The 497,414-nt window shown below is 40.9% G+C and overlaps 10 protein-coding genes and 1 long non-coding RNA gene across 53 annotated transcripts; 7 read left to right on the plus strand and 4 right to left on the minus strand.

Moving 5' to 3' along the window:
* Positions 1 to 30,493: 30,493 nt before the first annotated feature.
* S1PR1 (sphingosine-1-phosphate receptor 1) lies at positions 30,494 to 35,010 on the minus strand. Its single transcript, XM_073356877.1, has 2 exons — positions 34,759 to 35,010; positions 30,494 to 33,281 (listed from the first exon to the last, which is right to left on the minus strand). The coding sequence occupies exon 2, from the start codon at positions 33,135 to 33,137 to the stop codon at positions 31,995 to 31,997; it is 1,143 nt and encodes a 380-aa protein (XP_073212978.1). The 5' UTR covers positions 33,138 to 33,281; positions 34,759 to 35,010; the 3' UTR covers positions 30,494 to 31,994.
* Positions 35,011 to 38,053: 3,043 nt separating this feature from the next.
* LOC140916026 (uncharacterized oxidoreductase ZK1290.5-like) lies at positions 38,054 to 112,232 on the minus strand. 15 transcript variants are annotated; one of them, XR_012160371.1, is made up of 10 exons: positions 111,988 to 112,116; positions 95,958 to 96,063; positions 88,137 to 88,385; positions 76,691 to 76,792; positions 59,126 to 59,217; positions 52,978 to 53,160; positions 52,327 to 52,386; positions 46,027 to 46,075; positions 44,537 to 44,699; positions 41,969 to 42,054 (listed from the first exon to the last, which is right to left on the minus strand). XR_012160371.1 is itself a non-coding variant. In XM_073356899.1 (9 exons), exons 1-9 carry the CDS (start codon positions 112,015 to 112,017, stop codon positions 42,047 to 42,049), a joined length of 876 nt encoding a protein of 291 aa, XP_073213000.1. In that variant the 5' UTR covers positions 112,018 to 112,116; the 3' UTR covers positions 41,968 to 42,046. The 15 variants fall into 15 exon arrangements, 10 of the variants coding, with proteins under 10 accessions (XP_073212992.1, XP_073212994.1, XP_073213002.1 ...); XR_012160369.1 differs by having other exon boundaries at positions 46,027 to 50,444; XM_073356899.1 differs by lacking the exon at positions 44,537 to 44,699 and having other exon boundaries at positions 41,968 to 42,054; positions 46,027 to 46,072.
* Positions 98,461 to 100,858, plus strand: LOC140916028 (uncharacterized). Its single transcript, XR_012160373.1, has 2 exons — positions 98,461 to 98,621; positions 99,862 to 100,858. It is a non-coding gene; the product is annotated as an uncharacterized lncRNA (long non-coding RNA).
* On the plus strand, positions 112,148 to 138,874 carry DPH5 (diphthamide biosynthesis 5). 3 transcript variants are annotated; one of them, XM_073356902.1, is made up of 8 exons: positions 112,148 to 112,247; positions 112,623 to 112,800; positions 115,399 to 115,523; positions 120,324 to 120,441; positions 133,599 to 133,719; positions 136,123 to 136,162; positions 137,121 to 137,224; positions 138,631 to 138,874. In XM_073356902.1, the coding sequence occupies exons 2-8, from the start codon at positions 112,666 to 112,668 to the stop codon at positions 138,852 to 138,854; spliced, it is 867 nt and encodes a 288-aa protein (XP_073213003.1). In that variant the 5' UTR covers positions 112,148 to 112,247; positions 112,623 to 112,665; the 3' UTR covers positions 138,855 to 138,874. The 3 variants fall into 3 exon arrangements, with proteins under 3 accessions (XP_073213003.1, XP_073213006.1, XP_073213004.1); XM_073356905.1 differs by having other exon boundaries at positions 120,324 to 120,432; XM_073356903.1 differs by lacking the exon at positions 112,148 to 112,247 and adding an exon at positions 112,254 to 112,354.
* On the minus strand, positions 128,534 to 193,061 carry SLC30A7 (solute carrier family 30 member 7). 12 transcript variants are annotated; one of them, XM_073356885.1, is made up of 12 exons: positions 189,804 to 192,478; positions 188,851 to 188,939; positions 184,551 to 184,638; positions 181,221 to 181,334; positions 175,505 to 175,592; positions 173,684 to 173,810; positions 172,599 to 172,754; positions 171,242 to 171,292; positions 168,527 to 168,662; positions 150,821 to 150,911; positions 149,557 to 149,706; positions 139,885 to 145,500 (listed from the first exon to the last, which is right to left on the minus strand). In XM_073356885.1, the coding sequence occupies exons 4-12, from the start codon at positions 181,304 to 181,306 to the stop codon at positions 145,453 to 145,455; spliced, it is 933 nt and encodes a 310-aa protein (XP_073212986.1). In that variant the 5' UTR covers positions 181,307 to 181,334; positions 184,551 to 184,638; positions 188,851 to 188,939; positions 189,804 to 192,478; the 3' UTR covers positions 139,885 to 145,452. The 12 variants fall into 12 exon arrangements, with proteins under 12 accessions (XP_073212982.1, XP_073212986.1, XP_073212981.1 ...); XM_073356881.1 differs by lacking the exons at positions 139,885 to 145,500; positions 184,551 to 184,638; positions 188,851 to 188,939; positions 189,804 to 192,478 and adding exons at positions 128,534 to 128,803; positions 192,503 to 192,604; positions 192,885 to 193,061; XM_073356880.1 differs by lacking the exons at positions 184,551 to 184,638; positions 188,851 to 188,939; positions 189,804 to 192,478 and adding exons at positions 192,503 to 192,604; positions 192,885 to 193,061 and having other exon boundaries at positions 181,221 to 181,329.
* A 165-nt stretch (positions 193,062 to 193,226) lies between these two features.
* Positions 193,227 to 208,935, plus strand: EXTL2 (exostosin like glycosyltransferase 2). 3 transcript variants are annotated; one of them, XM_073356907.1, is made up of 5 exons: positions 193,227 to 193,472; positions 197,235 to 197,318; positions 202,864 to 203,291; positions 205,368 to 205,438; positions 206,134 to 208,935. In XM_073356907.1, the coding sequence occupies exons 2-5, from the start codon at positions 197,314 to 197,316 to the stop codon at positions 206,623 to 206,625; spliced, it is 996 nt and encodes a 331-aa protein (XP_073213008.1). In that variant the 5' UTR covers positions 193,227 to 193,472; positions 197,235 to 197,313; the 3' UTR covers positions 206,626 to 208,935. The 3 variants fall into 3 exon arrangements, with proteins under 3 accessions (XP_073213008.1, XP_073213007.1, XP_073213009.1); XM_073356906.1 differs by lacking the exon at positions 193,227 to 193,472 and adding an exon at positions 194,276 to 194,520; XM_073356908.1 differs by lacking the exon at positions 193,227 to 193,472 and adding an exon at positions 196,016 to 196,930.
* Positions 208,936 to 211,946: 3,011 nt separating this feature from the next.
* Positions 211,947 to 335,639, plus strand: CDC14A (cell division cycle 14A). 8 transcript variants are annotated; one of them, XM_073356909.1, is made up of 16 exons: positions 211,947 to 212,186; positions 214,060 to 214,150; positions 232,531 to 232,606; positions 244,891 to 244,983; positions 259,843 to 259,922; positions 276,780 to 276,846; positions 279,685 to 279,747; positions 285,273 to 285,360; positions 297,474 to 297,704; positions 301,042 to 301,180; positions 310,989 to 311,148; positions 317,315 to 317,430; positions 319,159 to 319,206; positions 320,751 to 320,879; positions 321,580 to 321,910; positions 333,569 to 335,639. In XM_073356909.1, the coding sequence occupies exons 1-16, from the start codon at positions 211,952 to 211,954 to the stop codon at positions 333,596 to 333,598; spliced, it is 1,977 nt and encodes a 658-aa protein (XP_073213010.1). In that variant the 5' UTR covers positions 211,947 to 211,951; the 3' UTR covers positions 333,599 to 335,639. The 8 variants fall into 8 exon arrangements, with proteins under 8 accessions (XP_073213010.1, XP_073213012.1, XP_073213015.1 ...); XM_073356910.1 differs by lacking the exon at positions 211,947 to 212,186 and adding an exon at positions 213,001 to 213,488 and having other exon boundaries at positions 214,039 to 214,150; XM_073356911.1 differs by lacking the exon at positions 321,580 to 321,910.
* Positions 335,640 to 341,026: 5,387 nt separating this feature from the next.
* On the plus strand, positions 341,027 to 342,127 carry GPR88 (G protein-coupled receptor 88). The gene has a single exon (XM_073358220.1). It carries the CDS (start codon positions 341,027 to 341,029, stop codon positions 342,125 to 342,127), a length of 1,101 nt encoding a protein of 366 aa, XP_073214321.1.
* A 62,484-nt stretch (positions 342,128 to 404,611) lies between these two features.
* Positions 404,612 to 415,657, plus strand: VCAM1 (vascular cell adhesion molecule 1). 2 transcript variants are annotated; one of them, XM_073358221.1, is made up of 9 exons: positions 404,612 to 404,756; positions 405,451 to 405,726; positions 406,914 to 407,234; positions 407,965 to 408,237; positions 409,712 to 409,978; positions 410,707 to 410,973; positions 412,346 to 412,612; positions 413,354 to 413,617; positions 414,947 to 415,657. In XM_073358221.1, exons 1-9 carry the CDS (start codon positions 404,705 to 404,707, stop codon positions 415,105 to 415,107), a joined length of 2,148 nt encoding a protein of 715 aa, XP_073214322.1. In that variant the 5' UTR covers positions 404,612 to 404,704; the 3' UTR covers positions 415,108 to 415,657. The 2 variants fall into 2 exon arrangements, with proteins under 2 accessions (XP_073214322.1, XP_073214323.1); XM_073358222.1 differs by lacking the exon at positions 410,707 to 410,973.
* A 45,782-nt stretch (positions 415,658 to 461,439) lies between these two features.
* RTCA (RNA 3'-terminal phosphate cyclase) lies at positions 461,440 to 474,070 on the minus strand. 2 transcript variants are annotated; one of them, XM_073356917.1, is made up of 11 exons: positions 473,616 to 474,070; positions 473,112 to 473,212; positions 471,646 to 471,789; positions 469,610 to 469,733; positions 468,917 to 468,975; positions 467,002 to 467,143; positions 465,906 to 466,030; positions 464,770 to 464,828; positions 464,035 to 464,129; positions 462,807 to 462,911; positions 461,440 to 462,030 (listed from the first exon to the last, which is right to left on the minus strand). In XM_073356917.1, exons 1-11 carry the CDS (start codon positions 473,658 to 473,660, stop codon positions 461,932 to 461,934), a joined length of 1,098 nt encoding a protein of 365 aa, XP_073213018.1. In that variant the 5' UTR covers positions 473,661 to 474,070; the 3' UTR covers positions 461,440 to 461,931. The 2 variants fall into 2 exon arrangements, with proteins under 2 accessions (XP_073213018.1, XP_073213020.1); XM_073356919.1 differs by lacking the exon at positions 473,616 to 474,070 and having other exon boundaries at positions 471,646 to 471,804; positions 473,112 to 473,197.
* Positions 474,071 to 476,848: 2,778 nt separating this feature from the next.
* Positions 476,849 to 493,985, plus strand: DBT (dihydrolipoamide branched chain transacylase E2). Of its 5 annotated transcripts, XM_073356923.1 has the most exons (13): positions 476,878 to 476,925; positions 481,192 to 481,317; positions 482,017 to 482,080; positions 483,009 to 483,132; positions 483,310 to 483,385; positions 484,302 to 484,483; positions 487,241 to 487,368; positions 487,810 to 488,053; positions 489,200 to 489,366; positions 489,798 to 489,875; positions 491,030 to 491,221; positions 491,425 to 491,496; positions 493,314 to 493,985. In XM_073356923.1, the coding sequence occupies exons 4-13, from the start codon at positions 483,066 to 483,068 to the stop codon at positions 493,479 to 493,481; spliced, it is 1,374 nt and encodes a 457-aa protein (XP_073213024.1). In that variant the 5' UTR covers positions 476,878 to 476,925; positions 481,192 to 481,317; positions 482,017 to 482,080; positions 483,009 to 483,065; the 3' UTR covers positions 493,482 to 493,985. The 5 variants fall into 5 exon arrangements, with proteins under 5 accessions (XP_073213022.1, XP_073213021.1, XP_073213024.1 ...); XM_073356920.1 differs by lacking the exons at positions 481,192 to 481,317; positions 482,017 to 482,080 and adding an exon at positions 479,291 to 479,329 and having other exon boundaries at positions 476,862 to 476,925; XM_073356922.1 differs by lacking the exon at positions 482,017 to 482,080.
* Positions 493,986 to 497,414: the final 3,429 nt, after the last annotated feature.

A 497,414-nucleotide genomic window follows, 5' to 3' on the forward strand; every position in this document is an offset into this window, starting at 1 on the left:
TTGAAAGTCAGTGATAGCCTCTGGCTTCAGGAGGATAATACTGTTTATATATATTTTTCTTAAATCTGATTTGAAATGTGGGAAATGTAGGCCATGCCTACAGTGGTCTGAAGCAAAGACTGAACCTGAATGGCTGTTCAGAGCCTCAAGCTTTCAGAGCAGTTATACCAGATATGAATTTGACCCTCTGACTTATGTTTGCACTATAGCCATGTTTTAATAAAAGAAAGTGCTTGCTTAAAGAAACCAAGGGAAAGTGGCTTTGATTTTGGTTTTCTATTTGGAAGGACTTCCAGTAAGTACAGGACACAGAGTGCTGAAGCTAAAAGTAAAAAGGCTGCTTTCCGAAAAGCACAGGATTAAGTTCATAGCTGTGTACTTACAACATGAGATGATGATTTGTTAAGGACAAATACTGTGTTCGGCACTGTAGCAGACACAGTCCTTGCCGCAACAGCTTAAAAGCGAAACTGACAATATAGAATACAAAAGGAGAGCTACAAATCAGTGCTGCTCGCTTCATATTGTTATTTGTTAATGTCTGGGGGGACAATATCTTTCATTATTTGGATTAGCATTTATGGGGTCCACAGAAGTGAATTTAAAGAAGGGATCTGAAAAAGCAAAAAACTCAGAGCCTAATACTCTCTAATGGGGGGGGAGTTCCATGCATAGGGGGAAGCAATGAAGAAGGCAAAAAAATTAGAGTAAGATGATATGAAGGAAGTGATAAGGTGAGCTCCAGGAGTGGAGGAAAATGGGTCAGGAAAATTGGGTCAGGGTGGAATTGTGCAGAGCCTTGAAATGAGGTGAGAATCCTAAACCTAACATGGACGGTGAGTAAGCCAATGGAGAGATTCAAATAGGATAGTAACATGTTCGCAATGATGGGCAAGGAAGACAAATGTAGCCAATGAATTTTGAATTGACTGGAGGTGAGCAGGATAGGAATCAGAAAGGAGGAGGATAACCAAGATATAGAGAAGTATACTAGCAGCAGGAACAGAGAGGAAGGAGTCTGATTTTTGAGACGTTATGGAGAAAACCGACAAGGATTTGGCAAGTACCTGAATGTCAGAGAAGGAGCATGAGTAGACTAATATGAGTTTGCAAGCCTGGGTGATAGGGTAGATGGTGGTGGTCTCAATGACACGTAGAAAGGACGGAGAAGTGCGTGCTCAGGAGCAAAGATGAGAAGCTCAGGTCACTATGTTTACTTCACAGTGGCACGCTATGTCAGAAAGACAATTTTAGAGATGCATGTCTGGACATCAGGGGTGGAAAGACAGATTTGTGAGTCATCAATACAAAACTGATAGTTGAAGCCTTTTGAGCAGAGGAAGTTGCCCACATATAAGGTCAGGAAAGGATCAGGGACATAGCACTGAGAGGCACTGACAGAAAGAAAGAGTGGGAAGGAGAAGAAACTATCGTTGAGGAGAATTTTGGTGAAATACAGAGGCAAAAGACGTATTGAATGGATATACAGGAGGAAATTAGAAAAGGTAAAGCATCAGGTGTATAAAGTATATGCAAGGATCTAGAGGTAAAGGTGAGGAAAGAGATGGGGTAGTTGCTAAAATCAGACCTTAGTCCAGAGTTGTTATTCAAGGTGACATTTGACCTGGCTGAAAGGAAAGCCAATCTTGTATTTTTTTTCAGGCATATTTTTCTTTAATACAAGCCATATGCTGTACTCCTTCAACTGCTTTGTAACTTGTTAGGAAACATTTCAGTAAATAACATATGGACAGAAAACAGACTGAGAAATTTGAAGTGTTTTAGTAGAGTGTAAACTTTCAAAAGCCCAAGAATTGCTATTGCTCCACTAATAATAAAGTCTGATTTTAGGAAATGAAAAAGCTATCTGTTGTCATAGAAACAATGGCAATTGGTCCCAGTGTGTAAGCTGATGTTGGAGAGTATCACTGGTTGGCCATTTTCCAAGCATCCAAACTGAGAAATGCTGAATGGCTTAAAAATAGCCATTTAATTTCTGCCAAATAAGCCAATCTACCACTTCCTTCCCCATGCACTTTTAAATATTGCCAATTGTTGTGGGTCAATTTCAAAAGCCCTGGATGTGGGAATGGTCTGAAAAAATATTTTCTTGGCCCAAAAAATCTAAACATTCTATTAGGCAAGTGTTTCAGATAACCTTTCTGCAACAGCATATAGACTGTAAGGCTATTAAACCTAAGCACATTGTTTCCAATGTTCATCAGTGAGGAGATGCAATCATTTTAAGGGGCCTATAATTAACCCTGTGATTAGCTTTTGAAAAGATGTCCCAAGGGTGAAGAAGCAATGGCAAGGACCACCACTATCTGAGTAAAAGGCAATGTGTTCATGACTTCTCCCTTGATTTATGACCATTTTGATGTCTCTAAATGGCTTCACCTGTAAATCATTAAGACAACATGTAATAGTGGATCGAACCATATGAGGATAGGTCTAAATAGCTACATTCTCATGATGGCTTTAGGGATGCAGAAGGCTTATTACAGAACATCAGGAGACAAGATAAGTGAGGTAATATCTTCTATTGGCTCAACTTTTGTTGGTGTAAACAAGCTTTTGAACTTCACAGAGCTCTTCCTCAGTTTCTGAGCTAAATACACAGTGGAACAGATTAAGCCTAAAGGTGTCACACATGCTGTAGAAGACCATTTTAAAATGATGTAGGCTATTAAGGGTTAGCAGACAGTAGGGTGTATTGCAAATTGTTGTAATGAGCCATAAAAGCGGTGTCTGCGTCTATGGTTTTTAGTGTCCAGCAGCATCATAAATTTAAGTTCCCAGGCTTGTCTTGTGACGGTGTTATCTATGAAATATGTGAGTGCTTTGAAAGGTCTTATTTTCATCAAATAAATAGGAAGATCCCTTGTGTTGGAGTTTAAATATACTTTTGGTGTCTCTTTCCAACTCTTGGGTTCTTTCACCCCCACTTCCCGAGCAATGCCTCTTGCAGATGGTAAAGTGAAATATTTCTGCAGGTGTTACACCATACAACACTTTTTTTAACATACTTTTCAGACAAATGTCTATGACTAGAATAGATTATACACAAGCAGCAATATCTTGGCTTCATGCAGGCTATGAAAATTAAAACTGATATTGAGTAACAGGTTAGGGTTAGAGTATATGGAGCTCTTCTTGGAGGAGAAACCAGCTCCCTCTTTGGAAGTGATCTTCTACTGGGATGGTGCTCTCCCCAACTCAGATATCATGGTATAAAACCATACCATGAAATATAGCCTAGACGAACCAACTATAAGATGGGTGCACTCCTCATTGGAAAGCCATTTTCAGTAGTCATCAATGGTTAGCAGTCAAGCTGGACCAAAGGCTGAACGTAGGAGGATGCCAGAACTTCTTGTGTGTAGAATCTGCTGGGAGCTTGAAAGAATAGTTCTAGTAAGCTCTGGATAACTAAAACCAAAGCTCTAAAATCCTGAGGATCATCATTAATGATCACACATTCTTCTCTTACTAGAAAAAAGACAGTGGATGATAGTGAGAAAGAACATTTCTGTGCCTGAGTCACATGGGAATGCTGGTGGGAATGCTGCTGCAGTCACAGCTGGAGAATGAAATCAGGCAAGTATATCATGGGTAACCCCACTGGTGCTTCTGAGGAGAGGAGGGGAAATATCCAGCAGAATTGCTCTGCTTTCTCAATGTAAGATGTGCTGGTGAGAACATTGAGGCCTGGAGTTAACTTGTGTTTATGCATCATTTATAAATGTTAAAGCATTATTAAACTAACCAAAGAGGAGCAACTGGAAAGAGAACAGTTGATGTCATGGCTTTCATATATCAAGGGTAATGCACTACAGGTAATTCTACATGTCAAGTGAATGGCTGATGCTGTGCGTTTTGGCTCCTCTTTAGCTCTGCTTTTATACTAGAAGCTTTTTTACGGTTTTATAATTTATTGCAGCAATACATAAAACTTGCTGCTACTGGTGTTTTTATGATGGAGTTTTGTTTTGCAACTACTTACAGAAGTTGTGAAAGACAAACAGATTTGCACCCTCTGCTGGCAATATGTATCACTGCAGAAGCTCTGCCAGATACTGTAGGTCTTTCTCAGCACAGAAACAGGTAAAAATCTGGTGAGGATGATAACTTTCCTGTTAGAACAGATTGGGGCAATTTAATCTCTAGAATAGTTACACCAGGGATGGCTTTTCTCTGATATATTGAGTGATGACAGATATATGTCTAAAATGTCCAGTATCATATTTATCTGATATGTAAATATTTAGTGTAATACTTAAATTAACATCCAATTTTCTTCTCACTTAAACCAAAGCAAATCAAGAGTAACTCATGGAAGTCAGTCAAATTACACTGCTATAAAGTTGGTTAAGTGAGAGCAGAATCAGACCTCTAGTGTTCTATAGGTATGTGTCCTATCAGATATATTTCTATGCCCTGAGTTATAATGCTTCTAAAAGGTTTATCTCCATGTGCATAGTAACAAAGTACTGATCAAAGTGCTTATAATACTTAATCTCTGGAAATAAAAACTAAACTGAAATTTATGAACATGCTCTGGATATTCAACAGCCCAGTCAGCATGCTCACAAAGGCTTCCCACAAACATGTGGATTGAGGACCATTAAGAATGGCTGATTGACATTGAGAAGTGGTGTTGGGAGATGCTGGTCCCAGGATATGAGAGACAAGATGAGCAAGGTAACGAAGTTGGTCCAATAAAAAATATTGTCTCACCCACCTTGTCTCTCTCATTAAAGAGAAGAGCACAGGAAGAAATGTGACTCTGCCATAACTAGCATTTGGAAAGGAATTTATCTTCTTGGCCTGATATGGGGGCTGATGTAATGGGAATGCTGGTGGCAGTGGGGAAGCTCTGCCAGAGCTGGGCCTCATCTTCTGTACATGTTCAACACTAATCATCTTCCTTTACGCTACATTTTGTGAGGATGCCCCTCTCCTGAGTCAATGTTATCAGAAGATGGTACTTTTGCCTATGTATTTTTAAGTATGTGCTCCTAGATTTTACTTGCTTCTCTGTCACTATCCACAACTCTACATTTATTTAGCGATCTGGGTGACTGAGTGCATGTACCTTATTTCCCAACAGACTTACAATATGACAGAATAACAGCATTGGTGGCAGAGATGAGACAGTACATTATCTCCAAATTTCTTTCAGGCCTGCTTTTTTCTTATCTCACTTTACCCCCTGACATCTGACATTCTACCTTCAAAAGTCTAGCCAAGACTCTTGGTTGAGCAGATTTTACTAAAACCACGAACTATCAATCCACTAATTAATATTTAGGATTTGTTCTAAAATTACTGTGTCTTTAACCTACTCTGCATTCATCTTGTTTACCCCAGGCCAGGCAAGCCCCAGGGAGTCCTGATATTTTTTCTAAAAATGATCTTATCTGTGGGAATGTTGCTTTAAGCTTTGCTTTCAGGAGTGTTAGAACAATGTGTATAATGGTAGTGCTGAGAGCCATTGAGCCAATCTGTAAACCCTGTATATGATGGAAACCACTTCAAGCCAAGGGGTACAGCAGCACCCCTAGTTCCAGCACCTATGTTAAGTGTGTACCCATGGTCCATTTGTTGTGAGTAATGGCAGATCTTTGATTTGATTATTCTGAGTATATGCTATCATTAGGGCCTTACCAAATTCACAGCTGTGAAAAACGGTTCACGGACTGTGAAATCTGGTCTCCCCGTGAAATCTGGTCTCTTGTTTGCTTTCACTCTACACTATGGGGTAAAAGTATACAAAAGTACAGTTTCTCAAGGGAGGTTCCGACCCAAAAGGAGGTCATAAAGCTATTGTGGGGCGGGGGTCACAGTATTGCCACCCTTACTTCTGTGCTGCTGCTGACGGCGGCGCTGCCTTCAGAGCGGGGCACCCAGCCAGCTGCTGCTGCTCTCCGGCCACACAGTTTTGAAGGCAGGGCAGCAATACCATGAACCCCCTACAATAGCCTTGACCCCCTTTTAGATCAGGACCCTTAGTTTGAGAAATGCTGAGTCTTACGGGCTTTACATGTTTATATTTTGCTGTTTTAAAATAAATATTAATGTTTTGTTACAACACCGTGAAATTTAAGATTTAAATATCTGAAACCATGACATTCAAGATTTTTAAAATGCTATGACTATGAAATTTACTAAAATGGACCATAAATTTGGTTACAGCCCTAGCTTTCATCATCATAAATGCAAAAGTATTGTATTTGTCATCATGCCAACACATCATTTCTGGGCTTGGTTTCATCCATTCCCAGCCTTTATGTTCTATTTTATTTACAGTTTAATTCTTCTCGTACTTCAGGAGAAAAAATAATTTAAAGGAGTAAAGTTTGTTTACTGATTGTTACTTCTCTTCAAAGTTTTGATCATGCCAGGTTTAAGACTGAAAAGGAAAATAGAGTTGCTTTCCTCAGGAAAACTTTGCTCCCTGCCATGAGAATTCACACACTCTGATTGAATTGTATCTGGCAGGTTTCACTTTCACAACTAAACCCATATTACAGAAACACAGGACAGTAAATCCATTTTAAATAAAACATCAGTCTTCCTTGACCTCTCCTACCTTTCCTCCTCACCTTGATTACATTAATATTTAATCAAGCCCCTTCCTGAAGCTTAAACCCCAGATGAATTTTCTGCCTTAAATACACCCTTCTCCATGTACTCTGAAGAGGGTTTTCTAAAAGGGCAAGTTAAACACAACGCTGTTTCTCAGACGTTTTCTCCTTCATATCTGTCTCTAGCCTCAGTTGCTAACCACCCTGCTCTTCCCTTTTACAGGCTTAGGGGTGTGCACTGGGTTACAATTCATTTCTGCTTCCTGGGCTGACTAACAAGGATTTGTGTGTTAAGCAGGAGATTTTCAGAAGTACAAAATCCAGTTAGGGGGTCCAACTCCCATTTCTGCTTTAGAACATCTTCCCCTAACTTCTTATGTTTTGAAGACATAAAAGTCTAACAAAGCAGATGACTATCTTTTGATATCCTGCTCCATATGACATAATTCCCTTTGACTTCAACTGGAAGATGATTGGGCCCATGTTGTACAGTATATAACTGTTACATCGCCAGCTTTCAGAAGAGATTATTATGGGCAGCGCAGGTAGCAAAACTTACAGTTAAGAATACCTAATGTTTTCCATTATGAATCCCTATTTTCAGTTGTTTGTAACTTGGCCAAATTTTTACCATTTGGGCTTAAGTTTTCAATGCTGGGTATATGTCTCATGCTAAATATTTTGGAAATGTTCAGCAACAACGTTCAAATATTTCTCAGAATGAGGCTTGAGGAAGATACAATTACCCACAATTAAACATTTTTACAATTATTTCATTGAGACTGTCTAGTGCCTCTGTTCTAGAACGTAGTCTTGGAAGCTGGTAGAGGGGTCAACCGTTGTCATGGATATGCCTTTTGACATCCCCATCATAAGCACTCAGATTTAGCAATGTTTTATATATATGCAAAATATAAACAAAGGTTGAAATAACAAGTGACTAGTTGATTATAACATTCTAACTTCTAGCCTTGGAATCCATTTTCAATATACTATACCACAAATTTATACTAAATCTCTGCACAGCATTAGGTCTACGTACACCCACTTCAACATGTAAGCTTATACCACCACAGAATTGATTCTTCGCACCAAATAGGTCAATGACTCATAAAATATCCTCCTGCTCCATCAACACATTATTACTAAGACTATAATTTTGTCATGGCTCCTCACGGAAGTGAGGGGGAGTCAAAGAAAAAGGTGGGGAGTCTGAGAGTGAGTCCATCTTGCATTCACCCTATAGTGGCAGCTCCTGTCTTATAGGGTTGGGCCTGGCTCCCCATTCCAGGCATTGCAACCTAGAGCATGAGGTTGCAATGTCACTCAGATTTGGCCCATGTGTCCCTCTCCCTCCATCTAACGAGGGAGGGATGGGCCAAATCTGCATGGCCTTGTGACCCCATGCACTAGGTTGCAACACCTGGAGTGAGGAGCTAGGCCCAGCCCCATGGGACAGGAGCCTCCGCTGCAGGGTGAAGGTGCAGTGGGCTTCTCATGGACTTTATTGAAGTTCACGGTTACAATGAACACAGTCACCTCTTGCCGAAATCATAACCTTAATTATCACACCACCGGAAATCATACCGACTTTGACATACCTTCTTTTTATCCAGGAACTACATTTCTTTTGAAATGTTTACTACATGTTTAGTAAACAATATGCAGTACAATCAGCAGCTTATTTCCCCTACAGAAAAATGAAATGAGGGAAATTTAGGCTGGATTGGTGATGTAAATCAGTGGGAGATAGTGAATGATGGAGTATGTGGCAATGGGAACTGTTAATTTCCAGACATTCCAATGGTTGGAAGATGCAGAATTTTTGCAAGCTGAACCTTAGAATATGAGATGGAAAATTCCTTTTCAACTTCCTAAGTTAAATTTAAAACACCTGGATCAGAGGTATAGTTGGAGAAGTGTCATGACAAGTGCTGTACTCCAGCTAGTGCCAGACACCTAGACATCTTACAATGTCCAACCACAAGAGAATAAGAAGTTGAACTTATTAAGCTGTTCCTTCAGGTGGCAGTGGAAGAAAGGTTCAATGGGATTGTTGAATCACTTACATGAGTATCTTTCTACAGTAAAGTTCTGTATTATGTCTGTGTTTACCAGTCCCATTTTCTATAACATGCTGTGTCTGAAACTCAAACCATAGGGCCTCTTTCTCTTTCTATGCTTCTTGCCCTTCAAGACTTTCCATCATGACAAATTCAAAAAATTTTCCTGTGACCATCCATTATTACTTAATTTCTGACTATTTTCGTTGATCATTTACCCAGGTTCTTTCTCTTTGACTACTTCAGACTCTCTTTATATGCTGTTGACCTTTTATACACTAGCGGTCACATTCTTATGGTGCAGGATACAAGAAATGTTTACTGATCTCAGTGGGACTTTTCCCTATCCTGCCACAGAAGAGTAGGGCTTTTGGGGTTACAGGCATTGTACGCCTTGACTGCTATTAGCTGCCAAATAAATGGATTCCTAGGTATTTGACTTGCTAAGGCTAGTACATAAAGCCTTGGTATCAGCTGTTTTTGTCTGATATGTAAGAATACTGAGCAATGCCATGATGAATTGCATACGTGGTAAGGCTTTTAAAAACTCTCTGCCTGTGCTCTTTATTGGTAATTAATCCAGACGGGGAAGACAGATACCTGGGAGTATTTAATCAGTTCAATAACATACCAAATAGAGACAAAAAGGGCAGTTCAATAAATAAATAAGGGCTCATCCAATAAATAAATAAATAAATAAGGTCACGTCCAATAAAACTGTTCTCATAATTCTGATGTACTTGGTTAAATATTCTCTGCAGCCATAAATATCTGCATTTCTGCAAAAAAAACCCCCAAAAAACGAATTTAACTGGCCCCAGAAAAAAATACAGGGGAACTTTAAAAAGCTGTTACTGATTTTTTTTATTTAAAAAAAAAATCCTTTTTTCACTGAAATAATAAGAAGTGTGCCTTTTTTTCTCCATAAAGAGATTTCAGTGCTGTAACCATTTTTTTTTCTTTTCTGGCTTATTTTACATCTTGTGTAAGTAAATTACAACAAACCATAGATGTAAAGCTAAGAAGGCTTCCTAGTTTCAGGCTTTCCTCTCCTTTTGGCTACTTTGATATATAGTACCACATTTTTATTTCTATGAGAGAGAGGGGAGAGTGTGTGTATGATGGTCGGGTTCCCCAAGAGCCACTGTTCCACATAGTCTTCCGTGTCTCTTTCTTAATGTGTGAGCACATGTTGAGTCTTGGGAAGATATGCTGTTTTGTTAATTTTGATTATGCAAGATAGAGGGCACTATGTAAGTATCAGAGTTTTCACTCTGCCGTCATCTCTAATTAGTCAATTTGGGGCAGAGTTGCTGTCTGGGAACCAGACATTGGTGTTAAGCTGAGATTCCTAAAAGAAAAGATCGCCTGCATACAGTTTTACCACCTGTGTTCCAAGACTGCTACATATATATAAATAAAATGTTATAATTACAGTATACCAGATTCTGTGTCACTGGTTTCTCCTCCACTGGGAAGACTTACCAGGCTCCAAATTTCTACTACCCTTTTACCCCGTATTGTTCCCCGTAAAAGAGTTTATCAGATGAAGGGAGAGAAAGTAACGAGAATCCATTTGTTGTCTCAAACCTGATGCTGACTATAATAATAAATATGATCCAACAGTAGTGTTCAGTATTGGTTCAATACAATAGTGCTCACCCTTATTTTACTACTAGGTCCTGTATATAATTTATATAGGAGCTATCAGCAGTGTTCTGGGTGACGACTATAAGACACTATCCTGTTTTCAAGAGAAGCCTAGAAATCTGCACTAACGCATTAATCTGCACAGTTCCAGGCATTTGGCACAAGAACTTGGGTTTGGACCTCAGAGGTGGTGTATAAACTCTTCCTAGCTGTTGGGAGAGAAGGAATAGAGTTTGGCAAGAAGGACCACAGCTGTGTGACTGCCCTGAAGGCAGAGAGGAGCTGACCAACTATGGAAAATTAAAGAGGGATGTGCTGTGTGGAGTGGCAGCAGCAGAGTCTGACTGTGAGAGTCAGGGAGGAAGGATCTGTAGATAAAAAGCAAATGCTGTAAGGAGAACAAGGGAAAGCCTCTGGAACTAGACTGAAGGGGGTCCTGCCTTATACCTGTGCTTTGAGCTTTGGTGATGAGAAGCCCTAGTGTAGTGACTGACCCTCAAAAGTGCAGGACATGTTTCAGTGTACCATTCTGTTCTACCACCAAGGTGTGTATGCTCCTGCAAGGCCTAGCAGGATTGCCAACCACAAATGTTCAAAAATCATGGGTCAGGCTCACCAAAAATCATGAGATTATGTAAATATAATAGATTTGGTGGTTTTTTCTTTGCCTTCTGCTTTTTGAGCCTTTAGGGTGCACTGGGGTCACATTTTGAAGCTTTCTCCACAGCTATGAGAGCTAGAAACTTACCTTTGCTTTAAGCACGAAGGTTGAAATCATCTCATATCCACTTCACTCCAGGACTTGGGACTTTAAGGAAAACAATAATGATCATGAAACTCATGGCAAAATCATGAGAGTTGGCAACACTGGGTAACCTGTCTCTGTCTCACCCATTAGAGAGAGAAAAGCACAAGATGTGTAATGTGCCTCTAGATCCAAGCTCTTCCATGGTTCAGTGAAGTTTGGATCTGGGATTCTGGTTTGGCCCTACTTCCAATCATTAATTATTGTGAACAAGAGAAGGGGCTGAATGTATTTTCCATTTTGTAATACACTCCTCACTACCCTGGAAAGTAATTCTCAAGAGTTAAAGACCAATCACACATTTTCTTAGAGTGACACAGAATGTAAAATGAAAGGGGGGAAGGAAAAGTGAGGATAATAGAAAAGACTGTGAAAATACTACTGTTCACTTTGTACTTCAGAGGGGCTGATAGAGAGGATTTAGGGTAGCCTCCCATCACCATATGAACTAAAGTTACAGAGTTTGCTTAGATATGACATAGAAAAAGTCAGTAGGGTTAGCTACAGCCAGTTTTTAATCCTGCAGTCCACACTGCCAGCTGCATCTTCGGAGACGAATGTTCTCCTATTGGGGGGGGAGGGTGTCACTGACTTTATACATCAGTTACTGTTGCCTTTGATTTGCTTACTGAAGGAGATAACCTGGGAAAATAAGGAGAATAAAAGGAAAAATGAGATCAAATAACATATGCAAAGTTAGCTGCTTAAGTGTGAATTTTTGTGAGTATCACGTTTGTTTACACCTGCATGAATCAGGTGGTATTGTGGCCCCAAACCCCACTTAAATAATTTCCTGTAGAATTTGCGGGCCAAGTAAAGGAGAAAGGACACAAGTCCTTTTTCACAGACTCTAAAAGGATTCATGCATCTGATCTTCTCTGATGCAATGTCCTGGAAATATCCACTTGTCACAAGTAAAATGGAGACCGATCCAAAGAAAATCTCTCAAATTTAGTACATGCTGGGACAGAACACTCAGGATACATCTACGCTATAAGCAGTACAGCAGCACAGCTGCAGCACCATAGTGTAGACACGTGCTACAGCACCGGGAAGGGTTTTTCTCACTGTTGTAAATCCACCCCCTCAAGAGGTGGTAGTTAGGTCAATGGAAAAAGTCTTCCATAGACATAGTGGTTTGTATACCAGGGTTTAGATCAGCTTAATTACGCCTCCCAGGGATATAAAAAATTCACATCCCTGAGCAATGTCGCTAAATTGACCTAAGCTCTAGGTATAGACCTGCCCTTAGGGGCTGAACCAAAACCCAGTGAAGTTAAGGGGAGTCATACCAACGAGTTCAATGAGTATTAGATCAGGACCATAGGGAGTTCATTAGCTGTGAACTAATTCTCTAACAGAGCTGCGTGTAGTTCTTATAGGTGTTTCTTATTTTCTTTAATTCTGAGTCTTCAGCACGTTAAAGAGTACTAGTTACATGGAAAGCAGCATCTGCATTTTTCCCTTTTTATAGCCTATATTACACACATAACTATGTTTAAAGAACATTATTAAGGTTGCAAAGTCAAGTACTCAAAAACTGGGAGATGCCAGAATTAAGTTTGCCTGTGCAATATTACTTCAGTGCATGTGTATTATGTTACTTTTACTCAGTTGGAATTGTCTCATATATTTTTGCCACTCTTGAGCTGATCCAGGAACAGCTTTGATTGGGTCTTTGGGAGCAACAGCTTGCCCTTCTAAGTGCCCCAAAATGTGGTGCATACAGCCCTGACATCAGGGGCACTCTTTTTTTTTTTTTTTTTTTTGGGAGGTGGGGGGCAGAGACTTTATCTTTATTATATGTAGGCTTGGCAGAATTCAATTTTACAATTTTGAAAATATACATGTTTTTAAGCATTTTTATCAATTTAAATTTTCAGTTTTGGGAAATTATGGGGGAGCCAAACAATCATTAAATGACTGTGAGATTCAAAAAGTTAGTTTTATAACTGTTCAAACTGTCATCGTATTTCAAAATTTTAAATTCTCAAGCAGCATTTTTCTTTCTGCCTTTCTATACATTCTGATTCTTACTGATGGAAATATTTTTTCTTGGTTTTGTGTGTGTATGGTGGAATCAATGGGTATTGACACTTACCAATAAAAATGTAATCCTTCCAAACCTAATTATGCATGTGTCAGTGTCAGCATAATGGGGTCCCAAGGTGGATAAAAATCAATTATTTTTTTTTAAAAAATATAAAAAGATTTTTTTAATTTAAATCAGATTTTTTTTTATTTAAATTGGAATTTTTTTTATAAAATGCTTTTTGAGGAAAAAAACCTACCTAAAGATAGTTTTAAAGATACAGTATAGCTCAAAGATATCTCATCATGGACTAGAGATAATAAATTCTAATTCTATAGTATGAGACAATATATTCATGTAATGTTTAAGAAAAGTTTTGTAAATGAGTTCCAATAGTTCATAGATTAGGGACCCAATCTTATGGGCTTCCACAAGCATCTGTATAGATTATTTAGGTTAATCTTTTTCTATCTACCCAGTGGGACTCAGGGCTCAGTCTAGAAGATACCATCAGAGATGCTTTGTAGTTCTCAAACTGTGTATTTGTGTCTCCAGAGGTAACATGCTTGTTAACAGCAAAAATGTTTTAAAATAAATAAATAATATAGAGAGGTGAGAAATAACAGACCCCCAACTCTATTGTCCCTCTGCAAATTTGTGTACACAGAGTCAATCCCTTACCTCTCTTTAAAAGTGCAAAGTTTCAAAATGTCCAATAAATAGAATATTGTTGGGGAAGGAATAGATCTGGACAAGGAGAAGAAGTCTGGAGATAAATGTGAGAAGCGAGGGACATATGCTTGTTTTGTTAAAATATTATATGTTTGCTTTTGAAGAAAAAAGTCCAGAATACTTAACATTGTTGTCTTAGTTAAATAAAACAATTCAAATGTCTGTCTGGTGATGTTCTCCTCCTAATACAGGATGGCAATGCTCTGTTTAGGGGGCTCTGTACAGGTTTAAAGCAAACACCCACTAGGTGGCCACCACGTCTCATTAACAGTGAAACTTCCTGGTCCTGGAAACCTGATTAGGAATCACCCAGACACTTTGCAGCAAGACCCAAATACCAATTACTTAATTATGCTAGAAGGCAGTTAAAAAGCAATACGTGTTTGTTATGTTATTGCTAGTCTGCCACCAATGTGTCTGAGGTATTAAGGCTAATCTGCCTATCCATTTACTGGCTGAGGCCATGTGGAATATTGCTGGACAGACTAATTCTAACATACTGACTAGTTTCTCTTGAAAGCTACATTTCTTCAGCTGCATAAATTCCCCCATCATGGTGCAGCATTCGTAATAGGCTAGGGGGCGTAGGAAGGGCTTTCTCCTTCTGAAGCAGGGCTGAGTTTGGGGAAGGGGCAGGAGGGGTGATGATAGTAGTAGTAATAGTCTTCTGCTAAACTCTGTCCACAAGCCATGCTTCACTTAAAATGCCAAAAGTAGATAGTTTAGCTCCCCATAAAATTATTACCCCTCTACTTTCTTGTGTGCAGATCAGTTAACAGTATAGACATGCGAACTACATCCCTGGGATTCAGGGTGAACACACATTCGAATGATGAGACACAAGCACACAAATGTAAGTATCTAGTGTATCAGGCTGTGTGAAGACTAAGGCAGGCATCACTGAATCAATTTAGACTCTGGTTCAAACTCCGAAGGTTGCATTCACAAAGAAAAGCACTAGAGATTTCATAGTATTTTATTTTGGTTTTATTTTTTTAAAAATTATACTTAAATTCTGAAGCACCAGATAACAGCCCCCGAGAAAAAGTTCTCCAATTTGCCAAGCTGTCATAGGCTGGCCCAATGCAAACTTTTCTCTGAAGTCTCTGTAGGTGAGAGCCAGGGACAAACTGCCAAACTAGACTGATCATTAGTGCTAGTGTTACAGTTCTTAAGTCTCCATGCCTCTACTAGACAGGCAACCTCCTGTCCCAAGAGATGACCCTAAAGCAACTCCCAATGTACTGAATAAAATTGGATTCTAACTTTATTAGAAGATAATCTCTATTGAGTAACTATTTCTTGTCCATTCCTCCAAATGGATAGTTATGATAGATTTCACTGTGTATATGTAGAAGTCTGCGACATTTGGAAAAATGTCCTGGCTTGCCATGCACTAAGTCTCTCTCTCTCTCTCTCTCGTGTCCACACACACATTCCACCTCTCAAAGGCCCAGCATTTAAAAACCCTTTGGTTATGTGTGATTCAGCTTCTACTGAGTGTTTCCACCAGTATTAATGGCTTCTTTACATTTATTGTGAATAGAAGGTGGTAGCCATGCCTGACCCATAACAGTACTTACCTGAACCTCGCTGACCATCAGTTTCTTCTCATTACAACACTTTGCAAATTCAGTATCCCTGATATTACAAACTATGATTTTATGAAACTCCTGATATTTCAGATCCCACTTTGAGTTTACAGGGCTGACAGGAAGAAAAATCTCTACTTGTAAACTGATCACCTTCTGTATGGAAATCACTGGGGACAAAAAAGATGGAACCCCATAATACCCTTTTTACAGAGTAATTTGAGAAACTGGTTAGAGTTGAGAGAGAGCCATGAGAATGATTAAAAGATTGGAAAACATTCCTTACAATGGTAGATTAAAGGAGCTTAATCGATTCAGCTATCAGATTGAGAAAGTCAGGACCAAACCGTGCCATGCTCTGGAAACCCCCAGTTCATGTACAATCTCTTGGGAACTGTTACCATCTGGGGGGAATTTAGAACAGTGCTCAGACTGCCCCTAACCCACCCACTTTCCTCTCAGTGAAGGACACTATTTCACCCAAAGTCTGCAGACAACTTAAAGCACATCAGACTTTCACTGAACAGAGCAGTGGTTGCTTTTAGCTGCAAATCCAGGTTTTCTCCTTAGTAGATCTAGACAAATACTACAAACAATTTTCTCCAAACAGTTGGGAGAATATTAAAATCACTTCACTTTGGCCATGTTCATGCCCATTTTGTGTTCGTTTCGAAAACATTTGAAAGACCACTTTACTGGCACAACGGCCATGAGGAATGAATTTTTAAAAATGTGTGAGTGTGGGAGGAGGGATAGCTCAGTGGTTTGAGCATTGGCCTGCTAAACCCAGGGTTGCAAATTCAATCCTTGAGGGGGCCGTTTAGGGATCTGGGGCAAAAATTGGGGATTGGTCCTGCTTTGACCAGTGGATTGGACTAGATGACCTCCTGAGGTCCCTTCCAATCCTGATATTCTATGATTTGCAGAAACCCAATTTTAATATGCATAGGAAGTCTGGGTTCACTACCCAATCAAAGAAAAGGAACAATGCCATGTGACCTCTGACCAATCACAGGAAACAAAAGTAGCATTAAGTGCAAATACTGAATAATTGTAAAGAACTGGTCATGATCAGTCTACTGAATTAAAAGCAGCCACATACACAATGAATAATTCTGAATAATTCAGGGAAATCATGATCTGAAAGTGGCAGGAAAGGGCTTAATCACTGAATAAATTATAGGTTAAAATTATTTATTCATTTCCAGTCCCTAACATACATGAAAGTGTTATCATGAGCAGGAAAAATCCATGTTTGATTTCTAGTTGACATTGGAAAACTAGGAAACAGATCTGAGATGCCTAGTAGACCTATGTTTATCGTCTTAAGCATGAATACCCTGTGTCTAGGCTAAGAGTTTCCTTTGCTAAACAGGATACTGCTGAACAAATTAGCTGGGGCTATTCAACGATCTCTAATACCCGTTCATGTGCACATGTAACACCTAAAGTTAAATAATGCTAAGGGGTGACACAAATTGATGCAAGAAATGGGAATGGAATGCATGATTAAGGAGGAAACATGACACACATCCTTCAGCAACAAGGAGCACAATGAGAACTGAATTTGGCACATCATTGTGATTTACAATATGCTAGAAGAGAGACTCCGAGGAACAATTCAATATTGGCAGAGGGTTTTCATTTCTAACCCATACAGGGAATATTTTCCAGGAAGAGCACATGACTCGGGAGCATGAGATATGGACTCTATTCCTAGCTCAGCATTCCCTTTTTGGGTGACTTCGGGTAGGTCACTTAGGGCCTGAGGCTGTGAGACGTTGAGTGCCTCTGCAAGGTTCTGAGCTCCTTCAAATCGTATGGATTTCAGGGGAAATAAGCATGCTCGGAACACTGTAGGTTCAGGCCCTGGGACCTGATTTTTCAAAAGTGCCCACCAGTTTTGAGCACTTAACTTAGGACACTTGAGCATTGACTTCAGCTGGAGCTGTGGATGCTCACCACCTCTGAAAATCAGACTCTAGCTGTTTCAAATGTAGGCACCCTAAATTAGCAGAGCGGGGAGAGGCTCCAAGGAATATGCTTTTCACTGGTGACATGATGTTGTGTCATGAAGATAAAAATGAACTAGAAAGGGCCTTAGAACTATGGAGAGCTGTATTAGAAGAAAATGGCTTATGAATCAGCTGACAAACAACTGAATACCTGTGATGATTTGTTAAAAGGGACAACGAGAAGCCAATAAAACTAGATGGTAAAACTAAAATACCTTCATTCAGTGTTGAACCATGATGGGAAGGAGGGTGTGGATGTTAGAAGCCACATGAAGAACACTTGGTGTAATGAAGAGAGTTGATGGGAATTCTCTGTGATAAGAATATGCTGAGTAAACTAAAAAGCAAAGTATATACGATCATGATTGGGCCACCTTATGTATATGTAAGCGGGGAAATGGACCCGCTATTGTGGGGAATTTTCCTTGCTTATATACTACCCTGGTGAAATGGGCTAGCGAAAGGATCTGAGTCCTCGCTCCCACTTCCTTATCCGGAGGCCTGCCTGACCTCAAGGGCTCCCGTTCCACTCTCCTGTGTGCCAGAGTCCTTGTAACCCCAACAAGGCTGGGCCCAGGATTCCTGGGGGGCTCGAACCCCAACCTTGTTGTGGTCATTTAGGGCAGGGCCGTGGGTGCCCCCCCTCCAGGGTGCTCTCTTTGCACTGGATGCTTCCCTGACCCACTGATCATTACACACAGTTCAAAGCAAATACAACTTATTGACCAGCAATAAATTTGAAAAAAAATAAGGAAAAATGGGAAAGGTTAAAGGAAAACACATAACCCCACTCTGTGGCACAGGAACACCACAACCAGCATCTCTGGAATGTAAGGGAAGTTCAGTCTGTTCTTCACATGTCCCAGGCCCCTTCTCATGCCCTGGCTGTGCTGCAGGGATGTTGTGGGTCGGACACTTGCTCTGGTGGTGGCCACACACCCTCAGGCTGTAGGTGGCAGGACCCTTCTTCCGAGCATCACCCCAGCCCCATCGGGGTTACGATCCCCCTCCAAGTCTGGCCTGCAAGGCCTATTGGCTGGGGGCATCTCCCTGCCCTGGGCCTGCTGCCCTGGGTCCCCCTCACTCTTCCCAGCTGCTCACCGCACCCAGCTCCGGACTGCTCCAGCTCCACTCTGCCTCAGCACTGGGGCTGCTCTGCCTCCAGCTCCCTGGGCTGATTCTCTGGCCCCTCTGCCTCTGGTTGCTGCAGCTCCCCCCCAGCACAGGTCTGCTCTGTGGGCTGCTTCTGTGACTCTGCTCCCAGAACTGACCTGCTTCCTGGGCTGCTTTTCCTGGATCTGGCATGGCTCTGCTCCCCAGCTCAGCTTGGGCCCCTACTTTCTCCTTTCTCGGGCCCACTCTGTCTGACTCAGGCAACTCCAGCTCACATGGAGACGGGACCCCCTGGTCTCCTGACTCCCTGATTAGTCTGCCTGCCCTGTCAATCAGGCTGACCTGGAGCATTGGCGTCTTCCCATTGCACCGGGGACTGTCAGTCTCAGGGTCCTGATTTCCCATCGACCCTTCCCCTTTCTTTTGGTGCTGGGAGCTAGCCAGCAAAAACACCCCCAGTGAGTTTTAGTAAGGGGACAACAGCCCCCTTACATATAGGTCAGATGGTGGAGAATGAGAATGCATCAGTGGAGGCTGGGTAAAACGAGAGCTGGTAGGCTACGCAACGAAACAGTATGAGCCATGATGCAGGTAGGCCCCATCATGGAATAGCTGAGGGAGTATCAACTGAGATGGCTGGGTCACATGAGATGATGTGGGGCATATGGTGGCCGGGGAGTACAAGAGCTAGTAGTCACTGGGAAAAGACCACAAGGAAGATCTAGAAAAAGGTGGTTTGCGATGCTGAAGGATGACACAAAGAAGGTTGGTGTCCGCTTACAAGATGCACTTGACAAGGGAGTTTGAAGGTGAAGAATAAGAGTTGCTGAACCTGATTGACAGGACAAACCAAAGGTGATGAAGACATAAGCAGAAACTTTAGAGAATATGGGCCTTAACCTTTGCGTGTCAGTTCCCTATCTGTGAATTGAGGATGCTAACCCTTCCCTGCCTCACCAGGGTGTTGTTTAGCTTAACACACTAATGCCTGTAAAGCAGCTTGAGATCCTCAAATAGAAGGCACTAGAGAAATGCCAACTATTATATTCTTGTTTTATTACTTTGGGGGGGGTGCCTTTCCTGTGTGCTAGAAACAAGAAATAGTTGCAAACACTCTGATACTGAAGATATTGCTTTCTCTGACCCACAAGTGTCATTCATAATACATTTCAATATAACATGCAAGTGGATGCCCACTTCAGCTGTTAGTCTACCAGTCAGAGAGCAGGCTAATAATCACTGCATTCTGGCTATGTTCGTATGGCAGACAGAACCTTAAGAGAGTGGTTGTCAACCAGGGGTCCAAGGTCCCCTGAGGAGCCATGAGCAAGTTTCAGGGGGTCCGCCAAAATAAACTAGAGAGCAGGGCTGCCGTTAGTCACTGTGGCCCAAGTCCAAGCCCCACTGCCCAGGGTGGAAGCTGAAGCCCGAACCTGCTGCATGGAGATGAAGCCAACTTAGCTTTGTGGAGCCCCCTGTGGCATGGGGCCTCCACCAATTGCTCTGCTTGCTACCCCCTAATGATGGCGCGGGCTGTTAATCTACTGACTATGCAGAAAAACATTTTTTTGTGGCACAGGTGCGCTACAGAGCTTTTATAGCATATTGTGCAGGGCCTCAGAAAGAAAAAGGTTAGGATAGTGCTGGAGCCAAGAGCAGTGCAAACCTTCTTGTACTTCTGTCACATGGTGGATCACTCAATAATTGCCCTGTTCTGTTCATTTCCTCTGGGGCACTTGGCATTGGCCACTGCTGGAAGACAGGATACTGGACTAAGATGGACTATTGGTCTGACCCAGGATGGCTGTTCTTATGGAACCATAATCACCATAGATTAGAAAATGCTGCATTTTTAAAACATTTAAATGCGAATACAGCTCTGAATACTGCTACTCTGTCCTGTGGATGAAATAAGCTTTGTGGGCACGGGGTCTTTGCTATATAAATAAACTTCGAAGAGAGGAGTTTTTACTGAAAAGCAACTCATTTGAGTCTATTTTATTTTCTATTCTGCTTTCAGGAGAGCTTGCAGGACCACAACTATATTCTAATGAATTTTTTTTTAACCAGGTGATCTTTGAGGTAGCTGTTACACTGGGAATACATCTGGGTTGGTTACCAAACTCAGGCTCCTTTTTTGCTGATTTGTATTTCCACCACAACACCCCTTTTAGTGCTGATTTCATTACCGGATAAGAAATCATTTGTAACTGATGCGTGGCTTCTTTCTCTGATCAGGGTAATTTGAGGACAGCACTTTTGGAAGAAATCCTTTTAAGCTATCACAGAGATGTTACTCAAATCTGTCCCACGAAGAGTTAAAAGCACTTTTATATTTCTCACTGGAGATTCCTCTAAACTTAAGATAAAGTTTGCAGTGCCCCTTTTTCCTGCCAAAGCTCTTTTTTCTCAGTAGTTAACTAACAAAGTGGAAGGGAAGGGAGCGCAAAGATTATTTCCTTATCTGTACAAATGAAATAATATGGTAATATGGCATCTCTAGTTGGAAATCAAACTAATCTGTCAGCAAAAGCAGGTCTTGTTCAGATTCAACAATAATACAGTGCAGAGTTTTTTGCTTTTCACTAAACTTGCTGCAAAATGCTGAGGCCTTGAAGAGGGTCCAGGGAAGACTAACAAAGCATAAGAACTTTAATAGGATGAGCTAACATAAAAGGCTCGCTGAGCACAGCCTTTTCCCACCAAAGACAAGGAAAGCTGGAGACCTTTATTATTCAGGCCTACTGATACAACCGTTACAGTGGAGTGCATAATACAGAGAGAAATAAAATTATTCAGATGAAATACCCTCAAAATACAGACCAAAGTCTCAGACTTGGGAAACCAGAGACCGTTACATCAAGAGTTTTTCAAATTAGACTTATCTGAACTTTTGAGGTATTTTTTTAAAATGACAATGTCTTTAAAATACTGTGTTTAAATACCAAAGACTTTTTTTTTTAAATGTGAGTCTAGTTTTTCAACATGGGTCTCTCTATATTTGGGAACTCAAGCCAGCACTTGGATATATATAACAGGTATGTACCAACCTAAGTGCTTAATTTGAGTTCCTAAATGGGGGCTAGGGGGTAGTATTAGAACATTTTAGTCTCACATGTGGATTTAGTGCTTGTTATAGGTGATGGATTGACAGCTATTCAGTCCTTCATCTCTGTCATGAGGCAGCCAGCAAGGTACAAATCATTGCCATTGTAAAGTAGCTCCTTGTTCACTAGGAACAGGATTTAAACCACTAAACAGCCCTCAGATGATAACTTTCAGCCATTACAAAGACATGGACTGGATTAGACCAGTGACTTGGAGATGAAAGGCAGTCCCTCTGAGCACTCCAGTCCATTTTCAAGACTACTTAAGTAATTGCTTTCCCCTTCATCCCCTGCCCACTGCTGTCCTTTTGCTCCCCTCTAATTTATTTTATGATCCTCTCTTCTTTCTATGCTGTTTTTGGCATCTCCTGTATTTTGTTGCCTGTCTCCCTGCCCTCAACCTTTCTCTTCTGCTTTTCCTTTCCTTTCCCCTCCCCTCCTGTGTTGTTTTCTCCCAGCTCTGCTCTATTCTGTGTTGGCAGAAATAAAACTTGCTAGAATCCTGATCCCTGAATCACTGAGCTACAAAGAGCAGGCTCCTTTGAAGTTTTGCTTTGCTGTGTTCACTGTAACCCAGTGGTATTCACTGATTTTACAATTGTGCCCTTGTACCATTTGGAGGTAGGAGGTGGGAATGTAGAGTCTGCTGGTGTATCTCTTACATTGTGAGGCTTTTCATGGAGATAATGAGTCAGGAATTTACAAAACAGAAAGAGACTTTCACTGAAATGCACTTGTACTTCTTGGGGGTGGGGGAGAGCGTTTTGTGATGGGGAGATCAAGCTTACTTGAAGAATTTAAAGATCTTTAAAACAAAAAAACACTAAACTTGCTGATCATCTTAAATACTGATTTTTCCACGTCCACCTGAAATAGCAAAATCAGATCTTTTGTGTCATTTTAAATGGTGATCCTGAACTGCACAATTATTTGCCTCTTGATGTCATATGAGGTATATGTAGGAGAAAAGTTTTTTCTATATGACTGGCACATGCTAAAAAATTGTGCTAATTCAAATTTAGTGTGATGGCTGAACTCTGCAACGCAGTACAATATCGTTCAATTCCACCATAGTATGTCATATAGTGTAGAATCTAAGCTTTTGGGTTTTTAAAAAATAGTTTCTAACCCTTATGGTTCTGAAGAAAACTTAAAAATGTGACTGGCACTTGCATCTGCAGAGAACCTAAAACAATCACTCAGAGAGACATGAATGGCCTCTTAAATTCAATGGGGTGTTAACTCTGAAACCTAAAGGTGACTGTGTAAGTGCATTACTTGCAAGTATTTTACTGCTGATCATTTTAACAGAAACATCAGGCTAATGTGCTTAGCCATCCTTGTTGGGGAAGGGTGCAAAGGGGCATCTCCTTTCTGTCAAGAGCTGTGAGATCAGCATGAGAGTGGGAGCAAAGAAATTACCTTCCCCACTCCGCTACCAAGAGCCTCAACTCACTCCTGGATGCCAAAACCCCAAGCTGCCTCCCATGCCTTTCTGGTGCTAGAAGCCTCAAATCTTCCATGTTTCCCTGTGAAAACCTCCAGGTTTCCTCTGACAACTTTTTAATGTGTCTTCTCTTCAAAAATCTGAAAGATATTGACTATTTGGAGCAGTGTAAAATGGAAAATATCCATGTAAATAACGCAATGGATGCTTTAGTGGTCGGGTTATTTATAATCAGATTTAATTCATTTAGAACCTCTATTTTTGCATTTAGCTGAATTGACCACACAATTTCCAGTTTCTCATTCCATGGAAACCTGACCGCAGACATTAGTTCAGTTTGCTGCACAGCACAAATAGCTCAGCAGGTCTGTAACAGTAGAGGAGCTACTTGGGGAGTATGGAGAAACCAAAGAAAGCCTCACTCCTGTGCTCTGAAAGAGACCAGCATGGAAAACTGTAAGGCTCAGCTCAACAAAGGCATTTAGTTTCCTAATTTCCATTGAATTCAGTGGAAGTTAGCAGCCTAAATACTTCTGTGGATTTGGGCCTATATGTCCTTTAAGGTGGTATCAGTTGGCAATGGACAGAGATACGGGCAGTGAGTGGGACAGGGTTAAGTAGGACAGAGCTGCGTAAATCCAAGGTCCCTGTGGTATCATTTAGGTTCATGTATCACACAGGAACCATTGCCTTGAATATGGCCTAATTTCTCCATTCAAGTAGCACTGAAAAAGGCTCTGCATATTGTGCCATGTGCGTGCCGCAGCCTTCTCTGTTTTGTTTGTTCAGAGATGGTATCACTGTTCAGAATATGGTGTGAAAAGTGTCAAAGTAGCTAAAAATAAACTCTGTTTAAACACTTCAGAATGTTTACTCAGAATGTGCAATACCTTTACCATAGAACCTCAGAGTTACGAACACCTCAGGAATTGAGGTTGCCTGTAGCTCTGAAATGTTCATAACTCTGAACAAAATGTTACTCTTGTTCTTTCAAAGTTTACAACTGAACATTTACTTAATAAAGCTTTGAAACTTTACTATGCAGAAGAAAAATGCTGCTTTCCCTTTATCTTTTTAGCAGTTTACATTTAACACAGTAATGTACTGTATTTGCTTCTTTTTGTTTATTTGTTGTGTCTCTCGTACTGCCTGATTGTGTACTTCCGGTTCCAAATGAGATGTGTAAGTGACTGGTCAGTTCATAACTGTGATGTTTGTAACTTTGAGGTTCTACTGTATTTCAAAATCACTACTAGCAAAAAAATAAAGGTAATTGCCATAATACAGCTGTCAAAAGAGAAATAACATTAATCACAAAATAACAGCAGTCTAATTCCCAGCCTGAGTTTTACTAGGGTAAATTAGAAATTCCTTCACCTAACAATCATCTGCAATACCATTAATCTGCATTGCTTCTTTCCAGGCTCATATTGCAATGAAGCAGGAAGCAAAGGCATTGCCATTGAATCAGAGGTAAGATTGTCAATGATATACTTGCATGCACAAGTTCTTACATTCCAAATCAGGGAACTGAGAGGGAAATTTCGTTAGTTATTGTAATTCCTTACTTATATAGAGCAGCTTGAAGTCTGCTTGAGGTCTAGGGGTTTAGTAAGTGGTACAGTATTGCTTTTTTAATGTATTCAAGGATTTGATAAACCACTATAGTAAGCCTATATTCTGTGTTTGACTATAACATAGCATCCCCGAAATGTGAAGATCAAATGAATGATCTCCATAGATTTTTGTCTCTCAAAATAGCTTTATGGCTGTGACTGTAATATGAAAATGGTTGCCAGTCCTTGCTATTGATTAATTTTGGTCTACTCCAGACATTCAACCATAAGCAAACAAAACATTTTTTTATTTTTGCTAATGAAGACTTTTTGTTTCTAATGACAGTTAATTTTGGTGTGACACTGAAGGGTGGAGCTGTGGTTTAAAACGTCACAGAGTCTCATTCTGAAACTCACAGACACAATCAACTTTGCTCCCAGCATGGCAGGGAAATCTTGTAGTGAATGACAGGAATGCAAGCAAAAGTAAGAATTATTTTTTAAAAACAGAGTGATATTCAAGCAACCCAATGGATCTTTATTTTTCACTATGGGCCTGATACTGTTCCCACTGAAGCCAATGCTAAAACTCCCATTAACTTCAATGGTGCAAGATCAAGACCTTTAAAGCCTCAACTAACATCAATATATCAGTGGTTAAACACTGAATATTTAGGGTATGTCTACACTGCAATTGAAAACCCATAGCTGGCTCGTGCCAGCTGACTTGGGCTTGGGCTAGGGGCTGTTTAATTGTGTTGTAGATGTTTGGTTTCAGCCAGACACCCGGGCTCTAGGGTCCTGTGAGGCAGCTCCAGCAGGAATATCTACACCACACTTAAAAAGAAAAGGAGTACTTGTGGCACCTTAGAGACTAACCAATTTATTTGAGCATGAGCTTTCGTGAGCTACAGCTCACTTCATCAGATGTTTACCGTGGAAACTGCAGCAGACTTTATATACACACAGAAATCATGAAACAATACCTCCTCCCACCCCACTGTCCTGCTGGTAATAGCTTATCTAAAGTGATCAACAGGTGGGCCATTTCCAGCACAAATCCAGGTTTTCTCACCCTCCACCCCCCCACACAAATTCACTCTCCTGCTGGTGCTAGCCCATCCAAAGTGACAACTCTTTACATAATCAAGTCGGGCTATTTCCTGCATAGATCAAGGTTTTCTCACATCCCCCCCACCCCCATACACACACAAACTCACTCTCCTGCTGGTAATAGCTCATCTAAACTGACCATTCTCCAGGTTTAAATCCAAGTTAAACCAGAACATCTGGGGGGGGGGGGGGTAGGAAAAAACAAGAGGAAACAGGCTACCTTGCATAATGACTTAGCCACTCCCAGTCTCTATTTAAGCCTAAATTAATAGTATCCAATTTGCAAATGAATTCCAATTCAGCAGTTTCTCGCTGGAGTCTGGATTTGAAGTTTTTTTGTTTTAAGATAGCGACCTTCATGTCTGTGATTGCGTGACCAGAGAGATTGAAGTGTTCTCCGACTGGTTTATGAATGTTATAATTCTTGACATCTGATTTGTGTCCATTTATTCTTTTACGTAGAGACTGTCCAGTACAAACTGGACAAACTGGACAAACTGGACAGTCTCTACGTAAAAGAATAAATGGACACAAATCAGATGTCAAGAATTATAACATTCATAAACCAGTCGGAGAACACTTCAATCTCTCTGGTCACGCAATCACAGACATGAAGGTCGCTATCTTAAAACAAAAAAACTTCAAATCCAGACTCCAGCGAGAAACTGCTGAATTGGAATTCATTTGCAAATTGGATACTATTAATTTAGGCTTAAATAGAGACTGGGAGTGGCTAAGTCATTATGCAAGGTAGCCTGTTTCCTCTTGTTTTTTCCTACCCCCCCCCCCCAGATGTTCTGGTTTAACTTGGATTTAAACCTGGAGAATGGTCAGTTTAGATGAGCTATTACCAGCAGGAGAGTGAGTTTGTGTGTGTATGGGGGTGGGGGGGATGTGAGAAAACCTTGATCTATGCAGGAAATAGCCCGACTTGATTATGTAAAGAGTTGTCACTTTGGATGGGCTAGCACCAGCAGGAGAGTGAATTTGTGTGGGGGGGTGGAGGGTGAGAAAACCTGGATTTGTGCTGGAAATGGCCCACCTGTTGATCACTTTAGATAAGCTATTACCAGCAGGACAGTGGGGTGGGAGGAGGTATTGTTTCATGATTTCTGTGTGTATATAAAGTCTGCTGCAGTTTCCACGGTAAACATCTGATGAAGTGAGCTGTAGCTCACGAAAGCTCATGCTCAAATAAATTGGTTAGTCTCTAAGGTGCCACAAGTACTCCTTTTCTTTTTGCGAATACAGACTAACACGGCTGTTCCTCTGAAACCACACTTAAACAGTCCCTTAGCCCGAGCCCAGCGAGCCAGAGGCAGCTGGCATGGGCCAGGTGCAGATGTCTAATTGCAGTGTACATTTAGAGATTCAGACGCCGCTCTGGTAAGTGTCATTCACATAGCTACAGCTTTCACTAGCTCTTCATCCATAGCCACATGGCTGTCAGCTTTTGCTTTTCATGTGTAAAAAGGCTAATTGAAGTGTGCCCTTTAGGGGTTTGTGGACAGCACCTTGTGGTAGAGTGCTTAATGAGAGTTATTATTAGTGGAGTTCCTAAGTGATTTACCTGCAGTGCAAAGAACTTTGGTGGGGGTGAAAAGGAAAAGTCTGATTACCAGGTTCCTGCAGTGTTAATTTCATTTTCATGGCTGACAGGTAAGTAGAGAACAACCAAATTTTGGGGAAACTGAAATTATACTTATAATAGCCGCTCTGTTGACATAACCACAAATAAAAACCACAGATGGAACTGCAGTAAGACATCTGCAATGAAAAAAAACTATATGAGAAGAAGAAAATTAGATCCATGCACCAGAACCTCATGTGAAACTATGGGAGGAAATGTACAGTGCATCCTGTTCTTGCCTTTCTTTCATCACATTTATTCCTTACGACACTTTAATTCTGTGACCTCTAAAATATATGCAAGAGTAACATATTGCATACACAAGAGTGGCTAAACCACTAAGCATAGTCTCTTTCCTTGAGTTCATTTTGCACAATGGCTGCCTGTGGGACAGCTCATCCTGCTGTTAATTCTAGCACTGGGAAGAGAGCAGTTCCAGGATAGCAATTCCAACTTCAGTAGAGGTGACTTGTAATGTGAACTACACTTGGACTATCTGGACACTGGTTGGCAGACAAAATTAAATGCTGGAAAGACCTCGTACTGTGAGATTCCAAAGACAATGTAATTCTCTCTACCTACTTGGAGAACTGTTAGCTCTGTAGTTAGTTACAATGAGAGATGCCTTAGGGTGGATTGGAGTTGGTGTGGGGAAGGTGGTTTGTCAAGGGGATTGGATGATGTCAAGACCATAGCTACCTTTGTGCCTCCTCAATTTTGGCCCCCCCTTCTCAGCATAATTTACAGCAGCTGCAGGGGTTGCGTTTCCTTAGAATAACTTTGAACATCCCACGTTGACTGCTCCGTGGGCCCCAAACATCTGGAGTATAGAGCACTTTGACCACAACTCCTCCATTACACAATATTCCCACTACCATCCCCTAAAACACTGGTCACTACTGGAGGATGGCACAGCAACTTTGTTCACCCTACCTCACCCAGGGAACTCTGCACCAGGAGAATACCCAGGTGCCAAGATGCAGCTGTTTTCAACCCCTTTATGGCCCAGAAACAAAATGTAAAGGGGCCAGATCACAGCGCTTGGTGACTCCTGTGAAACCCATTGGTTTTGCAGAGGTAACTAATTGGAATGGAATGTAAAATTCTGTTGATGGTGCACAAGGAGGAATACAATTCAGCTCCCTCTCTTGTTGCTGTGTTGGCTCAGCCGGGCTAAAGGAGTAAAAAGCAGTGAAAACTTATTTTTGCCATGAAAGTGAAACGGATCTGACTCCCCGTGTACAGGGAGCAGCTCTGTGGAGTAGGAAGGTGCACGTTCTGCAGCGTAGAATGCTCAGTAGCTGGCATAAACCTGTTGATTTATTGGAATAGATGTCAGTGGCCTAGAGAATCCACATAGAAAAGGGAGAAGGAGGTTAAGTAGATCTGTACGTCTCACTTCCTGACATGAACCCCTAGTTTTTATTATATACGACATCACCTCTATTCCCAAAGTATGAATCTCTTTGAGAATGAGCGGGTATGTCCTAACTAGCCAGGAAGTGAGTTACCAGTCATCTGTATCAGGAGAGTTCCTTCATAAAGGCTGATATACACCCATGTGCAGAGGGGGTTAGTATGAGGCTAACGCATCACTTTCTATTTATTGCATAAAATGCAGTAGTGCCTAGAGGGCCCCAACCAAAACTGGGTCCCCACTGTACAAACACATCATGAAAGGCAGTCCCTGCCCCAGAGAGCTTACAGCTTAAATAAACAAGACAGACAAAGGGTGGGAAGGGGGAACAAAGGGACAGTGAGAGGAAATTACTTGCCCATGGCATACAGCAGCTGGAAATAGAACCTAAATCTCCATCAATTGCCCTATCTATTGAGAACATCAGTTCTCATTCCGAGGGCTTAAATGTAATTTAAGTAGTGCATAATCATCATTCCAGCCCTCTGCATGGTGGGGAGGGGAACAAATCATACACAGAGCATTTAGCTTATGTTCCCTATTGCCTATCAGTGCCCTAAGTCACTGCCAGAATGTAGGCCTAAGCCAAGAAAAGTTTTATCTTTTGCACAAATACAGATTTGACGTTTTTTCCAGCTTTGCTCAGGACAGTAATTAAAAAGCCTAGGAAGTGAGTATACATGAAATCATTCCTTCCGTACAGGCAGACAGATGGAGAGAAATTCCAGTCTGTTTCCACTCTTTTGTCTTCAGAGCATTTTTGGAATTTCCTTCAGGAAGTGAGAGGTTCTGACCTAAAGCCTTCCTCAGTTAGTAGGCTCCAGTTTCCCACAGTAAACCTTGCACAGAAATGACGTACTGCATAAGAAGGTGAGGTTTATCTTTACGCCCCAACTGTATCCTGTATAAGCTGAATGAAACTTTTAAAGTATTACCTAGAGAGAATGGCAGCAATAGGGGAAATGGAAGAGTCAAATCTTGGAAGAAATACAGTAGCTACTGAAAAACATTGGCCAGATCCTCAGCTAACAAAGTCAGTGGAGTGACACTGATTTACGCCAATTGAGGCTCTAGCTTTATATTTTAAATATAAACCACCTTGATGTTTGTAATAAGCTAACAGCAAAATTCACAACTATTTTTAAAGATTTTTCCCCCCATTTCCATATATAATTACAACAGAAATGGGACTGATTAATATATGACTTAATTTCTAATGCATGATCTCCTGAATTATATGGTATTTCACTTATTCCCGTCTGGACAGTAACTGCAGTAATCTCCATTATTTGCCATAGTGAAATTTCTTGCTTTGGAGCTTAGATATATTCAAGTTCTTTTACTGGCACCCATCACCTTTCTATTGGAGCACCTAAACAATCATGTTCTTGTATCCTTTTATATTGTTTTGTAAATAAAGGTGTCATTATGGATCTATGTCCTTAATTGAACAGAAATGTCATGCAGAATCAGCTTAATCCAATGTCTATTGAAATCAATGAGAGTCTTTCCATTGACTTCTATGATCAATTAATCATGCTCCATATCTTTATGATAGTACAAAAAAATTGTGATAGTAGCATCTTAAAAAAATCAGTTTATTAATGTTTAGAAATCAATAAAGCTATGTGCAAATTGAACAATAAAAGTCAAAACATTTTAAATACTATTTTTTAAAAACAAAGAAAAAAATCAGTTTAATTGCACTGGAAATCATACTACAAAGACAATATTTTTATAGAAAATCACTTCTAGGTTTCGACAATAACTGTACATTAATCAATTGTTCAGCTACCCCGATACACTTTTTTGTTATAGTAATGCTCTAGGTGTTTGAAGACTTCTGCATCTCGTTAATTATATCTATTGAATACATTCAATCCCCTTAATGCAGGTTAGAAAAATACCGTAATAGAAATGATGCCATAAAACAAATACATTCAATTTAAATTAAAGGTATTTCTTACATGAATTGATAAAATACAGATATCTTTCCTGAAATTATGAACATTCTAATCAAAGAACACAAAGTAAGTGTCAAAAAATGTCTTGCATTTTGTTATGGAAGTACATTTATATGTCATCAATAGCCATTTCACTTGGACAAAGGTCCTTTTTTATTTCTCTGAATCTCATGGTATTCTATACAGACTTTCTAATCAATCTTTACTATGGAAACACTATGGGCCAAATCCTGAAGTTCTTTTTCAGTTTTTACTCTGTCCTTACTCAGGCAAAAACACTGATGCCAATAGTACTTGATATTATATTTATCTTGTCAAATATCACACATTAATTTTCTCTTTAACTGTAGTTTTATCCTGTAACTATTATGGTCATGTAATTTATTTCATACTCAATATAACAAATCAATAGATCTATCGGGCCAAATGCTATTCTGAGCTCCTCCCATGCAATCCTGTTGACTTCTTTGGGGTTATATGAATGTAATCGAATGCAGAGTCTGGCTCATGATCGTAAAAGTAATATGAATTTTCAGCACAACTTCACAGAACTGATCTTGCTAAAGAAAAGCTTTGGACTCCGCAGGTGAAATCTTATTACATCTAAAAACTCAGGAAAGTGATGCCAGCCTATGGTTGTCAGTGATCTAGATTACATTGGTGTAATCTCTTTCCTGCTGTGTGCCAAATGGCAAACGCTTGTGACCCAGGATAGTAGAGCCATCCCTAAACTTGGTACAGAAAGGTCATTTGTGTCAGGGCTTTTTCTGCAAGTGAAGAAATAATAACTTCACGTTCTTCACACAGAAAAAAAAATTCATTTTCCCACCCTCCTCCTTCTGCCTCTCAGTCACGCACATACTCGCACACACACACATGGCACCGTTTCACCAAGGCATCAGTCTTTCCGAGTTATGAATACTCCGGGCAATCCTGAGTCTGCCTCAGTGCAAAGACAAAACATGCTCCATAGGGAAATGTTTTCAAGCCAGAACAGTCTGTCCCACTTCCTGAACTCCACCCTTGCAAGTGCCCTGCTTGCCTCTTCAGAACTAATGCTACCTTGCTCACTTAGGCCATCTCTTTGGAGTTGCTACAGTGAGCAGGTAGCTTCTTGTCTGTCGGGTTTCAAAGGGGAGGCTTTTAAATATGCCCCCGATGGATACTTCTAAGAAGATGAGTTGATATTGCCTGAAGACATGATTGTCTCCGGGCAGTCACCCTCATCCTTCTGTGGGTGGGAGGAATTGTCAGATTTGCTTCGGCTAAACTCCATCCCTCCTATGATTGGCCTCTTGAATTTGGCCCCAGAATCTGCAGAGGGGCATTTGCAGCAGCACAGAATCTTGATGAAGGCCCTCCGCATCTCTTTGTTGGTTAAGGTGTAGATGATAGGGTTCGTGGCTGAATTGAGCACAGCCAGTACTAAGAAATATTCAGCTTTGAAGAGGATTGAACAGGCCTTCACTTTGCACCCCACATCCAGCAAGAGTAGGATGAACAAGGGACTCCAGCAGGCAATAAATGCGCTCAGGACAATGATGACTGTCTTGAGTAAGGCTAGGGATTTCTCTGAGCTCCTTGTGGCTTTGGTAATGTTTTTTCGAAATGTCAGCCTGCGGCTCCGAGTCCTGACCATGGAATAGATCCTGCAGTAGAGGACAACGATGGATAATAAGAGACCAGTGAAAACTGTAGTGCAAAAGAGAATATAGTGCTTATGGTAGAGAGGCAGCACAGTGGAGCAACTCTGCAGGTGGTCGAGGCAGTTCCAGCCCATAATAGGGAGCCCCCCTAGGATCATGGATATCACCCAGCAGGCACTGATCAGTAGGAAGGAGCGGAAGCTGTTGCTCCCATTGTGGAGTTTCATCTTCAGCATGGTGATATACCTCTCAATGGCAATGGCCAGCAGGCTGAACACAGAGGCTGACAGAGCTACAAACATGCTGCCTTCCCTGACAAACCACTGGGCAGGGGTGAGACTATAGGTTTTGTGTCCAGATAACAAAAGGTTGGCAGTATAAGCCACCCCAGCCAGCAAGTCTGACAGAGCCAAATTCCCAATGAAATAGTACATGGGTCGATGAAACTTCTTGGTTTTCCAGATGGTCAGCAGGACAAAAATGTTCTCTAAGATGATAAAGCAGCAAATGATGATAAAAACCACTGAGGTCACTTTTATTCCACTGTCTGCCTTCTCGTTTAACTTCCCTGTGAAGTTGTAATGTTTCTTAATGATTTCAGAGTTGACATAATCGCTGACTGAGTCATTGAAAACTTTCTTCTGGCGGCTGCTGGTAGAGTCCATGGTTCCAGGCTGAGTGGCACTTCTCCAGCCGCCCACTAGAGGGTGAAGTCAAGTAGAAACCTCACCGGCCACCCTTGTGGCAGTATCTTTGAGGTGAAGGCTCCAGTGTCCGGTACTCCCTGGGTAACCTCAGACACCACAGCCCTTAAAGCAGGGGCATAAACAAAGCAAAGAGTCAGAGGAAGGGATGCAAACAAGGTGGCAAACTGAAAACAATGTAAAACAATCTGTTCATTTCATTGCATGTCAGGTTTAGATATTAGATCACAAACGAATCACTAAGGTCCATTCACCCTCTCCCCCCACCATGTAAAAAAAATGGCTCAGCAAAGTAAATAGATAAAGCTCATCCAATAAAATTTTTTTCTTAATGCAGATTTGCACAAATAAGTAAGAGAAATGGGACTTGCACCGAGTGTCTCTATCTCACCCAGTGCGAGGGATCCCAAGGTAAGCCAGTGGAAAACACAAGATCCATCTCTCTCTCTCTCAATTTCTCAAACTTTTGACATAGGAAACACCTTTTAAAAGTTCAGGTTTAGAAAGAGAAAAGGCTTGATTTGTTTTAAATGCAACTGAAAATGCACAAAATGAGTCCGGCATGAAAATCACTTGACTGGAGCGACCTCACTGTTTTTCCACTATTAACATTCTAAATGTGTTGTGAGGGAGGGCAGTTCTGCAATTTACTGATGCCATCTTGAGAAGAGGTAAAGGGGTTGGTGCTCACTGATGTGTGTAAAGAGACCCATCTCAAAGCTGTAAGCAGAAAAGCTGCCCCTACTCACTTCTATTTGGCAACATCATCCTTTGCAAAAGTTGTGCCAGTGTAAAATTCAGAAAAGCAAATAAAATAAGCTATCAAACACATTTTGTAAGTCTGTCTGAAACAAAGGAATGAGCAAATGTCAGTTTGGAATTTAGTTATGGCAAATACAAATATAACTTGTATAAACACACAAAAAAGAAAATGTATAAGGCTTGTAAAATTATAGGTGCCACTTAAGGGTGGAAGTAAAACAAAAGCAAATGAATTAGCTGTGTTAAATAATGCAATGAAAGCAGAAAAGATTATAGAAGTAGAGAAGCAGAAAGTGGAGTCCCAGGTACCTAGCATGTTAAGGTGTGATATACAAGAGTGATCTATTGAGTGATCAGATCATTACTTCTCTATCAAATTCTCCCAGAGATCTCACTAACAAATTTGTGTAGTTTTACTGAGAAATATTCTTTTGCCTACTCCTGGCCAAACACAGTTGCTGATGCTGAGTAGTTAACAGTTGCTAAGGACACTGGCTATTCTACTTCACTCATCAAAATGAGAATCACAAAGCAGAAACTCTGTGTTTGTATGGTGCTTGGCACAATGGGTCTCCATTCCTGGATGTTTCTGAGGTACACTACTGTAATAAACCCGAGTAATAATAATTAAAGCTAAACCCACATCTACTCCGGCAGAAAGTAAGGGGAGGCTCAGCTGCCGATGAAGGAAGCTCTTGAGTCAGTAATCCAGTATTTATTCTGGGGAAGACTCACTCAGAGCATTGATTTTTAAACGGGGATTTATACCAAAAAGCTGGTTTCTAGTGCCAGCGTCCCAAACTGTGCTCCCAATGCTTACCTTGCTCAGAAAGCGTTCAGTCTCTGAAGCCACTGCACTCCGCATCTCTACTGCCCCAGAAAGAACTCCAACTTGGCTTTGTTATGCAAGTGGCTTTAAACGTTTCCTTTAGCTAGTGGTCTCCACCCCTTCGGTTTCCTATTTTTCTAAAGAGACGATTTAAGCAGCTTTTTAACTCTTCAGTAACCACAGGCTGATTTCGTTGCATCTGCCCTGCTGGGTTCCTTGACACACACAGCTGAATTCGAGATCTGAACCCTAGACAGGGTGCGGTGCCCTAACTGAAATCAGTCAAGCAGAGAAACTTCGGGCCGCCAGGCTCAGCTCTCCTCCCACCCTTGTCTCCGGTGCCTGAGCCAGCGCTCCGCTGCCGGCGGGGAAGGGTTAATCCCATCTCCCTCCTGCTGCAGGGGCTGTAGCAGCTCGGGGGCTGGGTGTTTAACACAAAACACACATGGGAAGAGGCGCTGAGGAGCCAGCCTCAACGCTGGTGGAAGCCCCTCGAGGAGTCACTCTGGAGCTAGCCTGGTACAAAGCAGGGCTAGCCTCTTCCTCTCCCTTCTACCCCCAGATTTCATAGTCAGGTCAGCGACAGGATGCAGAGCTGGGGAGACCCGAGATGTCAGCCAGAGGAGGTGGGGGGAGACCTAGCACGAAATGACTTCATTCTTTTAACCTTTGAGTGCCTAAAAGACATCCCAGTCTCCCACCTCCCAGAGGCCCCCTGCTTCAGGCACTAGGCAATGTCACCCTCTCTGGGATCCTTGCTCCCCCGGGGGCATCAGTGCCCCACAGCGGGAAAGGCTGTCTTTGAATCGTGTTAAGAAAAGGAGTACTTGTGGCACCTTAGAGACTAACCAATTTATTTGAGCATAAGCTTTCGTGAGCTACAGCTCACTTCATCGGAAAGCTTATGCTCAAATATCTTTGTTAGTCTCTAAGATGCCACAAGTCCTCCTTTTCTTTTTGCGAATACAGACTAACACGGCTGTTACTCTGAAACCTTTGAATCGTGTTGGCTCCCTCTAGGTGGCTTAGCATGCTTGAAATGCCTGTCGAGATGCCCTCTTTGCTAAGCAAACTGGATTGAGCTAACAGACCCTTCTGCCCGGCAAGGCGGAGCAAATGTGCGGTGAGTGGAAACCTGTACATCAGCTCCCCTGGGAAAGCAGCAGTTTGGCCAGGAGAACGCCCTCCTTCCGTCCTTGGAGGCAAGTGATGGCATCGCAGGTCTTCTTCCTTTTCACTGCTGCCCAAGGAGTACCGCAGCAGCAGCCGGGACCCCGTCCGCCCTTCTGCCGCCAGCACTGGGATAGTGACGGCTGAGGCCTGGGCTCCCCTCTTCCACCAGCAGACATTGGCAGGCTCCCGCAGCTCCAAGTGTTAATGCCAGGACCTGCCTGTCTCCTGAGAGCAGATGGCCTATGCTGTGCCGTGCGCTCCACTTGCACTCCTTGACCATGTGTGATGACAGCATCATCAGTTCAGGGGTGGCAGGTTTGTATAATTTTTGGTGGTGCCCAGAATGGGTCAAAGTCCTGCCTCCCCACCCCCACCTGCATATTGGTACACATAAAATTAATGGGGTGGGGCCGAAGGGTTTGGGCTGTGGGAGGGGCTCAGGGCTGCGGCAGAGGGTTAAGGTGCAGAGGGTGAGGGCTTTGGCTGGGGATGCGGGTTCTGGGGTGGGACGGGGCTGGGGATGAGGAGTTTGGGGTGCAGGCAGGCTGCCCCAGGGCTGGGGCCAGAGAGGAGGGACTCCACAGTCCCTGCAGCCCTCTCCCTGCTGGCAACAGCAAGCTCTGAGGGAGGGGCCCCCTCTCCCCCGTGGCAGCACACTGACCAGGCACTGTCACTGCATGTGCTCCTAAGGGCCTGGCCCCTCTCAGGTCCAGAAGCCTCCTCGCCTCCCCTGTGGTGAGTGCCGGGGGTGGGGTGGGGGCTGCCATCACACATGTGCCTTCTCCCTCCTCAGCCTGCTGCCCCCTTTTGTAGCTGGCAGTGGCCAGCGAGGGAGCGCAGTGCGGAGCAGCAGGGCAGCTGCCCAGGGCGCAGGCAGAGATGCTCCAGGGGAGACGCACAAGAGCAGCAGGCGGGGCTGGGGGATGCTCCAGGGGAGGTGCCCGGGGTGGCTGGCAGGGCCTGGGGAAGAGACCTTGCTCCAAACATTGGTGGAGCCGGGTCCCCGGACTCTGAATTTTCTGGAGCACGGGCACCATGGGCCCATATAACTTGCCACCCCTGAGCATATTGACCCCAGAGCCAACGGTCACAGTCATGAGCCTTTTATGCCAAATAACTAATCCGTCCCTGATTCTTCCCCCTCCTGCCCATTAATTCCAACATCTACCTTTCCTATGCCAGCCAACAATAGAGGACCACGGGTTCCAAACTAGGATTTGTCACAGATGAGAAGGAAACTCCAGCATCTCTTCTGTTCTTTCCCCCCCAAGAGATTCTCTAGATGCGGTTAAGAGGTAAAGAAATCAGGATGACAATGATGGAGACCATACCAAAAAATAGTGTCACAGTGTGCCCTTTGTATGTCATTTCATATGCTTCTGTTCCAGCTGTGGATTTTAAAAATAACACTTGTGGAATGAGTTGAATAAAAGGTTTGTTGTTATTGCCTCTAAAAATGGAACATTTCTCATTGTTTTGTGCCACACTGTTATACTTGACCCCTTTTTGTGGTAACGTTCTTATCTACAAAAGGCAGTGTGGGCTAGTGAAATGACCATATTTTGGGTAGCTAATAGCACTTGAGATCTGACACTAACTCCCTGTGTAGCCATGAGTAATTCACCTAAATTCACTGTGTATCAGATTTCCCATCTGTATAAAGGGAAAAAAAAACCACTTACTTTTTGAACTTCCCTCACTGGGTGTGGTGGTGGTGGTGGGGGCATCCTGAGGATTGATTAATATTTGTAAATATCTGAAGATGTGAAGCACTTTCATTCTGAAAAATGCTAAATATTGTAAATTCATTATTTATTATTAGAACAAAAAAGGCAGTGACAGTGACTGGTGCTGAGAGAGAGTTGGCGGATACTCCATGGATAGAGAATTTGTGTGTGTGTGTGTGTGTGAGAGAGAGAGTGAGTGTTACATGGGGTTTATTCACTCTCCTTTTAAACTTTTGAAATAAATACTATTCTATAGTGTTTGGAATATTAACCCTTACTTGGGTGGTCAATGTGGCTAACCATGCAGAAACCTTCTTCCCCTCCCTTGCACTGTTCTCTTTACCCCCACCCAAGATCACAATACAAAGGAACATCACAACACGCAATAAGATTTTAATAAATTAGGTCTTTTATTTCACATTACATGCAATTCAGTTGGCAATAACACTGCCACACAGACCAGAGCATCTCATTTTATTTACGTTGATAGTCATGTTTCAATTGCTCCACACCTCTCCCTGAATGATTCAGCTGAAATTGTACTTGAAAACAGACATTTACTCATCTACCACAAAACTAGAATCATGAAAGTTCTTGAGACTGGAGGAAAATACAGCGGTTAAATTGCAACTGTCAGAAAAGTCATGCAAAAATAAATCATGCTTGAGGTTGACATATGCATCCCCTTGTAACTGCCTCACATACACAAGTTGCATATTTTAGTGACACCCCTTATTTAGCTTATTTATGAAGACAACTAAGTGGAAGTGAGTTAATAGATATCTTTTTAAATGTGTTTCTTTTCAGGAAATACACTCTCCTGTAACCTTACTCTAGCAGTACATGAAAGTAACGTGCTGTACTTGGGGATGACTCAGGGTATCTCTGTACTGATTTTTAGGTGTCTGGTCAAAATCCAGCCTAAAATGGTCCTGACTGAAAGTTGTTCTCATCTGACTATTCAGTGGCCTGTGTAAAATGGCTTGGTAATCTCAATCCAGTTCTCAGGAATCAGGTGCCCACATCACAAAATCCAGCATCAATGCTGGTTGACCACCCCTACTTGACATCCGTGTTGGCAGCTCAGCAAACAACAAATGGTACATGGAGGCTGAATTATCTGCTTACCCTTTCAGATACTCTCCCTAGAACAGGCATGATGCATGTTATTTGTCACTATCTTTCCTACACTTCTTTTGTGATCTTTTTGTCCTCCAGGTGCATCTCCTCCTTTTCTTCTCTCCCAGCCTTTTCCTCTGCTTCTGCACTTTTTCCAAGGCTAATTTCTAATGAGTCCTTTTGGTGCTTTTCACTGGGTTACAGACTACAGGAGCACAGGCAAAACCAAACTTTTCTGTTTCTGGCTATATTGAACAGGCTGAATAACTCTGGTTCTTATCCTGATATCTGAGAATAAGCACTTTGTCTCATGCAAGCATTATTTCTGAGTCACAATAGCTGATACAGTACTGGAAAAGAAGCAAACTCCAGGGCTACTTTTGGTTTGATTTTGCTACAGGCTGTTTACCTAGCCTGAATCAACTGTGAAAAGACAAGTGGAGCTTCAAAGAAGCCAGAGCTAGGCAAGAGGCAAAGACTTGTTAATTCTGCTGTGCACCCATTTGTCCAAGGATAGGTTCTCTCCATAATGAATCCATATGGACAAGGAGAATTCCCCACCCTTCCTTCAGAGGTTCTTACCCCATTCTACTCCCTTTAAACTGTACACTTTCCTCTCTTGAGACAATAAGAGTGCATAAAAAGCTAATGAGTACCCATCTCCAAGGGGCACTGTTACTGCTCCAGGAATTGGCCCGCAGGAGGTGACTGCATATCTAGTGAGTTCCCCATCTACTGAGTCTATCACCTTTGTGATCTGAACAAGATATCCCAAACTGGTTCTGCACCTGGGTACTCCACATCACAACATGAAGTGTTACTGTCCTGTCACTTTTTCAGTATAAATAGTTTTGTTTTGCGTGTATACCAAAATCACCCCAGTAAAGCCAGGCACAATTGCACTGATGTGCTTGCTATTCCATTGCAAGTCACAGGAGAAGCACCCATGTATATCAGGGCTAAGTTTGGCCAAGGTCTTTCTTTTAGCTGTGCTGTGACTTTCTTCTTTTCTTTCACTCTTATTGCACCAATCCGAAATGTAAATGAACATTTTGTGTCAAAGTAAAGCTGCAGGCCAATTCAGATGATTAAGTTCTTGTATAATTGATATCAGGTAAATTTCAGAAGATCTACTGAGATAACAGTTGCCCCATATTTTTTTAAGAAATGAGACTGTGAAAACAATGACCCAAAGCTTATGTATTACTTAAGGAATGCCATCTCAAAAACAGTGTGAACAGAGATATTGTGAGTTTGTATATTGAATAGGAAATGGCCAGAAATTTATCTCCAGCTACTGATGAGCAGCTGGCTCTTAGAGGGATACAGTAGGTCACCTGAATATGTATCTGCACTATTTACCATTGTTGTTGTTGTCTATTAATGAACTAGTTTACACTAGCATTTCATTCCGTCCTGGTTAACGATAGAAAGCGAACTTTTCTGTTAGATCTCTTAACTTTCCTAAATTTAAAATGACTGCTGGCTCCACTGTGAAGGAATGCTGTATTGAATACATCCTAAATTATCCTGCTATAAAATCTAACATCTCTGAAATTCCATGTATATGGCTCATTTGAACTTTCTGCTCTGGAATCACCTGTGTTCAAGATCAGGAGAAAGGTTATCTTTAGCCCAGAATTAGAGAACAAAGGGACATTGTCCCTGAATCTCAAATATATCAGAAAGCAAATTTCAGTGGGAGGGATGTAGTATAATTAAATGTCTAGCAGTGGATTGTTACAGAGCAGCCACTTCACCCGTATGTTTTCTTAAAAAGTTGGGTGTCAGGAAACCATGCGACTGGGAAAGTTTAACTACTGCTTCCAGTAGTCAGAGCAGTGGTTCTCAAACTTCTGCATCAGCGACTACTTTCACCCAGCAAGCCTCTGAGTGCGACTCCCCCACTATCCACTCTGTACATTTTTTGTAGACTGCCCACAATTTTTTGCACACAATCATTTGTGCAGTCAAACCTTTGAGTCTTTGAATGCAAAAAGTGCTTGTTTCTTTAATAAGACAAAATGAAGACTGGAGATCAGGCACCATGAGAGCTATCAGGGCTGTTCCTTCAAGTAAGTCAGGACTTGATGGTCCTTGTAAGAGTGCCAACAGCGTAGCTTTGCCCAACTGAGGAAGAGTTCAGATAATGGCCTGCAGTGTCCTGGAAGAATTTACAAAATTAAATGAAAACGGGAGAAATGTAAACTACAGAATGGAGACTCTGAGTCAGATTCTGATCTCTGTTGCACCACTGTAAACCAGGCGTAACTACACCCAACTTCAGTAGTTTCTCTGGATTTGTACTAATGTGACAAAGATCAGAATTTAGCACTCTGTTCACAGTCCAATTGCGGAATCCCAGATTACAAATCAGGATATACTGGTTCTATTCCCAGCTCTGTGATTGACTTGCTATATGAGCTTGCACAAGTCACTTAACCTCTTAGTTTCCTCATCTGTAAAACAGAATAGGGCTACTTACTTCCTTATGGAAAGCACAGGTGGATGTACTAAGTACTGTTTTATTTTTTTATTAAGAAACTCACTTTGAACACGTTATAACATGCTGAAGTGAAAAGGAGTTTTGCCCATAACTGAAAGCTGGATTGAGGAGACAATCCTGCTTCCACTGAAATTAAAGTCAGATTCCTAAAGGTATTTAGATTTTTAAAATATAGCTTTCGAAAGCACGTAGGTGCTTAACTTATTGATTTCAACTAGAGTTAGGCACCTTAAATGCTTCTGGAAATCTCACTATGTGCCTGTCTCCATCTTTAGGTGCCCAAATACCTTTGAAAATCTGGGCCGGAGTGCCAGAACTCCAATAGATATAAATTGGTTCAAGTCTTGACTGAAGCAGGGTCCCAAACAGTAGCAGCTGAATTCAAATATGGTGAGGTTGAACAGAATAACTCAAACTATCAGAAGAAAATATTACAGAAAGACCTGGACGTCAGAGAAACAGAGTATTAAGAAACGTGTGTGTGTGAGAAGAGAGAAACTAAGCCACATTTAATTCACTTTGTGCATATAATAGTCAACATCATAAGCTATTGACAGGAGCTTTAAAGGTAATAGAACAATGTAGATGTGAAACAGTTTTGTGCAGTTCAAAATGTATTAGTGTTTCAGTTGTTGCAGGTTAGAACAATCTGGTTTGAAGCTATCCTTTCCATAACGGATAGGTTAGGTGAATCAGTTTTTTGTTGATGTTCAAAGAATCTAAAAATTCCAGATCTTCTTCTCTCAGACTAAAATCAAAAACCTGGGTTTGAGGGAAATAATACAATGATTAGAGTAAAGCAGGTAAAGATAGATTGTTTACTATAAATATGCTATCAAATAATAAAATCAGGTTTCATTCTATTGTTAAATAACATAATAATATTCATCAGGATTAACTTATTTAATGTGTATATGGGTGTCATAAGACCTCTGGGGGGTTAGACTGTAATTTAGCATTAATTAAACTGACTTCTATTTCAAAGTGATATTGAAAAACATATTTCACTTATTTGTTGCAAAGCCTAAATTAGTGTTTTGTGTTTCCATATAATACAACTTATTTTTGTGAACTAGACCAGTAAAAAATGGGTGAAATCAGGAGCAGCTTAGTTCCAAAACAGTAAGAATTAATAAGCGTTAGCACACTAGTGTCTGAATTACAAGTACAGCACTGAGTTTATTAATGCCACTGCAATAGACAGAGAAAGGGGGGGGGGAAGAGAAAGTCAGCAGCAGGAAATGAAAATAGGATTGAAAGGAGTTCAGTAAGTGACTTGAAATACTTTTACCAGAAGTCACTGCATCCAAAGTCCTCAGAAACTTTACTATATCCCATCACTACGTATCTTTTTTTGCACTTATTAAAATATAACAGAAGTGCCCTAGTGGTGCAACTGGATAACATAATACTAACAAAAATATAGTGGAAAGATATTCTCAAACTCAATTTTACTCCAATGATGCAAATCAGTCCAGCAAAATTCTACTGTTAGCTTTCTCTGTCTCACCAGCAAACTTGACATTACTGGACAGAGCATCAGAGCTAAACACTGAAGTCAAAGGAGCAAGAATATAGTCTTAATTGAAATATCTGTCACTAATTGGAACCTTGTTTATGTGTAATTCTGAAAGAAACTGAGCAAGAAGACAATTCCCTAGACAGAATGGATTGTGATAATCATCTTCCAGATAAATCAAAGGTGTGAATAGCTGTAGACCAGTATTTTATGATAATCGTGCTACACTGGACATATTATATGATTAACAAAAAACATTTGCTGTGCCATTAATATAAGGCCTCTATTAAAACAGCCTACTCTTTCTATGCCAAGAAAGTCAATTTAAGCCACAGTACAGGACTTCCATCTCTATACTCCAGAGAGTGATCATTTACCAACCTTGCCATGCACCCAGTTGAATGATTTACCACAAATTCCTCCAGCAGTGGTAGACTTAATTTATTTTTATGGGATGGATCTATGCTGTGGAGAGCCATTGGGGAATAAAGAGCTCACAGAAAAGAACTCTTCCTTCTCTCTCACCATGAAACTGTAAAAAGTCAGACGAAAAAGGGAAAAAAAACTGTATTTCATAGCTAAGTTATGGATTTATTTAAGGTCGGCGCATCCTCGGTGGAATATTGAAGCCTTAGCTAAAAAAAACCTGGAACTCCCTTTTATAAAAATTGGGTGGGGGAAGAGTTAACTATTTATGGAACTATCATACAGCTGATATAAAGTCTTCTTTAGTAGTTCTGCGTCTGAATTGCTCTCAGCCAGCCTTGAGAAGTCCACTCTCAAAAAGTACATCAAAGATGCCCCTGTAAAGGGCTGGCTGTACAGGCTGAGCAAGAGGGCTACTGATGGCAACATGTTAAAAGCAGCAAAGTTTTGTGAAGTTCTTTGCATGGGTGACTGAGATCTGGTACAAGTGGCTTAGGGCAGTAGATCTCCTAATGCTGGCTCTGTTCCGTCCACACTTAGCAGAGATCATTTGATGTTATCACTAGTGGATATGTTAAACAACCACTGGGTGGGGGATGCAGCAGTATTAAAATTGAGCCAAATTAATCTGACAGTCTATGTTGGCTTTTATTTCAGTGGGTTCTGAAGGTACTCAGAATCCTGGAGGTTTGAGCTCTTAACCCTTAAGCCCTGGTCCCCTTGCAAGTCATGAAAGTTGTTCTTTAATCGTTTGGCAGTAGTTGTAATTATTCCTGTTTGGTGCGGAGGATGGATAAGTGGCTGTTGAATAACGATAGTGAGTAAAGTCATGTTTATGTCATAAATATCACATGAGCTCATTACAGGGAATACAGTTCAAATATCCCTTCAGAAGCATTGCATTCTCAAGGGAGGTTGAGAAGTGTGTGCAAGGATTAAGTTCAAGTCTACCAAACAGTATCACGAAATGTTACCACTAGGTTGACCCATCTTTAACTTCTATTGTGTACATTGAAGTCAGGGACCTATTTCTCAGATCTTCAAAGCACTAGGAGGAGATTTAACCATTTTGTCTCCAATTAACGTCAGCAAGAGCAGCGTCCTTCTAGTACAGTGCTTTGAAAGAGTGGTGTTAATGTTATCAGAAAGCAACTACCTTTAAAAGGAAAGGAGAAGATGTTTACCACAGTGCACAAGGGTGGCAATATATATTTCTAACTTCTTGACATTGAGGGCTTTTGAACTTATAATTATGACAGCCTGTTTATTACATGTTGTTCAGAAAAGCAATATAGATACCTTTAAGTTTAGACTGTGGGGAGAGATGTTATAGAAGCTCTGATTTTATGCAATCACTTCTGCAGCTTGGTCAGAAATGCTTTGTGTCTGCACTTAACATAATGACCACCAGTATTTCTCAACTAAAGGGTCTGAGATGCCTTTAAGCCACATAGTATTTAAGCTGCCAAGAAAACAGACAAGCATAAAAAGAAAAGGTTAAAAAAAGCCACTCTTAAAAGATCAGACAGGAAGCTACTTGACTGGGCAGCTACCTCGCCCTTCCCCTTCAATTTTTGTTTATTTTTCTCCTTTCCTTATTTATTGTTTCAAATTAGTTTCCATTCCCTGCGTGATCAGCGTGTTCTAGCAAAGATGGTTGATTAGATGTACATATGCAGTACTTGATTCATCACTATTTCAAATCAGGTGATACTTAACCCCAATTAAAGGGTCCGCTCTAATAGCTTAGTGTGTTAATAATATACTGTGACAGGGTTGGGCCGGATGGCTACAGGAGAGTAATAGAAGGCAGATATATTAGCCCCAGGTTAAGTAGGTCCCTTTCCCCTGGGTAAGGTAACAGGGAAGGTTCCAGAACAATCAGGAACCTTCTGGAGACAATTAAGACAGACAAGCTGATTAGAACACCTGCAGCCAATCAAGAAGCTGCTAGAATCAATTAAGGCAGGCTAATCAGGGCACCTGGGTTTAAAAAGGAGCTCACTTCAGTTTGTGGTGCATATGTAAGGAGCGGGGAGCAAGAGGTGCTAGGAGCTGAGAGTGAGAACGCATACTGTTGGAGGACTGAGAAGTACAAGCATTATAAGACACCAGGAGGAAAGTCTTATGGTGAGGATAAAGAATGTGTTGGGAGGAAGCCATGGGGAAGTAGCCCAGGGAGTTGTAGGTGTCGCACAGCTGTTCCAGGAGGCACTCTAGACAGCTGCATTCCACAGGGCCCTGGGCTGGAACCCGGAGTAGAGGGCGGTCCTGGGTTCCCCCAAACCTCCCAACTCCTGGTCAGACACAGGAGGAGTTGCCCTGGACTGTGGCTTCATGAAAACGGCCAAACTAAGGGCTGTCGTGAAGCTCCAAGGCGAGAAAATCTGCCAATAAGCACAAGACCCACCAAAGTAGAGGAGGAACTTTGTCACAATACATAATATTGGATAACAAGTGCTGCCCTCATCTTTATTTCAGCTCCTATTGGCATGGCTGGGGACTACAGTGACCATGTGCAACAATTTTCTAAGCCTTAATGTATGTCTGTATGAAGGTGAAAGCGTTTACTCTTTGGAGACAGTTGGTCTTACTTCATTCCATCCATTCTTTTTGTGTATTTCAGCCTTGACATTTATCCTTTATCAAAGAGGCACACCATAACTCTGAATGTGTGTGTGCATATACATGCATTTTGAGAAAATCTGCAAAAGCATCCTCTACTGCTGCCCTCTTGGGCGTTGTAATAAGAGGAAACAAGAAGTGGAGTTGGCTTTCAGTTTTCATACCTTTAGTGCTGCTTGTTTTCTTGGTAATTGAGTCGGAGTACACCTGCTTCTAGCACAAAACACAGTTACTCATATCTTGAAAGCAATGCCAAGTGATGCCTTTAAACTAACAGCTCATTTGCCCTCTTTTCCTTCCCCACCATTTCTGATTAGTTGGACAATACTTTAAAGAAATAAGAACACTGTAAGAATATTAGGATATTGGTGTAAATACATCTATATGGAGTTCTGATTCAAGAAAGGCTGAAAGAAGCACAGAAAATGACAAGAGTTCCCTTTTTAAACAGCATAAAGTTAATTGTAAAGTCAAAAATGTAAAATATGAAACCAATGAACTCAATTCTTTCATGGTCCAACATGACTGAAGCCAAAAGAGACAAAGAGAATTTTCCCCAATGCTCTTAAATGAAACTAAATATTTTAGTATTAAGCTTGAGAAAACAATTCACAAGGGAAAGAAAGCTACAGTGGTAACATGCATTATATTCCCAGCAGCTAGGAGATAACAGGATTCCATTCTTATGATACTGCGGGAATTAGTGCTTCCGAAAGGAAACAATGGGTGGTGATTAGTGATGGCACAACGTGCAAAACTACATATCACATCATGCCTGCAAGGAAGATAATATGTCAACTTTGTAACAGCATTATGAAACCTACATTAGCTCAAAGTACTGTGCACTTGACTTTAAAATGATCAGGCAAAAACCAAAAAAATCCTTACACCCATGACAACCAGGTGTAAGGATAGTTAGAGAAATAAGAATTACCAAGTAAAATAGTTACTTTTAGTAACTGTTCCTTAAAAGGAAGTGGGCTAGCAATGAGCCTTTCCCATACATACTATTTCTATCTGATAATTGACACCCAAGCCTTGTGAACATGTTCCTTGCAAGCAAAAAGAGATTTCATTTTGTACATAAACCAGCCTGTAAATTTAGAAGGCATGATTTTATCATTAGCTGGTATTAAATACTATTCAAGCCACTCAGTAGAAATAAAATGTCCAGTGACTAGTTCAGCTGATTAAATGGGCATACCCTTGATATCTAGTCCATTTAAAAAAATCAATTAAAAGCAGTTTCAAGTACTACACCTGAGATCAACCCTCCTCACCCTCTTCAATGTTTGGGGGTGTAAAAAACATTTCTGTTCCTTTCAGCTGTGATAAAACCCACTCAACCAGAAGTAAACTGACTATTTGTATCCCTACAGGGAAACAGTGAGACTGTCACAAAATGTATTTAGATTCACAAAGAAATCCCCCCTCTAACTCTTTCAGGGATAGTAATCTTAATTTTTGTTACTTGCCTTGTCCTATGATGTGTCCCCATGTCCTGGGGAACTTCTTTCCACTACCCACCTAAGCATTTGGGTATCGCTATTGGAGGCAGGGAGAGAGCTGCTGGTGGACTCTCTTGCTTGACCCCAGATTTGAGCAGAAGTAGAGGCTATGTCAGATGTACAATAGCCTCAGAAGAGTGAATAGTGAGCTACAGCAAGGAAGCAGGAAGAAAGCTTGCCTCTGAAGTGATCACTGCAGCTTGTAATGGGCCTGGAGAGGACACTACAATGAAATCATGGCTTAGTTCTAGCTGCTCAGAACAGTGAGACAAACCACTGGGAATGAGAGCAAAAAATAGGTCCTGTTCTGGCCTAACTAGAACTGTTCACCAGTAAGCTCCCTCGGTCCTTACTCTGACAAACTCCATCAATGGGAGTTTTGCTTGAGTAATGTAACTAAGCAAAGACTTCTATATCTGGCACATTTTTTTTTCCTATGCATCACTATGCTTGAAAAAAGAGGCAATATTTTGGCATGATGGTTGTTTTTTCAAAGTAACTACTGGTAAAACTCCAAACTATTTCCTGTAGTTTTTGAAATATTCCCCAGTGACGATAAGCAAAGCCTTGCAATAGGAGGTATTGGTTCACTTGGGTGGTTCTCTTATGTCTCTCAATGCATATGAGGCCCAATAAATGCATTAACAGCTTATTAGTGCACAATATGTTTTGTTTTATTGCTTAATTTGAATACTCTTTAATGAATTCCATTATACTAACTTATTATTCTATAAAATGACTTTTCAGAGGTGCATTACCTGATGCTCACTGGCAGAAATATTTATTTGTGCTTTCTTTCAGAGAACTCTCCCATGCTCACTTTGCCACTGAATTCATTCCTGTCCTCCTTAGAAGATGACTAATAGGCCCAAACTAAAAAAAAAATGGCTTCTCATTTTGGATGTCTAAATTTTATGTGCATAGAGCCTACTTTGCAGATCTCAGTAACTCTGAAAATCAGGGTCCTAAGCATCTAAAGTTGGGCATCTAGAAACCGAGGCAGCCAAAATTAGAGGCTACTTTTGAAAAGTTGGCCTTTAATCGTTGTTAGGAAGGTTCAAAATCTTTCTTCGAACACAGAGCTGTACAGGTGTAAGTGAGGGCAGCATTTGGCCCAGTAAGCTTTACTTTAAAATTCTGGCAAATGATATTGTACTTTCGGAGATAGGCCTCGGCATATTTTTCTCTTGAATGTTTGCAGAACTAGCCAATAGTTCTGAAGGAGCTATAACCAAGAAGAAAACTGTGTCTATATTTCAATTAGCTGTGTAGAAACTAAACTTTAAGGACAAACAACAATGCATGGCCAGAACACATGCTTTGCTATAAGTTGGTTCTTGATAAAAACCAAGGAGCTTTGTTTCATGATATAACTAAAACTGAATGGCAGTGGGAAAACTGCCTCAGGAAGTCTAAACACAATGTAAATCATAGTCAGATTTTCCATACCTTTCTAGACACAGGAACTCCTAAAATATCAGACCAACGTGATTATATGCTGAATGCTCTGTTTATAAGAGCTTGCAAATATATTTCCCAAAATATATCTGTAAACGGTATGTACACATTTTTAGCAAAAAAATCGAAGGAACAGTATGTGCTGTGAATGAGATTTCCTGAATGACTGCACCAAAGAGAAAATTAAACTAATTCTTGCTGCACAAAACACTCATGACTGCAGTATGAATAAGAAAAGAGAAATTAGGCAGATATTAGATCTGTCCTGTTTCTGCTAAGTGGATTAGCTGGTTACAAACAAACAAAACAAACTCCTGTGTCAAATTTCAGTTACTAAAAAAAGCAAAGGAAAGAAACAGACATATGCATTTTTGCTGTTTATTGACAATGATTGCGGCTGTGCTTTAAATATTATGGGCCAAATCTGGACCCTGTGTTATGAGGTATCCTGATCTCTTGATCCCACACACATAGCTGTGCACCAGCCTGATTGGCCCTAAGGATGTTCAAGCCAGTGCAGAAGTGAGCCATAGAGAATTGGCTCAAGGGGTGTGAAAATAAGGTGATGTGATGTACCTTTTGTGTAATGGCTGGAGAGTGTGTATGTACATTTTTTATTTAATTTCATTGTGAGTTGAATCTTTCTTGCTATATGCACACAGATAAAACTACTGAATGGACACTCACATGAATAAGGACAGCAGGATCAAACCCTATATTTGCAACGGTGTCAATAGGGATATCCCTATTTCCTATAGGAGTCTATGCCTGGCATTGGTGATTCCTTCATTGTTCTCCCTCACATGACTAAGATTCCCACAGTAGATCTGCCTCAGGAGTAGTTTAACTTGTACATTTTTTGTTCTGTGTTCTGTTTTCTAATTCTGTTTCTACACTACTTCTTAGATTGTAAATTCTCCGGGGCTGGGACTGTCTCTTTTGTTCTGTGTTAGCACAGTGAGGGGTCCTGGTCCGTGACTGGGGCTCCTAGGCACTACTGTAATAACAAGTAATAATACAGCTTGTTTTTTTAACTCTCACCCAGCATTCTCTCCTTCACACTTCTAACCATCTGCCTAACAAGTCACCTGAAAAATCACCTGACAAGTCATTTTGCACTGAATCATGTGTTTCTATTAATACCACTTTCCTTTCATTTCTAAAGAAGAGGTGTAGCCTAATATTTTCTGTATAAATGGTCCAGTTCAAAGCCTAATGAAATCAATGGGAGACTTTCCATGAACTTCAGATCAGGCCCAAAGAGCACAAAACACTAAAGTACAATATAAATCATATGCAATTTACCAACAGAGCAATATTTTAGACTGAAATTTTTCACATCTGTTTGACAATATTATCATAAGAAAATGTTCCTTTTGTATGTTACAGATTTTAAATCAGTTATAACTACTGATAGTCATCAAGATAACAATTACGTTCTACTATGAGACTACAAATTTAAATTGAAGCGTGTGGATGGCTGATCACTGACGCAAGAAAAAAAGCTCAAACCTTGCAATTTACACAATAGAGCTTGGGTCCCAGGAAACATGCTGCCCATCATGCATTCCATTTATAATTGCAACATCATCTTCTGCTAGTATAAAATCAAACACCTATGGGAATGCATATGTGGTTAATGTAATGGATACAGAGACAAAGCTGGACACTTCCTATTATTTAAACCCAGATTTAATTTTGTAGCAGGCTTTTATATTTCCTCTGCCCTCAGAATGATTCCTTTTCTGTTTCACAGGAATAGAACTCTAGTAAAGTGGGGTTGAGAAGCTTTCTTGGGCCCTTTCCCCTTCTTGTGACGGCTATTTACATTTAAACTTTGCTCCACTATTCCCCAGAAGGGGCAGGAAGATAACAAAAAGGTAACATGAAAGCTGCTTGTGACAGCACTCCATATGGCTATCAGGAAAGATAAGTGAATAACCTGATTGCTATCCCTCTGCAAGCCGAAGCTCATCACTTCTCTGTCACATACAGACACTAGGTCCAGGGAGTCACAGCACCTCCCCACAGAGAGTCTCTAAAAAGTATTGGTGCTTTAGTCAAGCCAGCAAACCAAAAGCTTTACACGGATTCCAAAGTACGTATATCCTGTCAGTACTCTTGGGGAGGAGGATATACTCTGTGATCTACTAGCAAAGTGTGTCATTGCTTCAGAGCTGGACTTCCCCTATGGCCCACTCAGTGCTCACCAGAGCTCCGTAAGCACAGTGGAATAAGCTGCTGCCAGGCAAACTCCTCCCTCATCCTGCAATCTCTGGCTGCTGGAATGATCCCTTGTAGCCATAAACTCAGTCCTCAGCCTACTTAAACAGGGGACCCACCCTAGGACTGAAGATATGTACTGCTGGCTTAAGGCTGTCTTTGCTTCTTTCTCATTCCACTGTGCAGAACGCGGATCAATCATGGTTGGGGGGGCTGGGCCAAAATGTGGAGTGAATGAAGAGACAAAAAAATAAGAAAAACAAAAGCAAGACAGATGTAGTCAATTACATTTAAAAATTACTTAATAGAAAGTTAAATGTGACAAAGTGGTGCATGTGACTAATTTATATGTACACATACCCAGTGTTGTGACTGAAGGGGAATTGATTCCCTTGCTCTGGTAACGTTCATCCTCTTTTCTGCTAACCAGTCTCTGCCAGAGAGATCTTTAGGAGCAAGGCTAAAATTTATTTCTGAAAACTTCTAGCTTTTGTAAAGCACCAGCTGACGCATATTATTAAAAATGGTTCCTGGGGGAGGATAGATGGAAGGACTTCAGCCCACAATTTACGTGTTGAAACACTGACATGAAGGAAAAGGAAGAATCAATTACAAGACAGAATTCTGTATAAAACAAACACTGGATGTCACAAGCTGAGATGATGTCAGTCCCCCTTTGGTTCCAACACCACCTGCTCTGTGCTGGGACCTCCTGCAGAAGGATTGGGAGGGTGGGGGTGGGAGGGAGGCAGCTATGCCAGCTCTGCAGCTTCCACACACACGGTTTCCTGAACCTGGGATATCCCTAAGATAGCCTTTGCAGCCCCATTGGCACTGCTCAAAGGTGGGTCTCAGTACTACAGTGAAATCCTCCCACTGTCTTCCTATGTGCCTAGCACAATGGGGCACTGATCCTGGTTGGAGCCTCTGGGTGCTACCATAAACCTAATAATAAATACAAATAAATAATAATAATGAAAACAAAACTCAAAACTTTATTGTTATTCCTTGATCAAATTGTTTAGATGCAGTGGGTCATCAGACAATGTGTTTTATACGTAATTATGTCTTCCAATTGATTTCTTACATTTGTGCACATCAGAGAGCTGATTTTTCCACTGTCTTACAACAATTTTATGTTGCAGTAGTTGAACTGATTTTAATGGAATTGCACTGGCATAAGATTGGTATAGCACAGTAAAGAGTCAGACCCGAAACATTTTATCTAAAATAATTTGGGCATTAGTCATACGAAGCCAGTAAACCAGATCTTACCTCACAGTTTTCCCGTATCCTTTCTATTTTTGTAGATTTTGGAATAGTGACAATCCCATTCTGAAAAATGTAATCATTTTCATAATTAAAAATAAAAGTTATTTAAAACAAAAACAGAATCACTTTTCAAAACATCTCTTGGAGCAATAGTTGAACCTAAATTTCCTTCTCAGGTTTTGATTCTACTATTCAACTTCACTGGAATTTCTGTGCAGCACTATTTATAATCACAGTTACATACACTATATACAATTCTAACACACTTCACACGGTTTTCTGTTCAGTATCAAACATTAATTCATATTCACTGGTTAGTGCTATATGTTGAGAGAAAGGAAGAGAATGATTAAACTCACTGACTGTAGCATTTATATTGGAAAAATAACTCTTTTCATTTGTATTTCCTTTTATTTTGCTGAAACCAAAGATTATTTCCATGGTAAAGATACTGTCATGGACAGCCTAGTATATTCCCACTACCCAATATAAGCACTTAGTTCATGGGACCACAGCAGCAGAAGATCAGAGGTAAAATCACAATTTTCTGCATATATTTTGGTTTGATGCACAACAAATATATTATCTGAACAGAACTATTCCTTTACAGTTATCTCTCTGAGTAGGCACCATTATTTTGCTGCCCTCTCTTACCTGTATGCTCCAGCGTATACAGATCTGTGCAGGGGTTTTGCCATATTTCTTTGCCAGCTGAATTATATTAGGATGAGTAAGAGCTTCGCCTTTGGCTAATGGGCAGTAGCCTTCAAAAACAATGTTTCTACTTCTACAATAATCCACCAGCTCTTGGGGCCTTTGGAAAGGGTGATATTCAACCTTTGATAAGTAAGCAGAAAATCTAAGTAAAAACTTTGATTAGAATATATTTAAAAGACAGTTTTCTCTTTGATAGTAAAATATGATCTTTCTTTTTTTAAAAATATAATAGAATGACCATAAGTGGAACCACAGTACTGCTGTATAAAATGTATATATAGCCTTCCATCATCTTTAGAAGATAGTAAGAGGGCATTAATGCACAAACCCACTACATTAACTTACACAGCAATTTTCTTGAATATATTAAGGCCCTTTCCCTTGTGACCATGCCATGTAAAGCAGCTGCTTCCCCATGCTGCAACTGGAGTTGCACTCCTGTTCACATGGAACTGATATTGCACAGTATTCCTGAGGAGGCGTACAAATGGTAACACAGAAGGGAAGAGCCCCAGATCTAGGCATATGTGACTTAAAGCCCCTTTTGCTTTCCCCCATTCCACCTCCTTGCCTCATTTCCACACTTTTAATCCTCTTTTTGATGACACACAACTGAGGGGAGCACAGAAGTCTCTGATCAAAAGTGAATACCTAGCACCACGGCTTGGAACATCAGAGTAAATGCAATGAGCACTGAAACTGCTGGTGCATAGGAAAATCCTATATTATATGTTAATGAGGTGTCAGAGAGAGAAGGTGGTGGATAACAAGGAGAAGTGCTGAGACTAAGTTTTCAGAGTGCCCAGCCTGGGGATAAAGATTGCCAATAACCCGTAAGTGGCTGGTGAAGAGAGGAAGTAGCTGAGAGACAGTGGTATAAAGGAAGGGGAGGATGAAGGGTTAAGGAAAGAGAAGAAACCCTTGGATAAACAATCAAACATTTTGCTGCCCACCTAGCCAAATTGAACATTTGAAGGTTCATCCTATAAAGTTCATCTTTGAAAAGTCATGGAAGACAGGAGAGATTCCAGAGGACTGGAAAAGGGCAATAGAGTGCCCATCTCTAAAAAGGGAAATAAGGACAACCCAAGGAATTACAGACCAATCAGCTTAACTTCACTACCTGGAAAGATAATGGAGCAAATAATTAAGCAATCAATTTGCAAACACCTAGAAGATAGATAATAAGGTGATAACAGTCAGCATGGATTTGTCAAGAACAAATAGTGTCAAACCAACCTAATAGTTTTCTTTGACAAGGTAACAAGCCTTGTGGATAGGGGACATCACTAGATGTGGTATATCTTGACTTTAGTAAGCCTTTTGATACCGTCTTGCCTGACCTTCTCATAAACAAACTAGGGAAATATATCCTAGATGAGATGGAGCTACTGTAAGGTGGGTGGATAACTGGTTGGAAAACCATTCCCAGAGAGTAGTTATCATAGAATATCAGGGTTGGAAGGGACCTCAGGAGGTCATCTAGTCCAACCCCCTGCTCAAAGCAGGACCAACTAAATCATCCCAGCCAGGGCTTTGTCAAGCCTGACCTTAAAAATATCTAAGGAAGGAGATTCCACCACCTCCCTAGGTAACCCATTCCAGTGTTTCACCACCCTCCTAGTGAAAAAGTTTTTCCTAATATCCAACCTAAACCTCCCCCACTGCAACTTGAGACCATTACTCCTTGTTCTGTCATCAGCTACCACTGAGAACAGTCTAGATCAATCCTCTTTGGAACCTCCTTTCAGGTAGTTGAAAGCAGCTTTCAAATCCCCTCTCATTCTTCTCTTCCATAGACTAAACAATCCCAGTTCCCTCAGACTCTCCTCATAACTCATGTGTTCCAGTCCCCTAATCATTTTTGTTGCCCTCCGCTGGACGTTTTCCAATTTTTCCACATCCTTCTTGTAGTGTGGGGCCCAAAACTGGACACAATACTCCAGATGAGGCCTCACCAATGTTGAATAGATGGGAACAATCACGTACCACCATCTACTGGCAATGCCTCTACTTATACATCCCAAAATGCCACTGGCCTTCTTGGCAAAAAGGGCCCACTGTTGACTCATATCCAGCTTCTCGTCCACTGTAACCCCTACGTCCTTTTCTGCAGAACTGCTGCCGAGCCATTCGGTCCCTAGTCTGTAGCGGTCCATGGGATTCTTCCATCCTAAGTGCAGGACTCTGCACTTGTCCTTGTTGAACCTCATCAGATTTCTTTTGGCCCAATCCTCTAATTTGTCTAGGGCCCTCTGTATCCTATCCCTACCCTCCAGCTATCTACCTCTCCTCCCAGTTTAGTGTCATCTGCAAACTTGCTGAGGGTGCAATCCACACCATCCTCCAGATCATTTATGAAGATATTGAACAAAACTAGCCCGAGGACCGACCCTGGGGGCACTCCACTTGATACCGGCTGCCAACTAGACATGGAGCCATTGATCACTACCCGCTGAGCCCAACAATCTAGCCAACTTTCTATCCACCTTATAGTCTATTCATCCAGCTCATACTTCTTTAACTTGCTGGCAAGAATACTGTGAGAGACCGTGTCAAAAGCTTTGCTAAAGTCAAGGAACAGTGGTTCACAATCAAGCTGGAAGGACATATTGAGTGGGGTCCTGTAGGGATTGGTCCTGGGTCCAGTTTTGATCAATATCTTCATAAATGATTTGGATAATGGCATAGAGAATACACTTATAAACCTTGCAGATGATACCAAGATGGGTGGGGTTGCAAGTGCTTTCGAGGATAGGGTTAAAATTCAAAATGATCTGGAAAACTGGAGAAATGGTCTGAAGTAAATAGGATGAAATTCAATAAGGACAAATGCAAAGTATTCCACTTAGGAGAGAACAATCAGCTGCACACATACAAAATGGGAAATGATTCACTGGGAAGAAGAATTGCAGAAAGGAATCTGGGGGTCCTGGTGGATCTCAAGCTAAATATGAGTCAACAGTGTAACACTGTTGCAAAAAAAGCAAACATCATTCTGGGATGCATTAGCAGGACTGTTGTAAGCAAGACAAAATGTAATTCTTCCGTTCTACTCTGTGCTGATTAGGCCTAAAATGGAGTATTGTGTCCAGTTCAGGGTGCCACATTTCAGGAAAGATGTAGACAATTCTGGAGAAATCCAGAGAAGAGCAAGAAAAATAATTAAAGGTCTAGAAATCATGATCTATGAGGGAAGATTTTTTAAAAAATGGGTTTATTTAGTCTGGAGAAGGGAAGACTATATGTTTCAAATACATAAAAGATTGTTACAAAGAGGAGGGAGAAAAATTGTTGTCCTTAACGTCTAAGGATAACATCATAAGAAGCAATGGGCTTAAATTGCAGCAAGGGAGGTTTAGGTTTGACATTAGGAAAAACTTCCTAACTGTCAGGGTGGTTAAGCACTGGAATAAATTGCCATGGGAGGTTGTGGAATCTCCATTGTTGGAGATTTTTAAGAGCAGGGTTAAACAAATACATGTCAGGGATGGTCTAGATAATACTTAGTCCTGCCATGAGTACAGGGGAACTAGATGACCTCTCGAGGTCCCTTCCAGTCCTATGATTCTACAACAAATGTTATTTTGAAAAACATTTCACAACTAGTGAATTGTAAAAAAAACAAACCAAACTAAAAACGCCTCCCTGTGCATTCATATCAAATTGAGTGTAGTTTTCCCTTACATAGCCACTATATAATCATGTGACATGACTTCAAATCAAACAGTCGTCACTGTTGTTCCAATGATCTAGCTCTTCCGTATTTTGAGAAAAAATATTGTTTAGAACAATTACATCAACATGTGGAATCTGGAAAAATTCCTCCACCATAAGAAGGACAAATGAACATTTCCTGTTTCTCATCTTTAGTACATGTTGTCTTTCAGACAACAATAGGCTGGCATTTGTTCAATACATGCTAAGAAAAACCCTGCCCCTTGAAGGCTGGGCTGAGTCAGCCTAAAAATGCTATGATCTAAATTACTGTGCGGACTGTGGACAAGGTTCAAACAACAGACACATCCATTTCTTCAATCTTTGATGTTTCTTAACCTTTGAGTGGCTTTTGTATTTAATGTTTATATTTATATGGCCAGTGTTCAGGTCACTGTTTTATTCGTTGGCTTACACCTGAACAGACTAGAAAAATACTTCCATTGTTTGTTACACAGAATGTGACAAGAAAAAGAATGAGCCAGCAGTTCCTCGCAAAATACTGTTTAACACAATCCACAGCATATCTACCATTTTTGTTACTTACCAGACAGCACTACAATAAAAACATTTAGAGAGGCAATAAGTGATCACTTGAGGGGCAGGAATGATTTTATACTAGTTATTAAACACTTATTAACTCTAGTGCAGTGTCTCACAAAAAGTATTCCTAGTCGGTGAAATGATAAAACCTTCAGATGCAGTATTGTAAGGATGCATTATTTAATTAATAACACTGTAGTAAAATTAAATAAAAGTAGGAATTGGATATTTAAGTTAGATTCCTACTGGGTAAGTGTGATCAATATGTTACGAGAAATTAAATAAAAAAGTGACTAATTTTCTAATTCAGGACCAAATTCTACTCCCAGTTACACCAGAGTAAATCTGGAATAGCTACTGGCTTCAGATGATGTAGTCCACATTTAGATCAATAAAACTGCAAGCAGAACCTGTCCTTTGGTCTTTTAAGGCTTCAGAGTTACACAGTTCAAGGTTATTTCACAAATATTTAGAACAAGTATGATATGCTGGTATGTCACCCACCAACTTGATGAACTGGATACAGAGCTAATGTTGCCTTTCTTCTGGAGACAATGAACACCGTATCATCCATTGATTAGAGAATCCCAGACGTCATGAGCTGAGTTCTGGGAATTCATGATATTCAGCTGCATGGCTGGCTAGAGCAGGTAATTTCTTTACAATTTTTTTTTAATTCAGCCCTAAGCATTTTTTTCTTTTCAAACATTTATGGATGATTTTTTGGTGCTACTGACAGTGAGGGACAAATAAGCTTTGGCTAGAGGAGGCACAGGGAATGACCACTGTGCAAGCTTCTCCTCTACTAATAACTCCTATTTCCTGACCTGCAACACCCCTGCTATTCTAGTCCTAGAGCTTTCTCAGGCGAAGACTACCAATCATATGTTGATGGAGCAAGTCCTGCTGTTCTCTGGCACTGCTCTTTACTGAGCCCTTGGATTTGTGTGTGGAAACCTGGCAGGGATTTAATAGAGGAGCTTGCAGCTGAATGAAATCCTCCACCGTTGCTATTAGTTAAATCACCAGGGAACGCAAAGTCAGCATGGTTTTTGTATAAGCCATACTGTTACGGGGAGGGGATACTGGGGCTTCATAGACAGCTCCTGTCCTGATGGGTCCAGAGAGTCCATTCCCCATATATATCTCAGACTGCAATATGCAGAGGGGCTTTGCCCCCTCTCAACTCTGTGCTACCTGTGTGGGGCAGCTGCCCCACCACAACTGGTTTTACATATTTCTTAGTTGTTAAGGACCAAATTCTGCCACCCTTATTCACCTTTGTAGTGCATTGAAATGAATGCGAGTACATATGGAATAAAGTCTTGCACAACATGAGGAAGGACAGCAGAATCTAGCCCATACTGGGGAATACCAGTAGAAAGAGTAAAGAGTTTCAAACCAAAAGAATCTTTAAAATGTAACAACTGTATACTGTCATCAGGATTTTCAGTGTTGCCTAAGGGAGTTAGGTCTCTACTTTTTAAAAAGCAGTACATAAATGTGCCAGTACATCCTCAAGTATCTTGTTGCTATGATGGTGATTTGATACTCAGTATCTAGTTGAACGTTGTTTATTTGCAAACTATCATCATCTGAAATCGAGCCATTGGCCACAACATCAGTCACAAACAGGTCTGGTAAGAAGACAGCTGACCATGTGGGGAAATTATTTTAAAGTTGTGTTTTTTTCTTTTTTTTTTTTTCTGGTCTAACATTAATTTTGACATTTGGATTTGCTGAAAGGGACTGGAGAATTAATGTTTTTTGGGTGATGGGGTTTACTCTAAAACAGATGTCTTAAATGTATTGCATACATACTCACCTGATTAACATGTGGGGTTATCTTACAATCTTCCTTAAGTTGCTCCAAATGATTAATGAGAAAATTGCTTACACCAATAGACCGACATATACCTAACAAAAGGAAAAGGAAATAAAGTAAGGCATTGTACAGTACTCTAGAAGAGGAAAAAGTGCTCTAAGTTTGCGGAGGTGGGGAACAACTTGAGAATATAGCTTCTGAGGGGACAAAATGATTATTCACTAACATCTGCATAACAGAATACTGCAGAGAGTGACAGACAAACCAATACTGAAATCCAGTTTGACAGCATTATCTGAAAGCATGGTACTATCAGAGTTCTATTACAAAAATGTTTTATAATCTAAACACACAGGAGGCTCCCCAGTGTATAAAAACTCCAGGCTAAATTCTGGGAAACGCTAATGTAGTATAAGCAAACAACAATTGGACTTCACCAGAATGAAAGGAAGGAAATGGTGTTCTTAGCAGCTTGCCAAAACTAAAGAAAGGCGGAACATTTGTAGAAGACTAATAGGTAATCAGTAATAAAACACAAGGACACACAGTCTAAACGAACTGCCCACTACTTATATTTAAGGTAGGTTGATACTGTGACAAAAGTTTATATGAAATTCAGTATAAAAAAACTACACTTAAAAATGAAATGTATGAAAAAGTCCGGAAACTCAGAGGATCGAGTAGAGTGTCTGCATTAACACTGGATTTCTTGGCTTCTGTTAGTGTACATTTAAAATATATTAACAAAATTTAAAATGAGTGTGTGCGTGCAAATTCAGTGCTGACTGACAACCCTGGGGAGTCAAATGTCCTCTTTTACCCATGGAAATGGCATAGCACACTTCCCAACACTACCATGCAACAACCCTGACCGGTCTTGGGGGGGGCCTGACCAGTCCTGGGGGGGGAAGGGGTCAGTCTTTGGAGTCTCTGTTGAGACTGTTAATACAGGATGTCAATTGCGGTGATGGTTTTTGTGATGTAGACTGGGCTAATAATTCTTTAAATCACTAGTCAGGAAGACAATTTAATCATGGATTTCTACATAAAAGTGCATTCTTGTTGATTGTTATAACATTAATACATATTCTTCAAAATTCAGAGACAGATGTAGGTTTCATTTTTAAAAGGTACACACTATACATTTTTAAAGTGATTTATTTTGAAAACTTGTCAGATTAGTTTTACAGCTATATCAGAAAATGAACGATTGTTCGGTTATTTCATTTACCAAAGATAATTGAAGCAGATATTTATGAAGTCATTGGGAGGTGAACTATCTCCAGTTCAACAGCTTAATCATTAATATTTGGAGGATTTTCTTGCCATGCTGCATTAGGAAGAGAACATCACCAGACAGACATTTAAATTGTTTTATTTAACTATTTCTCACCTCTCTATATTATATATTTATTTTAAAACTTTTATTTTAAAACATTATATATTTAAAAGCATGTTATCTTGGAGACACAAATCCACAGTCTGAGAACTGCAAAACTAAGCATCTCTGATGGTATCTTCTACACTGAGCACTGAGTCCCATTGGGTAGATAGAAAGATTAACCTAAATAATCTATACAGAAGCCCCTGGAACCGCATAAGATTGGGTCCCTAATCCATGAACTACTGGAATTCACTTATCAAATTTTTCTTAAACATTACATGAATATATTGCCTCATATTATAGAATTAGAATTTATAATCCCTATTCCATGATGAGATATCTTTCAGTTATAATGCATCTTAATTAAAACTATCTTCAGATAAAATTATTTTTGAGGAAAAAACCTATAAAAATCCGATTTAAATAAAATAATCTGATTTTAATAAAAAGTCCAATTTTTAATTTTTTTTTAAAAAAACATCGATTTTTATCCATCCTGCTGGTTCGCCATCAGATGTTAACACTTTCACTTGTTACTGACCTTAGTGGATTAGAGCTGGCAACCTTAGAGCTGAAAGTTTCTATGAACCTTTTACCAGTCTCCTGAGCCTTCCAGTTCTTCTAATGTTTGCATTTCTCTTTTCACATTCGTGTGAATTTGGAATTTATGAAACGAACTTCTTTAACCCTTTAGGGCTAGGTCAGTAACGACTAAAAGTCATTACTATCTGTCAGCTCTTTAATGGGGTTTCTGAAGTGAACTGCATCCAGTTCTTTATAGACTGGGATTTATATAACAAAATACATAACCACAACTAGCTTCTTCACTGGTAGTTGGAGAGACCAAGGACTGAATGTGTGGAGAGAGTTTTCTTTTCCCCTCCAAGTTTGTGTGATGGCTGTTGAAATCTCCGACATAGACAGCTGGGTGTGGCAGGCTTGGTAGAACCTTTTGGTTCCAGCTGACTCTTAGAGGCTTCTAAATATTTGCCAGCCAGAAACCACCAACCTGGATGGTGTCTCAGAATTCAGCAGACATCAGCTGAATGGCATTTGCAATATCGGATTGAATGTATGTGGCTCGGCTGTACTTCTGATACTGTAACGCCTGGCTTCGGCAGTTGCTACGTGTGTCTCTTGCAAGCAAATGATGTTGATAATATGTTGATGAGCAAGAATGCCAAGTAAATCATGCTTGGCAACCAACAAACCCTCCACATTAAGTTGTAACACGCATAGAGCTGGACCAACGACACAGAAGTCACCGGCTGCATGTTGGATTTCTCGGTGACGATAGTGCTGGGATTCGTTGAGCTGGTGCTTGCAGAATTCGGCTCGCTGATTGGAGCATTAGCTTCCCTGACTGCTGTCAGGTACTGGTGGGTGGTGTGACGAGGACGCTGATCCACTGCCTGTTCGTGAAAGTATCACGGGTCCTGCTACCTTGGGTCACAGGCATCAATGAACTGTTCCCACGATAGGCAGTTCAGAGTCCATATGGGGGAGAAGACAAGTGCTTGGAGATGACAGAGCAATGGGTTACCCCAGGGCTCTGTGCTTTCTCCAGCCCTATTTAACTTTTACATCAATGACTGGCCGACAATGGAGTCATGGAAGTTCATTAATGCAGACGGGATCTGTTGCAGTACCCTGATCCAGACATTTCACGAGCTTGATGTCACCTTAAACGGAGACAAGACAAAGTTAGCTGACTACTGTAAGACTTGGTGCCTCTAGCCAAGCATCATAAAAACAGTCTCCAGTTTGTTCCAACTTCATCACACCAGTGCAACCCGAGAGTTGAATGTTTATCTGAATGGTCAGAAGGTGAAGCATGTAGTAGAACGGTCTATCTAGGTATGACCTTAGACTGCACACTGAGTTACCATGCCCATCTGAAGAAGACAGCAGCTAAAGTTAAGACACGTAATAATCTTCTTAGCAAACTGGCAGGTTTGTCATGGTGTGTTTGTGCTCCAACTTTGCAGACGTCAGCTCTTGCCACCTCATATTCGGTTACGTAGTACTGTGCACCAGTTTGGAGTCAATTGTCACACACCAAACTGATGGATACGCAGTTACATATTGACATGAGTATCATCTCTGGCACCCTACGTCTGACTCCACTCCCACGACTTCCAGTTCTGAGCAATACTGTTCCTCCTCATACCAGACGAGAGATACTGGAGAAAGTATGTGCCAACTTAAGCCTGCTGCTGCACAATGACCCTTTTAAAACACCAGCTGCATGTTTGCTGTCACATTGCCCATTATGGTCTCATCTGCCACGCCAGGATGTTAGGGTGGAAACACTCTGGTGAGAGGAATGGATATCTGCTATAATCCCCAATCAGTCCCTCATCGCCGACCCCACAATTTGCCTGCCTAGTTTTGACCTGCCCCGTCATCAACGGTCCCTGTTGAACAGGTTCCGGACTGGGCACGGTCTCTGTGCAGCCAACCAGTACTGCTGGGGCCTTCATGACAGCCCTTTGTGCAGCTGCAGCACAACACAGACGATGACACACACTGTTGATGAATGTCTGCTGACTAGGTTCAGTGGTGGCCTAGAAGAACTGCATCACGCCACTGTGGATGCCATCGCTTGGCTAGACGACTATGCACACACTAAATAAATAACCTCCGAGTCAGGCACATTACTGGGCTCACGCTGCCATTACCCTGGATGGGCCTGCCCTGTGAATAATCAAAGGACTCCAATCACTACTTCTGTTAAGCCAGCATCTCTTCTGAGCACTATTTCAAAAGAAGAAAGAAAACAAAAGCTATTCTGGTCTCTCCAGAAAATACTTCATCAGGCAATTTCACACAACTGATACTAAGGTAATTACTGATTAATGGCCTGATTTTCAGCCGATCCATGCCTGGAGCTGTCACTGTCTTGACTTCAGTGGGAGTTGTGTGTGTGGAACAGCCATGGAATTGAGCCCCACAGAGGTATACTTGCCACTCAGTGCACATATATAGCTGTCATTAATACTAATAGGATTCAGGAATACATTAAGGGAAGAATTTACCTTGGTTTAGAATTTAAAATAAAGTTAATGGAAATGTGTGAGGAAATTTTGCTACGTAGCTATCTCGTTTTACACACACACACACACACACACACACACACACACAATATTTTAAATACCAAAAAATCATAATCCACTAGCAGAGTAAAAGTCTGACTGATTTTGAATTACATGACTTCAATAAATTATCCAGAATTAGTATATCCATTACTTAATTATGTTAAAGCAAATCCAATTACATACTACTATACTGAAATTTTGTAAATCAAGTTACATTATGGTGCTAATTTGTATATCCCTGGAAAATGGCCTATGTAGTGGAAACGCTGATACTTCTTCAACCATACACAAACTCTGCAATTATGTAGCTTTTACATATTCAAGTAGGACAAGTGGATACACTGTAAAGCAGTGAAACCTTGTACCATCATTTTTTCTAACGTGACTTTTGTTTTCAACTAGACTGCTAGATAGCTCTCATTTAGAGAAATGATCGTCTGCTCAAGAAGTGTAACATTAATTAGGTTATGACCCACACCACAGCAGTTTGCATAATTTGTATTTAATCTGCCAGAAGGGGTCAATCCCTAGCTTTAGTCCTCTGGTGACAAACAATCCTGCAGCAACAATACCAATAAATCATTATGCCAAAGAAGTCTGAAAAACGTTTTCAGTTTAAACACAAAGGGGACACCAAAATATTATACACTATTGTTGTCTATGAAGGATTTAAAAACCTTTCTTTTGTGGTTTCTCTTTTGCAAATGAAAGCATTTATTTGAAGCTATAGTACAATGAAACTCAGTATCATAGAAGCCAAATATGAAAAAGACTTGTGAGATCCTCTAGTCCATCCCCAGAACAAGCTCCCAGGATGTCTTGGTGTATATTTTCAAGTGTTTTGTCCACTCCGGTTTCAAATATCTCAAGCAATAAGAATTCTATAACTTCCCTTGGAAGGCTGTTCCAGTCTCATCAACTTCAATGCTAGAGAGATTTTTCTAGAGCTCTTCAGTTTGACTGAGCTTTGCCCTTAGTTACACTTGACTAGCACCACTGAAGTCAACAGGGTTCCACAAGTATATTTAAGAGGCAGAATTTAACCTTTCCAGTGAAACATCTCAAGGTGGGCAACAGAGCTGGTCAAAACGTTTCTAATGGAAACCTCTGATTAAATCAAAAAGCTTGGTGGGAACATATCACTTTCATGAAAATTGTTGACAGGAAATTATTGAAATGCTTCATTTCAATAAGAGCAAAATGTATTGTTTCACTATACTCAGAATGTTTTGTTTTAACTTTTATGTTTTATATATATAATGAAAGTCAAAATATTTACATTATTATATTATAAATTATAACAAAAATCAAAACAATGAGGTGAAAAACAATCTGATATCAAAACAAAGTTCTATTATAAAAATTAAACATCTGACAAAGGCATTTCAATGTTTCTGAAACAAAATATTTCAGAATTTGTGCTTGGTGGTTAATTTCTAAATTGTGACTTTTTGTTCCGATTCAAAATGAAAAAAATGTCAAAATATTGCAATTTCCCATGGAATGGAAATTCCAAGTTTTGACTAGCTTGAGTAGGCAATCAGCATGGGAATCTGGGTCAGAGAAGACAGCAGTTGTACCAACCCATCAATGGCTCAAATCCTGCGAAGACTTACGCAATATCTTATATAAAGTTACTCACGCGCTTAAGTCTTTGTAGGATCAGGTCATAACCATGAAGGATCAGGTGGAAAATGATGGACCGAAAATCAAGGGGTGGTCAATCCATAGTGTGAGAGACCACTGGTTGGGGCTACATGTACCCAGAAGAGGTGGGAAGGTACCACCTCAATGCAAGAAACACAAAAGAAACTAGTGAGACGCTAAGGTGTTTGACGTACATTAATTCTTTCAGTTCCTCAAAATGTACAGAGCCAGATCATAGGCCTTTCTTCCAGCTGGTATGCACTGCTCAGGCATGTCCTGAAGGTGGAGCTGGGGATCCTGTTGGCATAGAGGAATACCCAGATAATTTTGCTGGCTCTATAGCACCTGTCCCTATGCTGGCATAATGGAAACGTCATAGTAGAGTATGCAGAAGGGGAGTAGGGGAATGGGCAGAGCCAGAGTCCATTTGGTTCCAGCCACTCCTTGCTGGTAGAGACAGAAAGGTGGCTTAGGACTTGTCTACGCTTAACACACTACGACAGCACAGCTGCGCCGCTGCTGCAGCACCACTGTAGAGCTTAAGTGTAGACACTACCCATGCCAATGGGAGAGATTCTCCCATTGGTCAAGTAATCCAGGTCCCCGAGTGGTGGTAACTAAGTTGATGGAAATACTCTTTGGTCGACCTTGCACTGTCTATACAGGGACTTAAGTCTGCTTAACCATACTGCTCAGGATAGTGGACTTTTTCACACCCCTGAATGATGTAGTTCTAGTGTTGACCAGGCCTTCAATAAATGTAGCTGAGAACTGAGGCCATATTAAAAAACCACACAAAATCCCACTTCAAATAAATGTATTTTCCAATCATTATATATCACTAAGGTTCAAACATTATGTATCTATGTTTAATCTCAACCCATTTAAAAGTGCATGGTAAAGCTTTACATTGTTTAAAATAAACACATGCTTCCATCTCTACAAAACAGAATCAATGTCCGCAGTCCCGCATTCATGAACAACACCTACAGTAAAAGAGCAATCTGTGCATGCAATGGAGAGAGGGAAATATGGAGAGAGGACACAGATTGTAGCTGCAAGTTTCCAAAGGGCTGCTCTACAAAAACAGTGAATTACAAAGGAAAAGAGGCTTTTTATATAATGGGCTTAATCCTATGGTCTTTACTCAGACAAAATGCCCACTGATTTCAAAGGGAGTTTTGTGTGAGTAAAAAGCTAAGGAAAAAACTAAGTAAAAAATGTGGGTAAGTCATGTTCCTACATGAATATATCTGCACTGGGACCAGTGATCTACTCTCAGGCCTTATTTAGACTGGGGAAAAGATGCTTTTTTCAGTCTAGTTACCACCTTAACTTGATTGAAAATCCCACTTGAAACCAATTTAGCACCATATTAGTAGTTGAAGTTAAAACCTAGGTTTCCCTGTAGCCTTCAGCTTTACCAGGTTAGCATGTCCTAAAGTACAATTGCTTTGTTCTGAGTAGAGTTTTAGAAAATGCTAGGTAGGTCCAGTTATATAGCACAATCTAAACACAAACCTTTACATTGTGTTGACAAAGCCACAGAATTTATGCTCCAGTAGGGGAAGGACTAGTGCACATGTTAAGCAGATTTTGGGAACCACCAGGGACCCTGGCTCATCTGCGTAGAAGCTCTGTGACTCCCCATTAGTTTTGGGCTCACTGGAGTCGTTCCCCCTTCTTTGGCAACATGGCTTCAATGGTCTAAAGGAAAATGTAACAATAATGCCTCTTGTACATATATTAAAAAGTGACTAATAAATGTACAATGGAGAAATGAAAATATTTATCCCGCCTTGAAAAGTGGTCAAGAAATGTTACAAGAGCAGTTACAAAACGTACTGGCCTTCATAATGGTGACTGATGATGAAAAAACTAATGCTAATGAATACTTTACTCACCCATCAGGAAAAAAATTCCTTACCCCAAGCAAATGTGCAAGTAATCTTGCTGGACTGTATTAGTCCCATCTGCCATGAGGCAATACATCAAGCTAACAGACTGGCTACATAATGTATCAGTATATTAAGCTTAACACACTTTACCAGACAGCCTAAAAAACTGATAGAGTGTTTTCCTTTACTTAGCAGAAAACCGTTTGAGGAAAAACGTCTTACAAGATCAAAACTCTACAGAGCAAGATGGGCACTGTTAATCTTACCACAATAATCTATAAATATGCTGTTGTGGCACAATAGCATTGTTTTAGTAAAATAGAGCACCTTATCTTTCTTAAACACTGCTATAGGTTTTTATCAGACTCTTGAAACCTTTTGTTATATTAACTGTACAAGGTTCGATCAAAATGTTTTTGAAAGCACGTATTCAATATATTGTGACAGAACTAGATGCTACTTTTGTGGTACCAAGTCCCCTATGTGCTTTAGCCTGTCAGAAAAGGTCAGGAGTCCACTACATGTGGAATGGTGCCCATTCCATTATGTTGGCTCTGGCTAATGCCACAGAATAAAAACACAAATGGATTCACTTTTCACATGAGACCAACTGCAGTAAGTGTGCTTTTATTAAAGAAGGATACACAGGCTGGAAGGCTCAAATTCTGTGTTCCTTACTCACATGAAGACCCTATTGAAGTCAATGAGACTACTCACAGAAAGCACTCTGAGTTTGGTCCAAAGTGGCAACAAAACTCTACGGGATGTTTGGGGGGAAGCCTCTGTTGAGTAACTCTCCCCACAGAGACAACTTTCCCTTCTGCTCCTACTTGTAGTTGTCATTCCCTCCTCCATGAAACACACTGATCACCCTATGAAAGAGAAACAGACATAAACACACCACCATGAAAGACATGTTTCTTCCACATGCTTCCCTGAATCTGTGAAGCACCCAACAGCTCATGTGAAATGTCCAGGCCCCCCAACTCAGACTCAATGAGACAACTTCCCATGAATAAAGTTCCTTGTCTTACACCCATCTTCTCATGCATGCTCCTCTCCCTGTGAATCATAAGGAAAGACCCTTTTAACCTGAGACCCCACTGAAGAAATAGAAACTGAGGAGAAACTCCCATGTCCTGACTTCCCCTTGACACCAGTGAAGTGGGACATCTCCCAGTCTGATCAAGTTCCACCCAATCCTCATGGAAAAGCAGAAGTTATGGGGAGGCGGGGTGGAGCCTCTTCCAGTATGAGCCTGCTTGTCCTCTGATAAGTAGCAGCAAATCCTTTTGTAGCTATTAGATCAGGGCTACACAAAACAGACATTAAAGCTACCAGATCTCATATCATATCCATGTGGCTTCCCCAGCCCCACTTAGACAAGGATATTCCTGATTCTTGGGTATTTGGTAAAGAGCTTGAACTGGACAGTGCACATCTGGATGGGGTCATCCAGCTGCTGCTCAGCCACCAGAAGGTCAGAGTTCCTTCTCTAGCACCTGGTACTTACTGGTGTTCCCCAAACCCTGACTGGCTGCCCAGCCACTGGAGAAATCGAGGGGATTAGGGTTGAGATCTGTACAAAAACAGATTTAAGTGGTTCCAAGTAATAACAGACAGAACCAAGTAAGTCACAAAACACAATAAAGCAAAAACATGCAAGTCTAAGCCTAATACATTAAGGAATTGATTACAGGTAAAATCTCACCATCAGAGATGTTTCAATAAGCTTCTTTCACAGACTAGACTCCTTCCTAGTCTGGGCCCAATCCTTTCCCCTGGTACAATCCTTGTTAGTTCCAGCAGACATTTTAGGTGGAAACCAGGGGTTTTCTCATGACTGGCAGCCCCCTTTGTTCTGTTCCACCCCCTTTTATAGCTTTGGCACAAGGCAGGAATCTTTTGTCTCTCTGGGTCCCCATCCCTCCTTCTAAATGGAAAAGTACCAGCTTTAAGATGGATTCCAGTATCAGGTGACATGTTCACATGTCCTGTGAGACCCTAGCCTCCATTCTTCCAGAGTTGGCCCGCACCTACCCAGGAAGGTTTGCAAGTAAACAGAGCCATTTACAGGTCATTGATTCTGAAGCACCCTTAATGGCTTCCACTTAATATGTTTACATTAGTAATACAAGTTAAAATCTTATTCTCCTAACTCCAGACATAGAAATATTACATGCAAACAAATGGGATAAACACACTCAGTAGATCTTAAGCTTTGCAATGAGACCTTACAAGAGACCTTTTGCATGAAGCATATTCCAGTTACATCATATTCATACTCATAGGCATATTGCCATAAAACATTATGGAGTGCAACATCACAGAGAGGAAGGATGATCTTTTGGTTAAAGTACAGTAACTCCTTGCTTAATGTTGTAGTTATGTTCCTGAAAAATGCTACTTTAAGCAAAATGATGTTAAGCGAATCCAACTTCCCCATAAGAATTAATGTAAAGGGGTGGGGGGGTTAGGTTACAGGGAATTTTTTTTTGCCCGACAAAAGACTATTTTTATATATACATACATACACACACAGTATAAGTTTTAAACAAACAATTTAATACCGTACGCAGCAATGATGATGATTGTGAAGCTTGGTTGAGGTGGTGAAGTCAGAGGGTGGGATATTTGCCAGGGAATGCCTTACTGCTAAATGATTAACTAGCACTCGACTGAGCCCTCAAGATTTATCCTGTTGTTATCCTGTTGCACTGTTGCAGGGTTATCCTGTTGCACTGTTGTTAATGTAGCCTCACACTCTGCAAGGCAGCACAAATGGAGGGAGGGGAGACAGCATGGCAGAGGGAGACAGAGTGTGTGTGTGTGAGAGAGAGACGTGCATTGCCCCTTTAAGTATGCTGACCCCACTCTAAGTACACTGCCTTTTAAAGTAGATCAGCAAGTTGAGACAGCAGCTGCTGCCAGCATGCTCCCTTCATCCTGAGCCCTGTCCTGTCTTCCCCCCCCGCACTGCTCTGTGGAAATGGGGTAAAGGAGCGGGGGGGGGCAGGAGCAAGGAGACACCCTGACATTAGCACCCCTCTTCCCCTCCCCTTGCACAACATGCAGGAGGCGCCCGGGAGAAGCTCCAAGGCAGAGGGCAGGAGCAGCACATGGCAGTGGGGGGAGGGACACCTGAACTGCCTGGCACTTGATAGCCTGCTGGGCGGCTGCCGCACAGGAAACTTAGGGGAGCTGATGGTGGGCTGCCGGCCCACCCTGGTTCCAATCCCCCACCAGCTCGCTCCAACAGGCTGCTCTTTCTTCAAACAGTGGACAAAGCAGGTGGCTGCCAAAGAACATTATAAGGGAGCATTGCGCAACTTTAAATGAGCATGTTCTCTAATTGATCAGCAATGTAACAATGAAACAACATTAACCGGGATGACGTTAAGTGAGCAGTTACTGTACTGTGTTGGGACTCAGATCCAAGGTAAACTCTTGGCTCTGCCATATACTTTCTAGGGTGACCTAGGCACGTTACTTCATCTCTTTGGGTCAGCACCTCAGCTGGTATAAGTTGGTGTAACTCAAGCGATGTCAATGGAACTGTACTGAGTTACATCAGCTGAGGATTTGGCCCTCTGTGCTTCAGTTCCCCATCTGTAAAATGGGGATGATAATACTTCCTTTCTCCCAACTTTTGTTTGTTTTGTTTAGTTAGATAAAGTTCTTCAGAGCAGGGACTTTCTCTTTCAATATGTTTGTTCAGTGATTAGACCTATGGGGCTCCAATTTTGGGTGGGAATGTCTAGATACTACTATAATACAAATGATAAATTAAAAAAGTCCTTCATGTAGGTTCACTGTAGTGAGCTCAATAAAAAAAAATCATTTAACATTTGTCAGAAAGGGGATTCACATGAAAGTGTACACGAACAGGATGTTGCAATAAATCATTAAACAGAGAGGGCTGAGGGCTCATTTTTGCATTAAGAATTCACTGTAAAACACATTACAAAAAACAATTGCTGCAAAACATGGCATAAGAGGGTTGATATTTCTGTTGGTTTAGATTAGTTCTCTGAACCATACCACAGTTCTAGATTCATACTACAATGAGCCATATTATATATATATATATATATATATATATATATATATATATATATATATATATATATATATATATATAGTCAGTTGCTTATTTTGAAAATGAATGTTTAGGGTTTTGTTCATATTGCAGTTTAATAAAGGCTAATTTCCAATCATTAACTGTAAAAAAAAATGTGGTTGTTATATTTTCTTTCCTGCATATCAACATCCTGTTGTCTTATCTGATCAACAGGGTGTGGTGCAGTCGACATCCTCCCAAACCACATACCTTTGGAGGCCATGTGAAAATCTGTTTGATCATGTTTGACTGGGTTGGTGTTATAAAAAAAGAAGGACCATCTTCTTTATCTGCCTATGCAAAGAAAGCACTGCTAATTTTAATGTGAAAGAGCCCCTGTGCTGTCACCAAAGTTAGTCGCTTGCTTTTAATGATTAAAGCTGCAAGGTGAACACACATACACACTTTATATAGATATATATATACACACACACACACACTATATGGGGGTGTATGCATGTATATCAACATCCATCCATTTTTAGGACAGAAATAGTTTAGCATTTGGGAATGGTCACAGTTCTTTAGGCTCTGGCAATAAAAATTTAGATATATAGGATTAGAAGAGATGCACTGTCCTCACTAACTACATTTTGTGTTGCCTACACTACACAAAACGGCTGTAATATGTTTACTCAGTTTGTTGCTGTACTTTTGAAAACTGACAGACAAAGGAAGGAAAGGTGCCGGCTGTACTGATCTACACACACAGAAATAAAAGGCAAGTTATCCAGTAAGGGTTAAAGATTTCCACCCTCAATTAGGCAAAACATTATCATGGTCTCCAAAGATACAGAGACCCTGACCTCCGCTATAGGCAGCTAGGTCTAAACAACCTCTGCTAGTCTATGAGGTTGTCTTGAGATAAAACATGGGGAGAAGATGAGAATTTAAAAAATAAAATTCTAAGGTCCTGCTCCTTTTTAAAAAAGCACTTCTCTTTTGTTCATATTGCAGTTTACTAAAGGCTAATTTCAAATCATTGTAATAAACATACCTATGAAGCTGAAATTGACCAAAATGGACTGTGAATTTGGTAGGGCCCTACACATGAGCTATTCATGAAGTAAGAGTAGTTAGATACAACATCCTCATCTGCCACCAAACAGATCCTCCAATAGCAACTCTGCCAACACTCAAGGGAATGTTTGACTCCATAAATGTTTCTTTGAATGTGCTCTAAAGTCAGCCAAACCAGCATTCTGTTGAATCAGAGAAGATAATTCCACAACTCAGAATGCTCAGACACCAGCCCACAAAAATTCAAATCATAGGACTGACACTAAGAGAACCCTAGGTTAAATCAGCTGTTGCAACAGAGAACTGGGAAATCCAGTCTCTCTAAACAGAAGCCTCACTGTTGAATAATTATGATTTTTTTAAAATGCTGTTCTTTTGGAATGCAGTGTCAGTGATCCCTTGAATAAGCAGAGAGTCTGCACCAGACTGGGGCTCAGAAGATCTGGGATCTATTCCTAACTCTTCCATGTATTTCTTATGTGACCACTGGCAAGTCACTTAATATTTCCGTGCCTCAGTTCTCCCATATATAAAATGGGGATAATACTACTGTCACCTCAGAATGAAAAGTGCTACATAAAATCCTAAGTATTATGATTATTACCATTTAGCTTAAAATTTTACTTCAAAGTGTAAGGCCATATTTTCAAATGCAATACCTAAGATACACTCCCAAATTTTGTGCCTGGAGTCACTTTTTACTAACAAATTATCTGAGTGCACAAATTTCAGGAATTTACAGATGCAATTTAGTCATCTGCCTTTAGGTCTGTTACCTCAATACAATGCTCTATTCAAATTAAGAATAGTGTATCAAAAAGTACTCTCCCTGCATCTCTGAAATAGCTGCAAACAAATTAAAATGCTATGTTCTCAGGCAGAATACCACATAAAGAAACTACTTTTTAAAAAAAATGTCTTGAATTAAAAATATTGGACCAGATTCTCCTTTAGTGTAAATCTGCATAGCAACATGACCTGTTGTGATGGCAAGTATGAACCCCACACTGGAAGGAGTTAAGGGGCAGTTCTGGGCCCAGGAGAGATTTATCTTGGGAGATCCTGAGTAAGGATATAGAGTCTTGGCTGTTGAGGAAAAGGGTCTGCAAGCAGCAGCTACCCAAAGCACTTGAGGAGGGACTATCCTTTTTCTAGGACTAGGGAACCCTTCACTCTAATTTCTGGTGGATCATCTGAGGGGTTTTTGACTTCACCCTGGTTTGGGAAAGTAAGTGGGAGGAAGTGGCTGAGAAAGGCACCCCTAAAGCAATATGGGGTGTTTGCTACCGCTGCGTCTTGTGGTGCCCTGGGTCAGAGCCCAATAGAGAGGGAGGGCTTGGGCTCTCCTACCAACCACCTTCTCATGAAGGGGGAACAAACCCCTTCTTCCACCCTCCCAGAAGAGAAGGTGGCGATAGAGACACTGTAAGTCCTAAGGCAAGGGCATGCAATCCACAGGAACCTGGAGGTGGGCTGAAGATGCTTTATTTTGCTGGACTCTGTTACCCCGGTAAGGGGGCAGACTTGACTGGTGACCTGTCCAGAGGGCTGAGTTGCTACCTACCAAATGCCACAGAGAAGGAGTGATTGCTGGTAGGGGACACTGAAGATGGGGGAGAGCTGGGAGCCAGTGATCTAACCATTAGGTGGCACCATTGGTAAGCCCAGCCTCCTCACACCTGTTCTATTATGAATTAACTAGCAATCAGTTTAGTTCTATAGAATTAGCTTATTATCAGATACCATCTCACATTTTAAAACAGTAAAAATAGTTATAAGGCAGGGAGGATGGGGTTAGGTTGCATTTACCTGATATTGTTGGAGACTTCAGATATAAAAAGCTGGGGTACAAAATCCATAGAGGAACTATAATGGGGCACTGAAGCCTCCACGCAAGGCAGGAAAAGGTTAATCAGTTACTGAAAGCCCAATTAGTCTAAACTGAGAAACCTGGAGCAGGAGCTATGCTTCCACGGAGGAGTGAAACAAAAAAACAAACAAAAAAAGGAGGGCCCAGCTCAGGAACAGGCTGAGAGAGAGTGTGTGTGCACATGCGCACAGATATGGGACTCTCATGATGGGAGAGAAGGCTAGCTACAGCCAGGGACTCTGGGAGACAGGTTCTCAGCAAATCTCCAGGAGGAATGGGAAGAACTGATGACACGAAGTTAGCAGGGTGTTGCCAATACTTGGGAGGACAGAGCTAAAATGCAGAGGGATCTTGATAACTTAGAGAACTGGGCTAAACAATGAAATGAAATTCAACAAAGACAAAAGTAATGTGCTACACTTAGGGAAGACAAATCAAATGCACAAATACAGAATGGGGGAAACTGGCTTAGCAGCAGTATAGCTGAGAAGGATCTGGGAGTTGTGAGTTAGCAACATGAGTTAGCAGCGCGATGCTGTTGCAAAAATGCAAATGCATTTTTGGGTTGCATTAACAGAGCTATAGCATGCAAGTCACGGGAGGTGATAGTACCACTCTACTCGGTACTGGTTACGCCTCAGCTGGAGTACTGTCTCCAATTTTGGTCACCAATGTATAGAAAGGATGTAGAAAAACTGGAAAGGATCCAGAGGCAAGCAAAAAAGATGATCAAAGGGATGGAATGCAAGCCATATGAGCAAAGGCTGAAGGAACTGGGTATGCTTTAGTTTGGAAAAGAGGAGATTAAGGGGGAATATGATAGCAGTCTTCAGATACTTGAAAGGCTGCCATAAAAAACATGGAGAAAAGTTGTTCTCTTTTGCCACAGAGGGCAGGACAAGAGGCAATGGGTTCAAACTACAGTATAGCAGCTTTAGATTAAATCTCAGGAAAAACGTCCTAACTGTAAGAACAATAGGACAATGGAATAAACTGCATACGGAAGTCATAGAATCTCCTTCACTGGAGGTTTTCAGAAAGAGGCTGGATGGCCATCTGTCTTGGATGGTTTAGACACAACAAATCCTGTATCTTGGGAGAGGGTTAGACTAGTTGAACCTTGCCGTCCCTTCTAATCCTATGGTTTATGATTCTATGAAGTCAAAGCACCTCTGCACAGGCTCAGTCAGGGGTCTGCCTGCATGGATCCAAATGCAGGACCGGGGTCTAATGAACTAGACACAAACATAAATAATCAAAAGTGTCAAATGTGTGATTACATTTAAATTTTAAATTTAGCATATGTCTTCAGCACAAATCTGCATTCCAACAACATTCCACCCACGTAGAGTTCTTTAAGAATATGTTAGGATAGTATTATCAACCTTTACAGGCTGACAACCCCTTATTCACAATCTCCTTACATTTGCTATAAAAGTAAAAAGAATGTATCAGTGGTAATAATGATAAGCCTGTATAATTATGTGTCTGTATTTCAAGAGGCTGACAGAAAATACTTGACATTGAAGGACATGATTGTATGAGGAATGGGTGAGCGAGAATTTCTTTGCTTTACATTGTAATAAATTTTTCAATGCTTCAAAACCCCCTGATTGCCTTTCGCAGCCCATCTGGGGGTCGTGACCCATTGATTGAGAAACACTGGGTTAGGAGTTGGAGGTCTTTTTCAGCCCTGTTATCCAACTTTGATACTTAGGAACTTTCTATGGAATTGTAAATGAGGTCTACTACTATTGCTTGAAAATATCATTACTGGAGAACCTCATAATAATACTGCATACATTAGGGGCAAAATCCTCCTCTTAAATTCATGACAAATCTGAATATTCTAATCTTCCTGGCTCTGGAAAAACTCCCATTAAATGTCAATGGGGGATCGGTGCATGCAGAATAATACAGTTGAGAGTCATAAGGATCTGAGAGAAGAATTTTCTCCTTAGCTTTGTAACTCCTTTCAAGGTTAATTAACAAAAACCCCGCAGCTCAATTTCTGTTCCTCATTCAGCTTGCTTGAGTTGACCTTTTCTAAACCACAGACAACAAAGATCCACTAACTACTGCTCTATGTAAAGGCGAAATGGCACCTTACAGTTAAAAAAACAAACAAATGGAAGTTAAATTAAATGGCATGGCTTTGAATTTATACCATTTGCAGCCCAGCACAAAACGTACTGTAATCCACAGAATATAGACAATTTCAAAAAAATCATACATAACAGCATTTACTTCTTCAGGACCACAACATGGGAATATGTTATTTACAAGCAGCAGCTAACTCTTTTTGCTTAGCTTGCCACATGGATAATATTGAGTAAGGCTGGGATTTTTAAAGGTGCACAAGTGATTTGCATACCCGAGTGGCATAGAAAGACAATGGGATTTGGGCACCTAACTCTCTCAGGCTCCTTTGAAAAATCCCACCCTATCACAATGTTATTGGATTCCTGAACGTTTAAATCAGTTACAGTCCCTCCTGCAAACAGTGATTTTTTTTACAGTCCTCCCACCTTTCTCATATAGGTCCTCCATGGCTCTCCAGGTTTCAGCTCGGACCTCACGATTACTTTTACCAGGAACTTGTGCATCGGGCCAGTGTACCAAATAAAGATCTAAAAGGGAAACACAATCAATTTGTGTTTATTTATATAAAAATAAAACCCTCCAGTGGTGCAGCAGAGTACAGTAGTTGAATGGCATTCTTCACCCCTTAGCAGTACCAAACCACTCCTAATCTATCTCTATCAAAAAGTTTATGACTATTACTAAGTGACCAATAAATATATTTCCTTTCTTGATTTCATAAACAAAACCCTTTACCACTTTATGCCCCAACCCTGCAAACATTTAATTAATTAATATTATTTGTATTGCAGTAGCATCTAGGAGCTCCAGTCATGGATCAGGGCTCTTACATACACATAGGTATGGTGCTAAACTTTGAACACGAGTAGCCCCATTGAAATCAAAGGGCAGTACTGTAATAAATATGATTAATAATAATAATGCTAAACCCACACCAACTCCAGTAGAAATTAACAAGAGGCTAGAACAGTAGGATCAGATGGTTGCCTGAATATCTCAGAAGTGCCCAGCACCCTCAAGTCTGTGGGAGGTGAGGACGCTCAACACCACCGGTGGTGCATAGAACTTTCACAGGAGTGGGCCTTTGTTGCCCACTGAAAAGAATACTACTGTTTATACATTTCTATGGGAAATTACAGTACAATCATTCCTTCATGCCACTGTGTACTAGAATTGGCAGCACTTACATGTTTCTAATGCTCTTTTACCCTAACAGTGTGTTGCAATTTTTTATGCAACACCATTATATATAGATAGATAGATAGATAGATGTTTTGTTAACCTTTTTATGAAATGTCAACACGTTTTTCCAAAACAACTAACATTTATTGCAGAAGAAATTACCCAAATTGGTACCATAGCCATGGGCACTGAAAAAATTAAAATAAGAATGGGCATCCCAGATAGATTTTTTTGCACCAGATCGGGTACATAGAACCTATAGCGCAGCTCTTTCACCAAAAATGACACATTTCCAATATAGTTTAAAAAAAAGGAATAATTTATACATACTGGCCAACATTTTCAAGCCTGGTTGCCTAAAGTCTGGCTGGTGAATCTGTATTTAAAAACATAACTAGAAATGCCCTCAATTTCAAAGGTGATGAGCAAACTCAGCTCCCTCTGAAATCAATGAGCACTTGCATCTTTAGCGCTTCTGAAAATGGAATTTGGAGTTGCTCAGTACCTTTGAAAATCAAGCCATTTTTATTTAGATTCTCAAATATGGATTCAGGAGCCTAATTTCAAGCACCCAAATTTGAAAATGGTAACCACTGCCTTGTACTTTTAGTCCACTGATACCCAGACAGCAGCTTGTGAGCTGCACGTGGCTCATTAATGTGTTTCCTGCGGCTCTTTGCAGCACATGATATTAAAACACACTGTGATTTAATTATTAAATTATTAACCAATCCGGATGCTTTTCTATGTTATTAACCAATTAAGTTATCAACTTGCATTAAGTTAACTTATTTGCTATGGTAATTATATATATATATAAATTAAATGTTCCCCGTCATACTGTTTAAATATGAAGTATTATAGTAAATTAAACAATGAAGTCACACTACTGTGGCTCTTTTGGCTAATGTTGATCTCTAATTTGGCTCCTGAACCACTGAGTATCACTATTCTAGTCTAAGACACAAACAGGAAAAGGAAACAAGTGATTGGCTTAAGTGTGTGTCATTCATAACCACAGATATTCTTTGTGTTTAAAATAGATGTCTCTTGCTGCTAGTTTCTATCTAGCCTAGATGAAGGAATAGAAATTGTAATTCTTCACAGTGAAAGTATTTTTCAGAATACACCACAACAATCACTTACAATAACTGTTTGTGGAAACAGGACTCCTTTGGCCTATTTTTTTTTTTAATCTCTTAAAACTTCAGCCAAAGTATTGAGGATAGCTGGCACACTGAGTTGGTACATTAGTCTTTCATTTCTAGGCAAGATAATTCAAAGCTTGATTTAAGGGGACAAATAAAAATAAGTTTGATGTTTTCATCCTGGTCTTCATTTGTGCACAACCTAGCAAAATTATCAAAATATGTGTCTCCTCCTGATAGGTACATGACTAGAATAACAAAGGGTTTTGCATATTAGGACTAAGATGCATTGGCAGATGTATGTAGGGAAAGCTGCATACAAAACCATGAGCCAATACTTCAAATTTCTACTGAGGTGAGTAGTCCAATAGGCTTTCAAATAAGACTGTGCATGTGAGTAAGGACTATATGTAAGGATTTGAAGAACTGGGATCTATCCCCCATTCAGGGATAATGCTATTCGTTCTTTGCTCTTTTTATACATTTATTCCCAAAGTTAGAAAAGGAATTTAAGATCAGTAAATAAAATCTTTAATTTAAATATACAAGACAATTGCCACAACTGAACAGGGACAAGTTATTAGTACAGTTAGAGGCTGACCTCATCTGAAAGAAGGAAACTACACATCTTTAATTGCTATGTTCTCCAATACAGAATAATCAGGACTGCTTGGCAATGCCAAAAAAAGTATGCAGGGAAAGCTCAATATAACTACTAACTGCAACAGTATTCTTGCAAAAGCCTAAATATCCAGCTGTGCACCACAGTCTGTAAATGTTCATGAAAATAGCTGTTCTGCAGATTTCCACATACAAAGATGCTTTGTATTCAGCCCGAGAAATTGCAACACCCAGAGAAGAATGACTTTTAACAGCTTTGAGAACTGTAAGACCTCTGGCCCTGTAGATCTCAGAAATGCAGTACATTTATCCTTCCTTGTGTTAGTGTCTCAAAGACTTCTTCTGATACAAATGGGATTAGCTGTCTTTCAGGAATCTTTTGTTTTAGAAGAGTGATGTTTCCACACCTGTGATGTCTATATCGTATCATGATTTTATTTAAATATAGTTTAGAAAGTCATAGGTGAACTTAAAATGAGTTTAGAGTTGGCATGATAAAGCAATACCACTTGCAGATTTTCTTAGTTTGCAAATTCTTTGTGAAATTTACTTCAGTTCAGAGATGATCAAGGCAATATTCATCAATTAATACCTCTGCACTTAAGTGAATTTCAGCCTCTATGATAAAGTAAATGCAATCACAGCAAGCTTATTTTAAAAAGCAAAATATCAAAAGATATTGAGAAAAAAAATCTATGAAAGACTGTACCATACTGAAATGTTTGAAATATACTTTAAAAGGCAGATTGTGGCTACTTACATGATGGTGTACAAAGGGTGGTGAAGCAAATAAGTAGTCTTCTGAACTCTCCTTCTGTCTTTGTACAGAAACCAGCCCTTGACGCCCTTTCTCTCCTAGGGTAAAATTCATCCCAAAGCAGAGCACTCATACAAAAGCGTATGCTCTATTTAAGGGGCAATTCTGATCCTAAGGAAGTCAATGGCAAAAATCAATAGGGCCTGGAACTGGCCACAAGAGATTAACTGGTACCCTGTGCTCTGGGATGAATATCCCCACCAAGTGCAAGAACCCTTCTAGGCTGGTGCCTTTGACAATGCTTGACATCTCAAAGGTGGATTGCACTTGCTATACCAGAGAACAGAACTGAGCTGGAGGGAGGGAAGTGCATACTGTACCCTTTCAAAGAGCGGTGGTGCTGCCACTCCAGTTTCATCTTTTACAGTTTATTCAGTGGTTATATTTCTTTATTAGTCATTGAAATGGAGATCTGATTATGGTTTATGGCATAATCATTGTGAATGCTGAGCACTTGAAAAGAGATCAAGTCCTGAAATTTCATTTACTATGTGTATGTATTAGGGCTGTCAAGCAATTAAAAAAATTAATCTCGATTAATCGAGAAACATTAAAACGTTAACATTAAAAACATAATGTCAATTAATCGCACTGTTAAACAATAATAGAATACCATTTATTTAAATATTTTTGAATGTTTTCTACATTTGCAAATATATTGATTTCAATTACAACAGAATACAAAGTATATACAGTGCTCACTTTATATTTATGTTTGATTACAAATATTTGCACTATAAAAACCAAAAGAAATAATATTTTTCAATTCACCTCATACAAGTACTGTAGTGCAGTCTCTTTATCATGAAAGTTGAATTTACAAATGTAGAATTATGTACAAAAAACTAACTGCACTCAAAAATAAAACAATGTAAAACTTTAAAGCCTACAAATCCACTCAGTCCTACTTCAGCCAATCACTTAGACAAACAAGTTTGGTTACAATTTGCAGGAGATAATGCTGCCCACTTTTTGTTTACAATGTCATCTGAAAGTGAGAACAGGCATTCGCATGGCACTGTTGTAACCAGCGCTGCAAGACATTTATGTGCCAGATGCACTAAAGATTCATATGTCCCTTCATGCTTCAACCGCCATTCCAGAGGACATGCATCCAAGCTGATGAGTTCTGCTCAATAATGATCCAAAGCAGAGCGGACGGATGCATGTTCATTTTCATCATCTGAGTCAGATACCACCAGCAGAAGGTTAATTTTCTTTTTTGGTTGTTCGGGTTCTGTAGTTTCTGCATCGGAGTGTTGCTCTTTTAAGACTTCTGAAAACATGCTCCACACCTTGTCCCTCTCAGATTTTGGAAGGCACTTCAGATTCTTAAACCTTGGGTGGAGTGATGTAGCTGTCTTTTGAAATCTCACATTGGTACCTTCTTTGCGTTTTGCAAATCCACTGTGAAAGTATTCTTAAACCAACAGGTGCTGAGTCATCATCCGAGACTGCTAACACATGAAATATATGGCACAATGTGGGTAAAACAGAATGGGAGACAAGGAGTTCAGTCACAAATTTAATTAATATATTATTTTTTTTAACAAGCATCATCAGCATGGAAGCATGTCCTCTGGAATGGTGGCCGAAGCATGCAGGGGCATACAAATGTTTAGCATATCTGGCACGTAAACACGTAAAGCCGGCTATAAAAGTGCCATGTGAACGCCTGTTCTCACTTTCAGGTGACACTGTAAGTAAGAAGCAGGCAGCATTATATCCTGTAAATGTAAACAAACTTGTTTGTCTTAGCGATTGGCTGAACAAGAAGTAGGACTGAGTGGACTTTAGGCTCTAAAGTTTTACATGGTTTTGTTTTTGAATGCAGTAACAAAAAAAATCTACATTTGTAAGTTACACTTTCATGATAAAGAGATTGCACTACAGTATCTGTATGAGGTAAATTAAAAAAATACTATTTCTTTTATCATTTTTACAGTGCAAATATTTGTAATCAAATATTATATAAATTAAGCACTGTAGACTTTGTATTCTGTGTTGTAATAGATATCAATATACTTGAAAATATAGAAAAACATCCAAAAATATTTAATAAATTTCAGTTGGTATTCTGTTATTTAACAGTGCAATTCATCGTGGTTAATTTTTTTAATCACAATTAATTTTTTGAGTTAATCACGTGAGTTAAGTGCGATTAATTGACAGCTCTAGTATGTACATGTGTTTGCATGTGTGTATATATATATGATGTTGTCTCCTGCTTTTTATATATAATGTATATATGATGTTGTCATAATATATATACACACACTACCAAGTGTATATACTGTGACAGGGCATGGCCAGATGACTATAGTAAAGTAATGGGAGACAGATACATTAGCCACAGGCTAAACAAATCCCTGTTACCAGGAGAAGCAAATGGCAGCTACTCCAGGTCAATTAAGAAACCTGGGGCCAATTAAGATCTTTCCAGAAGGCAGGGAGGACATCTAGGTTGACTGGGACACCTGAAGCCAATCGGGGCTGGCTGAAACTAGTTAAAAGCCTTCCAGTTAGTCCGGTGGATGTGCCCGTCAGGAGCTGTAGGAGGAAGTTGCACTGTTGGAGAGACTGAGCAGTACAAACCATACCACGCACAGGAAAGGAGGCCCTGAGGTAAGGGTGAAGTGGATCTTGAGGAAGTGTGGCCTGCTGTGGGGAAGTGGCCCTGGAAATTGTATGCATCCTGTTTCTAAAAGGTCAGCTACCATAGCTGATACTATAGGTTCTCTGGGCTGGAGCCCGGAGTAGAGGGTGGGCCCGGGCTCCCCTGCTTGCACCCCAATTAATCACTGAGACTGGGAGACAACAGAGACTGTGCAAGGGAGAGTATCTTCTCCTCACCTCCCTTGCTGGCTTATGGTGAAAATGGCTCAGTAGGCTGTGACCCTTACCTCTAGAGAGAGAAGGGCTATGTGGAGGGTCACAGTGAGCCTCTGAGGCTAGCGCAATCCGCCAGGAAACGCGGGACTCATGGAGACAAGGACGGAGCTTTGTCACAATACACATAACACACACACTTTGATTTACCCAAATGTTTTTCTCCTTTGAGGATTACATGAACACAAACATTATTAATTTAACAAATTTATGGTAGGAAATTAGTATTAAATAATACAACAAAATACTCTTGGTCCACTGGACTGGCACATTTTGAGAAGAGCTCCCATGACCAAAATGTTTTGTAAATTGTGAGTGGCCATTTACTAGTTAGCTGTAAATTAAGTAATAGTACAAGTAGCAATGTTAAAACACAGTCTGTTAAAAAAGCAGAAGACAACATCATTTCTAATATTTCTGAATAAAGCAACAGTGTTGAAGACTGAATTCTGCTTCCTGGCCAACAGTGCGAATGGAATCACTAGCTAATTCGTTTTCAAAAACGCTTGCTTAGAAAATCCAAATTAATTTATTAATGTATGTCACTTAAATGCAGAATTAAGTAATAGTTGCTATGATTCCTAGCTGTATATAAAAGAAATAACTTTTTGCATCAAGGAAGAAATCAAAGTCATTAACCACCATTAACTACTGTTAAACACAAGACGCTTTGGCTATGAAATTTGTTTCAAGCACCCTTTAAAGGCAATCAATCTGGAATAATGCTGCAGTAAATATGACCCTGAGGCGGGAATATCAAAATATGGCACTGTAGGTAACCCTAATAAAAATCAGTGTATGGAGTATTTTTAGATTGCGATACTTAAGTCACTTGGTGGGTCATTATTTCTTAGTTGTAGTCGCGTCCAGAGACAACAAAACCCAGAAAAAGCTCATTTTCATTCAAAATGCAGGCCTAGTTCTACACAGTTAAAAGTCAGTAGCATGCTTGTTAGTGGAACTAAAGTTTGTGATTCCACTTGAATTCTCAACCCAATAAAAAGCATACAGCTAACTAGAATCTGAGGTTCAACAGACATGAGGAAAACAAAACAGTTTATGAATTCAGTAACGCACAAACCATACTCAAAAATAAATTATTTGGGGGGCTGTGTCCAAATCCAAAGGAATGTGTTCTCTTATTGCCAAACCTATAAGATTTGCTGCTATTCCATACTGGTTTATCATGGATGCCAGACACTAACCTTAAATGGAAAGAGCAAGGACCACATTTAGAAAACGCAAGCAATGGAATATTTGTTTTAACCACTGCCCATAAATAATACACATTTCTAGCTTCTCATGGATATATAATCCACTAATTAAAATAAAATCCATGAACACTGAAGTCAATGGGACTTTGGATGGAATCAGGAGTTCCAAGTGGTTAAAGTTTCTGGGGCTTTAGTGTCTTTTCAATTTTCAGTCATATTAGTCAGATTTGCGCTATAATATAAAAATATAAATTGTAAAAACAAAGGCATTGTTTAAGTATCCATGTATCTTTTATAGAAACTATTAGAAGAAAAGAATTCTTGTTATTATATTCTAATACAATCAAGAAAATTTCATTTAGTATTTTACCCTGCTCCTTATTCCATATATCCTTCTCTCACAGAAGAATTGCTGGGTTTCAGCAACTGTATCAGAGATGCTCATAACAAAAACAATTTGCTTTCCTAAATAAGCTTGGACACACATTGCCTTATCATCACCAGAACTTTTTTCATCATATATTTTCATACCCTGCCTGTTCATAAGAATGGAGAAGACTGGTCTGTGGAAGGCTGACATAAAATAAGGTGCATGCTCATGAATGAAAATAGAGCTGATATATCTAATTTTAAGTCTACTAGCTTTTAACTACATTCCTTTATGTAGGTCTCTGCATTGTTGTTACATTCATAGGATTTGTGAGAAGTTTCAAGTTTGGGGGGGGAAAATGTATTCTCAGAAGATTTCATACTTTTGCACTGTCAAAAAACTTGTAATTTTATGCCAGAAGATGCTCCTGATGGTATTTTTTGCCTCAAAGTCCATCAAAGCACCCTAGAAACAGAAGTAAATTGGAATAATGGGAATTCAATCCAAATTTATTCCAGCTAATAAATGTGAAATAATCACAGATTTGCCATGACAAAAACACAGTAGCTCATAATTTTATCTGAGTCTGCCCACCCTCAAAAGCCAGGGCATACACGTTGTCAAACGTATTAAGTGCTTTAATTTAAAAATTTACTAAAGGTATAATAAACCATTCAAATAAGAAAGAACCATAATACACTTAACTTTTTTTATGAGAATTGTATCAATAATCTAACAGGTCTTGTTTTCCTAAGGAATGTTACACGTTCCTACATTACATGGTGTTACAGAATTATCGTAATTTCTAAATGCATCTTATTAAAAAAGGAACCTTCTGCAGAAGCATTATTTGTTGATAAGACAGAGAGAGATAGTGCAGCGTCCGTTTTGACTAGGTTAGTGTTTAGAAGGCTATCTTCACAACCGTAAGGACTATAATCATAAGGCCTGATTTTCAACTCCTATTGACTCTAATAGGATTTGTGAATGTTCAACTTTTCTAAAGGTCAGGTCCCTTTTAAAATGAAAGTTAAAATGTCTCTGAAGGAATAGCCATAATTTTTTTAATTTAAACTGCAAAAAAACCATGGAATCTATTAACAAAATGACCAGCCTGAGTTATGACTATGTAACTGAAAAGAGCAAACTGAAAAGAGAGAACTTATATCAGCTAGATTCTGCCTGGCTTTTAGGTGGGTACACAACACACTTAAGGGATGGGAACTGCAGTCTCTGTTCTTTCCAGTTACTCTCCTGGGGTACAAAGGTGGCAGGGAGAGGTGGAACTATGGCTGGAGCTATGGCTAGTCAACTGTCAGCAGAGATGGCTCACCATGCAAAGGGAGTATGCTTCACCCCTTAAAGTAGTGCAGCAGTGTGTGTGCTCCTGTGCACAGTGGGGGACTCTGGGAGACAGTTGCCTCTCTGAGGTAGAATACTTCCTGTGCAGCACAAGGGAGGTCTGGCTTTCTCCTGCCCTCAAAGGAAGGCTGTAGCTAAATGTCACAATCTTAAAAGTAAAAGACCTGCTCCATACCTCATTTACACAAGGGCAAATCAATATCTCACGAGATGTCAATGAAATTACACTAGTATGAACATGATGTTAACAAGAGGAGACTCAGCCATGAGGCTCCCGAATGAAAAGATTTGAACATATCTAACAAACACAAGCTATCTCACTCGCTCTCTTTCTCTCATGCCATTCCAAGAACTAGATGGTAACAGCATCTAAAATACTTCTGCCACCTGAAAATAAGCTTTTTTTCAATGCAACCATTCCTGGATCAGCAAACCAAAAAATAATGTATCTGCTGATTATTTGTACAAGTTCTCAGTCTTATCAATTTAGTACCCAAAAAGGATACAAAAGTTTGCAGTATTCAAACAAATGATCTAAAAATTATTTTCTGGAGTTGGATCAAGTTTTCGCTCATCAGCATTCAGCACCAGTGCCACAGCAAGCAGAATAACAAGAGACGAAATACAAAACATGAAGAGCTACTAAAGGGAGAACAGTGATGAAGAAAATATGTTCCTTCTTAATTTAGACAGAAAGTACAAAGTCATGGACTGCAGTTCCTTATTTATGAGAGCATCCTTCCAGTGATCAGTATCTGTACTGCATAGAAGTATGGAAGTGGCTTTAGAACATTTCACATTAGTCTGTAGGAAACCACTGATGGATACATTTGCACAGCTAACAGAACTAGAACACACCATGTTTGCATATACATATGCCACAATCTTTTAATGCATACACTATGGTAGCTTTGATAAATTATTTGGATTTTCTTTTTGTTCACCTTACAACACACGCAGGGGAAAAACCCTAAGCCCAGCACTCAGTAGGATATTCCACAAAACCTTTGTGTGTATTTTTTTTTTTTTTACAAAAGCTGTTTGTTTCTGCCTTACAGTTTATTTATTGGTGCTGGTGCAGGAAGCGGAAGAGGAGCAAAGGGAAGGTTTTCAGTGCCACCACTGATAAGTTTGACCGTTACATTTATTTTCTTTCAGAGGAACAGCCGTGTTAGTCTGTATTCGCAAAAAGAAAAGGAGGACTTGTGGCACCTTAGAGACTAACCAATTTATTTGAGCATGAGCTTTCGTGAGCTACAGCTCACTTCATCAGATGTTTACCGTGGAAACTGCAGCAGACTTTATATACACACAGAAATCATGAATTTCTTTGGCAGTCAACACTGACATTTTGGTCTAAGCTTCTACAATAAGATAATTTTAGATTGCTATTTTTCATTTCCTCTCCCCTTTCTTTTCCTCCTTTCAGCTAGGAAAGAGAAAGTGCCCCCAACCCCCCAAAAGCTTTTAAAATACTCTCCATTTGCATTTCTATGACATCCCCCTATTGCTATCTAAAGATAATGGGCAACTAACTAGTGTCCCCTCTACAGCTTCTTCTTGCCTCAGATAATATTCTATGTCATGAACTCTGGTGGCAGCCATGTCAGTTTTCCTAATTATGATATACTATACTGTAGGTACATCACTAGGATAAAATTTTCAAAAGTGCCTAAATCTCATTGATTTTCAATGGGACTTAGATGTCTAAGTCACTTGAGCGCTTTTGAAAATTGTACCCAAAGTTTATGGCATCAGATAGCAAGCAAGCTAGACAAATCTTTTAAAACACATTCATAATTTTAGAGAAAGTTTAAAGGGTGACATTTTCAAAGGTGACCCCATATTTTCAAATTGGACATTGCAGAAATTATCATACACCGTGCAAGCAACCAACACTTTAAGAGTGACCTTATTTTAAAGTTTATACAGCAATCTTTGTTTCCTTAACCAAAACACCTGAACTGTTGTATAGCTGATCCCCAACTTGATTTAACGATTAAACGTAATTTTAGAAAATTCATTCTAGACAATTTAAAAGAGATCTTGCAACAGCTACAATTCTAGGGCCATATTCTGTGCCCTCAGTTACATACATGCAACCCTCATGAAGATCAGTTGGGACAAGAGGTTTTCAGACATATAAAGAAGAGAAGAATTTGGCACCTGTGGTCTTCTCTCTGTTATGAAGTCCATCCTAGAATTTATTTATCTTCCCCAACACTCACATGGGAGGCACAGTATATCAACAACATAAAAATGTCATACCGAGGTACTGAACACCAAGTCTTTTGCATGATTCCAGGCAGGCTTGTTTTGTGTTTTCATAGCCATAGTCGGTATGCCAGAGTTTGGTAGTTATCCAGAGGTCCTCTCGCTTCACATCACTTTCTTTGATAGCTTTCTGAAGGAGTGATTCACAGCCGTATCTTTTTGCTGTATCAATATGACGAATGCCACATTTTTGTAGTGCATACACCACAGCATCATGGGAATATCCACCTTGATGGGATGTACCTAAGCAAATGTTAATAGGCATGAATTGTTATTACTTAGTGATAAACAGAATTTTGTCCGATTTTTCAGTGTGCAATTGTTGCTGTTGTGACAATTAACATATTGAGTCCTCAAATAATTATACAAAAGAAATGGGAATTGAACGAGAGAGTATACTAAAAAAAATACAAACCCTAGGAGAACACAGAGTCTAATTCTGATCTCAACATTGGTGTAAATCAGGAGCAACTCTGCTGAGAATATTGGCATTTCAGCAGCGTACAACTGTAAAAAAGTGAGATCAGAATCAGGGCTATAGGATTGCATGACCTATGAGCATACACTACTATAATTAGTTACTTCTGAAACCAGTATCCTTAGAGAAGGACAGAGACCAGTTATATACAGTATGGCAAATAAACCACATTCATTTGCCATGTGGGGTGTAATATAAATATTTATATGGTGAAAATATTAATTAAATATTAAAGTAAAAAATGAAAGTATCAGTATGTCACTTCTTAAAAAGAATGAGTTAGATTCCGCAATTTGCTGTGTAAGAGACAAATCCTGACGTCTTTACTCCATCAAATTCCATGGAGCCCCAGGTAAATATTATACTACAATACTACATAAAGGGCTATATTAATCTCCAGCGTAAACAGTGTAATTCCCATATAAATTTCCCAGCCAAATTCATTGAACAGAAACAGTAGTGTAAGTTACAGATGGGATAGCACAGTGTTCAATTGGTAGTCCATGGCCCCCTGGGGGGTCCGCAAGCCCTTTCAGGGGGGCCGTGGAGCTCCGCGGCTGAAACCCAGTACCCTGAGTCCCAGTGCTGAAGCCAGGAGCGGCACGGGGCTGAAGCCAGTGCCTCCCCCACCCCAACCCCTGAAGCTGAGAGCGACATGGGGCTGAAACCGTCAAACTACCTCCCCCCGCCGCCCAAGCCAGGAGCAGCAGGGGGCTGAAGGTGGGAGCCCCAGCACCCCCTCTCCTCCCCACTGCTGAAGCTGGGAGCTGCACTGGGAGGCCACCCCGCCCATACACAGCCCCTGGCTACCCCCCTGCCTGCACACACCCCTACCTACCCCTTGCCTGCACCCTGAGCTACCCCCCTGCCTGCACACAGCCCCTAGCTACCCCCTCCCTGCACCCTGAGCTACTCCCCTCACTTCACACAACCCCTAGCTACCCCCTGCACTCTGAGCAGTTTTCACACTTTTTGAACTGAGTCCCCCCCTTGGAGTTATATATTTTGGTTGCATTTCCCCACAGCCCAAACAGGCTGGGTGGCCTCCTGAGTGAGTCAGGGAGTGGAGGTGGCGCTTCCTCCCTGGACGGTCCTGTGCGGAGCTGGCTCAAGTCCTGCCAGCCCTTGCCCCCCGCCCCCAAATAGAAGTAAAACTATTCCTATGCCCAAGGGTGCCCCCCTGGCCTGATCCCTGCACCACCACCCCAATTCCCCTGCCAGGCGAGGGCGTTTTTACAGCATGTTGAGTGGGGCCTCAGCAACAAAAAGGTTGAGAACCCCTGGGATAGAAAATGGACATAAATGGGGTTTAAATGATCAGACAATGTAATTAGCACTACCTAGGCATTCACTGGATGTACTAAATAAATGTATTTTACATGGCAAGGGGATGGAAGGATGAAACTACTTAGCAGGAAAAGCCACTGGCAGAAGGTCTATTAGATAAAGAGTGTTTGTGAGTGTGAGGAGGGGGCTGTTTTATCTTCTGTCTTCCTATTAGTAGTTTTTCCTGCTAAGGGCCACCCACCCCTTCACAGTTGTTTCCCCAACAGCAATATTTTCCACAATCTCTGTTTGGGGACATGCTCAGTCCACTCATAAAAGTAAGTTTCTAAGACTATGGCTGCTACCAAAGACCCTAGTCCTGCAACTGACAGTGGGCAGGAAGATTGCTGCATCTGCATTAAGGCTCCTCATTGGGGCTCTCCAGGGGCACAGCAGTCTGCCTGCAAAATACAAATTGCAGTATCAGGCCCTAAATGATAACCAGGTCACTGTTGAACCTAAAAGGGATAAAGGACTCCGGTTGCAGAAGAATATTATTCAAGTGACGTATCTCCTGCTGGTTTTCTCCACCCTCCAAACCTGCTTCATTCTACACTGAACACAAAGATCCACACCTTTACCAGATGAGTATACTGTGTATATCAGGGGTGGGCAAACTACAGCCCGCCAGCTGTTTTAAGCTGGCCCTCGAACCCCAGCTGGGAAACAGGGTCTGGGGCTTGCCCCCCTCCAGTGCTCCAGCTGGGGAGCAGGGCCAGGGACCACTCTCAGAAGCAGCAGCATGGCCCCTCTCTGGCGCTCCAATGGGAGCTGCAGGGGTGGTGCCTGCGGATGGGGCAGTATGCAGAGCTGCCTGGCTGCACCTCCACGTAGGAGCCATAGCAGGGACAGGCCGCTGCTTCTGGGAGCCGCTTGAGGTAAGTGCTGCCCAGAGCCTGCACCCCGAGCCTCTTCTCATGCCCCAACCCCCTGCCCCAGCCCTGATCCCCTTCTCACTCTCAAAACCCCTCAATCCAAGTCTAGAGCACTCTCCTGCATCCCAAACAGCTCATCCCCAGCCCCACCCCAGAGCCCACACCCCCAGCCGGAGCCTGCATCACTTTCCGCAACCCTGCCCCAGTCATGATCCCCCTCCCACCCTCCGAACCCCTCAGTCCCAGCCCAGAACACCCTCCTACACCCCAAACTCCTCATCCTCAGCCCCACCTCAGAGCCTGCACCCCCAGCCGGAGCCCTCAACCCCCCACCACCACCCACCCTCCTCCCGAACCTTGAGCTCCTCATTTCTGGCCCGACCCCGGAGTCCGCATCCCCAACCAGAGCTCTCTCCCACTCCCGCACCCCAACCCCAATTTTCTGAGCATTCATGGCTCGCCATACAATTTCCATATCCAGATGTGGCGCTCGGGCCAAAAAGTTTGCCCACCCCGGTATATATCATTACTTGGGTTATCACAAGGGAGAATTAAGGGAAATATATAAAATAACAGTGTTTTTTTCTACCCTCACCCTAGTGTCTACTGTTCCTGGATAGGAGCAAAAGTGGGAGTCACTGCCCACCCTGGTCCATGGGACTCTGCCTCTTGGAACTTTCTGAACCCCAGTGCTTGTCAACCCCTGGCCCAAGGGCTGCTTGCAGCCCAATCAGCATACAGATGGGGCCCACATGACATCCTCATGCGGCCCACATAACACACAGAGAACAGCATATGCAGCCCACAATGGTAAATACGTTGGGAATCGCTGTTTTAAACAATTGGTGTTGGAATGAGGGAGTTTAGGGAATTCCTATGTTGCATGAATAAAGCAAGCTAGATTCTCCTAAATTCTTGTCACAGTATGTCCAATCACTATCTCAGAATGAAGGTCATGATACTGTAGCTATCTAATCTCTCCCATTACACCATGCCAATTTTAAACAAAACGGGTTTAACCTGATGTAACACCACTGACTTCAGTTCAAGTAAAATCATAATCAGGCCTAATGAATGGATAATACTGTATTGTAGCACAGCAAATCTTTTACTTCTTCAAATATGAAATAAAGTTTTAATATTTTAAAAGTGGGGAAAAAACATGGGGGGGTGATTTAAACACTGGCAGTAAATATGAATAATATGAGAGTGTTCACAGAAGATCAAGAAATGAGTATGCATATATTTGTTTCACATTAAAATTCACAAAGCTAAAATAAATTATGTTCATATACTAGATGTTGCAAAAGCTTCATATTAACTGTTTAAAAATGTAAAATGAATATATATTACCACACTTTAACCATTTAAATAAAATATCCTTATATAATTACACCATAAGATGTTAAAGGAATGTAAAATTATATAACTACCACAGAAAAGTTACTACACTTTTAAATAATGATCTCTTCACTTTTAATAAGCTACTCCTGACATCAAAGAAATTAGGTTGTAACTATTGTGTCTGTGGTTGAACAGACATTTCCAAGTACGGAATGAATGAAGTTCATTCAGAGGTCTTGCACATGGGCTCAAACCCTTTTCATGCATAATGGATTCCAGTAAGAACATTTAGGACACACAAACTTTTACTTTTTTTAACCCTCTTATGATGGGGAATTTCGGAAATTTCAGTTTGTTATTGTTTCTCTTCTAATGATGGAGTGTGTAATATGTTCAGATAAAATTAACAGACAATGAGGAGGAATTCTCTGATTATCTGTAAATTAAAATTAGCCATATCATATAGCTACAGTAAATTTAAAAAGTCCCTCAACAATTAGAGAGAGTAGTAAATACTATGAACAACTGAAATCATGAAAACCAGGAATTACAGAACTAATAATGCTACTCACACTAGGGATTCTATGAATTGCAGGCTTCTCACATTATTCATACTGTTGCAGTACCATATGTGCTTTAATTCAGAAGGGTACAAAGATGAGTTAAGGATATAACCTTAACTCTGAACTTATTTTTTCTTTATTTTTGGTTGGTTGGGGTTTTTTATTTATTTTTATTGTTAAGACCGACTTTTACCATTATTTGTATGTACTATCTGGGTCTGGTGTTGTTTAACATCTTTATTTACTACCCAGATATAGGAATAGAGACCACACTGATCAAGTTTGCAGATGACACAAAGCTAGTGGGGGGTTGCCAATATTTTGGAGGATAAAGCAAAAATTCAGAGGGATCTTGATAAATTAGAGGACTGGGCTAAACAATTAAATGAAATTCAAAAGTAAGATGCTACACGTAGGGAAGAAAAACCAAATGCACAAATATAGAATGGGGGGGGGGGAAGCGGCTTGGCAGCAGCACTGCTGAGAAAGATCTGGGAGTTGTGGTGGATCACAACCTCAACATGAGTCAGCAATGCAACGCTGTTGCAAAAAAATGCAAATACAATTTTAGGTTGCATTAACAGAGACGTAACATGCAAATCACAGGAGGTGATAGTACTGCTCTACTTGGCACTGGTCAGGCCTCAGCTGACGTACTGTATCCAATATTGGTCACCAATGTATAGAAAGGATGTGGAGAAACTGGAAGGATCCAGAGGCTAGCGACAAAGATGATTAAAGGGATGGAATGCAAGCCATATGAGCAAAGGCTGAAGGAACTGGGTATGCTTTAGTTTGGAAAAGAGGATATTAAGAGGGAATATCATAGAAGTCTTCAGATACTTGAAAGGCTGCCATAAAAAAGATGGAGAAAAGTTGTTCTCTTTTGCCACAGAGGGCAAGACAAGAGGCAATGGGTTCAAACTACAGTAAAGCAGCTTTAGATTAAATCTCAGGAAAAACGTCCTAACTGCAACAGTAGGACAATGGAACAGATTGCCTTGGGAGGCTTTTTTGCTGGAGGTTTTCAAAAGGAGGCCAGATGGTTTAGACACAACAAATCCTGCATCTTGGCAGGGGATTAGACTAGATGACCCTTGTGGTCCCTTCTAACCCTACGGTTCTATGGTTCTTTAAAGTAATTTCTTTATGGAGCATTTGGGGCTAACTTTTGTTTCAAATTTATAACTAATTCCCACTGAGCTGCATGTATGTATTTCAAGAAAAAATGTGGCCCTTTATTTTTAAAAAGAAAATTAATTGATGCAAAACAAGTTTAAAATAATAATCTGCAAGACTAGACAATCATTCTACCTCTTCTTCACCCAAGAACCTCTTTGCTGTCAATGCATTTTTGCTTTAGAGTCCTCTGATCAACCCAATATATGAATTAATTATATCTGATTAAGAGACAACACCAGACAAGTTTGCCTCACTTAAAGAAACCACACGCATGGGTTTTCATGCAATTTGATATTAGCAATTCAATCATTAAAATCTGTTCAGTCGAGCCCTTGCTCTGGCACTCCACGAACAGTGCCGCACAAGAATCCAACTACACCAAAGTTCAGGTGGCCAGAGGAACTATTTTTATAATGTCGTTGGTAAAGGCTGAAGAGCAATTATGAGAGGGATAACATGCTAAAGAGCAAAATCCTCCACCCCCTTCCCCCTCAGAGTTTGATGTCCAAATCTCAGCAGGTCTACCAAGCAGCTCCCGTACCCTTCTCTCTCCTCCTTCACTGGAAGTTGTAGATATTTTGCTAGAGATGCTTTGGGTCAATAGTAATGTAAAGGAGTACCAGGCACTACTCTTTTTCCTTGGAGAGCTAGATCCTAAAGCTGTGTGTGCTAATATGAAAAATGACCCCATTTCATATTAATTTATAACCTTGTAATATCTAAAATAATAGGGTCTGATTCTGCACTGTACTCTTGTTTTACTAACTTTACATATTTGAAGTCAATGGGTCTACGTACATGTGTAAGTCTTTACATGACACTGACCACGGGAAAGAAAAGCATATGTAGAGCCCATGAGCATGCTAATTTATCTGACATTATCTGATCTGGTATCTGATTAATTACTCAACCAGAACATTCTTATTACATCAAACTGCATTAAAATTAAACAGTGATATGTCTATTTTTGCATTACTTTTAACATAATGTAAAAAAGTTTAAAAAGTGTAACTAAAGATGCTATCACAGAGCCAAACAGTCTCATGTTAACTTTCTACACCTATTGCAGTACAAACCACAAACACTCTTATCGCTATACGATGGTTTATGTTTCAATTTAACAGGGTCACTTACTATGAAAGCTGTATTTAGCATCCCAGCATAAGTAGTTCATTGTGTCTTATCTACTTTGGAACAGCACAGAGATTTCATATGTACCAGCTGGACTCTGAAAGTTTCATTTTGTTATGAAATTGTCACTCTGTATAATTTTCACATAATATTTATATATTAATCTCATTTTAGGGCTCAATATATGTTCCAAATAAATCTAGATTTTGCTCAAGTGAGGAATACATTGACAACTTGCCAGAAATCCAAGAGCAGCATCTAACATACATATAACGGAGAACTACAGCTCCTCTCTTCTTTAATAGAGAAGTGCAACCCAGAGAAATGATAAGGCTGTAGTAGAACTGGTAGGGACATTTCAACAAAAAAACAGAAACAAATTTTAGATCATTTTCATGTATTTCCCCCCTCATTTCCAAACCAGCTTTAGTGTACAGTCTCTATATGCCACAAACTCTATATTATAAATGAGAAAAGACACTGGTCAGATTGTGTTATATGGACAATGCTTTGGCCAACCCTGCAGAAGTAAATCAATTAAAAGAAAAAAAGTGCACAGCCCACACAGATGTTAAGTTATCAGAGGTATACTCAGGCACAGCAGAACTACAGTCCATTTTTTTTTCCTGAGCAGGAAGTTCCCTTTTGTGAGGATAGAGCACTAAGATACCAATGCATTGTTCAACCTGCAATAAAAGTGATGATATACTCTCATTCCCAAATCCCATTAATGGGGCTTGCCTCCCTTCCTTTCTCCTCTCTGTGTGAAGGGTGGAGGTAAAAGGTAGTAAAGGAGTAAGGAGAGGAAAGCCAAGGGTTACAACAATAAGATCTTGAAGTTACTTTAAGTTAGGCAGGGACACATCTCAAATGGCCAATTACATCTTTTTTATTGTAATTATTATTCCTTACTCACTTCTTGTGGCCATTGTGAAAGATATTAATCTTAAGGAGGGTTCTGAATGAAGAGAATGCAATGGTTTGGTATATCCCAGTTGGTAGGGTATTCCACATGTAGAGAGCTGTGTAGATAAAGGCACATGGTGACTTGTGGGAGAAATGGACAGTCAGGGTATCTATGGCTGGTGTCATTAGCAGATTGGAAGGGGCAGTGCAGGAAGAAGATTGAGAAGTCAGAAACTAGGTAGGCGGGAGGAGAGAATCAGAAAAAGGAGAGACAAGAAGAGGAAAAAGAGAGCAGAGTAGGCAAACAGGACAGAAAATGGCAGAAAATAAAAAAAAAAGGAGAGGTGCTGCAAACAGCAGCTTTTATCCATAGAGACAACGGGCACTGCCTCATCTATACCCAATCCATGCATTTACGCAAACAACATGGAAAATCTACATTGTTCCACTTAAGATAAGGATAAAATCCACTGGGGAGAGGATTTTTGGCATTGAGGCTGCATCTTTTTCAATAATATTTCAGGGAAGGGCAGCTAGATCTCCCCCACACACATTTAATTTGAAAATCAGCACAGTATCAATGTTTATGTGAAGCTCCTCAAGTGGACTTTACCTTATTAAGGGCCTGAACCTGGCAAACTCCTGCTGTGCTCTTGTTTAAAATAAATATTATTTTCAGTTGGTGGGCATAGATATTCCAAACTTCCCAACATAAAAAACTGCTGTTACAGCCTGGCTGCTGTTTAAAGTCTTGTCTACACTACGGGGGAAATCCTGCCCTACTGAAGATGGAGTGGGATTTCAGCCAAGCACACCAAGCCTTTGCTCACAATGGTTTTCAGCAATGATTCCCCCTGAAGTGGTAATGAAAATGGTTTAATAAAAATGGTTTTCAATACCATTTCCAAGGATAGTTGTGGTCTTGTTGGAAGCCAACCTTTTTTTAATCGAAAACTCTTGAGAGAAAAATATTTCTCCTAAGGAACAATGAAGAAATATGTAAAATGTAACTAGAGAGTCCAACCTGAACTTTCTTTCACCTCTGGGAGAACTTGAGGAGGAATTTTACATGAAAATCTATTTTTTTTCCAGCTCTGTTTGCAGGATTTAATTTACTGTTGAGTGCATAGATGTATTCTAGAATGTTTTCCTCCTCTGGAGCCCAAGTTAAAATAAAATGGTAGAGGAATATGAGGAGGAATAAAAGGAAGCAACAGGGCGTCTCTACAACTCCACTCAGCCACTGAAAGACAAAAAACAGTTTGATTCTAGCTGTGATAATGCGGGAGAAGGAAAGACCCTTTTCCCACTTTTTGTGTATCCATGCTGGGGAAAGCCAGAAAGCTGCTGTTTATGCTTCCGGAGAGCAATGGGGCAAAGGGATGGGGGCAGGGGGAGCCATTGCTGACAGAGGCACTCTAGACCCCAGGACGTGGCTGGCAGGGTAGGATAAGGACTCTGAAGGCTGGTCTACACTACTGCTTAAGATGTAACTTACATCATTCAGGGGTGTGAAAAAGACATCCACCTGAGTGACACAAGTTACATCGAGTTAAGCGCTGTCCCCACTGGCGCTATGTCGGCGGGAGATGCTCCTGCCAACATAGCTTCTGCCTCTTGTGGAGGTGGAGTAATTATGCTGACAGGAGAGCACTTTCCCATTGGCATAGCGCATCTTCACCAGATGTGCTATAACGGCATAGCTGCATTGGTGCAGCTGCACCAACGCAGCGCTGTAGTGAAGATTTGACCTCAGATGTTCTTCTACAAGATTCAGCCCATCTCTGCACATCAGCTAGCATTTCTCTAATCAGGACTTTCGAAAAGAACATATAAAAGCCACTTCTGCGAGTACTCCCCATAGCAACCATAGAGGCCCTGCATGCCTCAGCATTCTTCAGGAAGAATGCCTTCACTCACTGTCACTGGACGCTACTCAGCAACCACCAACCCACTAATGCAGTTCTGTTTTTAAAAGTCACAGTGTGATCCAGAGCAAGCAAAGACTTTTGCTGCAGGGTGACATGGGCTCTGATATGCTATTTGAAGTATCCAGCTTTCATATACAAATGTTTCTTCCTATTGCTCATAACCTCTTTGTAGAGTTTATCTATATAGAAGAACAGCTCTGAAATCAGACCTGGACATTTGAAAGGCAGGCTATGAATGTGTAATCCATGTAGAAATTTCATAAGATGAACTGCCGCACACATTTATTTAAATGCCTTTATGGACAGACTGCCAAATCTTGCAGCCTTTTCTTTCACTCAACACTTTCCCACCATCATGAGAACTATTTCTCATTAACAACCAAATTGTTTTCAGATGCTCTGCTATAAGATGTTTCCTTAGAAACCATTTGGTAAAAGACTGTGGCTTTCTTCCATAGAAATCTCAAGCAGTGAAAAGGCAGATTTTCTGGCATAAATCAAATCCAATTTCTAGGGTTCACTAAACCTTTTCTTCTAGGAATAATGTTTTGTGACTAGATCTTAGCTGTTAATAGTGCACGAAGAATTGCTGGTGTGAGCCAGTTTTAAATGATTTTCATTTTATTCCTTTTGTTAACTCAATTGAAATTACTTCCAGTGCTGCTTATACCTTGATGAAACTTTAACTTCATAACTGATAAGGATGATATGTGCAGCACACTGGCAAAAAGTATAAATTAACAGTAAGTAAACTGAACACAAATAATATTAATGTTTTTTTTTCCCTCGGATACCTTATTTTAGGCTTTTAGTAAATCAACCTGTATTACTCTGATGAAGATCTTGTATGCACTTATATAAGCTGTTATCAAGTAAATTAAAAGAGATTAACTGTTGATCAACAATATTAGATTTTGGAATCCTTCTCCTAGTAAATGAGGCTTGTGACTTTTTGGGGGTGAGGGGGGAGGGCATTTCACATAAACGTATGAGGCAAATGTGATCAATCAAAAGGAGATAATTACCTTTGAGGACAAACATTCCCAGCAGAAATAAACTTTGTATGAGACTAACCATTTTACAGTATAAACTATGGATTTAATATTTGCATAAATGTTCAATGTATCATTTATTGTTATGCAGCTACAGGAAAGAAGGCAATATTTTTAAAAATATTGAACAGCTGCAGGAAAGAGAGTTGATTTAATATGAGGTCAATAATTACAAAACTAATATTTAAAATATCTTTATACAAAGAGAGTTAAAATCTACAATGCTAATATATCTAGATACCTTAGGAGCTGAAAACATAGGTACAATAATGATCATCATAGTATACTTGAGAGCTACTGCTGGTTTAGACCCCAGGTCAGCAAGATACTAAAGCTTGTGCCTAACTTTAACCACAACAGTAGTGCCCCTGAAGCCAATGAGACTACTCATGTGCTTAAAGTTAGGATGTGCTTAAATACTTTGCAGAAACAAGGCAGAGACCCTAATCTGCAAACTGATGCAGTGATGCAGGCTCTTAGACTCACGTGGAATCCTGATGAGGTCCACTGGAGTTACTGTGTTTGGGGCAAAGATCTGCATCAGCACATCTGTTTGCAGCACTGGGGCCTAAAACTGAGCATTAAAGTTTGACAATAAGTTACCCTTCTGATTAAACGTGTTTTGTTTTTAGTTTCAAATAGGAAAACGAAAAGATACATTCTCAATGTCTCTAAGATGAACTACATTTTTCATACTTCCTATTACATACAGCCTTAGAATATAATTATGTACTAGAATGCAAAGGATTTCCTTTCATGCACTGAGTATAAGGAACTGAGCATATTGTATATGAAACTTCAGTAAATGTGAACAGCAAAAAAAAAAAAAGTTTCTTCTCTGTTTCTTTAACGTATAAAGACTACCTCAAAGATGATTTGCAAATAACTCTTTTATCCTGTTTTTCCTCTTGCCTGTGTTCTGTATAATCAGGTCTTCATATCACTCTCTTTGCTGGAGGTCCTTAGCAAGAATACTAGAGGACCCGAAGAAAGTTTATGAATCAGCACCCCTTCTCTCTCAGTTGTGGGGGAAGAAGATAGATGAGGGACTGCTGCAGCTTAGGTTACAGCCTCATGTGACATCACTATTCAGCTCTTCCAAAGAACTTGCCAAGGATCTCTGTCAAAGAAGGAAGTGGGGGCTCTATACTCCAAACGTGATATGTAAAAGGTGAAAAAAGGGGGCAGGACAGTGAGATGTTCTGTACCTCGGAGGAACACCCTGCACCCCCATGTTCATCCTTATAATATGATTGTGTGGTATCCAATGCAAATATTGTCATGTCAGGTGTCTTTGGAAGGCTCATGATGCACTGAGCATTGTTGTTATAGGTTGTAATTTTGTGTACATAGTTATGAGGCTGAAAATGTGTCCTCATGGCTTAAAAAAAAGCCCAGGCAAAACTCTCCAGGAACAGAGGGGCAGTTCACACCTCATCAGAGCATGTATGGGACAAACCCAGCCCAGCCTCACAGGAACAAAAGACACTGGCCTAGGCAGCAACAAAGGATCTGTAGGACTCTCGAGTGCGTCACCCCCCTTCCCTTGGTCAGTTTGGGACAATGATGAAGTAATGCTCACCTTACCCTAAAGAGGGAGAGGGGGCACAAAGCCAACAGGGAAGAAAGAACATGCCAAAAGTCTCTCCCTTTTATCATGCTGACTCTCTTTTCTACCTCCATCTACAGACACCACCACCAAGTGACTGAAGCGCTGATCAAAGGGGAGAGCCTGGCTGAAGGGCAACCAGCCAGTCTGTGGTGAGAAGCATCTAAGTTTGTAAGGGCACTGAAAGTGTTAAGATCACCTTAGAATGCGTTTTGCTTTTATTTCATTTGACCAAATCCAACTTGTTGTGCTTTGATTTATAATCACTTAAAATCTATCTTTTTGTAGTTAATAAATTTGTTTGTTTATTCTACCTGAAGCAGTGCATTTGGTTTGAAGTGTGTCAGAGACTCCCTTGAGATAACAAGCCTGGGACATATCAATTTCTTTGTTAAACTGATGAACTCATATAAGCTTGCTGCGTCCAGCGGGCATAACTGGACACTACAAGACGGAGGTTCCTAGGGTTGTGTCTCGGACCAGAGATATTGGCTAGTGTCATTCAGTTGCACAATCCAAGCAGCAGCTGGCCAAAAGTGCTTACTCATGTAACTGGGAGCGGCTTACATGCTAGAGGCTATGCGTAACAGCCTGGGAGTGGGGGTTCTCACAGGAGAGCAGGGTAAGGTGGCTCCCAGAGTCGAGGATTGGAATGACCTAGCAGATCACCGGTCCAGATAATACCAGGGGAACGTCACAGGCAGAAAAACACTTTTTTAAACAAGAAATTTTAAAACATCTTTCTATATCATAAAAGCACAGTGAACGACTAAAATTAAATATACTTGGTTTGTTTTACTATTCATTTCAAAGTTGTTATGTTTAATTCTTACCACTCCATTGCCCATCTGGAGATTGCTTTATATTTTTTCTTTTATGTAAGAAAGTTGTCAAAGAAAGAAAATACAAACTGGATTTTTATATTATACAAAAACACTTTCAGTTAAAATTACCACTGTTAGGTTAAAAATCACATATTTAAAATGTCTTTATCTATATTAATAACATTTTTAATTATGAAAAGTGTTTTAAAAATCTAAATTTACTTGTCATTATTAATGTTAATTGTTTACTTTTTGGACTTACTAATCTTGGGCAATGGAAACTGACTATTTACTGGTGCTATGTTTCATTCAAGTGAGGATCACTTCACCACTGGGTGAGGGCGCAGAATTCTTACTGTCCTCTTACTGTATGGATGAGTGAGTACCAGTGTCACAATTTGTGTCCATGTCACATGAACAAGAAGTGCCAGAGAAGCCAGCATGAGAGTAAGCTAGTTAACTTTCTGCTGTTAAATTACAGATAATTTGTGGAGCTGATCATGAATTTGGACAAATGGAGAGACTGTTCTTGTAGCTAGGAAAGTGTCCACGTGAGCCAGTCTTTGTAAAACAATGTCACGGTGGAAACAGAACAAAAATGAGAGCAAAGGTACTTTTAATACTATTTCTCCTTCCTCTTACTCCCCACTAGGTGGCAGCACTCACACCATATATTCTAATCCAAATGGAAATGCAATTGAGGGTGGGATTTGGCATTGAGAGTTCCAGGAGGGCCTCATGGATTTTCTTCATAAACCTCTTTCTTCAGAACATGGGTATGGGAATATGGCTGCAATCAATCAAGAGTCTGTAGAATTCACTTGGGGGGAGGGGCACGCTTGCACAGAAATTCTTGGCACTAGAATGAACTTAGTACAAATATTTATGCCTCCATTTCATATATACTGTAAATTCCCCTGTATTTTTTTCTCTCATTAGATCCAGACGTTTACCACAAATCTCTGAAAAATCATAAACTCATGGCAAAACTCACAATGGCCTCACCCACTTTTTGATCTTTCTTGTGAAAGCAAATCTACAAAGAGAGGACAGTTGTCTTTAGCACAAAGTGATTATCCAACTTTTGTTATACCCACTTCAAAGTCATTTTCTATAGCCTCATTTTCAAAATCAAGTGGTTTATATTTATTCTCAAATTCTCTTCCCATCATGTCTAAGGGAGTTTCCCAACTCTGTGTTCAGTTTAGTTTGGGGGCGGGCAACCTGTGGCACGTGGGCCACAGGTTGCCCACCACTAGTTTAGTTGGAATTAAAAATTCAAAAACTGAACTATTCTTTCCAATAAACTGATTAATCAAAGTTACTTAGCTACTGGATGTAAACGTTGCACTACAGTTTGGTCAGTGCTTTAAACTTCTGAAACATTAGCCACATAAGAGTTGTTTGTGGCTGTTTTCTAAACTTTCTAATTCTAAAACCAGAGGAGGGTTAAACGTGACCTGCAATGAGGGAAAAATTTTATTTGTGTCCTCTATTTGTCTGTATGATATAGAAACAAGACTTGATTAAAACTCCTTTTGTTTCTTTTTGATAACATCTATTTAACTCAAACATTTAATAAATATTTGGGTAGGAAAGATTTTTTTTGTGAAAGATTTAGCAGTCCCCTACCCTTTCTGACAAGGACAGAGAAAGCCTCTCAGTTCTGTTCTCTAATTCTCCAGCGACTCCAACAAAAGCAGGGAAGGATAGCTTTGAGAGTACTGAGGTGTTTCTAAGAGGCAAGGGAGAGGAAGAAACAACTTCTTCCCCCAAATACAAGACCCTTCAGGCCTGTTTTATACAAAATGGTAGCAAAAAAATGAGCACATTTTTTTCCCATTTGCAGGTACCCTTTAAAATAATTAAATTGGTGTTTGGCAGGTTTTTAAAGTAAAGTAAATAAGCACCAAGTTGGAACTGGGTGAAATCAGGGGAAGTAATGGAGGGACCAGGCCAACAGTTTAGTTAGGATATAACAACATGCTCAGTCTGTTGCCGGAGTGCAAATATACCGCTGTCTGGAGAGTGGCCATGTTTTGAATGTATGTAGCAAGTGAAATATCTGGAGGGCCTCAAGGATCAAGTGCAGCTTCTCTAAGTCAGAGCTACTGAACTGATGGATGAATGAGAGAGAGAGAGATTTGTAGACATGGCATTTAGTTCATCACAAGAGGCTATTGAGGAAACATGGTAACCAAGGGTGAGAAGTAAAATTCTGTCAAGATTACAACAAAAAACTGGTTGAGATAGAAAACAAAGAGAAGGAATAAACAGCTGATGCCATAGAGCTTGGTACCAGGAGCAATGTTCCATAAATTTCTTGATCTGAAAGAGCTGAAAAAAGCAACATCGCAAAATTGTGGATGACACAAAATTAGAGCCCAATCCTTCTGCCACTTCCTTTTCATTGGTAGCAGGAGGAGGCCCTTTCTTATGTTGGTCAGATTAGAAAGGACTGAGCACCTCTAAAAGTAACCTAACAAAACTAGAAAAATGAGTAACAAAACTGCAGGACAGAGTGTGGACACATGCAAGGTAATGCACATTGGAAGGTACAATTTAAAATAGTTGTATGCACCAATAGGTTCTGAATTATCTGTAACCTCTCACGAACAAGACTGAGATGTTATAGTGAAAGAGCAGTGATTGCTCCAGAAATATTAAGCATTTCAATGAAGGGAACAGAGAATAGTTCAGGAAATATTATATTGCCATAATGCAAACTGATGGTACTGTATGTCCTAACCTTGAATGCTGAAATCAGTGCAAGTTAATAAAAAGCATTTTTTTTTATTATCCAAGTCAGTGGATAAGACTAAATTACAGTTACAGAGATCACTTCTGTAGAATAAGGTGCTGGTTTTTTTTACAGTCACTTGCCTGGTTATGGCTACAATTTAAGTTGCCAATTTAAATACTGAAGTCAGGACATAAACAAATAAAGGTTTTTATAGCTGCTCACCTTGCAGTCAGTATATGCTAAGGTTCCATAGGCATTTTAAAATGTCCAGTCACCCCGTGCCATGTGGCCTCCTGACCAAGAGCAGTTTTGGTAAAAGAAAGCATAGCAGCAGAAAGGCAATGATCAGTTGCAGAAAGTGCTCTCTCAACCCCTGTTTGTCTCTCTCCTACTATTTGTTTTCTCTCTCCTTCTCCAGAAACATCATCAGACCTTGAGAACTTTACCAAGTTCCTAACTAGCCAGAGGCCAACACAAAAAACCAGCATGGGGTGGAAACTAACAAGCTCCATGGACAGTGTGATTAAAAAAACATAGCTCTTCTGCCACTTCTAGTTACTGTGAATGGGAAAGGTGCTGTATTTCTGCCAGAATGGTGTTCTTGGACCCTGCTTATGGGCTCTTTTACATCAGCCTCTGGCTAAAAAGCGTCTTAAAAAATGTGAAGCTCCATCCCTCAGCTGCTCTTCTACCCCTCCAATCTCCTGGTTGCTGTGAGTAGTGAAGCACTGGTCTTTGATATTCAAAGTCCTCCCCACCTTCCAGTTTTGGGGTCCTCCTCCATCCTGAATAACTCAAGTGCCCGTCTGTGCTGCTTGCCAATTAACATGACTCTGGACACTTACACACTGACCCATAGGCTATGTTCATTTCCCTATGCAGTTTAGAAAAGCTTAAGTAGAAGCAGACACATTGGAGCTGTCTGTTCTCTGACTTATGAAGACAGCACTGCACTGGTTAACATTCAGTTCCACAAGGGTTAGAATTTATTTGTAATGAAATCTTAAATTCTGCAGAAATTGGCTTATTCACCCCTCCCCCCCGACCCCCAACTCACCAGGGAAAGTTCCCCACTCTCTATTACTGAGTGGATTTTTCAAGTCCTGAGCACCAGCACAGTTAAGGCGGTACCAACAACCCTTTACTATTATATTACGATTATTATTTATTTATTTGTATTGTGGCAGCATCTAGAGGCCCTGGCATGCATCACTATGCTAGGCATTGTATTTTCAGGAAATAGCAGCTTAGTCAATTTATATTATATTTATATTTGTGGTTAAGTCTCATGCTTTTTTGCTTGAAGTGTTTTGAGGCATACTTAAGCACTTTTTAATATTGCCTTATTGCTTCTATATATTATAGGGTCCTCAAAATAGCTGGTGAGGTTATAAGCCATTTTCTATACAGTGCTCTACCTAGGTATTTGGGTTGTATCAGAGAATCAGATTCCGTTGTCAGTTATAATGTTGAGAGACAAGGTGGGTGAGGTAATATCTTTTATTGGACCGGCTTCTGTTGGTGAGAGACACACACATTCGAGCTAACGCTTGTCTCTCTCACCAACAAACGTTGGTCAAATAAAAGATATTACCTCATCCACCTTGTCTCTCTAATATCGTGGGACCAACACAGGTACAACAACACAGTTATAACACTGTAAATCAAGAGTCACTCCTTTGAAGTCATATCTGACAGAAGTTATTGGCCCAGAGTGTTTCAAATTTAGCTGAATTTTCTTGCTTTTCTGTTTTGTTAGTCCCGGTCTTGTGGTTTCACTTAGGAAGTTCTATAAACAATTGTTTAGTACTTATTGAATGACAGAAGAAGCCAAACTATTTTGAAAAGAATACAAGGGAGTACTAGAGAGACTATGAACTGATAGATTCTTCCCCCAATCACCAGCAGTTCCAAATACAGTGATAAACAATTTGTAGTTTTGCAATCTCCAGCGGGAGCTGGTGGATGGAGGAAATACTTTCTGACGCAGTCAGAAATCTACATATTCTAATTACATTGGCGCGATTGACAGCAAAAGAGGACTGTCTGCATTAGTGCACTGTCAATGTAATCTCTAACTCAGTAATTAGGAACTTATTCTTCAATTCAACTATCACAGATCAAAGACAATGCTATGAATTAAATAAAAAAACCCTAAAGCACAGGGAATAAAACGAGCCATTTGAATTATATAGGCTACTTCATACACTCTCTGTGCCAAGGACAGCAGAATCAAGCCCTTATTAAACTAAGGTTAAACAATAATAACACAGTGATTTTTAATATGCAAAATATTTCAAAAAGATTGAAATACATATTTTTAACTACTGATAAACACTGCAGTGATTTTAAAATAATTTTCTCAATGCTACCGCGTGGCTACAATTTTATAGCTGTGTCAAAATGTTTCTTGGCACTGTGTAGTAAACACTAAAAGTTTAAAAGAAAGATTCTGAGTGAAATCCTGACCCCATTAAAGTTAATAGCAAAACTCCCCTCGACTTTAATGGAGCCAGGATTTCACGCGCTGTCTCTGATAGCTCGCTTCTGAAGCCATTGGGTCTGATTCTGCCCTCATTTATACTGGTGTAAACTTAGGATAACTTCATTGAAGTCAGAAGTGTGTAAAACTGGTGAAGGTGAATCAGCCTCACAGACTTGAAAAGAAACTGTGCTGGAATATTAATAACTTCTATTCTATATTAGAGAAGTGTAAACCCCTTTTATTTTACAGCTTAATTACTTGATGGTTTCTGTTTGGCTTGATTCCAGTACCCCAGACAAAGAACACAAATGTTTTTGGTTTTGTGGGTTTTTTTTAAAATCACAGAGAAGCTGTAATATTTCACTGAAGTAGAATAAATAATGTTTCATGTGGAATGATTTGGAAAAGGTACCTGAGTTTTACAACATGCTGTCAAAGGAAAGAGGCTTTTGGAAAGGTCACAAAGGAGAAGGGGGAAAAAAAAAAAGCTCTGCAAATGATGCATGAAAGCGGATCTGACCTTAATCAAATGGTCAAATTATGCTTGTATGCTTTACAACATACAAGAGCTCAGATTTAATTTGCCATAAAACGAGCATAAAAAATTAATAGTCATGAACAAAAATGTTTGAAAAATCAGGTCTGAGATTCCAGGCCTCCATGCTGGGGCGAGGAGAGAGAAATCCTGACTGAAGCGTAGCAGCAGAGCCACTAGACAGCATTTACTATAGCTTCAGGGCTGCAGTAACCCCTGCGGTTTGCTCCCCCTTTGTGGGATCTATTGGCCATGCCTCTGTCCCAGCCCATCCTTGCCCCATCCTCCCATCTGGGAAAGTTCATGCTTTTTGTATGTCAGGAAGATTGAAGTCCTTTATTTATCAACTTAATATGTACAGCATGAGCAGCTGCAGTGCAGGATTACTCATGCTCTCCTACCTACATGCTGCTACGCTGACTTAATGGAGGGACAATCTTTAGGAATAAGAAGGTAGTTCAGGCTGCATGTCAGTTTAATGCTTGGATTCTGCAGAACCATCAGCCAAGGTGCAAATTCTGATGGCTGTGAGTGGGAGATATGTTATTGGGGCAGTGGAGGTGCCAAAAAGAATGTTCTAATCCAAGAGAAACTTATTTTTTCAGGATATTTCAACTGCGGTTCAATGAACAAGAAAATCCTTTTCTCTAATTCTCAAAGAACAGAGGAAAGGAATATCTGCTTTGCTCTGCTTCGCTGATAAGAAAGAGGGAAATCCTTTCTTTCAAACTTTATGGAAACTCTGACGCCTGAATAAGCATAGCAGGGGTATATTCCGGTTAGTTTGTATTCTCAGCTATGCTGATTTTTATGAAGCAGTTTCTCTGACACACCACTGGTTTGATCAAAACAGCTATTATACAGTGTCCAGATAGGTTTCTACCCTTTTTCATCTTTAAGTAAACAAAGCTCTCTCAAGTGGTTTATTAACCCTAGTGTCGGATTGTTTTCTATGCTATCAATAATTTAGATTTTAATTTTGGTATTGACAAAAATATGTTTTCATTATCATTCTATTTTCAGGCACAGAATGTGATTTTTTTTGAAGAAACATGTTTTCATAAATAACAATTATTATTAAAAATCCTAACTTACTCACTTATCATAATCTGACTATTAATAAACTACTAGTATTTGGCCCACTGGATGAATGAACAGTGCAGCCTCAATCCTGCACAGTATTATATGTAATTCCAAAAGTCTCAGAATAAGGCATTAACTTACCAAAGCACAAAGACGGGTTTGATAGAATAAAAAGCAAGGCTGTAAATATAGCAAATGACATCTAGTAGCCTTCAGCAAAAATATTTGTACAGAGAGCCCAATCCAAAATCCCATTGACTTCGGTGTGAGTTTTGCCTGTGACCACAATTTTGCATATGGATCCCCATGCATGAACCCTCATGCCTGACAGTGGTATCTATGTTAAGTTTGCAGTATCAGGCCAAGAACTCCCTTTACAATCACTGGTGGCAATGTTGCCTTCTATTGTGATTTTCTATACTCTTCTTAAAGCCCTAGCTCCCGGAGTTATTTGATTATATGAGAATCTCAGCTTTCAAAAATTTCAAGCCCTCATGGTTGCAGAGCAAAGCTAGAGAATATGACTGCTGAAGACTCAAAAACAGAAAGCAAATATAAAACCCCTCCATTCTTTTTTTAAAGCTTGTGATTTTTAAGCCTCCCTCATGACTCTTGGGGGCCTGACTCACGATTTTTGAACATTTGTGGTTGGCAATACCATGCTTGTATTACAGAATATATTTGTGAGACTTTTATTATGCAACACCATCCCCATCAATGACACAATGTTTACCACAAAGCTCCTGGCCATAGTATTCGTAAATTGGATTTGAACTATGTACTTTAAGCAGATAAATAAAAGTGAGTAACTTTTTTTAATGTCAGGTTTCAGAGTAGCAGCCGTGTTAGTCGGTATTCGCAAAAAGAAAAGGAGTACTTGTGGCACCTTAGAGACTAACAAATTTATTTGAGCATAAGCTTGAGCTGTAGCTCACGAAAGCTTATGCTGAAATAAATTTGCTAGTCTCTAAGGTGCCACAAGTACTCCTTTTCTTTTTTTAATGTGGTGATCCACTTCATTGTTTTCATGCACTGACTAAACAACCACTGAAAAATTTAGCCTAACTTTAACCCAGCAAAGAATATTTGTTTCCACTTTCATGAACCCTCTTTACAGTCCTGCAAATTTATGCATGTGCCTAATTTTACTCACATGCATAAGTCCTGGATAAACAAAGGATTTGCAGGATTGTGTTCTTGATCCTTAGGCACCTGTGTTATGCCTCCTTGCCACACTTCCACACTTTATATGTTAGGAATATTGAAGCATTACTCTCCCCCATCCCACTCTGCAAACTCATGCCTATTTCCCCTTAAGTTTCCCAGAAGAATCAATCCTTCATGGATTTGTTGTTCAAACCAAAGGACCAAACTCCACTATCTGAGTAGCGTACAAAACTTCCATTCAAGAGAAGGGGCAAAATTTGGGCTCAAAAGTGGTAGCAGCGAGATGATGACTTAAACTAGGGTGGACTGATTATGTATATGACTTTCTTCCATTAACTAATTTTTGAACATCCAACTTCCTTATAGAAGGGATCCCTTAAATAGTATATCCACATAGTTTTTTGGTGTTTTTAAATCTTAGCATTTTTGTAAGTGGCTTTCTGTTTCTGAATTTCTGATTCTCCAGCTGAAGATTAGGAACATCATTTGGGATGATCTAAGAGCAACACTGAACATTAGGGCTGGCCGATATTTCTTCCACTAGAAATTTAGTCCATCTTTTAAAAAAATGAATTTTTGGGAATTTTGTTTCAAAATGGCAGGACAATTCTTTAGTTTCCCACCCTAATTTGTCTCCACTGGAAAAAAAGGGGGGAGGTAAAAAAAAAATAGTGTGTGGGGGGAAATAAAATAAGTAAAACTGGAAAAAAAATCAAGAAGTGCTCTGTATATACACCTGCCTGCAATCTCTTCAGTTTCACTTTGGCTATTGTTCTTACTAGTAAATAAATACCCTTTTACAAAATCTGAGGCAGAATGTGCATAAAGGGAAGGAAGAGTGAATATCTCCCCAGAGCAGTGCATGAGAGTGATATCATCTTGCTAGGGTCTGAGGCAAGAAGTGCAAGTGACTATCAACGAAACAAACTCACTGCATACAAAGTTCGGTCAAATATGCCAAGGCTCCCAAGTGAAAAAGAGCACAGAAAGAAATTATAAAATATTTCTATTACAGTAACCTTAGGTGTTATTTGAATCAACAGCATACTTGTATCAAAACATTGATAAGTTTATTGTATATCAATGGTCAACCCTCTATGCATTTGTGATACCTTACAGTATTGCCAACCCTAAGCACTGAAAATTCATCAATCACCCGTCACTCCCTTCCCCGACAAAAAATCATGAGATTTAAAAAAAGTAGATGAGTTATTTGCCTTCTGCTGTCTGAACCTTTAGGATACACAAAGGTCACATTTTTAAATATTTGCCTGCAGCCATGAGGGCTAGAAACTTACTATACTTTATGTAAAAAATGAAAGCTGAGATTCTTGGGGAGACTTCTGAATCCAGCAACTGGAGCATTACGAAAAACACCTAATATTGAAAGACCTAAGGTAAAGTAACAAGAGCTGGCAATGTTGCTTTAAACAAATTTGCTGAAACCGGAAAAAAAAAATAGTCAAGAAAGATAAGTCAATTGCAATTTTTTCCCCCTGATCTCTAAGAAGAAGACACACCTGCTCCACATTTTCCCTCATTCTGCAGAGGTGGATGGGTTCTAGTTTTATTTAATGTCCTATACAGAATCTATAAGTACATAGGTGCTGCACAATAGTAATTCAAAATTTACAAATGCTGAAAAGCCATCTTGTTCTGGGGCCAGATGATTTCACTGTGTGTGCTTCATTGTGACATTTAGGACCAAATTTTTATAGAAGAAGGGCTGAAGTCTCAAAACTGCACCAGCAAATGCACATGCCTTTACAGTGACTGAATGTGCAAGACACGTAATCACACATGCAAACAGGTACACAACCAACTAGCCATTTATGCACACAGTTACCTGATTTGCATGTGCAATTAAGGGTGCACCCTTGCGAGTGAACGTAGATGCTTTCTGAAAACTCACCCCAAAAATCTCCCTTCTTCCAACCTGCACAAACTCAGATCTGCCCCAAATCTCCCTCAGTGAGGAATACAGTGGTTACCTATAGGCAGTGTTTACAGTCCTCACTTCTGGGGCAGGCAGGGTTTGGTAGAAAGCAGGGGCATATTCATGCAGTGGCACAGTCTCTCTCTATGAGAAGAAGAGGGTGCATATTTCAATAAGGCCTGTGATACTCTACCTTGGTCTTTTTGGAAGCCTCGCTGCAACAGTGGGCTGGTGTGTGGTGTGACACGGGGTGGGGCAGAGCAGTGACACAGGCACTGGACAGTGGGCTGGGGACTCTGTTGTTACAAGGAGACTGCTGGTGCAGGGCAGCGACACAGGCGGTGGGTAGCACAGGCTGTGCTAGGATGTGGGACGGCTGGTGCTGGGCAGTGACACGGGCACTGAGCAGTGACAGAGGCACTGGGCAGCAGGCTGGGGCTGTGGTGTGGGTAGGGCAACGGCACAGGCACTGAGGTGGGGCCTAGGGAGGCGTAGGATAGGGCAGTGGCACAGGCACTGGGCAGCAGACATGGGGCCACCGTGTGCTATGGGTAGAGCAATGACAGGCCCTGGGCTGTGGCGTGGTAAGGGCGCTGGGCCGGGGCAGGCCCACGGGCGCTGGGCTCAGCCCCACCACCAGCGCCGCCGGCTGGGGGAGAGATGCAGGGCACTTACCCAGCCCCAGCACGGGGATGTGTAAGCCATTGGAGAGGGGGAGCGTGCGGAGACCCAGCGGCGCCCGCTCAGGCGCCCAGGAGGCCATGCTGAGCCGGGTCCCCATCAGACCGCCTCCTCCGTCCGCGCTAGGCAACTGTCTCCAAGCCCCCGTCTCCTCCTCCCCTGCCGTCGTAAAGCGCCGCAAAGCGAGGCGGGCTTTACGGCGGGGAGCCGCGTGCTGCAAGGCGCCAGCGCCGATGCGGGGAGGTTCTTGGCCCGTGAGTCAGGCGGGGGCCGCCCCCGCTCCGGGCTCGGTGTCCCCTGTACGGAGCCAGCCAGGCCCAGCGCGCTCCGGGGCTAGCCTAGGCTGCTCCGCGTGCCGCTGGTAGAGCCTGGGCGGCGGCCCGGGGCGCGGAGGGAGGGGATGGTACAGGGGAAAGCTGCGGGGCGGGGGCTGCTTTGTGCCCGAGGTCCACATGGTGGAGGGACATCAAACGGCCCGGTGACCCCCTAGAGGGGACTGGGCCTGATGTCTGCCCAGCGCCCCCGCTGATCCGGAGCTCTGCAGGGGGAGAGTCTCCCTGCAGTGCTCCCCTGCGGAGCCACCCGGGTATCCATCCCTCCCGCTGACACCTGTTCCCTTCTTGTGGTAGGTCACACTCAGGAACTGGCGTCTGTTCCACTCCAGGAATTAAAATGCTTTACCTGATTGGACTAGGGCTGGGAGATGCCAAAGATATTACCGTGAAAGGACTGGAGGTTGTAAAGCACTGCCGCAGAGTATACCTGGAGGCCTACACGTCGGTCCTAACTGTAGGGAAGGAAGCACTGGTAGGTTTACGTGCCACTGAATTGAAAGTCTTTACTCTGTTATTTCAAAAAAGATATTAAGGGGGATGCAGGAATGGTGGATCAGTAACAGAACCAGGAAAAATAATAATGCAACTCATCAGAAGAAAGAATAGTAAAGCATCTTTGTGAGTGTAAATATGATCCTGACAAACCAGCATGCACTTTATATGAGTAACTTCCTTCCATAGTTCGTTAATCCACAGGAAATTCCAATATTTCAACATTTGTTTTCATCCCAAATTGTGACAAAGTCCAAATATCAACATTTTTCATAAAACAGAAAGTTAGAAAAATATCAGTTTAGAAATGCTTAAACATTTCATTGTTTAACTGGAACTTTCACCTGGTGCTTTAGTCAGTACCAGAGAAGTGTAAATTTGAGTGCACATTGGTGTGTCACACGATAACTGGCCTGTGTGGACCCTGCTGATGCATGCTGAAAGATCCTTAGTACAGTGGTTTTCAAACTTTTTTTTTTTGGCGACCCAGTTGAAGAAAATTGTTGATGCCCATGACCCAACGGAGCTGGGGATGATGGGTTTGGAGTGTGGGAGGGGCTTAGGGCAGAGGGTAGGGGTGAGGGCTGTGAGGTGGGGCCAGGAACGAGTGGTTCAGGGTGTGGGAAGGGGCTCTGGGCTGGGGCATTGGGTCGGATTGCGGGAGGGGGTCAGGGCTCTGGGCTGGGGGTGCAGACTTGAGTGGGGCTGGGGATGAGGGGTTTGGGTGCAGAAAAGGGTTCTGGATTGTGGGGGTGCTCAGGGCTGCTGCAGGGGATTGGGGCTTGGGGCACAGACTTACCTCAGGTGGCTCCCGGTCAGCGGCACAGAGGGGACGCTAAGGCAGGCTTCCTGCTTGTCCTGGCACCGTGGACCGCGCTGCGCCCCGGAAGCAGCCAGCAGCAGGTCCAGCTCTGAAGACACGCAAGCAGCTCTGCGCAGCTGTCGCCCACAGGCACCCCACCTAGCCTGCGCATATTCTCCCCCCCTCCCCCCGCATGTACACCCCCACCCTCTGCATACACCTTAGCACACACCTTAGGCACCCCTCCCTCCCCCAACTCCCATTGGCTGGTTCCCGGTCAAATGAAAAAGGGTGACCCTTAGGACATTGCTGACCAAGTTAAAAGTAGGTGGAAACTGGCTGCTTAATGGTTTGGAGGGCAATCACATATGAGCAGCAATACAGGGAATCAGAAGGCTGTCTAGAGATGAGGACTCTGGCCTGCAATGGATTGCTAAAACCATCCCATATTCTTGACATGTAGGGCCTCACAGGATGTGGGGATCTGGGGTAAAATCAAGCCCCTGCTCCAAATCGTGCAGAGCAGGGATTTGAAAACATCCCCCATCCTGGGTCTCCCCCATCCCAAATGAGTGCCCTTATAACTGAGCTATTGACTATTCTGGGAGACACACACACACTCACTGGAAAAATACCCAGTCTTCACTTGTACAAGGCCCTGACCTGGTAGATGTGCTGTCAGGCCCAACTGGAAAGATAGGAGTGGAATGCGAAGGTTGAGTTTCCTGCTGGGGTTTAGGCATGAGCTAGGGTTCCGAGCTGCTAATTAGCTATGTGGCAGCATAAAAATATAAGTGGCTCTGCAGAGGCCTACCAGCGGGGACTTTACACACCAGCTGAGCAATAACTTTGTGAATGTCAGTGGCACCTAAATATTGGTCTTGGGTGCCTAAGTTCCTTTGTGGGTCTCACCCGAAGTGATTTGCCCAAGGTCACATCATAGGTCTGTGGCAGAGCAGGGTATTGCACCTAGAACTACCAGATCCAAGGCTACTGCCCTAACCATAGGACCATCCTTTGTTACTCCTTTATGCTGTGCTCACTGTTATGCTGGTTCTTTTTGTTTTATACACTATCCTTTGTGTGTGGAGAGCAGAGCTGGAATTGATGTCACATTTTCTGTAAAGTCAGACCTTCCTGACCTCAGTTAGCTAAACAATTATGATTTCTATAGCTCCCAAAAATGTGCTAGGTGGCTTACAGAACAGAAAGACATGACATGTCCCTGCCCTGAAGAAGCTTGCTGTCTATGTAACAATAGTACTTACATAGCATGATGAAACTTGAGTTATGAGAATGTACAGATGTGGAAAATAATCACTAAACATTCTACAAAGGAACCAAGTCTCATGGTTCATATGTGAGGCCTTGATCCTGTGAATGCTTACACACATGCTTAATTTAAAGAACATGTGTAGTCCCATTGACTTCAGTGGGATTGCTCTTCTGTTTAACGGTAAGTGTTTGAAGGATCAGAGGCTAAATGTGTTATCAACATGCATGGAAAGGTATTCAGCATGCAGAACCAGAACTGGAGGGTGAATCTGAGGTGCAAAGAAACCAAGCATCAGCTGTTGGAGTCACATTTCCCTGGGGATACTAATAAAGAATGGTTTCAAGACTGGTTAATTACAACATGATATAAAAAAAACTAGGCCATAGCACAGTTTTAGTGAATGTCTAATCTATATCTGGTTGGATGCCGCAGAAGACAGACTAAGACAAATGGAAGTCATCACCAGCTGTCTCATTTTGATGTTTTTCTTCTATCTCTAGGAGGAGTTCTATGGGAGAGAATTGATTCTGGCTGACAGAGAAACAGTGGAACAAGAAGCGGATAATATTTTAAAAGATGCTGATCTCTGTGATGTTGCTTTTCTCGTAGTTGGTGATCCATTTGGGTAAGAAAAGGCAATATTTTAATTATTCTTCTGGCTTTGTCATTTGGCTACTTCTAGCTCTTAACAAATGGGAGTTCTCTCATGTTACCATAATTTTCTTAGTGGGAAAAAGAAACATTCCATTTTCATAATGGTAGGAGAGTCCCCCATTCTTTTTCTTGCACAACTGGCTACATTTGAATTTGATACAAATGTAAATAAGTAGTTCACATTTTATTCTCAGTCTTGTTTTGCAGTTCTCGCACCCAAACAGCTTGCAAAACATCCTTATCAGATAGGAACTCAGACCCACAGGCACTCACATAGATATATAAATCTTCCCTTCAAAAGTCAAGCAACAACTGTACAATTAATTGCCATTATCCAAGCTGCACTTCATAAAAAAAATTTGTTTTAGATTTTATCAGCTTAGCAGAAGAAGTGCTAGGCTGTTACAAAGTATGGTGCATTTCTTGATTATGTATTATTCATGCTTTGTAGTTATAAACCATGCTTTCTATTTTCAGTTGCTTTTTAAATGAATGCTGGGTGTTGGTTGCACATGCTAATGGTATTATCTAGTCTAGTCTTTAAGGATGGCTGAGCCATTATAAATGTCTTGTCAGTTTTGTTTATTAAGCTTCCTATTTCTGTTTCTTATTGCTGCTAGAAGCTATAGCCTTTTTCTTTCTCTAGAAGGATGTCTTTCTGCCTATGTAATCAAGCATCATCAATCTGTAATGTCAAGCCATACAGAAGAGCTCTTTGTCTCCAGCTGGTGATCCAAGACTATGTATCACAGCTTTAAGAGGCACAAGGAAAATTAAATCACTGAGAACAGTTTGGTGGGTGGGTACATTGGGGGGAGGGGCAAGATGTTATAAAGGAGAGGAATAACTTATGTACTACAGACTCTGGGGAAACATTGAGACAATTTTTTTTATTACTGTAGCTGCAGGTGATGCTGGCTATTTAGAAATATTAAAGTAATTATACTTGTAGTGTGCATTGCCATTAGAATCCAGGTTTAAGTTAAGGTGCAGTACCTATACCCTCTTGCTTTGATCCAGAAATAAGTTTAGGCATACAGGCCATATAACGACTGTGTCCATCAAAAAGTAGTTGGAGTTTGCATGGGGGTCACCAGGTCTGCTTCTGCAATGTGTATACCAATGTTTTTAATGACTAGAAACGCATGCTTTTATTATAACATAGTGCTCTATCTCAAGAAAGTATAAAGAATTTTCTAAAACTTTTATTTATGTGGTCTAAATGTGTAGGCTTTTAGGCCCCAATTCTGAAGTCAGGTCCATGTGGACAGACTCTGATGCCTGTGTGGAGCTCCACTGACTTCAGTGGGTCTCCATAAGGGAGGATATAAGGGTCCCCCTGCAAGAATCATGTTGGAGAACCAGGACCCTAAAATCTATCTCCAGGCAGCTTTGAAGTTAATTGGTGGTGGTGATGATCTAGAGCATTGTGCAGTGTATTATATGGCCACAATTTTCAAAGTTGGATCTCTAAAGCTAAGCGCTCCCCTCCCTCACCGAAAAGTGGCTTGCTGTTCGGAGAGGTTGAGCACCCAGAACTGCTACTATCAATGGGAGCTGCCAGTTCTCAGCATCTCTGAAAAACGGGTCACTTAAGAGCCTCATAATGGATTTTGTGGTTTAATTTAGGCACCTGAGTTCAAAAATTTGTTTGTGTTCCTTATAGAAACTTTCCCTCTAGGGTGGTCATCTAACCTTGGCCAAATCAGTTGGAGGTGGGGGAAACGTAGCAAACAAGAAGTGAAACTAAGGCTCTCGCGCTAACTCTTTCAGTCTATTAATATGTCATTTTTTGATGCTTAATCTGAGGGAAGTATGGATTAATTTTTAGCAGTAGATATAAAATTCGTAAAGCCCACGACAGACATTAACCATTTATAAGCAGGCTAAAAGAGTCCATGGTGTGTATTTCAGTCAATCAGTGTTTGGACTCTCAGGAGGGTTGAGGGCAACTTACTGAAGAACAGTGTTCTGAAGTTTAATGCACCCCGTTTCAGATTTTTTTTTTTTTCCTAATTACTCCAAGCACACCTGCTCCCTGGAATCTCTGAGGTGATTGACTGGTTGCTCCTAGTAACAAAGGGCAGGATTGTCCTATCCTGTGGAAAACCCTGTGTGAGGGTGACATAGGAGCCAGGACACTCCAAACGTTGACCTCAGAGTTTTCAAGTAATCTCCTCAAGAAGGAGAGGTTTAGCTAGTACAGAAAGGAGGTGGGTGGCCTTTCAGCCCCACAGGTAAGGGATGTCCCATCCTGCTGATACAAAGGCACAACACAAAGTGCAGCTACCCTGGAATTTTTCAGTTCTTTTCCCGTCCATTTGCAGTTGTGTCTGCAATATTGGTAGAATGTGTTAATGTAAACCAGGCAACTTTTAGCACCATGTCAAACAATGTGGTGACTGAAATAAATGCCCACCTGCATCCAGTTTATGCAAGTGCTTCCATAATTGCTACTGCCTGGTCTAGCACCAGTAGCATCTTCGCAGTGTGTGGAAAGTGGTAGCGTAGACAAGGGCACAGAGGGCTGACTCCCTCAGGCCCTCTGCTGCAATTGGCTGAGTCTCCATATGTGAATACACTGCCTGCAGCTGTGCTGCAACCCTTGTAAAGGAGCCAAGTGGGAGCAGATGCTGATTGGAGCAGATTTCAGTAAATAAAGCGAGCTGTTCCCCTGATTCAACTATTAGCAGACCCACAAAGTCTCCAGAGCCCTTATGCCATGGATCTGGAGAGATGGGGATGAGGCTGAAGAGCCAGCCCTCTGCTCTCCCTCAGCGGATGTGCTTGGGTCTCCTTTGCTCATGGAAGGGAGTGGAGGGGGGGTTAATAGGAGAGAGGTTTGCAGTTAATGAGGGAACTATTCTAAGTCTAGGATTACCTTACTGCTGTTCTCCTAGGTGTTGCAGTCTATCTCGAGCAGTACTTCCTGACTTCCCATAATTCAGACTCTACTAGTTAATCTGCTGTAGATGAATGAGCCTTTATCATATTTTTAAAAAACTGACACTTCGTCCCACCCCCACCAACTGCTGCCACATTTCTGTGTCCGTATCTGTGCACTTGAGCTGGCCAAGTAGTTGCATAACAGAAATGCACTAAGGTTGGGAAATGGTCAGGCCAGAGATTGAGAGAACTCCATGAGAATTCAGCTTGAACGACAGAGGATGTCAGGGCTAAAACAACCCTCCTATGTAATTAGTCAGCTCAGCCAGATACTAGTACTTTCCCTGTTTCACTTTATGGAATGGGCAGCACTAGCTGAGGTATCTTAGGAGAAAAGGAGACAGCTGAAGCAGTTGTTCAGATTTGACAGCTTTCTTATTTAAATGCATTGCAACATTTCACATGTAATGTGGAGAGTACAGTACTACTTTAACATCTTAACATGCACATGTACCATTTGAAATAAAAATTAATTTATTTTAAATTGTTGCAATTTAAAAATAAGACTAACTTGGATCTATTTCAGAGTAACAGCCGTGTTAGTCTGTATTCGCAAAAAGAAAAGGAGTACTTGTGGCACCTTAGAGACTAACCAATTTATTAGAGCATAAGCTTTCGTGAGCTACAGCTCACTTCATCAGATGCATATCGTGGAAACTGCAGCAGACTTTATATATACACAGAGAATATGAACCAATACCTCCTCCCACCCCACTGTCCTGCTGGTAATAGCTTATCTAAAGTGATCATCAGGTGCCCACCTGATGATCACTTTAGATAAGCTATTACCAGCAGGACAGTGGGGTGGGAGGAGGTATTGGTTCATATTCTCTGTGTATATATAAAGTCTGCTGCAGTTTCCACGATATGCATCTGATGAAGTGAGCTGTAGCTCACGAAAGCTTATGCTCTAATAAATTGGTTAGTCTCTAAGGTGCCACAAGTACTCCTTTTCTTTTTGGATCTATTTGTGCTTCTGACGCTGATCATATTTGGAACTCAAGCCTGCAATTCTTCCTCTGGGCAAAGTTCCCATTAACCTGACTGAGAGTTTTGTCCAAGTGTGAAGATGCAGGGTGCATGTTGACTGATGGGTATATTGAGCCAAATTCAGCTTGTGGTAAGTTTCAAAGGGGATTGCTCCTATTTACTTTTGGAACGAATTTGCATGTTGTTTATATATCCCAAAGCATTTTCCCCGAGTCTTGTGGATTTCAGTACTTAAATATATGAAAGACAATAGTTCTAAAAGCCAGGCTTGGCTTTTCCAAGGTTAATATATAGCTACTGTATACATTTGTATACAATATGTATAAATCTTTAAAACGTTCTGTATACTGTGTAGTTCTGTCTTTCGAACATGTTTTCACAGGCTTTCAGTGCAAATGTGAGATGGCCTGGTTGCATAGTAATTATAGGAATACTGGAGGTATGCCCAAGTTCTCCGTGCTAAGCTTAGCTGACATTTGCTATTCAACAGACATCCAGCAGACACCTGCAAAAGACAAAGGACAAATGGAACTGTCCTCTTTAAGTTGCTACCAAAAGTTACTTTAAAAAGTAAAAAATATGCTACTGTTGCAGTTTTAACTTTGAAAAAACAACTGAGAGCTGTGAAATTCATGTGGGTCCCTGTGCTTTCTAGCCCTTTTTTTTGCTACTTATTGTTATGATAAAGTCAGAGTAAAGCCCTTACTACCACTCTTGGCATGCTGCATAGCTTTACTCATGAAGCATTTTAATTTTACTTTCAAAACAAACTATGTTGATGGTTATGCTCAGTCAGTGTATTTTGTCAATCTAACCCATTTCTTCCTTACCACAGGGCCACAACACACAGTGATCTTGTTTTGCGTGCAGTAAAGCTTGGGATTTCATACAGGGTTATTCATAATGCTTCCATAATGAATGCAGTGGGCTGCTGCGGTTTACAGGTAACTCTTGTACGTACTGTTCTACAATTGTTAATATTTGAATCAGCAATCTCTACCGCTCTGACATTATGGAAGGGCTGCATGAAGCAATCTAAACTTTTAAGGAAGACAGCTGTAGAAATTCTGGCCAGTTCTCAGAATATGTTAACATTTCCTTTTCAGAGTGTTCCATGCATTTATCATTATGTAACTTAACATTTGGGAGGCAAAATGCCTATTTGTATTGATGTATGTGTGAGTAAATGGGTGACAATTCTGGTTTCTCTCCCCCACAAAAAAACTAGGCAGTATTTTCTATGTATTTCATATGTAAAGCATTGTGTGTGTATGATGATTGTTTTGCCCTGTTAGCTTACTGTTCCTACTGGTGATCATCTGGTGAGAGAAAGTTATCTCCTTGAGAAATATACCATCAATGGAAATAAAATGGGTACATACATGATTCCGTGTGTTATCCCAAACCCAGATGTAAAGTGATGTCAAAAATTTAGCATCAGACACATCCCTTCCCTCCTGAGTTGATCCTCACCTCTTTAATCTTCCTACATGTCTGCCAACAGCTAAGGGATCTTTGATTTTTTGTTTTATCAGAGGAATGCAAGGATGAGAGCCACATACCTTGAATTTTTTTTAAAAAAAAGATATTAGCCTATTGCATGTCCCATAAATTGGTTATTTTGGGCCTTGGAAGCTCATAAAAGTAGAGACCTATTTTCTTTAATATTTTTAAATTTCTGTCATAGTCTGCTCTGCCTGTTTTGTAAAATCTTCCTTATGTTCCCCTCCTTGCTCCTGTCCCTGTCCCAGTTTCCCCAATCAGAGAATCAACTGCTGGCAGCTACATAGTTTCAAGGGAAGAAAAGAAAATAATTCTACTCCTCAAGGCAAAAGCTGGAATAGTTTTATTTTATGAATATAGGGAAAATGGTTGCTGGTTGGCTGGAAAACTCACAGGAACTCCCTGACTCAATTGTGGGATAATTTAGTGTCAAATATAAACAGCTTTCAAGCCATGTAACTACTATAGGTCTGGTTTTTCTACTTCTCACAAAGTTAAGGCAGTGATGATCTAATTGGTGTCCAGCGAGCTAATACTAGGCAGTTTCCTTTCATAGATGTCCAGAAAACGCTCTGCTTTTCATACAGGAAAAATGCTAGACTAACATGTATCATCACTAATCATACATATATTAGCTATCTGCAACTTTCCCCTCCGTTACTCTTGTTAATGATGAGCATTGGCAGTGTGCTCAGCCCTTCCCCTACTCTGTCCCCAAGGAACTTGTCATTGAAGGCCTGCACATGTGTAGGCCCCTGTGAAGAGTAAGTGAGGCTGTATGTGAACATAGGGGTCTGCTTGTGAGGAGCCAATTTGAGGATCAGGGTGTAAATAAGCGATGAGATGCATGTCCAGGGCAATTCCATCTCAGAAGGAAGAGGTCCTTTCTAGCCTAAGGAAGGGAGAGCTGCCTGTTTTTAACAGAAATAACTGATACCTCCAAAGTTATACCAGAAATACTAGCAGCCTTACTTGAGTAGTTGCCAGCAACAGCATATCTGTACCGGTTGTAGATATGGCGTAGGCTTCAGCTCTGAGCAGACTTCCATGCCACAGGGTGAATCTACACTGGCCCTGGAGGAATAATTTCCAAGCCAGGGAGACGTACCCATGATCGCTTTGATTGAGCTAGTGTGCTGAAAAATAGCAGTGTAGCTGTGGCTGCACAGGGAGTGGGACAGGCTTGCCATTCCAAATGCAATCCCATCTGAAACGCGAGGTATGTACTGAAGGTGGCTAACCCGTCCCTGTGCCACCACAGCCATGGCTACACTGCTGTTTTTAGTGCACTGACTCAGTCAAAGCATGGGTATGCCTACCTGACTTGGAAATTATACCTCCAGCTCCGTTGTACACATACTCACAGTGGTAGAAATGTCTGAGCCCCGTGTGCTCTCATACTTAACTGCTAGTTCAACAGCACCATTCTTAAAATGTGAATGTTAATTGTAGTGTGCCCACAGGGAACGCAACCCGTGACCTTCGCAATGTGATAATTCTCCCCATGAGTACTTTCTCACAACACCTGTCTGTTGCTGAAAGGAGAGATCATATTATCTTTTAGGGAGGAAGTAGACTTTTGGTGTTACAATCTACATAGGCAGTAGACGGTGGCAGGTGTCGCATGGCTGCACTTTTATGGGTAGGGTAGCACAGGGGTTGGCTCCTTACCCTATCTGCTTTATTATGGTGCACAGCCTGCTTCTATAGTCAAGAGCTGGCAATGGATTCCTACTACTCGTTAGCATGGGATGGTCTTGCATTCTGTGCCATGAGGAGAGAAACTGAAGGTCTCACCCTCCAATCCAAACTCTGACAGAATAAAAGGAAAATATAGACATCTGACAGTGCAAGTGTCTATATTAAAAATCTATAGTGTTTCTGAAAGTTTGTCCTGCCTTGTAGCGGTTGTACAGGGAGAGCATCTAATGCTGCTACAGAGAGGCAATTTCTAATCAAGGACTGCCCTTAAAACAATCCATGCTGTAGACCACATATGCATGTCTCTAGAGTTGTCTTTACTTTCTTTATCCAATGCTGGGGGAACCTACCATGACAGAAACATGGAGTTATTCACCCTGGCAATAGTCTTTTTCCTTCCTAACCTGGGAGGTGCTTCTCTCTCGTAAATCAACATATTCCCATTCTTGTAAAAAGCACTTTGGGAAATCATGATCATGTTATATTACAGGATCGTAACCAGCTGAATGTTTAAATCTTCAGTGTACTTTGAGGGAGCAAACAAATAATGAAGGGAGATCAAAGCAGACAAGGCACCTCTCATTTATTAAAAGTTGTGGCTGTTACTTCCATCATCCCTTAAAACCCTCCACTTCTTTATTTTCATAATTGTCTCCTGTCATGAATTAATTTCATTTGTTTTAGGAGCAGCTGCTTTTTTGAAGCATTTTGTTACTTTTTAGTGTGGCGGGGATTCCTCTTATACATACATGACCACAGAACAGGTTTGTTTTTTTTCCTTTTATTCTGATCTTGATACAAAATGTCTTACTCTACTAGCGAAAAACAGGAAACACCTTTATAGATTGTACTTACGGTTTTCAGAACAATGAGCTGTAGCTGCTGATTAGACTCTGTCTGGGTGAAATGCAGTTACTGCTCAAGCTGCTCACAAAAGAATGCGTCTCTTATATGATCAGACCAATGTTCAGTTCTTTCTGTGAAGCATAACATGCAGTTAATTGCATATTCTTACTGCACAGAGTAAGTCAGTGGAGAAAGCATTCTGCTACTATACATCACTTTTTGTGTACTGATTTCTATAAAGATGCTGCCATGAGCTAGGGTTGGACTTACTGTTTCTGGGACTGAAGAAGCAGAAATGTAGTTTTTGCTATTTTACAAAAGCTCATTAAAAGTAAAATATTTTGGAAGGAAAAACATGCCTCCACTCTGAAAACATCTTTTCCGCGCAGTCCAGATCTGCGCTGCTGGTATGGAGAATCACTGTGGTAACAGATTAGAGACTGCATGTGATAAAAATGTTAAAGAAGCTATTGCATTGGTTCATATCACATTAAAGGGGCAAGATCTCCCCCTTTTTTAAAAAAAAAAAAATAAAAATCCTTTAATGCTGAGCTTCTGAAAAGCTCTTTCGCTGCAGTTTTTGATACAGTTGGCTGGAGCTTTTTTGAGAGCTGGGTCAGTTAGGCAGATTGAAAGACAGCTGTAAGCACTAGTCACATTGTGCCAAAGCCTCTAGATCCCTCCTGTGCCCATCTCTCCACCCTGTTTGTTCTCTGCCATACTGGTTGTAGTATCAGGCTTTTGTTCAAGATTTGGAGAATGTTCCTTTTTATTTTTCCAAAATGAGACAAACAAGATGGGTGGGAAAGTGCCTTGGATGTGAATTGTCACTTAAACCTGGTACCGCTGGGCTCATTTCTCCATTGCCCTCTGGACTCTGACTGTAATTTGGATGGTCTCAGTGGTATTTGTTAAGTAGCATCACAGTTGCTGGCACTAAGCACCATTCTAAAGGCCCTGCAGTTCTGTGTCTGTGCATGTGGAATGATCCTGCCAGGGAGCCTGGGGCGGGGGGGTAGCCCCACAGGAATGCAGTCCAAAGCCCTCACATAGCACTTCTGTTGGTATCTGCTGGAGCACTGCAGCCTTTTGCCCGAGCAGCTAAGCTGTACTCCTGGTGGTGTTGGGAACCTGTGATTTCAGCTCTTCCCCTGCTCACCTACTTGGGGAAAGAGGCATGGCCTCAGCCCCATTTATTCCCGTGAGTCTACACCACGGGTTCTCAGCCTTTTTCTTTCTGAGGCCCCCCCCAACATGCTGTAAAAAGTCCACGGCCCCCCTGTGCCTCAACAACTGGTTTTCTGCATATAAAAGCCAGGGCCAGCATTAGGGGGTAGCAAGCAGGGCAGTTGCCCGGAGCCCCATGCAGCTAAGTTGCTCAGGCTTCGGCTTCAGCCCCGGGTGGCAGGGATCTGGGCTTCATCCCCATACAGTGGGATTTCAGCTTTCTGCCCTGAGCCCCAGTGAGTCTGACACTGGCCCTGCTTGGTGGACCACCTGAAACCTGCTTGCGGCCCCTGGTTGAGAACCACTGCTCTAGTCCATGTAGCCTGTAGGTAGAAGGAAGGGAGAAGTCCTTTGCTGTCTTCTACAGGCTTCAGTTTTTCACTCTTAGGCCAACTGCTGGGGCAAAAATGGCTTGTAATTTTCCCCTCCCCCGAATGCCGTAATAAAAAGCTGCTGTAGCACTGAACTGTGAGGCAGGGGACAAGTTGTGGGGACAGATATAAAAACTAGGACCTACAAAGAGGGGGGACAGTAGGGGAGAGGTTGACTAACGAAAGCCAGAGAGTAGGGGGAGAGAGAACAGAAGAAGAAGGGAAGGAACCAACTAAGGGTGAGAGGCTTGGAATAGATGGAGGGAAAAAAAGCCATAAGCAAATTGCTCTAGTTTTATCAGTATTGCTTTTGGCAACCACATCCAATTACTGTTCCCATTAATTAGCTGAAAATTGGCCTTGTGTGCACACTTCGTGCACCACCCTAAATTTATAATCCCCATACATTTGAAAGGGACATTCTTTCCCTGTTCATAGGACCAAAACTAAATGAATGCCCTGGTGTGCCTCAAGAAACAGCTCTAAAGAGCCAGTACCTGGGAAGTAGTCCAGACCTAGGCTGTCTGCAGTATGTTACTGTAGTTTTCCTTGCATGCCCTTGCTATGCTACCAAAGGCCTTTCTGTAAGTCATGGCTCAAACTGGTCCTTTTGCATAACCTCTCTTCCCTAGTTTAGGAGCTTCAGTAGAGCTGCTTAAGCCCTCAGCCTTCATCCTTCCAATTAGTGCTATTCATCTCTCTCTTTTTGGTGGGAGTGTACTGACTAACATGACTGACAGCTAGAGTAAGAAGAGCTGCTCAGCTCTGGGTAAACAACATTGTCAAGTCCATAAGCATTTTTTTAAAAGGTAGCAAGGAAAAATGCCTCATGTCCTGGCCCTTTTGCAAGGTAAATCCATTCAGCCTTCAGAACAGCCTCATTTAGATCTGAATAAACGTCTATCTCCTTTGATCCCTCAGTAACTGCTTTGTCCTGCTTTGAGCAGGGGGTTGGACTAGATGACCTTCTGGGGTCCCTTCCAACCCTGATATTCTATGATTCTATGTAACTCATTACACTGATAATTTTCAATTACTAGCTACCTAATTAACATTTACAAATGTAACTACAGTGTGAAGTAGATTTACATTTTAACCAATCACTGGTATTTTGTAACTGAAAAATACAAATACAGAACTGTGGTGTTCACTTCTGTAGTATCTAAGCACTTTGTGAGGAATGAATAAACCTCACAACATTCATGTCCTGTAGAGGAAGTATTATTTACAAATGGGAAACTGAGGCACACAGTAGTTATGAGATTTGCCCAAAGGTCACACAGGAAGCCTGTAGGAAATAGAACTCTTATTTCCTGACTCTGTTCTGTGCCTTAACCACACGATCATCTGTCTTCCCTCAAATGGAAGAAATATAATACAAACATTTTTCATTCATTAAAATAGTAACCAAATATATCTTACTGTCTCCAGTTTGTTTTCCTACTAAATGCCCTGAGTCTTTATTGTGTAAGTTAGCACTTGTTTTGCACACCCTCTAAATGCTAGTTCAGTGCAAGTGATCCTACTTTATTGCTTCCATGTGCTGTGTAATTTACAGCACCATTTGTCACCACTGAATCTGACCCAGAAACATCCACCTACCAGGGTGAATTTGGCAACTGTGTTTCAGGTTAATACAGGGGAGGTGGGGGAAGAGAGATTTTGAGCTAATGTTTCTATATATGAAAAGCCTAAGAAGGGTTCCAGAGCCTCTAAGGTGACTTTACCCTTTTGGATTATGTCCTGTATCCTTCACATGCTCTCGATGGAAGAAGGCTCTTAATGTTGAGTCCCATCTTACTCACGTGGAAGACATTTTCTGAGCACCAACAGGGAAGGCATCTCAGCCTAGAGAGAGAGAGAGACTTCCCTTTGTTCTTTTGCCTAAAGTTACTAGGTTGAAAGCCATGGCTGCTGCGTAGCATCAGCCATAGGATGCAGAAACAATCCCATTCAGTGCTCTTTCTCCAACTTGTTAGCCATCTCCCCCCATCTCCATTCTCTGTGATTGACAGCTCCCAGGAATTCTAGCCCAGTCGTGTGTGATGCAGAAACAGCATTTTAAGTAAAAGTTTTAATTTTCTATGCTTACAATTTTATAAAACTGGGCAAGACAGTGTGAATGATAAGTCTAAGCCTAAGGCTCATTTTAAATGGCCAAAAGTCATAAGCAACTTCAAATTTCGTTTTTTTGTTTTAATACCTCTGCTGACAGGACTGTAGTTACCCTTGAACTTCCTTGTAGTGGTTACCCTTGAACTTCCCAACCTTGCCCCTAGTTATTAGATATTAGCACAGTATGCCTCCTTTGGTATGAGAAATACCTGGGGAAATCGGGTATCAAGAGCAAAAAATTCCTTTTTTAAGGATGAACATTGTGTAGTATCACAGCCAAAGTCCTGATACCAAAGATGAAAGAAAGGGAATCACTTTCTGCAGCAGTGTTTACCAGCAAGTAAGCACTAAGATCCTATGATGCAAGGTGCTGAGTGGCTCTTAATGCTCATTGACCTGTTTCCACTTACATTATTGGGGCCAAGAGTAGCCCTTTTGACTTAAGTGTGAGTTGAGCTTCACGTACATCTCCCAGGAATAGACTCCATAATGGTATTAGTTGCAGCATATTCTTACCCTGTAAGAATGTCACGTCATATAAACCATGATTCTCAACACAGCAAAGAAGATCAAAGGTAGCCCTTGGTTGCATATTGTTCAATTCCCTTTACAGTCTGCTGGGAGTCTGCACATGCGTAAGAGCTGCAGATTTGGGTCTAAAATACTTAAGAAGAATGCTTTTGTATTCACCTACTGAAATGTTCCTGGTGAGTAACCCATTTTCTGAACAGCTTCTAAAGCTGTTTTGACATTTTAAGAAAGGAGACAGTGTACATAATTGACAGAATGCAGTGTCATGGTTACAGTTGATGCAGCAATAATTCTGGGAAAAGATGCTGCAAAAATAAACCTTTGCATGTTGAAATATTTCTTTCTTCGTTTCCCTGCAGCGGGTACAATAGTGGCCTTGAATATTAAATTGCATCTTCTCTGCTGTTTGTTTTAGTACACTACTGTGTTTGAGGGGGAAAGAAAAATGTTTTTTTTTTCGTTTACTTTTCCCTACTTAGCCTCTGCTCCTTCTTTTTCATGTTTTGTGTTCATTAGCTATTTGGCCACAACACTAAGAAGGGTTTCTTTTGGTCTGGACCACAATAGGATAGATTCTGATCTAATTTAAACCAGTCTGCATAATGAGTAATTCCACTGAAGGTTGAAGTCTTCAGTGGGTTTACACTTCTATAACTGAGATTAGAATATAGCCCATTCTCTCTAATATGCTTCATTCCACCTTGTTTATATTTAGCCTGACGGCTGAACTGCGCTGTTTAAAAATACTGGTACAAAATAACTGCAGGCTCCCTAGTCTTTGGTACAAAAAGTGGTTTGCTCTTCTTTCATTTTAAGTATCTAAATAAAATAGAAAGCACTAAATATATTTGCAGTTTATGCTGGGACAAAACAAAGCAAAGCGTGAAGAATGGGGGAAACTGACCACCTTGTTTGCACTGCTTTATGATGCATTTTGTGGGAGGCGTTCAGGTCTAGCAGATCAGGCACTGGATTGGTAGTCAGGAGACCTGGCTGCTCTTCCTGGCTTTTAGTAGTTGTACTGTAACAGATAATCATAGAAAAGATTTGTTTCAAACATCTACAAGCACATGAAGTTTCTCACTTTTCTGAAGATGCCGCTTTTGTAAGCTTCCCATGAAGATTTTGAACGTTAGAGAAGAGGGAGACTGGTTTGTCTCTACTGCTGCTGATTTGAAAGGCCTGCCCATCCATCCACTAAATCCAAATGCAGTGCCTTCCTCTGTCGAAATTCTAGCTGTGTGTGGGACCCTAAGACAGGAATCCGATAAATCTGATGTTCAATGCAAGTGTGTGATACTTGAGATGTTTGAGCTCTCACATACAAGACACCTTTCCTCCACAAATGCCAGGCTGTGTTTAATGAAGGACACAGCACTATCAAGATTGCTCAGAAATTAATTTGTTTCCTTCTTTAAGGGGCTATTGTTGTGTTAGCCATTTTATGTCTGATTAGTTCGTTGAAGATGTCATTCAGGCTATTATAAGTTTCTGCTTAAAAAAGCTCAGAACAGAGTGTCTGATCATCACTTGTTTTGTTCTGTACAAAATACACAATGAATATGAAAACTGCAGTGGTTTTACAGCTATGTGCCAACAACATCAAGTTTTACATTTTGATTTCTAGGTCCTGATCCAAAAGTCCAGTGAGGTCAATGGAAAGACTCAGTTTGATTTCTTTCTGGTTGAAATGGAATATCACAGAGCAGGATCCTTTTAGGATATTAGCGTTGTTTGTTTAATAATATCTATTGCTCCCTCTGCATTAAGGCTTTTCTTGTGAGTCATTTGCTTTATGCTGGATTTCAAGAGGCAGAAATAATAGCATAACATAGTACAGCAGCCTCATGTATCAGCCTCTTGAACCAAGAAAGTACCATATCTTTGCAGGGTGTAGGAAAGAGAGTTAAAATACTAGTTTTATTAAATAAGCAAGTTTTGCTGACAAATGATCATGTTTCTTCAAACTTATGTAGGCTTGTTCTGCCACAGGAGTAGTGTCCAAGTATGTGCTGATGTATGATATGGGTGGGAAATTTGTGCCTGTGCATATACAAATGTTTGCATGCACAACAGCTGTAATTTATTGAGGTCCTCAATTTATGGACCTCAATCAACTCCATTAATTCTTCGATCCCACAGCATTTTGAAAATGATAGTATACCAGTGAATTGCGAAAGCCAAAAGTAATTTTCTCCTATTTATCCTGCTTCTCCTTCATTTCTAAGAAGGAATATTAAATGTTTGGGGACCACCAGAAAGGCACATGCAGTAAAAATAAGGAAACTTCTCTCAAAATCTAACTCGTACAGGGGTATAAATGACATGGATGGTTGTGCCCCCAATAATACAGTGGTGCCTCGTGTTGCTCTGAAAGCAATTTCTGTGCTGGCCAGTGGTGCAAAAACAGGTGTTAAATGTTTGATGCTGGAAGAATTGCCTCCTTATTGAATCAGTACTTCTTGAAAGTATGCTAAAGTATTTTACATTCATTAACAGTATTTTACAGACTTTTTCCTTTCCTTTTCCAAGATACATATACATCTTTTGGACCTTCAATTTAAATGAAAGACCTGTTACTGATAGTGTATAAAAGAGAAGTCTAATGAGTTAGTACAGTTTTGACAACTGCTTACAAAATAAGGTACTCATTTAATGACATCTTAGTGAAAGAGAGGTCTCTGCCACAATTCACTGAGAAGCAGTGCTGTGAGAAATAACAGAATTGGGTTAATTGGTAATAGGAAGTGGGAAGCTTTACCCCCTTGGTCTCTAGTTCACACCTAGTTCAGGTCAGCAGTCATTGTGGAGAGCGGGGTAGTGGTTAAAGGAGTGATTAGCCTCAGTACTGCCATCATATGGTAACGTGAAGTGAGTTGGTTGTTTCCGTTCAGTGCGTAGAGGGATGGTTGTCTGCATTGCAGATATCATCACCCAGTTATCACCCAATCTCTAACCACCCTTTTCTTTGATCTGTGCTGCAAAGAAAAGCTTTTCTGCTCCATGTGTACTTGGCCACCAGTGGCACCACAGGTCAGGCCTTCTTTAGGAGAGGAGACTACTCCTACTTGGGTAGTGAATGATCTCCTGATGGTTTCAGATGTCAGCCCGTAAGCAAGTCCATTCGTGCTAGGCCCATGGCTGACCATGGGTTGCTGCACCAATGACTAGAGGTTGCTGCTAGTTTGTCTGATCACCTTCAGTGATCCCAGTCATATTGGGAAGTCTGCAAATTATTAGAGATAATTGATCTGATAGCCAAGATCTTTGGATGCTGCTTGTCTCCCAGACTCATCTTCCATATGAGGTGACAAGGTATTTCTAATGTGGAAGTAGAATATACCCAGTAGTGATAATATACAATTGTGTAATGGCTTGTCCTGTTAACTTTGTTCGCCCGTTTTCTGCCAGTGTTTTTTATAGCTATAAAATGAAACTGAACATTTATTCATTTACCAAAGTATTTATAGTTCACACTTTAAGGCAAGTGGATCACTAATTAAGCTTTAATATTAAAGGCTAGTCTGTGTGCAGAGCATAAGCTTTAATTAAAAAAAAGGTGGGGGGGGGGTTGGGGAGAGGGTTAAACCTTTCAACCGGTGTTTCAATAGCCTCTGGCCATAGTTTGGTACCAAATGGAAAGGGTCCAGCTAATTGAAAAATACTTGGGTTTTTTTTTTTTTGTTGGATTTCTACAACATGGGCCTTAAAAAGTTAAAAATTACATGAAGACCTTATCCTTCGATGTGACTTTTTTTAAGTTTACCAGCAGGACCTCATGGTTATAAAATGTGAAATATGGGTACATGTCTTTGAGTTACTGAAGTGTAATATTTAAATGAGGAAATAGTTTGTGTAATATGCCAAGAATAATTGAACATACTGTCCTCCTATCAGAATAAATGAGTAACCCTTGGGCACCAGTTCCGTAGAAAACTAACTTGTTTCTGCTTTGAAGCATCACAAAAATCCAAGCTGAAATAGCAGACCTGATTCTCTGGTGCCCTCTGGCCACTTCGTGGTGCTCTGGCAGTGCAAAGGAGCTGTGCTCATGGCTTAAATGGCCAGAGGGAAATCCCCAGATGGCATAGAACCACCATAATGTCTTCTGTGTAAGATTTAAAGAAAGGGTAGCAGAGGACAGAGTGCAGCTCCTCCTTCTCTGCAGAAAGCAGGTGGGAATTCCTCCTCCTGTCCCAGGCTTGAAAAGAGCTCTTCGTACGTACACGTGTACACACACAGTCTCACACTCTCTCTATTTAACTGTGTCTTGTGTGCCGCCTGTAGCTAGGAGCCTGGTAAGAGGAGGCAGAGAAGAAATAGTTGGGGAGTTAAGAGATGTTCTTCTCTCATCTGCTTTTAGCAGACAAGGGGGAATGCACTCCTTCCTTTGCTTTGGTGTAGGATTTAAAATAAGGGGAGCAGTTGGAGTATGTAGCCATGATGGAGAGGGACGTAGCCAGGCCCTGTATCAGGGAGCTGCAAATCCACCTTTGTTGTCCCACCCTAGACCTGCACTGACTACAACCTGGCTAAGACAGGGTCTTGAAGATGTGTTTCTACCTTTTGAGGTGAGACAGTAAACAGACCAGGATTTGGTGTTTATTGCCTCTGCTGCCTTCCGGATCAAATTAACTTAGTGTAGATGCATAAATACGTTTTCCAACTCCCAGCCCTGAAACTCAACCTGGGATCTTAAAGCCAAGCTGAGTTATTTCCTTTGTATGAATCAACACCAGTAATAGATTTGCAGGCCAAATTCTGCCTTTAATTACAACTCAGGAAAATATTTCTATTTTATGCTGCCTCTTACAATACCCATCTGGAACTAATCTACAGAACTATATCAAATATCTTCCATGGCACACCTTTCCCATTACTGTGAAGACAGCCAATATATGACGGCAAGACTGAGGGACAAGTGAATGTAATTGCCACTGTGTCTGCCTACAAATGAGGGTGCATGTGCCCACACACAAAATATATCTGTAGCCGCTGTCCTCTAATCCTCATGGTATTGGTTGTCTCTCAAATTCTAACTTCATTTGCACAGGGACAGCATCTTCATATATAGCACACGCATCCTGTGAGCACTATTTTAATACAAATATTACAAGAATAATTTATCCCCAGGCTTGTAGAAGCATTACACGGGCAGTGCAGATGCCACAGCAGTATTGGAGGCTGCCTACCTGCTTCCTTATAGATTTAGGAAATAATCTACTACAGTTTTGCTTCAGTTTTTCAAAAGGGCCTAGTCTACCTTGACTTAACTGGAGAATTTTTCCTGAATAAGGACATGATTGGGTCTTTTTAAGTATAGAAGGAATATTGAAAGTTAATGAAGAATGGTGACCAGAATAAAGAGCTGGATACAAGCCTTAGGGGGCAGCTTCACTACTCATTCTCTAACATGCATCGCTGCCTGGAGGATGACAGAACAGTAGTTAACTTCCTATTCCATAGCAGAGAGGGAACTTAGTTTTTTCTTTGTATCTAAGTCTGGAACAAAGTCTTGTTAATGCACCATTCCAACAACCTGCAGTGCAGCAAGGGGAGAACAGGACAAACAGGACACCTTTTTTAAAAAGAGGTATTAATTTATTCTTTCCTGTGTGTGCAGCAAAATCGTTGAGAAAATACCCTTTTATATAAGGGTGCCTTAGTTCCAGTCTGATGCTCCCTCCTTAACACACTCACGACTTCCTCGCTTTTAGTTTTGTCAAACCTTAATTTCCTAATATTTAATGTATAGAAACTTTGTAATCCACACTTAAGTAATTTCTTCTTTGCTTGTGTGGGTTTTTTTCTTTTAGTTGTACAACTTTGGAGAAACAGTATCTGTAGTTTTCTGGACGGATACGTGGAAACCAGAAAGCTTTTTTGACAAGATTCAGAAGAACAAGCAGAATGGAATGCACACGCTGTGCTTACTAGGTAACAGATATCTGTCTTTGTTCTGTAGTCACTTTTTTATACAACATCCAGAGGCTATGGTGGTAAACATAATACATTTAGAAGAAAAATGTTCTTAATTGTTTGAAGAAAATATACTAAAAATTGCATCCTTTGTGGATTGCTCATGTGAATTTAGAATAGCTTTACTGGCCCTATCTTGTTTAACTGTGGCCTGCAATTTCTAAAAAGGAGTCAAGAAACCAAAAAAACCCCTGTGCTTCAATAGAAGTCAACAAGGATCAGAGATCTGCATATGCTGTTAAAATGCAGCATGAGTTTAAGGACAAGTGTATCTCCTGTTCAAGATCCAAATCAGGTTGCAGTAATTAGCAAGTGTCATCTTTTCCAAGATCTATTAAGGTCTAAACAATTAAAAAAGAGGCATGTCGTATTAGCCAGATGTGTAGTATTTAATTAAATGATTTTCATCTTCTAATATAGCATTCATTAGTCTGAAGACATTTACAGTGTGACAAGGTTACATTGTAATATATAAAAACACTGTAAAGCAAGGATCTAAAACAGATGACTGATTTTAAATTAGCACCATCCTCAGTAGCTCACATTTTGTCTGATCTTTTTATTTAGCCCTATCCTGTAATCCAAATCTTAAATACCAGTGCTGGAAACACATAAGCCTGTGTAACTCTAACATGATAATAGTCCCATTGCATAAAATTATACACATGCCTAAGAGTGTGCAGGTTCGAGCCCTTGGTTTGTGACCACTTCAAGAATGAGAGCCTTTCTGTATGTCTCTTGGGCTGAGGAGGGAGCTGTCAGTGCTTAATAAATTACTAGTTTAAGTAAAAACATGCATTCTGTGGGAGATTGGAAGAACCTTAGTCTGGAAACAATTTAAATGTACAAGTGTCATTGCACATTTGGCTGACTTTCCAAATGCACAGGAATGTTTCCAGAGGTGGTTAAAATCAGATTTTTGGTAACTTTTTAAAGAAACATGAACTTAAATTTAAGTTTTCAGAAGTGTAAGTCCTATTATTACAAGTTAACAAACTTAAGAAGGGAAGCAGGAGGGAGATTTTTCTTTTTTGGTTCACTTACTCTGCATCTGTTAGCATTTAATCCTTTGCACTGTTTTTCATTTTGTGTTGATTTTAACATTGCGGTTTTGCAAAACCACAAAGTTTGGGGTGTGGGGAGGGGGGAGAATTCATGGCAGGTATAGGACTTAAATCTAATTAAGTCATATTTGAAACTTGATAATTTCAAATTAAGTGTTCCTTTAATACCACTTGGTTGTGGTCTATTTTAATTGATTTAGTCAAATTACATTAAAGGATATTTCACAAATGAGTAAAAGCAAAATGCAGAAACAGTGCTATTAGAATATGGTTGTGATTTGGAAGTACCGTAACTTTAACTTACGATAAATTGTACCTCTAGTTCCCACAACTTAAAAAAATAAAAATAAAATGCCAGTTTATGCACAGATCCTGTTATAAAAACCTTTTCCTCAGAATTTCCTTGGCAGAGGCTGATGCTAAAATCTGAACAGCGATTTTAAGACTGAAAACATACCCCAACTTTTACCTTTTTTGTACAGCTTTTTTACAAATTGAATACAGATTTAAGATGTGATGTAAGTCTCCTGCCTACAGATTTGAGTGTAATGCACTATGATTTGAACACCAAGTCAAAAATTGTGAGTCAGTACAAGCTAAACATTCTACTGTTTAGTATATAATTTCCACTGCTACCTATTGTAGAACTTGAGTGCCTGTCAGAGATAATGCAGGTGCCTCAGTCTCCTTAAAATTGCAGAGTTGCTCTGTATTTAAAACACACACATCCAGAAATTGTAGCAGGAAGAAACTGCTAATGAATTAGGTTCCTGTGTGGTGGTTAAAGTGAATGCTGTTGTTCAGTTATGCTGCTTTACCTTCTGACTACCGAGGTGCAGCTGAACCTAGAATATATGAATGAAGTGTGCAATACATCTGGCTTCCAGAAACTTCTATGTTTAAATGTTTTAGAACAGTATCATTGAGATTTTTCAATCTTATGACAACTGTGCCCATCATTGTAGTACTTAAGTGTTTTAAGGGCTGTTTTACATTGACTCTAGTGCAAATAAGAACAATGCAATCCCAGGTAAAATTTCATCTTCATAAAAGGAAAGTTTTTCTTCATAACTACTATTTGAAGCTCAGAATAGAGCTGATACTGCTTTGCTAGAAATCCATGTTTGTAGTTCCCTCACTAGCTAAAATATTGGTGTATGAAAAGCAGAAGAGACCTGCTAATTTAAACTACTAACTAAGCCCTTACCCGTTTAGACAGTTAAGATGAGTGAGAAGATTACAGTATCTCAGATGAAGTCTTTATTTGTGCGTGATAAATATAACTTTTATCCTGCAGACATAAAAGTAAAGGAGCAATCTCTGGAAAACCTGATGAAGTGAGTCACTATTTTGAAAATAAATATATTGTCAGCATGTTCTAGTGAAAACTGGTTGAAGATCCTTCCTCCTACTCAGTAATACTGCACTCACCTGTTTCTTAGATGCTCACTTGTAATGAAGTAAAGCACTTAGGCATGGTTCTGCATTCACTGCAATAAATGAGAGTTTTGCCATTGATTACAATGGGATCGAGCCCTTAATTTGCAATAATTGCACACTAGATTTTGGTATTGTGTTCAATAAACAAAACATTTTGTCTTAACTAGGTCCTTCTATAAGAGGTTGTTCAGTGAATGAAGTCTTATAATTGTACAATCTTGCACAGTATAGTCTCTCTCAGCTGAAAGCAAGACAGTGCTCTGAATCATCTCAGTGCACTGGCCAGAAACTGCATCTGGAGTACTGCCATTCCATTCTCTTAACACCAAACAGAAGCATTTTTAATAGTGTTAGTTTAACTAAGTTCATATAGCTGTCTCAAAGAAGTTTGTCATTTCTAAACCATCTTTTTATAATTGGGTCTATAAACTTTTGCTTCAAGACATGCTGTAACTTTTGGCCTAGACTCACATTCATAAACTTCGTTTGAATGTAGCCAGAATTGGCAAACTCGCCAAAGAGTTTGAGAAATTTCTGCTTTGTAGTTATCTGCTTACATGATGATTGTTGGAAGTAAATGCAGACACTGTAGTTTCCAGCAGTCTCACTTGAATCTTAAGATAGCAAAATATCAGCCACTTATGCCCTGCTGCTTTACAAGTGTGCAGAGAGCCCAGGGACTGCAATTGAGCTGAAATTCACCCCCACCCCCACGGCCTATGGATTACTTAAACCATATGGGTTATGTTAAAGCTGAAATGTGCCATAGAGATAATGGAATGAAATACAATAACCTAGTATTCTGTGGTTGAATAGTATTTGGCAAGGCAGTTATTACTTTATTTTTTCCATCAGAGGAAAGAAGATTTATGAATCACCACGGTACATGAGTGTGAACCAAGCTGCAGAACAGCTTCTTGCCATTGTTCAAAATAGGAGGCTTCAAGGAGAAGAACCAGGTACATATTTAATAGTAGTTTCCAGGTGCTAGTACTCCAGGCTTCCCCTTTCTCTACCTTTACTGAGGAGTCTCTACTACTGAGCAGCTCCTGTCTTGAAGTGAAACTGGGCTACCCTCAACCCTAGTCAGCTGATCACAAGATGTGTTTGGCAAAGCCCAAGCTGTACTGCAGGCAGTGAGCACTGGTGAATGGGAGTTAGTGGTTCCTGGAGGTATAGTCAAGGTCTTCAGTCTGGTTCAACTGGTATAGTTACCATTCATCTTTCCGTTTGGTACATCAGATTAAACAAGGGGAGGCTGTTTGAATGGATCAGAATGGAGGGTTTATTTACACAGGTTTTTAGAACTGTTAGAATATTTTAACATTGACATTTCCCTTTAACTATACTGTGAATGCCTTAGACAATTGTACCTCAAGATTTTCATATGATAGACACCTAAGTCACTTCACTAGTTATTGGCCAAATTCTTATTTACCCCAGGGTAAATTCAGGTTAATCCCATTGATAGAAGTAGGCTTGGAAGAATTAGATTTGGTGGTAGATGTATATATGATAAAATAGATACAAGCTGACATTTACATTGTCAATTTACAGATGAAGAAATACTGCTTGAATTTAGTTTGATTTAAAAATATTTACTGTGTATATTTTGACAGTGTGAAGTTAAAGCTTTGTTTTTGAATCTCAGCATCAGACACTCCCCATAACAAATTTTAAATTGATAAATCAAAAAAAGTTTAAAACCCATAATTTTGTGGAACTGTAAAAATTGGATAAAATGCATAAACTATTATTGGTATGTCCGTTATAAAAAAATCAAATTCTACCAAGCCTTTATATTAGGTAGCTACTTTACATTTGTACTGTTACTGAGAGCAGAGCTAAAACAAACACCCCCTTAATTCACTTGTATTTCTATTAAAATTTGTTTTGATTTTTAAATTTACAAAATACACATTTTAGAGCAAATTCCCTTCCCTTATTCCTTTAGTAGTTTACTTCTCTCTCCTGAGGTCTGGAAGTAGGAGGGCGAAGGTAGTCTTCTCACCTAGACCAGTATCCTGCTACTGGCACTGACTGAAAGGAGGACTCACTTGGAGAAGGGAACTAGCACCCCTCTTCTGTGTATTTGCCACGTCCCATTTTAAACTACAGTTAGTAAGTGGCTTATAATACTGCATCTCCTTGAAGAACAGAGTTCCATCCCATTTTGCCAAAAAACTCTTGGCTTTAAAGTGTTAGATTAAAATCAGACTGGAATCTTGAGAGTCAATGCTTTTGTAAATGTAAAATACATTCATTACTTTCAGTGAAGCAAATATTGCTCAGTAAAGAGATTGAATTTGCTCTCTAGAAAATGAAAGATGAATTATTTCCTGAAATTATATTTTCTTTTTTGTAGAAGTTACAGAGAGCACACTCTGTGTTGGCCTAGCAAGGGTGGGTGCCATGGATCAGAAAATTGCTTCAGGCACTTTACAACAGCTGTCCACCGTAGAATTAGGTGGCCCACTACATTCCATGATCATAGCAGGCAATATGCATCCTCTGGAAATAGATATGCTTAAGCTCTTTGCTGTGGATGAATCTAGCTTTGAAGACAATGAATGTCAAAGGAACACTTGAATAAAGAGCCTTTACCTGTCCCCTGCTTTGTGGCAATTTTTAAAATTTAGATTTTTTTCCCATCCTTACTTTAAACATACAAACAGCATAAGTGGACTTATACTCTGCTACCGACAACACTAGGGGAGTATGAACATTCCCTTGAACAGGAGTTCACATACTCTGCAGATGAAGACATGGAACTGCAAGGAAAGTGTCTTGCTGGTTTCAGGACTGCTTATCAGGAAGGTTTCACAGGTTTGAGCTCATCCTGGGGAGAAGCTTCCCCTTCCCAGGGGCATCATGAATGCTAGACGACCTACCCCTGGAGGGGAGGAATGGCCTCTGATGTTCAGATGAACCTAAGCAAGATGAACTTGGTAAGTGTGTACAAAAAATAGCTTGCCAGTTCTATACACCCTACACCACACGCACTGTCCCACTAGCATGAGACAGACCTGCACCACATTCTCCCAACAGGATCAGTGCTCTGGAAAACTTTGCTGTGCTTCACTCCTGTCCTCCTACGCCAGGGCAATCCAAGTAGCCGTGTAAGGGTTTAGGCTACCCTAGCTCTCAAAGATGTCATTAATTTGGCCTATTTATTATGTGCAATGGGAAAGTGAATGTGGAAAGAAACTAACGGGGGGTTTTGGGAAACAGCCAGGCCTGTCCATAAACCCTGCTCTACCTAAGAAAAGGCAATAAAGGTGAGAACATTGCAGCCTAGGAATCTGTTGAAGTGGTGACTGTTAATCACCTGAAAGTGACAGGGAATGGAAGAAACCATGTGGTCTGTCATTTCAGGGGGCTGCAGCCCACATGTTGGGAGGTTTGGATATGCCAGTAGGCATCAAAAATTATGTATTGTATTGGCGCCCCTTGTGTGATTGTGTTCTGAACTGTTCTACAAAAGCTAGTTTAAGGGGAGTTTTCTATCCAGTAGATCTACAACTTGATATTTAAAAGTTCTTGAAAAATCAGGTCTACAACATGGACTTTCAAGATCCTTACTTGTCAGCTAGTCACATCAGAAAATACACAGGCAGGGTTTGTTTTTAAAACCAAGTTTTATTGAAAGGAAATTTGATCCCAAATCTTTTTCAAATACATCAGATGAAATGTTTTACTTAAACCATTCAAGTAGAAAAAAGGTTACATTAAAATTTTAAATATTGCACTTGGGGCGAGTCATAATGGCTTAACGTCAGCACTCCCAAACCAAGTTACAGTATAGTGTCTCCACAACTGTATTTAGAATCAGCAATTTACTACTAAAACATTTGTTTATAGATGTTCTAATACCACACTATTAAATTTAAGCACACCAATAAGAGTACTTCATGTATTTGAAATTAACTGGAAAGGTGCAAACAGGACTCTGTTGCTGCTAGGAATGGTTTTGGTAATTTTTTCATTCACATTGCTTGATGTGCTAGCCAGCCCTTTCAGTAGCTACTGATTTCAACTCGAACTAGATCCTGGCCCATATTACCATCAAGGTTTTTGTATATGTGGAAGTGAAATATGCAAATTCCTTTACACAACAGTGCTTCTGCCAAACATGCTGTGAAGAGTAAAATTAACCCACAGGAAGGAACTTACACTTGAAGTGTGGCTCACTAAACCTGAAAGGTAGATAATTCTGCATTTGCACATAGTGAGATGAATAAAAATTTCAGTTGCTAGTAGATCCTGGGAGAATGACCTGCATCTTTTGACAGGATTCTATAACAACCTCCTGCCTGTGAAGACCAGACACAGATGGTCACCAACACAAGGGCTTTGAGGAAAAGAGAAGTAAAATTAAAAAAAAAATAAAAAGCAGAAAGAGGATCCCTGGTCTTGGGGCTGCGGAGAATTAACCACTGCAGGAGTGGGTAGTGCTATTGTATGCAATGCAGCATCTTATTAAGGTAGGGTCTGAGACCACCATATTTTGGTTTTGAAAAACCAGTATTAACAATGAGAGAACTGGGTTGAAGAAAGCTCCTCTGTATCATATTATTCCTTTACCATCTAAAAATCACAGTTTAAAAAATAATCAGCTGTCATACCAAATATAATCGTAAAAGCTAACTGAAGAAAACAGGACAAGGTTGTTCATGAATAAAGGTGCTGATCTGAATTGATACTTAAAACAATCTTAGATGTATTCTCATACCTATTTAATAAAAATACAACATCTTTAAAATTTATTTTCCATTTCATACAATCCTCAAGGTCTCATATGACATCTGAATTATGCAGTACCATAAGTCAGTGGGTGTGAAGATACACGGAGCAGTGCATTGATTGTTTTCCTTGTAAGTTCTGTTGAAACAATTTAGCATAATATTGAAGTACAGCACTTTCTCCAGGTATCTCATTTGCATCCCCACAATACATTGATAGTTACCATCTGTACTGAACTGGTGAGTATTTCCTTCCTCCCTTCTCTACCCAGATTTTTAATTCTTCAATTTTAAAAGTAAAATCAATCTCAAATATAGTTGAAATAGTGAATCTTAGGTAGAAGCTAGTGCTATTGAGTATGAGTTAGAGTTCTTGATTCTGATAATAGACAGGCAGCCTGTCTAAAACATTTTAGATTTTAAAATTTCACAGGTTAATTACTGGAAGATCAAATACAGATTACTGCAATAATGCAAAAACGTACAAAAACGTACTTGGTTCAATTATTCTGACATGCTTATTTTTTGTACTAGTTTAACCCATACTGTAGTGTAGCAAGGATACTAGATTTACTTAAGCTCCTCACTTGGGGGCCACTCACGCACAGTGTGTAACTTTATTCATGTTTAACTGTTTACAATCTGATCTTATAAACTCCAATGGATGGCCTGTTTTCCTCCACAATATGTTCAATGCCAAGCAACATTGTAGGTAGTAATCTTATACATATTTCTAGTAATGAGATTCACTGTAGCACCTTGCTGTTATGTCTTCATGGAGAATTAGATGGGATTTTGACAGTTATCAGGTTTGTCAATTAGAAAAGTGAAATTTAGCAAGGTTCTACTGTAATTCCTCCCCCCCAATCATTCTTAAAATAGACCATCTTCTGCAGGGATTCAGGATAAAGTCAAGAGATTACAACACCTCCATTAGCATATTAGAAGCAGAATCTAATGTCATTTGAAACAAAATAGTTGTAAGTAGTCCCTGATGTTCAACATTCAGGGTTTATATCAGCCTGACACCTGTCCCCCACAAGCATCCTACCCCAAAATGGACCAGAGTTAGCCCAGGACAGAGCATCCTGAAGGCACAAAATGCATTTGTTGGCCTCTATGCTGCCCAACCAATGCTGTTTGGACTCCATGCTACAGGAGTCAATTTACACCAACTTAAAATGCAGGGTATGCCATCTATCTTCTTTTGAACAGTTTACTCGCACATTCTTTTAAAATAAGTCTACTCGGCCAAAAAGTCATGTACTTGAAATGACAACACAATCCTGTTGCTGGACAGCAAACAACTGGCTTCCACACACTAGCACCACATTTAAATTACATTTTACAAAAACAAATGTGGAAGTTATGTGCATCTTGCTATAACATGGCAAACCATCCCAAACACGATTAAGGTAGTCATCTTGATTGTAAAAATGTGCATTTCTCATGAGCAAGACACCATGGGCCTAATTCCTCTCCCGAGTCTCAAATTAAAGATCTTCCTAGGCAAGAAAAATTTAATCTGTGTTACACGTAGTTTAAAGGGCAATTTTCATTAAAGCTCAGCGTGCAGAAAACAGATTATGTTCTCAGTCAAATACTGGTCTTGGCAAGGAAGATTAGCCATATAACCATCTTGAGTCCTTTTAAAATACACAAGAGAAAAAAAAAACAGTAACATCCAAGCAATTGCTCACTTGCAGCAAGACATTTAGGAAGTCGCAGCAACTGAAAAAGCATCCCACGAACATTCAGCTAAAACATTCACAATAAGCAGCTTACCCCAATAATTTGGCTTGTGTTAAAAGTATTTTAAGATGATTAGGAAGCTTTGCTCATCAGCCCAGAAACAAATCAAAGCTGTAAGTCTGGAAAGCATAATCACTCCAAAAAATCAGTTTGAGGTTATGGCTTGTACAATTTAGGTGAAAGAGGCTGGGTCTTCCTTTTAAAATGGTGGCTCAAAGTGACAGAGGCCATCATCCTTAAGATCAGTGGATTGTTGCATTATTGCCTGTGTTAAAGACCACCCAAACAAAAGACAATACCCACAGTCCATGTATGTGTATGACATTATGGAAGCAATGGAAGAGGTCTTACCTTCGAGTTTGAATCACAACTTTGTACAAATTAAAAATTATTAGTTCATTCAGCACTCGTATATCTGCATCAATCTGGTGAGCTCAACTCAAGGCACAGACTAGCAACTGAGCAGCATTCATATATATAAAAATACACACACAGTGAGTCATACAGGAGGAATAACACTGAATTTAAGAAGCTGCTTATCCCTGTAATATGAAAACTGCAACAATACAGTAACATCTGCAGCAAAGCCCTTGCACTATACAAACCATCCCTGCAATTCAATCTCCGGTATTTGTCGTCTCTGTCATCCTCAGTGCTCATCAACTGTCACTAAAGTTGAACTCATTAGAACTACAATGCTCCTTGGTTTTACTACTACCCATTACTAGGTATTTAAATCAGTTACAAGGACAGTGATATTTGCATCAGAAAAATACCTAGAATTCATACCAGTCAGCAGCATGTTTGATTTTTCAAGTAAGCATCCTTGTCTTGTTTTACTCCACTAACCTCTGTACATTAAGTGTAAATTTATTAATTCATAAGTTTCCGATCAAACAGAAAATTTATTTCCGAATAATAAAAAGGAGACTTCTTTTTTCTTGCTCTGTGTCCTAGTCAGACTAACCAACAGCTTCAAATGTGGAAATCAAAGATACATTTGAGGGATCTTTACTGTTCAGTCTCTGAATTCAAACGGAATGAGAGACTACAGTAATTTTGCACTGATAACTGCAGTAATCTAATTTTAGTGGAAGCATTGCATCTACAGTACAGGTGTTGTAGGATTGTCTCAGGAATTTAACACTCATTTTGAGTTCAAAATATAAATTAATGTAAGTGCCAGTAAAGATATGGACTGTGGGTGTTTCTGGAAAGCGCTCTGTGGACAAATCTTTGTGAGTGTGTGGAAACACACACAAGACCTTGATAAGACAGATCATGCTCATGTCAGAATCAAACAGGTCAACTAAGAGAATGTGACCTTACATAGCACATCCAATAGTTCTCATTTCCACTGCAGATACATTTGCCAGGAAGAGCTCCTCTCCCCTCTTCTCCTCAGTTTAGTAACTACTTCCAACCTCTTTAACAGTCTATTAAAGCCTAGTAGACTAATTTTCACAGCAAAGCTTTGACAGAAAAAAGATTAAGTCTGTATTTGAAAGATAAAAGCAAACCAGCTCTTCCATTACTATCATTATGCTGCAACTGCCTTTCTCTATTGCATGGTGACTTTAGGAACATGGTTATTGCAATACAATTTCCAGTTACTATAACAGTAGAGAGAAACTTTCATTCATAGACTTAGACCCAGGGTTGAACATTTAATTTGGTTAAAACAACTCTTAGGACAATATATCAAATAGACAGATGTTTTGAAAGCAAGTTTCCCCACAATAGCTTTAACTTGTAATGTAAATTAAACAAATTTAACTCCAGTTCATTTGATAAGATGCAACAGTAAAAGGGAGTCTAAAATCTACAAGTATGCAAATACAAAGTCACATACATCACTAGCAAGAATAAGACTGACTGTATAAGAACAAGCTGTAGCCATAAAAGTAATAAAAACCCTTCATGTTCCATGTTGATGCTGGCAAATACTTCTTCTGATATAAAGGCACTTTGAGAACCCAATATGGTTTGGTTCATTAAGTTTGCAAAGTACAAACAATTTTACAAACATACGATTATAATGAAGAATGCCACCCATTGTGACATTATGTACAAGACTGCGCTCCAATTTTTGATAACACTGGTTTTGTGGGAACGAGCAGCTTTCAGGCTTGTTCATGTGAACTGGGGTGTGAATCTACTCAGTGTTAGCCTGCCAGAGACTAATGGTCGATGTGGACCCTGCTGACATGTGCTTAGATCTAGTCCTCTTTAGAGCAGGACTAGATCAAAGTGCACTAACAAACCATTAATGCATATAACAGGAGCCACATGGGCAGTTAGTCTGCAGAAGGATAGCGCAGAGTAGATTCACACCCCAGCTTCCTATGAACAAATTTTTTTTTAGACAAGCCCTTCATTAAAGACATGACCAGGAATTGCAGTCCCACAATCTTAGTTTCCTGTTGGAACAATTGTAGTAAGTAAAAAACAAAACAAAAAAACCCACAAAAATGAAAAAAGTTTGGGGGCCACAAAAGACAAGACCAGAAGTCCAGGACATATCCTTTCAGTTTTTACTCCTTAAACGTGAACTCCAGAAGTAGCCAAAAGGCAGCAGTCTATTTGGTCTTGGTTAACTGGGGTGGTGGTGGCTCTGTCTTGAAGAGTACTATGTTTTATATCATTACAGTACCAGAAAACTTTGGTCCAAAGAACACAATTTATGATGTTCACTACATGGCTGCAAAGTCAATCTGTACATAAAGCTGTCTGACTCCTGCCTGTAAACACAAGAGGGAGAATTAGAAAACTGAACAATTATGACCCACACAACTGTACCCCAGTTCCAAATGCTATCATACGTACACCTTTTTGTTTGTGTACAAACCTTTTTGTTTGTGAACAAACAAATCTACTGGATAGCTTGTTCTATAGTAATGATTTTACGAAACATACTCAAACATCCATTGAAAATGGATGTATGTAAGTGCATGAGTTGAAGATGTGTAGGGCTTCTACAATGTTAAAAAAAGCTTATCTTAAAGCACAAGTTCTTCAACCACAAATCTAAAGATCACGTGACATACATTTTTAAAAAGTCTAATGTGGGTGTTTTAACCATTAGAACAGATGCCAGTTCAAGTGAGGCAAAGCATTAGGATGTGACGTAGTTTGAACTATGAAGCTGTTCTACAGCAAACAGGGATTTGTAGAGAAGAGAGGCATGGCAATGGTGTATTTATGTGAAACACCAAAATAACTTTTGGCAATACTCTATGAGCACATAAATTACAAATCACCCCTCTGCTCAAAAACCTCAAGAGATTAAACTTTCGTTCCGCTATCATTTTATATCAAATGAGGAGTAAATTATTTAAGAGACTATTAACCCTTAAAGTCATGCTGCTAGGCTGCAAAGATGGTGTGCGTAGTTCCTTATGCAGAATCATCTTCAGGAGAAAGATAACAAACATAGAATGAGAACACATTGCTGAGAATCAGATTAATGTCAACTAGCCTCTTAGATGGCTACGGCAGTGGAAGACAACTTTTAGCGAGCTCAAGATCTACACAAAAAATGCTCAGCTTCCATGCAAATAATCAAAACATCCACTGCCTCTCAGACTGCCTCTCAGAACTTGTCTACATAGGAAGTTATACCAGTATAGTTAACTGCTACAGTCACCATGCGGACACTTATGCTGGAATAAGAGTAGCTTTTTGCTGTTTAGCTTAAACTACTTCCAAAATGGCATAAACTAAACCAGAAAAAGCCATATTTACTCTGGAACAAGAATGTCCACACAGGGTGTTATAGCAGTTTAAATTGATACCTTACCTTACACTGGTACGACTCATGTAGACAAGCCCTCAGTCAAGGATGTGCCATACTCTAGAGTAAACGTGAGAACTGGAATCACTTGACTTGAGTCTTTAGGAACAGAACCAAACTCGAGAAAATGTAATATGTCTGGGTCCCTGAAGTGTATAGGACTTTGTTTCAGCAGTAATGTATACAGACACTCCTCGGGTTACGCAAGACCCGACTTATGCAAATTTGCACTTATGGAAAAAGTTCCATAAGCTAGGAATAGGAGCTTTTTTTGTTGGGTTGGGGTTTTTTGGCGTAACGTTCGGGTATACGTTTCCGACTTACGCAAAATTCAAGTTATGCAAGGCTTTCCGGAATGGAACGATTGCTTAAGTCAGGGAGTGTCTGTATTGAACATCCGAGCTCACTTTGACTAACCTGCCAATTACAACTTTAAGAACTATGATCTCCGGTACTACTCAAAAAATGCTTGCTCCACCTACTACCACATATCAAAGGGAAGGAAGATGTATCCTTTATCCTAAGTCCATTTGATACCAACCCCTAGAGTGAACATATAGAATAGGTGACATCTTGCTAGCAAAAAAGTCTTTTTCACTGGAGATTCAAGAGATTTGAGATGACAAAATAATTACGAGGCTGTCCATCCAAACAGACTGCCCCCACAGCCAAGCTAACCTTCCCAAGAACTGGCCCTCCCACATATGTAAGCCGTCTCCAGACTGAACTGTTCAACCTATTAGCTGTTTTAACTGACCAAGGCAATTTCTGTTTTCCTCACTGACATTATAAATATTTGGGCTCAAATAAAACTCCCTTCCTTCGGCATCTTGTCCCTCTCTATTGATGATCTCCTTGAAGTTAATCCTAGGTCTATGGGATAATCAGTTCATTATGATGTAATGTTGTGTCACATATTGAATATCACCACTTTAGTAACAATCTGACAATATTTTATTAAACCTCCAATAGTTAGAAAACGGCAAGAAAAAAGTATGCAACAACTGAAAGGTAAATTAAGTTTGAAGCCCATGTATAAAAGGTTTCATCCCTTACTATTTACCTAAGTATTTATATGCTGCTCTCTCCCTCTCCCCACTATCACGGTGCTTCTGAGTGCATCGGAAGGATTTAAGACCAGACATTACAACAATCCCTTACTTTCTTCAAGCCTTGTAACAGAAGTAACTTGGTTAGTTTACAGCTTTGTTTTCAAAGGTGCACGTGTGTTCACTGCACACAACTTTTTTTTTTGGCAGAAAAGCTTAAGCCAAATAAATGAGTTTTGCATTAAGTTTCCCGTCAGGAAACTGCGTTTTCTGCCACCATGACTAGTTATACATCTAAGTGCAAGTTGGTGAACCAAAAATCTGAGGGCAGATGCCCTTCACTGTGAGATAAGTTCAGAGAAAGCAAGTTCTTGGAAGCATTCCCATCTTCCTGTCTGCATCACCTCAGTTTTGCACAGGGTCAACGTTTGGAATTAAAGCCTCCCTTTAATGCAGATGCACTGTGCATTCTTAAGTAAAACAGTGTGGACACAAATAAGTACATTAAGTTCCTATCTGAACTCTTCAAACAATGCTACTCGAATTTGATGAATTCTAGAATAGAGTTAACTCTGGGGAATATGGACAGGCAGAGGCCAATTCAGAGCTGAACTGATGCTACTCATCATCTACAATCTAAGAATTTCCTGTGTTGGAGAGGCACAGGTATCTGAAGGAAGGTATTCCTCCAACAGACCAAACATAGGATGGCTCTTAGTCTGACAGTGATACATGGGATGTCTATCCAGAAACATCATCAAGAAGTCAAAAACAGGACACAAGCCTGGATTCTTTGGAAGCTACAGAACAGAGAGGGATAAGTATGTTGGCTTTTATTCATAAAATATGCAAAAGATTTCTTTTTTTCTGGAGAAAACTTCCTATTTCATTAGAGTGAAATCAGGGAAGGAGAAACATTGGAACTCTATATTATTTCAACTGCCCAAATATATACCATTTTTAGAACTGAATGGTATACAGCACCTTGTAACACTTGAGCGTCAGATCCTGGTCAAGGTAAGATGTCTTGTGACTTAGAGGTTAGATACAACAAGGTGAAATGTAGCTTGTTAGAGTAAATGCAGCAGATACCATTAATTTTTTTTTAAAACTGTGGCATCATATGTTACGGACTTCAGATATTAGCTATAGACAGCCAATTGAATCTCATTGCCTTTCCTTTTAATGCATCAGTTAGTGATAGAAAACTGGCTTTGGTTGTTGATTTTTCTTCCTTTAACAAGAGAATATCAATTTCTAATGAAGTGCCCATGTAGTCTGTATTGATTTTGGCAGTCTAACCTCAGCTGGAACCACTTTTACCACACAGTTTAAGATACAGAAGTTATTTCTTAGCCTAAGAAAAGGGGAAATGCAATGCTCTCAAACCAGCATATGGTAATGGTTGGTAAATGTTGACTTTAGTGGCTACCACCGCCTGAAAGTTGCTAGAAGGCAACAAAGCATGCAGAAAATGTGGCTTCTTAGAGCAACAGAAGTGAATGCCAATACAGAGGCATCACAGTGGATGCAGAAGTAGGGTTAGTCTCTGTGGTCAGACATCTTATCTTGAAAGCCTCATCTGTTTTCTTGGTCCCTGGTATGTCAACATAAGGCTTCAATGCACCTCTAAGACTACAGCATTCTGATGTCATGTCTCCCTTTAAGAGGCAGCAAAGAGACTGATGAAGAGGAATGAGCCACATATATTGAACAGGTTTCAGTTTAACCATTCTGCTTCTGGTAGCTGGGGTTAATCATAAGTTTAACAACAGTATTTGGTTTGGTGTCAAAGACAGAACACAGAACTGTTACTTTTATAAACATTTTGTTGCTCCACTTTTATTTTTACATCCATGTTTTCTCCATCACACACACACACGCACGCATGCACACACCACGGTATCCAAGCATGCTACTGTGTTCCGAGTTTCTAACAAGTAAGGCAGACATACCTGAGTAAAAATATTGTGAGTTTGGCTTAGAATCCACTTGGCGTCAGCATCAGGAGCTACAAATAGTTTCAAGGTCCCTATGTAAACATCACTACAAAGGGTCCAGAAGTGTGGATCATGTAAACTGTAAACTCCTTGCAACTGCTGAACCTAAAATACCAATGACAGACATTTCAAAAATGATTTCTGAAAAAAAATACATTACTACACACTGTGCTTTCCTTTATAGCAAATAGCTAATAGAAATGTCAGGCATAAAGTACTCATCTTCATAAGAGCATTTAGTGAGGTCTCATTTAAAATTAGTACTTTTTGTCTTCAAAAGCATGAGAAGGAGGAGAGTTAAGTGGAAAGGTTCTATTACATATGCACACAACTGCTGCACTAGGCTACATTGTATTACACATTCCCTTCACTGGAACCTGATGTTTGTTCTTCACTCCTTTCTAAAAACAGTTTTGTTTGAGGCAAGGAAGGCGGCACATGTACAGTTGTTTCAGGGTGTGCAAGATGCACCCAATTCTCATCTCAACCAGGAATTCTTTTTGTGAGATGTTTAGTGCTACACAGCAATCCCATAAACCACTGGGGGAAAAAAACAAGGACACTTCTTTGGTACATGCATCATGCTAGCATTCCATAAGAGACATGAAATGTATGCAACACATACAATACTGTATAGCTATCAGGGACACAATTCCAAATGCAAACTATGTTTTTAATATACCTCACCACTTCTTACGAAAGGTTAAGGTAACTGCTCTAGAGGGGGAGAGAAAAATACTCCTTTTTCTATTCAAAGGATCTTCAGCAATGGCTGCTGAACATCAGTTCAGAACTGGAGAACGAGCAAATTCTACAGACAAAGAACCAACTGGTCTTCTTGTGAAATTTCCATTATACTGCTCTCTAATATGCACATTAGGCTTACACCACTTTTTTAAAAAAAAATATATTGTGTCACAAAGGTTTTGAGATCTATTCCAAGCCAAAAAAGTGTATACTGTGAAGGTTAGGTTAGGACTACAGAATATGTAGAATTTGTGACTTCAGATAGTCAAATCCAGGTTTTTTGTTATGCTTTTGAGCATTTCCAGATAAGCTTTCATTCATATGTATGTGTTTAGGATAGATTTAAGGAATCCTCTGTGGATTTACTGTTAGGAAAACATTCCAAAACACCCCCTAGAAGTCCAAACGTACGTTGCTTATTCATTTAATAGTTAAGTCTTATGCAAAAATGTCCTGAACTGGAACAGCTCACCCTCTGATAGCACTGAGGCAGGGCACTTTCCAGGGAAGGCGGAGTTCGCTGCATTAAGATTCCAATGGACTCTCTTAAAAGTGGAACAACACTAGAAAGAAAGAACGAACGAACAGTTAATTACAGCCACATCTTCAAAGGATGCAGAATACAACAGCATTACCACCACTTTCTGATAGAATAAGTAAAATCAGTCAGGATGTATGAGACAATACACTGGGGAGAAAGCATTATTACAGATTCACCAGAGTGGGGGCAAAAAAACGTTACAATGACATCACAGTAATACAAAAGCATGAATCTTTATCGCTCAGGCATTTTCTATAAAGACCGTCAAGCAAGAGTAACAGTTTCATTTTGTGGGATTTAGGATGGAATCTTGAAACTATGTTCTAAAACATAGGGAAGAAAAATCATATGGTAAAGTGTAGTTTAGAACCAAGATCAATTTCAAACAGCAATTATAATAACCATAAAAATGTGCAAGAAAAGTTAAATCATTCTTGCTTTTGTCTCTGGCTTGAGACATATTTTTCTTATGAACTAAGATGGGGGCAGGGGAGGACATCATAAAACAAAATAAGCATGAACCAGTCCAGCCAGAACAAAACAGCCAGAACAGCCAGCTTAGCAAATTCTTGATGTTAACAAAATGTGGGGGCCACATCCAAGCCCAAGCAGTGAACATTTGGAAGCAATTTGAGGTTCCTTCCTGGCTGTCTACTCTAGTGCAAGGAGCAAAGAAGGAGCATTGTACCAGCTAGGACAGAGAGGTTTCACACAGACAAGTTTTACAATTCACAAGTTTTACAAATTCACTCCTCATGAGCTAATGCAATAAGTTCACAAGCTCTTAAAATACATCACCTTACTGCATACACCAAGAATAAAAGTACCCTGAACACCATCTTAAAACGACTACACCCTTTTGGCTTAGTGTAGCATAATGAAACTTCACAGATGAAAAGTAGTTTGATCTTGTACAATGTATATATATTTCAGCTTACATTTAAAACAGACTGCACTTGTAAACCACCTGACACGCTCTGACAGTAGGATCAGCAATATCTGAAACTGGAAACCAGATGCCAACACCAGTACAATAATTGGAATAAATTTATTGTTTCCGAGTGTCACAATCAGAGGAGTGATGGGATGAATGTAATCAGAGGGAATTTAGAATGAATCAGGAAAGATTTTGTAAGAGTGAGATCAATTAGACCATTTGCCAAAAGAAATTGTGGAAGCCTCATTTAAAGCCAAACAAAGCACTGGAGACACATTGTAGAGAAAATTCTGTATTGGCACAGGGGATGGACAAGATGATCTCATGGGTCTTTGCCATTGCTAATTTGTTAGTCTGTGGTAAGTTTAAACAGTGATGTGTCACGTCTTTCAGACAGTTTGACCTATAAGAGTACAGGAACTAAGCTGTTCCCGACAATGGACCCCTATATTGTGTGTGTCACAAACATCACTTTTCAAGTGAGAACAGGCATCCCTGAATGGATTTGAAGTTAACCTGAATTATAATTCATAAATTTACTTCCTGGTATGTGACCTTTTACAGTACTATGCAGAATAGGGATACAACTTGAATACCAGCTTACTGAGAACTCTACATTTCATAGTGACGTGCTTTGTCAGTATTTTAACATAAGGCTCCGACACCTAAAGCTTTAGATAAACTACAGGGACCAGGACTGCACATTCTTTCATAGAGGAGGGCAAGAAGGCCTATTAGCTGGTCTTCCTATTTAAACAGAAGTGTCTTCCTCAGCCAGAGAAGGAGGCCATACCAGTCAGCAAAACAACATATGAAACTGAACTTTGCTGGAAATATTTATGACTTCCTAGAAAAATATAACTATTGATAGCATAAAATGGTATTTAACTTGTGTCATTTGAAATTGGGAGTGGAGGTGAAGTGTCTGTTGAAGGTCTGGGTGTATCTACCCTCTTGAGAGTCTGAAAATTTGTGTCATTTGGTGCAAATTAGTCCATTCTAAAGGTTGGGTTTGGCTAGTCCGTATGGCTGGATCAAACCAATTTTTAAACATGGTGCACGCTGGACGAAGGAAACACCCTGTTAGAAAGCAATTTAGCAGAAGCTATCTTTAAACCACGGTTGCTTAACTCTGCTGGGACCCCAATGTAGACAGGATTTAAGAGATTGGACATTTCTAAAGTTTTGTAATTATGAGTCCCCAAAGATAGCGTGTGAAGCATCCCCTTGACAGATAATAAATCCAGTTGTAGCAACACTTAACACAAAAAGAACTATCTTCCCAACCTCAATTCTTACACAAGTAAGGGACTGAAAAATGAAGAGATTTCAAAGGATGAATGGGAAAAAGATGACCCCACTATCTTCCCAGCACATGCAGTGTGACAGGAAAGTCTTACTGAAAAGCAAAAAGCCATCCCTAAAAGGAAATGGGAGGAAGAGTTTAAAGACAGAATCTCACCCCTGTGAGGAGACTTGCATTTTCATTACTTGTATTTGTGAAATGGTCCTAACAAGGCTTTGAAACAGACATGTAACTAGATAGTTTTAGGCAATAATACATTTCACACCTTCGCCTGCTGCCTACCTAGACAGAATTTTCTGCAAAGCAGCACTGCATTTATTAAAAGCCCAACCACATAACCAATACAGCTGTGTCAAGGAACCTGGTTACTATGTTGTTTCAGTCTGTAGTGTACAATGGAGCTGAAAAATGTTCTATAATCAAGCTAATGTCTTATGCTCCATGTCCCTCTAGTGTGGTCACTGAACTTAGGCTAAGAATATAGCTTAGTTATGGAACAGTGTTGAAACAGACCAGGGACAATATAAGCTCATCTACACTGCACTGCGGATTACGGGCTGTGAACTGTAGTGTACCCTACTGTGTTGTGCTCTAACTACCCCACATAGATCCTGCTGGCACGAACTAAAAACTATCCTGTTCGCACTAACATAGTACTGTTGGAAATGGGACTACATCAAGGTGAGTGAGGTACCTTTTAGTTCGACCCAGCAGGGTCTACACAGGGAATTTAAAGAGCACAATAGGTTAGGATGCTCTACAGTTCACAACCCTTTAGTCCAGACCGTGGTGCCATGTAGACAAGCCTTATGTTGAGGTTGGGTTCCCTGACTCAAGACATAGCTGTAGTGCAGAAAGTTGCATTGTGAAAGTCATCTTTGCAGCAGAAAGGGACAGCTATTATTTCAGGTAAGTGAAAGTTCTGATTTGGCAGAAAGCCAGCTGTGATAAAGTGGGGGTTTTCAGAATATTTTGTATGCATATTGTGCATGCCTCCATTTCCCCTATGTACTGCAAATTTAACTAGGGGAAGGGGAAAAAGGTGTTTCTTTGCAGAAGAATCCAGAGATCCAGATAGGCCCTGGGTCCTGACAATTGTCTGGTGATTTGCTATCAAGTACCTGCCAACCCTGGCCCTCTGCAGGAAGCCAGCCGGTGGGGCCAGCTATAGAACAAAGAGCAAGTCAGGAGGAGACCAGGTGACCCTGTTAGCCTGGGAAAAGGAACAAAAGACTAAGAAGGGGCCAAAGGGGTAGCTACATGTGGGCCATGGTCTGCTGGAAGCAGGGATGCTGAGGGTCTGAGAGAGCGCACCCTGGGCTCCAGTCAGCCCCAGAGGGACTTGGCTGTTTTCCGTTCTCCATGCTAACCTAAGGGCCCCCTATGCTGTATTCCAGACATTTAACAAATCCTTCTGTTTTACATCACTGTCTCAGAGTCACTCTAGTCTAAAGAGGTCAGGGTTCCATAGCTCCCTTGGGATGTGCAAGTCTTCCCCTGGAGATCCAATTCGAGTGGACTCACTGAGGGGAGCTCACAGACTGAAGGTTTGAAGGTGCGGTCCCAGGAATGTGGTGAAGCCAAGTGGCTTACCCCAGTGAGCGGGAGTAACCCTCAAGGAGGGTTGTCACACTGAAGGGGTTCTACCAGCCATGTGAAAGCACCACCATATGTGTGGTTCCATGATACCAATATTAGTCAGCCTCTAAAAGTGAGAGAATCCAGAGTTTAGGGCCAGTGATTTTCCATTCCCCCCCCCCCCCCACACACACACACACACACACCCAGAGTAAGTTTTAAACAAACAATACTGTACACAGCAATGATTGTGAAGCTTGTTTGAGGTGGAGTCAGAGGGTGGGATATTTTCCAGGGAATACCTTACTGCTAAATGATGAACTAGCTCTCGGCTGAGCACGTTGTTAATGTAGCCTCATACTCTACAAAGCAGCAGGAATGGAGGGAGAAGACACACACCACATGGGGGGGGTGGAGAGGGAGAGACATGCGCATTGCCTCTTTAAAGTACACTGACCCTACTCTAAGTACACTGCCTTTTTAAGCAGATCAGAAGTTGAGACAGCAGCTACTGCCATCATGCTCCCTCGGTCCTGAGCCCTGTCATGTCCCCGTCCCCCTGCTCTGTGGAGATGGGGGGCAGGAGTGTGTGTGCGTGTGGGGGAACGACACCCTGACATTACCGCCCCCTCCCCCCCACAGCAAGCAGGAGGCTCCCAGGAGCAGCTCTAAGGCAGAGGGCAGGAGCAGTACATAGCAGTGGGGGGAGGGACAACTGAACTGGCCTGCACTTGATAGCCTGCTGAGCAGCTGCTGCACAGGGAACTTAGCGGACCGGGGAGCTGATAGGGGGGCTGTCGGTCCACCCTGGTTCCAATCCCCCACCAGCTAGCTGCAACAGGCTGCTTTTCCTGCAAGCAGTGGACAAAGCAGGTGGCTGCCAAAGAACATTATAAGGGAGCATTGCACAACTTTAAATGAGCATGTTCTCTAATTGAACAGCAACATAACAACGAAACAACATTAACCGGGACAACATTAATTGAGGAGTTACTGTACTAGAAAGCATTGAGATCGTGTTGACTATATGCTTGTGAGAGTACAATTACTTTCTGGGCCAACCCATCAGGAATGAGGGTAGAGAATACTAAGAGGGTAAAAAGTGGAGTTTGGCCAAACATCACTAATATTTTGATTTTTTCCACAGTTTTTTTAATTAGTCATGGTGGGGCTTGAAATTCTTAGGCTTTTTTCTCATGAGGTAGCTCATGCACTAGAACTTCCATTCGCTATTATTAGTTCTTGATGGCAACAGACTGAGAAGGAAAGCAAACAGCATGGAAGCGTCCTGGGGAACAAGCCACAGTGTATTCTTAAGCATTCTTGCTTAAGCACACTCTGCAAACGATGCAACTAACAGAAGATGCAATTTCCATAGTGACCACATCTGGGAATAGAAAAGGTTGAGGCAACCATGTCACACTACTGGATAGTGTAACGGAGCTGGAAAGCAGCACTAACTAAGCAAGAGATAGGGCCTGAACCTGCTGCCTGAAAAGAACAGTTACATAAATGTCCAAATGTGTGTAGATCGTGCAGAAGCAGCAAGCAGTGAAGCACATCACACACTCAGATACAGAGGAAGTGAAAGGTGTTAAAAGGATCAAACAGAAAACAACGTATGAGATATTTACAAGATCAAAACACCGTTTGTGGCTAACAAGATTTGGTCAATATAAACGTACCAAAGATTCGCCAGATTAAACAGTGATCTAGTTTTCTGCTTCACTGTCAAATATTGATTTAATTATTTGTAGAGTTACATCACACATTTCTAAAAACACCTGAGCTCAGACTGCATTACTGTTTATGGCATTGTCAATGTTGGTGCAGCTGCATCATTCTTGGAAAAGAATAGACAGCCTTGGACAGCAAGAATGAAAAAAAAATATAGGCAGAACACTGCATAATCATACACTTTATTTACACCACAAAGAGGAAGTTAGATTAAGGCTGTCAGCAATTTAAATACTAAAGGAAACTTGTGACAGTCTGCTGAAGGCAAAACAATCCCTGCTGAGTTTCAGGGACCAACCCTGGTCTTAAAAATCTAAATTCAGATTTCAAATCATTTCCTTCCAGCAGCTAACCCTTTTCATTTGCAGTATCAACAAACTTACAACTGCACAAATATTTTTGTAATTTTTTTACCTTTAAAGTTTTGAAAAAAAGAGGGTTGATGACTTTGTCTAGATGATGAGTTTTACTTATATCGCCAGGTACCACAATTAAGCTAATTAAATTTGTGAATAAGTTTTTCCTTCTTGTGCTTATTCCACTTATCTTACAGCACTGTTAATATCCATCCATCTTGGATTCCTTTTGTGGGGCAGGTTTTGGCTTTGTAGATGACAAAGCTTACTGAGGCACTGAAACTCAGGCACTGTACAGCTGCCACAGTTCTGCCCCTAAGTATAGACAAGATCAAGCTGGGATCAAGCTGCACTGAGCTAATTTGAAGCTTTCCCCTGTACTTTTAAATGGGCCAACCTCAATTAGCTTAATCTATGCAACCCCCTGCTCTTCCTTTTTACACAATTCAGGGTGGCTCCAGTACAGCTATACCATTTGCTGGCCGGCCATCCCGATGGCTGCGTAGTTGGGGGCCGTTCAAACTCTTTTGCTTTGTCTTCACCAGGAAAAATGAGTTTAAAAACTCAAGTTAGCAGAAGTAACGTGCTACTGCAGTAGAAATCATAAAATCCAAGTGTCAGATCCTATGTTTATCAAGGCAATGGATGCAATTTAACAACTAGAAAAGGAGTACTTGTGGCACCTTAGAGACTAACCAATTTATTTAACTGTGGCCCATAATAGATAGTACTGCAAATGGTTTAGGACACTTGCTTCAAAATTTTCTTTCTGAACATCAGTGAAAGCAGATCTTTGCAAGCACCGTTAAGGGCCATCTGCTCAAAATTCCACACCAAACATAATCTTGAGTTTAATAAAAAAATTTGGTAATTTTTTTTCTTGATTTTAATCATATAGTTAAACAACGTGATTAAGTTTTGCCATTGTAATAACTGTTCAGTTAAAAATGTAAATTGGTTACGTTTTTCCAAACCTGAAGAAGAGCTCTGTGAAGCTCGAAAGCTCATCTCTTTCACCAACAGAAGCTGGTCCGATAAAAGGTCTCACCCACCCTGTCTCTCTCATATATGTAACCTTCAATTTAAATGGGGTTTCATAAGTCTACATTTATAACACTATTTCTTCCTCCATAGCGGATTTGTACCATTTCATGACCAAGCAGTTTCAGTTCTTACCTAAAAAAAGAGGGGGGGTGAAAGGGAGGAGGGAAAAAAATGAAAGCGTAATCCACTGGAAAGAACTTCTCTGGTAAATTAAATGTTTGTACCCATTCAGTCACTGCAATTAAATGCCTTGTTCCTTTGACTGCTTAATATGCAGTCCATGTGCTTTCCCAGATCCAGTACCGTATTTAGTATATGGTATCTTGCTGTAATCGCTGTAGCTTTGAAAGTGGTTTCTAGGAGACCTCTTGCTTTATGTTATGGTCATATTTTTCTGTTGATTAATTCTATACAGCTGCTTGACCACACTGTTTGGTATTAAAATTGCTTCAACATTTTGGAATATTTGTTGCCTGAGACTACAAAATACACAGTTTTTATATTTCCATACTTAACGTAGTTAAGGACCTGCACAATAATTTGTGGCTTCTGAAACCCATTAAATTTAAGTGGATCCATGCAGGAAGACCAGAAGATAGTTTGAATACCAGGAAACTTAAGAGGTACTATAATGTTCAAGCTTGAGAACAATTTCAGATAGGGTACTTGCTACATATTTTAAAAACAAGACCATTTTAATCTACACATTTTCTGTTTAATCTTGTGAACAGATGCTGTCGGGGGTGGAGGAGTAGAAAAAAGTTAAATCTTTGTTTTCATTAAATAGTAAGACCAGCAGAATTAACCCTCAGTTCCTGAGCAGCATGTACTGCAATGCTTACTGCATGGTCCCTTCGAGCCGCCAGCCTTGTTAGTGAGCAAACAATTCAGATTCATGAACATCTCACTCTCTTTTGAGGGAAAACCACTATCTTGGCAGCAAAATAAGTGTGCTCTTAGCTCCCAGACATACCTTGATAGTATACTATCATTAACTACATGTGAGAGGGAGTACAACAGTTTTGACAACACTGTTTGACAACCTGGCAAATCTCATGAGATAGGCAAAAGATCCGAGTGGCCCAAGAGTAAGATGGATATGGATCTGTCCACCTTTCAGAATAAGCTGTGTTTTTCATATTAAAGTTTACTATGATCTCCACAACCCCCATGAAATTGGCTTTGAACAGCTTGGCCACTCACATGGAAGGAGCTAAACCGTGTTAAACAATTTTCAAAAACATGTACCGGAATCTATGCAATCAGGTAATACATGCACAAAAACAGTTTAGGGAGAATCTGTATTTCAGTATTCTTATGAGTTTTAGAACATTCCCAAAGCTGTGAACAGGGCCGAGATGGGAGAGGATATGCCAGAAGTCCCCACTATGATCAGGAATGTCTAAGGGTGAGAAGGGGTTCCTGATGTCAAATCAGATCAGCTACTTACAGCATCTTTACTCAAAACTGGTCTTCTGTGAAGCAGAGGATTGAGAAAAACTGCAGAATGTAGACAACTTTCCTAACTGAGAATGCACCCCCTCACACCCACCCATTTGGCAAGGCACCAGAAAAAAATCCATCAATGGAGAATGGGCAACTTTTGCTGACAAGTAACAGTATTAGTACAATGAAGTTTACAGGGTCAGTTTTATCCCTGCAGCCAACAGTTGAACAGCAAGAGTGAAAAAAGTCTCCCTCCTTCTACCTTCTTTCCCCAAGCCTCTGCTTCTCCATGTTTCAGAACAAAAAGGGAAAGTTGGGCTATGTCTTCACTCCCCAAAAATGCAAAATAAAAACTAGCATTAGTTATCTCACAGAAAAATTCTAGTGGAGACAAAACACTGGTAGTTTTTATACCTATGTAATTAGGTGAGGTCAACATCATTCCCCCCACACACACGGGAGGGGGGGGAGAGGGGAGTTGTGTGACCTCTCCTAGCTACATGGGGTAAAAATTATCAGCATTTCAACTCCACTAGGATTCTAAAGTGAGATAACTAATTCTACAGTGAGGTAACTAATGTGATTAGTTATTAGTGATCTTGCTGTCAAAACATACCTTTTTTGGGGTGAAGAATCTTAGGCTGTGTCTTTAAGGCAGACGACTGTGCTTATTTCTACAATAAAATTAACCCCTCTTAAGTTAGCCTCTCTCAAGTGAGAGCAACTACACAGAAACAACATTCAACCTGCACATAGTCATTGTGTTGGCAGGTGCCTCACACCATAACCAACCAACTCGAGTTGAGAATACTACCACACCTGCATTAAGAGCTTGTGCGTATGACTCAAAGTAGGAGCAACACTCAAGTTATAGAACGCTAGTTAACTCTGCAATGAAGACAAGCTTAATTTCACTGCAGCTCATGATTTTCTTGAGTCTTGCACTGTGCCATTGTGGAAAGCTGAGAGCAGAGCAGAGGTATGTAGGTCATTAATAGAAAGGGAACAAGAGATTGCTCCAAAAGCTACATCAATGAGAGCTGTTCACACTGGTACCAGGATTCCCTAACATTAAGTGAAAAAAATCTAAATCGAAGTGGACATTTAATCCAAATCAGTTGCTCACCCACAGAGGAAATGCATGAGCCAGCAGTAGGGAGATTAACATCTTATTTGAAAAGGGTAGTGTCTTTGAGCATACTGTTCCTTTTCTACCTACACTTTGTTTCAATTAACCCACTGCTATATTGTCTGAACAGATTAGCACATCTTCACTGGAACAGACTGTCTTCCTTTTCAGAATGAATGGGTATTGTACAGTATGTCTGGACTCCTTTCTGGTTTTGGGTGAACATAGCTGCACTGAGAGGTAGGGTGGATAAGATATAAACAATTTACATAAACCAAAACAGCAAACCAAGATCACCAAATATTCCAGCAACAGATGCAACTTCTAACCTAAACCCTAAAACAGTTTCACTTCAGAGGTGAGAGTTAATTGCATATATACAGTTGAACTCTTACCCTATAGACATAAGAATGAAAGGGAAAAAAAACATTAAAACTGATTGCCATCAAGAATCAAAATGTGATCATCATAATTTATTATGCTGTAGGTTCTTTACAAGGTTTGAACTTTCATTTTTCACATCTGCCTTAGCTTTCACTTCAATTCTTGAGCAATTCCCTCCTAAAAAGCAGCATACTATAAAAAGACATTTCCCTATGCAAAGCCCCTCACTATACAGTCTTAAAGAGCACCACATTGCTATCACTTTTTTCAACACCACTTCAAGAAGTTAACATGAAGTCCTGTTTAAAGACAGGAAATCAAAAACAGTGCTTTAACAGTGAAAGTGCACAAGATAGGCAAACTCTTCACTTTACAACTCACACCTTTTTCTGACACTTCCACCCTCTGCAAACTGTGTATTCCCCTGCAAACTTTTTGGTTTAAGCTCTATTTGTTATTCAAAGCCTTGTTATTCCTCTATTTTGAATGTCCTTCTAGAGTAAGCACTTTTATACGTTACTTTAAAAACCACATAAAAATGTGCAGCGCAATATATTGCCATGATGTGGAAGTTGTCAGGTTGTTACACAATAAAGCTCCATTATGTTGCTCAGATGTTCATGGCATTACACTGGCATCAAGCCAAAGCAACATGACAGTGCAATTTGATGTCAACTGTGCTTCAAAATAAAATGATTTGGGGAACCACTTTTAAAAAAAGGAGTGCTTATGTTTCCCAGTTTTTTTGTTCTTCCAATCTAAACATCCATAAGTTGTGTTGTCATCTACAACACTGCATCAAAACAGTTATAAAAAGTTGTATATGGTCAAGCAACAAGTTTTGTGGTCTCAATGGCTCTGTCTTGAGGGGCAAAGAGAGTGTATTTTTCAATTGTATTAGCTCAAGCTGATGGAAAACCCTCAATAAATATGCTTGTTAACACATCTGAAGTCATGTTCCAACCTAGGTTTGATCGAGGGCTCCGCAGTAGGCTACAACATGGTCTGTTAATATAGTGGCAAAAACATACATTTTATAGGGGCTTTTCAACAGTATTAGGCTAACCTGCTTGACTGAATGAACTTGATTGAAATACATGCCCCTTTTGCCCAAGACATACCTTATGGGCATACACATCCAAAAGATTTTAAATTTGTAATGCTGAAAAAAAAGTAATTTATTCCCACTATCATGGACAACAGAAATCGAAGTTTGGGTTACATGATGAAGGGGATTTCAGGATCATACTTCATGTAGTAAATCAGTTTTATAAAGTTATTGATGCATGTGCTGAGTTGTCATCTGATTTACAAATCCCATTTCAAGTGTTTAGTCTTAAAATGGTAATTTGCATGAGCACAGGGACAGGGGGCCAGAGAATTCAGGACTCAAGTATAGGCTGTGCCTCATAATGAAGGCATTTTCCTCCCATTTCCTTGGAATTTGTCAGTTTATTCTAAACTAAAAAAATACGTAAAAATAGGTAAAGACCAAAATAGAAGGGCAGTGTGGGTGGAGGAGAAGGCTGCTCAGCATTCACAACATACTGGTCAGGTGGTCTCGGCTGCCAGGGTCTTGCTCCCTGTCCCTCTTGCTCCCCACTGCTCAAAGAAAGCAGACAGTGCCACACTGAAGAGCCAGGAGGGGTGCACAGTGGTGAGCTGGAGCTGGTTCACTGGAACCGGCTGTTAAATTTAGAAGCCCTTTTAGAACCGGCTGTCCCACGAGGGACAACCAGTTCTAAAAGGGCTTCTAAATTTAACAAACGGCCAAAAGTGGCGCCTTTGGCGCCAACTGCATGGGTGCTCCGGGGCTGGACCACCCACAGGGAAAATTTGGTGGGTGCAGAGCACTCACCAGCAGCTCCACGCCCGGCCCCAGCTCACCTCCGCCTCCTCCCCTGAACATGCTGCCCCGCTCTGCTTCTCCACCCTCCTCCTCCAGTTTCCCACGAATCAGCTGTTCATGCGGGAAGCCCAGAGGGAGGGAGGGGGGGCTGAGAAGCAAGCAGCAGCTTCGCGCTCAGGCCCGCGGAGGCGGAGTGGAGGAGAGCTAGGGGGGGGCAAGGAGGGTCGCCGGGGCTGCAGCAGGTAACCGGGGGGGGGGGTTATAGGGGAACCACTCCCCACCCCAGCTCACCTCCGCCTCCCTGGGCCTGAGCGCGAAGCCACCGCCTGCTTCTCAGCCCTCCCAGGCTTCCCACGCAAACAGCTGATTCACAGGAAACCGGGGGTGGGGAGGTGGAGAAGCAGAGCAGGGCAGCGCATTCAAGGGAGGAGGCAGAGGTGGAGCCGGGGCCAGGTGGGGAGGGGCTGAGCACCCACCAAATTTTCCCTATGGGTGCTCCAGCCCTGGAGCACCCACGGTGTCAGCGCCTAAGGCACCATTTTTGATGTGATCAGTGGGGGGAGTGGCCGCTCCCGCTGCCCCCTCCCCCAGGAGCCAGAGGGACCTGCCAGATGCTTCCTGGGAGCTGCCCCAGATAAGCACTACCAGGACTCCCCACCTCGCCCCCAGCAGGTCCCTCTGGCTCTTAGGGGCAGGGTGGGCACCCACTAAAGTGGCCTACAAGACCCTCCTGCCCAGTTCAGTCAGGTGACAGGGGAGGGAGGTGGATGGGGCAGGTGTCCTGGGGGTGGGGGGGGCATCAAGGAACGCGGTGGGTTGGATGGGGCAGGAGTCCCGGGGGGCAGGGGTGGGCCACGACCCCCTCGTGGGGTGAGGAGGGAACCGGTTGTTAAGATTTTGCCAGCTCATCACTGGGTGCACCCCACAAGTATGAACCAATCCCCACTGGAGAGAGCACTTCCTACCCTGGCCCTGCAGGATGGAGCCATCCAGTTCCCCTGCCACTCTGAAAGGCCAGGAGCTAGTACTCACTGGGTGCAGCCTTCTGCTCTGCTTCAGCCCCATCTGCTTCCTCCACAAAGAATTCAAGTCCCCCAAAAAACGAAGTTCGGGGCAGGGGTGTTTGAAAGTTACTAAAACCGGAATACCGGCTTTTAAAAATCCAGGATTGTTTTGGAGAAATATCAGTAAATACAGAAAACAAAATGCCTTACTCATAATACAATGATACTAAATGATACACTAAATTGGAGGGGTTTTTTTGGAAAACCAGATACTCACTGAGACTAGCAAGGATAGGTGAGGTAGAACTCCAACAGGAGTCAAGATAGGCAGATGCAGCTATTGGCTCAAACTATTAAAACTCACAGAGAAGTAGTTTCCCACTCAAATGACCTAAAAGTGATATGGATTAACCAGCACTAACACAAGCTCTCTCATCCAGGTCTTCTTAACTGGAACAGAAATGTTTTCACAGTGCTCACATAATCCTGCAGCATTTGACTTTGTTTCTCTAGTGGAGGGGGAGAGAAGTAGGGGGGAAGAGACATTGCTCTTAACTAGTTACTCGGTCTCCATGCATGTGTAGAGAGCAGGGCAGGCGTAATTCAGTTGGAAAGAGAACAGGATGTGGTAGCCACCAGTCATGCTCAGAAGCTTTTCTGAAGCTGTATAAAAAAATGTTCATAGTGGCAACCCAACCGACTGGTCACACTCTAGTCCCTCTCTGAGAACTGAGCCAACCAGAGAGCGGGGGGGGCGGGGGGGAAGAGGTCAAAAATAGAGTTAAAAACAGTCCTGTGGACTCAGCAGAAGATCGACATAGGATCAAATGATGTATTACCTGTGTGGGCTGTGTCCAATACCAACAACACGGATACAGGCTGCAGACATCTGCTCACCAGCAACTGAGAGGATCAACCAGCTATTAACCCCAGGGCCGTAATGCTGCTAGCTGTGGCTTTGAAGAGCCAAGTGGCACATGTTGCATACATACACACAGGCTATAACACTTTTTGGTGGCTATGCAAATACTGTAGCTGATTTCCATCTTGCCCCTTAAAACTTTTCATTTAAGTATTTAATTGGCCAGCTTCTTTTTTCTTCTCTTTGCTCTGTATGTCTCAGTCTAGCCCAGTTAGGCCAACAAGCTACATCCACCCACTTAAAGTATGTCTTCACAACAACTGAGACTATACTAGCATAACTATGGCATAGAATAGAATATCAGGGTTGGAAGGGACCTCAGGAGGTCATCTAGTCCAACCCCCTGCTCAAAGCAGGACGAATCCCCAATATTTGCCCCAGATCCCTAAATGGCCCCCTCAAGGATTGAACTCATAACCCTGGGTTTAGCAGGCCAATGCTCAAACCACTGAGCTATCCCTCCCCTCGCATAGCCCTGTAGCTTGGACACAGCCTACACTAACCAGTGTTTTTTCTCACCAACTGCCTGAAGGGCATTAGCCCTCTTCTGTCAATAAAGCTGTGTCTACACTGAAGTTCATATTGGCATACCTACACTGGTGAAAGGTGTGGTTTTCTCACACCCCTGACTGACATAGCTATGCCAACACAGCTGCACCTACATTGAGGGTTATGTTTATAGAAGAGGGCTTCTGTTACTATGGTTAACTCTGTTCAGGGAGATGGTGTCCTATACAATCATCTGTCAGCATATGCTGTGTCCATGGCTATGTCTACATTGCAGAAGCTACAATGATGCTGCAGTGTCTGCAGCATAGATGCAGCAATGGAAAGTGTATCCTGTCTTCTCCTCCCGCACATCGCTGTAGTTAATTCACCTCTTCAAGAATTCTGCTGTCAACATAGGTGCATCTACACCTGGGGTTAGGTCATCTTAACTATGTCACTCAGAGGAATTTTTCACACCCCTGAGCAATGTAGCTAGGTTGATTTAAATTTTAGGTATAGACCAGGCCCACGCTATAGGGCTATGCCAGAATAGGTATGCAGGTATAGTGTCCATAGTGGAGACATAACACACTGTACTAGATCAGAGATGGCCAAACTTACTGACCCTCCAAGCCACATATGACAATCTTCAGAAGTTTGAGAGCTGGGGCACACCTACGCAAGCTCCGGCTGGTGCACCCTGCAGGGCTGAAGCCCCGAGACCCTCCTCCTCGCTGGACAGAAGCTCCTACCTCACCACCCCACTGCAAGGCAGAGGTCCTGAGCTCCCTCCCTAAACCTCCCCAACCCCCCCAGTCTGGTAGGTGGAGAATAGGGGGGCTTGCAAGCCACACTTTAATGGTAAAAGAGCCGCATGTGGCTTGCAAGCCAGTTTGGCCACCCCATACTAGATGCTGAACACCTAGTTAGACATGGTTAAGGTTACAATTTAGTCATAGATTCCATGACTTTACTGGACATCTATGGCTGAAGTCAGGGCTGGAGGTGGAACTGTACGCCCCTGCCTGCCGACGGCGGTTGGAGCTGTGGCTGTGCCCCCTCCCCCCAGCTGCAACTGTGATTGTGCGCCTGTGGCTGGGGTTGGAACCGGGACTGCGTGCCCCTGTCCCGCAGCTGCGGCCACCTCTGGAGCAGGGGCTGTGTGCCCCCACTGTGGCTGCGGCAGCTGGAGCGACTGCTGTCCCCCACCCCCGCCATGGCAGGGGCTTGGCCTGTCAGTCCCGTCTCCCCCGGCCCCCCACACCCATATCATCACCATGGGACTTCAGCTGTCATTATTCCTGCCCTACCTAACCCTGTCCCCCGGTTATTTTGACTAAAAGTCAGACAGGTCACAGGCTCCCGTGAATTTTTGTTTATTGCCCGTGACCTGTCTGTCACAGTTATTTTTAGTAAAAGTAATGAAATCTTAACCTCAAACATGGTCCCTACCCCAAAAGAGTTTCAAGTCATTTGAAACCAGATGCAAAAGTGTGAAACAAAATGAAGCAAAAGATTATGCAGTTACACAGAAGGGAGAAACTGAAGCTGACCTTTCTCCTATAAAAAAAATAAATAAGATCAATTATTCTTTACTGCACACAACCTAGCCATCATTGAATGGCTGATTTCTTGTAGTCATGATTGCAGAAGTGAGTCCTGAGGAGAAGAGAATGGCGTTACAGATTAATTCAAGAAGAGAGTATCACACATCTCACTGACCAGGTCCCCAGCAAAAGCACCAGCGGCTTGGTTTCCAACTTCAGATTTTTCATTATATGAAAAGGCATTTAATCTGTCCCTGCTGCAAAAGGCTAGACTGGCCAAGACTGAAACACAAGCTGCTTTATGCCGAGGATGTGGCCAATTAGTGGCCAACCTGGGCAGTGCAAAGACCCCAGAATGATCCTGGGAAAACAAAGTAATATTTAAAGCAGCCTCTCACGAAGACCTACACAACCCTGCCAACTGCTCCATTTTTTTCTGTCTAAGCATTATGTCACCTTGAACAGGTCTCCAGCCCTTTCATCACATGCTACAACAGCCTGGAAATTCTCTTATCTAAATAGGACATGCTATTCCTATGCCCACAACATAAACTGATATAATCTCTACTAAAGTAGCAGCAAACAGCTTCCAATGTCCAAACAATGTCATTTATTGTCCCCTCATTCCCACTCCACTTAAGTGGTATTTTTTGCTTTGTGCACAGTGCTAAAGTTAAGCCCACGCACTAGTCTCCACAGGATTGGACCCTAAAAACCACAGAATACTAGTCTACAAAAATCATAGCATTCCACTAAGCTTCCACTTTAGCTGTATCTTTTTCCTATTGGTCAACTTGAATTTTCTTAGTTATATTGTATTTTAGCAGTTTCATTTGTACAATTGCTTAGTTAAACTTATTAAATAATTTAGCTAGTGTTGATAAAAGGAGAAAATAATAAGTATACTGTTATAATGCCTGTGTATTGCATGGGTATTAATAAATGCAGTCAAAATAGAACAGTTTATTAAAATTTACTATTATAAATTGTTTTAGGCATCCCTGAAAAGTTAATGCTTAAAACATACTATCCGCAAGTCTCAAAGATACCACAGGAGAGTCACATCAGACTGCCGCCAAATATTGCCATGTATTACCATATATGGTAATAGTACCCAAGTACAGCTGCAGCCATTCAAATACTGGATAACACCTGCCTGTTAAACACTAGAAATGCTCTGTTATAGTAGTTGTCTGAAGCTGAAATACTCTGCCCTCTACCATCATTGAAGAAATTACCAGAAGAGTGCTACTGAAAACTCTGGTTTCAATTAGCTTCTATTTACAATCATTTCAGTAAACAGCAGTAATGGGGAACTATATGGCACTTCATCTTCTACTATTGCTGGGTCATTTAAAAAGTTGAGGTATGCATGTGCTATTTAAAAGAGTATCCACAAAGCCTCAGAATATAAATACAGAAGGGTCAAGCAACATTCTCTGATGAGCGTGAAAGTTTAATTCAGCAAGGACCAGGCCACATCTTGTACCAGCAAGCTGCACCCCGCTACACTAAGCTATTCTGCTCCACTTCCTAGTATAGTACATCAGCTTATATTATCATGTACTGCACAAAGGGAGAGAAGCGTTTTACAACATGGATCAGAACAATATATTTGTAGCACTAGGCTAATAAAACAAAGAGATGTAGATTTTATGTAGCAGCAGTGGCGATTGCTGAAAAAGATCAAGATGATTCAAGCAAGAAAAACCAGAACAGGTACAAAGAATGGAAAAAACCACCAAAGAGAGGAAACGGTTTATTTGAGAGCAAAAGATTCACTGTCAAGACACAACATTGTAATTTTGTTTTTAAAACAGACCTACCCCTGTTTTTAGGCTTGTGATTCAAACAATGTAACAAGGGTCACTGAATGTTTTATTATTTAGTCATTTGTATCAACACTTACCTTATTCCTATAAGTAGAGCTATGAGCATTGAACAGATAGGATCTGCTATCATTAGACCATAGTTCTGCATCAATATAGCTGATATGATTACACCAACACTTCCAAGAGTGTCTGCGACAACGTGTAAAAATACACCTACAAAAGAGCATTAAAAAAAAATCAAAACACTTAAAAACCAAAACCCTTAAAAAAGTTGGTGGAAACATTTTGATGAGAACTCTTAAAAGCAGACAACAACATGAACTGTGCTAGCGAATTTGATGTTGATTTAAAGGGCTTCCTGTAAGTCAGCACAGAATTAGGTCCTATACCCTGAAGAGTAGCTAAGGCATTCAGAGAAACTCTTTTTTAATGTGGCCATACCATGGAATATTCTTGACTACCACCATCAACTGAACTGGTGACTAAATGTCAGAATAGATTTAACCAGTTAGAAGTCCCTCATCCAATGGCTAGGCCATAATACAGCAGATGAGTCAAATCTCTACCCCCAGTGATCCATAAGCAACATTTCTATCCGAGGAGATAACAGAAGTTTCTCTAGCAGGAGCTCTGCAAAGCTTTGCGAGATATTTATGTTTTACAAGTTACATATTCACTGTCAATACAAATTAAAAATATTTCTTGCATTAATAAATAATGATTATATGTGGGCAAATATAGCTTTAGGTTAAAATAGTTGAGAGCCAACTCTTTATAGCAAGCCAAAGATAAGCCTGTGGAGCTCTCTGCTGGCAATTATTGGAACAGTCACAGTTCATCAGCTGCTGTTAAAATAAGTAATTGTTCACAGCTTGAAGTATTTCACCCATAAACATCTAGCCAGATTAAAAAGAAAAAAGATTGACATTTGATTAAGAAAAACATTTTCAACAGAATTAAAATCTCAAGCTAGTTTTTAAATTGTTTGCATAAGGAAACACTAAAGCTATAAACAAAACACACAGCAACTTCAATATCTTTACTGAGAGTTTCAATTAAAATTTTTCTGCCAAAATAAGAAAGGTAAGATAACTGCATTAGTGTTCATTTCACGATGCACTGTTTGCGCAACAAGCAGGAAGATGGCTTCCGAGGTATGTAAAATATATTCTAAATAATCATCCAGTATCACTAAGTTTTATTAAGATAAAACACGTAAGAAAACCTTGAATAACCAGTCTTGTTAAATTCACATTTCATTCTAATTAATATTCTATGTTAAGATCAACAGGCCAGAAATTTGCCTTAAAGAATTTTTTTAAAATTCTTGTTATATATTTGCTTCTGAAACATAGCCATTCACAAACACTTTAATGTGCAGGGGGTGGGGGGGGGTGGGGGATTTTAAAGTAATACATACGGTGGAAGAGATCAGATAAGACTATTGCCTTGCAAGTGATATATCTGACAACTACAGGATAACCCCGGAGCCACAGAAGTATCCGATAAGAGACACCACAAGTATACATTTCTTTATGTCAAGTATAACGCAAGGAAATAAAGTTGCATGTCACATGCTGGCTTCCCTGTGGTTTGATCAGGCCAATGGTGATTAAATAATCAATTTTAAAGTAATTATTTCTCTTATTATTCTTGTTTAAGCAGCACACAGGCAACCAAATGTCCCCTTTGGAGCTCATGTATTGTTGTGTATCATCAACAGCCAGACAAGACACAGGACGGTGGCAGATAGAGAGCCTTTGTGTATGCCTTCCATAGGGATCTGGCAGACCTTGGGGAAGAGTAAAAGCATCCTTTTCTTATGGTGATAGAACATAAGTGAAAAACTAGGTAAATGGGGCCAAAGGCTGCGGGGCTGAAGAGAGGGGCCCACAGACAGTGAAGCTGCACAAGCCACTGAGTTTCCTTCTACTCTCCCTGAACAGATTGTAACAACTGCCAGGAGGTAACCTTAACAGTCTTCCCCAAATCCCCTCAATTACTAGAGATCACCCAAATCCTTCATTCTGAGAGGAGGGGTAGAGGTCAAGAGATGACTGTGGTTCCTGCCCAGCAGCAGACAAAACCATGGAATGGACCATATAGACAACCCAGCAGCTGCTGCAGAATAGCTCACAGAAAGCCAGAAAGAGCAAAGTACTAAGGCAGCTTCGTTGTCAGCCCCTACCTAGCCTCCCCAGCAGCTCCTAATTTCCCCCCTCACCCTTCCATTTATTTGGAGACGGAAGAATACAACACTGTCCCGCACTGACGTTTAGACTGCAAGATGCCCACAGGGACATGGCTGTAGAGATGTTCTCTACCAGCCCCAGTCCCTATTCCCAATTTATGTTATAAGAAAAGAATTGATCCAGGTGTCCAGAACGAGCTAAGTTACTGGGGGTTTTGTTTTAGCTAGACAAGATGGTTATTCACTCACCATATTCTCACTTTCCTGAAAGGTGAAGTTAAGTACCGCAATCCTCAACCCTTTAAAATCCAAAATATTGGCCAAAGCTTTCCAAATTTGTTCCAGTATGATATTACTTACTATTTCATTACTTTCCAGAGCATGTACTGCCATAGGAGATAGGCACTTAAAATACAGAAATTATGTCACTTGTATAAACTTTTCACATTGAATTTCTGAAGAAAATAAACCAAACACTTAACACAACTTTCTGTTCATTATTAATACCTATAATAACAAACAACACTACTGAATTTAAAGCCAGCATCTAAATGGGTCTATATTCTAACTTAACAACCCACTATGGTTATTCTTGTCATACCTTCTAAAATCTGTCTGTTGGATCCTGCAGCCCCTTCAAGAGAGTGATCATCTGTAGAGACAATTATTGGCAAGTTAAGCCACATACAATGTATCCTTCTAAACTTATCAATTCTGTTAAGCTTCAGAAAGAAAAACTACTTTGAGTGCACCATAAGGTTATTCATGATGACTAGTCATAACTCTGGCTAGAAAATTTAGTATTTGCTGTACCAGAATGAAGGTAAAGAGCAAGCTAAAATTTCAAGATGGGGAGAGGGAGGAGAGAAGGGGAAGCCTGTGTATATGTGTGCGTGTATAGGAGTGTGTGTATATATTATATTTTACACATACTCTACTCCTGTTTATCCAAAACCCTATTATCCAGATCTCTGCAGTATCCAAACTCTTTCATTGTCCCTCAGTGTGAGGCACGTGCTGCTGAAGGTATGTATCTCATGCTGGGGGACAAGGAGGGAATCTGAATAATGATGAGGTTCGGATAATGGAGCACAGGCCCTCTGCAACGATTGCAAGGACGACGAGGAGCAGGAGCCATTGCTGCCCTCGGCTAAGACGGAGACCACCTTGCTACTGCATGGCTCCTGTAGCAGTGCAGGGAGCCCTCTGCAGCCCACCTGTGGATTGAATGAGCAGGGCTATGGCAACAAAGGGCTCCCTATGAAGCCTGGGGACAATGAAAGGGGCAGAAGTTGGGATAATAGGGTTTCGAATAAATGGAACTATACCTTTTAAATGCACGTGTGCATAAAATGTACTATAAAATGCCGATCCCTGAAGGCACAAAGTGTGGGGGATTGCAGTGGAAGCTGCAGTCCTGACAAGAGAAAGCAGAAACTATACTTTGAACCTTTGCATACACATGTGAATACTTAGGTGGACACATCTTTTTTAACGTAACCAAGCTGTATGCATAGCTAAACCAATATAACAGGTATAATTCTTTTTTAAAGTAATATGAACTACATGACATAACTCGAGCTGGTTTTGTTACGGGCTTTTTGAAAAGTTTTCCTCTACACAAACAAGTTTACAGTTAAAGTTGCATATTTACTACCACAAATATTAGTATAATTCACAAGTATTAGATTAGTTCTCATTATTGCAATGCTTAATTTACTACAAAGCTCACAATGAAACAACAATTATATGCCGCAAAAAGAAGTGGCACTGACTCAGATGTACCACAAGATGCATTAGGTGGATAAGAACATGCCACTAGCATTCTCCTTTTAGAAACATTTCTTCCATATGTGCTGGCTAAAGCAAGCTGACAGCATCTTCTCATCTATGCCAGTAAAACTTAATGGCACATACCATCTCTGGTGCATGGCCTTTGTTTTCAGACAGACACTTACCATGACAATAATCCTGATTGTGCGAGTCTCTCTTCCCATGGCTGTGATCATGAGAATGCCCATGGCCATGTTTGGATTCATGGCTGTGACCGTGACCTCCGTGACTGTGTCCATGGCTGAGAACACCATTAAACAGAGAATGACTGTGCTCATGCCCTATAAATAAATATCACTGTCAGAATACTGTGTACATGAATATTAAAGAAAAGTATGCTTTCATTCATTTCTAAAGTACTTAATATCTACCTGCTCCTCACGGAAAAGAGAAGATTTTTTTTTCATGTAGGTCACATAGAGAAAAACTAGTACACATAATTCAAAATCTAAATTAATCCAAGTTACGTTGCAGCATAAAATATTTACTGAACTTGAACAAGGAAGTCAAAATGATTTATATGTTACTTCTTTTTGAGCCAAGCCATTTTAGACCACCACTGAAATATCCTGCATACATTTTTGCATGACTGTAACACACACTTCCAGCTCTGTGAGGTGAATGTGGCCATACTTTTCTTGCGTTTATACTATGATGTTTTTAAAATCAATCACATTAAAAAGTGTGTAAAATACTTACACTACTTCCACCTGTCAGGATGAGTTACAGTTCACAGACTATGTTAGAAAGTCTAATGTCAGCAAAAAAACAGATATTTGTGTATATAAATCTTGAATTTAATTTGAAAAACCATGCCAAACAATTGCAAGAACTACTGAAAGAGTTTCTTCTTCGATTTAAGATTTTTGTTCAGCTATTCTCCTGTAAAATGCTCCACCTGAGGCCATTTCAGTCTCCTATTTAAAGAGAAAAATCTTTTGTAGAAATGAAAATTCTTGCAAGTCTCTTACAATAAACTACAAGTTCCAGACAGCAGATTAATGTCTTTTTGGGTTTCCAATTATTGGGAGTTCAATAAGGAGCAAAAATGGACAGTATCTTAGTAATACTGAAAAAGCCAAGGCTGTACATGACTCAATAGGCTTGCTACTGAAAAACATAAAACATACAACATGCAGACCCTGGTTGGAGGGCTAACTGTAACTGAACACAAATGAGGAAAGGATAATGAGAATTACAACGGTCATACCAGAGCCATGTGAGTGTCCATGGCCTCCATGTTGAAAAACAAATATTCCTATAAGATTCACAAGGAATCCTAATACAGACACAGGAAGAAGTCTCTCATGATGCACATCAGGAGGCTCCAGTGCTCTCTACAAAAAGAAGGAAGTTTAGTGTATCATTTATAATCCTACCACACAATTAGAAGCAACTCCAGAAAATAGACACAGTATTACATATCTGATTTGATGCAGGAGTTTTCTGATACAATATCCAAATCAAGAGATTAATGATAATGAATTAGGAATGCTGGTATTCTAGAAGAATTATGAAAACTTAAAAAACCTCAATACCTATATTTCTCCTTGTTTGGAAGTGAGTCACCAAATATTTTGTATGTCTCTTTTCAAATGGTATTAGAGCTACATTTCACTATCATCTTCTACATTATATTCTGTTAAGGCATTATTCAGCTCAAAACAATACCCAGACATTTTAGTTCTCAGTTATACTGGGACTACGTAAAATTATTTCTCAGTCTGAAGAATACCTCTTTTCTCTCAAAAGGTGAGGTAAGAGGAGCAGCTGAGAGTCTATTTTTTTGGAGTTTTAATTACCCCTAAATCCTATGTTAAAAACGGAAACAAGTTTACCAGAACTTATTACGGACATCACTAAAACACTCTAGAATTACTTTTTGTAGTTAGCAATGCTTCCTCTGACACTGTTTAATCCTGCAAGCCTCTCTAACAGAGTAGGAAAAGGGCTAAAAAGGGAAGAAGTGCCTGCTCATTTAGCATGTGAGTGGGTGGGAATGAACCAACGCTCCAAAACTGGACTGCCTATTACCAGAGGTCAGTATAAAAAGATGAGGCCCCCAGCATGGGCCAGGGGGAGCACTCTAACGAAAAACCCACTCCCACATTCCCAGCAGAAAAGACAAGCTGCCATTTTATCAGGAGACTGCTTTGAGGCTTCCTGGTGGTCTCCATACTGAATATCAGGCTTTGGGTTAGTATTTTTTCTGGCTAGCTTTTGTAGTCTTAGAGTAAAGTTTTCCAAAGCATTTAAGTAACTTATGAGCCTATGTCCCATTAACTTTTGATTAACTAAGTCACCTGTGAAAATGGGACTTCCTGCTTTTGAAAGTTTTACCTTTTGTTACTATCAAACAAATAAGCTACCTGTCAATAGAAAAGAAGAAAACATACCTGCAAGTGTTCAGATTGTTACTGTGTGACATTTATTCAAGACCTCTTCCAGGCAAATATTAACACTACCTCCTAATAGCATAAAAGCCAGTTTCTCTGCTCACTCATTTTTCTTCACAACCTAATCAACACTACCGCTGCTGTTTGACAATCTTATCCCTTTTTTTTCTTCTGACAAATGTCTAATCCTAACTTCTTACTTAGAATGCTCTATCCACATAAAATGCCCAAATGGCTTCCTTTTGTTTTTCTAGCCTTATTTTTCCTTTAATAATGAAAAGGAAGAGCCATTCCATGGAATACTATACTGGCTGCTGAAGAAACGGGTAGATCTGACAGAAGTTAGTATCATTCATGCAATCAAAATAAGTTATTCTGAAAGCTAATACAGACACTCTGAAAAAAGAAGATATTTATACATGTACATCCAACACTGACTCCAGCGGATTTTCTCTATTCTGTTCAGATGACACAAGTTTAATTGGTTGCAAATATGACTACTCATCATCCATTACAGTATTGCTTGGGTTGTCCTCTCCCCTTAAATATACACTCCTAAACAGAAATGCAGCTTCTGCAAAGGTAAACATTTTTTCAGAGGAGATTTATTGACTGCAATTGACCTCAGAACATACCTCAACGCCTTCAGAGAAAATGAAGAATGCAGTGAAGATCAGAAACAGACCATTTACAAAACCAGCCAGTACCTCTGCTCGAACATACCTAGAATCAAATCAGCAATACCAGATGTTACCTCTCCTTTTTATAAACTGAACGTCCAGAAGTGTTGAGAGTTTTTAATTTCAGTATATCAGAGGCAGGATGGTGCTATGGACTAGACTATGGTTTATTCCTTCCTCCCTCTACTGTAGCTTATGTATAACCAAATTTTTGAAATGAAGGACTGATGTGTGAATTGACGGGGAGTTTTAAATGTCAACCAACCTGATTTTTATTGGCTTGGATATAAAATACACTACATTATTTTCCACACTGCAGCACACTTTTCAGATGATCTCAAAGTGTATTACATAGGAAGGAGAGAATCCCCATAATACAGATGAGGAAAATGGCACAATACTAAGTGACCTGGACGGTCTCTCAGAAAGCCAGTAGTAGAGTGGGGAATAGAACTGATGTCTCTTGACTCCAGTCAGGTCTGAAAGTAACTGAGGCCACTTACTGGGGCGGGGAAGCTCCGGCCCCAGAAGGGGTGGGGCCTCGGGTGGAAGGGGCGGAACTGGGGGGGGGGGGTGAGCATCCCCCAGCCAGCCCTTCCAGTCCAGCTGGCCTGCGCCACCCAGGGCTCCCGTGTTGATTTAAAGGGCCCAGGGCTCCGGACGCCACTGTTGCTACAGCAGCAGCAGCGTCTGGAGCCCCGGGCCCTTTTAAATTGCCAGCTCCAGGGCAGCTGCTCCCTTTGTGCCCCGCCCCCCCGCCCATCGGCGGCCGGGGGGGCCAAAAGGGGCAGGAACATTAAAGCGCAACAGGGTCCTTTGCCGCGGCCCCGCCAACGGGGGGGGCACAACAGTGAAGCGCAGCGGTGGCAAACGACCATCCTTAAAGCACTGCCGCAGGAGTGCTTTAATGTCCCTGCCCCTTTTGCCTCCCCTGTCGGAGGCCCTGCTGGTACGGACCCAGATTAAAGCATTGCCATGGCAGCGCTTTAAGGACGGTCCTTTGCCGCGGCAGCGCTTTTTAACGTTGCTGCCCCTTCCCCCCTCCTCCATTGGCGGCCCTGCCAGTACGGACCCTACCAGCAGGGCCGCCAACAGGGGAGGCAAAAGGGGCAGGGACATTAAAGCGCTGCCATGGCAATGCTTTAATGTGGGCTGGGTATGGACCGGTGCAGGTTCTTAGCAGTGCACAGTACTGGCCCGTACCAGCTCACTTTCACCCCTGACTCCAGTCCACTGATATAAACACTATGATAGGCTGCTTCCCCTTCACCAGTTGTTTACGGTTTTTCAGATATTAGATCTATATAAAAGAAATGGTTCCTTATCTTGTGGTAAGTGTTTGAGATATTCTGTGCATGTGGATCCTACTTATGGTGCAGCAGCGCCCCTTGCACAGGTGTTCTGAAGTTCAAACAACAGTGTCCAGTAGGGATCATGCATATACCCTTCATGCCCACATGCACCTCCTCACAACTTGTTCTCCCTCAGTTCCTTCACTGCCCAGAGTCTCAAGAGGAGTCTCCAAGCAGCAAAGATGGAGAGTGGGTCTTGGGAGTCATAGGCACAGAACCTCTTGAAGAACAACAGTTTACCACAAAGCAACAGTTTCTTCATGTTCCTGCACATGTGGCTCCCAGTTACAGTGATTTAGGTAGGGGGAGCTAGGAGCTTATCTTCCAAGCTGAGCATATCCCAATCAGCATGCATTCCAGATGTTGATACTAGGGAGAGTCGTGGTTGGTCAGTGGGTAGAGAACCACGTCACAGCTCTATAAAATTTCAATGACTGCAACTCTGCTGAAGCAAGCTGCCAAGGTAGCTTGAGTAGAACTAGCAGTAACTTGACTTGGTATCTGTAATTTATGGATGACAAATTGATACAGTCCATATAGATAATCTCCAAGAGGAGGCTGCTCTGCCTTTAGATGCACTGCCACATGCTTTAAGAAGCCTAGGAGATTTTCTGAACAAACTTGTCTTACTAAGATAGTACTAATGTACCATCTGACATCTGAGGATGAGTGAGGCCATGGAAAAAAGAGACCAAAGTGTATATATTGATTAACATGAAGGTCCAATACAATCTTAGGGATAAACTTAGGGTGAAGTTGCATGGTGACCCCGTCTGCATGGAATATTGCATACGGTGGATTAGACAGTGTGTGGACTGATCTTACTCTATACGCAGAAGTGCACAGGAGAGCTCCAATAAATTCTATGGATTGGGATGGAATCAACTGAGATTTCTTTAAGTTGATTTTCAATCCTAACTCTGAGAACAGGCCCAGAATCCATTTTACCAAATTGGAGACCTGCTGGCTAATTTGCCTCGGATTAACCAACTGTCAAGGTGTAGGTGCATAAATACTTTGACAATGTAAATGAGTGGTTACCACCACCAGACACTTCATGAAAATTCGAGGTACAGCTGAGAGACCAAATGAGATGACCCTGAACTGATGTTCCTTCAGTACTGCAGTGAGGAGAAGCTTTGTGTGCAACAGAAATACAACCACATGAAAGTGTGCGTCTTGCAAGTTGAGAGTACTGAATTAGTGCATTGGATCTAATGTCATATGCCAGAGTCACCATGCAAAACTTTGGACTGGCCATATACTTGTTGAGGAGCCTGAGAGCTACTAAAGACTGCCACTCCCCTTTTCCTTTGGTATCAATAAGTAAAGGGAATAAAATCCTTTTCCTCCGAAGTGAAGTACCTCTGGCTCTACAGCATGTAGCTCTACTAGAAACTGTATCTTTTGGTGCACAAGATTCATGTGAGATTGGTCCCTGAAAAGGGGTGGGGAGGTATGGTGTACCATGGCAAAATTGTAGGGCATACCTTGTTGAATGATCTGCAAGACCCAACAGTCTGAGGTTATTACAGTCTAGACATCCTTGGGGTGGGGAAGATACAGATCCACAGATTGGGTTGGTATCCTTGACTAAAGCATTATATTTGTTGTTGGGATGGTTGAGAAGTATATGAAGAAGTTGCTTTCTGCTTTAGGAATCTCTGTCCCTTTCTAAACTGATTTAGTTGTTTCTGATGGTGCAAGGATGTAGATGATTGAAATCTGTCAAGTAGTATTCTAATATATTGTAACCTTTTAGAATTGGAAATATAAAAGCCACAAGATCTAAGCATGGCCCAAGAATCTTTCAAAGGGTGCAGTGTGTCACTAAACACGTCTTTTCCATCAAACAGTAAATCCTGTACCATAGTCTACAGTTCTTTAGGTAGACCTCAGGCAGGCAATCAGGAGTCTCTCATCATGGCAATTCCAGTGGCCACTGACCTTGCGTCTGTAAAGCTCTGCATGGAGAAAGACTAGAAATCTAACATCCCTCTGAGCAGATCAATTTAAACTCCTCCATTAAATCAAGTGATAGTTCGTTGGAAAAATCTGCTGCCTTGTCCCACTGTATAGTTACTTCTAGTCAACAGAGCTAAATAGTTCATCATCCTGACCTGAAGGGATGTTGAAGGGCAAACCTTGCAGCCAAGGGGACCTTTTTCTCATATGACAGATTTGTAAGCTTGTTTGGCTCTAACTAATTGTTGTGACTAACGATGACGACGGCAATGAACACGAACAAAAATATTCAAATCCTTTAGGAAAGGCTCGTTACTTTCGTTCAGCCCTTTTCAAAGTATGGGCTTGCCCATAATTCTTTGGCAGCAGCAAGAATCTTCATCGATTGGAAGAGCTATTCTGCTCTGAGCAGCTGGTAGCAAGATATTAAATAACTTGTATGTCGTCCTAGAAGTTCCTTTGGAGCTGTTTCAGGATGTCTGCCATTCTTTTTAAAAGTTCTTGATAGGTCTTAAAATCATCCCGCAGATGAGGTTTCATCTGGTGTAGGTATAGCAAGAGGTGTATATGAAGGGTTATTGTGAATTTCTCCGCACTCTTCCTCAAAGGATTTTGTGATTCCACATTTGGTTGAGGTATTGGCAAAAAGCAGGGTTTTGACGGCTTTCTCAAGGAGATTCTTGGGAGACTAAAAGACTTGGTAGCCATGAATGAGGCGGCCCAGGTGGCCAATAAGGCCTTAGTTGAAATCCATAGGCAATGGGCTTAAGGAGGCTGTCCCCAGGGAATGAAAGCTGATTCTTGCAATGGGGGTCTAAAGGTAGAGTCCTTAGGATAAACTATTTTATCCTAAAGCTTAGCTCAAGAAGGAGACAGTGAAGGTGGACGAGGTTCTGGTGAATGGTCTCTACTGGGTGCTTGGGAAGAGTCACAGATGACAATGAAGAGTCTTCAGAGTGGGGAATTGCACAAGAAGGCATTGCTAAAGTATGAGGAGTAGACAATTTTACCATGACTATGGCTCCCAGAATGTAGTGATATCTTCGTGATCGGTATCCTAGGCTGTCCAGATAGTCTTCAATCCAGCTGAAAGAGGGGAATAAGCCAATAAAGGGGAGCATAACTCTGGAGTTATTCTCATGTCATCCATGTCCCTAAAATGGAGAGCTGAAAGCATCTCTGGCAACACTTACGAGAAAGGAGGAGGAGTCTGGTACCACTGCTGACAGGTTCTTCTTGCCTGAAAATTATAGCCTCACTGTATTAAATTTAAAAATAAATGTATTGTTTAAACTAAGTAGCCAAGAACTAAATAACTAATACAAAGTTATAAGGCTAATAAATTGAAACAGTAACAAACTATACTAACAGCGAAATCATAACAAAATGTCCCCACTCGCTGCCGAAAAGCAGTTAGAAGGAACTGAGGATGAACAGGTAATGCTGCCCCTTTATGCCCACAGAGGAGGAGCAGGGTGAAGTGCATCAGTGGGTATGAAAAGCTCCTGCGCAACTCTTACTGCAAAACTCCTACGCAAGGGATGTTGCTGCACCATAAGTGGGATTTACACGGACAGGAACTAGAATAAAGCTTTCCTCAATACTCTAAAATCTTCCCCACTAAGATCAGCCACTAAGGGGAAGACTATTTTCATGCCGCAGATAGATGGTTAGAGCCACGAAAGCAATATTTTGCCCACTGTTAACAGTTTTATTTGGATAATTGTTCCCACTAGCATGTGAGCAACAAGTTAATTTTCATTTAGGACCGCCACTGCTGTTCTTAAAATACACAACCAGCATTTCAACCACTCCATTTTTCAAAAAGGCAAGCAGAATCAGCTTAGTGTGGTATGCAGTACTCCAATATAGGGAATATTCAAGTTAAGATTGGGGAAAAACAAAGACCAAAAAGAAAAGCTGTTTCAACTTTGGCTATCACCCATTACGGTGGATGCTAGCAGCTGAACAATATGCAATGTGACATTTTGTTTTGCAACATGATTTGTGATTCCATTAATATCAATCAGCAAACAGTTCTTGGAAGGGTCTTAAACTTCACCCCAGAAACACAACACTAATTTTATTTATAATTATGCTACACTTCTGTAGGAGACACACTTGGCTACTTATGTGCCAATTTCAAGAAGTTCAAGTTTAGTTCAATATTCTTCCCCCTGCCCTCGCCTTTTCTTTTTTTTTTTTTTTAAATGAAGTTGATTTCAATAGTTTCCCCAAAATTTTTCAACAAAAACTAGTAATGCTACACTTTCCGCAGGCATGGCAACAGGAAGTGTTACCAATGCACTTATGAAAATATATTTCCTATGCTATAAGAAGCTAAAATTTCTTACCCATATGAGAAAGCATCATTTGATCTCCACTTCGAAATGACTGAAGCTGCTAATCCAGCCAGTAGAGCAGTACAGTCGAAAAACATATGAAAGGAATCTGATATTAGACCTAAACTAGAAAGGAGCAGAAATATTTCAGTTAGTTCCATAAGGCCACATTAAGTTTGATATTCAAAATGCTTTTAACACTCCCCTCCCCCCCCCCCCGCCCAACACCCACCCTAGCAGTGCACACTCCTGTTCCTTTTGTGTCTGAGATTATAAATACTATTGAAAATTACTGAGCAACCGTCAGGTGGTGGGGCTATCTGGCTTACCTATTACAGAACTCCCATATAATGCCCTTAAGAATAGTTATGATGCTTTAGACAGCACATGGAAAAATTCCACTCCTGGAAAACAAGGTTAGACTTCCTAAGTCTGTACACATAACATTTAGAAGCCAAAGTTAAAAGGGTCATTATATGCTAAAAACCCAACAAGGTTCCATGTTTATTGTCTCAAGAACTTGATCATAGTCAGTTACAGGCAAAAAGATGGCAGTTAAAAAAAGTAGGCAACTCTGTCAACTCAATCTAGAATTTAAAAATATATAAAAGAAAATCTGATTGTGCATCATTTAGAATAAAGATAGGACAACTGAAACTTAATTCTCTCAATATAAGAGTCAGAAAAGAAGTCCACTTCCTTCCCCCCTCCAATAATTCCATTGATCCTATTGTGCTAGCAGGAGAAAAATGTGTCAAGCAAAGCAAACACATGAATCATTACTATATTTAGTATTACTATTGTGGCAGTGCGTAAGGATTCAAACAAAGATTAGAGTACCACTATACTAGAGACTGTAGAAAAGCCACCACAAAGACAGTTCTTGCCACAGAAAGCTCACAGTCTATGATATGCAACAGATGATTGTAGTTATTAAATAAAAATATCTTAAATGTACTTGATAGGTAAGTCAAACGTTTCAGAACGATTTTAGATAAAAAGGTTTTGCACTTGAAATTAACTGATTTATCAAGCAAACAAAGTTAGTGAATTGAACAGATAGTTTTGGGTCATCATGTCCCTCAAAATTTTAGAACTAATAGATTCTCATTCTCTCAGTTTTTATTAATAGGTTTATTCCATTTTTTCAGCTCCCACTTGGTTTCTTAACTTTGAATGAACAAGTAATTGAACTAAACTAGTCGAATAAACTGTAAAGAGAAAATATTCTCTCTGCACCTGCTGAAGAGACTACTGCTGTCAAAAGATGGTTTAGTCACTTATCCAGTGACTTCCACCAGTTTAGTGGTTTGTCTTTCTTTGCTTAATTTCTTTTAAATTATTTAATATATAACAGTTAGTTTAGGCCTTACCATAAGCTGCCATAATTTAAAAAATAAGCCTGTATTTAATTTAAATTAAAAAATCTCTTTCTTTTAGTCATCCATTTTTTAATCCAACCTGTAAGGACCCGCAGGTCTACACCCCAGGTTTGCAGAGTCGTGGGTGACCAACACCTCCAGAGTGCCACTAGGGAGTCAGGCAAAGCACCATCTATTCATTACGGGAGGGGTAGTCACTGCAGAAAGTACTGCCCAAAGATGTCAGCGCAACTGAACCCAGTGGTCGCCTGATCGGTGCACATCAACTATTTAAGCCTGGAGGCTGCTCCAAGGAACCATCTGACCAATGATGCAGACTCTGGCTTGCCGCTGCTACAGACCTTGTCTTTTCTCCTCCGTCTTACTCCTGACTTAGATCCAATCCTGGCTTGACCATGCTACCTGCTTTCCTGACTAGTCTCAGCTCTTGCCTTTTACTCCGACTCAGCAGATGTCACTGGCACCGACACCCTGCCCATTATACAACCTGGGACAAGTCAGCAGTTCTACATGGTTGACAGCGTAACCAATGCATTGAGTAAGGTGCAGATGCATTGAGTAAGGTGACACTCGTATGTAGTCATTTTTCAGAGTACAAATTTACTTTTAAGCTTGAACCAAACATGTGATATTGCTCCCAATACATTCGGACAGCACACAATCATTTCAGGCAACTAATTTTTTTAAATGTGCATACTGGGTACTATGCATTATCAGGATGGCATGTAAGGTGTGCACCATAAAATGGCATTCCAATGCCCCTCTACAGTGCATATGAACATCAGAAGCCATTACGCATTACTGAACTGTGACAATACAGAGTCTCCAGTAACTCAAGCAGCCAGTGTTTACAGAAGCGCTAACATAGCAGGGAACAAGCACAATAGTAGGGTAGGTAGGGCATGTTCATGTTAAAGACTTTTATAAAATCTAATAATTCAAAAATGTTGTTGTTTTAGGGGTGGGGAAGAGGAATCCCAAATGACAATTCAAGCAGCCTGCAACTTCTTTTAAGTCTTTGCTTGGTCCTGAGTTCATGAGCAGTAAATTGAGCCTAATGTACATCATGCTGCCAGAAGCTGCAATAGTGTGAAGCAGCAAGCTGGAAAGACTTGCAGCTCCTTTAGGAAGAAATATTGTATTTTTAACTCAGCGATAACAGATATTTTCTGAAGGAGACTTAAACCAATATCAGCATCTGCTTCAAATCATAATTAATCTTTCACAGCAGCACCTGGACTAGGGTGAAATGAAACAGCACCCACTTCTTAATGCCATTCAGTGAAAGCAATGGATTCCATTCAAATGTTGAGTTAGACTCACTTGTAACATTACATTTAGAATAAAAGGAAGTTTTCCTACAAGACAATCCATGTGCATACATCACAAACATAATTAACCAAACAGCTTTCTTTGTAAAGGCCAAATAACAGAAAGGTCACTTCTGTGGTTCTTTGAGGAAAAGTTACTTCTGCACTTTCACACATGTCTGATGCACCTTCCAGTACTAATGCTTTCATAAAAGCAGTGAATTATGAGAGTCACATTAGTACCATTTCACAGAACTGAAGATTAGGAGCTAAGCTTACATGGAAATGCAGAGGCCATTTCAAAGAATCACCAAAAACTTCCCCCACGCACAATTACAAAATATTTAAGGGTCAGAAAATGTTTTAAATGGACTTGTGTACTTTTGTTGATTCATGATGTATAACAGCCAGATTTATTTTAAAGTTTGCTTTTGTCTTTTTACCTATCAAGAATAGAAAAATCTATTCTTCTCTGATTGTGCTGCAAGACATCTGGGAGTTCCTAGAAATGTTTTCTGTTATATTTAACACTAAATTTAAGGAGAAAGGGAGTTTAATATTTGGGCAAAGAAACCTTCTATTATAGATTACTAATTAAGGTTAAATAGATGTTAACTAAAAAACAAATCCAGAATTTTAAGTAGCCTTACTTAAGACTTCTCCTGAAATTGCTCAACTTTATCTTGGCTCTTGTGTGGTCCTTCAGTTAATCTTTCAACACAGACAGGACCTGAATTTCTAATGTAAAAAAGGCAAACAAGCAATTTTATAAAGAGATCTTTCAGACCTTCTTTACCTTAAAAAAAAAAAGTCAGCAACAAATGGCACAAACCACATTTTCCCCTTTAGCAGGTTACCTATACAAAAACATAACTGTTTTCAATTAACCTATTTCAGACTCTAGAATATATACTGTTTTGCTAGATATATATGTGAACACTGGAATTTTCCAAAAGACCCTAAATGAGGTAGGTACAGTACTCAATCCCCTTTGTATTTCAGTGGGGATAAACACCCAACTTGTTTAGGCTTCTTTGAAAATCCCAGCCATATATCAGATATAATTAAATTTAGATAATCTTGCAATATAGGAGCTTCTGTTTTACATCTTAGTAACCATTCAAGTGAGAAGTACAAAATGAAATCTACTTAGCAAGTTTTGTTTCCTGTTGCGAAAAAGTCATTAATTCCCTCTTTTTAAAAAAATCCAATACAATGTATCGTAAAGCCAGTATTTCAGACTAGTTAATTTTACAGTTCCTCCTCAGTGAATTGATTTTAAAATACTGCTTTTGATTATAGGGTACATACTGAATATTTCAAGTTTGTCAAGAGAATTCTTAAATGTGTTTTGACAAAAGGGACTAGAACTGCTAGATTGCTAGCACACTGCTCAGTAAGAAACTTGTCTTTCATTTTTTTCAGAAGTATATTTTGTGAGCAAGGGGGCACTTTGGAAGAATTTATAAACACACAAGAACTGATACCAAATTATTGCATTTGTACCTGGAAAAAATATCTATCATATGCAGTTGGTTGGCATAGCAGCAAAAAGATTCTGAAGTGTGAGAAGTTGCAAATCTTTTCTTTTAAAAGGACAGTACATCAGTTTAGCATTTTGCACAGCGAATGTCTCTCCTAAACTGCCAAATTCAATTTATCCAAATATATTTAGATACAACTGTCATAAATATAAAGGAAAGGGTAACCACCTTTCTGTATACAGAATTATAAAATCCCTCCTGGCCAGAGGCAAAACCCTTTCACCTGTAAAGGGTTAAGAAGCTAGGATAATCTTGCTGGCACCTGACCAAAATGACCAATGAGGAGACAAGTTACTTTCAAAGCTGGGGGAGAGAACATGGGACAAAGGGTTAGGCTGTCTGCGTTACGCTTTTGCCGGGAACAGATCGGGAATGCTCTTCAGAACTCCTGTAAAAAGTTAGTAAGCAATCTAGCTAGAAATGCATTAGATTTTCCTTAGTTTAATGGCTGGTAAAATAGCTGTGCTGAATGGAATGTATATTCCTGTTTTTGTGTCTTTTTGTAACTTAAGATTTTGCCTAGAGGAATTCTCTATGTTTTGAATCCGATTACCTTGTCAGGTATTTACCATCCTGATTTTACAGAGGCGATTCTTTTACTTGTTCTTTAATTAAATTCTTCTTCTAAGAACCTGATTGTTTTTTCATTGTTCTTAAGATTCAAGGATTTGGGTCTGTATTCACCTATGCAAACTGGTGAGGATTTTTATCAAGCCTTACCCAGGAAAGGAGGTGTAGGGCTTGGAGGGATAACGTCTCCAAGTGGGCTCTTTCCCTGTTCTTTGTTTAACACGCTTGGTGGTGGCAGCAAAGGGTTCAAGGACAAGGCAAAGTTTGAACCTTGAGGAAGTTTTTAACTTAAGCTGGTAAGGATAAGCTTATGGCGTCTTTCATGCAGGTCCCCACATCTGTACCCTGGAGTTCAGAGTGGGGAAGGAACCTTGACAACAACCCACTACATTTAGAAGCTAATCATAATTAGGAAGCTTTTGTAGTCATTACAAAGATTTTTTTAACAGAATGATGCTATAAAGACATGTTCTAAATGGCTAGGAGGCTGTATGTACATAGTCATTGCAAGAAGCATGGTGCCACTAATTCTTAAATCAAAGCAAAGTAATTTGTCACGGTGTATAAAAAACAGCAATAATGTATGGCCTAAAGGGGGCGGGGGGAAATGGGGGACAGAAAATTTTTTCCATAGCTAGTCATAAAAAAAGCACCCTTTAAATTCAGTGACATACCACAAGGAATATCACGCTTCTGGAATCATAATCCCAAATCCCACAGCAAACATTTGAACCTGTCATATGTAAACATAGCGGTAAAGAAAAAAAAATGCTAAGTCTTACATATATTTAGCTTTTCCCATCAGCCATCAATTGTATAGCGATATCAGAATAGCTAAACTGAACAATAATTTTATTTGATGCTGCTATACCTGCAGTGACCACTGCCAAGTAGAAACTTTACCAGAAGACTTAATTTATCAAGTACCTCTAATATTGCACAATAACAGATTTGTGTGTGTGATGATCAAGACCCATTTTCAAAAGACAAGCAGAAATGGTAGTAATATTGTTCTCAAACTCACTGGCAAAGTTCTACAATTATTACTATTTACATCCATTATCCTTTGGCTGCTGTAAATAGTTGTGGCCATATGAAAGAAAACATCGGGGAGGGAAGGTATTTTCCTATTTTAACATCCCACACATAGGTTAATGGCATAAAGAATCCTTGCTTTTTTAGGGAAAGTAAACTAGCAGGTAAAGCATGAAGATGTTTTAATTAAAAACATCTTCACAAAACCGGGTCATATACATGAAGACAGGCAAGGTAAGTGATCCAAAGCAGTGAGAGTATAAGTATCAGGCACAAGATCATTTTGGATGTTTAAAATGAGATATTATTCAAAAATATGTTTTCCGACACTTTATTAACATCTCTCTGAATTCTGCCATTCATTACAGTATGTAAACTGAATTTCCCCCCCTTTATTTAAAAAACATGGACAATGAACAAAAAAAGATAGGTAGCAACCAACTGCTTATTTTCACACTCAGTAAACCAAAGGTGTCCACATTCTCTATATTCCCTTTTCAGACCTCAGACCAATATTGGGAAAACATGCATATCTGAAATACTTGTTACTCTGAGTAAAATTCTTTGCCAGAATTCTTTTCTAAAAGGCAACGCCTTCATTCTAGGAGATTAAAAACAGACATTTAAGATATAAATAGGCATATGCCTATTTATTTGGCCTGTGAAATGTAATTTGAATTTGGGCCTATAAAAAGTTATCACAATAAGCATCGTGTTACTAGTGATTTAAAAACTTATTTCCATTGTTCCATATTACAAGTCATTCATACACAATGTTCTGTGCAGTTAGTTATTGCTGTATTAGTGCTAGAGATTGCAGAAGTCAACTGGGAAACTGCCAAGAATGCTATACAGTCATATAAATCCAGAAGTTGAAGATAACAAGCTGTTACATGGTATGCTAAGTGGCTCATCTCACCATGACCATGTAACCAGTACTTCATAGGCGTCCTACTGGTTTCCAAATACAGTTTACAATGCTGATTTTGATCTAGAAAGCCCTAAATGGCTGGGATTCACCTATTTGAAAACTGTCACTTGATCATTGCTATTTTTAATTGTTTTCACTGCACTTTCCAGGTGAGATTTTTAACAACACTCAGCACTGATCTAACTTTAATGTTTTGGCAGAACATTACAGTCTGGCACGAATATTTTATTTGTTAAGCTTACATAAAGATCAGACCTTCTAAGATAAAAACCTTCTAAATGCAAACGTGTCTGATCCTTAGCATCTACCATCCTAAACCAACACCTGGTTTTCTAATCCTTTTCAATATAAAACTATAAAAGCAGTACAAATTTAGACGCAGATATCCAACCACCACACACGTACTCACTTGTAAATTTACCGAAATTGTATTGTACATAAGATTCAGCTCTTACCCTTACTGTAGTCTTCTTCATTATAAGGTTTTTTTTTAAAGATGTGATAAAGCTGTACGGATGAGTATTAAGACTATTCTTGATTTATATGAACATTTTAATCTTCATAAACAATATTTTAGCCACTTTTAAAAATCTAGCGGACATTTACTTCTGAAGATACTACTAAAGGAAGCGGGATGTAAATTTTACAAGATTAGTAATGAAATATATAGCCTTTTATTACCGATTATCATTTCAAACTCAACCCAAATCAGAAGTAAAGGTTGTTTCTATTTCTGACTCTTTGACGGTCTACATGAAATGGGTTTGACTGTCTCAGTTATCAGTAAACAGACCACAGAAGACCACCTATACAACTAGCACACCTGTTGGCAGTTTCACTAAAGGAAGTCAATGAACAGATTATTCTTACATTTTAAGGTGAGCCTTCCAAGCCACTATGGGCAAACTTGAATTGTTGCCATTTGTGTTGGTCCTATTCCAAGCCTGTCACTTCAGCATCTTTTGTCAACATTAAATTCACAAATATTGTTAAAAGAAATTAGGAAAGACAAGCTACCCAAATTTAAATGAATAATATTATTAACTACTTTATAAATTAATCATGTGGTTAATATTTACCAAACAGGATACAAAAAGATCTAGATCAGCTGTTCTCAAACGGAGGGTCGGGACCCCAAACTGGGTCATGACCCCGTTTTCATTGATCAGGGCTGGCATTAGACTTGCTAGGACCCAGGGCCGAAGCCCCACCGCCCAGGGCCAAAGCCTGAGAAGTTCAGCACTGGGTGGCAGTACTTAGGTTACAGGCCCCAAGCCGGGGGCTGAAGCCCTTGGGCTTTGGGCCCCGCCACCCTGGGTGGCAGGGCTTGGGTGTTGGCTCCCCCTTCTCCCATCTTGGGTGGTGGTGCTCCGGCAGACTCAGGCTTCAGTCCCCCCTCCTTGGGTCATGTAGTAATTTTTGTCGTCAGAAGGGGGTTGCAGTACAATGAAGTTTGAGAACCTCTGATCTAGATTAAAAATAATCCCCAAAACACTTGGTCTGTAATTTTAAATTCAGAACAAAACAGGTTATTCCATTCTTTAGGAGTGAATGGGTTATACACTTGAAAATTAGCTACCAGTGATTAAAAAGACACTGAAGTATATTTTCAAATGTTGTTCTAATAGGTAACTTTGTAGTCCCTGAAATATAAGAAGTACAGACTTTATAAATCAATCAAGTGTACTGGGAAATAGGATTACAGTTCTAAAAGTCTTTTTTGGTCCTACCAATTATCAGTTCTCATTCCCGTTACCCCAATTAAAAGCTGGAAAAGCAATCCCACTATAGCCATAACACTTATTGCACACAGGTTCAACTACCTTAGGTAGGAGGAAGATCACAGGAAGGGTGGTGTTAGGACTACTTTACTGAAGAATCATCCTCCTTTGAAAACTAATCCCTCAAACAAGGTTATTTCTAAAACTTTTTAAATCTGAATTGAACATTTCTTTCTCTAACTAGTATCTAAGGAGGACTGTTCCAAGATGCCTAGAATGGGGAGGAAAACAAAGGCTTCTACCTTCCTCCTAGTTGTTAGGAAAAAGTTAGCATATCAAATGAAGCTGTAGTGCAATGTCCTGGAATCCCGAGGCAATATTTTTTATGACATAGGTACATCTGCTGCTCACAGTCTCCAATTATCAAAGATTTTATACTCAAATAAGGCTCTCTTCCCAAAGGAAAGATCATTTAGATTAAGGCAGGGTTCAAATTTAGGAATAGCTATTCCTGATTAATTCCCCGTGGGGAATTATTCTAATTCTGAAATAAGATCACCTTCCAGAATAACTTAGTGTATATACAAGCTCTAAGTAAAGAGGTGAACATCTTCGGCCATCAAGTGTGCTTATGAAGAAGCAGCTTCCTAAATAGGACAGGATAAAATATATTCTTTTGGCAAACAGCAAGGGATTGCAGAATAAAGACATAAAATACAATCACATATCTGATTACAATATACACTCAGACCTGGTCTACACTTAAAAGTTAGGACAGCAGAGCTTTGGTGCTTAGTGGTGTGAAAAATTTACATCCCAAAGCAACATCCTCAGCATAGATGCACTAGGTCAGCAGATTCTTCCAGTGACCTAGCTACTGCTGCACAAGGAGGTGCATTACCTACAGCAATGAAAAAACCTCTTTCATCATTGTAGGAAGCATCTACACTATAGCGCCGGAGCAGCACAGCTATAGCGCCATAGCTGTGCCACTGTAGCACCCATAGTGTAATCAGGGCCTTAGATAGTATACTAGGATAATGGGTGCTATAGAAAAGCCTCTGATAGATGCCAACCTTTCGGAGCTTAATTCTACAATGATAAAACAGCTCAAACACAACTCTCTCTGACCACATCTATTCTAGTGAATATTTCCAACATCTGAGACTTTGCTCTTAGCTTCTCCCATCAAGACAGAGACGTGAGCAGAATATTCGGACATACCTAAGGCAACAATATCAAGTATCAGATTTGAAATCCTTTGATCACCTGGCCCTGTTATACATCCTTCAAAAGATCAGTTTTAGAAATCTCTAACATCAACCCTTCCTCCATACCAGAATAGTCTAATTATTCCCACAGCAAACTATTCACAATTCTCAAAATAACTACAAAGTCAAAGTCAGGCGAATCTAAAGGATTAATTGCCATTCTGTGCCATCCGAACCATGCTGAAGTAGCAACTCTTTTGATGAAAGCAAAGGGTTTTACCATATGTTGAGTGAGACATTTAAAAACAATCAGAGGAGGGTAACAGGAAAAAGAGCTTTTCACCTCTAGGTTAGTGCTTCAGGTAAGGTCCACAATAGAAAACAGTTAGTCTGATGGACCTTTTACAGTTTGTGAAGTCAGACCAAAATCTGAGTTCAGAAAGCAGGGATCCACTGTTGGCACTGACAGACACCTTTGTGGTCAGTTTCTGTAGAATCCAAAAACTGAATATGCAAAGACTGAAATCTCTCATCTTAGGAACAGTCTCTCTGTCAACAGAGAGGCACATCCATGGTGCAAAGAAATCTGCCACTGTTTGTACTCTGCCTTTTAAAGGGGACAGATTATTTCTATTTACACTGGTATCAAATGAGCACCTTAAACCAGCACCAAAAATCACTTCACTTTTTTTTATTTCAATTTTTACTATTGAAGTATTTCATTCTGATTCTTAAGCTTTTGTCCTGTCTGTGTCTTGTCTAGTTTTGAGTCTGTGAGTTAGTGGCATGTATTGTTTACCTATTCCAGGATGTTTCAACTCCACTTACGGATACAAAGATAACGGCACTCTATGCAGTGTTACTTCGGCCTCTTGGCTATCAGTTTATCAACACTTTCACTTTCCCAGATAAAGGATCCATGTGGTAGGTAGGGGACAGGGGAGGGCAACTGCAGCAATCCCCATATGGTGCAGTGCACCCCAGAGCCACCACTACTCCTCTGCCCTGAGCCCAGCAGACACAGCAGAGGAGACGGGGTCAGAAGCCCTCTTCAGCAATATGCAGGATAACACCTGAGAGATGGACCCAAGAGACCAGAACTGGCTACCCAATTTTTATACCTATTTTCTGAGGTCTAAGCATGGCCATTATACACCTTTCAATTCACACCCTTCCTTAATCCGAGTTAACTCCCAGGTGTAGACAAGAGCTCAGACTAGCAGGGTGCAATGTCAGGGAAGGGGGAGTCACAACCCCACCATCACAAAGCTAATGCTGTAGGAATCTTTCTTCAATCATTCAAAAGCCCCACTCAAGCCTGGTTATCAATCTGAGACATAGAGCCATTGCCCTGCCCGGGGCTTAAGAGACAAGCATAGCACTGAAGCTGATGGAAGCGGAGGGTGGGACGGGGGCAAGGTCAGGGCCCCTGACTTCCCCCGACTCAACCTCCCCCACTTCAGGGGCACCCCCGCCCGTAAACCCCGCCTGCCGGTGCTCGCACTCCAAGCCCAAAGCCGGAGGAGCCGCCGCCTGCGGCCCAGTAGACGTGGCACTGGCTGCGGCTGCGGGAGCCGCCCCCCCCGGTACCTGTTACTCCAGATGCCGTAGAGCAGCTCCACGAAGGCGAAGGAGAGGTTGAGGCAGAGGAAGAAAAACAGGTTCCGCGAGGTCTTGTCGGACAGGATGGACCTAGACACACGGCACAGCGGTCACTCGCTGCCGCGGGCCCGGAGCAGGGCAACGGCGGCCCGGGGCACGGCCAGGGCACGGCGGCTGGCAGCGTCACCCCGGGGGGAGCCGCCGCCGCCCCTTCCCTCCGCAGGTGGGGGGGGGGTCCCTAGGACGCCGCTTCCCGGTCCCCTGCTCCCAGGCACAGAGCCTGGGGCCGCCGGTTCCACCCCGGCCACTGCCCCCAGCCCCGGGGAGCGCGCCCCAGGGGACCCCCCCAGGCCCGGGCCCCGCCGCTCACCTGAACCAGCCCGAGACCTTGCTGAGCAGGTTGAACTTGGGCGGCTTGTACTCATCGTCCTTGATGGATAAAGGCAACATCTTCCCGGCGCCGGCGACCCCGGAAAGGAGCAGGGCAGGCTGGGAGCGGCGCGGCTGCCGCGCCGGGATCCGCCTCCCACACTTCCGGCACCTGCTCTGCGCCTGCGCAGGCGCCACGGGAGCGAACGGGCGGGGCCAGAAACCTAGTTCCACGTTTGGGGGCGGAGCTAGACCAGGAGACGGGGGCGATTGGCAGGACAAGGGCCCCAGACTCTATCCGGAAGGGGCGGGGATGGGTGAGGGCAAGCTAGTGCCTGAGCCTGCGGGCGCGTTCCCTTCCTCCTTGCTTCCCGGCGGGCCTGCGTGGGCTCGACGGGCTGGCCGTGGGGTGCTGAGGCTCGCAGCAAAGCTCCTTTAACCAGAGCCTGCGGAGGAGATATGCCTCTGATCGTTCCTCCTTGCTGCAGCCGTTTACACCTTGCTTCTCCGTCCTGAATCCTTTCCTGGATGTTCAAAAATGACCTTTCCTTGAGTCTGCCCTCTCTCCGCACCCGGAATCCTCTGTGTGGTACGCCCATAACTACCTCCTTTGTAAATCAGAATGATCCCCTTTTTACTGCATAGCTTCGCTGCTTGACCCAGTCCCCTACACACCGCAGCTTGACAGCGCAGTTCAATAAAAGCAAGCTTTTGCTTGCAGATCCCCTTCATCTATTGATAGGCGAGACAGCTGTATGGAGCCTCCCTCCGCGCACACAGACACCAGTCTAGGGACGCATTCTATACAGCAATTTCTTTAGCTATTTCATTTCCATGCATTTTAGTCAGAGTTCTCAGAGGCAGCCAAATCCCAACGCTTTCTTGAAAGATTTATGCTGTTACTAAATAAAACCTACTGAAGGTGGCGGCAAAATCCTCACTGTACTATAATATCCTATAGGATAAAATAGTATTTGTATCAACGAAGGCGTGAATAGGTTAGATATGTACATTTCCTCTTTAATTTTCTATCCAAATGAACTTCACATAATTATATCTTGTTTTTCTGTGTGACCAGCAATCTATAGAGAAATATTTGTATTTGAACTGGAATGAGGAAGAGATTTAATAATAAAGACTATAAGGCAAATTAGGGAAATTTAGTTTTATAGATTCTCAGGTCCATTTCAAGGTGAACTTCTCCTCCCATAAAATAGACGGGTACCATCTGTGACACTGAAAACAAACACATGCAAAAAATATCTGATTCTCTGTAAGAATCAAAGCTTGCTTGAAAGTAGGGTTGACAAACTGTTATGGTCGGGATAACGCATGAACTACAAATTCGAGCCTGCTGGGAAGAGGAGTGTTTTCATCCAGCAGGAAGTACTATGCCACAGAAAGGGAAGGTAGTACGGGCTTGTTCCAGCCCTTCTGCTGAGTCTCTTATGTTGGGAGGAGGAAAGGAGGGTTTTTCTATCAATGTTGTTGACTTAAAAATACAACCAGTGCAAGCTGACTGAGTTTACAAAAAATGTGCAGGCTTCTTATGTTCGGTTAAAAAATCTCTATTCTTCCTTATGTAAATCAAGGCTTAGACAAATAAGCTGTCTGGCTCACGGTCTCCAGCATTCTAGGTAAGGATACAATAAAATGCAATAATATGGAAGGTATTTTTAATTGGGGCAATGATGTGAAGTGGCTGTTCTATGAATAATTTATTTGTTTTTTTAATGAACTGTTTTCATAAAATGAGTGCTGATTATTAGAATGGGTAGGGAGATACGGTCTAGGCAGACAACAGCTTCAGAAGAATTATTTCTTTAAAGGGGGGTTAAAGTCGCATATCTTGACTGTCTTAGTATTTGTATTTTATTTTTGTTTAAAAGAGGTAAATATTCCTTACAAAGGAATGTTGAGACTTTCAGTGTAGGAAGAAGTCCAATACAGTTGCAGTGGAATTTTATATCCTACTTTGCTGCATTGTTCAGCACATTCATACATGAAAGCACCATGATACTAATTCTAATTTAATATCTTAAATTGAGATTCATCTATGATATCCTTATTTATCATTTACAGCCCATTGTATGTTATTAAGTAAACACAAATGTACAGAAACCCAACAGTTTTAAAATAACACATAGCACTTACGTTTGGATTTTCATTGTGCTTTAAAAATATTAACTAGTTAATCTTCACAACAATCTTGGCAAGTATCACAATGCCTGTTTTGAAAATAGGGAATCTGAGATACAATTTAAGGTCCACATTTTTAAAAATGCACATTGATTGCAGCTGTATCAGTTTACGGCAGACCATCTTGAGACACCTCTGGGCCGATAAGTTCTGATAAGCAGCAGCTACTATTGATTTCATTAGGAATTGCACTTCCAAAAGTTAGGCACAATGGTGTCTCAAGCTGGACACCCACAAATTGAGGCAAACAAAATCACGGGTCACTTTTGAAAATGGTGTAAGTGATTTCTCCAAGGCCACACAGAATCAGAACCAGAACCTAAACTCAGGAGGTCCTGACTGTCTGTCACATGTTCAGATCACTAGACTGTGCTGTAAATATACAGACTTTCCAATTTGCATTTCTATCAGTAAAGTTTATATAACCTAAAATAAGTTATTTTGTTGATACGGAAGCATAGGTTCAACAACTTAACGCTAGCTCTTTCTCTTCTAAGTTCCCATATTTCTATTGTCCAAACATAGAAGCAGGTATCTATCTACGTTCCTCACACAGACAGATTTAACAAAAAAAAAACCCTCACTAATTTTCCTCTTAGTCTGGAGAAAAGTAGACTGCGGGGGGTGGGGGTGAGGCATACTAGTTTTCAAGTACATAAAAGGTTGTTACAAGAAGGAGGGTGAAAATTTTTTCTCGTTAACCTCCAAGGTTAGGACAAGAAGCAATGGGCTTGAATTGCACCAAGGGAGGTTTAGGTTGGACATTAGAAAAAACTTTCTGTCAGTGTAGTTCAGCACAAATTGCCTAGAGAGGTTGTAGAAACTCAGTCATTGGAGGTTTTAAAGAACAGGTCAGACAAACACCTGTCAGGAATGGTCTAGTTATTATGTAGTCCTACCTTGAGAGCAGGGGACTGGACTAGATGACCTATTGAGGTCTCTTCCAGTCCTACACTTCTATGATTGTCTTCCATCCAAAATGTATGAAATGCTCATTCTGATTTGCAGGCATGGAAAATGCCACCTCTGCAGTTCACAGATACCCCATAAAGTGCTCACCCTTATTATTCACTATGAGTACTAACTAGAGGCTCCAACAAAACTTGTGGCCCTATTGTGCTAGGCACAGTGCAAAAACAGAGTATAAATAACCCTGCCCCAAAGAGCTTATAATTTAAATAGAGACAGAGAGAGGAAGTATTTCCCTTTCTAGACAATGAGGATGCTACTAGACAGAGAGATTAAGGCCCCAATCCTGCAATGACCTGCAGGCAAGGAGATCCCTAGTTCCTTCACTGGCACAAGTGACCTGTCCAATGTCGTGTGGGAAGTCTGTGACAGAACTATGAACTAAACCTGGATCTCCTGGACTGCAATCTAGTGCCTTAACTACAAGACCATCCTTCTTTTCTGCCGTTTCACTTTTGCTACCAACCCATCTACCCTCTTGCACCTGAACTTTTATTGCCATCTCCACCTCACCTGCCTTCAAATGAGACAGGAAAAATCGTAATGATCACCATACATGCTTCCCCTTTAACCTCTAAATCAACCAATAAACATGGGAGATGGAGAACATGAATGGCATGCACTGGAAAAGTGGGTGGCTATCACCTGAACCAGCGGTGATTATGGTAGCCCACGATGTACTCTAATGTGGTCTAGTGGATATGACATATTGGACTGAGATTGAGGACACTGGAGTTCTTTTCGTAGCTCTGCGTCACCAACCTGATGTTTCATTTTGGGCAGGTCACTTCATCTTTCTGTGCCTCTCTTTCTCTTTCCACACTATCTTGTTTATTTAGATCGCAAACTCATCCAGACTACCTATCAAAATGGGGGCCTGTAAGTATTACTGTAATACAAATAAATAATATTGCAATGAGCAGCTAAATATGCTTGAGCTAAGAACATTTTTCTTTCTAACATACTGGTTTAGCAATGCATTTTTATAGTGGTCATGAAATCCAATGAAAACTCTTCAGCTGAACAACAGGAAAAGATGGACAGTTGCCAAGAATGTGTACATTCATCAGTTGTTGAGATGAACACTTGTTTTATACACAAATATATGACTGTGACAGGATCTTGGGTGATTGGTGAGCAAATGCATGATCAAAAGTTACATAATTCCTTTCACCTCCAACAGATCCAAACAGAATTGATTTCACCTAATCAGCACCATCCTTTAAAACAAACCAAAATATACCCAGTCCATCTTGGCAAAAATGAGGTAAGTACATTTTTTTTAAAACTAAAAGTATGACTTTATTAAATTGTTTCATGCTAATATTGTCTAAACTGGTCTGTTACTGTGTAATTAATTAAGCTTGCATTTATTGTATCCAGAGGAAAGTAACATCCCTGTAAACTTTAATACTTTCTCTAGGATTTTAAACATGAAAGATCATCACGTCTCACCAATTTTTAAACAGAACTCCCCACTGAAATCAATGGGGGGAAGAGGGGGTCTCTGCTTAAGCAAAACGCCACTCCCAGCATGATATGGCCCACTAGTTGTTTCTTTATAACCTTTATTGATCAGTAGAAAGCTTAGAAAGTTGCATCTGACTCATATGTCTTGAGAATAAATGAGAGCAAAAGTACATAACAATTTAAAAAGTTTACCTAGGATACCCACCTCATAGGGCGTACCTGCATAGGGCGTACCTGCCCTATGAGAAAGAAACAAGAGGCTATTACAGAAGTGGTGGTGATGGTTCCTAAGAGATGAATCAGGATATCATTTAATCAAATCAGCTGTATTCAAAGTAAGAATACAGATGATTTTGCCAAGATCCTATAGCAACAACCAAAAATCTCAATGATGAAGCTAAAGTTATATCAGCAAAGTCATTTTACATATTGGATGCTCTCAAGTTAGAGTTGATCAAGATATGTACTAATATAGTCTTAATACCCAAGATATTTGGGGTTTTCTCCTCTTCTGGACACATCATGTTTGAAGAAAATATTAATTTAAAAGATTATTTCAAAATAATATTTTTGTGTCTCAGTGCATACCATGCAATGATACGAAAATAAAAAGTACAAAGACAACATTAATAAAGGCACATTGGGATACTGCATATTTCAGTAAACAAATAAATGCAACTAAATCTCAGAGATGAGGTGTGTGAGGTAATATTTTTTATTGGACCAACTTCTGTTGGTGAGAGAGACAAGAGACCAACACAACTAAAACAACATTGCATATAATAATCTCAGGTCCATCAAGATATTTCAGAATTAACAAGACACAAAGCTGATGAGTTTCTTTGGATTGATCTGCTTCAGCATATTCAATGAACAATAGTCAAGTAACTGGCATATGAATAATTCTTACGGAAAATATATTATTTCAAAATGAGAGTTGAAATGAATCATATGTGCCAGCAACCAGACTGAACACATTAAATAATAGCTACTTAATACTATTAGACAACACCCCCACAAACAGTGTTCTCCATGCCAGATGTAAGTTTTGAGACAAGGCCCTCTAGTTATTGTGGTGCAGCAGCACCACTAGATTGTGACTAATTGATTGTGTGACTAAACTATATGGTTGCCTTTCCATGGCAGCATAAAATAAACAGAAGAACATTGAAACACAGGGTGATTTTCTTTTTAAATTGAATTATATATTAAAATAAATAACCAGTAATACTGCACTGAATTGTAGAATATAGAGATGTAAAAGAGCTATCTGGGCATCTCAGCCATCTTCCTTCCAATTCATGCTCATTCCTTGTCACATTTTCTTGTGTTTTGTCCAAGTGTATTGATTCACTCACCCCACACTTTGCCCTTGAGCACTGGTTGGTTCACATACACAGTGATGATGTGATTCCTATCCAGGCTTTATCTGCCTCCTTGTAGACATGCCCAAGAATGTGCTCAGTCTGTCTGTAGTATTGAAATTCACTGCCTAGTATCATAGTTGTGTCCTTACCGACTCCAGCCCAATGCCTGCCACAGGAAGGAGAGGCTCTGCACCTCAAATAGTCAGAATATTACAGAGAGGAAATTAACCCTGTCACTGCCTCTGGCTCCTTTCCCACACAATGCAAACATGGTTTAGTCTTTCCCATCTTAAGAAAAAAAAAAAAACCCACAATTGACCATTGACACCACTTGCCTCTTCAGCTCCCGCCCCATCTCCCCTCTTCATTTACTCTCTAAACTCTCTGAATGTAGTATTTGCAGTAGCTATCTGGAATTCCTCTCCAGTACAATCCTAAACCCTCTCCAATCGAGCTTCCACCCCTTGCACTCAATTGAAACCACTCTCACTGAAGTTTCCAATGACTTCCTCTCAGAACTAGTACTCCATTCTCATCCTCTTTGACCTGTCAGCTACTTTCCTAGTTCTTTTCCTCTCTCTCTAATTACTCCTCCTACCTCTCTGATTGCTCCATTAGCATGTACTTCAGAGGATCCTTGTCTTCCCCCTCCAGATTTCTGTGGGGGTTTGCACAGGTCCTTAGTCTCCCTTCTAAATGTCTTCCTCTATGCTTTAGCTCTGTGTAATCTCACTTGCAAACACAAATGCAACTACCATCTCTAAGCTGATGAATTACAGATCTATCTCTGCTCCAGATCTGTCTCCTTCTGACCAAACTAAAATCTCTGCCTTTCAATGACATCTCCTTGTGGATGTCCAGCCAGCAGCTCAAATTCAACATGGCTAAGAGAGCTCTTACTCTTCTCACCAAAAACCCTCTATGCTATCTCCTTTCTCTTTCACAGTGTACAATACCAGCATCCTGCCTTCACTCGGACCCATAACCTGAGCATTATCTTCAACTCAGACTTCTGTCTAGGTCCTCACATCCAGGCTATGTCTCATCTTGCAGATTCTTTCTGCATAAAATATCTAAGATATGGCCTTTCCTATCTATCTACACAGTTAAAACTTTCGTCCAGGCTCTCATTATCTCACATACTGATTACTGCAACTTCCTTTTCTCTGGCCTTAAATGCAGTCTTGTCTACTCATATCCATGCAGAATGCTGCTGCAAAGATCATTTTCCGAGCTCATCGCTTGGACCATGTCACTCCTTTCTTTGCACCCCTTAGGCTAACCCTTTAATAAGTCGTCATCAATATAAAGGGAAGGGTAAACCCCTTTGAAATCCCTCCTGGCCAGGGGAAAGCTCCTCTCACCTGTAAAGGGTTAAGAAGCTAAAGGTAACCTCGCTGGCACCTGACCAAAATGACCAATGAGGAGACAAGATACTTTCAAAAGCTGGGAGGAGGGAGAGAAACAAAGGGTCTGTGTCTGTCTGTAGTCGTCTTGGCCGGGGATAGACCAGGAATGGAGTCTTAGAACTTTTAGTAAGTAATCTAGCTAGGTATGTGTTAGATTATGATTTCTTTAAATGGCTGAGAAAAGAATTGTGCTGAATAGAATAACTATTTCTGTCTGTGTATCTTTTTTGTAACTTAAGGTTTTGCCTAGAGGGGTTCTCTATGTTTTTGAATCTAATTACCCTGTAAGATATCTACCATCCTGATTTTACAGGGGGGATTTCTTTATTTCTATTTACTTCTATTTTTTATTAAAAGTCTTCTTGTAAAAAACTGAATGCTTTTTCATTGTTCTCAGATCCAAGGGTTTGGGTCTGTGGTCACCTATGCAAATTGGTGAGGCTTTTTATCCAACATTTCCCAGGAAAGGGGGGGTGCAAGTGTTGGGAGGATTGTTCATTGTTCTTAAGATCCAAGGGTCTGGGTCTGTAGTCACCTAGGCAAATTGGTGAGGCTTTTTACCAAACCTTGTCCAGGAAGTGGGGTGCAGGGTTTTGGGAAGTATTTTGGGGGGAAAGACGCGTCCAAACAGCTCTTTCCCAGTAACCAGTATTAGTTTGGTGGTGGTAGCGGCCAGTCCAAGGACAACGGGGGGAATATTTTGTACCTTGGGGAAGTTTTGACCTAAGCTGGTAAAGATAAGCTTAGGAGGTTTTTTCATGCAGGTCCCCACATCTGTACCCTAGAGTTCAGAGTGGGGGAGGAACCTTGACATAAGTAATTAAATATTAGTTACTTGTTTTCACTTTCAAGGCCCATCACAACACATCTCCATCTTACCTATCATCTCTCGTCCGGTATTGAGAGGTCACCCCTCCCTCCGATCAGCCCATGATGCAAGCTTCTATCACCCACTTGTTAAATTTTCAAACAAGCACCTCTGTGCTTTCTCCCATGCTAATCGTCACACTTGGGAGGAACTCCTCATATACATCCACAAAGGCACTTCATTGTTCTCCTTCAAATCTCCTAAAAACTATCCTTTGTTGTGATGCCTACAAATAGCTTGACAACGGTTAGACAACTACCTATCATGCTGACTAATACTGTCTCATTGTATCCTTGTACTCCCTGGTTTGTCTGTATCAGTTGTCTCTTATCTTACAATCTAAGTATAAGGTTTTTGCGGCAGGGACTGTCTTTTTGTTCTGTGTTTGTACAGTGCCTAGCGCAACAGAGTTCTGGACTGTGATTAGAGCTTTTAAGCGTTACAATAATATCAATAATAATAAACCAAACTTCTTGCTGCCTCCTGTCCTGGATGGCAGAATCTCTAATGATGGATTTTCCCTGCCATTCTCTTCCTACAAAACCTGTCAACTTTTTCATGATTTAGTAAGCAGAGTCAGGAAGCAGTGCAGTGGAAGAGCAGAAGGGAGTGGACAGAACTGAGCATTGAGGTCTCTGCAGAAAAGTCATGCCTTGAAGAGGCATAGAGGCAGTCCTACCCTTTCATCCCTAGTGATGATTCCTTTCAGTCAATTTGGGACAGTTTAGTGAAGCTTGCCTATAACTATGCTGTACCTGTTACATTAATAAACAAAGGACTCTGGAGTTATTAATCCAGCACTTTTCATAAGAATTAAAATTCACTTAAACCCAAATAATTATGGATAGACTATAAGTTCTTTGGATCAGAGACTGTCATTTGCTATATTTTTGTAAAGCCCTAGCAAAATGGGTCCCAAACTGGTTGGCCTCTAGGTACTTTCTTAATATAAATGTTTAGTGATGCAAGGAGGAGGTGGTGGGAATAGGCAGTGGGCAGGAGGAGGCATTGGAGTGAGGGTTCAAGTGGGAAGAAGGAGGGGAAGATGCTCCTTGATTCTACTTTCATTATCCTTGGCACAAGCCCCACCTAGTAGCGTTAACATACATGAGTGTCAAGGTAGACTTCGTATGGGATTCATGACACATCTTGAGTTTTGCTACCACTCATGTGTCTATTGCCTCAGGCGGTCATCTTTACTGCTTCTCCCTGGTACCAGCCCTATATCTGTCATTTTGGCCATCATTGTGCATCACACTTCTCTGGAAAAAAAAACCCTTTTGATCCGTGTTCAATCATCTGCTATTTCTCAGTGGGTGACCTCATAGGTAACATCACATGTAGACTTAACTCCTGGTGTACTTGCAAGACAAGAGTACATTCATGTGTAGTTTTAGAGAGGATACTAGAATATTATCTCATGTTTCACATAATGATTATACAAATAAAGTTTTTAAGGACCATCTCAGACTATTTGATAAGGGGTTTTTTAATACAAATAGTAATTATTCTTTCTATCACAGGAGCACGTAGAGGCTCCAGAAAAGATTTATTCATTTACTTGGACAAAACTCCAATTTACTTTTTTTTTGCTTGAGTATGAGCTGAGTGAGGTCTATGTTAATTTTACAGTGAACTGACTATGTAGGTAGATGACTGATGAATTTTCTCTTCCCATTTCAATTTTTGTTAATAAAGATGTCATCACATCTGTAAGCTACCAGGAAGAGTTATGGGAATCCGACTACTTCGCTTCTCGTCTGTGGTGATCTTTGTCTTACTCCTTGTGGCAGGTGCTTTAATGGCTTTGCTTCCTAACAGTAAAGATGACAAAATGCCCAATTTGCGAAGGGAACCAAAATCCCAGAGCCAGTCTGCCTTGGATTCATTTACTCTTGTTATGCAGACATATAACAGAACTGACTTATTGCTGAAACTCTTAAATCATTATCAAGCCATCCCCCATCTACACAAAGTAATTGTTGTGTGGAACAATGTTGGGGAGAAGATGCCAGAAGAAATGTGGAATTCTTTGGGACCACATCCTGTACCTGTTGTCTTCAAAGTGCAGACCATGAATCACATGAGGAACAGACTCCAGATCTTCCCTGAATTGGAAACAAAAGGTAATGAATGCCTCACTCTTATAGGTAGCATTGTTGCTAACAATATTATTTCCACTTTTCAGGACACTTATCATTTTATCTATCACTCAGAACAACTGCATATTTGATCATTATGGGAAAACTCCCACTGACCAAGTGGATCCAGAAACCTCTGAATCCACCAGCTGTTGAGCAATTCCACTTAGCAGAAAACAGCAGCAGGGAAGATGTAAGCAGCAGGACACATGGAGATCATGTAGCATGGATGTTAGACACCCTCCACCCCTCAGAGGCTGTATTAGAAGCACTGGGTGGAGGAGAGAATGGGGGGAGGGCCCTTGCTGTACTCATGGAAATATGGCTGCTATCTCAGTTTCTTCTTTCAGGCAAAGGTGACTAGATAGATTAGCTTTCCAGCCAAATCCAAAAGTCCTCCCTAATCCAACAAAGCTAACATAAAAAAGTCCAAATCAGTACAGGGGTTCACATGCCTTTTTCTACAGCCCTTTGGTGGAAATCCAAAAGTATGTGCTGCTCTCTATATTCCCCCCTTAGCCCAGTCTGATTCTTTAGCCCAAATCACTACTCCTTCTCTGGGTATTTTTCCCTGCGTTTTGGCTTTTCATCCAGGCCTCCTCCTCAACTCTTTGCGGGAGAGACCCGACAACAAGTCTTGTTTCCTTCAAGTAAAAAGACACATAAGTCCCACCTCTTTTGTGGGCTCTTTCTTGTTTGTAAAAAGGAAACTTTTATTTCACTACCCTCTTCGCTAGAATACGTTGCTACTCAACCTAAAATTCCCAGAAAGCCTCTGAGCACTACAGCCCCCAGAATGCCCTGCTGCTTAATCAGGGTTGCACTGAGCCGTAGCATTGCCGTAAAGGGGTCAGCACCCCATTATGTTTCCTCCCTGAGGAACTGACCTACGTGCATCCTGCTTTCTCCCCTACATGCAGCATGTTTTCAGGTTCTAGGATCTCATACAAGGCCAGAAGTCATCTAATCTGATCCCTTGTATATGACAGATTACCCATCAAATCCACCCAGCACTCCCATACCACACGCAACAACTGAAATTCAACCATAGTATTACACATGAAACTAGACTATTACATGTGACAGGGAGATAACAAGAGGGACAGAGGTGCATGAATGCCTGAGACTTCTGCAATGTCAGGGAACTGATTTAAGTGAGATATACCCAGTTAATCCCTCCCATCTGAAGCAACAGGCCTTATCCTGCAGTTAATAAGAAGGAATTTTTGCCTATATAATATGCTCTTTTCACCTGTCTAGGTCCCAGAGAAGTGGTGTGGAAATACTTATGTCTTGGTGTTTCCTTGATGTTAAGAAATAATTATTATGTGGAAAATCATATAATGCATCATATTGGACAATATGGGATCTGATTATTTTTCCTTGATTTTTATAGTTGTCCTTTACACAGTATTAAAAAGCTATTAGGACTCCAATGTGACCTGCAATTAGTAAAATCTGTTGTATTCCTTTGCCAACCCCTCTTCTCCCCCCCCCCCGCCCGACCACAGATTTTCCACTGTACAGCTGTTCAGCTATGCTACACAACTTTTAATGCTATAGTGATAGTTTGTGATTGATAATAGCAATAATGTGCTAAAAATTATGTTTGCTTCAGGTCAATTAATCATCTGTTACAACTGCAAAGTTAAACATCCTTTTCACTGAAACCTTAATATCTAAGTATACATTTTCAGCCTGTTGCATGGTGATTTAGCTATGCACCTCACCCTAATGTTTATAGGAGTTGTCTGACTAGCTTGTCATTGCACATAGCACAGGTAAATTCACACATACAGGCAGTCCTCGGACTTATGACACAATTGGTTCCTGAAAATTGCATCATAAGTCGAAACGTCGTAACTCGGAACTGCAGGCGTCGTAAAGTCAAAACCAATGGTCGTAAGTCAAATCAGGGTATCAACCTAGAAGGGTCGTACGTGCTGTTTGTCTTAAGTCAAAGCTCATAAAGTTGAGGACTGCCTGTATTTATCACTGAATGATTTTAAATTTTTCTTTACCTTAATTAAAAAGTGTAAATGTCTTTTTTCCTCTCTCCAGCTGTTTTAATGATGGATGACGACACACTGATTAGTGCCTATGACCTTGCTTTTGCCTTCTCTGTTTGGCAGGTAATGTTTGTATATTGCATCCTGCATATTTATAATGGAGTTTATATCAATTTTACTAAATGGAAAGATTAAATCAGTTCATTGTTGCTATTTCTAGGACATACTGTTATCATCTGTCATATAGAAGATCAGCTAAATTCTAAAAGGCAAGAGACGCTGAAGAATAATATTTTAATGATACAAAATTACAGGCTGCCGGTATAAGCAATGTTTTTATCATTCCTCTGCTTAAAAGGCAAATTACAAAGTCACAGCTATCAGAAAATCTAATTGGTTAAATGCAGCAAAGAAATTTTAATTTGATCTGGAAGCTGTGCACCAGAAATCAATAGTAATATTTCTCTTTACCGTGCAGAGATTATCTGTAGGCTTATTTTTGATCCCAAACATGTGACTGCAAATTAACTTTGGCCAGATGCTACTTGGCATTCTATGATGTGGAGGGAAGCACAGTCTATCAGCTTTTGCAGGTCATTTTGTATTAACTTGCAACAATCTCCATGTGGTGCAGGCCAGCATACCACAGAACTGATTATTTTATATTATCTGCATCTTTCATAGCAATTAATTTGCACTTCTATCAATAATAGCCTCATAAGGGATACTTCTATTAAAAGGTTTTGTATTGCTGTATTGATTAACATTTTGACTGTAGTGCGGAACTTTAATTTTGCTATCTTTTGATTTTCTTACAGCAATTTCCAGATCAGATAGTGGGATTTGTTCCTAGAAAGCATGTTTCCACTCCTTCAGGTATATACAGTTATGGCAGCTTTGAATTGCAGACCCCTGGATTTGGAAATGGGGACCAGTACTCCATGGTTCTCATCGGAGCAGCATTCTTCCACAGTGGATACCTAGAACTCTTTCAAAAGCAGCCTGACGCTGTTCATGCTTTGATAGATGAAACTCAAAACTGTGATGATATTGTCATGAATTTTCTAGTGGCAAAGCATACCGGAAAGCCTTCAGGAGTGTTTGTGAAACCTGTTGACATAAGGAATTTAGAAAAAGAGACTAACAGTGGTTATTCCGGAATGTGGCACCGAGCAGAGCACTTGCTACAAAGATCTTACTGTCTAAACAAATTGGTTAATATTTATGACAGTATGCCCTTAAAATATTCTAACATTATAATTTCTCAGTTTGGGTTCCCTAATTATGCCAATTACAAGAATAAAATGTAAGAATGTATAGTACATGGGGTATATGTTACACATCAAACAGTGAATTCAAGTCAGTGTAAGTTAAATGCTGAGGGGCCAGAAGAAGGCATACATTACTCCAGCTTGTCCTCCTTTACACATAGCCTCTGAATTTTGCCCACAGTATTTTCTTTCCCCAGTGTAAGTTATTGAGAAGTTTAAAGAACACATATGTGTAATGTTCACTTATAATAAATTCACCTTCATCTCTTAATACTTGAGAAGCTGTTGTTGTCGAAATTACAGGGCTAGACCTTCAAAAGCATGTAGAGAAAAATGGACAATCGCTTGGTGCACACATATGGAAGAACTAAACTTCTGTTTCTTTAGAATGGTATTTTGGCATATTTGTGTTGTTATACATATTTTTTTTTTTGAGACTGTTCTATTTTTCTCAACAATTCCTAGTGAAAACTTTTAAGGGCTACACTGAACTGTTTGCGAGGATATTAGACTTGGTTATAAAACTCTTCACAGCTTGTATGTTAACTACTGTTCTTCAGCGTGAAATGTTCCTGAGGTTCCAATCAAACCATAAACCTAACAAAGTCATGGAACAAAGCACGGTCTCTGTATCAAAAATCTCTAGATGCCTCACATATAACAATGGCCACTGAGGGGTTATGGAGCATAATGTTGCTGATACCGCCTTTTTTCCTATCATTACTTTGCCCACAGTCACTGGGAGGCTGCTCAGGAACTGAAAGGTAAACGTTCTAATTGTTAACTTGGGAAAGATAATGAACATGAAAAGCATATATCATAAAAAATGTAGCTTATGTTACCACATATGCAGCCAAAAGAGACAGATGCCATATTTGCTACTTACTACGGCCTTTAGAACTTACTCTTATTTCAGTATTTTGCATATACAGTAGAACCTCAGAGTTATAAACAACCTCCATTCCCGAGGCATTTATAACTCTGATGTTCTTAACTGAACAAAACATTATGGTTGTTCTTTCAAAAGTTTACAACTTTGATTTAATACAGCTTTGAAACGTTGCTATGCAGAAGAAAAATGCAGCTTTCCCTTTATTTTTTTTTTTAGTAGTTTACGTTTAACACTGTACTGTATTTGTTTTTTTTTTCTTTGGTCTTTGGTGCTTCTGGTTCCAAATGAGGTACGTAGTTGACTGGTCAGTTCGTAACTCTGGTGTGCGTAACTCTGAGGTTCTGCTGTGCATTATGCTGGAGAAGTGTGCCTGAAAAGCAACTCATACTTCTAAAAAATGTTTTAAGTATAATTCATGGTAGTAACTACAGATATATTTTATGTCTGTCTAGCTATTTTTGCATCTGATCCAGAAGGTACATTTTGTAAGCGTACAGGTCTACTTTATTTTGTTTTACTGTTTGAATTGAATATATTCTATTTTTATTTCCTTCACTTATTTTCAAATGGCAAAACTAATAAACGTCTATGATAAAAATAAAATGTTGTGTAGTTTATGGAGACATTAGGAAATATGTTGTAGGCTACATTTCCTGGCGAGGACTGTATTAGATGACTTGTTGGGTCTTTTCAGTCTCTGAATTCTTTGGTTGTACCTATGTTAAATGGACTTGTTACCATCAGCTGATATCAGCTTTGGACTGCTGAACTAGTACTGGAAACATTTTAAATATACATCCTAAATATAGGACAAAACTATTACAAAAAATATTCTTGAGACGTGGAAGAAATAATCTATGGCAATGTAATTTAGACATGGACAGATCAGATCATTGAGCCTTGGTGGAACCAAGTCTCAGAACTAAAAAAGGAGTTAGTCCCATCTGCACTAGCAGTAAATATTGTTCTAAATGCTGGTTCAAGGGGATCTGTGGCAGACAACCATTGTCAGGAATGAGTCATTTTCCTAGTATAGACATGGTTTATGACTATCATTCTTGTAATAAGTTAGCTGAGAAAAAAGGACTCTTGAGTAATGTCAGAAGTTCTTTACAAATAGGCTGATGATGACCATGCTTTTTACACTTGTTCTATTAGTTGTATTACAGGATTTGTTTTAGATAGTGTAATCTTGTTAGCTTTAGAAGTTGTCAAATTTTAAGTGGCAAAGCATGTTTTAATGTGAAGACTAAAACTCTGCTTACTTATCTTGTTGGAGTAATCGAAGTAGATTTAATAATAGTGATAACAGTGATAAATAGTATATACATCTCTGTGGTCTTTCTACCAATGCAGACCTCCTTGCAGTAACTCACTGTGCATCACTTGCTTATTGTTGCTTCTGTGACATTTTTCTTTTCTGTATCAGTTGTCAATTAATAAAATAAGTTTCTCATATTGGTAAATTAATTTGTAGCATTGTTATACAAATTATATACTTATGTACTTTTTTGTCTTATAGTAGTACTACTGGCAAAGTTTTAAAGTGTTAGCTGTGCCCACAAAATTGGTGTACAAACCCGCCCCACCTAACAAATCTTGCCTTTCTGCAGGCAGTTTGGGCAAATAGGTTCAATATGTACCCAAAGGGTTAGGATAGGCCCCCCCATTTGAAAATTTTGGCATTAAGCATCTGGTTTAAACCTAGAAATCAAAGAAAATTAAAATCTCATGCTGCAACTCTAGTCCTAAATCATCCTCTTGTGCCTAGGAATTCAAAGTTTTACTACTGTATCTTCCTTCAATTGGTGTGGGTAGTAGCTCTATTTGCCATATATTAAAGTTCCGTAAGGGACAGGGTAGTATGACTCTTAGTATGCTGCAAGTCTTAAGCACAATGAGCAGTGTAAAATTTACATTTTAGCCTTAACTGTATTTTCTGATGTTTGTCAAACCCAGATTACCTACCTCTCCGAAGAAAAATAATAACAGATAGGGAAAAGGAACCCTTCCTGGACAGATGATCAGGCAAGAAGCCCTACCCTATAATTTTCCTCAAGATTTTTATTTTTTTTAAAGGAAAGCAGTCCATATAAAGCCCATCCATCCCATCTTCAAATCTGTTTGAAGCTTCCAACACTAGGACTGGACTAGTCAGTGGATGAACAAATTCTGAAAATCAGGAGTAGTAAAACATGGGAGGTAGAGAGTTTTATTTACATGAGTTCTTGCCATCTGAAGTTTTTAAACAACTTACTCCCAAGGTACAGGGTTTGTGGGGAAGTAACCCACTTAGGCAACTTTTACTCATGCTGAAAAGTATGTACTTGTGCAAGTAGTCCCTTTAAGTCAGTAAGTGTGAAACTGATCCCTCTGCAAAGGGCTAGCACAAGGTGTACGCACCATGTAAATCCCAGTTAAAACAGGGTTAAGTGGGACTAAGCTATTACTATTCCAAGTTAACAAAAGGTTGCAGAAAGAGGTCCATAGTGAGGTCAGAACCAAACTGTTTTGCTCTCTTCCCCCACCAACAAATCCTTCATGAAAATAAAATAACTAGACATATGCACGTGTAAAGAGTGGTATTTCTGAGCTGGTGGGGACTGAATTGGAGGGAGTGGGAGTTGATGGGGAACGGGAAGTTCTAAAATGACAAGGGGCTGGGCTGGTGCACTGAACATGGTAGTCTTTTAAGGCAGGCATGGCCTACCATGGCTGTTGCAGGGCCTCAGACCCTTTAAGACCTCAGGATTGTGGCAGCTTTGGTCTCCAGACAAGTTATGTGACTAATCATATGATGAAACTGAGAAAAAGGCCTGATAAGAAGAGAGGTATGTCTTATGGCTAAGTCTGAAAAAGACCCAGAGCAAGAGAATTGCCTCTCAGACCTGCCAGTGAAGCAACAGCTGTAACAGTTTATCCTCCCCTGGTAAGGATTTGGGAAAGGAGCATAAGTAAGGTTTTGGCCAGCAAGTGGGTCAGAGACCACTTGGAACTACTGTAGATGTCTGCAACTGGGGGGAGAGGAGGAGACTATACACAGAAGATGGTGAAGGGCTGGGGGAACCCCTATAGCCAAGGGTGAGGAAGACTGTTGTGGACCCTGATATGAGAGGAGAAGGACTACAAAGAAAACCTAAAGGCTTCACAGCCCTTTAATTAAGGACAAGTTGGATGACAGGGAGCTTCCTGTTCAAGTACTCGAATAGAACCAGTATATTATTAAACAGACCCCAGAAAGGGACATGCTATTTTGGAACTTTAGCCATGCAGTGTGTAAGTAGCCCAGATGTATGATTGGAGAGGAAACTCAGACATAGTGGTGTGCCTGAGAGAGACTAGGTAATCTGAACTACCCATATTTGGGCTGGCAAGGGAATAGAATAAGTCTGTGAATTGTGGGGGAGGAGGGTGGTAAGGTACAGCTATATTTGAAACTAGGATCATTCTGTGTGGGGGAAGACTTATCTAGAGTCCCCCTTCCCCTTATTTTGAGCATCGGCTACTACTGCTTCTGCCAGACAGAGCAAAATAAGGGTATCCAACTCTATTTCACCTCCACTGACCTACTTATGAAGAAACATCTTTTCTGAATTGACTAAGGGTCAGTCTCTCACGGTTACCAGGTATAAACAAATTATGAATGCTTTCCCCATAGTCCAGCTATTTCCACAGTCTTAACAGTAGCAACCTCCAGTAAATATTACATCACCAGATAACTTCTTAGAGGCCCCAAAAGAATGGGCTCAGAGTGCCTGAGGCTCAGCCCAATGCACGGGGAATTTGTTTTATGCTGCAGTGTGAGGAAGCTAGCTCTATAATACTGGACAGTAGTTCAGGTGTAATGAAGATGTGAGGCCCAGTTCTGCTCAGACTGACTCCAGCTTCCCAAGTTTTCTAGCCAGTTATCTGTCGGCGTTCAGCACTACACCAGTTCCCATTATACCTCCGGCAAAGGTAAGGGGCTGTAACCACTGCCCAGTAGTTACTTCCATAGGAGGGAATAAAGCCCACAGCAGGACCGGGACAAGGAGCCGCCCTCGGCCCGTACCCCCAGGCAGCGAGGCGAGGGTAACCCTGCCTGTGGAGAGCGCCCCGCCCCCGCATTCTCCCTCACAGACAGGACTGTGGGGAAACGAATTCAATGGGGGGATTTCAGGGGCACCTGGGAAGAGCTTACACCGGAGAAGGGGCAATGTGCGGCGGGCGCGTGTATTCGGGAGGCCGGGCTGGGCCGTGGCGCGTCTACCTGGAGACTTCAAACGTGCCCGGGAAGTTTTCACCCTTATTTCCCAGCACCGCCTTTCGCTGCCCCGCCGCGGGCTGAACCCAGCCCGTTCAACCTCGCAAGGGAGGGGCGTGTTCTGGAGGGAGCGGCCTCACAACCCCGCCCCGCCGCTGACTACGAACGCGGGAGGGCGCTCTTAATTGGTGGATCGCGTCGTCCATCAGGCTGAAGGCTCCGTCCAGTAGATGGCGCTGAGGAGACCCAGGCCCCGCCCGCCCGACTCAGTGGAGGAACGCGCTCAGAGGCAAGGTCCTCACCGTGTGAAACCAAGGCACTTCCACCCCGCAGCGCTAGAGCCCCGGCAGCTTCCCAGGCCGTCTGCTCTCTATGATGCTAGGGCAGAGCGTGGGGGCTCTCCGGCATCACCCTGCAAGGGGGGCTGCCGGGGGCCTGAGGAGGACGGAGCGCAGCTGGCTGGGCGTAAGGAGTTTCCGAAGGGGCGGGGAGGGGGAGGTGCTGGCTGGGGGAGGAGGACGGGGTGTGTGTGTAAGGAGTCTCCGAAGGGGCGGGTGTAAGGAGTCTCCGAAGGGGCGGGGAGGAGGACGGGGTGTGTGTGTAAGGAGTCTCCGAAGGGGCAGGGAGGGGGAGGTGCTGGCTGGGGGAGGAGGACGGGGTGTGTGTGTAAGGAGTCTCCGAAGGGGCGGGGCGGGGAGGGGGAGGTGCTGGCTGGGGGAGGAGGACGGGGTGTGTGTGTAAGGAGTCTCCGAAGGGGCGGGGCGGGGAGGGGGAGGTGCTGGCTGGGGGAGGAGGACGGGGTGTGTGTGTAAGGAGTCTCCGAAGGGGCGGGTGTAAGGAGTCTCCGAAGGGGCGGGGAGAGGGAGGCGGGTGTAAGGAGCCTCCGAAGGGGCAGGGAGGGGGAGGTGCTGGCTGGGGGAGGAGGACGGGGTGTGTGTGTAAGGAGTCTCCGAAGGGGCGGGGAGGGGGAGGCGGGTGTAAGGAGCCTCCGAAGGGGCGGGGAGGGGGAGGTGCTGGTTGGGGGAGGAGGACGGGGTGTGTGTGTAAGGAGTCTCCGAAGGGGCGGGGCGGGGAGGGGGAGGCGTGTGTAAGGAGTCTCCGAAGGGGCGGGGCGGGGGAGGTGCTGGCTGGGGGAGGAGGACGGGGTGTGTGTGTGTGTAAGGAGTCTCTGAAGGGGCGGGGAGGCGGGTGTAAGGAGTCTCCGAAGGGGCGGAGAAGAGGATCCCCTTGCAAGCTGCAAGGCAGCGGGCGGAGCAGCCCTGGGTGCAGGGGGGGCGGGCTCTGAGGGAGGAGCGGAGGCGGGGAGGGACACTGGTCTCTGCTCCCTCCCCACGGCGCTAAGTCCGGTGTAACAAAGCCTTGGTAACGGGGTTGCTAGCGCGCTGCTCGGCGCCTGGTAACCAGGCGCTGCCCCTTTAAGCGGCGGGGGTGTTGCCTTGCCGGAGGGCGGGGAAGATCCGAAGTCCCCTTCGGCGCCCGCCCGCCCGCTCTGTGCTGGAGCTGGCAGCTTCCCCCATCCCCGTTCTCACTCCCATGCGGGCTGTGGGGACGACGATACTTTGGGCAGCGCGGCCGCAGGCAGGCGGCTCCTCTCGATATGTCCCGGGGGCTCCCTGTCTGCTGAGCCCGCGCAGGTCCCGCCGGAGCCGCCCCAGGGTCCCATGAGTTCAGAGCTGCCCCGCGCCTCGCCGCTCCGCGCTCTCTTTAAGATGGAGCCGGCTCCGTCCGCCTCTGAGTTGCTGGTGGGAGCTTCCGAGTTCCTGAAAGGTGAGAGCCTGAGGGACACAAGGCGTCCGGCTGCCCTGGCCCCGGGACTCTGCCTGGCTGCCTTGGCCCCGGGGGATTGTGGCTCCTGCCTTCTCCTTCTTATCCCTGTAGTTCTGTGGTCCTCGCCGTCCTATCGCTGTCCCCGTCGCTCACGGACCCAGCTCCCCTGGGCTGGGGCTGGTCGTGTTTAAGCCGGTTCCTCCCGTCTCCGTTCGGGTGAGGAACCAGCCGGCACCTGTTGCCACGGGCTCTGCGCTGGGTAAAAGCCGCTCCCATGGCTGTCCCTGTAGCGAGCCCGTCCCGCCCAGCCCTCTCCTGGGGGGACAGCAGCGTGCGCCTAAGCGCAGGCAGCCCGACTTTCTCTTCTCCCTTCTACGCAGGAGAAATGTAGCGATGCCCCGCCCGCTCGGAGGCCGAGGATTAGAGGGTGGGTGGAGATTGCTCTGTTACCCCCTAGCCTGGAGCTGCCCCTGCTGGCCGGGGGGAATAGTAGGGGCGGGTTGGGGGAGGTAGAGAAAGCGAACCGCGACATCTGTATATCCTTCGTCAGTTGCCTTCAACTTTGTTTCAGATCGATTATATTTTGCTACTTTACGGAATAAACCCAAAAGCACGGTAAATACCCACTATTTCTGTACTGATGAGGAGCTGGTCTATGAAAAGTAAGTGTCTTTTAGTTTCCATTGTCCTACAAGGCTCTTGTTAACTGCTTAACTCTCTTGTTAATTGATGCATTTCAGTCCTCTGTAATGAATGGAGTGTAGTAAAGAACCAAACATGGTGAAGGACATCGCTTCCTCCCCTTAAAGAATAACAAGACTGCAGTGCTGTGGATTTGTGTTGGACATGGTCCACCTTGATTACCATGCACATTGTAGGGAGAGTGGTCACTTTGGATGAGCTATTACCAGCAGGAGAGTGAGTTTGTGTGTGTATGGGGGTGGGGGAGGTGAGAGAACCTGGATTTGTGCTGGAAATGGCCCACCTTGATTACCATGAACATTGTAGGGAGAGTGGTCACTTTGGATGAGCTATTACCAGCAGGATAGTGAGTTTGTGTGTGTGTGTTTTTGGAGGGGGGTGAGAGAACCTGGATTTGTGCAGGAAATGGCCCACCTTGATTATCATGCACATTGTGTAGAGAGTTGTCACTTTGGATGGGCTATTACCAGCAGGAGAGCGAGTTTGTGTGTGTGGGGGGGTGGAGGGTGAGAAAACCAGGATTTGTGCTGGAAATGGCCCAACTTGATGATCACTTTAGATAAGCTATTACCAGCAGGACAGTGGGGTGGGAGGAGGTATTGTTTTATGATCTCTGTGTGTATATAAAGTCTGCTGCAGTTTCCACGGTATGCATCCGATGAAGTGAGCTGTGGCTCACGGAAGCTCATGCTCAAATAAATTGGTTAGTCTCTAAGGTGCCACAAGTACTCCTTTTCTTTTTGTGAATACAGACTAACACGGCTGTTACTCTGAAAGACTGCAGTGCAATTACTTAACTTGTAGTTGACCCAGGGGTGGGTGGATGGAAATGCTGCTTAGGATTTATTTATAAAGTGAGGCTCTCAAGAGTAATTAAATCTTATTGGATAAAGTCTTACATAGAAGTCTGTGTAGGGGAAAGTCAGGTGAAATAACAGTGGCTTTTCTGTTTTGTTAATAATTAACTCCTTGTATTTTCTATATGCAGAAAAGTACAAAGTGATTATACTTTGGATTTTTTTTCTTTTTTCTTTTATAATTTAAAGATAGTGAAGTTTTAGGTGGGCTCTTAAATGGACACACACAGCTTGAAATCTAGTCAGATTTGGAAAAAAAATAAGGGGTATCTTTCACTGATAGTTTTGTAGGTTTAATAAATAAGGATGTTGGTTTTTCTTTCCTGTGGGATGAAAGACCAACACCTGCAAGGGAAACTGACAATTCAGGGTCAGCAGTGAAATTGACTGTACACAAAGTGGTGTCCGCTGCACAAAATAAGCTGAAAAATAGAGATTAAAGAAAGCTATTCATAAATGTTGGAAGTAAAAGCACTTTTAGATGTGTGTGTTTTCTTAAGTTGGCTGTGGCCCATCTCAATAACATTATTAAAACACGGTGGCTCTGTTATCATGTTACCTATTTTATTTGTATGATCTGAACTCAAAGTAAAAAGAATTATACTTCATGCAACAAAGTGAGGCTATGCCTCAGACTGTAGGATACAAAATACTATTAAAAACTCAAGAGAACCAGATTATATCTTGAATGGGTATGCTCTGTTTGTAGCTTAGTTATTATAGAATGGGCATCCAGAGTTGTGGCAGTATACACAAATGTGGCATCCTGATACTGGGGCCAATGGGAGAGGCATGAAGAATAGGGACCTGAAACTTGAGGAGAAAAAGTTTAAACTTCATGTGCCCATTCACTCGTAATCTGGTTATTTGGGGTATTCAGTACATAAATATATTTAGCAATATTTAACTGTCTGACCCTAAAGAATTTGGTTTTATCCTTTTTACATGCAAAGGTTCACTTAATACAGTGCAGCCGTATAAAGATGTATAAATTGCTCTGTTGGGGGAAGTGAGAGAGAGTTGTTTATCTGTTATGGCTCTGATGAAGTATTTTTGTTTGCATTTGGTATATCACCCTCCCTGAAACTGTTTTGGGTTCCTGACAATCTGGTGAATCTGTATTTTCTGCTCGGGTAAAAATAATTCTTGCTGCTTTTTTACCTGTTTGCAGATTAGTTGCTTTTGTGGGTGTGATTGTGTGTCAGGAGGGACAAACATGATGAAAAATTTCATATTCAGGCAGGTTTAACCTTGTTGAGGCTCTGAGGATTCTTGAAGAACTTCATACTGTGAGACTTAGTGCATGTCTACACTTAAAACGCTAGAGCAACACAGCTGCATTGGTGCAGCTGCACCATAGAATCATAGAATATCAGGGTTGGAAGGGACCCCAGAAGGTCATCTAGTCCAACCCCCTGCTCAAAGCAGGACCAATTCCCAGTTAAATCATCCCAGCCAGGGCTTTGTCAAGCCTGACCTTAAAAACCTCTAAGGAAGGAGATTCTACCACCTCCCTAGGTAACGCATTCCAGTGTTTCACCACCCTCTTAGTGAAAAAGTTTTTCCTAATATCCAATCTAAACCTCCCCCACTGCAACTTGAGACCATTACTCCTCGTTCTGTCATCTGCTACCATTGAGAACAGTCTAGAGCCATCCTCTTTGGAACCCCCTTTCAGGTAGTTGAAAGCAGCTATCAAATCCCCCCTCATTCTTCTCTTCTGCAGGCTAAACAATCCCAGCTCCCTCAGCCTCTCCTCATAACTCATGTGTTCCAGTCCCCTAATCATTTTTGTTGCCCTTCGCTGGACTCTCTCCAATTTATCCACATCCTTCTTGAAGTGTGGGGCCCAAAACTGGACACAGTACTCCAGATGAGGCCTCACCAATGTCGAATAGAGGGGAACGATCACGTCCCTCGATCTGCTCGCTATGCCCCTACTTATACATCCCAAAATGCCATTGGCCTTCTTGGCAACAAGGGCACACTGCTGACTCATATCCAGCTTCTCGTCCACTGTCACCCCTAGGTCCTTTTCTGCAGAACTGCTGCCTAGCCATTCGGTCCCTAGTCTGTAGCTGTGCATTGGGTTCTTCCATCCTAAACTTATCCTTATTGAACCTCATCAGATTCCTTTTGGCCCAATCTTCCAATTGGTCTAGGTCCTTCTGTATCCTATCCCTCCCCTCCAGCATATCTACCACTCCTCCCAGTTTAGTATCATCCGCAAATTTGCTGAGAGTGCAATCCACACCATCCTCCAGATCATTTATGAAGATATTGAATTATGAAATATCTTCAAAATATGAAATAATTTCAAAATATGAAATATTATGAAGATATCCACTGTAGTACTTCAGTGAAGATGCTGCTACACCAAGGGGAGAGCTTTTCCCATCAGTGTAGTTAATCCACCTCTGTGAGAGGCAGTAGCTATGTTGACAGGAGAAGCCCTCCCATTGACACAGGATGGTTTACACCGGAGTTAGGTCAGTATAACGGCATCACTCCGGGGGGATTTTTCACACCCCTGAGCAACATAATTATACCAATGTATGATTATAGTGTAGACCCAGGCCTAAGATTCATGCCTATGGCTGACTAAATTATGCAGCAGGGTTCTGGGTCTGTTACTGGTGCTATCTTATCTTAAACAAAAAACTGTTAGGCTGTGATTCAAGAAGTCTGCTCTTGACAAAATCTTGCTAATTATTGTGCTCTCTGGGGCTTGAATTAACTGCTTGTTCAGTACTCAGTCTCCAGATTTTTCTTCAATCTTGGTTTAAGCCTAGATATGATGCAGAAATTGTATGGGTCTCATTATACATTCTCCTTATGGTTATTGATCTGGATCAAGTGGTCATGCTAATTCTAATTTCTGTCAGGTATCTTTGATATTGCTGATCACAAGATAATTGTGATGTGTGTGCAGTTTATGACCAGGCAAATACTGTTTTGGGCTTCAGTATTAATTATACACAGATAACATCAAGCTCTGTTTTCTTTTTATTGCATTTGGATGGGACAGTATGTATCTGGATGAGGGCAAAGTGGCTGAGAAAACCTGGCAAGATGGAGATAATGTTTTTAGGGTGGGGGAACATCTGGCAGCAATAGTGAGGTCGGTGTCCCTTCTGAAGAGATTTGCCCTCTTGTTAGAAGGGTTTGCAATTTGGAGATACTTTACTAAAATTAGCTGAGTATCTAAGGGTAACACTACTTTACTAAAGTAGCAGCTAAAGCACTTTAGGCTGTACTTATGTCGTGAAAAACCTGTGACATCTTGTGGAAATGGACCTTGCTACGGTTGTCTTTATCCATATTCAATCACTGCAATATGGTCTGCTTGAGGAAACCAGCAAACCACTTGGAAATTTCACCTCATACACAATGCATGTCCAGATTATTTAGGCGAGGTCTATGTTAAAAACTTTCGCTCATATAGCAATCTTGGTTAAGTGTGACTTTTTTCCCCCCCAGCAAAAGACCTAAAGGTTGATGAAGTTATATTGGCATAAAAGTGTTTTTGCTGGTATAGTGTATTTCACACACTGAACCCTTGTAAACTATACTGGAAAAAGCGTTCTTTTGCTGGTATGAGGCCTTAAGACTGCTAGATTTCTTCTATAGTTATACCAACAAACCTTTTCAAGCATAGACTAGACCTTGGTAGCATTTCTTGAGCTAGCACAATACCTGTGTTTCATGATCTTCATTAGCTTCCAGTTTAATTTTTGGATGTAATTCAAAGTTCTGGGTTTATTTCCCTTATGGCACTTTTTATTTCTTGGGGCTTAGCTACCTCAGACCACCTGCCTCTCTTCCCAGTTTGCACCCCACAATTGAGATTCCCCAGGTTAGGTGCTTCATATCTAAATGTCTGGGCTGGTGACAAGATGTTAACTACTGTGATTTTTGTATTAAGGCCAGCAGAATTTGATCCACCATTTAAAAATATAAATTGACTTCCTTTATATGCAAGATGACTTTGATTGGACATTTTTAAATTCTAAACACTCTTCTAAAGGAAAAAAACTGTAAAGCTTCAGTATATACAGATTTTGAACTTGCTACGTAAAAATAATTGAAATCAAAACTTCACTCATTATTGTTATGGTCAGGAAGATTTATCTGTATTTTACTTCCTCACTGGAGGGACACCTTGCTTCCAGTATACAGTATCCAGAAAACATATACAGAAATTCAAGAGGGGGTGAAAAAACCAATTGGAAAAACTTTAAAGTCCAAATAGTGCATCCCTTCATTCATATCAGTGGTTACATGCCTGAAATGTCCTGGTAATCAGCCTACCTTTTGCGGAAGGGTTGTAAAATTGCCCTTATATTTTAGGGCATGTGTCTAAAGACATTTTGTATGCAGTGCTTTGAGTGTCTCTCCTCCCTTCCCCCCGAACTAAAATTCTAAAGCAATACTCAAACTCTCCATCAGATTTGGTCCTATTATGATAGCCTTCTGCTAACTCAGCCTGAATAACTCCTATGATGGGCTAATTATAGAATAAGTCCTGTTCAGTGTTTGATTTTTGAGAATACCTCTGTAATCTATCTGGCCAAATAGCAGAACTTTATAATGTTTTAAATGACTTTACAGGAATAGTGATGTGTATTTCCTTGTCCACCAACATCCATTGACCGTTTTAACATAGCTTTAGCAGTACACTTGTTAATTGATCTTTGAGTCACTAGGAAGAGCCCAGAAATGTTGTTTCATAGATTAATGAAAAAATAGTTATTTTAGTTTCTTTGAGCACAGCATGACAATTAAAAAAACAAAAACCAACAACTTTTTTTCCAGGGGAAGGGGTTAACTGTAGATATTTATAAACTAGGTGGCAATTAGCAGCCAGCATACAGATTTTAAGTAACCTTGTGCAGCAATATATACCTCCCTTCAATTGGCTAATGCCAGATTTTGCCTTGACATTTGTTACCCCCACACAAATTTTATACTGTATACCGGATATGGATGGCTTCAAAAGTACGTTTTCCCCTATGAAACTTGGGTCGTCTGCAGGGAAGCGTACGGTGGCCTAGCAACAGTACACTCCACATGTTTTATTCATGTATTTCTCTGAAGGTAGCAGGTTGTAGCAAAACTGGGAATAGAATATAAGTCTCCTGATTGCCGGTTGGGTGTCATATCAGCTAGACCATCTGTCTTCTAATAATGCTGCTTCTGTCTGTTTAGATTGCCACAGACAGCTTACAATAACTGTCTTACTACATGTTTGTACAGTGCCTAGCACAGTGACACGCCAATCTCAGTTGGGACCTCTAGGTCTTACTGTAATTTAAAATAATTTTGTAACTGCATTTTTTGGGTCAAATAACAATGTAATCACACCAGTTTAAATTATGTTGGTAATTTATTTTAAAATACCTGTCAGCAACTATGTCTGTAACAACACAGACAACAAAAAAGATCCAGGAAATGCTTTTTTGACAAATAGATTCATTGCTAGGTATATTAATATAGAACTCCAAGTACTAATTCATTTAAACGACAATACAGAAATATATTTCCTGCACCCCTCAGAGGCAGTGCAAAGGCCTGGGGGAGAGGGAAGTAATTGCTGGGAAGGAGCCTGGGTGTGAAGGTGAAGGATTGTGTGGGTGGGAGAAGTATGGAACGGGTTGGTTTTTTTTGGGTGGGGCAGGATTGTTAGGAATCCTCCACCACGCAGACTCTGGCTGACCCAAATCCCTCTCGTTCAGTCAGGCACATGTGTCCCTTTTCCCATGTATCCCTGCCCCCACTCCTATTCAGCTCCTGCCCCAAGCTGTCCTCCCATGCTAGCCCCTCTGAACCCTAGTCTGTGACACCCCCCCCCCAGGAGCCTCATGTGCCCCCTGCTGTCTGTTTTCCCCCATATCCTGTGCCTCCTGGCCTGGACCCAGGGGCAGAGCACTGTGAGGAAGTCAGATTCTTTCTTTTCTCTATCCACAGCTGGTGCAGCTCCTGCCTGGGAGCGGCTGCTCTCTGTTCTGGTACCACAGCAGCCCCTGGTGGGTGAAAGGAGCAACTGCACAGTATTTTCTGTGGAGGAGGGGAATTCTGCACTGCATGTGAATTCTGCACGTGCGCAATAGTGCAAAATTCCACCAGGAGTAAAAATTGTGTGCATCATTCAGAACACCTTGCTACACAGGCCCTTTTTATTTAAAATTGTTAGCATTTGAAATCAACTGAGGCGCTCAAGCTGTTGTTGCAAACGGGGAGAGGATCTTTGAGGTATTGATCCAGTACCCAACTGTTTATGGGACTTTATTGGTATAAAAAGAATTTTCCAAACTACTGTGGGATATGTGAGTAATCATGCAACTGATGAAATTACGAATGTATACAGAAGAAATTACAGACTGCTTTTTATGGTGATAACACTATAAGAACCCAAAACTCATAAGGTGTGTTCAGCAGGGTTGTAGAAACTCTGAACTCTTTCTCTGAAGCCCATCACTGTGCATTCATTGAGGCAGTGTGTATATTTCCTAACTAGTTACTCCAGACACTCAGGCAGAAGATTGTCAGCTTAATAGTTATCAGGATTACATCCTCTGATCACTCCCAGTATTTAAGGTCTGTCCCCCTACTACAGCTCTTCGTTCTTCAAAAAGTACCCTTGAAAAGTCCGTAAAAATGATTTGCTGTTAAACATTCCATTTATAGATAGGAATTTTGAGGCCCCATCTTTGTGGCTTTTGAGGTGTTTGGTCTTGAGTACTGGTCATGTCTATCATTAAAGATAACAACTCTTATATACTGTAATTATTTTGTATAGTCCATAGTATATACAAAGCATGACTGAATTATGATGAAAATTAAAGTTGGGAATGAAACTGAGTCAGAATTGCGTATTCAGTACTCTTGCTCAAACTTTCAAATCAAATGTCTCAATATTTTATCAAATGAAATACTTTTAAAAGCTATTTAATCCCATCTCAAATGGTAGCTATCTTGAATTTCACTACTGTAATGATGACTGTTCTGGTTAAATATGTTATGTGTTGTTTTTACACCATGGCATGATAATTGAGAGCTTGTATTAAAACCACTTCCTTTCTCTTGCCAACCTTGTATATCATCAAATTAAAGGGAAAAAGCTGAATGCAGTTATCAGGCTGTGACTACATTAGGTAAAATTGGTTCTGATCTAGTGAAGGTTATAAGTGAAACTTTCTGGTCTTAAGATGACTGGGGTCTCTCTTCAAGAGGTACATGCTTTCATCGGTAAAAGGTATGCCATTTTTGATGCCTTCAGGGATGTAGAGCTGATGAGAAGTGACCCAGCTCGCAGATGATCATTTGGCACACAGACATGGCCTGTCTTGGATAAACCTAATAGTTAATGAGTCAGGCCCTGGTAAATAGTTTTCTTCAAGAAGAATATGTTTCAGAGTAGCAGCCGTGTTAGTCTGTAATCGCAAAAAGAAAAGGAGTACTTGTGGCACCTTAGAGACTAACCAATTTATTTGAGCATAAGCTTTCGTGAGCTACAGCTCACTTCATCATCACTTCAGTATGCATCCGATGAAGTGAGCTGTAGCTCACGAAAGCTTATGCTCAAATAAATTGGTTAGTCTCTAAGGTGCCACAAGTACTCCTTTTCTTTTTTTCAAGAAGAATAGTGGTTCTTGTTCTTTGTTTTTCAGCAAACAGATCTGGGTTGGGCATCCTACACTTGACTGATTAACATACAGTAGGCTTTCACTTATTATATCAACAAACTAGAGAGCTTGCTGGACATGTTTCAATTTTGGGTACTTTTTATCAAAAAATTTTATTCCAGTACTGCAGTATTGAAGCCTAAGGATCCTTCACTGTCTTCCTAAATTATAGAGCCTTTAGTCAACCATTTATTCTGGTTAGTAATTCTATTATCAAGACATCAGATACTATGCCGCCAGAGACACTCTGTGAACAGCCGCAGAAGTAATTATATGTGACAGTGGAACATTTTGTACGGCATATACTTCATATCAGCAAGAGGATCTAGGTTAACTTACTCAAACTGTGATATATTGCTGTGGACCAAGCAAGCTTAATTCAGAGAATATATATCCCTTGTTTTTGAGGTTAGGAAGTAGTAAAGTCAGTATCTCGAATGCTTACTGTGTAATAAAGTTAATTGGTTCTGTCTAGAGCTGTATTGGTATGAAATGTCTTCTTCACTGCCTTCATACGTTCAAAGAAGCAGTTTCTTTTTCCTGACAGAGCAATGATAAATTTTCACGTACTTCACAAAGTTAAGTCTCTTTACTTAACTGTAGTAACCCAGTAATTGTAGCTGTGCAGAAAGCCCTGAATGCTCCCTGATTCAGTGGCTGTAGGACCAATAACGAACATTTAGACTACCCTTGTCACACCACACACGAGCTACCACTTCACACACAAAACAGTGAGTTCTTTGTTCATTTCAACAGCATGTGATGATGTTAAATTGAACATCAGTTGACCAATCTTGTCAGGCAATAGAATACAAGAAAAGCCATTTTAGAAGGCTAACATGGAGTACAAGCAAGAGACCATAAATCATGTGTATGAGAATACTTTGTGGCAAAACTAGTTTCTTCAAATACTGGTCCAACCAACACATGCAGTAATCATACACCACTTTTAAAAATTGAAGTGTACCATTCCCCCCTCACTTATAAAAATGAACTGCCAAACATTGACGGTGCAGAATTAGCTCATAAAGGGGAACCTCAGATTGTATGTGGAAGTTCTAGGTAGCTGTTCTAAATCATACTTCTAATTTTTAGCTCCTAGCCAGATTTCTACTGGGGTGGAGGAGAAAGATTAGTGTCAGTACACTTCCCCCCCCCCCCCCCCCCTTCTTGGGAAGTGGTGGGAAACAAAACAAAACAAAACCCTCCCCTCAAAACATTTGTGCTGAACTTTGACCTTATTAACAGTTTTCTGCACTTGTACTGTGCCTCTCCTCAATATCTCAAAGGGGCATCTGTGCATATCTGTTTCTCTCACTAAAGGATAAACAAATCACCAAAAACTGCACTGCAAGTTAGTACCAATCAAAAATAGAACTTGCCTTCTGATTCCCAGGCTCCAGCTTTCACCGCTGTACACCATACTGCCTCCCTGCTTAGACAAACTTACTGAGGAACTTCGAATTCCTCAAGGTGGTTTTTTCCCCAAAGAGAAGGGGCTTCCAGCATGCTTTGAAAATGATCGTACTCTTATTTAAAAAACAAAAGGAGTACTTGTGGCACCTTAGAGACTAACCAATTTATTTGACCATGAGCTTTCGTGAGCTACAGCTCACTTCATCGGACGCATTATTAGTCTCTAAGGTGCCACAAGTACTCCTTTTCTTTTTGCGAATACAGACTAACACGGCTGTTACTCTAAAAACAAAAACAAAACCCTTGTTCTGTAACTAAACCTTCTTGACTGAGAACTTTATATCCTGCTCATAAGCTTTGTCCTGGGTTCTGAGGCACCTTTTCTCAGGACTGCTTCTCTATTGATAGTTCATTAATGGAAGTTCAGTCATTGATGCAGCTGGGTCATGATTCATTGATGGTTTTGAAGATCAGGACTGAAGTCCTGAAGAGGAGTGGAAACTTGCTGAGGGAGTGAAGCACAGAGTGATGGGCTTGTTTGTAGCCTGTTCTATTTATGTAGGCTGGAGTCCCTGAGTTGCATTCCCATTCGCTCCTAAGTATAGTGACCTACAGTAATTCAGCATGGAAACAGAGAGCACAGGGGTCACTGTGGCCAGATTCTTATATGGAAGGAAGAGTCATGGTTTTTTTAGCAAATTGGAGGTGGAAGAAGTGGTGAACTGAGACCAGGACACCTTGGCTTTGAACCACTCTGATAGGTGGACAGGAGGAAGCTTTCAGTGGAAAGGAGAATAAAAACCCTGCTAATTCTCTAAAGCATTTCTACTTTCTGACTAATCTCTGTGATTTTTGCTTGAGTTTACATATCTGGACATCAGAATTGCTGACACAAAGGATTTGCTGCTTGGTGGCTTAACTTGGGTATTCCCACTAATCAACAATAACATTGCCTTTCATGAAAGGTAGTAGTTACCTCAGAGGATATGCACTACAATCATGGAGAACAATGAAGAGCTGAATTGCTCTGGACTAGTAATGAGCTATGGCACAACATTGAATCAAGAATTCAGGAGATCCAATAGCTTCAGCTACTCTTGAACATCACAGCAGTGTTAGGATTTGTCCTGGGACATACTCTTTGTTTTTGGACATCTTGAAATCTTGGTCACAGGTGTCTGGGCTTGTGTGAAACATGCTTGGATTCAGTCACCACAAGTCTGACATGGTAATAATAATTCCGCATCCACTGCACTGCTATCAGCATATCATGTAGAGAAGATGCTTAGACTTGTCTGCCAAACAAGAATAAAATTGTGCCCTCCTTCCTTCAGATGAGCTACAATTATTGTCATTGGATTCATGAGAACTTGGGAAGCTGAATGGCAGGGCACAACAATTTTACATACTAATATTCACATAAATAACTAGTCCGTTCTTCTCTCAGAGCAGGATTGTTAGGTACCAGATTGTTAAACAAAGTTTATGGGTGTCTTTCTGAAGGTTAATGTGTCTGTATCCAGGCTGAACTGAGGACTTCCAAGGAATAAAAGTGACATCCCAAAGTATCCACTGATTTTAGAAAGTGCTTGTTCAATACATTATAATTTGATTTTTCTATTTTTAAATTTGTAGAAAATTATTTTAGAGTTCAGGAGTGCCAGATTCATAGCACTAAAGACTCAAGTCTTCTGTTAAAATACCACATAACTACAGCATGTGAAAACACCCCTGCTCCCATTGATTTTAAAATGTGCCTCAGTTCTGACTTGGGAGGACCATGTCAAGAAGTCAAAGAACAAATTCTCTAAGCTTTAACCTTTTGGCCTGCCTGCTGAGGCAGCTGCCATAAATAGGGGTGAAGTTTTTGTTGATGGTCTCTTGATTTGGAGACCATTAGTTCATTTCACAAAGGCTACCAGATAATATTTTGTCACTGCCAACCTAAGACAGATTCAAACCAGTGATTTAGGCTCTTAATCTCATTACCATTTCCCCTAGGTCAGGGGTTCTCCAAATTTTATTAATAATATGACCCTTCTCTTAGTCTCCTGCATTTATAATGTAACATCACTGTAGAAAGTACGGAATACTTACATAGCAAAGCAAGCGTGGTCATATACTTTCAACTGATTTTTTTTCTTTTTCAGTTGGAAAATTGGGCTTTTGACCAAACAAAATTTTTCTTAGAAGAACTGAATGCCCCAAACTCAAAATATCCATATTTGGATATGCCACCACTGCTGCTTGGGCATTCTAGCTCAGTTGCCTCAAGTCACTGATCTCCTCAGTGGGCCAGGCTTCCCAGCTGGACTGTGGCTATGTCTTCACTAGAGAACCTACAACAGTGCAGCTGTAAGATCTCTCGTGTAGCTGTTCTGTGCAAGCAGGAGAGAGCTCGCCTGTCGACATCGTGCTGTGCACGCTATCATCTATGTCAGTGTAACTATGTCACTCCGGGGGAGGTGTACAATATTCACACCCCTGAGTGACTGACAAGTTTTGCCAACATAAGTGGTAATGTGGACATAATCTGCCTTCTTGATGAGAGGAGGTGCTGCATCATGAGAGATGTAGGCTATGGTACATCATGGGAGGTTAGTCTGTCAAAGAGAATGGACATATTAGGCACCTATGCTACAGCTTTCATGAGGAACCATGATGACATTTCCAAGTAGACATTTTCTGACATTCAGTCAACTTTTTTCTTTGTTACTGAAGATTAAAAATTTCTGTGTGATCGAAAATCCCTGTTTTCATAACACAACTATGAAAAAGTAATAGGCAATTACTTAATGTATTAACTGCTCTAATATAAGTATGTTGATGACACTGGCCACTTTTTTTGTTCTTCCCCTTGCATCCTGTTCCTCTTTTTCTCTCTACGTATGTTTTTCTAATGCCTGGTTCACCCCTCCCCACAACACACACACACACCCTGCCCCCATCTCTCTTGGTGAGTGGTTGGCTCTTGTAGTGAGTAACTTCTGTTTTCTTTCTTGCTTTTAAGCATCAGAGGCAGGTAGGAAACTCCTTTGCTTCCAGATGTTTTTAGGTCACCTAGGTCCAGTTTGTAATGAGAAAATGACACCTGTAGAAGTGGCTGGAAATGAGGAGAGCTAATGCTGATTGGTCAGTTTTCTAGGGGCCACCAGCAAATAGTATGTAGATCACAGTTTGGGAGTCATTGTCCTAAAGCATGAAGTCCCTAAGCACTTGTTTGTCATAAACTTCACTAAAGAATATCCTGGGTGTGATGGGTTGAGTCACAGAAACCCCCTTTTGGGAACTGCCACCTGATGTGCTGGGGCTGCTTCTGAGCCCATTTTCCCTAGCATCTTAAGACTTCAGAACCTTGCCTGGTTGTGCCAGACACACTAGCGTGCTACAAACAGACTCAGGTCTGAACCACGTCTCCCAAAAGCTGCAGGCTTAACTGAAAACAGCTTAAGAAGTGCTCCTGTCTCCCAACACCCAGATACCCAGTTCCCAATGAGATCCAAACCCCAAATTAATCCATTTTACTCTGTATAAAGCTTATACAGGGTAAACTCATAAATTGTTCGCCATCTATAACACTGATAGAGAGAGATGCACAGCTGTTTGCTTCCCCAGGAATTAATTAATTACTCTGGGTTACTAAGTAAAATGTGATTTTATTAAATGTAAAAAGTAGGATTTAAGTGGTTCCAAGTAATAACAAACAGAACAACGTGAATTACCAAGCAAAATAAAATAAAACATGCAAATCTAAGCCTAATGCAGTAAGAAACTAAATGCAGATAAATCTTACCCTCAGAGATGTTCCAATACGCTTCTTTTACAGACTAGACTTCCTCCTAGTCTGGGTCCAACAATCACTCTCATCCCTGTAGTTACTGTCCTTTGTTCCAGTTTCTTTCAGGCATCTCTTTTGGGGTGGAGAGGCTATGTCTTGAGCCAGCTGAAGACAAAATGGAGGGATTTCCAGGGGCTTATATAGTCTGTCTTGTGGCTGGAAACCCCTCTCTCCCCCGGTATAGAATCACAGCTACAAGATGGAGTTTTGGAATCACCTGTGAAAGTCACATGTCCATGCATGGCTCAGTTCTCTACAGGCGGAGCCATTGCCCACACGTTAGCCCGAATGTTCCCAGGAAAGCTCAGATGTGGATTGGTGTCTATCAAGGTCCATTGTTAGCCAAGTACTTCCATTTACTTGAATAACCCCTGAAACCCTTCACACTATGTTGATCAAATCTGCCTTAGGTGCTTCCTACAGCAAACCCTTTAAATACAAGCATAGAGCCAATGCTCATAACTTCAGATATAAAAATGATACATGCATACAAATAGGGTGAATACATTCAGTAGAATGTAACCTTTGCAAAGATATGTTCATTGGCATATCTAGTATAAGACCTATTCCAGTTAAGTCGTATTTACACTTATAAGCATATTTATATAAAGCATTATGGGGTGCAACGTCACCCTGGGTTGTTGAGTTTTTGGCGGGAGGGAGGATGGGGTTGGGGAGAGTTTCTTTCCCTGTCCCTGAGACACCTCTCCCATCCCTTTTCTGGTTAGGAATAAGGAAATTTCCATACGTTAGTAAGGGGGAACTTTTTAAACAAAAGAAGCAAAAATGTCAAATGAAGCAACAAAAAGTCTCAAAAGAACCTTTGCAAAAAAGATGACCAGTCACCCTTTTATACCCCCAGTTTTATACCAGTTTTTAAAAAGGAGGGCAACATATATAACAACTTAGTGTCACTGTATTAGACTCTTCTCCCTTCTTCTTTTCCTTCCCCCTACCTCCCTGTGGGAAAGTCAACTTTAAACCTATCTCTTCTTTCTGTTCTCCCTCCCTCTCTCAGAATGTTGTCAGTAGAGCAATATGTTGAAATGATTAATTGATAGAATGGCACGTTTCTCCCCCTTCTAGAGAAGAGGTGTAGGCTGTCCTGGATAGAGAGAGCAGTAGCTGAGCTGGGTGGTAGAGCAGACCCAATAATAGACTAGGAGCAGTGACCTCTTTAAAAGTTTCATAGTGGCTTCCATTGTAATCTCGTTTTCAGTCTCCTAAATTCTTGAAGGTGTGTGGAGGGTTTTGTTTTAAAAGGAGCAAAACTTTCATTCTTTTTTACCTTTCCTTCAATAGGAAAAGGTATGGTTGTTAACTGTAGAAAGTTAACTCATAGTAAAATCCTAGTGAAAACAAGGCAGTTTGTAGTTTGCACATAAGTTAACACAGAGGTGGGCAAACTACATGGCCCGTGGGACTGTCCTGTCCGGCCCTTGAGCTCCGAGCTTGGGAGGCTAGCCCCTGGCCCCTCCCCCACAGCCATGCAGCTGCGTGGGCAGTGGTCTGGGCGGCACGGCTGGCTCAGCTGCCAGCCGTGCCGCTCTGAGTGGCATGGTAAGGGGACTGGGGACTGGATAAGGGGCAGGAGATCCCGGGGGGGGGCAGAGGTTTGGGGGGGTGGTTGGGACAGGGAGCGGGGGGGAGTTGGATAGATGTGGGAGTCCTGGGGAGCCGGGCAGGGGTGTGGATAGGGGGTTGGGGCAATCAGGGGACGGCGAAGTGGGTGGGGTTGGATAGGGAGTAGAGTTCCGGGGTGTGGGTGGGGGGCAGTTAGGGGCGGGGATCCCAGGAAGGGGCGGTCAGATGACAAGGAGCTGAGGGGGTTGGATGGGTCGGGGGTTCTGACGGGGGGCGGGAAGTGGGAGGGGGCGGAGACCAGGCTGTTTGGGGAGGCGCAGCCTTCCCTAGCTGGCCCTCCATGCAGTTTTGCAACCCTGATGTGGCCTTCTGGCCAAAAAGTGTGCCCACCCCTGAGTTAACAGGTCAATTTAAAAGACTATGGAAGACTATGCTTTCTAACTCAATCTAATTCATGTATTTAGACTGTATCATTATACATACACACACAGGGAGGCATGAAAATGCTTTAATTTTGACACTTTCTAAATTTTGAGTGCTTGACTTTACAGCCTTAAGGTCCTTTTTAACCTAGTTTTTTGTGTGTAATTATGGTACATTAAAGAAAGGTGTTATAAGAACATTATTTTGCAAGCAAAATGACGCACTCAAGTTTTAGGAAATGCCATGTTTGGGATTGGCAGCGAAACCTTAACACCGCACCCTTTGCATGTGCCTGATGCAGTCTTTAATTACATTATCACCTACTATTTTTTTTCATAGAGCTTCCATCAGCACATTGATAAGCAAGGGGGCCAAAATTAAGGTTGCCCAGGCAACTGTAAATTTGACACTTCCTAACTTTCAAGTACGTGACTTTGCAACTTAAATAACGTTCCTGTAAGGTAGCATAGGGTTTTCATGAATATAATTTTCTAGGGTGTGTGGTTGTTTTCATTTGTTTTAAGCTAAAAGAGAAATTACACTTAACTGCTACAACCTCCCACCATGAGTGGTGTTTACATCCTTAATCTTCAGCACTGCAGAACCACTTGAAGACAGGACTAACTACATTAGCTGATAGTGGGAAGGATGTTTTCCCTGAGGGAGGTTGGAATGGGTTGCTCGGGCCATGTGCTGGGTCTGGGAGGTGGTGGAAGAGAGGCTCATCTGGCCTGGATATGTCTTCTTTCTTCCCAGCTCAGGAGTGGGGAGAGCTCCTGTTTCCTGTGGTGTGCAGCCAGAATGAGGGAGGGCCTTTTGTGTCATGTTTTGCGTCTGGGAGGGTAGTCAGGAAGTGTCTTTCCTGGCTCTTCTGTGACCCTGCACAGTTATTTTGGCAGTTCCCGATGTGGTGTCAGCAGCAGTTGCTCCTTAGGTGGCAGCATGAGCCCAGTCTTATAATGTTTGTTCGTATTCTGTTGTTTTGACAAGCTGCCATAATTTCCTGAGGAATGAAGGTGAGGGAAGGGAAGTGGCTGTTTTCAACAGTGCATGTCTCAGTAAAAACTGAACATAATTTTATGAGACAAAGAGGGTTTCTCTGAGAGCTTGTGTGCTGCAAACAATGGAGGTCTTGGGACTTCTCAAAACAAAGTTTTGAGAATATTTTATAATAGAAAATATTAGGCAACTGAAATATAGAGGCCCCCAATAATGGATAAAATGTGTTTTTAATTACACAATATATACTAAAAGAAAAGGAGTACTTGTGGCACCTTAGAGACTAACCAATTTATTAGAGCATAAGCTGTCGTGAGCTACAGCTCACTTCCTCAGATGCGTATCGTGGAAACTGCAGCAGGCTTTATATATACACAGAGAATATGAAACAATACCTATTCCCACCCCACTGTCCTGCTGGTAATAGCTTATCTAAAGTGATCATCAGGTGGGCCATTTCCAGCACAAATCCAGGTTTTCTCACCCTCCACCCCCCACACAAATTCACTCTCCTGCTGGTGATAGCCCATCCAAAGTGACAACTCTTTACACAATGTGCATGACAATCAAGTTGGGCTATTTCCTGCACAAATCCAGGTTTTCTCACATCCCCCCCACCCCCATACACACACAAACTCACTCTCCTGCTGGTAATAGCTCATCCAAACTGACCACTCAAGAGTGGTCCTGCTGGTAATCCAAACTGACCACTCTTGAGTGGTCAGTTTGGATGAGCTATTACCAGCAGGAGAGTGAGTTTGTGTGTGTATGGGGGTGGGGGGGATGTGAGAAAACCTGGATTTGTGCAGGAAATAGCCCAACTTGATTGTCATGCACATTGTGTAAAGAGTTGTCACTTTGGATGGGCTATCACCAGCAGGAGAGTGAATTTGTGTGGGGGGTGGAGGGTGAGAAAACCTGGATTTGTGCTGGAAATGGCCCACCTGATGATCACTTTAGATAAGCTATTACCAGCAGGACAGTGGGGTGGGAATAGGTATTGTTTCATATTCTCTGTGTATATATAAAGCCTGCTGCAGTTTCCACGATATGCATCTGAGGAAGTGAGCTGTAGCTCACGACAGCTTATGCTCTAATAAATTGGTTAGTCTCTAAGGTGCCACAAGTACTCCTTTTCTTTTTGCTAATACAGACTAACACGGCTGTTACTCTGAAACCTGACAATATATACTGAAGAGACAAAATGGGTGAGGTAATATTTTTTATGGGAGCAACTTCTGTTGGTGAAAGAGACAAGCTTTAAAGCTTACACAGAGCTCTTCTTTTGCTCTGTGTAAACTCAAAAACTTCTCACCAACAGAAGTGGGCCCAATATTGCTTCACACACCTTGTTCTCTAATTCCCTGGGACCGACATGGCTACAACAGCACTGAAAACTTTTCTGCCATGATTGTATTGCATCTGAAATGGAGCACAGAAAAATTACTAACTTGCTTGCAGGAGCGGGAAGCAGATGTTCATTGAAATAGTTTAGTTCTTCTCTAAATGTATTTTTTTCATCTTTCCCCACTCCACAGTTTCTATGCAGATTTTGGACCTTTAAACTTGGCGATGTTATACAGATACTGCTGCAAACTAAATAAGAAGTTAAAGGTAAAATTTTAATCCTTTCTATTTAGATTTCTGTACCAAGTATTCAAACTCTGTTGTTTTTAACAAATTGCAGTGCACAGCATTGTTGTGCAAGTGTCATTTACATGGTTAACCTTGAGCTTTGGACACAGAAGTTGTGCTGTCTTGCCATATGTGTACTCCCAATGAGGAACTAAAAATTGAGCCTTTTTGTTCAGCAATTGAACCACAAAGGACATGTACACCTTTCTCTTCAAGGTAAAATATAAGCCAAAGGAAGTTAATGTAATAGTAAACAAAGGAATAAAAGCCAGAATCCTTTTGAGTTGTGTTGATATCTTTGAGTTCATTGCCAGCATACCTGCCGGTAATCTATAGGTATGTTCGCATGAACAGTATTAGAAGACTGAAGGATCATGATAGCATGGTAAGAGTGTGTGACAAAGGATGAAAATGCATGTTAAAATGAATATTTTTTGCAATGGAAGAGTTAGGACTTCTTTAGATAGTTTCTTTAAAACCAGATATCTTTATTAATGTAACAGTAATACAGATACATTCAGTTAAATTCATATACAAAAACACTTTTTTCTGATGTGGTGGCCCAGTTGCTGTTCCTAGCCACGCATCTGTGTACCTATTCTCTTCTCTGCCCGTCCATTAGGGCTTTCTAAATTTGGTCCTTGACTTTGACTTAGGTCCATAGGTCTTATGTGAGGTATCTGTTTTCTTTGGATGCCATGACGACTTTTATTTAAATTGTAAAATGCCTGTTCCGAATCCTAGGCAGTACATAAAATACACAATTCAGAATTAAAACGCAGCAAATGACTTTCAAAAATGCATATAAAATGTATTGACCTCCTCTAAGAACAATAATAATACAGTCATGTAGCCTTCAGTCCAGCCCTGTCCCCAGATGCCCAAGGAAAACAAAGGTTGCTTTCTGCACCTGGTGTAAATCCTAACAAATTCGGTTGCCTTATAAGAAAAGTAAATATCTTAATTAAACTTTGTTAGGAATCTTCTGACAAAAACAGGCTCTGGTACAGACCTTGCTGTCAATTTTCACTGCTGTTTTTCAGAGATGGACAATGTGAAACTGACAAGAATATGTCCATTTCAGTCAGCAGCTGCTGGATCCTAGGGCCCATGTTTTGTTTTGGAAATGCCATGTGTCAGTGCTTCCAAAACTAAAATTTTACACAATTTAAGTTCACAGCAATCTTTGAAATGGGAAGATTTCCCATCTACTGGAACTTTCCAAGTTTTGACCAGTTCTAATTTTAACTTCAAGAAAACATTTTTCAAAGTACAGAAATATTCTCAAATTAATTTTTATAAAGTTTTTAATAAATTTGTACTGTTCACTTCAAATTCTTCACTGACTATGTAATATAGTTAAAAAGTGATTTAAAGCTAATGGAATTATAGAACATATTACTGCAAAACGAAATACATTACTACCACCTAAGTAAATGTGTGGAGTTAGATTACTTTGTATCATTAGCTGAACAGTTGCCTAACTATGCAACCTAAATTTGGCCCCTCCTTGTGCATGTACATCTTGATACAGTCTGTAACTACACCACTGCATACCACTTTTTTCCTCAGAGCCCATGCCACGGGCCCTGGAAGCCCAACCCAGGACTTCTCAGCACCACGTCAAGAAGCCTGAGAACGCTAGCTCTAGCCAGGGTGCTCAGGGTTTCTGGGCTCCTTCCTGTGGAGCCATGACCCTGGAAACCCTTGGGTTCCCAATACAAAGGCAGTCTGCATGGCAGGGCTGCCCTGGAGCGACAAACTCTGGAAGCCTGGGGTTTTCAGGAACAATTTTGGTTTGAATGAATCAGCATTTTCTGATTGAAAACCTGTTGGGAAAATCCAACCAGTCCTACCACAAACCATATTTATAATATGTGTATGAAACAATCATTAGTTTTAGGGTTTTGAATTATGTCCTGTGGGTCGGAGTTAAATGTTGGAATGCATAATCTGGATTTCCTGTGCCAATATTGTTAATCAAATGTCGAATATTTGCATAATATTTTTTGTTAGTGCACCTGTTGTGCTAGGAATTTTCCAAACAAAAACAAGGCCCAGGCCTTGTCTTGTAGAGTACTCAGTCAGAAACAAACCGATTAAAGGGAAGGGATACAATTATTAGCTGGGTGCCCAAGATGGCCCTGGGTCAGGTACTGGCAAAATAAAGTTGAAGCATTAATTCTCTTGTTGGTAGAAGTCAGTGAGTCTTTTCCATATGCAACACAACAGAAGTGTGTCTTAGGAATGGACTTAAATGTGGAGTGGGTGCGGGTATTTTAATTAAAAATCAGGAAGGACGTTTCATGACAGAAGGCAGTATGGAATTAAGCAGTTGATAAATAGGTGGCTGGATCTGTCATCCTAGAAGTGGAGGGCTGATTCAAAGCAAGACAATAGCAGATAAATAGGGATGGAGCATTTATGTAAGGCATTGACAACTGAGACAGGAAGCTTGAATTTGATATAGTGGCAGAGGGGGAAGCCAGTGGAGAGATTCATATGGGGGGAGCATGGTTAAAATGATAGGCCAGGGAGATTTTTAACTACAGCATTTTATACATGCTGAAGAGGGTAGTGTGGAAGTCAGAGGGGAAAATTTTGCAGTAGTAGAGACTGAAAGTGAGGACCTTACTGGGGAATGTTACATGTTTGAACTGTTAAGGTCTGGGCATTTGGTTGGTTGGTGAAAAATGTTCTTTAAAGATGCTGTAGTTAGTTTACATAAGGGTTATATGATTTGTCTTAGGAAAAAACTGAACTTGAAGTTACTTTTTCTATGGCTAGAAATTCCTGTAGGTACTGACTAGTGACTTTTTTTTTTAAACTGTTCCTTTTGTTTACAGTATGTGGACTCCAAGTCGTCTGCTTGTGGTATGTTTGTACGTGGGGGTTTTTTTGTTTTAAAATAATCCACTTTTTATTATATGTTAAATGTACTCTGTATTAAATTCTCCCTCTTTTGGAATTCAGACATTAACACCATTTTAAACTTGTTTATATCTATTTCCCTCATCTTGTCTAACTATTCATGACAGTAATTCTAGGAAGGAGAAAGCAGTCTAGTATAATGGTCCTCAAAATACCTTAAATCTTAGAGGAATTGGGGAGGCAATCCTGGGCTCTGAGAATTTACATAAATAAAATAAGTATTATTTAGTGGAGCTCCCTTTAAATCTTCCCTTTTAATTGGCAAAAAATGTGTGTGTGTTTTAAATCATGTTAACTCAATTGAGTTAGCATAGCACACTGAAAGCATGATCAAGACACAGGCTAATACATCTGAAGCCATGTTAGCTGGCTGCATTTTTAGCCTTCAGATGTGTTAACCTACATCTTAATGGGGTTTTTCAATTGTGTTAAGCTCAGAGTGGGTCAAGGCAAAAGTTATCAGACCACACACATCTGTCACATCATTGAAAAATGCAGGGGGGGAATATAATCACCCATTGATTGTGTATTTCATTGACTACTCTGAAACATTCAGTACTATCTGACATGATCACCTTTGGAGGATACTGCAGACATGGAGATTCCAAAGCATTTCACTGAACTCATTGCAAGTCTAACGTTGACAGATTACAGTGTGAATAGCAGCAGGTGACAGCAAGTGGTTTTTTTTTACTGGGCAGGGTGCCACACACACATACATGCCTTTTTTGTATATACTTTTCCCAAACCTTTTCAACATGTACACAGAATTTATTGTGAGACAAGCCCTGGAACGTTTTGCCAAAGTGGATGCAATTTGGATTTTCATTAATGGACACTTCTTAACCTACTTTAGACACACTGACAAAGTACTCTTTGCTACAACCACTGATATAATACAATTAAATTGTGGAGTCTGTTAAAACAGTGAGGGATATGAACCCTTCCTGAATGAGTAAAAACTAAGTGCATGCACATTTACACGATTAATAAAATAAGATACAAACAGGAATCAAGATTAGTGCTCAGGTTTGAGAGGCAGTAGATAGAATCCAGTCATCTAGGATCATACATATCCAACCAAGGAGGCGGTTCTGAAGAAATCTGAAGACTAGGAATGGCTTGGTCAGCCATGGCCTCTCTTATGGACATTTGGAAAAACCATGGCATCTTAATGTATGAAGGTTTGACTAGTGAAAGCATAATTTTTTCCATAGTGTCTTATGGATTTGAATCATAGGAAATTAATGCTACTGAGAAGAGAAAAATGAAGCCTTTCAGATATGGTGCTGGCAAAGACTGTTGCATATCTCCTGGATGGAAAAGAAGACACATACTTGTTAGAAATATTATTGGACAGATGTAGAATCTGCTGTCGGAAATCAACAGGCACAAGCCTACATACTTTGGTCACATCAGGTATAGAGATGGAAGTAACCCTGAGAAAGTCGTCATGGAAGGAGTGGTGGTGGGTCATTGTAGCAGGGGACACTCAGCAAGGAATTTAATAGAAAGTACGTGCGGCAGATCACTGGGAGTTTAGGTGCTAAGGGCTCAGAGCTGGCAATGGAATGAGAGCGCTTCTGAAAAAGTCTGCTGTGGTGTCACCAATATTCAGATATGAATAAATGATTTTCTTTATTAAATTCAGTTGAGCTAACAATTGAAAAACGCACCCTTTTTTTACCTGTCAAAACACGGTCTAAAAGTAAAATCCAGATTTCCTTGTTAGAGAGTAGGTTTTGAGATTAGTGTGTGAAATAAGACTAAGTAAGTGTGTGGTCTTATTAGCAGCTTTTTGGAATAGTGACTTCCTTATGTGAATAACAAATAAGTAGCTAATATATTGGCTATTTGTTGTTGTGAGCCTTTTGTTTTTACATACTTTGCTTAAAAAAGGCTATGTATGCTACAGTTATCTCTCCTTATGAAGGAAGTGTGGGATACAAATATTTAACTGGACAAACTGGAGTGTGGAAAATGTCATGATTACCCTCTGCTCAAAAATGCACCAAAGAGAAATGGAAAGCCTTCAGCTTCTTAAAATTGTTTTAGGTTTCTGTTAGAGAAAATGCCAGAGGTGTTATCCACTTGAGCTAGTAGTCTGTCTTACTCAAATATTCTTCTGTTGTGCAAAAAGTCCCAGACAACTTTTTTCTTTTTAACCATTGCATTTTTCTTTAGGCATTCTGCATGTAACCGATAAGACTGTAATGGATGGTTGAAAGTGAACAAGTGTATCCAACAAAATACATTGGTTTATATGGGTTTAAATAAATCCTACTCCAAGCAAAATTTTTGCCTCAAATAGAAAAGCTCCAGAGACTCCATTAGGGATCTCACCATTCCCAATCTCCTGGAATCTGCGATGTCCCCCTTGCTCAGCTGCTAGGCAGAGGCATGGCCAGGCATGGCCAGGCAACTCTGTGCGCTGCCTTTGCCCAGGGCACTGGCCCCGCAGCTCCCATTGGCTGGATGAGGGGGACGTCACAGCTTCTGGGGAGCCACCCAGGTAAGTGCCACCCAGAGCCTGCCTCACCCCATCCCGGGCCCCAACCCCCTGCCCCCTCCCACACCCAAAGCTTTTCTGCTGCTGGGGAGTATGCTGGGGGGGAGGGGGCACACGGTTGCCCAAGACTGCCCCAGCAGCAGCTGGTACACTTGGCACAGGATCTGTCTGAGCTGCCCCTGAGCCAAACGCACCGACCACTGCAAAGTTCATGGAAAATCATGGAATCCGTGACCTCCATGACAAACTTGCAGCCTTAAACAGCTGTAGTCTGAAGCCTCACTGTGATGTTCTATCTCTTCTCCAAATTACCATGAAATAGGCAGAATCTTTGGGGAGTGGGGACCTGTAACACCTCCCTCCCATGAGGGTAGCTGCCTTTGGGAGCAGAAATATTGAGACACTCTTGTTCCCACTGAGTCTCCAGGCTGAGAATCTCTCGTCAAGTGTCTGATGGTGTTGAGTCCTGCTCCATGTATAATAGAAACAAAGCCTTAGTCCTTATATCCAACCTAAAAGTGGAGATAGATTATGGAAATGTCAGTTGGAAACTACTGCAAAAAATCAACATTTGATAAACCTCCTTTCATAAAACACACACACACAGTTCCCCAATTGAAATACAAATTAAATATGCTTAAAAAGTTATTAAGTGACAGCTACATTCCATCAAATACTGGTCTCCACTTAAATATTCCCTTATTCTTAGGGATTTTTTAATTCCTTGATATACAGTCATGTATATTTAATATAATGAACAATACTTGGGAGCATGTCTGTTTATAACCAACATTGAACTTTAAATAAGTTAAATGGCTTCTGAGAAGTTGTACTTCAGCTGTATTTGTGTGTGTACTTGTGTCACAGAGTCACTGGGCCAGTGCTCTAGAACTACTCCATAGGAAGCTAGTCAGGACTCTGGGGTAGTGTGCCTCCCCTCTCTGAGCATACTGTCGCCAGGGTAAGAAGCTTACACAGCTTCGACCTTCCTGGGTCTGACCTCGGAGCATTCAGCCTCCCCTTCCTCCCCATGTGCTTCCCGCAGCGAGTCCACCCGGGCAGGGCTCTTGGGGAAGCCAGAGGGCCCTGCACCCCAACTCCACAATCAGATGTGACTCTCAGCCAGCCAGTAAAACAGAAAGTTTATTAGCTGACAGGAACACAGCGTAGGACAGAACTTGTTAGCACAGAAATCAGTGACTTTTAACCAAGTCCATCTTGGGGAGTCCTGGGCCGGAAGCCCTGGACTCCCTCTCTTTCAGTCCCCCCAAGCAGACAGCCCAGCTTCCGGTGACCGGACTACTGACACCCCCATTGCTCCTGCTCCTCCTTCTTGTCTTTGTCCCTGGGCAAAGAGCCACCTGGTTGCATCCCCACTGGGTCTCAGGTTACAAAGGGCCATGCAGATAGCTGGAGCAGCCTCACCTGCCCCAGAGGTCTCAGCCAAAGTAACAAACCCCTATTACCACCACTGAGGTATTGGTGCAGCACACAGGGAAACTGAAGCACACATTCATGCAGATCAGTAAAACTCATAGGCTCAACAGTAAGACTCACATATAACATAAAAAGGGAAAATCCCCATTTCGTCACAACTTGTGCGGGGGCAGGTGTTTGTTTTTAACAATTGGCTACTTTTAGTCTTTAAACATGGTTGGGAGAAAAGTTGTGGGTTTTTTTTAAGGTGTGGCTTGGCCAGTGTCAAAAGCAGATTAACATTTTTAAAACACAAACAATTGTAATATTCTGGTGGTGGATTTTAAAAAATGAACTTTTTTGTATAGTCAGAACTTATTCAAGGATATCTTTTCTCCAAAACAAAAAAAAAAAGAAAAGAAAAAAATTGTAGGTAAAGCACTGAGAGGTTAAGCTTGATAAGAGAGCCTGTTGACCTTGTTTCATTCCTTGTGTTTTGATCACTGATTGCTATGGAGATGATGTGATGCTGTTCTAAGTAATCAACAGCAAGACAAGAATACTTGATCATAATATCCTGTTTGCTCTTTGAAATTGAGCTTTGGTGAAATGTTTAACCCACTTTAACATTACGATATTGTGGAGCTTGATTGTTCAGAGAAACTCAACGGCGCACTTTTTTTTTTTTTTCTTCAAACAAGTGAAGAACAAATAGAGCAAACAGTAGTATAGCACTGCATGGTTAGTCTGCTAAGTAAATCTGACTTAATGAAATTGCTATAACAAAAATTACTTGCAAACTTTATTTTTAGCATGGCACAGAGCTTTTGGGCTTCATACTCTAAACTGTGATTTGTTTGTAGATAGTTTGCAAACTTCCCTGAGATTTATCTGAACTTGCAGTTCTTTCTTGTAGTAATCTAATTTTCTGTTAAATGCAAAGCAATATCTTCATGCTGAACAATGCAAGGGCTATGACATATTGATTGAGTAGTATACTGTGACAACATCATCCAGTGACCGTCCTAATGAAATGCTAATCTAGTCGCAGCATAAATGAGAATTTCTAAAACTTCTGGCATTTTCTTTTGTCTTGGATCTCTCTAAATAATTTAACAGTATGAACTTGTTTGGGAATCTGGATTTTGGAATTCTGTGGTGTAAATGAATGAGTTAGATTTTCTTTACTTAAAACTAGAACTAGCATGTTGCTTTTCATATGTTTTTATATTACAAAAGGACTTCCTGTTAGAGATGTGTTTTAACTTCAAAATAGTCTGAGCATATTCCAGAGTTTACCGTGAAATGTATAGCACTATTGTCATGTTGTGTTAAGTGGACTTTTGCATCCTCACTAATTGAGAAACTGATGGTTTGTGTAGAGTAAAAGCTCTAGTTTAATTACTAAAATAAGTAACTTTTCATTATTATGATTTTGAATAAAGAAGCACTTTTGTAGCATTTGAAGAATGTGGACTAAGGCTAGTTAACTGTTTTTTTTTTAAAATATATATCTTGATATTCATGAGTTTTACTACTGTAACATCCAAACTGTGGTATCCTAGGAAAACAGAGGAAGAGCATTCTTTTTGAATTACACATATTAAATCTTTCTTTACATATTTAAAAACAACTGGTATGTGGTACTATATAGACTTTTTAAAAAACAAGCTGAAAGGAATCTGAACACTTTTTTTTTTTTTAAAGTTTTACACATGTAAAGAAAAAAATGTAGGTATTCTGTTAGCAGTAATTTATAGTATTTGCCAAGTGTTTTATCATAACTAAAGGCCTGGCCCTGTAAGCTGATCTAAGCAGTGGACCTCTGTGAAAATCCACAGATCTCAGAGGGCTCCACATGCGTTTTAAGTTTCTGCCCACATGGATCAGCTTGCAGAACTGGGAGTCTAATGGCTTAATATGTTAAATATAATCTACTGCATTTAATTCTCGTCTGTATAACTTCAGCAATTGTGGTGAAACTGGAATTGAGCTGAATATAGAAGTTAAGTGCAGATACGTAGTGTAGTGCAGTGGTTCTCAAACTTTTGTACTGGTGACCCCTTTCACATAGCAAACCTCTTAGTGTGACCCCCCACCCCCAATAAATTGAAAACACTTTTTTAAATATATTTAAGACCATTATAAATGCTGGAGGCAAAGCAGGGTTTGGGGTGGAGGCTAGCAGCTCGCGACCCCTGAGGTAATAACCTTGCGACCCCCTGTGGAGTCCCGACCCCCAGTTTGAGAACCCCTGGTGTAGTGTTCTTGTAACAATGTCATTTTGGCCAGTACTTGTTGTCATTGTTCCTAAATGAATGGGATTTTTACATAGCAAAGTAGTGATATAGCATGGTAGTAGTGTTCCACATTTCTGAATCTATTGGAATCTTCAATTCAAATGACAGGTTTCAGAGTAACAGCCGTGTTAGTCTGTATTCGCAAAAAGAAAAGGAGTACTTGTGGCACCTTAGAGACTAACCAATTTATTTGCACATAAGCTTTCGATGCATCCGATGAAGTGAGCTGTAGCTCACGAAAGCTTATGCGCAAATAAATTGGTTAGTCTCTAAGGTGCCACAAGTACTCCTTTTCTTTTTTCAATTCAAATGCTTATCTTGTAAATCTCCCTCAGCATTTGCTGTATTGTAAATGAGTTTTTCATGCCAGTTATTCAAAGCCAGTTTTCAATCTTATTTAAAGCTTTAAGCTTATCAAAAATTGATCTAAATGTATAGTATAGAAATCTGAGTCCATAGAGATTGAAGTGTAGCTCTCTCTTCCATTTTTTTTAAATGGCATGGAAGCAATGAAAATTCTATATTCCAATAGTTTACCTTAAATGTCAGGGATGCTTCTGAGAATGAGAGTGTTTTCTCTCTTTCCCCCTCCCTCCCCCCACTTGGTACAACAATAATGCCATCAGTAGTAGTATATTACTGCAGTCTATCACCCTGTTTAAAAAAAAAAAAAAGATTGCTGTTTAGGTAGAGGAGGTTTTTACATGACTACTAAACAATTTTTTTAAAATGATTTTTAAATAAAGCAAATTCCAAAGTGCTCTTGGCTATAGAAAGAATTGTATTTCAAAAGAACTGTAAATTATGTTGCTATGAATTATTTAAAATAAGAGATGTAGACGATAAAATACAATTGTTGTTTGTGTGGCACTATTACTGTAATTTTGTCCGATTTAGACCATAATAGACTTGGTCAAAATCACAGAATGCTGGATGCCAGTATGATAAAGAAAAAGCTTATTCCTATATTCTTGAGCTATTGGGTGTGACTTGTCAGATTTTAATATCCGTTGAATGCCATAGAAGATGGGGGTGTGCACATATAATAAATATAAAGCAGGTCATGCTTGTCTGTCTCCAAGCATGACCTGTTGTAATCTGTGAGGATGCCCCTCCCCCACTCTGGGGGATTATAGTCCCATTTAGATGTACTCCAGTCACATTAATTTAAATCACACTGTTTATCCTCTTGTGGAAGCAGTGGTGAATAAGACCAGCTTATCATAACATACAAACAGATCCACTGCTGGAGGGGCTAGTCCTATGGAGGACAGGAGTAAAAAAAAAAAAAAACTGATGAATGTATTACAATAAGTTTCTCTTAAATTTGCTGGCTATTTTTGGTTCTTTTAGAGAAATGCTTTTTTGTATTTAAAGCTTTCATATGAACCCTTGTAGAAACTTCTGTATCTTAAGTTTTATTTTCACTATGTATGAAAAGTCAGTATGGCTAGCACCAATTAAATTAATTGACAATGCTGCAAAAATCTGTAGTAGTGTGCAGTATTCCTCAAAAGTTTTCAGTCAAGAAACTTGCTCCCTCTAAATCAAGTCTCCACAAACATTGCTTAACACACATTTGCAGTGTAAAAATCCAAGCTTATCTGTCTGGAAGGTGCATTGTGATATGAAGTTTACACAATTTAGTGGAATTATGGAATGTCAAGGTTCCTTCCCCATTCTGAACTCCAGAGTACAAATGTGGGGACCTGCATGAAAACCTCCTAAGCTTATTTTTACCAGCTTAGGTTAAACTTTCCCAAGGTACAAACTATTTTCCTTTTTTCCCTTGGACTTTATTGCTGCCACCACCAAGCGTCTAACAGATATATAACCAGGAAAGAGCCCGCTTGGAAACGTCTTTTCCCCCAAAAATCCTCCCCAAACCCTACACCCTTTCCTGGGGAAGGCTTGATAAAAATCCTTACCAATTTGCATAGGTGAACACAGACCCAAACCCTTGGATCTTAAGAACAATGAAAAAGCAATCAGGTTTTTAAAAGAAGAATTTTAATAGAAGAAAAAGTAAAAGAATCACCTCTGTAAAATCAGGACGGTAAATACCTTACAGGGTAATTAGATTCAAAACATAGAGACTCTCTCTAGGCAAAACCTTAAGTTACAGAAAGACACAAACAGGAATATCCATTCCATTCAGCACAGTTTATTTTCTCAGCCATTTAAACAGTCTAATGCATATCTAGCTAGATTACTTACTAAGTTCTAAGACTCCATTCCTTTCTGTTCCCAGCAAATGCATCACACACACAGACAGAGAGAGACTTTGTTTCTCCCTCCCTCCAGCTTTTGAAAGTATCTTGTCTCCTCATTGGTCATTTTGGTCAGGTGCCAGCGAGGTTATCCTAGCTTCTTAACCCTTTGTAGGTGAAAGGGTTTTTCCTCTGGCCAGGAAGGATTTTAAAGGTGTTTACCCTTCCCTTTATATTTATGACATGGAATGACAAAATATCAATATTATAAATTCAGTGATTCAACACTTATTCACTGAGTGAACTAAATATCACTACATCACTGTGGTTCACATGTGCTTTAACTAACACTGTTCCGGTTTTAAGTCCGTTATGGATTTCTGAGATTTCCATTCTTGCTGAGATATTGTAATCATTGGTGTTCCTTTATTTAATTATAAAGAGAATCCTTGTGAACTAAATATTGCTGTTTTTAGACACTTATTCACTATGACTTGTATCTCCTCATCTGTGCAATTATTTAACTGTTTCTTTTCAGATGGTTTTAGAAGGATTAGTAAAATCAATGCAGCAAATAAGATTAGGCCTAATGCTAAGGGTATGTCTACACGGCAGTTAAAAACGCATGGCTGGCCCATGCCAACTCACTCAGCCTGAGCCCAATGGGCTGTTTAGTTGTGGTGTAGACATTCAGGCTCAAGCTAGAGCCTGGACTCCGGAACCCTCTCACCAGCAGAAGTTGGTCCAATGAAAGATATTACCTCACCCACCTCATAATATTTTTAATTATTTTATCAAATTGAAAATGATTTTTTCTAAAGCTCTGGCTTTTTGTAAATCCTGTGTCTTACTGTAATTAATGTAGCTGACACATCCCTCTCCTTTCTCTTTATACAGTCTTTCAGTCTATCAAGAAAGAAAATAGTTCACTATACCAGCTTTGATCAACGGAAACGAGCAAATGCAGCATTTTTAATAGGGTCATATGCAGTAAGTATCACTTGTTTATATACACCTCTGTCCTTCCCTGAGCAGACACTTTTGCTGCCATGTAAAACTGTGGCTAAACATAGACTTCAGTGAAATAGTGAGACTGTCATTCAATCTTCTGTAATCTAGCTCTTTGTACTGTTTCTTCAAGGTGTAATTTAGAACTTTGATGGAGTTGCTTTTCCTATAGTAGCCTATTCCGGTCTTTTAAAGTTTAATTTCAGTATGAATTGTTTATGTAATCAGTAATTAAAATGGGTATCCAAAAGTGTTTGTCCTATAGCTGAACTAACTGAATAACAAAGATGATTACAGATTTTAATTTATAATGCAAATACAGTTAAGTACACTGACTTTTTTCCATTATCCTTGAGCTGTACAGACCCTGATCGAATTAATATTCCGTTTATGCAGTACATGAGATATATGGGGAGAGATCTTGGTTCTTTTAGAGGATAAGTCATAGATTTTTCTAGCAATTGGTATTTCTTGCTCTAATGGTAAGCTCCAATTGCTTATCTTTTGTAAGTGAATTATTTCTGTAGCAGTTTCTACATTAATCTGTTCTGTATCCCACATCAGAAAAACTAATGTAGATATCAAGCTTATACATTTCTCAGACAGGTAATATATATCTCAAAGGAAATCAGAACAGGTAATCAAATGGCATTATGCCAGAATTCTGAAAGAAGTCTTAAGAATAGAAAATTTATCTACCATTACTGCAGCGCTGTTTAATTTGGACCTTTTTCCCTTACAATCTAGTTTCCCTTAACTGCAAATAATTCTTTGACCTAGGAAATTGTCACACTTTGAGTATTATGATCACACTGTGTGAGCAAGCAAAAGGATCTGACTTATGAATGAGGGGTGGGTTTGGTTTTTTTGTAGTTGTGGTCGTGGCGGATAACTGCAAACTCTTGTAAAATTTACTGTGTCATTCTCTTTTTAATCAAATAGTAATTTTAATTTTAAAAGCTTGGTTTTAAAACAGAGTATTAAACCAAGCATCCTGTGGTCTTTTAGTGCCAAGCTTTACCCCAAAGTGGATTTGTGTATCTGAATGTTAAGCCACTGAGAAAGGGTTGTCACGAAAAATTTATCAAAAACTCTTTGGAAACACTGGAGATATTTGTGGGTTGGAAAGAATGTGACATTCTTCAAGTAATGTCCCTATAGGCGCTCAGCTTCAGGTACGACTGGGCCCTATGCCCCCCATAATGAAGCACCATAGGAAGAAACATCTCAAAGAACTCCAGTTACTGTTCAGGGTAGATAACTTCTCCTTGATTCCATGCTCAAGACTGGATCCAGAATTCTAAGAAAGCAACAAACTTATAATTATGATCTCTACCAGGAGGGAAACAACTAAACTGAGGACAGACTATTCTCCAAAAGAGATAGGAGGTAGCTTTCTGAAATAGATGGTATAAATTAAAGCTGTATCAGCTTCACTGATAGGCAAACTTAAGCAAAGACACAGTGAGTACCAGAGAAGGATTTGGGGTCCAAAGCACAGGTCACAACATAGAGCATCCCCAGCAGTTCTAGTACTCTTGATCTAAACTCAAATGGAAGGTATGGCTTTTGTTCCTGTTCTGTCGAGATATTACTCTGAATGCATAGAAGCAGTTTAGGGGAGTGGTCAGCCATATGAAGACTGCCATTAACCACATGGTGACCAGGAATAGAGGCCCATGTATTTTTGCATTTGTACAATACCACAAAATAAAATAAAACCTTAACAAAAACTACATGAAATTAAAAACTGTAAGTTTTTAATTTCAAGGTTTTATTTTATTTTGTGGTATTGTACAAATGCAAAAATACATGGGCCTCTATTCCTGGTCACCATGTGGCTACTGGCTCCCTGGTCTGGGTGTTATGACGTGGAGCATAGGGTTGCAGTGCCACTCAGTCAGATTTGGGCCAGTTGTCCCTTAGTCATCATGATGCCCTCCTACCCACTTCCACAGGGCGGGACCAGTGGGGGAGGGGGAATTATCTAAGGGGGAATAGGGAAGGGGTTTCTGGGACTTAGAGGGAGCTGGGGCTCAGTTGGAGAGGGGAAATAATTAAAGGGAGGGTTTGCTGGGGCTCATTGGGGAGCTGGTAGGATGAGGTTCAGTGGGAGAGGAGGGACGTATAAGGGGAGATGAGGATGCCTGAGGGAGGGCTCCGTGGTGATATAAAGATGAGGACGGGGGTGGAGTCAGTGCTGGAGAAGGAAGCAGGAAGATTAGGAAGATCTGTGGTGCCCATCAGTGGGTATGAAGAAGTTGGGGTTGTTTAGGGGGCTGCAGTACTAGGTAAACTTCAAGGGGGGACCCTAAGGAGTTGTCTGGGGTATTTTGGTGTAGCTAACTATGATAGTTGTTGGTGAGTATCTCAAGGCCTTTAATAATGTTTAATAAAATGATGTTGTGTAGATAAACTAGGATTTATATGCTGTTATTTATATGTGGTGATTGACATTAAATACCTCAGAATGTAATAAAGAAATAAAACAGTTTTAATGGATAAAACGAAATAAGAAATTCCTGAAATATAAATTCCTGAAATTTCTGAAATATAAAACAAACTATAAAAAGAACTTCACGGCGCTCTAGCCATGAACTACTGAGCTGTGTCATAAGAACTGTCATCAATATGGATGTTAGTATTCTAGCTTATCGGCCACCTCAGTGAGGAACTTCAGCATCCTTGCATAATGTCCTGAAGTGCTGTGGTGCTGACATCAGTCCTATCTTTATTCCAGGCTGGGTCTCACATGAAAGATGTAATCTTCTCCCCCTTATGGCCTGGATTAAGGATTCAAATCCTACCACATACCTTTGAAATCCTCGTGCAGTAGCATTGTTCTGTCATTTGCATCCACCTAATGTGGCCACTGAATGGAAACAGTGTCTGCAGCTGAGTTGTTATGTAAGTGCATTCAGTGCAAGTCATTGTCAGTATAGGGTCCATCTCAACATCATCCCCCAGATGAAGGCGGCAGTTCCACCACAATTTTGAATCCGACCCTTAGCAATAAGGGGACACACCACTTCATGCTACCTCAGTTGCATGTCTGCCACTGAGATCTGACAATTCAGTCTGGCCCAAGTGTGAGAGAAACCCAGAGTTTCACACTAATCCCATGAGTCTTGCTCTGAGTTGCATAACAGAACAAACCACTTTCTCATGACTGACTGTCTATCCCTCCACTAATCTCCAAATGTATCCTCTTATACATAAGGGTACTACCTTCCTCATTTGCAAACCCATTGAGACTGGAAAGTGGGGTACACCTCCCCCCCAAGGTTATGAAGAGGATATTAATCTGAATTTCTTACTGATCTCATGAGAGACTTTCCTGGAGGGGAAAGGGAGAGGGACAAAATCCGTGTTCACTCATGTAGGGTCTTTTAACTCTAGCCCCAATTCTCTTCCCTTAAATGTCAGGAACATAAACCAAATTCTAATCTTCTCCACCCCCAAACTGCCTAAAGGTGGGAACCCAGGATCAGAGCATCTGGTGGTGGTGGTATTGGGGGAGGAAAAGAGTTTGAGTATGTCTACACTCCAGCAGGGAGCATGCCTCCCAGTCTGGGTAGACAAATTCATGCTAGCGCTCAAAAAAATTGCATTGTAGGTATTGTGCCTCAGGCAGCTGCCCAAGCTAGTGACCCAAGCCCAGACAACCAGGCAGAGGCAGATTAAGGTTTTGTGGGTTCCAGGGCCAGAGCAAGTGAGGGGGGGCCCTCCCCACCCCCTCCATCTGCAGCTCTGCCCCATCTGCCTGTGGCCATGCCTACGGCCCCACCCTGTTCTGTCCCTTCCCCTACCACGTTCCACACATGGTCTGCCCCATTCTTCCCCCCACACTGCAGTTCTGCAACCTGGCTCCTTTCTGTCCCCCCTCCCACTGCGGCCCCCATACAAGAGAAGCTCTGTATCCCACCCCCTTGCTATGGCCCCAGGCTGAAGCGGGAAGCGAGAGCTCCCCCAGCCCTGAGGCTGTAGCAGGAGTTAGATCTCCAATCCTGGGGCCATAGTAGGATTGCCAACCCTCCAGGATTGGCCTGGAGTCTCCAGGAATTAAAGATTAATCTTTAATTAAAGATTGTCATGTGAAGAAACCGCCAGGAATATGTCCAACCAAAATTGGCCACCCTAGGCAATAGGTGTAGTTTGACTGTTTATATTTGGGAGGAAGAAAAGCATGCATGCACGCTGAAGCCAGTCCCCCTGGTTCCCTGGCTTTCTCCACCTGCTTACAGTGGTGCTGTGGGGGGCACAGGACGGCGTAACAGGGGAGCTCCATCTGCTGCTGGCGACCACTCTGGCACCAGCTGCTGCTGCGGTTGGGGCTGCTGCTGCCCAGGGAATACCACCTGCTGGGCTCCTGCTTCCCTGCCCATTCCCATATCCCCTTCTCTTCCCGATTCCCTACCCCTTTTTCTCCCCTTCTTCTTATCTGCACCCTCTCTTGCTCTGCCCCCCACCCCCAACCCAGTACTGATGGTTGTAGAGGAAACAGGCAGTAAGACCCAGGAGGCAGTGTCCAGCTGCTGAGGCAGGACCTGGAGCACAGGGTGGAAAGCCGCTCTGTCCTGCTCCGTCTGCTCCCTGAGAGACTGAGGGTACCCATTTTTTTCCACAGTCCCCCAATTGGCTGGGGCCCCTGGGCATGGGCCTCGTCGGCCCAGTGGCTAATCCTCCATGGCAGCCAAGCTGTTGGGTGGGCTTGCGAGCCCAAGGTGCAGAGTCTGTGCTGCTATTTGTAGTATGTTAGCTCGAGCCAATTTAGAGCAAGTCTGTCTACCCAGGCTGGAGGCTCACTCCCACCTGCAGTGTAGACATACCCCAACAGCAGTCCTGGCTGAAGACTCCAGTTTAGAGCCAGAGTAATTGTTAAATTGGTTTAGGTGGTTCCTTTTCTCTCTCTCCTCTTCTAAATAATCCTCTGAATTGTCTCTAAATCATGTGTTATGCCTTCATTTTGCACTGTTATTCTAGTCGCCATTATTATTTCAGTCTTGGTAACTAGCATTGACTTCTCTGTTCTTAAGATGCAACTGCTCATTCATCTCTTCAGAATTAACTAATAATGTGAAGAAAACTTCCATATTTGGATAATTTAGCTAGCTTCCCACTTTAGGGAACCAGCAGTTTTACAGTGCATGGTCTGTAAAGAGGCTCTGCTGTACTTGCACTTTCAAGGTCTGTTTATATTCCTTTGTAGCCTCTCAGGCATGGCAAAAAGACCCCGCCATAATGTTGCAGAATTAAATGTTTGTGCTTAAATTCATTTAACTCACATTTTGAATATCTTTCATTTTATTTCTTCACAGGATAGAGGCAATCCATCCTTAACTTTTATATGCATTACTAAAGCAGTATGTACAGTGATGAGCTGCCAAAATCTTAACAACCAGTTCCCTCCTCACCCCATGAGGGGGTCATGGCCTGCCCCCGGGACTCCTGCCCCATCCACCCCTGTCCCCTGACTGCCCCTGGAACCGGGCAGGAGGGTCTCATGGGCCACCGTAGTGGGTCCCCGCCTCTAAGAGCCAGAGGGACCTGCCGGGGGGCGAGGTGGGGAGTCCCAGCAGTGCTTACCTGTGGCGGCTCCCGGGAAGCATCCGGCAGGTCTCTCCAGCTCCTAGGGGTGGGGTAGCGTAGCTAACAAGGAGAGCAGCCGCTCTGGGGCTGGAGCACCCACAGGGAAAATTTGCCCCGGCTCACCTCTGCTCCGCCTCTGCCCTTGAACGCGCCGCCCTGCTCTGCTTCTCACCTCCCCTCCCCCTCCTCCTCCCGCCCCGTCTTCCCACAAATCAGCTATTCGCGCAGGAAGCCTGGGAGGGCTTAGAAGCAGGCGGCTTCGTGCTCAGGCCCAGGGAGGCGGAGGTGAGTTGGAGCGAGGAGCAGTTCCCCTGCGCCTGCCCCCCGGTTTACCTACTGCGGCACGGGCGGCCCTCCTCATGGCCCCCCGCCCCAGCTCGCCTCTGCCTCCCTGGGCCTGAGTGCAAAGCCGTTGCCTGCTTCTCAGCCCTCACAGACTTCCCGTGCGAACAGCTGATTCGTGGGAAACCACTGCGGGGGACGGAGAAGCAGAGCAGAGCAGAACGTAACTGAAGGGCAGAGGTGGAGCAGAGGTAAGCCGGGGCCGGGGGCAAGGGGGGAGCTTCCGGTGGGGGCTCTGCACCCACCAAATTTTCCCTGTGGGTGCTCCAGCCCCAGAGCATCCATGGAGTTGGCACCTAAGGCGCCGCTTTTGGCCGGTTGTTAAATTTAGAAGCCCTTTTAGAACCGGTTGTTCCTCGTGGGACAACCGGTTCTAAAAGGGCTTCTAAATTTAACAATCAGTTCCAACTCACCACTGAGTATGCAAGAAGTAACCTCCTTTCAAGCTGTAACTAGCCTTTGGGGGAAAATGCTTAGTCATCGTGTTCAAACCGGTCTTTTTTCTTTACACTTTAATAATTCTATCTCCAATTAAAACTAGAAAGTGTAACTTTTATTTTAAATATAGAATTACATAATGTGTGTTAATCGAATGCTTTCTATATGGGGACTTATTCAGATTGTGTAGATAAGAGCCAGTCAGATGGTCTAGTAATGTATATCCTAAAGTTAGGGTCTACATGTGACTTAGCCAGACTTGAATATACCAGAAAGTAGTAGTAGGGGTCCTTGAATCCTCCTTGATACAGCTCAAAGTTGAAGGGAGGTGCCTGTTGCTAGACTTATTAAGTAGTAGGGAAGAATAAGTTCTCATTTCATTGCCACTAGAGTTACCCTAATATTCTCTAAATGGGTTAGTGTTGTGTAACTGTCAATCACTTTTTGCACTGTAAATGTGTTTTGAGAAAAACAAAGATGGGAAGGGTTCTTGCCCTCGTTCATCCTCATGCCATCCCTTCCCACGTTTGACACCTTCACAAGTAATATTTCTTAACAATAGATTATAAGCTCTCCCAAGCAAGAGCCATTTGTTTGGTTAAGTACTCCTCCACAGTTGGATGTTGTAAAAATATAAAAACTTGCATTGGTCAATATCTATTTATAAATAGACTTATTTGCAAAACAAGTCAATTAATAAACCATATTATTGAAAGTGATTTTTAGAGGAAGGAGTCATGAATACTACTGGGCATGAAACTGCTTAACCTAACAACAAAATGGAAAGAAATTGCACTGCAAAAATGTTAGGTCTAACTCCACAATGTTGGAAATTCAGATTTGAGCCAGAAATCTCAAATTTGAAAACAAGGCTGCAAAGATATTTTTTTCCTCTCAATAATGCTTCATAACATGGAAAGCTAAATATTCTAAAGAGGAATAAACAAGTATTCAAAATATGTTAGCTCTGTCTGTCATTGTATCAGTAACTTTCCATTCAGTGCCATCTTGAGGATGTACATTATGATTCCTAGTACAATATTGACCCTCTAAAACAGATTAGACCTGTGGAAAACTTAGGTCTCCATAGAAACCATTGAAAATAAGTAAAAGGTAAATATCATTTTAAGAGTGAACTGTTCTAAGTTTAGTTACCTGATAACTTAATAGTTTAACTGGCTAAACCAACTATAAAAACTTTTTTTTTTTAATGGAGAAAATCTTATTTTTTTTTCCCCAATGGTTTTTAGTGGGACCTAGATTTTCAGAGGTTTAGTCTGCCCTGGAAACTTTGGACATGGCAGATTCCTACCAGGTTATATTTTGTTATATTTCAGGCATTTTTTAAAGGTTTGTTTTTCCCCAGATATAGTGGTTAAGAATAGTTTTGTAAAGTTCCCTTTTAACTAATATTTTAACCTGCTATACCCTGGGTTTTAAATTTTTTTGTGAGGGGGAGGGAGAGTTCTAGATTCCCTTCCTTCTGTATTGCACCTTACCCAGCATTCTCTTCCCCCATCTTGATCCCCTTCGCACAAGTTCCTGCAGTCCCAGCAGTGGGACAGGTTCTGGAAGGATTAAGGTGTTTTGTTTCCCCTCCCCCGCCCTTCTCCCTGGTACCTGCTACAAGATTGTTTGCTGCTCTAGCTGGCCTCTATGGAGTAGCTTTCCCTCTGTTACCATAATGGTGTTAAAAGGAAATACTCAGTACTGGTACAGAGCAACATGGTTGAGGCCCAAATGTAGAGAGCAGCCTCTATGCTTGTTGGAATGAAGTACTCCTTGCAAATCTTAAGCATCCCCTATTACCAGAAGGCTGAATAAGAGAAATGAAGAGTAAAACAGTGGACTCCCACCACAGAAACTCAAGTAAAGGAATCTGGATTAGGCAGGGTATCGAGCCTCTGCAGAGCCCCTGGCAGAGAGCTTAAGACGCGGCGGGCAAACTTTTTGGCCTGAGGGCCACATTGGGTTTCCAAAATTGTATGGAGGGCCAGTTAGGGGTGGCTGTGTCTCCCCAAACAGCCAGGCGTGGCCCGGCCCCCGCCTCCTATCCGACACCCTCCTCCACCCCCGTGCTTCTTACCCGAGCTCCTGTCCCATCCACCGTACCCCTGCTCCCTGTCCCCTGCTGCTCCATCTAACCCCCCCCTCATTCCTGACTTGCCCCCCGGAACCCTTGCCCCATCCAACCACCCCTTCTCCCTGTCCCCTGACCGCCCCTGGAACCCCTGCCCCTGACTGCCCCCCGCCGCCCCATCCAACCCCCCCCCCCGACTGCCCCCTCCCGCCCCGATCCACACCCCCGCCCCCTGACCATTCCCCCAACTTCCCTGCCTTTATCCAACCCCCCTGCTCCCTTACTGTGTTGCCTTGAGCACCGGTGGTTGGCGATGCTACAGCCGCGCCACCCACAGCACTGGGTCAGGCTGCGGCTCTGCAACTGCACTGCCCGGCTGCCTAGAGCATTGCACAGGCGGCGTGGTGCGCTGAGGCTGCAGGAAAGGGGGAACAGCAGGGGCGGGCCGGGGGTGAGCCTCCCGGGCCAGGAGCTGAGCAGGAGGGTCCCGCGGGCTGGATGTGACCCTGCAGGCAGTAGTTTGCCCACCTCTGGCTTAAGATCTATATAGGGCAGTGTGTGCTCCTTGCTGAGCAAGCATGCAGATGGCCCCTGATCCAGACTGTGATTCTCTGATCTGGGACTTTCTAAAAATTGTTCTTCCAGTATTTAATGCTGAATTCAAATCTACATGTAAGTGTTGCAGCAAGTGAAGTATTTTAAAATGTACTAGTGGGAAAAACCCTGGAAAATTTCCATGCAATGTGGTACAATTGGCAGTCTCCGCTCATATGAGCGCCTGTCCCAAGCTAACCTGTTTACCAGTCCTAACTAATACTTTCTGATTGCCACCGTATGCTGCTTGGGCTTGCATGTGCACAGGATATGGTTATTCTCTTAGAAAAATAATTTGGTGGTTTAACATTTCTTTGGTTGGTTGATGCTGTAAATCTTTGATCGCTGATGTGCAGATAATAGCTTGGTCTATTACATCAGTGTATTACATCAGTGCAGCCGATGAAGTGAGCTGTAGCTCACGAAAGCTTATGCTCAAATAAATTGGTTAGTCTCTAAGGTGCCACAAGTACTCCTCTTCTATCAGTGTGACTGTAAACCAAAAAACTGCCCCTTTTTATTATGGGATATTTTCATATGCACACTAGTTAATCTTCTGATTTAAAAAAACAAAATATAGCTTCTAAAACAGTCAAATAAATTGGTTCTAATTATAGATTAGTTGAGTAACATTCATGTTACAAAAAAGTTTAATTTTAAGGAGTATAAAAGTATCCTTTGACCTGCCTAGTTCATCCCAGAGTGAATTTTTATAGCTGTGTATTAAACTTGTAAGTGTATTTATGGAAACACATGCACATTTTTCCTACTCTGAATTATTCTGACTTGCAACTAAGTGCTGATGGGTAAATTTTTGGTGTAATGGTTAATAAAGTGAGTAGTTTTGACCCACTCTATATAATGTGATACTACTTTAAAAAGATTGGCTTGTATAACTTCCCTTGAATCCAAAAATATTATTTTTTTCTATTAATACCAGCATTCTGTGATTGGGTTTTTTTTTGTATTAACTGTGATGATTGGCACACAGTCAACTATGGGAAAGTACAGCATTAGCTTTCCCTTGCAGCATAAGTGCTCTAGTTTTTTGACATTTTAGTACCTCTTCTTTTTCAGAAATGGATCTCTCTTTACTAGTTGCTCTTATTCTTCTCCAGCACACAAGCATAGCATATCTGTTGGGACACACTCACACTCACTCAAATGGAAACTACGCTAATCTCGGTTTCAGAGCAACAGCCGTGTTAGTCTGTATTCGCAAAAAGAAAAGGAGTACTTGTGGCACCTTAGAGACTAACCAATTTATTTGAGCATAAGCTTTCATGAGCCACAGCTGACTTCATCGGATGCATACTGTGGAAAGTGTAGAAGATCTTTTTATACACACAAAGCATGAAAAAATACCTTCCCCCCACCCCACTCTCCTGCTGGTAATAGCTTATCTAAAGTGATCACTCTCCTTACAATGTTGAACTATAATGGTCTCATCCCTAACTTGAAAATATAAACAATTTCTTAATCCTACTCTGTAGCCTTGAGAGATTACTTGCTCTTAATCTTAGAAGTCAGATCAGCAACCTGACATGCTGTTTACTTCCTAAGTGGGGACCAACAAGCAGTCCCTCGCTCTTCTCATAACTGTAAGTCTGGATTTTCCTGCTTCAAGCCAAATTGCCCTAAGGCTGCTTTGCAAAATTCTCAGGAAAACATACCAGCCTCTGCAAAGATGTGTTCAGAAGCTACTTCTAAAGTAGATATTGGGAGTCAGAGGAAAGAGGATATAATAGATTCTGTCATACAAACCTTGAGAAAAGAGTTTTGCAAGTCTACCTTACAGATTTCCTTTTCTCCTCTGAAAACCTTTTAGGACATGCAGCTGTGACTTTCCTTCACAGTTGGTTTGTGGCCAGCATGTCATTATCTGGCATGTTCCTGTGCAAGGTCCCAGGCATGGAAAGCTTTATCCATCAAACAAATAATTCAGGAACCTGGGAGAGTGAAAACTGAGGTCAAAGCCAAACTGTTTTGCAATCTTAAACATCGCATTCCCTCAGTCTGTTATCTTCAAACCTTTCTGAAGCAGCAGCAACATGCAGTTCTATTCTGGTGGGGGGAGGGGGGGCGGAACCTGTAAAACTCCTAAAAGTTGGTTTTCTTCAAATAGTGTCCCTATGGGTGCTCTACTTCAGATGCCCATGCTTCTCTCATGTCTTGTATCAGAGATTTCTTGCTATCAGTGCCTGTTCAGCCCACACATGCACCCCACACCTCTCCATGGCAGACACCAAGGCTATATAGCAAGGGTGGGCAAACTTTTTGGCCCGAGGGCCACATCTGGGAATAAAAATTGTATGGCAGGCTATGAATGCTCACAAAATTGGGGTTGGGGTGCAGGATGGGGTGAGAGCTCTGGGGTGGGGCCAGAAATGAGGAGTTCAGGGTGTGGGAGCAGGCTCCAGGCTGGGGCAGGGGTTTGGGGTGCAGGAAGGGGTGCAGGCTCTGGAGTGGGGCTAGGGATGAGGGGTTTGGGGTGCAGGAGGGTGCTCTGGGCTAGGATCAAGGGGTTTGGAGGGCAGGAGGGGGATCAGCGCTGGGGCAAGGGGTTGGGGCGTGGAGAGAGGCTCAGGGGAGCAGGCTCCGAGTGATGCTTCAAGCGGCTCCCGGAAGCAGCAGCATATCCTTTCTCTGGCTCCTAGTTGGAGGCGGCCAGGTGGCTCTGCACGCTGCCCCATCCACAGGCACCGTCCCTGCAGCTCCCATTGGAGTGTTGGAGGGGGCCATAGGAGCCAGGGCAGGGCCATGTCGCGGCTTCTGGGAGCCACATGGTGCAACCCCCAACCCTGCACCCAGGCTGGAGCGCCGGAGCAGGGCAACCACAAGACCCCAGTCCCTAGCAGATGCTCATGGGCCAGCTTAAAACAGTTCACAGGCCGAATCCGGCCCACGGGCCGTAGTTTGCCCACCTCTGCTTTATAGGGATGTGTGGGCGAACCACCTTCAGTTCCTTCTCTGCTGTCTTGCCCCAAGACAGAATACAGGTGTATCTGCCTAGAGCATACTTGACTTTTCTCTTTTTCTGTCATAGTAGTTGGCTTAGGGTTGTTGGTAGAGTTTATATAGTTAGTTTTAGGTGAGAGAACTGTCTGCCCCCTCTTTTCCCTTGGGAGCTTTGTTCTCTTCTGGCAGGATATTCCTGTTTCACCAGATTTCAGTGCTGCCTCTCTTGCCAGGAGGCTATACTGGTGAGTGACAGACACTCCAAGTGTGTCCATTTTCTGGGGGAATCCCACATCTCTCAGAAGTACTGTTTTTTTGTTTGTTTTTTTTTTTGAGTGGTTGCTCATGTCCATTCCATTGTAGATATGCATGCTTGCCATATGCACCGTTGCCGGAAGTTTTTCCCATAGTAGTATCTGTAGGGGACTGGCTCTGGTGCCCCCTGGAGTGGCATGCATATGCACTGGTATAAGGGGCGCTGCTGGCTTCCCCCTCCCTCAGTTCCTTCTTACCGGCAGTGACAGTGCTGAAACATCTCCTGGCCTCAGCAGGCTCACTCCTCTCAACTGTGCCTGGTTGTGAACTTTTTTGTACAGTCATTAAAAACTTTGATAGTTTTATAGTCCCCTTAGTGTAGAGTTAGTGATAGTTTGTTAGTCCTGAACAGGATTTAGCCTAGGGACGAGACATGCCCCGGTCCACAGGCTTCAAACTTTGTGACTGTTGCAAGAAACCTATGTCAGTCTGTGATCCCCATAGCAGCTGCCTGAAGTGTTTAGGGGAAACCCACGTTAGTGACAAGTGTCACATCCGCAAGAGCTTCAGACTGCGGACCAAATAGGAGCAGGACATTCGTCTCAGAGCGCTCTTTATGGAGTTGGCCTTCGCACCGGCCTCAGAGACCACCAGATTTAACTCTGCTCCTAGCACCACAGCCTCAGTACTGGCTAAAAAGCAAGAAAGAGAGGCCAGGAGGGGACATTCTCCTACGCCCAATAAAGGGAAGGAGAGAGCTAGAAAAGAGCAAAGACCCACGCGGGGTAGCTCTTCCCCTCCAAGGCCCACCGGCATGCCGCCCTGGGGAGTGGCAGAGATACTTGGCACCTTGCATTGCCGTCCATGCTCCCTGCCAATGTTGCCCACGCCGGCCATGGTGGTGCCCTGTTCAAGGGGTAAATCTGCCTTGGGACCCTTTCAACAGTCCCCATCAGTGTGGCACCGCTCCTCGCTGTAGGGAGTGCCCTGTCAGCGCTCACCTGAACAGCATCACCAGTCCCCAGACGTGGGTCGGCTTGCCTGCAGAGTTCCTGGCATCAGTCCCCAGACTCCAGGCAGCGTTCCTCGAGCTCTAGGTGTCAATTGCCAGTGGTCTAGCGCAGACCCGCAGCAGCATGGCACCAGTCCCCACAGCCTGGGTGCCGGGAGCACCCAAGTCTCTCTCCCAGCTCACGGCATGGCTCTAGAGGGTCAAGACTCTAGTCCCTTGAGCCCCATTGCTGGTATGGTTCACGGAAGGTGCATCGACGGTCTCCATCACGTTGGTCTTCTCGCTCCTGTTTCCGCTTCCGCTCTACCGAACGGCACCGCTCATAAGGCGTAGATCACCGGGGTACTGTCTCTGATCTGCAGAACGTCACCGGGATTGTGGCACTGAGAGCCATCGCCCTGTACAGCTCTTCAATGGAGGTCCACAGCCAGAGCCGATGGGATTAGGGTAGAGAGGCGGCCTCGTCACCGTCCTCGTCCCACCAGACAAGTCTCCCCCACTCCTCGGGCTCCGACAGCAAGGAGGAGACCCTGCCTGCGGGCCATCAGGGGCATCATGGCCCCAGGGCCAGTGGCCAGCCCCCTAGCAACTCTGGAACCACTGGGAATTTCACCACCCATTGCAAAGGTATAGGTCAGCCTTGTGGGCATCCGACAGACTATCTGCAACAGTCTCCTGTCTGCCCCCTCACTACAGACATTGAGTCAGAGCAGGTTCCTCAGGGCGAGTCAGCCTCAGCTGAGGCTCCCACAGCAGAAGCGGCAGAGTTTGCAGATCCGCCTGTAGCTGCCTCCTAATCATCTATCCATCTATCAGTATTTTTTCCAAAAACTCATAGTTCCAGCAGGAATCCTATTTCCCTTTGCTGGGTGTTAGAAAGGCCTTAGCTGTCTACCTGGATAGCAATAAGCAGTTTAGGAGATCTCCTAGAAGATTAATGTCCTTCGTGGATAGATCTGACTGGGTTCCCATTTCTGCTAATCCATTTAGACCGTCTCTATTGGTTTGTATCTGTACCTGTTATGAGTCTGCGGGTTGTCAGCCCTCACAGGGTGCAAGTGCATTCACCAGATCACAAGCGACATCTACTGCATTTTTGAAGAGTGTCACAGTATTTGAGAGAGCTTCTGTGAGGCACTGGTGGAGTTGGGAGCATCCTGTTCAATAACCTATGCCGGTGAAGGCATTGGAAAGAAATGGGCCAATCACTGAATGGAGATCTGTTCATGGATATTGTCCTAATCGGAGGTTAAATCATAGGAATAGTTTACTCATTGATTTTTAGTTTGTTTTGTATTGTCTTCCTTTGTGTGCCTCTAGATTGCAATAATCTATAAACAATATTTCTGTTTACTTGTAACTTCTGTTGAAGATAATTTCTGTGTAGATACACCCTATTAGGTCTACATAATAATGAGGGAAGGAATAAATTACATGCAAATTAAGATGACAAATACAGATGACTATATTATGTCAGAAGAAATACATCGTACAATTTGATTTATTTTTTTCATGACTACTTTGCGGTTTAGTCCAGTGGCTGTTTTCTAATGACTGGTTGCATTTTTTCCAGGTAATTTACTTAAAGAAAACACCAGAAGACGCATACAGAGCACTTTTATCTGGATCTAATCCACCATATCTTCCATTTAGGTACGTTTGCAAATTAAATATTACTTGTTGAAATTTTTACTTTAGGACTTGATTTTCCTGAAGCATTTTCAAAATCGTGAATGTGTGATGTAAAAATTTTATGGTTATAAAATGATTACTTCCCAAGAAATTCTTCTTTGACTTTTGGAGAAAACATTTGCTCCCGGATAGAATAATAAATCCATGTGGATTGAGAGCAGTGTTTAAGACACATTTCCATCTGAGAAAATCACTGCTGATCACCCACTAATTAAGGCTGACAACACTGTAGTTCAAAATTAATTCATTAGAAAAGTAATAACTTGCTGGTAATTTTCCATGTCATACACTGAATTTTACAAGTAACAGAAGCCATCTCAATCAGTTTCTTTCAGTGGGGCCTGTATAGGTAGACTTATGAATTAAGTTAATTTTATACAAGTGATCAAAGCTTTGAGTAGAGAGCTGTTTTGTTCACACCTTGTGTTTAGACATCTACCAAAAATATACAAAGTTTGCTGAGCTGCTGGCATAAAAATCCTGCTAAGCTGCCACTGTTCATAAAATAATAAAAAGGCACTGGGTGTCCTTAATAAAGAAACACACCTTTTAAATTGAAATGCCAGTGCTTGGTCATAATATCCACAGGATCGAAAGTGTAAAATGTGTGGACAGTAGTGTGAGTTTTTGAAAAAGCAGTTGAACAAGTTAGTCTTAGTAACTGTGTTTCAACTAGTGCATTTTTCTGGCTCCTGGTCTTTCCCTCCCCGTCTGTGAGTTGGGTTGTGCCTCTCGTCTCTTGATGCAGATACCGTTTCTGGGGCTTTAAGGTGTGGTCACATTCCTGTCCTTGCAATACATTCTCTATCTCTGGTAGTACAAAAAAGGCAGCATTCAGCTCTTCTGCCTTTATGGTTTATTTTGAGGGAGTGACAAATAAAAATCCTTTCTTCTCCTTTAGGAGACAGAAATTTGGGGAGCTTTGTTTCTTAAATGGTGTGACCCACTGAGCTCATTCTCTCCTTTTCCTTTCCTTTCCTCCTCCATGGAGAAGACACAGAGCAAGCCAAAGTTCAGGAGACATAGAAGGGAGCTCTGTCACAATCACTCCCAGTCCATGAACTCTTATTTTGCTAGGGATTCAGAGCATGGATTTGTTAAGACTGCAGCCTACCCGCCCCACATGAGTCAAACCTTTCTTAGAAACAACTTGAGAGTGGTTCAATCCTTCTTGGTTCTTGCGACTAAGAAAACCAGACCTCCTTCATCTATCAAGGATATCAATGAGAGAGAAGTATTTAAAAATTATTTCTGAATCCCCATTCCATTCCACCTGGAAAAGGAAAAGCTCAAGGATCATCCCAGATTCTTAAGTGGGTAATTGAATCACTTGGCAAGGAATCAAGTATTCTTTGAGTCTCTTTACTGAGAGAAAGATCCTATGCTCTCTTAGGGATTGGATGATGAAGAGATGCTGGAGCAAAATGGAGCACCCAGCAAGAAAAGGGGATGGTCCTACTGAAATGATGACCTCTCCCACTCCACATAAGACAAAATAAATACTAAAAACGAAGGGGGAAGAAAAGCCAAGAATTGCACCAGATTGTCCTCTTTCCATAAGTTCTAATACCACCATCAAGGAAGGGGCACTATCTGCTTCAGGATTTTGAAAACCCTGCAATGGTGAAGCAGGAACATTTCTTCCCCCTGGCATGTTTGTATGAGAGTGGATTGATTTTGCTTTTTAATCAAAGTGACTTTAAATGACTGATTTGTATTGTGATTTAAGTAAGCAAGCAGGAAACCTTGACTTTTTAGTCACTTTCCTAAAGAAAGGTTCATTTTCATTGACTGGTATAACTGTTAAAATATCTTGACTTACAACTACTGAATATAGCCTTTACACTAAACTTGGTATTTCTTTTTGCTAACCAGGAAGATACTCTATATTGATATTCATTTATTTAAGCAATTATATACCTTAACTTACATTTATTTAGATTTGTCTGAAATAACATATTTATGTACAAGATTTTTTTACATGTGATTTGTTTAAGCTGCATTTGGATGTAAATAGGAATTCAGTTAAAATGCACAAACAATGTTAAAATGTTTTTTATTAGTTAAATAAAACTAAATATGCAAGTTTTGCATTTAAAACTAACTGATTCATTAAACAAAGGAAATATCTGTAGTTAGTGAAATTGACCTGATTGTTTCTGGTTACCTTGTCCTTCAAGTTTTTAGAACTAGTAAACCTTATCTTCTCACACCTTGTTTTTATTCATAGTTTAGTAGAGGAAAACAAGCTTCTCTGCTTTTTCAGTTCCCATTTCGCTTCTCAGCAAATGAATGAACTAGTTGATTAAACAGAAACAAAGAAAATATTTGCTTTTCACCTGCAGGAGAGGCTGATTCTGTGAAAAGATGGTTCAGCACTTCAGCAGCGTCTGAAGTCAAGTCTTAGCCAGTGATTTCCATGAATTCAGTGGTTGAATTTTCTTTTAAACTTGAGCAGCAGAAAATTATTTCAATAGTTTATGCCTTAACATAAGTTGTTCTGATTTCAAATTTTATTATAAATTTGTTTATTTTTAAAAAGTAAACTATTTTAGAAGTCTGATTTTTAAATTAAATATCAAATTTCTTATTTTAAAAAAAAATTCTCTGGTTGTGTGTGTGGTATATGGATTTGGTTTGAATCCATATGGAGGAAGGTGGTGGAAACCACTGATATCCAACCTGAGAGAGAGAATGAGCAAGCTAAATCTAAGGATAATATCTCCTTCACAAAACTACAAAATAAGTTGCAATTCCCTTGCATTCCTCCTTTTGAAGAAGTCCATTAGGGAGTAGTGGGAAACCCCTGACAAAGGAAAGAGGTTTAATTGTCAGGTACTGAAATTCTAGAGCATCCCGGAATCTAGACTGTCATCATAGTCCCCAAGTTTATGCAGTAGTGGCAGAGAGATGGTAACCTCTTCAAAAACAAACCCTTGTGACCCATCCATTCAGACCAAAAACTCTGCAGACAGAAACATCCTAAAAACTGATGATCCTCAAGACCCATGATGAATTTAACTTACAGAAGCTAGGGATTTTTAGTAATGTTTGTAACAGATGGATTCTGTGAGGCTGGCAGTAAGAACCATGGTAGCAATTCAGTGGATCAGAAGCTAACTCTTTCTTAAACCCTGGACAGCAGATAATTATCCAAAGCTAATCCTCTGTGATCTCAGGTTCACAGAATTTTGCTCCATGAGAAATCTAATAAGGTAGTGGCTGAGATACAAATGAAAGTGCTCACTCAGGAAAATATGAGAAACGATAAGACCCTGTTCTAAAGATAGACGTTCATTTCATTCCTAACTACAGAAAAAAATACTACTCTTATCCAATGGGTAAGACCTTGACTCAGAATACTAAGGGGAAGTCCACATCCAGGAATGGGACCAACACTTTTTTCCAGTCCAGATAATCAGAATGAGTTCAGTAGTGTCTGTCTATGTCCAGAAATGGCTATTGGGGAGAAGGTTATCCCACTTCTAAAATGTATCTGGTTCCAATCAACTTCAGACAATTGGGTCTGGGAGCTAATGTATGGCATAGTTATTTTCATAAAACCTCCTGCTCTTCTACATCTCTTCCAAACTTCAGTCTCTAGTTGATCAAGATTCCTTGGGGTAGCTCATCCTATCCAAACCAAAAGGCATATTTTCCTGTTGAGGTCTGTCCACAATGCTACGAGCTCTTGTAACCCATCCATTTGAACTAATGGCATTTAATTCTCAAACATCTCTGCTTTTAGACAACACAAGCCTTAGAATAAAAGGAAAAGGAGTACTTGTGGCACCTTAGAGACTAACCAATTTATTTGAGCATGAGCTTTCACGAAAGCTCATGCTCAAATAAATTGGTTAGTCTCTAAGGTGCCACAGGTACTCCTTTTCTTTTTGCGAATACAGACTAACACGGCTGTTACTCTGAAGCCTTAGAATACTATCCATGAGGACAAAGTAGGTCTTTGATCACAAAGTCATTTGTAACCAAGAGTAAACTCACAAGAAATCATTCTTTCTTCTCCAAAACTTCAGCACCAAAGGAAAATGCATGGCACATGGCAGCTTTGAGAGAGTCAGTAAAAAATACTGTTGTAGAAACAAACAATTCAAGAAAACATCTCTCTATATTCATTCCTTCCCGCTGGTCCTGAAAGCATCCACAGCTAGCATACCTAGGTAAATCAAATTAATCAGCTATCATTGAAGTATATCCAGTTATACATAAACTGATTTCAGAAGGGATCAGAGGTAACTCAATACATTAGTGACCTTCTGCGCAGGCAGACTGTCAGTTACCCCCAGAGAAAATCTGTGCATCTGCCACCTGGTCATCAACTGACCATATGATAAAGCACTACAGACTTGAATTGCATTCCTCTGCAGAAATATCTTTGGCATGAAGTTTCTCCAAGCAGTGATCCTAAAATACAAGTATTACTACATTTAGGGCTGTGGAATCATCTTTCTAATTCATTCTTTCTTATACCTTATGCTTACTACATCCCAGATGTCCAAGTAGACAAGAGATATGATCGAGAATGGAAACTGTAGTAACTTTATAGTTTCCCTTAAGGGACAAACAGCTTCTCTAGTTCACACCATTCAAGATGCCTCTGGGTATCTATATGATGACCTCCTTAGTAGGTCAGATATAATTGCTGTACACATTATTTCAAATGTGGGGTGCCTAATGTGTGCTATAGGCAGGGCTGGTAGCACTTCCTATTATAAAGTGTGAAGTGTGGGGTAAACATAAGACCCTGTTTTCAGTTTGAAGTTTAATCATGTGGGCTAAAATTTTCCATGCTGAGTGTCAGCTTCTAATATGATTGAGGTGTTTCCAATAAAAGGGCTTTAGGGAAAGCACATTGCTTTGCCCATGTTAAAAAGTTCTGGTGATCTTTTCTTTTAGAAGCTCAACTCCTTGCTACAGAGCATGGAGGTATTAGAGCTTTATATCAGGGATGTGCTTTCTGTTTTCAGAGTAGCAGCCATGTTGTTCTGTATTCGCAAAAAGAAAAGGAGTACTTGTGGCACCTTAGAGACTAAATTTGTTAGTCTCTAAGGTGCCACAAGTGCTTTCTGTTGTTACTGTGAAAAGCCACCCATATTTGGCAAAGTTATAAGCCTTTGAAAAATCGCAGGCACATTCTCTCTAGAGACTTGCTAGAGCTTCACAGCTTATTTCCCTGAAGATTCCACCTTGCGGAGCAGGATTTTCACTTCAGTTGCTGCCTTGAGCTGTGTGGACTGGCAATGCTGGGTCAGATGCAGAAGAGACGAGAGACCTGCCTGAGGGTTGTGGGGGGAGAGGAAAGGGGCTAATTAGAGGCTAAGAGGGAGGGGAGGGAAATTCAAACTGCGAGTTGGGGTCATGGCAAATGGACTGGCAGCTGGAGATGGGGATGGATTGAGAGCCTGGGGAGTGGGAGAAGGCAGGGAATGGACACTAAGATCAGACTATCAACAGAGTGGGAGAGACCGGGTCTGAATATATATTGCATATGTATAATGGGATGGGCAATATATATACATAAAAAGATAGATCCTGAAGAGGCCATCCTACAGATAGTGAGAACACTTCTCTCAGGTGGGGTGGGCTGGGAAAGAAGTCCGTCTCAGAAAGGTTGCCACCAACTTGTCAGTCTTTGATTTTTTTTTTTAATTATTTTTGGCTCATGTTTTTCCCATTCACATTTAATCTCATGGATCAAACTGAACTGCCTTTGGTATGTGCAGAAAGAGATACAGTAGAACTTCAAAGATATGAACATCAGAGTTATGGACTTACCAGTCAACTCAGACACCAATCAGGCAGCATCGGAACCGGAAAAAAAAACCCCAGCAAATACTGTACTGCTTACTGGTATAAGTGACTGACTTCATATTCAGAATTTCTCAGTGTAATGATCTAAGGAATCACTGTTGAATCGTGTCTGCAGATAGTTTCTTTAGTTAGGGGAAGCTGACAATATAACCTTTTAAATGTCTTTTGTGTATAGAAGACTATATTCCTTTTTAAATAGTTTGGAGGTTGCAGGATAGACAGATTCCTTTAGGGGACACTAAATATGTTTACTCAGAAACTGATTTAGTTTCATTTAGCTCAATGACCTGAAAAGGCCTTATTCAGCTTAGAACTTCAGCAGTCGTTTCATTTAAAGACTGCTTCAGCAAAATATTGTGGAAAAGTATCACTGTACCCTTTACCAGATATATAAAAACACTTCTATAGTTGCAAACTTGCAGACAAAGCAGTAGCTCAGAGAGGCTTATAGACATTACTGCTGTATTTGAGATACGTGTTTTATTCTTGGCTGACTCATTTTCATCATATCCAAATCCTCTAATTTCTGAAGGTGCCTAGACTCTTACTGTCCCCCCGCCCCAAAGGAACACCATTGTGTCATTCAGACATCCTTTTTCCTACTGTAACTTTGACATTTAAGATTTTCTTTACAACAGCATGGAAATCATTTTTGCAAAATTACTTAAATGGAAATGTGCATGTGTTCGTATTCAAGAAAAAAGCCAAATATGTTTGTATTACAGTAATTGCATCTGAAAAGCTTTTGATTTTTCTTAAACACTGAGGAAAATTGAAATGCAAAAAGCAAAACTAAACTCTTTCATATTGTCTCCTACCTAACTGCTTTTGAAAAGTCCATGGGGTTTTTTTTAAGGAAAGATGACTTGTATTCCGTTGAATGTGCTACGAGAGCAAAGCCTACTGAATAAATATCTGTGAGGTCTGATGTTCATATTACTAGGTTTGCAAGTCCCATGCAGATTCCATTAAGTTTGTCACATATATATTAATATTTTTCATATTTCAAAACCTGTTACTACAGATCTGCATCAAAGAACAATTAGTAATGACTTTTTTTTTTTTAAGTCAGTGTACACAATAATGCAGCGAGTTGGCCACTTGAGATTGGAAGAGTTCTCTCCGGCTACCAGCAATAAATTACCTGACAAGCAACAGAAATACAGAATATAGTATAAATTCATAGAATTAAGTAGTAAATATCTTTCTGTTACCATTTCATTATTTTATTGATCTGATATCCAGTTACAACAATATCTCTTCATTCCTAACACAGAATTTAATGAATTGGACTATAGGAAATACAAGAAGAACAGGAATTCAAACAGCTGCTGTACATTTCAAACACTGAGGCTCTACGCCTGCAAATGGTTATGCATGCTCAGTTGTTTACAGCTAAGCATATGCATAAACTTGAATGATTGGGGCATCATTGTGGTAGGCAGAAGGCTTACTTTTTAAGAGTATATAGTTTAAAAAACTGTTTTCTCCTCAGATTCCTGAATTTCGTCTCTTGTTTCCACTACCTAGCACTATTGGGGTCTACCCTGCACCCCAGGTCTGACTGCATTTCAGTGATGCTCTGTGTATTATATGTGAAGTTCTTTGGGATGCCTAGGAATGAAAGGCCCAATCAACCTGGCCTCTCAAAGGAATACATTTTACAAAACGTGGAATTTTTTCCGTTGTGCAGAAAACAGGAATTTTTCAGGCTCTTTTAGGGAAAATATGTGCTCTACCACTAAAATTAGCTTCATAAACTCAAAAACCTTCATGGACTGAAGTTTCCTAGTATTTGAAATTCTTATCTCTTTCAAAATGATTGATCACTTTTTCCCTTTGTACAACAAGCCAGCAAGTTCTGGCAAGCCTAAGAGATTTAGAATAACAGTCTCTGAGATTTACTATTAACCAAGCCACAGCACCACTATGTATCCCTTTCACAGCAACAAAGTGCCAGTAAAACCGGTCTCGAAACTAAGTATGATCTACTATACCAAGGAAGACAAGAGTCATGCAAAGTGAAAAGACCCATAATATTATAGCGGACCCCTACAATTCTCTGTAATCAAGTGTCAGGGCAACAAAAAGGAAGCCACATGTACAATTTAAATTCCACTCAGTCTAATTATTAGAACAAAATCTCATTTTCCCCCACTATCTTTTTTTTTTTAGTCAGCCAATAAAACCAGTATTGTCAGTTTTCATGGGCAGTGGCCTGGGTGCCAGCAAGGATGGGGGAAGGACACAGAGCACACGAGAGAGCAGCTCCCAGTTCTCAGTTCCAGTGTTCCACCTCACTTTGCCCTGGAACAGCCATTAAATGGAAAGTCCAGCTTAGCCCTGTAGGTCTGAGGTACAACATGCTCAGTTACTCTGAGAATAGTGCATGTGCAGTCTGCTCAGCACTGGAAGTAGTGAGAGGCTTGAGCATGCTTACTTAGGGCAGAATCTTCTAATATTTTAGCTGCTAAAAGTGAAATAAGTCTACTGAGCATGTGTGAACAGCAATTTTTCAAAGGCTTATAACTTGGCCAATTTTGGACAGATTCTCAATGGCACAGCAAAAGGCACATCCCTGATGCAAAGGTCACCTTTTCTAAATCTCAAGTCTTTGTTCCAAACCACAGGGAGAGGTAGAGATTTCCAAAGAAGACGCTCTCAACATATATATATATATTTTTAATACTGAAAAACAACAGCCTTGTTCTCAAAAAATGGCTGACCCACTTTGACTTAAGTTTAAAAAAAAAAAAATTAGTCTAATGCAGACTCCTAGCAAGGAAAGTTTCTTACCAAACAGTTAAAGTTTGGCAAAGTTATAAGCAACTGAAAACAGGGTCTTATAATGGGACATGTCAAGCAACCTTAATAATAAGCAGGGCTGGTAGCACCAGCTGTACATTGTACTAACAACTAGTCCCAATCTTTACTGGGTCCACCAGAATAAAAATAAGGCCTTAAGTCTGAAAACGTTTGTGTGTGTTTAGTTTTATGATAAGCATGAAACCAAGTGTTTGCAAGATCAGGGCCTAAAAAAACCCAAGAGAAATAACAGATGCTTGAAAGCTTGCATTTTTTTTAAATTGACTTATTTTTGAATAATTAAATTGTGACCAAACATCTTTAAAATATTTTTAAAGAATTTTTTTTAAAGACGTTTCAGGGCATGCTATTTAAACACACGTTTTTCTACTTTCTTGCTGACATTTGGAATGGGCCCAGGAGTAATTCTACTGCACCTACTTGAGATATACTCTTATCCTTCTCATTTGTCCACTTGCCTGCCTGCTCTTTCTCTATATGCTTTCTATACATATGCCTTCTTCTCTGTTTAGTTTTCATCTCTTCTGCTATTGTTACTGGTGAATGCCTTCTTGCAGAACCAGGGGAAAAGCATACAAGTTAGCTCCCCCCAATCATTATGTACCAGCAATTGTATTATGTTAGTGCATGAGACAGGAAGTGAAATGGGACATCAACAAAACAGTAAAACGGACTACACAGAAATCAACAAACATGCACAGTCTACTAAGGACCACTGCACCAGCCAGAGTGACCAGACTTGAGGACACTGCACCAGGTGTCATGCAGTGAAGTTCCCAGATCTGGCTCAGTCATGTGCATCCAGAAATCTGTGGGGTGGTCCCATAGGCTATGCCAGCTAGGGTCACAGGGCATGCACTTCATGTAACAATGGAGCGCTTCAGAGCACTGTGTGCAGAGGTGTTTTTGTTCTTCTAGGCAATATGACCAAAGAGTATACAGTGCTGCTTTTGAATACGAGTGACTGAAATCTTTGTGAGATTATGAAACTTCACACAAAGTCAAATGACTTTATGCTCAGGATTTGGTGCTGACAGTGCATATGGAATGCCTCAAGTCACTCCAAATTTGCCTGTAAGAAGGTCCAGGTTTCTGACCCGTATAGCAATACGGATACACAGAAATGAGGTCAAATTATACAAGGTAAACAAACTGAAACAATAGAGAAAATATCTTTTCCTGTAATCTTTCCACTAGTCATCTTGTTACTTGTAACAATAGAACATTTTTAGATAGAAATACAGTATTCAAGTTGCACTGTCCAGTTTCATTTTTCATGAAAACTGCCTCAGAATCTTTAAAGTCCGTGAGAGCATTCATGATCTCTGTCTTTAAGATTACATCTGGAAGATCCCCACAGAGTTGCTTGGTACTCAGCTTACGTAAGTTGTCTCAAAAGGAGAGGGATGGGTTGACCCTGTTGGGATCTGAAATTTATGTTCCAGGGAAGCTGGTTAGTTTCATCCTTGTGATTTAGACCATCAGGCCATTCCTTTCATTTGTCAATTTGTCTAAATAAATTGTATTATGTTTAAATAGGTTTAAAATAAGTTTTCCAAGTTCCAAATGGACAGTTTCTTTTATTTCTATATAAATTGAAACAGACACAGCAGTTATCCCTGTACAGAGCTATACTCCTCATTATTTATATTAAAATGCATCTTCTAATAGCAATTAATAGGAATAATTGACGATGTGTGGTTATTTAGTTAATAGGGTGGTAGCTTCCTGTTTTGTTTTGTTTGTTTTTTTTTAATCTACCCAAAGAGCAGGTAGCTCTCTCCAGAGTTGATACTTTTCACATCTGCCTCTGCTTGTCTGAGTTGTTAGGAAAGCAGATAATTTATATCTCCCCTTATCATGTGTATGAAAAACAGGAAACATTCCAATTCCTGTTTTCTGACCGGATTGCTTGGTGTTCTTCCCCTGTCACAGGTATGAGATGCATGATGGCTATTAGTTTTGCTCTCTCCTTTTTGATCTTTGATCCTAGCTTTCTCCTGTTCTCTTACCATTTCATTGTCAGGGTAAAGAAATGCTGTGAGTAATTAAACATTTTATTCCAGTGAACACTTTCTATGACTTTAGGAATTGAATCTTTAGATTGAGTGTGGTGCTCTAGTTGTAGTTAATGAAAATCTACCCTCATGCAACTATTGTTTGAAAATATGTTGTATCTTATGGTGATAGGATAATAGGTTTTGTAAAATGAAATGAAGAAAAGTAACTTGCACAGTTGCCACATTTCATTACTACACGCATTTCATCTACAAATATACAAAAGCTGTTGACTTTTATGTGAACTGACATAAGTAATGAGATAAAGCAAAATTTTGTGTTCATCTAGGCATTAAAATGTAACAGGCAAATTATTTGGGTTTCTGCAGTTTAGCTAAATCAGCTGTCATGACACTTCCTTGATGCAAAATGGCCTCTGCCACAGTATCTGAGGGCTTATCAGCTGGAGGAGTAGTTGGTTATTGCGTACATACTAATATAGCCAGAATTATATGCTATTTGCAATGGAATGTTTTGGAATAAAAGTAAAAAAATAAGTCTTGTGCACAATTTGTAGTATAATAACTCATACAAAATGAGTCTAATCACCACCACTCATTACATATTTCTGTAAACACTTTACAGAAACACTTCATGTCCTTTTCTCCTAGCTTTGCCACTTAATTACCTTCTCCATGTATAATAAATTTTCTGTTACTGTTGTTCTGTTCAGGGATTTTTTTTCTTGATATATCCATATGTATGTTCCTATTCATTCTGTCTCTCAACAGACCTAATACTAAAATACACCTGTGTTTATCTTCTCCGAACTCCTTTTTTATGCATTTTAGCCCCATCAAAGTTGCGTCTCCTTTTCCATAATAAAGTTCATTATTTTCTATGTATTTTGAAGCTTATCAAGAGGATATTTTGATTTTTATCGAGAAAAGTTTAAAGTTTTTAAATGAATTTGTTATAATTAAATATTTTAATGTAACAATGAAATTATTCAAATTCAGTTTTTTCCGTGCTAAAACTTATTTCAAATAAACATGCTTTTTATAATCTAGTGATAAATATGAAGTTACTTTTTATGTTTTAACTCATTTGTAATGCATCACAAAGCAGTCTCTCATTTTTACTTCTCTTCAATAAACTTTTCCCCAAATACAACACATGCCATTATAATTGCAACTAAATATATTTTCTTCTGGTGAGACTACATAGTCTTCTCTTAAAACATGAAAATATGTACATAGAAAATAGTAGCCAGCTAAAAAGGGAAGCTGTATTGCGATGTGCAGTCAAGGCTTGCTTTAAATGTTTTTGTTCTGTATTTTCTGACAATCCAGCTTAATTAGGACCAAAGGAATTGCCTTATCAGATAAGACAGACCAGAGGTCTTTCTAGTCAGTTATTCTGTCTCAAGCAGAGACGAGTACACAAACTAGAGAAATGCAACCTAGATGGCGCTACTATAAGATGGGTGCATAACTGGTTGGAAAACTGTTCCCAGAGAGTAGTTACCAGTGGTTCAGTCATGCTGGAAAAGGGTGACCAGATGTCCTGATTTTATAGGGACAGTCCCGATTTTGTGGGCTTTTTTTTTTATATATAAGCACCTATGACGCCCCCCCCCCCCATCCCGATTTTTCACACTTGCCCTCTGGTCACCCTATACTAGAAGGGCATAATGAGTGGGGGCTCACAGGGATCAGTTCTGTTCAATATCTTCATCAGTGATTTAGATAATGCCATAGGGAGTACACTTATAAAATGTGCAGGCGATAGATACCAAGCTGGGAGGGGTAATAAGTGCTTTGGAGGATAGTATTATAATTCAAAATGATGTGGACAAACTGGAGAAATGATCTGAAGTAAATAGGATGAAATTCAATAAGGACAAATGCAAATATCAGAGGGGTAGCCATGTTAGTCTGTATCCACAAAAGCAACGAGGAGTCCAGTGGCACCTTAAAGACTAACCGATTTATTTGGACATAAGCTTTCATAGGTAAAAAACCCACTTCTTCAGATGCAGGGAGTGAAAATTACAGATACAGGCATGAATATATATTGGTATTTACCTTACAAGTGGAGAACCAATGTTGAAAGCTAATTTAGTCAGGGTGGATGTTGTCCACTCCCAATAATTAATGAGGAGGTGTCAATAGTGGTAGAATCTCCTTCCTTAGAAGTTTTTAAGGTCAGGCTTGACAAAGCCCTGGCTGGGATGATTTAATTGGTCCTGCTTTGAGCAGGGGGTTGGACTAGATGACCTCCTGAGGTCCCTTCCAACCCTGATATTCTATGAATACCAAGAGAGGGAAAATTGCTTTTGTAGTGAGCCAGCCAGTCCCCATTCAAGCCCAAATTGATGGTGTTAAGTTTGCAAATGAATTGTAGCTCAGCAGTTTCTCTTTGAAGTCTGTTTCTGAAGTTTCTTTAGTTGAAGTATGGCTACTTTTAAATCTGTTGTAGAATGTCCAGGGAGATTGAAGTGTTCTACTGGTTTTTGTATGTTACCATTCCTGATTTCACATTTGTGTCCATTTATCCTTTTACATAGAGACTGTCCATTTTGGCCAGTGTACATGGCAGAGGGGCTGTCATAAATATAAAGGGAAGGGTAACCACCTTTCTGTATACAGTGCTATAAAATCCCTCCTGGCCAGAGGCAAAACCCTTTCACCTGTAAAGGGTTAAGAAGCTGAGGTAACCTAGCTGGCACTTGACCCAAAATGACCAATGAGACGACCAGATACTTTCAAATCTGGGGTGGGGGGGAACAAAGGGTTAGGCTGTCTGTGTAATGCTTTTGCCAGGAACAGATCAGGAATGCAGCCTTACAACTCCTGTAAAGTTAGTAAATAATCTAGCTAGAAATGCGTTAGATTTCCTTTTGTTTAATGGCTGGTAAAATAAGCTGTGCTGGATGGAATGTATTCCTGTTCTTTTTGTGTCTTTTTGTAACTTATGGTTTTGCCTAGAGGGATTCTCTATGTTCTGAACCTGTTTACCCTGTAAGGTTTTTACCATCCTGATTTTACAGAGGTGATTCTTTTACCTTTTCTTTAATTAAAATTCTTCTTTTAAGAACCTGATTGATTTTTCATTGTTCTTAAGATCCAAGGGTTTGGGTCTGTGTTCACCTATACAAACTGGTGAGGATTCTTATCAAGCCTTCCCCAGAAAAGGGGATGTAGGGCTTGGCGGGGGGGGGGGATATTTTGGGGGAAGACATCTCCAAGTGGGCTCTTTCCCTGTTCTTTGTTTAAAACACTTGGTGGTGGCAGCATATGGTTCAAGGACAAAGCAAAGTTTGTACGTTGAGGAAGATTCTTACCAGCTTAGGTTAAAAAAAGCTTAGGGGGTCTTTCATGCAGGTCCCCACATCTGTACCCTGGGTTAGTGTTTCTGTGATGTGGTGTATAGATGCTGGTGAGTATTTGCTTCAGGTTGGGGGGCTGTCTGTAAATGAGGACTGGCCTGCCTCCCAAGGCCTGTGAGAGTGGGGGATTGTTTTCCAGGATAGGTTGTAGATGGTTGATGATTCACTGGCGAGGTTTTAGCTGGGGGCTGTATGTGATGGCCAGTGATGTTCTGTTGTTTTTCTTGTTGGGCCTGTCCTGTAGTAGGTGACTTCTGGGTACCTGTCTTGCTCTGTCCAGATAATGCTTAGTCCTCCCATGAGTGCAGGGGACTGGACTAGATGACCTCTCAAGGTTCCTTCCAGCCCTATGATTCTATGAGTCAGAAAAGGGTGCAAAAGACCCCTTCAGTGAACAGTTAGGGAACAACCTGTCTATAGGGCAGATCATCTAACGTCAGGAAGTTAATGCTCTCCTGAAGTATCAGAGTGTCTCTTCTAAATTTTTCATCTTACCTAACTATGGATGTTCTGATTTGAGACATTTTTATATCGATCAATTATATTGACCTGGTGCAAGTATGGCTGAGGCAAATGGTTACTTCCTTTATAGTCCCTTTTGAGAATAAGCCTAGGAGAATGTGCTTACCAAAGCTGTATGCAGTGGGATCCTTGTTTGGCAGGTTGGAAGAAAAGGGGTTGTTACCCCTTCAAGGGCACCCTGTGCAACTGGTACCAGTGGGGGAGGAAGAGAGAGAGTTTACCCAGAAGGAGCAGGAAACGGCTGACCCAGGTGGTCATTGTGGGGTGGGGAAGATCCACTGTCCTTCCAGCTGACTGGAAGTCGGGTCATTTATACTTTGGGCAATCTCAGAGAAGCTGTCTTTTACTTGGATCAGGCTGGCCGCACCCACAGCGCCCACCCATGAAATCTGAAAAAAAAAAAAAAAAAAAAACGGGTTCATTCGTGACCCATTATACTAGTCACCCCTTTTTCCTCAGAGACTGAAGGAAAAAAATTCCCCCCACTGCCAGATTGTCCAAGGGGTGAGTTTTTCACTTTCCCCACTTCAGGTTTGGGGTAGGGGAAGGGGGTTTAGAGTGTAGTGTAGTGTCATTATGGAAGGCACATGGTAATTGGATAAAATAGATTGGAAAAGGATTTAAAGGAAAACGTCCCTAAGGGAGATGGGGAAGTGGAGTTCAGGGGGTCCTAAGTCTAGTACAAGGAGGAGCCAGCCCCCCTCTTTTTCTAGCCCCCTTATGAGGGTCCCAGCAATGCAGTAGCTGGACTTGATTGAGGATTATGTGGAAATGATTAAGGAAGTGATGATGACCTGCACTGTACAATAGATATTTTAAGGGAATAAAGTTGCCACCGAGTTAAACCACATGCAGTGCCTCCTGTCTTTCTTTACTGTGGCTGGACAATGAGGATACTACTGTGGGAAAGAGATGGGTTTAGCTCTGAATGTAGTGAGGTTATTTGTAGTTCCTATTTTTTTTTTTTTCTGACAGCTGGTTGCCCCAAGTGCTCGAAGTCCAGCAGCATTACAAAATTGCAGATAACAGCTAGACAGAAACATTAATTTAGTAAAATAAGCAGTGGACCAAATTCCCTCCTTACTCCTGCCTTCATGTATTACTGTCAATTAAGATAAAAATCAATACATCATCAAATTGACCATTGCATATGCAAATTAGGTATGCACTTATGTGCTCATAATGCAAAAATCATGTACTATATGTCTACACTTTTATAATGGTCTCTCAGTTCTACAGGATGAATAGTGTGAAAATTCCCAAGTTAGAACATGTTGTATTAATGTTTTGGCAGTATGTCTGTGGAAAAAAATGTTTGGTAGACTACGGCATCATTTTGAAAAGCCTTTTATTTCTTCCTATTTGAGACAACTTACTTTTCCATAATGAACTCATAAAGTATTAATATAGTAAACCATTTATGAAGTGTATGTTCCATGAAACTGTTGAACAGTTTAAAAAAATCATATTTTCACTTCTGCTTGGCAGTTTTTACGAGTGTGTTCAGTGTAACTTTTGAATGATACTCTTTTTGTATTTGTGGTTTTGGGGGGTTATTTTTTTTAAATATCTGGCTTGATGTTTAATATAATTTCATGTCACTAAGGGGAGCTACATTTTTGCCATACTGGTAAAGTTGTTAAGGATGTCAGTGTAATTTTCAGTTACTTTGTGTGTTAGGATAATTGTTAATCATATCTGTAGTGACACATTTAAGTGAAATAGTTTTCAGAAAAAATGCCAATTGGTGGTCATCTTCATCCCTCTTCCTTAGGGTATCTGGGTTGATTAAAAACAGAAATTAAGACTTGCTTCTAATTTTTGTTATGTATTTTTGTTTGTTGTTGTCTCTTGCCAAGACTGCTACTGTTCTTGCACATGCTGTGGTAAAGACTTTTTTTTGAAGAAGTTGCTAAGCAATGCTGCATGTGTAACAAAGAGAATTAATCTATCACAAAGCAGTACTGTGTGCTTCCTGAAAATGTATTACTGCTGAGATGAAAGAATTTTGATTTATTTTTTGAAAGATAATTTAAACATTAGTTACTAGAAATTGAGTTAATGAGTGTGGGGGAAAGATATTTGGCATATTCATATTTGTAAGTGATATTTTCTGCCAACTAGATTGAGCTTTCACATGAGAACTGAATAACTATGAAATAAATTAATGTAATAATGCCGCTGTGATTATGCCTTTTCTTGACAGACTTTTGTCCGGTACATGTTAAAGTTGATTTGTATTAAATTTTTAGGGATGCCTCATTTGGGAACTGCACATACAATCTCACAATCCTGGATTGCTTGCAGGGAATAAAAAAGGTAATATCACTTCTCCTTACTGTAAAATGCAATAATTCTTTTTTAAAAAAAAAAATTACCTAGAAATCTGGTGGGTGGGGTTTTTTTTGTTTTGTCTTTTTTTAATTTCCTGGGAAAGAGTCATGCCCTGCCACAAAACTTGAAAGAGGGGGGACTTCCTTTAAATGCTGAGAGTAGGAGAAAGTATTAAACTACTAATTTGCTAGTTGGCCACCACCTGAGTTTTACAGACTTCTGAAGATCAGCTGATGTGTAGGAACTTGTATGTACACCAAACCTCATCTGTGTAGAAATGTTTCTGTAACAATTTGTTGGCTCAAATTAAAAGTTGGTACAAAGGAATAATTTAGATCAGTTTCCTTACTTATTGAGAAAATAGACTAAGATTTAATTTAAATTATTTAATCTAACTGGCATTTCAAAAATACTATCTTTAACACAGTATTTGTGAACAATGGTGAGAAAATTAACAATGTTTAATCCAGTATTATATTTATGACCTGTACTAAATAAAATTCTTGGCATAGTGACTTTTATGATTTGATATAGCTTTCCAGCCTTTCCAAAACTCTTGAAAAAGAAAAATGGTAATGCAATTTTAATAACTTGCTTAGTTTTTGTTGTACCATTCACTTTATGCAGCAATTTGGCTAGTCCTGAGTATTTTTCTTTTTCAATTTATGGTTTTCAAATTGGATTTTCACTTTATAATTTTTGTGTCAAATTTATCAAGGAAACTAGTTTTTAAAAAAAGTCAAATGTATAGGTAAGTGTTCTTTGTAATATTTGTATTAGGGATTCAGTGTACATTGATGATGCATGGGACTGAAGAAATAAGTATTTTCTAGAAAACACATGACAGGATTGCCAGTACCAAAAATTAAAAAAACATGAGTCAGGCCCCCTAAAATCAGGAGATTGTCCTAAAAATTAGATTATTACAAATATAAATATAATATATATATATTTGGGGGGGTTATTTACCTTCTGATTTTTGGACTGGTAAGGTACACTTGGATCATGTTTTAAGCTTTTCTTCACAACCCTGAGGGTTAGAGTTTTGTTATTATTAAATGCAAACTGAGATTCTCATCAAGTCACGACTCTGATAGGTAGGGTTTTAAGATACACAACAGATATTATGCGACTTTAATTAGTCACCTTATACCACAAGATAGGACCAAATTCTGCTCCTCTGTCTCATTGCTGACTTCAGTGGAATACTTGCTTCAGGGAGGAGAGCAGGATTTATCTTTGATTTTGTATTGGTCACCAATAGAAATATGCAATCTTAATTGTTCTGCAAGGGTATGGAAGTAAATTTGTTTCTTCAAAATAAACCAAAAGACAACTTTAGCTGAATATTTTTTCAACTCTTCACATTGGTTGGAGAAGTCCAGCCAGTTAACAGGGCACTAACACTGGGAAATGTTACTGAGAGCTCTGGGAGATGACTAAAACCAGATGTTGTAGGAAATTATAGTAGTGCATGTGAAATGAATGTGTGTTTATCAGCAAGGATATAGAGATCACGTTTTTTCTTTGTTCCATTATAGAGATCAGCACTGAATTTCTAACCAATTGACCTGCAAAGCCAAAAGTATTTCAAGCTGAAATCTCCTCTTTTAGTCTAAAGCAAAATTCTTGACCTGCTTTATTAATTTGGAAGAAACTATTTTGTTCTGCCTTTAAAAGATTACACTCTGTATAGTAGAATTCCATATTCCAGAATGGATTTTTCACCTAGTGCATAAACTAGTTTAAACATTTCTTAATCCCAAAGCACACTTTCTATAACCTATATTTTTCAGAACATGATGGATATATCTGGTTCATTGGTATAAATACTTATACTAACATGCTGCAGAACTATATACCATTTATTCCCCACAGACAATCAGTGCCATGTCTTCTTCATTCACAAGACATTATAGGCTTAAGTATTATCAACCAGGGGGAAAAAAACAGTTAGTGCAAAGTTGGAAGAATCCCACAGTGCTTCAGGAACTATATATGCCACAAAAAAAAAAAAAAAAAAAAAAAACCTTGGAAAACATTATAGTTGCATACTTAACAATCAGAGTTAGGGAATGCCAAAATACAGGTTGCACACGCTGCCATAACCCTTTGTATGCCATTTGCATAAACATTATAATCTTTAATTATGTACTCGTATAGTATTTCTCAAATACAATATAAAATAAATTTTTCTATAACCTTGTACTACATTTTTCTACTCTGTATGTCAGACAGACTCCATAAGTCATTTATTCCCAAAAAGTGGTAGGTGAGGGAAACCTGTTCTCATTCATTGTGCAGCTTACACAATACACTATATAAAGTAATAAGTAAGTAGTTAGAAATAGTCAATTTTATTATTGGGAAAAGTAGTGGCCATTAATGTAATTAAAGGCTACCTCAAGGGAGGAGGACTCCCCAGACAGCAAACCAGAATATATAGTCAGCTTCTTTGAATATTAACCTAATCCTGAATAAGTAATGTACGATGTAGTGTGTTAATATTTTATTGTAACTTTGCCTTAGTAAAAAGTTAAAAAAAAAAAAAAAAAAAAAAGACTGTTCCATAATTATATGTGTAAGGGGGTAGACTTAAGATGGCAGGTGGTACCTTAATGTTACTTAAAGTTCCAAGTTTTCTGATTTGCTCAAATGTGCACGCTTCAATGTTCTTAGTGTAAACTTTTGGATTTTTAAAAATTTTAAACTCAGTTTTATTTTGTTGATTCTCAAATATGCTACAAAATACGAAGACCTGACAATACATTATTATGATCAATCTCTTATGTAAGAAATTTTTTTATTATTATTATTTTTTAGGCTTTTCAGCATGGATTCTTTGATTTTAAGACATTTGATGTGGATGAGTATGAACACTATGAGGTTTGTATTTCTTAATATTTAATTCTTAATTCTAGCTTTGCTCAAAGTATGTTAAACTTGCATGTGCAGTGGCATATGCTATGAATTAGAATGTGCATAAATAGCAATCCATTGTAGTGTTGGACCTTGGATTTTATTTTTGTATGTCTATCATGATATGCTGACCAATGTAAGTTAAAACTGTGGTATATGTACCAGTGGTGTATTCAATATTAAATTGAATACATACCAAAATATCTTCTGGAGATTGCTTATTAAAAAATGTATCCAATGCTTTGATGTACTACTGTATGTATTTCTAGAAAACTCTGTATTTTCAAAAATCATTCATGTAGCTAGCACAGAGGCATTGGTGTCCCTTTTTAAGTGTAGTTGAGCATGCTTAAATAAAATAAGTCTAAAGATTTGTAAACGTGCTTAACTTAAACAAGTCTTTGTGACTCCATTAAAAATCTGTTTGATTTATTTGAGATAAGATGACAGTTGGCAGTTTTTCAGAGACATTATTAATGACGCAAGAGCAAACTATCCCACTGCATAAGACAGATTGGAAGTATGGCAAGAGACCACCCTGGCTTAACTAGGAGAGCTTCAATGATCTAAACTCAAAAAAGAGTCCTACAAAATATGGAAACTATGTCAAATTACAAAGGATGAATATAACAAATAACACAAGTATGTAGGGAGAAAATTAGAAAGGCCATGGCACAAAATGAGGTCAAACTAGCTAGAGACATAATTTACAACTACATTAGAAGCAAGAGGAAGACCAAAGACAGGGTAGGCCTGTTACTCAATGCGGGGGGGGACGACAATATCAGAAAATGGGGAAATGGCAGAGGTGCTTCATGACTTTTTTGGTTTGGTTTTCACCAAGAAGGTTGGTAGTGGTTGGATGTCTAACATAGTGAATGCCAGTGAAAATGAGGTAGTATCAGAAGCTAAAATAGGGAAAGAACAGTTAAAAATTACTTATACAAGTTAGATGTCTTCAAGTCACCAGGGCCTGATGAAATGCATCCTATAATACTCAAGGAGCTGACTGAAGAGATATCTGAGTCATTAACAATTATCTTTGAAAATTATCTATAAAAAGTGAAATAAGGACAACCTGGGGAATTACAGACCAGTCAGCTTAGCTTAACTTCTGTACCCAGAAAGATAATGCAGCAAATAATAAAGCAATCTATTTGAAAATGTCTAGAAGATAATAAGGTGATAAGTAACATTCAGCATGGATATATCAAGAACAAATTGTGTCAAACCAACCTGATAGCTTTCTTTGACAGAGTAATAAGCCTTGTGGTTAAGGGTAAGTGGTAGACGTGGTATATCTTGACTTTAGTAAAGCTTTTGATACTGTCTCGCATGACCTTCTCATAAACTAGGGAAATGCAACCTAGGTAGAACTACTATAAGGTGGGTGGAAAACAATTCCCAGAGAGTAGTTATCGGTGGTTCACAGTCATGCTGGAAGGGCATAATGAGTGGGGTCCTGCAGGGATCAGCTCTGGATCCGGTTCTGTTCAATATCTTCATCAGTTATTTAGATAATGGCATAGAGAGTACACTTATAAAGTTTGCGGACAGTAACAAGCTGGGAGGGGTTGCAAATGCTTTGGAGGATAAGATTATAATTCAAAATGATCTGGACAAACTGGAGAAATGGTCTGAAGTAAACAGGATGAAATTCAATAAGGACAAATGCAGAGTACTCCATTTCGGAAGGAACAATCAGTTGCACACGTACAAAATGGGAAATGACTGCGTAGGAAGGAGTACTGCGGAAAGGGATCTGGGGGTCATAGTGGATGACAAGCTAAATGTGAGTCAACAGTGTAACACTGTTGCAAAAAAGCGATCATTCTGGGATGTATTAACAGGAGTGTTGCAAGCAAGACACAAGAAGTAATTCTTCTGCTCTACTCTGCGCTGATTAGGCTTCAGCTTGAGTGTTTTGTCCAGTTTGGGGCACCACATTTCAGGAAAGATGTGGATAAACTGGAGAAAGACCAGAGGAGAAGAACAAAAATGATTAAAGATCTAGAAACATGACCTATGAGGGAAGATTGAAAAAATTGGATTTGTTTAGTCTGGAAAAGAGAAGACTGAGGGGGGACATAAGAGTTTTAAAGTACATAAAAGGTTGTTACAAGAAGGAGGGAGGAGAATTGTTCTTCTTAACCTCTGAGGATAGGACAAGAAGCAATGGGCTTAAATTGTAGCAAGGGAGGTTTAGGTTGGATATTAGGAAAAACTTCCTAACTGTCAAGGTGGTTAAGCACTGGAATAAATTGCCTAAGGAAGTTGTGGAATCTCTATCCTTGATTTTTAACAGCAGGTTAGACAAACACCTGTCAGGGATGGTCTAGATCAGGGATGGGCAAATGTTTTGGCCCGAGGGCCACATCGGGGTTGCGCACAGTATGGAGGGCGGGGTAGGGAAGGCTGTGCCTCCGCAAACAGCCTGGCCTCCGCCCCCTCCCACTTCCTGCCCCCTGACTGCCACCCTCAGAACCCCCGACCCATCTAACCCCCCCCCCCCAGCTCCTTGTCTCCTGACAACCCCCTCCTGGGACCTCCCACTACTAACCACTCCGTCAGGACCCCACCCCCTATCCAACCCCCCCTGTCCCCTGACTGTCCCCGACCCCTGTCCACACCCCTGCCCCCTGACAGGCCCCCCGGGAGCCCCAACCCATCCAAACCCCCTGCACTCCTTGTCCCCTGACCACCCCCTTCCGGGACCCCCATCCCTAAGTGACCCCCCCAAGACCCCACTCCCTTTCCAATCCCCACCCCGCTCCCTGTCTCCTGACCACCACCCCCTCCGAACTTCTGCTCCATCCAACTGCCCCCTGCCCCCCGGGGCCTCCTGACCACCTCTCCCCACCCCCTTACCGTGCTACTCAGAGTGGCAGGACAGGCTTCTTGGAAAGCCTGGGAGGTAGGCTGGCGTGGCTACAGGGGAGGGGGGACAGCGGGGGAGTGGCCAGGGCTAGCCTCCCTGGCCGGGAGCTCAGGGGCCAGGCAGGATGGTCCCGCGGGCCATAGTTTGCCCACCTCTGGTCTAGATAATACTTAGTCCTGCTAGGGGACTGGACTAGATGACCTCTCGAAGTCCCTTCCAGTCCTGTGATTCTAGGATATGAGTTAAGATCCTCTGAAGTACAAGAGGCAGTAGGAAATGGGCAAGAAGAATGGCCACTGAGAAGTTAGTTGAGAATTTAGTTTGAAGGGAGTGAAATGACAGCCAAACCTTGAACTCCGTATTGAACATTCAGCATTCACCAAATTGAGTTCTCCCATATCTCCTACCGTCTAGCTGTTCCCACAATTTTAAAAATCTTTGAAAGAGGTTTTTCTAAGTTCAGTAGTGTGCTATTGTGTATAGACTGGTAAACCAATTTTGTTCTCCACAACAGCAGTCTTTGTTGCATTGCTTAGCGTTTTTTGTTATAGTTACTATATTTTATGTTGAACAAGTAATCTTTATTCTGTTTACTCTTTGTATACTATATGCTTGTTCTAAAAACAAAAGATAGTTGGTTGAAAAAAGAAGATTCTTTGGAATATGTACGTGCCCGTTCAAGTTTCTCTAGTAGGGTGTGTACATAATAGTATAAACTAGTGATCTGTGTACAAAGTGTTCCATTATTTGTTAAATGTTTACATTTGAGATTATTCACTTTTGAAGAATGAGAATGTGGAATATGTTGTTTAAAGGAACACTGCTGCCTTGGATTAATTTTGACCTACTTAAAGAAATGAGAATCTGGGAGCCTCTTCAATTTCCTCTTCTTGCATTCTTTCAGGTTTGCCCATTTAAAAAGTGTCTGTGTTCTCCTTTATCCAGTTCTCCCCAACTTTCTCATAACCAAATGCCACTTACCTTTATACTTGCACTTCTCCAGTTTAAACTCTGAGAGTGCACACAAACTAACCTGCTGTGTGTATTTATTCAGTCCAGATGCTCCCAGTATGTGAAGCTAAATGTAAACACTTCTGTATTTTTTTGGCACCATCACAAAAGTGATGACTTGTAGTGTAGATATGGGAGTTGTTTTAAGAGTAATTTTAAATGGACAGATATGCAAGAATAATGGATGTAGAAACCAATTCTCCTTCATTGTCCTACACAGGTCCAGGCTTATAGATTGTTCCCTTTTCATTGAACTAGACAGAAAATACTGAATTTATAATGGTATCTTAAGTTCTTATCAGCTATCTCCAGTTATCTGTCAGCTGTATATTTCTTCAGGTAGGTTAAAAATTGAGGTGTGGATGATGTCCCTTTTTAAGTACAAAGAATTCAGTATTCATGAATACAGCTGACAACATCGAGTGATCAAGTAAAAAAATGTTCTTATATAAAACTCTGCTCAGTCTACTGAGGTTACAGCCATTGGTATAAATTTGTTTGTTTCTGCTGTTTGCCAAGTAAGGAGTCAGGCCACCAGTCCTTATGCTCCTATTTACTTCAGCATGAGTTTTACTTGTGGGTGGACCATGGAGTCAATTGTAATGGGGTAGCCAGGCAAATAGTTTACAAATTACCTATAGTGATGGACAGAATCAGAACTTTTTACTTGGCAAGATTCTATGTGGGGTGGCGAGCTGGTCTACTGAATATATCATCTACTCATAAATTATACAAAAATCTTCATACAACATGAAAACAGTGTGTCATTGCAAAAAATGTCATGTGTAGAGCAACTACACTGTCAAACTGGGAATGAACCCATCTGTAATTTTTTTAAGAAACCTTAGAGATTAGAGAAGCCTTGGGTTATGTATCTCAGAGATGCTTTCAGATGTGGCCGGCTGAGTGAGCAATGGAAGAATTCCAGGTTTACAGATTAGTTGTGAAGCCTGAGTTTAAAAATAAACAAAAGACTTTTGTTTCTCATGTTAGAGGAACATGCACTCTTTTAGTTTCTTTTAAAGAAAACCCTCTTTCAAACTTTAATATCCTCTTATTGATTTATAGTTGGGTTTGTTTGCTAACCCATCAGAGCTATGCCAGTACATGGATTACAACTTTCAAAAGGAAATTATTATTTTGAGAGCTAATTTTGTCTTAATTTGTTTACTATTAATTCCTTTTTTGCCATTGTTAATGATGTGGCAGATTTCCATAGCCTTTGATAATGCATAAAATAAAATTGGTGTTTGCCAGCATCTATTGTATTTCATAAGTAGAGCTGCATTGGAAAGCCTGAGCCTTTAAGCAGAAATGTCTTAGGTCAGGTGTAGAAAGGTTGCCTATTTGAAGATCTCTCCAAAGCAGGCTTTTCTAAGATTACCTTTACTATCGTGTACATTTCTGGCAAGTAGCTTCATACATGGCTGGTTTCTCCCATTTTCTGAGCCAAATAGTTACATCTGAAATGCTTTGCTCATATGATTTCTATAGAGAGGATACAGTTATTTTTTAAAAAAGTATTATTCAGAAATAGATTTTTAACAGTTGTGTGTGAATTTTAAAATGTTTTTCCTTTCTTCTTTCCTAAAATGTTCACTAGCGGGTAGAAAATGGTGACTTCAACTGGATTGTTCCAGGAAAATTTTTAGCATTTAGTGGACCTCATCCAAAAACCAAAATTGAAAATGGTATGTTTTTCTTGTCAATCATACGTCAAAACACTGTATTATTTTTTATAACCCTGCTATTCCTTAATATGATTAGTCTTTATTTCCAATCTCTGGCATATTTGTGAAGACAGTAGTTAAGGGTTAGAGTATGTTTTTTAAAAAAAAAGTTACATTAATTCTAGTTGGTGGATTGGTAGGTTGATGGGTTTTTGGGTTTTTTGGTCAGTTTGGATAGAATTTTGTATCGAGTTTTCACATCATAAGACTGAATTTCATTCAGTGACAATCGGAAGAGATCTGTGGAATTCACTCAGTAAGTGACTCCGAAATTTGAGGTGGCTCCCTACTTTCTTCCTGAAACTGACAACTGAACTCACTTCTATGCAGAATTAAAGGTGAACGACAAAGGGGGGAAATGAAGAAAAAAGGGTGCAAGTCCAGATTCTTTATATTGTATAAAAAAGCCCTGAAGGGTTTAAAAATGCTTGTTATTACGTTGGAAATTCAGGTGTTGTCTATTGAAAATTCTGTAGATGATGGAGAAACTAGTAGGTTTTATAACATTTAGAGAGAGCAAGGAAGTGAAACCTGATTGAGAGGGGAACGGATTTGTATTCATGCTACTTAAAGGGGAAGAGTCAACTAGAAATCAAGTTAGTTTTTAAAAAAATTGCAAAAATTGCATCCGATGAAGTGAGCTGTAGCTCACGAAAGCTTATGCTCAAGTAAATGTGTTAGTCTCTAAGGTGCCACAAGTACTCCTTTTCTTTTTGCGAATACAGTCTAACACGGCTGCTGTTACCTGTTATCTGAAACCTAGAAAAACATTGGTTACAGGTGGTAGTTTTGCTACACCTTACCCCGCAGATTCCCTGCCAGTCTTTGTGGTTTTAAAGTCACACTTTTTCTAATTTTTAATGGTCTCTTTCCAGCTGCTGTATTTAATATAAATACGCATACAAATTAAAATGGAAACTGACTAGCTATACAGGGAAACGGAAACCGCAAAGAACTGTCAAATATATTGAGTACATGAACTGAGAAAAAACATTTTTTTTTCTTTTTTTTTCTTTTTTTTTACTTTTCAGTTACAAGCATTATCTGCAGTAGGCAAAACACTTTAACAGATGTGATTTATAAGTTGCTCCTTTAAAGCACGTATTCAACTAACTACTGGAGTGGAGGGATGAGGGGTGGTCCAACTGGCAGCCAGTGGGCAGGATGCATCCCTCAGGACGATTGTGTCTGGCCCCGAAAAGCGTCCAGCCCTGCACCATTTTTCTCTACAAAATTGGCAACTTCCGCACAGCATGACCTCACACATATGGTGCGTGCAAGGTCACGCCTCATGGAGGACACTATTTTCATAGATTCATAGATATTTAGGTCAGAAGGGACCATTATGATCATCTAGTCTGACCTCCTGCACAATGCAGGCCACAGAATTTCACCCACCACTCCTAAAAAAGACCTCACACCTATATCTGTGCTATTGAAGTCCTCAAATTGTAGTTTGAAGACCTCAAGGAGCAGAGAATCCTCCAGCAAGTGACCCGTGCCCCATGCTACAGAGGAAGGCGAAAAACCTCCAGGGCCTTCCAATCTGCCCTGGAGGAAAATTCCTTCCCGACCCCAAATATGGCGATCAGCTAAACCCTGAGCATATGGGCAAGATTCATCAGCCAGATACTACAGAAAATTCTTTCCCGGGTAACTTGGATCTTACCCCATCTAAAAACCCATCACAGGCCATTGGGCCTATTTACCATGAATATTTAATTACCAAAACCATGTTATCCCATCATACCATCTCCTCCATAAACTTATCGAGTTTAATCTTAAAGCAAGATAGATCTTTTGCCCCCACTACTTCCCTCGGAAGGCTATTCCAAAACTTCACTCCTCTGATGGTTAGAAACCTTCGTCTAATTTCTAATCTAAATTTCCTAGTGGCCAGTTTATATCCATTTGTTCTTGTGTCCACATTGGTATTGAGTTTAAATAATTCCTCTCCCTCTCTGGTATTAATCCCTCTGATATATTTATAGAGAGCAATCATATCTCCCCTCAACCTTCTTTTAGTTAGGCTAAACAAGCCAAGCTCCCTGAGTCTCCTTTCATAAGACAAGTTTTCCATTCCTCGGATCATCCTAGTAGCCCTTCTCTGTACCTGTTCCAGTTTGAATTCATCCTTCTTAAACATGGGAGACCAGAACTGCACACAGTATTCCAGGTGAGGTCTCACCAGTGCCTTATATAACGGTACTAAAACCTCCTTATCCCTACTGGAAATACCTCTCCTGATGCATCCCAAGACGACATTAGCTTTTTTCACAGCCATATCACATTGGCAGCTCATAGTCAACCTATGATCAACCAATACTCCAAGGTCCTTTTCCTCCTCCGTTACTTCTAGTTGATGCGTCCCTAGCTTATAACTAAAATTCTTGTTATTAATCCCTAAATGCATGACCTTACACTTCTCACTATTAAATTTCATCCTATTCCTATTACTCCAGTTTACAAGGTCATCCAGATCCTCCTGTAGGGTATCCCTGTCCTTCTCTAAATTAGCAATACCTCCCAGCTTTGTATCATCTGCAAACTTTATTAGCACACTCCCACTTTTTGTGCCCAGGTCAGTAATAAAAAGATTAAATAAGATTGGTCCCAAAACTGATCCTTGAGGAACTCCACTGGTAACCTCCCTCCAACTTGACAGTTCACCTTTCAGTAGGACCCGTTGTAGTCTCCCCTTTAACCAATTCCCTATCCACCTTTCAATTTTCCTATTGATGCCCATCTTATCCAATTTAACTAATAATTCCCCATGTGGCACAGTATCAAACGCCTTACTAAAATCTAAATAAATTAGATCCACTGCATTTCCTTTATCTAAAAAATCTGTTACTCTCTCAAAGAAGGAAATCAGGTTGGTTTGGCACGATCTACCTTTTGTAAAACCATGTTGTATTTTGTCCCATTTACCATTGACTTCAATGTCCTTAACTACCTTCTCCTTCAAAATTTTTTCCAAGACCTTGCATACTACAGATGTCAAACTAACAGGCCTATAATTACTTGGATCACTTTTTTTCCCTTTCTTAAAAATAGGAACTATGTTAGCAATTCTCCAATCATATGGTACAACCCCTGAATTTACAGATTCATTAAAAATTCTTGCTAATGGGCTTGCAATTTCTTGTGCCAATTCTTTTAATATTCTTGGATGAAGATTATCTGGGCCCCCCGATTTAGCCCCATTAAGCTGTTTGAGTTTCGCTTCTACCTCAGATATGGTGATGTCTACCTCCATATCCTCATTCCCATTTATCATGCTACCATTATCCCTAAGATCCTCTTTAGTCTTATTAAAGACTGAGGCAAAGTATTTGTTTAGATATTGGGCCATGCCTAGATTATCCTTGACCTCCACTCCATCCTCAGTTTTTAGCGGTCCCACTTCTTCTTTCTTTGTTTTTTTCCTATTTATATGACTATAGAACCTTTTACTATTGGTTTTAATTCCCTTTGCAAGGTCCAACTCTACTTGACTTTTAGCCTGTCTCACTTTATCCCTACATATTCTGACCTCAATAAGGTAGCTTTCCTTACTGATCCCTCCCTTCTTCCACTCCCTATATGCTTTCTGCTTTTTCTTAATTACCTCTCTAAGATGCTTGCTCATCCAGCTTGGTCTACAACTCCTGCCTATGAATTTTTTCCCCTTTCTTGGGATGCAGGCTTCCGATAGCTTCTGCAGCTTTAATTTAAAATAATCCCAGGCCTCCTCTACCTTTAAACCCATAAATTCTTCAGTCCAATCCACTTCCCTAACTAATTTCCTTAATTTTTGAAAGTCAGCCCTTTTGAAATCAAAAACCCTAGTTGCAGATTTATTTTTGTTAATCCTTCCATTCAGTTTGAACTGAATTAGCTCATGATCACTTGAGCCAAGATTATCCCCTACAACCATTTCCTCTATGAGATCCTCATTACTCGCCAAGACCAGATCTAAAATGGCATCCCCTCTAGTCGGTTCAGCAACTACTTGTTGAAGGAATCCATCAGCTATCGCATCTAGGAAAATCTGAGCCCTATTATTATTACTAGCACTCATCCTCCAGTCTATATCTGGGAAGTTAAAGTCTCCCATGATCACACAGTTTCCATTAGTATTTACTTTATTAAAAACATTAAAAAGGGCTCTATCCATATCCAAATTAGATCCCGGTGGTCTATAGCACACCCCAAGCACTATCCTAGGGGAGGCTCTAATAGTTTTCTTCCCCAATTTAATTATTGCCCAGACAGACTCAGTCATATCCATTTCATCGCTTCTTATTTCTTTACATTCTATCTCATCATTGATATACAGTGCTACTCCACCACCTTTACCTTTATTTCGGTCTTTCCTAAACAGCACATACCCTTCAATACCTGTAGCCCAGTCATGACTACTATTCCACCAGGTCTCTGTTATACCTATAATATCTGGTTTCACTTCCTGCACCAGTAACTCTAGTTCCTCCATTTTGTTACCTAGGCTCCTTGCATTAGTGTACAAACATCTTAATTTTTGCTGTTTGGCCTCACTCACATTCTGTACCCTATTAGGCACGGTTATTTTACTACCAGTATAACCTATTAGACTTGTATCTACACTGCCCTTCCTCCTACCTACAGCTGTATCCACTCTTACTTCATTTTCTTTCCACTCTATGCTAAATTCTGGCGTGGAGATTACCTGGACATCTCCCAACCATCTCCCCCAAATTCCTAGTTTAAAGCTCTCTTAATCAGTTGTGCCAGCCTCCATCCTAGAAGTCTATTTCCTTCCCTACTCAGATGAAGTCCATCCCGAGAGAACTGTCCTCTATCCATGAATGCCTCCCAATGGCCATACATCCCAAAGCCCTCCTTATAGCACCACTGCCTAAGCCATCTATTGATAGTCATAATCTTGTCACACCTTTGTTGCCCTTCTCTAGGAACAGGCAAAATCCCACTAAAGATCACCTGAGCCTCAATTTCCTTAAGCGTCCTCCCCAGCCTAACATAGTCTCCCTTAATACTTTCCAGTGAGAATCTAGCCGTATCATTTGTTCCCACATGAAGGATAATTAGGGGATTCTTTCCCGCTCCCTTTAGAATCCTTTTTAACCTCAGGTCTACATCCCGTATCTTAGCACCTGGAAGACAGCACACCCTCCTATTTTCTGGATCAGCTCTGGTTACAGGCCTATCTATTCTTCTCAATAAAGAGTCCCCAATCACATAGACCTGCCTTTTCCTAGTGACGGTGCTATTCTCCAGTCTATCCCCTGTTCCCTCTGGCTGCAAGTTTTTTCCATTCCCATTCTCCCTTGTAATCCTTTTTAACCCATCCTGTATCCTCCTGGGGCTCATATTTGGTGTAATCTCCATTAACTCTTCCCCTTTTCCTATAGGACTAACCGCTCTTCTCTTCTTCCTTGCCCTGTCACCTTCAGTGACTACCTGCTGAGCCCCTTCTTCATTTTCCAACTCTGCAAACCTATTCTGAAGCTCTATTTCTCCTTCACTAGCCCGTCTTTTCCTCTGCCTAGTTCTTTTAGTCACATGCTTCCACTGACCACTTTCCTCACCCAGTCTCCCCTCAAAATTCCCTAGTCCTGCTTCCATCTGCAAGTCTGAGCTTTTCCCTTCAGATACCTCATGTCTTTGCTCCATAATCTGCTCAAACCCCTTCCTAAACTCTACCAGACTTTCCACCTGCATCTCCAAACCTCTGATCTTTTCCTCCATCAGCTCTATCAGACGGCATTTCATGCAGACAAAACTCTTACCAGGTGCCCCCTCCAGGATCATGTACATACCACAGCTTCCACATCCAGTCATCTTCATTGTGTCATCTGCTACATGGGTCACTCCCACTGCCACCTCTGAATCTGTCATAGCCTTCCCACCTAAATCCTGTTAATCTGGGAAACACAAACCACACCAAAACACCACCACCCACAGCAAAACCAAACCCCACACAAGCACCACAAGACAAACTCCCACTCAAACTCCCCTGTTTACAGCTCTGTTTGCTAGCTCCTGTGCTGCTGCTAATGTACATTGCCTGCGGAGGTGCTACACAGCTACAAATGCAGCCCACAGTACTGAAAAGGTTGGACCATCATATGAAGTCTGAATACTTTAGAGTTGCAAAGCCATCCACAAGTTACTGTGTCCTTGCTGGTGCTGCAGCCACCTGTGTTTCACCAGGACTTTTGGGCACATATCTCATGATTCTTTGTGTTGGAGTAAGCTGAGCTGTTCTTTAACTCTTTCCCAGTGAGTTGTAGGAGAACTTGTCTGTCTTCTGGGCATACAGAGGGCATTGTGGCAAGGCAATGAAGGACTGTAATTGCTTGAGTGATTTAACCTGCATTCTCATTGCAAAGTGGGTGAGTTCTTCGAGTGATTGCACATGTCTGTTCTACTGTAGGTATGTACACACCTCATGTGCAGCTGTTGGGGAACTTTATCCCTCATCAGTATCCATTGGGATGGCACAAGCGCTCTCCACCATCGCACACATTGCATGCAGGTATAAGAATATGGAGTTGCAGCCAACCGCCCTTCAGTTTCTTCTTACCACAATGATGGTTGTTGGAGCACTTCTGGTCTTGCTGTCACAAGCTTTTCCCTCATTTTTTGTATATAATCTATTTGTTCTCTTAGCAGTCAGTTAGGTATAGAGTATAGTTAGTGCTGGTGATAGGCTTCAGTTTTAGGTCCTTTTTGGGCCAGATTTGAATCTCAGTACTGGTACCAGAGCCATGCCTCGCATTCTGTGGTTTAAATCCTGTAAGTCGGGTGCCAGGCTGATGACCTAAGAGGCAGTACAATCCAGGGGCAAACAACCATTAATATCCCCAGTACTGCCATTCTCTAGCTCAGCTTATCTATCTCCTATCCACATGGGTTCTGCTTCATTGTTATCAATGGACTCCGAGTCATTTTCTTCAGACTCGGAAGTGGGGTCTTTTTGTGTCCCATGCAAAACAGGATGCATACCGAAAAGGAGTACTTGTGGCACCTTAGAGACTAACCAATTTATTTGAGCATGAGCTTTCGTGAGCTACAGCTCACTTCATCAGATGTTTACCGTGGAAACTGCAGCAGACTTTATATACACACAGAAATCATGAAACAATACCTCCTCCCACCCCACTGTCCTGCTGGTAATAGCTTATCTAAAGTGATCAACAGGTGGGCCATTTCCAGCACAAATCCAGGTTTTCTCACCCTCCACCCCCCCACACAAATTCACTCTCCTGCTGGTGCTAGCCCATCCAAAGTGACAACTCTTTACATAATCAAGTCGGGCTATTTCCTGCATAGATCAAGGTTTTCTCACATCCCCCCCACCCCCATACACACACAAACTCACTCTCCTGCTGGTAATAGCTCATCTAAACTGACCATTCTCCAGGTTTAAATCCAAGTTAAACCAGAACATCTGGGGGGGGGGGGGTAGGAAAAAACAAGAGGAAACAGGCTACCTTGCATAATGACTTAGCCACTCCCAGTCTCTATTTAAGCCTAAATTAATAGTATCCAATTTGCAAATGAATTCCAATTCAGCAGTTTCTCGCTGGAGTCTGGATTTGAAGTTTTTTTGTTTTAAGATAGCGACCTTCATGTCTGTGATTGCGTGACCAGAGAGATTGAAGTGTTCTCCGACTGGTTTATGAATGTTATAATTCTTGACATCTGATTTGTGTCCATTTATTCTTTTACGTAGAGACTGTCCAGTTTGACCAATGTACATGGCAGAGGGGCATTGCTGGCACATGATGGCATAGATCACATTGGTGGATGCATACCCTCCATCAGAGCTTTGGAGTTCATGGGTCTCGCAGCAATTCCAGCAGTGGCACATCTCAGAGATAGTGGCTTATGCTAGTATGGGCCCAGACACCACCATGTTATAGGCCTTTCTGGACACCATCAGGTGTCTCTCCCCCTACTAGGACCTCTCTTCACCCACCTGAGTTGATTTCTGAGGGGTAGTCAGCACCTCGGGGAATGTTCTCTTGACATGTGGTACCAAGCATCTGGAAATTGCTCAGTCAGCTTTTCCACTATAGGAGACCGACCAGACGTTGCATCAGCATCCTGGTGCATCATCTTCCTTATCACCAAATGAGGTTATAGAGATGGTGAGTGATTCACCACCACTGGAGGATTGCAGGGTTCACCAAGAACTGCTTAAAAGGGTAGCTTTGGTATTAGACATTCAGGGGAAGAGGTCCGCAAGAAATGCCACAAACTAGTGGATAAATTAGCTTTGGTGGCAGCCTCCTGAGTTGCACTCCCAATTAATGAAGCAATTGGTAGACCCCTTCTTCCTTTCCTTCCCTTCTTCCTACAGTGAAACAGGCAGAGATGTCCCTTTTAAGGGTTTTGAACACCACTACTCTCACCCAGCCCCAGGGTCTTTGGTGGAGGCAGTAGGCAAACAAGCAGGAAGGATTAGGGGCATCAAGTGTTCACACCAAAGGGGAAGGCATCGAAGAGACTGGACTTGTTTGGCCATAAATTTTATTCAACAGGAAGGGTGCAACTTACAGTTGCACCCCTCCTGAGGTTGTCACCCCTCTGAGTTGTCATGACTACCCTCTGGGAAAACATCATGAAGTTTAAAGACAGGCTAATGGAAGATTCCAGGCAGGAGTGATGGTGGAGGAGGGCAAGCTGATGGCCAGGATCACTGGGATTCAGCGGACTCAGCAGTTCGATTCATGGTGTCTGCCATATCTGTGAATCGAACTGCATATGCATATGGCTGCAGTCTTCTGGTCTTCTCATGAAGTATAACAGACCATTCAAGATCTGCCCTTTTAGAGGTCCTTTTCAGAAAAGATGGACAATAGGTGACGTAGTCTAAAAGGTTCCAGGGCAGCTCTGAAGTCACTTGGAATCTACACACCAGCGACAAAGAGGAAGCTTTTTGTCTCCGCCGCAAGACCTGCTGAGAAAAAGGGGCAGAAATTATTGGAAACAATCACCTCCTCACTCCTCCTTGCGGCAGCAGATTCCTCTTATCCAGCTGTCCATTCTAAAAACACATTTTTGACAGTTTGTCAAGGGCAATATACTAGTTCATACAGGCCCATCTGTTCCTTCCCATATGTTTTCCCAATCCTCTATACCACTTCCTCCATGCTCTTCAGGGACACTCTCACAAGACCATTCTTCAGCAGGAGGTTCAATCTCTCCTAGCAGTAGCCATAGAGGAAGTTCCTCTGTTTCTCAGGGAGAAGGGTTTTTGTTCTTGCTATTTCCTTATTCCCAAAGCAAAAGATGGTTTCAGGTCTATTTTAGATCTAAGAGAGTTAAATAAATACCTGAAGAAAATAAAGTTCCACATGGCTACCCTAACTTCTATTATTCCTTCCCTAGAACAAGGGGACTGGTATGCTGCCCTCAACTTAAAGGGGGCTTACTTTCATACAGTGACCTGTCCAGATCAGCAGAAGATTCTAAGGTTCATAGTGAATAGAACCCACTACCAAGTCACAATACTTCCATTCAGCCTATCAACAGCCTTCCCACCAGTGCTACAACTGGTTTAACTCCACTGGATGGGATAAATGGCAGCAGGGGAATAAATGTGGGCTGTGTGAGATCCCTCCAAAATATGGCTGTGCAAGATCCATCTTTAGCCATAGTGACTAAGTTTTGATGCCCACTGTGTTCCATGGAGTACCCTACCATCAATGACCTCTGTCTGCTTTGCTCCCCACACTGTTCATCCTCTGTGTCATCTAAGGCTTCCCTCCTCACTGATCAGAGCCCCTCCAATCCTCAAGCTGCAGATAGTCGGCACCTTTAAATTTCTTCAACTTTAAATTGCTTGTTTGAATTTGAGGAGGATCAGCTCATCTCCCACCTGACTGCCAAAGCAACACTCTTAAGCACAAAGGACAGGACTCTTTTTTCTTTTTTTTTTTCTTCTCCTTTTCTGGGTTTGCAGTCCTAGGGCAATTAACACTTTTCTACAATAAGCAAACATAAAACAACAAACCTGTCTCTTCTTTTAAAGATACCCCTTGGCATAACATTTTTCTCAGACCTCAGCTGATGGAGGGAAACTTTCCTCCCACTCTGCACATTTTAATGAAGATGACCTGAGTTGCTTATTCGCTAATGAAGATGTGGAGGAATGCTTGATTTGAGACATTTGCCTTTCAGATAGCCAACCAATAGCCCAGTCTCTCCAGGACCCTCTCAAAATGAGCTTTAGGAAAAGCAGTTCAGTTTTCCTCATTCTAGAATCTCTTGAGAAGATTGTTGATTCAGGTGGTCCATTAATAAGATCTCTCTGACATACCAAGTCTAATTGGATAAGGGCACCAGATTCTTTTCTGTTCCAAAGATTGATTCATCCTTTCTTAATCTTAATAGGACCTGATCTGATGAAAATAAATTCTAATCCCAACTGATGAGGTTGGTCCGGCAGAAGATTTTATAGGCTGTGGAAAATCGAACATTCCCATAAAAGTGGTTTTAATAATTTTCTGTTGCTTTACATATTGCTATAGCATTCACAGTATCTGCATGAATGGCCTGGTGAACTTTTATTTTCTAGCGCCAGAGGGTTTGCCCCAGGGGTGTTGTCTTCTCAAGACAGTGAAATTTTGCTGGCCCAGGCCCACCTTCCTCTGGAGGAAACCTGAAAAATTTCTTCTCAAGCTGAGCCAATACCACTTCTGACCTATGAACTCAAAAGGTTCTCAGACAGGGCCTTCTCAGGCTTGAAGGAGGCTCTCTGAAGACAACGTGAAAAGACAAGCTTCTAGTTTGTGTAGGGGATCACCTTTCTCTTGGAGCAATAACCATGGCCCTGTCTAATCCTGGCTTCTGATCCATTTTTTTTTTCTTGGGGTCCTCTTCAACTTCTCTGTGCAAAACTCACTTCAGAATGGAGACTCCAGCTTTCAGGTTCAAAGAAAAATCTTCCTGTAACATATACGTTTTTATTTGCAGGATTTAAACTTAATTAACTGTTTCTTAACAATCCTAACATTAATATTAAGGTAAGTTACTGCTATAAAATTAGCCGTAAGGCAGTGGAGACTTATTACATAAATAGTGAAATCTTGTCCCTTCTGAAGTTAATGGGAGTTTTGGCTTTGACTCCAATGGGACCAGGATTTCACTTAGTTGCTAGGAGTATTTAGTTTTAAATGTTTGTATAAGTTTATTTTCTCCATTCCTCTATATGCCCATATAGTCATGAATAAAATTTTTCATAGGAGAAATTCTGACTAATCCTATCTCCACTTGGCACAGCCAAACTTATTGCTAGGAAGAAATTCAGGTTAATAACCCAAATCAAGAAAAAAAGATCTGGCCTTTTCTTAACAAAAGCTGCTATTTTCTCCACATGAGTTACCCTCTCTTAACCAACAATAAACAATGGGAAGTTCAGTTTGGCTAGGTCTACTACCCACAGAAATAAAGGTTAAAAATAAAAAAGAAACAGAATACCAATTTAAAATTAACGCATCTTGTGATAAACCTAATGCACTAGAATAGTAGTAGCATTGCCAGCATATTCTTTACGTATTGTACTGTAGCTTCTTAGTTGCAGAAGGTGTCCACTTGTTCTAAGGCTCTTGGCCTGTGGCTCCATAACAAATACACATCTGCACCATTATGGAATCCTACATTCATATACATGCCCCACTTTAAAGCAGACAATCCTTCATTATAAGAATAGCTTTAGAGTGTGAGTGGGTGTCTAATGTATTAATTGTAAACCTAACTTATAACACACAGGACATTGTAAAGTACCTAAGAGAGATTATGCTTTAATGTCTTCTGATACTTTTATTTGTAAGAATAATAGCTTTATAAACCTCAGGCTAAAGCTTTTTGTTAATTTTTAACACATCTTAGCATATTTTTTCTCATAGATATATTTACCTTTATTAAAATGTCAAATGTGATTGTTTACAGCATGAGTAAAAAGTTTTTCATTCAAAAATGTGTTCATTTGTTTTGGTTTTTTAATGGAGGTTTGGATTTGTGTGTGTTTCAGGTAGGTTTCAGTGATTTACTAATGTGTAATCTTTTTTTGTTTCTTTTAGGTTATCCTCTTCATGCACCTGAAGCCTACTTTCCCTATTTCAGGAAGCATAATGTCACATCAATCATAAGACTAAACAAAAAAATCTATGAGGCAAAACGGTTTACAGATGCTGGCTTTGAGCATTATGACTTGTTCTTCATAGATGGAAGCACACCAAGTGACCATATAGTGCGACGGTTCTTGAATATCTGCGAGAATGCTGAAGGTGCTATAGCTGTACACTGTAAAGGTATGTAAAAACCTAACACAGTGTACTCAGGAATTTTTAGTTCAAAATAAGAAAAAGCATTTGCCAGTTCTGAAAATAATTTTGCTTAAGAGTTTTTGATCCTGTGCAGGTTATTTTCATTCTACAAAGAGTTCACAGTAAATTCTTCTACTCCAGCATGAGAACTATACATTACATTATTTGCTATTCAGGGTTTCTTTTTTTTATTCCATATAATGATGCTGCTGTTTGTTTTTGTTTTGTTTATTTTGCTGAAGATCTCTCTTCAGCGTTTATAGAAAGTGGGCTAGTAGATGTTAAGAGTCACACAGTCTTCTTCAAAAAGAAAAGGAGTACTTGTGGCACCTTAGAGACTTACCAATTTATTTGAGCATGAGCTTTCGTGAGCTACAGCTCACTTCATCGGATGCATACTGTGGAAACTGCAGAAGACATTATATACACAGAGACCATGAAACAATACCTCCTCCCACCCCACTCTCCTGCTGGTAATAGCTTATCTAAAGTGATCATCAAGTTGGGCCATTTCCAGCACAAATCCAGGTTTTCTCACCCCCCACAAACTCACTCTCCTGCTGGTAATAGCTTATCCAAAGTGACCACTCTCCTCACAATGTGTATGAAAATCAAGTTGGGCCATTTCCAGCACAAATACAGGTTTTCTCACACACACCCCCCCACCCCCATACACACACAAACTCACTCTCCTGCTGGTAATAGCCCATCCAAAGTGACCACTCTCTTTAAAATGTGTATGATAAGCAAGTTGGGCCATTTCCAGCACAAATACAGGTTTTCTCACACACACCCCCACCCCTATACACACAAACTCACTCTCCTGCTGGTAATAGCTCATCCAAAGCGACCACACACAATTTTGCAGTTACTGTTGTAGCCTGAGGAAGAGTAAAACATTAAGTACATTAATACTTAATACTGGGTAGCACGTAATAAAATCTTTATACTCTGCCTGGCGTGACGCTTTTTGTTAGCTATAGCATTGAGGGACTTAATATATCTTTTTTTTTTTTTTTTTTTTTTTTTTAGTAATCAAATATGGATTGTCTCCAATTAAAATTTTACACAAAGGAGAACTGGATAGGTTGCACAGTAGATCAGTTCACTAGAACTTGATCTCTTATAACATGAAAATGAGTGGTTGCAAATTAACTCCCATTCGTGATAGTGGTGTCACAAAGCTTTATATCTTGATGCATCAAGCACAGTTAGTGGTAGTTTTCTTCAAGATTATACAGGAAGGACTAGCAGGGCCATTGAAGATCAAGAATGAAGTGCATGAACAGAGTTATATAGAGAGGTTAGCAAAATATTTCTTTGCACTATGCCTCGCTCAGAACAGTGGTATACATTTTGTCATTTCTATGAGCACTAAATTTTCCTACAAAATGTTTAGAAAAAACTAAGTTCAGGTGTGTAACAGCCCTGTTAGTCTATATTCGCAAAAAGAAAAGGAGTACTTGTGGCACCTTAGAGACTAACCAATTTATTTGAGCATAGCTTAGAAGTTGTCATCAGACATTTTGACAACTATAACACAGAGCTGTATGGCTTGAACTAAAGTCGTAACTTAAATTATTGATGATAATAGTAGATTGTTATAATTTATGTGGATTAATTACTCGAGGGACATGATATGCTTAACAGTTGTGTTACAAGTATATGACTCTAAATGCTCTGAATTCAGTGTCGTACATTTATATTGTTGAACTAGTTGTCATTTAGTTCAATAACATACTGTCTGAAGATAAGCTACTTGGCCTTTGTTCCTTCCTTGGGCTCTACTAAATTTATAAGATACAAATTCAATGTTCATTCGTACTTAATATACTGCATAGTAGTTGTATTGCTCTCTTGTTTTTCCAAGGATGTTTTTACAGCTTCCAGGTTAGAAATCACTTGTTACTGGAGCTGTTATTAAAATCATTTAATCTGAAAGTTTGCTATTGCAGGTGTTTCCACAGCCTTAGTTTTTTCACATAGCTTTTCTGCTGAAACCTTCAGTAACAAATGTGATGTAATAAAAAATATTTTTGTAGATCAGAGAGTGTTTTCTTTTTCAGACAAATATGTGAGTTGTTACAGTTTGAGAAATCTATGTATAAACTGCCTTCCCAGCACAAACTGCATGTCTGTCTTTAATGTAACACTATTGTCTTTCACTTCAAATCATTCTACAGAGCTAGTGCGGTACTAAATAGAATCGGCTCATTATTTGTTCTTGTGACCCCATTCATCCCATTTCTTAAATTATTTTAGCGTTCTGAGAAGTCAGACAGCAAGATTAGTATTCCTTGATTAAATGTAGTGTGGTGGTGCTTCTATATTAAATGGAAAAAAAATACTAGACAGAAATGTAAAAAGGTTTTTATCTCAACAGTTACTGTTAGTGCAGAAACCATAGTTAAGCAGCTAATGGACATCTGCAGGTAATTAACCATACTGTAAACTCTAAATATTTTATTGGGGAGACAGTGTGGTCTAGTGGATAGAGCACAGCACTGGAATTGGGCAAATCCCTATTCTGTTGCTAACTTGCTATTAACTTAGACATGTCCCTTAGTTTCTGTTTCTTAATTTCCCTTGTGCAGAACAACTTGATCATTGCTTTAATCGGTTTAGATTAAAACAGTTATCGAAACACTAACTAGTATTTATTTTTTTAGTTTTGCCAACCTGCAAAAAAAAAAAAATTAAAAAAATTAAATTGAATGAGTGTTCATTTAATAACACGATATAGTGATTCCAGAAAGCTAATTTGGATCCCAATCCTGCCAACATTTAAATGTGGATATCTTTTCACACCCATGCTTAAGTGTCTGCAGGATTTGAGCCCTAGCTTGTAAAGTGGTCAGTCTTAAAATTTTCTTTCTACTTTATCAGGAAACACATTTTGCTTTTTTAACATTTATTATAGGATATTAGATACATTTTTGTATTTTATAATCCGTTATAAAAATTAAAAACTTCCTTTAAAAAATTCTTTATTGAAATAAATTTTCAATCTAAAGGGTTTTAGTGGTGAAATGATGCAAATTACAATGAAATCCACCTTTCTTCCATGTTTTCTTAAACACTTCTACTAAAACAAACTTCCAGCAATTTGATACTTGTTTAGGTATCTGGCCAGCTTTATTTCTAAAACGTAGCAAATTGAATAAGAAATTAAGCAAAAATCATAAATCCAACATCAGAGGCATGGATGAAATTGCAATATAGAGATGTGGTATGGGGGGAACGCTTTGGTTTCAAAATACTTAAGTGTTGTACGTGTGTATTTGTATATGAATATTTATTTTGATTCTTTTGTCTCTTGTAGCTGGTCTTGGGAGAACAGGAACATTGCTAGCCTGTTACATAATGAAACACTATAGGTTCACGCATGCTGAAGTCATTGCTTGGATTAGAATATGTCGGCCAGGCTCTATTATAGGACCCCAGCAGCACTTTTTGGAAGAGTGAGTATAGCATCTTTTATTACTGTAGGTAGTCTACTGCTTCTAACCATCTCTATTTTTACCAATTTGTAGTATCTACCAAATCTTATCTATCTAATGTCATAGTGTTTTGTGTTGCCGTCCATCATCACCTTAGCGTTTGACTATCTTCCACATAAAATCAGTAGCAATTGTGACATCTCTATGGAATCTCTGGTACTCTTCCTTTATTGGAGTTAAAACTCTCCTGGATTTTGGGTTTGATTATTTTTGGGGCACGGGGGAAGGGGTCTGGGAGTTGAAAGGGGTGTCAGTGTTGGAGGCTAAGCCTGTGATTATCCAAGGAGGATGAATGTGGGGGGAAAAGTATGTGATAATGTATTTAAAGATGGTATCTTAATGCATATGCACAAGCATCCATAATTCTGGCATTTCCTGATTTTTTGAGTGCTTGACTTTGGACTCTGAATGTTTTTAATGACTGTGAGTGTAATATCTTTGGCTTTTTAAAAAAGCAAACTGAAAAAACAAATGCCGTAATGTGGCATTTATATTGACCCCTACGTGGGTCATCAGCAGGATTGGAATCTTTAGATCGACCTCACAGCCCTCTGCCACTTGAACTAATGAAGTAACTGATAACAGTAGTAGGTTGTCACCCTCTATGTAAGCTAGCATTGGAGGTGGGAATAGGGCACTTTGCCATTGGATTTCACAGATATTTGCTGACAGCAGAGGCATGGTACATACAACTCGGGAATCTTTGGTTCCTTTCCAGGTTCTGAAGGGGAGTGAGGTTTGGTGAGCATAGACTCTTCTGCCCATTACCTCCCCTCCTGCCCCAAGCTTAACTTCCTATCCAACACAAAATACATTTTAAGATGATCACTGTAAATGTGCATCATTATGGGAAAAATCTAACAGAGGATGTAGTGTCCTTAAGAAAAACTAAGAAATACACAACAGTCTTGCTCCATCGCAGGCCCTGCCCTTTCCCTCAAGGCCCTGCCCTGCCTCTTTTCACCCCCGTTCCACCCCCTCTCCTGAGGGTGGCCATAAATAACTGGTGCCTCCCCATACCGGGGGGAGGGAGGCACGATCTAAATGGGGGTCCCATGACCAGGAACATGTCATCTCTCTTCTCCCCCTCCGGCCTCCCCTGCACCCAGCCTGGGGCCACCGTGCTCTCCCCAACCCATGTTACCTGCCTGGTGGGAGGGGGTGCTCTGTCCTCCCTCTGCACCTGCCCCCCCCCCAGCACATTCCTGGCGGGAGGGAGCTCAGGCGGGGAGTGGGAGGGAGCTGCTTCTAATGCCAGCCCCTCCCAGTCGCTGCTCTGCAGCCTAGCAGCTGTCTGGGAGAGCCTGGCTGGGGAGGTGGCTTCCACTCCCTGCCTGGGCTCAGCTGCTGGGGACCATGGCTGAGCGAGCTGGAAACATGCCAGGGGGTGGGGGACTCTGGCTCGCTCACCCCCAGTTCCTGGTGCCCGAGCAGGGAGCAGAAGCAGTCTTTCCAGCCAGGCTGAGCAGGCTCTCAGACAGCCACCAACGTCAGCCCACCATGCTGCAGAGCAGCATCCCAGCGGCCGGAAGGGACTGGCTGGTCCCGCCCCATCTGCACCTGGACCGCCGCCCCTTCTGCTCCCCGGCGTCTGGGGTATGTATCGGCCAGGCCAACCCCCTCCCGCACACGCCACCGCCAAACAGCTGATGGGGGTAGGCAGGAGGTGCTGGGGTGTGAGGGAGAGGAACTGATTGGCGGGAGACACTGGAGGGGGAGGAGGAGATTTATTATTTTCTGTGGACGCTCCAGCCCCAGAGCACCCCGGAGTCAGTGCCTATGCATAGAGATTAAAAAATGACTAGTCCAAGGTCGCACAAGAGAAACCTGTGCCAAAATTTGAATTGAGGATTCATACCTTTAATATCTATTGTTGTAGAATAATAGTATTGTTTGAGAAATACATTGTTCTGGAGTAGTGTAAATGTGGTGTTTGAGAAATAATTAACTTCATCAAGATTGATTATAAAATGAAAATATGAAAACTTAAAGCACATACACGTCTTGTTTCAGAAGCTTCTAAAGGACAGTAGAACAGTGATGGCCAAAGTGGTGGTCATCTCTATTTAAAATAAATGCTTGAGTGTAGTGTTGCTTAGCAATGCCCAAAGCATCTTTGATGTATTCAGATTCAAATAAAGCCTAGAGCTGTGGCAGATTGAGATTTTGGCCTGAGAAAAAGAAATATGTTACTTTATTATCTTTACCTTAAGTTTGGTACCAATGGCTAGATTTGGGTCACAAATCTATATATTTAGTGTCTGATTTATAAAACCTTTTCTGTTTAAAAAAAACACACGTAGTCAATGAGTCCTGTGGAGGTGCCAGTCTAGTCTGATGCCCCCAACTGTTAGCTTTCTCTTGGCAGTAAGACAGAGGGTTGTCTGGAAAGATTAGTGAAAGCTCTGGATTCACTACCTCCTAGCCTGCTGGGTTCCCAGCACCAGCCACTCGCTCTGCCCTCCTCCACTCTGTACATCTCACTCATGCCCTGATTTAGTTAGGGCCGAAGGTTCTCCCCTTACTCCCTCCACCCCAAAGGGAGCAACAGCCTAGCCTGTATTCAGCAGCTCCCTCTAGGGAGGGGCCCTCTCCCTGGAATAGGAAGGGGGCTTTGCATGTGTGTCACAGATTGTGCTAAAGTAACATTTATTTCAACAAATGTAAATACAACAGTCTCAAATTAGCCTATTACTCAGAGCGTTAGCATTCACTCAATTGGACTTACATGCTGTGACATAACTCTTGTTCTGCAGCACTCCAATGTGGGAAATTGCAGATTTTACTGTAAAATGCAGGGAAATTTTAAAATGGAGTTATAAATTTTTTAACCTTTCTCTACATTTTTCAGGTTTTTGTGCTGTAGATTTTTGTATTGGCAACACAAAACTTAATTTTAGAAGTTGTTAGAACAGAGCTCAAGGTTTTATTACCTGGGGACAGTTAAGGCTTTTGGCACCTGAGAAAACATGGAAGGTGGTTTGGGGTTGTGCTTGTGTTAAAATGTGAAGCAGTAAAATAGGTAACAGATTTGTTATTTAAAATATCATTAGTATTCAGAGTGAACAACACATATAGATAAATGGAGCGACTCATGCTTGTCTTAGAGTTGCTGCTTTGGGCTGTAAGCAGCCCGAGAAAACAATTCTGCATTGATTTGCACATTGTTCTCATCTGAAAAGTTATCTTCCCAAACATGAGAGCTAGAAGCACAATTATATGTATAATTATATATAAAATACACAAAGCCCTCTTATAAATTATCTTAAACTTCATGAGCAACATGATTTCAGTTTTTACTTGTTATTGAAGCAATGGCAGGATTCCTCTACAGCTCCATCTCCTATATTGGCTGTTTTCATTTTAAAAATTCCCATCATGTTCTTCCGAGTTAACTTGGCTGACATCAGCAGCTGTGTAATCTCCGATCGTTTTTAAGTATACTGGATATTGACTTTCCTCACTCTGTGTAGGAACACTTTTTCAACTATCTAATCCTGCTATATTTACTGATTATCTGACCTCCCAGTGGGAGCTTTTCTCTGAGGCAATGCATGCACATAATCCAATCTCTTTTTGGTTTATTGCTATAGTGTCACACTTTTTTCCCCTCTAACAGAAGCGATATTATCTTATACTTCTGATGGGAAAAGAAGGCTAATAGAGAAGATTAAAAAAATAGATTATTGTTCTTTTTAAAAAATGTAAAAAACTAAATTTGGAGCTAAAAAGATTTATTCATAGTGAGTTTTATGTGTTTATGCTCCCACTTTTATGAATATTTGGAGCCAAAAGAGAGAGAGCACCTCAGGTAATTAGTTCACACATGCTGGCAAACATGCAAATATTTGCTATGTGTGGTAATAAAGCGTGTATTCAGTGTATCTATCAGGACGTACAAATTCATCATCCTAAACCAGTCAACCAGACTTTCTTTCTCTTCTGCAACAATCATGTAAAAGCATATTATTTGAAATTATTTGAAATTATATTGATATAGGCCTGTCTTTATCACTGACTTTATTGCTACACTATATTCATCTTTTAAGCTTATACAAAGGAATATATGTTTTATGACGAATGAAAGGTTTCCAGTTCACTTCTGCATGTGCTTTTGTGATGGTCACTCATCTTTGGGATTTAGGCAATGGTTTTCATGTGTAAAATAAAAAGCTGTTTAGTTTCACTGAGGAAAATGGAGTAGGTAGGAGGAAATGCATTGCTTCAGTTTCCTACTGCTTTTCTGAGCAGCAAAGTGTCGAGAAAATCAACTTGATAGTAATTTTGTGAAAACTGTTTACCATACTTTGTGCCACAGTGTACTTGTACTGGTGAGAGGAGTGAACTTTCAAATGATCTGTACTGCCACTTTTATTAGGCTATGTAAGTTTGCTTTCAAAATTTAGAGTTAATGGACAGCACTAAAAACAGTGTGTTCCAACCTCTGCTTTACATGTAACATACTTTGAGAGTATGTTAAGAGAGTACAGACTATCACTGTAACAAGCCACATGCTTGCATCCCAATAAGCTTGTTACAGTCCTTGGGCCCTGTAAGCAGAGACCTGGGGCTGGAAAGGAACTGGAAAAGGGCTCTCTGCAACTGCCAGGCAGAAGGCTTGGGGCAGGGGACACCTGCAGGGAGCAGGAGCTGGCTGGGGAAGGCTATGAAGAAGGGCTGTAAGGACTTTGAAGCCCTAGAAACAAGGGCTAAGACAAGACCCTGATGGGTGGTGAGATGGGTTGCTTTTTTGTTTTTGTTTTGCATTTCATTATTTATAAAGACCTGGGAAGATAACAGATGCTGAACTGTTTGAAGCATGATTTTCCTCCCTAGCTAGCAGAACAGTCCTTCCACTTACAACCACACTTTATAATAGATTTCCAGATCTTGTAAAGAAAAAGATAAAGTAAATTTCTGCTGCACAGCTTCTGTCCTCATTCATCACTAACAGGTAATCCCTCTGACCTGCACAGTTTAGAAGCAATTCAGTGTTGTTGCTGGAAGTTCCAGCAACTAAGCCCCACTGTTCAACTCAGGCCACCAAAATTCTATCTCTGGCAGCAGAACAAGTTAGCAGTTCCGTTTTGTTTCATAACTTTAATTTTTATTAATTTTCATGCAGTAGCAACGTCATTTCAGTTTCTTGCTCCTCCCACTCTCTCTGCTGAGCTGAAGGATCACTGGAGCATTGATGCTCTACCCCTCTGGTTCCTTCAGTGCAGCGGCACCTCTTAGCAAGCTCCCTCTGCCCCCATCACAGTAGCAAAGAAATCCTGCACTCATTGAGCCAAGTCTAAGATGCTATATTTATAAGGTGATTTTTCAGCAGCCTCACAGGATGAGCCGGGCATGGTGCTTTGAATCAGATTGGCATGCCCTCTCCTCTCTCCCTCCTTCTACCACCCCCAAACCACAGCTCTGCTGTGGGAAGGCTCATTGAGGAGCATGAGGGTTTCCAAGGAGAGGAGAACCCTCCCAGCCTGCTCCAGGAATAAATCTTGCAAACCCCAGAGGCTTCAGATCCAAAAATAGAAAAGTAAGCGTAGTCTTTGTAAGGCGGCATTTCATTTTGTTAATGAGCAAGTGGAATAAATATCAGGGTTTAAACCCATTCTTCTTTGCCTTTACACCCAGATGTAGTGTTTGCTGGGACTTTTCAGTTCTCTGTAAAGTTCCTTCACTGTGCTTGGTATTGGTCCCATCTTCACCCTGCAGTATATGTAGACATGCAGAGAAGCCTGTTACTCCTGTGAAGCCCTACCTCAGGCTGCAACATAATAGATATTGTGCCTTTCTAGCTTTTAGCCCATGAACCCTGGCTCTCTCAAGGAAAGGGTCTCAGATTTCAGACAGTGTAATAAAAATTTTGCCTGTTCCTTGTTTACTGCCTGCAGACCCTCACTTTGACAGGGAAAGGGAATCAGAATCTGAAGAGTAGCAAGATGTCTCTCTCTGTCCCTCCCCATCTTCATGAGCTGGCTCCACATTAGATTAGAAGGAGCACTTTAGGTAGTCTGTACTTACAGCAGAAGTACATTCCATATGCAGCTACATCATCCTAGAATTACAGGGACGTAAGAGAAAAATCCCTTCCCATGTTCAAACTGGCTCCTGATTTTCTGAGTAAAGCCTTGACTGGTACTAGGTTTCTTCTGAAGTACTCAGATATCTGCTGGCCACCCTGGGGAAGCAAACAGTGTCCTTTCAGGCTCCTTGGTCTTTCTAACAGATTATTCTCACAATCAAGCTATTTGTCCCAAAAAAAACCCTGCATTACTATCACAGGACAGGAAACCACTAGCTCGCAAGGAGTTCATCAATATTAATTATAATAAAATATCTATTTTCCCCTTCAATCATAATTCTGTAGAGGGTTTTCCACATGTACCATCTTTTGAGGACATCGTAATGTCCAAATGGGGGCTTTTAGTTTAACATTTGGTTTTAGCCAAAATGTTGTATTACAAAAAAATAGAAATTCCGTAAGTTTTAGGAGCCTAACATTGGCAGAGCAGTAGCCACACCAATGAAAAGATGTCACAACCTCAGAGGATTTCCATCCAAAAAATCCCATAAACCGTAAGGGTGAGGAAGACTGCATAGAAATTTCAAAACCTAAATTGTAGGCATTCAGACCAAAAATATTCCCTATACTTAGTAAGGAACATCTCTTTGGTGGCAAGGAAGTGGTTTGTTTGTTTCAGGGTAAGATCCTTGCTTTCAGTGTGAAAGTTTTCAAGTTCACATTCTGGTCAGATCTTTTGTAACAGCATGCAGACTATTCTTTTTTGGTATTTTTTTTTCTGAGTTTTGAAGTCATGTATGGCAAGAACGGTGGCTCCAAAATCAATAGCTACAAGGAATAATTTTACCACCATTGTAAAGATTTGCAAAAATCTACAACTTCATTGCATCAGTCACTTCCTGACAGTGGTCATCCTTACCAGTTATCTCTAGCAGCTAGGATTGTTGGCACTATGCATTGATATCATTCCCTGAGCAGGACTTCACAGAATGTTCCTCCAAAAAGTCTTTCTGAGAGCATGGACCCACTTGTTGTATGCAGTACAAAAATAAGCATCATTCATGGCACATATCTGAATGTCCCCTTTTAGGCAGGTAAATACAGACAATATGCTGAAAGCCAACCCAGTTTTCACTCTGTATCTTTGCATGCTCATTGTGAAAGCAAGCCACACAAAGTGAGGAGTGTACGTGGAAGATTAGATGGTCCTGGGGTTATGATCCCTCACTTAGAAAAAAGCATCCAGCTCTCTCTAGCTCTGACTCTCTGCTGTACAAATTTCCAAAATCTCAGGCTACCGCATCCTTTTGCTTCAGCTCTATCAATTGCATGTCTGATCAAAAAATATAAGAATACCCATACAAGATTGACCACTGTGGTCCATTGAGTCCAGTGTTCTGTTTCACAGTAGCCAGAGTAGCAGCAGCTTCAGAAGAAGGTGCATCAAACCCTGTAGTGGGTTTTATGGGATAAATTTCCTAAAGGGGAAGTTTTGTCTACCCTCCTGTAGGTTAGAGATTAGCTTGCGCCCTGAAGCCTGAACCCGTTCCGAAATCGATGAATAACCAGAGGTCAGACCTTTTCTGAGGTAATGGAAATAATGCCCAAGGCAGAGAAGAATCTGCTGTCTTTAAACATAGAGATGAAGTTTCATCCTCCTAGATCACGACTTGCTAGATAGCCAAAGAAGCAACAAAAGACCAGACCTCTTAAAGCAAGGATGTCTTCTTTGTCCAGACCTGGACCACTCACAGTTAACAGCCTGGTGTTGAAGGAAAAGTGTAGTTCAGGAGTTCTCCATTAACCTCATTGATACATTTTGGGCTCAAGACAGAACTCAATTAGGAATAGGCATTGGTCTTGTCCAATTCAGTTTCTGGTATGAGAACAAACCATTTCTTTGGGGCAGGGATGGTCTCTGTTATATTTTTACACTGCCCAGAACAACTGGAACCAGCCTGTAGATGTTTTACACAGATTTAATAATCACAAAGTTTACCACAGCAGAGACACTGGAGTTTCCCCAGGATAGTAGGTCTCACTAGAGAAAAGTAGGTAACAACCCTACCTGCATTCTTTATTCAGGTATATTACCCTCTCCAACTGATGTTGAGATTAAACAAGAACAGATTAGACAAGCCTGTGGGTGGTTTTTCTAGTTGCAATCACAAGAACCCACACTCCTTTTGTCATAAATAAAAGATTATTCTTATAGCTCCAGAAACCTTTCTGCCCAACGTAGGTTCCTCTTACCACAATTCCTGGGAAGTAGTTCTCCTATGACTTTGTTCCAGTCCTCAGCACTTCTTTGGCACAAATAGGCATTCCTGGAGTTGTAAAGATACCTCTCAAGCATTCTTATGGGAAGAAAGTGTCTTACCTGAGGAAGAAAGTCAAAAGTTTCCATTCCTCTGCAGAGGGCATCCTTTGGTAGGAAGTTGCTACTGTGTTCCCAAATAGTTCCTTAAATTACAGAGCTTTTGCTTTATATTGGGAGGCACAGTTTAATTTTTGCTTATTCTACTATAATGAATAACACTCTGCTTATCTACTCCCCACCTGCCCTCCATACTTCTGTGAATCATTGTTCACTACTTCCCATTTCTTCTGAATGAGGAAAGAACCTATACAGCAGTATGAGAAATTTCTTACCTGATCATTTTCTTTGATAATAGATTCCATCTTCATTCAACCACCTTGGAAATCTGGTAAATGACTACAATTTGTAACAAAGTGAATATTTTCTCTAAAGGGAGACTTAAAAATGTAATTGCCTGTTAATATAATTTCAAGTTGTTGTCTTAATGCTAATATTCAGATCCTGGAGTGTTTCTATAGCTTTGGAAAAACTCTTCTGTTAGCCTGAGTTGAACCATCGGGCTTAGTCTTTGCACCTTGTTGGACTACCTGCAAATTCCACAGGCAAGAGGCATTACCCATTTGTTATGAATGAGGAGAGATGTTCCTAACAGAAATGTGTTACTAAAAATTCTTTCTTTCCTCTCTACTCTCCATTATTATTACTAATATGAAACACAGTAGTGTCTGTGACAGCATTTGTGCATACACACAGCAAAAACAGTTTTTGTCCTAAAGAACTTCCAGTTTAATCTATCTCCAGTTTGCAAGCTCACCCATCCCATAAATGGGTGGCACAGTGGATAAATACTACTTTTTGTTTTTCCCCCTTTTCCCATGCACCTAAAAATCATCTGCCCATTCCTTCCATTCCTGCAGCTGATATTCTTGTCTTGGTTCTCTTTACCGTACTTCTATACTTCCCCCAATCTCCTGCATAACTCAGCCGTGGTTTTGCTACTTATGATTAATCCACACCTCCCAAACTCATGCCAGTAATACAACATACAACACCCCGTTGTCATGCATTGTGTGTGGGGCTTTAACATATTGTTCCAAAATGACTGAGTTCTGCAGTATGTTTGTTTTTTCTGATTCAGATAAGCTTCTTTTAAACAAAATCCTAAAGTATTTTAGAGCAAGGGACAGCTGGAAAATATATATCTGATGCACAAAACCATACAGGGATTCATATCTGATCTACGACTGTTTTTAAATTTACCACTGAAGAAGAGATGTATACATTTATTATACAATGTATTTATGAGGCGATATAAAAGACAAAATATTCTCAGTTGATGGTTTGGCATGTTTCTCTCTCCAGTTTTGTCTGCATAAAAATTTGTGGTTGATACTAATTGGTTTTGGTTTAATATTAAACAGGAAGCAAGCGGTATTGTGGATCCAAGGAGACTTCTGCCGATCCAAACAAAAACAACGATCAGCTGATGATGGAACTGTGAATAAAATTCTTTCTAGCTTGGATGACCTTTCAGTCAGTGGGAGTTTTAGTAAAGTACAAAACTTGGATCCATGTCGGGAGGTAAGCATTCACTGGAAGAACCATACACCAGCGGGGAGAGCTCATAACTTTTAATAATGAACTGTACCCAATTTTAGTGCTTCTTTCCATAATATAGTGCCTGTTATAAAAATCACATGTGAATACAAGAAGAAAATAGATCTTTTTAAATTTATACATATTAAATGAAGACAGGAAAAATAAAAAGAATGAAGAATGTCTCAGTGTATACTCATAATAATGAAAAAGAAGAGCAGAAAACAACCAAAATGATAAAACAGCCATCAGTGATGGAAAAAATAGAATTCAAAATGAATGTAAATTCTAAGGAAAAAATGTTTGGGCAACATGAATATTTATGATAAACAACACAAAAGTGAAACTTAAAGCTTATCTGTTATCTATTTCAAAATGTAAATTCAAGATTAGCATCTTGATCGGACAGGATGAGAATAGCTATTATTGGTAAATTATGTTGGCTGAAAGAATATGGCAGCCACCTGATATTTAGTATTTTGAGGAAAGAGAAGCAGCTAAACAAAAAACCAAACCCTGGCCACTACCCACTGAAATGGAAGATGGCATGCCTTGTGTGACTCTTTGGCAACTCCATTGATTCAGTCATCCTGGTTTTTCAGTCAGTTCTACTGAAACCAGTTCCAGTTTCAGTATAATTCTGGATTTATCCTATCACCTAGGCTGTCCCAATAGTGCTTTTTGCTGCAAGGTAGCACTTCATTGCCTCTCCCAATCTCTTGGGTAGCTGCAGTTCTCATCTACACTGGCTAATTTTCAAGTACTTAGCAAGGAGTGTAAGTGAATCTCCTCTGTGATGAGAATCACAAAAAGTACATAGAGGTGCGGAGACATTTCCTCTTTGGTCAGCTGTCCTTAGTATAGCAAAATAGGCATTAAACATCTCAGTCTTCTGGGTGTCATCAGTTATTAGCTCTCCTTCCAGCTAAGCAGAAGACCTACACTTTCCCTCATATTTCTCTTGCTCCTAGTGTATTTATAGAGCCTCTTTTCCTTGCCTTTTATGTCCCTTACTAGGTTTAAAGCATTTTTTGCCTCAGGCTTTCTGATTTTGTCCCTACGTGCTTGTGCAATTCTTTTGTACTCCTTAGCAATTTATCCATTTCCACTTTTTGTAGGATTCCTTCTTAATTTTTCAGGTCATTACATTGCTCCTGACCTTCCTGTCTTTCCTTTGTATCGGGATAGTTTGCTGTTACACCTTTAATATTGTCTCTTTCAGAAACTGTCAGCTCTCCTGAACTCCTTTTTGTCTGTTGAGAATGGGTCACTCTGAGTATACAACAGTGATATATTCTGTATTCTATTCTGGCAACTATTTGTGTCCAGTTGTCATATAGTTCATTGCTTAGGATCTGTGAAGATCCTAACTGTCTAGTTTTCTGGGAGAGTGCATTTCTTGTTTTCTGCTGCGGCTTTTAGGATCAACTGGGTTGATGATGTAGTCTACTAACTGGAACTGAGCATGTAGTTGTCATACCATTCTTAATTGAGGGCTTTTTTTGCTGGAGGAATTCATTCCCTCTATTAGTTCCCAAGGGCCAGTGCTTGCTGTCCTTTTGGGAGTCGGTTCAGGACCTACTTGTTCACAAAGGCCTTTGATCAACCATGTTGGCAAGTGTATACTTTAAACTCTCTGACTATTTGTGTATTGGAGTCTTGTTACAGAGTTCATATGCTAAGAAATAATCATATCATTAAAATGAAAAAATTGTTAAAATACCATCACAATTTTTCATCTTTGTTGACCTCCAGCACTTTGTTTCTGATGGTTGTGACTTCATCTGGTTAAAGAATACAAACCTAGAAATGGAAATGGCTTAGGATTGTCTCAGATTTTGTTTGCAGTTGTTGTAGACATTCACTTTTAACAGATATTGTTCACAAGTTTTTTCAGAAAAAATCTTTGCCAGTTTCTTTACTAGCTCAGCCTAATTGATGCAGACATGAAAGCAATGAGACACGTGCCAGAGTATGGTTACATGCAGAGGCCACAGCTTTATTAATCTATTAATCAATGAGAAAGCACTCCTCAAAATACCCACCTGAGCTGTTCCAGAGTGAAATTGAACTGGGCACCAGTGACTCTGGGTTTTACAAACCTGAAGATGGAGATTATGGCAGTGCCCCCTTTATACCTTCAGGCCTGCCCAGAGACCCTGGCATGAAGCCAGAATCCCAGCCCATTTCCCTCATACATACTGGAGGTCGGAAAGATGAGAGATGGGGAGCCCCAGGCTGCATGAGACATGGAGGCATACCACCTTGTGCAATGTGATGCTTGAGGCCTGTACCCAAGTAGCCTGTTGGGTTACTGGGACCTTGCATCGGGTCCTTTTTTTAACCCCGTCACCATACTAGAATCCACCGGAATTGCAACAAGTGTAATGTAAACCAGACTCTGGGATGTTGGATGGAAGATGAAATGGTCTCCATAGCCATTTGCCAATTTTTGCTATGTGGGAAACATCCCTTCCAGACCTCAAATAATATTTGATGATCAGCATAGCCCTCAGCATCATAAGAGGTATACCATGTCATATAAGATGGGAGGGGGTGGCGTTAAAACCAAGCAAAAATGCCTACCAGCCAGCAAATGGGCAGAAACAAATACCTCCGTTTTTTCTTCCCAGTCCTTGCAGGTAGTAACCAATGAATGACCCCAGTCATCTATGGCAGCTGGAGCTTGTGGGACAGGCTTAGAGCCCAGACTTGGTTAGAAATCAGGTGGATTGGGATCTTAGACACCAAAGCATTAACCCTATCACCTGCATTATTCACGGAATAGTTAACGTTCTTCAGTATTTCCTTTCTGTAAATATTTCTTTATTGAAATAATTATAAAAGGAGTATCGATTCGTGCTTTGCTTAGCCAGATTTCTGTTTTACAGTGTTCCATTTTCAGCCTTTTTTTTTTTTTTTTGAGATTTTTAATTTTGATGTAAAACAAAATAAAATTCTGAATCAAGTTATGTAGGTGGTGTTTTGGGTGGAAGGAATTGTTTTAACTTCTGTATTAAATTTGAAAAAAAATCTATTTGGATATTTTTGAGTTGTAAAAGTTATTTTTAAACAATAAAGAGAATGTATTTTTAGGATGCTGTTTGTTCTTTCTGTAATGTAAATTGGTTTAGGCTTTCTATAAATACTTGGTTATGACAGTACATAATTAAGTTGCTTTTTTACTGTATTTTTAAGGAGTTTAAATTACTGAAGTTTAAAATCGGGTAATTTAGATTTTCCCCACCCATAAATATTTCTAAGAATTCTTGCAATGTTAAATGCATGGCTTTTGAAGCAATTTTAATCTTATCTGGCTAAGGACAGTTAAAAATATAAACTGTGTCTAAGTAGCCATTCAGCATAATGTAGTCAGTCCAATTTAAATGCAAGATCCCATGGTAGGTCTGGTATTCTTCATGACAGCTGTATTCAGAGCTTGTATCGGAGAACAGTGAGAGGTGGCATTAATCTGTGGTGAAGCTGTTCACATGCTGTTTGTTACCAAGTTCTTATGAAAATAATAATTATTGATTATATCTGCCACAACTTTAGAAAAGAGCAAACTCTCTGGGAACTTGGAACCATCCACACTTTTTCTTCTCTTGTTTAGTTTAATGTCTCCTAATTATTATAGTGTAAAATTTCTACATTTTTTTTCCTATTAAAATTGTAGGTTAAGGCACTTGAATCTTTACTTCTCTTGCTTTTCCTATTATGCTATTTACCAAAAGTTTTTTGGTATCATACTTTTTATTTTGTGGGAAATACATAACCCAAGCTATATAGAGGATCTTGCGTCTGAAATACCCTAACTTGTACTATTTTTTATTATTTTTTTTATTTTCTTTTATTTTTATATTTATTTATTATTTATTTATTTATTCATTCAAAGTTCAGTGGAAGATAATCTGTAGCTTCTTAGATTCCTCAGTATGGATCTGATCCTGCTCCCACTGAAGTCCTTTGATTCTTTATATATATATATAATGCTATGAAGTTCACTATTGTACATTTAAAGCTGTTAAGTGCTTTCTTAACACTTTTTTTATTGGTAAATGACCCAATACTAAGATATTTCAGAAATGTGCTCTATTTTGTTGTATAACATGTTTTGGCATTCACTTGAATATTCATTTTGTCTTAATGACCTGTAGAAGACTTTTGAGAAACACGTGTCTTAGTTGAATTTTTCTGAGGCAATGAATATTTTAAAGTGCTCGGAGTTCAAAAGGCTTTTTTAATCCTGCTGATAAACAGTGGGGATACATTCCTAAATTAGAATACTATTCCCTTTTTTATTCTTGTGTTTTTCTTGATATTGGTTTTTAATAGCAGAGCAGAATTCTTCCAAAACTGCATTGTTCGAAAGCAGTCGTTCCCAAACTTGTTCCTCCGCTTGTGCAGGGAAAGCCCCTGGCGGGCTGGGCTGGTTTGTTTACCTGCTGTGTCCGCAGGTTCGGCCATTGCGACTCCCAGTGGCCGCAGTTCACTGCTCCAGGCCAATGGGAGCTGCTGGAAGCGGTGTGGGCCGAGGGACGTACTGGCTGCTGCTTCCAGCAGCTCCCATTGGCCTGGAGCAGCGAACCGTGGGATCAGCCAAACCTGCGGACGTGGCAGGTAAACTAACCAGCCCGGCCCACCAGGGGCTTTCCCTGCACAAGCGGCAGAACAAGTTTGGGAACCACTGCCCTAAAGATCTTGAAAGTTTCTTTTTCCTCACTTCCTTGCTGGAGAAATTAATCTTTTCAGACGCTTGCCTCACAATCCACAGCACAAGAATTTATCCATTTCTTTTATTTGGTGTTAATCTGAAGGCTCTGCTCTTGATCTAAGTCAAAGTGTAAGAATAAGGAGAATAAGTAAGAATAAGAAGAAGCTTTTGTTAGCCTGACAGTAGAGGTCTGAATTAGGATTCCTGGGTTCCATAACAACTGAAATATCGGTTACAAAATATTTCCTATTTTATTTCCAGTGTTTTATGTCACTTGTCTCCGACTCGGTACATAATTAAGACTAGATCCTGTAAATACATCCATGTGGCTGCATGCTTACATACTGCCCCATTGAAGTCAGTAGCGGTGTGCCTATATTAAGTGAATTTATTCCAGTGCTTAACCACTCTGACAGGAAGTTTTTCCTAATGTCCAACGTAAACCACCTTTGCTGCAATTTAAGCCCATTGTTTCTTGTCCTATCCCAAGGAGAACAATTTTTCTCTCTCCTCCTTGTAATATCCTTTTATGTACTTGAAAACTGTTACCATGTCCCCTTCCAGTCTTCTCTTCTCCAGACTAAACAAACGCAATTTTTTCAGTCTTCCCTTATAGGTCATGTTTTCTAGACCTTTAATCATTTGTATTGCTCTTCTCTGGATTTTCTCCAGTTTATCCACATCTTTCTTGAAATGTGTCACCCAGAACTGGACACAATACTCCAGTTGAGGTCTAACCAGCACAGAGTAGAGCGGAAGAATTACTTCTTGTCTTGCTTATAACACTCTTGCTAATACATCCCAGAATGATTGCTTTTTTTGTAATGATGTTACACTGTTGACTCATATTTAACTTGTGATCCACTCGGACCCCCACATCCCTTTTTGCAGTACTCCTTCCTAGGCAGTTGTTTCCCATTTGTATTGTGTGCAACTGATTGTTCCTTACTAAGTGGAGTACTTTGCATTTGTCCTTATTGAATTTCATCCTGTTTATTTCACGCCGTTTCTCCAGTTTGTCCAGATAATTTTTAATTTTAATTCTATCCTCCAAAGCACTTGCAACCCCTCCCATCTTGGTATCATCTACAAACTTTATAAATGTACTCTCCGTGCCATTATCTAAATCATTTATGAAGATATTGAAGAGAACTTGGATCCAGAACTGATAACTGCAGCACCCCACTCGATGGGCCCTTGCAGCTTGACTCTGAACCACTGATAATTACTCTCTCTAAGAATGATTTTCCAACCAGTTATGCACCCACCTTATAGTAGCTCAGTCTAGGTAGTATTTCCCTAGTTGGTTTATAATTGCACTGTCTGACCCTTAAATTGTGGTCTCTGCAAAGCAGAAGTAATCTTTGAGGCACTGAAATTAGATCATTGTTCTAAGGATTTTGTATTTTTATTAGAGTGCATCTTCCTTTGTTTTAGAATGACTTTGAAGACAATGCAGAGTTGGAATCTAAGAACGGCATGACACAGGGCGACAAACTTCGTGCCTTAAAAAGTCAGAGACAGCCGCGATCTGCTACAACTGGAGCTCTTAGGTAATCCTCTTCCCACTTTTTGCATTATTAAATTCAGTGTGTACTAATTCTTTATGGCAAGCATATGCTCGTGTGTTTGTTTTATAATTCTGACACTTACAAATTATGGTATGTAGACCTTTTCATTTTTAGATCTCTTTACAAACATTAATACTGCCAACTTTTCAATGAGTTAGGTAGGCGCTCAAATGGGGAATCAGGAACTGAGAGGTTAAATGACTCGCCTAAGACTACAGAAGTGGTTAGTCTTAGAGCTGGTATTAGGGGACCCTAGGTGCTATGGTAATACACAAAACAACAAACAAATACTAATAATTAGAACTCAAATTTCTAGCTCCTAGTCCTGTGCTTAGTCCACCTACTACCACACCACTTTCTACCTGCTATAAACGTTAAATTTATACAGGTTTGTTGTTAGTTTAAAGTTCACTGCTTTCCACCAGAAATAGTTTGCACAATCTTAAGCTCTCTTCTTCAAAGGTTCTTCAGACTTAGATCTTCATCAAGTTTGTTCACACCACCCTTCAAAAACTTGCATTCCAAAGGAGAGAATTATTCTCTCTGCCACTGCAGCGGTAAAGAGATTTTTATTATGTCTGAGCCTTAATTAGTTATGCTAGAAGTATTCTAAGACAGAACTGAATATAATATGGACATATATATTGTTCTATTCCTTTCCATGTCTGTATTTTTTTTTCTTTGCTGCTATTTACTAAAATAACCCTGTATCATCAGGCACCAAATAAAAATTTGAAAAATGCAACTCAAAATCTAAAGTATCAATTGTTGTCATGTTATAAATGTATATTTATTCACCATATAAAAGTTTACATTCCTATGAAAATAATTAACAATATATTTGGTTCCAATTTTAAATTATTTATCTGTATTTCTCATGAGTTTCAAGTTCCATCTTGTAAAGCAATAACTATATGAAAGTTTTTAAGGATAACAGTTAAACGAAATGCCATTTCATATGTAATCTTAATTACAGCAGTTCAAGTCAAAATGCTTTGCTATTGCTTAGTAACTGCACATGAAAAGAATATTTAATATTTGGGTTCCTTTTTCATACTTCTGATTTCCTTTTATATTTTCCCCCTTCTGCTCAAAAATTTCTTCTTTTTAGATATAATTGTAAAACATTGTCTATGTAAAAAATGTGATGCTGAAGTCTGTATTTAAATATATTGTGCCGTTCAAATAGAAGGCTTTTAAAGCTGAAGACATCATGAATAGTACTCCCCACATTCAGAAGTAAATGCAAACTTCATTTTTCAGGTAACTTTTCCACAGTAAGCTGACCAGAGACTTAGTCTTCTAACCTATTTTCAAGCTACCTTTAAAGGTGAAGAAGGAATAGAAGTTTTATTTCTATCCTTCAGTTCATATACTATGAGGAGGAGGACCACATAAATACCTAGATAGTTGGCTTTTTATAACAGAATTTTAGTATGCACGTATGAAGCTGCTACTGTATGACAGGAGATGGCAGCTGATTGTAGGTGTGATGGTTGTAGTTGAAAAACAATGTTACAGGAGTACAATTTAAAAAATTATATATTTGTATGATGCATCTCACAATTTATATGAAGCATTTTCTACTTTATGTATGCGGCACATAAATAAAACATTGCCCAAGTCAGGGTCTTTGTTCTTATATTTACTAAAAGATTGAAACGATACTTTCATAATTTTTTGTGTGACAAGCTGCTTTAATTACTTTAGGCTGGAAGATGTGAAATTGCACACCAGATCAATATCACAACCTTTCAGGTATCTATTTACTTAGTTAAACTTGTGAGAAAATGTTTAGTGCATTTACATTTCATTTTTTAAAAATATCTGCTATTCTGCTCTTAACCTTTTAGTGCTTTGTCTTATCAGTTTGATTAATAGCAATTTGTTTGACTTCTGCTAATGATATTAAAATCTATTTTAAGCAGCCATTCAAGGGACAGACAACAATTGGTTAATTAGAACAGCTAGTCTTCTAGTAATGGTGGAATAAAACTTTTTTAATCTTATAACTGGGCCTTTCCTAATTAAAGTCTGCCAGTTCTGTAAAATGTATAGTAACTTTATGAAGCTGAAAAATGTCCTTTAGAGACTAGAAGGACACTACTTCACTTGTGACTTGGGTCAGAATTAAACATTTCTGCAAACCTTGTGCCACATTAAAGATAATACAATTTAGCATGAAAAGTGGTGTTAATATTAAGAACCATATTAGAAATGGTACTACATATAAAAAGATAAATTTGAATCATTATTTCCAGCAGTTGGTTATTTCCATTGTGCCTGTCACCTGGTATCTAAGGTAGATAAAGAGTACTATTTAGGGGAAAGTATTTAGTAAACAAAAGAATATATTGGCTACAGTTGTCCCCAATGTGATTTTAAGAGACATGATTTTTAAGAGCACTGATCTCCATTTCCCCTTGTTTACTTTTGTCTATCTCAGAGACTCCTTGGCACAGACTTAGGGGAACTCCCACCCGAGACCATTATTACCATGTTATTTCAGTTGGAACCTTTTAAGAACACAAAGCACTTTCTCTCCCCAGGAGCTGAACATACTGAGCTGCCAGCTATGGGAGTGAGAGGATATCACGGTGTCACTAGATTTTAGGACTTGCCCAAAAATATTTCTGAGAAACCTACTGCACCATATTTCTGTTGTTATTAAGTCATATATTACTTAGTTATTAAATGCCCAATCCTAGAAAAGAATAGGTGCGGAGTACTTTTTGACATCATTTAGAAGAGAGGATGCTCAGCATCTCACAGGACCAACCCCTAAAACACAAGAATGAAGAGCAGAATTTAGGAACAAAAATGAGCTTTATCAGCAGCAGACGTTCTATCTAAAATTGGCAGTTGCAACTTAAAAATTTTAGCATGCTCACGGAGCCTTTAACCAAGTAAGTGACTTGATACATTGAGGGAAAACTCAGTGGCTGTGAATAACAAACTGATGTGATCTTTTAATATCTAAAATTATCTTTATTCTGGTTCTTTAAACATACCCAGGGTTTATTAGCAAAAATGCATAAATAGGAGCAAATCAGAGCCAAGATTTTTATTTTATTTTTTTTAATTGGGATTTTTCAAAACTGATGTGAATGGGAGCTGCTGAGTGCTTACACTTTTGAAAAATCTGGCCACCTACTTAGTGCCTAAATATGGATTTAGAAACCTAACTTTTGGCACCCACTTCTGAAAATCTTGGCTCAGATGTTTAAAACAATTTATTATTTCTGAAGTTCACGTTTGAGTAATATAATCTCGCTCCCCATTAAAGCTTTGTACTTTTTCAGATTGAATAGTTCAAGTAGTACACAAGTGTCCATGTCTCCGTCAAAGTCCTCCAAGGTGGCCGCAGCTGTTTCACCCTCTGCAAAGAGAATAAGCAGAAGCCCTACATCCTTAGGATCTAATTTAAAAAGGTACTTTTTCTTGTCCTTCTGTGGCTTTTTGGGTGGCTTAAGGGAGGGTTAGGTTACTTTCTCTAAAGTCACGTGACAAATTATGAAAGAGGCCATTGTGCTTGCTTTATACATTTGTCACTTATGTCTGAGATGGAATATAAATTAGTGGGAACACTCCCAAAACTTTAATATCTATAAAATTCTGTTCATCTCAAGAAAATGCTAAGTGGAAGATCATATGCCCTTATTATGAACTTTTCATTTGTTACCATTAGGTGACAGCTTAGATATTTCTGCTGTTCTGAATAATGTAGGACGTTAAATGAAACTCACGATGGTTGATGAATTTTGACATAACGTCTGGACATAATGAATATTCATTCATTAAGATGAAATGAGATGTTATGTTAGCCCAAATAAGTGCTTTAGTGAACTAAAGGCATCCTATTTTTTACTCTCAGGATATTTATGAAATAGCTTTTTGGCTACTTTATCTTGTCTTGCATTATCTTGTCTTATATTACTACTTTTGATGTGCAATTTGTACAGAACTTGGATTTTCATTATTTCAGAGAGAAAATGAAGCTGTGTGCTACCACTGTTTATATGTGTCAGAATGGTCCTTGTCATTTTCCCCTAATGTCTTTAAATGTCTTGTGTGTGAAATCTTCACATGTATATACATTGCATGTATTTTTCCCACATGTTTTCCACTCAGCGTTTCCGTAAACTCCAGGCTAGCCAATTCTCTAGGGAACCTGTATGCTGCTTCAGATGATACAGAGAGCAAAATGATGTCGTCATCCTCTAGGACAGGTTTTTCTGTAAACCATATCTCCGGTCATTTGAATGGCAGCTTGCAGCTGCCTACCAGAAATTACCATGAGCTGAACAACAACCTGTACAACAGAAGCAGCAATAATGGCACCAACCTCAACAATCCTGCCAGTTCTCACAGCACCGGGACAGATGACGACAACAGCAGCTACCAGCCCTCCTTTATGGGGTTAACTGCTTCTCCAGCACGATACCTGAGTCGTTCAATTCCTGTAAGTTCACAGCCACAAAAGCTCTCTCAGGGACATGACAGAAGCTTATCTACCTTGCTTCTTCAGCCAAAACTGTCACAAGAAAACTCTTAACAATCTAATCCCTTCTCTTTTAAAATTTCCTGAATGCGTATAGCACCTTTGTCTGTTTCTATTGTTCTTTCAACTGCTTCCTTTTTGCTTCTCCAGAATTTGGCTCAGAGAAAAGTGTTATGAAAGTAGACAATTTATAAAAATACCTTTCATGATTACAGCTTCTGACTTGGAGTTTTTTTCATTTAGATTTTCCATTTCAAATCATTTGTGTTATATTGAAATTCTCAAACTAAAAGTTATATGTAGTATAGGATTTTCCTGGATCATTAGATATCATAGGTGTCTTTATACAGTAAAATTAGAGGAACTGCTTTGTGTATATACCACCCTAAATTGAAAATAAATATGCGTAAAATGAATCAACTTAGTTCTTTAAAATGGGCACTGTTGAAATCTCATCATTTTCAAACACTGAGTTAGATGGTTCAAGGCAGTATGCCAGGCCGAAGAGTCCACCTTCTATTTTTCATGGTTTTATAACAGTGTTTTCCTTTTGAGGGGGAGGGGGTGAGAGTGGGAGGAAAGGTAAATGCTTTTTCTCCCTTGTTGCTGTGTAAAAAACCCACACAGAGGTACACTGATATAGTAATGAACTCACTATACATTGTTAAATGTACAGAGTAAAGAAACAGGGAAAAAATAGAGAAATTATTTCTTATCTTTCAGTTATAATATTTGTGGAATTTGCAAAAATAGGAGGTTTTAAACCAAAAAAAGAGAAATCAGAAGTGTGATTTTTTTAAGTTGAAAAGTGTCCCTTTAAGACCCTATGAAAACTTCCAGAATAAATCATTCAGTATGTGAAGTCGTATTAAGTATTAAAGAAGTACAATTTTAATATCTTACGCCTGTGCCTTAAACACATAAGTGCTTTCATGCATGTGTAGGGATGGCTTACTGAATCACGGCCTGGTCTCTCTAAAACTTGATGTTCACATCTTTTTATATCAAAAATGTTTCCTGTTATTACTTCTGTTTTAACCACTTAGTCAAGACACAACAGTGATGACTACAATCATATTCTGCAGTTCTTTCTCCTTGGGAAAAAAAAATTGCTGTTTCTAAGTAGAATGCATTAAAAATAAATCAAGAATTACTTGAAATGCTAAAGAATATCAGTCTTCAATAAAATGTATAGTCTGAACAAGCAGTAGGACTGAGTGGATTTGTAGGCTCTAAAGTTTTACATTGTTTTGTTTTAAAGTGCAGTTATATAGCAAAAAAAAATCTACTTCTGTAAATTGCACTTCCATGATAGAGATTTCACTACAGTACTTGTATGAGGTGAATTGAAAACTAAAGAAATTGTTTTATCTTTTTTACAGTGCAAATATTTGTAATAAAAAATAATAAAGTGAGCACTGTACACTTGTATTCTGTGTTGTAATTGAAATCAATATATTTGAAAATGTAGAAAAACATCCAAAAATATTTATAATAAATTTCAATTGGTATTCTATTATTGTTTAACAGTGCAATTAAAACTGGGATTAATCGCGATTAATTTTTTAATAGAGTTAATTTGTTTTGAGTTAATCGCTTGAGTTAACTGCAATTAATTGACAGCCCTACTAGGGACATTTTGAATTCCATGGCATCCATGAATGTAACTTCCTTACACAGGATCCTCTTAAAGGAGGCTGTACCTAGATCTTGTTCTCAGATTAAATATAAATGTAGGGTGTCTAATGACTAGCCAGGATAATTGTCTAGAGTACAGCTTTTAGGACAGGATAATCTAGTAACACAGCACCACTTGCTTGGATTCATTCTTGCAGGCATGGACATTTTAAAACAATGGAATAAGCCATGCAGCAAAATAAGGATCTTGAACTTCATGGAGAGCCGTGAATGTTCTTGGTTTTTTTTTTTTAATCCTCCTTGATGAATGTTCCCAGATATCTATATGTTATACAGCTGAATTCACAGACAGGGAAGAGGATAGGAGTGCAGGTAGAGAGAATCAGGGCTTATACGACAGAAGGCTCCACTGACTGACTGCATTTGAGCATTTCAGGCAGGTACCTTGGAAGCAAATTAAAATATTAAAAATAGCAATATTCATCATCAGAATAGTTAAAGTGTTAAAGACTCAGTTTCCTGTAAACTTCTCACCGTTAAGTAGTCTCATCATTTGGATGATATGAATGTTTTTCCTCTTCTTTATAATCTTGATGGTTAGAAGTGTTCCTTAATGTTTGTGACAGTTTTCCCTTCGTGGACCTGGCCTCAATAACACTCCTTCATGATCTTAGAAATTCATCATGCTATACGTGGGTTTAACTCTGAAGGGCATTTGGAAGCTACAGATGATGCAGAATGCAGTGATTTATTTTAGTCAGATTGGCTTTGAACAATTTCGCCTGTGTGCCAAAGACCCCAATGGCTTCCTGTTTGTTTCCAGCTGTATTTCAAGGTGTTGATATTGATCTTAGTCTTGTGTGATTTTGGTCCTAGCATGTCTCTCTTTCCATGCATAGCTGTAATTGTTGCGATCAGCTCACACACTAGTATCAACATCTGCTAGATTTGAAAATCTTGGAGCTGAAATGCTGACATTTTCAGTGGAGAGCTTGCAATACTCTTCAATCTGACAGAGCCCCAGATACAGTGTAAAAGACTGTGTAACTCTGGCTTTTCCCTGAAGTACATTTGGATGGTACCATTTTTCTTATTTTTAGCAGCTTAGTTATGGGCTACAGTCCATTAATTTTTTTATTCATCAATTGTTGTTGTAAATAAAATGTACAAGCAACTGTGGTAGATACATACTTCCATTTGAAAAAATTGAAAGGAGTGATTCTGTTAGGTTTCATTTGGTCATGGGGGAATTACTCAACATCCACAAGGATCTTTTCTATATGAAGTCCCACTGGGTCACTTTTGTCCCCATCTCTGCAGTTCTATCTCTTTTCCGTTTGGCTCAAGATTGCGGAGTTGATATAAAATAGCTGTTTGATGCTCAACACTGAAGTATTCCTGGAGGAATGGTGAAAATGTCAAGAGGATTTCATTTATTTAGTGATAGCCTTATCCATTTAGAAAGAATGCTGTAGGCAAGTTGATCTGCTTTGAATTCTGATGTCCTTTTATCCGGATTTGAACATGGAAGATCAATTTTTAGTAGTGGTCAAAAGTGGCTTTTTTCATTATCAAACTATTCTGCAATGGCAGCCTGTCTTCTGACCATAGATACACCACAGTGATCCAAGTCTCTTTGACCTCTAGGCTGAGTTACTGTAATGCACTTAGTTGGAGGTTTCCTTTGAAAACTACTCATTGATTGCAGCGTCTGTAGAGCATGGCAGCATGACTGTTTAAGGAACTTGACCATGAAAGTTGATGATGCACTGTTCTATGATCTGCAAAAATAACAAGGAGTCCTTGTGGCATCTTAGAGACTAACAAATTTATTTGGGCATAAGCTTTCGTGGGCTAAAACCCACTTCATCAGATGCATGGAGTGAAAAATACAGTAAGCGGTGTATATATATTACAAAACATGAAAAGATGGGAGTTGCCTTACCAAGTGGGGGGGTCAGTGCTAGCGAGGCCAATTCAATCCAGGTGGAAGTTCTATGATCTGTTACCCAATGAATGGTAATCATCAAGGTCTTAATATTTAAACTTCAAATATAGTACTATGCTTAAGGGACAGCCTGCAGTTAGGGTTGAAGTAGTTGAGAAGGAAGGATGCAGGGCTTTGAAGGCCCTGTCATGAGTCCACTAATCCTGAAATGCTCTGCCTTGGATGTTTGTTTGTTTTGCACTTCTGTTGTATCCTTCCAACTAAGAATCAGTGTAGCTTTTTTCCTTTCCATTTATATATTATAAGATGGTGGTATTTTTGTATTGAAGGTGGATTATTGGTCTTATTATTTGGCCACTTTACTGTGTATTTTTCTTTATAATTTTTGTGTAGTCTATATAAACAAACACGTGGGTTCACACACCCACAGAGGCCTGTGGGCATGAGATGTTTTATAAGTAATCATATATTCAACAACTTCTTTGTCACTCTATTTTCACTTTCTTGTGAGGTTATTCACAGTATCATGGATAAAACATCAAGAATCATAAAACCAAGTGGTGCTATAAACTAGTAGAGGAATAACACATGCAGTGTAAAGAAGTCCAACCAGGAATCCTCAAAACTACAAAACTTAGAAAGTTCAGTGCAAAATGTGACATTCTAAAAGCAACAGTTAACATCCCTTTTAGCATTACACTGTGTCCCTACAGCCTTACACAGCAACTTATCTTCCACAAAAAGTGCAAGTATGGTTTGTTCCATGAGTGAACATTTTAACAAACAAAATAAAAACCTGCATTAGAGGACCATTGGAAATTAAAAGCTAAACTGTTGTTCCATATTTAACCCAACTGTTTTGCAGCACATCATATCTTACATACAGCTATGTAACATCATACATAGTACTATTCTGGAATTTTATGCATTACCTAGACACAAATAAGAAAGGAGCCCCAGCCATAACTTAATTTCTTCACCTATTTTGATTAGTGTCATATTCCTGTTGTTAATGTCTAGCTTTTAGTCTTATTACTGGGGTTCAAAAATGACTTTAATAGAGGAAGACTTTTACCTCAGAAGAAAAATTTCGGCACAGGTGACTATAAATAGCTGAGAAAGGAGAGGTAATTGAATAACTAACCCAAAAATGGTAGCAGGTGCTCTCAGCCAGTCAGCTGTTTTTCATTTTCTGAGAGTGTGAGAACCCAAAAGAGAAAGGTGAACTGCCATAATGGAGCAGAGTTGCCTTGGCTTAAATCAGAGGTCTTCAATCTGTGAGGCATGCCTACTTAGCAGGGCACGGAGTAATGTTCGCAGGGCGCAGCTGGGGCCCAGCCCCCACAGAGGGCAGGGAGAGAGCGCCACCCAGATCCACTCCATAGCTGCAGGCCGCAGCCCCCAGCCAAGGGTCCGTTCCCACCCCCACCTATGGCCCTAACCTCGGCCCCCTTACCCTTGCCCATGTTCCCCCCGGAGCCATGGCCCTGCTCCCAGCTCCATGGGAGGGGGCGGACAGAGGTGAGAGTGTGAGGTAAAAAGTTTGAGGACCACTGGCTTAGGTAAAGGAGGAGATGCTGTTTTTCCACATGCAGGTAATGAGAGATCAGAGGGGAGAGAGGAGAAATGTTTACTTTAATTTGCATGTGATCATGAGAACCAGATGACTGAGCACTGGTCTAAATAGAATTTATTTAGGTAGTCTAGGAAGATGCTTGGTAAGACAGAGAGCCTTTGAGAAAAAGGGGTCGTGTTGTCTAGGATATGTAATTGAGTGTTTTAAAACAGAACAATCTTTTCTCTCCCCATCAGACACCTATATGACTCAGTAATGTCCTCTCACCAAGAATGATGTAATCTTCCAATAGTTCATGTTCTGTCATTCACTGGTTAGGAACAGAGATTGTACACAGCCAAATATGATGTGTACTTTTTAAGTGCAAAAGCTATAATCTTCTCAGTAATGTCTAGTTGGCCGTAAATGGAGTTTTTTCATAGTTCCTGTAAATCAGAAGCAATGAAGGAAAATACTTAAACTAATATAGGTAGAAACATGCATAGAGCTTTTGCATTGTAACAAAACATCAGTTGCTTATGATTTTTTTTAACCTGTGAAATAGCAGTAATTTGTCTGATTTTAGTGCAATGGCCTAATAGCTTTAAGTATGGTTATAGTCAAAAAAGTGATTGTGAAAATGTCACAACAGATATGTTTGCTGCCTGTATTCAAAGTCACATTGGCATACTTTTCTGACTAAAATACGTTTTTTCTATTTGTACTCCTGTCAGCCCTGCATAACTGTCACAAACACAAGGGAGAGAGCTGAATTCTCTTCTGGCTTATGCATCGTCAGATGGATTGTTATCTGAATCACAGTGGCAGAAAGAGGCCAGAAGGGATCATTAGATCAGTGGTTTTCAAACTTCTTTCCTGGGGACCCAGTTGAAGAAAATTGATGCCCATGACCCAGTGGAGCTGGGGATGAGGGGTTTGGGGTGTGGGAGGGGCTCAGGGCTGGGGCAAAGGGTTGGGGTGCAGGAGGGGGTCAGGGCTGGGGTTGCAGGCTCAGGGATGAGGGGTTTGGGGTGCAGGAGGGGCTCTGGGTTTGGGGGTGGGGCAGAGGGTTGGGGTGCAGGAGGGGGTCAGGGCTCTGGGGTGGGGCCAGGGATGAGGGGTTTGGAGTGCAGGAAGGGTTTTCGGGTTGGGGGGTGGGGCTCAGGGCTGGGGTAGGGGGTTGCGGCACGGACTTGCCTCCGGCAGCTCCCGGTTAGCAGTGCAGCCAGGGTGCAGAGGCAGGCTTCCCTCCCATCCTGGCACCTCTGTCCACGCTGCGCCCCGGAAGCTGCCAGTAGCAGGTCCAGCTCGTAGGTGGAGGCACACAAGCAGCTCTGCACGGCTCTTGCCTGCAGGTGGCACCCCACCAGCTCCCATTGTCCGGAAAGCAGCCAATGGGAGGGTAGAGCCAGTGCTCAGGGCGGGGGCAGCGCATGGAGCCCCATGGCCCCCCTGCCTAGAAGCCAGACCCACCGCTGGCCACTTCCGGGGCGCAGCGTGGTGTCTGAACAGGTAGGGACTAACCTGCCTTAGCTGGGCAGCACTGCTGACCGGGACTTTTAACGTCCCGGTCAGCAGTGCTCACCAGAGCTGCTAGGGTCCCTGGGTGCTGAGCAAGGCGACCCAGTGCCTTACATGCCAAGACCCAATACTGGGTGGCAACCCAAACTTTGAAAAACACTGCATTAGATGATCGTCTGATTTGACCTCCTGCATATCCCTGTAACCCCTGTATTGAGCTCAATAACTTGTGTTTCACTGAGGAATGTGTTCCAGAAAGGCATCCAATTTTGATTTGAAGATATTGAGAGATGGAGAATCCACCGCTTCCTTTGGTAGTTTGTTTCACTGGTTAATCACCCTCACTATTAAAAATTTGTGCCAAATTCAAATTAGAAATCTGCCTGCCTACAGCTTCCAGCCACTGTGTTTTGTTATGCTTTTCTCCACTAAATAAAGTGTCTTTTAGTACCCAGTATTTTTGACCTGTGGAGGTACTTACGTGCCTGCTAATTTTTAAAATGTTTATTCCTGTTAGATGTGATTTAAAATCCTCCTTGGTTACTGATGGACTAGAAAGTACTTCATCATCCTCTTGTGATACCAGTACATCATTTTGCTTCTTTCCAAATACAGAACAGAAATATATATTGAACGCTTCTGCCTTTTTCTGCATCTTTAATAAGTTTTACTACCTCCATCTACTAAAGGTACTTACTAGTTATAATACCTGTTGCTTGGATTTTTCCCCCTCATATCTTAAAAAAAGAAACACACTCCTCCATCTTATTGTTCTTAGCTTTACAGCTATTGATTTTTCCCTGGTGTCTTCAGAATCCCTTATCAGTTTTTTACATTTCATAGCAATCTATATAAATGAGAGGTTGTCCATTTCCTTTTTTTCCATTTGTCATATGTTGCTATATGATACATTAACCACACCAGGATGCCATGAGAAAGTTCCCATGAGATCTTTGATTTTCAAATTGCAGAGTGAGTTTGCCACACTAGTAGTTAAAATAATTATCCTTTTACTTGTAAATTTACAACATACTGGATATGGATATTGTTTCCATGTTTTTCAAATTGTCTTTAAAATACCAAGAAAACTATGTTTGGTTCAGTGCCTCTCGGCACCCCCAGTATACAGATTGTTCCAACAACCCTAGCTTGACTTGAAGCACATCAGTAATTCCATTAAAGTCAGTATGACTGTTTACATCTTTAATGTTGTTCTTTTAGGTGCTTTGCTGGATCAGGCCCTTTGTGAGTAATTAGCAGCTTGTCCACACAGTGCCTTAGTATGCACCAGTGGGGTGTAAATTTTAATGTGCACCAGCGTGTTGTGCATTAACTTGCCCATGTGGACCCTGCTGGTGCACACTAAAAGTTCTCTAGTGTGCATTAATGTAGCAGCATTTGAAACAGGACTCTGTTAATGCATACTAGGGAACTTTTAGAGCTCACGAGCAGAATCCACATGGATCCACAGTTAGTGCAGAACACACTGGTGTGCATTAGAATTTACACCCCTGCTAGTGTGCATGAAGGCCACTATAGGCAATATGTAGACAAGCTCTAGTCTGATGATTAGGCATAAAATATCAAGTTGGCTATTGTATCAGACCACACCAGGATGCCAAAAGAAAGCTCCCGTGAGATCTTATGGATATCCTTTTTAAAATTATCCCTTTTAACTTAGTTTACTTATTTTTATTACTCAGTTTACTTTTATTGCCTCATCATGTTCATTAGTAAAAACACTTTTATGACTAATTCTTTATTTTCACATTTTAAATTCTGCTTGTCTTCAAAATAGACCATGTCTGAGTTTTGTCAAAGCCAGATAACTCCAATGTGGATTCAGGGAGTTTAAAAAAAACATTAGTATTCGAATTCAATATGGTAGGTCATACTTAAAGTGCACATGTACACAGATCTAAAATGTTAACTGAAGTAGTGAAAAAAGATAAATACAATCCACAGGCAGTAAAACAAGGATTATATTATGGGATCCAAAACATTAGGTAAACAATTTTTCAGGCCCCCCCCCGGGAAAAGAAGGTTTAAAAAAAACATTTGCTACAACTGTGATTGCAATCACGGAGAAAAAAGAATGCTTTATTTTTGTACAAATAAAAAAATAAAAATTTCAAATAAATAAAACTAAACAAGGCCATTGCACTTTTCAGCAATTTAGTTGTAATTATAGCTACCATTGTAGCTTAACAAGCTTTTAATAGGAAATGTATTGGGGATAATAGCAACAAGATTTAATCTGCAAAGAAATGAAGAGCTTCTTACCATGGCCAAATGATGATGTATGTGAGGAAATTATCATTTTTAAAATTCAGTTTAGTTCTTCACTGTACTTAGAAAATGATTTAGAACAGTGGGAGGAGGATCTTTTATTGCTATTAAGTCGAGATGACGAGGAGGTGGAGATGCTGAAAACAGCAGTGTACATCACAAGACAGAAACTCCTACCCATCTGTGACAAGCATTTAAAAGACAAACCAAAACAAGTGATCAGTGTTTTAATCTCTCTGTACATGTGCTATATACTTATTTGTTCTTCTTTTTGATATGTTGCTATGGATTTTTATCTTTCACATTCTGATGTTCCATGTTGTGATAAAGCACAGATCTTCTGATATCAAGAATTGCAGCTTGAATCCCAGAATTAAAATGTTACTTAAATTGTGATTCCAGAATCATGAGTTACAATTTACTATTAAGTAATGATGTGCTGTTCTTAGTTCTTTGAGTCAACTGATGACCCATTCCTAATTGCTGTCTGGTCATTGTGCACCTATCAAAAGCTAAAGAATCGTCCATTATTCTGAAACGCCCAATTATATAGAGTTAATTTTTAAGCTTTCAAGTTTGTGATGGAAGTTGTTAGTCAGCTCTACTTTGACTTTAGTTTTTAAGAGATCACTGCAAAAACTTTACAATTCCACAGGGACTATATTTCAGTCAATAAAATGTTCCTTTAACAAAATGGTCTTAAAATAGCTTTGAGACCAGCAGAAATCTTAAGTATTCATGGACAAAAAGAAATACGGACCCTTCAGCATCAGTTACATACAGCAATGGATTGCCTCACAGACTTTCTTAACAGGGCTAATAATCGGGCACAATTGCCAGTGGGTAGATCAGGAAAAATAGCATGGTGCAGGTTTTCAATTCCCTTGTGGTCCTAACCCCTGTAATAAAGTAGTTTGCCATTTTAAAGACCTCTTTCTGTCTTTTCTTTCTTTTACAATGACCTGTCTTTACATATTTACTCTCGTATGTAAAGACACGGTCCCTTCAATCTGAATATATTCATTACTAAAGCCTTGCTACTCTAGTGAAAGCTGTTCAAAAATTTATATAGGAAGTGGGATGGGGGTTTAACATATGAAAGAAAGCACTCAGATGCTGTCAGAAACATCCACGGTGTGCCAAATACCTTGGAGTTATATCTCTGATTATTGAACTCCATAAAAGCACGTGTGTTTGAACAGATATATAGGCTTTCTGAAAATTTTTTTTTTAAACTTAATTTTTTGGGGGATTTTTAAACTACTTTTTCACTTAGCTCTATTGTGGATGGTAATCTAGCTTCTGGGTGAATTAATGGTGTTTTAATCATTTTTTAAAAAATCATCTTGAATCAGCCTTTGGATAAATCTCAGATTCCTATCTTCCTTGGAGTTCACACTAGGGAAAGCTGGGGTCTTTTCCCAACAGTCCTCTGTAATCCTATTGCATTGCTACTCTCTTTAAGTATATTTTGATATAGTTTTATAATTGTTTTTCAAATATATTTTAAGGCAACTGTGATGAACTTTCAAAGTAAAAGTAATTTTTATTCATCAATACAATTTTATTAGAATTGGTAAACATTTACCTATCTTCATTCATTACAAAGCTACTGCTCTAACACAACTGACACAGATCACATCTGTATTGGAAGAAATACAGACAGAAATACAGTTAGACCATGTCAATCTGAATTTTACAATCCTTTTTAATATAAAGTCATATTAGTTTTTAACTGATACACTACCAATTGCAAGACTGAATAGTTGTAAAATATTGTGGATAACCAGATGCAGATAAATGAACCAGTAAAGGTTATCATGCCTTCCTCTTAGCTGTACTAATTTTCTGTCTGCTACTCCATGTTAACTGCTTGCAAAAACTATTCACAGTCCTTTCTCTCTTTTGTTTTTTTCATTTTGCTAATTATCTCTAGAATGTTCCACTGTATTTAATTATGTTTTGCTTTCTTGCTTCCTTTCACAGTAATTACCCATACCTTACATGTGTCCTGTGTCATCTGAATCAAAATCTGTAAAGTGCATTGTATATTTTAGTAGCATTTTCATTCTCATTGTTTGAGAGAGAATGAAAACAATTAAATTACTATAACTATAATCACATTTTTTCTATTGAGATCAGTTTTAAGGGTATTGTCTGTATTTTGGATTTGAATTTCATAAGGTTTTCATTAAAAACAAAAAAAAAGTCTAGAATTCTCTGAATTAGAAGTAATTGAATTAAAATGTAATGAATTATATAAAAGGACAATGCCAGTTATATCTTTAAAGAATTTGGTATCCCAGTTACTCACAAATAATACATCTTGATACCTAAAAACATTTAAAAGTAATGCTGTTACCTAAAACTTCAGCATAAACTGACGAGGGAAAGCTAGTAAATATAAATCTACATACAGAAAAGATGCATCTGTTTTATACAGCTCTTGCCCATTTTTGGTGCATTTGCTATATTATAGTCCAAAATACATTCATTTTTTGGCCTATGTACAGGAGACCTTGGAATAGTCCTGTTTTCCTTTATGGCTTAATATATATTTTTCTCCTAGAAATACAGTTTCTTGATTTGAAGGTACAAGTTGTGTGTGTTTAAAGTGACTTCTCTTAAACTGAATGTTAACACCAGTTTCTGTTTCTCCTCTGCACAGTCCCTTCAGTCTGAATATGTTCAATACTAAAGCCTTGCTGCTTCGATGAAAGCTGTTCAACTCTTAATCCCATTTCTTCATGGAGGAGCAATGTTGAGGGAAAGAAACTGCTCACTGAGAGGAGAACTCTTCATCCCTAGATACATTAAAACATTAAACTAAGACGCCCAGCAGAGACTTTAAACAGCCAGAGATTTCTGATTAATGACTACTGCAAATGCACTGAAGTTAAATTTATGAAAATTGCAACAATTTTGTATACAGCTGGAAAATTTTAAAGTTGACTCTGACTTGAGGGTATTTCTAACGGATTTCAATAATACATTTATAATTACATTTGTGTATACAGTGTTACAGTATGTATGTATTAAGAAAAAGAGTATTTTGGTAAACTATAAATATATATAATTATGTAAAAATTAGAATATATTTTGATTTAGATTCCTTCACTTCTTTGCTACCAAAAATATATATTTTTAAATATATTTTAAGGTTTATCTACAGTGTATGAAAACATTTTATGAACAAAACCATTTTTGGTTTTATTTATGGGTCCATTGTTACCGCTTCAAGCTCAATTTGTTTTTAGCAACTAATCTGCTTTAAGTAACTTAATTGGAAAACTAGTTAGTTGTATCATCTGATAGAGCTTGGTATATCATCAAGTTTTCCTTTCAGCTGTCAGCTGCTAATGTTCCATATGGTCATCCTAAAAGGAACTTAAAATAGCTACTTGTGGATTAGGGAAAACCCAACATTCGTATCATCATATGTCCTCCTTTTGGGAAAAAAAATAATATAGCTGTTAATTCTGCTATATTACTAACATTTTCCTTCTGATAATTTATTTTAAAGGGATGTTTTACTCTTAGCTTTTTACTTTCAGCATTGCTAAATGTGTGTACCATTTGATCTATCCTATAGTTACATTTGTGTTGTAGCAGTTTTAAAGTCTAACATAAATCAGAATTAACCTTCTGCTGTGCATTTAAACTGTGCATGAAAAGAAAGGCCAAATTCAGAACGGACATAAGCAGCGTAATTCCACTGAATTGGGTGGAGTTGCACACCTACTTGTAATGGTGGCCAGGTGTGCAAGTTGGATGGCAAAAAATGTTGCCACAGATTTGGACATGGAAGGAAAAAATTATTTGCATTACAGTTTGCAAGTGAATTAATATCTTTTATAGACATTTTCTCGACTGTACTCTATTGTTAGCTAACCAGACATCCAATCAGGCTATTAATTATTGTTACACCGCAAGCTAATTTCACCAGTGGTACAGACAACCTTGGACTTGTAGATCTACTTAGAGTTAATTAGGAATAAAACTTACTGAAAGCATTTCAAACAATGTTAGCAGATGAGGTTTGTAGTACTTTACAATAACAGAACTATTTCTCCTATATTTATAGGAGAAAGTGTCTTGGTGATATCATCACATACATATATGTACAAAAAAAAAGTGCTTTTGAAAAAAATGCACTAATTTGATTCTGCAATGAATGATCAGTATAATTCGGAATGCAGCAATAAAACCTAGAATTGTCAGCCTCAAATCTTTTCACTAGTTACAGAAAGATGAGGAGGAAATATTAAGCTAAACGTTGAGTCCTCATTGCTAAAGTACATTGAGTGGACTAACCTGAGTAAACATACAAGTAGGTGCTGGGAGAGGGAAGAGGGGCAGCAAATGAAGTTACGATAATTTAATGTTTTATTATGAAAAAAATCATGTTTAGATCACATTTTGACGGGAAGCAGTCATAATGAAAATCCGTATAGTTACATAAACCATGTTGAATGCAGCTATTTAAATCACTGAATAAAATTTACATGCAATAGCCTTGTGTATATGTAACATATACACACACCAAGTAGCATATGTTTGTGCGTGCATATATATATACACATAATGATATATTGTATATGAATGATTGTTAGGTTAATTGTAAGGTAATTCTACCTCCTATAAAATTGTTTGTATTTTGTTATGAATAGTTTGCCTCATAAAATACATATTTTGTTCTATTTTGAAGTGTAGACACTTCTAATCAACAATAAAAAAGAGCAATGCTTATATAAGTCAGCTGCCTCCTTTGTTCTTTCATCTCTCTTACTCAGATTTTACTCTGGCTTTTGTCAGTCATTGTACAAGAATAGAGTTGACTCTTAACTACATAATATTAAACTGCTTTTTCAAAAGACTATAATTCTACTGTTGTAGATGATGCGTTTTTAAGAGAGAATTTGAATTTCACAAAAAGATCTGGGTACAGAAAGCCATTCTCTTTCGAAAAGGTGACAGCCAGAGAGTTCACAAAAAGAAAAGGAGTACTTGTGGCACCTTAGAGACTAACCAATTTATTTGAGCATGAGCTTTCGTGAGTTACAGCTCACTTCATCGGATGCATACTGTGGAAACTGCAGAAGACATATACACAGAGACCATGAAACAATACCTCCTCCCACCCCACTCTCCTGCTGGTAATAGCTTATCTAAAGTGATCACTCTCCTTACAATGTGTATGATAATTAAGTTGGGCCATTTCCAGCACAAATCCAGGTTTTCTCACCCCCCCCCTTTTTCCATACACACAAACTCACTCTCCTGCTGGTAATAGCTCATCCAAAGTGACCACTCTCCCTACAATGTGCATGATAATCAAGGTGGACCATTTCCAGCATAAATCCAAGTTTAACCAGAACGTCGGGGGAGGGGGGTAGGAAAAAACAAGGGGAAATAGGCTACCTTGCATAATGACTTAGCCACTCCCAGTCTCTATTTAAGCCTAAATTAATAGTATCCAATTTGCAAATGAATTCCAATTCAGCAGTTTCTCGCTGGAGTCTGGATTTGAAGTTTTTTGTTGTAAGATAGCGACCTTCATGTCTGTGATTGTGTGACCAGAGAGATTGAAGTGTTCTCCGACTGGTTTATGAATGTTATAATTCTTGACATCTGATTTGTGTCCATTTATTCTTTTACGTAGAGACTGTCCAGTTTGACCAATGTACATGGCAGAGGGGCATTGCTGGCACATGATGGCATATATCACATTGGTGGATGTGCAGGTGAACGAGCCTCTGATAGTGTGGCTGATGTTATTAGGCCCTTTGATGGGGTGGGAGGCTTTTTGGTGGGAGGGGGGTTGTGTAATGTGGCAAATTGTTGGCATGATTATGATGGGTCCCACGCTTCCTCTTCTTGTGGGGGCGGGGCGAGGGTTCAGAGTGCAGTTTCCTGCCCCTGAACTAGGGTATCTACTGTCCCACTAGTAACCCAGAGAAGGGTAGTGGAGAGGGAGGGACCCGGGCCTGCCCTCTACTCCAGGTCCCAGCCCAGGGGCCCTAGGGATAGTGGCAAACCACTTGAACCAGTGCTTTCTTCCCCTGGGCTACTTCCCTCTCCTGCTCTTCAGCTTGTGGGGCATCCTGCCTTCTCTCTGAACAAGCTGGGTGTCTCTTTACCTAGGGTCTTGGTCTTCTAGCCAGCCATGGCTCTTCTCCAAACTCTCCTCTACTTCAACTCCTCCAAACTGCACTCTGCTCCAACTCCTTCCCCTGGCTGATTGAAACAGGGGGTTTTTATCAGGTGACTGGCTTCAGGTGCTCTAATTGGCTTCAGGGGCTTTTAATTAATCTATAAAAAACCTTTCTTCCCTTTACAGGGAATAAGGCTTCTCCTCATCCTGGGACTTACATATCTCTCCTATATCATTCTAATGCTGCCTTCTGGCCATGCTGTATCACAGTAAGTATGGGCTGTAATGCGTTTATATTGGAGAAGGCAAGTCCGAAAAATGCTCTTTGCTCTTGGGCTGGAAGATGATGATTGTAATGGTCTTTGGTTCCTATGGGAGTTTGTTCCATTGTGTTGGGCCAGCCTCTAATAAAGATCTGTCTTCTGCACAGATGAAATGTTGCCTACAGCCTTTGCCCTGGAGCTTTAGGGATTCTTTTAAATATCCTGGGCCTAGGCTGTTGAGCACTTTGAAAATAAGAAATGTGGCCTTGAACTTGACTTGATATTCTATGGGAAGCCAGCTCAGGGAGCAGAGGAGAAAATATTTGATGTGTTCATAGTATCCAGTGTTGGTGAGATGTGCTGCAATGTTTTGTACCAGGTAGAGTTTCCTAAAGGCAGAAGGCTTCATGCCCAGATATGTCTCAGTGCTGTTGTCCAGACAGGAGGTGGTGAAGGCGTGAATAACTGAGATCAGGTCACCATCTGCCAGAATAAGATGGAATAAGATGGAGTCTCCTAGCCATCTGGAGATGGTAGAAAGTATTAATTGTGGATGTTGCGATGTCAGAGCTTAGCATCTGTGAGGAATCTAGGAGCACTCCTAAACTAGGGGCTGAATTGACCAATTGCAGGTCAACCAAAGGAGATTGTACTGTGGCTGCAAACTCATCACAATGCTTTCTGCTGCCCACTTGCTCCAGTTCAGCTTCAACCAGCTCTTCTTTGTCCATGAGTTGATCTCATCCAAGCACAGGGCCATCTTGGTGGCAGTGGTCTGGTCATACGGATGGATCCACGGATTCCAAGGCCAGAAAGAACCTAAGTGATCATCTAATCTGACTTCCTATAAAACGCAAGCCACAGTACTTCCGCAAAATAATTCCTAGAGCAGATCTTTTAGAAAAACATCCAACCTTGATTTAAAAATTGCCAGAGATGGAGAATTCACTGTGACCCTTGGTAAAATGTTCCAATAGTTAGTTACTCGCTCCATTAAAAATGTACACCTTATTTCCAGTATAAATTTGAGAAGTTTCAACTGGATCACCTTTCCCTGCCAGACTGAAGACCCCATTGTTAAATATTTGTTCTTCATTTCGATACTTAGACTGTAATCAAGTCAGCCCTTAATCTTCTCTTTCCTAAGCTAAATAGATTGAGCTCCTTGAGTCTATCACTATAAGGCCTGTTTTCTAATCCTTTAATTATTTTCATGGCTCTTTTCTGAACCCTCTTCAATTTATCAACATCCTTCCTGAATTCTGGGCACCTTAACTGGACACAGTATTCCAGTAGCAGTCACACCAGTCCCAAATATAGAGGTAAAAAAACCTCTCTATTCCTAATCATGATTGTCCAGTTTATGCACCCCAGGATTGCATTAGTTCTTTTGGCTATTAGCATCACAATGGAAGCTGAAGTGGAGCTGATTGTTCACCATCACCCCAAAAGGATAAGTAGAGCTGAGTGTCATTTGCATGTTGCTGGCAGTATATCATCTGACCAGTTCACATGGTGGTTGCATGCAGATATTGAATAGGTACGGCAAAGGAGTTGATCCTTGTGGAGCTCCACAAGTAAGAGAGTGTTTTGTATATGTCTAGTAATGGAAGTGCTGTTTCTGGTCATTACTCATTGGGTGCCTCTCTCCAGGGAGAATTCAAATCATTTTAGCACATTTCCTTAGACTCATGGCACCTCTCTCAGGTGGGACAGCAGTATCACATGGTTGACAGTGCTGAACGTTGCAGAAAGGTCCAGGAATATGATGATGAATGTCTGCTCTCCATCCATTTATAGCAGATCATTCATCAGTGTCACTAAAGAGGTTTAAGACCCGTATCTTGGCATGAAGCCAGATTGTGCCATGTCTAGGATATTAGCTTCAGTTAGATAAGCTTATAGTAGCCTTTGGCTAGCTTCTCTAGGAGGTTGCTTGGGAACAGGGGTTTTGATACTGGGTGGTAGCTGGCTAGTAGCTAGCAAGTGCAAACTACTACTATATTTAGGTCCTGATCCAGCAAAGCACTTAAGTATGTTCTTAACTTTAAGAACATGAGTAGTCTTATTGAAGTTAGACTATTGTGTGCTTGATGGAGAGGAATGGGCTTTCCCGATGAGGCATTGGCTATTTTGGTCATGAATGATACCAGTTACTTTTGACTCACTTTCACAGGAAAGTAAAGGTATAGGTTAGATTCACAGGTCACGGCTTTTTGGATATCGCGTACTGGCTGATGTGCGAATGTACTGCACTCCAGAAACACAGGCACCCTGATGTTGCTGGGTACCACAAATCTGGAAGGTGCTCCCCACAACACTCTGCACCCTTTAAGACATATTACAAAGCAGCTGTGTTGTCTCTACATGCATATGGATCCCCAATGCCCGGGATAACCTCAGCTGCGGAGATACAGCCAGTCTTCATTCCCTTTGTGCCACTGTGGTGAAAAGACTGAATCTCTGGCTATCCCTTTTTCATCCCCATGCCACTCCCGATAACCCTCAGATAGACCATAGAAAGGGTTTGTGTGGAATTAACACCAGTTCGTGATGTCGAGTATGGAACTTGCACTTGTTTATATCAGGTTCCTGCTTCTGGAAACCTCATCATGTGCTTTCAGTAGGATTATTCGTGGGAGTAAGGGCTGCATGGTCAGGATCCATGTTTATAACACTAAACTGTTCACAGTGAAGAGTCGTGATAGAACCAGAGCAGAGGCTGTGTAATAGATTTCCGTGTATTCCACAGTCACATTTCCTTCCCCCGACCAAAATTATATGCATTTGGGGCTTAACTCCCTAAAATGAAAAGTTTTTTCTTTTGACAAGGCATCCTATCTAATAAATGAGGTGGGGGGATTCATTTAAAGAGCAAGTTGCTTCTAGAAACCTGCTCTAAAATTATGCTTTAAAAAAATGTTTATAGATGCACAGAAACCTTCCTAACAATGTGAATCAGAAGAAATCCGTTAAAGTGAATAGTTAGCATGGGAGTTTCTACCCCAGATGGACTGTGTTTCAGAGGCAGGCAAATGAAGTCTATCCACGTCTGTAAAGCTCACTGAGGATGAAAGGTGCTGTGTAAATATAAGGTGGTATTAGAACCATGGAGCTGCTGAAGTAGGGGGAAAATCAGTTGGTGTAAGCGCAGGATTTTCAGAGCAAGCCGGAGGGGGGGTTTCTCCTGTTTTTGCAAGTAGGAAATCTGCTGAATAATTCATGAAGAGCGAAAGGGCTGAATTTCCAGGAGTGAGGTACGGTGTACATACTGTAGTGCAGAAAAAAGCTGCAAGGCTTCATAGCAGCTGCTGCTGCTCTTCTTGCTGTTGATTGCAGAGTGCTGCTTCTCTTGGTATTTTCACAGCTGGAGCATCCTTGCTACTGCCTGCCCTGAACCATCCTTGCTTGATGCATGCTCCGAGCCACCCCTGCTAGCTGCTGCCCTGGACCTGCCCTGGATCACCCATTGCTAGCTGCCTGCTCTGGATGTTGCTAGCTGCCTGCTCTGAACCATCCTTGCTAGCTGCCTGCTTTGGATTTTGCATGCTCTGAAACATGCCTGCTGCCTGCTACCTGCTGTGAATCCTCCTAGCTGAATGCTCTGGCTTCTCTCTGCTACATGGACTGTGTCTCGGCTTCACAGCCTCCTGACCAGATAAGGATGGGATTTGCCCAGAGGAGTTGAAGCTGAGCTGCATTCAACAAGATGCCCAACCTTTCGTCCTCTTCTGTCTGGAGTCCAAGCTCCTCTCTGCTGCTACTGTGTGAAGAATCCACGGGGACCAGAATCTCCTTGTCTCTCATCTATTCACTGTTAGCCCTTGTGGGGACCTTATCCAATGTGACGGTCATTTACCTGGTCTTCTCCTTCAAGAAGCTACAGACCACCAGCAATGCCTTCATTGTGAACGGCTGTGTAGCTGACCTGAGTGTCTGTGCCCTCTGGATGCCGCAGGAAGCGGTGCTGGGGCTGTTGCCCCCTAGCTCCTCCTCTGCTCATTCAGCAGGATACAGGCTGCTGCGGGATGGGCTCCTTGGCCTTGGCCTCACTGTCTCCCTGCTCTCCCACCTGCTGGTGGCCCTCAACCGGTATGTGCTGATCACCAAGGCACCCAGCACTTACCTGGCACTTTACCAGCAGAGGCGCACAGGGTGGATGATCGGACTTTCCTGGGCACTTGCCCTGCTCTTGGTGCTACTGCTGCCTGGGCTCTGGACACAATGGCTGTCACAGCAGTCATCTCAGCGGGAGATCAGCAGTGCCAGCAACAGTTCACACTACACTGCCCTGCTGGTAGCACTGGCCGTGCTCAGCCAGACCATGCTGCTGCTCCATTGCTACCTGGGCATCGTGAGACGGGTGCGGGTCAGCGTCAAACGGGTCAGCGTCCTCAACTTCCACCTCCTGCATCAGCTGCCCTTCCCTGCTGCCCCACTGCCTGCCCGCCGGGTTCAGCGGCGCCTCAGCAGCGTCTCCGTGCTGCTCCTGTGCTGTGTCTTCCTTCTGGGCACCCAGCCTGTGGTCTGGGTGAGCCTGCTAGGCTTCTTCCTGCAGTCCGTACCCCGGGCATTGCAGGTGACCAGCTGGCTGCTCTTCTGCTCCCTGTCTGCATTCAACCCATTGCTCTATACCTGGAAGAATGAGGAATTCAGGCGCTCTGTGCGCTCAGTGCTGCCCAGAGGAGAGACCCCAGCTATAACTGTGGCAGCAGCAGCTGCTGCCTTCCCCACGGTGTCACTGCCTTGCCAGGAACAGTTGCGGCAGGGTACCAAAGTTGAGAGCCTGGGGAACCTAGTGCTCCAGTGATCTGCTTGGGGATTGCATTCACTTCCAGGGGTGGCATTTGACACATTTGGGATGAGTGTGAGTGTAGATGACTCACAGGACTGCACAGCAGAATCCTCCACTCCCTATGGGAAAGATGTTGAACGCTGCCTTACAGACACAGCCAGGTTAAAATGTATATCAAACCAATTTCCTTCCCTGTGTAATCGACATCACCAGGGATTTACATGAGATGAAAGCATTTTATACCTCTAAAGCCCCTATGTCATGCTGTTAGTTTCTCTTTTGCATTTCTCTCAGCTTGGACAATGCCACTTAGACTTGTTTATGGTCGGTTTCACTTCACTCTCTGAGTCTTTTACTTTAGCAGGATGTTTCTGTGTTCTGTTGCAGATGTAGTCTTGTAAAAATATTTCCAGGGAGACTCTTCTACAGGGTCTGGGGCTGCTCAAACCCCCTCACCATAGGCTGGTGCATCATAGGCAGATTTAAATGAGGGCCTCAGGGTTCTAGACAGGAACCCAGAAGTTGGGATAGTGATGCAAACCTGGGGCAGCCCCCATAACCCTCCATCCCACAAACCCTCGGCACAGCCGCTTGGGTGGGTGTCCCTGAAATGTTTGGAGAAGGGCAGCAGGTTCACTCCTCTGCTTGCAACTTAAAAGGAGGATGTTATGCCCATTCCCTCTCCTCCAGTTTCTTCCCTCTCCCTGAAGGTCTGTGGGGCTTCTCCATCTTTCTCTCCCTGCCCACCCCTTTGAGGTTCCTCTCTCCCTTCCTATTGAAATCCTATTTCTCTACTCTTTTTTTTAATCCCTCTTCTTCTGTGAATTAGTTTTTTTTCTCCTTCTGTGCCACCAAATTTGCCCTCTCCCCCAAGTTTTACTCCCTGCCCCCTCTTTTTTACTGCAGCAACAGGGAGGCTGAAAGTCTCTGGTCAGCACAGCTAGGGGACTAGGAGATGGGGAGTTGGTGTTCGTCACACCTGCTCTGTAGCCTGGGACTTCTCACCCCTGCCTCAGCCTTTTCTGCTGGTGCCTTTAGTGCACAGAGGCAGATAAGCCCTCAGCCACAGGCTGCAGCCTGCCTTCCCTGCACAGCATTATCTAATTGCTGCAATTTTTTTTTAAATTGCCTGTCTGGTGCAAAAGTTAGAGCCTGCAGGACTAGCTTTAGAAACAAGGACAATCCTGGCCAAATTGGGATAATTGGTAAATATGCTTCGGCATGCAATTCCTTTCTTAAAAAAAACAAGGCGTTCCAGTGAAATAAACACCCATCCGAACACCTCTACCAAAGACCTCTAGTGAGGATCCACTTTGCAAATGCTTGTTTCTTATAAAATGTAAAGAACCCTGACAATATCTCTTTAAAGTGACCACAATGCTCACTCCATAATGCTCACTCAATCCAAATCCCACCATTCCCAATGCACTGGAGATGTTTATGCAGAAGTTAGTTACTATCTCCCACAATCTAAGGAATCCAAGAACTGCTTCCGTTAGCTCCCACTTCTCTCCTATGCTCTCCAAGAAACATCCTCCTTGTACTTCCCATTGGAGGTATCAGGGATGAAGAGGAATAAATTACATGCTGAAACTCTTATATTAATGGAGAAAAGTCTGTTTTTTAACATAATTTGCTTTGGATTTTTTTGGACAGCTCTTTAAATAAAACAAATTTTGACACCTATCTCTGCCTTGGGAAATTCTCTTTGATCAAAATATCCTACAGGTTCTCTCTCTGTTTATAGTATTATAATCTGTCCAGCTATTTATTTTCTTGTGTTAGTAGTTCTGGCATATAGCTCATGACAGCACAAATAATGAATTAAACGTTGGGTAAGTGATGTAGCTGCTCTATCACAGCAACAGCATCCAGAGATGTTAAGGTCATCTGTCCACCACCAAGACGATGAAGAGGGCAGTCCATAAGCAGATGGCACACTGTTTGTTCTGGGGTGCCATGCCCACAGAGGCGGGTCAGGGAGCTCAAGAAACCCCAACGGTAAAGACGTAAGTTAAACCTCCCATGACCCAGGAAGGTTGTGTCTGATGTACTGTCCAAAAGACTCAGGAAAGGAGCACCTTGACTTTAATTGGCCTTTCTGATGTGGCTTTGAGATGAAATTGTGAAGTAAGCTGACTTGCTAGTCACCTGGGTGCAGTAATGTGTCCAGGGCCCTGCCTTCAAACCTAATCCCTGGAGAAGCAGTGACAGCCAGGATAGGGAGGTTGGAAACTGGAGTTGTCCAGGTCACATGAGTGGTGATACGAAGGGCGGAGTTGGTAGCTGAATCCAGCTTGCCACAGTGATGACTGGAGCCCCATTCTACCACCAAGAGTTCAGCAGGTGCGATAATTAGGGCGTGTTAGTTTAGTCAATTGGATACAAAACCACAGTAGTGTTACAAAGGGATTTTACAGTTTGGGCCAAGCTGGAGACCACAGACACAGTGGATGGATTCTCTAGTATTTTAGGGGGCGGGGGCACTAAATCCTCCCACTCAGGATACAGAGTGGCAATGGAGCTTTCTGGTAGCCGCTACTGCAGCCTCTACACTTCTTCTGACAGTGGACGTAGAATCCTCTATTTTACCTCCTTTCAAAAAAGCAATTAAAAAGCTCCCTTGTCCCACAAGGACTGTTGTCGTAATGCCGTCCTGTGGAGATGCTAGGTTATAATGTGAACATTATCATCGCAGGTGCTGTCTTGCAATGAGTGCTGATGGTAGCCCCTTCCCAAGTCCATCGGTGCTGCTCATTCAGACTGCCAGAGTTGCTGCAGAGCAATACAATGCACTTCTTCCCACAACTCCACGTACCGTTTGGTTCAGCAAGTTGTCTCCATTGATTGCCTAAATCTTGCAGGCTAAGAATACAGTATGGAGCTTATGTATGTGTGTGTGATCTTACAAAGGTACAACTACATCAATTTTAATGTGGTGGGGACCAGGAGTGAAAACTCATGAGTCATGCAGCTATGCGAGAGGAAGAGCAGCAAGATGGTAAGACCTTGGGGAAGGGATGATAAGACAGCCTCCTCTTCATCTGCTGTGGATACAGCAACTGAAAAGTTTGCAGTTTACAAAGCTCTGTGAACTTTGCTTCCCTCAGCTCAGATGGTTTGCTTTGAAGTACGCTTGAATGGCCCCTCTGCTACAGCAAGACCCATGGCGTGAGACCCTGTGCTCAGCTGAAAGGCTAAACTGGTAGATATGGGGCCTACTGAGCCTTCCGGGGAGGAATAAGAGGGAACAGGGAGGGAGATCCTTGGGTCTTCTCCTCCCACCCAAAATATGTCACTTGGCTTCTATGTGAAAAGGAAGAGTGAAAATCATGTGAAATGGGAGACCACAGATTGTTGTACATGAAATGCTAACCACAGATCTGTCTGAGACTATTAACATTGTTATAGAGGCCAGAGTACTCACCTGACAGACTCAGTGGGACTAAGAGGAGAGCAAGGTAACATGAATATAGAATGTCTGTGCTTCACCACCACTATTCCCATCTTTTCAGCACCCTCTCTGGGGGAGCGGGAGATCCACTGTGTCTCTGCTGCACCCTCTCTGCCAAAAGTGTCACCATCCTTCTTGCTAGCGAGGGCTGGGAGGAATCTCTCTCCAGTGGTCCCTCTTGAGCACTGCCAAGTACTCTGCCACCCAGGGCTGAGCACTCTGTCTAACCACTGCTAGATTCATTCCCACCACAGTAAAACAATCCTAGAGCCCAAACCCACAAGAGCTGAGCAGCTTAAATTCCCACTGAATCCATAGAAGTTGAAGACACTCGGCACCTTGCAGGACTGGGCCCACAAATAGAAGAGCAAATGTTAAATGAATAAACAAATCAGCCAACCAAATCCAAGTACTGTATTCACAAGGGAAGAAAGCTGTCTTGTGTTTAAAGCAGCACCATGTTTGGGCTCAAAAATCCACCACAAGAAAAATTGGAGGCAGCTGGCTTTAGTCCCTTCTGGAATAATGCTGCTGATTAAATCTAAAATGCTTGTTTGTTTTCATAGGGCAATATTTGAAACCCAAGCTTATTTAATTTACATTTTAAATGACAATTGTCATGTACAGAACTCCTATCTCCTAAGAGCTGCACTTGGGATTTTTTTCAGATATAGGTGCTATGTATTAAATTCCACAGAACAGTTGGAAAGCCTTTGGAAACTTCTGAGGCAATTACATTTGATTGCTAATCTTTGAGGATGCGTCTTTAGACATTCAGGTGACCAGAAAATAACATTAGATGACAATTTTGTTCTGTGCAAAGAAATTACCATAACATAATTTGTCTTAATTTCAGATCTCTCTTCCCCTTGTGAAATTACTGCTCAGAAAGATCATGTATTCCTTGACCCAGAGCTAAGCGCTTTGTCTTCCTACAGTATAAATAACCCATGGCCAGTGACATTATGCGCTTCCCAACACTGACTTAGTGTACCGGGCCAGCCTTAGGGGCAAGTGAGCAGGTGAGTTCTTTGGTTGCCAACTTCTGGGGGCATCACCTCGCTCTGCCACTAAGCTGTGTTGGAATTTTTGCTTAGCTGGCCAAGGGTGGGAGGAGCACTGAAAATGTTTTCCATTCTCGGCAGCAGAAACACCAAAGGCCAGCCCTGCTAGTATACTGGTGTGCTCTAGCACTCGCGTCATCACCTCTGGGATGAGAAAGTAGATCAGACTCCCATTCACTCCTTGGCATCTCTGCTATGCTGTATACAACTTGATTGATTCCACCGATCAGCCATTAGACTTTTGTTCACTACTGACCTGCCTCTGTCCCATTCAAATACTAACCTACACGTGAAAGGCTTTTCAGAGCTGATTACTGTTCCAAATGCCTGAGCCAGCCAGTCCTCCAAGATGTGTAATTCAATGCAGTGGGAATCCCAGCAGATAAACAGGCAACGTTCTCCATTGCTGTGACACATCATGACCCAAAAGCTGGTTTTGAGCATGGCCTAAAGAATCCTACTACTGATTCAGAAGCACCATTTTTGGTTTGGCCATTGAGGAATCCACCCTCTCCCTTAGAGCCCCTGCTCTTTGGAGATGGCTATAATTGTGAAGGGAGAGTGTGATGCCAGAGGCTAGAGCCAGGGCTGCTCTGTGAATCAGCTTGAAGGGGATGTACATGTGACCAGCCCTCCCCAACCCCCTGGAGACTAAGTGCCACAAATCAACATTCATAAGGAGCTAGCAAGAGATCCCAGTTCACCTCTTGACTCAGGTAGCTGCTGGAACAACGTGATCTTTGCTCCCAAGCTGCCAAACTGGTGCTATTTTTAAAACGTTCCCGTATAGATTAATTTCAAATAAAGCAGTTCAAGTGCAGCATCTTGTTAAGGAAAAATTGCAAATAAAAATGACAACATATAATTTCCACATCCCTTTCATCCTAAAATGTGCAAATAGATTATTGCAGCTTTGGTTAAAGTCAAAAGTCCTGTCTCCAAGTGACAGAAACCAAAGGCTTTTCTCTTCACTGTTCTCTAATGTGTAAAAAACTGTTCTATTTTTGCTCTTTCACTCCATTCTTTCCCATGCATTCTGGTTATTTTACCACTCTCTCCCACGCCACCTCTTTATTTCTCTTCCAGATCGTTAAAGTCTTTACTGCAAGTTTCTACGCTTAGAAAAAAGCATTTGTTGTGTATGCTCAGGGGACTTGGATGAAGCTGTTTGTACTGAGTGGATGGTGGAAGACTGACATGCACATGATAAATAAGAAACTAAGGGACAAATCCTTGATCCATGGATGTATAAACAGGGTGAGAGAGGTGAATTTACCTCTGTGTGCAGCATTGATGAGACCAGTACTAGAATACTGCATCAGTTCTGTGGTCCACATTTTGAAAAGGATGTTGATAAATAGAAAAGGTGCAGAAAAGAGCCACAGAAATTATTCAAGAGCTGAAGAAAATTCCTTACAGTGAGAAACTTAAAGAGCACAATCTGTTTAGCTCACCAAAGAGAAAACTGAGAGGTGACTTGATTACTGTGTATCAGTGCCTTCACAGGGAGAAAATACAGGGTACTAAAAAGCTCCTTAAACTAACGGAGGAAGGCATAACAAAAATCAATGGCTGTAAGCTGAAGCCAGACCAATTCAAATGAAAAATACACAATTTTTTCAGAGTGATTAACCATTGGAACAGACCACCAAGGGAAAGGGGGGATTCGTGATCTTTTGATGTGTTCACCTCAGGACTAGAGGCATTTCTGGAAGACATTCTTTAGTTGAACATAAGTCACCAGGCTCAGTATAGGGGTAACTAGGTGAAATTTTACAGCCTGTGTTATACAAGAGACTAGACTGGTTGATCTAATGCTTCCTTCTAGCCTTAAAATCTGTTTTTAAAGTCCTGCTTTGTGGATGTGGACAGCCCCTAGCAATGGAAGTACAGTTCTGCTATGCAAGGGTAGGCAGGAATGTGGGGGAAGAGGGGTTATGTACCCCTTGTCTAGTCCACAGTTCACCTCAGTGGGCTTCCCTGAATGTCAGTGCACAGTGGTGTGGTAGGCAGAGGAGTGGAGCAATGTAGGGGTGGGGTGGGAGGATATGATAGTACATAGATTCTTTTTTTCACCTGCTCCCGACAAAGGAATACAGCAGAGCCATGGAGGCTGCTATTTTGGCTGCAGGACAGCTCCATCATGCCCCAGGGGAGGACTCTTATCCAGGCATTGCACTACTGATGGAGATGCCCAGATAGGTGTTCAGGCCATGCATGGGATGAGAAGGTATGGAACTAGACACACACTTTTTAATAAAAATTAAAAGGGCCTCAAGACTGACCCAATAGTGATTCCTGGCTTTGCCCCTTGAGTTTCAGCACAGAGAATTTCCCCTCCAGAGCAGATAACTGCATACCCCATGCAACACACTATGTTTACAACCTGTAGCTCCTTGAAAAAACTGCTAAAAATATGGCAATTAGCCTTTAGAACTGTGTTGCTGAGGGAGAGGGCCCGTGCTGTGAGATGGGCATGATCTGTACCTGGGGAGCTCAGGCAAAGCAAGAGAACCTGATAGAACAAAACTCTTTTCTTGGGCTTATTTTAACCACCTCATGACAGAAACCCCTTGGATACTCAAGTACAGCTGAAAGAGTGCCAAAAAATAAAACCAGAGTTCCTGGGATTCCTTAAAGTTCTTTGGTCTGGCAGCTTTATGAGCCATTATCCTCAGCCTTGAGGTCTTTCCTGTTCTTTTCAGAGGGGCAGCTGAAGAAATCCAAGCTTATTTTTCACTACAAAGAAAGTATTCCATTCTCCTCGCGTGGGATGAGAAATATGAACAGCTCTTACAGCCGAAATACTACGGGATAAGAACCATGAATGGTGTTACTGTCAGTGTGAAAGGTTTAGATATGCGTTACCAAAACAGGCATGTTAATGGTACAAAGGAGCACCATCCATAGATTACAGGGGTGAACAGATACAGCAGGAAAGTACAACCTTTGAATCCTATCAAATGGAGGTATTGAGACCCCTTTGTTTAATGATTAGTCAGTGTAACTATTAAGCAGTGTTTGCCTCAAACTCTTCCCATTGTTAGAAGGTGTTGATTATCTTAGGAAATGGTTAAGTGGGTTCTGGTGACTCAGTGCGGGAGGTGACTTATTACCCCATCTGGATATAGAGGAGGTGGGAGTGGTTCTGTAGGGGAGGGAGAATCTGGTGGGTTGGCTGAGTGGTCCTGAGGGAAGAACTCTAAGAGCAGCCGAAGCTGGAAGAAAGGTCTGATCTTTATTATTTTATTGCTATTTTGTCAGTGAAGCCAAACCCCAGATCCATGTTTGTGGAGTAGCTTTGGAAAGGTGTCTGCTCACACATGGCTTCTGAAAAACCTAGGGTACCTATCTGCCATAGGACCCACTCATTAGAGAGCAGGTCTGCGGTATTACAGAGGTACAAATACAAACGTGGCTGAGGCAAGAACCATAAAAATCTTGATCTTTTCTGAAGGTAATTATGAGGTGGAGGCTGAATGCCACTCTTACAGTGGAAAAAATTGTAAATTTACCAACATTACTTCTCATTAATATATTATTAAAGGCAGGTGGCAGCCAGAATTCATTAAGGCGCAGGATGACAGTGCACACCATGCTCCTCTTGTGCTCCACCTCAGTCACACAGCTAAGTGTCCCCTTTGCTTCCTTCTCCCACTCTTGTCTCTGTGCCGTCTTCTCTGATGCTCCCTATTACTGGAACTCCCCTTCCTCTCCTTGCCCAGCATGTCTCTACCCTTTCCTTCACATCTTTCCTTAAAACACCTCTTCCATGATCCTATAAACTTTACTCTCCATTCAGAGAAGAGTTGACATCACAGTTAACCACTTTGATTTCTGTTGCATCTCAGATCTCTTTATCTGGTCAGATTAGAAGCCCTTCCATGTAGGTGTCTTGGCTTCTGCAAAGTGCCTCCTTCAGTTTTGTGCTATATGAATAATACATAACTAGTAAAAGGGTGGTAGGAAGAGGAAGGTCTTGTGGGAGCTGAAATACTGGTCAGGCTCCACTGGGACTCTCCCAAGGTTTGTATATTTTAATTCTTTAGTGGGCACGTTTGAGGTGACTCCATGCTTTGAACAAGCTTCTCCCCTTATACTGTGGGAGGGACTCTCATAATCAACCAGTAGTAGCTGGAGAAAATTATTATATATTCCCATGGCTAGTAAACAGCTTCTGTTTATGAACTTGGCTGTGCTGTGTATGATACCAGGCAGTGCAATGTACATCCGCTAACTCCTCTCAGGAGCAAAACAGCCCCCTCTTTCCTCTGCTCTGACACCTCCCCTAGCTGTAAATTGGTATTTTCCAGTCTGTGTTATTGCACTCCTCCAGACAGCAGAGATTGGTAAAATCTGACAGGGAGTAGGCAGTAATACTGACATGTAATGGTACAGGCTCAGTACTGCTTAATGGGGCCTTATTTCATTGCATTGACTCTTGCAGAAGACTAAAGGGCTGTCGATAGCAATCTGTAGCACCCAGATGTTTTGCACTGATTTTTAAGGCCAGGTAATGTAGTAGATCCTGCGATACATTGAGGATAACAAAGCTGATATAATACGAACATGGTCTGAACAGTAAAATAAGTACAGTATATGGTGAGGAAATGAAAGCTTTCCCTGCAGGATTCTCCAGCAGAAGATCTTTTTTTGGCTCTTTGCAGTACATTACAACTGATGTGTTATTAATAGAAACAGGAGAGTGACACTAAAACACAACCCTGCAGGATACATGTGAGCTGACTAGAGAGGCACAAATGATTATCTTTTGTTTCTTGTGTCATCATATATGCTATTGTACACTCTAATTTTCTTACCTTATACCTGCTGCCCGGTAGCAACCATCAGAGTTACAGTAAAGTAATTGTTGCTATCTACCCAGGCCACACAAAAGAAGAATATTTATAGTAATGTCAGAACTTTCATTGTAACCATCTTTTGTCATGTACTCATAACATACAACAAAATGCACTAAACTTTCTATACTTTGTCTCAGCAAGAGGTGAATAATTTTTGGAAAGTTTGATGAAAAATATGTCTCAGCTGTTTCTGAGTTACTGGAAGCACAAAGAAAATGAAAAAATATCAGCCTTTTGAGACTACTTTTCCTCCCTGAACAACTGAAATGAACACAGACTCTCCAGACTGCATATGTGAATAGTCCCTTTTGAGGACTCCCAGCCCTCTGCTGCATTTTGGAATTGAAGAATTAAAAAAAATAATTGAAAAAATTCACTTCTGAGCATGCTCAAGATAATGTGCTCTGGAGCTAGATTAGCTGGATGAAGCCCTTCTCTTTTGTGCACAATTGCCCAGATGTAACCGCAGATATTGACAGGTTTCAGAGCGGTAGCCATGTTAGTCTGTGAGTGAGGACAAAGTCACAAAGTTCAGCCACCAGGTTTGCCATGACATTATCGGGGATAGTGATACAGTATCCCTTGATACATTATCGGGGATACTGTTCCTGACGGCTTGTAGTCCATTTTTGTGTGGAATGTTATTGTAGAGGGCTTCTGTCAAGGTTCCTCCCCCACTCTGAACTCTAGGGTACAGATGTGGGGACCTGCATGAAAACCTCCTAAGCTTACTTTTACCAGCTTAGGTTAAAACTTCCCCAAGGTACAAATTAATTTTATCCTTTGTCCTTGGAATAATCACTGCCACCACCAAACTCTCCCTGGGTTTACTGGGAAATGTAGTTTGGACACGTCTTTCCCCCCAAAATCCTCCCAACCCTTGCACCCCACTTCCTGGGAAAGGTTTGGTAAAAATCCTCACCAATTTGCATAGGTGACCACAGACCCAAACCCTTGGATCTGAGAACAATGAAAAAGTATTCAGTTTTCTTACAAGAAGATTTTTAATAGAAATAGAAGTAAATAGAGGTAAAGGAATCACCCCTGTAAAATCAGGATGGTAAATACCTTACAGGGTAATTAGATTCAAAACATAGAGAATCCCTCTAGGCAAAACCTTAAGCTACAAAAAAAAGACACACAGACAGAAATAGTCATTCTATTCAGCACAATTCTTTTCTCAGCCATTTAAAGAAATCATAATCTAACGCATACCTAGCTAGATTACTTACTAAAAGTTCTAAGACTCCATTCCTGGTCTATCCCCGGCAAAAGCAGCATACCAACAGACACAGACCCTTTGTTTCTCTCCCTCCTCCCAGCTTTTGAAAGTATCTTGTCTCCTCATTGGTCATTTTGGTCAGGTGCCAGCGAGGTTACCTTTAGCTTCTTAACCCTTTACAGGTGAGAGGATTTTTCCTCTAGCCAGGAGGGATTTTAAAGGGGTTTACCCTTCCCTTTATATTTATGACAGCTTCCACATCCATAGTGGCCAGGGTGGTGTTTTCTGGAAGACATCCAATGGATTGTAATTTCCTTAGGAAGTCAGTGGTGTCTCAAAGATAGCTAGGAGTGCTGGTAGCGCAGGGCCTGAGGGGAGAGTCTACATAGCCAGACAATCCTGCTGTCAGAGTGCCAATGCCTGAGATAATGGGGTGTCCAGAATTTCCATGGATCTTGGGGAGAAGATAGAATACTTTGAGACTTTGTCCTCACCCACAACTATTTCACATTTGGGGACAATATATACCTTCAAGTCAGCAGCACTGCTATGGGTACCCGCATGGCCCCACGTTATGCCAACATTTTTATGGCTGGCTTAGAACAACGCTTCCTTAGCTCTCGTCCCCTAATGCCCCTACTCTACTTGCGCTACACTGATGACATCTTCATCATCTGGACCCATGGAAAAGAAGCCCTTGAGGAATTCCACCATGATTTCAACAATTTCCATCCCACCATCAACCTCAGCCTGGACCAGTCCACACAAGAAATCTACTTCCTGGACGCTACAGTGCTAAAAAATGATGGTCACATAAACACCACCCTATACTGGAAACCTACTGACCGCTATACTTACCTACATGCCTCCAGCTTTCATCCAGACCACATCATATGATCCATTGTTTACAGCCAAGCTCTAAGATACAACTGCATTTGTTCCAATCCCTCAGACAAACACCTACAAGATCTCTATCAACCATTCTTAAAACTAAAATACCCACCTGATGAAGTGAAGAAACAGATTGACAGAGCCAGAAGAATACCCAGAAGTCACCTACTACAGGACGGACCCAACAAAAAAAGTAACAGAATGCCACTAGCCATCACTTTCAGCCCTCAACTAAAACCTCTCCAGCGCATCATCAAGGATCTACAACCTATTCTGAAGGACGATCCCTCACTTTCACAGATCTTGGGAGACAGGCCAGTCCTCACTTACAGACAGCCCCCCAACTTGAAGCAAATACTCTCCAGCAACCACACTCCACACAACGAAAACACTAACCTAGGAACCTATCCTTGCAACAAAGCCCGTTGCCAACTCTGTCCACATATCTATTCAAGGGACACTATCACAGGACCTATTCACATCAGCCACACCATCAGGGGCTCATTCACCTGCACATCTACCAATGTGATATATGCCATCATGTGCCAGCAATGCCTCTCTGTCATGTACATTGGCCAAACCGGACAGTCTCTACGCAAAAGAATAAATGGACACAAATCAGATGTCAAGAATTATAACATTCAAAAACCAGTCGGAGAACACTTCAACCTCCCTGGACACTCAATTTCGACCTAAAAGTTGCAATTCTTCAACAAAAAAACTTCAGGAACAGGCTCCAACGAGAAACTGCAGAACTGGAATTAATTTGCAAACTGGACACCATTAACTTAGGCTTGAATAAAGACTGGGAGTGGATGAGTCATTACACAAACTAAAAACTATTTCCCCATGCTAATTTTTCCCCTACTGTTACTCACACCTTCTTGTCAACTGTTTGAAATGGGCCATCCTGATTATAACTACAAAAGTTTTTTTTCTCCTGCTGATAATAGCTCACCTTTATTGATTACTCTTGTTAGAGTTGGTATGGCAACCCCCATTTTTTCATGTTCTCTGTATATATATATCTTCCTACTGTATTTTCCACTGCATGCACCTGATGAAGTGGGTTTAGCCCATGAAAGCTTATGCCCAAATAAATGTGTTAGTCTCTAAGGTACCACAAGTACTCCTTGTTCTTTTAGTAGACATTGAGATTCCTGATGTGGCAGAGGATAGTGACCTTTGTTCCCGTGATCCAGAACAGGTGCCAGGAAATAAATTTCAGACAAAAGTTCTGTAAGTTATGCTTGTATTAGACCATGGACTCCTGACAGAGCAATTTATAAGAAGGACATTTGCCACAGAATCTTTCAAAAGATATAAATTCAGGGCACGAGCCTATTCCTGTGGAGGGCAATAGCAGAACTCCCATGGACTTCAAGGACAGCAAGATGAAGACATTAAAATGTGTCTTTTTTTTCTGGTACTGTTGCTATCATCTGTTGCTTTATTATATATATGTTGCAGCCTTATTCATCCAGCCCGGAAGAACAATCTTTCTCATTGTTTTCTCACAAATCAACCAACCAACCAGCAAACAAACAAAAACTATAAGCAAATTAAATGCAAAAACTTTTGTGAATGCAACATTGAGGGCATATGTTTAAATACAGAAAGGTAGTGAAAGTAAAGTTATGGTTTTCAGACTAACAATTTTCTCTCTTAGTGCACATATAATAAATTAGATTATTTGTCAGTGCATATATTCAGCTATTGTATTTAGTAGCCTATATGCAATGTGAGGAAGTTAATTTTACTATGAGACCTTAAACTTCAACACAGTTCAGACTACTACCATAAGATTAGAATAGCACATTCAGATTTTGGTGTCCCAATGTGATAGCAGCCATGCTGGGACATAGTTCTATTTCCTGCTCTTATCACCTGATTTGACCATTACTCTGTATTAATAGATTTTTGCAAACAGTTTCTACCATGCTTCAAAATGTTGCTATTTATTATTCTAATATGGTTGCTAATAATATTTTGACCATCAACAGTTGATTTCAAACATAAGCATAGAAAGCAATTTAAGTGCCAATTAATTCCCGTTGTGATCATGGTTCGGTGACATAGACACCTGTCCACTAGGATCGGCACTGAGACTTCATTTCACACAGGCCTTAGATGAGCAGTCAGCACATATTTCTATTAAAAATCTTTGTTTAATCATAGGGCCAGGTGATCCTTAGTGATAGGGCAAGTGCTTAGCGGTGTGGACAATGCAAGCAATTTTCAGCGATCTGTCCCACACCCTGCATTCCCAGCATAGGGACAATTCCCTCTGCAAGCTTCATAGGGACAGGGAGGAGGCTGGCTGCAGCCCACCTCCTCACTCTGGCCTTCTAGCAAGGCACAGAAATGGAAGCACCTTGAGTCATCCACCTGCAGGCCAGTGGCTAAATGCGGAAGCTGGCTCATTATTTTAAAATCTGTGCGTGTAAGGCAGCATCCTGCCACCCTTATTCTCACTGAATTGTACCTTACTCTTCAAGTAGTTCCACGGTGGAATCTGGCTCACAGTTTCTTAGTTGACCTGGGATTTTAAACACTTCCTCGCCCGCACAAAAGTTTTGCACTTCTACTTTAAGACATTAAGTGGCTAGTAGAAAACCAAGGGAAATCGGGCAGTTCCAACTTAAGTCTGTCAGCAGCTGAGGCCCAAAGCCTGGCTGGACAGTAGCACAGAGAGGCTAATTACATTCACAGGGTGGTAATACTGTGTGGGGAATGGATCTTGTTCTGTGATGAGACACAGCAGGAAATTTCCCTCCACCGCCGAAAGAACACCTGAAGGAATGAAGAGAGCATGGTCAGGAGGGTAAAATGGATATTGTTTATTCTTGGTCCAAGGGAGCTGCTGAGGTGGGGGGGTGGGGTCAGGCAGGCCCAGACTTGTGGCGAATTCAATCTACTGTTGTACTATCATTCTTTGAAATGGAGAGCAGGCTTCATCAAGAAGGCTGGATTTGCTGTTGTGCATGTGAGAATAGGCAGGCCCTGGATATGTTGTAAAGACTAAGGAGAGGCAAAGACAGTTTCTGTTCACCACCAGCAGTTTTGAATGTATTGCAGACTCTTGCTGAACACGTAGAAACTCTTTGCACAAAAAGGGTTCCCATCTTGGCAGGCTTATTCCAGGGGGATATTATAGATTCTCGTGGTGACAGTTGGTTTAGCTTCCATCTTACAGGTATCTGGACTACCAGGGGCAGAGAGAGGTCCCACAAAAACCCAGTGGGTCACTGCAATGAGAGGTCTCGTCCCTTTAGCTCATGCTGGTCCTCATGCTCTTTCTTGCCTTGTAGGAAGATTTGCACAATCTCTTCATTGAGGCCCTTTGGGACAGGGAGCACTTTTAAAGAGGAGCTTCTGGGGCTAAGAATACCTGGTAGTCCTGCTCCAGTGTAGCCATGTTGTCGAGCAGTGGGGGTTGGGTAACACTGGGGGCCAGCACCATAGCAAAGGCACAGGGTCTCCCTGAGAATGTTCTAGAGGAGCTGTGTGGATCTCCAGTTTCTTCACATTGTGGGGGACAGCTCCTGTGGCCTGTTCCTCAGGGGAATAAACCTTTGTCTCCATATCTCCGCCCTGAATAGAATGATGAAGGAGGAACTCCAAAATGGGATCACTGTGGAGTTTCCTTGTCCTTAAGCCCTTTCTGTAGTTTATTCATGATGTAAAGAAACCATCTTGCCCTTCACGTGTGGGCAAATATGTCAGACCTGCTGTGTGACCATAATCCATTTAAGACTGGCCACAGGGAAATATTTCTTATGACATACAACTGTTCAATTTTGCTGAACAGCCATAAAGAGAGAAGCTAGATGGCACTGTGCTACAAGGAGATCACATACTTCGTGGGAGTAAGTCCTAAGCAGTGCTAATGTTCTCTGGGCTCAGAAGCCTGTGGCCTTTCATAGATTTCAGCAAAAATAGGGACAGTCTTATCAAAGGTGAACAGGGAAAGTATGGGTGCTTAGCTATACATTATCTTCTTTTGCTTTAAAAACTGTAAAGTATAGCTAAATTATTCCAGAAACTGGCTAAGAGAGAGAGAAATCAAAGAGTAGGAAGAAGTGATCAGTTTTCATCATGGCAAAAAGTTAACCAGCAGGTGTTCCAAGGTTGCATTAGAACCAGTGCTTAATGTATTTATTCCATTTTTCTTTTCTTTACTTTTTTTTAAAAAAAACCTCTATATTTAGGAAGTTTTAACAAGTTTGCAAATTCTTGCCATGAAAATATCAGAAACAAAACAAAAAAAATGAGGAGTCCTGTGGCACCTTAAAGACTAACAGATTTATTTGGGCATATACTTTTACGTAGGCTAAATGGACACAAATGAGACATCAGGAATGGTAACATACCAAAGCCAGTAGGAGAACACTTCCATCTCCCTGGACACTCAATAACAGATTTAAAAGTAGCCATTCTTCAACAACAAAAAAAAACCCTTCAAAAACAGACTTCAAAGAGAAACTGCTGAGCTACAATTCATTTGCAAACTTAACACCATCAGTTTGGGCTTGAATGGGGTCTAGGAGTGGCTGGCTCGCTATAAAAGCAATTTTCCCTCTCTTGGTATTGACACCTCCTCATCAGTTACTGGAAGTAGTCCACATCCACCGTGACTGAATTAGCCTTCAACATTGGTTCTCCACTTGTAAGGTAACTCCCTTTGCTTCATGTGCCAATATATATTCATGCCTGTATCTGTAACTTTCACTCCATGCATCTGAAGAAATCAGTTTTTTACCCACGAAAGCTTATGCCCAGTGGTGAGCTGGAGCCGGTTCGCGCAAACCGGTTGTTAAATTTTGAAGCCGTTTTAGAACCAGTTGTTAACCCGCTTCCCTACAGGGGGTGCTGAGGCTTTGATGGACTCCAACCGGGAAGTGATATAATTCCTCCTCCGGCTGCCGGGGGCGCTGCGCTGGGGGAGCCATGTGGGCTGCCGCCTGGCCCTGACCATAAGCCCTGTTGCTGCTGCTGCTTCCCTGGCCCTGGGGCTCCCAATGCTGCCTGGTGGGTCCCTGGCTGCTCTGCTGGGCCTGGGTTGCGTCCTGCTGCTCTCCCTGTGAGTACCCACCACCCTGCCTGCAGCCACCCCCATACCTTCTGCCCGCAACCAGCCCCTGTCTCCATGCACCCCCTGCCCTGCCTGCAGCCAGCCCTGCACCCCCTGCCTCCAGCTAGCCCTCCCCCATGCTCCTGTCTGCAGCTGGCCCCACGTCCACTAATGCCCCGCAGTTCCCACGGCAGTAACCCTGCACACCTGCTTCAATGAGGGGGGCAGGGAGCAGCTGGGACCCACACATGTGAACACCCTAGGGTGACCAGACAGTAAGTGTGAAAAATCAGGACGGGGGTGGGGGGTAATAGGAGCCTATATAAGAAAAAGACCCCAAAATCGGGACTGTCCCTATAAAATCAGGACATCTGGTCACCCTACCACACCCCCAGGGAGTGGCAGGGACCCACACATGTGAAACGGAGCTCATTTCTAGTTCAGGCCCATCTTTTTAAAAAAGAACTTTAGGCAGGGTTAACATACAGCCGTATTTTCCCGGACAGGTCAGGCTTTTTGGTTCTTAAATCGCCATTCGGTGCGATTCTTAAAATTTAAAAATTTCTCCCGGGAAAATATGGATGTATGGTAACCCTGCTGGTACAAAAAATACATACTGGGGCACATACCTTAAATCAGAACTTTTTATAGGGAACTGGTTGTTAAGAGTTTGGCAGCTCATCACTGCTTATGCCCAAATAAATCTTAGTCTTTAAGGTGCCACCGGATTCCTCGTTGATTTTGTAGATACAGACTAACACAGCTACCCCTCTGATACTTAGAAACAAACAATCATTACGACAATTAGCTTTTGTTTTAAGGGGACATTATACAAGAATACAGTAATCAGATCCTTCTTTTTAACAGAGAATTACTATATTACGGATTGAGCATCCTTACAACATCTGTCATTTCTAGTGACTTTATTAAATTGAGTAAAATCTCTCTATACACATTTAACAGACCAAGTATGTCTATCAAATGTTAATATTAAAAAAAATTGGACAGGTGTGCTGGTTGGTTTGTTTGTTTGTTTGTTTGTTTTTGCCAGGTAAATGTACTTTGAGTACTGAATGAAAGGTTACCCAATTTCTAAGTAACTGGTAACTGTCTATTTTGCTGAGTACATAACTGGTGTGTTAATTTTTCCATATACAATCTCTCATATTTTTTTAACCATTCCTCGATGGTTAGGCTATTTTTATTTTTCCAGTGAGAGGCTACCAATAATCAACCAGCCACTAGCAGATGAGAGATTAATTCCTCTTGTGTGGACAATGTATTGATTGGTGTTCTGGAATGGGGGCGAGCAGTGAGATGGCAATCTTTGCAGGTGATACAAAATTATTGAAGTTAGTCACACCTGGAGAAGAGTGTAAGGAACTTCAGAAGTGTGACAGGTTGGATCACAGAAACCCCCTTGGGGCTGCCAACTGATGTGCCAAGACTACTTCTGCCCCTGCTTTCCCTGCCAATTTGGGACTCCAGAGCCCTGCCTGGTTGTGCCAGACATGCTTGCCAGCTACAAACACAGACCCAGGTCTGAACCAAGTCCCACAAACTGCAGGTTTAACTGAAAGCAGCGTAAGAAGTGTTCCTGTCTCTAACACTCAGATGCCCAACTCCCAATGGGGTCCAAACCCCAAATAAATCCGTTTTACCCTGTATAAAGCTTATACAGGGTAAACTCATAAATTGTTTGCCCTCTATAACACTGACAGAGAGATATGCACAGCTGTTTCTCCCCCTCCCCCCCCCCGTATTAATACATACTTTGGGTTAATTAATAAGTAAAAAGTGATTTTATTAAATACAAAAAGCTGAATTTAAGTGGTTCCAAGTGATAACAGACAGAACAAAGTGAATTACCAAGCACAATAAAATAAAACACGCAAGCGAAATACAGATAAAATCTCACCCTCTGAGATGTTCCAATAAGCGTCTTTTACACACTAGCCTCCTTCTAGTTTGGGTCCAGCAATCACTCACACCCTCTGTAGTTACTGTCCTTTGTTCCAGTTTCTTTCAGGTATCCTTTGAGGTGGAGAGGCTTTCTCTTGAGCCAGCTGCAGACAAAATGGAAGGGTCTCTCCGGGGTTTAAAAAGACTTTCTCTTGTGGGTGGACACCCCTCCCTCCCCCTGTGTAAAATTCCAGCTACACGATGGCGTTTTGGAGTCACATGGGCAAGCCACATGTCCATGCATGACTCAGAACTTACAGGTAGCAGCCATGGTTCACATGCTACCTTGAACGTCCTTAAGTAGACTTGTTATGTGGATTGGAACCTTCCAAGATCCATTGTCCGTTAAGTGTTTCTTGATTGAGCACTTAACTTGCAAATTCCTTTCCAAAGAAGCTGCCCAAATGTCTTACTAAGGCTACTTAAAATCAAACAAGTACACAGCCAATATTCATAACTTCGAATACAAAAATGACACATGCATACAAAGAGGATGAATACATTCAGTAGATCATAACCTTTGCAGAGATAAGTTACATGTCATATGTAGCATAAACCATATTCCAGTTATGTTGTATATACATTCATAAGCATATTTCCATAAAGAATTATGGGATGCAACATCATGAGAAGGACCTAGCAAAGCTGGGTAAATGGCCAACAGGCCTCATCCTTTGTCTTTAGGCTCAGTCAAACTTTGACAGTGCTGCAAATGGAAGAGTTGTGATATTGGAGGCACAGTTATATAACTTCTGCATTTAATGCCATCTCAGCGGGAAGAAGATGCGCTTACAGTAAACAGTGCTTAAAGGACTTACAACAAACTTTTTGTTTTTATATGTGTCATATAAGCACTTTTTTTCTAAAATTTGAGGAAGCCGAATTTTGTTTCTTTGAGACTGGGTAAGCAAGCCATTCTTAAGTAGCTTGAATGTTGGCTGAACTTCTTATAGAGCCAAGCTATTAGTAGCTCAAATGAATGAAAGCTTATGGACACCAGAAGTCTAGGGTCAAGTTGTGTATGGATCACTGTAGACATATAGTGGTAGGCGACAGCAGGGCTTCAGCAAACAATGCCTGGTGCCAATTTCTCAATTATTAAGGATGTGAGGGTTTTCTTCTTATATCTGATCTCTGTTTCCTATAATAATAACTGTGTACAGCATGTTCCCTTCACATTTGCCTCAACTCCTGGTGTCCTTAAAGTACATAGTCTAGAAATTTTTTCAAAATAACGTGTTTTTCTAGGAAGTGCTGATGCCAAATAAAATACTAATAGTTTGGGTCACAGCAACCCACCCCAAAGTGAGCAACTCAGCAAGAATCCCAGTGTATTATTTTTTGCGTTCACTGTTGTAGGTGATTCTAACTGAAGAGTTCAGAAGCAGGTAAATTCAGTACACTTTAGATCTGGATGAATTCTGAAAAAAAAACCTGGAATATTCATTTAAATTTGTTAACAAATTTGTTTATCATGTGTCGGAGGCTGTCTTCTGTTCACTTTCCATGAATATTCTAGTTAAAGAAATTATCATGAAGACTGTTCACCAACCGAATGAACTTTAAGTGAACCTTTGCAGCATATTTGTTAATTACCCATTCAGATGTTGTATTTGTAAGTAATGTGTGTTATAGTCTAGGCTGATGGATTGTTCACAAAGGGTCTGAACAAAGCCTAATAAACTCAATGGAAAGACTTGGCAAAGTTGGATCAGACCCAAAGGCCCAAATTCATAACGCTACTTAAACACCTAACTCCTGTTTGGAATCGAAGGGAGTGAGGTGCCTAAGTACCATTGTGAATTTGAAACAAAATGTCCACAAACACACTGTAATTTTTCTTGAATGTGTTTGTTATACTGAATTAATGAAGAATAACTTCCTTCTAAAATGCCTGTTCTGAAGCTGGTTTGTGAGCCATCTTTTGCTAGCACTTGATTTTAGAAATTTGTGATTCATGCTGCTTCGAATAGATACCTAAGCCACATGGCATGCTTCTCTTCACTGCTTGGATGAGAACAACTCACAATCAAGTTTCTGGTGTGAATATTCATCATTCTAGTCAACTATGCTGCAAGGTTCACTTAAAATTAACTGTTTTGGTTGTTTTGCCTGTAAATTCAATGTTTGTGGATGTTTGTGGAAAGCAACTACAAGAGCATGCTCTCAACACATGCTAAGTGAATATGTTTAAAAAGTTCAGTGAATATCACGGCAATTTCTTGCAGTATGCCCCAGCTCTATGCAATGTACATAGAATTTTCCTATTTCTGCTCTTTCCAATTAGTGTCAACTGCAGCAGTGAACCCAAAAATCAGACTGGGACTCTTGCGGAGTTTGCTTATTTGGGGGGCATTTCTATCATCCAAAGTGTTGTCCCATCCACACTACAAAGACAAACAGTGATAGAAAACAGACATCTGCAAAGTTTTGGACAGCCAAGTTAGACTTGAAGTGGAGATGGGCCCTAAATTCCACCATGCTTGGAAGTTGTAAAGAGATGTTATAATAATACTGCAGACCCTGATCATCTGTATCAGTACAAGGGTAACTTGTTGCCTTTGTCTGAATTAAACCCATTATGCTGGATCTTTCGCCTTTCTTTTCCTAAAAAGAATAACCATTACATGGGAACTGATAAAAGCCCTGGAAGTTCAGCAGTGTTTCTTCTTCAGCCTTCCCGGTCCCTTTGCCTAAATTAATACTTTACATTTAGGACCGGAAGGAGTTTCCATCCACAAAATGTATGTGAACCCATTGCAGTCACAAAACCTGTGTGGGAGATGCAAATATTGCAGGTGCACCCAATATACCTTCCTTTAAAAATCCTGTCCTGTAGTGCTATGTATTAGAATTGGAAAAGGTACAGAAAAGAGCAACAAAAATGATTAGGGGTATGGAACAGCTTCCATCTGAGGAGAGATTAATCAGACTGGGACTTTTCAACTTGGAAAAGAGACAACTAAGGAGGGATATGATAGAGGCCTATAAAATCACGACTGGCATGGAAAAAGTAAATAAGGAAGTTTTATTTACTCCTTCTCATAACACAAGAACTAGGGGTCAACGAATGAGATCAATAGGCAGCAGATTTAAAATAAACAAAAGGAAGTATTTCTTCACACAACGCACAGTCAATCTGTTGAACTCTTTGCCAGAGGATGTTGTGAAGACCAAGACTATAACAGGGTTCAAAAAATAACTAGATCCATTCATGGAGGATAGGTCCATCACTTGCCAGGATGGGCAGGGATGGTGTCCTTAGCCTGTTTGCCAAAAGCTGGGAATGGGTGATGGGATGGATCACTTGATGATTCCCTCTGAGGCATCTGGCATTGGCCACTGTTGGAAGACAGGGTACTGGCCTAGATGGAGATTTGGTTTGACCTAGTATGACTGTTCTGCTATTCTTTTGTATGGTGTCAACTCTGAGTGTTGCTTTCAGGGACAAAACATCACAGCAACAGAAAACCATAAAAGCATCTTGTTTGTGGGTGGCATGGATCCCAAATTACCAGATAGATCTTAACTCCCTCTGCTTTCAGAGATACCTGAGCATAACTGGACTGGCTCAGATAGTGCAGTCTTTCCTCGGCTATATCAGGGTCGAAGCAGGGCAGAGGAGAGGAGGATCAGTGTGGGTGAAACAAGACTCTAGTTCCAGCTCCCCACTCCTACTTGCATATGCGCCAACTTACCTAGTTGCTGCGGGGTGCTTGACCCTTCCTCCTCCCCAAGCCCCACTCCCACTCTGCCCCTTCCTCCAAGCCCCCATCCCTGCCCTGCCCCCACCCCACCTCTTTTCACCCCTCCCCCACATCTTCCTGCCCTTGCTCCTCCCCCCAGTGCCTCCTGCATGCCGCGGAACACCTGATCTGTGGTGGCCAGGAGGTGCTGGGAGGGAGAGGAGGAGCCGATTGGCAGGGCAGCCAGTGGACAGTAGATGCTGGGGGCGGGGGAAGGGGGATGCACTGACTCACAGGGGTTCCAGTGGGTGTGGAGTAACCCCTTTTTTTTCCATGGGTGCTCCAGCCCTGGAGCACTCACAGAGTCAGTGCCCATGCCTGCTTGCACACTAGAAACCTCCTGCTGCACTGTGGAAAGACAGCACATGGAAAGTTACCCATCTTTCCTTTCTGCTTCTGTTGAAGCTCTTAATATTGTTGGCTGGGGGAGCAGCTCACATACACAGGGCTGCCTGCTTGCCTACCTCTGCATCTCTTCCCTTTGTTCCTGGGGTACCCATTGCAGCCTGAGCGACACCAATGTATGCTCCTCAAACGCACCACATAGCCTTGCCATGACCAGCAGGAAGACTATAAGGTGTTATACCAATAAATTAAAAACCAGCAGGATCTTATTAAAGGGAAAAAGGCAAAATACCACATTTATTGTGAATACAGAAAAAATCATAGTAAGCAATTAGTTATAGCTATAACATTCCATGCAATCTCATATTTATTCACACATTCATTCATACAAACACACACACACACAGGTTCTGCAAGGTTGTTATCATAGTTACCAGCCTTAGAGTTGCTCATGCCAAGCCACTGGCCAGGTAGCCTGGACATGAGGAGGTAGCAGGGCCTTGTCAGATGCTCATCTGATGCTCCTGGAAGTTGGTTTGCAGAATCAGATCCCAAAGTTCTCACTTTTTAGAGTCTATTTTTATAGGAATTTCTTCCTATGCCAGTCTATGGGAATTGCTTCATCATGCTGTTGCTGAATCAATCAGCAGATGTCACATTCCTGATGGCTCTGTGCTGCCAGATGTTATCTTGTTCTTTGGTTCTCCCATTCTTGAGGCTGTTGGGTGGATTCCAGTCTGCCCTCTGGGGGTCCTCTGGTTATTTCCACTTGACGCCTTCTGCAGCCAATGGACACTGGATTCTTAGGCTGGCACCTCCCTGATCATTCAGTTATTATCCACACCAAGCATCCATCCACATACATCCTCTATCTCTATTTTAATCACAATTGTTAATACAACAAAAGGGCAGGGAGTCTCTGGGTGCTGTTTCTGTTGTTAGAGTATTGCTTTGAGTCTCTCTCTCTGTGAATTGCTCTGAGAACAGACTCTGTCTTAGAATGTACTAACACAATTAGCAGCTTGCAAGTTTCACCAAAAACCAAGAGACCTCCTAATTAGTAATGCCCTGGAATTTGAACTATGGGGAATCAAACTCATTTGTGATTTTAATACAGAACTTCTTTAATATGACCCAACAAAGGCACATCTAGGGTGTCAGGTTTAAGATTCCTGCTTTTGCCTCCCTTGTGTGTCACTTTGTATCAACTCTTCTCTATCTTCTACTTTCTTTTTTGTCTTCTGTCTGAGTCTGATTGTGCAGCCTTGGAATTAAATTTAACTACATAATATTCCCCTCACTAGCATGGTAGGCTAAAGACAGTATGAGCAGCTTGTGCCCCAGCATGAAGGAGGACCAGTGGGAGAAGCCCAGAGTATGCCAGCCAGATGGCATCCCAGATCCGTGAAACAAGCTGGAGTCCACAGGTTAAAGCAAACTGGTTTAGGACTGGCCAGTCTGTGTCCTATCTGCAGCATGGGAATGAGGCTGGCACCACTGAGACACTATGCCTTTTCCCTCCTTTCTGTTTGTCTGTTTAAACAACAGGAATGATATCAAAAGTCAACACAAAGCCAAAATCGAAGAGTGGATTGTCTCCTCCTCTTCCAACGAAAGAATCTTGGTACCAGCAGGAGACTTTTTAAACAACATTGTTGCTGCTGAAGGGCTTAACTAAATATAAGAGATAAGAAAAACTTTCCCTACATGCATACTCATTTCAATTCTGAATACTCAGAATTCTAACTGCCATTGTGTTACAATTATGGTTATTTTGCCTACTTCCTCCTTTTGCTAAGCACTCCCTCCCACAGCTTCAGAAGCCCACACCTGCTTTGTACATTTTGCAAGTGTTCAGAAGAGCTATTATTTTGTGGTTGCTATGTTAAAAGTAGGCCAGCTTTCTTTTACACAAAACCCACAAAACTGCAATGAATTGTTTAATGTTGTAACAGCATAGGGAAGATTCTGCTAGCTCCTTAACAACATCACCTAATCACAATATTAAGGCCTCTTTGAGCAAAGCACTTAAGCAGGTGCATAACTATACATACATAAGTAATTGGAACTATGCACATGCTGAACAGTATATATGCATATCAAGGCTCTGTTTCTATCAAAGCACCCCCTTTGGCTGTTACATGGAAAGTGCATTCACACAAGTCCACTCCTTCCACAAAAGTCTATCAATGTCTGTCTATAGATAGCAGGTTCTCAGCCCTCCAGCCAAGGTCTTCTAACTATTTCTCCCCCTTTCAGAGTTCCCAGTGAAACAAACAATCCAAGGTGAGCAAAAGAGATTGCAGGGAAAAAAACTTGTCAGCTGCTCTAGCCTGGATATTTGTCCTCTCTTTGGACCACAATCCACTTCAAGGTTCACTGGTTCTTCGGCACAAGCTATAGGATACAGTTTCTTCCCCCTTTTTAGCCCAGGTGATCTGTGCTACTTTTCCACAAGGGCAGAAGCTTTGCTAGCTACAAGGCCTCTTCTTAGAAAGCTCAACAGCCTGCTCCCTTTCTAGGGCGGTCCGCTGCTGCGTGGCACTTCCTCTTTTTAAACTCCTCCTCCATTCCTGGCATGACTTGCAGGTGTGTCAGACAATGCTGCTCCATCCGAAAGCAACTCCTTCTCCCCTTCCAAGTGGGCTTTATACACCTTGACCCAGTGTGCTTAAGTCTTTTGCTAGATTGAGGCCTAAGACTGCCCCTGGGCAGGCTTGAAAGAGTAAATAGTTCAAAACGTGGTAGCTGACCCATAAGGAACGGTGATCGCTTTAAGGATTGTTTTCTCATTTTGGGACCCTTGAACATGTTGAGATTAGTGTGTGACTAAAACTGTTTACAAGGATTCAGAAAATAATTAATCACATGAGAAGATTTTATTTCTTGTTTTATTTCAGGTGTGATGGGCATTTTTATTTTTTAACAATTGTTTCAGTTTTTTCTTTTCTCTTCTTACTTTCTTTTCTTTTTTTCTTTTGCGCTTTTCAGTTTTGGTAACTTTTAAACATTTTTCAGGATTCTATGTAGTTATGTGTGGGACACTTCTAACAACGTGGTACAAAAGAAAAAGTAAGAATAGGGCTAAAGGGCATGCAACAGCTTTACTGCAATGTCAAGGTGCAGTACAGGTAGCTTAATCATTTTTAATTCTACTCTTGCTTTATTAATTGAACCAACTGAGTTGAAGGATCATGAATCAGGCAATAATTTGTTATCAAAAAAACAATAGCATGGTTACAAAAGAACCTTCCAAATGATGCTGAGCTAGATATAAGGAGGACTTGGAATTGGGGGATTTGATACTACAGAATTACGTTAATTTGGAAAGGTATCAGAAATATAACAAGGCAATGCATCTGGTACCCATTTGGGCTCTGTGGCAGCTAACAGTTTTTTATTGGTTTAAACTATCAGAAAAAATTGCAGACTGCTTACAGTACTGGATGGTCCCTTTGAGGTACGCAGTCCATTGAACAGTGTTGTGGCCTCCTTTCAGATAGAAATGAGGGAATGTATGCAAAAGAAGAGGAGAGAGATGCATTGAAAAAGGCAAATGAGGGTTTAGTTGCAATTCTCAGAAACCTGGCTTTTCTAATAGATGTGTTAAAAAGGGAAAAAGAAAACTTGGCCTGTAAACCTGTGGTGGTGGAGGGAAAGGAACAAAGGTAGTGTGGTATGGTGTAAAAGAATGTGACCTGTTGCAATAGAATGCAATTTTGTGAGGGATGAATAAACAGTCTTTGAAGCTGACGTATATAGAATTGGAAAGGGAGAATGAAATACGTAAATGCTGCAGAGAAAGATTTGGTAATAAAGGGGAGGAATTATTTAACTGGTCTCCCATGTTTACGAAAGATTAATTCAAACTGGAACAGGTGCAAAGAAAAGCTACTAGGATGATCAGAGGAATAGCAAATTTACCTTATGAGAGGAGACTCAACGAGCTTGGCTTGTTTAGCCTAACAAAACTAAAGCTGAGGGGAGATATGATTGCTCTCTATAAATACATCAGAGGGATAAATACAAGGGAGGAAGAGGAGTTATTTAAGTTAAGCACCAATGTGGACACAAACAAATGGATATAAACTTGCCATCAACAAGTTCAGGCTTGAAATTGGACAAAGGTTTCTAACCATCAGAGGAGTGAAGTTCTGGAACAGTCTTTCAAAGGGAGCAGTGGGGGCAAAAAAACGAACTGACTTCAAGACTGAGCTCGATAAGTTTATGGAGAGGGTGGTCTGATGAGACTATGTACGATGGCATGTAGCCAATCTGTGACTGCTAGTAGCAAATATTTCCAGTGGCTGGTGATGGGACACTAGATGGGGAGGGCTCTGAGTTACTACAGAGAATTCTTTCCCAGGTGTCTGGCTGGTGGGTCTTGCCCACATGCTGACGGTCTAACTGACGGCCATATTTGGGGTCTAGGAATTTTCCCCAAGGTCTGATTGGCAGAGACACTGGGGTTTTTTCACAGCCTGGGGCACAGGTCACTTGCAGGAGCATAAATGGCAGATTCTCTGTAATCTGAAGTCTTTAAATCATGGTTTGAGAACTTGAGTAACTCAGTCAGAGGTTATGGGTCTATTACAAGAGTGGGTGGGCAAAGTTCTGTGGCCTGCAATGAGCAAGAGGTCAGACTAGACGATCATGATGGTCTTTTCTGACCTTAGAGTCTATGGATCTATGAATTGAAAGAATAGGAAGATGAGATGAAGAATTAATTATTAGCAGGGAAAGGCTACAAAAATCTCTGTCTGGTTGGTGGAAGAAAGGGAAATTAGAGTGGAGGGCTGGGCGGGCACTTCTGCAGGAACCAAGAAGGAATGTGACACAAAAGAATAGATTAGCATGGATCCCATCTGAAGGTACTAGAGGGTGAGATTGGGTTGATAGGGAGTGTGATTTTGTTACCCGATTAATGCAGATAGGTTGCTGGAAATCTTGAACTGGTCGGTAAGAAGATTTGATAGTTAAGTGAGACTGTGGAAAAAGTTTAATGAAATCAGAGTGAATGTAAGTACTGATACTTGCTTACCAGTTTCAGCAATCCTCCTAAAGAACTGGCTGGTAAAGGTTTAGTTCTAATGGAGGAGATCATATTGTTAGAACAGACTTCTAAAGATAGACTAGGTTACCTCCCTGTCAGCATATTGCCAGTATATTTTAGGCTATGGGTGCTTGCTTTGAGAAAAGTGCTTAGCATTAATAAGGCACTAGTAACTGCTGTAAGTAAGTTGCTTATGATATTAAACAGGAAAATAATTTGAGTTTCTTTGAATTCTGTGAACAATTTTGCAGATCAGAGAACTGTGAGGACTTAAACTTCTAGGTACTTTTTATTAGCAGACTGAACACATGTGTTCAGGATCTATTACCTGGGCAGGTGAATGGAGAAGAAAATTCCATGAGTGAAATGTTGAGCCATGCTAAAGAAAGATGGGAAATCTAACAGTTTACTTTTGCAATTTAACATCCCTTTCCCATCTGTAAAAAAAATTATATGGTGTTTAGCCCCACACGCATATAGGATAATTTCTCTGTTAAGGCTGCGATAATGATCCGAATTATGGACATATAAAGGGAAGAGTAAATTGTAAACAGTATGAAGTGATTGCTCTCATAATGCAAAAGAGAACATAAATTCTGTAACATAAGTTGGAGGATGCTGCCTTTGGAGGGCACCCATGTGAAGAAGCCTATTACAGACTCCCCTGGGGTAGTAACTGAGTACAAATATTTACATGTGAAAAAATGGTCTTAGAAGGATCTGAAGACTAAAATGTCTGAGCTAATGGGAGTTCATATGGAGGGCTTGTGAGGCCTATACTGTGGGTCAGTTTGCTGTTTGGTGTCCCTAGTATAGCAGTTCCTTGATCTGTTTTATTTTGTGTCATCTCACCGTGCAGAAGAAAGACCTGTGAACTCAGTTCAGTCCCTGAGCTGAGGCCTTGGTACATAGAAAAGCAGTTCAGCTCACCTCAATTCTCAGGTGTGACTGGGAAATGAATAGGCTGCATGGCACAGGAGTCATGTAATGTTATTTTTTTAACACACTGACTGTTAAAAGTAAATGACAGATGACTTTTCTTCATATCTTGTTAATCTGCTTCCATGTCTGTAACTATATGAATATACGGGCCTCCTTTTCCATCAGAGCTCTCATGCATTCAGACTTGGTACTGTACTCATGAGAGGGAAAATGGGGAACTATGGTACTGTTTAAAATGTTCCATGCACTTGCATGATGAAACATTCCCCAATTTTGAACTCCCAAGCACAGCTCTGGGGCATTTACCATTTGTATCATTACAAAAGTATGTGCCAGACTTGCGGGGGGGGGCTTTCTTTCCATGTGCCTATTAAGCTACTTCACAGCTATCTTTTCATAAGATAGTTGCATTCTTTAAACTTTTATACTCGTTGCTGATTGCCAGCTCTCACACTGCATTGAATCACTTGAAGCACTCGTCACCAGCTGTAACTGCCCACATGCTGACCAAAAGTAAAAGTGAAAAGAGGAAATCATCTTCTGATCCTGTGGGCAAAAGCTGTTCATGTTCTCTGGCAAAAACCTGGCAAAGGAAACTATCGCTTTCTGTGACTAAACAAGAAAGGCTATAAAGAAATACACGTGTTTGCAATGAAATCATTATGGTTTGAAAACATCTAGTGCAAGTGGTTACGATTTTTGTAGAAAAGGAGCTGTATAAACATGAATCCAATCTACTGACAAATCATGTGAAAGCTTGACACTGTGGGTTATTCTCATTATCCTAACTGAGGTTGTAGCATTACCTTTATTAAAAAAAAAATTCATAAAGAAAACAATACACACATACCCAAAACCCAGGGCTGAGGCAATTATTTAACACTTTACAAAAAAAAATGCCCCAGCTCTGTGTTTGGTATTCGGAGACAAGGCATTCATAGAATCATAGAATATCAGGGTTGGAAAGGACCTCAGGAGGTCATCTAGTCCAACCCCCTGCTCATTCTACAGTGCTCTGATAAAAGCAATCCTCAAACACAAGAAAATTGCAAGACTGATCCATTAAAAGAGGCAATGTTAGACTTCTGTCCAATTTCCACAGAGTAGTAATGTCCCCAGGCAGAAAGGCCTAGTGAAAGCAGCGAGTAAAGTATGCGAGAGAATGTGTTAAAAAGGAAAAAAAAAAATGTAATAGAATGTAAAATGGGATGGAGTGAAGGGGACATAAGGCTGGGAATCAGGTCTGAGTTCTACATCTAGCCTTGCTATGTGACTTGACTTGATTTTTCTCTGTGCCCCATTTTCCCCATCTGAAAATAGGGATTCATAGATTCCAAGGCCAGATCATGGTGATCATCTGGTCTGAACTCCTACATAACACAGGCCATAGAACTTCCCCAAAATAATTCCTAGCTCAGACCTTTTAGAAAAACATCCAGTCTTGATTTAAAAATTGTTAGTGATGGAGACTCCACCACAAGCATTGGTAAATTATTGCAGCAGTTATTTACTCTCCTCTCACTATTAAAAATGTTAGTCTTTTGATGGTGGTGACTTTGTGAAGCTTTTGAGATCTAGCAATTGAAAGGGATGTATTGATTTCCAATAATCTTATTGAAGGTTATTATTAATAATGGGAAATAATCTAAATCCAAACTTTTTTACTGTACCTTTAGTGTCCAGCCAGTACAAAGGTTTTAACTATCTTTGAAACTCTCTTATAAGATCAATGTTTGTGGGAAATTTATTTCTTATGGGTGGGTTTTTCAGAAGCCCCTAATGGATTTAAGTGCCCTACTCTGGGAATGATTCATCATCAAACACACATAGTCTAGCAAGGACTTTTATGTCAGTGAGAGTGACTACGGTTGGCGGTGTCGCACCAGGCATCATGTAGTAAACTTCCCAGATCTGGTTCAATCCTGCAAATCCACAAATCTCTGGGTCGGCCCCATGGGTGATGCCAGGTAGGATCAGGGCATGCACCTCTTTGCACATCTAAGGAAAGGTTGAGAGCAGCTATTCAATATTTCTTTGTCTCCTTATTGTTGAACATGTGTCTCCATGCCTTATTTACTGAACACTATTCAAACCCTGCACAGAGGATAGATTTATTCATTTCCTCGTGTGCTTTTCTGTGGTGTTCATCACTTACATATCTGAATGCTTCACAGACATTCATTAATCTTCCTAACACCCCTGTGAGGTCAGGAGATATTATCTCCATTTTACAGATAGGAAATTGAGGCCCAAGAGAGATTAAGGTCAAAAGTATACACTAATTTTGAGTGCCCAATTTGAGATGCCTACGACTTGATTTTTCAGAGTATTTACCATTATATAGCACTTTATATATTCAAGCACAGATCCAATTGACTTCAGTTGCAGCTATGAATGCTCAACACTTCTGCAAATCAGATCCCAGGGCCTGAAGTTGGCACCCAACATTAAAAATGTCAGCCAAAAGGATGGTGAATCATAGGGTTAGAAGGGACCACAAGGGTCATCTAGTCTAACCCCCTGCCAAGATGCAGGATTTGTTGTGTCTAAACCACTGGTTCCCAAACTTGTTCCGCTGCTTGTGCAGGGAAAGCCCCTGCCGGGCTGGGCCAGTTTGTTTACCTGCCACGTCCGCAGGTTTGGCCGATCACGGCTCCCAGTGGCTGCAGTTCGACGCTCCAGGCCAATGGGAGCTGCTGGAAGCGGCACGGGCCGAGGGATGTGCTGGCCGCCGCTTCCAACAGCTCCCATTGGCCGGGGGCAGCGAACTGTGGCCAGTGGGAGCCGCAATTGGCCGAACCTATGGACACGGCAGGTAAACAAACCAGCCCGGCCCAACAGGTGCTTTCCCTGCACAAGCGGCGGAACAAGTTTGGGAACCACTGGTCTAAACCATCCAAGACAGATGGCCATCCAGCCTCCTTTTGAAAACCTCCAGTGAAGGAGCTTCTACAACCTCCCGAGGCAGACTGTTCCATTGTCCTACTGTTCTTACAGTAAGGAAGTTTTTCCTGAGATTTATTCTAAAGCTGCTGTGCTGTATTGAACCCATTGCCTCTTGGCCTGCCCTCTGTGGCAAGAGAGAACAACTTTTCTCCATCTTTTTTATGGCAGCCTTTCAAGTATTTGAAGACTGCTATCATGTTAAAAGTTTCACAAAGTTATAAGCAACTGAAATTAGGAACTTATAGTTGGAAGTGTCAGGCAACCTTAGTTATTGCTGATATTAGTGTGTGTGTGTGTGTGTGTGTGAGAGAGAGAGAGAGAGAGAGAGATACAAAAAAGCCATGTCAAAAGAACTTTTTATATGAGTCAGATACATGAAATGCACTAGTGGCATTATTATTGCCAATATATTTTACATGGAAGTCACTCAGATATTATGGTGATTAAAAGCAGTACAAAATCCTAATATATATTATATATAGATAAGGTATAAGATATATTAGAGGAAGAACACAAAATAATGTTTTCTACTCTGTGTATGTGTGTGAATGCAAATATGCTCCTATCCATGTACATCTAGTTTTTTAGATTTATATCATGGCAAAGTGCTTTACAGAAATAAACTTTATTTATAAAATATCAAACCTGAATTTTTGAATCCCTAGAGGGCAATAATTCCACAAATATAAAATAAAGCGTATTGCTGTTTCTAAGATTTTCCAATGTGATGAAATCCCACTGATCTCAATGAGAGCTACAAATGCTTTGGAAATTGGGCCATAGATTCTCAGATACTAAAAGGTTTAATTTGAAAATATGGTTATTCCCATAAATTGCTTCATCTACTATAAATGAATATCCTGGAGAGGGTGGAGACTGGCAATGTCTCCCCTATTGTTCAAAGTCCATACTAATCTTAAAACTGATACTCTTTTAATTTTTTCTTGGAAGCTGGTGTTGAGGTCTGAGAATCTGAGGGTCATGCTTTAAAAAAAAAAAAAAAGAAGAAAGGATAGACCTAATGAGAATTCATGCTGCTGCATCCTGTAAAGATTATTAGAAAATAAAGAAATATAGTGACAAGGCTGAGAAATGTCAGAGATTGACTGGTACTTAAAGGAACTTCCTGTTAATCAATGTTCTCAGCCAACCTGGCTATGTTTCTGAGGTGGTTAAAAAACAACCTTGAGAAAATACAAAGATAATCATTGAATGATCAACTCAAAACCAATGACCTCGGATCAGTCAAGAGAGTCAGTAACGTTGTCAGTTGTGACTTGTAGACAGGAAACACTTTTCAAAGGTGACTAGGCTCAAGGCCCAAAGCAGGACTTTGATGCGTACTTGTTATGACCCTGTATCTCTATATTAGGAAGAGATCTGCATTATAATGGAACATGACCTTTGCATAAGACAGTAGGAAAAAATTTTTTGTATTGTAACGTCATTGAATTACACTCAAAAAAGTAGAAAATAACAGCATTCAGAAGAGCTAAATGCAAAATAATTATCAAGAATTAGGATGAAATGAAAATAAAAAAAAAGCCTGTTTTATTTCAATTAAATCGGGAATTTAATGCTCTAATATCAGCATTTTGGAGTTAAACAAAAGGATTAGAGGGAAATGATGTGGTTTTTATCAGTTTTATTAGAACAAATATTAAAGAACCAAACCCTCCACCCCACCAAAAAAAACCCAACTAAACAAAAACAAACAAAACAAAACCTTTCATTGCTTGCTTTGTTACAGTGAGTGACTCAGCAACAAAATGGCAGATGAAACTCAACAGTGGTAAGTGCAAAGTAATGCCCATTGGAAAAAATAATCCTGACTATACATATATAATGAGGCGTTCTAAATTAGCCATTGCAACTCAAGGAAGAGATCTTAGAGTCATCGTGGATAGTTCTCTGAAAACTTCATCTCAGTGCTCAGCAATGGTAAAAATGCTAGGAGCTATTAGGAAAAGGATAGATAATAAGACAGGGAAATATCATAAAGAAGCTGGAATAGGAAGACAGGGGTGGATATCTCCAAAATTGTTCTATATGGTATACTACCTATGATGTTCTGGCATTGGCCCCAGTTGGAGACAGGATATTCTGTTAGATGGACCATTGGTCTGACCCAACACGGCTGTTCTTATGTTCTTACTTTATGAACACCTCCTGTTAATAATTTAGTGGCTCTTTTGAAACACCTACATTAATGGTTTAAATTTCAATAGCCATTTTTGGCATTTATTCTCTTTTTTCATTTTTTCTTCAATGCTTTCATGTTATTCCTGATGTGAGCAAGTAATAGCCTAGTGCCTTCTCCCAAATAGACCATTTCCCACTAAATAAATTGAAACCCAGAGAGTTTTTGGATTGGAACAGTATTTGAAAACAATGTGGCTATAACACGTGCATAAAATCCATCATACTCCCATTACAAAGTGGATTCTGTCAACAGGCAGCACAGGGGAAGATTAAGATAGGAAATCAGCAAAATAACCTTTAATCTTAAAAGAGGTATTGAAGCCAAGCGTACAACAGATCTAGAACAGACTGTAATGTGTTTGTCCTCCAGTTATCATTTAGGGGGTGACTTGATCTCTCCTTTGGCTTTTGTCTTACTTTTGTTGAATGCACAACTGTTTCCTTTCGTGATAATCAGTAAGGCCAAGACAACAGTGCTTTCCTCTTTCCCCTTCTGATCTTTTTGTGTGCTGGCACAGGATGACATGTTACCTTTATGGGGAGATGGACTGAGCTTTGCCTGTGATTAATCTGAGGCTGTGGGACGAGGAATCAGCAGGTAGCCTGAAGGCAGGAGTGCAAGCAGGGTGGTACCCTCCAGTATGCTGTACTGGAAAGAAATTTTTAGCGGGTACGGGATACCAGAAAGACTTGGGGCTAGCCTCACCCCATCCCCCACCTCCAGAGGGTGGTGGGGCTGTGCTTTGCTCCTTAAAGGAGGAAAACCTGGCTAGGGAGGGGCATTCATTCTTTATATGGCTTTAACAGCACAATACACATGCTAACAAACTTAAACAAAGGTTTTGTTTAAGTTTGTTAGCATATGTATTGTGCTGTTACATTGTGTCAAGCGGAGAGGGGTTGGGGGGATGGAAGGTGTTTAAACAGTGTTTTTGATTCTGTTTCTCCCCATTGGTCTGAATTATCCATGACATCCATACTGCATCACATCAAGTCCAAATCAATGCCTCTGCTTGCAATGCCTCTGCTTGCAGTAACCAGAGGATGTTTGGATTCTGATGTCAGCCCAGTTCTGCAGCCTGATGTGAATCAGGAGTTGTCCCCAGTGAACAAAGAATTCTTCTTTGCAGCCAAATGACTCTAACAGGCATTTTGTTACCTGGAACTGGAGCAGCAAAACAAAGAAAACAAATGCCTCATTTTCCAGCTTTGTGGGTGAGAGAACTACAAGTGAAGATTATAATGCTGGACACTGATGGCCTTAAACCAGCTGCCTCAGGAATCTGCCAGGAACTTTGCTGAAAATATGTTCCTCATCTTAGCAATGGCGCTAAGACGTATCACATATCTACCCACCTTTATTCAAATGAAGCTGCTTCTGATCTGACAGCTCAGGCATTGTCAGTTTCATCTAGAACAATTTACAAACTTGGAACCTAATCCTGTAAACCCTTAATCATTTCTTCAATCCTATTGAAGACAATGGGACTATTTGCAAGACTATAGATCATTTTTGTGGACTGGTAAGAGTTTCAGGAGTCTGTTCCTATAAAAGAAGGTGAATCCCCCATTGAAATGTAGTGTTTGGGTACAATACCATTAAGCAGTTTAGGATACAGTTCTACTTAAACTTTGTCTTTTAATAATTCATATATATGCTGAAATGGCTCCTCACCCAACTCCCATATTCCATATAAACAGACTGAATACTATATATGCTGGGGGAAAGTGAGTAGTTAAGTTGATGTTTGTATATAGAAAATGGGGCATCAGAGGGGACAGGAAGAGCTTGGGGGCCCCAGGCTGGGGGCAGGACAGAGAAGTCACATGGAGGATCACGTGGGGAGGTCACATGCCCCCTTGTGTCCCTCCCATGAGCGCAGTACTGACGAGAAATGATTTCTACTTGCACCACTGCCTGAAGGGCTACCAAGAGCTCAGTTAAAGGAGTGAACTGCAAGGAGCAGGGGAAAGAACCCAGTTATTAGCTGCCTCCCAGATGGCCTGGTAAGTGAGAACTGCAGGGAGCAGGAAGGCTCCCACTGGAGTCCCTGAGTTAGTGCAATGACCCAGAGGGGCCAGGAAAAGCCTCTGGGAACTGTAGCATTGTTGGGCAGAGGAACTACTTTATTTTGATATTTTATCTAAGTTTGTGGTTAACCAATAAATTGTGCCCTGAGGCAAGGGCCTCAACCAGCTGCTGGCATGGCACTGATCCTTCCCTGACTAGTGAGAGAGCCCACCAGCTTGCACATGTGTACAATGGTTGAGCGTCTAGCACACGGCACTGAACTCTTGATTAGTTCGAGACAAATAGTTCTGGCCAAAATCTGGCCCAACTCCAAGCCAGCCAGGTTTTGTTGGTGGGACATTGTGAACTGGAATCAGTAGACATGCAGCGTTGCATGTTGCAGTACTGACATTGTCAAGCCAAGCTTTCAACACAGAAGAGCATCTCTAGGAGCTGCTGCCACTTTGGAACGTGGCATGTCTCTGTGAACAATCAGAGGTCCATGGACCACAGAAAAGGGAATGCTGGCTTAGATCAATGTTCATCAACCTTTCTCACCATCAGAAGCATTTCTCAACATGTGCAAATTGCCAATTGCCTTTGAAAGGGAAGATTTTCATTAAAATTGGCATTTTTGAGCCACCTGCTCACTAGTGTTGCCCAAAGTAACATGGTTTGGGAGTCAGGATGCCAATTTAGCAGCCCATTGGTACACAGAGCTAACCAGTTTCAAGTCTTCTTAGCATTGATTTACCAATTTTTAAAAGATACTTTTAACATTAGCTGTTTCACTTAAGGTACTTCCCCAGTGACAGTTTAATTGATTTTTTTTCACTATTACTTTAGGTAGGAGGCACAAACATAGAAAAGTCCCTGTATAAAATTCCTTAGAGGGAAAATTCCAGTGACCTAATGCATTGTTTTAACACTATTTCTTCTGGCAAAGGCTACTTCTGTTGGCAGTCATTTGAGATTCTGAAGTCCGCCTACAGGAAGGCAAGTCTCCATCCTCTTTTAATTCATCTGTGTAATCCTTGGCCCAACGGAATCCAAATTAAATGGTTACTTCAGAAAAAAAAATCTCTGTAGCAATTCCTGACAAACAGTGGAATTTTCAGGAATTACACAAAGAACATCTAATACTGGTGTATCCACCTCCTCCTTGGACTCAGGTCTCTGCACCCACATGTTCCCCCACAGAGAGACAGGCACAGAAAAGGGATCAGCACTTCTCCCTTGCCTTGGTGCTGCTATTTCCATTTGAAAAACACCCTGTTACAATATTAACAACACTGAACCTTTATTCCATAGCAACACTATTCCTTTAATTCCTCAAAAGAAGCTGACAGTCTAGTTTCCATTGCCATCTAACATCTGTATTAGGAAATAAATGAAAACCAACCAGAGATTTTGAAACTGTGAATATTTTGCCAAAGGCTGTTATTGAGGCAAATGGCTTAGTACTATATGTTTTTGTTTGTTTGCTTAAAGGATTGGGCATTTATAGAAATAAGAATAGCACCTATCTCTGTACACTAGGTGGGATAAAATTACAAGGGGGGACTACTGTATACTTCACTGCATAAAGTGCACTGCAGTATCAATTATTTATGAAAAGGTATTCGGGGTAATGATGCATGTGCCCCAGAGCGGTTTGGGATGATTTATATGTCTGGCAAGTGAGCAAAGAGGACAGTTATGTCAAAATCAGCACTACAGCTGGTGGGGTTTTGTTTTGTTTTTGTTTTGCTAAAACATTAGACTGAAACCATGGATTTTCCAACAAAATGAAAATGTTTATTTTGATAGAAATTTTGGAGTTTTTCAACAAAAGAACATAAATGGTTCCTTCCTTATTTTTATCTTTTGTAGTGGAATTCAGGCACACTCGGGGGCAGAAGGTGTCTCTGTACTTTGGCATAATTACGTCCCTTTTACAGCCAAAGCATCTAACATTCACTCTCCACATAAGTAGAGAGATCCATCTGAAAGACTTTTTTTTTCTACTTTCCTTTTAGGCCTGTATTTCAAATAGGTTTCTTAAAAGGTTTAGTGATGTAGTTTATTAATAATGAAAACTTTTTTTTATCCCAGCTAGAACAGTGTCCTGTACTTTTAGTGTTCTCGTTAAAAGAACTCAAATTAACAAATTCCATCAGATTAAGGAGTCCACAGTCTCCCTTTGGTCTGTGACACACACTAGATCCATTACTGTTAATGGCAGTTACCTCTGTAAATCAAAGGGAGAATAAAACTTTAAAAGCCTAATTATTTATGGCATCAAATTACAGTAAAGTGGGGACAGCTTTAATTGTAGGTTTTCTAATCTCAGGAGAGATCAGACTAATACCAGGTTGAAACTCATCAGGATTTTCCTACACATTTATTTATTATTGATTGTATAGACCAGAGCCGACCCTAGACCAAATGGCGCCACTGGCAAGAAGTGTCTTCACTGCCCTTCCCCATTTGTTAAACTTTTGAATACTTTATTTTTTATTGCATTTGTAGTTCATATCACAACTTTGATGCACAAGTTGCATTCATGATTTATCCCTGTCATATAAGATGGACTTCAGACCCTGGACTTCAGAAAAGCAGACTTTGACTCCCTCAGGGAACTGATGGGCAGGATCCCCTGGAAGGCTAATATGAGGGGCAAAGGATTCCAGGAGAGCGGGCTGTTTTTTAAAGAATGGATTGGATGAATGGACTATAAAGTGGATAGAAAGCTGGCTAGATTGTTGGGCTCAATGGGTAGTGATCAATGGTTCGATGTCCAGGTGGCAGCCAGTATCAAGGGGAGTGCCCCAGGGTTGGTCCTGGGGCCGGTTTTGTTCAACATCTTCATTAATTATCTGGATGATGGAATGGATTGCACCCTCAGCAAGTTCGTGGATGACACTAAGATGCGGGGTGAGGTAGATATGCTGGAGGGTAAGGATAGGGTCCAGAGTGACCTAGAAAAATTGGAGGATTGGGCCAAAAGAAATCTGATGAAGTTCAACAAGGAGAAGTGCAGAGTCCTGCACTTAGGACGGAAGAATCCCATGTACTGCTACAGGCTGGGGACCGACTGACTAAGCAGCAGTTCTGCAGAAAATGACCTGGGGATTACAGTGGACGAGAAGCTGAATATGAGTCAACAGTATGTCCTTGTTGGCAAGAAGGCTAATGGCATATTGCGCGGCATTAGTAGGAGCATTGCGAGCAGACTGAGGGAAGTGATTATTCCCCTCTATTCGGCACTCGTGAGGCCACATCTGGAGTATTGCATCCAGTTTTGGTCCCCCCACTACAGAAAGGATGTGGACAAATTGGAGAGAGTTCAGTTGAGGGCAACAAAAATTATTAGGGGGCTGGGGCACATGACTTTCAAGGAGAGAGTGAGGGAACTGGGCTTGTTCAGTCTGCAGAAGAGAAGAGTGAGGGGGGATTTGATAGCAGTCTGCAACTACCTGAAGGCGGGTTCCATTTTTTCAGTGGTGGCAGATGACAGAACAAGAAGCAATGATCTCAAGTTGCAGTGGGAGAGTGTGACATTCTGTACCTCAGGAGAACACCCAGCACCCTCATGTTCATCATTATAATATGATTGTTTGGTATCTAATGCAAAGTTTGTCATGTTGGGTGTCTTCAGAAGGCTCATGATGCACTGAGCATTGTTGTTACAATAATGTTACAGGTTGTAATTTCATGTATATAGTTATGAGGCTGAGAATATGTCCTCATGGCCTAAAGCAAGCCCAGGCAAAAACTCTCCAAGAGCAGAAAGGCAGTTCACACCTCATCAGGGCATGTATGGGACAAACACAGCCCAGCTTCACAGGAACAAAGGACACTAGTCTAGGCAACAACAAAGGATCTGTTGGACTCTCGAGTAAGTCACCGCCCTTCCTTTGGTCAGTTTGGGACTGCAATGAGGTAATGCTCACCTGACTCTGAAGGGTGGAGGGGCAAAGCCAAGAGGGAAGAAAGAACATGATAAAAGGGAGAGGTGTTTGCCATGCTCTTCCTCTCTCTTCCACCTCCAACTACAGACATCATCATCAAGCGAATGAAGCGCTGATCAAAGGGGAGAGCCTGGCTGAAGGGCAACCAGCCAGCCTGTGGTGAGAAGCATCTAAGTTTGTTAGGGCACTGAAAGTGTTAAGATCAGCTTAGAATGCATTTTGCTTTTGTTTCATTTGACCAAATCTGACTTGTTGTGCTTTGACTTATAATCACTTAAAATCTATCGTTGTAGTTAATAAATTTGTTTGTTTATTCTACCTGAAGCAGTGCGCTTGGTTTAAAGCATGGTTTAAAGAGACTCCCCTTGGTATAACAAGCCTGGTGCATATCAATTTCTTTGTTAAATTGATGAACTCATATAAGCTTGCAGTGTCCAGTGGGCATAACTGGACACTGCAAGACGGAGGTTCCTAGGGTTGTGTCTGGGACTGGAGATACTGGCTAGTGTCATTTGGTTGCACAATACAAGGAGCAGCTTACATGCCAGAGGCTGTGCATGAACAATCCAGGAGTGGGGGCTCTTGCAGCAGAGCAGGTAAGGCTGGCTCCCAGAGTGAAGGATTGGAGTGGCTTAGCAGATCGCCGGTCCAGATAACACTAGGGGAACGTCACAGTGGTGCAGTGAGCAGGCTGTATGCACATTCTAGGAGGTTAGTGAAAAATGAATCCACATACTGAATACCTGAAACATTTTACTTTGTATTTTCCCTTTTGTCTCTAATTACAAAAACAGGACCCCAAGCCCGGCATCCCAGGCGATCACCTGCCCCTAAGTCTGGCCCTGATATAGACACATGTATGATACTGCTCATGGCAGTTTTACACACACACACACACACATACATCCTGGAATGTCTTGTCAGCAACTCTTTGCGGATACATTTTTCTTACTAATGTCCCTTATGTTACAATGCAAATAGTTCAAGTAGAAATTTGCAATACATAAATTTAATACACTACCAAAAAGCAAATAAAAAAGGTGATGCTGATGATAAATTATTTTATTGTCTGCTTTTTTATTATCGTATCTTTTCTGAAAATTGGTCCTACTTTGGTATATATATGATGCAGACAATAATGATAGGGATATACAGTATATATGTGTATCATGTAATACAGACAATTATTTTTTTAATTATGCAACTAGCTGGTGCAAGGAAACATTTTGGGTATTAGAAAGAGAGGCTTAGACAAAAAGACTGGCTAGGATGGGTTTTACGAAACTGTAATTGGGAAATGAAAATCATAAAACAGTCTAACAGAGACTAATAATGTCTGATGACAAAAATGCTAATGGTAAAGAAAATATCTGTGGTAGTGATCCTAAACCTGTGAGTTTTCACATTCTGAGTGTTTTCTCACCTGGGTTCTCAGAGAGGCTCTTTGTGAAATCTTAATAACAATGTGGTGATTGTCCTGGGGAAAAAATGTCAATTTAAAATAAAACAATCAATTCCATTTACTTGAGTAAAATCTGTTTGCACTTGTAGATTACTAAAGTGCCATCTTCTGCTTTGATGTTTTATGGCGACTCATTCAAGCCTCAGCTCTTTTGATGAATGTATTAACTATAATTTACTAATGTTTTTTACATTTAATCTGCTATTATTTTATGCCTCCATTTGATGACAGAGGCTCTTCTCTTGTTAAAGGTTCGGTAACACCTCTCCAGACTACAGAGGTAAACTGAATCTATTTATAACATTCAAGAGGAGAACCATTAGTTTCTGCATGGTAGTTATTTCAACTTCTAGGCGAGTTCAAATCTCAGCACTTTGTTTCTTTAGAGTTATGCTTTTTTAATTTATAGCCTTCATTCTTCTTGTAAATCACTGATTCAAAAAGTCAGATACTTAGCTCTATTCAAAGTACCGAATAATCCCACATAAACTAAATGCAGCCATAGATGCATTTTTGCTGTCAGAAAAAGAAAAGTATACATTTTAATTCTGCAAAAGAAACCTCTCTCTCTCATTTCCAGTCAGTTCACATTCTATTCCTTAAATGAACTAGTTTCTGGATTTTATATTGTTTCCAGTAATCGTTCCACTGTTACTGGTGCTTTTAGCAATGAATGGGTTTCATCCCACACTGGGAGACTGTCATATTTGGTTGGTTTGTTTTTTAAGAAGAAACGGTGGCGCTTTATGCAGAATTAGTTACTCCTATATTTAATAAAAAGAAAAGGAGTACTTGTGGCACCTTAGAGACTAACCAATTTATTTGAGCATAAGCTTTCGTGAGCTACAGCTCACTTAAAGCTTATGCTCAAATAAATTGGTTAGTCTCTAAGGTGCCACAAGTACTCCTTTTCTTTTTGCGAATACAGACTAACACGGCTATTATTCTGAAACCTATATTTAATACACATTGTAATTGAGTCCCATTGTGTACATTTTTTACATTGTTGAGGGAAGAAAATTAATAACAAAATAAACTAAGAAATGGAAAGAAAATCAAATCTCATGCCCAGGGACATAAACCTGTCTCAGTGAGGGAATAATTTGTAGCATTGCAAAGTAAGTTAAGTCCTTTATATGGAGTCTTCACCTTCCTCTGAAGCACCAAGCCAGAAGCAGGATATAGGATGAATGGTCAGAGTGCTGATATGACAAATCATCTGTTCCTCAAGCAAACCCTGCCAGATAGCACTAGAGTATGGCGGAACTGATTTGAGTGCAAATATATCTCTTTGTCCCAATGGTCAGCTTTTGACATGACAACAAATTGATGTTCTTTTTCACTGTCCTTGCGGAAGCATGTGTGGGGAAGGGGGTCTCCCTTCCAAAGGATATTCACCTTCTGGCATAAATACATAGTGATAGACAATGCTGAAGAATAAATCAACCAGGAAAACATAACAGGAGGGTCAGAAATATGATGGCAAAGGAAAAAACAATGAGAATATTGTATATGTCAGGACTTTGATTGCTGTTTCATAAACAAACTTCTTCCCATTGTTGTATATTTTACTTGGATATCCTGTCTCTTTCATTGTGCCCTATGTGCCAGTAAGGTTTTGAAAAGAACAAAAGCCATGGAATGGTTTCACATATGATATATTTGGAAAAACAAAGACTTCTGCTGAAGTCTAGAAATGTTTAAAAGTGATAATGGGTCCCACTGAAATATTAACTGGCATCTTTTTGCCATATGTGCAGAACAAGAAGAAATATAGGGAAGGAAAAGTTTCTCCTTAGGCATGCCTTAGAGATTCAACATTCTGTATATTCTATCTGAAAGTTTCCTGTATTCTGTGAGATTGATTATAAAAACATAAATTTCCTAGTTCTATTGCAATGCTGCCTTTCCCAATTTAGCTTAAGATTTAAGTCTCTTGTGTAACAGAGTATACAAGCCCTTCTTCGCTTTGTGAGATGCCTTCCTGGACTAAAAACATACCCATCCTAGAGCAAATCTCAAGTGTTGGGTGGCTATATGTGTTGAGAGGCCATCAGTGATATTTATTGGAACCAGTTCTTTGTCATGATCCTAATCTAGTCATATGGAACCCCGGGGAGCACAGTTGCTGTAGATTGGACGAGCAGGTGTTCCAATCTTTCCTGTTTGTCTGGAGGCAAGTTAACTGAGATTTATCTGGAAATCCACTAACCAGGGTAGTTGACCTCTGCTACTTTAATGAGTCAGTTAAGGGAATCCATGAAAGGGGCTTACTTGTTATCAGAATTGGGGAAGCAAGGTGGAGACACCTGGAGGGAGAAAGTTGCTTTCTGAGACAGGGACACAGTGACCTCTTTAAACCCAGATATTCTTCTCGAGCTTTACCACCAGTCAGGAACTAGAGAGCTGAATGTGTTTGCTACCTTCTGAAATTTTAAACAAGATTCCTAGTACTCTGAAAATTAATCACAAAGTACAAACTCTAGGGCTGATCAAACGTTATCTGCCAAGACTGTTTGTCAAGAGAAAAGTGGGTTTTCAACTGAACAATTTTTTTTTTTTACGGTATCTGCTTTCTGTGGAAAATATTGAGGTTTTTGTCAAACTTTTTGATTGAAGACCAAAAACTTCTACGTTTTGTTAGAAAATCCTCACCCGCCCCCTTTTAAAAAAAGAAATTGAATTAATTTTCTATAGAAAATTTTGACAAAAGTGATTTCTTTTCCGCATTGTCATCAAAATATTTGGTGGGGAGAACCCTTTTTCTAACCTGTCCTGGAAACCTGATATTTTTTAGTTTTCCTCCACAGTATAGAAAAAATCAGAAATACATTCCCATTGATACTAATTACTAATGACAGTTGCCATTTTAAGAAATAAAATACATTTTTAAAATCTGACCATATGGAAGAGTTACACTGGGGTCAAAAGGATAAATCCAAAATCCAGTGAAGATTTCCATTGGAGTTTCGCTCATGCCCATGGGGGAGGTACAAGACAGCAGGTGCATGCTGATCTCTGGGGCAGCTTAACAGTAGAGAGGGGAGAGTCAATGGGCAGCTTTGCAGAAGCACTGGACATGAAGGTAGCAGGTGGCTGAGGCTTCTGTGTAGCAGAAGCACAGAGGTGGGAGCAGGAGGCTGGCTGAGGTGGCACTGCAGAAGCACAGAAGCAAGAGGTGGCAGAAGCAGCAGTACGGAATTGGAAGCCTGAGACAGAGTCATCTGAGGTGGCTTAGCAATAGCATCATGTAGGCCAGATTCAATGGGTGGCTGAGCTCGCTTTGCAACAGCATGAAGGTAGAAATTAGGGGGCAGCAAAAGTGGCTTTGCATCCGTGGTCCAGAGACAGGTTCTGGGGGACAACTGAAGTGGTTTTGCAGTGGCAGATGGGTGATCTTTGAACTCTAGATGAATTGGTATAGTTGGGAGATTTCAAAAGCACCAAGGAGATTTAGGAGCACAAGTCTTGAACGTTGGTGATATTTGATATCATAAATCCCTTGGACGCTTTTGAAACTCTTCCTGTTAGTGCCTGCGGATTTCTTCTTGTATTAAATTATGCAACTGAAAAAACATTTCAGTCTAAAACGAATCAACATCAAAGGGAAAATGTTGTAATGTCTTTAATAAGGATAAAAATCTAAATTAGGTACAAACAATAGAAGTCAATAGTATATATTAAAATCTAGTAAAAATGCCATGTACATTCAGAGCCAGCACGTACAGGGTACAAAACCCATTCAATGTACAGAGAAAGTTCTTGCATTATTTAATTATGGCCCTCTAGTACTGAGTCCAGTTGCAGCCCTTCTGGAATCTCCACTCTATAAGAATAATAATCGGTTTGCATTAAAAATATTCAAAAGAAATAAAACTGAATTTCAGCCAGACCTAAAAACAATGCAAACCAGCCCAGGGAAATTCCCACTGATGTTTTCCCTTGCAGACTATGTCTCCCCTCAATTCTACAGTTTGTCACAGACTTCTCTGTAGTCCTGGGAAACTGGGCACAATGGCTCAAAAGCCACATCAACAGACAGATAATAGTACTCTGAACTAATCCCCTTTAATACCATAGTGGGAGGTGAATTCCATTTCTGGGCATGAGGCATCCTTTGGTTCTTTCTCGATGTCTATTAAAGGTACACTTTTGCTCTAAATCAACACTACTATGTTTTTATTACAATACATCAATTACCATGCAGCATATGATGTCATAAACAAATCATTTTAAATCCAGGGCAGAAATAGGCAGCCAACAGCAGCAGAACTTGCAAGGAGCAAAGATCCCTTTTTCATGCAAGTATCCCTAATAATAAGAAAGAAGGGAAGAACTGCAACCCCAGAACATATCTGACATATCAGAAGAAATGTTTTTATATATAATGTTTTCTATCATCAGGTCTTTAAATTTGAAGTGGCAGCAAGATTTGATCTTCCAGAAGATTTAAAAAAAAAAAATTCTGATTGGTTTCAGCCAGAGCGCTTGATTATTTCCTGCAATATATCCCCTCTCTCTTCTCCTCCTCCCTTAGCATTATTTGTCATGGCATGAGGAGTGTTTGTAAAGGATGTTCTTGAACACAGAGCTGAGATTTGTCTGGAAACATTTGGAGCAGTTCTGGATCAGAGGGACTCTGTTTGTATAAGAATACTTTGTATTTTGTTTCTTCAGAATTTTTTCCTGCCTTTCTTTCTCCATGCACCATGAACCATGCTACAAAGACTGAGCCAAATATCACACTCCTTATTCAAGCAAAATTTCTATTTACTTCAGTGGGAATGTTGCCTGAGTAACTGGCAATGAGCAGAATTGGCTCTATTACATGTATTGAGAGAGATATTATTGCTCTCCCCATATTACATGTATTGGGAGAGCAATACAGCGGTGCATGGGAGAGCAATACAGCGGTGCATAGACAATCCAGGAAGTTTTTGGAAAGCGTAGGGGACAATTTCCTGGCGCAAATGCTAGAGGAGCCAACTAGGGGGGGTGCTTTTCTTGACCTGCTGCTCACAAACCGGGTAGAATTAGTGGGGGAAGCAAAAGTGGATGGGAATCTGGGAGGCAGTGACCATGAGTTGGTTGAGTTCAGGATCCTGACGCAGGGAACAAAGGTAAGCAGCAGGATACGGACCCTGGACTTCAGGAAAGCAGACTTCGACTCCCTCAGGGAACGGATGGCCAGGATCCCCTGGGGGACTAACTTGAAGGGGAAAGGAGTCCAGGAGAGCTGGCTGTATTTCAAGGAATCCCTGTTGAGGTTACAGGGACAAACCATCCCGATGAGTCGAAAGAATAGTAAATATGGCAGGCGACCAGCTTGGCTTAATGGTGAAATCCTAGCGGATCTTAAACATAAAAAAGAAGCTTACAAGAAGTGGAAGGTTGGACATATGACCAGGGAAGAGTATAAAAATATTGCTCGGGCATGTAGGAATGTTATCAGGAGGGCCAAATCGCACCTGGAGCTGCAGCTAGCCAGAGATGTCAAGAGTAACAAGAAGGGTTTCTTCAGGTATGTTGGCAACAAGAAGAAAGCCAAGGAATGTGTGGGCCCCTTACTGAATGAGGGAGGCAACCTAGTGACAGAGGATGTGGAAAAAGCTAATGTACTCAATGCTTTTTTTGCCTCTGTTTTCACTAACAAGGTCAGCTCCCAGACTGCTGCGCTGGGCATCACAAAATGCGGAAGAGATGGCCAGCCCTCTGTGGAGATAGAGGCGGTTAGGGACTATTTAGAAAAGCTGGACGTGCACAAGTCCATGGGGCCGGACGAGTTGCATCCGAGAGTGCTGAAGGAATTGGCGGCTGTGATTGCAGAGCCACTGGCCATTATCTTTGAAAACTCGTGGCGAACCGGGGAAGTCCCGGATGACTGGAAAAAGGCTAATGTAGTGCCAATCTTTAAAAAAGGGAAGAAGGAAGATCCTGGGAACTACAGGCCAGTCAGCCTCACCTCAGTCCCTGGAAAAATCATGGAGCAGGTCCTCAAAGAATCAATCCTGAAGCACTTGCATGAGAGGAAAGTGATCAGGAACAGCCAGCATGGATTCACCAAGGGAAGGTCATGCCTGACTAATCTAATCGCCTTTTATGATGAGATTACTGGTTCTGTGGATGAAGGGAAAGCAGTGGATGTATTGTTTCTTGACTTTAGCAAAGCTTTTGACACGGTCTCCCATAGTATTCTTGTCAGCAAGTTAAGGAAGTATGGGCTGGATGAATGCACTATAAGGTGGGTAGAAAGCTGGCTAAATTGTCGGGCTCAACGGGTAGTGATCAATGGCTCCATGTCTAGTTGGCAGCCGGTATCAAGTGGAGTGCCCCAAGGGTCGGTCCTGGGGCCGGTTTTATTCAATATCTTCATAAATGATCTGGAGGATGGTGTGGATTGCACTCTCAGCAAATTTGCGGATGATACTAAACTGGGAGGAGTGGTAGATACGCTGGAGGGGAGGGATAGGATACAGAAGGACCTAGACCAATTGGAAGATTGGGCCAAAAGGAATCTGATGAGGTTCAATAAGGATAAGTGCAGGGTCCTGCACTTAGGACGGAAGAACCCAATGCACAGCTACAGACTAGGGACCGAATGGCTAGGCAGCAGTTCTGCAGAAAAGGACCTAGGGGTGACAGTGGACGAGAAGCTGGATATGAGTCAGCAGTGTGCCCTTGTTGCCAAGAAGGCCAATGGCATTTTGGGATGTATAAGTAGGGGCATAGCGAGCAGATCGAGGGACGTGATCGTTCCCCTCTATTCGACATTGGTGAGGCCTCATCTGGAGTACTGTGTCCAGTTTTGGGCCCCACACTACAAGAAGGATGTGGATAAATTGGAGAGAGTCCAGCGAAGGGCAACAAAAATGATTAGGGGACTGGAACACATGAGTTATGAGGAGAGGCTGAGGGAGCTGGGATTGTTTAGCCTGCAGAAGAGAAGAATGAGGGGGGATTTGATAGCTGCTTTCAACTACCTGAAAGGGGGTTCCAAAGAGGATGGCTCTAGACTGTTCTCAATGGTAGCAGATGACAGAACGAGGAGTAATGGTCTCAAGTTGCAGTGGGGGAGGTTTAGATTGGATATTAGGAAAAACTTTTTCACTAAGAGGGTGGTGAAACACTGGAATGCGTTACCTAGGGAGGTGGTAGAATCTCCTTCCTTAGAGGTTTTTAAGGTCAGGCTTGACAAAGCCCTGGCTGGGATGATTTAACTGGGAATTGGTCCTGCTTTGAGCAGGGGGTTGGACTAGATGACCTTCTGGGGTCCCTTCCAACCCTGATATTCTATGATTCTATGATTCTACGTCCTTTGGGCTAGATTTTGACTCAGGCTGAGCATCTATGCAGCGAAGTAAGAGGAAGTAAGAACCCCTATGCACTCTTACACAGGCTACTCAGACCTTTGCTCTGGACATGAAGGACTAAACAGAGCTATGTGCCACTTAGTCTGGAGCAGATGGGCATGGAAGGGTAGGAAATGGGCAGAGCCTTGGCTCCACCCTGACCTGTTGTTGGCCACAGTAACTGAGCATGCATAGGGTGAAGGGTATAATTTGCTGCTGGAATATGCCAACAGTGAGTCACTAACCATGCCTTCTGGAGCTGGAGAGAGAAGGAAGGAAGCTGAGGAGGAATTATGACTCAGAGGTGTGTCTCTAAGGGCTTGTCTACACTTACAGTGCTGCAGACGTGCCACTGTAGCGCTTAGCAAAGACACTACCTACACTGACGGGAGAGCTTCTCCCATCACCATAGTTATTCCATCTCCCCAAGAGGTGGTAGCTACATCGATGGCAGAAGCCCTCCCATCAACAGAGCACTGTCTACACAGGGAGCTCAGTGGGTATAACTGCTTCAGTCAGGGGCACGGATTTCCTACGCCCCAGAGCGACAAAGTTATACTGACATAAGTATGCAGTGTAGATCAGGGCTGAGTCACAGTGCCTCTTGGGCTGGTGCAGCAGCTTACGGACTGATTACTGTGGAAGGCTGTCCCAAAAGTCATCATTTAGTCCTATGTTCTTTTTGTGATTTGCATTACAACTTGCTAACTATGAGCCCAGTCCCGCAAGGTGTTGAGTGCCCTCAACCCCCACTGAATGGCATGGGAATTGAAAGCACTCAGTGCACTTCAGGAGATCCTTAGAGCCTCAGGAGATCAGTGTTTGTATCCAGGCTGCTATCTGCCGTAGTCCACAGCTCTGAGATCATTGTGTGGCTTCTCATTCTGCCCATCCTAGGAACAGTACAAATAAACAAGGACCAGTTTCTGCCATCTATATTCATACTGAGCAGCACCTCACTCTGCGAGGAGCCTGGTGAGCTCCCCATAGAGTAAGATGTCACTCAACATGAGCAGGATGGCAGACTTTGGCCCTTAATGTTGAGATTTTCACAGCCTCTTAGGGGATTTGGATACCTATTTCCCATTAATTTAACAATTTCCGCCTTAGCCTCTAGCCACTTTTACTGAGCACTGCTACATGTTGTAAACCCAGATGTGACAGTATCAGTTATATTCTGTTTCATTCCAGCCTCTTAAAATGCCATGGACTTTACAACATGACAGAGCTCTCAACATAACCTTTTTTTCTTTCCTTTGGGGGGAGGGAGCGCAGTTAAAGCCAAGAGAAACATGGAAGAATTCTATCACATAGTAAAGCAGTTTCCATTGTGATTCATTTTCAGTGACCTTACCCAGCAACCAATGTCTATTGTTAAACTGTTAGAACTGATATAACTAATAACCACCCAATTTCCTTAGCTATTGCAGATGACTTTTTGCAGATTATTCCTGCAGATTGGATCTTGTTAGGGTTTCCAGTTATTCACAATCTTTTCCTCTGAGACTTTACACATAACAGTAAAGTGCTATTTACAGTCAGAAGTGATCAAAGAGTAAAAGCAAATCTGATGAGGAAATATTTTATCAGCCAAAGTACTGAATTTGGTTCACTCTCATATGAGTATTCAGAAGGCCACTATATACATATGAAAAGGTTTGCAAATCTTCATAGCCAAAAAATTTGTATCAGAATTGCATTGCTCTTTATCCTTTTGTTCAAAAAGTTTCAGTCATCTAATTAGGGAGCGGAAAAAGTACTATATGACTAGATGCCCAGTCATACACCATGAATACTGAACAATATATGCAAAAAATCTATGCCCTTTAGGCTGAAAATCATCTGTCAAAGCTATTTGTTTAATTTTTAAGAACAAAAAAAATCCATGTAAAAAAAATTCATAAATGATTCATTATTAAAAATGAAGTACCCAAAATGAAAAATTCAATCAGCTTTATGTATAATGATAATCTCTAATTTTATCCCAAATTAATAACCCTTTCTACAATTAGAGGATACCCAAATACTATCTACTCATTCGGATACCATGACATAGAATGCTGACTCTGTATAACTCCCATAAAATACAAATATCAGGGTTCAAGAGACGCTAGTAAATGGTCCAGATGAACTGAGTAGCTGGTTCTCACAAAATATTATAACCAGTGGTGTCTGCTGTATGATTTTTTAAATGGGAGGGTAATTAACCAGTGGAACAATTTACTAAGGGTTGTTGTGGATTTTTCATCACTGGCTATTTTTAAATCAAGATTGGATGTTTTCTAAAAGATCTGCTCTAGGAATTATTTTTGGGAAGTTCTGTGGCCTGTGTTATAAGGGAGATCAGACTATACGATCCCAATGGTCTCTTCTGGCCATGGAATCCGTGAATCTAGAGCTGGTGAAATTTTTTGACCGAAAGTACTTTTGGGTGAAAAATGGAGATTCAAGTTGACCAAAACATTTTGCCACATCGAATTAGCCACATTTTTTGGTTCATTGGTTGGGAAAAGAACAGAAAAAAAATCTGAAAAAAATTAAACTTTTCATTTCAGCATTTTCAAAATAAAACATTTTGATTTTCTGATTCAAAATAACTTTTTCTTTTGAATTTTACCTCAATTGTATTTTTAAAAGAGTTAAACTTGATAATGTAAATGAAACATTTGATCGGAGGTTGAACCACAATTTGGTTCAACCTGAAACTATTTCTTTTTCAATATTTCAACTGAGTGAACCAAAAAATCAGCTACTCACACAGCGAGAGTATGAGAGTATATGACCTATAATATAAAGAAAATGCTTGTTTTGTTTGTTAGTTGATATGTTTTTGCTTCCTGTTCCTCCAATCATCCTGTATCATGTACTCAATGGGAGACGATAGGGGAAGGCTGTACAGAGCACATTAATCTGTCCTCATTTATATTACATATAGCAACCTTCTCCTGGTATTATTCTTTAGCATTATTTTATAATGAGCAATTTCCAGTTTAAAGGGAAATTGAAATACTTTATAAAATAAAACAATTTTTTCAAAACTACCTGAGACCCACAAGCCTTAATTTGTAGATTTAAAAATTATACACAATATACTTTCCCCTCACTCAGAAGTGACCAGTAATAACCCTACACTGACCCTGAGATAAGGTTATTTCACAGAATTACTATAATTACTTCATAAAATTCAGCACATTCATGGCACAGCTGCAGGTCGGAACCATGGACAGGAACTGTAGTTCCCAATAGTGACAGAGGAAACAGCAGATCAGGTAGAGGCAAAGAGCTTACCAAAAATCTAACTGTGTTGAAGCTCTTTGTAGGAATATGAAATCAAATGATAGCTATAAATGTTAATAAAAATAACTGAAGACTGACAAATGAAACCTGAAATGGCCACCTGGTTTGGTGGTCTTAGGGATATCAAGTCATCATACCATACGAGATCCTATATAATTAATAGGCTGTATTTGCAAATTAAAAAATTACAAACAAATACACTTTCTCTTTCAAAAGTAACCAGCAACTATACTGACCAGCAACCAAGATGACAAGCAAAAGCGACCAGAAACCAAGCTGAACTGCTCACCTCTTCACTTCTCTGAATTTCGCACATTCATGGAACAAGCAACTCCTGGAGTGCTGAAGGAAATCCAAGCAATCAGCTGCAACCTGGAAATGTAGAACAGGAATTGAGATTCCCAGTAATAATAGAGGGAACAGCAGATCAGGTAATGCTAAGACTTACCAAAAATCTAACTCTGTTAAGGGTTTCTATAGGATCACAAAATCAAATGTTAGCTATAAATGTAATTACAAATAAGTGAAAAGAATTCATCTTCAATCTGATATATCTATGTTGTAATCATTGAAGTACAATAGGCATCTGAGGAGCCAGGATAATTTGGGTGAAATCTAAGCAGTGAACTAGATGAATTGTCCCATGAATATTAAAACAGGCTGCCAACTGGAACTTGAAATGGCCACCTGCTCTTAGGGATATTGAGTCATCATACCATATGAGATGTTAAATGCACAAAGAACATTTAGAGAAGTGTGGTCGCAAAATCAGGTTAATACGTGTTGCAACAAAGCTTAACTGTATTTGGAGGCTAAGTCTTAGGTGTTACCATTTAGTATGTCCCACCTAAGGAACTGAACAAATCCTGTCATCATTTAAACTGGTACACATCCAGAGTAATCCTGCTGATGTCAGTAGAACTACTTGGGCTTTACCAGGGTGCCAGTGGAAGCAGAATTTGTCCCACTACTTGGATCTTCAGACCAATCTGTTCTTTAAGAATTAATGTTACAAAAGCATTTTGAGAAACTTCCTTTGCTGAGAAATGTGATGATTTTAAAAGTCAGACACTCTTTTTGAGTTAATTCAGTACAAAGCCTCATAGTGCCTGCCAGCAATTTCATACATACATCACATTTCTCAAGTTACCTTTCTTATCGCTTAAAAAGTACCATGGCCTCTGATAGAGGGTGACACAGCCATGAAAGTCATTCTTGCTTGGCTATCTATCTCTAGCAACAAGGACTCTTGGCTTTGAAGCCTGGCCAAATAATTCTCTTGAAAGGGGGAATAAATCCCAAGAATTCATGTCTCCATTAACTTGGCTTGTCTGTAAGACTCATTGCCTACAATTCTTATCAGGCTATTAGCTACTCATACTTTTGCATGTTCTTGCTACTCAAGTGCTAACAGAGCAAGGTGCTGGAATGATGCTTCTTGCTGAAAAATGCACAGACATTTAGACTAGATTAAAATATGGTATTTTGTTGATTTTAAATCTACTGTAATACCATGATGATCATGCAGAAAAAGTGCCACAATGGTCACAGACTAGCATCTGGCTTTTAAAATTGCTATAGTTTTCTGATGCAGATAGTAACACAATGCCCTACCAGTTGTAATGGCAATATCTCTTTCGTGTTTGGTCCTTTGCAGTGGCTTGGCAGAGACAAAAACAAATCTGTTTTTTAGTTGGAGTGGGTTTTTACTGGAACAGGGTTTCCAGCTCATTCCCTTGAGAGAAAAAAGTAAGTGCTCATCGGGTCAAAGAATAGTCTTGTTCAGTTCATTGGGCTGGTGGGGGAAGAAAAACCAGGAGCGTGAGCCACCCCTCCGCTTTCATCACTTAGGAGTTCCTGAAGTTACATAGGGCTAAACCATTTTAAAGTTTCTGAACTTACACAGGGCTAACCATTCCATCTCCTTATGCTTATTGGCATATATATGTGACTCCTCTGCAGGGGCATTATAAGAGAATGAAGAACATAGTGTCTGGTATATAGTTGGTAGGATACTTGCATAGTCCGGTATTTTGTATGTTGTTTGATTTTCCTAAATCCAAATGATATTCAGGTAGTGAAGTACAGTGTAGCTGGGAGGGCCAACACAGGACTTTTTTGCACCTATTTCTATTATATGATGTTTTACTTGTAGTATAACACCAATGTTTTGTTACAATGGCTGATCTCAACAATTGCCTTTGTCATGTTTGTAGAGCCACGTTTCTCGGAGAGCAGTGCCCTTGCACAGCCGCAGGTGAGCGATAGCAAAAGTTGGTCACAAAGCTCCCCTGCACCTTCTCCTTGATTGACTCTCGTTCTGAAGACCAGGGTGAAATCCTGGCTATACTGAAATCAATGGCAAAAGTCCCATTGACATCCATTGAGCCAGCATTGTACTCCAGGGATCTTCTTCAGTGAGAACTGCCACATGTGAGTGCTGGTGCTCTAGAAGGTAAGCAGCTTGTTCATAATTCATTGTTAAATGTTTTCAGTTTGTATTATTTTTGTTCTTGCATATGTTCTGAGCCTGCAGTCCGCCCCAGGCCGAAGTCCAATGAACCCAGACTAAAATCCAACAGATATATGAATGAAAACAAAAAAATGCAATTCAAAACAAGTGTTGTCTCTTAGTCTATAATTCTGGGGGGTTCAGTTAGGGTTGTCTTCAATGAGGACAAGTGCCTTTGACATGTCTGAATACATTTGGCTCACAAACAAAAATGTAGATGTAGAGCTAGGCTCAAGCTGCAAAATTTGAAAGTTTAGCAGTGTTTGGATTTGGACCTTTATAAAGACAGGGACCACTTGCAAAATTCAGGTCTGAATCGGGGGTGTCAGATTTTACAGAATTTAGGGAGTGTTTCGATCCAAGGCTTTGCTTCTAGCCCAGCCTTAACAGATCTAGTTTTTCTAAGAATTTATCTGGCAAATTTTGCAATATTTTCCATATCAATTTCTTCATACAAATTTTTGTCTACTATGAAACCAGTTTTAATGATAAGCCATTGGAAATGATATAGTAGCATGTACAATACCACTACTGTTTTTTAACATGCCCTTGGTACAGAAATCAAGGCAGAACTGTATGTGCACTGGGAACTTACACACACATGCTTGCTAAGTACATTTGCCCCCAGTTACCCTCATTTTTTGAATCCTTGAAACATTTGTGATTTAAAAAAACAAAACAAACCCTTTGTATTCCACCATTAAAGAAAGTGGAATTTAAGCTGTCCAAATTGATAAAATTTCCCTTTTAAATTGTCTTTTAATTTCAATTGTATTTTTCCAGGCAATGTGGGTTTGAAAACAGGATATGCACCAGAAGTCCAATTTTAGACAGGGCTCTGTTCATGAAAGTCATTGCTTTCTCGCTTTGAAACTTAAAACTTGGAATTTCCACGGCCTGCACTCTCTGCGAACAACAATATGTTAGGATGGAGATCAGGGAATTTTTTTCAGGAGACAGGAGGGCTTATTTATTTTGTATATAAACATCAGGATTTTTTTAACCAAATAAACAGGGTCTCTGAAGAAAACCTAATTAGAAATTATCTATTTTGTCATCTGTGTAAATTCCTAACATTTATTTTCATTTTGATCATCCCTTTTCCTGAGTCTGGTTGTTGTCAGAGATTTTTCTGTTAAACTCATAGGAATGGAAAGTGAAGCAACTATGTTGTGTGGTGAGGATGATGTGTGAGCCAGCTATGTCACTTCTTCACATCTCAGCATTTCCATGGGGAGCAAAGGGAATGAAAAACAGTCTCAGAATTTTTTAAATAGATGATAGCTTACAACCTGGAATACAGTTCTGCAATAAGGGGTGGATTCCATATCAATACATGGGCCCTGCCCATGTACATAGGAACAGAGTTAAGGTTGCCCATGCCACCTAATTATCCTTAATTAGATCTATGTGTGGATCTCAGCAAAAATGGAATTGAAAGGGGACTATTTGACTCAGCAGCAGTGTATCACATTTCCCCTTCCATACAGAGGGCAGTATCAGGATCTGGGAGTGGAGCCAGGAGACAGCCCTGCATTGGGAGGCATCAGGGTTGGGAAGGATGGCACATTATCCATACACCGGCCCATGGCAATGAGTCAGAGAAAATAGCACAGCTACAGTGGAGGCTAGCAGTTGGTGGGGTAGAAGCACCAATGAATTAAGTCAATGAGACAGCACAGGTACTTAAAGTTATGCATATGCTTAAGTGCTTTGCTGGAATGGAGCTGTATGTGTTAATACAGTTAACTATTTCAGTGCTGGGCATTTTTAGCAGAAATATCAAGCAGAAATCCATGTTGGTGGATATAGGAACAAAGGCTGGGGTGGAGTGCAGCAGGAGCAGTTAGTTGTTGTCGCAGGCTGCTGGAGGGAAAATAAGAAATTAAAACTCAACCCACATCTCTCATATTTGAAGTCACTTCTATCCCTGGAAAAAGGTGGGGGGTGGGAGAGAGAGAAAGAGAGCGAGAGATTAATCCCTTTTCAGGTACTAAAAATCTCAGCTGTCCCTTGGACACTGAAACACAAAACCACCTCCCACGCTTTTTTAGGTGCTGCAGTCTCAACTTTCATCTATCCCTTAATCAAACCCGCCAGGTTTCCCCTGAAACCTTCCACAGGCAACAAGGGCTTATAATACAAAGCTCTGCACCGCACTGAAAATGTGGGGACTAAATAAAATACCTTAGAGTTAATGTTCCATTAAGCCAGTAAGCCCTCAGTACTGAATTGATTGAACTGGAGTGGGGAGGGGAGGGACAGAGAGAGGACCTGCAAGAGCATGGGGAAGGCAGTATTGCCAACCCCAAACTTTCAAGAATCATGAGTCAGCCTCACAAAAATAAAAACGAACGTTGGGTTTTCTTTGCCTTCTGGCTTGTGAGCTGTCAAGGTGCATTTGGGTCACATTTTCAAGCATTTCTCCACAGCTACGAGGGATGAACAAGTAGAAAAATAGAAACCTATTTTTAAAAAAATCTGAGATTCTCACCTAATCACTTGACTCCAGATGCTGGGACTTAAATAAAACATGAAATGTCATGAGAGTTGTGACAAAACTGTGAGAGTTGTTAACATGGGGAGTGCTGTATAATTCCATGGTCCCTGTCCAATAGGATTTTTTCCTTTAGTTATGATAGCCAATTAATAGACTACCCCCCTTACATGCAGATTACAAGAATATTTGATCAAGTAAATCTGTATCCTGTGATTATTATTTTTTTATGTCTTGAGCAAATTGACCTCTTGAACTCCATCAGGTAGCTGTTCAGAAAAGTTATAGAAGCATGAACTAAAGCTAATGCTGAATCTTTACTTCAGAAGCAGCTTCCCTTTCCTTCTCTTTACATGCCAAAAAATTTCATGTCAGTTTCCTGAAAAGCAGCTTTATGTCCTGTTTTCAGATCAGAGATAAAATGCCTAGGCACTCATACTATGTACTTTGTAAGTGAACCCCTTTCCCAGTAACACCAACCATCTGGGATTCCCCTCCAAACCTCAAGTAAAGCGAATTTCATTTATTGGAAATAGTGGAAAGACACATCAATCCTGGATTTTAACTCTTTTAACTCTTTCAGTCTTTTGCCCATGCAGCTTGCTAGCAAGAGAATTGGGGGGGAAACATCCAGCAAATTGATGTGAAGAACTGAAATCATGTGCCACGTTGATACTCCTCAGATTTGCAACAGGCTGTTGAAAATGTTTTCAGATGAAGTTGATTCTCCAGCTCTCTTTGGTGCCACAAACCTTCCTGCATTTTCCTGGCCTTCTGCTACTGCCATAGCTTTAATTCCAAAAGAGCTTGGACCTTTTAGATTTATCATATTTCTCAACTGGCCCTCCTGCATGATAGCTCTAGTTATGGGCCTAGAGGCAAGGAGAACGCTGCTTTTTCACACAGTGTTCAGAGCTGCACAAAAAGATGTAAAGAGTTGCACACAAAGAAGCCATCTGCAATGCACAACAAGTTGTATTGGTCCTACCCAGGAACAATGATGCATATACTTGAGCAGTATCTACTGGCCCTTTTATCTCTTAATTAATCACATATATGCAGATATCTTTTTTATACTGCACTCCTGTAACACTTAGCACATATGGTCTAATTACACTCTGCTGGCCATGTCAGAATTCCTGCCCGTGTTTTCTGTGGTGTTCATCCTCATTGTGATGCCCCTTCTCTCTTTTAGTTTACCCCAGATTTTAATTCAAATGACATGTGGGATCCAAACCTTTGAGGTTAATGCCTAAAACCTGTCAGCTGTTCTCTATCAGCTTCCATAGAGATCCAGTCCTGCACCAAGCAAAAGTGGTGCTCCCTTGACTTGGTGTGCTTGTGGCAGGCACAGTGCTGAGGGTGACAGTCGCAGCAATAAAGTACATTTTCTTTTTAAAAGAGGAACCAGAAAGGCTCATATGGAAGCCAGCTGAGTGTCAGGATCTTACTGTATTGAGGAACCACTGCCTTTGGTGAGTCTTGCACTTCCTCTAACAATATGTAAAATGGGTACTGCTCTGATACCAGAGACATATTTGTCCAGATATCAGTACAGTTACCTTTGCTCTCTCTGCTAAATATATTGCTGATGTCTAGTTGGCTCAGGGCCTGGCATACCAGCTCAAGGCCTGATCCAGCTCCCTTCAAAGTCAATCAAAAGTGTCCCACTGAGTTTAAAGGCAGTTCGATCAGGCTGACACTGCCCATTCCATGTTATTTGATAAAAGATCTCACAGCATTTATAGCTCTCCTTTGCAATGCCTTCAGCGTACCGACATGCCCTACCACTTTTATGCTATTTCATTCCTGGGGACTGAGGACATGCCCTTCATGGAAATCTACATTAGAAGTATCTGAACAGTCCAGATTTTGGAATCACCATATGTATGACCTCTCTCCTCTGTAGTGATGACAAAGCATGTATCAGCAATTTTACGAAGAAGGGGAATTTTACTTCCCCTTCAAAAATTTTTTTTTTTTGGTTGAGTCGAAGCACCGTTACTCAGTCTGTACACTGCACACATTCTGTGCTCTGTGATTTGTGGGTTTTCAAGCATGTAAGGACTCTACTCCATAACCTTTTCTCTTCCCATTTCCTGAGAGGATTTTTCTTTTTTGTCTACCATGACAATGACAAACTCCATGGTCTTCACTTCAGGTTAGGGATTCTGAGCTCAGGTGTCTCCTTCTTCCAGGGTTCTCTTGGTAATTAGTGGGTTGTCTCTTTTAACTCTGCTATATTTCTGGTTTCCTTCACCTTTCTGACCTAGATGTCCATGTTCTCTTTGGAGCTAATTTTTGCTTCCTACCAGTTATTACACTCCTTTTGTGTTGGTGTGTTTATTATCTGTGATGTTTATATACATAGTCTCTGTTGCCTCTTTTGGACATAATATTAAGATTCTTACTGGGATTTATGCATTTATTACAATGTACAGTCATTTTGGCGTTCCAGGGAGTGTATTAACTTGTGCTGTAAAATCTCCCTTTAGGGGGATTCCAGGGACAGCTGCAGTCAGGAGAGAACCTGGAAAAATGGCTCCTGCTAAAGCCATGGTCTCTAGGGACCAGCAGGAGCACATTACATGAAAAGTATTCCTTGTATCTGCTGCTACTGCTCTCACCTGAATGGTGTAAAATGAAACCATTATTAACTGCAATGAATAATGGAGTGTCCACTTCCTGGACACTACAGTGCTAATAAGCGATGGTTACATAAACACCACCCTATACCGCAAACCTACTGACCGCTATTTCTACCTACATGCCTCCAGCTTTCACCCAGACCACACCACACGATCCATTGTCTACAGCCAAGCTCTACGATACAACTGCATTTGCTCCAACCCCTCAGACAGAGACAAACACCTACAAGATCTCTATCAAGCATTCTTACAACTACAATACCCACCTGCTGAAGTGAAGAAACAGATTGACAGAGCCAGAAGAGTACCCAGAAGTCACCTTCTACAGGACAGGCCCAACAAAGATAATAACAGAATGCCACTAGCCATCACCTTCAGCCCCCAACTAAAACCTCTCCAACGCATTATCAAGGATCTACAACCTATCCTGAAGGACGACCCATCACTCTCACAAGACCAGTCCTTGCCTACAGACAGCCCCCCAACCTGAAGGAAATACTCACCAGCAACCACACACCACACAACAGAACCACTAACCCAGGAACCTATCCTTGCAACAAAGCCTGTTGCCAACTGTGCCCACATATCTATTCAGGGGACACCATCATAGGGCCTAATCACATTAGCCACACTATCAGAGGCTCGTTCATCTGCACATCTACCAATGTGATATATGCCATCATGTGCCAGCAATGCCCCTCTGCCATGTACATTGGTCAAACTGGACAGTCTCTATTTAAAAGAATAAATGGACACAAATCAGATGTCAAGAATTATAACATTCAAAAACCAGTCAGAGAACACTCCAGTCTCTCTGGTCACTTGATTTCTGATCTCAAAGTGAGTATCCTTCAACAAAAAAACTTCGAAAACAGACTCCAACGAGAGACTGCTGAATTGGAATTAATTTGCAAATTGGATACAGTTAACTTAGGCATGAATAGAAACTGGGAGTGGTTGAGTCATTATACTAAGTGAAACTATTTCCCCTTGTTTATTCCCCCCCCCCCACTGTTCCTCAGATGTTCTTGTTAACTGCTGGAAATGTGCTGGAAATGGCCCACCTTGATTATCACTTCAAAAGGTTTTCTCTCCCCCCACCCCACTCTCCTGCTGGTAACAGCTCATCTTAAGTGATCACTCTCCTTACAATGTATATTTTTTCATGGTCTGTGTGTATATATAAAATCTCATCACTGTACTTTCCACTTTATGCATCCGATGAAGTGAGCTGTAGCTCACGAAAGCTTATGCTCAAATAAATTGGTTAGTCTCTAAGGTGCCACAAGTACTCCTTTTCTTTTTGCGAATACAGACTAACACGGCTGCTACTCTGAAACCAATGAATAATGTGTTAACCTCATGACCTACATAACTCAAAAAGTAGGACTTCAGTGTGGGACCTTTCTTTGCTCACTGTTATTTATATTTGGGGCTTATGACTTTGTGTTTATTTTTTCTATATTTTCTCATTTATTTTATTGCAGATTATTACTTGCTACCTGGATCAGGACCAGAGATGAAATAAGCAATACATAGCCACATTTTACAACAATTAGCTTATCAGTTAAATGATCACATATCAAATTTAATTAATTAATCATAGACATTTTTAACGGATGTTTTATGTTTTTATCCTGGATTTCTTGCCACTTGTACTTGGCAATTAAGGACATGCCCTCTAAATAAAAAACTGAACTCTACAAAAATTAGTAAGCAACATCTGCTTTATATTCTGCAAATTCTGCTTCTCAATTTTTTGCATTAGTGGCATTTTCCCAGTTTAAACTGGACACAGAAAATCTGCTTTTACTTTGTTTTTAATGACATCTTCCTACCAGCCAGCACTTGTCCCCAAAAATATCCTTTGCACAAGACTAGCTTCATATCACCGCTGGAACAAAAACACTGAAAATAGGAACATTGTGTTCATTCCTTCACATAACATCTTTACTCTTTCCCTATTACTGAGTAAGGGCGTGAAAGCTAGAAGATGTCAGTTTAAATTGCTTCTTTTAAAAGAAAAAAAGACAACTTTTTTTTAATCTGCCTACAGTTTAACAACCTGAAAATTTTCAGCTGTTTTGAGTCCATTATTTAAATAGGACAACATATGATTGCAGAAATAGATCGACAATCTAGGGGAAAATCAATCAGTGGAGTCCCAGAAAAAAGAACCATTTTAGGGGCAATTGCCCTTTAGCTGCCATTAAAAATAATGTATCTGTTCGGTTGCCCTACTGGAACCAGCAGACTCAGTCCAACACTCATTCTATTCAGCTGTACGTGATTGGTCTGAGCCTGAAAGACTGGAGCTGGAGCTGGGGTGTTAGGATTCAAGATTTTGGTTTGAGCTCATCTCTAGTCCTTCATTACCTGACTTAGAGCCATGTTTCCTTATTTTTATTGCTTAATCCCCAAACCCACAGGCATTTGGGTAGCTTTATTCATGCAAGTTGTCCCACTGATTTCAAAGGGACAACTCACTTGAGTAAAATTACTCAAGCGTTTGCAGGATTGTCCCCATAAAACCCAATCATGCAAAAAATATGCATGTGAGTAACTTTAACTAGGTGAATAGTCCCATTGACTTCAGTGGAACTTCTCACATGAATAGCTTCTTTCACATGACCAACCATTTACACGATCAGGTCCTTATTTTGCTCCTTATACCTGTGATATGCAATAAAAATGCTAAAATAATTAATTTTATCCTGGGCTTAAAAAGATTTTTCTCATCTGAATTGTTCTTGATATTCTCCATCTCTGATGTTACTCTGAAACCATTTATTTTGCTAGTTCAGTTTTGGAATTAGTTTGAAAAAGACACATTGTAATCCTGTGTCTGAGAGCAGCAGAGGGCGCTGAAACCAGCTACATAGCCTACAGGGGGATTTTTCCTAACTGCGCTGTGGGTTTCCCCATCTAGGGATTTCCTACACTCTGCTTGAACCAGAATGGTTATAAAGAGCTGAGTAACTGTTACAACTGTCATTTTCAGAGCTGCAGACTCACGCGGTGTTTCTTCAGAGAGAACAGAGATCCAGGATTTGGAGCTTGCTTTCTTTTCTTTATATAGCAATTGCAAAAAGTTAGACAAATGGGAAGAATAATTCCATCAGTGACAGTGCTTTTACTGGTGTTTGTGACTTGTGAGTTTTTGTTTGGTTACTTCATTAATTAATTGTTGTAATTAATTTGAATTTTCCTTTATTTTAGAATCATTTCTCTTTACGGAAAATTATTTTATATTTCAGTAAATAAAAATTTGTTAATCTCAATTAAGATGTTTTGTTTAAATAGCAAGAAAATTGTATTCAGCACTGACTATTCTGTAGTAATGCAATCATTTTATAATTTAGTTTGCTACAAAATTTATTGCACAATAGAATCACAGAATCAGAGTTCTCTAGCACATCACTGTAGGTTTGATTTTATTATCCCTGAAGCATCCTTGATAGATATCAGTCAAGTATAGTATCAGTCCAGTATATCTGCAGTGAAGGTGATTCTATAACCTCCCTTGGTAACTTATTTACCTATTAGTCTACTGCAAAGTTTTAGAGACAGATCCCAGCTGGTGTAAAGTCATGTAGCTCCATTGACTTCAATGGATTTACATTGTTCATCAGTTGATTAGTTAATGTGTATAGAGTATTTTGGAGATGGAAAGCACTATTTAAGTACTAAGTATTATTAGTTTAACTTTCCGTATGCAACTATTAATTTAAAAATAGTAAAACATCAGGCAGGCTTTAATAATCTCATATACCATAGTAGATTGCTAGTGCAAAGGAGAACATGAGCAATGAATGCTGCTGAGTTTGCATTTTTCTCCCTTTTCAGCTAAAGCTTTTGAAATTGAGGTTACACCTGAATACAACGTTGCTGCTCAGATTGGAGATAAACTTGAGCTGACCTGTAGTACAATTGGCTGTGAATCCCCAAGTTTCTCTTGGAGAACCCAGATGGACAATCCCCTCGGTGGGTCAGTGTACAATAACGGGAGCAGCTCCACCTTGACTATGGATCCTGTTGGCTTTGGGAATGACCATGAGTATCTCTGCAGTGCATTTTGTGACAATGTGAAAAAAGAAAAAAGCATCAAGGTTGACGTTTACTGTAAGTGATTTGTTCCCTTTACATGTGACATTGGTGCAATGCTCATTCATAATAAATGTGACTAATCATTCCTACAGTGGAGGGTCAATTATATCCCTTGCACAACAGTTCTGGTATGGTTTAAACATATATTTTCTGGTAGGGGTCATAGATTGGTGCAGGGATTTCTTATTAGGCATCTTGAACTAGGCTCCCTAGAGTGAATTTAATCTTCCTGGTTTTATGTGCTCTTGGTGTTTTCCTCAAAGCATATGAAAGCCAGAAGATAATCCACTTGAAGTGTTCAAAAAGCTGAAAAAAATATCCTCTGGGTGGAAATGTTTGGGGAAAATTTGAGTATAAAGGGCCTGATCCAAAGCCCACTGAAGTCAAAGGAAGTCTTTCTGTTGATATCAGTGGGTATTGGATCTGGCCCTTAGGACCAAATCCTGCCCGCCCTACTGATGCAAATTTCTCCATTGACTCCAACAGGCCTTCTCTTGTGAAGTGAGCAGGAGTTGACTCGTATTAGAGGGATTTTGTAAACTCACTCTGCCTGCCACTATATTAGCTGCAGATACAAGGCATGCTTCTACACCACTAAAACCAATAGCAGTTTTGCCATTGAGTTTGTTGGGAACAAATCAGTCCCATACACCTTAATATTTTGGCTTGGTATGGGAAGGTCTTTACATTTAATGGTAGCTGCTGTTATTTGGGAGCCACATTCAATAGCTACTGGGGATAATAATTAAAATTAATAGAAGCTGGGCCTTCTAAATGAAGATACAGCACACGCTATGCCTTTTTATTCCAATTATTTCCAAGAACAGTATTATTGCTGTCTGTCACTAATTTAGAATATATGTTAGCTGTTATTTTCTAATTCTATCAGTGAAAAAAGATCAGTATTTTTCTATCTTTTCATAAAATGCCATGATGTTTTTAACATGGACATGTATTAAAAGGAAAGATTAATCCAATCTATACCCCAGATACTAAGACCTCCAACTCTGAGTGTGTGTGGGGAAAGAGTCTGGAGGGTCAAAACCCCAAAATATGGACCCATATTTCATGACTGTACTGGACTAAATCAAAAGCCAGGTTGTGAACACGTGAACTTGAGGGTGTTTGAATTCTGGCTCTAGTTTCAGTGGTTGTCTCTTTGGCCTGTCTCTAGTAAAAAGTAACTAGTATTGTTCTTTTAGCTTTTCCCAGTGCACCAGTCATTGAGATCAGCACACCCCTGAATGTTGGGGAAAAAGCCAGTGCCACCTGTATGGTTCCCAAAGTGTATCCTTCTGAGCGTTTGAAGTTGCAGCTAGAGAAAGATGGATCTGTTCTTTACATGAAAGAGTTTTATGAGGAAGTAAGCACCAAAACCACAGAGACAAAAAGTCTGACATTGACTTTTATCCCCACCTTTGAAGACATTGGGAAAGAGATTACTTGTGTGGCTGAATTAGAGATTGATGAAATGGAATTTGAACCCAAGAAAAGACAGACTTCACAGAGATTGAGTGTAAACTGTAAGTATATTTATATTAGGGGTTTCAAACCAAATTAGGATTCATGGGCCAGGGCTACAAAGTTAGGAATATAAACAAAAGTACTCCTGATCCACACTGGGTCTCACACTGATGTCAGTGACTTTTGTACTGTACAAAGATCAAGGATAGGACATGGCCCTTAGGTCATATCATCTCTGGGCACAGTCTTGTAATCCCTTCATGTGAAGAATAACCATTGACTTCAACGAGCATTCTCCACATGGAGCACCCGGGGTTGTTAAAGTTAACTGTTGCATTCAGTAACAGTGAAAAATAGCTATGCATGTCAACCTTCAGCACCACCATTGTGGCTCATTCCTCTCTCCTTTTCTTTGGTAGCTGGTGCAGAATTCAGTCAGAGGGCAAACACACACAGTCTGAATCAGAGAGAGCAATAACTGCCTAAGCAGAGGTGCTTTTTTGAAAAATTTCCCTTGAATGCCCATGTAATTCCCATTTTAGTCAATGGGATCCACATGCATATATTAGGGAGCAGAATTTTGCTCTAAGCAGTTCCTCTTGGAAAACCTCTAGTGTTGATTCCTCACTGAGCTCTCTGGGAAAATTGTTCTATTGTCCCATTGACATCACAGCTTTTGAAATGTTTCCCAATATCTGAAGTGTTTCCCTGAGATCATTTAGCCTCAGACAAGGATCGCATGTGTCATTAACTTAGCTCATTGAGCTTTTCTCTTCTGTTTTCTTCTAGTTGGTCCACAAAATGCTAACATCACTGTGTCTCCAAGCAACATAACCACGCAGGGGGAAACGCTAATGCTCACTTGCAGGACTACAAGTAATCCACCAGCAAGGATTGTTTGGGGAAAAGAGCTAGAGGATTCAAGTGTGCAGCACATTATAGACAATGACACCCTAATCATTCCACATGCCCAGATGAGTGATTCTGGGCTGTTCATCTGTGAAGCCATGAATGACGCAACGAATAAAACAGAGAGAGCAACAGTGGTCATTTCTGTACAAGGTATGAGCCTGCAAGAGTTTGACTTGTCTGGTTCTATGAAGCATAGAATTTCAACTGATCTACAGGTGACTCCTGAATGAACAAAAGAGTGGGGACCCTGAAATAATGGAACTGGGAAATTTCAGGGTCCTCACTACTGTATATTCAGGAGTCAACTATAGATATGCTACTGCTATTCAGGAGTCATGTTTGTCATTGTAAGGTCTGATGTTTCTCTCATTAGAATGCCTGATGTTTCATTGCTTCTCTCTTTTTACTCTCAAGCTAAGATAAACATATACATAGCTCCCCCAGTCAATGGCCCAGTGTGGGTATGATTTCTCCCAGGTCCTCTGGGTGACTTACCCAACCCACATTTAAGTGTCCCCTCCGAAACAGGCATTTAACAGCCTCTCTAGCTCCATGTGAATATGGTAATCACCCTAAACGTGTAAGGGACAATAACCTCCTTTAAGACTGGAATGCCATTATACAACTAGCTGTGTGCAGCACATTGCCCAGGAGCCCCGTGTTGCTCCCAAAATCTTCTGGCTAATTATGTTTCCAGGTGGTTTATGTATGCAGCCAGGCTGCAAACATATGTGACTTTGTCCTATGAAACCTGCTGAGCCATCTGACATTTAAATAAATTGTGTGTCAAACGTTATCTTTGAAAGCTATGAATTTCTGAGCTCAGAATAGTCTTTTAGAGACTATTTCCTCCAGCAAAGTTTAAAATATGATGAATTATAGATGTCATCTGTTATCTGCTTCATTGACTACCTCTTTGAAATCTCACCTGAAAATCAATCTTTTCACCTATCCCTATGCCTTTTAATTAAATTCTCCTTTTCCTTATTGTAATTGTATTATACAATTCTGTTATGACAGGCCCAGTCCTGTAGGTCCTGCCTTTGGCAAAACTCAAATACAGATTCAGTCCCTGAAAAAGAACTGCAGGATCATTCCCTATAATATTTATTTGTTTACTTAAAATATAAGATGGTTGCCAAGAGACCTGGGTGCATTGCCTCAATCAAAACAATCAGACATTGACAAGTCAGAGTCCCTTGCTTCACCATTATTTATTAATTCTTTTTCAACCCCATACAGCACTATTAGGAAATTTCATAATGTGATTCACATGTCTGACTGGAGGTGAACACAATAATGTTATCCCTATAATGAATCCAGTTTAACTACATCTGGACAGCAACATCACACAAAAAAAATATACAATAGAATTCATGGTTAAAATTCCCAAGGGGTGTCATTCTAGCCTCTAAGGCCCCAATCCTGTAATAAGCATCCTCTGGACAGATCCCTGCACACCCAAAGAACTCATTGCAGGATCAGGGCCCAGTTTGGTACTTGCAATTGACTGCAGGCAGAAATGTGACAATGTAGGGGGTCTGCCACCCACATTCTTAAAACCCAGTATTACTTTGGTAACTATTTCTCCTTTAATAGAAAGGCCTTCCCTCTTTTCATGCAGGGGCACCAAGAATTACAGAGTTCTCCATACAACCCTCCACAACTGTTCAAGAAGGAGATAATGTTACCATCCTGTGTTCTGTTGAAAGCAACCCTTCTGCCAGGATTGTCTTAAGGAGAAAATCTGACAGTGAAGACACTGTGCTTTATAGTGAGGATGGAGTTGTCCACATCTCAAGTGTGACGTTCCTAAATGCAGGAAACTACGAATGTGAAGCAGAGAATGCACTGGGGGAAAGCAAAATGGCAGCAGAACTTAGCGTCGAATGTAAGTGTAAATTATGCATTTCCTATGACCCAATAAAATAGTTCTGTGAACTGCTCATCATTTACTTCGTTGCTGGATATAATCCTCAAAATAAAACCAAGTCTAAGAAGTGAACTGAGCCTGTTAGGAACAGCCCATAGTAAGGGGAGACCTGGAGCAGGCCATTATCTCTTTAAGACAGAATGCCCCCTGGAACTCCACAGTTGCCCTGGGAGGTATACCATAATTTGGATGCAGTGTACTCCTCCCTCCCTGTGTGGCTGGCCAGAATGAAGAGCAGAACAGAACCATGCTTCTGCCTACCTCTGGTCTACCCCACGCACTTTTTGGTGAGTTGCTCCCTGGGGAGAAGTAACACAGTCACATCCTCCGCAGTCCCCTGAGCACAGGGGCTGTGAATGAGTGGCCCGTATAGGGGCTGTACAAAAGGAGAGGGGAATCGTCCCAATGTGCAGTGTGTAAGGCCTGTCCCCATTTAGCCCTCAGAGTGATGGCAGTCTCAGGTCAAGTACTGAGTGGGGATTGAGACAGTACTGCCCTCCCACCCATATAAACATACCCTCTTGGTCAGGACTGAGGCACATTGGCTAAGGAGGGCTTGCACTGAAGCTCCAAAGCTATCTGTGCTGTATTTGATTTGAGGATAAATAGGGGATTTCAGTGTCCAGGCTGACAATCTAGCACCTAATAAAGAACCCTCTCATTGCTCCTGTTATTAATAATTTTAGATGGACCAAGAAATACGACAATCTCTGTCACCCCCTCCACCACAGTGAAAGAAGGGGAAGCTGTGATAATGACATGTATTAGCTACGGTAATCCAACTCCAAAGATCTCCTGGACAAAGCATTTGATCAGTGGAGAGTTGCAGTTTCTTTCTGAAGATGCAACTTTGACTATAAATAACATAAAGGCTGAACACTTGGGGCTTTATGAATGTGAAGGAGTTAACCAGTTTGGAAGAGAGAAAAAAACTGTGAACTTAATTGTTCAAGGTGTGTACAACATGATACATTGTAAGCCTTGCTTCGAAACTTTAGGGTTAATCTTGCTCAGACTGAAATCTGTGAGAATTTTGCCTTTCACTTCTGTGAGGTCAAGAATGGCCCTTAATCATTACAGATAAAATTTACCTCATGCAAAGCTCTCTGAATCACTAGAGCCCCATTGGGTACAACTACACAGCCACTGGCAGCCTGCAGAAAGCCTCCACGCTGGGGCGACAGACTCAGGCTCACAGGGCTTGAGATACAGCACTAAAAATAGCTGTGGTGGCAGCATGTTTAAACTGTGGCTTGGCCTGAAGCTTGAGCTCTGACCCCTAGGGAGAGAGGTGGGCTTCAGAGCCCAAGCTCCAGCCCAAGCCACAGTATCCGCACAGCGATTTTTAAGAGGTAGCACATCCCCACGAGCCTGAGGCTGTCAGCCCAGGCTGAAAGGCTCACTGCCATGGGCTGTGTAGACATACAATAGTGCCTCTGCCTCGGGGGTCGGGAGGTGGTTGTGTTAAGCAGCCACACAGGGGAGCTTCTATATTCCCTGCACACAGCAGCTAGAGTTCTGGCCTGGCTTCAGGTGCCCGCATGTAAAAGGTGTCGAGGGGATGCTGGTTCTAAATGACCAGTCTGGAGGGAGTGCCTGTGGATTGGGGTTGTGAATCCTATTCTCCCATGCCCTGCTGCATTTCATACTGAAAACTTGGCTGCTTGGGCTTTTGTGCAGGGAGAGATTATTATTCTTTTGGTTGTCTCTTGGGATGAGGGAGCCCATTTGAGGAAAACTTCTGACCCTGACCTTCATCAGAGATGCAAAGCAAACTAAACCTGAACTTGTTTAAGGGTAAAAAATTTTTTAACTATATAACTCTACTTACCTTATCTTGGTGCTAGACAGGTAGGTAGATACACATACACTTTAATAAGAAAAGGAGTACTTGTGGCACCTTAGAGACTAACCAATTTATTTGAGCATAAGCTCCGATGAAGTGAGCTGTAGCTCATGAAAGCTTATGCTCAAATAAACTGGTTAGTCTCCAAGGTGCCACAAGTCCTCCTTTTCTTTTTGCGAATACAGACTAACACGGCTGTTACTCTGAAACACACTTTAATGAACTTAGTAAACCTGAAAGGTGCCAAATTGACAGTGCTGCTATATAAGTGCGTAGTATTGTTGCTTATTATTAATTGATAACATAAATTATTGTATTAATAGCAATTTACAAAAAAAATCACAAGTGGCCTTTCAGTAATATTTTGGTTTCTCTGCCTCTGCTCTGCTACTTGTGTTTACTGTACAGTAACACTGTATTGCCCAGGGATCACTTCTGTAAACTAATCTGCCTTCCCCTCATTCTTTACTTTTTTGCAGTTCCACCAAAAGACACAATGCTTTCAGTTTTCCCTTCAGACACTGTAAAAGAAGGAGACAGTGTTACCTTCTCTTGCACATCTGAAGGTATTCCGGCTGTTCAGATCATCTTGAGGAAGAAAACAGGAGGTGCGGACACAGTGCTTGTGTCCGAAAGTGGCAGATATACCATAGATGGGGCTCAGCTAGAGGATGCAGGAATGTATGAATGTGAATCCAGCAACAAGTTGGGACAGCAATTTAAAAACAGAATGCTTGATGTCAAAGGTCAGTTAACATAATGTTCTCTATGTTAATGAAATGTGTGTGTGTGGGGTGGAGGGGGTTCTGCTAAAGGCATAAAACATGGTCTAAAATATCAGCCAATTTCTTCAGACTCTAGATTTTGGGGTCATTTTTTGTCATTCCCTAGGATTTTAATGTCGTGTGTGTCATGTAGTGAGTTACCTAGGGTCTTGTCATACATAATTAGTAGGAACACATCAACAGTGAGGGCTGTTCTCCAGAAAGATTCAGACATCAGAAAACAATTGTTTTCCAAAATCTTTTAACAGTCCCTTACACTGGGGTCCCTCAAAACAAGGTTTGAAACAGTGGAATGCTAATGACTTTCTCACATGTCTGAAGGCTGGGCAGACATGCTCTTTTTTAGCCTCTGATCTTTTGTCTTTGCCTTTTCTGTGCCTATTCTGTAGAATGAGGACTTCAGAAGCCATGCTTGTCTATTTTTCTTCTTTCATGAATATACATAATCACTTTAAATTAAAAAAAAAGAAAGAAAAAAAGTTCGGTATAGTGAAGTGTGCTACGTCCATCAATTAATAAAATATCTTTCCTGCCAGCAGCCTTGTGTGAAGACTAGAGAGTACCTTTAGCTAGTGATCAAGTAGATTTTAAGAAAAAATTTTGGTGAATCATTCAACTGAATTAAGGCCCTGAGAACCTGCTGTAGTTTGTGAGTCTCTACATGTGCATTTAAATCTTACCCTACATTTTCTTTCCTTTTAGTTCCTCCCCAGAATACTACAGAGTTAATATCTCCATCAGACAATGTTGATGAAGGGGAAAATATCACTATTATGAGTACAACCTATAGTAATTTACCTCCACAGACTGTCCCACAAAAGATCCATCCAAGCAACACGACCATCCTCTCATCACAGAATGAAACCTCTACGCTCTGTAGAGTCATCAAAACTGATACAGACACATACCTGGTTGCTTGCAATGAGACTGGAAATAACACTGATGTGATTGAGATAGCTGTTGTAGGTAGGCATGTGTGTTGCTTTGAACTTACTTGTATTGTTACCTTCCAACGATTGAAAGGTTGCTGTTAGCACAGCTAGTGTACTGTTCACCCACGCATAGATATACCCTGGTTAGTGGTGAAAAACATACCAGAACAGTTCACTAGTGAATATCAGTAATGTAATAGCCTCCTATACAGCACTGATACTCTTGGCAATGCTACCCCAAAGTGGCACAGTGGCTCAAGGGAGGTGGGGAGAAGGCAGGGATAGCCCCACTTCCTCTATGCACCAGTCTGCAGAGCAAGATTGGCACATAGGGAGAAGAAGCCTGCAGCCCACAAAAGGAGGTAGAGGGTGCCTTGTTGTGTGCTAGGGAGCTGCTGGAGGCACTCTATCTGCTTGAGGGAGAATGCCTCTTGGTCCTCCCTGGAGCAGTCAGCTTACAACACCCTTTATTATATACTATGCCAAACAGGCCTGAACTTACGTAAGACACTAAGCAATGATTAAGTTGATTAGAGAGGGTGTTTACTGAAGATGAGAATGTAAGACAGATTGCTTGAAGAAGTGGGTTTTAAGAAGGGATTTGAAGGAGGATGGAGAGTGCGATGCAGATGAGAACCAGGGGAGCGTTCCAGTTGAAGGCAGTAGGGTCTGTCCCGTTGCAATAGCTGGGGGCACTGCTCCACTCAGAAAAATGAGAAACTAAAACCATAATAAAGTCAATTCACACAGTCTTAGCTGTTAACATGAGACGATAGCTCTTTCAGAGCAGGATCCATGTGGAACAGCTGCTCCAGTGCCCCAGACTATATCATGCACATGTTCACATTCATTTTGGAGCTCCAGGGGAGAACATCATGGAGCACAGTACTAAGGGGCACTTGCTAAGATACCCTGAATTAGTGAGCGTAAGTGGAGCTCAGGAAAGCTAGAGTTCCCCTGTGCAAATCTTTGTCCGATAGACACCACTGGGCATAGGGAACTGCATTATAAAAAGTGTGAATCCATTGTGGGAGGAGTCAGGAGATGATGGCAACAGAAAGATGAACAGATTGGAAAGAGGGTAGGAAGGGGAAAGAGGGAGAAATGGGATCAGAGATGTAGATGTACCAAGATTACAGAGAGCCTTGTAAATGTGGACAAAACCTTGAATTTGATGCAGTAAGAGATAGGAATCCAGTGAAAGAATTCAATGGGGTCAGATAAGATGCTCAAAGCTGGAGGAGAGGAAGATGACATAACAGTAGCATTGCCTTTACAGTGATGTGCATACATCTACTTGTAACAGTTTTTAATCAACTTCTTCTGTCTCCTCTTTTTTTCCTCTCTCTCTCTCATTTTGCAGAAATAGTGAAAGAAACAGATTTAATGATTCCTGTGATTGTTGTGCTCTCTTGTTTATCAACAATGGCAATCCCTGCACTTACAATATTGGTTTACATGTCAAGGAAAGCAAAGATAAATGGATCCTACAGTCCTGTAAACACACCGAAACCAAATGTTTAAGCGAGTGACTAACTTTCTTCATTCCATGACATAATATGACATGCAAGTGACTTTTTGTAACACTGTCATGTGAAAAACATGAAAAAATGGTCTGTATTGTGATAAATACAACACCCTTTACATTAGAGGGGAAAATAAGACACTACCTTAGAAACAGATGAATCGCTTCCCTATTGAAGCATGCTCAACAAGAAGAGTTCTTTGAAGTGCGAAGTTTGTAGATAGTATCCCATTTCCTGTACATATGTATTATAAACATATTCAAGTGAACACCAGTTTGGAAATTTCAATGTGCTATTGCAGCTGTATATAGAAATGTTGTTTCCTGAGATATAAATCAACACTATTTTAACTGATTAGACTATTTTGGCATTATTTAATAGTGAGTGTTTTAAATATAGTGTGTGTAAATGTTTGTTGGTGGTACTTTCCTACTGCATGTAATGTGTTCCAGGTCCTCCTCTTAGTTATACCAACATAACTCCATTGGCTCCACTAAAACTGCATAGTATAAATAAGAAGAGAATTCAGCTTTTTGTTTCTAATTAATTGTCACAAATGTAAATCCTTTAGAGTCAATTAAAAACTTTTAAACATTTGTTTAATAAATGTGCCAAAACTTTTGATACGCATGTAACAGTTATAAATGTAATTCAGCAAGTATCTATTTGGGCTAAAGGTACAATCAACTGTAGCATGTGTGATATACATGTAGCAATGGTATGGTATTTATTTGGGGTCTTGTCACTTTAAAGTATATAGCAAGATTTCCATTGACTTCACTGTGGGCAGGCCCATAATTTAGAAGTTAACTCTAAATAGACATGCTTTATAAACTTTCACACTAAAGTAAATCCACCTTGGGGTATTGCTGTTAATCATAAATGGTAATAAGGCTCCAATACACATATTCAACTCTTATTGAATAGACACAGAATTTATTAGACCCATCATAAAAAAAAAATTGACCTAACATATTTAGATGAAATTTCTAAATCTTTCACTGTCTCCTGTTCTCAGTGCAGTATTTTTGTTCATAGAAATGTTTATTGAGTTGAAATTCCCAACCAATGCCTGGGTAATAGTGAGATGCAACATGTATGTTTGCTATATTCCCACTTATTAATCCTTATTTTTTTGAACAGCAAAGTGGTCAAAATGCTGAAACTAGGTGGTGTATTTATTCATTTTGTTTTCTATCTTGTATGGTGTGTGTGGCAATAATGAGATCCAGGACACAGACTGGCCTGTATGAGGGAAAACTCAGGGAGTTAATGTGTACATTCTACAAATGGCACCAACACAAAAGCAGCAGCTGCCATGGACTTAGTAAGTGTTACGGGTTAGTTGTCACAAAGCAGTCCTGGGTACTAGAAATTTCTGTCAGGAGAATAAAAGAAGAGATGCCAGTCTGTTAATCTATGTAAAAGGCACCTAACATGCTGCTTCTGCCAATCCTGAAGAGAAAATGATCTTCCCTAGTTAAGGAAGCATGTGATAAAGCAGGACTCAGGGCCTGGAGCACAACTCCAAAGGAGTAAAAAGTCTGCCAGGGTCATCTCTTCTTAACAATACTTTGGGCCTGGCTGGGCCTCTCAGAGTTGAAATTGCTCCCTAGAACTTCACACAGGTTCTCTCCCTTCTGCTTGGAAAGGGGGACCACAGTCTCTGTGGCATCATTGTGATGCTGGCAGGCCAGGTGCCAAGGCTTTAGGTCTCAGCCAAGCCCTGAAAAATTAATTGCTGGGAACCTGTCTCTCTGTTAGTATGGTTAAGAGGGTATTGAACTTATAACAATGTGTTTAGACCTTCCTTATGAAATGCTTGTAAGTTGCTGCATGCCTTAACATCACAGATAATTTCTTTATCATGTTATACCATAACATTTTTTTTGCTTTGTAACTATACAAACTGTGAACCCAGGCAGGAGGGATCATCTACTGCCCCTCAAGAAGGCCTATCAAAAATAAGTGCATGACAGTGGAACATCACAATACAAAGACAGTGTTAATTATCCCCTTGCACCCATAAAGAGGCTACGTGCAAAAGGGCTTGTCCCATAAGCTTGAATTCTGGAAGAAGGAAATAAAAACAGCTGACAAGAAATTTTTTCCATCTCTTTTGCTGTTTGACTCTTACAGGGCCAGAGCTACGAAACAGAATCTGAGATCCGCAGGATCAACCTGGGTTAGCCCTAAAAGACATTTAGAGCTGACAGATCACTACAACATTATCACTTTGTAAAACCATAGACTAACTCATTTGTACGTATGTAATTCTTTTCTTAGTTAATAAATCCTTAGATAGTTTACTATAGATTTGGCTACACTATTGTCTTTGGCCTGAGTTCTAAGATACCAATTGACCTGCGGTAAGTGATTGGTCTCCTGGGACAGGGAGTAACCTGAATGTTTTGTGATCTTTGGTGTAGAGCAGTGGTTCTCAAAGCCAATCCACCGCTTGTTCAGGAAAAGCCCCTGGCACGCCGGACCGGTTTGTTTATCTGCCGTGTCCGCAGGTTTGGCCAATCGCGGCTCCCAGTGGCCACAGTTCGCTGTTCCAGGCCAATGGAGGCTGCGGGAAGGGCAGCCAGCATGTCTCTTGGCCCGCGCCGCTTCCTGCGGCCCCCGTTGGCCTGGAGCAGTGAACCGCAGACAGTGGGAGCTGCGATCAGCCAAACCTGAGGACGCGGCAGGTAAACAAACCAGTCCAGCGTGCAATGGGCTTTCCCTGAACAAGCGGCGGACTGGCTTTGAGAACCACTGGTGTAGAGCATTACGTCTAGCTTGCCTGGGTGGTGAGATGGACTGGAAGGCCCAAAGGGATGGTCTGTGACACCACAATAAGACTGTTAGTGCTTTAGTAGTTCACATTTGTTACTGGGCTGCTGAAATCTAATTATAGCATATACAACCAGTTTGGGGCTTCTGCCCTGCTTCTTGACAGCCTGCCCTGAGGTTAGCACTCATGGTTGTGAGCCACTCCAGACAGCATGACAATCATCATCCTTCCTTCCATTCTAGTAGAGGGAGTGGAGACTGGCTACAAATCTTACCAATTCAGTCAATGTCCAGTATTAAAGAGAATAAGCACATGTGCTATTCCCATTTTATCTAAGCTATCAGGAACATACTCTCTTATATTGTTGTTAAATCACATTTATTGAAAACCACTTCCTACTAACACTTCATGTTAATTACAGAAATAAGTATCTTAAAAATCACCTCCAGTTCTCAGCAAGTTTCTTTCATATCTCAACTCATCACAGAAGGGTTCAATTATTAACATTTCTTTTGTTTCCATTAATGTTATCTGTAAGTGTAAATATACGTACACATATGTCACTGTTAATATAATTCAACAGTTTAGAATTTTTCAAAACAATGCATATAGATAATCGCATTTGTAATTTCTCACTAATACCCAGGAGAAAGTAACATTGGGAGTGCCTCTGTTAAAACACTACAGAGTACATTGTTTAAATATACATTATCAACACAATAAATTCTTCAAACTGCATTTTATCTCATAAAATGCAGTTCATACAAATAAAAAATAAAATGTGTTGTGAAGTTTGGAATTGTATCTATTACATTTATTGAAAACCCGCAATTATAATACAGGGGGGAAAATCACAGCTATGAGCTGAATTTGAATGTAGTACTACATTAATTGAGACAATCCCAAAGAATAAGAATGGAATAATCCAATGACCTAGTGCATTGTAAGAAAGTATATCATTTTGCATGAATTCATTTAAAAAAAAAAAAAAGAGAGAGAAAAGATCTGTAGTTATATGGGTCAATTAAGCAAACTACGTGCTCGAGCCTATACTGTATTTTCCAGTTTAAATAATTGCTTAAGTACCTGCTTACCTTTATTCATTCTCTTATATCACATTGTATTTACTGTTACTTAAGGCTGTGCTTAGCTGACGGTGCTTTGCCCTCAGGGTGGCATGAAAGATCATTAACATTTACCATCTCAAATTTCATTTCTCTGTCACCTTGACAGAATGCTAGTGGAAACTACTCCAGAGGTGGCATGGCTTATACCTGTTTATGCATAAGCTTGTATTAAATGGATTAATCATTCTGGCACACAAAGAATATGATGTAGTTCATAACTACATACCTAGAAGGGATACTCACCGTTAAAAATAAACTTGATATGGAACACAGATTACAAGCATTTCTTTATTTTTAACACCCATATGTTCTGTCATGCTTGTTTTAAAAACTGACTAACCAGTGCAGATACCAGTGTTAGAGTCATGGCCCCACTGAATTCTATAGTAAAACTAATGTTGCCTTCAACATGTCAAGTACTGTACCTCAGGTCTATAAATCAAAATACTATTGAATACATGTTTGGCAGCAGGAAATACAGCAAACTGCTGCAGCTGTTGCTTTATATTCACACTTCCATGCTATTTGGACTTGAATATTTTTTTAAAACCATTATTTTGACCTTTTCATTAATGATATAATATTTCCATGTAGCGACATAAGAAGTAGCCCTACCTTTGTGTTTGCTTTCTCAACAATGCACTCAAATTCACATTGATCACCTACATTAGACAATAAGGAAAAAGTTAACTTTTCAAAAACATTTGATGAATCAGTTGCCATCCACGTTCACTGTTATTTACCTTATCACCGAACTTGCTTATTGTCATCAGGCCATGAAATGAAGGACTGTGCAAACTCATTTTTCTCACTTTTGCCTCCAGTCTGGCTGTAGTTTTGTAATTTAAAAACACAAATTTTAATGTGTGTTAAATTACTAGACAAGAAATTTAACACATATTAGCACCTAATACAATCTCCTTTTTCTCTGTTTCACCATTGTGTATTCTGTCATTTGTTTGCTGATATTTTTACCTTTCACCATACTTAATAAGTTGAAGTATATTATCAAAATATATAAAAATTACATCAACGTGGTAAACAATTACCTTTGTGAAACCATTCTTTGTCTTCCATATCTTCCAGAAACATGTAATCAATATCACTTGAATTGCTGTTTTTAACTTCTACTGCTACTTATTTGTTTTCTTCTGCTGCCATACATTCCTTTTCCTCTGTGTCTGTGATCTCCAAGTTTATCACACTGCTGTCATCAGGGTTCTCTGCCATAATCACCACCTATTTTTCTAATAATGGCTGAGGGGATTGTTTTTTCAATATCACCCATATCTGTTTGGATGTTTTCCTTTGACAATCTCTTTTCAGTACCTAATGCTGGTGGCTTTTTAAGTGGGAGATACTGTACATATATCTGAAAGTCTTCCCTTATAAGGTTTCCACTTTAAATTTATTACTACAGAAGTGGTAACTTTGTATGGTCTTCAATAAATATTACAGTATCCCTCCCTTTCTTGTTCTCCTTCTTGCATTCAGTAATATAATGCATTCCCCAACCTTGCATGTTATTTTCCCAAATTTAGAAATTTCTTCTAGAATAGTATATTTCTTGGTTTTGTTATGCTTTAGAAATATTACTAACAACCAATGCGATGTCAGTATCCATTGCAGTTTTTAGATTAATACTGTACTCTTTGTAGTATTTTTCACTGAATTCCTTGAAAGCATGTGGCTTTGTAAATAAATGGAGAAGGTATTGTATTCATGAAATGGAGAATCACAAACTAATATTTACATACACTTACAGTGTAATTCTCTGAAACTTGGTCTGGAAACCTTGTTTCATAACCATACAATAGTTTGAAAGGGTGACATTTGGTTGTCATGTATGGTTTAGAACTCAAAGAAAAAAAACAAAGAAATTCATTCCAATTACTCTTGGTGTCAACCAATTACCGCAATGCTTTGTAAAAGGTAGTGATTGATTAGTTTGTGCAAAGAAAGAAAGAGTTAATATAACATCTTGACTGAGACAAACTATACATAGAATCAACAAGGTGTAAGTTGGAGGACATTGCAATGTATTGTTATGATTATTTTTCATTTCATAAGAACATAAGAATGGCCATACTGGGTCAGACCAAAGGTCCATCCAGCTCAGTATCCTGTCTACCAACAGTGGTCAATGTGAGGTGCCCCAGAGGGAGTGAACCTAACACGTAATGATCATGTGATCTCTCTCCTGCCATCCATCTCCACCCTCTGACATTTCACATGTGATACACATGTGATAAAAAGACTTTGAAGATTTATTACCAATACAGAGGTTTCAGAGTAACAGCCGTGTTAGTCTGTATTCGCAAAAAGAAAAGGAGTACTTGTGGCACCTTAGAGACTAACCAATTTATTTGAGCATCACGAAAGCTTATGCTCAAATAAAGTGGTTAGTCTCTAAGGTGCCACAAGAACTCCTTTTCTTTTTACCAATACACAGTTTACAGCATGGTCCTGTCTACTTACCTTTACTATTGGAAAAAAATTACCTGTGGGTGGATTTGTTGGTGTTTGGGTTGAATAGGTAGAAGCTATGTTCTATCCCCATTTTTTTCACAAAAGGCAAGGTTAAACTGAAAAGTATTTATGCCTTAAACTTTCCTTTGGAAATGTGCACATTTATTTTCCTTTCCCTATTGATATTATATGCTAGTACTGTGGTTTCCTATCCCATCTTTTAGTATTACTATGTGGAAAAAATAAATATGTTTGTAAATCAAATTGCTATTAATTTTTTTTTAAATTGTGTGAGGATCCATAGAAAAAGTTGTCAGCAATAATTTTCCATAAAGAAAATAGTCATGAGAACAATGAAGCCAATGTTCACTGTTGAATATCTATGACCTGATTGTATAGTTGAAGAAATTGTGAAAAGAATCTCAAAAATAAGTCATTACCTCATTATTGAATTCAGAGCCATGAACTGTCATTATCTGCTCCAGCCATCCAAATCGATTTATAATCTTACAGATTTTCTTTACCATCTCATGTACTGTGTTATTTCTAAGTGGAAATGCTTCCACCCATTTTGTAAGATGATCTGTAGCTGTCAATATGTACTGGTTTCTTTTGTTACTGGTAATGGCCCCATTAAATCCATTCCCACCAATTCCCAGGGCCTCTGGACCTGTATGCAGGGATAGAGGTTACACTTTGGATCTCTCCTAATGTTTTCTGGGATTTTCACAGTGGTTTAAACAACCACACAATCAGAATCCACTTCACTTAAGAAAGTAAAGAAATATAGGGACAGGAAAAGTCCCTCAAGAGTAAACCTGCATAAACATGATGTGCCAGAGCAAAGAGCAATAGAGGTTATTGTTGCACTATGTCATGCCATCCATATACATTGCACTTGTTGCCAGTTGGAAGCCTTATTGTGTAGCAATAACAAACACAAATAATAAATAGTTTTCTTGGACACTCTTTCAAAGCTTCCTTTCTGTTTTTTAAGGAAGTGACTAAGACTTTGTATCATGTATATGTAACCTGCACTGAGAACATTCCTAATGCATTAACAATGGAAGGGATTAAAAAAAATTGGAAAGATAGATCGTAGAAATATGAGAGTCCAAAATTCACTTTAAAGTTTTTCAAGGTGGTATCCAAATTTAATTCCATTCCTACTTTCTGGCAATGCAGACATCTCTGAGCCTGGTGTGGAGAGAATATGATGTTAGTAATATTCATGTATTAAAATATTATTACAATGGATTGAAGCTCACATTTTCACACCAAATGGCTAAATATCTTTCTTTGCAATATAAATTTCAAATTTGTATTTAAATTTAAATTAGAGGATTTTACTTCATCACTTTACATATCCAGTCCTTGATATCTTTTGCCATTCCTGGCCAACAGTAGTTTGATGTCAGTGCAATACTTGTTTTGACTATTCCTCGATGTCCACAAATTGGACTGTCATGATACCATTCAAACCGTTGTAAGGCTTGTTACATGGTGTGCATAACTTCAACCTTTTTACCGCTTGCAGAATGGAAATGTGTTGGATGGAGATGTGTTGATGACATGTTGCAGTTAAGCAACTAGCTCATAGTTTTTAAAGTATCTATATAAAAAGATGTCTGTATACAGTATGAACTGTGATGACTTGAATACAAGAGAGGGAAGAATTTTACTATAGGGTTGTAATTGGATGTTGAAAATTCTTAAAATTAGAAATCATTGCTCAGTGAAAATGTATGGATTATTATGGCTGTTTGTGGATACAATGCTAGCCTGATTCAGAAATAAAGTTGAATTATAGCATATTTTGGTAATATTTTAATGTCATTTGTCATTCAACTGATGCAAATACATTTCTTAGAGTAGCTAAATATGTAGTAAATGAGATTTTTGTGCATGCTACACTTTTTAATGTAATAATGTCATAGAATACAATGACATCTTCGGTACATAAATGATGGGCCTGATCCTGCACCACCGGGGTTGTTTGGAGCGTTACCATTAACTTCAATGGGACTAGGATTAGTATCTCTGATTTTCTTTCAATATCCCACAAAATTTCCTTTGCTACATGAAATAAATAAAATCTGCCCATATGCAACCAATGGAGATCATTTTGAATTTCAATTAATTAGGTCACATATAATATTTTAACCAAATCATAGTTACTGGGAACAGGAAATTAACAGCACAAAAATAATATGAATTTTGAAAATATACAGGATATTGGATTATGTGTTAAGAAAACAGAATATTTACTGAAACTCCTCCTTTATCTTCCACATTGATGTTTATTACGGTGTGGGGTTTTCCCTTAGTACTGCTTTTTGGAAAAAACAGAGTATGCCGTAATTCAAATGAATCTGTGAGAAACAATAATCTCATGTGAACACATTTCAATATTGTGATAAGATCACAAGCATGAAATACATTTACAAAGCACAAAGTGACTTCAGAGATGTTTTGTTTAATGTCCTTGGCCATTTGGAGCTTGATGTACTCAGCCAGGGAGGACCTAAATCTTTGGGTACCCAGGATTTCTACCAATGGGCTCACAGAGGGTTGAAAGATAAGCTGTCCTGGCAGGATAGTTGTTTCACTGGAGAATGGTAAGTGGAGACACTTGAGGTAAGCAAGACAGGACAGGAGTGTATCCTATCTGGGTTAACAAATCCCACCTTATATCACAGTAAAACTGAGGTACCTTATTTCCATTAAGTTTGTAGCTAAAAATCTTAAGTGGCACTTTAGTTTTAAACAAGCTGCCTAGGCAAGATCACCACAATACCTTTGAGATATTCCTTGGTAAAAAAAAAAAAAACAACTTTTTTGAGCAGTAAGGACCAGACTCAGAGACTTTTGTCTTTTCAGGACTTTTTAGAAAGCATTCTATGGAGTTGAACACTTGGGCTATTGTATGTAAAACAAGCAGTGAAGGTTTTAGTACTCCTTTATTGGTCCCTTTCCAGTTCAGAGTAGGTCACACAGTTTCTTAGTAAAGAAACATTTAATGTATACAAAACACTGAAAATAGTGTAAACATTATAAATAGTATTCAGAATACTTATGAATTCCTTTTGAACACAAACTATTAGAAAATCTTCTATAGTTCTTTATATAGAATTCCCCTCTTTTTATACACATGCTGAACAACAGTGTTTCAATACAAAAATGTAAATTTAGTGCTTTGGTACACACATGTCAGCAGGTTGCCGTCCGATCTTACTTCAGAGACTTTTTCACAGGCCTTTTCCTCACTGCTAAAAGTCAAGTGCCTTGTCCCCACTGCATTGTTACTTCAGAATAGCTCACAGACCTAAGGCTTTATAATGTAGCCCTAACACCGCAGTGTACACACCTGGTTTCTTCAAATCTTGATAAGGACATCAGCTCCTTGTTTTCAAAATAATTCTGTGTTGTTGGCAAACCCAGCCCTCACAGCGGACACATGCTTGATCTTCCAGTGATGAGCCATGATGTCTGAGGGCTGTCTTGAACTAATATATGTATGATATTTTTCCTCTTGAGAGCTGATTGGCTTAGCTATCAGGTGAGTAACAGGGAGTGACCAGCCAGGTAGATTACCCACAATGAAAACTACCTAGACAGCTTCAGAAACAAGCACAGAGCATGTCTAGGAACTGCCACACCCTATTTGTGGATGTTTTGGGGCCAGATGATATCCCTGCATTCTGCAGGTGTGCAGAGACACAATATTGTAGTGTAGGGGTGGGCAAACTTTTTGGCCCAAGGGCCACATCTGGGTATGGAAATTGTATGGCTGGGTATGGAAATTGTATGGCAGGCCATGAATGCTCACGAAATTAGGGGTTGGGGTGTGGGAGGGGGTGAGGGCTCTGGGAGGGGGTACAGGTGCTGGGAGGGGGCCAGAAATTAGGAGTTCAGGGTGCAGGAGGGGGCTCTGGGCTGGGGCAGGTGGTTGGGGTGCAAGCGTGGGCTCCAACTCGGGGTGCAGGCTCTGGGATGGGGCTAGGAATGAGGGGTTGGGGTGCAGGAGAGTGCTCCGGGCTGGGACCGAGGGGTTTGGCAGGCGGGAAGGGGATCAGGACTGGGGGCTGGGGCATGGGAGGGGGTCATGGGTGCAGGCTCCAGGCAGTGCTTACCTCAAGCAGCTCCCAGAAGCAGCGGCATGTCCCCCCTCTGGCTCCTACACGGAGGCACAACCAGGCGGCTCTATGTGCTGCCCTGTCCACAAGTGCCACCTCTGCAGCTCCCATTGGCTGCAGTTCCCAGCCAACGGGAGCTGCGGGGATGACGCTTGGGGCGGGGGCAATGTGTGGAGCCCCCTGGCTTCCCCTATGCATAGGAGCCAGGGGTGGGATATGCTGTTGCTTCCAGGAGCCGTGTGGAGCCCTGGCACACATAGGGCAGGGCAAGCCCCAGATCCTGCTCCCCAGCGGGAGCTCAAGGACTGGATTAAAACATCTGAAGGGCCAGATGTGGCCCCTGGGCCGTAGTTTGCCCACCCCTGTTGTAGTGTTATAAGTGAGCTGAAAACATCTTTATTTCAGCCTGTCAAAATGTGTCTTCACACCTTTGTGGCTAGCACAGTCAATAACTCATAACTATTACTATTACAACATAAGAAAGGTAAGAGAGACAAAACTATGTTTGTAAATTAAATTTTCCTAAGAGAACACTGTGAGTAAAAGGAAAGGTTTAAATGTGGGACTAGCAACAACGTGTGGTTTTTTACCATGGTGTAACTAACATGCATTAGTTACCCTACTGTAAAAATGTAATGGGAGACAAGGCACTTTAGTTTTACCAAAAAGTAAAGTAGATGAGGTCAGCACTATGCTCCTGCCCAACCAATGCAAAGGAGTAACAGAACAATTCATTTAAAAAAATATATTGATTTGGCAGTGCAAAACAGTAAACTAGTCGGTTTGAAGAACATCACTGAAATGTATCAGAGCAAAGGTATGTATCATATGTAAAAAGCAATAACTGTAAAGTATGCACTCCGAAATGTAAACAATTCATAGAAAAAAATCAATATCTATGTATGCAGCAAATGAAAAAATAGGCGAATAAAGCATGTGCTTCAGTGGTTGCGGGATTGGGAATTACTTACAAAAATAAGGATGTTTTATAACTTTTCAGTTAAGGGCAGGGGGGGAGGGGAGCCCAAGCCAGTATTGAATGTTATAGGACTGTACAACTGTTTTAGGTATAAGGATTCTTTGGAAGAGACAACAGCAAAAGTATGAGGCGAGGCCCAGAGCCACAAAGGTATTTCAGCTCTTAACTTCAACAGAAGTTAGGAGCCTAAATGCCTTGTGGATCTGATCCTAAAGGCTCAAGAAGGCAAAAAAAATATATATATATAATTTTGGTTTCAATGTTATGACTTTTGAGTGTATAACTCACGATTTTTGAATTCTTGTGCTTGCCAATCTCCCATGGGGTTGTAAATCTATGTTCAGTGAAGATTACAGTAGATATTTACCTTTGAGAAGGAGTTCATAGGATATATTATACTGCCCTTAGAGAATATTTGGGAACCAACTTCTAGACAAAAAAAGCATTAAGATGGTGGATTGAGAGATAAAGTAACAGGTGAGAAAGGCCATCTCGATTGGCGGATCAAATAAAACTCTGAAGAAGTTTTGACACCCACCCAGTAAATCAGTCAGCCTTGAAGTCACATGGTACAAAAGAATAACTGCTCTATTTAAAAAAAATTAGAATTAAAAGTTACAATAGCACAATAAAAACATAGGAAGAAACACATTGATATGTCATTACTAAAACTACAGCAACTATTAATATTTTCAGTGATTATCTGTTATTAAAATATAAATTAAATAGCACAATGACATCCATCTACACAAGGTTAATGAAGGTAAATGATTAAGTGCTAAGAATAATGAGAGTAATAAAATAACATTTTAAAAAGTAAACAATGAAAAGGAGTGAAATTACATTTACAATGGATTACAAGAAAGGGAGTCCAGTTCAGGAAATCAGAAAAGGAGAAAAAACAAATTTGTTAACTGCTATGAGGCTTTACATGGGCATATAAACTGCTATGGGACTCTTTTAAATATGTAAAACATGTATGACACTTTTTGGGGGGAGGGTGTGTAAAATATTTCACTGAATCAAGTCTCCTTCCTGGCTGCTGAGATGTACCATCCTGTGGGGGTGAGAGGAAGCCCTTCTGCTACCCAGCTTCTGTTTTTGCAACCACTGCAGATGGCTCACCTCATTTCTGGTAACCTTTACCCTCTCCCTATCTGAGGTTTTGCCCCTTTTCCACTGTCTGGCGGCACATCTGCCTGTTCTTAACTCCAGCTCCTTTCTCGGACCCCTGGTTTTGCCTCTGGGCCCCTCTTTTCCTTGTCTCCAACTGCTGACCCTCCTGGGCATTCAGTTTGCCCCCTTGCACCAATTCTGCCCCTCCCTCCCTTCTAATTTGCCCCTGTCCCCTTTTAAGCGCCCACTATTAAGCCCAAGAGAGGGTAGCGTAAGGGTAGTCACTTCAGCAGCTGTTACAGAGCTTGCTCAATAATAGCAAAACCTTAGAGTATATCAAGCAGTAAAATATGATGTTATACCAACTCTGGGGTATATGATGTTACACCCACTCACTTCACCAGCTTACAGTCACATTTTATCCCATCTACAGTGTGGTGCCTGGCTTCTGTGCCCAGAGACATCATTTATCTCTCTGTCTTTAGAACAGATTTCTCTGTGTGTGTTTACTGTAAGAACAGCCTTAGTGTGTGACTATTAATACACATTTCCCAGACCTGAAGAAGAGCTCTCTAAGTTTAAAAGCTTGTCACTCTCTCACCAAGAGAAGTTCGTACAATAAAAGATATTACCTCACCCACTTTGTCTCTCAATTAATAAACAAGACTGTTTAAAAAACAAAACTGGGTTCAAAAGCATGTCCCAGCATCCTACTTATTGTCACCCCCCACTAGCTAGTCCAGAATAAACTCTCTCGGGCCAAAAAAAAAAAAAAAAAGATGTGATGTTTTACAGCAATGTCTTTATGGATACACTCCTGTGAGTCATTGTGGACCTGAATGGCCTCTCACTTACACCTGTGCCAATCAGGAGTAACTTAATTGAAGCCAATAGAGCTATCACTGGAGAATCAAGCTCCATGTGAATAAGAGGAACAAGCTCATTCAAGGCTTCTGTAAGTAACTGGTTGTATTGGATAAAGATGTTTTTTAAAAAAAGCTATTTTAAAGGTTGGAGAAATGAGGAGCATAGATTAATCACAGAAAATGCCTTTGGTGGCATTGGCGGCATTACGCACTGTTGTTTTAGATGCAACTTCTTTATTTCATTAAGCAATCTGTGACAATTTTTACTTGTTTATAACATCCCAAAGTACAGAAATGACAAATAAATCATACAATCCTATAGCAAACAATTACTTGAGGCTTAAAAAGTTCAGCTAAATAATTAATTCATTTTGATGTAAGGAATTATGCTCTCAGACATAGAATTTGCTGAAAAAAACTCATTGTTTTCAATAGTGCCAAATAAAGTCAGTGACACTAATTGCATAAGTAGAAATTACAGGTTTTATGTATTTTATAAAAAATCATAAATTAATCTACAGGGATGGGGAGGGGGTGTGGCCAGAATACACTGCACTGTGGCTATTCTCTGTTCACCATGGCCCATAGAGGAGCATGGAAATCAGAATGTAAGTTAAAGAAGTTTTAAAGCTGCTCTGAATTATTCTGGGGGCCCATGCAGGCATACCTCCAAATATCAAGAGCACAGAGGTGGCTTTAAGCCTTCTGCTCCTTCCCATTCACCCGTGCTTCCTCAGTCTCTGTGCAGGGACAAGTGATCACAGAATGTGGGCCTGTGTCTTATTCACCAAAACTATGTTATTTACCTTTACTTAGCAATGGCATTTGGAAATGTTTCTTGTTCCCTGTGTAACTGTTGAAATCAAGGATGAAGTCACCTGAGATGAAGTTGAGCCATTGTATTAAGAGAGAGAATGCTTCCATGTAAATATCATTATTCTAAGACAAATAGCTATTTGTAAGTGATGTCTTAGAATAATGATATTTACATGGAAGTGTTTTTCACTTCATATAATGGCTCACATTCATCTTCTGTGGACTTCAATAGAGTTACACTGGGAATGAGTTTGACCCAGCTTTATTTTATTTGCAGAAAAAATGGATAATTATGTCCATAATGTTTTTATAATAGAATAAGTATATTACTTCTGTAACTTTTATGCTTTTTTTGTATGTCATCACTGGCAATGTTTATTGTCTGGAATAATAGTTCTGCTAGAATATAACAAATTTAATATAATAAGAAGCATAGTGGATATTCAGTAAAGGAGAAGGCTATTTCTCAGTGAGATATTACAGTATGTGGCTGTTCCTTAGACAGTACCACCTCATTTGCAGCTGGCTTCCCTTTCCAGCTGTTTATGGGTGGCCATCTTCACTTTAATCGGGCTAGCATGGTAGATCAGCTCTTGTTCCAGATCTCAGGTGAGTGGCAGCCACATTCAAAGAGGGTGCTGTGGGCCATTGCTGCAACTGCCATTGGCCATTTAATAATGTGGGGCTGAGACTCCACAGAGTGCACTGGACTAGTCTAAGCTCCCCAAGGTGGGAGGGACCAGGCCTGATGAGAGGAGCAAAGCTGTGTTGCAGGGAAGGTGATTCTGGGAATACAGAAAGGGAAATGTGGCCACTTGACGCAATGGGCAAACTGGTTAAGATAGTTCAGGTAGATGTCTGAACGCTGAAATGCCCACCCAAGCAGACTCTAAACTCAGAACCTTTTGTGGTTCGCTCAGTATTTATCTTCTCTCCCAGCCAGCTAACTAATGAAAAAAGCAATCTGAATATTTTTATACATAAAAGGAGTAAGTGCAGTTAGCTAGTGACATCATATTATTTGTAGTTCCTGAGTAACTGGACAGCCACCAAGTGACCACAGTGGTGAATCCATTGGCTATTCCTGCCTTTCTTCCTCCAGTGTGTTGTTTCAGTCGTCCTTCCATGTTGCTGCAGAGCAGAGAACCAGAGCTCTGTTACACACGAGGTGTGAAGTTCACTTGTAAATCCCCTCTTTGCAGAGTGGAACTGGGGTGGTTCTACTGTGCCCAGGGCTTGCTATGCCTGAGGAGGCAGCAGTGGTGGCATTTGGCCCCTTGTGACAGGGTGCTATCAGCAGCACCATGATCACTGACAATGCTGCAGCCTAGAGGAGGCTGCAAGCCCAGCTGAGGGCAATTATATGCTTTTTGGTGTGGGATTGTGAGCACCTGGGTGCCCACAATCACTGGGTTAACAAGGTAATTGGGGGAGACTATAAGGAGAGGAAACGGGGATGCAATGTCAGATTAGGAGGGAGCCCAAGAGGAGTTCAGAAGGAAGTTCAGAGGGTGAGCCTGGGCTGGGGAGTGAGTGCTGCAGGGAAGCCTGCCCTTGCTATAAGCCTGTTGTGGTGGTGTAAGAGGAAAATAAATGCATCCCTTGGTGAAGGACAAGCAGCCTTGTGCGTGTTTGACTGCCAAGCCACCTGAACTAATCAAGCAGTGAGGTTCACCAGGCAGCGATGGAGGCACCCGCTGTCATCCCTGTAAAAAGGTTAGTTAATGAAGCTATGGGCACTGTTCACTTTTTGCTGGTGCAAAGCAAGTATTTTGCCATCTAACATAGGTCTACGCTATGCTGCAGCTTGGAGTGAGCCTTCTAGCTTGTGTAGATCATGAACTCATGCTAGCTTGGCTCACGATAATGTGCTAAAAATAGCAGTGCGGCTGTTGCTGCTTGGTGGTAGCTTCGGGTCCCAAGCCCACCCAGCACCCCAGGTCTGAGCTCAGGTGGCTGGCCTGAGTGTCCTGTAGCCCCAACGTGCACACTAGCTTGAGCCTTGCTAGAGGCTGACTCCCTGCTGCAATGTAGACATACCTTAAGTGCTAGGATTTGTGAGCTCAAAAATGTGTGAATAACTTTTTTGGCATTGGTGTCAACAACAGAAAGAATGCTGGGCAGAGCCACTGGTCCCCTAGAACCATTTGAACTCCAGGGCTATGTGACCTGAAATGGATTCATTCAGTGAGAGAGACACATGAGATGTATCTGAATGCTGACTTCTGAGACCACCACAAACTGCCAAATGCAGTTTATCTAATTAGAGTTCCTGCACTGGAATAGTTAAAGCTGTATTAACAGCTTGTTGAAACAAAGAGTCACGTATAAACCATAGTGACCTAGCCACTGGATTTAACTGGCAAAGTAAAATACTGTTAATTCTGAGAGCCAGTGCTGTCTGCTTGAGTTAGGCTTTCACTTAAAGGGAAGATAATATCTAAGTAGTTTGTAGAAATGCCTACGCTGAGAGATGAGGGAACCTTCATTCCCAATCCTGACATAAGATTCAGGGTACCTGCTAAAGCCAGGACCATTAAGTTCTTTCAGGGTATAGGCTCATGTAACAGATACCGCATAGGAGTAGAGCCAGGGGATGTAAGGGAATTTTGTGGTAAAAGGCCCAGCACAGGATTGAGATCTGGCTTCAGTTTGTTGTTCTACAATAGACTTCCAGTGTGACTTAGCTTCCCATCTGTAAAATGGGGATAGTAATATTTCAATACCCACTGGTGTCTTGCTCATTAATATTGGGAGGGGTCAGAAACTGCTCTGATGGAAGCTGTGTAATCCATGCAGAATCCTGCGAACTGGACCATGGAGTCTCTCCACAGAGTAATTCAGCCTACTAGATGAAGTAGTCCTCCACAGTCCAGTGCACCTTGGGCAGGGTGTGTGTGCGTAAAAGACCTGACCTGCTATGCACAGCAGTGGGTACTGACCCCGTCCTGCCCTCATCTTCAGACACCTAGGGAAATCCCACAAAACTGGGATCTGTGATGCATAGGGGTGCAGTTGACAGTGTGCCCTATCCTCCAGCCAATCCACTTAAGCAGCAAAACCATACCAGAACTGAAGGCTATTTTATTACTGGAGAGCCAAAGAAAAACCAATCCAAATACCTCCAGATTTGAGGGTTTGTGTATGTTTTGTAATCTGCACCCAGGCACAAATAGTGTAGCTTGAGCCCATTTCTGTTTAGCACTGCATGCTACTTCTGATGTAAGTCAGTATCATCAGCTAATGCAATAGCCTACTGGAGCAAACAAAAGCTCGAGAGGCTCTTTTCAGGGGTGAGGACGGTTTATATTTAAAAATAACTCAACAATTTAGCTGCTATCATTTTCTTATAGTTTGTACACAGTTTGGTTTTAATGAAGGACTTTTGCCATTCTCACTAGAGCAAAGTACCACAACAGGAAAATAAGGCAGCAAGACCTATTTCTCCCCCATGGATAAGATATTGAGGCTCTCTTATCTGAAATGTGCACAAAAAACAAACACTATTTTACAGCGACAATGACGTTTTTGTATATATGCTGTAGAATGAATGATAGAAAAGCCTCATGCTCTACATACGCACAAAGGACCAGCTCAGTTTCACATTATTGTTCGGTTTTTGTTTCTGCTCATAATGAAGGTCTTGGTGCTGATAAGGAAGCATGGGTGGGATAGGCAGTTAGATTCTGTTTGTGGTTGCCAAAGAAACTCCTAGCTTTTCTGAGAAAACAGAGTGACCTTGCCACAAACCACTTTTCCCAGGTTTTTTGTTTGAATTAAAAAAATAAGAGCCCAAAGAATGTGATGGAAGAACCCCTGCTCATGCTGTGCACCAGACAAGCTTATGGATCTATTACAGTAGCAGAGACAATGCACAAGATACTTGAGTCATGTTATGTGAAGTTTTATGTACAAGTAGAAGTGATTTAGGTACATTCTGAACATAATATACATACAACATAACACCTATTGTAGACCCACCCTCTCTTAGATCTGAAAACTAAAATTTAGAGGACTTCTCCATTGCCTGCCCTTGCCCCTTGTATCACAAGGGAATGAGCATGGGTGGGTTATAGACATAGGCAGGAGCTATATGCACTGTAAAAAAAAATACACAGGGTGACTAATCCACATATGAGGGGAGGAATGAGCAGGATTGCTCCCTCTTCCTCCCCAACCCATACTGACTATTGGATGAATGCAACCTGAGTGCATTGGGCCTTGCCTCCGGGTTGAAGGTGATAATTTCCTTCCCAGAACACTCTGTCATAGTTTTTGTGAGCAAAGTTATCTTGCAACAGTGATGAGAGCTTGATAGACAGACTTGGCTACACTTGCAGAGTGAGGAATCATCCCCTCTGTTTCCGATTCTTTAACCGCTAATAATTATCCTGATTAATAGTTAGCCTGAAGCTTTAACAATTAATAATTGTATTCATTGCCAATACTAACTTAATGAGGTGGGGGCAATAGGGTTCTAGTCCCAGAATCAGATGCAACAGAATTAAAACTACCAAGTTCAATATCTTGGAAATGGTGGTGTGTATGCCAAAGATTCTCACAGTGAGGGCAAAGCAAAGCCTTAGCCACTTTTACACACAATCAGTAAAGACAAGAAAACTCAAGACCACATAAACAAATAGAAGTAATATACTATTGAGGATGTCTTTGGTATCATTCCTTGCATAAGCTCATATGTTTATATACTCACACTCTTCCTGGGAGATCTGGTGGTGAGAGACACAGGACCAGCCCTGTCCTGGCATGCCAGATATGCTAACCTGCTTAAGCCAATGTAGGTTCCTTGAATTACTGCTAAGCAAAATAAAAGGCTAAGCTAGCTCTGTGGGCTACACCTACACTAGATCTTATGGAAGCCCCTCACATGAACTTGGCACAGCTAGTGATCTAGTGGTGGGGGCATGACGGAGTGTAGAGGAAACAAGGTTGAGGCAGGGCCACTGTATGGATCTGGCAGCACCACAGGGATGTGCTGGCAGAAACTATATTCATTTATCTCCATGGGTTCCTGCTCTACGGTGGCAAATCACCATGAGGGGGGGAGGGGCGTGGTGCGCACAGGATTTGCACAAATACCATAGTGATAAAGCATTGGCTCCAGGATTTTTAGTGCCTGGAGGAATAAGCAGACAAGGGAATTTATATAGAGAAGCTAGTTCTATGTCCCAACACTCTGGATTTCCTCATGGATTTGAGGACATCTACAGGGCTGGAATGCCACACTCCATGCTCATTCTGCAGAGAGGCAGTGCATAGTCCATGAGACTAGCACTCAGGGCTTTTGGAGGTTCTTTTGCAGGTTTTTCTATCAGAGTTTGATCTGCCCCAAGGGATTGTAAGTACCTATCCACCAAGGTGTGTGGGGTGGTTTTTGTATTGTTTTCATTTTTGTATTCTGCCTATTAGTAAATAGAATGGTTGGTCCCAAAGTGAAGGAAACCAGAAGGCAGACATTTGAGTACCCTTTCACTGCTGAGCTGTCTCTGGATGTCCAGATAGTACATAGGACTGAGAAAATGTGGTGTGAGGAAGTCTGAGTAACATTGCTGTGACCTGTCAGCAGTAGGAGGGAAACAATCACATAAAATTAAGATATTGGCCTGAAAGTGCTAAATATAGTAAAGACAATTATTCAAAATACAGTAATGCAGCTTGGCAATGGCAGTATTTCATACTGGATAGTTAAGCAAAACCTCACTTTCAAATCTGAAGAACTTTCTTAGGTATTTTTCATTCTTATGCTTTTTTTAAAACTATAAACATCAGCAGAACACCTCATTGTCCAGTAAAAGTGAAGGGGAAGTATTTTATGTAATACTAACTGTAGAGGAAAGAAAACCCGAAAAATGTAACCCTTCTGCCCGTCAGAGTTGGCAGCAACAAGGGCCGGGTTCAATATCTAGGGGATTCATTCCAATAACACAATGCAAACCGGCTCGAGCCTCCACCCAGTGACCTGGGACAAATATATACCACCCCCGCTGGGCGCCTCCAAGAGGCAATACTTCCCCTCTCGCAAGCACATAGTCTGAGTGTAGCAAAAAGCCTTTTAATAACAGAGAAACAATGTGGCATTATGTTGGGGAAACACCACCAACAGGATTCGTAACACAACCCATGAGCAAAAAAAAACCACCCCAAGCAAATTGGGACGTGTTCTTTCCCTTTGGTTCTTGAGTCCAGCAACCCCAAATCACCCAAAGTCCCAGAAGTCCAATGACCCAAAAGTCTCTGTCCCTGGTCAGGGCAGCCCCAGAGTTCAAAAGTTTATCTGCAGAGCTTTACCTCCCAATCTGGGTGGAGATGGGGACAGGGGGGAAGAGAGGTAAGGGGCACCTTACATGATCTGAAGCTGACCGCCCTACAGCTCCATAGGCCTTCGTTCCACCAGCCGCCCCACAAACTGCTTTGCTTGGCTCCGCTCCGCTGCTCCACCAGCCAGTCCACGAACTGTTCCGCTCCACGTCCCACAAGCAGCTCCTGCCGTCCTATGAACTGCTCCACCAGCCTGTCCACAAGGCACTCCAGCCGTCCCGCAAACTGCTCCACAATATGTCTTCAGGCTCCCCCACTACTTAACACAATGCTCAGTGATTTCAGCTCTTAGTCAGTTCAGCTCTTCGGTGAATTCCCCTTGTAGTAGGGGAGCCTCAGTGCTAGTGTGGTCAATTCACAGAGTTTTGGAACCCATGACCCTTGCCTAGCGAGTGCTACTTAGTTGATGGTGAGTCCCTCCATCATAACAAAAGGCCAAGTACAGTTCCAAGCACAGTTCCCATAATCAGGGTAATAACAATTTATTCTTCCTGCCCCGATAACAGAGACATTGGGGATCCCACAGCAGCCAAAGTGACCATTTGGGCAGCTATGGCCTCATTCTAGGCAGGGTGAGTGTACCTATGCAAATGAGATCGGCCCCTGAAGTTCTTTTCCACAACTTGCCACACCTCACCACCGGATGTCAGGGTGGAGCTCATCCTGACACTGCTTACACAAGCTGTAGAGGAAAGGAAAACTTGATTTTTTATTTTAAAGGAAGATATTCAAACTCCTAGGAGAGCACTATTTCTGTTCAAGAATTTTACTCTTGAAATATAACTGTTTTTAAAAGAAAAGAAAAGTACTGGCATAGGTGGATGGCTAAAAATGTGGCCATTTGAAAGGAAGGAATTGAGATTATTCATTAAATTTCAAAAGATCACTAGTGGAATAATAAAAATCCAGACTTTGACCAAAATTTAATAAACCAATATGCTCCTCAATGAGAACTGGCCTGTGCACCCTCACCTCCTATTAACATCAATGAGAAATCAGGGTGCTCCTTGTTCTGTTTGTACCACACCTAGTACAATGGGACCCTGATTCCTCTGTACTACTCCAGTCCAAATAAATAAGAATTTTATTAACATCATGTGACAGATTGGATCACAGAAACCTGCTTTGGGACTGCCACCTGATGTGTTTTGACTACCTCTGAGTCTGTTTTTCCTGCTAGCTTAGGACTTCAGTGCCCTGCCTGGTCTGAGCCAGACATGCTACTCTGCTACAAACACAGACCCAGGTCTGAACCATGTCCCCGAAAAGCTGCAGGTTTAACTGAAAACAGCTTAAGAAGTGTTTCTGTCTCCAATGCCCAGATGCCAAAGGGGTCCAAACCCCAAATAAATCTGTTTTACCCCATATAAAGCTTATTGTTCGCCCTTTATAACACTGATAGAGAGATATGCATAGCTGCCCTGCCCCTCCAGGTATTAATACATACTCTGGGTTAATTAATAAGTAAAAAGTGATTTTATTAAATACAAAAAGTAAAATTTAAGTGGTTTCAAGTAATGACAGAACAAAGTAAATTACCAAAAAAATAACCATGCAAGTCTAAACCTAATACAGTAAGAAAGTGATTACAGATGAAATCTCACCCTCAGAGATGTTCCAATAAGTTTTTTACAGACTAGCCTCCTTCTAGTTTGGATCCAGCAATCACGCACACCCCGTAGTTACTGTCCTTTGTTCCAGTTTCTTTTAGGTATCCTTTGAGGGTGGAGAGGCTATCTCTTGAGCCAGCTGAAGACAAAAATGGAGGGATTTCCGGGGGCTTAAATAGACTTCCTCTTCTGGGTGGACACCCCTCCCTCCCCCTGTGTAGAAACCCAGCTACAAGATGGAGTTTTGGAGTCACATGGGCAAGTCACATGTCCATGCATGACTCAGTTCCTTACAAGTGGCAGCCATTGTTTACATGCTACCTTGAACGTCCTCAGGTAGACTTCTTATGTGGATTGGAGTCTTCCAAGATCCATTGTCTGTTAAGTGTTTCTTGATTGGGCACTTAACTTGCAAATTCTTTTCTAAAGAAGCTGACCAAATGCCTTACTAAAGCTACTTAAAATCAAACAGGTGCACAGCCAACATTCATAACTTCTAATACAAAAATGATACATGCATACAAATAGGATGAATATATTCAGTAGATTATAACCTTTGCAGAGATATGTTACATGGCATATGTAGCATAAAACATATTCCAGCTATGTCATATATACATTCATAAGCATATTTCCATAAAGCGTTATGGGGTGCAATGTCACATATCCCTTCTCAATAATATGGTCTATAAATGGGTCCATGCAAAACTGTGAAAATATTTGCTTGCAATTCCATCTCCAGTGATTTTGTGCCTGCTACATTTCTCTTTTATTTTAATGTTACAAAGTGAGGTTTTCACATCGAAAGGAATGCGAAAGTCCAGATTTTCATATTTTCCTGACAATGATTTTCACCTGAATGGAAAACGGAATTTAAAAATTTGGAATTCAGCTTCTTGAGTGTTTATACAATGATTGAAATTATTCCAATTGTCAACCTACATAATTGCATTTTCTTGCTTTTCATAAAAATAATTTTTTGTAAAATTGCAACACAACATGTGGACCTCATATTCCATTGTCAGCATTTTATACAGCCCCATTCAAAAATGTAGTGGCAACCATGATAAATCTTGATAATGGTACTGTTGGGTACTGTTCTCCTATCTCTTGTAATCAGATCTGGCTCCTTCTAGATTTACCGATAGTAGCTCTATCTATATTTATTGCTCAGTGCTTTGTGCCAAACTCTCACTGATTTACATGAAAACCCATAACTGTGAAAGGATTTGGATATTAAGCATCTAATCAACACTTTTGCAATGTAATTAGTTAAACTTGTTTTCTTAGTGCAAACTCAATACTTTGAACTTTGATTTTTTTAAAAGCAGGAAGCAGGCTAAAGCATGTGCTCAAAGTTATTTGTTTTTTCTGACTCGGGGGCCTTAAAGCCTTGCTTTTTCAACTTTGGCTTTGCAACAGATTATCAGGCCAAGCAACAAGTTGAAAATGAAACTAAATTGAGAAACGATCTAAGCTAAGAAAAAACATGAAAACAGGTGTCTCTTGCCTTTGTGGTATAATAATGGCAGCTTCCATGGACTTTATTTGGATGAATGTACTCAAAATACATTGAATAGTCTTCCTCTTCTGTTAACATATTTTCTGTTTTCAGGAAGGATGAAATTCTCTCCTAGAAGGCATAGTAAGCAGTTTTCCATGCAGCACTGTTGCTTTGTAATGTTAGGAACACAGGAAGTGCCATACTGGATCAGATCCAAAGTCCTTCTAGACTACACAAGTATCCTGTCTCTGCTAGTGGCCAGTGTCAGATGCTCCAGGGGCTGGTGTAAGAAACCTGCAGCAGGACAGATGTGGGATAATCTGCCCTCCTCTATGGTTCTCATCCTGGTCTCTAATAGTTAGATATTGATTCCTACCCCGAAGCCCAAGGTTTAATATCTCCTCCAAAATGTTTGTTGTCATTAATTATGTCTGTATATTCTTGATATCCATATAAATATTCAGTCCCGTCATTACTCTTATTAAGTTATTGGATTTAGTGTCTTGCTGTGGCAGTGAATTCCATATTTCATTGTGTGAAAAAGTATTTTATTTTATTTTATTGTTGTTATTTATTTCCCACCTTTTACATTTCATTGAATGTCCCCTTGGTCTTGTTATGAGAGAGGGGAAACAGAGGATTCTAGACTACAATAACGAATGGTTGAGAGAAGATGAATACTTTTAGCATGTCCGCCCTTATTCATCTCCTTTCTAAAGTAAACAATCCCAGTATTTTCAATCTCTCTACATCTGAGAGGTTTTCAAGACCCTCAATCATTCTCATTGCTCTTCTCTAACCCTTTACTAGTTCTGCAATATTCTTTTGAGGATGGGGTGACCAGAACTGTTCTCAGTGTGCCAGATGAGGCAGTGCCATGGATTATATACAGGAAACTGTAATACGCCTTGCATTATTCACCATCTATTCCTTTCGCAACGTAAGATATTATTAGCACTTTGGGCCGCAGCCATACGTTGAGCAGAGGTCTCTTTATTGAGCTGTTTTACTTAACAGGCAGTTAGCACCATTGCGAAACACACACTTGACTTAATAAAACATTTTTCAGTAATTAGTATACAGTATGTCTGCGATGCTGGCAGGCCAGGTGTCAGCTCTTGCAAAGGCTGCAGGCATTAGCTAAGAACTGGCAGACTCAGAGCTGGTGACCAGTCCAGTTCATTTATGTGTTAGTGCTGGTCAAAATGGGTATCATAAGAATGGATATAAGAATGTGTTTAGTTTAGTGTTTTGACTCTATAGAATGTTTGTAAGTTGCTGCATGCATTAATCTTGTTAGTAATGTCTTGCTATAAGGAAATATGTAAGTTTTGCTCTATAACTTTGAAAATGATTGCTGTAAACTTGTAAACTCAGATGGGAAGAGTGTTTCCCCCGGCCCCCCTCCCAGAAGAACTATCAACATCAGATGGGCCATTAAAGAATATCGTAATACAAAGGATGGGTTAGTGGTCCTATCGCACCTTGGAAATACTATATGTAAGCAAGCTTGTCCTGTGGACATGGAGGATGAATGAAGGAAATAAAGACACAGGAAAATTTTCCATCTCTTTGCTGTTCGAACTCTCACTGGGCCAGAGTCTCCAAAATGAAGCCAGAGATCCCCAGGCTACCTCCTGGTTCTGCCCTGAAGGACACTTTGAATTGACATAACACTACAACTCTGTCACTCTTAGGATTTAGACTGCAACTCATTTGTGTGTTTGCAAATAACTCATTTCTTTTTCTTAGTTAATATACCCTTCGATAGTTTATTACAGGATTCGTTACAGGCATTGTCTTTGGTGTAAGATCTAAGTTACCAACTGATTTGGGGTAAGTGAGAGATCTTTTGGAACTGGAAGCAATGTGACTATGGTGTGATTTTCGTGGTGTATGATGACCATTTATCACTAAATCCCATTTGCCTGGGCAGCAAGATAGACTGGAGAGTCTAAGGGAACTTAAATTATAAGTTATAATGATGCAGGAATTCACATTTGTCACTGGCGTGGTGAAATATAATTATAGAACTTAACTTCAGGTTGCAGCGTCTGCCCTGTTTTTGAGTCTACCCTGAAGTGGGCATTCATGGATGTGAGCTGCTCCAGACAGCATGACAACATCATACAGTGAGCATTTCCTATAGGAAACTGGAGACAATTAACTTCTTTCAGCAAATCTTTTTAATTTAAAGACTTAACTTGACCTGGACGTTCCAAATTGCTGAGAGAATATTTTTCATTTCCCTTGAGCGTTGTTTTTTTTAATTTATTACCTTATTTATAACTTCCTGAGACTTAGTGCTGTTTAGTGCACTATTCCAGCATCGGTATTAAGGACAATTAGTAATCCCAGAGAAAGCTTCAGAATTATGGGACTTGTCCATGTTTAGCAAGTCTGATAATTTAAAGCCTAGATGTCTCAAGCTAGACATCCAAAATCAGCAAACACTTGAAAAGTTTGGTCAGCTGTTCACAAATGGTATACTTGTTTGCTATGCTTCTTACATATATGGTCCTCCCCCTGCCCCTTCCCCCCCCCCAGCCCAAGTAGGAAAGCACTTAAGCATGCATGTAGACCATTGAAATCATTAGGACTATGCACATGCTTAAATGATTTGCTGGCTCAAAGCCATGGTGCCTTTCATCTGAGGTTCTCAAAGCACTTTACAAACATTAATCTCACAACAACCCAATGATGTAGAGAAATATTAGGGACAGTCGAAATTGATTCCTATGATCTGTATATTGTCAATATACAGAATAACATTAGATAAGTGAAAATCCCAGCCTGACCCAGCCAAACAATATGCAAAAACATGCTGTAAACTAGTCATGGAGTAGGCACGCTATATGAAACATCCAATTATAAATTAGCAAACTCCATATAAATCTAGCAATGGAAGAAGCCTCCAGAGTTCAGAGGTTTAGCTGAAGTACACAACCATACAGAAGATTCCAGCAGACAACAGAGCACTCAGTCCCCACACAGTTCTCCTTCATCCCCATCTCATGCTGGCCTCGGGAGGCCTGATTCTGCACTAATGAAGTCAATGGGTGCAGGTTTGAGCCAATGGGGAGGAAGGTCTGACCTGCTAATGCCCTCCAGCATCTTTGATGGATGTACTGCCCTTCTGTCTGGGGTAGTTTCAAACACCATTTAGTAATAGTTCTCCATAATTAACCAATATAATTTGAAGCCAATTTTAAAATAAGTTGTATTCCTGGGCAAAACTATAAGAGCTTCTGTTTTCTTCCATATCTTTTATGTTTAGTGTAATAATATTGAGAAAGAGGAAAATGTTTTCCATCAGTGATGCTCATGGGAATGATCAATTCCATCATTGGTACTTATGGGAAATGAAAACTTCTCTTGCCTCTCGCTATAGATGGAGATTTCATTTCTCCAGTGTAAAGAGTATTCCTTAAACTGTTCATTTTACAGTCACTTCTCAGGAGCTGTTGAAGCCATGAATTCCATTATGTGGACTGTATCATTGAGATATCATCCATTGTTCCTATATCACTATGGCTGTGCAAGTCTCTCACTTGAATGATTTATAACCTAAATTGGTTGGGTCAGATAGGCACTGGCCTGCATTGGGGTGGTTCAGAGCTGCATCACTCCTCAGGGGACCCCAAGGAGAAAAGTGGCATCATGGAATCAGAACTCCTCCTAGAGCAACCTGTCAAGTAAGAAGAGGAGCTTTCTAAAATTGCTGTTGGCTCGTTCTTCACATCCTGCAATATACCTCTAAAAAATTAATCTAATCTAATGAATCTGGTGTGTTACCTCTAGAAGATGTTCCATAGAAGCAAAACATGCTGCATATTCATACGTCAGCAGCTTTCCAGCATTGTTTTGACAGAGAGCTGGCTAAGGACAGCTGCTATTCCTGGCATTCTGTGTTATCTATCCCTCACTTGTTCAGCTAAATAATCAAAGAATAATCTTAGTGTCAAAATCTGTGACTCAGGAATTTAAACCCCACAAATTGCTAAAGTTGTTACTCTTCCTATCATTTTCTCTCTTCACAGGACAGAACATCCGTGGCTTAGGAGGAGCTCAATATTCAGGGGTCTCTAAAGTAAATTTTGAATAGACAGATGCCTGTGTATTATCGTATTGATAATGGCAACTAGCAGATGTGCTTCTTCACAGAAGCACAACAGATCAGTGGAGAGTACAGACACTCCTGCTCCCAACAATTAATCCTCTGACCTAAATTTGGAAATTGTCATTGTGGCTGACATTACCATTTGCTGTCAAAATAAATGGGGGAAATAATTTCTCTATTTGCATTTAGTTTTAATATCACCCCAAATAAGCTATTTAATATATTAATCACTCATATCTATAACCTATTTAAGCAAAGGCTTGTACTATTTAAAACTTTATCACTAGTGAATGGAGTCTGTTCAGTGAATTCATTATGACATTGGTTTTTTTAACAAGACATTATCTTAATATAAACAATACTTATAAGTTTATTTTGAATGTTCAGTCTTTAATCTAGCTTTGTTGCCAAATTTTTCTCATAGGTGATGGCTGGATTGAACTAGTATTGATAATACAAGTGACCTAATTGAAACTCAACCCAAATTTTTAATGGGACACAAACCTAGACCTTTTTAAAGGTTTAAATCCATTTGAATCAGTCTGAATGCACCCTCTGTAGACAGTGGAGCTGGTTGGGAATTTTTCAATGAAACCTTCCACCAGCTGCCTTTCCCAGAAAGGTTAACTCATCAAAATGGAAACTTCTTGTGGAAACATTCCAGTTGTGAATAAAGTTTAGCCAGGAAGGTTTCTATGGTTGAGGATGGAATTTCTAATCAACACGAGAGAGACTCCCGCCCCAAAACAGTCTAAAAGGGTACTCATCTGGGATGTGAGAGAGCCGGTTCAAGTCCTTGCTCTGCCATTCTCCCACATCCCAGATGAGTGGCATAACCATAGTTTCTCACTCCTGTTCAAAACTTGGAGCTGTTCCATTGTCTCCTACCCACCTCTGGTAGTCAGGGACATTTACAGAAACCACTGCAATGTGAATGGGGGAAGGAAGATCATTTATCCATTCCCATCAGAAAGTACCTTCCTCCATTTTACAGGAAACCTGAACTTTATGCCGTCACTTTTTGTAAAGTGAAGTGTATTAGCTTATTCGAAACCTTTCCATTTCATTATCCCTAACAAACAGGCACTTAGCCATTTCTGGATAGCAAAACGTTTTACAGCAGATAGAGACAAAGGAAAGCAAACTAAGCAAGCTTATTGAAACAGTAAGACAAGCACGTTCGTGCAACAGAGGTAAAGCAGTAAGGCTTACATTTTACACTTGGGTGCCTACAGCTGGGCACTTTAGGCCTAATTTTCAGAGGTATGGAGCACCTGCCCTGTCCATAGACTTCAATGGAAGCAGCAAATGCTCAACACCTCGAAAAGTAGACCCGTTCAGATAGGCACATAAATATGGACTGGGAGGGTAGGATGTTCAAAAGCACTTAAGTGACTTGGGAGCATGTGTTCCAATGGAAGTCAATAGGACTTGTACTCCTAAATCACTTCACATCTTTGAAAAGATGCCCAACTTAAGCATCCAAGTTGGAACAGTTTGGCCCAGAATGACTTCTTCAGATGGTAAGAGATGTCTTTCCTTAACCTTCCAGCACACACAATTTCACAAGCTGATCTTTCTCTTTCAAATGGCTCCTTGTCCAGCACTATGTATTGTTTTCAAATGCCTTTGTAATTTTGGAATGGGGAGAAAGAAGCTTAATTTAATTTGAGGAAGGTTTATCAATTAAGCAATGGTAAAAATGGTCAAATTAAAATGAATTGTGAATAGCACATGAGCTGATTAAAGCTCAAAGTTAGGGTTGCCAACTTTCTAATCGCATAAAACCGAATCATAGAAAATCCTGGTTGGAAGGGACCTCAGGAAGTCATCTTGTGCAACCCACGGCTCAAAGCAGGACCAATCTCCAACTAAATCATCCATCCTCTTTGGAACCCCCTTTCAGGTAGCTGAAAGCAGCTATCAAATCCCCCCTCATTCTTTTCTTCTGCAGACTAAATAATCCCAGTTCCCTCAGCCTCTCCTCACAAATCATGTGCTCCAACCCCCTAATAATTTTTGTTGCACTTCGCTGGACTCTTTCCAATTTTTCCACATCCTTCTTGTAGTGTAGGGACCAAAACTGGACAAAGTACTCCAGATGAGGCCTCACCAGTGCTGAATAGAGGGGAAAGATCACGTACCTCAATCTGCTGGCAATGCTCCTATTTATACAGTATGAGGGGTTCAGGGTGCGGGAGGGGGCTCTGGGCTAGGAGAGGGAGTTGGGGTGCAGGAGGGGGTGAGGGCTGTGGCTAGGAGTGCAGGCTCTGTGGTGGGACTGGGGATGATGGGTTTGGGGTGCAGGAGGGGGCTCCAGGCTTGGAAGTGGGGCCAAGGGATTTGGAATGTGTGAGGGGGCTGTGGGTTGAGGCAGGGGGTTGGGGTGTGGGAGGGGGTGAGGATGAGGATGAGGGCTCTGGGCTGGGGTGTGGGCTTTGGGGTGGGGCAGGGGATGACGGGTTTGGGGTGCAGAAGGCGGCTCCAGGCTGGGGAGTGGGGCAGAGGGATTTGGAGTGCGGGAGGGGGCTTCAGGTTTAGGCAAGGGGTTGGGGTGCAGGAGGGAGAATAGGCTGGGGGTGCGGACTCTGGGGTGGGCCTGGGGATGAGGGGTTTGGGGCCAGGGCGGGGGGCTCAGGGCAGGGGAAGGGGGTTGGGGCGCAAGCTTACCTTGGGTGGCTCCTGGTCACTGGCAGAGCGGGGCTAAGGCAGGATCCCTGCCTGTCCTGGCACCACGCTGAGCCCCGGAAGCGGCTGGCATGTCCAGCTCTTAGGCAGGAGGGCCAGGAGGCTCCGTGCACTGCTTCACCTGCAGGCACCGCCCCCCAGCTCCCATTGGTGCTGGTTCCCCGCCAATGGGAGTGTGGAGCCGGTTCTCAGGGCAGGGGCAGCATGTGGAGCCCTATGACCCCTTTTCCCCCACCAAGGAGCCAGATCTGCTGGCCGCTTCCGGGGCACAGAGCGGTGCCAGGGCACATAGGGACTAGTCTGCCTTAACCCTGCAGCACCTCCGACCAGACTTTTAAAGGCCCAGTCAGTGGTGCTGACCAGATACCTGGCTACCCTAGGCCCAGGGTTGCACTCCCTACTTGGGCATAAACTCCTGTTGAAGTCAATGGTAGTTTTGTCTCTATAAGGATGACATGGTCAGGCCCGATATCTGTTAATGAATATGCTTGGCTTTGTGAAACATAATTACATAACTCATATTCTGAGCTCTGACCATATATCCTCCTGTTACGGTTCTAGAATATACAGACTATTTGCTATTCAGCAACTCTGTGACATTGATTGCAAAAATGAACCCACCAGCATAGAGGAGAATGCTAGCAATCTTGCTTCAGATAAGAGAGCTTTATACAGCATCACCAGATCACTTGAACACATAAAGGCCATGTGGTTATCCTCAGTTCTCCATAATGACTACCCCAACTTCTTTATCTAAAGTCTGTCAACGCATGTCGATATTTCTTCATCGTGAAGGGGCCAGAATCTTTCATTTATTTCCAGTGTAATTTCAGAGTAACTCCACAGAGTTACTCTGGATGTAAAGTGGGAATGTTCAAAGTAAGTGACATACCCAGGTTACAATCTGGACTCTAAGTATGTGTGTCCTCTTTGACCTGGGCACTGCTTTGCTGTTTTTGCCTCCACCCCTGGACTGCTCACAAGCAGCCTCTAGCATATAAGTCACACCTAGCTATGTCTGTATGTACTTGCAAACTATCAGTCAGATTTAGGCTTTCACTAGCCTGAATTACACTTCAGGGTGACTCCAGCACACACTCAGTCCCAGACTTCCCCCCAGAAATGTATCTCTTATTTTGCCCAGCCCACTCGTGGACAATACAAGTGCATATAAAGTCCATAATTTTATTAAAAGAAATGATATTCACAAATCTCAAATGGAGTTTCCCAAACACTTCAAACATACTGGTTTAGATAAAACAATAAAACAAGTTTATTAACTACAAGGAGGGAGATTTTAAGGGAGTATAAGTAATGGAACATAAAAATCAGAAATGGTTACAAGAGCAATAAAGATAAAATGCAACTAAAGCCTTACTTAACAAACTATGTTAAAGTCAAACCAAAGTTTCCCATACCACATGCTCTTAATAGTTTTAGTGGCCAAACTTCTAGGTCAGGAAGTTCTGGCTGCTTCCTTAGTTCCTTCTGGTGTAGTCAATCGACGGACAGAGTGAGAGCAGAAGAGGAGGGGTCCCTGGTAGTGTTTGTCCCACATTTTTATAGTGTCAGTCCCCCTCTTAGAAAACATTTCCAGCTGAGTTTCAGGAGACAAAAAGTCTATGGGAGAGGAGATATCCTGCTGGTTTTCCCACCTGTTGGATCTCCCTTTGTGCTTGACTGTTTACTGATTAAATGCAAATTAAGCAGAGCATTAATTCTTTTGTTTATGATAGACCTGTTCGCCAACTTCTGTTTGGGCTGGGCTGTGGTTTGGAACATGTTAATAACACCATACAGCGAAATCTTATAACTTTATATACAATGTTCCACACACATTTTACCAGGACAATACTGACCAGCAAATTATGAGTTTTAAAATGATACCTCCCAAGGCATACTTTATACAAAGATTATTACAATAGTGTGAAAGGGGTGAATACAGGGGTACAGATTGTTACAGAGGGACCCCAATCTTAAAATGGCTACAAACTCAGCCCTAGTTTATTTCTTGAAATTATAAAGGGGAGAAAAGCTAAATGTTTAACCTAATGCATCTTTGAGTGTTTTAGGGAATGCGTGGGAGAAGAATTGACATATATCAAAGGCTTCTAAAGAAAAGCTTTTCCTTGTGTATCATTCTAAAGTAAACTTTTTGCTAAAGATGAGCAAAACTCTAACCAGGAGTGGTTTGGCTCTGAGTCCATCCTATTCTAGTTGAACAGGCAAAGTTCAGGGTATGCCGTGATGAGTTTCAGACACATGGCTCTCCTTTGGGTCCCTCTACACTTATTCCAGGTTGCTTCTTTGTCCCAGCAGCAATAATAGCAGCCTTATCTCCATCCAGGACAGTATGTGATGTCTCACTCTACTACTAGCCTCACAGAATGACTTTTGTGATTATTCTTGGTCTCCAGTAATTTCATTATCTTGCTACACTAGGCAGATCAGTGACTCAGTAAAGTTTGAATTGTGTTTGCGACACAAGGATCTGGGGCTATGCTCAGCATTTTGCCCCTGCCCTGGTTGATCTTGTGCAGAACCTTGTGGAGGGCAGGAGGGCAGGAATTGGAGGGAATGCAGACAGAAACAGCTTGGCATTATGGCAAACAGGTCCACATGAAGAGTTCCTTACCTCAGGAACAATGTTGGCTGATGACTTTGAGAAACCATCCTATTGGGTGCTGTGCTTCCTGCTAAACTTGTTACTAGGCTGTTCTTTTGCAATGTAAGTGTTGTGTGATGGACACATCAGATCCAAAATTTCACAGCCTTGTCGCACAGAAGCCTGGAGTGTAATTTTGCCAGTTAATATCATGTATGACACACACATTGGCATTGGCAGTTAAAATCTGAAGAGGTATGCTTTGTAGGCCAGTAGGAATGACTTGTAGGCCAGCTGAACTGCTCTCACTGCTGGGTTATTTATGTGTAGATGGGTCTATTCACACATGCCGAGGTCTTGGATTGTGAGCTGACCTATGTGAACTACCTTTTCTAGTCCTGAAACCTCTGTCCCTGCTGCTCAGACTGTGTAAACAGGGCTATAAAGTGAAGGAACTAGCGTGGCTTAAGAGAATTTCCCAGGTGAGGAAGAACTAGTGCAAAGGTTGTACAGTGCTCCACTTTGCAGCTCCTGGCAAAGGTGGTATATTGAGGGAAGGAGAAGGTGTAGCCGGAACATTCTGTGCTCTATTCTTGGCTGTGGAATGTCCCTTAACAAGCCATTCCAGCCAGGCTCTAAGGTTATTCTAACTTACACCAGCTGAAAGCTGGAGTAGCTCCACTGAAGTCAATGTAATTATTCTGGCTTTACCGTGGTATAAGCAAGAATAGAATCTGGCCCTGTGAATTTAAAATACTATGTGCTGGGGTCTATCCATCCATGTTGTGCAGCCTTTATATACAAAATCCTGTGTTGAAATGGATGCTGTTAAAAATAAATATGTTTCATTTGCCTTTTTAGTTTATGAAGAAAATGTGGTAATGTAAGAAAGAACACAACGATCAGAACGAGCCTCCCCCTGCCCAAAGTTATGATAAACACTAAGGGCTAGGAAGGCATAACTATACTCAGCTTGCTCACTTTCAGATTACTGGAAGTCAGCTAGAGTTGGGTAAATAATACACATTCTGCATTGTATTGATCTTCAATTTGTAAAGAGTCTTTCACCCAGAAGAACCACAGCGCACTTTACTGATTGTTTGTATAGGTATCACTTTTCTGGCACTGAAATGCACTAAGACGCTCAATAAATTTATTTGGAAGGAGAGAGAGGGAAATATTCCCGGCTGTTTTCTGAGACAACAAAGTTTGCCTTTATGGAATCTCCCTCTCTTCTTCTTCTTCTTCTTCTTCTTTTTTTTTTTTCCCAGCAAATTGAGCCTTTGTGAGAGGTGACAGACTGAATTTGTCTGAGATCGCCATCTGTTACCTGACTAAGTACACATAGAGAGAGATCAAGCAGTTATTTAAAAGTGGTATTTTAAAAATCAGAGTTCCTTGTTCCAGCAAAGTTCCTTTATCTTCTCCTGGCTCTGGTTTTGTGTCTGGAATGCACTGTGGACTGGACTCCTGGGAGGCTTACACAGCTTTTAGCTAGGATCACAACTCATAGGTCGTGCTAGCACTACATCTAAACTGGATCCACTTCTTCAATATACACGTAGCTCAGCTTTTGATTAGACTCGCTGCTCTGCTTCTCAGGGACTGGTCTGGGGTCTGGAACGTGCCAGTGTCTCCTGGCCTAGAGAAAGAGCTCTTACAGCTCTGTCTCCGCTTGCACACAACTCAGCGTTCAGCTGTGCCATTGCTAGTCTCCGCTGGAAAGCACCTTATACAGAAGTTTTTTTCAAACCTTTTCAATGTGTTACAGAATGAAAAAGGGGAACAGCCCTTCTTTTTGACTGCTCTGAGCACCTTGCATGCTTTTCAAGTATTAGTTTTACATCTCAGTTTTCTAGACCACATTCCTTTCAGTATCCAGTAGATCAGCGGTTCTCAACTGGGGGTCTGCGGTCCCCTGGTGGTCCACAAGCCCTTTCAGGAGGGCTGCAGATCCCCACTGCTGAACCCCGGTGCCCCGAGTGGGGCTGAAGTGGGGAGCAGCGCAGGACTGAAACCCCAAGCTCCTCCCCACATTCCTTGGAAGCCGGGAGTGGGGACAGAGGGCTGAAACCCCAATATGGGCAGAAAACTTGAGCCCATGGGCAGAGTTGGGGGAGCACAAGGGTGTTGCCCCCCCCCCCCCAAACTGCAGTGCCTTAGCCAGAGTGGGACAGTCCTGGGGGCAACTCCACCCCCACCCCCTCCTCCTTTCCCCCAGTCTCCCTCAGGCCTCACCCTCTGGCCAGGTCCTAGGCGGGAAGCCAGAGCCTGGCAGTGTGGGGCAGCTGCTCCTCTGGGTGGTGGTAGGGTTGCCAACCCTCCCAGATTGGCCTGGAGTCTCCAGGAATTAAAGATTAATCTTTAAAGAGTGTGTCATGTGATGAAATCTTCAGGAATATATCCAACCCAACTTGGCAACCCTAGCTGGTGGTGCCATGGAGTGGGCAGCCATGGCATTCTCCCATCTGCTGCTGGTACCCGGCCAGCATTGTGGCTGCTCCTCAGCTCCCAGCCCCCTTGGGCAGCTCACACAGCTGGTCAGAGCTGCCCGGGCGGCTCCTGGGCCCAGCAGAGCCCTCACGAAGCAGCCACCGGCACACAGCCCCAGACAGGTGAGTGGCCTGCTGAGTCAGGGGGTGGAGGTGGCGCTCCCTCCCTGGACCCCACTGTGCAGAGCTGGCCAGAGCCCTGCCAGCCCTCCCACCGGCTCCCCCGCCCCACAAAATAGAAGTCAAACTACACCTATGCCCAAGGGTTCCCACCCCTGGCCCGGAGCCCCAAGTACCCCACCCCCTGCTGGGCCATGTAGTTTTTCTAGCAAGTTGAGGGGGAAAGAAAGAAAAAGGTTGAGAATACATTTAAAAGGTTGCGAACACCTGCAGTAGATTATTTCTGTGTATTTACTTCCTAGTTCATTTTTAGTCAGGGAGGTAGTTCTGATTCTAAAATGTAACTACGTTAGCTTTCCATGGTTAAAATTCCAAACCATATGATTTTAGCTGAGCATTTTTATAGACATAGTGTTATCACTGATAATGTTTTATTTAATATATAGGTCATGTTAATAAATAAAACAAGCAATAGTTTTCCAAAGAAACATAACTTCTTTGCTGGAGCATTTCTCTGGAATTCTTTGGTGCTTAGACATGACATTTATAAAGTGATCTTGTTAATTTAAACTATCCCTAATACATTGATAATCTCTAATATATACAATGTTCAGTTCTGTTTTTGTAGAACCTGCATTCCAGTTTCATACTGCAATAATAACATGAACATCTGTCTACTTGTTTTTCATAGTGTTGCCCCTCACCATGGTATCTGAGTGCCTAACATGAACACTAGAATGAAATATCCAGAGTCAAGAGTGATACAAGTTACAAAAATACAGAAGGGAAAAATATTGTTTCATAAGAACATTTTCCAATCTTAAAATCAAAGGGCCTGATTCATCCCTGCATTACTCCCATTTAGAGTTACACCTTCATAAAACTGGAGTACCATAGCAGGGAATCATGCCCAGAAATAGGAGGGTGGGTTTTAGGCCTGGTCTACACACATAGTTGAACTGGTTTAATTAAAGGTCTGATATTTAAATGGTGCAACTTTGTGAACATACTGATAACTATCCACACAAGGGTTTGCACTTGTTTAACTAAATCAGATTTTTTTAGGTGATTTACATTAAACCCAGACAACTCCTGTGTGTGGACACTCTTCAAAATTTTAACCTCTGGCTCTGAGGCAGGGACTTGTAAGATAACCTGGTAGATACGCTGGAGGGTAGGGATAGGATACAGAGGGACCTAGACAAATGAGAGGATTGGACCAAAAGAAATCTGATGAAGTTCAAGTGCAGATTCTTGCACTTAGGACGGAAGAATCCTATGCACTGCTACAGGCTGGGGACTGACTGGCTAAGCAGGAGTTCTGCAGAAAAGGACAGGGACATTACAGTGGTTAAGAAGCTGGATATGAGTCAGCAGCGTGCCCTTATTGCCAAGAAGACTAACGGCATATTAGGTTGCATTAGTAGGAGCACTGCCAGCAGATCGAGGGAAGTGATTATTCCCCTCTATTTGGCACTGGTGAGGCCACAACTGGAGTACTGTATCCGGTTTTGGGGCCCCCACTACAGAAAGAATGTGGACAAATTGGAAAGAGTTCAGTGGAGGGCAACAAAAATGATTAGGGGGCTGGGGCATATGACTTACAATGAGAGACTGAGGGAACTGGGCTTGTTTAGTCTGCAGAAGAAAAGAGTGAGGGTGGCACTTGGCTGTTCTCAGTGGTGGCAGATGACAGAACAAGGAGCAATGGTCTCAAGTTGCAGTGGAGGAGGTCTAGGTTGGATATTAGGAACACTATTTCACTAGGAGGGTGGTGCAGCACTGGAATGGGTTACCAAGGGAGGTGGTGGAATCTCCATCCTTAAAGAGGTTTTTAAGACCTGGCTTGACAAAGCCCTGGCTGGGATGATTTAGTTGGTGTTGGTCCTGCTTTGAGTAGGGGGTTGGACTAGATGACCTCCTGAAGTCTCTTCCAACCCTAATATTCTATGATGATTCTATTCAGAGAGCAAGATGAGAAAAAGGTTTAAAGATTTACTTTTCTTCTTGGGAGGAATGAAATTTAATCAAAACTGGATTTCATTATTGTCTAATCTGGGGAAATTTTTTGTAACAGAGAGGCTACATGCAATGAACTCATTTGGCTGAGGACTTCAGTTTCCAGATCTTTCAATCCGTTACCTTTCTCTTACCACTCTTCTTCTTAGCATATGCACAATGTGACTTAGGTGGCATGTGACCAGGATTCATCACCAAATTTGGTCTGCTGGTTGGATCATTAGCTTCCCCGGCTTGGGCCAGGTACTGCTGGGGAGTGTGACATGAACGCTGATCCATGCCACCCCCTGACCACTACATTCACTTAAAAATTTAATTCTTATCTAGTGGAAACATACTAGATAGGGTGCTTAAGACAATTTGAGATGACTAACCATATCTGATTCCATGGAACATATAGGACCTTATTTGTGAATATAACCATCTTAGCCTTAACTAAACACTCACAGTAACGTTTTTATGTGAGACACTGATTTGCCCTAAATAACATAAGAAAACTCAGGGCATACTTATATAGCAGGTGCAAATGATCTTTCATCTTGTACTGAACAAAAGATTAATAAATTCCTTACAAATAATTTAGTCTAGCCTTATCAAAATAAGACAACTTACCTGATTTTAAGCTGGATATTCATGAAAGGTGAACACTCCAGCTAATGCATGATGGTTACAAGTTCAGATTCAGCAGTCAGGAAATTAGCTATATAACAACTAACTACTAACACCTAACTCATACCTGGAACTTTTTATGACTGTGCTGTGAAATGTAAATATAAATATGTGCAATGTAGGAATGTTATTTACTAAGAGAATTGTAACGCATGTTTTTACTTGTGAGTTTAAATTAATATGCAAGCCCCATGATCAGAGGATTTAGGAGATGGAACCCTCTGTTGATGAGAAGGGGAAAAACCAGCTCAGGTCAGCTTAATTTGCATATTGTTATCACTAATTCTACTATGTTTGGTTTCGTTGTTTTGATTAAACTGTTTTATATGCATGTGATATGAAATTATCTTTCTTGCCTAAAGAAAGGGTATAGGAGCTGTGCCAACCATGCTCTGGGTGAGGGGGTCACCATAACGATACAAGATGTGAACTAAGGGTGGCTAATGAAGCTAGGGTACAACAGGGTAGGGAAAAGGTTTTTGCTCTAGAGGTGAGAGTTTTGGAGTATGGCTACATTTACAGATGTAGAGCACCTTGAGTTAAACCAGCCTTTGGAGAGTGCAGTAGGGAAAGCGCTGCAGTCTGTCCACGCTGATAGCTTCAAATGCACTGGCATGGCCACATTTGCGGCCCTTGCAGCAGTATTGGGAGCGATGCATGCTGGGATAGCTGCCCACAATGCAAGTGACTACAACATGCTTTTCAAATAGGGGTGGGGTGGAGTGTGACAGGGAGTGTGTTGTGGCTTTTTGGGGGGCTGAAAGCATGTCAGCATGCTGTCTTGTAAATTCAGACAGCAGCAGACCCCCCCTCCCCCCGCCTCTCTCTCACACACACAGCATTCCACACTAATGGCTTGCTTTGTCTCAGAGCAGATAAACAGCCGGCTGTCAGAAATGGAGCTTTCAAAGGGCATATCTGCATTCCTGGAGTGATTCAAAAACAATGACAAAATTGCCCACCTGACTTAAGGGGATTATGGGACGTTTCCAGAGGCTGATCAGAGCGCAGTAATGCAACACCTCGTTCACACTGGTGCCGTGGCGTTCCAGTGGGGTCGTAGCAAACGTTATTCCACTTGCCAAGGTGGAGTACCAGCAGTGCTGTAGCCGCGGGGTCAGAGCGCTCTACGTGCCTTGCCACTGTGTACGGGTAGTGAGCTAGTGTGCCTGGGGCTCCTTTATTATGCTGTAACTTGCAAGTGTAGCCAAGCCCTTAGCCAAAGGAGTAGGGGCTTTATCTAAGAATACAGTTTGCTGTGGATTTCCATCATTTGGAAAGTTTTCAGACTGTGAGGAAGAGTTTGCAGACAAGGCTTGATCAGACCAGGGAGTAGAGCTGACAAGTACTGCCTGGAACAGCAGCTGAGAGAGCGAGCTCATCTCTGGTGAGCACTGGCTGGACCGGCAGCAGGGGGAAGCAGATTCTGGACCAGTGGAGTAGATTCCACAGCAGTGCTGGCAGAGGGGAGCTGAGCAGGTTTTACTGCACCCTGACCTATTCAGTGCTGAAGCAAGTAGAATCAAGAGCTGGACTAGAGGGTCATGCTTCAGGGTGGAACCAGGCTGAGCAGCTCTGATGGGACTAGAGCTGGGTCAGCAGAGGACTGGCCATGCCATATGCCCTGACTCAAATTGTGAATAGGGTTTCAGCTGGGTGGAACTGTGGGTAGTCAGGACGTTGGACTTCCAGCCCTGGACACTTATTGGGCTGGCGGCAGTGGTGGTGATGGGCTTTGGATAAACTCCTAGCAGTTTTGGTGCTGTCTGAACTTTCTTCCCATGTTTTTTCCAAAAACAAAATTCCAGTGAAATTGACCTCATTTTGCAAACCATTTTTTATACTTTTTATTTCCAATATTATTCCATCAAAGTTTTTCCAGCTCTATTCTTTTGTCTGTTCCCTTTCCCCTTATTAAAATATCCCTTTGTTTTATATTCCAAACAAAACTCAAGAGTCCTCCCAAGCAGGAAGGAACCACTTATCTGGAGAATTTATTTTATTTTTCTCAGAGCTGAAACCAAAGATTCTGAGTGGGCACTCAAGTTGTTGTTTGTGTTATTTTCCAAGAAGAACCCTTACTTGTTTTAGAACCCAGCTTTTGTAGCTGCCATTGACACTGGCAGAAGGGATACACATAGAATCAATTCCATGTCAATGTAGGTATTTTGCATTGGAACTTCCTTATTTGTTTTTAGTAACAAAATGTCTGTATTTAACGTTAACATTTCAATGGCACATAATGACTCTAAACAAACCTCACAGCAATGAATGGAGTAAAGAAAAGGGGTGAGTTTCACATTTTGCTAAATTAATTTTTGCAAATGTTTTCGTGAAAACCGTTTGGTGCTAGAATTACCATACTACACAGAACACCTTGTACCCAAGGTCTCTTTAAATAGTAATACTTTTAAAGTTAAAGTAATAAAGTTTATTACTCTTCCGTATGGGGCAGGTATATACCACTCCCAGTTTGTAGATGAAGAAACAGAGGCAGAGATATGGAGTGATTTGCCAAAACCACAGAGGGGGCAAGTGAAAGATCTAGGACTACCCGGCTCTCAGTCCCAGATTTAAACCAACAGACCATACCTTTCTCAGTTAAAATACTATTTTGTTCAATTTGCAAGTAGTACATATCGGGGGGCAGAAGGCAATGGAGACAACTTACACCTTCTGAGCATCTGGCCAAAGGGGGGCTGGTAATCATACCTGTGCTAATCCTAAATTTTACTACTACCTTTAAAGCAGTGTGTCATATACACACTCAAAAGAATATAAAGGATGACCTAAATCTAAAAGGTGTAGATTAATGTACCAATGCTTTCATTCATGCACTTTTCTTAATATTACAAGAGTTAGCTCTGTTCGTTCATTTAATCTTTAAAATGTCTAAGAATTAACATATCTTAAATATGATTGTTGCCTAATGGATCCTTTGTGGTTGGAAAGTAAGACATTCCTCTTTATTGTTAAAATGCAGCAGTGATTATAGGGCAAGAAAAACAGTATTTAAAAGAATTTCTATTGGAGGGTTTTTTTAATCTGAAGGGAAGACATTAGTTGCCAAACTGCAGTATGTGGGTAGGTAGGCACTCTTCGTCTTTTCAAGTAAATGTGGACATCTTGTAAAAAGAATGTCAATGTAAATATCCCTTGTGAAGTACATTATACAAAGGTTTAAAGTGCTTAGCACTGAACTCTAAATTGGATTATTTGCATGCTAGGAGAGCTCCAGCTATGACTGATTAAATCTTTGATAGGGTACTCTTACAAAACTATTAATCCATTTATAATCCAGAAATTATACTGCCATAAAATCCTGCCTTTAAATACGTAGGTGACTGCATTAGAGGATTTCTGTTTTGTTTCAAGCTTTTGAAACAATAACATATGACCGCGTCTAGAATTAAAACATGTCATAATGATCATAATTCTTGTTTTGGATTTTAGAGCAACTTAAATCCTGGGCTCCAATATGGCTGCTTGGTACCAGTCTTCCAGAGCAAAGCAGCCCCAAAAGTCAGCTACCTGAGGATTCTCCAGGCATAGAGGATTTTCCTAGGTAATGTAGAAGTGGATAGCTGATTCTTTGCCACCTTCTCTTGGCTTCCCCAAATTGAACAGTTGAGCAGCTGTTAAAATGATGCCTTGTGGGTTTCTATAGCTGAGCATAATTTATGGAAACTCTGACACTGCTCTGACTTGCATTTGGGACCAAACTGGCCCTGATATGGGGTAAAAACATAGTCACTTTTGCCTCTTCTTTCTTTCATATCCTGCACTGGCACTGGGCGGAACATGACCACATCCGAGGAACTAACCCAATTTTGGTTGTGTGGTGGGTTTGTTTTTTTTAAAGTTTAAACTAGAGGGAGATTCTTCACCCCACACCCTACTCCAAGATCCACACCAGCTAGTATCTTCACAGATGTCAAAATTAAAATGTCATTATTTCTCTTTTTGCTATCCTAGCTTCTTCTACAGCACCTACAACTCTGGAAAATAAGGAATGTATGCTAATTTCCTGTGAAGTACAAATAAAAAAAAATCCCAGTGAAAACTTATTTAACATCTGTTTTAGAGCAGTGTGTTTTGATGAATGGAGATGTTAGCTGCATGTATGCTTCCCTTAAAGCTTCTCCATTTCTGGATAAGTATTTTCTGGGTCTTTCATCTCCGTGTACTAGCATTGAAAATCAAGAGCCTGGAATGGTGTTTAAGAGAGAGTTGCTCCTGATATCAACTTTAAAATTAAATTTCAATTCATACAACACTGGTTTATTAGGTTGCCTGCTGCCACCACCAGGCCATTCCTAATATTAGAAATACAAGCTTCTTAAGGGCTATTTCTATTGGTTACAAAATTAATCCTGCCCAATTTCTGTGCATGACAGGTTTCTGAGAGGAAAGGAGTTGTAAGGAGACGCTGATATTGTTAACCAGATACATATGGAGCGATTTCTTAGCTTCAGTGGGCATTCTTCAGTCCTAAATTCAATGCTTTAATCCCAATTAAAATGCACAGTGAAGCAACTGCAGCCAATGATCTGAATGAACGTAAGAGAAACGAGAGTACTGCACTTGAGCTGCAGCTTTGAAAATCAAATACCATGGACACAATTTAGTAGGAAGGTCTTGTGGTTTAGGCTCTTGTTTAAGATGCTGGAGATCTAGGTTCAGTTCCTGCTTCTGCTGCAGTTAGTTTCATGTGTGACCTTGTGTAAGTCACTTCAGGCTAGATCCACAAAGGGACTTAGGTGTTTAAAGGCCACTTTAGGTATCTAAATGCAACATTTAGGCCAGGAGTGGGCAAACTATGAGCTGCATCCAGCCTGCCAGCTGTTCTAATCCGGCCCTCGAGCTCCTGCCTGGGAACAGGGTTGGGGGCCGCTATACGCGGCTCCCGGAAAAAGTGGCATTGCCTCGCTCCGGCGCTCTAGCCAAGGAGCGGGGTCAGGGGCCACTCCCCACGGCTCCCGGAAGCAGCGGCATGGCCGCCCTCTGGCTCCTGTGCATAGGGGCAACCAAGGGGCTTCACTCTGCACGCCGCCCCCACGCCCATTGGCCAGGAACCGCACAACCAATGGGAGCTGCAGAGGTGGTTCCTGTGGATGGGGCAGTGTGCAGAGCTGCCTAGCTATGCCTCTGTGTAGGAGCCGGAGAAGGGACATGCTGCTGCTTCCAGGAGCTGCTTGAGGTAAGTGTCGCCCAGAGACTGCACCCCTGAGCCTGTCCCCGCGCCCCAGTCCTGACCCAGTCCTGATCCCCCTCCTGGCTTCCGAACCCCTTGGTCCCAGCCCAGAGCATCCTCCTACACCCCAAGCTCCTCATCTCCAGCCCCACCTCTGAGCCCACACCCCCAGCCAGAGCCCTCGCTTCTCCCCCTCCCCACCCCACTCACCTGCCCTAGCCTGGAGTGCCCTGGAGTGCCCTCCCACACCCAAAACTCCTCATTTCTGGCCCAATGCCAGAGCCCTCACCCCCTCCCACACCCCAACCCCAATTTTGTGAGCATTCATGGCCCACCATACAATTTCTATTCCCAGATGTGGACCTTGGGCCAAAAAGTTTGTTCACCCCTGATTTAGGCACCATGGAGATCCTCAAAAATCCTTGTTCAACTACTGCCTAATGCTGTTGGTGCCCAAAGTCCATAGCTGCCTGCATTTCTGTTGGTGCTGAAGCTAGTCCACTTATACAAATAATTATTAAGTATGCCAGAGAGATTACCCTCACCACTGGGCTAGAGTGTCACTCACCTGGGCTGTATGAGAGACAAGTTCAAGTTCTTGCTCAGGGATTTAAAAACAGATCTTCTACATTGCAGGTGATTGCCTTGGCTATTGGCTACAATTCAGGGAGGGGGTTGCTGTTGTGCTTTTCTTGAGAAAGGACTGACCTGGCTTAGGCACCTAACTCCAGGAGAGGATTCATGGCTGAGAATCCTGAATAGAGACAGGGTATCTGCCTCTAGCATGGAGTTAGGCACATAGGTATTTTTTGAGGGATGAAGTGTAGGCCTCACCCGTTTCCTCAGCATTTCCTATTGGCTAGCTTAGGTGGCTCCCCACTCAACGTGCTAGCTTCTGTGAATCCCATGTAGGCACCTAACTCTCACCATTCATTGTATAGGAACCACAGGTAAGCTACTCAAGGCTGAGGATTCTACTGCAAGGCATTAGGCATTATAATGCTTGAGTCCCTTTATGGATCTATCCCTTCATCTTTCAGTACTCAGTTCTCCACATGTAAAATGGAGAACTTTTCCCTCATCCTTCATCTGTCTTGTAAATCCTTTGGAGCAGTGACTTTTCTCTTGTTATGCATACAAGCAGCACCTAGAACAATAGTATACATCACTACTAGCTAAATTCAATCAGCTCTCTAGCAGTTGATTTATGCTGTCTCTGCAGTGATATTTTCAGTATTTTTGTATATAAAATGCAGAGTTGTATATTAAGTACTTCAAAAGAAGTGATGCATCTGTTAGCTACTGTAATGAGTCTGATTTTAATGCTCAGATACTATGCTGATGAGTGATAGTAAAAAAAACCCTGAAGTGGAAATAAAAGTGGGTATTAGAAATGCATTTAGAGAACTTATGCATGTTTCTTCAGATCCAATCAGATTATTAGACAAGCACCTAAGTATAGAGACATGGGCACAAATAAGCAAAAGAAAAAAGGATATGATACATAAGGCAAACATGGAAGAATTATCCTTGAAACTAGATGGGAAGAGAATATCAATAAATACAGTTTCAAGTGTCTGGGTTCCAGAAGCCAGGGAAATTAGAGCTAGCGTAATAAATGCCTGGCTCAAATGCACAGCAAACTGATCTAATATGTGACAGGAAGATACCAATAAGATGAAAAGGGAACAATGTTTATAAAATGGTGATCCATCCAGTCTTAATGTGAGGCACTGCATAGTAGGCACCAAAAAAGAAACACGAGCAAATGATCTGTTTCACAGCAATGAAATGGTGTAAGCAATAAAGATTGTGAGGAATGTGTATACTAGAGACACGCTCAAAGTAACACCCATAAATGGAAAAAAAAAATGGAGCGCAGGCTCAGGAGGTTTGGTCATGTAATGCACAGGCCTGACAATATGGGGATAAGATCAAAACTGAAGGAAAACGACAGGCCAACCCAAGAAGACATGTCTTAAGGTACACCTACATTTGCAGTGGTGTGTAGAGTACAGCTAGGGCATTTCCAGCTAGCATAGGTATCAACAGTATAGATGGCATGGCACAGGTTAGCCAAGTACAGTGCCCTATGCACCTGAACCTGAGGGTATATACCCTACATGGCTCTCTGCATGCCTGGTCCATGCCTCCCATGTCTATATGGCTATTTTTGGTGGTGTAGTGTCCTGCTGACTCCATGCAGCCAGAGCCTTTCCTGGCCCCAGTGAAAGAGTCCAGCAGCACAGAAAGGCGCTGGCAGGGGGAGTCAGTGGGGAAAGACTCCAGCAGCTCCCTGCTGTTGGAGACTTTCCCTGCTGCCTCCCCGCTACCAGAGCCTTTCAATGATGTGTGTAGCTACACCTCAGTGAGTGTAGAGGCAGCCTAACTTTCAATGTGGCATATAGTTTCACACACCCATATGTCACTGCTAGCATAGACAAAGTCATAAATGAAGACAGGTTACAGCACTGAAGAGACCACTTTAGAGGGAGACTACTTGTAAGCTGACCCCTTAATGCAAGAAAGATTATGACTTTAAAGCACAGAGTGTCTACGGTCCTTCCTGGATAACTGAAAAGAAGTTCCAGATGGTGTTTGCAAAAACTTAACTCACAGCTAATGAATCTACCTCACTTTAACAACTTGCTGGAGAGATCATAAGCAAAAAATATCCAATTAAAGTACACTGAAATTGCTTTATTTTTTCCATATCAATTTCAGCAAAATGACTACAGAAACAGAATACTTTAGAGACAAAGGTAGATAGTTCATTTCTGTTTATCTGTTTTGTAACATAGATATGTAAAGGATCCCAAATGATAAACCTACATGCTTTAAGGAGAATGGTTGTGTCATTTAAGTAACTTTTAAAAGTTGTAATGGTAGTTATCAACCCTGGTGCATTCATATCCTTAAAGCTACTCAACTGTAGTTTCAACTCTCGCGAACACTTGCATTTTATTCCATTTGTTATCTCATCTGTACTCATTTTGCTGTTAAGAGCCAAGGGAAGGACAGAAAGTGTTCTCAGCATACCAAGAAATCACTACATCATCTCCGAATTTAAATCAAACCTATTATTTATAATAAAGTAACCCCTGTTCCCCACTGTGTAGCATGTCAACTGAAATGTAGTGCAATACATCAGAGATATGTTTTTTCTTTAAAGAAAAACTATAAGCTTGAGTTTATCATCCCCATTCCTTGGCACTCAATAAAGTAGGTATCTTTAGTGGAATCTTCATCTTCTGATTTTGTCACAGTAAATTTAGCCTGCAACCATGAGGACAAAGTATTAGAAAACTTGTAATGAACTTAGAACAGCCCCAGAATACTAGATGTCTAATAATATATTTAGTCAAACAGATGTACATGTTTGTAATTAATTCCACTGAAAATATTTTTAATTAAGGTTGTGAAAGCATCTAACCAATGCCAAGGAATTTAAAATTGAACTCTAAACACACTGTTCTCTATTTTCAGGGGTGTTTGCCAGTAATTAGTAAGAACTGTGGTGTTCTGACCACCTGTATCCCAGCATCAAACTCATTTCACATACACCACAAAAAAGCCATCAGAGGGTGACACTACAAAAGTATACATATTGAGGGCTTGTCTACACGGAAATTTAGTGGGAAACCTGGGAGTTAATGTACAATTCTGGCTGCTAGCAGGGTCCACCCAGTGCCTATGGGCAGGTTTACACTTAAATGGTATAACGCTTCGGTGACAATGCTACCTACACTGATGGGAGGGCTGCTCCTGTCAGCGTAGGTATTCCATCTCCGTGAGAGGCAGCAGCTATGTTGACTGGAGAAGACTTCCTGTCGACACAGCACTGTCCACACAGAACGTTAGGTTGGTATAATGACATTGCTCGGGGCTGTGAATTTTTCACACCCCCAAGCAATGTAGTTGTATCGTAGACCTGGCCTTAGTGTGCAGCAGGCTAGTGTGCTGTAGATTCACGCTCTGGCTTGCTACACACTAAGCCTAAGCCACAGGGTGAATGCCCATTGACAGTACTCTTCTCCATTTTCTGGACTCACCTTTGTTAGCTGTTCAGCAAAATGTATAGCTGTTTGAGTATGAAGCGTAATTGGTCCACTTTTCACTCTAGATACCCCATTGGCTAATGCCATGAAAATGATCAGCTTAAGAAGAAAAAAAATATAATTAGTTTTTAAACCATTACTACAGCTCCATAACACTGCTCCATGAAAGAGTCAGAGCAGCACACAAGTGAACTGAAAACAAGTAGGTTTGCTTCTTCAATGTATATTATAGAGTGGCAACAGCCATTCCAGAGTTAAGTTTATAATGGTAACGCAGTTGCAATCTTGATTCTGGCCCCCTTGCTAAAATCCACACCAAAAAAATTACATCTGACTTCAGATTGATAGGTTACACCTGGGGCTGAGCAGAACATTGGAAATGGACGTTTCTGAATGAGGACACACTCAAAGAGGTATTCACCACATATGTAGTAGTTTGACTTGAATTAGAAACACTACTCTGGCACCCGGGCCTGGTGCTAAATGTAGTGTAGTAGGAGAAAGCTGAAGGGTTCTTCATTCCCCAGGTCTCCTGCATGGAGCCAGGTAAGCAAGATGGAGAAGAATGTCCCCTCAGTATGTTCTCCCCTGCTTTCACCTAGTCACCTCCTAAGACACTTTGGAATGCAGCCCTACTCTTGCAGACCTTAGGTCTGTTGTGTAGAAAGGATCTAGAGAGAGTGGATGTGGGGAGGTGGGGGGAGGGAATTCCCAGCCTCTTCCTCTGGATTTATTGAGGTCTGCAGGAAGAGGAAACATCAAATGAGTCAGAGGAAGCTAGTTGACACCCGTCCTTGAGCCTCAGAAGCCTTTCCAGTTGTCATATGTGTTTCCCCATAAGCCTTAAGTGGCTTGTTTAAACTTCCTAACAAGTCCATTTTGGCTTATCAGGGGTGGGTTGCTATTTCTACTCATGCTGTGAGGTCCCCTCCATGGAGCCTTCTAACACTTACGGGGTGAGAACCAGAAAAGGCTGTTTACTAGCCCCTCCCCTATGACTTCAGGGTGACTGGATTTGGGAGACCTCTGAACACCTCCTATAGTTATGGGTGTAGTGGCTATTTGAATGTAACTCTGTGGCTTGTTGTAGAAATGCAATCTTAACTCTGAAATTCAAGGCGCTTTTTTTTCTCTCTTGATGTACATTCAATACACAGTCAAACAGCTTGCTGTGTACTTGCTGCCTTAGCTCCATCTTGAAGTCAGTATATGGGATTCTTACCTGGTCTTGCAGATAGTCATCCACTGCTCCCCCATGCCTAAGGTTTCCAAGCAGCATCTCTGCAGCTTCAATTCCAACCCTGTCAGAATTCTTACCTGAGGAGAGAGTTCAGGAGGATTAAGAAGCTCCAGAACATTTATAATATTTATTCACTGTAGCATGTGAAAAAAACAGGAAATAGAAGGCAGTTAATTGCACCTTTATTGCCATACACTTGTCTCAAATGTGCACTTGTCACGCTCTGAGGACTGTGATCTATCATCCCACTAGTGCATCTGGATAAGTATGGTACATACTTCCTCAGCATTGGGAAGAGTCTAGGCCCCCTTACACTTTGAGAAGCAGCTTTAGCCAAATAAGATACCAATTAAAATCAAATTCACTCCACCTTTAATATATATACTCTGCTATATATACTACTGGACAAATCCTACATCAGATGAATTGGGGTGGAGTGTGTATGTTTTAATAATCCAGAAGTCTTCCCAAATCAGTGATCTCTAACAATCCATTAAAATAAGTGGGTAAGTTCACAACTTCTTTGATTGATTCACCATGCTGCAGAAAAAACATGGATGTAAAGACTGTATTTTTTTTAAACGAAAGTTTTAAGATTCTATAAAGCAAAACTAAAATCCATGAATGTCTGTTGCCCCAGGTTACTAACAATATGGGTTTAATATCCAGTAGGAAACTAAATACACAAAACATGGATATACTTTACGCAACTCTCACCTCTTTTACCAAGTGATGATCCAGCAAACAGACAACCTGTTGAAGTCTCTGCAACAATACTAAACAGAAGAATTAAGCAAATTACCAGATAGCAATTAGGCATTTATCTGCAACCACAGCACACTGAGTTATGATATCAAGATAAGAATGGTTGGTATGATCAGTACTTGAGTCCCAGATCAATTCCTATTAAAGTCAATGGAAAATTACACTTTGGCTTACAGGGCTGATCTCACTAACTGGATGGAAAATGTCCAAGAAAAAACACACTGGTGGGGTAAGAGGTTCATTGCTAACTCAGCAGATGGTACTCCTCTGAGTGAGCACCAACTGACAGCCCTGATGTAATGCTAGAGGATACCAGGCTGAAAGAGGTGTCATGTCAGAAAAGCACAGTCATGTGCATAGAAAATACACAAATTCAGCATTGAAGGTTATATAATTTTAAAAAGCTAGAGAATCCAGATGTAATATCCTCATAGTAAAAAATTACCCACACTGCACATACTTTATATATTTAGGTATAGCTAATGACCTAACCAGTAACTGTATTATGAATGTGTTGTCTTTAAATATGTACATTACATGTGGCTTTAATATAGTTTTTTGTACTTCAATTCCTTTAAAAAAAGAGATCTGCAAAGGAAATAACATTTGTTCCTTGTTTTGCTTCTCTGTGATATGAAACAGGCCTGCATTTATTCCAAACACACAAAATTTCTCCTGCTTTTAAATGAGAAATACCAGGTCCTGAGTACTCTGTTTTCGCTAGAGAACTACTGAGATTATAATATTACAAAACTAAAAATCCCTCCCTCTCTCTCAAGTATTCAGGCTTCAGTCAGATGCTTAAAAACAAAGTTTTAGTTTGTTTTTGTTAACATGTATTTAATTCAAACTACTGACAAATTCGTAGCAGAAGATTTAAACACACCAACCTCTCCTGGCAAAGATGAAATAAAAGTGTAAATTTCTTGGCTTATTACAAAGTGCCCTAATTACTATTCATAATAAAAAGGAAAGGGATATTGCTTTCTTTTGTTTACTACCTCTCTCAGTCACAGAAGGATCATTACCATAGTCTCAACTAATAACACAGTAAGATAAGTAAATAGGAGGTTTGTATCTTGTCTCACATTATTCCACTTCCAGTTCCAAAGGCTTGATTATCAGGTTCTCGAACAGGCTGAATATTAACGTAAAGATCCCTGATTTCTTTTCTGATGCATCTCACTGCTGCTGATGCCATGTCTTTTGCTAGCTAGAGTGGTAAAACAAAAAGGAACCAGGTACAGTAGTTAAAATAAATGATCTAACATTTTCCCTATATACTTAACCATATGAATGCATTTTTGAATAATATTCTTCCAAGCTATAAGCAGACTAGCTTTTAAAATGAATGTACCTTATGTATTATTTTAAACTACTGCAAACTGTAAGCTGACATCTCACTTATCCTCCTTCCCCTCAGTATGCAGTTTTCCTACAAAGTTTAGGTAAAATTCAGTCCTGGGCCAATGACAGAGTTTAAAGCTGCACATAAAAACTTCTGTACCAATAGAAATTCAGGATATCCCCCCATTCTACAAGATAAGGATTTTATATCTAGTCCTGATAAAGCTTGAGATATCTGATCTTAAAAATCAGAACATTTTATGTAGCGGAGAGCTATTTTAGGTCACAGTTACAAGCTCTTTGGGACAGAGACTTTAAATACCTCAGTGTTTGGAAAGCTCATAGCACATTTTCATAGGTTCTTAGATTTTAAGGCCAGAAAGGCCATTAGGTTCATTTAGCCTGACCTCCTGTATAATACAGGGCAGACAATTTCAACCAGAGATTTCTGCATCAAAGCCATCACTTCTGGTTGAGCTAAAGCCTATCTTTTAGAAAGATATCCAATCTTGAATCTCTGTTAAGGGCTTCCGAATGGTTACAACAAGGATAATGTTCTCTCCTACCATTCAGGGTGCTACCATAATCTATATAATAATACTATATTTTAGAATTCTCAAAATTTGTATTTATTATAATGTTCCTTTCCTTGGAAGGTCTGTACAGTTGGATTCATTGTACTATGGTTGCCCGGGTTTACAGGTAGAGAACTATAGAAAAAAAAGTACCAATAAATTTATAGAACTACTTTATAAAGATTGCATAATAGACAAATAATTGTATAATATTTATTTACATAAAATTACATCCCCTTACTTGAATATTATAGGTACTCACTTTAATGGGCAAGGCTCCAGCAACAAATGCTCTTCCATGTATCTTTGTCACAGTGCCACGTTCAGTTAAGTTTATTGGGCTTAACTGTTTGACTGGTGTCATTCGGACTATCACTTCACCACCGCCTTGTGGGTAGTAGCCCCTATTAAAAATGGCAATCAGATATGGTTAAATGTAAAGAAAAGGGATGCATGACATTACAAATTAAATTATTCCTATAAACAAGAAAATTAAACATGGATTTAGCTTATTTGTTTGCTAGTACATGTCTTATCCTTAACATGCTATTTTAGACAGATCAAGTGGCTTAGAAATTTGTGATATGTGCCATAGAATGAGTACAAAAAATAAAAACATAGCATTACCCTCAACGTGCATAGAATGAACCTAATTAATTGCACAAATCTTATTAACAGGTAGATTTTAATCACTGATTTTAATCATTATTTAAATCAGCAAGCAGGAAACCTTGATTTAAATAATCAATTTTAATTGTGTTTTGCCTGTGTACTTGTTATTTTCCTAAAGAAAGGATGATTCTTATTAGTTGGTAATCATTAAAACATATTTTCAACTAAACATGTCCTTTATATTAAATTTGGTGCTTCTTTTTGCTAACCAGGACACATTTTATCTATTTAAGCATTATACAGCTTAATTTATAACAATTAAGAACCTGAATAAATGTATTTTCATTATTTTAGAAAATGATGAATGATGCAATTCTTATTCACCAGATGAAGATTAATTATTTTTACTTGTGATTATTTTGTGTCAAGCTCTATTTGGGTGGAAATTCAATTAAAAATGCACAAAACACCTTTATTTTTTATTCAATAAAACTATCTTAAACATGGTGGATACATAAACTTTTGATAAACTTTTTTTCTAATCAAAACGGGCTTTGCATTTAAAAGTAACTGATTTTATTAAACAAATGAAGCATTATATGTTTGTTGTTTGTCACCATCTCCTGCAAGATTTTAGAACTAGTAGATCTCATCCTCTTAGAGCTAGTTTTTTATTCATAGACTGGAAGAAGAAAATAATCTTTCCTGCTTTTTCAGCTCCCAATTGGTTTCTTAATTTTGACTAAAATAGTTTATTCAGCTAGTTTAGTTCAATGACTGAGGTAAAGAAAATATTCTCTCTGCACCTGCAGAAGAGGCGCCACAGTTGTCAAAAGCTAATTTAGTACTTTAACGGACTACGATTCCAGGTGCTTAGCCAGTGCCTTCCACTAGTTCAGTGGTTTGCCTTTCTTTAAAACTTGGCAGCGAGCAAATACTACTTATTATTTTTTTTGTATTTAATGTAAATAAAATTAAGATTATAATAAATTTAGGACTTATAAATTGTCATTTTTTTAATTTTAAATAGTTTTAAAAAATAAACCTGCAAAAAAAAATCTAATTTAAATTAAAAATCCATTTTTTAATTTTTTAATCATCAATTTTTATCCACCCTGCTGATTAGCGTAGTCCATGTCTTATTCCTCTTTTCTCACACCCTACTGTTTGTTGTTCTCATCTGTTGAGCCATGTCTAAAAACAGGCAGTAAGCTCCTTGTTGTAAAGACTAAGTGGCTAGCATGGTAAGCACTATTATAAGAAATTAAAATAATACTTTGCACTTAAATAGCATTGTCATTTAATGTTCTCGAAGCAATTTACAAACATTAATTAAGCCACTCAACAACCATGAGTAGATATATCTTAACCTCTTTTCATAGGTTGGTAAACTACAGGCCTTTAGCAGGTCTGATACAACTTTCACTGAAGTCAAAAGAAAAACTCCTTTTGTCTTCAGTGGACAAAATGGGGCTGGAAAGCACTCTAACATAAAGGACGCACATTCCACTTAGAGACCGGCCCCCAGCACAAAGTATTTCAAAAGCCATGACGGTATAACTTACCTCCTTTTTATGTCACAGTCAAAGGTCAAATTGAACTTTTCAATTATTGGTTTAAAGACCTGAGGAGTAAGCATACTTTAAAAATGCAGAACTATTTTGTGTTTAACACATCCTACCCTACCATTCATTTCCCCGAGAGAAAAATATATATGTACACTGGTCTACTGTGAAGATCTCAAAATACATTATAAAAAATATTCAGTGTCATGGAGAATCAATTAGATCAGGATCTCCACATTTTATTCTGCAGACCATTTTGTAAGAGAGATTCTCCTATGGACCTGCTCCCCTCCTTCCCTATTAATACTTAGCATTTCTAGAGCAAAGAGACTTTTAATTCAAATTATCTTTAGCAACTAAAAATAAAAAGAAAAGAAATAGACAAGTAGAGGCAGACTTCTTTGCATTTCAAGGAATGATGTGAGGCATTTGATGCCCTTTAAACATACAGTATGGAAATATTGTACTATTAATATATCAAACATTATTTTTCACTTGGCTATTTTAGCATTTAAATAGAAAGGAGGTTATTCTATTTTATTTCATATTTGAAACAGCAAAAAAAGAAAAAAATGGCTTTGATTACTCTACAATTACCACTGATGATAATAAAGCAGCAATAGGAACATACAGAAGTACACAAGTTACTTTTGCACCTGAAAGATTTAGCAACTCAAAAAAGCTGATCCCTACCAACACTGTGTAGTCTATCTGTGGAGCCATCTCAGCATTTGTCCCACCTTTTAAACGAAGTTCTGAAGGGGAAGCAGCAAACAGCACACATGGCATTGCTACCTGCATCAGGAGGCACACACTCCTAAAATGGAATGGGAAAACACTCAAAGGTAATGCAGGCATAATCCACTTAAACCAGTAAATATCAGTCAGCAAGTGAAGTTTCAAGAGCATTTTACATATGATGTAAGCTGGACTATTTCAGTCTGAAGATAATAATTTGTGAACATAAGAAAGGCCATACTAGGTCAGACCAAAGTATACGGTCCTCTGACAGTGGCCACTGGCAGGTGCCCCAAAGGGAATGAACAGACAGGTTATCATCAAGTGATCCATGCCCCGTCACCCAATCCCAGCTTCTGGCAAACAGAGGCTAGGGACACCATTGCTGTCCATCCTGGCTAATAGATTCATGGAGGATAGGTCCATCAATGGCTATCTAGCTTCCTTTTGAACCCCGTTATAGTATTTGCCTTCACAACACCCTCTGGCAAGGAGTTCCACAGGTTGACAGTGCATTGCGGGGAAAAAATACTTTCTTGAGCTTGTTTTAAACCTGCTATCTATTAATTTCATTTGGTGACCCCTTATTCTTGTATTATGAGAAGGAGTAAATAACACTTCCTTATTTACTTTCTCTATACCAGTCATGATTTTATAGATCTCTATCATATCTCCCCTTAGTTGCCTCTTTTCCAAGCTGAAAAGTCCCAGTCTTATTAAACTCTCCTCATATGGAAACCGTTCTATACCCCTAATCATTTTTGTTGCCATTTTCTGAACCTTTTCCAATTCCAATATATCTTTTTTGAGATGGGGTGACCACATCTATATGCAGTATTCAAGGTATGGGCGTACCATGGATTTATATAGAGGCAATATGATATTTTCTGTCTTATTATCTATCCCTTTCTTGAGGATTCCCAACGTTCTGTTTGCTTTTTTGACTCCCGCTGCACATTGAGTGGATGATTTCAGAAAACTATCCACAATGACTCCAAGATCTCTTTCTTGAGTGGTAACAGCTAATTTAGACCCAATCATTGTATATGAAAAGTTATGAGTATGTTTTCCAATGTGGATTACTTTGCATTTATCAACATTAAATTTCATGTGCCATTTTGTTGCCCAGTCACCCAGTTTTGTGACATCCTTTTGTAGCTCTTCGCAGTCTGCCTGGGACTTAACTATCTTGAGTAGATTTGCATCATCTGCAAATTTTGCCACCTCACTGTTTACTCCTTTTTCCAGATCGTTTATGAATATGTTAAATAGGATTGGGCCCAGTACAGATCCATGGGGGACACCACTGTTTACCTCTCTCCAGTCTGAAAACTGGACCATTTATTCCTACCCTTTGTTTCCTATCTTTTAACCAGTTACCAATCCATGAGAGAACCTTCCCTCTTATCCCATGACTGCGTATTTTGCTTAAGAGCCTTTGGTGAGGGACCTTGTCAAAGGCTTTCTGAAAATCTAAATACACTATATCCACTGGATCTCCTTTGTCCACATGCTTGCTGACCCCCTCAAAGAATTCTCTAGTAGATTGGTGAGGCATGATTTCCCTTTACAAAAACCATGTTGACTATTTCCCAACAATTTATGTTCACATCTGTGTGTCTGACAAAAAGTGAAATGACATTAGACATTCCTCTAACATATATTACTCTTCCAAAATCCTAATAAGTACCTTTTTGTCATTGAGGTTTCTTTACAAGCCTAAAAATAAAGATTTTTCCCTAAGATTTTTGTTTTATCTTTGATCAATCAGTTTTGCATACACTCTCATTTGAGGGGGAAATTAATATAGGTTTCTTGTTGATTTCCCTTGTACATCTAGATTACTAATAGCATGGATTAAGGAGTCAGTTATCAATCCTCAGCATGAATTTCTTTGTTTCTTCTCATTTTTGCCATAACCTAAAAACTACTGAAGAATAGTTAAAACTAGCTATTACATCAGTTAACAGTAGGCATTACAACACACATACCCTGCTGTTTTGGTATCCGCTATGTGGGTTCCACCTTTGATCTTCCCAGGAGTGAAGGTTATTTCTGTTGAACCGATATCTCCACCATCCAGCTGCCCATCACATAAATCTCGAATCATCTCTAGTCCAGACAGATGTTGAGGCCTTCAAGTCATAATACTATATTAAGACATACATCAGACTGCCTACTCAATCACATTACATTACAGAACTATTACACATTTAGTAATAGTATAACAATTGCAAGCTTCAGCCCAAACCAAGCTTGTTAAAGCTTGAGCCAAATGCCGTGGGAAAGATGATGACCCCCCATTCCAGTCCGCTATATTGAGCCAGATAGGAGAATTGGCAGAGAATCAGGGGCAGTCACTTGACTTAAGCGCATCTCAAAGTCAGGTGCACAGCATGGTGATGAGAGCTCTCCTGGAGTACCTGTCCTGATAGCTCCTGCTGTGCATACATTCACTTTCCTATTTGTGGGGGTCTTCCACAAAGCAAGAAGAGAGAAAAACATTGGGGAAATAAAATAGGAAAACATGGTCAAAACTTTTTTTTGAAGTGTGCAAGGGTACTCAAAGGCAGATCAAGTCAATTTCACCAAAATGATTTTGGTTCATTTTGGTGAAGCTGACTAGTTTCAAATGGACACTGTCAACTTAAACATGAAACTTTAAAAAGTTTTATGAAGTATTTAAGAAGTTCATGCACACTTCTTCAGATGCATGAAGCACATGAACAGGTTAGGACTTCAGAGTTTCTGGATTTCAATCTTGGATCCTTTCCTGACACAATAGCCTTTTACTAAAAATCTCTTACTATTGCAGTGACACTAGTGTAGCTCCACTACAGTGAAGAGGAATACTAGTATCTGGTGGCATTTTTATTATTGGTTTCAGAGTAGCAGCCATGTTAGTCTGTATTCGCAAAAACAAAAGGAGTACTAGTTAGTCTCTAAGGTGCCACTAGTACTCCTTTTATTTTTATTATTGTGCTCTCAAAACCCTGATATAGGTAGGGTAAGGCAATGTGGTGGTAAAAATACCCGTGCCCCGACTTACATTAGCATTGCCAGGTTTCAGAGTAGCAGCCGTGTTAGTCTGTATTCGCAAAAAGAAAAGGAGTACTTGTGGCACCTTAGAGACTAACCAATTTATTTGAGCATGAGCTTGCGTGAGCCCGGCCGTGTAGCTCACGCAAGCTCATGCTCAAATAAATTGGTTAGTCTCTAAGGTGCCACAAGTACTCCTTTTCTATTAGCATTGCCACCACTGCTACCTGTGCTGGAGTTTCATTCAGTCACAGCAACACAGAAGGACTGTGAGCAAAGGGTCAGTGTAAACACAGCCAATGCCAGGAGTGTTGAGTGGGATGCTCTCCTGCCTCCCACTCACAATTTCAGGCATGTTTTTTCCTCAACATGTTTTAATGGAAAATCTCCCAGTTCTAGGTCACTGGGGGAAGCTTACCTGAGGCCAGGCTGGCTCCTCCCAGCTCGGATCCTCCGCACTCGCAGGGGAAGCCCCAGCAGGCAGCTTAAAGCCGTGGAGACTCGCAAGATCTGGCCACCCTGCAAGGGGGAGACGGGGGTCAGCTGCCCCACGGAGGGCAGGGATGGCTGGGCCAGGAGTCTACCTCCCCTCACTCCTCCAAGCCCCTAAAGCCGGGCTAACCACCCCCCCCCTTTCCCATCAGGGCCCTAAAACCCAATTCCTTCTCCACCTCCATCCCCAGCCAGGGACGGGAGCCAAGCCAGGATTCCTCCCCCCTCCAGCACACACTGAATCCCCAAGGCGCAGCCCGGCTGTTTCCGGGAGCCCGCAAGGACCAGCCCCCATAGCCCGGAGCCCAGCCGGCCATTCATTCACCCGCTACCCTGCTTCTGCGGGAGCCAGGCCGAGCCAGGCTCGCCGCGGGGCCCCCGGCAGCCCATCCCACCGGGCCGATCCACAGGGCCCGGTCCTTGTACTCACCCCCTCCATGACCCCGCCATCTATCTCCACCCTGTCCCCGTCCATGGGCGACAGGAAGCCGCGGCGCCTCCCCGAGAAGGAACGGGCGAGACTATGCGGAGTTGGCTGGGCTCTGCAGACAGCCAGGCCCCGGCGGAACAGGCTCCTTAGGCCGGGCACAGTGCAGGGAGGGAGGGAGCTGGAGCCGGTAACACGTGGCTGGGGAGAGTCAGGACGCAGCAGCCGGGCTCTGAGCTAGCGGCGGAGGCTGCCTCCAGCGCTGAAATGCCACAGGCTGCCTGGCAGCTGCAGAGCGAGCGAGGCCCCCTCCCGACTGCGGCTGCTAGGGGCAACTTAGCTGCGAGGAGCAGCTCGGAGAGCCGATAGGCAGAGAAGTTTTGGGGGGGCTGGTGAGGAAAAGTGCCTAGATCTTGGCCCCACTCCTGCCGCGGCCTGAGCACCCCCGGCCCTCTCTGAAGTCAGCGAGAACTGAGAGCACTTCCCTTTGTTTACATTTCCGCTTTGTCAGCATATTTTGACTGTGCTTCCTTATTGACTATTCCATCGTACTCCAAAGTGAGTATTCCTTGATGTGTGAAGAATGTAGAGCACAGAGAATAAAATCAGCCCCGGCCTGAGGCCCCAAAAACTCATGATAAAGAAGCCGGGCTTCTAACAGCTTAAAATAGCTGTTTGCTATAACTGTCTGGAAGCTGGCTTATGTTTCACGAGTATGTTAGTTTCTGCGGCAGGGGAAGTTTGCAGCAGAACTTCAATGGACTATAAGGAGGTATGACTGCTGAGACCGCAAAGGAGGAACTGGATTTCTTAATGTACCTATGCCATTAATGAGGGTAAGAGATGTTTACAGACAACAAACTAATTCCTTTCAATATACAAAAAGAGAATGCTCAGTCCCCAATGCTGCAAATACTTAATTGTAGGCACCTGAGGTCCCAGTGACTTCATTACAACCATAGATAATCATTTCAAAATTGCTGTGGATTAGTAATGTCCATACGTTATACAGCTGCAGACTCTCTTTTGAATAAAATTCTCAAATTAAGGATACTAATCCAGACTGTAATTTATATAGCTATACACAATATGGTAGAATAAATTAACCAGCCTCCTTTCATACTTGCTTTTGCCTCTCATAAAGCAGGAAACAATTGAGGAAAAGTTAAGAAAACTATCAATCGAATACGTTATAAGGCTACCGTATGATGTCAAAATGAACAAGAAACAAAGGGGTCATAAAATAAAGGGATATAATATTTCCTACAGATTTTGTACGGGTATAATTATGTTTGGGGGTGATTTTTTTTACTGCAATAGTTATACCAGTACAACCTCTAGTTTGAATGCAGTTATACTAGTTTCAGAAAAAAGAAAAGGAGTACTTGTGGCACCTTAGAGACTAACCAATTTATTAGAGCATAAGCTTTCCTGAGTTACAGCTCACTTCCTCAGATGCATATCCTGGAAACTGCAGCAGGCTTTATATATACACAGAGAATATGAAACAATACCTCCTCCCACCCCACTGTCCTGCTGGTAATAGCTTATCTAAAGTGATCATCAGGTGGGCCATTTCCAGCACAAATCCAGGTTTTCTCACCCTCCACCCCCCCCCCCCCCCCCACAAATTCACTCTCCTGCTGGTGATAGCCCATCCAAAGTGACAACTCTTTACACAATGTGCATGACAATCAAGTTGGGCTATTTCCTGCACAAATCCAGGTTTTCTCACATCCCCCCACCCCCATACACACACAAACTCACTCTCCTGCTGGTAATAGCTCATCCAAACTGACCACTCTTCAAGTTTAAATCCAAGTTAAACCAGAACATCTGGGGGGGGGGGGTAGGGAAAAACAAGAGGAAACAGGCTACCTTGCATAATGACTTAGCCACTCCCAGTCTCTATTTAAGCCTAAATTAATAGTATCCAATTTGCAAATGAATTCCAATTCAGCAGTTTCTCCCTGGAGTCTGGATTTGAAGTTTTTTTACATTTTTTTACATTTTTTACATTTACACTAGTTATACTAGTGTAAATGTGCTTCTACTGATTTAGTTTATTCTGCTTCCTAGGAAGAAATTATGTTGTTATAAGCACATTTACACCAATATAACTGCATCCACATTAGGAACACTGTATGCAGACAAGGTCTTACTGTGTAGATACAAGGGACAATTTTGACAGTATGCATTTTCAGTTGTTGTGAAAGCTCCAAGATAGAGCCCTGCACAGATACAAAATTTTCATCCGCATCTGATCCATGATCCGCAAAAATAATCCACGGATATCTGCAGATTTGCAGGGCGTTAGATATAAAATTTGGATCGGCATCCGTCCATGATCTGCAAAAATGGCCCGCGGGTGCAGATATAAAGCGGATATCTGCGGATTTGCAGGGCTGTCCTCCGAGAAGATTGAATTAAATAAAAATAATCTCAGAGAGTAAAGAGTTTAAAAAACTAAAACAATAAGAAATACCAACTTTCTTTATTTGATAATCACCCACTCTTTAATGTTTATTATGAAATTTAAAACTGAAATTCCATTTAATAGTCATATTTCAATCTGATATTTTTGTAACTATTAGGTAACCTCTAAAATCCTTATAACTGAAGGAACAAAGAAAAACCGTCATCCTCCCCGTCCCCCCAAATTTGTTGACTTTGTGCACTGACAGCATCCTTTGCGGGTGCTCAGTTCAATCGGTGTAAAACATCACTGAAGAAGACTGAGTGCTACAGCAGTCAGTTTCATCCCGCGACCCCCTTTGGGTGTCTTTTCTGCAGGGGCGTGGGAAAGACAATCATTTCCAACACCCAGGGAAAGCGGGCCACCTTGGGTGGTGGTATAAGCATCATGGGCGTGGGGACTCTGGCACAGGTGAACTTAAGACGCTGTGAATTCACGTGGATGAGACGGGCCCGTTTGAAGCTGCCACGATTCCTTCCTCCGCCCCGTGCTGTGCGGTACGAGTCTCCCCGAAGTCCCTTCCCCAGCAGTGTCACCTTTTGGGGGACGCCCTCTCGCCCCCCAGCCACGCTCACGCGCTGCCCGCCCCGACTCACAACGCTCCGCCGCGCCCTAACAAACTGATGCCCCAAGACCTTGCCGCTCCCTAGACCACCGACTGGCTGTGGGAGTGAGGTAGTCCTCTACCCCCTGATTGGCTGCTGTGTCGGAGGCTGTCTTCTGATTGGTGGACAGGTGGGAGGTGTGGGGGGTCGTAGTGGGGGCTCCCTCTCTTTCCTGTTTAAGATGGCGGCAGTGAGGGCGTTGAGGAGCTGCGGGCGGACTGCGGGGCGCCTGGTAAGGGGGGCGCCTTCTGAGCTGATGAGGGGACAGGCAGCGCGTGCACCCCCGCCTTCTCAAGTGCGCGGGCCCGCCGGGGAGCTGCTGCCTCTGGCACCTCCTGCCCCGCCTGAGCAGGGGAGAGAGGGAGGTCCCCAGTGGAGAGACCCCCGCCCCAGACACCTCCCCTTGCCGCGTAACTTTGGAGCTGTCCCAACCCACAGCCCCCGTCTCAGACACCCCAGTGCAGACCTGTTCCTTCCCACAGCCCCTGTCGCCCCTCTGCGAACCCCTCCCGGAGGCCATACCTCCTGTCCCAGACACCCCAGTGCAGACCTGTTCCTTCTCACAGCCCCTGTGCCTGTCCCCCCTGTCCCTGTCATCCCTGTGCGAACCCCTCCCGGAGGCCATACCTCCTGTCCCAGACACCCCAGTGCAGACCTGTTCCTTCTCACAGCCCCTGTGCCTGTCGCCCCTGTCCCTGTCATCCCTGTGCGAACCCCTCCCGGAGGCCATACCTCCTGTCCCAGACACCCTAGTGCAGACCTGTTCCTTCCCACAGCCCCTGTCCCTGTCGCCCCTGGCCCTGTCATCCCTGTGCGAACCCCTCCCGGAGGCCATACCTCCTGTCCCAGACACCCTAGTGCAGACCTGTTCCTTCTCACAGCCCCTGTCGCCCCTGTCCCTGTCATCCCTGTGCGAACCCCTCCCGGAGGCCATACCTCCTGTCCCAGACACCCAGTGCAGACCTGTTCCTTCCCACAGCCCCTGTCCCTGTCGCCCCTGTGCGAACCCCTCCCGGAGGCCATACCTCCTGTCCCAGACACCCCAGTGCAGACCTGTTCCTTCTCACAGCCCCTGTCGCCCCTCTGCGAACCCCTCCCGGAGGCCATACCTCCTGTCCCAGACACCCTAGTGCAGACCTGTTCCTTCTCACAGCCCCTGTCGCCCCTGTCCCTGTCATCCCTGTGCGAACCCCTCCCGGAGGCCATACCTCCTGTCCCAGACACCCAGTGCAGACCTGTTCCTTCCCACAGCCCCTGTCCCTGTCGCCCCTGTGCGAACCCCTCCCGGAGGCCATACCTCCTGTCCCAGACACCCTAGTGCAGACCTGTTCCTTCTCACAGCCCCTGACCCCTTTCACCCCTGTGCGAACCCTCCCGGAGGCCATACGTCCTGTCCCAGACACCCCAGTGCAGACCTCTTCCTTCTCACAGCCCCTGTCGCCCCTGTCCCTGTCATCCCTGTGCGAACCCCTCCCGGAAGCTATACCTTCTGTCCCAGACACCCTAGTGCAGACCTGTTCCTTCTCACAGCCCCTGTCCCTGTCATCCCTGTGCGAACCCCTCCCGGAGGCCATACTTCCTGTCCCAGACACCTCAGTGAAGACCTGTCACCGGCACCCCAGAGCGCCCCTGTCCCAGATACCCATGTGGACCCATCCCTGTGCCATAGCTCCTGTCCAAGACTCCCTTGTGCTGACTTGTCTCTTGCCATAGCCAACAACCCAGTGTGGTCCCCATGCCAGAGCCTCCCAGCTCAGACACCCCAATGTGAACCCCTCCCCACCCCATAACCCACCAGCCCAGACATCCCAATACAGATATTTCCCTACTGTTTCATATCTCTTCAATATACAAACATCTCTACAAGGAAATCCACATCTCAAATACGTATTCTCATAAGCCAGCTATACCCTTCTTTAGGTGAGCCTCACAGTTATCTGTCCCATTGTATCACCTATATATCCCACAGAGATGGCAACTCCCTTCATATACTAATACATCCCTATATAGAATCCTTGTGTTTGTGTCTTTGCGTCGCAACCGTGTTGTATGTGTAGCTCCTCAGAGCTGGAATAAGCAGCCTCCTGATTTACTGAGAGGGGTTCAAACAGTCTGCTTTTAATAAAACTTGTAATCTCATCAATTAAAAATGTTTTTGCAAAATGCTCAGTATTTGCAACTGTCTATATTGTAACTTTTATTGAAGCGTATTGGTTTAGGATTATATGATTGTTGTCATTGTGTGGAACTTCACAAAAATGAAAATATCTCATGAGCTTTTCCAAATGAAAAACCATTTAAAAATCAACATATATCCTGCTTTGTGAGAGAAGTGGATATTTTTTGTCCCCACAGCATTTTATAAGCTATAAACAATTATATCCAGCTCCATCTAGTCACAGACCTATCAAGTTTTCCCTCTTATTTAGGATTCACTTAATAATACTGTAACAAAGGATTTTTGTGACAATTGTCAATAAACAGTTTAGCAATCAACCATTTTTTAGACAATAATCAACTCACTGTAATTGTCAAAGCATTTTGAAAACTCCCGCTTCTTGTTTCTGCATTGTCTTGTTAATCTTCCATCTAATCAGGCTGCCTGCTTTTCATATCCAGAGGAAAACTATGTTAAGGTAAAAGTGCTTCTTTTGTCTATTTGCATCAGAGAGTTATCTGGTCTGTAATTTAGCATTGCGTGTTTATATTGGATACCTAATTGCATGCATTTTCTCTTATTCTTGGAAGACATTCCATTTCTCTTCCTGAAAACATCCACTGAAAAGAGTCATGAGGGTTGTCAGGATTCAGTAAATATATTTTTACCTCAACTTATGTAATACAATTTTTATTTTACTGATTTCTATGAAGGCAGCTGTGCACTTTCAAATATAGAAAATGTATGCAAAACAAAATTTAAACAAGTATTTTTTTCAAAAATTACTTGCCCTGAAGTTCAGTTATGTTCTAGTTCTGAGAGACTGCTGAGACAAGTGAGTTCCAAAAGTAGACATCCTCCACTGAAAGGCCCTACACTGAACACACTGTGTTCAGACTGGGTTTTGAGATTGAGTGCTTTGTAGTTTAATTTAACTGGTCCCATAACTTTAATTCAGGTCTGTAAAGATCAACAACTTGTATTGTACCTGCAAACTAACAGTCAACACAAAATTATGAGCACATGTGTTGTTTCAGGTGCCCCACATATGAAGAAAGTAGTAGCATTCTCCACTAACTGTAGCTTCCACATGGACTTAAGTAGTAACTTTAAGTAGAGTATATAATGGTAATCAAGCCTGAAGGGGAATATGGCATCAACTGCTGTTGTGAAGCTAGCAGTGTAGTTTCCTGGACAGCCATAGATTGAGAAAGGTACAATAGGCCCCTGTGCTATCTAGAAATCTAGGAGCAAAACTGGGCCAACAGAACCATTCTGGAAATATGTTTAACATTTGCATGGGAAGACTGTTGTGTTACTGTAATTGTCAGACAATGGCAGTGTTGATATAAATATCGCTATGGGTATATCTTCCCTGTGCAATCAACTTGAGCTCTTACCCAGATTTTAGCCCGCACCCCCTTATCATCTCTATAGAAAAACTTGTGACCCAGGTTTGGAGGTGCTTCACCTCCGGTCTAGTTTATATGGCTGAGGGTATAGATTAGAATCTGCTGCTTTCACTTGGGCAGAAACCAGCCTGCTCTACAGAGAAGATCCAGGTCAAATCACTTGAGTGCTGGTAGTCCTCTAATACCCTTCCTATAGGGCCCCTCAAAGGACAGACAAGTTCTCCCACAGTTGACTGGGAAGGAATCTTAGTGTCTCAGCACAAAGAACCATGGATATGCCCCCAAGTACACACAAGTGAGTGCAGGAACAGAGAGGACACAGTAACATTTGTATGACTTTACTATGGAAACATTCAAACCCAGTCTAGGCTAACTCTGGTGTTCAGACCTGGATGCCAATCAACCAGTAAAGACATACCCTGTGTGTCAAGCACTTGTTTTCATAAATATTTTCTGGCTTTAGCTAGCCTACAAAGCTTGTTTCCACTCAGTTTCTAACTAAGGCCCAATCCTATAAAGATCAGTGTATGTGATTAACATTCTTATATCTGTTGGATTATTTAAATGGTACACCTAGTACAGGATTAATAGGGTGAATCTCTTATTTCATGACATAATAAATTATTTTGGAATTTGTTTAATAAAACAATATTGCTATAATGATATTACGCAGTGAAATTACCAGCATTTTTAGTCCATGGATTTGAGCTGTTAAGAAAGGAACACCTTACTGTATAAAGAGACTACATGCTGGATGATTCATTGAATATGTTAATGCACCAAGTTTTTTTGTAAAGAATGTGTAGTATTAAAAATCAAAGACAGATTTCATTTAAACACTGCATTCGTTTTTAATTATTCCTAAAAATGTCAACTCAAGACAGGACTGAAAATCTTCTGTACCAAAACCAGTCTGTTTTTTTGGCAGTGACAGTACTAATTTACTATCTTCAATGGTTACCTAATGTTAAAATCAAATGGAATGCATTCATGAAACTTCAGATTTAGTGATAGTTCAGAGGTTTGAGGCTGCTGCTTGTAATCATCTATTCAGGTAAATATTGAGCATTTTCCAGTTAGGGTTTTTATAAGGGAATAGAATTGTATTGTATGTTTTGAATGAATAAGCCTTACTGAGCAAACAATATGGCCATGATCGCAAGTGGAGAGATGTAAACGTAACCAAAAAAAATCGAAAAATCAAGGCAGAAAAGTCATTCACATTTTACTGGAATGTAATCTAACTTGCCATGAACTTTAAATGCTTTCATGAAACAACAGCTACCGTCTTTAATATTATTTTGCTGAATTTTTGTCATGAAAATAGACAGGAAGGGATATTATTGATAGGGGGAATTAGAAAAATACTCATTCTGGCTCAACAGAGACTGTCTCAGTAACAAGTAGCTAAAGATAGCTGAAAATGACATTGGAATGTTGTAAGAGTTAGCCTGTACAATGTAAATGTTGTTTCTGGAAAGGAAGGAAACAGTTATAGGTATTTATATATCAGATCAAATTATTTATACTAATATGCATAAGAAATACGCGAACAGTACCTAATTCAATATAGCATAGTATTCTGGGTTACCTTTCTTATGAAAGGTGTTATTTAAAACCAATCCTTTCCTAGTTTATGGGAGAAGTTTAATATGCTTTGTCTATAGGAAGTTAATATGCTTTTCTATTTGACTGAACTAAGAGAGGAAAAAATATTAAGTTAAAACACATAATTGCAAACTTTCCCATGCAGGTATTCTCTTTTCTGGATCCTCTAAGAAGATAATTTCCAAATTTTATAATCTGAGCCACTTGAGGTACATTGTAGCACCTGAGTTTTGTCTTTTGGTGTTGTTTTTAGGTAGCAAATCTCAGCAGTTAATTTATTTAAAGTTATCTTTGTTAGCTTTCTGGATCATTTTTAGACAACATAAAACCAGAATAAAAATTAAATAAATATGTTTCATACTAAAGTAGTAAACTGGTTTCTGCCTCTAAGGGCTTGATTTAACTGCCATTGAGGTGATAAAACACGCATTAACTTCAGTGGGAGCACTCTTGGCCCATAGGCATTTATCCAGAATTACAGCTTCTGAGACTACAATGCCTTTATATCAAAGAACTTTTCAGACTATTGTATTGACTCCTGAATTAGGTTTCTGGACTGAATATAATTTCAGATCTAAAGAAAACAAGCAAATTATACCCAATGCTAAAATAATTTAATAAAGTTGATGTTAAAGAATAATTACCTGAAGGTATGTGCCAATCTTAGATTATTTTAAATGGGAATGGAAAGGCAATTGTTTGTGCCTTATAATCTCAATTACTTTCTAATTAGCACCTCAGATCAACTTGTGATTGCTATAAAGACAAAGGAAAATGTACAGATTTTTTCCCTCACATTAAGTTTTTTCCAGCATGCATTTTGCATATGAATATTTCAAATGGCAGTACTTGTGTTTAGTGTGTGTGTATGTAATCTTTGTAAAACATATGCCAGTTGCTTAGAGACAATAGCAGCTATATATCTGATGCCAAATCTTGTCATGATTTTTATCTAGTAATGACAAAGTGCTTGATATTTTGATGTCTTTGAACTCCCAAGTGTTATATTAGTAAAACTATATAAGTACATATGACAAATAAAGACTGTGCTAATTTAGAATCTGTATACTTTATAGAATGTTTTCAATTGTAACTTAAGACACCACCTTCTTAATACTTGAGATTTTTTTCCTCCAGATCTGTGTTCACCATATTAGATCATGTAGCAGTGTTCGCTTTATAAAGTCCAAATACATGAGCATATTTGACAAATCTGCATTCAAGTTTAGTCATCAACACAGATTGTTCAGAACATCTGCTAGTAAGTTTTTTTTCATATTTAAATAACTTATTTTACACTCCCGTTATGTTAGTAGTCTGTGGTTTACATCTAATTACTAGTACATAATCAAGTGTATTTGTTGCATTGACATTTTTCTAGCTGGTATTTTAGATTTAATATTTAACTTGCTATTTTTGTCTGATTATCTATTTCAAGTTTCAAATGGCCAAATTGTCCAGTTTAAGCTCTCTGATATTGGAGAAGGAATTACAGAGGTGACTGTGAAAGAATGGTAAATTTAATTTTCTTACTAATATACTTAGAAATTAAAAATGATTTAATGTCTACATTAATTATTAATAGATTGTGAATAACCTTTTTGTGTTACCTGTGTAGGCTTTTTTGAATTATGTTTGCCACATTTTGAAGACCCATGCCCTGTATAATCTGAGTTTAATATTCTATTGTTCTACCTCATCATGGACTGCTTTGAGGGAGAGTCCATTATTTAATTACAGCTGAAGGTAGCACTCTCTCTTCCTTCCACAATGACTATTTTCGGGGTGCAGGAGGTTTAAGTTTAGGCCACATGTGTTAGGCTGAATTTTGGAAAGGAGCTTCTGCCTAGGAAAACCTCAGTTAGGCCCATAATTTCTTTTAAAATGGAAGAACCTAGCACAGAAATCGTTCCCAAAAACTCAATGGTAAATTGACTGAACAGAATTGGAGACTCCACTAAGGGGAAAGCAGCCATGGAATGCTTTTTGCTCAGTGTCAGCTGGAGGTGTACTTCACTTTTGTAATAGGAGATAGACTCTCCAACTGCAGAGCTTCCCTGTCACATATTCATGTTGTCAGGATCAGACCAACCTGTGCTATAAATTAATGAAACTTACCTTCATCACTGAACATGAGGCTTTTAGTTAGAAATGGTTTGTATACTGTCAAGAGAACACTATTATATTTGAAGTAAAGTGATAGAACAAATGTATTGTGGGGAAGAATCCCAAGTCATGGTAACATTTTGCATATCAAAGATAGTTCTCCTGTCTATAGGCTGGCAAGAGGTATACAAAAGAATACATTCACAGTTTAAACAACACATTATATTATACTGTTAATTGTATTTGGGTTTATTAAAAGAATACATTGAGCCAGTATGATTTTACTCTCATGTGCTATGTAAGCCTATCTTTTCCCCCCCGTAGGTATGTAAAAGAAGGTGATAGTGTGTCTCAGTTTGATAGCATCTGTGAAGTACAAAGTGATAAAGCTTCTGTCACTATCACTAGTCGTTATGATGGCATCATTAGAAAACTCCATTATAATCTAGATGAAATTGCTTATGTTGGAAAACCATTAGTGGACATAGAAACTGATGCCCTGAAAGGTATTGTTAACACTTTTCCTCTTGCATATTAATTTATTTTTGTTGTCAAAACCATCCAGATATCCAGGGGAATTCAAGATTAAGATTACATTTTTTGCAGAAAATGAATTTAATTAAAATCTATAAAATTTAACTTCTGTATATAAGAAACTACACCATGGGTGGGGAACCTACAGCCCTACAGCCCAGATCCAGCCCTTTGCTCATTTTCATCCGTCCCATGGGCCACACGCGTTCAACTCACCCGCCGCCATGTGTGTGTTAGTGTTAGTTATGGAGGCTCGGGGCTTCCCACCCGCAGCACTGGAGCTGTGAGTGCTGGCTTGCCCTCCCGCCGGGGGGGGCGGGAGAGGGAGCTCCAAGTCTTGGAACAGTTCCATACTGAACTCAGTAAAAATAAATTAGTGGTCCAGCTTTGCATAATATCTTTGTATCTGGTACCAACCTAGCTATGTTTTGTGGAAAGGGGAATAAAACTAAGTATTGGTTATCTTAGGGGTCCACCAGATGTCTTGTTGAATAATTATATTATACTTGTAAGGGTGAAATATTTTTAAGAACCTAGATGATTTACTAGTCTTAAGTCCTACTGACATTCAGAGTCACTGAGATGTTTTGTAAAATGTTACCCTAAATCTCTAAAGTGATAATCTCAAGTGAAACCACAATAAGGAAACATACTTGTGAAAAGGATAATAAAATCTATTTTATGTAAATTTATGATAGTCCAAATTCTATAATTTGGATTATGTACAATATGACGGTAAATATGCAGCTATTATTTGTTTGCTTTTCATGATGATGGCAAATGCCACAAATCACACAGTAGCAAAGTATACACTCTCCCCAGACTTCTGGCTTCCAAAGGTATTGGAGAGAATTACAATAACTTCTGAGCGGAGCAATATTTTAGAGAAATGTAAATAACTGCACCTCTAAACTTCAACACTCGGGACGGTTTCCTTTGTTGGAACTGTTGTTACTTGTCAGAACACACACACTTCTGAGCTATCTTTTATTTTAGGGAGTAAAATGTAAGGGATTAACTAGAATTTCAAATAAAATAATGACTGTTCAGTAATTTATTTAAATATCACATAGATACCTTAAATCTTTATTTGCAAATAAGCTTTTTTAACTTGATGTGGCATTAATCAGTTCAATAATATCTAACACTGTTGTGTATTTTTCAGATCCACATCTAAATGTATTAATTACATTTAAATTACTTCAGGTAAAGTGAAATACTCTACTAGCAGTATTACTGCCAAAAGAAAAAAAACTATGTATGTTTAAACACAGTTTTATCTCCATAATCATTTCGTTTTTTACACTAGAGTGGGCTTTTTTTACTGTTCATACAGTCAGTTAGAGATTAGAAAATCCATAATTTCTTGAGGTTAATTCTCTTTCTGAGTATGTTTTTAAAAAATGACAAAACTGCTTGATTTGATCTAGTGATTGTTTTTAAGAAGTCCCAAAATGGACAGTTTTTCTTATAAGGTTTCCTGTGGTGTTTTGGGGTCCATCCAGACCAGTAAGGAGTTTTGTCACTACCTGCCTTGTAACTTGTGCTGTGCAGCTATGGGTTCAATTCCCTGACACCAGTAGTCTGCCCACAAGCATATGGTCTTAACTTGGCTCTCACCAGTGTAGTTGTTCTTTGCAGAGAAGATACCAACAGCCCTCCCTGTCCCAAGTCTCCCCCAATAAATCCTCCCTGAGTTCTGAATTACCAGACTCTTGCACTGTTCCCCTCTGGTTCATCACCCCTGAAACCATGAACCCATTCTTCCAGTTAGCTCACTATGGCATACACGCTCCACACAGTTTGCACACCAGGCACCTGCTTGGGATGAAAATAAACAAAGTTTATTCAATAGAAAAACCACAGATTCAAAGATGAAATAGTAAGGAACAGCAAACATATATACAAGTTACATAGAAAACATAAAGACACAACCTCAAGCTTTTCACTTTCATATCAGATAAAATCCCTTTTCTAATAAGAGTTACTTGTTGCCTTAAACAGTTTCCCAGCCTACCTGTAGGAGGGATTGAGACAGCACTTCAAATTCTGGATGATCTTCAGTACAAACTCCATCCGTTTTAAAAGTCACTACAGATATTCAAAGTGGAGAAAACTCTCTCCTTTCTTAGTTTCTGAAGACTGGGTTTCTTTTCAGGTTCAGGCTGTTCCCATTTGCTTTGATGATTCCTCATTGTTTACTCCTGGGCTGGACAATGGCCAGGTGTATGCAGTGTAGTAGCCATGTCAGTCCCAAAGAGAGGACAAGGTGGTGAGGTAATATCTTTTATTGGACCAACTTCTGTTGGTGAGAGAGACAAGCTTTCAAGCTACACAGAGCTCTTCCTCAGATCTGAGAAAGATACCCAGTATGGCACAGCTAAATACAAGATCAAACAGATCAAGATCTCTAGATCAAGACCATTCAAGGTGAAGTGACTAGGTGCTTGAAACCAGTCTCTTCTGGTTGGGGAGGTAGACCCTCCCTTCCGGAGTGCTTAATCACCCTGTTGTGAGGTGATGCTGAAGTTGAACCAGAGTTACAATTACAATTTATATCTATATCTCTATATCTATATCTGTCTCTATGTGTGTGTGTATATATCTATATTTCTATGTATGTATGTATATATATATTCATAACCATAACCTGTATACATATCTCTGTTTTAATCAAAACCACTTTGAGCAATGTAGTAAAGTTAAAGCAATTTTTATATTATTTTCAGATGTAGCCTCAGAAGAGGATGTTGTTGAGACACCTGCTGTGTCTCATGAAGAACACACACACCAAGAGATAAAAGGCCACAAAACACTAGCAACCCCTGCAGTCCGTCGACTTGCCATGGAAAACAATGTAGGTTTGTGTTCTGTTGAAGCCAGCTCTGTTTTATATCCATTCCTTGTATATTAGTCTGACTGTATCTGGGAGGGCAATAAAACTCTAGTGTTATTGAAAGCTGGTGGTGAATTGCCAGGGAACAGCAATGAAAAAAGTTGTTGATAAATAGCTTGCTTCAAATGAATAGTGTTTCACTGTTGAAGCTGTGAACTGCTTGTACATAATATTTCTTCCATATGAAGAAAGTACCTTTTAAATCATATGTAATTAAGGACACACAAGGTCTTTCAGAAAGTTTAGATAGTGTTTGAGCAGATACTAAGTCACAAGGTGTTAACCTGAGGAATGTTACTCGAGTACCTGTAACATTTTCGTATTTATAATCCAGTTACAACATATAATTTCTCTACTTGTGCTATATAGCAAAAGTTCTATAGTTTGTTATATACTTTTCAGATTAAACTGAGTGAAGTTGTTGGAACAGGGAAAGATAACCGCATCCTTAAAGAAGATATTCTCAATTATTTGGCCAAGCAGACGGGAGCTATTTTACCTCCATCACCAAAACCTGAAATTATCCCACCATTACCAAAATCGGAGACTGCACCAGCCGCTCCAAAGGACAAAGGAACTAAAATTCCTATACCCATTTCCAAGCCCATCGTGTTTGCAGGGAAAGATAAAACTGAGGCTGTGACAGGTAAAAACATAAACACAATCATGATGTAGCACTCATAGTTGATATAACTTCTAAATAATTAGTCAGTGAATGATAACATTTAAATTGATTCTCCTATTCCCATTGACGGAGAGGCAGCTTTCATCTTGTAATCACACTAGTGTGGGGAGACAATGAGAATCGGGAAAGGTAAGTGTGCTTTGCAAAAAGGAGGAGTTTGAAATAATTTTTCAGATGGTGGTCAGACAGGGTTGTCAGTGTTCTTCTCTGGCACTGTGTGGTTTCATCATGTTCTCTGCTAGTAGCATCGGGCTGTGGCTTTTACCTGTTCATTTTAAATTCTGTTTTTGTAACTGTGCATTATGAACATCTAAAAACATTTTGTGCAAAATTTTGGAAATATGTACTCTGGAATTCTTCAAACAGTATTGTGAATACTATTCCTATAGAAATCATTATGTAATTTATTAACAGGATCAATGAGTAGGATTGTTTATATGTGATGTAATCAGTCTTGCCATGTAGAGCTCCCAGTCTAAGAGGGGCACAGATAAGACAAGATGCACTGGGAGAGCAAATTGCATTTTGTGTTTTCCTCGGTTATATAATATTGGCGCTAGAAAGGATGAAAAGACTGATGTAGCTTAACGTTTGTGAGTCTTGCACACGTGGTTAGCCTGTAGGAATGATCTAGAGGCAGATGCTAGGATACGGAGATAATTCCAAACATTTGGGACAGCATAAATTCATTACTGAAGTTATCGGGTACCTGCTTCAGGTGTATAACAAGAGGCTCCCCGTCAATATTTTCACACTCATGGTAAAATTCCTATTGTATACAAAGAGACAAGGTGGGTGAGGTAGTGTCTTTTATTGGATCAGCTTCTGTTGGTGAGAGAGACAACCTTTTGAGCTTACACAGAGCTACTCTTCTTCAGGTCTGAGAAGGGTACTCAGAGTATCCAGTTGTATCCAGTGCTATTTTAGTAGCTCTTGGTGTAGTACTAATGTTATTTGGTGCCCAAGCACAAATGATCATAAGTAGATTCTATCCCAACTTTTGAAAGAAAGATTTATAGTTTTTCAAACAAAACTGAACATTAGAAACTGACTAACTCTAGAGCTTCTAAAAGCTTTTTATTGATAAAAGCATTGAATATTTTTCAGGTTTTCACAAGGCGATGGTAAAGACCATGACTGCTGCACTGAAGATTCCTCACTTTGGTTATTGTGATGAGATTGACTTAACTCAGCTCGTTCAATTGAGAGAAGAATTGAAACCTCTAGCACAAGTTCGTGGAGTTAAACTCTCCTTTATGCCTTTCTTCATAAAGGTGAGTCATAGCTGCATTTCAGAACAGGATTCCTGATGGCATATACACCAAAGGGCATAGTGGTGAGGAAGGAAAAACTCGCTTTTCTTCTGCATTTTTTTCATTTAGTTTCATCCAGCTCTTTTCATAAATTGTCTTTTTTTTTTATCGCTCTCATCATTACAATCAGCAACACACAAAAACCCTCTGTAGTTCTACAGTGAGAACTCTTCTTGCTCACAGTAACCCATTCCCTTTACCTATCTAGGTACTTGTATGGATCTCCAGAGTATTTCAAAATAGAAATTAGAGTAACCTAGACAAACAGTTGATTGCATTCTGGATATTACAAGCTCCCTGAGGTACACTCATCCTGTCCCTTCCTTTCTCCATTGGGTGTTAAGAGTATTAAGAGAGCCCTTCGTGTTAATATTGTTTTTTTTATTTAACAGGCAGCTTCTCTGGGATTATTGCATTATCCTATTCTTAATGCGTCTGTGGATGAAAACTGTCAAAATATCACATACAAGGTTGGTGCAATTTATGAAAATACTCCTGTGCCAAAGAAGTAATGCTCCTCCAAGCATCTAATAGGGCTCTTTTTCAGTACAAATAAATTAACTTTTTTTTTAGTGGAAAAGGGACAAAAAACAGAGCCCAAAGCAATTCTTAAGTACTGTGATGGAAAATGATCTGTACACCACCACCTGTATCTAATATCAAAATAGATTGTATGGAGAGGGCAACATTCATGCAATTGATGCTATTTATATAGCACCTGCTAAGAAAGACATGCCACTGCTAGCATATTAGCAACCTGATCTCTTGCTCTTCTTTCTGACAAGGGGCCAAACAGTCCCAAATCATAAACCATAAAAATTTAGGGGTAGAAATGTCTTGTTACTGTGGCAATGGTGACACTGTTCTATCTATCAACCCTGATGTTTTAAATAAGTCACCTTTCTATTTAAAAAAAAAAAGGATTTTCTTGGTATGACAGAAAGCAGGAAGCTTGACTTGCAATATATAAAATATAGGGAGTTTGTGGTCAGGGCTATGCAGAATACACATTTTGCATGGATTTATTTTGTGCTTGTGAAAGGTGCTGGGTTGATGGTCCTGAGGACTGAACTCCTATATTTACAGAAATGATACAGCACAGGTGGCAGCAGTGCAAGCTTCCCTTGTACTGTCTTACCCCACATCTCTGAGACCTACTCTTTCTGAATCACTTGAGAGGATGAAAGGGCAAGTTCAGTCTCTGTTTCCTTTAAATTCATGGTCTCACTGCTGAGACTGCCAACATGGGTGATAGTTTTTACTGTTGTGATGTGTGCACAGATTTGTTAACAGAATAAAGAGTTAATATTTCCAAGGGGATGTTGAACTCAGGATCCTAAATTTCCTAGATTTAAACTCCCCAAAAACAGTTTGGAGTTTGCCTTTACTGTTCCATAATTGTATGGAGAGCACCAAAGAGACTTGTCTTTAAAAAATTCAAATCTGCATAGAGTGTGGTTTATTCTGAACAGAAACTTCCTTTGTGGAAATACTGAAAACAATATTTTAGCACTTCAGTTTGTATAAAATAAAGCTAATTCATATTTCCTTTTTTTGCATTAACTTACATATAACTTATGGTTGGTTCGTGAAACTTACTGTATTGTAACTGCATGCATTGTAGGCTTCTCACAACATTGGAGTTGCTATGGACACCGAACAAGGCTTGATTGTCCCTAATGTGAAAAATGTTCAGGTCTGTAGCGTGTTTGAGATTGCTTCTGAATTAAATCGCCTTCTGACCTTGGGCTCTGCAGGCCAGTTGGGAACAAATGACCTCACTGGGGGAACATTCACTCTCTCCAACATTGGCACAGTGAGTTAAAAATAAAGGTTTTATATTGAAAAAAATTGGTTTAAAAAATAACTGCTACCTGTTACGTTGATAAATATGTAATTGTCAGAAAAAAGTGTTTTCTCTAACAAATATTACAATACAGCAGACAAGAAACATGCTGCTGCTGCAAATGGGCACTCCAGGAATATTCTTGAGCTAATTTTCTTGGTTTCCCTTTTTAGATTGGTGGTACCTATGCCAAACCAGTGATACTACCTCCTGAAGTAGCTATTGGTGCTCTTGGAAAGATACAGGTACATGTATGTTGATCTAACTACAAAGACACGGGTGTTTGTACTGTAGTAAGACCATGTTCAATTAAAACTTCGCATTTAGTCTACCTTCGATACAGTAGAACCTCAGAGTTACGAACACTTCGGGAATGGAGGTTGTTCGTAACTCTGAAATGTTCGTACCTCTGAACAAAACTTTACGGTTGTTCTTTCAAAAGTTTAGAGCTGAACATTGACTTAATACAGCTTTGAAACTTTACTATGTAGAAGAAAAATGCTGCTTTTAACTATCTTAATTTAAAAGAAGCAAGCACAGAAACAGTTTCCTTACATTGTCAAATTTTTTTAAAAATAACTTTCGCTTTATTTTTTTAGTAGTTTACATTTAATACAGTACTGTATTGTATTTTTTTGTGGGCGGAGGGGTGTTTGTCTCTACTGCTGCCTGATTGCATACTTCTGGTTCCAAATGAGGTGTGTGGTTGATTAATCAGTTCGTAACTCTGAGGTTCTACTGTACATTGTTCTTACTGAAAGCATTTTTTGTACAAGATGTGGAAGGAGGACACCATGTAAACTTTGTAAATGAATTCTTACAATGTTTTTATAGATTTCAGAGTGGTAGCGGTGTTAGTCTGTATCAGCAAAAACAACAAGGAGTCCTTGTAGCACTTTATAGAGACTAACAAATTTATTTGGGCATAAGCTTTCATGGGCTAAAACCCACGTCATCAGATGCATGGAGTGGAACATACAGTAGGGAGGTATAAATACACAGCATATGAAAAGGTGGGAGTTGCCTTACCAAGTTGGGGGACAGTGTTAACGAGGCCAATTCAATTTAAGTTGGAAGTAGGCAGTTCTCAACAGTTGACAAGAAGGAGTGGAAATCGCTTTTTTAGTGTTAATAAGGCCAATGTAAACAAGGTGGCCCATTTCAAACAGTTGACAAACAGTTACTCCTCGTTGTTTTTACAAAAACTAATTTCCCCTTGCTAAATACTCACCTTCTTGTCAACTGTTTGAAATGGGCCACCTATATTCTGATATTTGTAGGGGTTTTATAATACCATCTTTGTTCAGAAAGAATACTTGCCGGGTTTCAAACCAGGAGAAAACTTGAAACAAATTGCTTCTGATATTTAAGTTTTGTTATGTGATCCAGAGATATAAGTCTATCTAAGAACTTTGTACAGTCAGATAAGTACATTCGTTAGTGTAGACAAGCAAAAAACCAAAACAGACACCCTCCCCCCTTACATTTTTCAGTGGATAATTCTTTTCATATATTTCCCCTATGCCTTTTTGAACTTTTAGGGAAGGTTTGGGAGGCATGTGTCACCTCAGTACCAAAGGTTCAATCAACTTCTCTAGCACAGTGGTCCCCAGACTTTTCAGGGTCATACCTCCCTTACCCCTGTCCGCGCCCTCTGGGTCAGGGAGTGGGACCGCAGCTCCCCTGAGGAGCTAGAGGGGACGCGGACGGGGGTAAGAGGGCCGAGGCTTGGGCTGCAGCTTGAGGCGGATCTGGGACCGGGACCAGGACCAAATGTTCTTTCATGCCCCCTCAGGGGGCGCGCCTCACACTTTTGGGACCGCTGGTCTAGCAGGATAATTTGGAGTCAGGGAGGAATTATGATAAACTCAGCAAGGTTGCTTAGGAGTGGTAGGTGGTAATTCTGTTTGAGACCTACTACACAAACAATTGGGGGGAAATCTGTATTCTCTTAATAGAAATACTACTCCATATCTACTCTAGCAATTGTTAAGAGAAGAATCATGTTTGTCTAGTTTCTCTTTCATCAGCTTCCTGTTTTCTTCCCTTCTGTTCTTTCTAGGTTCTTCCCCGATTTAATGGTAAAGGGGAAGTATTTGAAGCACAGATAATGAATGTGAGCTGGTCAGCTGATCATAGAATTATTGATGGAGCTACAATGGCCCGTTTTTCTAACTTGTGGAAATCTTATTTGGAGAAGCCTGCTTCCATGCTGCTAGATCTTAAATAAAGAAGACTAATGCCAGAACACATCCTTAAACTTTTGGGGATTAAACTCAATAATTATAAAAGCTAGCTATGCTAGCATATACCCGTTAGTACTTTTCTTATTATATTATGTGGTTGAAAGGTCTCAAGAGCCTATGTCAGTCGATTGATAACCTGTTCCATTCTTTTCAGTTAAAATTAGTAGTTCTGTAATTTATTCTATGGGAGGCTGTCATACTTAATAGGTCATGATGTGACTTCAAAATGTGATGGGGGGAAGTATTTAGTGCCTGACTGTGATAATATGTGCTGACTGCCACTAAGCTGGCATTACCGAAAGATAGTTATCTACATGTCTGCAGTACTTCTAAACTGCTTATTCTGGATAGAAGGGAAGTTACATCACAGTTATTCCTGGTTGAAAACAGGAATTTATTTTAACAAATCTAATGGAATATTTCCAAGTTCCTGAAAGAAATTATGCAGAAATAATGTACAAATAAAATGTCTTTATGATTATCTTTAACGATGTCCAGTGGACTTTTTTTTGTTTAATGGTGCTAATGTTTCCTCTAGTCCTCGTAAACATAGAAAGTTCTTAGCACAGGTACTTAGTATCAAGTGACAATGGAAGATGACAATATCCCCAAAAATTTACTTAGAATCATAGAATATCAGGGTTGGAAGGGACCTCAGGAGGTCATCTAGTCCAACCCCCTGCTCAAAGCAGGACCAATCCCCAATTAAATCATCCCAGCCAGGGCTTTGTCAAGCCTGACCTTAAAAACTTCTAAGGAAGGAGATTTCACCACCTCCCTAGGTAACGCATTCCAGTGTTTCACCACCCTCCTAGTGAAAAAGTTTTTCCTAATATCCAACCTAAACCTCCCCCACTGCAACTTGAGACCATTACTCCTTGTCCTGTCCTCTTCTACCACTGAGAATAGTCTAGAACCATCCTCTCTGGAACCACCTCTCAAGTAGTTGAAAGCAGCTATCAAATCCCCCCTCATTCTTCTCTGCTGCAGACTAAACAATCCCAGTTCCCTCAGCCTCTCCTCATAACTCATGTGTTCCAGACCCCAATCATTTTTGTTGCCCTTCGCTGGACTCTCTCCAAATTATCCACATCCTTCTTGTAGTGTGGGGCCCAAAACTGGACACAGTACTCCAGATGAGGCCTCACCAGTGTCGAATAGAGGGGGACGATCACGTCCCTCGATCTGCTCGCTATGCCCCTACTTATACATCCCAAAATGCCATTGGCCTTCTTGGCAACAAGGGCACACTGCTGACTCATATCCAGCTTCTCGTCCACTGTCACCCCTAGGTCCTTTTCCGCAGAACTGCTGCCTAGCCATTCGGTCCCTAGTCTGTAGCTGTGCATTGGGTTCTTCCGTCCTAAGTGCAGGACTCTGCACTTATCCTTATTGAACCTCATCAGATTTCTTTTGGCCCAATCCTCCAATTTGTCTAGGTCCCTCTGTATCCTATCCCTGCCCTCCAGCATATCTACCACTCCTCCCAGTTTAGTATCATCTGCAAATTTGCTGAGAGTGCAATCCACACCATCCTCCAGATCATTTATGAAGATATTGAACAAAACCGGCCCCAGGACCGACCCCTGGGGCACTCCACTTGACACCGGCTGCCAACTAGACATGGAGCCATTGATCACTACCCGTTGAGCCCGACAATCTAGCCAACTTTCTACCCACCTTATAGTGCATTCATCCAGCCCATACTTCTTCAACTTGCTGACAAGAATACTGTGGGAGACCGTGTCAAAAGCTTTGCTAAAGTCAAGAAACAATACATCCACTGCTTTTCCTTCATCCACAGAACCAGTAATCTCATCATAGAAGGCGATTAGATTAGTCAGGCATGACATTCCCTTGGTGAATCCATGCTGACTGTTCCTGATCACTTTCCTCTCATGTAAGTGCTTCAGGATTGATTCTTTGAGGACCTGCACCATGATTTTTCCAGGGACTGAGGTGAGGCTGACTGGCCTGTAGTTCCCAGGATCCTCCTTCTTCCCTTTTTTAAAGATTGGCACTACATTCGCCTTTTTCCAGTCATCTGGGACTTCCCCCATTCGCCACAAGTTTTCAAAGATAATGGCCAATGGCTCTGCAATCACAGCCGCCAATTCCTTTAGCACTCTCGGATGCAACTCGTCCGGCCCCATGGACTTGTGCACGTCCAGCTTTTCTAAATAGTCCCTAACCACCTCTTTCTCCACAGAGGGCTGGCCATCTATTCCCCATGTTGTGATGCCCAGCGCAGTGAAACTTCCTGCACAGTTTCAGAATATTTACTGGTATCCAACAACTCTTTGTAATAACTCTGTAGAACTGACTTGCACCACACTCTGGTAGGCTGAAAGTATGTAGAATTGTTTACATACTCTTAAGACTTTTCTTCTGGGAAGCAACAACCTGCAAAAGGATGCCATGACTAGGTTTTCCATCACTAAACAAATAACTGCTTACCACCATTGTTTATAATTACCATAACCTAGCCAACAGCTACGGTGCTCTAAAAGACTGTCATCACCTTGCACATGACAGCTATTTTAGCCCATGAAAGCTTATGCTCAAATAAATTTGTTAGTCTCTAAGGTGCCACAAGTACTCCTGTTCTTTTTATGACAGCTGTTGTTTGTTCAGATACCAAGGTGTAACAGATGACTATTTGATATGAAATAGAATCTGTGTAAACAGAGCATAAGAATTAGATAAATCCTCTCTAAACGGCCGTCAATAGGATTGAGGTTTTCACCCCCAGGACAAATAGCATATATGTTGTTTTAGGAGAGTGGGAATGCTGGTTTGTAAATAAGATGCAAAGAAAAACTGTTGTGTACGTGCACTTTCCAGAGAACGTTGAGTTGCAAAAACAATACAGAATCATTGTAATGTAACCAAACAATCTGGGGATGTCAAAATGGACATTTCATAAGAGACTCATCTCCTCTCTGGAGGGTACATCTGGCTGAATTCCTTTGTGGATAAGGCCCTGTGGTGAGTAGCTATAAGTAACCTGAAAGGTGTAACTGAGGGACCATGAGAAGGAAGGGGGGGAAGATGCAAGACACTTGAGACTAGAGACCCAATCCCTGATGTGCTAACTGCTTAAGGGGGCGAGGAAGAAACTCTAAAGCTGTGGGGAGAGGATATACACCAGAAATGTAAGCTACTACTCATGTTCCTATGCACGCTGGTTTTTATCTGCATTAGCTTTTGCAGTGTAAGGCAAGATTCGTTTTAATCTGATTTTTCTATTAATAAAACTTATATCATGACAAGCTTTGTGCTTTTGGATCTTTTTATTTGGGAATTTCATGCAGACAATCCTGAACAGGAGAATAAACCTTCTACTTCCTATTTGAGATCACAAAGAAGCAGTGTTTGGAGTCTACCTCTCGTGAGACTTATCAAAAGGACACGGACTAAAGGCTACTCACCATCAATTGTATTGCTGTAGTGCTGCAATCCAAATGAAGCATGTGAAAAACCTTATGACCATGGATGAGAACCAAATTGAAGGGCTGAAGGAATGATACAACATGATAGGTGCCTTAGAAATACCTTACATAGATTAAACTACTCTGCCAGCAAAGGCAGCCAGATTTCTATTTTTGTCTGTCAAATCCTTAACAAAATGGGCAGTCTATCTTCTGCAATCATCTCTAATTATCTGAGTAGTTAATTAAATCAGGAAGGAAACAGGGAAAGTTTTCAATAACTAGATTAGAGAAAAATCTTAGAGAATGAAAAGTGAGTACAGTTGGTATCTTTAAAAATGGATGTGGGGGGAACGAACAGGGATCAGGGGGTTGGTGATGGATTATGGAGCCTTTTACCTTCACATGGAACCAGTTCTAATCTGGCCCAGGTTGGTAGTGACAGGAAATCATGGCCATTTGATGAGGATTTGACATAGTGGTTAT

The sequence above is a fragment of the Lepidochelys kempii genome, chromosome 8, assembly GCF_965140265.1.
Source record: "Lepidochelys kempii isolate rLepKem1 chromosome 8, rLepKem1.hap2, whole genome shotgun sequence".
Classification (NCBI taxonomy): Eukaryota; Metazoa; Chordata; order Testudines; family Cheloniidae; genus Lepidochelys; species Lepidochelys kempii.

What these genes read in the sequence shown, in the direction of transcription:
- S1PR1 (XM_073356877.1), bottom strand. Translation starts at nt 33,137, where the DNA reads ATGGACTCTACCAGCAGCCGCCAGAAGAAAGTTTTCAATGACTCAGTC.
- LOC140916026 (XM_073356891.1), bottom strand. Translation starts at nt 112,017, where the DNA reads ATGGCTTACACATCCCCGTGCTGGGGCTGG. An exon ending in TTTCACAATGGCCACAAGAA is followed by an intron (nt 88,386 to 95,957) that starts GTGAGTAAGGAA and finishes ACATTTGCTTAG; the next exon opens with GTACATCCCATCAAGGTGGA. An exon ending in GGATACGGGAAAACTGTGAG is followed by an intron (nt 42,055 to 52,326) that starts GTAAGATCTGGT and finishes CCTCAAACCCAG; the next exon opens with GTTTTTGATTTTAGTCTGAG.
- DPH5 (XM_073356902.1), top strand. Translation starts at nt 112,666, where the DNA reads ATGCTTTACCTGATTGGACTAGGGCTGGGAGATGCCAAAGATATTACC. An exon ending in GCGGTTTACAGGTAACTCTT is followed by an intron (nt 120,442 to 133,598) that starts GTACGTACTGTT and finishes TTTTTCTTTTAG; the next exon opens with TTGTACAACTTTGGAGAAAC. An exon ending in TCTCTGGAAAACCTGATGAA is followed by an intron (nt 136,163 to 137,120) that starts GTGAGTCACTAT and finishes TTTTTCCATCAG; the next exon opens with AGGAAAGAAGATTTATGAAT.
- SLC30A7 (XM_073356878.1), bottom strand. Translation starts at nt 192,964, where the DNA reads ATGTTGCCTTTATCCATCAAGGACGATGAGTACAAGCCGCCCAAGTTC. An exon ending in TACGGCATCTGGAGTAACAG is followed by an intron (nt 181,335 to 192,502) that starts GTACCGGGGGGG and finishes GCTCCTTTCTAG; the next exon opens with TTTAGGTCTAATATCAGATT. An exon ending in CAACAGACAGATTTTAGAAG is followed by an intron (nt 168,663 to 171,241) that starts GTATGACAAGAA and finishes GCTCTTTTGTAG; the next exon opens with GTGTATTTTTACACGTTGTC.
- EXTL2 (XM_073356907.1), top strand. An exon ending in CCCTGAATTGGAAACAAAAG is followed by an intron (nt 203,292 to 205,367) that starts GTAATGAATGCC and finishes TCCTCTCTCCAG; the next exon opens with CTGTTTTAATGATGGATGAC. An exon ending in TTGCCTTCTCTGTTTGGCAG is followed by an intron (nt 205,439 to 206,133) that starts GTAATGTTTGTA and finishes ATTTTCTTACAG; the next exon opens with CAATTTCCAGATCAGATAGT.
- CDC14A (XM_073356909.1), top strand. Translation starts at nt 211,952, where the DNA reads ATGGCGCTGAGGAGACCCAGGCCCCGCCCGCCCGACTCAGTGGAGGAA. An exon ending in CGGAGCGCAGCTGGCTGGGC is followed by an intron (nt 212,187 to 214,059) that starts GTAAGGAGTTTC and finishes ACTTTGTTTCAG; the next exon opens with ATCGATTATATTTTGCTACT. An exon ending in AAAAACCAAAATTGAAAATG is followed by an intron (nt 285,361 to 297,473) that starts GTATGTTTTTCT and finishes TGTTTCTTTTAG; the next exon opens with GTTATCCTCTTCATGCACCT.
- GPR88 (XM_073358220.1), top strand. Translation starts at nt 341,027, where the DNA reads ATGCCCAACCTTTCGTCCTCTTCTGTCTGGAGTCCAAGCTCCTCTCTG.
- VCAM1 (XM_073358221.1), top strand. Translation starts at nt 404,705, where the DNA reads ATGGGAAGAATAATTCCATCAGTGACAGTGCTTTTACTGGTGTTTGTG. An exon ending in AGCAGAACTTAGCGTCGAAT is followed by an intron (nt 409,979 to 410,706) that starts GTAAGTGTAAAT and finishes TAATAATTTTAG; the next exon opens with ATGGACCAAGAAATACGACA. An exon ending in TGTGAACTTAATTGTTCAAG is followed by an intron (nt 410,974 to 412,345) that starts GTGTGTACAACA and finishes ACTTTTTTGCAG; the next exon opens with TTCCACCAAAAGACACAATG.
- RTCA (XM_073356917.1), bottom strand. Translation starts at nt 473,660, where the DNA reads ATGGACGGGGACAGGGTGGAGATAGATGGCGGGGTCATGGAGGGG. An exon ending in AGATAGACTACACAGTGTTG is followed by an intron (nt 468,976 to 469,609) that starts GTAGGGATCAGC and finishes CTTACTCCTCAG; the next exon opens with GTCTTTAAACCAATAATTGA. An exon ending in ATCATCACTTGGTAAAAGAG is followed by an intron (nt 464,130 to 464,769) that starts GTGAGAGTTGCG and finishes CTCTCTCCTCAG; the next exon opens with GTAAGAATTCTGACAGGGTT.
- DBT (XM_073356920.1), top strand. Translation starts at nt 476,875, where the DNA reads ATGGCGGCAGTGAGGGCGTTGAGGAGCTGCGGGCGGACTGCGGGGCGC. An exon ending in GAGGTGACTGTGAAAGAATG is followed by an intron (nt 483,386 to 484,301) that starts GTAAATTTAATT and finishes TCCCCCCCGTAG; the next exon opens with GTATGTAAAAGAAGGTGATA. An exon ending in CTCTCTCCAACATTGGCACA is followed by an intron (nt 491,222 to 491,424) that starts GTGAGTTAAAAA and finishes TTCCCTTTTTAG; the next exon opens with ATTGGTGGTACCTATGCCAA.